Source organism: Schistocerca cancellata, chromosome 1 (assembly GCF_023864275.1).
Source record: "Schistocerca cancellata isolate TAMUIC-IGC-003103 chromosome 1, iqSchCanc2.1, whole genome shotgun sequence".
Classification (NCBI taxonomy): domain Eukaryota; kingdom Metazoa; phylum Arthropoda; class Insecta; order Orthoptera; family Acrididae; genus Schistocerca; species Schistocerca cancellata.
In genome coordinates, this window is record NC_064626.1 from 654,563,879 (window position 1) to 655,140,594 (window position 576,716).

At 41.5% G+C, this 576,716-nt stretch overlaps 1 protein-coding gene across 1 annotated transcript; it reads left to right on the forward strand.

Moving 5' to 3' along the window:
• The first annotated feature begins 13,392 nt into the window (after nucleotides 1–13,392).
• On the forward strand, nucleotides 13,393–463,028 carry LOC126183608 (5'-3' exoribonuclease 2 homolog). The gene is made up of 21 exons (XM_049925723.1): nucleotides 13,393–13,603; nucleotides 13,693–13,820; nucleotides 15,751–15,862; nucleotides 29,241–29,414; nucleotides 42,677–42,839; nucleotides 55,429–55,587; nucleotides 76,855–77,162; nucleotides 90,145–90,351; nucleotides 125,312–125,425; nucleotides 128,469–128,690; nucleotides 136,636–136,743; nucleotides 136,935–137,024; nucleotides 140,110–140,266; nucleotides 169,772–169,946; nucleotides 177,347–177,403; nucleotides 177,484–177,552; nucleotides 203,256–203,384; nucleotides 213,385–213,497; nucleotides 443,456–444,023; nucleotides 462,254–462,314; nucleotides 462,394–463,028. The coding sequence occupies exons 1-21, from the start codon at nucleotides 13,529–13,531 to the stop codon at nucleotides 462,418–462,420; spliced, it is 3,216 nt and encodes a 1,071-aa protein (XP_049781680.1). The 5' UTR covers nucleotides 13,393–13,528; the 3' UTR covers nucleotides 462,421–463,028.
• Nucleotides 463,029–576,716: the final 113,688 nt, after the last annotated feature.

Sequence of the window (576,716 nt, forward strand, 5' to 3'; positions counted from 1 at the left end):
CTCAAATAACATACTGTCAAAGTCACAGTTTGGATTTCTAAAAGGTTCTGGTATTGAGAAGGCTATCTACACTTACAGTGAAAATGCGCTTAATTCATTAGACAAAAAATTGCAGGCAACTGGTATATTTTGTGATCTGTCAAAGGCATTTGACTGTGTAAATCACAATATCCTTTTAAGTAAACTAGAATATTATAGTGTAACAGGAAATGCTGCAAAATGGTTCAAATCTTATATCTCTGGCAGGAAACAAAGGGTGTTATTAGGAAAGAGACATGTATCAAGCTATCAGGCATCATCCAACTGGGAACTAATTACATGTGGGTTCCATTTTGGGGTCCTTCTTTTTCTTGTGTATATCAATGACCTTCCATCAGTAACATTACCAGATGCCAAGTTTGTTTTGTTTGCCAATGATACAAACATTGCAATAAATAGCAAATCAAGTGTAGTCTTAGAAAGATCAGCCAATAAAATATTTGTGGACATTAATCACTGGTTCCCAGCCAATTCTTTGTCACTAAACTTTGAAAAAACACACTACATGCAGTTCAGAACTTGTAAGGGGTGTCCCAAGAGTATATGTCTAACATACGATGACAAGAAGATAGAAGAAGTGGACAGTGTTAAATTCTTGGGATTACAGCTTGATGATAAATTCAACTGGGAGGAGCACACCACAGTACTGCTGAAACGTCTTAACAAATCTCTGTTTGCAATGCGAATTTTGTCAGACATAGGGGATATAAAAATGAAAAAGCTGGCATACTATGCTTACTTTCATTCCATAATGCCATATGGGATTATTTTTTGGGGTAATTCATTAAGCCAAGCTAAAGTTTTCCAGGCACAAAAAGTGCAGTAAGAGTTATATGTGGTGTGAACTCAAGAACATCCGGCAGAAGCCTGTTTAGGGAACTAGGGATACTAACTACTGCTTCCCAATATATTTATTCCTTAATGAAATTTGTCATTAAAAATATATCACTTTTTCAAACCAATAGCTCAATTCGTGGAATCAATACTAGAAATAAGAATAATCTTCACAAGGATTTAAAGTCACTTAGTCTTCTACAAAAAGGTGTGCATTATTCAGGAACACACATTTTCAATAACTTGCCAGCAGCCATAAAAAGCTTAACCATCAATGAAATTCAGTTGAAGAGAAGCCTAAAGGATTTATTGGTGGCCAACTCCTTCTACTCCATTGATGAATTTCTTAGTAAAACCAAGTGATTTGTATACAAGTACAACATAACTTCTGCACAATTTCAGTGCATTAATGTGTTCATTGAAAATTTGTGTATGTGTGTGTGTGTGTGTGTGTGTGTGTGTGAATATAATCTAACTTCTGCACCATTTCAGTGCAGTAATGTGTTCATTGTAAATAAGTATTACAGTAGTTGTATTACATGTTTATTACCTTATAAATAAATAAAAAACTTTTTTAATTTAAATTCAGTGCATTAGTATTTGTAAAATGACTCTTAGTGTTCATTAAAAAATGACGATCATTCCACTTGGGACCTGTGGAATGGTACATTAGCTTATTTGTTTTAGTTGTAAATATTTGTCATGTATTGTTGTTTTTCTGACATGTTCCACATCCTGGAGGACCTCCTCACTACGGATCAATTGGAATGAAAGTAAATCTAATCTAAAAAAAAAACACCATTCAGAACTGAGCTCCCCAGCCCCCAACAGTAACATTACGTGGCAGGAATACTAAATTAGCTAAGGAGACAATATTCTTTGGGATCCACATCATGGACAAACAAACATGGAAAAACCACATTGATGTGATTTGTTGTCTGTTTTATGCTTCATTCAGTGAGGGGTGAGCTAAATACTAGCACACTGACTTGTATGTATCATGCTCTTTTCCATTCACCACTAAATTAAAGGATCATTTTTTGGGTTCGTAATATTGAATCAAACTGCAAAAAAAAGAAAAGAATTAGAACAATCATGTACAAGAATAAAATACAAACCTCTAAACCACTCTTCAAAAAATTAAACATAATGCCTCTCCCTAATCAATATTTTGTTGAACATCTATGCTTTGTTAAACAAAACATCAGTAGGCTGGTCTGGAACATGGATAGTCACCACACAAAATCGAAGAGATTGTTAAGGTTAGTTCCACATTCAACTAAATTGTACAATAACAATGTTTAGTGTATGGGAAAACTTTATAACCATCTTCTAGAAGAAACAGAGATTCTTCAAGAAGTAACTAAATGAAAAATCAAACTTTTAGAGCACTGTGCACAAAGCATTGCTTCTAAAGAATACAAGACTTTACTCAGTGTGATCTATAAACCAATGTGGTGTTAACTAAGTGAACTAGTTTTATGTGTATATATATTCTTTTTATGTTGCACATTTCTGTACATTGAATGACAGAATAATAATACATATGTAATATATCTCCCCCCCTCATGAACCACGGATCTTGCCATTGGTGGGCTGACTTGCATGCCTCAACAATACAGATAGGTGTACCATAGGTGCAACCACAAGGGAGGGGTATCTGTTGAGAGGCCAGACAAACTTGTGGTTCCTGAAGAGGGGCAGCAGCCTTTTCAGTAGTTGCAGGTGCAACAGTCTGGATGATTGATTCATATGGCCTTGTAACACTATGGTCTTGCTGTTCTGGTACTGAGAATGGCTGAAAGCAAGGGGAAACTACAGTTGTAATTTTTCCCAAGGGCATGCAGCTTTACTGTATGGTTAAATGATGATGGCGTCGTCTTGGGTAAAATATTTCGGAGGTAAAATAGTCCCCCGTTCGGATCTCCGGGAGGGGTCTACTCAGGAGGACGTCGTTATCAGGAGAAAGAAAACTGGCGTTCTACGGATCGGAGCATGGAATGTCAGATCCCTTAATCGGGCAGGTAGGTTAGAAAATTTGAAAAGGGAAATGGATAGGTTAAAGTTAGATATAGTGGGAATTAGTGACGTTCTGTGGCAGGAGGACAAGACTTTTGGTCAGGTGTATACAGGGTTATAAATACAAATTCAAATAGGGGTAATGCAGGAGTAGGTTTAATAATGAATAAAAAATAGGAGTGCGGGTAAGCTACTACAAACAGAATAGTGAATGCATTATTGTGGCCAAGACAGACACAAAGCCCATGTCTACCACAGTAGTACAAGTTTATATGCCAACTAGCTCCACAATCGATGAAGAGATTGATGAAATGTATGATGAGATAAAAGAAATTATTCGGATAATGAAGGGAGACGAAAATTTAATAGTCATGGGTGACTGGAATTCGATAGTAGGAAAAGGAAGAGAAGGTAACGTAGTAGGTGACTATGGATTGGGGGGAAGAAGTGAAAGAGGAAGCCGCCTGGTAGAATTTTGCAGAGAGCTTAACTTAATTATAGCTAACACTTCGTTCAAGAATCATGAAAGAAGGTTATATATAAATGGAAGAGGCCTGGAGATACTGGAAGGTTTCAGATAAATTATATAATGGTAAGACACAGATTTAGGAAGACATTCCGAGGAGAAGATGTGGACTCTGACCAAAATCTATTGGTTATGAACTGTAGATTAAAACTGACAAAACTGCAGACATGGGAATTTAAGGAGATGGGACCTGGATAAACTGACAGAACTAGAGGTTGTACAGAGTTTCAGGGAGAGCATTAGGGAACGATTGACAAGAAAGGGGGAAAGAAATATAGTAGAAGAAGAATGGGCAGCTTTGAGAGATGAAATAGTAAAGGCAACAAAGGATCAAGTAGGTAAAAAGATTAGGGCTAGTAGAAATCCTTGGGTAACAGAAGAGATATTGAATTTAATTGATGAAAGGAGAAAATTTAAAAAGCAGTAAATGAAGCAGGCAAAAAGGAATACAAATGTCTCAAAAATTAGATCGACATGAAGTAAAAAATGGCTAAGCAGGGATGGCTAGAGGACAAATGTAAGGATGTAGAGGCTTATCTCACTAGGGGTAAGATAGATACTGCCTACAAGAAAATTAAAGAGACCTTTGGAGAAAAGAGAACCACTTGTAGGAATATCAAGAGCTCAGATGGAAACCCAGTTATAAGCAAAGAAGGGAAAGCAGAAAGGTGGAAGGAGTATATAGAGGGTCTATACAAGGGCGATGTACTTGAAGACAATATTATGGAAATGGAAGAGGATGTAGATGAAGATGAAATGGGAGATATGATACTGCGTGAAGAGTTTGACAGAGCACTGATAGGCCTAAGTCGAAACAAGGCCCCGGGAGTAGATGACATTCCGTTAGAACTACTGACGGCCTTGGGAGAGCCAGTCCTGACAAAACTCTACCATCTAGTGAGCAAGATGTATGAGACAAGCGAAATACCGTAATACCGTCAGACTTCAAGAAAAACATAATAATTCCAATCCCAAAGAATGTAGGTGTTGACAGATGTGAAAATTACCGAACTAACAGTTTAATAAGCCATGGCTGCAAAATACTAACACGAATTCTTTACAGACAAATGGAAAAACTGGTAAAAGCCGACCTTGGCGAAGATCAGTTTGGATTCCGTAGAAATGTTGGAACACGTGAGGCAATACTGACCCTACGACTTATCTTAGAAGAAAGATTAAGGAAAGGCAAAACTTACGTTTCTAGCATTTGTAGGCTTAGAGAAAGCTTTTGACATTTTTGATTGGAATACTCTCCTTCAAATTCTGAAGGTGGCAGGGGTAAAATACAGGGAGTGGACGGCTATTTACAATTTGTACAGAAACCAGATGACAGTTATAAGAGTCGAAGGGTATGAAAGGGAAGCAGTGGTTGGGAAGGGAGTGAGACAGGGTTGTTGCCTATCCCCAATGTTATTCAATCTGTATATTGAGCAAGCAGTAAAGGAAACAAAAGAAAAATTCGGAATAGGTATTAAAATCCATGGAGAAGAAATAAAAACTTTGAGGTTCGCCGATGACATTGTAATTCTATCAGAGACAGCAAAGGACTTGGAAGAGCAGTTGAACGGAATTGACAGTGTCTTGAAAGGAGGATATAAGATGAACATCAACAAAAGCAAAACAAGGATAATGGAATGTAATCGAATCAAGTCGGGTGATGCTGAGGGAATTAGATTAGGAAATGAGACACTTACAGTAGTAAAGGAGTTTTGCTATTTGGGGAGCAAAAAAACTGATGATGGTCGAAGTAGAGAGGATATAAAATGTAGACTGGCAATGGGAAGGAAAGCGTTTCTGAAGAAGAGAAATTTGTTAACATCGAGTATAGATTTAAATGTCAGGAAGTCGTTTCTGAAAGTATTTGTATGGAGTGTAGCCATGTATGGAAGTGAAACATGGACGATAATTAGTTTAGACAAGAAGAGAATAGAATCTTTCGAAATGTGGTGCTGAAAATTAGATGGGTAGATCACATAACTAAAGAGGAGGTATTGAATAGAATTGGGGAGAAGAGGAGCTTGTGGCACAGCTTAACTAGAAGAAGGGATCGGTTGGTAGGATATGTTCTGAGACATCGAGGGATCACCAATTTAGTATTGGAGGGCAGTGTGAAGGGTAAAAATCGAAGAGGAAGACCAAGAGATGAATACACTAAGCAGGTTCAGAAGGATGTAGGCTGCAGTAGGTACTGGGAGATGAAGAAGCTTGCACAGGATACAGTAGCATGGAGAGCTGCATCAAACCAGTCTCAGGACTGAAGACCACAACAACAACAATATATCTTCTTTGTGATGTATGCTATGTGTAACAATGTTGTATTTATATGCGTTTTTCATTATGTGCTTGATTTGTCCCACATCATGTTGTGCACTTAAGTACATCGAATGATTGCATGGATCAACAAAAAGATATAGTAAAATTCAGAAAGCATGCCATAAACAACTTTGGCTGATTTGAGTGGGTTGAGTCTAACATACATGTATTTATTATTATTATTGTTATTATTATCACCAACAGCAGCAGCAGTGATAGTACTCAGTTACATACATTTGTAAGTTACTTCGTGGTACATATTAGTCGAAATGAGGAGTGGAAATATTTTTCTCTGCCTATGACGGCGCATACGTTAGTTCGACCCCGGCAGCTTATGTTGTAGCTTCCAAGTGTCTATGGTCCTAGTTTTGTCTTTCATTAGGCCAACGAGCAGAAAACAGTTTCTAATTTTGTTCTTCTCCAATATCCTTTTGATCTTGGTGGTGGACAGCCCAGCATATGGAAGGAGCAGTGGATGCTTTATGTCTTATTACAGATTATATTCTTTCTCCTTCTTACTCAGGTGAAGAGCACATCTCATATGTGTGTCTGAGTAACCATTCTTCCTAAAGGTTTCCCTCGGATGCTGCAACTCGGTGGATAGACTCTCCTTATTGCATATGCCTTGTGCTCTGTGCACCAGGGTAGTCAGCACAGATTTGTGTTGTGCTGGGTGGTGGTAGTTACTGGCATTTAGGTACGTGTCTTTGTTTTATAGACAGAATATCACAGCTGGCCATCTTCTTTTTTTTATTAGCTTCTCTTTTCCTCCACCTCCATGGTGAACTTCATATTGTCATGTATGCTGTTAATGCGGTCAAAAAATTTCTGCAGTTTTTCTATGCCATGTGGCCAGGCAACAAATGTATTGCGTGTATATTGGTATAATTCCTTTAGTTTCAGATGCATTGTTTTGAGCGACACTGAGAATAAATGAGAACCATTTGTCTTGGCCAAAAAGTCAAATTTGCAGTGGCAGAGTACAGCCTCGACGAAGGTCATATAATGTTATTATTTTGAAGAGACGAAGGTGTTGTGCCAGACGAACGGGTTCTGGGATTCGGTCATGAAAGACACATCTATGGTGGCTCTTGTCTGAGGTGAGTGGATGACCCAGGGGCTGCAGATGAGTCAGAGGAGCCTACGGTCCAGCGTCTGTAAAGAAACAAATCGGACTTGAACCCATCACTTTACTTGAAGATGACTTGAAGGAAACTTGTCGAGATGTTGCCACAGATGTTGAGATGTTGATTTATCTCATAGTCTGATAAGACTTCATAATAGAAATTCGCCGAGAAAGCCTCATTTCCCGTATACCTTTTATACATTTCTTAACTACAGCTCTTGAAATAACATGTGATCCTGGCGAGAATTTCTTCTTTAACAAGATAACTGTTTCATAAACTTAATCTTATTTCATCCCTAGAAGTATGGAGTCCACTTCCTGTATGACACAACAGGGTATCTGTCGATATTACTATATACCATGTGCTGCCCTGCCCGTTGGGGAGGTAAAATATTTCTTCAAAGAGTTACATTTTGTGTTTATGGTCTTTCATGATTATACCTTCAGATCTAATGTATGATGATTCACTGTCTCTGGTAACAAAAGATTGCAATACATACGAAATACCTGTACTTTCCATCAAACAAGGCTTATGATAGAAGATCATGCTGTTTCATTGCTATTAAGCTTTTTTTTAATTCATAAGTTCTGTCTTTTCTGCTGACTTATATTATTCCTTGAAAAGCTTTATCTTTGTTGACTTGTACATCACATTCAGATTGCAAATGGATCTTCAGTATCATTCAGGCGGTACTTCCATATTCACTATAATTTAGTACTCCCAAAGCCCCTTTAGCAACTAATGTCTTTAATTGAGCTTGGCAGAAAATTAAAGAGTGAAATACTGTATATTGGACAAAAAATAACTTATTGATCCATTCTTTATTGCAACCAAAAGATACACTGTAACTGTAACAACAGAACAAAAAAAAAGAACAAAGATGTAATTTTATAATGTCAAGGAACACGGCTGCACACAGAATGAACATAAGTATCTGGTGCACTCACACCACGAAAATAGAATATGAAGCCACAAAAAAACGAATAAAGAAGCTCATTGCTGTCAACACTCACACTCTTGTTTTATTGAGTTTGTTTTGAGACCATTAACAGAGCTTTTCTGTTTGATATGAAATTGTCTCTAGTTAACCAACTGTTTATCAGAATTGACATAACAGACTTCAATCTCATTATTTTCAACATGTTCACGTATATATACAAGTATTTAATGTCAATGTGCCTGGTGTCTTTGTGATGTTCTGTCTTTTTAATCAGGCAATAGCACATTGATTTTCAACATTAAGTGTTGTTGGTTTGTCTAACTGAAAACCAAGTTCAGTGAGAAAACCACACAACCAAAAAACTTCAGTAGCAGCATCTGAAGCTGCTATGTATTTGGCCTTCGTTGTTGATCTGATTACACATTTCTGCCGACGTGAACACCGTGTCACAGGCCCACCTGCTAACAAGATCATGTAGACTGTTGTTGACTGACGAGTGTCGTAGTCACCAGAGAAGTCGGCATCTGAGTACACCATCAGTCCAGTAGAGTCATGTTTGTACCTTATGGTCATGTCCCTGGTCCCCTGTAGATACTTCATAATCCTTTTACCAGCTTGCCAATGATCGAGACCTGGATTATGTAAAAACCTACTCACCATACTCACAGCGAACATGATGTCTGGCCATGAGACAGTTGCTGCAAACATTAAGCTGCCAACTGCATGCTGATAAGGTTTGCTTTCCATCTGACTGCCCACTGCGCAACATGGTTCCAACATCAAACTGAGTGGAGTTCACTTCTAAAGTGAACAATTGATGCGTCTTTGCTGGCCAATATAGATTTATTTTGTAGAAGGGCAGTGTTAGATTTACAAACCACAGAAGTATTTTCCATTGCCCTCAGTAATTTCAAACATTGATCCCAGTGACACTGTTAAATCATTTTATTGTATTTTTGGAGACTTACAAATAAGCAAGCCATCGTCCTCATAAAGTGTCAGGTAAACATCAGTGTCATCTGTTAAAGCATGGAAAACACATTTGTCTGCATTCCGTTGCACAAGGCCCAACATTGTCAAAAAATGTACAAAGTTTTGATTCCAACAATGTGGTGATTATTTGAGTCGATATAGACTGTTCTTCAGTTTGCAAGCATTATTTGGGGCTTCTACAACTAAATCTTTTGGTTGCAAATCCCCAATCAGAAATGCAGACTTAACATCAAACTGCCTAATTTCCATATCTTGTGAAGCTGCTAAGGCTAATAAACCTCTGATTGAATCATATCAGATCACAGGAGAGAATGTATCTTCATAATCAATGCCTTTTCGTTGTGAATAACCTTTCGCACATAATCTGGCTTTAAAGCGGTCAATTTTTCCCTCAGAATTCTACTTCACATGGTAGACCCACTTACATCCAGCTGCTTAGCAGTTGTATGGCAATGGTTCTAGATTCCAAGTTTTGCTCTTCTTCAGGGATTTCGTTTCCTCTTCCATTGCTTGTTTCCACTTTGATGACTCTTTCGATGCCATTGCTTCTTCAAAAGTTTGAGGCTCAAAAATAATTTCAGGGCAAGCTACATCTTGGTATCGAAAACGAGCAGGTGCTCACAGATTAGACCGATCTCTCAGATTCATCCTTTGATTTTCTTTCATTTGTTCACCAGTATCGTCCTCTTCAGATTCTTCTTGAACATCTTCTGCAGTATAGTCTCCCAGGTAAAATTCAGTATATCTTTGTTCTATGTTGAAGCTATGGGTTTGCCCTTAATTGAAAGAGACATTGCACGAGATGGTAATTTTCTTTGACTCAGGATTGTAGACACAATAATTGCTACTATACCCATCATAGCCAACGATGATCAATTTCTTTGATTTACTATCCCATTTTGATGTAAATTTATCAGGAACGTGAACGTATGACGCTGATCCAAATTTCCTCATGTGTTCTGAAGAAAGAGGTTTTCCAAGCCATTTTTCATATGGCATAACATTGTTGTTTGCTTTAAACAGTCGGTGATTTAAGATAATGTATGCAGCACAGTTGTGAGACAAGTCAGCACTTAATAACATAGTGTTTGCACTCTCAACAATGGACCTGTTTTCTCATTTAATTCGGCCATTCTGTGTGTGTACTTGTTTTCTTATGTATTATACCATTTTCCTTGAAATAATCTTCAAATTGCTTATTTATGAATTCGATTCCATTGTCACTTCGCAGAACTTTTATTTTGTTTCCAGTTTGTCTTTCCATCAGTCTCTGAAATACCAGAAACACAGGGAAAGTATCATGCTTACTTTTAAGAAAATACACTAACCTGTATGAAGTGAAATCATCCTTGAAAACTATGTACAGTTGTGCACCTCCAGGAGATGGTTTTCTCATCCATCCACTGAAATATACATGAATAAATTCGCCAGAAACTTTCGATCTTGATTCCAAATCTGAATTAAAAGATTTTCTTTTGATCTTGCCATACTGACGTGGTTCACAAGGAAGATTTTCAACTTTCTACGTATTGAAACCAGGTAATAAGTTCAGATCATCCATTTTCTTGAGACCACTGAAATTAATGTGCCCAAGTCTCTCATGCCAGATCATGGTGGAATTCAGGGAAGCAGGATTTGCCTGTAGTACGTCTGGATGTTTAAACAACATTTGATAACACTGATTGTCCATCTTAATTCGTGCTGCAATTAGACCTGAACTGAGAACTTCCATTCTCTTGTCGTCAAAAATAACTTTCATTCGTCTTTTTGTGACTGCTCCCACTGAAAATAAATTTTTGTTTAGCTTAAGAATATATACTATGTTTTCGAAAGTGCGAGGTTGCCATTTGCCCTCAACTAATGACAATAATCAATTAATCCAGTACCTTCTGCTTTGACGATCGATTTGTCTTCAATTAGAATAAATGAGTCATCCGAACGAATTGGCTTAAATGTGTTGAACCACTCTTTGTGTGATGTCATATGTTTTGACATAGCACTCTGAGCTAACCAAATGTTTTCAAAACCTCGTGCAAAAACAAATGCATGTTCTGCACGCAAAGATTGGCGCTCAGATGTATCAGTTGTCGTATTAAGTTTTGCTAAAAGTTTTCTGCACTCAGATTTAAAATGTCTCTTTTTGTGACATTCAGCGTCTTTTCTACTGACCATAATAAACGGACTGTTGTTACTGGTATTGGAACTGAACTGGCATGTTTTGTCCACATTAACTGCTGCGAAGGCTGTTGAGTTTTCATCACTTTGTAAAAGTTTTTGTTCTTTTCAATAACCTTAAAGCCAAATCATAGAAAGTTTTTTTATCTTCAGCACACGAGTCTCATACAGTTGAGAAAACTGCTAACTTTGCTGGCAGACTTCCCAAAATTTTAGACATTTTGTCAGCTTCTGTAACAGGTTCCGCAATACCAGCTAATGCTCGTGCCAAGGACTCGACTTGACTGATGCATTGTACAGTTGTGCCTGTTGGCGACATACTGTAATCAAAAACTTTCTGCTTCAATGCCATTTTATTAACTGCGGATCGCTGTTCAGAATAGTCGTTAGTCTGGCCCACATTTCCGCTTCATTTGTGCACGTTATAACAGATAGCAATAGGTCAAATTCCATCACAGTAGATACAATGAGCATCGCCTTCGCATTTAGGTCGTCCCAAGCGGTTTGACTCGGTTTCCCCTCGACGATATCGAGCACTTTTTCATCACGAAAAATAATTTGCAACTGATATTTTCACAGCTGGAAATTTTTACTGTCAAATTTCTGGATGCTGTACGTTTTCAATTTATCCATCTTCGTGTAGGCTGAATGTAAGTCAAACTTATAATACTCAGTTTAAAACGAAAACGAAGGTTTTCCTCAATAGACCAATGAAATACGACGGTTCCAGAACTTGAGCGTCAGAGTTCACATGAATAAAACTCCGATAAAAGCAATGAATTCACAGAACAGAAACAAATACTGTATGTATGCGTTTGCCGGGGCCCATAACTGGATGTCTTTAATTGTGTTTGGCAGAAAATTAGAGGGAAATACTGTATATTGGAGTAAAAATAATTCATTGCTTCTTTCTTTACTGCGACCAAAAGTTACACCATAACTGTAACAAAAAAAGATATAATTTTATAATGTCACGGAACACGGCCGCACACAGAATGAACATAAATATCTAGTGCATTCACACCACACAACAGAAAATGAAGACACAAAAAAAACTTGTTCAACAAGCTCACTGCGTTAAACAGCAACAATAATTAAAGTATGTCGGCACAGATCTGCTTGTAAATCTACATTCATAAGGTGCAAACTGTTGTGATGTCCTTGGCACAGGATAGTTCCTTTGGACAAGTTATTAGACCTACTTCCCGTTTCATTCATGTATGGAGTGGGGCAAGGAAGATTGCTTAAACTTCTCTGAGTACACTGTAATTAACTGATGCGCAAACTTAGAGATGAAAGTAACTTTAGCATGATGTGTGACAGCTAAGTAACTGAAATCGATGAAAACTGGACCACAATAAGGAAGAACTACTACATTATAGTACAGAACTTAACTGAAGGAAGTGCACAGTGAGATGAATAGAAATGACACTTCTACTCAAATACAGTAATTACTGGTACCCTGAAGTCACTAAGATTTATTATGGTCCCCTGAACATTAGAAAAGGTGGGTTATGGTTTTTAATGGGGTGTGTGATCACCATGGACAGCAATGCAGTAAGGAATGCTTCAGGTAGGGCGTTCAACCCCTCCACCAGAAGAGTTGAGAATCACTGGATGATTGTTGACGCATGTGGACATGCCTGCAATATGTGCCCCCAACAAATTCTTTGATGGGATTTAATTCCGGGGAACATGCAGGTCAGTCCATTTTCCAAATATCCTCTCACTCCATGTGCTCTTCCACCTGTGCTGTTCGATGTGGTCGCGCATTGCCATCCATGAAAATGAAGTGGGAGCCGAATCCACTCACATACATGGCGATGGAGTATAGTTTCACAATAACATTGAGTTTACAATGTTCAAATATTTGGAGGTCAGTACACCTATGCAACAATATGCCTCATTAACATCTGGACTATCAAATGAGGATGTTCGACAGTGTTCCCGGTTGCGTTAGGTACTCTCACGTGGTGATAGGTGGCAACATGCTTTCAAGTATAGTGGATAATGTATTGGGTGCACGTACATAACACGTTTGTAGGGCGACTGACAAATTTTATTTAAGTAATAATACTACATATTCGCTATAAGTAACACATTTTTATTAATATCTTACATCTATGCTATTTATCCTGTGTCTTCATGCTCTCATAATATTTCGTAATGTCGTTTCTGTAATAACAAATCAGTAAGATAACTCACCTTTACAGAGAAATCAGCGGTCTTTGGACTGTTGGGGCAATAACTTTGCCAGACTTTGCACATCTTACAACAATTAAAAGCAAGACGATTACAGCTCGCATTTTCCTCAATACAATACTGCGTTAGTAGTAGACCACTTACACAAAGCTGCCATCAGTCATGACTTCGACTTATGCGAAGTGTATCCTCTCTGCTGTCTATGTACATCTTTGGTAATTGGTGACATGAGCTTCGGAGCCATGTAGAAATTCTTTGGGGTGTATCGACAGGTTTGAAAACAAGTGTATTGTACGCATGAAGACGTAAACAGTCCACCGTTTTTAAATTTTCTTCAGGTTGTAAAACCGAAGTGGGACCATGGGAGTGCCAGCATTTTTTCGGTGGTTGAGCAGAAAATATGCATCAGTCATTGTGACATGTATTGAAGAGAAGGTAAATTCTTTTTCTGTCATTGTACAAATGTTTGTTTGGTGTGACTACTCAAGACATCACCTAATATGCATACAATTCTGTGTGAACAGGCTAAAGAAATAGACGGACGGAAAGTTGAAGCGGATTCGAGTCAGCCGAATCCAAATGGCGTTGAATTTGATAACCTTTATCTAGATATGAATGGAATTATTCATCCTTGTACGCATCCTGAAGACAAGTAAGTTCCCATGGACTGATTGCATTCACTTACACGACTTTGCGACAATACGTGCTATAGTAAACAGTCATGTAATTAGTATGTTAAGTGCCGGCATATTCGTCAACTTAAACATTTTGAAGGTGAGAAACAAATCAAAAACAGTTTTAAATGTAGGATCATTGTGAAAAAGATAGGAAGTGTCGGAGACAAAGTAAAGTGTTAAACTAATATGCCATTTTGTTAGTGACAAGAAAAGAAAATTAATAGGAATCTGCCTTGAGAATTTACTACCATCTAGATGCAACACACAAGAGGAGCATGTGTCTTTCGATTTGTTGTTTGATGTGATAGGGGTTTAATTCGTTGTTAGAAATGAAGCAATTTTGTAATGTAACAAGTAGTGATTTGTGCGTAGGGCTGTAAAAATAAAACATTGAAACTCTTCATCTATATTTAGTGTGTCACTCTGTATATGTTCATCATGTACTCATAAATCGCAATAGAAGAGTTATACACAACATGTTACTGATTGTTGTTGTTTCTATGTCTTCATTAAGTTTTGGAACGCAGGTTGTGGTGTGACGTATTGATCCGTAGTGTAGCCCGATGCTTAGATTATGTTAAAAAGATACAGTTTGATTGAGAGTTGGATAAGCGGTACCAAAGACTTTTAGTAATGTGTCTGCAGTTACAACACATTTATTAGATTTCTTTTACTGCTCATGTTGGGTTAATCATGGATTAATTCTATTAGGATATGCTGTAACTTCAATTTTAGACGCTTTTTCCAAGTTTATAATTCTGAGGATTATGGTAAATTGTTTTCAAATATATTATATATGAATATTGTACAGACTAAATATTTTTAAAGTTTATCAGTATCAATAGTTTTCTAATCTTGAGGCTGTTCTGTGTGAGGAAACTTAACTGTTTCAAAGTCAGCAGCAACAGTGGTGGCTAGCTTGTTCATCTACAACTCGTGCAGAACAAGTGTTGAGTTAGATGTAGTGACTCCCTTTTTTTATTAAAAAAGAAATTACTTGTGTTCCATATCAATCACTGTTTTTATTTTGTCTATTTCTGTGGACACTATGCAATTTGGAAGTGTGTATGTGTCAGGCGCCTTCTACAGCAAAAACTAAGTACTTTGTTTGCTGTTCTTGCAGCTGTGTACTCCTTCTGAAGAAGAAAACTCTTCGCGGGAGGTGGACACTGCACTTCTAATTGTGCATTAAAAAAAAAATGAAAACAGAATTGGTATTTTACATACTCATTACACCTGCAAATAACTCCCGTGATGCATACATATACTTGTAATATAATGCCCAAGTGCTGCAGATACAGACTGATAAATGAGATGTGACTCATGAGTTTTGAATTATTTACCCAGCAGTTAGGCTACATATTATGAGTTGGAGGAAGTCACTTTTAATTATGTGATGATAAATGTATGAATTATAGTTGATGCATTTAGAGAATGTGCTTCTGAAGTGCCACAGTTGTCTTTGACGTAGTTGAACTTAGTTATCAACTTTTTCATACAGAACTTTTTTAGTCTTTATAACTATTATAATTTCTTTTTATATTGTCATTTTATAATCAATGTACATTTTGTGGTAAATATCAGTATTTGTATTAAATGGGGGCTGGAATTTTAAGTGTGCGTGTGTCAATAGCGGGTTTCATGTGCGAGTTGAATTTGATGGCATTTGTGTGTTAATTATATCTTGCTTTGAAACCTCTTCATGTGTGATGTGTATATGAATCACATAATCAGCAAAGTTAGTACAATAATTCATGCTGATGTTAAGTTATAACATGGATTTTTATTGTGACTCGACTGAGACTATACATAAGTGAGGCAGCATGCTATTGTTTTCATATTGCTAGACAGTGTTTAATATTGCTGAATTGTTTATATATATAAATGTTGTTTTCCTTTTAATAGGCCAGCACCAAAGGATGAGGATGAGATGATGGTTGCTATCTTTGAATGTATTGATCGATTATTCAACATTGTGCGCCCACGCAAACTGTTGTACATGGCCATTGATGGTGTGGTAAGTTTACCAGATGTTATTTACTATGTGGTGCAAACATTCTGCTTTAATGATTGGCTGAAATGCAGCCTTATAAATTAAAGTACTCTGTCAAGCAGACCATTATCAAATACGGAAAATTCGCACTGAAACTGAATTAGTCTTACTGTAATGCACTACGAAAGACAAAAAAAAAAAAAAAAAAAAGAAAAATTAAACCCACAGTGTCTTATTTGCAGTGATGTTTCAGATACCTTAGGCATTTTGATGGTTATCAGTGATAATTAATATTAAAATCCTTAATGAAAAGAAATGGAGAAATAGTAGATTAAAGTATGAACATGTTGGAAGTGAAATAAAAGTTGTGTAAGTGATACAAGACTAGAGATGAAGTGAACAGTTGAAAATAAGTTGGTTGGGGGGGGGGGGGGGGACAATCACAAGGAAATAGGAATTCCTCAGATATACCAGTGCTTCAGTAAATGGATTGAAAACCACTTACTTTTATGCTAATAAATGACTATTTTTAAGCCAAGTGCAAGGAACAACCCCAGTATCATGACTGAGGAACAGAGACATTTGGGTGTGGAACAATAGAATGGCTTGTTTTCTATGTTTGTGATAGGCCTTCTTAAAAATCTTGAGTGTTTCTAAGTAGGTCAGTGGCTGTATGTATTTTTCACTTCCAGTAGATTTTGTTTATTTCAATTATGAATCCAGATTGAAAATGTACTGAGCTAAGGAATGATTCTGAAAGACATGGAGCTATTTTTCTGAAAGAGATGTAGCTATCTTACCATTTTTATTTGGCAGGTTTTTGTTGTTCAATTTTGTGTCCCTCTTTTTTATTGATATGTTTAATTCTTCCTGCCTATTCCTCTGACCCATTTTCTTCATTCCTGTTCACTTCCTTTTGATAGGCAGACATGTTGGATGTCAAGAGCCTTTGGATTAGTAATGAAATTGTAAAAGAAAAAAGCCATATCACCATAGTGGCTAATAGTAAGTATAAAAGTTTTAAGGAATCAACAGAAGCATCCAATTCCACTCATGTGCTTTGACCCGTAACATAATGGTGTTATGGTGTGTGACGTCACTATGAAGCAGAGTTTTTGAGTTGGTTGTGTTCGTAGATGTCATGTTGTTGTGTTTGATGGTGCCTTCTGGTGGTGTATGTGCTGAGTGTAATGTGTTGTATTGGGTTCATTTGAGGTTTGGTTGTGACAGTTGCAATGTTGTTGAGAGTGTACGTAGTTGGTGGCATAATGTGGTTTGGAAGGGTTTCGCGTAAGTTAAGGTTTTTTTATGTTTATGAGTTTGGCATTTTTGTTAGGTCTTAGTTGTTTCATGTTTGTTGTGTGGGCAGAAGTTTAATTTGTTGTATAGTTTCTGTTGTTAGGTATGGATGTGACAGTGGAATTCAATAGTGCATCATTGCATGCGGAGATGGAGAGGACATGATGTCTATTATTAAATTTCTGCAGTTATGTGGGCTCATCATATGAGGCTTGTAAGAGTTCCAGCGTCTCAAACGAGGGATGCTTATATGTGGCAGTGTCAACATGATAACATCTGGCGGTCGATAGGACTCGGTGCCTGGTTCGAGAAATGTAGGTTTTTGTTGGCTTATTACTTTTGTTATAGGTCCTTTACCAGTTTTTGTGCGCACGAGACTGGTGTGAGCGAGAAAACAGTGTTGGAGTGGTTTCCTTTTTGTCGAGAGGTTTGTTCTGAGTATAAGTATAGGGGGAAGTTGGGTGGGCGGGGACTGGCTGTTGAGAGGTTGATGAATCTCAGTTTAGTAAGGGGAAGTATTGGAGGGGTAATTCTTGGGTTGGTTTGTGGCTTTGGGGGGTTGTTATTTTGAGAGGTGGGTATGCTGATTGTGTTGTTAGGATTTTGGAGGGCCATACCAAGAGGGAATTGGTGGGTTTGATTGTAGAATATATTGAGGGGGGAAGCACTATAGTTTGATGGATTTTCATCTTGTTAAGGTTTAGGGAAGAGAGGTTATGAGCAATTAGTTGTTAATCATAACATTGAGTATAAAGATTATGAAACTGGGGACTGAACTAATACGATACAGGGTTTTTTGGGGGGGTTCTTGAATCAGTTATAGGGATGGGGAAGAGGCCTCGTCCAACCTACAATCTCATTTAGATGAGTACTACTGGTGGAGGGGCGTCCCTGGGGATTATTGTAACTTTTTTTTTTTCTGTGAAGGGGTTGTGGGTGAGATGTATAGGCCGAGGGTGGTAAGTTGAGGGGTTGGATTTCTGTGGGTGTTGTTTTCTAAGACGTGCTTAATTTTGATTTATTTTGTGTTTTTTATTTGTTGGTGGTGTGTGTGTTTGTGGTGGCCAATCCAGATGCTGTTGTTGGTAAATATTTTTTGTTTTGGATATAATCTGTAGTAATTGTGATGTTTTGTGTATTTACGGTGGGTTGATTGTGTTTTAATTCATGTGGTGATGATGTCCGATTTTTAGGTTGTTGAGGTTTTGGGGTTTTGGTTCTATTTTTCGTAGTTGTAGGCGTTGGTTTTCTGGTGTTGACAGCTGCAGTTGAGCTTTATAGGTCAATGGAATTGTCCGATTCCAGTTTTTGTAGTTGCAGATGATGGTTTTTTGGTATCTGCAGCTGCAGTTGAGCTAATTAGGTCAAGGGAAACGTCCGTTTCCATTTTTTGTGGTACAGCTATGGTTCGGCTATATAGGTCAAGGGATAGATCCGATTCCTGTGGTTTTTGTTGGTGTTGCGGAATGCTGTAAATTTATTTCTTGACATTTTCTATTTTGGGATCATGCAGTGTTTTTTTATTGTTGTATATTTAGCTTGCCCCCTTCCCCCCCCCCCCCCCCCCCCCTTTCTCCCCGTAAACCCCCCAGTTTCCTGCAGTTGTCCCATTAGTTCCTTTTTGTTTTTGGAGTGACACATTATTGTGTCATTTATAAGTGTTTTGCATTTATTGCCAATTGTATGTAGTGATGTCACAGTTGCCATATTGGATACAGTGAAAGGAGTGGTTTCTGCCTTGTTGATGATGTCCTGGGTCATAACAGGCAGGTGGAATCAGACGCTTCTATAATGCCGTCTTAAGAACTATTTGACGTAAAAGTGCACTCATTTTCCATAGAGAAAAAGAGAACTATAAAACTTTACCAGGGTGTGTCTATTATCTAACCACAATGTTTTTGTTGGTGACACTTATCGTGAGCATTCATGGGAAGTTATGTTGGTGAAACAGCTGGTTTGTATAGCCAGTGACATATTGTATTTTTTCTTTGAATTGCAGGAAAAATATATTAAGTGTTTAATGTACAAAGAACTTTAAGAGGTTGGAGACTGTTCACTTAGAAAAATCCTGGGGCTAGAAAACTGGCCATTTGGGGCCAGAAAACTGTCATTATTTAACCCTTCGGTGGGCACGCCTTTCATACTTCCATGAGTGGGTGCATTGTGACTTTTACACCGCAATTAGTATTACATTTTTAACCTAAGGTAAAATAATCTTTATATAATCTCCAGTTACATTTTATTGGAGAAAACATAACATTACCTGGCTCTATAAACATAATCTTTTATTTATTTGTTGCCTTCACAATTGTCTATTATTGTCATTGTAATTTATAACAAACCGATATTCTTTATTGCCTTCAAGGTTCTTTTAATTATGTCACTTAATGGCACTGATTCATGTGAAAAGATAGTAACAAGGGAACACATTATGAAATGGAGCATTCATAAACTCCCTCTCCTGTTTATGATTGTGAATAAACTAGTCAACTTCCATCTGCAGTTCACTTTCACATTGCACATATTTTGTATCTATGACACTATGTTTCTTGCATATATTTTCCTTGCATTTCATATATACTGTTCTGGTTCTGTTGTTTTAAATGCCTGCCACATATGTAACAAATTCCAGGTTTTGTTGGCTGCTTGGTCTTCTCTTCTTTGTGCCTATACTTGGTCAAGAAGGTGTGAATATCCTTGGGAAGTGTCTCAAGTAACACTCATTGATTCAAATGTTCTTCCATTAGGTCCAGAGCAAGATGTTTAAAAAAAATTCATCTTCTTTCTTTGTTATCAGGATTGTTGAATTTGAAAATAATGTTTGCATTTATCCCAGCAATATCTAGATGTCTGTAGAAAAGTGCAAGTAGCCATCGTCGCATTATTCTGGAAGTACTGTAGGATGAGCACATCTGATCTATAGTCTACTCCTCCTTCGGTAGCATTATAGTCCAAAGACACTCTCAATTTATTAGTCTCTTGATATGTTTCATTTGTGCTGTACATTGTTGAGACCATACAAAAATCGTTTTGAAGACCGAAGAGACATGACTCTACTTCTCGGGATTTATTTGCTTGTTATTCTTGAGGTATTTCCTTCTTATTTTTTTCATGGTTCCCAAGAAAGTCAAACCTTTGCCTAGGAGATTTTCAGCCAGAGGGAAGCTATTGTAGTAATTGTCTGTCGTAAGATATCTGTTTGTTTCCTCAATTGGTGTCACTAATCTTTGCACAGTGTCATCAGGCTTGTTAGACTTCAGGTAGGGTCCTGGCATCTGCTTGCCACAGTAAATTTCGAAGTTCAGGGTGTAAAATATTTTGGCATCACACAAGGCACAAATCTTGATCCCATATTTTGCAGGCTTATTAGGGATATACTGTACAAATCCGCAGTGTCCTCTGAAAGGATGCAACATCTCGTCAATAGTTACAAACTCACTGACATTGTAGTGAGCAGGCAGTTGTTGACAAACTCTTGATGGAAGTCACGAATAGGTGCTAGTTTGTCACTTTGTTTTCTTTTATTTCAGGTTTATTCGAAGCAGAAAGCGAAAGCTCTTATAGCTGAAGAGAGTTTGTAAAATAATCATTCCTGTACCATCTGCATCCCACAGTTCACAGCAATTCATGTGTCCTCCTTTCTTTATACCTATTAGATATAATGCACCTAAAAGAGCCTTTATGTCTGGTTTTGTGATGTCTCTGCAGTCTCGTTCTCTTGAATATTGAACTTCAGCTCTTTTACTATTCTGGAAGTATTGATTTGTATTTTCTACAATGCTTTCAATCATCCCATCAATAATAAATGGTTAAAATGTATTTTTCACTTATGCAAATAGTTTCTTTATCTTTTCCTACGTAAAATTGCTAATCATCTGTTTGTTGTCACCCCTCTTCAACCAGGTGGTCATCTGTTTCTTCTGTTGATTGTTCGGAGTCACTGCTGTGGTTTTCGTCTTCGATAACTTCCTCTTCCGACTCAGATTCACATCAACCTGACAATTCTTGTAATTCTTCTTCTGACAATTCTTGCAATTCTCTCTCATAGTCTTCAGGATGTACAGTTAGACGGTGCCTGTCGAGTGCTGTCTTTTTCTCAATTTCCACACTTTTATGACACCTAATGAAACATGTTTTTATATTCATTATATACTAATATAAAAGAAAGAATGCCTTGAGGCGAAAGAAAAACCCAAATATAGAAAATACTTACATCACAAGGTGCTTAGCGGCAAACACACTGCAAATGTAACACTCATGTTTCAAAGAACAATAGTGACGAAACTGCTGAAAGCATGAATTGCACAAATGTAGTAAGTGGTGACATCTGTTGCGAATAACAAATACATATCTGGACATGTATACAACTGTAATGCTATTTGTGATACTAACAGAAAATGAAATCTCGTGGCTAACTGCAGCAGGCACGCCCACCGAAGGGTTAAAGCATTACTGGCACATTTTTTGGACCATTTGGAGTAGCTTCACTCACATCTGGGAATAAAGGATAGTCAGTAGAATTGTTCTATAACACATCTCTAGTTTTTTCTTCCTGTCTGTAATTCAGGTAATCTGCTGATCTCTCAATGCTTAAGGTTGAATTGCAGAGTAGTCACGGAGATACGAGTACTGTACATGGCTGGCCATAAGGCCCTGGAGTGGTGCAGTTTCTACTCAGTAGTTTAGGGGAATAAATCTGCAACTATCATCATCTTCAGAATTGTTGGTCCTCTGGTTTAAACCCCTTCCACTTTCAGACTATAGTACTGTGTGAACTGTGATTGTTTCTGGGAATGATTCATGTTTCTACCCATCAAGCGACATTAGACTATCTAAAGTAACTCGAGATAACTTCCGAACTTGGGCAACAGTTGTCATTGGTGTGTTCCAAAGCTTTTGCCCCAGCCACCCAATTGCTCTTTGAGGGCAGTTGCTAAATGTAGAAACAAGGAAAGAAATAAGCCATTGTGGCATTAAAACAGTGTTTAAACTGACAAAACAGTGACTGAAGCTGACGGCATGATAGAAAGTAAGCCGTGAGCACATCTGCACTGCACACTGAGAAATACCAAAATTCCAGCAGTATGGTGCAGTTGGCACTGGAAATGATATGGTTACAGTTTATGCTGCACTGGCTGACTGTGCGAGCGAATCTGTAACAGTGGTTAGAGATTATTCCAACACCCTGGGTATGAAATCGTATGGTCATGTCGTGCCCCGGCATGATGGAGTGTAATCCCTTGCTGACCTCATACCTCATCCATTGTCTTTCACACAAGATCAGTGTCGTAACAATTTACCCCATAATATGTTGCAGTGTAATAATATAAGAAGTCTCATTCGCAAATGCCTCTTCTCAAAGTATTTACTTGCCCAGATGATGATGATGATGACATTCAGTGTTGGTAAGGCACAGTGATCTCTACTGTTGGCAGTAATAAGTAACATTCGGAGTTTCTCTACATCACTTTGTACTAACAAAATGAGATTTGTAAGTGTAGTAAAACTGTAGCAAAGAAGAGTAATTTGTGAAAGTTTTGTTTTTGAACATAATGTACTTTGTATTTGACACTGTAGATGCAATTTTTTACTCCACCATAAGTGAAATATGTCTACAACCTATCATAAGACCCATTTACAATGAAAGTAAATGCTTGATTTGATTTTGGCAGGGAAGTTAAAACAGCTTTGGTCCAACCCGCCACTGCCTGTACCGAAACCGAGGTTATTGTGCAGTATTTCTCCCTGTATATCTAGTGAAGCCAACCAATGCCCTTAAAAAGTGCAAGGAGTCCATTTACCAGTTTTTTTTAGGCAATTTGTTGAGGTCTAGTTGTCCCAAAAATTCTGTGTCTCTTGCTCTCCAGTGTCGTGCTTTCGAAGATTAGGTGTGGTGTAGTTTCTTCATCCTCATCACAGATCCTACATTTCTTCCGTTATACCCATTGTATGCAGGTGTTTTTTTAAATTCCCGTGGCCAGTCATCAGTCCAACCATGAGTTTAATCTCTTTCCTGTTCAGGCCCAGGATTACAGAGCTTCTTTTAAAACACAGCTTTGGTATCATTACCTTACCATGTTTTTGTTTATAGACCTTGATCCAGTATTCTGCATGCAGTCTTCTAACCCAGTTCCGTAGTTCTTGTTTGATCATATCCTGGTGATTGTCAGGACAGGTTCCGGTCCACTGAATGGAGTCTTTTTCCCATCACGATCAGCCTGTCAGCTTGTTCATTGCCACCGATCCCTGAGTGGCCAGGGATCCACACTAGGTTTACCCTATTGCTTCCCCCTAGCTCCACCAGACCCCTGTGACATTCTGCAACAATCTGAGACCTTGTTGCAGGAGCTGCCAATGATTTCAGGGCTGTCAGGCTGTCTGAATAGATGTAGATGCTACGGTCCTTGTAACACCTATGCCTATTCTCCTCCACACACACCCTGATTGCAGTAATTTCAGCTTGGCATACCGAGACCAGTTTTCCTAGAGAGCTGGTGCCCTAACTTTTTTTCCCACTGCTCCCTGCTTCCAATTATTATATTGTAAGACTTGTTGAAGCAGTTGGGAGTTGTTATATAGTCGGCCTGCATTTCCCCATCCATTCCTATATTTACCTCAATCACTATTTTAGTGTGTGATTGTGGATATCCCAGTGAGATCCAGTTAGTACCAGTTTTGAGAGTGTATGCACCAGCTGCTGCCTTCATCTTGATCTAAAGTTATAGTGGAGGCATGCCCAGCATGGCATCCATCCCAGCAGTTGGTGTGTTGCTAATTCCGCCTGTTATGTCTAAGCAGGCCAGTCTCTGCACCTTAGCAAGCTCCTTAGCTGCAGCTCGCTGTTCTACCTTCTGCCACCACACTATGGCCTCGTAGGAAATACCTCTTGGGGCTTAGGCCCCAGTTTTAGCCACAAGCCTATCGGGTACTCACTAGAGTACCTTTCACCTTGGAGCAGATGCTGCTAATGTGAGGGGTCCATATTAGTTTCTCATCTAAGGTTACCCCTAGATATTTCACTCATCCCTTAACTGGTAGAGTTTCATCGAAGTGTTGGATATGCTTCTTCATGAATGGTACAACAACAGTCTTCTTAGGACTAACCCCTAGATCCTGTTTAGTGCACCAGCCTTGCACAGTGTCCAATGCACCTTGTGTCGTATTCCTAACTGTGTCAGTAAATTTGCCAAGTATTACTATGACAAGGTAATCTGCGTATCCTTGGTAAAAGCATTGTTTGGAATTTAGTTCCTCAATGAGTTCATTCACCACTAGATTCCATGATAAAGGGGACATAACTCCTCCTTGGGGACAACCTCTAGTGGTATCAATTACCATCTTTTCATTCATCATTGTAGCCTCTACCTTCCTTCCACTAAGCACGGCCCCAGTCCACCTACATAACCTCTGCTGTCGTAACCATGGAATCAAAGTTTGTGTTACTAAAAGCCCCTTCGATGTACAGGAAGATGCAGAGGGCTATTTCTTGAAAGTGAAGTACTTTCTTCACCCTCCCAACGAGTTGATGCAGAGTTCTCTCACATGATTTATCTGGCTGATATGCGTATTGATTTGAATGTAAAGGAGCCCTAATTAGCCTCCTCTCCCCGACGTGTACATTAACCAGTTTTTCGAATGTTTTAAGAATGGAGGAGGACAGAATGATTGGTCTCATATCCTTGGCCTTGGTATGATCAATTCTCTCTGGCTTTGGAATAAAAACATCCTTCACTGCCCTACAGGCATTGGGAATGATTTCTACTACTAGGCTAACCCTGAATAACCTGCATAGGCCTCTTATGAGATTCTCTCCTGCCTGTTGCAGGAGAGGTGGAAAGATTCCATCTGGGCCAGGCGACTTGAACAGTTGGAATGTTCCCACCACCCATTGGATTTTATTGAAGGCGACACACTCTTTGGCCGATTCCCAGTCCTCTCTCTCAGTGCCTGAGAACCATTGTCTTTCAGAGATCACATTCTGGTGTGTGTTACCTGCCAGAGCATATTGAGGAAAGTTAATTTTGAGGAGCAGTTCAAGCATCTCGTGTGTTGCCTTAGTGTATTCCCCATCCTCCTTCATCAACATACCTATTTGGCACTCTAGTGAGGATTTTGTGAAGTCTGGCTTGAGCAGCTGTGCCTCCACTTCCTCACAGGATGCCTTCCAGAATGCCTTCTTTGCTTGTCTAATTGCAAGGTTGCAGTTGACAAGGGCCTCATGATATTGTGCCCATAGTCCTTTACGTCTTGCAAGGTTAAACAGTCTTCGTACCTGTTTTCTTTGCATTTCCAAGTTATTGTTCCACCTTTGGCACACTCCTGTTTGTGCACTTCTTGGTGCTTGCGCAGCTGTCCTGGTATGACGTCACTGTGGCAGAGGTGACAGCCTCTGCTACTCCCTCAAACTCTACTGGATTCCTCATCGAGGTTTTAATTTCCGATAAGCTTAAGTCAAGGTCCCTCCTATATGTCTCTCAGTCTGTTTTCTTGGGATTCCTTTGGACTGTGGTATGTCTGATTCCCATGTCAACCTTGACTTTAATATACATGTGGTCCGATGAGTATGGTTGTAACGCCATGTGCCATTGTTTGTCATAGCTGCCCATCATCATGGAACTAGAGGTTAAGTCATTTACTTCTTCCCTTCTGCTATTCCTGAATGTAGGTTCATGACTTCTGTTAAAGACCTCCAAGTTGTTAGACAAGAGAAATTCAAGAAGGTACTCACCTCTACTGTTGGTGTCCTTGCTGCCCCACACTAGGCTGTGAGCATTGGCATCACATCCAACCAACAGTTGGTTGCCTTGCTGATGGCAAGCTTCTGTCAGTCTCCTCACCTCCAAAGGAGGAAGAGAGCTGTCTTCTTAAGGAAGGTATGCTGAGGCCAAAACTATTTCTCTCGTGATATTTTCCTCACGTTGCTGCATTCTGATAGTCACCAGGTCCCTGGAGCAGAAATCCATCATTGGCATGAAAGAAATTCCATTTTTCACATAGATGCATGTTATTGAGTTTCTTAGACTTCTAGTCTAAATCAGCTTACATCCAGTGCCACCGAGCCCTGATACACCCCCTTTATATACGTAGTGTTCTTGTATCAGGGCCACGTCCACTTCCTGTCTCCCCAGGCAATGGCTCAGGTCAGCAGTGACACCTTTACTGTGCTGCAGATTAATCTGCAGCACCTCCCATCTCCCTCTTGCTGCCATAATTGACTTTGAGATCTATGATTACCCTGAAGCTGACATGTGAGAACCCTAAAAACAATTTCAGATCTTGCTCTCGCATCGCCTTCAGGGACTTCTCTCCGACCTCCACCACCAGGGTTCGTCCTTCCAGTACAGCCTTCAGGTTGATTACTCTCCAGTCCTCTGTCGAGACTTTTGTGTTCTGGACCCCTATTTTCTCGAACAAAGTCTTTGGAGAGACATCCTTAAGGATCGTTGGTACCTATATTGATACCTTTGCCGTCTTAAGCAGCTCAGCTGCCGTCTTGACCAGCAGCTTCACATCTCCCACGGGGATATTATGGTCACTTTGTCCTTGAGCCATTCCACCGTATGCACCCCCTCACAGACAAAAATGAGGTCACTGCAATCTTGATAGAGCCTCCTGAAATTGGGTCCTGGACCAGCGCTACCCCCCCCCCCCCTCCATCCCACCCCCCACCCCCACCCCCACCCAATCTTCTCAAAGATGGCCATCTGTATGAGCTCCTCCTGCTGCGAGGTGATGCCTACCAGTGGGTAGCCTTCCTGGATAACTGCCATCTTAAAAACCGAGACTGCCGTACTATAGGTCTCTTTCACTATTTCTTGCCTCGGCTTTTTCAGGGCTCGCTTATCCAGAGAGGAGGGAGTCTTGATTCCTCCCTTATCATCTTGTTACCTGTATTTGATGTTGTGGGGGTCTACTTATCCCCTTCAAACTGAGACAGTTTTTCTTGGAGGTCTTGAGCTTGAGCCCTTTTAATTCCCCCCACTTATGTTTGGGAAGCCATTCTTTTCCTTCATTTTGTTTCTGTTCCCTGAGAAGTTTCCTCCTCTGGGCCCCAGACAAGGCTTTAATGTTGATCTGGTCCAACTTCTCAGTTACAGTTCCCACTTCTTACTCAGGTTTAGACCCTGGTTCAGTAGTGGGAGTGCATTCCATCGGCCCTGACCCCGATGTTTGGGTGTCTGAGGTCTCAGTTTACCCCTCAATTTGTTTCAATTTATTTTCGTTTGTCGTATCCATCTTGGTCCCAAAAGATTTGGGGCACAACATGGTCCACACCACGTAAACCCTGTGCAGTGTAAGGCTACTTACTCGCCTAGTATCCCTGAGGCTCCATTTGTGACACATCTTCCCATCTGCCACGCACCCCTTGGAACAGATTGCATCACACCTTGGGTTGGGGAAGGGAAGTAGGTAATGACTAGGAGTGGATAAGGAAGGCAGGATGTTATGGGACACTCTTAGTCTGATCCGTCAGCTAAGGCCTTTCCGGCGGTAGGTCCTCTACCTTCGGCATTGCCCTCAGCTTCACACGAATACGCAAGCCTCTCTAACCGCACGGACAGTGCTTCGCCAATGTGGTGCCCCCCGGAGAGGAAGTAAATGCTTAATTTAACAAAGATTTCTTTCCTTTAAAGTCAATTTTTGAAGTTAGCAAACGGAAGAAGTGACACGAGGTTAAATTTAGAGAATGTTATTGTCATATGTGCCATGATGATACATAGCAGTAGGTTCATATCTATTTAAGTATAAAAATTATATTAAAAACAAAGATTCCATGATTTACCAAACGGGAAAGCGCTGGTAGATAGGCACAATAAAAAACACACAAACACACACACAAAATTTCAAGCTTTCGCAACCCCCGGTTGCCTCATCAGGAAAGAGGGAAGGAGAGGGAAAGATGAAAGGATGTGGGTTTTAAGGGAGAGGGTAAGGAGTCATTCCAATCCCGGGAGCGGAAAGACTTACCTTAGGGGGAAATACACTCGCACACACACACATATCCATCCACACATATTGTACATGTGTGGATGGATATGTGTATGTGTGCGAGTGTATACCTGTCCTTTTTTCCCCCTAAGGTAAGTCTTTCCACTCCCAGGATTGGAATGACTCCTTACTCTCTCCCTTAAAATCCACATCCTTTCATCTTTCCCTCTCATTCCCTCTTTCCTGACGAAGCAACCGGGGGTTGCGAAAGCTCGAAATTTTGTGTGTGTGTTTGTGTGTTTTTTATTGTGCCTATCTACCAGCGCTTTCCCGTTTGGTAAGTCATGGAATCTTTGTTTTTAATATACTTTTCCCATGTGGAATGTTTCTTTCTATTTTATAAGTATAAAAATTTGTTAACACATTATATTTTCTTATTTGTGTTGCTGTTATCTGACATCAGAATGCTATTTTCATTATTTGGTTAATTATAGTGGCATATTTTCTACTTTATCATTATTTGTATCTTTCCTACTATGCCATATGTCTTTCAAAAATTGGTACCCAGTGATTGTTAATGGACGCATTTGTTAGTGACAAATTTGTCTGAAAACTGTAGTTATCATAGTAAATACAAAATATGTAACATCATTGTTTTGAAAATAGTGGATACAAAGTAGGGAAAGATTCAGTGGTCATAAGATTAATGGTCTTGCGCTATATTCGCCAGTTGCCTTTTGGGATTGATGTATTGTCGGATTTCTCTCAACTGTTATCTTAGAGTATTCATTCCTAACACTCATTTTATAGTCTCCTTCAGCACAGGGCTGAAAGGAAATGCTCATAATGCCGTCAATCCCAAATCTTAAGATGGGAAACAAAGTTACTGAAACTGTAGTAAGAATAATGTTGAATATCTGAAAATTAAGAAAATAGTTCCCAAAACAAGAGAATTAGCTGTTGCAGTCCTTTGAGACAACTTGACAGCTAATCTGGATTTTTTTGCACTCATGGTATTCTGATAATATACTTTAATGTTTTGGAAGCAGTGCAGTTGATATTCATGTTTTTATGCAAAGGTTTTTGTACTGTTGTTTTTCTAAGTCTTAGGAATTTTATTGCTAACCTTGTAATCATCTGTTACTAAGTAGTTTCCATGCAATTTAAATTTCAGGCACCCCGGGCTAAAATGAATCAGCAACGGTCACGGCGTTTCAGAGCTTCTAAGGAAAGTGTTGAGAAAGTTCAAGAAATGGCTCGTATTCGATCAGAATTGGCAGCAAAGGGTTGTTTCCTGCCACCAGAGAAACCAAAGGAGAGCCACTTTGACAGCAACTGCATTACTCCTGTAAGTCACTTTGCAAATGTGTTTTTCATGTTGTAATGTATTTATTTCTAATGTTCAGGCTTATGCTTTTGGGAAAAAGGTGCATTACTGTTAATCTAAAGCTCAAGAATATTTGCTTACTGTTAGGTTTATGCGAAGAGAATTCACAGTTTAGATGAAAAATTAAACCATTCTCTTCCGCAGTTGTGTGAGGAAAAGTATGATTTCCCCTGGCTGCAGAATAATGTCATATGAAATTGGATCACTAAGAGAAACACAGCAATTATTTTGTGCAACATTGTTGTGGCTGGAACATTTAGCTTTTATAGAAAGGGTGTCATGCAACAGTTGCCATGTGTAAAGGCGTCTGGACGTTAGAACAGAAATGTGAACTACTGAATAAACATGTTGCACTTGTTATTGTCACCTTTGAACAACAGAAAGATGTGGTTTATTTATTCTGAGTATAAGGGCAAATCCCAAGTGAGCTGCCCCTGGATATGTCAGATATTTATAGAGAAGACTGTATCAACAGTAGCAACATCTCCAGGTGGTGCATATTCTTTGAAGAAGGCATATGTTTGTGCCTTGCCGAAGAAGGAATGTTTGCCTTGCTGATTTGCTGTGTTGTGTGCAACTAGTAACAGCTCTAACACCACTAAATGTCACTGTCATTGTGCAGTGCTTCAGAATAATGAATAAATGTTCAATAATGATTAAGTAAATTTAGGATGTTTTATTCCAGTCTATTCCAACTACTTTAATCACTGCTAAGAGTCTAGATCAGGCCCAGTGGTGTATTTGTGTGTCTCATGCAGCAGTGTTGCCAGTGCTTGCCATAAACTATAAAGGGAATGAAAAGAGGTGTGTCAGCTGCTGGTTCTATGCAGTCAGTGAGAGAGAAGCAGACAGACAATATAGTTCAAAGTAAAGGTTGAAGGAATAGTGTTACATTCTCCAGTCAGCATACTATAGGCTCTGAAATCAAAATGCGTTTGAAAGAAACAGGCAAAGATTTGGAGAGTCAAAACTATTGATTTAAGTCAAGCAATACTAGTAGGCCTCAAACTAACCACACCTCATAACCTGTAAGATATTTGGCAAAAAATCAAACATTTGTGACAGTCACAATTATAAATTTAATTGCTGCTCATTTCACTTGTGGAAATTTAAGCTCTTGTGTTATGTCCTAGCCTCACCACAACATTGTAATTCATGACACGTTAAAAAAAAACTGTCAAATATTTGTGACAGCAGTGAAGAAGATAATGGATTAAATTTCAGCCTCTTGTTGTTTATGTGCAAATAATGTTTGGGTCAGGATGTGACCACAGAGCAGCAGAGGACGCTGCCATTCACAGGTCAGGAAAAAGGTGCTACTTCCTCGCCGGGACATGGGGGGGGGGGGGGGGGGGGACATGCGATTGGATTTGGGCGGGCCATTAATGAAACATCCCTCTTTACAAAAGCTCTTTATTCATTTTAGTGCAGGTAGGAGATTACAACATGCAGGGCGTTGTTGTCCCTTGATGAAATTGGTGATACCCTGGGTGCCAAGTGCTGTAGTCAGCAACTACCAGCTCACGAGTGAGTACAGCATGTGCCAGGGGCGACAGGCAGTAGCGTCAGTGAAGCTGCCCCCGAAGCACAGCTCTTAGCAGCCTGACTCACTCATGGTCACCGCGTACCACACCCGGATAAGTGGTGTTAAAATTGTAATATTCAGCTCAGACATAGTCGAAGGGTATGCCGACACTGGGCTGTGATCAGCAACGATACAAGCCTTCAGAAATCTGTCTTCAGTAACATAGCGACCAGGCCACTCCCAGCCCAGACTCAAATGTGCATATTACTAGGGAAGTGGCCACAAGCAGGTGGTAGTCACTCAGCAGGTGATTCAGCATCAAGTCGCCTGCTTATGGTCTCCAGCTCAGGCAGTTGCCTGCTCCTACTGGAGACAAGGTCCTTGGTAGGTGACTGGATACCTTATATGGCACTGCAGTGGTCTCCACCTCGAACTCAGTACCTGATGAAGATGGCAGTGGTCAGTATCACATACACACCTTGATACGATCATGTACAGAGAACACTGACAAGCATTGGAAAATGTCTGAGAATGATGGTCTGATTGGGGGGGGGGGGGGGTTATTTTTGGGAGTCTTCTCACCAGTATTACTCCAACAGCAGCATCCTCACCCCCAAGGAGATAACATTGTAGCAGTTGGGTACCATCATTGTATGCTAGTGACTTCATTCGTTCTGCTATTCTTGTTTCGTCAGTTCCTGAAGAAGCTTAGCCGGATCAGTAGTACTGTCCAACTTCACCCATCAGATGTGCTAGTTAGCTTTTTCCATTTTATCAGCTTCCTCAGTAAGCTTTCTTTGATTCTGAATATACCTTCCTGTGAAACGGTGTCTAGGCTTTAGAGCTCTGCATTTATGTTACAATAACATTTGCTTTCAGACAAATGTATTTATTCATAGTTTTATGAAATGTTTTACATGCTTACTGAGTATCCTATAGTATGTTTTGCTGTTTCTCATTTGCTTGGGGTTGTCTTAACAGTTGGCTGTTGGATCTGTTCTAGAGTTTTTTTATGTTCTTTGTTCAGTGATGTAAACTCCTTTCCTAAGAACCCATCTTCAACCTCAGCATCATCTGTTTCAATGACATAATAATGTGGCGAACTGCTTTTTTTTTCTTAACATCTATATCTGCATATGTTCGTGATACATATTTTGTCTCTTTCTTAACAGTGGAAGAGCTCTCGGCTGATAACTTGTTTCATAATAATATTTTTTGCCTAATCTATTTTTTCTCATGTATAAGAAGTTTTTTGTGTCTGGCACTTTTGGTTCCAGCTGATTCCTGTACCAGTTTTCCCATTGAAAGTACCTGTGGGAGGCAAAGTTGCTTTGTAAAATTGTGTAGTTATCAATATTTTTAAGACTCAGTTACTTTTATCCCAGCTTTGATAAAAAACATTGCTTTTCAAAAATTTTGGTCAAGTTGTTTTTAAGATTGAATGAGCATTCTTTCAAAAGCTGTGCAAGTAATGGTCTAAAATGAGTCGTATTGTAACTCACCACTTCGGCTGGTGGTTTATGACAATGTGGAAATGTAAACTTAAAATATTTGACAATGTTGGACATGTGTTAAATTACAGCAGCCCAAATTCTGGATTAGAACAGGAATCAGTTGTTAATAAATTCCATTTGTTGGTTTACTTGAATAAATCAGCTCTAACTTATGACCATGGTCATTTTTAAAATTCTGATGAGATGAAAGTCTCATGTAAATTCCTTGCCTCCATGATACACTGAGAGCATTGCTATCAGTTCTTCTGTAGGAGTTAAAATACTTGGCCATTATATTGACTGCTGTTTTAGCGTTCTGCATTTTGCAATTTCTGGAGGCAATGATGGATTCCTGTTTCCTCTCCATTTCTAATAGTCAAACAATAATAAATCCACACTGCTTTCGTAAGTAAATTGAGCTCTATTGAAATTTCAACTTTGTATTGCCAGTACAGTAGATCATCAGTTATGTGTAATAGGGTTTTGATAACTGATTTTGCCAATAATTAGTCTTTTATGAAATTGTGTTGTACCAGTGTTCATAGGAATATGAATCAGACTCGCACTGAGTTGCACACACAACTGTACATATATATTTTGTGTCACACATCTTGCAAATTACAAAAGAACTGACTACATAGCTAAGTTTGAAAAGTTGTAAAAGGCCAGTAAAGTTGGTCTACAGTCTATTTTCATCATTTTTTTTTCTTTCTAAATCTAGTAGACATTTTAAACACAACATTAGGACAGCATCATATAGCTGTCTCTTCAATATGGTCGTTTTTCAGCACATTTATTGTTTTTATGCTCCTCCTCATCATTTCTAGGATTTTGACAGTTGATTACACTAGCAGTTATTTCATCATGTGACAATACTTAATGGCCAAGGTCACCATCATAATCATCATCACATTTGAGCCACTCGTGAATATTTTCTTGATCGCATTCTGCCGAAGATTATTTAATGAATTTAGTCAGCTCAGATACAGATTGGCTGTTTCATAATCATCATAATATTTGAACCACTGGTGAATATTTTCTGGATCACATTCTGCTGAAGATTCTGTAATGAATTTAGTCAGCTCAGATATAGATTGGCTGTTTTGTAGCTCTTCTAAATCAACATTTATACTTTGCAAGCCACCCAACGGTGTGTGGCGGAGGGCACTTTACGTGCCACTGTCATTACCTCCCTTTTCTGTTCCAGTCGCGTATGGTTTGCGGGAAGAACGACTGCCGGAAAGCCTCCGTGCACTCTCGAATTTCTCTAATTTTACATTCGTGATCTCCTCGGGAGGTGTAAGTAGGGGGAAGCAATATATTGGATTCCTCATCCAGAAACACACCCTCTCGAAACCTGACGAGCAAGCTACACCGCGATGCAGAGTGCCTCTCTTGCAGAGTCTGCCACTTGAGTTTGCTAACCATCTCCGTAACGCTATCACGGTTACCAAATAACCCTGTGACGAAACGCGCCGCTCTTCTTTGGATCTTCTCTATCTCCTCCGTCAACCCGATCTGGTACGGATCCCACACTGATGAGCAATACTCAAGTATAGGTTGAACGAGTGTTTTGTAAGCCACCTCCTTTGTTGATGGACTATATTTTCTAAGGACTCTCCCAATGAATCTCAACCTGGTACCCGCCTTACCAACAATTAATTTTTTATGATCATTCCACTTCAAATCGTTCAGCACGCATACTCCCAGATATTTTACAGAAGTAACTGCTACCAGTGTTTGCTTCACTATCGTATAATCATACAATAAAGGATCCTTCTTTCTATGTCTTCGCAATACATTACATTTGTCTATGTTAAGGGTCAGTTGCCACTCCCTGCACCAAGTGCCTACCCGCTGCAGATCTTCCTGCAATTTTCTAATGCTGCAACTTCTCTGTATACTACAGCGTCATCCGCGAAAAGCCGCATGTAACTTCCGACACTATCTACTAGGTCATTTATATATATTATGAAAAGCAATGGTCCCATAATACTCCCCTGTGGCACGCCAGAGGTTACTTTAACGTCTGTAGACGTCTCTCCATTGATAACAACATGCTGTATTCTGTTTGCTAAAAACTCTGGCCAGCCACACAGCTGGTCTGATATTCCGTAGGCTCTTACTTTGTTTATCAGGCGACAGTGCGGAACTGTATTGAATGCCTTCCGGAAGTCAAGGAAAATGGCATCTACCTGGGAGTCTGTATCTAATATTTTCTGGGTCTCGTGAACAAATAAAGCGAGTTGGGTCTCACACGATCGCTGTTGCCGGAATCCATGTTGATTCCTACAGAGTAGATTCTGGGTTTCCAGAAATGATATGATACGCGAGCAAAAAACATGTTCTAAAATTCTACAACAGATCGATGTCAGAGATATAGGCCTATAGTTTTGCGCATCTGCTCGACGACCCTTCTTGAAAACTGGGATTACCGGTGCTCTTTTCCAATCATTTGGAACCTTCCGTTCCTCTAGAGACTAGCGGTACACGGCTGTTAGAAGGGGGGCCAAGTTCTTTCGCATACTCTGTGTAGAACCGAATTGGTATCCCATCAGGTTCAGTGGAGTTTCCTCTGTTGAGTGATTGCAGTTGCTTTTCTATTCCCTGGACACTTATTTTGATCTCAGCCATTTTTTCGTTCGTGCGACGATTTAGAGAACGAACTGCAGTGCAGTCTTCCTCTGTGAAACAGCTTTGGAAAAAGGTGTTTAGTATTTCAGCTTTACGCGTGTCGTCCTCTGTTAATGCCATCATCATCCCAGAGTGTCTGGATATGCTGTTTGGATCCACTTACTGATTTAACGTAAGACCTGAACTTTCTAGGATTTCTGTCAAGTCGGTACATAGAATTTTACTTTCGAATTCACTGAACACTTCACGCATAGCCCTCCTTACGCTAACTTTGACATCGTTTAGCTTCTGTTTGTCTGAGAGGTTTTGGCTGCGTTTAAACTTGCAGTGAGCTCTCTTTGCTTTTGCAGTAGTTTCCTAACATTGTTGTTGAACCACGGTGGGTTTTTCCCGTCCGTCACAGTTTTACTCGGACGTACATGTCTAAAACACATTTTACGATTGCCTTGAACTTTTTCCATAAACACTCATCATTGTCAGTGTCGAAACAGACATTTTCATTTTGATCTGTTAGGTAGTCGGAAATCTGCCTCCTATTACTCATGCTAAACAGATAAACCTTCATCCCTTTTTTTACATTCCTATTTACTTCTATATTCAGGGATGCTGTAATGGCATTATGGTCACTGATTCCCTGTTCTGCATTTACAGAGTCGAAAAGTTCGGGTCTGTTTGTTATCAGTAGGTCCAAGATGTTATCTCCACGAGTCGGTTCTCTGTTTAATTGCTTGAGGTAATTTTTGGATAGTGCACTCAGTATAATGTCACTCGATGTTCTGTCCCTACCAACCGTCCTAAACATCTGAGTGCCCCAGACTATATCTGGTAAATTGAAATCTCCACCTAAGACTATAACATGCTGAGGAAATTTATGTGAAATGTATTCCAGATTTTCTCTCAGTTGTTCTGCCACTAATGCTGCTGAGTCGGGTGGTCGGTAAAAGGAGCCAATTATCAACCTAGCTCGGTTGTTGAGTATAATCTCCACCCATAATAATTCACAGGAACTATCCACTTCTATTTCACTACAGGATAAACTACTACTAACAGCGACAAACGTGCCACCACTGGTTGCATGCAATCTATCCTTCCTAAACACCGTCTGTGCCTTTGTAAAAATTTCGGCAGAATTTATCTCTGGCTTCATCCAGCTTTCCATACCTATAACGATTTCAGCTTCGGTGCTTTCTATCAGCGCTTGAAGTTCCGGTACTTTACCAATGCAGCTTCGACAGTTTACAATTAAAATACTGATGGCTGCTTGGTCGATGCATGTTCTGACTTTGCCCCGTGCCCTTTGAGGCTGTTGCCCTTTCTGTACTTGCCCAAGGCCGTCTAACCTAAAAAACCGCACAGTCCACGCCACACAACCCCTGCTACCCGTGTAGCCGCCTGCTGTGTGTAGGGGACTCCTGACCTATCCAGCAGAACCCAAAACCCCACCACCCTATGGCGCAAGTTGAGGAATCTGCAGCACACATGGTTGCAGAACCGTGTCAGCCTCTGATTCAGACCCCCCACTTGGCTCTGTACCAAAGGTCCGCAGTCAGTCCTGTCGATGATGCTGCAGTTGGTGAGCTCTGCTTTCATCGCGCTAGCGAAACTGGCAGTCTTCACCAAATCAGCCACCGGAAGCCAGAGAGGATTTCCTCCGATCCATAGCGACACACATCATTGGTGCCGACATGAGCGACCACCTGCAGATGGGTGCACCCTGTACCCTTCATGGCATCCAGAAGGACCCTTTCCACATCTGGAATGACTCCCCCCCCCCCCGGTATGCACACGGAGTGCACATTAGTTTTCTTCCCCTCCCTTGCAGTCATATCCCTAAGAGGCCCCATTACGCGCCTGACGTTGGAGCTCCCAACTACCAGTAAGCCCACCCTCTGCGACTGCCCAGATCTTGCAGACTGAGGGCAACCTCTGCAACAGGACAAGCAGCCATGTCTGGCCGAAGATCAGTATCAGCCGGAGACAGAGCCTGAAACCAGTTCGTCAGACAAACTGTAGAGCCCTTCTGTTCAGCTCTCTGGAATGTCTTTCGCCCCCTGCCACACCTCGAGATGACCTCCCACTCTACCACGGGTGAGGGGTCAGCCTCAATGTGGGCAGTATACTGGGCAGCCACAGCCGTATCCCAATCGGGGGATGCGTGGGACAAGCTGGCCGGCCCCGACAAACCCCTGTCCAGACCCTCACAGTGATGCCCATTGGCAACAGCCTCAAGCTGTGTGACCGAACCCAACACTGCCTGAAGCTGGGAGCGAAGGAATGCCAACTCAGCCCGCATCCGAACACAGCAGTCGCAGGCCCTATCCATGATAATACTGTTGTGCAAAGAATGTCTGAACTAATCTACAGAGAGTACAAACAATCCGACACAAAATTTAAATGGTTATTAAAATACAATATTGCCTAGTAAATGCAGTAATGCTACTACTTGCGTACTGCTGACACACTGCTCGGCGGCAGAAGGCTAACTGTACTGTCAGTAACGTACAAAGACAATTTGAAAGAAATAAACAAATGACAGACGACTACGCGACTTTACACGTCACAGATACTAAAATGCAAATCTGCCCCTCCTAATTACGAAACTACACATTGATTTGACGGATTTAACTAAACAAGTGCACTAAGAACACACAAACAAATTCTCAACTTGACTACTACATTTATATGAACGCTAAATAAGCCACTTCTTGCTTCTTGCGCACTGCTGACACACTGCTCGGTGGCAGAAGGAGACCATGCGATTTTACACTATTCAGGTACTAAAATGCGATGCTACAACTCTCAAATACTATAATACGCCCGAAATTTGTGAATCAAACAATGCAAGTACCCAAAAACACGCAAAGAAATTAAGAATTAAACTATGTAACAAATAAGTGAGCTAAGAGTATATGACTTGCTGCTGGCAGCTGCTTATCCAACGGCGGCAGGGAGCACACTCATGCTCTTCATGTGCAGTGATACATCCCTCAGAAGGAAGGTGCTTATACCAAGCTATTGTTCATGTAGTGTACTTGATAGTATCACAGGCTTCTGCAGCCATATGTACAGCAATCTGTAGACTATTTCTTCGGACAGTTGCTGAACTATTTTCATATTCGCCCCTGATTAATACCGTACTAAGCAATGCTTTTCATTAATAATATTGGAATGTCCCAATGACATTTTTTTTCCATCAGTTGGAGGAATGAAGTAATGTTAGAAAAAAGAAAAAAAAAAGCTTTCCATTTTCTCTTTTAAGTATATAGTTCTGAAGGATGACTTGAGTATTCTCAGTCAACAGCAAAACATTTATATGATTTCAACTTGCAAGTTATCACACCATTCTATAAAAGTTCCTGTCTGCATCCAGGAATTCTTTTGGTCCTTCTATTTTTTATTCCATTAAAGCACCACAGATTAGTGGGCTTCTTCTGATCAATAAAGATTTGCCTGAACTTCATGTGCAAGTACCATAGCAATATTGCAAGATTTATTTACCTTAAAACCAGGTACTGATGATCTTCAAAACTAGGAATTTTGTTGATATTTTGTTCTAGTATAAATCAGTGTCCTTCTATTATGTGAACAAATTTCCTTCTAAAGCCTGGTAGGGTGAAAAAAAGTAATTGCATGATAAAAAAAAGTGTTCAATTATGTTAACACTAAACATGTGTACATATCCTGTAAACTTGACTTATACCATATTTCGATAATAGAATTGTTAAAATGCTCTATGGAATGTGTAACTAATTAACTAACACATTTACTTGTAGCTGTCATTGTGAATGGCACAACAGCACAATCCGTCACAAGGGAAGTTTCAGATATCAACACAGAACAAAAACAATGATGTGTGATGGGAGGCTTTCCCGGCGTATGTGTTGTTTCCAGGTCTATTGGGTGTCCAGCTAGATGCGATCATTGAAGTGTGGGACTTCCAATGATCGCATCTGGCTGGACACATGAGAGCCTTGGAAACAAAAACAATGATTCCAGTATGAGATTTTCGCTCTGCAGTGGAGTGCGCACTGATATCAAACTTCCTGGCAGGTTAAAACTGTGTGCCAGACCGAGACTCGAACTTGGGACCTTTGCCTTTCGTGGGCAAGTGCTCTACGATCTGAGCTACCCAAGCACGACTCACGCCCCTTCCTCACAGCATACTTTTGCCAGTATCTTGTCTCCTACCTTCCGAACTTTGCAGAAGCTCTCCTGCGAACCTGTCTTGGGTAGCTCAGATGGTAGGCCACTTGCCCGCGAAAGGCAAAGGTCCCGAGTTCGAGTCTCGGTCTGGCACACAGTTTTAATCTGCCAGGAAGTTTCAAAAACAATGATGTTTGGCTTTGAGGGGGAAACTGTTGAAGTGAAGTGGCCAGTGAATTTGCTGACTACAACTCTTTTAGTTACAGTTGATTGTTATTTGGGTAGTAACACTTACCGTATTTGTTCAAACCAATCTGCGACTTCCTCTTTTCCAGAAAACTTTTATTGCTATAGTATTGTAAATGCTTGTTGATTGGGTCTCTTAGTCTCCTATCCACTGCAGGAATGTTACTGATTATAAAGTCGTCATAAGCCATGATTGTTTCCAAATCATCACTGTCTTCAGTGCTTTGTTATGGCCCAGCACCTCTGATGGGTGAAGTTGGGCAGCACTACAGTATATCAGTAATTCTGGAGGAAATCGCCTATTCCAGTGTTGTTTCAACTTTGGTCTTTCAGTGCAGTGTGAAGTTCATCTTGCGATATCGCATCCTGCATCCCATCTTCATCCACTTACGCTAACATAAGGGAAAAAAAAGGAATGGTTGAGCCCAAACAAAGCAGCAACTCTGTATAAAAATATCTGTGCGAATCCACAAAGATAATGCTATGCATTTGGTGGAACAGTGGTGGTGCAGTGTACTACAAATTGCTTCTCTGAGGTGATTTAAAAGTGATTTCAGTGCTGCTTTGTCAACAAAGTGGCTCTACCTGTAATAACTATTCTACATATTCCTGCCACCTTTTAGTTCAACTAATACTGAGCAAGGTGGCGCAGTGGTTAGCACACTGGACTCTCATGCGGGAGGAAGACGGTTCAAACACAGGTCCGGCCATCCTGATTTAGGTTTCCCGTGTTTTTTCTAAATTGCTTAAGGCAAATGCTGGGATGGTTCCTTTGAAAGAACACAGCCGACTTCCTTCCCCATCCTTCACTAATCCAAAGGGCAAGGCTTAATTTCCTCCTCCATTCTTCCCCAAACTGATGGGACTGATGACCTCGGTGTTTGGTCGCTTTCCCCGCATCAACCATTCAACCAATCCTACTTAGTTTAAAAATTGGGTGTATGGGTTCTGCTTCCTCTAAGTCAAAATCGCAAAAATCAGAGGGTTGCCATGTGTGCATGACTGCTTGCTCGTCACCAATTGGCTCATGAACGACACCGACCAGTCCTATCCTGTATCGTCGCTAGTGGTGAGAAATGTGTCTTTATGCTAACATAAGGGAAAAAAAAGGAATGGTTGAGCCCAAACAAAGCAGCAACTCTGTATAAAAATATCTGTGCGAATCCACAAAGATAATGCTATGCATTTGGTGGAACAGTGGTGGTGCATTGTACTACAAATTGCTTCTCTGAGGTGGTTTAAAAGTGATTTCAGTGCTGCTTTGTCAACAAAGTGGCTATACAAAGTTCTCTTGCTTTCTCTGTGAATGGGACAGTAGAGGCAGAAAGCAACACTACATGAAAGAAAGCTTGGCCCTTGAGAAAAACCGTACAGTAGGGTTAAAAATGTTGAGAGGAAAAGCCTTGTGGATCCCAAAAAAGGTGTTACTTCCACCACTTCACATTAAGTTGGGGCTGGTGAAACAATTTGTTAAGGCATTACCAAACGAAAGGGAGTGTTTCAGATATCTTTGTGGACAGTTTCCTGGTTTATCCAAGGCAAAGCTAAAGGAAGGAATCTTTGTTGGACCAGACATTAGAAAACCAATAACAGGTCCCAAATTTGTGGACAAAATGGAAACAAAAGAAAAGGCAGCCTGGACATCTTTTAAATTAGTTGTTACCGATTTCCTAGGAAACAAAGGAGATACAAACTACAAGACAATGGTCGCAGACATGCTCGACAACTTCAAGAAGCATTAAAGTTCATTTTCTCCACTAACATCTTGACTACTTCCTTGCAAACCTTAGTGATGTAAGTGAAGAGCAGGGCGAAAGATTCCACTAAGACATCAAAGAAATGGAAATAAGATATCAAGGAAGATGGAACATCAATGTGATAGGAGACCACTGCTGGATGATAAAAAGAGATGATCCTCAATGAGTCCACAGCTGGAAAAGCAATAAAAGAAGCTTCGACAGAAAGCTAAAGTGTTATTATAAGAACTTATGAGCTTAAAGAGAAATGGAAGTGTACTGGAAATGTAGTTTAGAACATGATTTATAAATAAGATAAAATTTTATGTTGTTGTTGTGCTCTTCAGTCCAGAGACTGGTTTGATGCAGTTCTCCATGTTACTCTATCCTGTGCAAGCTTCTTCGTCTCTCAGTACCTACTGCAACCTTCTGAATCTGCTTAGTGTATTCATCTCTTGGTCTCCCTCTACGATTTTTACCCTCCACGCTGCCCTCCAGTACTAAATTGGTGATGCCTCAGAACATGTCCTACCAACCGATCCCTTCTTCTAGTCAAGTTGTGCCACAAATTTCTCTTCTCCTCAATTCTGTTCAATACCTCCTCATTAGTTATATGATCTACCCATCTAATCGTTAGCATTCTTCTGTAGCACCACATTTCGAAAGCTTCTATTCTCTTCTTGTCTAAACTATTTATCATCCACGTTTCACTTCCATACATGTCTGCACTCCATACAAATACTTTCAGAAACAGCTTCCTGACACTTAAATCTATACTCGATGTTAACAAATTTCTCTTCTTCAGAAATGCTTTCCTTGCCATTGCACTTAAATTTGTTTGTCTACATATGTCTTTACTTACCCTTGAGATCTCAGAATTTGTCAGGGGAAAGTGCTAAAACTTGTCTGAAAATCAGGGAAATATCAGGGAATTTCACTTAGGGAAACTTGCAACACTTGGATGTGACACACCTTTGCAAATACATGAAGGGGTTGATGTGATGATGAATATTTGACACTAGTACAATGTGTTAACTGTGTGTTGGCAAATGCCAAATGAGGGGTTGCGGCCAGCAAATGAAGCCACATAGACCATGACAACCACGGGGTGTAGAGCTGTGCACGAAGAACAAGAAGCGCATATCTCCCACAGTGTAGGCACCTCAATGCCTGGTTCATGTTTTAGCAAAAGTGGAACTCATGCACAAAGGTAAAGATCACATAAACATTGTTCGTAACAAAAACTGAAATTGTCTTCTCTTGGAGCAGATTGTGCTTGTTTTGTTAAATATTTGATTTATTTCGCTTTTGTTCACTTTGAAGAGCATGATAGCATCATCTGTAATAGTAAGTGATCTCTCAATTTTTTTAGGTTCTAAATAGTTAATAAAAGTGTCTGCCATTTAGTCAACCGAGCACTCTCCCATAACAAATCTTCCTTTTCAGGGCACACCATTTATGGCTAGACTATCCACATGCCTTCATTACTACATACATGATCGTCTTAACAATAATCCAGGCTGGAAGGGCATTAAAGTAATATTGTCTGATGCTAATGTTCCTGGTGAAGGTGAACACAAAATCATGGATTATATAAGAAGACAAAGAGGTAAGCAAACTTGTGAGCCTCACATTTAGTATGTCAGCTACAGTTAATAAATGTATTTACATGCACAAACTAATTGCCACAGATATTGTATTATGCAAGTTTTTATTTTGTGACTGCTGAATCATATTTTGTGAACTGTTGGATGTATTTCAGCAAAGTTCAAAATACCTGTTCTTTCCTTCCTGGATTACTTTTGTTGTTGCCATAAACATTACACTATGCTTCAATATCTGTATGTTACTCAGTTAATCATTTCATAGGTTTTGTCTGTAGTCTAATGTCTGTTCATAATTAACTCAGTACCTTTTGCAGATCATTATTGCCTCCTCCTGGCAGTGTCTGATAATATGTACTGCGAACATTTATCCTCACAATCAGCTTTATTTTCTTTTCAGCAGTTTTTAGATTTTCATCTGGCATACAGTAATACTAACACAGAAATAGAATGTTGTATTTGTGATGTAGAAACCAGAAGTGTGTCTACATTATAAATCCAACATTTTACCTATATCCTTTCACAGAATCTTTTAAAAAACCCAAATTGAGAGGCAGTTAACAACACCTCTTTAAAAAATTAGTTGACATTTTATATATATCAATTACTTTGCTAAAATGATTTTAGTCATTTCAAAAAAGTTAAGTGATTTTGGAAAAAAAAGCCTTTTAAACTGCCTCTAAGTTTTGGGTAAGTAAAAGATTCTTCACAGAGTATCTGCGCAGCCATGGCAATGCTGCTGGACTACACTGTTGGCCTAAGCACTTCATGCACCAACCAACAGTGGCTCGAAAATAACTGAGGAACAGAACCCCATTAGAGGAAAATCGAAACTCGCCATGTGAGTCAATCTTCGCGAAGCACGAAGTCCAAAACCTTGTAGAGACATGAATGGGGATAAACTCCACATGTGGCTTACGCTGGTGACTGTTGACTGAACATTCGGCGTGTAGTGCAAAGTGAGGCCTGGGGTAGTTGAACATAGCATAAGCACTGGCCCGCATGGCTTATTTCTGTACACAGGCAAACGTCTCTTTCAGCAAATCTGTCCATACTATGTGCCACATGCATTCTCCGTGGCAGCATTCCACACAATTCCGCTGTGCTACCCATGCCAGCTCATCTGCCTCCATTGTGATGTCCGATGGTGGGGATACTAAATCCCCCCCAACTGAAAAGGCCACGTATGGCCCAAGTAGTCAGGCTTGGGTCGTGACCTCTGGCACAGATTCCGAGGGGCTGCTGAAGAACCTGGCAGCAGATTGAGTGAGGACTAATGGAGGCGACACTGATGCTGTCAGCTCTGCCGGAAGGGCATGGAGGTTGAGGCATCTGGGGGCCACCAGCAGCAATGAAGATAAGACCACCTCTGTTGCTCTGTTGGTGGGGGAAGGGGGGGGGGGGGACAAACCAGAGGAGGAAGAGTCCAGATCAGAATCCATGGGCCCAGCATCGGCAGGGGCAGGTGTGAGCCCCACTGGGGTCAGAGGCTGCAAGTGACAGGAGGACAGTGCAGGGCATTAAGGGGGCAGCAATGGGGAAGCATGCTGCTGCTAGTGGGAGGCCTGCACTAAGAACCACATTGTGTCCAACCCTGCTGCCTGGCTGATCAGAAGACAACGGTGGTGATATTGCAACACGGTACAGGCACAACTGATTGGCATGTTCCATGGCATGTGACCGCACGCAAAAACCCATGCAAATGTTCTGCCAGGCTGCACTTGTTGACCGGTGTTGCCTGGTATGCAGCCAGAAAACTCGACAATGCATCATTGCGAGAAGAGGCAGGTAATGGCTTCTTCATTTGAGTCGTGAAGGTGTGCAAAAAGCGCTCCACCTCTGAGTTAGAAGCGGGATGAAATGTGATGGTAGTCATATGCTGAGTACTGTTGTGAATGCAAAAGTCTACAAACTCCCACAACTCATGTTGCTTACTATTATCAGACACAAGGGTCCTGGGGGATCCCTCAGTGGCAAAAATAATGGAAAATGCATGATCAGTGGCAGTTGATGACAGCTTGGTTATGTACGGAAAATTGGACATGACTCGACCATCAACCACCACATGCTGCTCAAACAAATCCTTGAAATTGATGTGCACAATGTTGAATCAATGTCGTAGGACAAAAAATGCATGTTCCGCCAGATCTTCACTGAAAGAGCCGTGTGGTCTAAGGGGCAGCCGTGCGGTCTAAGGCACCTTGCCACAGTTCGCGCGGCTCCCTCCCATCGGAGGTTCGAGCCCTCCCTTGGGCATGGGCGTGTGTGTTATCCTTAGTGTAAGTTAGTTTAAGATAGATTAAATAGTGTGTAAGCCTAGGGACTGATGACCTCAGCAGTTTGGTCCCATAGAACTTACCACAAATTTCCAATTTTCACTGAAAGACTCTCACCCTGGCCAACCCAGCTATACCGCTGAAATGAGTTTCTGGAAAAGTGGGTCAGTGACTGTGACCGTTTTGGCCTCTTGTTCCCTTAATGGAAAATCCAAGAGGTTTTGCTGCAAGACTTTATCCAATACGAACACTAGAGTCTCCTGCTGATCGAACTGTGAATCTGACCTCGCTGATACCTGCAAGAATGCAACAGCATTGGCATGCTGGGTGGTAGAGCATTAATGAATGTCATACTGAGAAAAATGGTCCACTGCTGCAGTCAGTGGGGAGTGCTCTCAGTTAGTTTGTAACAAGGGCCAAATAAGGAAACCAGGAGCTTGTGGTCAGTGATGAGGAGGAATCTTGCTCCAGTACAAGAAAATTTTGTAACCTTTCTGTATATATAAAAAATATAAAATAATGATGTGTAACCTTACCAGACAAAAAAATAAAAAACTAAAAAAAATTAAATTTGGATAATTAAATTCTGATGTATGAAAACTGATAAATCGTAACTCACGAAAAACTGATAAATTTTGGCGTAAGCAGCGCTATGCCATGGCCCTGTGAAATCAATCTGAATCTGTCCATGAGAAATAAACTGAAAAATTCTTACCTTGTGATGGTGTCGCCATATAATGCTGTCTATATATCTGCTCATAAACGGCACAGCTTAGTGCAGTGCTGGCCTATCTACTAATACTGGATAACATTTATCTGTGATCTGAATTACTAGAAAAACTGCCTTTACTTAGTGACACAGCTACACAGGTGGTCATCTGATTACTAAAGAGCACATGACTATGATCTGACAAAAATTCTATTTTAATTTAGATAAATGACTGGATTGGGACTGGCAGTGAATTCAGGGGAAATTATACGTTTATAGTTGACTGGTAAACACAACAATATTCTGAAAATTTTTAATGTTATTGATAAAGATCTACAATCCATTACACGGGAAAATTGAGTATATTACAAATCCTGGTCAAGTGGTGCTGATGAATCACAAAAGAAAAGATTGAAACAAATTCATATTAACATCTCAGACAAGTGACTTAACTATGTGCATGCCAATAAAAATAATGAAATTTACCCTACAATAGATGACTGACTTAATTACACTGTTGATTTTTCATTATATTAACAATTATTCATTTGTTCATCATCATCTCATTCCATGGTATCATTTAGCTCTGTGGCTGATCACAATTATTATTCAGTTCCATATAATAAAATTTTACAATTTGTTTTGCACTGTGACTTTAACAACTACTAAACTGTAAACTGCGCTGTACCAGCGACAGACTACAACTGCACTGTAGCAGCGAGCGACTGCAACTGCGCCAGACTGCTTTGACCTGCGACTCTATTGCAACTCTCTTTTAACAGGGCCAAGATTTTTTTATGTCTCAGGCAGCCCCTGTGAATTGCCATTCTAGCAAGTGAGCAATACATTGAGATTACATTTGCTTCAGCAGGGTGGTGAATCCCTTACAGTGTGAAACTTTTTAATCTTGAAAATAATAGGTAGCACTTCCTTTCCCACTTGTGAGTAATTATGCTGTGCACTGGGTAAGTATCTCCAAAGCATAACCAAAGGGCTGTTTGGTGTCGTCCAGGTTCTGATAGGACAGGACTGCAGCTCAGGGTTAAAGGTTTACCTGATGTAAAAGAAACCAGACAGGAAGCAGAGCACAAACATTCTTTACGAGATCAAGAAGCCTGTTGCCAATCTGTTGACCGGACAAGGCCAGGTCAGAGGATGGACTTGGCATAATACGAAGCCTTATCTACAACAGACTGGAGCTCCTTTAGATACTTGTGTGCTGGAAAGTTGATGATGGTTTAGGACCGATGATCCAGATGTCTTCAAGGTAACTGACACTACAGGGAATGACCTGAATTCACTATTCCAAATACCATTGACACATTCCTGGTGCAGATGAGATTCCTGAAGGCAAGTGATTAAACTGGTAAAGGCCTAAGGAGTGTTGAGGACTAAGAAAGTCCAAGAGACTTCGTACAGTGGTAACTGCAGATAGGAATCATGCATGTTGATGCATGAAAAATATTGCAATTCCCCCCTCCCAACCGCCGCCCCTCCCCTGTCCCTCAACAACTTTGCAACAATTCTACTGGCTGTGGAATTGGATACGAATCTGTGACTGATTGCATGTTGATAATCTGTTTGAAATTGTTGCAAAGGCACGGAGTGCTGTTGGGCTTCTGAGCCATCAACAAGACGTGATCCGTTGACTCGACAAAATAGGAGAGACACTGCATAGATTCTGCTAATGCTGCAACTCAGCCTTTATCTTGTCTTGCATGGAAGAGGGAATGGGGTGGTGGAAACAAAATTAAGGTACTGCTGATAGTGTGGTTTCAAAATTTTCTGCTTGACCCAAGATATTTTCAAACAGTGGGCTGTATGACTGCAGTAAAGAGTCAAGACTGTGAAAAAGAACAGATTGCTATAATAAATGCACTTCGTCAACTATCTGAAATCCGAAAAGAGAAAAGGTGTCTAGCCCAAAAAATTTTGCACTAATGGTGAATTGTCTACTAACAATGTAAGTTGCCATTCCACATTCTTATAACATGTGGGGACGGGAAATTGCCGCCACCCCCCTCTCCGCGAAGGAATGCACTGTTTACTATAAAATTCAACCTAATATACTGGACATTGGAACTCCAAGCACCCAAGAGCCTATATGTATCTAAATTAATGAGACGTACTGTCAGTCCTGTGTAACCTTGAAATTTGACTGTCCATCCATTCACAACCAACATCAGCAAAAATATGGGCTGGGGCTTTTGTAAGGCATTGAGGATGGCCCCAGGGTCCAACAAAAACACAAGGGCATCCAACAACTGACTTGTGGGTTGCCAACTGTTGCCAGATGGCCTATCTGATGGTGCACGTCATATATGGCTTCCATGTGTGGGCAGTTTCGTCGAACATGCAACAAATGACAGTAAGGACAGGACCACTGGCTCGCCCAACGAGTGGGAGGAGAGTGACACTGAGGACCCAAAAATCACTGCATGCTGGAATTATGACATTGCGTCTGATGTGAGCCCACTGAGATTGGTATGGGTGAAGATGGGCAGTACCATGACACTGCTGCACCGGAATCGTGAACAGTGCCAACCCACGGCCAATCGGTGGTGGGTGAGGCCACCTGGGTTACCCCATGGGGTACCGGGGTCTGTTTAGCGTGCACACTTAATTGAGCCACCTACCAATTATCAGTAAAGACATCTTTTGCCACCGCGGTCAGCTCCTGCTGGTCCGTGATCTGTGCAGCAACGGCCAAAGAAGGGTCGGACAAGATCAGTGCCATAGTCTGAATGTTGGGCTCAGGCCCTAACCAGACAGTCACATCCCCAGTTAATATGTCTCCTTAAGAGGTAGCACATTTGGGACACTCAAAATGACACTTGTGCAATAGGACATGCAAATCGATGATCAAAGCAGTATATGACTGCCCACGGCACTTGTGGCAAAACTGCAGTCATGTTGCCATCATATGGGTTTGATGTCCCAAATACTGCATCCGATACCAACAGAGCTGATCAAAGGGATTTTCTTGGGCTTAACAAAGAGCTTCAAATTTTGGATAATTTCATGTAAACCTGTGCTGCTGAATAACTGGGTGGTCTTATCAACTATATTGACGATGCTCCTTACCTGGCAGTGCAACTGGGACCGTCACAGGTAATTCACCCACCTCTCTGTAGACCCATTGAAACTGGTAAATGCGTCGGCGGCAATGGAGAAGAAAATTGGACAATGGGTGCCTGGCCTGCTGACGGTGGGGAAAGTGTGCGAAGAAACTCCGCAGTCTGGTTTATTAGCACCTGCACATGCTGTTGCAGGTGCTGTTGTGTGTTCCTTTTGGGGTGCAGCTGTTCTTACCAGCACTGAATAAATGTCTGGCCCATAGCACTAGGACTAGGAAAAGGGAAACAAAAAATATGTGTGTCACAAGCGTGCCTGTACAGGCATGATAGTGCTGCTGCACTGCACTATTGGCATGGTGGCTTAAGTCTGAAACCTCGTAGCGACTTGTATGGAGGATGCAGGTGGCTGTCGGCTGAGTACTTGGCAACAACACTTGGCATGTAGTGCAATGGGAAGTTTCACTGGCCCATCTGACCCACTATCAGTTGCAGTGAAACACCTCCGCCACGAGATCTGCCCCTACCGCATGCGCATTCCATGGCAAATTTCCGCACAATTTCGCTGCGCTATCCTTGTCAGCTTGTCTGCCTCCATCTTAATGTTTGCTGGTGGGGATACTAAAAAGCTGATTATGGTAATGCAAGTTAAGTCATGGAAAAGCTAAACAACAAAATCAATCTGCTGGCCCATTGTGTGACATTGTCAAAGCTTTTTGAAGTTGAAGAGACTAACTTCATCTTCACCAATTTTTGCCTTTGGCTGCATATACAGGTAAATGAATAAAACTTAATATAAAGTGATCATAAGAAAACCAATATGCTGTGAAACAATACTCGAAAATCACTTTAAAGCTGCATGCTGTACGAGTTAGTTAAAATTAAAAGTACACTTGGGAGCAAACAAGCTATCATTACTGTTACAGGATACTTGTAGAAAATATCTTAGGTTTCATCAAACAGATAGAAGTGTTAAAAAGTGTACACAGGATTAAAATGAGGGCGCATTGTGCCTGGAAACTTCATATAATTTCTTTTTGTCACTTTATGGTACTGATGGGAGAAACCTTGAGTTTATGCTGAGGTTTTGATTGTTGTCTGAAGACAAAATCCAGCTCACAGTGGAACAGCCATTGACATCGTGTTTTTAAACCTTAATAACTTCCTTGATATAGATATAAAAACATCAGTAAATGGTTTATTTGACTGTGAGGGTCAAATGTTTGCAATAACAGGACCAGGAAGGGAGAAGGGACACAAGATACTATTGAGTACTCGAGGATGACAGGTTAAAGAGTGCTAGAAGTTAATAGGGTTCATTTTTGAAGACCTTAAGAGATGTAGTTGCAGGCAGAGAGAACAGAATACTTATAAAGGAACAGTAAATGAGACAGAAAGTGGTAGTTTGGATTGGCACAGAGGAAACAGGAGGGGCAGATATTGGGAAGAGGAGTTAGAGAAGAGAGCTGTTTGTCACTAACCTTTTTCAATATTTATTCTGGAGAACTGACAGACAAGGCATCAGAAAAAGAAAGAGGCATATTAGTGGGAGGCGAATGGATGAAGACAAATATGCTGATGATCAAACGGTATTGGCTGAATCAGAGGAAGACCTACAATTAATGGTGCCAAGGATCATAAAAATGGGAAAGAGTTTAAATGGAGGTCTATCGACAGTCATCATTCCCATGCACCATTTGTGAATGGAACACGAAAGAGGGAAATGGTTGTTGTAAGCAAACTGTAATGTGGCTTGTGGAGTATAGATGTAGATGTACAGAATGGCAGTAATTAAAGGAACAGCAAACATGGTTCTGTCAAAATATCATTGGAAGGAAAGCCTTCAGAAAAGTGAAATCTTCTGGATACTGGGGCAAGGACATAGCCAGGATTTTGCTAAGAGGGAGGGGGGATCTGACTTGCCAAAAAGGAACGCACTACAAAGAAATTATCCGAATGGAACAGAAATCGCTAGATGTTTTATGTACATATACAGACAAACAAATTATTAAAATTTGCGAAAAATTGGATGATTTATTCAAAAGAAAGAGCTTCACAAATTGAGCATGTCAGTAATGCATTGATCTATATTTGGCCCTCAGGCAAGCAGTTATTTGGCTTGGCACTGTTGGATGTCCTCCTGAGGGATATTGCGCCAAATTCTATTCAGTTGGTACATTAGATTGTCAAAATCCCAAGATAACTGGAAGGCCCTGCCCATAAAGCTCTTGAGCATTCTCAAGTGTGAAGAGTCCCAGCTACACTACTGGCCAAAGTAGTGTTGCCAAGCACAAAGACAAGCAGTAGAAACTCTTGCCGTGTGCAGGCAGGCGGGCATTACGTTGCTGAAATTTAAGTCCAGGGTGGCTTGCCATGAAGGGCATAAAAATGGGTCGTAGAATATTGTTGACATATCACTATGCTGTAAGGGTACCATGGATGGCAGACAGAGGGGACTACTTTGAAAAGAAAGGGTGCCGCAATTCATCATTTCTGATTGTCAGGCTGCATGGCAGGTGACAGACAGTCTGATATTCCCACTGCTGTTCGCAGCATCTCCAGACATGTTCTCAGAATGGAATCTCATTGACAGGCATAGAATTGTCTTCAGTGAAGAGCCCCACTTTGAATTAAGTGCCAATGACCAGCATTTGGAGAGACCTCAATCAGCAGTGGGATACGAACCTGATTGTCACCTGCCTTAAGGCCCAACAACCAGGAGTGATGATCTGGGATACCATTTCTTTTCAAAGCAGTATCCCTTTGGTTGTCTAACACGGCACCCTTACAGCACAGTGGTATGTCAACAATATTCTAAACCCTGTCTTGTTACCCTTTGTGGCAAGGCAGCCTACTCTTACATTCAGCAAGATAACGCCTGTCCCCACAAGGTGAGAGTTTCCACTGTTTGTCTTTGTGTTTTCCAAACCCTGCCTTGGGCAGTAGGATTGCCAGATCTTTCTCCAATTGAGAACATTTTAAGCATTGTGGGCAGGGCACTCCAACCAGCTGTGGATGTTGTTGATCTAACATGACAATTGGACAAAATTTGACATGATATCCCTCTGCAGGACATCCAACAACTCTGTCAAAGCCAAGATAAATTACGGCCTGCATAAGGGCCAGAGGTGGACCAATGCGTTACTGACTTTCTCAGTTCATGAAGGTCTTCATCTTAAATAAATCATTCAGTTCTTCTGAAATTGTAATAATTTGTTTGTCTGTACATGTGAATAACATATACAGATTTTTGTCCCATTCAGGTAATTGCTTTGTGGTGCATTATTTTTTTATATGTTAGAATGTATGACGTTTTTTTTACAATCACATTAGAGTTGTTACGGTTGGATTTGTTGTTCCTCAGTAATTGCCAAGAAGACATTTAACAGTAGAACATCATTCTTGTAATAAAACTTGAAGACATGATATATCATCGTTCCAGAGTGAGCCATCATTGCGCACATAGTACAAAAAGACAATGTTTGGATCACCTTCAATGCAGCTCTTTTCATTTAAGCAGAGATGCTGCATCTTTGATGGAATTGGAATCTGTCAGGAAAGAAAAGAATTTGGATAGAACTGGCTGTGGCCTATAGTATGGGATTTGCCTAAATTGTAAAAATGAACCACAGAAAACCATTTGCAAGGTTTCTGGTGGATGGGTTAGAACTACCTGGCCTTCCGAATCCATAGACTGCTTGTTCAGCTGCTCAAGGAGCAGAGGTACCCCAATCGGTGGAGAATTTTGGAAAGCTGGTTGCTTCACAATAAAAGATTGATTTCTGATATTGCGTGTTTTTCCTTTAATTGTGCATGTTTCATTATTTGATTGTGCAGGGAATTTGTGGCTTCAGTTACTGTAGTATTAGAAAAGCATAATATGAAACGGGGGGGGGGGGGGGGGGGGGGGTACATGGCACAGTCAGCTCAGTTGAGTTCAAGTAACCTGCTGAAAAATCTTTAAGAAACGAGTAAACTACAGAATGTGCTGCCATCACATACTCCTTCCGCTCTCCACAAACCCTACCCATCTTTCCGTATTGGAATGGGTTTTTGTAATTGAGTACTTCTTTAATGACCAGGTTGAGAGATTTTAAATTTGGGCTACTAATGATAGAATTTTTAGCAAATTTTTAAAGAAATGCTATCACCACCATTTGGGCAGTAATTTTGTTCTCTAGTGCAAATTCTGGGCGATACAGGCAATTCCAAATGTATTTTTATGCACTGATTTTAATTTCATGTGTTTGTAATGATGTTTACCACTCCACTGCCTTGTAAAATACTGAATTATTGCAACTCTTATGCTCTGACAGTCTTATAGATAGACTATTACAGTAGTGAATACATATTTTATTTTTAACTTACCATATTGCTAGCGGACGAATCAAAATATGTTTTCCTCCCTCCCCCCCCCCCCCTTTCAAACCTATCCATAATTAGAAACTATCACAATGGTATAAATTAAAAAAATAATAAATGACAGCACATACTGGCTGCCTGGATCCAAGGTTTTCACATGACGTACTCAAAGCTTTGACAGTGTGGTAGACACAGTATTTCATGATTTCCGAGAAGCACTTGACTAAGCACCACACACCTCTGCTGGTTGTCAAAAGTTCAGTCATGTGGGGTATCAAGTGAAAGTTGTGACTGGATTGGGGCCTTTTTGATAGAGATCACACAGCATGTTATCTTGGATGGAGAGTCATCTTCAGATATAGCAGTAACAACTTCAGGTGGGTCGCAGGGAAATGTATTGGGACTGTTGCTGTTGATGTTGTGTATTAATGACCTTGCAGACAGTATTAATAATAAGCTCAGATTCTTTGCAGACAATGCAGTTATATATAATGAAGTACTGTCTGAAAGAAGCTGCATAAATATATTCAGTCAGATATTGATAAGATTTGAAAGTGGTGCAACAAATATTGGCAACTTGATTTAAAAGTTCAGAAATATAAAGTTGTGCCCTTTTTTAAAAAAAAAAAAAAAAAAAAAAAAAAAAAAAAAAAAAAAAAAAAACCTATGACCAAAATATCAATGAATCAGCCAACTCATACAAATAACTGAGTGTACCACACTGTAGGGATATGAAATGGAATAATTGCGTAGTCTCAGTTATGGTAAAGCAGGTGGTAGGCTTTGGTTTATTGGTAGAATACTGGGGAAGTGCAATCATTCTACAAAGAAGATTGCGTACAAATCGCTCGTGTGACCCATACTAGAAAACGGCTCAATTGTGTGGGACTCCTACCAGATAGGACTAACAGTGGATATTGAATGTGTACATAGAAAGGCAGCAACAAATGGTCAGAGGTTTGTTTGACCTGTGGGAGAGTGTTACAGTGATGGTGAAGAAACTGAACTGGCAGACTCTTGAAGATAGAAGTAAACTATCCTGAGAAAGTCTACTAACAAAGTTTCAAGAACTGGCTGTAAATGATAACTCCAGAAATATACTACAGCCCCATACGTATTGCTCGCATGGAGATTGTGGGGACAAGATTAGAATAACTACAACACACACAGACAGATTCAAACAATAATTTTTCTTGTGCTCCATACATGAATGGAACTGAAAGAAATCCTAATAACTGGTACAATGGAATGTACCCTCTGCCCTGCACATCATGTGCGGTTTGTAGAGTATGGATGTAGATGTAGAAATTCAGCTGGAGTTGAGAAGTGTACTGAGGAACAAAAAAAGTGAACTCGATTAAGGCCAACAATGTACAATAGCTGATCTAGACTAAAGTATGTAGAGGTGATACAGATGGTGCTATTGTGAGATGTTGATAATTTAACTGCTCGCTGACTATCGTGCTGTGTGAAGTAGTCTGTAACTGCCTGTTGTACATCCTTGTTGGACAGGAATCATTGACTCTTCAGAGAGTGTTTTATTTTTATTTTTTTGTTTTTTATTTTATTTTATTTTATTTTTTTTAAAGTGTGCCGAAGATGTGATGATCGCATGTGGAGGGATCAGGACTGTAGGGCAGGTGCTCAATTGGGGGGGGGGGGGGGGGGGGGTACGACGACATAGTTTTAATTATCACATCAAAAATAATGTACTTCTTTTTCTTTATTTCCAGTTACATATCCTAAATCAAACAAAACATTAATTATGTAACTTAATTTTTTTAAAGTGATATAAACTTTGACAATCCTTTGTAAAGGATTGCAGGAAGTCTTCGGGAATTGTAGGAGCTGTATGCATACTATTCGGCTCCCGAGTATCTCTGTCAAAAAAAATACAAAATATGTAATTTTCTTGAATGATTTGAATAGTGCAACCTCTGTCATTCTCCTTTCCTCCTCCTCCCTCCCTTTTAACATGCTTGCTCATTGATGAATCTGCGTCAATAGTAAGGTATAAAAACAGTTTATTACAAAATCCACCAGAATTACTCTGCTCATTTACCTTAAGTGATCCATGGTTGCTGCGTTACTCAGTTAACATGTTGTTTATTAAATTTGAGTCAGATGCACTGTAAATTAAAAAAGTTTAATGCTTTTTTTTCTTTTATTACAGCTCAACCTGACCATGATCCAAACACTCAACATGTACTGTGTGGTGCAGATGCGGATCTTATCATGTTGGGATTAGCCACACATGAACCCAATTTTACAATCATCCGTGAAGAATTCAAACCTAATAAGCCTAAACCCTGTGATATATGCAGTCAGATGGGTGAGCAGATTAAAATTGTTTTTAGTTATCATTAGGACCACACAATTGGTCAAATGACTGTTTTGAAATTTTGTCTGTGTGAGTACAGTTACTTTTTTTTCAACTATTTAACAGAGTTCAGTAAAAACATGTACAGACCTGCAACTATACTCATTGATTATATTTATGACTATATACCCAGAATTGTGCAACAGTTATTTTGATGAATTAACATTTTTTGCACACCAGTTTGCCTGAGAGTACTGCAAATGCTCAGTAGCATTGAATGTGACTGTGACATGATGCTCTAATGCACACTATAGCTTCTAAACTGAGGGTAGCATCTCAGTAGTCCTAGGGTGCTTGGTTTTATGTACCTTGTAATATGAATACTGAAAATGACTGTGAGATGGTAGGTAAGGAAGTTGGGAACATCTGCAGTGAGTTTCAGAGCAAGGGTCGTATGCTAATGAAACTGAAAGACAAGTGGAAACTAGTTGTAATGATTATATTTCAGAAAATGCTAACACAACTAGTGAGTATTTGTCTCTTGATAAGTAACACCACTGACAGTTTCAAAACTCTTCCAGCATATCATTCAGAAGGCAACATTTAATGCAACAGAGTAGAAGAGGGAGGAATAGGTAAGTGTCAATTAAAATTACAAATTTGTGTGTGCCATTCAGAATTCAGAAAAGACAGGATACAATGGGAGATTTTGCACTGTTTCTTGAATGAACCTGTAATACAACAAAAGCAAAATGTGTTACACTGGACTACATGACCAGTGCCACATGAAAAGAAACATCAAAATTCACACTGTTGCTGGTAATTGGTGATTGTTTGTAGGAGATACAAGGCTGGAATATATAAAACTGTGCACAGACACAGAAGCTCATGTTGTTGTTGTTGTTGTTGTGGTGGTCTTCAGTCCTGAGACTGGTTTGATGCAGCTCTCCATGCTACCCTATCCTGTGCAAGCTTCTTCATCTCCCAGTACCTACTGCAGCCTACATCCTTCTGAATCTGCTTAGTGTATTCATCTCTTGGTCTCCCTCTACGATTTTCACCCTCCACACTGCCCTCCAACACTAAATTGGTGAACCCTCGATGTCTCAGAATATGTCCTACCAACCAATCCCTTCTTTTTGTCATGTTGTGCCACATACTCCTCTTCTCCCCAATTCTATCCAATACTTCATCATTAGTTATGTGATCTACCCATCTAATCTTCAGCATTCTTCTGTAGCACCACATTTCGAAAGCTTCTATTCTCTTCTTGTCCAAACTATTTATCGTCCATGTTTCACTTCCATACATGGCTGCACTCCATACAAATACTTTCAGAAACAACTTCCTGACACTTAAATCTATACTCGATGTTAACAAATTTCTCTTCTTCAGAAACGCTTTCCTTGCCATTGCCAGTCTACATTTTATATCTTCTCTACTACGACCATCATCAGTTATTTTGCTCCCCAAATAGCAAAACTCCTTTACTACTTTAAGTGTCTCATTACCTAATCTAATTCCCTCAGCATCACCTGACTTAATTAGACTACATTCCATTATCCTCGTTTTGCTTTTGTTGATCCATCTTATATCCTCCTTTGAAGACACTGTCCATTCTGTTCAACTGCTCTTCCAAGTCCTTTGCTGCCTCAGATAGAATTACAATGTCATCGGCGAACCTCAAAGTTTTTATTTCTTCTCCATGGATTTTAATACCTACTCCAAATTTTTCTTTTGTTTCCTTTACTGCTTGCTCAATATACAGATTGAATAACATCGGGGAGAGGCTACAACCCTGTCTCACTCCCTTCGCAACCATTGCTTCCCCTTCATGCCCCTCTACTCTTATAACTGCCATCTGGTTTCTGTACAAATTGTAAATACCCTTTTGCTCCCTGTATTTTACCCCTGCCGCCTTTAGAATTTGAAAGAGAGTATTCAAGTCAACTTTGTCAAAAGCTTTCTCTAAGTCTACAAATGCTAGATACATAGTTTTGCCTTTCCTTAATCTTTCTTCTAAGATAAGTCGTAAGGTCAGTATTGCCTCACGTGTTCCAACATTTCTACGGAATCCAAACTGATCTTCCCCGAGGTCAGCTTCTACCAGTTCTTCCATTCGTCTGTAAATAATTCGTGTTAGTATTTTGCAGCTGTGACTTATTAAACTGATAGTTCGGTAATTTTCACATCTGTCAACACCTGCTTTCTTTGGGATTGGAATTATTATATTATTCTTGAAGTCTGAGGGTATTTCGCCTGTCTCATACATCTTGCTCACCAGATGGTAGAGTTTTGTCAGGACTGGTTCTCCAAGGCCGTCAGTAGTTCTAATGGAATGTTGTCTACTCCCGGGGCCGTGTTTCGACTCAGGTCTTTCAGTGCTCTATCAAAGTCTTCACGCAGTATCGTATCTCCCATTTCATCTTCATTTACACCCTCTTCCATTTCCATAATATTGTCCTCAAGTACATCGCCCTTGTATAGACCCTCTATATACTCCTTCCAACTTTCTGCTTTACCTTCTTTGCTTATAACTGGGTTTCCATCTGAGCTCTTCATATTCATACAAGTCGTTCTCTTTTCTCCGAAGGTTTCTTTAATTTTCCTGTAGGCAGTATCTATCTTACCCCTAGTGAGATAAGCCTCTACATCCTTACATTTGTCCTCTAGCCATCCCTGCTTAGCCATTTTGCACTTCCTGTCAATCTCATTTTTGAGACATTTGTATTCCTTTTTGCCTGCTTCACTTACTGCATTTTTATATTTTCTTCTTTCATCAACTAAATTCAATATTTCTTCTGTCACCCAAGGATTTATTCTAGCCCTCGTATTTTTACCTACTTGATCCTCTGCTGCCTTCACTACTTCATCCCTCAGAGCTACCCATTCTTCTTCTACTGTACTTCTTTCCCCCAGTCCTGTCAATTGTTCCCTTAAGCTCTCCCTGAAACTCTGTACAACCTCTGGTTTAGTCAGTTTATCCAGCTCCCATCTCCTTAAATTCCCACCTTTTTGCAATTTCTTCAGTTTTAATCTACAGTTCATAATCAATAGATTGTGGTCAGAGTCCACATCTGCCCCTGGAAATGTCTTACAATTTAAAACCTGGTTCCTAAATCTCTGTCTTACCATTATATAATCTATCTGATACCTTCTAGTATCTCCAGGATTCTTCCATGTATACAACCTTCTTTCATGATTCTTGAACCAAGTGTTAGCTATGATTAAGTTAGGCTCTGTGCAAAACTCTACCAGGCGGCTTCCTCTTTCATTTCTTAGCCCCAATCCATATTCACCTACTATGTTTCCTTCTCTCCCTTTCCTACTCTTGAATTCCAGTCACCCATGACTATTAAATTTTCGTCTCCCTTCACTACCTGAATAATTTCTTTTATCTCATCATACATTTCCTCAATTTCTTCATCATCTGCAGAGCTAGTTGGCATATAAACTTGTACTACTGTAGTAGGTGTGGGCTTCGTGTCTATCTTGGTCACAATAATGCGTTCACTTTGCTGTTTGTAGTAGCTTACCCGCACTCCTATTTTTTTTATTCATTATTAAACCTACTCCTGCATTACCCCTATTTGATTTTGTGTTTATAATACTGTATTCACCTGACCAAAAGTATTGTTCCTCCTGCCACCGAACTTCACTAATTCCCACTATATCTAACTTTAACCTATCCATTTCCCTTTTTAAATTTTCTAATCTACCTGCCCGGTTAAGAAATCCGACATTCCACACTCCGATCCATAGAATGCCAGTTTTCTTTCTCCTGATAACAACGATGCATATTTACTCAATTGTTGGCTATTAAGCTAAGTAAACTTACCATCAATTGTGGTTAGTGGATGTAAATACTAAATATCTTGTCAATGGATGTCAATATTTGGGGAAGGATGCACATCAGCCAGAGAGTCAAAGCCTTTTTGAACGCATTGTCTTGAAACTTTTGACACTATTCCTTAGATGCAGAAGACACGTAAGAACAGATAATTTTTCATATCAGTACCAAAAGAAGACAGTGGTGATGATGCATTACTGTACAGAAAGTATTAACTACTTAAAGCCAGTGCACAAAACTAGATGTAGCTGGGATTAAGATGCTGAGAGGGATACATAGAATCACCAGAATGGACCAAATTACAAATGAGAAAAACTGAGGAAGTTTAAAAGCTACTGAAATTTCCATCAAAGTGTAACATAGAGAATGAGAGGAGCACTACTAGCGTGAACATTTCATGAGAAAAGGTCAAACTCACATTGCAAAAATAGTGATAGGGATGGCAGTAAAAGAATTCCAGGAGAGAGATCTCTTCCAAGGAAGAGATGGATCAGCGGTGTTCAAAATGACGGGAAAAGCTACATCTCAGCTACATCATTTTTTAGGTTAGAGAATCCCCTCCCTAGGCCCAACAAGACGCCTCCTGAGACGCGGCAAGGTAGGAGTAGGCAAAATGCAACAGGGAATAACAATATTAATGTGCTAATAGTAAACTGCAGGAGCGTCTACAGAAAGGTCCCAGAACTGCTCTCATTAATAAACGGTCACAACGCCCATATAGTACTAGGGACAGAAAGTTGGCTGAAACCATACGTAAACAGTAATGAAATCCTAAACTCAGATTGGAATGTATACCGCAGAGACAGGCTGGACAGTGAAGGGGGAGGCGTGTTTATAGCGATAAGAAGTGCAATAGTATCGAAGGAAATTGACGGAGATCCGAAATGTGAAATGATTTGGGTGAAGGTCACGGTTAAAGCGGGCTCAGACATGGTAATTGGATGTCTCTATAGGCCCCCTGGCTCAGCAGCTGTTGTGGCTGAGCACCTGAAGGATAATTTGGAAAATATTTCGAGTAGATTTCCCCACCATGTTATAGTTCTGGGTGGAGATTTTAATTTGCCGGATATAGACTGGGAGACTCAGACGTTCATAACGGGTGGCAGGGACAAAGAATCCAGTGAAATTTTTTTAAGTGCTTTATCTGAAAACTACCTTGAGCAGTTAAACAGAGAACCGACTCGTGGCGATAACATATTAGACCTTCTGGTGACGAACAGACCCGAACTATTTGAAAAAGTTAATGCAGAACAGGGACTCAGCGATCATAAAGCGGTTACGGCATCGATGATTTCAGCCATAAATAGGAATATTAAAAAGGGTAGGAAGATTTTTCTGTTTAGAAAAAGTGACAAAAAGCAGATTTCAGAGTACCTGTTGGCTCAACACAAAAGTTTTGTCTCAAGTACAGATAGTGTTGAGGATCAGTGGACAAAGTTCAAAACCGTCGTACATAATGCGTTAGATGAGTATGTGCCAAGCAAGATCATAAGAGATGGAAAAGTGCCACCGTGGTACAACAACCGAGTTAGAAAACTGCTGCGGAAGCAAAGGGAACTTCACAGCAAACATAAACATAGCCAAAGCCTTGCAGACAAACAAAAATTACGCGAAGCGAAATGTAGTGTGAGGGGGGCTATGCGAAGGCGTTCAATGAATTCGAAAGTAAAGTTCTATGTACTGACTTGGCAGAAAATCGTAAGAAATATTGGTCTTATGTCAAAGCGGTAGGTGGATCAAAACAAAATGTCCAGACACTCTGTGACCAAAATGGTACTGAAACAGAGGATGATAGACTAAAGGCCGAAATACTAAATGTCTTTTTCCAAAGTTGTTTCACAGAGGAAGATTGCACTGTAGTTATCTCTAGATTGTCGCACAGATAACAAAATGGTAGATATCGAAACAATTAAAATCGCTCAAAAGAGGAAAGGCCTCCGGACCTGATGGGATACCAGTTCAATTTTACACAGAGTACACGAAGGAACTTGCCCCCCTTCTTGCAGCGGTGTACCGTAGGTCTCTAGAAGAGCATAGCGTCCCAAAGGATTGGAAAAGGGCACAGGTCATCCCTGTTTTCAAGGATGGACGTCGAACAGATGTGCAGAACTATAGACCTAATCTCTAACGTCGATCAGTTGTAGAATTTTGGAACACGTATTGTGTTCGAGTATAATGACTTTTCTGGAGACTAGAAATCTACTCTGTATGAATCAGCATGGGTTTCGAAAAAGACGGTCATGTGAAACCCAGCTCGCGCTATTTGTCCACGAGACTCAGAGGGCCATAGACGCGGGTTCACAGGTAGATGCCGTGTTTCTTGACTTCCGCAAGGCGTTCGATACAGTTCCCCACAGTCGTTTAATGAACAAAGTAAGAGCATATGGACTATCAGACCAATTGTGTGATTGGATTGAGGAGTTCCTAGATAACAGGACGCAGCATGTCATTCTCAGTGGAGAGAAGTCTTCCGAAGTAAGAGTGATTTCAGGTGTGCCGCAGGGGAGTGTCATAGGACCGTTGCTATTCACAATATGCATAAATGACCTGGTGGATGACATCGGAAATTCACTGAGGCTTTTTGCAGATGATGCTGTGGCGTATCGAGAGGTTGTAACAATGGAAAATTGTACTGAAATGCAGGAGGATCTGCAGCGAATTGACGCATGGTGCAGGGAATGGCAATTGAATCTCACTGTAGACAAGTGTAATGTGCTGAGAATACACAGAAAGATAGATCCTTTATCATTTAGCTACAAAATACCAGGTCAGCAACTGGAAGCAGTTAATACCATAAATTATCTGGGAGTACGCTTATGGAGTGATTTAAAATGGAATGATCATATAATGTTGATCGTCGGTAAAGCAGATGCCAGACTGAGATTCATTGGAAGAATCCTAAGGAAATGCAATCCGAAAACAAAGGAAGTAGGTTACAGTACGCTTGTTCGCCCACTGCTTGAATACTGCTCAGCAGTGTGGGATCCGTACCAGATAGGGTTGATAGAAGATATAGAGAAGATCCAACGGAGAGCAGCGCGCTTCATTACAGGATCATTTAGTAATCGTGAAAGCGTTACGGAGATGATAGATAAACTCCAGTGGAAGACTCTGCAGGAGAGACGCTCAGTAGCTAGGTACGGGCTTTCGTCATAGTTTCGAGAACATACCTTCACCGAAGAGTCCAGCAGTATATTGCTCCCTCTTACGTATATCTCGCGAAGAGACCATGAGGATGAAATCAGAGAGATTAGAGCCCACACAGAGGCATACCGACAGTCCTTCTTTTCACGAACAATACGAGACTGGAATAGAAGGGAGAACTGATAGAGGTACTCAAGGTACCCTCCGCCACACACCGTCAGGTGGCTTGCGGAGTATGGATGTGGATGTAGAAAAGGAGAAACAACTTATGGAGTGCGACATAAGGAACTGGCCTAAATGGATAAAAATTGCCAAAAATGGCACCCCTGGATAATGTAAGTGATAGCAGAAGATTGCTACAAAACCCAGCTTTCTGTAACTGTTACTATTTTTTACTGCGTACAGTATTATTTGATTTCTAAAGTTGGTAAAAGCTGGACAGAAAATAATTGTAGTCTTCAGATTTTTACTTATTCAGTGTTACGGAACCCAGATACCTAGTAAAAGTGTGTGAATGCTACTACCTGCATTGAGGCATGGAGGACTAAAAATGAAATTATTTGAAATTAAATGTGATATTGGGTAGTACAGGGTGTATACAACCCAGGACAACTGGGAGATCTGGTAAAAACCTGGGAATTTTTTCATCCAGGAGAAAACCAAGAGAAATCCAGGATTTTTTTAGAATTCCAGTAATTATTCAGTGTTTTAGTTTTCAGTTAAATTTTTGCGATTTTGACTTGTAAGAACCAGTGGGGAAAAAAAAAACCTTAAGTCACAAAGGAAATACGCCATATACAACAAAACACAGTGCTGATACAAGTGTCTGCCAACAGCAAAATGTGTCAAAGACTTTAGGAAGACTATGCAATGCTTTCTAACAACAAATTGCCTCCAATGAGTGTGATATGCCACTAGTTTTGTGCACTGGCTTTAAGTAGTTAATACTTTCTGTACAGTAATGCATCATCACCACTGTCTTCTTTTGGTACTGATATGAAAAATTATCTGTTCTTACGTGTCTTCTGCATCTAAGGAATAGTGTCAAAAGTTTCAAGACAATGCGTTCAAAAAGGCTTTGACTCTCTGGCTGATGTGCATCCTTCCCCAAATATTGACATCCATTGACAAGATATTTAGTATTTACATCCACTAACCACAATTGATGGTAAGTTTACTTAGCTTAATAGCCAACAATTGCGTAAATATGCATCGTTGTTATCAGGAGAAAGAAAACTGGCATTCTATGGATCGGAGTGTGGAATGTCGGATTTCTTAACCGGGCAGGTAGATTAGAAAATTTAAAAAGGGAAATGGATAGGTTAAAGTTAGATATAGTGGGAATTAGTGAAGTTCGGTGGCAGGAGGAACAATACTTTTGGTCAGGTGAATACAGGGTTATAAACACAAAATCAAATAGGGGTAATGCAGGAGTAGGTTTAATAATGAATAAAAAAAATAGGAGTGCGGGTAAGCTACTACAAACAGCAAAGTGAACGCATTATTGTGACCAAGATAGACACGAAGCCCACACCTACTACAGTAGTACAAGTTTATATGCCAACTAGCTCTGCAGATGATGAAGAAATTGAGGAAATGTATGATGAGATAAAAGAAATTATTCAGGTAGTGAAGGGAGACGAAAATTTAATAGTCATGGGTGACTGGAATTCAAGAGTAGGAAAGGGAGAGAAGGAAACATAGTAGGTGAATATGGATTGGGGCTAAGAAATGAAAGAGGAAGCCGCCTGGTAGAGTTTTGCACAGAGCCTAACTTAATCATAGCTAACACTTGGTTCAAGAATCATGAAAGAAGGTTGTATACATGGAAGAATCCTGGAGATACTAGAAGGTATCAGATAGATTATATAATGGTAAGACAGAGATTTAGGAACCAGGTTTTAAATTGTAAGACATTTCCAGGGGCAGATGTGGACTCTGACCACAATCTATTGATTATGAACTGTAGATTAAAACTGAAGAAATTGCAAAAAGGTGGGAATTTAAGGAGATGGGAGCTGGATAAACTGACTAAACCAGAGGTTGTACAGAGTTTCAGGGAGAGCTTAAGGGAACAATTGACAGGACTGGGGGAAAGAAGTACAGTAGAAGAAGAATGGGTAGCTCTGAGGGATGAAGTAGTGAAGGCAGCAGAGGATCAAGTAGGTAAAAATACGAGGGCTAGAATAAATCCTTGGGTGACAGAAGAAATATTGAATTTAGTTGATGAAAGAAGAAAATATAAAAATGCAGTAAGTGAAGCAGGCAAAAAGGAATACAAATGTCTCAAAAATGAGATTGACAGGAAGTGCAAAATGGCTAAGCAGGGATGGCTAGAGGACAAATGTAAGGATGTAGAGGCTTATCTCACTAGGGGTAAGATAGATACTGCCTACAGGAAAATTAAAGAAACCTTCGGAGAAAAGAGAACGACTTGTATGAATATGAAGAGCTCAGATGGAAACCCAGTTATAAGCAAAGAAGGTAAAGCAGAAAGTTGGAAGGAGTATATAGAGGGTCTATACAAGGGCGATGTACTTGAGGACAATATTATGGAAATGGAAGAGGGTGTAAATGAAGATGAAATGGGAGATACGATACTGCGTGAAGACTTTGATAGAGCACTGAAAGACCTGAGTCGAAACACGGCCCCGGGAGTAGACAACATTCCATTAGAACTACTGACGGCCTTGGGAGAGCCAGTCCTGACAAAACTCTACCATCTGGTGAGCAAGATGTATGAGACAGGCGAAATACCCTCAGACTTCAAGAATAATATAATAATTCCAATCCCAAAGAAAGCAAGTGTTGACAGATGTGAAAATTACCGAACTATCAGTTTAATAAGTCACAGCTGCAAAATACTAACACGAATTATTTACAGACGAATGGAAGAACTGGTAGAAGCTGACCTCGGGGAAGATCAGTTTGGATTCCGTAGAAATGTTGGAACACGTGAGGCAATACTGACCTTACGACTTATCTTAGAAGAAAGATTAAGGAAAGGCAAAACTATGTATCTAGCATTTGTAGACTTAGAGAAAGCTTTTGACAAAGTTGACTTGAATACTCTCTTTCAAATTCTAAAGGCGGCAGGGGTAAAATACAGGGAGCAAAAGGGTATTTACAATTTGTACAGAAACCAGATGGCAGTTATAAGAGTAGAGGGGCATGAAGGGAAAGCAATGGTTGCGAAGGGAGTGAGACAGGGTTGTAGCCTCTCCCCGATGTTATTCAATCTGTATATTGAGCAAGCAGTAAAGGAAACAAAAGAAAAATTCGGAGTAGGTATTAAAATCCATGGAGAAGAAATAAAAACTTTGAGGTTCGCCGATGACATTGTAATTCTATCAGAGACAGCAAAGGACTTGGAAGAGCAGTTGAACGGAATTGACAGTGTCTTGAAAGGAGGATATAAGATGAACATCAACAAAAGCAAAACAAGGATAATGGAATGTAATTGAATCAAGTCGGGTGATGCTGAGGGAATTAGATTAGGAAATGAGACACTTACAGTAGTAAAGGAGTTTTGCTATTTGGGGAGCAAAAAAACTGATGATGGTCGAAGTAGAGAGGATATAAAATGTAAACTGGCAATGGCAAGGAAAGCGTTTCTGAAGAAGAGAAATTTGTTAACATCGAGTATAGATTTAAGTGTCAGGAAGTCGCTTTTGAAAGTATTTGTATGGAGTGTAGCCATGTATGGAAGTGAAACATGGACGATAAATAGTTTGGACAAGAAGAGAATAGAAGCTTTTGAAGTGTGGTGCTACAGAAGAATACTGAAGATTAGATGGGTAGATCACATAACTAATGAGGAGGTACTGAGTAGAATTGAGGAGAAGAGGAGTTTGTGGCACAACTTGACAAGAAGAAGGGACCGGTTGGTAGGACATGTTCTAAGGCATCAAGGGATCACAAATTTAGCATTGGAGGGCAGTGTGGAGGGTAAAAATCGTAAAGGGAGACCAAAAGATGAGTACACTAAGCAGATTCAGAAGGATGTAGGCTGCAGTAGGTACTGGGTGATGATGAAGCTTGCACAGGATAGAGTAGCATGGAGAGCTGCATCAAACCAGTCTCAGGACTGAAGACCACAACAACAACAACTTTCTACTGAATGGTGGGGAGGAAGTAGACTACACAGTGGTGCAACAGTCGTTATCACAGGAAGCTGGACAGGAGCAGAAATGATTATCAAACATATGAATACAGTAAACACAAGTTATAATGAACTTGTAACTTTCTCCAAGTATTGCGAAGAAACTTTACAAAAGAACAAACAGCAATAAAGTCCTTCCGTTACAAGCAAACTAAAGAGCATTGTGCAGTGTGAGGTTCCCGCAGGAATGTTTATATTTTTTAAAGTCTTGAGAATCCCATGTATTGATGTTAGTATTAAAAAAAAAAATCATTACCAGCTATCAATATATTGATGGAAAACAAAAATCGACATTCTGGCCTATAAAAATATTGGTCACATATTGTAAATATACCACTGGTTTTGGAGCTGTATATTTAAGTACTGATTTATTATTAGATATTCTGTACATTAGCAAGCTAGCAGCCTGCTTATCCCCCTTACAGCAAGAATTGAAAGGAAAACAATACACATTGACACTTGGCAATAACCACTTTGCTAACAATGGTAGCTGTAAGTAAGTGGCACAATATGAAGTATGCGATGGATTATTCATTCAGTTTCGTCACATCAGATTTGTCTGGAACACTTCATGTCGACATCCCTGTTTTTTCATTTCTGCTAAAGTCAGTGATGTAGCAGTTGTATTATCAAGATTACATGATGGACATTGCAGTTCCTGTTAGTAGCGCCAAGCACCAATTACATCAGCATTGTCCCACACACATCTCTGTCTACTGCAAAGACCAGTCTTGTCATTTAGATTTTTGTTCATTTTTTCAGCAACAGGTTTTGAACAATGACAATGTGAAGAAATAGTGCACTAGTTGCATTTAAAAATTGTTTTTTAATGCAGCTGTGCTATTTCTTTCACATCTGAAATCTTGTTATTCCATTCACCCCCGCCGCGCGGGATTAGCCGAGCGGTCTAAGGCGCTGCAGTCATGGACTGTGCGGCTGGTCCCGGCGGAGGTTCGAATCCTCCCTCGGGCATGGGTGTGTGTGTTTGTCCTTAGGATAATTTAGGTTAAGTAGTGTGTAAGCTTAGGGACAGTTAAGTCCCATAAGATTTCACACACATTTGAACAGTTTTGAACATTCACCCCTCTGCCCCTCAGTGCAATCAGACTTCTTCTTTGTGCCACCTATACTTGCTTTACACAGTCAAAGCAATATTTTATCAACAGTCCTAGTTCCCTCTACTAATGAGTGAATTGTTGAAGGTTGACTAAGACTTAAGACTATTGAAGACTGTGAGTGAGACTGGGCTGTGTTGCAGCCACCAACCATCCTATATTGTGGTGGTAGATGGCACTCATAGTTGGAGACACTGAAGGCATGGCTCATTGGGCGCACATTATTGGATCTGCTGGGTCCCCATGCGACCATTATTGGCATCTGTCAGAACTTTTGCTTCTGTTGTCAACTGTGAGACGCTGTTGTGGGTTGTATCAATCTGTGATCCCTCATTTAAATTGTCATTGACTATTGAAAATTGTTTTTTGTTGACTTATTGGGCTGTTTAAGTGCTGATTTTTGTGTGTTTAGTTCATCAGGCAGCAGTGCTTCTTGGCATGGTTCTCTCATCTCACTTCTAATTTAGAACAACAGTGTTCAAACCAAAGTCTGCACTCCCAGTTGTATGTGTTTTACTTTTTTCATAAATCGTTTCATCTACATCTACACAGATACTCCGCAGTCCACTGTACAGCGTGTGATGGAGTACCACTATTAGTCATTTCCTTGTGTGTTCCACTCACAAATAGAGCAAGGGAAAAATGACTGTCTGTTTGCCTCTGTATTAGTCCTAATCTCTCTTATCTTTGTGGCCCCTACACCCAGTTTATGTTGCAGGCAGTAGAATTGTTCTGCTGTTAGCATCAAATGCTGGTTCTCTAATTTTCTCAGTAGTGTGCCTTGAAAAGGGTGTCCCCTCCCCTCCAGGGATCCCCATTTGAGTTCCTGAAGCATGTCTGTAACACTTGTGTGTCGTTTGAATCTGCCAGTAAGAAATCTAGCACCCCACCTCTGAATTGATGATTTGATATTTTCCTTTAATCCACCTGGTGCAGATCCCAAATACTCGAGCAGACCTCAAGAATAAGTTGCACTCTATGTCCTGTATGTGGCCCTCTACAGACGAACCGCACTTTTCTTGACTTCCTCCAATAAATCAAAGTTGACTGTTCGCGTTCCCTACCACAATCCTCACAGGCTCATTCCATTTCATATCACTTTGCAACGTTACATCTAGACATTTAAACAAAGTGATTGTGTGATATCCGGCAGTTCTCCCGTGTTTTTATGGAACAAAGTGATTGTGTCAAGCAGGACACTACTAATGCTGTATCCAAACATTACAGGTTCGTTTTTTCGACTCACCTGCATTAACTTACATTTTTCTACATTCATGACACCAATTAGAAATCTTGTCTAAGTCATCTTGTATCCTCCTACATTCACTCAACTTCGACACCTTACCGTTCACCACAGCATCATTAGCAAATAACTGCAGATTGTTGCCTCCCATCCATCAAATCATTTGTGTACATAGAGAATAATAGTGGTCCAATCACACTTCCCTGGGGCACTCCTGACGATACCCTTGTCTCTTATGAACATGCAACATACTGGGTTCTGTAACTTAAGAAGTCTTTGAGCCACTCACATATGTGTGAACCGATTCCTTATGCTCGTACCTTAATTAACAGCCTGCAATGGGGTACCGTGTCAGATGCTTTCTGGAAATCTAGAAATATGGAATCTATGTGTTGCCCTTCATCCATAGTCCACAGTATATCATGTGAGAGAAGGGCAAGTTGAGTTTCTCACGATCGATGCTTTCTAAAACCATGCTTATTTGTGGACATAAGATTCTTGGTCCCAAGAAGCTTTATTACATTTGAAGAGAATGTGTTCAAGGATTTTGCAGCTGACCGATGTTAGGCATATTGGTCTGTAATTTTATGGGCCTGTTCTTTTGCCCTTCTTACATATAAGAAGGACCTGTGATTTTTCAGTTGCTTGGGACTACATTCTGGGCAAGAGATTTTTGTTAAATGCAAGCTAGGTTTCTGGGGAATGTTTGAATAGTTCCTTCAAAGTGCCTGCTGTCTTCTTCTTACTCAGCTGAGGCAGTACACTGTCCCTAATACCCTCAACATCGACGAAACATCATCTTCCCTTTTTCAGTGATAGGTTGAATGCACACAAATAACCTGTGCAAATGACTTGGTAGGTGAGGGGCAACAGTAGTCGTGGGGGTCCCTCTGCGGGTGGCCACTGTGATTTAGGGGAGGTGCAGTTCAACAGCTGAAGATTGCTCACAAACAGAGCTTGTAAGTGACTACTAATTTCAGCAAACAATTGTATTAACAAGTAATGCCTGTACAAGCAATAATTTGACAAGTCAATCTTTTATTATTAAAAACACAGTAGGTTACAGGATTATGCAGAAATTGTAACAGAAGGAGCAATTTATTTTTGTCTGACTTGAAAACCTTTCTTATTTCTCTTGTCGCCATGTTAAAATTAAGCTCTTTTACCAAAACGCAGTGGGTTTACACAATTTTGTGTCACTAACATGCTAATGCAATTGTGACAGAATTCTGAAAGAATCTGTTATTAAACAAACAATGGAGGGCATGTTAGGTCAGTAGCTTACAAAAAGCTCATGCTTGGAATAAAAATAATCATTTACTTCTTCACCTGTATTGTTCCAAATCCATAGCAATTTTCAATTTATAACCAATTGATGACCCTTAAATTAATTAGATTATGCGTATGACGGTAAGTAAGGTAGTACATACAATCTGTTCTCTCAGGATTGGAGACAAATGCAGACCTGGCGTCAAATTTAAAGAAAAATTCAATATGGCAGGCCATAAATTACTGCATACAAAATACAGCTATCTTGAACCAAACGTAAACTCATGGTGACAATCATTTTTCATTGAAAACAATTTGAATTTAATATAGCAGCTTACTTAATGAAACTTTCTGTTGTTGTTTTTGTTGTGCTCTTCTGTCCCGAGACTGGTTTGATGCAGCTCTCCATGCTACTCTATCCTGTGCAAGCTTCATCATCTCCCAGTACCTACTGCAACCTACATCCTTCTGAATCTGCTTAGTATATTCATCTCTTGGTCTCCCCCTACGATTTTTACCCTCCACACTGCCCTCCAATACTAAATTGGTGAACCCTTGATGCCTCAGCTTTCTTTCTAGCAGATTAAAACTGTGTGCTGGACTGAGACTCGAACTCGAGACCTTTGCCTTTCGCGGGCAAGTGCTCTACCAGCTGAGCTACCCAAGTATGACTCACGACCTGTCCTCACAGCTTCAATTCTGCCAGTACCTTATCTCCTACCTTCCAAACTTAATAGAAGCTCTTCTGTGAAACTTGCAGAACTAGCAGTGCTAGGTTCTGAGTTCGACTGTCAGTCTAACCAGGAAGTTTCATATCAGTGCACGCTCCACTGCAGAGTGAAAATGTCATTCTGGAAACATCCTCCAGGCTGTGGCTAAGCCATATCTTTGCAATAGCCTTTCTTCCAGGATTACTAGTTCTGCATGTTTCACAGAAGAGTTTGTGTGAAGTTTGGAAGGTAGGAGACGAAGTACAGGCAGAATTAAAGGTGTGAGGATAGATCGAGAGTCATGCTTGGGTAGCTCAGTTGGTAGAGCATTTGCCTGCAAAAGGCAAAGGTTGCAAGATAGAGTCTCGGTCTAGCACACAGTTTTAATCTGCCAGGGAGTTTCATATCAACGCATGCTACGCTGCAGAGTGAAATTCTCGTTCTAGCTTACTTAATGCCGAAATATCACAATAAGTATGTCAGTGAGTAGTGTGTGAAATCTTATGGGACTTAACTGCTAAGGTCATCAGTCCCTAAGTTTACACACTACTTAACCTAAATTATCCTATGGACAAACCCACACATCCGTGCCCGAGGGAAGACTCGAACCTCCGCTGGGACCAGCCGCAGAGTCCATGAGTGCAGCGCCCTAGACCGCTCGGCTAATCCCGTGCGGCCAATAAGTATGACTTAAAAAAATGATAGGCAGTTCATCATGAAGCTGAAGAATCAGACTGTAAAATGCAAGAAAATCAAATGTTGTTATCAAATAGATTCTTTAAAATCATATAAGAAAAATCACAGGCAGCCACCATGCGCACATCTCAATTCCTGCAGTGTAGTGACTCTGCCACTGGCTGTGCCAGAGCAAGCACAGAATGTTTCTTGAAGAACCGATGAAGTGCATGGCTCAGTAGGTAGCAGCAAACTGAGATGGCCACAACTTTGGAACAGTGTGTTGGACTTGCCCCGTGTGCAGAAACACATTATTGTTCTCAATGCTGGGCAAGTTCTGACAGATGTTATCAACAGCATAACAACAGTCAGCAGTATTTATATTGAATGATGTGTCAGTTATACAGGGTGTCCCACCTAAACTTCTCACAAAAAACTTTCACATGTATGATTGTAGGGTAGGGGAATAGGAAAGTAAATAATATCAGACATTCTAAACCGTATACAAATTTTGGTTTCAACACAAACTTATGTTTGTTTTAAATGGCCACCCCATGTTACTCCATACACAATCAGCAACATGAGAAACCACACTAATAATGGTGTTGATTGCTTCAAGATACATCAATTGCAGCCCAAGAGATTGGAATGTAAAGTTGGTGTTTGAAATGGACGAAATGTGGCGCTATTGCACATCCCTAGATGCAAGCATGACCCGCACGTTGCTTGTAATCACAATGTGGTTGACGTACTATGATGCAGAAAACACTGTACTTATGTAGCAGTATGTAAGTACAGTGTTTACCGCATCGTAATGTGTCAATCACATCATGATTACAAGCAATGTGTGGGTCATGCTTGCATCACGGTATGTGCAATAGCGCCTCATTTCATTCATTTCACTCATTAACTTTGCTTTCAAATTTATCTTGATGTAATTGATGTATTGTGATGCAACCAATGCCATTATTATTATGGTTTCTCATGCTACTGATGGCGTATGCAATAATATGGGGTGAAAAAAAAAGGTTGTGTTTAAACCAATATTTGCACACAGTTTAACATCTGATAGTATTTACTTTCGTGAGCCTCTACTGTACATTCATACCCATCCAAGCCATTTGTCAATATCTGTTCTGGAGAAATTGGCATGAAAAGTTTAGGTGGGACCTCCTGTGTATAGCAGAACAAAGCATGGATTCACGTGATGGCTGAAGTGTTGCTCTCCAGAGCTGTAAAAGTTAACATTTTGATTTCGTGGTGCTATGCCATTATCCCATCTACTTATTATGAAGTGTTCATACTCAATACTTCCCTTGTCATTGTATGTAATTTGTTTAACACATCAGTTCTGAGTAGTGTACTCGGATGTGTTTGTTTATATGCGAGGGAAAGGGAGTGCAGGTACATATAATTTCGTAGTGTTATTGATTTTGACTGAATCAGCATTATAAGTATCACACTATAGAAAGTCTTAAAATCTGCAGTAAATGTTAATTCTGCTACAAATTGCAATTATAGTCTACCATATGGAGCTAAGTTTTTTGTTTACAATAGAACTGTAAGGACTTATAAAAATACTCTCCATGAGCACTGATACATTTTTCCAGTCTTTGAAACCACTCCAAAAATGTTTCTGCCCCAACTTCTTTAGCGAAGTTAATTAGAGCACAGTTGTATTCTACAGTAGCCTTTTCAACAGATGAAAACAGCTGCTCACATGAAAAAAGCTACCCACAAATTCTTTTCTTTTTCTTTGGGGCTGGGAAGAAGTTACACAGATCCAGATCAGGTGAATATGGTGAGTACAGGAACACTTAGACTACTTCCTTTCTCCAAGAAGTTCATTGCTCTGACACCTGTGTAAGCTGAGGTTTTATGGCTCATATTGGTTGAGAAAGATGGTTCCTCAACTGGAAAGCACCTTACAGAAGACTGCCTCTTCATTTTGGGTTCATAATTGTGCATCCATGCTTCATCATCTGTGATGATGACATGCCTTTTTAATGCCCTTTGTCAAATTTTTTGAGCATAAAATGTCACCAATCTGTTTTTGTAAGTTTTTGCGCTTGTGTCATGGAATGTGACAACCAATGGGCACATCTTTTGGTTAGCCTAATTGATGGTGAACAAAGGTGTGCACCAGATTTGATCCAATATGCAGTGCATAAAATTTGAAATCAGGATAATCTTTGCTCTTTTTCCTCACAGCTTCAATGTTTTCTTGGGGCACACCCATTGTGCGGTGACCGGATGAGGTTCATCTTCGAAAGGCTCCTGCCCACTTGAAAGTTCGTGAAACCAATTTCTAATTGCTGCTCTAAAAGGGGCAAATAACCAAAAACATGTAGCAAAGAAGGCTGGCGTTCTTCATTCTTCTGCATTTAACTTCGTTTCTTACTCATAATATATCATTACACAAAAATTGCGGCACGATAGATCTGTCTTGCACTGTGCCCGACTCGGCACTGCCATCGTCCCTACTCACTATTGACAGCATGGTTTGAAATCCAGGAGTTGTGGAACTGTTGCGCACATGCTCTAAGAGTGAAAAAACAATGCTCGTTCAAAGTGAAATAGTCCCATTGTGAGGCTTAAGAGCTGCTAAACTTTTGGTACAGCTCTGGTATGCAGTACATACATCCTATACCTCCCACTCTTTGGACATGTAGCATACTCTAAACTGTTTGCTTTCACCTCACATAGATGGAAGTTACATTTTGACGACTGTGTCGCTGGTTCAGAATTACGAACTTTTTTTGTGTGATTGATTTCTTCTCAGTGTATGGTGCTAACGAAATCATCGTAGTTGTATTTTGTGTGTTATGTTTATGTAATTGTGGTAGATTCTTCAATTATGTGTTTAGTTGTTTGCACTGAGGGGAGAAAAGTCATGGGATACTGCCTAATATCATGTCAGACCTGCATAGTGCAGCAACTCGGCATAGCGTGGACTCAATAAGTCATTGGTTGTCCCCTGCAGAAATACTGAGCCGTGCTGCCTTTGTAGCCACCCATAATTGTGAGATTGATGTCGGTGCAGGATTTTGTGCATGAACTGACTTCTTGATTATGTCCCACAAATGTTCGATGGGAGTCATGCTGGGCAATCTGGGTGTACAGATCATTTGCTTGAATTGTCCAGAATGTTCTTCAAACCAATTGCTAACAATTGTGGGGCCTGGTGGTGACATGGTGCATTGTCATTCTTAAAAATTCAGTTGTTGTTTGGGAACATGTAGTCCATGAAAGGCTGTAAATGGTCTCACAGTAGCTGTACATAACCATTTCCAGTCAATTATGAAACCACCACCATCTTGCACAGTACCTTGTTGACAACTTGGCTTTGTGGGGTCTGTGCCACATTTGAATCCTACTATCAGCTGTCACAAACTGAAAACAGAACTCATCTGACCTGGTCACGGTCTTCCAGTCATCTAGGGTCCAACACAAATGGTCATGAGCCCAGGAAAGGCACTGCAGGTGATGTAGTGCTGTAGGTAAAGGCTCTTACAGTGGTCGGTTGTCTGACGCTATAGCCCATTAACAACAAATTTCGCCCCCTTGCCCTAATGGATACATTTGTTGTTCATCCCACATTGATTTATGGGGTTATTTCACACAGTGCTGCTTGTTTGTTGGCAGTGGCAACTCTACGCAAATGCCACTTCTCTCGGTCATTAAGTGAAGGCCGTTGGCTATTGCATTGTCCGTGATGAGAGATAATGCCTGAAATTTGGTATTCTTGGCACATTCTTGACACTGTAGATCTCATAATATTGAATTTCCTAACGATTTCTGAAATGGAATGTCCCATGTCTCTAGTTCCAACTACCATTCCTCGTTCAAAGTATGTTAATTCCCATTGTGTGGCATTAATCATGTTCAAAACCTTTTCACATGAATAACCTGAGTACAAATGACAGCTTTGCCAATGTACTGCCCTTTTATACCTTATGTATGTGACACTACCACCATGTGTGAATGTGCATATTGCCCTCCTATGGCTCTTGTAACCTCAGTGTATTTTCTTTAGTGTCTATATGTTATCAGGAATTTGTACACATTTAGTTTTTTAATACTGTTTTTCACATCACCCCATAAAATTATACACTTCCTGCTGTTGTTTAGTGCAAGATGAACCACAGCACTACCTTCCATACTTTGTCTCATGTGCTATATACCAGATAAATTTCTGAAATAACCAACTACCAAATTTTTATGTAGTAATGATGGTTTCAGGCACTGTATTCTGCAAACATATCTGATTATTTGACAGTCACTTTTATCGTATGTAGGTACATGTACTGGAAAGGATAGTTGCTACTCACCATATAGTGGAGGTGTTGAACTGCAGAAAGGCACAACAAAAAGACTATCAGAAAGCTAGCTTTTTGCCAGTAAGGCCTTTGTCAACAGTAGACAACATACATACATGCACACATGTAAATGCAAGCCTCACACACATGACCACAGTCTCTGGCAGTCTGTGTGTTTGGTTTTTTTTTTTGTCTGCTTTTGATTATGCTTTGATGGCTGAAAGCTAACTTTCTTATAGTCTTTTTGCTGTGTTCTATGAGTCAGCATCTCTGCTATATGGTTAGTAGCAACTATCTTTTTCATTATATTGTTTCATTCTGTCCTGGATATTCCATTTTTTTTTATTTTGTAGTTACATATACCTGTGTTTTCCCTTTAAACTGTTCAGTTTTCACTCTGCTGCTTTGATTTCACATTCAGTATCAATAAAATGTTGATTATTTTTGTGTAAAATAGAGATAGAAAGGCTGGCCAGGACTTAAAATTATGAAGATGAAAGTCCAATTCTGCTGATAAACATTTAAAAATGAAAAGACTATTCATAGCTTTTCAAACTATTGCTTAATTCCTCATGGAGGAAACATAGATAAATTGAGGAGATTGGGAAAGGAGAGGGTAGGTCACTCAGAAATCGGGATGAGAGAGATGCGCTTTTTTATATAATGCATTCTTATCACAGTTTATGCATCCCTGCACTAATATTACATGTGATTTTTAATAATTAAACATTAGACCTCACTGTACATAATAATAAATATTTGAATGTTACATTGTAATGCCTCTTTTTGTAGGTCACGAGATGAAAGACTGTCAGGGACTGGAAAGGGAACTCGCAGATGGTGAAGTAGAGCCTGCATTTTCTGCTGAAGTGGAGTTCATATTTGTGCGTTTGAGCATCTTGCGGGAATACCTGCAACGTGAGCTGGAGATGCCTGGTCTTCCATTTCCGTATGATTTTGAGCGTGCTGTAGATGATTGGGTCTTCATGTGTTTTTTTGTGGGAAATGATTTTCTTCCTCATCTACCTTCACTTGAGATCCGTGAGAATGCTATTGACCGTCTAGTTAATTTGTACAAGAAAGCAGTGTATAAAACTGGGGTAAGTATTTATCATGTATTTGTATAATGCAGGGAATGGTGTAGTAAAGGTTAACGATAGTTCATTTCAGCTTTGAAATAATGCACTAATAATAAAGATATTTCTTACAAAAATTATAATGGTGTTGGTGTTGGTGTTGGTGGTGGTGGTACGTGAACATTAGCCCTATTGTAATATTGGACACAAGTGTTATTGCAAAACAGACTGTGGAGAGCCTACAGGATCTAAAACTTCAGACTGTTGGCAACTACAGAAGGCAGTTGTCTGGAACACCTGCAGATTATTTTGTTGACTACTTGAAGAACATAGTTAACTTGCTGATAACTTTTGATTTAAACTATTGTCAATAGTGTTTAAAATGAGAGAGCAAATAAATAATGTAAAGAGATACAGGTCTTACCAATTTGAAGGGTTGTTTGAACACTTGAATACTTTTTAGGCACAGTCCTATTGAAGGTGGTGTACTGTTGCATTCCTCCTCCATTTGAACTGACTTACTCATCTAATTATAAATGACGAAGTGATAGGTGACATCTAAAGATCCGAGGACTGATGGGGATCAATCCCAAGACCTGTGGATCCATATTCTGACACTTAATCACTCATTCACCAAGCCACACATTGAGGGAATGAGGATGAAGTAGTATAAATTTTCCACTCCACAGCAGAATATGTGATATAACTGAATGTAATAATTTGAAGACATCAGCCGTAATAATGTTCAGGAACAAGTTTGTTGTTTGAGAAATAATGCATAAAGTTTCAACAAAATCTCATAAATAAAATATTTCAAGTACACGTGTTTTTTTCTTTCAGATATGTCATTCCATGAAGTTTTGGGATTGCAACTGCATGGCGACTTCCTGCCAGGATATTTCAGCTGCCAACCATTCAGCAATCTTCAGGTGACTGTTTTGCACTGGAGGTTGCTGGTTCACATTGCTAACTTTATACCAGAAATTGGTGTGGAGGTACAAAAGGCAGCTGCTGCATGAGCGACCTCTGTCGAGTTTTGTGCCCTCTTCAAATACTGCTCTGTCTTTGGTGTGCAGGAGACTGTGTAATGGTGATACTACTTGCACACTCTCGGATTGCAGTTCATGGAGTTAAAATTCAGATGTAAAATTATTAGTCATGAAATTAAGGCTTATTTTATTTTTTTAGGTATAAGCCACTGTCACAATTAGTAAGATTTTCCACCAAACGTATTTCCATCGATTCCTTAATAATTGAATCCCAGAAGTATCCTGTGAAGGCCAAGATTTCTGTGGCAGAGTAGTCCACAGGATGTCCTATGGAAATACAATGCTTGGCTATGACTGACTGGGCTGTGTGTGATGATCATGTCAGTGCACCTTTCACATACTGTGCATGTTGCTCGATCAATATATACTTTGTCTCTTTGGTACGGTATTCTATAGATTCTAGCTATCTACAGTCCAAGATCACCCTTTGCTGAGCCAAGAAGAGCACAGATCTTTGCAGGTTTCCTTAGGAATCTGCCTAATTTGGCAAAATATTGTTTGCATATGGGAAGTTATGAAGATTTTACGGCTCTGTTCCGCTAGAATTTTATGGTCTTCCAAAGATTCACAAAGAAGGTGTTGCATTACACCCTATTGTGAGGAATATCAGTGTTCTGATGTATGACTTAGCTAGACATTTAGCATCTGTACCGAGACCTATTGTGGGGAATTGCTTTCACCATATTTGCAACTCTTTATGACCTTTTAAATAGCCTGAAATCACTTGGACTCAGTAAGACCGACTTATTAGTAAGCATCGACGTTCTTCTCTCTCTCTCTCTCTCCCCCCCCCCCCCCCTCCCTCCCTTCACCTCCAAAAGGATCCCTCTCACAGTTCATTTCCATGTACCAGCAGTGAGTTCAAACCCAATATAACGGTACTATTTCATCGTGCCCTTTCCTCAACCTTCTTCTTATTCATCAGTGAATTTTTTGAGCAAATTGACTTGCGCCATGAGTAGTCCTCTCTCCCTTCCAGAAGCAAACTTTATTATGGAAGTGTGTAAGGAGAGGGCACTTGATTTGACTGAATTTAAACCAAAAGTCTTCTGGCGATAATGTAGACCATCTACTTCTACATCTACATCATATGGTGTGTGGCAGAGGGTACTTCTGCTACCACTGAGTGATCCTCCCTACCCTGTTCCACTTGCAGATGGCACACGCGAACGATTACCAGTAAGTGTCTATATTGGCTCTGATTTCTTGAATTTTCTTGAAATGGTTATTGCACAAGGTGTATGTGGGAGGAGGTAATATGTTATCGGACTAATACTGGAAAGAGGTCTCTTGAAATTTCAATAGTAAACCTCTCCATGATGCATATCACCTCTCCAGTAATGTCTGCCACTGGAGTTTGTTGAGCATCTTGATAATGCTCTCAGGCCAATTAAATGGTCCTGTGGTGAAATGCGCCACTCTTCATTGGATCCCCCCCCCCTCTCACTCCCTCCCTCCCTCTCCCCCTCCAACCCTCTTCCCCGCCCCTCTTGTATTAGTCCTATCTGGTTAGGATATCATAATGATGAGCAAAACACAAGAATTGGTCAAACAAGTGACTTATTATAAGCCGTTCCCTTTGTGGTTAGTTGAATTTCCTTAAGATTCTTCCTATGAATCTTTATGGCATCTGCTTTTCCTAATTATTTATGTGATCATTCTACTTAAGGTTTCTCTGGATAGTTATTCCTAGGTATTTTACAACTGATATTGTTTTGATCAGTTCCATATCAATTGTGTAGCTGTATGTCTGCCCCCGGTAGCTGAGTGGTCAGCAAGACAGACTGTCAATCCTGAAGGGCCTGGGTTCGATTCTCAGCTGGGTCGGAGATTTTCTTCGCTCAGGGACTGGGTGTTGTGTTGTCCTAATCATCATCATCATTTCATCCCCATTGATGCGCAAGTCGCTGACGTGGCGTAAAATCGAAAGACTAGCACACGGCATACGGTCTACCTGACGGGAGGCCCTAGTCACATGACATTTATTTAGTTTAATTGTACAGTAGTGACTTTCTTTTCCCAAGCATGCTCAATGTGTTACATTTATTTATGTTTATGGCTAACTGCCAGAGCCTGCACCATTTATCAATCCTTTGCAGGTCATTCTGCAAATTGATACCATCTTCTGGCATTGCTGTTTTGCTACAGAGAATTGTGTCATCTGCAAACAGTCTTAAGGAGCACTCGAAGCTTTCTGTTAGACCATTTACACACATTGTAAACAATAACAGTCCTATCACACTTTCTTAGGGTGCTCTGGAAATTAGCTTTACATCTGTCGATTTTGTTCTCTGAAGAGTGATGTGTTCCCCCTCTCCCCCCTCTCCCCCTCTCCTCCTCTCCCCCTCCTCCCCCTCCCTCATCCCCCTCTCCCCTCCCTCTATCCCCCTCTCCCCCCTCTACCCAGTCTCCCACTCCCCCTCGCCCCCTCTCCCCCTCGCCCCCTCTCCCCCCATTCTCCCCCTCTCCCACCATTCTCCCCCTCTCCCCCCATTCTCCCCCTCTCCCCCTCTCCCACCATTCTCCCCCTCTCCCCCCATTCTCCCCCTCTCCCCCCATTCTCCCCCTCTCCCCCCATTCTCCCCCTCTCCCCCCATTCTCCCCCTCTCCCCCCATTCTCCCCCTCTCCCCCATTCTCCCCCTCTCCCCCATTCTCCCCCTCTCCCCCCATTCTCCCCCTCTCCCCCCATTCTCCCCCTCTCCCCCCATTCTCCCCCCTCTCTCTCCCCCTCTCCCTCCCCCCTCTCTCTCCCCCTCTCCCTCCCCCCTCTCCCTCCCCCCTCTCCCTCCCCCCTCTCCCTCCCCCCTCTCCCTCCCCCCTCTCCCTCCCCCCTCTCCCTCCCCCCTCTCCCTCCCCCCTCTCCCTCCCCCCTCTCCCCCCCCTCTCCCTACCCCCTCTCCCTACCCCCTCTCCCTCCCCCTCTCCCTCCCCCTCTCCCTCCCCCTCTCCCTCTCCCTCCCCCTCTCCCTCCCCCTCTCCCTCCCCCTCTCCCTCCCCCTCTCCCTCCCCCTCTCCCTCCCCCTCTCCCTCCCCCTCCCTCCCCCTCTCTCTCCCCCCTCTCTCCCCCCTCTCTCTCCCCCCTCTCTCTCCCCCCCCTCTCTCCCCCCTCTCTCCCCCTCTCTCCCCCCTCTCTCCCCCCCTCTCTCCCCCCTCTCTCCCCCCTCTCTCCCCCCTCTCTCTCCCCCCTCTCTCTCCCCCCTCTCTCTCCCCCCTCTCTCTCCCCCCTCTCTCTCCCCCCTCTCTCTCCCCCCTCTCTCCTCTCTCCCCTCTCCCTTCCCCCATTCCCCCTGAATCTCACCCCCCTCCCCCCTCCTCGACCACTACCTCAGAGAGCACACTGGCATTCTTTCTTTCTCTGTGTAATATGTCTGTGAGGGGCTCCATCACCTGCCTAACCCTCAGCACTTGTTGGGAAGGAGTATAGACCAATGGCCTGACAGGAGAGGTGAGCCATCTAATGCTGGCCCAGAAGTATTATCAACATTTGGTAGCATCTCATACCTGTTGCTACGGTGTAAGGAGCCAGATGGGCAGTCCCTTCCCTCTTTTGCTTTTTGGCCAATGACACGCCAACTGCCCACTATCTGCCACTCACTCTCACGTGAGGACAGACTGGTCAGATGTTGTGTATCAGAAAATTCAGTGACAATGAGGTCACTAGGGGATTCTAAAGGTGCCCCAAAACACTAAGCCACTAAACAATACTTTTGTAGTGTGAGCCCACGGTGAAGAACAACTGTCGTGCTTTCTGCAGCACCTGAGTTCAGTCCATGAGAATATCAAATTTATGATGATGGAAGGGGATAAGGAGGTCTGTCTGTCTGTCTGTCTGTCTGTCTGTCTGTGGTGGCTGTTGCTGTTTCTAGATGTATTGGTTGTTCAGAATGTAGATGGATGTAGATGGATCATTGGGGCATTGCGTTTATGGTAAACTCACACATACAGACCTGCATTTGCAGGTGTCTAGCTGCCACCACCCATCATAATCTATGGGCTTCTTTCGAACATTGGTGCACAGGACACATGCTTTGTCTGATGGGAACACATACAATCTTTGTTCAAAGATAATGGATATTCCCCAAATCAGATCAGCTCAGCTCTTAAGGAGGAAGAAATATGGCCACCCGCAATATCAAGAAGAAAAGGTGCACTTCAAATACAGCTTGCTCCTCCCATATGCTGACAATATTTCGTTGAAATTAGGTAGAATACTAAGGAAACATTGTCAGAGCAATCTTTCCGCCCACCTTCAAAGACTTATGCTCATCTCGATTCAGCAAAGGGCAATCTGGGATTGTGTAGGACTTGAATCTACAGAATACCATGTGGCAAAACCTGCATTGGTCAGACAATGTGCAGAGTCACGAAAGGTGCATTGAATGTGATCACAATACTCGCTTTTCGCAGCCCAGTAAGTCAGCCATGAGAATTGTATTTTCACAGGACATTCCATAATTATTCTGCTACGGAAATCGTGAGTTCAACGAGATTCTTCTCGGATTCAATTATCAAGGAATTATTTGGTGGAAGATCTTACTAATTGTTGTGGTGGCTTTCAACAGGATAAGGTGTGGGACTGGGTGAATTCTTTAATGTCTTCAGAAAGAAACCATTTTATGACTAATTACACATCTAGCAGCAGTTAATTTTACATCTGAATTTTAACTTTGTGATCTGCAGTCTGACAGTGCGCGTATGGTACACCATTATACATGCACCTGCTCATCATAGGGGGTAGATCAATGTTCGGAGCGGGTGAGAACCTCGGCAGAGGTCACTCATGTAGCGACTGCCTTTGCTCATGTGTTTCCACACCATTTTCTGATACAAAGTTAGTGATGTGAATAAGCAGTCTCCAGTACAAAACTCTCACCTGAAGATGGTTGAATGGTGGTTAGCGAAAATATCGTGGCAAGAAGTTGACATCATCCAGTTGCAATCCCAAAACTTCATGAAATGCTCATTACGACTGAAAATTTTTAAGAATAGTTTTTAAATGTCTCTACAGTGATGACGTTTTTTTAAAGTGGTAAATTGTACCCAAAATTTTATTCATAGAATTCTTCTGTGGGTACTTGTTTCCTTGCAAACGGATTCAACTTAACAGGTTAGCATTGACTTACCACTGCTTACTTGCTGGAACAATAGACAAAACATTACTGTGAAATCCTCAAAAATCTAAACTGAAAAGGTGTGAATGGTTTGTTTTTTTCACTAAGATTTAGATTAACAAGTTTTGCAGTAATAAAGTATAACAGCCTAAGAGATTAATATTAGATTCAGTACAGTATAAAATTAATTTTAGCTAGGAAGTAAAAAAGTTAAGGACGGCTTGTAACACTATGCCATCATCCTGTCATGTAAATTCATATAAATTATGGTGAGGGACACAACAATGTTTATTTGCTTAAATAAATATTCACATTTACATGATTAGCAACAACCTATGAAGGGCAGTCACTTATGCACAAATCCCAATGAAGTTGCCATTAAAGAGAATATGAGAGCTGCCATCCCTCAGCTTATTGTGGAATATGAACTAATATTATCCTTTTCACTGCACATTTCGTTCACACACACACACACACACACACACACAACTTTGGTAATCTATCATTATTATTGAGATAAAATTAAGATGAAAAATGTAGTATTATTGTGTTAAATTGTTTATATCTTTAATGTTTACAGAGAAATACTTATTTTCAAAAAGGTACTTCATTAGGAGAAAAAATACACTTTATTAGATTAGTAAAACTTCAGAGAGTAGCACACTTTGAAACAAAAGTTCATACATGAGAGTGCATAAAATTTTACACAAGTATATCTAGTATAAGTTTGTCATGTTTTGCACATGCAATATGCCTTCTTCTTGAAGAACCTTGGAAGCAGTCACACATAGTAGGGGAATCATCTAAATTGACCATTGTGCAACTGGAATCACTGTCATTGAAAGTTATACGCTTTGGGGTCCAAATCAGAGTCTTTCCATCTGAAGTCATTTGTTTTGTGTCTTTTAAGAGATTTGTCAGGCATATGCTCAGGCTCTTCTTTGGAATCTGAGGAAGAAGCAATGGCAACATCAAAATCTGGATCTGAATTTACTGGTTCATTGTTTGCAGGTTCACTAATATTAAGTATATTTCTGGTGTCCGATTCAACTATAGGCTCATAGGCATCACTGCCTGTCCAACCATAATCAGCTGGATTGGGCATGATGAAGTCCTTGTTGTCCCTTTGATTTAGAAGACTCAGTAGCTTTTCATCTGTAAACAGTCGCTAATGTCATGTCATTTTATTCGATAACATGGAAAGCACAGCACACCAAGTAGGTAATGTTATGGTACAAATGAACTCTAAAGAGATTTCAGCATTCCATAAGTCATTCAGGTTATTCCCAGTATTCCAGATATTAGACACGTACTTGTGCAGTAATTATCTTGTGACTCGGTGCCTGGATGGTAGATGTTATACACATCTATATGATTGTAGCATGGAAACGCTATAAGTATTTTTCATAGCAAGTAGTGTGGAACATTGAGACAGTTAGCATGTATGTATACATGTGCAGCAGTGGAAGGGTTAATATTACGATGTTTTAAATGCAGTAACTCTATTTCTTATGACTGCCCCTTACCATTGTTTACAGCTGAGTTCTTCATATATTGGAACAGTGGTAATATAACTTTAACCGCAGCATTCAGTCCACTGGTGTGTAAAAGATCTTTCTGAAAATGACATAATGCACCATCTAAACCATTCACCACACGTGTCACCCTGGGTGCTAATTCAGTGAGAGAAGTATCCATGGAATATGAAAAAAGCATGAAATGGGCAGTGGCAGAAGTTTCATAGAACAGAGAATATCTGCCTCAAATTATGAACTGTCTTGTTCATTAATTCCATAAGAATATGAAGGGCAAGTTATAATTGAAGGGAGTCAGATATGTAGCCTATCCTTGATGTTATTCAAGCTGTGCATTGAGGAAGCTGTTGGGAAAACCAAGAAGAAATTCAGAAAGGGAATTAGTTCAGGGAAAAGGAAATAAAAACTTTCCATTTTGCTGATGATGGAATCCTGTCAGAGACTACCAAGTACTTGGGGGAGCATTTGAATGGAATGGACTGTGTCTTGAAAATAAATTGTAAGGTGAACATCTACAAAAGTAAACAAGGGTAACTGAATGTAGTCGAAATGAATCAGGTGATGCTGAAGGAGCTAGATCAGGAAACCAGGTCCTAAAAGTCTTAGATGAGTTCTGCTATTTGCGCAGCAAAATAATTGATGGCCAAAGTAGGGAAGATGATAAAAGACAAGCTGGCAATAGCAAAAAAAGCACTTTTGAAAAACAGGAATTTGTTTGCATCTAATGTAAATTTAAGGATTAGGAAGTCTGTTTTGAAGGTATTTGTCTGGAATTTAGCCTTCTATGGAAGTGAAATGTGGATTATAGGCAATTCAGACTAGAAGAGAATAGAACAGTAGGCAGTTTCATATGGATGTAGGTTGCTGTATTTATGCAGCAACAAAGAGGCTTGCACAGGATACATCAGTATGGAGTGTTGAATCATGCCAGTCTTTGGGGAAAAAAAAATTGTGGTAACATGATAATAGGGAACAGCAAAAATGGCAGTCGTCCCCCCCCCCCCCCCACCCGTTACTGTATTTGTGGTCTTGCATTCGTCCTCAGCAGCAATCTGCAGTCCTCAGGCCTGTATGTCTAGGTGCCATGCTGATGTATTGTCACTTGCACACTATTGATTAATCAATAAACAAAACTCAAGATCATATATATTTGAAAGGACATTGAAAGAAGAAAACTAAATCCAGCAACTACAGGAAAAATACATTTCTGTTGAATCTTCACAAAACCTGCACCTCAAAGTCAGGAATGAAAAGAAAAGACAAAGACTGAAGTTTTCTGGCAAATATTTATTTAATTTAACACCTGTCAAATTTTACCATCAAATGGTATGATATTGAAATAACATCAACAGCTCCACTGTTGAATATTTTTATTTTTTATAATACATTCCTGTGAGAAGATAATAAATATTGTAGCCAAAAGTACAGTTACTGTGCACGTGCCAGAGTGTAAAACAGTTTGTTTCAATTGAAGGAACAATTAAACATTGGAAACTGTCAGCAAATGCTTATCGAATAGCTCAAAGTGCTGGATGTCAGAATCATTACAGAAGATGAGACATGGTGCTACCTTTATGATCCAAAGACCAGATAAGAGTCAGTGGTATAGTGTCGTCATCTTCCCCATCTCCCAAAAAAAGTCAGCTGGCAAAATCCAAGATTAGAACGATGTTGATTACTTTCTTTTACAACAAGAGCTTGATCCGTCATGAATTACTGCCCGAGGGAGTCGGGGAAGAGGATGATCACCATGACATTGACTGTCACTTGGTCTTCGGATCACATGGTAGCACCATTTCTCATGTTCTTTAATGGTGTGGATATCCAACAATGCATGGCCGTGGAGCTTTGAGCGATTCCACAAGGTGTGTTTTCTGACAGTTTCCAACAGATTTACAATTAATGTCAGAAGTGTGTTGTAACTAATGGTGATTAATTGATGGGCAGTAAAGACATTTTGTTTGTAACTTTTGTTTCTGTTATTCACCAAACTTTCTGGACTTACTTTATACAACAGCATAATTATTGATTTTTAAATTAAGTATTCAGGAGAACTGTGGTATGTAATTGAAAATTCATTATGAGACCATTTGTTTTGAAGCCTCCAGTGCTCTCTGTAACTCACTCGAATGCCTTTCTTCTAAAACACATCTTAGAAATTTTCATTTATGACTTTTGCAAACTTCTGCCATTTGGGATACTTATCATATTCTTAGAATTCCAAAACCATGTTGAAATTGTCTAAATATGTTCATCATTGCAGGTTTCCATTTGGTGTGTTTCTGCACATTTACGTTGTACTGTTCGAAGTAAAACACTTTAGGCTTTTATTGTTACGACTATAAGTTCCTCTAGTATTTTGTTTCTTCTAGAAATGTCTATCTCTCAAAAAAGTTGTCATCTTTCAAAACTGAGCCTTTTTGTCTCAAAAACCAAGAAAGCACCACATAACAGGTAAATGTATGATGATTAATTACATTGCTGAAAACAAACATAACCTACAAGTGACGATTTCACAAACAATTTAATAAGTCGTAACAGTGACAAAGTTGTGTCAGTGACAGCCATGCAATTTGAGAATCAAGTAAAATTCCGTCACATAAACCATGACAACAACAGTTCCTTTCCTGGGAGGGTGAGTGTACATGTTTGTATACGACTGTGAGGTTTGTTTACAATCACCACAATTGCAGTTTAAGCTGCAAGGCCAATTTTGTGCTTAGGTGTGTATAAAAAAATATTGAGCAATCTCTGGCATGAACAAACATTTTATGGGGTAATATGAAATCATGATGATGATAGAAAATAATGCTAACTGTCAAGGACAAAAATGTTGTCCTACAAAAAAAATTTAGAGAAGGTAATTTTTGGTAGTAATCATTTTCTTTTGGTGCTTGTGCGAGGATGGCTACAGTAGACATGACACTATGACAACAGTGTGCATTTACTGTTGTTGGTTGAGCTAAAGACTTATAATAGGCATACACAGAAGGGACATGAAACCAGCTACCACTTTTTCTACTCCCACAAAAGAACTTCAGTTATGTTCTCATTTCATTTTTGCACAACTAATTCATAAACTGTGTCATTAGATGATGGAAATCATCTGCTGTAGTAATTCTAGATGGTAACGCAAGAAACTGCTGTTGCTTTAAACAAGGAACTTTGACACACTGTCAGTGGATAATGAGACCAAGTTATAGTAATAGTCTGATTGCGTTTCACTGTTTGGGGCTTATTGATGTTGATTGTGTTGTTTGCCACTAATGTCAAATTGGAACACATATGATCACCCCTCAAGTGTTTCTCAGTGTGCAGTAATTATATTTGCATTTTTTTACAATTTTGGATTCATTTTCCTGAGATTCTTTCAGCCAGCTTTAAAAAACTGGACATATTTAATAATTAAATTTTATTAGTAGTTCATTTCTGCTGAAAGCCAAAGCATATTCTGTCCTGTGGCTTGGCTTTGCAACAGCATGCTAAATCTAGAGAAATGATATTCAGAAAACAGTTGTAGGGTGAACAAAGTTGTTGCCTTTCTTTGATTTTTAGTGATGCAATTTGCAATAAAAGGTGGATTACACTTTGTACACCTTGATAAAAGAGTGCTCTTTTTCTAACATGTTTTTGCAGCATATTGTTGATCATTTGCTAATATCATAAATCATACACAATTGACTATACCACTGTATAGTAAGTAACTAAAGACAGATGTATATATTTCGTCCTACTGTGACACAAATATTAGCCCTTGCAATCAAACATTGTATTGTCTGAATGTATGTCTAAAGATAAAAATTATATTAGGGTGAAGTATGAGCATGGTGACCATTTATTGAGATAATTGTGTGAGCAATGCTATTGTTGACTGAAAATAAAACTAGCCATGTGCCATAGCTTTTAAGGTTAATTTGTTACTAGGCATTTCCTTGTCAGTTCTGTATGCCTGTTTTTTTTATGGGATTTATAAATTCATTTACAATGGAGTATCTTCTGTTTATTTGTATATGGCACATTTCTTCGACATTTTCCCAGTTTTTGTTTGGAACTGTATAACCCTCACAAGATCAATGGTTGTCTTTTTTCTCAATCCACAAATACTGTAGTCATAGTGTAATTTTAGTTTTATAGTTCATTTTGTTTTGATAGCAAAATGTTTACAAATGCAGCATGTCATAAAAAATTATATCACATACAGATATTGCATATTGAAGATTCTTGTTACAAAGTAAACTGGAAAACATAAAAATACCCAAGAAACTGAGACCATATTCATAAGCAGAATGATAATCTGTTAGTGTGCAGTCTCTGTTATGAAATAAAATGTTTGTTATACTTTATATGCTAAGATTGTCAGATGTATTTATGGACAGTTCTGCGATTGACATTGTGGAGGGCATAAATTATGAGGTGAGAGTTGTGATGTAAAAAGCATACTGTCACATAAAAGAAGAAAATTATGTGGAGGGTGGTGTGAATAGGAACTTGAACTGGGATGTAGCAACTCCACTTGGCAAGGAAAGTAAAACACTACTTCTTAAGTTGATTTGGAAATAAGAAACTATACAGGATAAGGAAGCTGAATAACTACAAAGTAATGGAGTCTCACCTTGCAGACAGGACAATAATTGGAAATCTTTCTTTTTATTAGTAACTTAGTGAAGCACAATAAAATACTAGGTTCTGTCTCCATAAATTTACCAACTAGTAAAGTAAGAATCATATTGGTTTGATGATGGTGTTTAAGATTATATGGGAATGTGGTTTTGATTAAAGGAAGCACCTGATCCAGCTATAGTTTCATGCTCATTTAGCGACAATAATCATGTTTATATTTTTATTACATTCATTCTGTGACATGATATGATACAGCTGAAATCACTGTTACACTGCCTTTGGTAATTGATTCGGTGCCAGTGATTGCATTGTTTTATGGTATTCAAAAAAATATTCAATACAAAATAACTGGTACAATATATGTGAATTATGAATTAATACGGTTATTTTAAAAATAATAGGTAGTTTGTACCAAGCATTATTGTACAAGTAGAGGTGTAAACGTAAATGTAGTAATGATTTAGTTATTTTTAATGTTTTCTAGAAATCATTTTACAACAATATAAAAACATTTGAATTTTACCATTTCCTCTCTTCGTTTGTTATTTGTTGAACCGCTTTTTAATGTGTTTGCATTCTTCCAAATCATAAATTGTGTTAGCATTTTTTCATCAGTGCATTAACATAAACAGTGTTTTTGTCTGTTTTGTGGTTATACGAAATCTCAGTTTATGATGTAAAACTTTGCAGGGTTTCCTGACTGACAGTGGTAATGTAAACCTTGATCGGGTGCAGCTGATCATGTCTGATCTTGGAGAAGTAGAAGATGAAATTTTCAAGAGCAGACAGGAAAAAGAAGTTCGATTTAAAGAACGAAACAAGGCGCAAAGGAAGAGGCAGAAACTACTTAGAGATTTTAAACCAGCATGGACACCTGTTGGACAGTATGCACCCACAGTAAGGCTAAATTTCTTTTCTGTATGTGTTGCTCTTTTATCAGGAAGTTCCAACTTTTACATACTTAATTGATGGGACTTGAATTCCAAGGAGATGGAATAGCTAGACAGTTCTGACCTGAAGAATGAGGAAAAAGTCCTAAAAGCTAAGATTGCAAAATTCTATTTTAAATGTTTATAATGACAGTACAATGAATTTGACCTCCTGAAAGTAAGTACAGGGCCTCTGGTCTCCTTGTCTTGATTAATTTTCTGAAATAAATTGTCCCATAGATGGGACATTTATGTTAATAGCAATGTAATAAGTTTGATTTTTTGGTAAAACAGCAAACAGATGTTATTCCTCCATCTTTTCATGTAATCTGAGGTACTGGGTTGTATTTCAGTATATGTACCTGTATTAATCTGAAAGTATTTTGGGATATTGAACTGCACAGAACTGCCACATATAACAACATTGACACAAATTTAACAATTACCCCGTAGTGTTCCTCCTTTTCTTTCATTCAGGAGCTCTTTTCTTTCTCCCTGGAGACTAAAAAGTTCCACGAGATTTAGACAACATCAGCAGTGTATTTAAAACTGGCAGTGTAATTTAATGAACTGTCTGGATCTTTGAAAATACTCGATAAGTTAGAGTAAAATATATTATTTAGGTTAAAAAGTGTAACGTCACTCAGCAACACACGTAATGCGACTCATTATTAAATAATTAGCATTGGAGTGATCCTTTACCCACATAAATTAATAGTTTCATAGACAGTTAAATTTAAATTTTTTACTGAATTTTTGAATCTTTGAATAAGCATTCTTACTAGATTTATCTTTAATTTTACCACACTGGCTCCAGGGCTGTTAAATCTTTGCGTAATAGTGTTGTGAGTGTGCGTGTCTTGGGTGATGTTATTCTGCATCTGTGTTTATCTACTGGGGGAAACAGGCATTGAAACTTAGATTGAAGAGCTTACATTTTCAACAGTGGTGGTCTCAAGTTTTAATGCATCCTGTTATCAAAATGTTGTAATATTGTCCAGATAGATGGCAGCGTAAATGATGATTTGTATATGAAGATAAGATGTTTTGTTTCAAAGTGTGTCAAGCAATACAATAATATCCCGTCCATGCAACAAACAAGCACCAAAGTTCTCTAACACAAAATGTGGAAAAGTAAAAAGGGGTTCTCAGTTTAAATACTTGGGGGAAATCATAAAAGAAAACAGTCTGGAAAAATCTGCAAATGAAGTTCGCTGTCAAAAAATGGCAACCACATTCAGATTAACCCAAAATATTTGTAATAAAAAACCACTTTCTAAATCCAGTAAACTTAGGCGTTAGAGCACTGTAATCAGACTTGAATGTCTTTATGGAGCAGAAACTTTAATTTTAAATGGAAAGAGTGGCATTGGAGAAATTCAAAAGAAAGAAAGAAGGATAATTAGGAAAACATTAGGCCCCAAAATTACTGATGGAGGAACTTACAGGTTGAGAAGTAATAAGGAAATAGAAGAATACACAGACATACATGGTGACATGAGAAAACGAAGACTTAAATTTTAAGGGCGCATTAAAAGAATGGCACCCACTAGGTCAACAAAACAAATAGTAGAATTCTATGAAAACAGAAGTAAGGGCAAAACTGAGCTTATTGAATGGATCACTGTGATTAAGGAGGATCTTAAAGTAGCAGGTATAACTCAGACAGATGTTACAGATAGAAAAACATTCAGATAAAAAATATTTGATTGGAAAATTGGTCTGAGGGAAATTAGAAAACAGACTGGAACACCATGGTCTGATGAGAAAAAGCAGACTTCATTCTGAAAGGATGAAACAAATTTGGACGCAAAGGAAGGCCAACCATCAAGAGCGACATTGATTGCTTGTACCTTGCATGGTCTTATTGTGTGAATAATAATAATAATAATAATAATAATAATAATAATAATAATTAATAATAATAATAATAATAATAATATCTCATCAGTATACTCCTGTCTGAAGTACTTTTCCTTGTAAAACTCTCATTAACTGCAACTTTACACAAAACTTCAATGAGAACTGTAAAATATTTCTCATTTAAAGTGCCCTTTCCTGCATAAAACGTGCTGTATTCCACTGGTGGAAACCTGGGTCTGTAACTTGTTAGGCAGATGCTCTGAACACTAAGCCATGTGTACACAGTGATTATTGCAGCTGCACAGAGTACGCTACCATGCCTCCTGTCAGACCCAAATTCTCAGTTTACTAATACGGTACTAAAGTAGTGCCCCTTGTCCATTATCCTCATTACTCATGGCATTTATCCAATTCCCATAAGAATTTGTGTCTTGTGTGTGTGTGTGTGTGTGTGTGTGTGTGTGTGTGTGTTTTCTATCTCCAATGAAGGCCTTGTTGGCTGAATGCTCATTTCCTGACAGGCTTTGTTGTGCCTATCTGTGACTCAGCATCTCCGCTGTATGGTGAGTAGCGACTGTTCTTTTGTGTCTGTTCTGTCAGAAGTATCCTGGGTTGAACTTTTACAGGAATTGGCAAAATGCCACAAGTAATGAGAATAATGGGCATGGGACTTACATTAGTGGTGTGTGGATAAGTTGAGAATTTGGATCTTACGGAAGATGTGCTAGGGCAATCCGTGCAACTACAGTGACCACTGCGTTCGGATGGCGTAGTGGTCAGAGAATTTGGCGAGCAAGCAGGAGACCTGGGTTCGAATTCCAGTCTGTCACAAATTTTCAGCTTTCCCCATTGATCTCAATCAGTGCTGCCTCACTGCCAATGTCTGTAATTCCTTGGTGTCTTGTTTCATAATGGCTACTGTATCGAAATGGTGTCTGTTCTTTCGGACATGTCCAGACAGTATATAGTAAGAAAGCTCTTTCTGTAGTCAAGAAATTGGAAATGATAGGATACTGTGATGAAAGCAATATACTTTCAGAAAAGGATTTGCGCAGTCTTTTGGGATGCCATGTTTAACTTTGCACCACATTGTTGGCAAATGGAAAGAACTTGAAAAAATTGCTAGAGAAGGGCAACAAATTACCAGAATGCAAAGACTGGGGCATGTGCTGAGTTGTAAGATGTTTTACTGTAGTGGCTATACCAAGTTAGGGATGTGTCAGACCTTCTAAGTGGATCAATAATTCAAGCATAGGTTCTAGAAATTTGGAAGGAAGATGAAAATGGAAAATGTTACTGTGGCCATGGGTTGGCTTGATAGTTTAAGGGATGTGCAGAAAATGGTTGCCAAACAATTGGAGTGGCCGAATCCATGAATGGAGATAATGGTTCTGCCTGGAATATTGATGGTTAGATATGAAAAGTGTGATAGATTTAATGCATAAAAAATTTTGGATGTTTTCCAAACTCTTGCCGAAAAAGTCTTAAGTTGTACTGGGTGATGGTCCTCACTCGCATCAGTGTTATAGAGAAATGGAAGTTACTCATCATTCGTAAAACTGCATATCACTGTTGCTTTAGAAATGTTTGTAAACTGCAATGTTTGGTGACTAAGCTGGATGGCAACCTGCATGATTGTGCTGCCAACCTGAAAAATGTTTTGCTGCAAAATATTGGACTTGCTTCCCTTCCTTCACTACAACCATTTATCAAAGACTTATAAAAAAATAAGAAAACAGTTCCACTGAGAGTGCCTTATTCAACATTATCTACCACACAATGTACCAGACTCTGCAAAGCAATTCATTCTCCTGGATGCACACAGCTTTATTTCAGTTGTGTGGAATACAGTGGAACCTCAAGCTGTCAGAAACAGTTTCCAGAAAGCCAGAACTTTTGGGATGAGTTTATTAATCTCTTGAAATTATTGGGGAAATGTTTTTGTAGTCTACGCAATTTGACAGGATTAAATTTCTTGTAGACATGTGGAGGGGCAAATGTCAATGTTGACATTCCTGAACATGAATAATTTTAGCCGATCTATGATAAAGTCATTGATGTACACTTTAAAGACTATCAGTTGATTGTAATGTTAAGACATCTCAGATGCTGGATGTACAGGAGATAATAAAAAGTTTAAGCAGGGTTGGAATACCAATTATATGTTGTCCCTTTAAAACACAGAGTTCAGAAGACAATCTGATTTGCAGATACTTCATTGCAGGAAATGGTGAAACACATGTTCTCACTGTTAGTTTGAATGTCTGTATATCAGCAGCCTAAAGGAACCTGTTTTATGACTCTTTGAAACTTAGTAATCCTCTATGCTACAAACAGCTTCTGTGGTACAGTTTTTTTAAATTGTTTTTATCTGAATAGAATAGAATATTTTTATTAGCCTTTCAGTATTTTTCATACAATTGGCTTCGTCAAAGTTTACAGAGGGTTTTAGTTTCAGTACGATATTCAAATAGTTACAGAAGGTGAGAAAAGGAACTAAAGACCTTTTTCTTCAGCATTATGTAAAACAGTGTTTTATACAATAATTAAATACACACATAAGAAAAGAATCACAGTAAATAACTAGCTTATATAATATCAAAACATTTTCTTCATAACTTAGGTAAAACATATATTTTGATGATTAGTTTCTAAGAATTCTTCAGTTGCATAGAATTCCTTGTTTTTTAGCCAGGTTTCCAATGTATTCTTATATTTATTTAGTGGTACTGTATGAGCTGAGCATGGTAACTTATTGAAAAATTTTATGCTTAAGTACTTATAGTTATTATGGACTACAGCAAGTCTTGTGGAAGGCAAGTCCAGCAGGTGACTGTTACTTGTACTGTGTGCATGCACATCACATCTCAGGTCCATTTTTTTCAGATCTTCTCTGGCACATATTAAACAGTTATATATGTACATGCTTGGCACTGTCATTACGCCAAGAGATTTAAAATAATTTCTGCAGGACTCTCTGGGTGCTAACCCTTCCATGCACCTGATTGATTTCTTCTGCCATCTGAAAATACATTCAGCCCCTGGGGGGTTACCCCAAAGCAATATTCCATATTGCAGTTGGGAATGAAAAAAAGCATAGTATGAGTGGAGTAGCAATTGCTTGCTCACACTGTTTCTTAATTTAAACAATAAGAAAAGTACTCGTGCTAGTTTACTACATAGATAATTGGTGTGTCCTTCCCATCAGAGCTTTTGGTCTATTAGTCCAAGTAATTTCACTGTTTTGTTTTCAATTTTAGTTACTTTGAAATTAAATATTATTTCTTCTGTTTTTGTTTGATTTATGCACAGCTGGTTAGCCTGACACCAGTAATTAGCCATTTGCATCATTTCCCTATTTTTGTCCAGTACACTCTGTAAGTTCTCTCCTGTACTTATTAATGTCATATCGTCAGCATATAGTACAGTGTGTAAACTTCTAGATGGCAGACCTCTCCCTAGTCCTGAATCGGTAGAAGTCGGTAAACGTCGGGCGGCTTCGGTAGGCACACAGTTTCGACTGCCAACATTACACAGCTGACTGTGTTGTACAAGGTAGCCACTGTCGTCTGCTTTGTTATTGTTTTGCGCTGTACTGTTCTGCGTGTTTTTATGGTGCAGTTGTGCTAAACATTATCAAAATGAGTGAAGAGGCAGTTGCTGGCCTATTTCGGGAGTCGCCAGCAACCCCTACCCGTAGGCCTACGGCTAGAAGGAAACCAGTATTACGTAGTGATGCTCGCAAAATTATATTGCATGTGATTGAATGCTGTGAAAGAGAAAGGAGCAGAAGAAATTGCTTCACCTCATTTACAAATCTTCAGTGAGAGCTGCTACATACACAGGACAAAGCATGCGTAGCATTGGAAGATTCAAACAGTTTTCCAAGAATATTCCTGGCGTATCACCACAAACGGCCTGGCAAGAAAAGGTGAGTTTCCATTTCAGATACACTCCTGGAAATGGAAAAAAGAACACATTGACACCGGTGTGTCAGACCCACCATACTTGCTCCGGACACTGCGAGAGGGCTGTACAAGCAATGATCACACGCACGGCACAGCGGACACACCAGGAACCGCGGTGTTGGCCGTCGAATGGCGCTAGCTACGCAGCATTTGTGCACCACCGCCGTCAGTGCCAGCCAGTTTGCCGTGGCATACGGAGCTCCATCGCAGTCTTTAACACTGGTAGCATGCCGCGACGGCGTGGACGTGAACCGTATGTGCAGTTGACGGACTTTGAGCGAGGGCGTATAGTGGACATGCGGGAGGCCGGGTGGACGTACTGCCGAATTGCTCAACACGTGGGGCGTGAGGTCTCCACAGTACATCGATGTTGTCGCCAGTGGTCGGCGGAAGGTGCACGTGCCCGTCGACCTGGGACCGGACCGCAGCGACGCACGGATGCACGCCGAGACCGTAGGATCCTACGCAGTGCCGTAGGGGACCGCACCGCCACTTCCCAGCAAATTAGGGACACTGTTGCTCCTGGGGTATCGGCGAGGACCATTCGCAACCGTCTCCATGAAGCTGGGCTACGGTCCCGCACACCGTTAGGCCGTCTTCCGCTCACGCCCCAACATCGTGCAGCCCGCCTCCAGTGGTGTCGCGACAGGCGTGAATGGAGGGACGAATGGAGACGTGTCGTCTTCAGCGATGAGAGTCGCTTCTGCCTTGGTGCCAATGATGGTCGTATGCGTGTTTGGCGCCGTGCAGGTGAGCGCCACAATCAGGACTGCATACGACCGAGGCACACAGGGCCAACACCCGGCATCATGGTGTGGGGAGCGATCTCCTACACTGGCCGTACACCACTGGTGATCGTCGAGGGGACACTGAATAGTGCACGGTACATCCAAACCGTCATCGAACCCATCGTTCTACCATTCCTAGACCGGCAAGGGAACTTGCTGTTCCAACAGGACAATGCACGTCCGCATGTATCCCGTTCCACCCAACGTGCTCTAGAAGGTGTAAGTCAACTACCCTGGCCAGCAAGATCTCCGGATCTGTCCCCGATTGAGCATGTTTGGGACTGGATGAAGCGTCGTCTCACGCGGTCTGCACGTCCAGCACGAACGCTGGTCCAACTGAGACGCCAGGTGGAAATGGCATGGCAAGCCGTTCCACAGGACTACATCCAGCGTCTCTACGATCGTCTCCATGGGAGAATAGCAGCCTGCATTGCTGCGAAAGGTGGATATACACTGTACTAGTGCTGACATTGTGCATGCTCTGTTGCCTGTGTCTATGTGCCTGTGGTTCTGTCAGTGTGATCATGTGATGTATCTGACCCCAGGAATGTGTCAATAGAGTTTCCCCTTCCTGGGACAATGAATTCACGGTGTTCTTATTTCAATTTCCAGGAGTGTATTTTGATTGCGATCACTTTGAAGGAGCCCCCTATTTTGTCCGAATTACCTTATATTTCATTTTTCCTTGCTACCGTATTGCTTTGTATGGAAACACCACTGGTTACTGTTTTAATTTGAAACACATTCATATTACAGTACATTTCCAAATTCAAAAAAATACATGCAGTGCAGAAGGCATTTTCTTATGAATCTTTCTCTCTCTTTTAACTTAGAAAAAGAAGTGGAGAAATCGAAGTAATGATCGATGATTTCAACCAGCGTGCCATTTGTGACACGATAGTGGAATTTTATTCAGTGCGGAAGATTGTGCCGAGTCTGCGAACACTGCATCCAGTTTTGCACGACAAAATAGGCTGGAAGTGGAGTATTGTCTCACCGAGAAAAGTACTTTTGTCTATGGGATTCATATGGCGTAAGGTGGAAAACAAGAGGAATGTATTGTTAGAACGTCCAGACATTGTGCACTGGCGATCTCGTTTCATTGTTGACATGAAGAACTTCAGGGAAGCAGGCAGAGGAATATTTTATCTCGATGAATTGTGGATCGATAATAACTTAACGTTTAATAAATGTTGGCAGAGGAAGGGTGACTTACGTGAAGAGTGTCACTGCATGGGGGAGCTCACCGGGGGGAAAAAAAAATCGCATGCAGTGAAAGTCGAACCCGGGTCCGCTGCATTACAAGCATTTACCTAATCAATTACGCTACGCATGCTACAGTAACCTAACTGTTGAAACAGTGGCCATTACTCTTTTCGGGCGTTCGGAGAACAACTCACCAAAGTTTCATTGCAATTGGATGAATGGTTTGTGAGCACATCGTCTGCTTTCGTGTAAGCATGACGTGCAATTTTTAGTGCCAGCCCCCCCCCCCCCCTCCCCACAATGGCTCCTCTCCTCTCCCCTCGCCAGCCAATGCTTGCTTCCTCCTCTCTACGCACTCCCCTCATAACTCTGCCGTCTTACAGTTAATACACTGTATGTTCTTACACGGTATGTAATTCGAGAAGTCATTAACATAGACAATGAACAGAAAAGGTCCAAGAACAGAGCCTTGGGGTATTCCTCTTTCTATAGGGAGTATTTCTAACCTCTGCTTGTTTGCATATACAAGTTGTAACCTATTGCTTAGATAAGATTTGAATAGACAGAGTGTATCATCAATGCCATAGTATTTTAACTTTTTGATGAGTATGTCATGTGACACCGAGTCAAATGCTTTAATTAGGTCAATAAGTGTTCCAGACATTGATACCCTTTTTCATACCCTTCATAAACATTGCTCACCAAAGACTCTACTGCTTTTACAGTTGATAGGTGTGACCTGAAGCCAAACTGTTGTTCATTTAAAATTTTGTTGGTTTCAGAATACCTGTATATCTGCTTATGCACACAATTTTCTACTAACTTGGATATGATTGGTACTATTGAAATGGATCTGTAGTTATTTTGGAGGTTTCTTTCACCTTTTTTATACACAGGCAATGTAACTGTGAGCTTAAGACAATTGGGGAATATTCCTTCATCAAGTACTTTGTTTGATAGTGAGAGAAGTGGCATTTTAATTTCTTTTGCTATACATTTTATGATGAGATTACTGAGTCCATGATAGTCTTCTGTTTTGGAATTACTTAATTTGTTGATTGACTTATGAATCTCATTTAATGTGATTTGGGTCCAAGTGAACTTCTCACTTCTTGTCTGTTTTGCACAAGTGAGTAATGCTTCTGCATCAGAGGCAGAATTGATGGGTGGGGTGGTGACGCTATTTACAAAATATTCATTGAGAATGTTGCAGTCAATAGGGATACTCCTTTCATTATTGGTATTATTAATTTCCCTTTTAATGACAGTCCAGGCAACTTTACATTTATTTTTAGAATTTAAAATATATTCATCATTTGCACCGCACTTTTATTTCTAATCTGTAAAGGTTTCTCATTTTAGTGTAATTTTCCTTGTCCCTATCACTGTTATGAGATTTGTCTTTCATAATCATCAGTAGTATTCTGAGTTTGTTAAGTTGTGGGGTGTACCACTTGTTAGTATTTTGTTGCTTATGAGTAATATTACTCTGGTACCTTTTGGTTACCAAGGGGTATGTCATTTCTACTATATGCTTGATCTCTGTCAGGAAAATGGTAAAACATTTATTAATCATTTTCTTGTTATCCATTACATGAGCCCAATCCATTTCTTTGAACTCTATCATTTTGTTTGCATTGGATTCACCTAGAATTCTGTGTGTCACTTCTCTCTCTGTAGAACTGAAGGCTGACTTTTCAATTTGAAGCCATAGCCCTGCGTGATCTGATATTCCTAATTCTATTACATCACATTGTATGGAGTCTCTTTGTACATTGCTAATTATGTTCTCAAGGCATGCATTCAGTCTAGTGGGTTTTTCATTGAGACAGTAATAGTTTAATGACTTCAGAGTGTCAATCATATGAATTACATTTTTTCTCTTTGCCCTTATATCTATGTTAATATCACCTACAATTACAATTCTATGCTGTTTATATTTTGACAACAGCAGTATTAAAGTATCAATTTTTTCTATAAATATTATCTCATCAGAGCCTGGGATTCGATAGATTGAGACAATTACAGTTTTCTGTTCGTGCATTACCACACCAGCTACTTCTATTGTAGCTTCAAGGCATATTCTATTAAGGTCTATAACTGAGTAATGCAATTCAAGGTTACTTTTGACATATATTGAGACCCCACCATGTGTAATACTTTTTCTGCAGTAGCTTGTAACTAACAAATATCTAAGAGGAACACACAAGTGTTCAGTGTCTTTCATCCAGTGGTTATTGATGCATAGAACACTGCAGTTTATTTTATCGCGCCAGTATTGTAATTCATTGATTTTACACCTAAGAGATTGTACATTTATATGAAGGAGGAGGAAACTGTCACTGCTACATAGTGGTATTCTACTTTCACAGAACCTTCTGTATTCATTTATTTTCACTACATGATCTAGGGTTGCACGATTATCTGAATGAATTAGACTGCTGCAGTTTCCACTTAATGTGGTTTCTAACTTTCCTTCATCTGTAATGTCGTTTTCTCTAAAAAAAGGAGGTGTACGGTCATGCTCTGTGGGACTGTCTTTTAAGACAAGGCTGCTGCGTGCTCGTATTTCATTTACAATTTTGTTTATCTCCTGACACAAAAATGTTTTCCCGTGGTAATTTAGATGCTCACCATGTTCAGTGTGCAAATTTCTTTCAAGTATGCTAATATCCACTACATTGCATTTAGCATAAATGGAACATAGTTGTTTGATTTTAATATTTGTTATACGAATCGCTTTGTTAACACATGAATTATAGATCAAGCCATGTCTATGAGGTATCGTCACAACAATAGTGTTTTCCATCTTACTTGCACCAAAAAAAATTTTCAAACCTGTTATAAACTTTTTGGCCTCATTATGTGCTACATCATTTGCAGAAACTGATGGCTCAAGAATCCCCCTGCACCTCAGTTCATAGGATGTTAGAAAAAGGCCTGTGTGGGAAGCAATTACTCCGTCGGGTTCATACAGTCAATTTAATTTTGCAGAAAGCAGTTGTTAACAAGACATGTCTTTATTTTGATTATTTCTGTGAGGTAGTGATGGTGGTGTGATTTGCATTATAAATTATTGACAATGCAACTACAAACACTGATGTATGATACCACCTAAGGAAATACTGTTGATACTGGTAAAGCTTACACAGTTGATGGTGATGGAAATATTGAAAGCCAGTCTACATCTTCGAGAGTGTCGTGTTTGCAGTGTCTTGCATCAAAGCAATGAACACTTCATATGAATTGTTGTTAATATTGTACATAAAAATTCCTGACGGTGTATGAATATTTGTTGGAATAAGTTAGTGAAGTCACTTTTCTGAAAGTACCTGCATTTTCACAAAAAATTTGGAAACTATAAAAATATGGTAATAGTTACAAACACTTACGTAGAGGAAGAGAAAGACAAAGGAAACCACTTACGCTACCCATCATATGAGCTCAAAATGTTTCGCTTAATTGGCTGCAGATACAGAACCATTCCATTGACTTCATCCCTTTGTGATAAAATATGCTGTTTATGTGACTCCTGTTCTTAACCTATGTAAGTGATCTTCTAATGATTTTAAAGGAGTTCTAAAACTTTAATGTTTATCTTTGCCACTAGGCTTATAATTAAGGTTCAAAGTCATCTATATCAGATGCAGCTCAGATGATAACTGAAGAGACCTAAAATTGATCCACAGCAAACACTTTCCCTTAATCTCAAAGAGACTTGTGTTGTGATAGTTTGAAAATAGTTTTTTCCTAAGTAGCTTCTCGATTTGTGTTTAGCTAAAGCAAGGTTCTTGGTTCATTTAGAGTATTTTTACTTTCCGTTGTTTTATGAAATTATGTTCTTGGGCAATACGTCTAACAGAAAATAAATTATTTGTTCAGCAAAAGTAATTGGCAAAAATATTGGCAAAAATATAAAATTGTGTGAGGATCTTGGAATTCTTACTCACTTTCCAATACATTTTCTCCTTAACCCTGAGCAGACACGTCTGTGTATAAAGTGTGCCAACCACAAATAAAAATGTTTTGCACTGTTCCATTGTTATTTCACAGTATGAACCCATATCTGTTCTTTTATTATCGTTTTAGCTAACACAGTGATAAATTGTGTTGTCATATGTCCAAGTAAGCAGCAGTAATATAAGATAAATAGTGAGTTAGGTGAGCAAAAACTTGCAATCCTTGCAAGAAATTGACCCAGATTATGAGCTAGCAGCACAATCCCAGAATGAAGGAATTGTCTGCGAGATAATTAGTAATCGAATAAGCGTTTGGTTGGAATCTGATGCACTGCACTGTTTGATGCCTCAGGTGGGTCACTGCAGTGGGGTAACACCTGTCTGTGGTAACAAAGTGATATAATGAAAGTTTACTTCATTATTGTTTGACTAAACTGAGATTAAACTGTGGTTTTGCTCATACATTTTTACCTTGGTCTTACATATATACAAAGTACGCCGCATGCCCGCTTGTGTTATGAAAAATGACATACCTACTCATGGGTTAACAGTTTTTTTGCTGATAATAAAAATAAATTTCTTTGATTCCTACGATCACAATACCATATCCAAAAATGATAAACATGTAGAACTCCTTGTACGTTGTTCAGCGAAGAATTACACTCTCTCACACAAATCTATTAAACTTCCAATTTACATAAAGTAATAACTGGGAATCCCTGACAATTAACAATAAAAGTATGTACATACCTCATTGGAGATTAATCTTCCAAATTATCTGATTGGCTAAATATGAGGAATTAAAAATTCTATTAGCTACATGGTAAAGAGCGCTAGTAATTGTAAACCTGCATGTCAAGTATTAGTGTACTGTAAGCAAAACTCATTGCTTCAAATATAGGCATCTTTTTTTGAACATATTTTTATAACAAAGTAAGTATTAAGTTACTGAAAGAAAATAAAGAGAACCTATTTAATATACAGTAACTGATAAAACTTCGGTTTTTTAAAAGTAGTAGCTTTTGTGATAATTTACATGGTTTCTGTTATCTGGCAGAAGTGGAAGTTGTATTGAATGTGAAGTCCTAATTTACTGATAATGCAGTGTCAATATTAAGTTTCCAAGAGTTACTGCTTTATCTTATGGTAACATATTCAATAAAGTTATCCTTCCAGCTTACTGTTATTGCATAATCCACTCTGCTGTTGTATTGGTGATATTTAGTTCACATTATCAATTTCATAATTGTGCAGTGACAGACTTGCTTGTGGCAGTTCAACACAACTGAAACACGTCAAATGATCTAAAACATAACTACATCAAAAATCTAGCCAGAACAGGCATATTTTATGCATACGGTAGCATTGACTCTGCATGTGATTGCAGTTTGGATCACTTTATGTACTCCAATGTCTTGGTTGAGTTGGAGTGCCACAAACAGGTCTGAAGATGAAAATAGGTGCACACATCCATGAGACTAAAGCACAATGAAGTAAGATTATCCTGATTTAATTTAATTTCTCTTGCGTATCTACCCAGCACAATTTGGTACTAAAGTTTTAAATATATGATGCTGAACTGTGTTCTAATTGATAACAACATATAAGATATTGTCACATTTGGATGGAAGTAAAAATCAAAACCGTTATGGCATCACGGCAAAACTTAAAGGTATTGTACAGAGATCAAATATATAATGTACAAATAGTAAAATGAGAACAGGAATTTATTAATAAAGGGTGGATAATTTCTAAGTGCTTAATTTCATAATTAAAACAGAGAGAATACAGAGGTAAAGAAACTATGGTGGAGGACATCAGAGGTAATAAAGAGAGGTAGCAGTCACCCAGAATCCCATGTTTAGAGAAATGTGTGAAGTACATAGTGACAGGAGGAGTGGAAAATAGATCTGAACCTCAGCATTGATGATACAGTGCAATTACTAAAGTTCCAGTGGTAGTCAGTCTACCTTTGGAGGAAAATCCTTTAAATGATAGAAGTAAACATAGAAATATGAAGATTATTGAAAGTTAGATATAGTTTTTATGCATTTCTGATGTTAATGTGTTCTTGCAACTAAAGAGAAACATTACTTTGCATTATTTACAAATGGAATTAACAGACAATTATATACACTCCTGGAAATTGAAATAAGAACACCGTGAATTCATTGTCCCAGGAAGGGGAAACTTTATTGACACATTCCTGGGGTCAGATACATCACATGATCACACTGACAGAACCACAGGCACATAGACACAGGCAACAGAGCATGCACAATGTCGGCACTAGTACAGTGTATATCCACCTTTCGCAGCAATGCAGGCTGCTATTCTCCCATGGAGACGATCGTAGAGATGCTGGATGTAGTCCTGTGGAACGGCTTGCCATGCCATTTCCACCTGGCGTCTCAGTTGGACCAGCGTTCGTGCTGGACGTGCAGACCGCGTGAGACGACGCTTCATCCAGTCCCAAACATGCTCAATGGGGGACAGATCCGGAGATCTTGCTGGCCAAGGTAGTTGACTTACACCTTCTAGAGCACGTTGGGTGGCACGGGATACATGCGGACGTGCATTGTCCTGTTGGAACAGCAAGTTCCCTTGCCGGTCTAGGAATGGTAGAACGATGGGTTCGATGACGGTTTGGATGTACCGTGCACTATTCAGTGTCCCCTCGACGATCACCAGTGGTGTACGGCCAGTGTAGGAGATCGCTCCCCACACCATGATGCCGGGTGTTGGCCCTGTGTGCCTCGGTCGTATGCAGTCCTGATTGTGGCGCTCACCTGCACGGCGCCAAACACGCATACGACCATCATTGGCACCAAGGCAGAAGCGACTCTCATCGCTGAAGACGACACGTCTCCATTCGTCCCTCCATTCACGCCTGTCGCGACACCACTGGAGGCGGGCTGCACGATGTTGGGGCGTGAGCGGAAGACGGCCTAACGGTGTGCGGGACCGTAGCCCAGCTTCATGGAGACGGTTGCGAATGGTCCTCGCCGATACCCCAGGAGCAACAGTGTCCCTAATTTGCTGGGAAGTGGCGGTGCGGTCCCCTACGGCACTGCGTAGGATCCTACGGTCTTGGCGTGCATCCGTGCGTCGCTGCGGTCCGGTCCCAGGTCGACGGGCACGTTCACCTTCCGCCGACCACTGGCGACAACATCGATGTACTGTGGAGACCTCACGCCCCACGTGTTGAGCAATTCGGCGGTACGTCCACCCGGCCTCCCGCATGCCCACTATATGCCCTCGCTCAAAGTCCGTCAACTGCACATACGGTTCATGTCCACGCCGTCGCGGCATGCTACCAGTGTTAAAGACTGCGATGGAGCTCCGTATGCCACGGCAAACTGGCTGACACTGACGGCGACGGTGCACAAATGCTGCGCAGCTAGCGCCATTCGACGGCCAACACCGCGGTTCCTGGTGTGTCCGCTGTGCCGTGCGTGTGATCATTGCTTGTACAGCCCTCTCGCAGTGTCCGGAGCAAGTATGGTGGGTCTGACACACCGGTGTCAATGTGTTCTTTTTTCCATTTCCAGGAGTGTACAAACAATTTTCCAACTTCTCAAAAGTCTCAGACAGAAATTTATATTACATTTAAATCCATTATGTAAGTCATTATTGTCTTGTTCACTGTACTTATTCTAAAGAAATAACTTTCAAAGTTATTGCCACATCTTGAATGATAGCCAAAAACTTCGAACAGTGAACCGCCAACTGTACATTTAAAAAGCTTGTTTCTCATTTGTTTCTGCCAGATAGATAATGTTATAATGGATAATTTATTTGTAATGATTGCTTTAGAATGTCAATGGGGAAACTGTCAAGTGATTAGGCTATATGCGTGACCACTTTATAAATTTTATGTAGCTATTGGGCTGTTCAGGGAAGTAGTTGTACCCAAGTTTTTGAGGAAATTTACTTATGATGTGACATTATCGTGTTGGAAGATAGTTCCATGAAAGTGCTGATGAAGGTATATTGCATCATGAACAATAACAATGTATTTTACATAAAGTTGATGAGAATTGAGGCAAGGTATTTGTAGGTGAAACTTTCGTTCAGACTGTACTTGCAGTGATGACGAACAACACCGAGTGCAGCTGCTGTACTCATGATCAGTGAATCAGTGCAAAGGGAATCTCTGTGACTAGTGACATGGAGACGTGATGCTAACAGGGCCTGATCATCCACATGCTAGGCTAGCTCAACTCAAACTCAAGTGGTCAAAGTGTTTACTCAACTAGAACTGCTCTGGTGAACAGCAGTGTCAATTTCTTCTGTAAATGTTTGGAAATCTTTGGCTGCTTATAAATAACAATTTGAATGTCAGTTATTCCATGAATTTACAAGTTTACCAAATTTCTACGTACTTCAACAATAACAATCTTAGGATTTCCTCTCAGTTCTTGTTGTTCCTCATTTGCAGTATTTTAAAATCTTTATTTAAAAAAATAGCTGACAGTCAGCCATATTCAGGACATATGCTCAGTTCTCTCTTGAAAGCCATTTCCTTTCCCATGAGTAATCTGCATCTCAGAGGGAGCGTCTAACATAGTTCTGCCACCTAACCCACAGAAAAACTTCTCCAATTTAATGTATCATTTATATCAAAGCACAAAAGTGCATTCATTAAGATCTGAAATGCCACAAGTTCCCATTCACAAATTATTTTTTAGGTTGTAAGTTTTGAAATAAAAAAAAATTCAGTTTGAAGAAAGATAAACTTTAATATATTAATCCATAAATCACATCTCCATTATGGATTATTTCTTCTTGGCCATAAGTGAAAGAAATCACAATTCCTCATCGTTCATCTGCATAACAAGCTTATCATGTCACTGTAGAAACGAAGTAACAATTTCAACATAACAGATACTGAAACATCACAACACTTTATAAACAACATACCTTCATTTAATAACGTTTATAAACCTGCACCTATTCTATGAACCAAATAATGTGGTCACTACCTCACTCTTCAACCAGCATAGAAGTTTTAACAGACACCTTGGATGATGGAGAGTAGTGAGCCAGGATGAAGGAGAGGTTTCTAGCAAACTTGGCTGAAGAAAAAAAATCTCATTTTGCTTTTCATGCCAAAGATCAAAACTCTTTTGTCCGTAGCTTTGAGAACTGAAAGCAATTCTGATACATCACTTCAAATGACAGTCTACCTCTGGTAACATTTTGTAAAATACTCTTTAATTTCCCTCTCTTTCAGTGTGCTCAGAAGTACTGGATTTGAGGATTGGTATTCTCCTTCCAACATCATGCCACCAGCTTGAATGGAATTTTGGCTAGGCTAACTGGTCTCTTTTTGCAGAAAGATTTGATAGGCAACTTGGTAGATTCCTCCAACCTGCCAGAACTACAATGGGTTTGTTGGTGTAGTAATAAGCTCTGTGGAAGACTGCATACCAAGGCACTTTACATGGGAATAAATCTCAGACTGGGATGAATACGATGAGGAATTGTATACCTGTAACCAGAATTTAAAAGACTAAAATCATAATCTGATGAGAACTCTCTAATTGCATTATTTTTACTGCCAAAATTGCTGCCACCATGAAATAAAAAATGAAAATGAGAAAATCTCGCAGTTTCAATAGTATCGACTCAGAGTTGTTGCTTAACTGAAAAAACAGGTAATTAAGTGACACTCGAGGTGTATCACCAGTATAATGAGATCAGGAGCTACACGCTACCTCTTTGTGAGAATAAAAATAGTTGCCAACCTTAAATCAGGTAGACTAAATAATGTTAATCATCACTCAGCAAGGTGTATGAAGTGCTGAAGGGTGTGATTTGTGATCGTATAATCTCCCTCATATTAAATAAATTCCCTGTCGAGTAATTCGATTTCTGACCAAAAACAGTTGCGCATATCAGATAATAACGCTGTCCACCTACATAGAGGGAAGCTTCCAGAAATAACTAAAAGCATCTGATGTGTTTATTGATCTGACTGTGGCGTATCACACTCTCTGGAGGCAGGGCTTAAGCTGTAAGTTTCTTCATGTCATACCCTGTGCAAAAAAAGTTTGCCTACCAAATTAGACCTTTCAAAGTCACCATAAGTAATGAAAGGAGCAAACAAATGGAAAATTAACAATGATCTCCCTCAAAGATCTGACATAGTAGTATTAGTTTTTTCGGTATATTGCTGACATACCTAAAGGAAAGTGTTGATACAATTCACATACGCTGATGAATGGGCAGTAGCTGTTCAACATAAAGGCACAGAAACAGGAGAGGCAGTATTGTTAAAGTATTTAAAAACGTTTCCCCACTACTTTCACATTTTAGGGCTCCAGCCTGTTCCAACCAAAATTTATACGTGATACTGGTCAACTTACAGAACATTTTGAGAAAACTGTTCTTTTCTACAATGAAACACCCACATACCTTGGTATAGACTACGTTCTACAAAGCTCTGTAGTTCAGTATAGTTTTCCTCAACCTTTACTCAGTGTAATTCATCACCAAATCTGCTGTATTCTGCTGTGTGTCTCAATAGTGAACATGTTAAGATTGGAGTAGAGCTAAACTGCACCAAGTGGATAATATTTGGAACAACGTCTGTGCCCTTATATTGGATGCCAGTGCTCAGCGATGTTCAGCCATGCCAGTTGTGGTGAAACCATACTGTTGTAGAGGATACACTAAAATACAAAGAAATCCTTGATGAATTCAGAAAAAGACTGTCTGAAAATGTGGATACAGACAGACTGTGTTCTAGAGGTGCCCGCCTCCCCCCTGAAAAAACTAATAGATAGTTCTTACCCCCTTATTCTGTGTTTCATAGGAAAAATTTGGGTAGGAATTGTCTTGGAAGGACCAGTGGAGCCTTAGTTTTATTATTTAAAATTTTCAACATAATATCTCTTAATTATTACCCTTATTTATTTATTTATTTATGCAAATGGTCTTACAAGTCATACCCATGTGTGTTTATTTGTATCTATACTCATACCAGTTTCAGTACACTTTTTCTATTTTCCTTGTCCATGTGGTAGCCTTTGATTGTTGACAAATGCCACTCTTAGCTAGTCACTAACAGTGGCAACTTGTTATTGCTGTATTGGGTAATTATAACGTTTTCCTGACAACTGGAGACTTTGTGGTACTGGGGTGAAAGACTCACATATCTCTCACGGGTGATTGACATCTTGTGTGCGGTCGATCTTCTTCTCAGGACAGATGGCTGCGTCAATCTTCACAATGCTTCTTCTCCGAAGACTTCATGTTGGTTAGGGAAATATTAATGAACTACTTCTCTACCCTTGAAATGATTTCTTACTATCAGAATACTTTCATATCAACTCCACTATATTTTCTTTTGCACAATAAGACAATTACACAAGTTTCACATGCACTTTCAACTATTGTAAATCAACCTCGCCTGGAAAACATTAGTACTTAACATATATTATTACAGTCTCTTTTTTTTTTTTAATAACCCTTGTCAAAACAGTTTTTGTTCCTAGCAAGTCTCTAGATAAAACATATTTTTTGTTCCCAACAGCCACTACTATTTCAGTGCCAAAGAATAGCCCTTGATTCTCCTTGTACTGGACATATGGCTTCCAAGGCGTGTGCAGCCACCACTTGTCAGTGGCGATAGACTGCCACAACTTCAGTTTTCTCGTAACACACGCCCATGCTGCACACACATAAAACGAGGTGCAGTAGACACATTTCCATCTCTCACTCTCGTACGTAAAATATTGGGTGTTCTAGACTGTGGAAAGCTGAGGGTCAATAGAATTTGTGTCGAAATTCTTGAGGCACTGCATATCCCTCTCCTTAGCTCTAACACTCGGAACACTCGATATTTTATACATATTCAGTATGTAAATTGACGTCATACTTAATGACAATCGACGTCTCTAAGATATTCATTTACTCCATAATTCTAGATATATATGTGTTTTTTATAAATTCTTGAACTTCACAGGATAAGCTCCCTATATTTGTCTTTCCACCGACTTTTGAAGACTCTCCTTTCAATTCCACTCGTAAATTCCAGGTGTCATGGACCCTTAAACATTTTATCCTTTTCCCTTAATCCTTTATTCAACTCCTTCCTTTGTTTGTATGGACTAGTACTATCCTATACAGCTTTCTGTAGTCTGGAGGAATGCTAGAGAAAATTTATGAGCCTGTTCTTTGCAACAGCCACAAATCTTAATAACGCTATAGGTATTAAGAATTCAAATTTACCAGGATAATTCCTACCAAATATGTGATTTGTCACTATACTGCCCTTTTCCCCTTAGGTACAGTACTTATCGCTTACCTATGGGTTGATCCTATGGGTAACCTTTCTCCTGCCATTCTGGTAGGTACGCCCCTTTCTTCTTCCTATATTCTATGGTACAAGTCAATCTCCCTCTTGGTGTCCTGCCCACACAGTATAGGTCAGCCTCTCTTTGGTCTGCCTATCTGCCCTTTTTTTTTCATTCACTAAAAACTGGGTGCCCCCCCCCCCCCATTCTTTGTGAGTAGGCCCCATGGTTCATCATCCTAGTATACATCTTCATGTATACTATCACTAAATGTTATCCGATAAAATTAAAAATCTACTTCAATCTCCAATATTGCTCATTAATACTTCATTTCATATCCTAGAGTCATCCTTTACTTTTCAACCTCTCTACCATACCTCTATATACCATTCGTTACTTACCATATATACTTAGGTTATCAAAGGGTATATCATCTTTAATTAGGTTATCAGAGTGTCCCCCTATTCAACAAGTTTTCAAGTCATTCTTATTTATATACTTATATATTTTTAGAATTAGTCAGTGTGGAACCATCACCTATAATACCATGTGCTCATGCTTTACCATGTGCACGTACTTCTCCTTACAACACTTGATGGTTCTTACAAGCTCTCAAACTGTACTTTTCCTGTTTATGTCTTTGTGTTTCTTTGTGTGTATGTGTATGGGTAGTTGTGTAGCCTGTTTCTTCAGCCTACTTGTGTAAAATAAGTTGAAGGTTATTGAAAACCATGGAAATTGAGGAGGACTTCAGCGATAGAAGTGTATGCATATGGAAAGAGGGAAAGGTAGATAGGTACTCAAATGAGAAGTAAGAAAGGAAAAAGTAGAGATGGTCGCTAAGATCGAAGAAGTGAAAGAAGATAGCCCCAAAGACAGGAAAACCCTTCCCACCCCTCTTCGCCAGTACTTGAGTGAGAAGCCGGAGGAGGTATGATGTTAAACATCTGCTGCAGAATGGACATTCTCACCTTCACCTTTGAAGTCTCCAAAGAAAGATCTTAGCAACTCCTATGGAACGGCAAATGGTGAAGAATCAGTTACACTTGTCTGCGAGGGTCGTTTTAAAGGTGTAGTGCGTGCGTAGTGTTAGTCATGTTTGTACCTAAACTACCCACCCCTGTCATAACTAATACAAACCCTCCCATCTTCATCACATACGTATGAGGACTGCTTATTCCTCCCATACCAAATCTTCTTAGTTGAATTATCCTCTACGTCTTACTCTGTATGGTGCTTATTAACTCTTTCACCACTTTTTTCGTTTAGGCAGAATCCAGTTCTGCATAACAGTTTCTTTGTCTTGTTATTATCGGTTGCTATGGCAACTCAATATCTTCGTATCTCGATTTCTGTCACAAAATTCCCGCTTTCTTCAGGTCCTGTCATTTGGGTCGCCACATTCTAACATTTTCCTAACGACCGGAGACTGTGTGGCACTGGGGTACAAGACACACAAGTCTCTCACGGGTGATTTATGCATTGTGTGCAGCCGATCTTCTCAGGATAGATGGCTGCGTCGATCTTCACAATGCTTCTTCTCCGAAGACTTAGTGTTAGTTAGGGGAAATATTACTGAACTACTTCTCTACCCTTGAAATGATTTCTTGCTCTCAGAATACTTTCATATCAACTCCGCTATATTTTCTTCTTCACAATAAGACAATTACCCAAATTTCACATGTGCTTTCAAGTCTCGTAAATCAACCCCGTCTGGAAAACATTAGTACTTAACATATATTATTACAGTCTCTTTTGGTTTTAATAACCCTTGTCAAAACAGGTCTTGCTCCTAGCAAGTCAAACAACAGAGTGTATGAGTCTCTAGATAAAACATATTTCATTTGTTCCCAACAGTCACTACTATTTCAGTGCCAAAGAGTAGCCCTTGATTACTCCTTGTACCGGACATATGGCTACCAAGGCATGCACGGCCACCACTTGTCAGCGCCGATAGACCGCCACAACTTCAGTCTTATTGTAACACACGCCTATCCTGCACACACGTAAACAGTGGCACAATAGACACATTTCCATCTCTCACTCTCGTACATAAAATATTGGGTGTTCGAGACTGTGGGAAGCCGAGGGTCTGTAGAATTTGCATCGAAATTCTTGAGGCAGTACACTACTCTGTAATCTTTTTCTCCTTATTGTGCACTCCTATTATTGAAATGTACAAACAGATATAACAATGTTACACGTCTATACCAACACTGTCTTTTCTAAGGAACATTTGATATCTGTGGGAGCAGTTATTCAGACTATAAAAAAGGAGGGCGAAGTGATGAGAAACTATCACATTCATCATCTGTATTCACTAAAGAGCTTCCTTCTCATTTATCATTGGTCATGGGACCACAGTATTAACTAGAGCCTTAGTAACTTTCAGTGTTAGGTGTTTCATTCCAAAAGTATTTGGACGACCAAAGTGCACCACCAATTAAAGGACATTCATAGCAAATGTTGAGAAGCTTTTTTATCACACCATCCACTTTTGAGGGTTTACAGTGTGGCTTGATTAAAGGAAAGTTGTTGACTTCATACTGTATGAGTTATCGTATCCTAAAAGCTTCAACATCGTCACGTATAGAACAGTGATCCAGAAAGTGTAGAATAAATTTCTTTTATTTCTGTCTGTTGTTGTTTTGGTCTTCAGTCCTGAGACTGGTTTGATGCAGCTCTCCATGCTACTCTATCGTGTGCAAGCTTCTTCGTCTCCCAGTACCTACTGCAGCCTACATCCTTCTGAATCTGCTTAGTGTACTCATCTCTTGGTCTCCCTCTACGATTTTTACCCTCCACGCTGCCCTCCAGTACTACATTGGTGATCCCTTGATGCCTCAGAACATGTCCTACCAACCGATCCCTTCTTCTAGTCAAGTTGTGCCACAAACTTCTCTTCTCCCCAATCCTATTCAATACTTCCTCATTAGTTATGTGATCTACCCATCTAATCTTCAGCATTCTTCTGTAGCACCACATTTCAAAAGCTTCTATTCTCTTCTTGTCCAAACTATTTACCGTCCTTGTTTCACTTCCATACATGGCTACACTCCATACAAATACTTTCAGAAATGACTTCATGACACTTAAATCTATACTAGATGTTAACAAATTTATCTTCTTCAGAAACGCTTTCCTTGCCATTGCCAGTCTACATTTTGTATCCTGTCTGCTTCGACCATCATCAGTTATTTTGCTCCCCAAATAGCAAAACTCCTTTACTACTTTAAGTGTCTCATTTCCTAATCTAATTCCCTCAGCATCACCCGACTTGATTCGACTACATTCCATTATCCTTGTTTTGCTTTTGTTGATGTTCATCTTATACCCTCCTTTCAAGACACTGTCCATTCCGTTCAACTGCTCTTCCAAGTCCTTTGCTGTCTCTGACAGAATTACAATGTTATCGGCGAACCTCAAAGTTTTTATTTCTTCTCCATGGATTTTAATACCTACTCCAAATTTTTCTTTTGTTTCCTTTACTGCTTGCTCAATATACAGATTGAATAACATCGGGGAGAAGCTACAACCCCGTCTCACTTCCTTCCCAACCACTGCTTCCCTTTCATGTCCCTCGACTTATAACTGCCATCTGGTTTCTGTACAAATTGTAAATAGCCTTTTGCTCCCTGTATTTTACCCCTGCCACCTTCAGAATTTGAAAGAGAGTATTCCAGTCAACATTGTCAAAAGCTTTCTCTAAGTCTACAAATGCTATGTCTGTCTATGATCACCTAATTATTGGGTCTTCAGACTACCGGTTTTGGTCAGTGGTGACCATCTTCAGATCTACAGCTAACATTGGAAAATCAAATACAACTATAGTTTGCATCTTGTAGGAAGGCAGCCCAATATTCAGCCATTTTGCAGATCTCCCTGCATTAACTGCGAGCAGCCGATAAGACTCATTCTCTCTCCGAGCAGCTAGCCATGGGTTACAGCTAAACTGCGAGAATCTCTCTCCTGCATGCTGTGCTGTTGCTGTTCTTCGTGACAATGTAGTTTCATTCAGAGAGCGACCAAATTATTCATTCAGATGTTAATGTTATGTTTTTGTAGTTGTTAATTAATGTGTATCTGTAAATGTGTTAGTGTGATTTTCAAATAAATGTCAGGCAACAGCAATAAAAGTGAAGTGCTTCCCAAGCAGGTGAGTAGGCTTATTTACTATAACTTTTTCAAATGTGAATCTGAAAGTCGCACTTCTATTTTTGACATTTTTAAGACACAAGAATGAACTGCAGAAGCGTATGTTGTGGAAAGAACTGTACAGAGAGTGGTAAGTGTTAGAGCTGTAGAAACATCAGGAGAATTTGGTTTCATTTTGCCTGGAAAGCATTGAAAGCACAAGAGACTGATAGCACAAATGGATGGTTTTGACAATGATATTTTACACAATTCCGTGTTTGAAATGTATATAAGTAGTGAATACCTGACTTCACAAAAATCGTTACAATTATGCGTGAAAAAAAAGTTTCGGTGGTATGCTTGTCAATGCAAAGAATTTTAAAAAATATTGGTTTCAAGTTTGTTTAGAAGAGAATTTTTAATGGAAAGAAGTGACATAGGTGTAGCACGAACCACGCCCCTTATAAAGATGCACAGCACAAGATAAGGAGGTAGTTCATTAGTGTATTACCTTTTCGAATCATGAGTGAATCGGAATCATTCCATGAGTAACTGGTGGAAAATGAATGATGGTACTGGTGGTTTTAAAGTTCCCACAGGGAAAACTTGTCGGGTAATTATTCTGCATGCTGGCTCTTCTAGTTTTGTTCCTGAGAGTAAACTTCCATTTAGGTGTAAGATAAACAGCTGTGACTACCATTCAGAAATGAATGCTGTCAATTTCAAGAAGTGATTCATTCATTAAACAGTTCTTACCAAACTGTATTCCAAGTGGGCCATTGTAATTAGCATGCCAGATGTTGCAGAGAAAACACCAAGTGCAAGCACAAGGAAAGCAGATATTGTGCTCTGGCTTAAAAATAAACATATTTTGTTCAGTACAATCAGACTTCTGCTGAACTCCTGTAGCTCTTTAATTTATACAAGTCACATGGAAGAATGTACAAATTTGATTTTTTTGAAAGTGAATGTGATCTCACAGTTTTGCATTTAGCCATGTATTGTTATCAGTATAATCCAATAGAATTAATTTGGGCACAGGTTAAAATGCTATTGGGGGGGGGGGGGGGGGTAAACTAAACATTCAAGATAACAGACACTAAATCGCTTGCACGTGAAGCAGTGGACAACATCCCTCCTTCAGTGCTGGCATGCTGTTTGTGACATGCTGATAAGTTTCAGAAAGAAATCTTTGATAGAGAGATAAAGATAGATATAAACCTGGAACTGATCATCCTGTATTTACAATCAGATGGTTTGGACATGGAATCAGATGGCAGTGACACTGGTATTATGATGTAGACTTTGGAACAAAGTAAAGTAATAATATTTCTTGATTTTAAAAAATGCGTTTGTCAACATATCAATTGCATACATAGGATAATGATAACTTCGTAGCCTTTATTGCTTAAGAATTGTTTCGTATGAAGTATACAAACTATAGTTTTCAACATACTGCATCTTGTATGATCTAATTACTCGCGAGAATGTGGCTGGATAAATTTCCCCCAAAGTCTGATAATTTGACATTTTCAAGGCATGAATTGGAAAATGGCTTAAAATGACATGAAGGATTACCTGTCATGATACCCCTGGTTTTCGACAGTATCAGTCAGCATTTTCTCGAGTTGTACACAGAAGGTTGTTAATTGTTTGCTTGTTCAGTGGATCATAAATGCTGTCTCTCATGTAATGTTGAACAAGTTAGTTTACACTCATAATACCCATTGACACCAAAATATGTGATAACATGCTGACAATGTTTTATGATAGTCTTTTGCACTAGTCTTTGCCACCAGTAATACTTTCTGCGCACTGTGATTTACACTTAACTGCAGTCAAACTCACCAACACGCACATGCATTAAAAAAAAAAAGAGGGTGTGGAGTACAGGCAGTTGTAGAGCAACTACACTCCTGGAAATGGAAAAAAGAACACATTGACACCGGTGTGTCAGACCCACCATACTTGCTCCAGACACTGCGAGAGGGCTGTACAAGCAATGATCACACGCACGGCACAGCGGACACACCAGGAACCGCGGTGTTGGCCGTCGAATGGCGCTAGCTGCGCAGCATTTGTGCACCGCCGCCGTCAGTGTCAGCCAGTTTGCCGTGGCATACGGAGCTCCATCGCAGTCTTTAACACTGGTAGCAAGCCGCGACAGCGTGGACGTGAACCGTATGTGCAGTTGACGGACTTTGAGCGAGGGCGTATAGTGGGCATGCGGGAGGCCGGGTGGACGTACTGCCGAATTGCTCAACACGTGGGGCGTGAGTTCTCCACAGTACATCGATGTTGTCACCAGTGGTCGGCGGAAGGTGCACGTGCCCGTCGACCTGGGACCGGACCGCAGCGACGCACGGATGCACGCCAAGACCGTAGGATCCTACGCAGTGCCGTAGGGGACCGCACCGCCACTTCCCAGCAAATTAGGGACACTGTTGCTCCTGGGGTATCGGCGAGGACCATTCGCAACCGTCTCCATGAAGCTGGGCTACGGTCCTGCACACCGTTAGGCCGTCTTCCGCTCACGCCCCAACATCGTGCAGCCCACCTCCAGTGGTGTCGCGACAGGCGTGAATGGAGGGACGAATGGAGACGTGTCGTCTTCAGCGATGAGAGTCACTTCTGCCTTGGTGCCAATGATGGTCGTATGCGTGTTTGGCGCCGTGCAGGTGAGCGCCACAATCAGGACTGCATACGACTGAGGCACACAGGGCCAACACCCGGCATCATGGTGTGGGGAGCGATCTCCTACACTGGCCGTACACCACTGATGATCGTCGAGGGGACACTGAATAGTGCACGGTACATCCAAACCGTCATCGAACCCATCGTTCTACCATTCCTAGACCGGCAAGGGAACTTGCTGTTCCAACAGGACAATGCACGTCCGCATGTATCCCGTGCCACCCAACGTGCTCTAGAAGGTGTAAGTCAACTACCCTGGCCAGCAAGATCTCCGGATCTGTCCCCCATTGAGCATGTTTGGGACTGGATGAAGCGTCGTCTCACGCGGTCTGCACGTCCAGCACGAACGCTGGTCCAACTGAGGCGCCAGGTGGAAATGGCATGGCAAGCCGTTCCACAGGACTACATCCAGCATCTCTACGATCGTCTCCATGGGAGAATAGCAGCCTGCATTGCTGCGAAAGGTGGATATACACTATACTAGTGCCGACATTGTGCATGCTCTGTTGCCTGTGTCTATGTGCCTGTGGTTCTGTCAGTGTGGTCATGTGATGTATCTGACCCCAGGAATGTGTCAATAAAGTTTCCCCTTCCTGGGACAATGAATTCACGGTGTTCTTATTTCAATTTCCAGGAGTGTATAATGTTTTCGGCTTAAGTATGAAGTTAATTTTGTTGTGTACTGCATTTCAACTTATAGTTCAAATCGCAATAAGTAACAATTATTGCAAGCAGCCTCTATGATCTTGTTGTTCGCCAGTTGTCATTTTGAGAAAAATTGTCCTTGTCATTTTCACAAAGCTGTTCTTGCCTTCAAACGTCACAAGGACTGTAGCTGTGGAGCAGCGGACACAATGTTAAGATGTGAAGGAAGATCTCTCTCACATATTTGATTGATCAAAACCAGTTTTAAAATGTATTATTATCCTCATAGATTTGAACATGTAATATGGTGTACTACAGGCAAATGAGCCTGATTGTTGTCCTCAGCAACCCAGTTCGGTAACATGGACTTTGTTTGCCTTCTCTCTGCTTCCACACATGCACAGATCTCATCCCCTCCATGGTTCCACATCACTCTGCCTCTGTGCGGAAGCACCTTCCTACATGGTGTGGTCTATAGTGGACCATATACATCTTAAAACAATAAAATAGGCCTTAATGAAAAGTATTTTTTGCTTAATAAATTTCAAGCTTTTCCAGCAAGTTGAGAGCATGGCATTTTTGCACCATGTGTGAGAACCAGCAAGTGTGCTCAAAGTGCAGAAAGATTTTGTATGCAAAGCCTACTTTGCTTCATTTGACAATGTTCCGCTTTAAGCCTTGAACACCTCTCTTACATATGTTTGGTTGTTGTCTTTACCTAGTGTAGAGTGGATTACATGTTTTCTTTTACTTTCTTCCATTGAACATATCTCTCTCTTGCTGACTTGTCCATTCTCAGTTTTATAATACATTTCATTAACTATGTAAGACTGGTACAGTCTTGGAATGGCATGTTACACGGCATGAGAGACCCCTTAGCGGTTAAAAACCTCTGACCATTTCTTGCCTTTGTGGCATTCAGGTGGCGATGTCAACCAAGGGTGCTGATTCCTTACTACAGTTGTTTCTCAATTTGGCTTCTTTCCCTACTTATTTTATCATTTTTATGCTATTCTGTTAGCTCCGTAAGCTTGTTCTTTTGCATGTCATTATGTTTTTATCAAAATCATCATAGAAATATCTCAGAATTACATATCATTATTTAACGGTTTCCTTTTAACAATCTGAAATTAACTTAAGTCGTTTTTTTTTTTTAATTTATTGCAGTTTATCACTGTAATAATGTATACAATTGGCAAGCCCACCATAGACTTTACATGTTGCACACTTCTTTAAATGGATTTTGTGTATTATTATTATTATTATTATTATTATTCACGTTTGGGCCCTACTGGACCACACGAAGTACAATCACGGGGCATTCAGTTATTTTCTTTTAGACTTTCTCTCTGCCCAAATTGTTTTCATTCTCTCGGAATGAGCTCTTTTCCTTTCATCAGACCATGTGGTTCCAGTTTGCATGTCATTATGTTTTTATCAAAATCATCATAGAAATATCTCAGAATTACATATCATTATGCATACATGCACTGGTTACATGCTCATAGTTGCTATACTCCCCTTACGACTTTTCTGCAACACCATACTGTTACACTTACAAGGGAACCTCCCCATCGCACCCCCCTCAGATTTGGTTGTGGGTTGGCACGGTGGATGGGCCTTGGAAGGCTGAACACGGATCAATCGAGGGGGCAGGAGGGGGTTGTGTGGAGCTATGGGGAAGGTAGGCAAGATATACAGGCTGAGTGAACACACACGCAAACATTATTATTATTATTATTATTATTATTATTATTATTATTATTATTATTATTATTGGTGAATTCTTACCAGAAATGGAAGATGTTAAACAAATAACTCAATCAGCCTTTCTTCAAGTTCTTCTTTTTCTTCCAGTAGGCTTTCATTCTTTCCGAAAAGGCTTGTTTACTTTCATCCGACCACTTTGGTCTGTACTGTTTTTCTTTTGGTAGCTCTGATGTAACTTCCCATTTCTCTACTTTGTGTCTGAATGTGTGTCTTTCCAGGATGCCGGCTGGTCTTATGTTTGCATTATTTAGGTCTTTTCGAATTTCATCTAGCCAAGGTGTGGAATTCTTAAGCGAGGTTACATAATTTATTATTCTCTTTGTCAGTTGATTTTCTGGTAGTCGGCTGAGATGGCCAACAAAATTTCTTTCTCCTTTTCCTAATATCAGTTTCGATGTTCGAAAACTTTTCTGTTGTTTTAATTGATTGTAGCCTATAACCGTCATGGGTATGTCTTCCTCCTAGAATTGTCCTGACGATCTTTCTTTCTTCTTTTTTGATATCTTTAAGTTGTTGTTTTCTGTTATTGGTTAGTGTTTTTAAGGGTTAGTGTTTAACTTACGTATAGGATTGCTGGTTTTATGACACTATTGTAGTGTCAAAATTTTGCCCATCTTGACATTGATTTTTTCGTTGTAGAGGTTTTGCATTAACCATAATCCTGTTTTAATTTTTTGGAGGCGATGTTGCTGTAAGATTTTTTAATACCTGTCCGTTCGATGAATTCTCCAAGATATTTAAAGTATGGGACCCTGTTAATTTTACCGTACTTTGTTTTCAAGCTTGCAATTTCTGTTTTGGAACAAAGTAATTAAGTTTTCTCAAATGAAATTTGTAAACCTATATTTTCTGCACATTCTTAGAGTATTTCCAGCCTTTTGACTGCAGTCTGCTCATCCTCTGTTAGTATCAGCAGATTGTCCTCAAATGCAAGATATGCTATGTAGAGGTTGTTTTTGGCAACACCCAATCAGATTGGCTTCAAAACCCCACATTTCTTGAGTTCTTTCTCCCATTCTTGCATAACTTCATCTAGAACTACATTGAACAGAATAGGAGAGTGTCCATCAACTTGTCTCACACCTGTTTGAATGAGATCTTCCTCATAAATTTTACTTCAGATTTTGTGCCAATTACTCTTTGTTTTGTGATTCTTGTGTTTTGGGATCTAATCCTCTCTCTTCTAAAATTTTGAATAGTGTGGACCCGTCTATTGAATCTTATGCTTTTTTGAAATCTACAAATATGCATACTACAGGTTTTTGTCTGAGAGCTCTCATTTTGAGTAAGATTTTGAGGTTGAAGATTAGCTTCGGACATGATCTGTTTGGTCTGAATCCTGCTTGATGTTCTGCTACTTTGAGTTCTAATTATTGTTGTGTTCTATTCAATGGACAAGCTCATAGAATTTTGTAGGTGACTGGCAGTAGGGAGATCCTAATTTATTACCTTTTTTATATAGTGGATGAATCGTAGTAATCTTCCAGTCATCTGGGATTTTTTTCGATTGGCCAGATGGTTTGGATTATTTGAGTAATTTCTTTGAGTGAATTTGGGCCTAAATTCTTCAAGAGTTCTGCTACAGTTCCGTCCTCCCCTGATGCTTAATTACTTTTAAATTACTTTCAAATTTCTTGATTTGCATATAAATTTCTTCTCGTGTTGGTGATGACGAGTTCTGTGGTGGGATTTCTGGCTGCACTTTCGGGAATCTGTCTTTGAGTTCTTGACAGTTTAAAAGCTTTGAAAAATATGTGGCTAGTACTTGGCAATTTTCTTTATTTGTCACGGCCAATTTACAATCTTGTTTTCGAAAGCAAAGGTTTTGTGGTGTGTACTCTTTGGTCTAGTTTGTGAAGCTCGTATAGAAATTTTTTTTAATTGACTGCAGTTGCTCACTGACATACTTTCATTTAGTTTGTCTTAGAATCTTGGAAGTGTGTTTGTGCATTTCGAAAAATTTCTTCTGTTTTTCATCTGATTTGCTACAATTGTAATTTTGAAATGCTTTTCTTCTTTCTTCTAGTGCATTCTCGCATTCTTGATTCCACCAAGGGTGTTTTGGTGTTTTGTGAAGAGGGATCAGATCTTTTGCAGTTTTGATGATTTTAGTTTGAAATTTCTCGTAATCTTCTGCGTATTGTTCTTCCCATTTTTCAGTGATTTTGGAGTCTTTGATTTTGTATAATTCAAATTTTGGGATCAATAGTGTTTTTCTTTCGAATTTCCTCTGGGGCATGAATTTAATATTTATTCTGGTTAAATAATGACTCGAATTGATATCTGCACCTCTGCATACTTTCACATCGTGAATTTGTTTTTGGTAGTCATATGATATTGCAACATGATCAGTCTGGAGTTCTCCCAAATGGTGGATGGGTGATCACCACGTTTTTTGTTTTTTGGGATGCTTCTGAAGTAAGGTTGACATAATTTTTAGGTTGTTTTGTTGGCATCATTCAATGAGTCATGCACCATTTGTAAGGTAAATTTGTGTGCTGGATAGTTTCCTACTGTCTTCTTGTATTTGTGTTCTCTGCCAATTTGTGCATTGAAGTCACCAAGTAGTATTTTCACATATCTTTTGGAATTTTGGCCATCACTGTTTCAAGTTCTTCCCAGAATCTTTCTGTTTTTTCAGGCTCTTTTTTTATCACCACCATTTGTTGGTACATGTACACTAATAAAGGTGTAGTTTTTGTTTGTGTGTTTGATACTTAGGGTCATTAGTCGATTGTTGATGGGTTTCCCATCTGTTTCTGAGTCCAGCACTGTTATGTCTACAATAAAGGCCATTCCAAATAGTGCTGTTCCTTTGCCAATTTTCTTGTTTGTTACACTTTTGAAGATTCTGTGATTATTGTAGTCTATCATTTCTGAATCTGTATAGTGTGTTTCTTGCAAGGCGAGAATTTGAATTTCTGCTTCCTGAGTTCTGTTGTGAGGTTTTGTAATTTTTCTGCTTCAATAAGTTGAATATTGAAAGTGCCCATATATGTGTTTTTCTTGAAAGTTTACCAGAGCACTCCGGCTTGCTTTCTCGTATAAGCCCAAGCTCCTCAGAGTCAGAATGCTTGGTTGCCACTTTGGAGTGGGTGGATTGTCCACCTGGGGTAATTTTGTCATTACTTGTGTATGAGTCATGTTTGCTTGTCATCAATTGTCTAGCTTTGCTAGTTGTGTAGAACAGGGATTGTGAGTTCCTGGAGCATGTTTGCAGCCTCACCTACCGGTGAAGAGACCATACTGCCAGCTCCAAGTCAGACGCAGCATGGATCTTGGTGGTCATATTGGTCTGCGGATGGTACATTTTGTATAATAATATAATAGATGAATACATGTAGGCTTACAGCAGTGACATCTATTAAGCATATGACACAAACATGTTGTGGCTACTGGAGTGATTTTGTCATAAACAGTAGCACTTTGAACAAGATGATTCTGATGACACTGTGACCTAGTGTATACCATATTTAAATATGTGTGATGATGCTACGTTGATTTTGTATGTATCGTTTGATGATGTCGCTGTGGGTTGATTACATTAGGCCATGTTTTAAAACTAATATACCTTGTCATATTTAAGTGCATGTTTTCCACATATATGTTGGTAATACTTTTCATTATAGCTTATTTTGTTGTTTTAAAACGTAGACAGTCCACTAGTGTATTTGTTTTTCCCTTGTTTTGGTAGACGGAAATAAAATAAATTTATTATATTATGTCTGGTTTCCCTGGCCATTGTTCTAGACATAAGTTTCTGTACAGCACGCTCTCTCTTCTCTTCAATATTTAGGCTTTTATGTTCCAAGAATGGGAACAATTTTTCTGTAGTATTCTGGGCTCGAACAAAACTTCAGTTGTCATGTGAGGAGACTCATTCGAAATACTCTGAAAATCTTTAATATAGATTTTTCATATGCTGTCTTGCTTATTTCAATGTGACTTACAGGATAGCTATAATTAAACTTTGAGAGGGACACCATGAAAATCAAGTGATCGTAGTGCAATAAAACTTTGTGGAAATATTTGTGAAGCCATGCAGAAGAAAAATAATGAATAAACCATTGAAACACATTTTAATTTCTGCATGAGAGGGGTAACATTTGTCAGTTGTGTACCGTTTCTATGTTCCAGGTTATAAATATTGCTCAGTGTAACAACCATCTGCATCCATGACAGCCTGGAACCACACTATAGACACCATTTCACAATTGTTTGAAGCACTTTTTGAATGTTGAACCATGGAATGTTCAGCTGTCATGACAGCTCATGCACTGCTTAAATATCACACATTGTGTCCAACACCAGTAACTTCTTCAACTATTTTTGGCACAATTGGCAGTCAGTCTCCCCCATGGGCATTTCCCAAATCGCCAGTTAATTCGAACTTCCCAATTGTGTTCTTCAGTCTCTGTGTGGGAAGAGGACCCTTCCGCATTCCTTTAATGTGTTAATATTCACAAAGAGCAGCAGCGCTGCTGCTGTTGATTCAATAAAACGGCTTCACGAGTAAAGCCATGTTCATATTGTTCAGACACCTGTTGACTCTGTGAAACTGTAATGCACGTTGATGCTTGTGTTTCAACCCTCTATTACAGTATCAGTACTAGTGACTAATGGCAAGTCGTGACCCTAACACTACTAATGACACAAATCCTGCAGTGCACAGTTTGAACATCTTTCCTATAAACTTGAGTACCCAAAATATGGTAAATAGTTTTCTGTCCACACTAGCTCAAGTAACATTGATGCCCCATTTCCCTCATTATTCTTTTGCCTGGGTTTGAAATGAGATGATATTGTAGATGTAGTTAGTTGTTCTAGTGCTTCGTCCTATTGGTTAACAAATATTGGAGCTAATTATCACTGTACACAGAAAAATTTCCTAATAACGCTGATAATGTTTATTTTGCAGGATTAGGTGAATTAAAATTATTCCTATTTTATGATTATTTTTGCCTTAAAAATGAAGATAACTTCTTCCATAAAATTAATATTTTCATCCTTTTAATACTCCAAATAGTGATTCTTTTACGTCATCAAAAAGAAGGGAAAAAATCTTTATGGATAAGTTATTATACTTACAGAAAATAGAAACTGAAGATGAATAAAAAGTTCTTGAATTACTTCAAAAATGCATCTTAAGATACAAATGAATGAGCTTCATTAAATAATTCAATAAATCAGATGAAAGAGTGGCTAAAAGCATGCATATGACTTCCAGTTTGAGGAGCATTCTGGAACCCATTCAGAAAATTGCCAACAATCTCTGACCAGTTTGAAGTTGCTGTTCAAATAGGTTTCAAATAGGTCACTGTTAATCTGAAACATTGAAAATATTTGTCACTGCTCGAATAACATTTTGGCGTGTGATGGTTTTAGACTGCTACTCGAACAAAGCCAGTAATAATGTACCAGATGTTATGGAAAATAATATTTTGAAGGGCTACAGAAGAAAGTCAAGTTTTACAGCAATTGAAATTGATAGAGGCTAAAAGTTTTTGTTTGTGCACATGGTATATTAAATGTCTACATTGGATAATCAGTGGAAATACAGTGGTGATTTTTTTTCATATGACATTCTTATTCTTGCAGCCTGTGGGACAGCCAGTCAACCCTATCCAGAATCCACGTCAAGAAGCGTACAGAATGCGCATGCAAGCAATGAATGCCTCAAATACTGGGCTCAATGCCCTAATTGTGCCAGAGGTGAGCTTGCAAAGATAATTGCTATTATAATTTTTGCAGTAGTATCAATTAGTGAAATTCTGCTAGAAACTACCCACACCCTGAACTTCACAGTAAATATTTTGAATCAGTCACAAGCACAAGCAGCACAATGATTTTTTTTATCAATATTAGAAAGCTGCTTCTTTAATTAATGTCATCTAGAACAAAAAGGACACTGACTTGAATTACACACATTCAAATCAGCAGCAGTCTGTTGAGTACGTAACTAATACTTCGGTCTTTAGTGCTACATTAAAAGCGTATACTGATGACCTTTCCTATTTCTGTCTAATATCCCCCCTCAAAATGTATCCTGGAAGAAATAGTTGCAGATTTAGTGAACTAAGAAACTAAATGTAATAATTTCAACTTTTTCCTCTTAGAGTTCTTGCACTTAATTTTATTAAGGAATATTCTCCAACGCATTGACAGTGGACAAGAAAGTATCTTAAACAGGAGCTATGTTTCATAGTATTAAGCATGCTTTAGTACCAAGATAGCCAGAGCTTTGTTTACTGCAACTAGATAATCATGTTTTGTTCCCTTTCTGGTATAATGTTCTTGGATCTACTGCTGCAGGAAATCTTTGTCCTCATCACAAAAATATTCCTTGTTACTCCCATTGATTATCAGGTTTTATTTCTGTCACATCTATTCTGAGCTGCATGATTGCTGAACTTTTTGTCTTGTCCAGAATTGTTTGTGTTGATTGTCTACTGCACTGTAGTTTCAGGCAGATCATAAGTGCTGTATAGATAGATAACTGTTTCATCAAATAAAAATTGTTCTTCCCATCCATCTTTGAAATCCATTTGTGGTAACTACAGGGTGTTTCAAAAATGACCGGTATATTTGAAACGGCAATAAAAACTAAACGAGCAGCGATAGAAATACACCGTTTGTTGCAATATGCTTGGGACAACAGTACATTTTCAGGCAGACAAACTTTCGAAATTACAGTAGTTACAATTTTCAACAACAGATGGCGCTGCAAGTGATGTGAAAGATATAGAAGACAACGCAGTCTGTGGGTGCGCCATTCTGTACGTCGTCTTTCTGCTGTAAGCGTGTGCTGTTCACAACGTGCAAGTGTGCTGTGGACAACATGGTTTATTCCTTAGAACAGAGGATTTTTCTGGTGTTGGAATTCCACCGCCTAGAACACAGTGTTGTTGCAACAAGACAAAGTTTTCAACGGAGGTTTAATGTAACCAAAGGACCGAAAAGCGATACAATAAAGGATCTGTTTGAAAAATTTCAATGGACTGAGAACGTGACGGATGAACGTGCTGGAAAGGTAGGGCGACCGCGTACGGCAACCACAGAGGGCAACGCGCAGCTAGTGCAGCAGGTGATCCAACAGCGGCCTCGGGTTTCCGTTCGCCGTGTTGCAGCTGCGGTCAAAATGACGCCAACGTCCACGTATCGTCTCATGCGCCAGAGTTTACACCTCTATCCATACAAAATTCAAACGTGGCAACCCCTCAGCGCCGCTACCATTGCTGCACGAGAGACATTCGCTAACCATATAGTGGACAGGATTGATGACGACGATATGCATGTGGGCAGCATTTGGTTTACTGACGAAGCTTATTTTTACCTGGACGGCTTTGTCAATAAACAGAACTGGCGCATATGGGGAACCGAAAAGCCCCATGTTGCAGTCCCATCGTCCCTGCATCCTCAAAAAGTACTGGTCTGGGCCGCCATTTCTTCCAAAGGAATCATTGGCCCATTTTTCCGATCCGAAACGATTACTGCATCACGCTATCTGGACATTCTTCGTGAATTTGTGGCGGTACAAACTGCCTTAGACGACACTGCGAACACCTCGTGGTTTATGCAAGATGGTGCCCGGCCACATTGCACGGCCGACGTCTTTAATTTCCTGAATGAATATTTCGATGATCGTGTGATTGCTTTGGGCTATCCGAAACATACAGGAGGCGGCGTGGATTGGCCTCCCTATTCGCCAGACATGAACCCCTGTGACTTCTTTCTGTGGGGACACTTGAAAGACCAGGTGTACCGCCAGAATCCAGAAACAATTGAACAGCTGAAGCAGTACATCTCATCTGCATGTGAAGCCATTCTGCCAGACACGTTGTCAAAGGTTTCGGGTAATTTCATTCAGAGACTACGCCATATTATTGCTACGCATGGTGGATATGTGGAAAATATCGTACTATAGAGTTTCCCAGACCGCAGCGCCATCTGTTGTTGACAATTGTAACTACTGTAATTTCGAAAGTTTGTCTGCCTGAAAATGTACTGTTGTCCCAAGCATATTGCAACAAACAGTGTATGTCTATCGCTGCTCGTTTAGTTTTTATTACCTTTTCAAATATACCGGTCATTTTTGAAACACCCTGTAAATACACATTGATCTGCAAAACTTAAGGACAGAAGTAATTTTTAAATGCTGTGTCACTGCCAAGTAAAAGAGTTAGATGAAACTTGACTCATACATAAAAAGAACTGCTTCAGTATAGTACAGAAGTTTTGTACACCAGTCTATTTTTCTTAAAGATTGTTGTTGCTTTTCTTTTATCTCCATGGAAGCTTCTGCCTGTAGTATATAGGTTACAATTTTATGAAAAAGGATGTTGCTACCCACCCTATAGCAGAGATGCTGAGTTGCAGATAGGCACAACAGAACGACTGTCACTAATAAGCTTTCAGCCCAGAAGGGCTTCGTTGAAAATAGAACACGCACATGCACGCCCAACTGCAGTCGTGTGTGTGTGTGTGTGTGTGTGTGTGTGTGTGTGTGTGTGTGTGTGTTGTGTATTTTCAACAAAGGCCTTGTTGGCCGGAAGCTTATTTATGTCACTTTTTTTTGTGCCTATCTGTGACTGCATCTCCGCTATATGGTGAGTATCAACTTTTCTTTTCATAGTATTGTTACATTTCATCCTGGATTTTCCATAGGTTACAATTTTGTATATAAAACAACAAAGTACTTGCGTCATTTAAATGTGTGTTATCAGAAGAAGACAGTGCTAAACTCGTGCTGTTTTAGGGTGCAAACCGTGGTGTTAAAAGGAAATCAAATGAAATGGAAGATAACTCAGACTCAGAGGAAGAAGAGGTTAATGATGAAGTTCGCTTGTGGGAAGATGGTTTCAAGGACCGCTATTATGAATCTAAATTTGATGTGGGACCTGATAACGTTGAATTCCGTGTCCGTGTGGCACATGAATATGTCCGTGGCCTCTGTTGGGTGCTGCGGTATTATTATCAGGTTTGTGATGACTCTACTAATGGCTATTAATTTATCTCTTGCGTACAGTATTTTTGGAATAGATATTAAGATTTTATAGTGACACAAATCTTGTTGATCAGTATTCTTGATGCTTGATTTTTACACTAAATAGCTCAATACTGCTTGGTAATTACTATTAATGAAAGTGCATTTTTATACCAGTGCTATTAAGAATTTATTGAAAACTCAACAATTAGTTGAGCTAATGGCTAACTTTAAACATACATTGTTTTGACCGCATACTTTTGCTATGAAATAGCAGATGTAGTAGTCCTCTGGACCAAATGAATGTATTACAAACTGCAATAATGGTCTTTTCAACTGGGAAATATGTGCCTCCAATAATTTATATTTTCAAGTTAGTGTCCTCATTGACTACTATAGAGGAGGTCAAACACTAATAAGAACATGTTAAATGACTTGTTAAAGTGTTTGTGTAAAGAGCTGTCGAAATTTTTTTAAATAATATTTTATGTAAAAAGTTCACAAATCAATTGTCATGATTTATAGCATCATTTACCCAATTCCCCACTTGTACCCAGGTGATGCTGCCCTTAGGGGCTCAGCATTCATTGTCAGGGTTGCTGCAGTGGGAGCTGGTACCTGTCGCCAGTCCTCGTCACCTAAGCTCTGGCCATACATCGGTGACCAATGTATGGCACAACAGTAGTCATTGTGTGTCACAGTAAATGATGATCGTGGTGTGACCACTTGGATTGTAAGGATGGTAAAAACCTGTATTTAAAAAAAAAAAAAAAAACTCAATTTCATGGTGTGATGCTCATTGATGAAATGCATGGCTCTTGAGGTGGAACAGTCGTTAGCGGGCAACCTTTGGGGAACCTGCTGCACCTCAGTTGTATAAGGTGTACCTAGGCACAGAGGGCTCTGTTTAGGTCGACTTTTATTTCCCTAGCTGCTCGTGGGACCGAGATGCATTCTTCAAAATATTCTCTTCCACTTGCCAGCGGAATGGGTCTGCCACTGGTAGGTACCAACGTCCAATCAAATACAAGGGTCCATGTAGCTAGTCCACTAGACTTGGGTATGTTTAAGAATCTTAGTGTCTGTAGTAACAGAATGCATGCTGCCAGTCAGTGTGTGTTTTTATTAGTTAAAAGGAAAGAAGGAAGCTTTGAAAAATGGGTTAGAGGGAAATGAAGGTATGTTAAAATCTATTAAGTGATTGTGGAAAGAGATGCTTGTAGTCAAAACCTCAAGTCCCCAACAAGTGACTAACCTGCAGAAGGGCAAAAATCCTTGGGGGATATGCTATTGAGACCTGAAATTACAGTAAATATGTTGTAATTGGCAGGAACCTGGTAGACATCCCTAAAGATGATCTGAAGGTTGAGTGGCCCCAGAAAGGCATTGTAGGCAAGCAGAATATCATGAAAAGGGTGGAAGGCAATCTGATCAAATCAAACTTGTTCATCTTCACTTTTAATAGCTTGAAACTCCATGTGCATCTTAATGTGGGTTTTCTTCACTTAACCATACAGTCCTAAGACCCCAACCCAATGCACTGTTTTAAACGCCAGCTCTTTGGGCACATCACTCTTGGGTGTAAGAGATAAGCCACTTCTGGCAATTGTTGTAAGGCTGCCTATGAAGGAGTTGGATGTTTATCTCCTCCAAAGAGTGTGAATTGTTCTGGATTTCACCCTGTCTATAGTAGGGGCAGCTGTGTCTTCCTTGAAAAATGGAAGATACAAGAGATCAAAATGTTAAAAACGGATTCCCTATGGTGAAGCCAAGAAGATTAATAAGGCCATGTAGGCCCCCACATTCATTACCGCCTTTGCTTCAGTTGTCAAACAGCCGGCTGCACAAACAGAGCTTACTAGTGTCAGCACTAGTACCTGCCTTTGTCATTACACTTGTGCTGCTACAGTTACTTTGAAACCTACATTTTACCCCAGAACATCATACATGGCTGTGGTAGCCAACTTTGTGGGGCTATCTGCTCCTCCAAAGTTTCAGTCTGGTACATTACGCAGAGCTACCACTACCACTGCTGCAGTTGTGGCTCCGAAGACTGCCCAGGGCAAAAAAATCAAAGACAAAGGTAAAGACTTAACCACTGATGCAGACTGGAGGTAAGTAGTCTCACAGTTTCGATATTGCTCTCTCCAACATTTCTCATGATTCATTTTCGGAACCGATGGAGCTTGATGTTGGCCTAGGGCATTCATCTCGCCCCAGGATTTAGCCTCCACCCACTATGGGTTCCTCTTCCCGGTGGAAAGGTGGAGTGAAATTGCTGCTGGGATAAAAGGCTCCCTTACTACAGGGGAACTTTAATGGGTTCAGGATACATGTGGTTGAATTGAAACTCCTGGCATACCCATGCCCTCTGTGTCTGTGTTGACAAGAAACACCTTTTAAAGCCACTGAGCTACTGATGCCCCTGTGCTATGGGGCAGCACCCTTCACCAAGAGGATGAATTAACTGGGGACAGAGCCATGGGAGGGGTTGCTGTGTTTCTCAGTGACACACATTTGTCCTCTGCTCTCTCTATGGCTACTGACCTACAAGCAGTAGCCATTGCTGTTCATATGGTTCAGATCATCCCTATCTGCTCCCGGTATTTACCTCTGCAGGATGCGATACACTCGGAGGCTCTTGCAGGCCTTATTGCACAACTTGCTTACCCATTTCTCCTACTGGGTGCCCATAATGCATTAAGGGACTCTAGCTGTACTTGCCCCAGGGGTTGAGTCTTGTAGAACCACATTATCTCAGGAACTGTGTAACCTCAGCATTGGCAGCCCCAATCATTTCTCAGCTGTTACTGGGTCATTCCGAGCCTCTCTTTCTGCTCTGCAGCCCTTGCGGAAACATCACGGTGGAAAACAACATGACTTTTCACTCCAGTGATCACTTCCTTCCCACTGTGGATCCACGTACTGAACAGAAGCCACCGAAATGGATGTTCAGCAAGGATAACTGGATTAGACTCAGACAGCTGGCTGTGTTTGAACACCACGACTACATAAAAATTATTCCTTTCATCTTGGCATGGTGGTACTGCAACCTTCTATTGCTGCTATTTAAAAAACAGTCATAGGTTGCAGAATGTTATTTATTAACTTAATAATGATGTGTTTCAACTGGATAGACACCATTAGGTTCCGTTAAAGGATCAGAAATTTTCTGCCAAAAAGCATCTGTCTAGAAGGCATGATACTGCATAAAATGTACTAAAAGACAACCCCATGGGGGCAATGATGAAAGCAGCACAGAACAGGAACTCGTGTGCAAAATGTAAACCGTCCGTATACTAAAACGGTGCCAGAGGCCCATCCGTATTCACATAGTGTATGTATTACCTCGTGTGCAAACTGTGAACACAGCCGTATACATCAACAATGCCAGAGGCTGTTGGTATTCACATAGTACATACATATGTATGCACTATACATATGTATCCACTATACATATGTATCCACTATTGAATACCGACGGCCTCTGGCACTGTTGTAGTATCCGGCTGTGTTTACAATTTGTGTGCGAGGTCCTGTTTCGCATTGCCATTCCTGTTGTCGCCTCCATGAGGTTGCCTTTTAGTATGTTACATGCGGTATAATGCTTTTGGCAGAAAATTTATGATTTTTTAAACATAACCTGATGATGCCATGCTCGGGTAAAACACACAGTTCTTAAGTTAATAAAGAACGTTATGCAACTACAACTGTTTTTTTTTAATAGCACCACGCCAGCATCCTGGAATGGGTGGACCACATCACACGAGCACTCCATCATGCTGCTGATTTATCCATTCCTGTGTCTTCAGGTCATCTTAGGAGGCAACCTGTACTGTTGTGGACTTAAGAGTGCTGTTCAGCAATCTGGGACAAACGTGCAGATCTTTAACGGTTTAAATGCCAGCTTTTTTAGTTGGAAGAGCCGAGACGTGACATGCAATTAAGGAGAGCAAGAAAAGGTTGCGGCAAGCATTCCTGGACTCCATTAACTATTCCACTTGTTCTAAAAAAGTATGGGAAGTCATTTGGAGGACTTCTGGTAAACACAGTTATTTACAAATAGCAGCAGTACTGAACCAGGGATGTCTCCAAAAAAGTCTGGAGAGGTCGCTCACATGATGGCAGAGCGTTTTGCAGTGACTACTGCCAATACCAGCCAGGATCTGGCATTTTGCACTACTATGTGACTGCAGAGAGGGGAAAGTTGGAATTCAGATCCCAGAATTTTGAGCCTTCAACTTCCCTCTCTCCATGGGGGAGCTGGAATCAGCGCTGTCTGAGACTTGTGATACTGCATTTGGTCACTACCAGATCTGGTACTGCATACTTCAGCATTTATTTATAACATCGAAAGAAATCCATCTCAAATATTTTAATTTCATATGGCAGACAGGTCACTTCCGCAACTTGCGGAGAGAGGCAATTTTGATACTTCTCCTCAAACCAGGAAAGGACCGCACTTGTCCCAGTAGTTACTGGAGTGTCACCTTAACGAGCTTTGTAGGAAGGCCTCTGGAGCAAATAGTTAACCATTGTCTCATCTGGTTGTTAGAGACATGCAACCCCTTAGCTGCTCTCAATGTGGATACCAGAGATTTTGATCCACTTTGACAACCTGGCTCTACTAGAGGCGACTGTTCACAGACTTTCCTACGCAAACATCACTGTCGTGGTATATTCCTTGACATCCATAAGGCACAAGACACTACTTGGAGACATAGTATTCTCGTGCAACTCCATGACTGGGACATTCGTGATCACCTCCCCATCTTCATCTGGTCTTTCCTGTCTTGGTGATTTTTTAGGTCACGCCTCAGTGACATGCGGTCAGCTTGTTTTGAGCAGTAGGATCATGTTCCTCAGAGCTGTGTTTTAAGTGTTATCCTCTTTGCTGAAGCCATAAAAAGTATCACGTCTGTGGTACGACATCCCATACAATGTTCCTTATTTGTGGACAATTTTGCGGTTTCCTATTCCTCCTCCAATGTTGCAACAGTGAATTGTCAGTTGCAGCTTACAGTGCAAAGGTTAGAGGTGTGGTTTGCAAAGATGTGTTTTCAGTTTTTGGCAGATAAGTGTGTGTACATTAATTTTAATCATTCACATTGTATTTTTAATTTACCTGACTTGAATGTGAGGGATACCATTCTAAATTTTAAAGACTCAGTGACATTTCAGGGCCTCATTTTTTACTCCAAACTGTCTTGGTTTCCACACTTAAGAAACTTGAAAGCCAGAATCCAGAAGGCACTGAATATCGTAAGGTGCCTTAGTCACAGATCTTGGTAAGCAGCAGGACATGTGTGCTCCAGTTTTATAGGGCTTTCGTGCATTCACAGCTACACTATGGATATGCAGTGTACAGGTCAGCGAAGTCTCCCTCCCTGAAGATTATTGACATCATCCATCATGAGACAATAAGGCTGGCCACTGGTGCTTACAGAAGCAGCTCCCACACCCAGTCTCTTTGCTGAGGCTGGGGAACCCCCACTAACCATCCAGTAGAAGCTCTTCATGGTGCATCAGCTCTGACTTCGCCTGCGTACCATTCTGTTGCTCGTCCATCACTGGAACGTCTTTTCTGAATCGTCCATGAGCAGCAGTGCCATTTGTGTCCATGTACAGTGTGTGCTGGAGTCTTGGTGTGGAGCATGTACAACCCCAAATCCAGGGTGCTAACCGCCTGCCATCTTTGTTAATACATTATTTAAGGTCATTTTAACTGAGCACCACAACTCTATAGCCATCGTTATGGATGGGTTGCAACAGGGGTTGACTCCATTGCTTGCTCTGTTTTCTTCCCTAATTGTATCCTCAATATCCAACTGCCTTGTGACTGCTCTGTCTTTGACACAGAATTATATGCAATCTTGCAGGCACTGGAGGAGACGAGATATTCAAGTGCTAAATTTCTTGTCTGTTCCGATTCTCTGAGTGCCCTTCTCTCTCTACAACACTGGTATCCAGCAGATAAAGTAGTCCAGAATATCCAGGACACTGTCCTCCAACCACAATGTCTGGGGAAGGTGTCATTCTGCTGGGTACCAGGGCACGTGGGTATTGCGGGGAACAGAAGGGCAGACGTAGAAGCGAAAGAGAGGGTCTCGATCTTCAGTTATTTCACTGTGCCATCCCCTTGCATGTTATTACCTTGTTGTTGAGATACATATTCTTGCATCGATGGGAGCAACGGTAGCTGGAAGTGACAGACAATAAGCTCCTTCTAGTAAAGCCCACAGTGTGGCACGCACACACGCTAAATCACAGTTGCCTCATGTTGGAAGTATTTAATTCTTTTTTGAAGCTTTTTTTCCGTCAATTGGTTTGATGTGGCCCACCAAAAATTTCTCTCCTATGCCAACCTCGTCTCACAGAAGCTACGAGGGTTCAAACCTATCATACACTGTACAGAAACAAGTGAATAAGTGACCTGAACTTTTTACTGTGACCATATTCATTGTGTATAGTTAGGTTAGTGGACATGCGGACTTCCTTGTGCCTGTGCACATACTGGCTCCTAGAGCAGTAAGCCTGTGCATAATCGTTCTATCTGATGTCATCACCATTTAGGAGGAAGTGCACAAATATTTCAGACATTCAGCCAGAAAGATGTACTTACTCGCAGAAACCAGTCCATTATTCTTCCACAGCTGACGAGTTATATTGCTCTGTACAATGCATATGTTTTTCAACAGATCTGTAATCCCCTACAGTTGATATCAAACACACATAGTGGAGTAAGATCTGTGAATTGTGAGATCAACACGTTTTCCTATCGTCGGCTTTTCATTGAGAGAGCCCAATGTACCTGGAAATATGCTGTTGCAAGAGACCTGTTTACATTTTGGATAAAAATGTCATCAACTGAAGAGACCTGTATGTGTCGACATACAGTACATTGTTACTGTGAATATTATGATTTGACAACAGTTGTATCATTGGGTCATTAGCTGCCTGGCACCATTTCTGTCGGACTGACTGAGAGTCAGAGGAACCGTCGGCCTCAAAGCAGCCTGGGAAAGTGTCTGTTGCACTGTACTGTGAGTATCTTCTTAGAGGTCACCTCTGCCTCTGGGTAATGTGGAGTTCCAAAATATGCCTCCCGTGGTGAATGTTTGATGTGGTTGTGGCCTCTCTTGTTTGTTGCCTTCTGTCGGAACCCTTTCAGGAATTTTCTCGTCTTCAAGTGCTCATGCAGCAGCACAGTTGGTAGTTGGTGGGCTGACCAATTTGCTGTGAGTGTGCAGAGTGACAGAGAATGAGGTGCCTGCTGTTGACCAGCTGGCAGCTTGGCTGCTTTTGCAGCCATCTTCATGAGTGGTCATCTACTGTGTCATCTTCTTGAATATGCTGTCCAATTGCTCACACCCATTATTGACTCTCCCCATTTGTGGCAGCAATTCGTAACTTCCTATGATGACATTAGTGTGATGCATTTTGATTGATAGTCTCAAATGTCCCAGAAGTGAAAGCAGTGGCTCCAGTTTTCCGAGTAAATGAGCTTAATCAACATTGATAAATCCTACCGTATTCCTACTGAGCTCAGACACTCGATATCATTTTCTTTCTTTATGGTTTTTGTGAGTTATATAGTGACTCATTCAGTGACTAGATATCTTAGACGCTGATGGCTCCATAAAATCCTTCAAATTAGATTAAATTAACCATTTGGCTCGTTAGAATAAACTCATCATTTTTGGTTTGAGATTGTGTGACCGGCACAATCTTCACCTGGCCCCAGAGTGGAGTTCACAGTTTTGATTAGATTGTTTGGTGAACACTCAATGCATACTCTGGTAAAAAGCTGTTATATATCAGTAATACTTATGGAATTTCTATGTACCTTATTGTAATTTGGAGTGTCAAATTTTACATCACAGTGTTAGGAAATAGTTTCAAATTTTTGTTATAGTAAATGTGTATTTCTTCTTTTTAGGGTTGTGCTTCATGGAAGTGGTACTTTCCATATCATTATGCTCCTTTTGCATCAGATTTTATCAATATAGGTGTGTTATCAACAGAATTTGAAAAGGGAACAAAACCAGTGAGTATTAACCTATCTCTCAACGATGAGGCATGTGAATAATTTTATTTTATGTTGTAAACATTGCAAGGATTCTAACTGACTGTACTGTACAGAATAATTACCTAAGGAGAACTTTTATTTGCATGAAGTACTGAAGTGAACATTATATCCATTCTACTGTGTCTGATTCTGGTTGCTTCTGTTTTCAGTTTCGACCACTTGAACAGTTGATGGGTGTGTTTCCTGCTGCTAGCAGTTCCCATGTCCCTGCACCATGGGCTAAACTTATGAGTGATCCTGTAAGTATCTGTTTAGTTCTCTTTTGAAGTATTATTTTGTAACAAATGTTCATTTGTTATAAAAGCAACAAAAATTATCTCAGATTTTCAAATTACAATTAGAAGTGATAATGGGACCAACTTCCTGTGTGTTGATATGTTGACCACCCTCCGTTCTTATAGTTCCATTCAAAACTCTTTACATACTAAGCACACTAACCTTCTACACTGCCTTAATTTTGATAGCTGACTTCAATTGTACACCAAAAAGTTATTACCATACAGTGCGGCCACCCTTGAAGGGTGAATAATGCAGTAATGAGCAATCCCTACCCCAGTATGCTGAAGGTCTTACTAAGGCCTCCATCCCAGACTGGAACAGGTGAACTGTAGTCTTGCCCATTTCTATGCTGCACCAGCTGTAACACTAAGCCATATGAGTCATAAACACTGTGGGAGACCCAAGTGCAATATATGTCCAGTACAACTGCTAAGCACATCCTATTCCAGTCCTGCCACATGCTTACATTATCCCAACAGATGCAGAGCCACATTTGAAAGCAGTCGTGTCATACACAAGCTCTACTGTAATTTCTAAACAGCATTTTATATTGACATGATCACCAACCAGCTCTCCACCCAAATGAATGGCACCACCAAACTGTAGCCAAGACCAGAGTTGACGGTAGAACACACTGTTGAGCACAACATACTCAGTTTTATTAGTCACTTCACAACCTAGGCCAATTGAATTCTTCCCAACACCAGCATGTTTGAATTACATAGATGAGTGTTGTCCTTGCAACACATCCTTTGATCGTGTAATCCTCCTGGCCTCAGTCTCTGTGGGCCACTGCCCCACACCCATCTATGTTTTTGCTCCATCACCCTAACTTTACTCATTCTGCATGCACATCATCTTGTCCATAGTATCCTTCTGCCTTTGTTGTACCTCCACCTCCCAATCCACACCACGTCATCATACGCTATCCACCACTACCCTGCATGCATACATCCAGAATATGCTCATCAGTGCCACATTCCTATCTTGTGCATCTGCTGCCGTTCCCTTATTCTCCGTGATCGTGTCCTCAAGATCTGACAGCCCGGAGACTTTACTGTCCACAACACGGAATTATATGTGATATTGCTGGCACTGGAGCAGATGAGACGTGTTTTGAGTGCTAATTTCCTTGTCTGTTCCCTGTCATCCAACAGCAAAATCTGGGGAAGGAGGTGTCTTTTTGCTGGATGCCAGGGAACATGGGTATTTCGGAGAATGAAAGGGCAGCTGTAGCAGCCTAGGAGGCGTGTCATGATCCTCAGTCACTTCGGTGTGCCATCCCCTGGCAGGCTATCACCTTGCTGTTGAAATACAGAGTCATGGGTCAGTGAGATAATGAGTGACTGGAAGTGACAGACAATAAGCTGCATTTAGTAAACTTACAACGTGGCCATGGCATACCTCCTTTCAACCACATAGAAGAGATGAAGTCTTCCTTACTTTTATTCACATAGGCCGCAACCCTATGATGCATGGCTACTTGCTATGGTGACAGGACCCTTCAATGTGTGGTGTTTGGGGCATACAGATCACTGTGCACCACATTTTATTAAGACTGTGTTTTGTTTTCAGGCCAGAGGACAGTGGCAGATTTTCCAAAAGATCTGCCCTTAATTTTAAGTGACTTTCAAGTGAATGTGGTTAATTATAAAATGTCTGACATGTTTCCCTATATTTTAGGGAGATGGTCATCGGGTGTTAACAGGGTGACTGGCTCACCCACGCTTTTTGTAAGTGGTCCACCAGTCACATTTTCCTGTGCTGTTGTTTTAGTTCCTCTGTTGTTTTTCTTATGTTTTAATCCCCGGTGTAGCACCTTTCACCGTTTCTTCATTGTATTAAGATGTGTGTGAAAGAGTGATTATTTGGGTCCATGCGAGTTAGGAGGGACCAAGTGCATGAGCCATTTTATTGGCTTGATTCCCACTGTGTGTAACAATTTTAGTACACACTGATAACCTTGCTGTGTTGAGTGCCAGTACACACACACACACACACACACACACACACACACACACAAACACACACTCTCTCTCTCTCTCTCTCTCTCTCTCTCAGTAAAAAGTGAAACAGTGTTAACAAATAATGTAAAATTGTAAGTAACCTCTTTAGCATTGTGGTGTTTTAGCTTCTTTTACCAGCATCAGATGACAGGTTCCCTGTTCTCTCACAAATTTTTCACTTCATAGTGTTACGATTCACTACGGGAAACTTCTGTCTCATTGTTTTAAAAACTCATATCTTTAAATCACACAAAACAATGTAATTTTGTAAGTTAGTGGCCTCATCTTTTGGCATCACAAGAAGGATAACTGTTTTGCACTTGTGCAACAGTTGCTTCAGTTTTTTTCCTATTACTTCACCTGAGTTGACAGTACTTCATAGATCAGAAGAATATCATCTCATTATTTTCGCTTATTAGTCACCTGACACTTGACGTTATGTACTGTTATCATACAAACTGAACACACAAACATCAGTGCACATTCTTCAAAAAATGTACACTTATATAAAAGTATCATCACTGTTGAAAAGCATCATGTATGTACTGTGCACTGAATTCAAATGTAGGAATATTGCATGACAAATTATTCAATTGTAAATGCTCCATTCCCCTAGTCGACACTGTGACTTGCTGTTTGAGATTAAGAGAACAATGTAATTTAACAATTCAGATCTTCGAAGTAGGAGTAGTTATCAAGTCGATACGGTTTCAGTTCATATTTAGAGTTAATTTAATTGTCCATTAGATTATTCACATCATATTATGAGGTTCACCTCTGTATGTATTCTTGTAAATTGCAATTTGTTTGTGGACAGTACGGTCTGCCATTTATCTAGAAACTTGAATAGGAATATATTGTAACATTCCTAGTTTATAGAGTTGATTGTTAGTGTAATGCAGATGTTACAGTTACTCATTTGTTCTATTTCATGTCAGTATATGACTAACATTTTGTCTTGAGAAATGAAAATGAAATAGAATGATTGTTTTATAAAATGTGTGTGAACTGAGTTGATAGATTTTTAATTTTTTTCCAGGACTCCAATATAATTGATTTCTACCCTGAAGATTTTAAAATTGATTTGAATGGCAAAAAATTTGCATGGCAAGGAGTAGCTCTTTTGCCATTTGTTGACGAGACAAGATTATTTGCTGCACTTGAACCGTATTACAGTTGTTTGACTGCTGAAGAAAGTAAGATCATTTTCTTTGAGAAACACACTCCCTTATTTTTAACAATAATTATAATAAGCATTCCTGAGGTACGCGTAAAACCTCATCTGAAACTGCTAAACGCAGTCTTTCTGTTTGTGTGATGAATTACATTATTTTTTGACTTAGACATTGTTCTTCATTAAGCAGATGACTGAGTAATGTTATGAGAACACACAGTGCTCTCATCCAGAATACTGACCACTTGTCAAATTGTCTGTTGTGTAAATGAAAACCTTTTACAGACACCTTGAGTCATCGATAAGTTCAGTTATTTGTATATTACAAGAGCTTCGAAATGTAAAGAAAGAATGAGAGAGTAGGTTGCTCGACTCGTATTTTTTCCTTCTATCACTGACCAGCTCAATCTTATTGATAAAAATCATGCAAATGATTTTTAGGCCTGCCCCCCCCCCCCCCCCTCCACTCCAGGATGTGAGCTGCCTATCATCTGTTGTGAAGGGTCTTCTTCATACCCCTGCTATCAAAACAGCAACTACAAACATTAAAGTTCATGGTGTCCTTTTTTGAGATTTCTGTTTTCAAATTTTTCTTGAACAACAAATGTTGAAAATGTTTACCTGCAGCAATACTGAAGGAGTAGGTATAGGTTTGCAGTTGGGAAACAAAAATAATTTTATTTTTGGTTGGTGCACTTTGTACACAGGCCTGCCCGCTCGAGTGTTAATTCCTGAGGTACGCGTAAAACCTCATCTGAAACTGCTAAACGCATTCTCTGAAAATTATTTCGAGCAGTTAGTTCATGAGCCCACGCTAATAGTAAACGGTTGTGAAAAAACACTTGACCGACCTCATGGCAACAAATAATCCTGAGCTAATAACAAGCATCAAATCAGATACAGGAATTAGTGAACACAAGGTTGTCTTAGTGAGACTGAATATTGTAATTCCAAAATCCTCTAAAAAACGAAAAATATAACTACTCAGAAAAGCAGATAAAAATTCACTTGATGCCTTCCTGAGAGACAAGCTCCACTCTTTCCAAATTAACAATTTAAACGAATGCAAAATCTCCAAGATTGGCAATCTTTTACAGAAGCTCAAAATTTAGCGCGGACTTCAATGTGAGATGCTTATAATAGTTTCCACAATGAAACTTTGTCTCAAAACCTGGCAGAAAATCCAAAGAGATTCTGGTCATATGTGAAGTATGCTAGTGGCAAGACACAATCAGTGCCTTCTGTACATGACAGCAATGGAAATACTATAGCCGACAGTGCTGCCAAAGCGGAGTTACTAAACACTGCCTTCCGAAATTCCTTCACCAAAGAAGACATAGTAAATATTCCAGAATTCAAAACAAGAACAGTTACCAACATGAGTAACGTAGAAGTAGATATCCTTGATGTAGTGAAGCAGCTTAAATTTTTTAACAAAAAGTCTTGTGGTCCAGACTGTGTATCAGTTAGGTTCCTATCAGAGTATGCTGATGCAATAGCTCTGTACTTAACAATTGTATACAACTGTTCGCTCGATGAAAGATCTGTACCCAAAGACTGGAAAGTTGCCCATACCTATATTCAGGAAAGGTAGTAGGAGTAATCCACTAAATTACAGGCCCATATCATTAACGTCAATATTCAGCGTGATTTTGGTACATATATTATGTTCGAACATTATGAATTGCCTCAAAGAGAACAGCCTGTTGACACACAGTCAACACGGATTTGGAAAACATCATTTTTGTTAAACACAACTAGCTCTTTACTCACATGAAGTGTTGAGTGCTATTGACAAGGGATTTTAAATAGATTCTATATTTCTAGATTTCCAGAAGGCTTTTGACACTGTACAACACAAGCGGCTTTTAGTGAAATTGTGCGCTTATGAAATATCATCTCAGTTATGTGACTGGATTTGTTACCTCCTATGAGGGAGGTCACAGTTCATAGTAATTGACAGAAAGTCGTCAAGTAAAACAGAAATGATTTCTGGCGTTCCCCAAGGTAGTGTTATAGGCCCTTTGCTGTGCCTTATTTATACAAATGAGTTAGGAGCCAATCTGAGGATCAGAACAAATTGCAAAACGATTTAGAAAAGATATCTGTATGGTGCAAAAATTGGCAGTTGACCCTAAATAATGAGAAGTGTGAGGTCATCCACATGAGTGCTAAAAGGATTCCATTAAAAATGAGTTACACGATAAGCCAGTCAAATCTAAAGGCCATAAATTCAACTAAACACCTAGGAATTACAATTATGAACAACTTAAATTGGAAGGAACACTCAGAAAATGTTGAGGGGAAGGCTAATCAAAGACTGTGCTTTATTGGCAGGACACTTAGAAAATGTAACAGATCTACTAAAGAGCCTGCCTACACTACACTTGTCCATCCTCTTTTAGAATACTGATGCACGGTGTGGGATCTTTACCAGGTAGGATTGACACAGTATATCGAGAAAGTTCAAAGAAGGGCAGCCTGTTGTGTATTATCGCAAAATAGGGGAGAGAGTGTCACTGAAATAATACAGGATTTGGGGTGGAGATCATTAATATAAAGGCGTTTTTTTGCTGTGGCAGAGTCTTCTCATGAAATTTTAATCACCAATTTCCCCCTCTGATTGCGAAAATATTTTCTTGACACCATCCTACTTAGGGAGAAACGATGATCATAAAAGGCTTAGGGAAATCAGAGCTCACATGGAAATATGTAGGTGTTTGTTTTTTCTGTGCAGTGTATGAGACTGGAATAGTAGAGGATTATTGTAAAGGTGGTTCGATGATTCCTCTGCCAAGCACTTAAATGTGATTTGCCGAGTATTCTTGTAGATGTAGATACTGTACTGATTTGCTATCTCAGAACAACTGTTCTTATGTATAATCTTCAAATGTTCTGGTGTTGAAACTATCATCTGTGCCCTTTGCTCTGTGGCTTCCAAGGCACCACCAAGCCACTATGCCATTGCATTATTGGTCCTCCACAGCGGGTGGAGACACACACTACCCATTGTGCTTTGTTGATGTTCTGAACTGAAATTTTTTTACACCAAATCTGCTCATGTGACAAACCTAAAAAACTACCTAAATAATTTTTCTGGTTTCCACATACATCTTTCTTCAACCTATTTGGTTAGAAGTAGAACATGTTATTCTTTAGAATTGAGATGTTACATCATGGAAGGCACTTATTAATCATTCAGCCGCTGCTTACCAAATTACTGGAAAGTATTTTAAGGCCTAGTTTCACTTGATTTCCATGTAAATTTCAGACTTAACAGTTCATTATCATCATCGCCACCACCATCACATCTCATTACTTTTTTTCATATTCACCCTCCTTCATTCTTTTCTGTAACTGCAATTCAATCCTGCATATACATACATTCCATGTGACAGTAAAGTTATTGGCTTGACATTCACTTTACACACTCCCTTTTGGAAGTTATGAAAATACTCTACTTCTAATTCCCATTGCCATGATTACACCATCTAGAAATTTTTGAGCATACTTGTCTCAGTCAACATGGTTAGAAGGGCATGTATGGCATAATGGTGGCTCTTGGAACTTTGTAGCCTCAATTTTCATATATTGTTCTTGTATTCACTTTATATGTCTGCAGGCTCCATGCAGGGCATCAAATGTTAAGTATGCAAATCTGATATAAGAGCACATGGCAGCTAAGCCATCTTTCTTACTGACAGGCATATTTGGATTTAATAAAAAGCACATTGAGGTTTGAATTCTTATAATGTTTGATTTCTAGGGGTAGTTTAGCCTTAAAGGCTTTAAGTAATGCATTGCGCTGGATTTCAGGTTGGTTGCTACAAGCCAGTTAAAACATACTGCTGTGTGTGTACAATTCAGAAGGATGTATGCAAATATAAGGTATCGGACAGTGAAACATGTAACACTGCCAAACACATGTGTTGAACCATTAGAATTGAGCATTAAAAACATGATTAAATGTTCGCAACTGAATGACTGGCTGGGAGAAACAAATATTGACCTGCTGCTCATAGAGTAACATTTTCCCAGGGAATTTTTGTCTGGGTAACATTAGATGCACATCATATGGGATTTTGAGTTCTTGGCTACGTAAGGAATGAAGCTTAAGAAATGCCAAAGATTACTACCTTCCAGGGCTGGTTGACGCCATATTACAGATAGCAGCGACACCTGGGCAGCTGAGAAAGCTCACATTCCTTTCATCATTGTTAAGGTCCATGAATGAGGATGGGAAGATTCATGAAGCTTTCAGTTGTTAAAAATGACCAGGTGGTACGATTAGAAATTTATAAGGCTACTATCTCGATACAGCATTAGTTGGTGAAGCATATTCACTCCTTCAAGACTCCAACAGAACTGCACTGCTTCTGAATGTTCTACTCCAAGGCCCAAGCAGAACAGCATTGCTGTGCAAAGTATTGGCCCTCTTTTTGTATGTCTTACTGTCGTTGGTTCGTCTGTTTATGTTCTCCCTCCAGTGGGATGTGGCTTACTCTAAGTCTTTCATTGCTGCTTGATTCATCTGCCAAACAAATTCTCCCAGAAATGTGATAGGATCAGAATTGTCACTTTTAGCTGCCAATTGTTATGGATATGGCCATGTTGAAGTCCATTCCGCAATGGCCAAGTTCCCATCTACTTGTTATTTTTTAGTTGCATCACTGATGTAATTGCTCTACCCTGCTGCGGTCATTCTCCAGGCATGAACATTTTCTATTCCTAAGTGTATGACGTAGAGCTTAGAGGTATGCCAAGCCATCTGCCAAGAAACAGTTAATGAGAAGTTTCCTTTCAGACTTCTTGTTGTTTACCACAAACTACAGTTGTGGATTGAATCATACTTGGTGTTTATACCAGTGTATGGAATCAAATTATAATGTTTCTGACTTAGTGTGAATGTGAACCTGGGTTATTTCGGTTTGTTCCCCCAAACCACCTTCCACTTCTGTATGAGTTGACTTACTTGGAATTTGCAGCCACTCTTCTTTACTGGATAGCCAGCTCCTGAAAACCATCTTGACTTCTTCTCCGTCGAATAACGCTAGGTGCAGGAATTTTTAGACTCTTTTTACTTATTAAATAAGTAGTTACTGAGAAGTTACCTTTCAGACTTCTTGTTGTTTACCACAAACTACAATTGTGTTGCTTTTTGTGACTTAACAATGTATTTGACTTTCATACACAATAAAACTCTTACTTTCAACATAAATATATAACTTCTGGTAACTCCCTCATACAATCGACCATCAGAAACAAATTAAATTACAGTTAAAAGAAAGTTGGCTTTGATACCATAACTTTTCTTAACATAAATCAGAAAATAAGTCTTGCCTATTGGAAAGTTATATCAGGAGTTTTCAACAGTTCTTTTTCAGCTGTCTTTGTTTTAATAACAGTAGCCAATGGCCCAATAAGCACAGAGCTGCATATAAACTCCATGGTTCCAGTAAAACATCTATTGATTGCCCGACAGGTACTTGTCGGTGCTGTTCGTCCGCCGCGTATACTTTCTTCCCACGACTGATTTTAAACCTGCACACGCAAACATGTGAGGCGCAGTTGGTTGGATTCTACCATCCCACACTTATATCCAGAATATCATGTGGTCGAGAAAGTAGAAGGCTAAGTGGTTCTAGAATTTACACAGAAATTCTCTAATCACTACAAAATCACAAGCCAATAGAATTGAATCACTCACATTTAAATCAGTTTCCTCCTACATTTGGTGGCACATATAGAAATTTCTGTGTAGTGAGTACAGAATTCTTACAACTTACGCAAACTTGGTCATTTTGGGATTTTTATGTTCCATTTCACATTCTTTCCATTTATACCCATGAAAGGCTTTTACTTACTTTTGTAAGATATTCAGATGTTACATAAATTTCCCAAAGCACTGAAATAAAAGTCTCTTCTTCTAAAATTAACTTCCTGCCAGTGAGGGTGTTTATCAGATGAAGCTGCGTAAGCTTGACTTTGCTAGTTTCTTGTACAATTTTCACAAAAATATGTATATTTTTGCTACAGAGGATTTGCTGTTTATCTAAATATGACACCACCATCTGCTGTTACCGAAGCATAATTTATTTAAGGATCATTAATTCATTTTAGCTGCGAAATTGTACAAAGAAATGCACTACCACAATTGATAAAAAATATGTCAAAAAGGCTTTGAATGGTGATATGCCTCACAAGAAAGAAACAAGATTGCTTTCATTATTAGTCTGATTTAAAGTAGTTGGCAATTGACATTTGAGGTCCAAAATTGAGGCATTGGCTCATCAAGTAATACGTGCAGGCAGTTGCCACAGTTCGTCATTCCCTGTGGTAACGCAGGATCCGGCAGGGAGGTAATATGTTTTAGAATCTGCCATAACATAAGTGGTGGGGGAACTAGCACATGTGCAATGGTTGATATACATTCGCTATTAGTTGCCATTTCAGTAGCCATGGAGCCATGATCAGTTGAATAACATGTCTTTGTTTGAAACACCTTTGTTGGAACCATTCATTCTGTAGTGCTGACACAGGGAAAGTTTCACAATGAGTTCAGTGTTGGTGGATATGGTGCTGTCCCGTCTTGCCCAATAATAATAAAGTAGTTCAAAAACTTCAGAACAAGAGGAATAGAGAGACCTGGAACAGTTTGGGGAGGTGTCCGGGCAGTTAGCACTGGAGAAAACATCAAGAAAATTCGACAAGCTGTGGAGGCCAGCACTCAGTGTTCAGTGATACGACGTGCTTGTGTTTTGTGCGTTTCAGACATGCTGTTTTGCCGCATTTTGCACTTTGACCTCCACATTCAGTCTTTTAAAATCATAGTGGTTCCACAACTGAAGCCTAATACCTATGTGTAGCAGCATATATTTGCAGAAAGGATGCTGGAAACCTTGGAGAGTGACGGTATTCTAATAACGAGTGATGAGGCTTATTTTCACATATGTTTTGTTGTGTTAACAAACAAAATTGCTGCACTGGTTGGAAAATAATGCATGGGACCTTCACGAGAAACAACCCCCCCCCCCCCCTCCCCCCCGCACACACACACACACACACACACACACACACACACACAGGGAGAAGCAGCTGTATGGTGTGAATTAGCCCAGTTTGGTATCATTGGACTTTTGAGAAAATGGATGCACTTTGACTGGCAACTCACAGTGCTAACTCACGATGTTGTTGAGATATCCGATTGACCTGATGTTTGATTTCAACAGGATAGGACTACTTCCCATACCTCAAGACTACCCATGGCTTTTCTAAAGCAACATTTTCCATGTCGCCTCATTACTTATGTGGATGTGGCGTGACCTACTTGAACTCCAGATCTTTCTCTGTACGATTATTTCTTATGGGGTACATGAAATCTCAGGTTTACATTCAAAAACCGCAAACTTTTGAAGCTCTTTCTGATGCCATTATTCAAGAAATTCCCCTTGTTGCGCCTGAAAGGTGTACGGACAATTTTTTCACTCGCCTGCAGCGATGCCAGGACAACACAGCCACCATTTGGATGATGTCACTTTTTGCATCTGAATTGCAGTGCATTCTTGTTTGTGCTTTATGTTAAATGTCATTGTAATTGTAATTCTGAGAAATATAAAAATTGAAATTAAGAAAAAACTTTGAGGGTTGTTCGGAAAGTAAGGAACGATCGCCTGTGAAATGGAAACCACAGTGTTGTTCGGAAAGTAAGGAATGATCGGCTGCTAAATGGAAACCACAGTGAAAATCAAAGCTGTTTTCTTTGCACATTTAGCTACACCTTCCAGGTACCTCTCTACATAGTCGCTGCTCCGACTTGGACACTTAACGGAGCGTTATACCAAATTTCCAACACCATTGTAATAGAAGGCAGCCACCTGTACTTTCTGATAATTCTCTACGCTGGTCTGTAGCGCGTAGCATGTGCCCAAGTGTTGTCTTCATATCCAGCGTTCCATGTGAACAGAGATGATACTCAGGACAAGCCAATTATGGCTGTGTTGTGGGTGATCGAACACTTCTCATCGATAAGGCTGCAGGAGCATCTTCACTGCCACTACAGAGTGTGGCTGAGAATTGCCATGAAGACGGAAGTGTGTAGCAGTTGTGTTAGTGGGCTGCTTTCATTAAGGCGAAGCCTCTCAGTGGGCCCTCCTACTTGGTGGGAGACATTGTTGTTCTAGGCACCTTTACTCGCTCACAGTGCGCTCACAACTGAAAAGAGTGTCTTGATGCGATCGAGGGGCATACTAGACACACTGCCCGAAATGTCTGTGGAAAGCCTCATAGGATTTTCACAGTGGTTTCCATTTCGTGACCGATCATTCCTCACTTTCCGAATAGCCCTCGTAAATGTGCAAGAATGTTTTGAAAAGTGTAACACCTCTCTGCTGGACCATTGCTTTAAAGCCTCTATCTTCCACAAAAGTCAAGTAAAAAAAATCTCAATTTCATGTACAGTATAGATCTCTGTGGTGTGTCTCATCATGTCAAAAAGTTGTTCTTAGTTTTAATTAGCACAGGATCTATGTTAATTAATAATGTTTTTTGAAATAGACAAACTTTTCCATTCGTAAACAGCTTCAAACTCATCACATCATATCTCAAACTGTTGATGTCACAGCAGCATTTTTTTCCTTCAAAATTTTTATATCGCATTGCATTTTCTGTGTATAAGCTTACGAAAACTTTTTATTGAACTGGCCAATATTTAACTTGCAATAAGTGTGAAGTTTAAACTCACCAACTCATACCAAAATATTGTAAAAATCTGACATTTAAGTATTGTATCATTCTCAGTAGTACCTCGAAGCTCATCAACAATCTTTTCTTATTTTTAATTAGCGCCAATGTTACATTCTTAATTGAAATGGGATAAATTTCTGTGTATGGAAAACTTTTCTTATTAAGATTGCGTAGCTCAAAAACTATTACACACATGAAATATATCTTGGTGTCTACACAAAATGAAATATATTTAAAATGCAGTGTAACTTACCATCAGAAGATACTTGAGGATTAAAGAAACCACTCACTGAAAAGCAGAAGCATGGGGTTGTTGATAGGCACACGCAAAAGAAAGAAAACTTTCTAACCTTCGGAGTTATCCTTTGATGAACTAGAGTAAAATACACACACACACACACACACACACACACACACACACACACAAAACTATGCCCGTACATGGTGCTGACTAGACTAGCAGTGCCAGTGCAGTTTTTCTGTGGTGGACTGGTTGTGGTGGGGGTAGTGTTAGATGGGGTGAGTAGAGGGAGAGGGAGGCAGCAGGCAGGGAGGAGGACTGGGGATGAGTGACTAGTGGCTCTGAGGGAGGTAGCTGGTTTGCCAGCTAGGAATGTGGGAGGGGTGGCAGGTATTATGAGCTAGCACAATTGTGATGGTCGGTGGGAAACAGCACATGATGAAGGCGATATGGGAACGTGGATTGGGAGGGGGTGGCAGGACAAAGAAGGGCGAAACTGTTGGTGGAGGGTGCAGAGACAGTGGGTTACCTGAGACTGAGGCCAGGACTATTACTGCACTCCAACGAGCTCCATAAATTGTCCAAACTGTTGACATCCTACTCCCACCTTGAGGCACCACTATCCATCAACACCCACGCTTCTCACAGTGAAACCCCTCGTCAGATCCTTATAAAGGGGATAGACAAAATAATGTGTACAGTGATAGTAATGGGATGATTGTGTTTGACGGTAAAAAATGCAGGTAAGGCACATATTGCGCTGACTGTGTGTGTTCGGTATAGGCTTGGGCATCAGTACAGGTTGTTTACGAGTAGTGCACACTTCGTGTTTGCATTCAGAGGCTGAGAATGCTAAAATAAATTGTGTCAAACCACACACAACTACGGCAGCTAAAATGACTGCAGAACACAATAGCCATCTTCAAGACCCGTATCTATTGACACCATCCACTGAGAACTCCATAAAGTGAATATTCATGAACAGCTGCTATACCGAAACCATTAGTGATGACAACCAACACAAAGAAGCATAAAACATAAGTGTCGAGCATAAATCCTGGACGGCTGATCAGTGGAAACACACCATATGGTCCAACGAGTCAACATTTTTGTTATTCCCAACATCAGGCTGGATTTACATCTGGAGAATGCCAAAAGAAGCCTACAATCCTGATTGCTCGATTCCAACAATTTAGCATGGAGGTGAAATGTGATGGTATGGGTAACCATATTTACTGGTCCCACTATTACTCTCCAAGGCTGTGTTACAGCCAACAATTATGCGAACATTTTAGGTGATCAGGTGCACCTCATGATTCAAATGTTCCACAACAATGATGCGATATTTCAGGATGACAATGCACCCATTCACAAAGCCAGGACAACAAAATCGTAGTATGAGAAGCATGCAACTGAACTGCAGCGTCTTCCCTGTCCAGCACAGTCCCCGGACTTGAACATCATCGAAATCTTGTGGATGGTAATGGAGCAAAGACTCCAGAGCAGATTTCCACTTCCCTCGTCACTACAGGAGTTAGAAGAGTTTCTGATTGAAGAGTGGCATAACATTCCACTGGAGACTATAAAATTATTATATGCCAGTATTCCAAGAAGAATTGCAGCCATATTACAGGCAAATGGGGGTCCAACCCCTTATTAATAAACTATTCCCAGGTAAGTAAAGGTGTTCACAAAGTTTTGCCTATCCCCTGTAGCACCCAGACCATGCCTGGCTGACCTTTTCAATTTACCACATTGTCCAAAACTCACTCCCTACACCTCACAAAACCCAGAACCCAAACAGACCAAAAACATTGTTGTTAACCTCTTCACTGAAAATCTCACTCCCACAGTTGTTTGTCATACCTGAAGCCCTTACCTTCTGCCTGTCCCCAAATTTAACCAGGTTGGACTTTCCAGAGACCTACTGTCATTCTCCTGATCCTTACAACAGAAACAGTTTTTTGTCACCAATCCCTCTAACCACAGCCAACATAATCCCAACATTGAACCATGCTTCTATCAGTTCATACCACAGCACAACTGTGACCCTCGCCCCAACCCCCTAATGCCCACCTAGTCAGCTTCCAGGAATTCCTTACCTCCAGCTTGGCCTTACCATCCTTCCCCAGGTCCCTTCCTAAGAATACTAACCTTTCAGCAGAAGAAAAGACACATATACAACGTGAAAACGGATCCAGACCTAATCATCCTCCCTGCAGACAAAGACTCCACCACTGTTGTGATGAGTTACACTGATTACCTGACGAAAGGCCTCCACAGCTGTGTGACTCGTTCACCTGCAAGGTCTGCCAGAGTGATACATCTCAGAAGTCCAACATAACCTCCATAACCTGCTGAAATCCATAGGCACTTCCCAGAACCTCTCATTTGAGCCCAACCTCCTCACCACAAAAAAACCCTCACACCAAATTTCTACATGCTCCTCAAAATCCACAAACCCAACAATCCTAGACACCCCATTGTATGAGGGTTGTACCAAAAGTAAGGTTCCCTTATTTTTTTACAAATAGAAGACATTGTTTATTGTTATTAATTTATACATCATTGAAAAGCATACACTTTTGTCTATTTCTCAATATAGTCTCCATTTTTTTGACCCACTTTTGAAGACGGTGCACCAGCTTTTATATTCCTAAGTTGAAGAAGTCTCCTGCCAACCCATTGAGGAAGTGTGTGACTTCTGATACGACTTCATCATCGCTCTTGAAGTGTTTGCCACCTAAGTGTTCCTTTAACTTGGGGAAGAGGTGATAATCGCTGGGGGCTAAGCCTGGGCTGTAAAGGGGATGGGGCATAACAGTTCACCCAGATTTCTTCAAAAGCTCCTGTGTTTGATGAGCGATGTGGGGTCGAGCATTGTCGTGAAGAGGGGCTACCCCCTCTGTCAGTTGTCCTCTCCAGCGATTCTGGACTGCTCGCTGAAGTTTGGTCAGTGTTTCACAATATCTGTCTGAGCTTATTGTCATCCCAGGTGGCATGAAATCGATGAGGAGTACCTCCTTCTGATCCCAAAACACAGTCGCCATAACCTTTCCAGCCGACTGCGTTCGTTTGAATTCTTTTGGTGTCTATGAACTGGAGTGACGCTACTGACGAGATTGTTTTTTTGTTTAGGGGGTATAACGAAACACCCATTTTTCATCTCCCATGATGATAGAGTCCAACAACTTCTCCTTGTTGCCTCCCCCTTCACATTGTTGAAGAAACTTGTGAGCACAGTCAAGGCGTTGCTCCTCGCATCCATCAGTCAGCATCTGGAGGACCCAGCGAGCACACACCTTGCGATAATCTAATGTTTCTGTTAAAAGTTCTTGCAGAGTGGGAGAACCACTGCACACGGCACTGTTATTGGATGTAGCCTAGCACCTTGCCTTGAGGCTGTAGCGCATTGGGAACCTTACTTTGGGTACAACCCTTGTAGCTGGCTATTGTGCTCCCACCAAAAGAATTTCCACTCTTGCTGACCAACACCTACAACCAATTGCCCAAAACATAGCCTCTCACATCAAAGATACTAACTTCTTCCTTCAATGACTTTCCCCACCTCCTTACCTCCTGGATCTGTACTTATCACTGTTAATGCCGCCTCCCTGTACACCAACATCCCTCTTGGGTAAGATTTTTAAAAAACTGTTTTGAACTTCTCAATTATAGGGTAATCACATGTAAAAAATTAAAATATTTAAAAATGGTCAAGCAACCAACTTAATTTTTATTGGAGCACTTCATTTGGATTGACCCTTTTGTGAATTTTTCCTTGCTGACTCTTATCACTGACTGTCTGCTGATTGTAATAGTTACAGACACCCCCCCCCCCCCCCCCCCCCACACACACACACACACCCATCCACCCACACCCATTCACACACACACACACACACACACACACACACACTCTATCCAAAGGAACGAAAGGTGACCTTGCATCCTTCTCTCTACCCCAAAATACTCCCGCAAGGAACACATGAATTCACACAGCTGGTTGCTATAAGCATGCCATGTCAGACATTTTCTGAAAGTTTCGTGGGAGTGTGTAGCCTCAGTCTGCCTCTTTAGACTACTTTCATCATACATTGTTAGACACATGGAGCTAAGTCACCCAAGTCTCTCACTACAGTGGCTCACTGGGGACTGGCTGGCACAATGCTTGAGTCAGTGCAGTGCAGCAGAAGTGGCAACACAGGCTAACAGTGTTATGTTTCCATGCGTGTGTTGGTGGCAGGAGCTGTGCAGCTCTTCGGTTGTCGAGTGACAACTAGGGAACTGTGAAACTGTGATATGTCTTGTATAAGTGTATGATTTTTCTCTCTCATGGAACTAAATCCTTACACTGTTAAAAATAACGCTACAATCCATCAAATGAGACAGTGGACAAGCAGTTTAATACAGCTGATTTCTTGTCCTCTGCTAAAAAGCAGAGCTCTTGCGCTGCCACTATTGCATGATTCAGTCGCGGTGTTCGTATGCCCATTTCAGCTGTTGAGCCCTGTGCCGAGGTGTCAGGAAAGAGACTTATGTCAATTGTCAACTGTTGAAGCCTGTGCAGTGTATTTGTCTCGATACAGTCCTCGTACAAATCAGTTCCTGGTGCCTCACATTCAAACTGGCATTAGTCTGACTCTCAATAGACTGGCAATTGCACTCTGGGGCTCTATGGAGTTGATTTGATGTCTGTTGGCTGGAGTCTATTGATCTCCTATGTAAACTCCAATATGCTATGACTCTTGCATTTTTCACCGATTATTGTTCTACATTCAAAGGCGGTGAGCATCTGGCCTGACACCTGACACTTCGTTACCACGTGACTAATGATGAAATCTGCAGCTGGTATAGAGTGGCACTTTTTGTTGAGATCAGGGAAAGCAATCTATGGTGGTATGGGCACATACTTCTAGCAGACCAAGATAGAGTAGCAAAACATTTTTTTTAAAGGCCTCTGGTATTCCCGGCCCAATGAGTTTGATAGCTCATCAGAATGCATAGACCTAGATGACAGTCACTAGACAGCGCTCCTAATATTTGCGAGTGCTGCTGTAGCTGTCTCACTGATAGGCGCGGGCCACGCTCTTTGCGCCAGCCTATTGGTGCCTGTGGCCACACTATAAAGCTCGTAATGCTGGTACCTCGATCTCATTCATGTTCCAACTGCATTCTTACTTGTTCATTATACAAAAGCGTTGTTTGGTTCTTGATATTGCTACGCCTGAACCTCTTGATTTGGTTTCCACTCTGGGCTTGTTGTTCTATTATGTTGTCTTGTCATTCGTCCATCGCTGTTGTTCTCTTTCATGATTTTTGGTGTCTCATCATTGATGCTCTCAGTCAGTCAGCCAGCATCTCTTTATAGTGCCACAATTCCAGTTACTATAATTGGTGAGGAGGTGAAAAGTAAATGGTCTCTTATGTATGTGAAACTTGTGCAGCTCATGAAACAATAACAATCAGCTGCTCTTGTGGCAGCAATAGCAACAGCAGTTCCAGCAGCAGTTAAAACGGCAAACTGTCTTGCTAGGTCAGAAAATTCAGCTTTTGTCAGAATGCTCCCAGGTGGAGGGTTCACAGCCCATTCGGGCTGTGGTCCCTCCCAGGTGGAGCCCCACCCACCCGTGTTTCTGCCATTTAATGACACCAAGGAAGACTGGTACACATATATGCAGCAGCTGAAGCAGCACTTTACCACTTTTTGGGTTTTTGATGATGCTCTTCAACAGTCACTCTTCCTTTCTTGGACTTCCCAGGAAACGTTTTTCTTATTAAACCAGTTGGCTGTCCAGTCAGATCCTGTTGTCCTCAAATTTGAGGAGATGTGTTTATTGCTCTTGGAATACGAGGGTCGTCCACAAAGTAAGTTCTGTTTCCATTTCTATCCGCAGCAGCGTTACGATCGCAGTTCCCAGCATGCGTGGCAATTACTCTGACTCAAGGAGAAGACATGTATACCATTTTCAGATTGTTGCTGCCAACGTGTGCTTTGTAGTGCTTTTTTATAATGTCAGCCATAACTGAAAATGCCACCGCGTATGAAATCAGATCTATGATTCGTTTTCTAAATGCAAAGAAATTTAAACCCAAGGAAATTCATCAGCAAATCTCCGAGGTTTATGGACAAAATGCTAGAAGATGGGTCAGACTGTTCAATAAAGGATGTGATCAAGTGCACAATGAAGAACGAAGTGGATGCCCATCTCTGGTTACTGTTGAACAGGTTCACAAAATTGTACAGCCTGGAACTCAGTCCTATTGACTTTTGTCTCTTCTTACACCTAAAATTTGTCCTTGGTGGTCAACACTTCAATGACGATGACGAGCTGAAAGAACATGTTATCACATGGTTGAATACACAGATGGCAATATAAAGAAGGCATCACACTATGACAAGTGCCTACACAGTTTTGGAAGCTTTGTAGAAAAGTAGTTCAACAGTTGTAGATTTTTGTACAATAAATATTTTTTCTGTATCTGTAAAAGTTTGTTTTATATAACCAAATGGAACTTACTTTGTGGACATACCTCATATTATTCGTAGCAATTGCATGTGGTTGCCTCCCATCCCGAGTTCCATCAGTACAACAAGCAACCAAGTCAGCCTTAGAGGTCATGGAAGAAATATGCAAGGACTGAGTTGATGCTTGGATTTCATTTGTGTGAACCTCTCTTTCAAAACCTTGTATGTGGATTCTTGAATGTGGTGATTCAGTTGACTCCCGATCTATAAGTACACACTGCTCTCAAGCTATACAGTCCTTCCTTGGACGATATTTTGAGAATTGCACTCTCTTTTGAGATTGTGCAGGCAACAAGTGAATGTGTTATGGCTCGCCCCCAGGTAACAGTGGTTTACCCACCACCAAGGAGTTGAAATTCTTTTAAGTCCTTTTCCCTATGACAGTGTCGTGGTTCATCACTTTAGGACGTGTCGATTGCCTCTGAGCTGACAGTCGCACCACATTGGCGTAAGCAGAAGGATCTCCCATCTTGTTCTGACTGTTTTACTATGCACCAATGTGCAGACCGTCCAGATCACTGGGTGCAATGCACTCATTGTAGATAGGATGGTCATCTCCAAACCATCTGCCATCAAGCGTCAGGATAGCCAAACCCCACTCCACACTCGTGTAAAGGGACAGTGCATGAATCCCAGGCCATTGTTCCCCAGGGCAGTCCTCTTGCTACCAAGTTGTTTATTGATCTCATGATTGCATATCAGGACATTTAAAAATTTCCACTTAGACATGAGAGCAATGGTTTCCCTGCTGAAACTCCCAATGTAAACTTTTCTGCGTTACCCAGTGTTGGCCCAGCCCTCCTACGTATTATGACAGCTCCATTCCCCTCAGAGGTCAATTCACAAATACTGCAGCATACAAGAAGGTAACAAAGCCGATGACGCTGTTGTCAATAGTCACTTGGCCAGCAACATTTTCTGCCTGGTTACCTTCTCACTGTTTGAGCTTTCCGTCATGGATGAAGTTCTGGTTGTCACAGGCACAGACACTGTCCAGGAACGTGACGACCGTTGTCTCTCTTTTGCGTCCCTGTCTAAACCTGGCTTGGGGTGCAGCTCCAATTTCAGGGCACATATTTCTCTATATCCAGATTCAGTGCTCCATTGCTGTTGGGCACTTCTGCTTCTGGTCTCCCTATGGACTGCAGTTACTTGAACTCGATTGTCTTCATGATGCTGGGGTATTTGAGCCTATCAAAACTAGTGCTTTGGCCACACACCTGGTAGTGATTAAGAAATCAAATGACTCCCTCTGGCTCAGTGGAGATTTTGAGTCAACAATCAGTTTCCAGGCACCATACCAAGTCCGGAGGGCACAAAGCTTGTCGATGGTGAAAATTTTTGTAAGACAGACCCTGCTGATGCTTATTGACAGATCCCACTGGATGAGGAACCATAACATATTATGGTCACCAGTACGCCCTTGGAATTGTACAAATACAAATGTTGCCCTTTGGGATCCCTTGTCTCCGGCAATCTTCCAGAGAAGTCATTTGTGCAACCTATGCACCCTCTTTACTACGTTGTGTGATGCATGGCTCTTACGTGAGTCAGGGCTTAAGTGCTGCCTATGCAAATGCCACTTTTTTTCAGGAGCAAGTGGAATATCTTGGATACTTGGGCAACAAAGACAGGATTCAGCCCTCTGACCGCATTGTTTTGGGTGTTGACTCACTCCCACATCCCCAAAACCTACAAGAGCTGAAGGATTTTTTGATTGAGGTTAATTATTTCTAAGCTCCTCCCTCGAACAGCGTGGGCATTCCATTCCAGTGGTCAGCTGCCTGGAGCATTCTTTCACCCAGCTGAGGCACATGTTACACTTGACACTCTTTTCTCCACCGTGTCCCCATGTTTTGGCTGCTGTCGCTTCTGCTATGGCATTGGTGCAGTGCTGGCACCTTATGCATCAAAGATACTGATGCCTGCTCAGCAAAACTACTCACAGGTTAAGAAAGAAGCTTTAGTGATCATCTTTGCTGCTAAGAAATCCCTTGTGTGTCTCTTTACGACTAAGTTTTGTTCCTGACTACAGACCATTGGTAGCACTCTTTGGACCACGCTCTTGGCTTCCAGAGCACATAGCTCAAAACCTCCAGTGTTGGGCTCTTTTCTTTAGTTCTTACAATTACACCATTAAGTACAAGCCTACCTCACAACACACAAATTTGGATGCTCTCTCTTGTCTACCCTCAGGACCAGAGCCATAATTTGACAAGGAGATCTGTTTCGATATTGACATAGAACGTCAGTGCACCTTGGATGGGTTACCCATTACTGCTACTCACATTGCCACAGATGTATGCTGTGACCCTATCTTATGGCGTGTCATGCACTTTGTAGTAAATGGGTGGCTCCCCCTTATTTTTTCAGATTGACTCATCCATAACTCCAGGCTTGGGCTCACCTTTCTCATTGTTTGTCTGTTGTTTCCGATGTTCTGCTGCTGGATGCAGAAGTGGATACCCACCTGTCTGTCATCCTGACTACCTTACGCCCTCATATCTTGGAACTCCTCCATCATGGGCATTGGAGTGTGTCAGGGATGAAAGTCCTTGCTGGGCAACATTCTTACTTGCTATGACTGAACAGAGACGTGGAGGCCATGGTGCACAGATATTTGGCATGTGCCCAACAGCAGGCTGCTGCTCCTCAGTCTTGTGCCCCTGGCTCAGTCACTGTCACCCCTGGGACCACATTCATCTGACTTTACTGGTCCCTTTTTGGAATCTTATGTGGCTCATTGTTGTGAATGAATACTGCTATGTTGTTTGCACGATGTCCACCACTACGATCGCTGCGGTCAAGGCCCTTACTCTAATTCTCACCATAGAAGGGCTTTCCTGCGTGCTCGTGTCCGACAACGGGCCCCAATTCACGAAAACGGGCCCCAATTCATGGCAACGGCCTTTGAACAGTTCTGCAATGCCAATAGCATTAAACACCTGTTTAGCCTGCCTTTTCATCCCTCTAACCAATGGCAAAACACAGCAGATGGTGTGTATGTTTAAATAACAAATGTTGAAAGCAGTGGGCACATCTACCACTGCAGTAACGCCTCAGTGTTCTTGAGCACCTACAGGACTACCCCCCCCCCCCCCCCCCCACCTCCACCCCCAATCCATGACTGCAGTCCAGCAGAGCTCCTAGCCACAGTGTCCTCCACTCCACCTTCTGGCACCACAGCCCTCAGAACCCGAGATCTGACACACACACATTTCCACCAGCTTCAGTGATTTGTGCATGTTCCTATGGATAAAAACCTTCATGGATGATGTTTGTGTTGGTGGCCAACCCATGGGTGGTGGCTTATTACGTTTGATATTCCGCAGGGTTTGGACCGTAGGCACACCAACTATCTCCATCCCCGCCTACTACTGGTTGTGCCACCATTGGTTGGTCACTCAGAAGTGGAGTGCCCACCTTTGCAAATCCATCAACCATACAGGTACAGTTTGTGCTTCTGGCCACTGTAGGCATTCACTATGGATACGAGTTTGGATGTTAAGACCTCACCACTGAATCCATTCCATCAACAGTCATCTTCCACACTGGCATTCCCCACCGCATTGTCCAACATACTTCATTCCTTTTCCCAGTTGGCAGGCTCCTCTGCCAGGATACCAACCATGTCAGTGTTTCACCTCCCAAAATATCGTCCAGAGTGCTTCAGACCCTACACACACATTTCATGGAGGGAAGAATCTAGTATCCCAGCCCAACAAGTTTGAAAGCCTTCCAGAATGTATGGACCTAGATGACGGCTGCTAGGTGGCGCTTCTGATATTTGCGAGTGCTGCTGTTGCTGCCTGAGTGCTAGATGCAGCCCACGCCCCACACGCCAGTCTATGGGCACCCACAGCTCCACTGTAAAACTCACAGCACAGGTGCCTTGATCTTAGAGGTGTTACAACTACACTCTCACTTGTTCATTATAAGCAGCGTGTTTTGGTTCTGGATATTGCTATGTCTAAGGCTCCCGATTTGGTTTCCACTCTGGGCTTGTCATCGTGTCATGTTGTCTTGTTGTTGGTACATTGCTGTTGTTGTCTTTCGTGGTTTTCAGTGACTCATTGGCGACACATTCAGCTGATTGGCCAATGTCTCGTGGTGGTGCCACAATTATGCTTACTGTAAAGCCGATAGTAAATGACCTGTTAGGAGACCGAGGCAACATTGGCTAGATATCCTCCCTATAGTAGACCTTAAAATATTGAAGCTCCACTCTGACCAAAGAATGTATTAAATGAAGACAGAGCACCAAAAAGTGAACCCCACTATGTTGTGGGAGAAATGTGGAGGAGGAGAAAGAGGAAGAAGAAGAAGAAGAAGATAAAACAAATCTGTTAACACTCAATGATCTGCCATGTTCACTACACACATCTGTACCACCAGGCTGCTCAGATATTGTGTGTATGCTTGTGTGCTATATGCTATGTACCCACCTCAGTGTCGCTGTGGGTCCCACTTGACTGTCGTCCACATATTACAGGACTGCCCAATTTTAACCACTCTGTGGCAGACTTTTAACAGACTTTTAACCTTCCCACCACACTGTCAATGGTGTTGGGAGACGATGCCTCCTCAGTCTTCCTTTGCTGTTTGTTTGCCTTGGTACTCGTTTTTTCATTATCTGTGTTCCTCTAGCCTTGTCTTTTAGGCGGGAGATTTCACCATCACATATGGGTAATACACAACATGAATTTCACAGTGAAAGCCAACAAAGTTAAGGTTTTATGGTTGCAAAATCTGTATTATGGAATGGATGTTGTATTTTGTAGGCTTTCCAGTTACATTGTTCACTTTGAGTGCATACTGCAGGTGAATAAGACATAATGTAGCTTTCTCGCTATCATAGTTCGTAGCACATTGATGTATTATGTAACACAGTGTAGTGATTGTTTCTTACTACTTCCAATGCTACTTGAAACCAGAGGTAGCTTTCTGGATAGCCATTGTATGATCATTTTAGCCTACATAACCATAATTGGTTTATGACAATACTGTGATAATTAATTATTAGTGCAGTGTGTGGAATTAGTTTCTATCTACTGCTTCTCTTTCTTAATATGTACTTTCATTAAACGGGAAGTTTAGTAGACAAAAGTACAGACAGCAGGCCAGTAGGTACTTTTGAAAGGTACAATATCTGTTACTGCCTATAGCAACAAACAAAGTGGAAAATAATGCTTGTTGATTTGTGAACTACACATTTCTCCTCCTCCTTTGAAGAAGAAATTGTATGTTCATTATTTCATGGAATAGTTTTGAGAGCTAGGAGTACTAATTTCTGTTCTAGATGTTTTTATATATGTTTTTTTAATTTTGGACACAATCACATAATGTGGTAACAGTACAACAGATTTCAGCCATGCATGAGCAATCTACAGAGTCAGCATGTCATAGGTGACATTTGGCAAACAAAACGTTCACGCTACTCATTCTCTACACTAGTTTATACCGTGAAAACTTCTTCATTTCTGTGTAACTGCTGCAGCCTCCTACTCCCCCTTGAACCTGCATTCTGTGCCCAAACTTTGTTCACCCTCTGCAGTCCCCCCTTCACACACACACACACACACACACACACACACACACACACGCACACACGCTTTATGCCTCAGGTTGTGTCCTGTCAACTGATCCCTATGTTTACCCCTTTTGAAGATAAAATTCCTACTTTTCAGAGATGTACACACATTTACACCTCATTTTTCGTCATTGTGTGTTAAGCATTGTATTACTCAAATTTGTTGGTACAAAAATGTTAGTTCTCTGTGTAAATCCCCAAACACTTTAATAGGTTAGGACCCGGAAATTCTGCAGTTCGATTGAGATAATTGAACAATTTGTTGTTTCATGAGCATTTACTCATAAAAACATTGCCAGTTGCTGTAACTAGGTGAAGTTTCATTATCCCCATCATGGTGCGCTCAGATGAAAAGTAATCTGTGATGAGTGAAGAAGTTTCTGTGAGACATGTCCCAAAATTAGACAAGAAGAATTATCAAGCCTGGAAATTCCACACGAGACTAGTTCTCAAGCCTATGGAATTTTTGATGTTATAATTGGAACACGACTTCAGTCAGCCAAAACTGATGATGTGGCCAGCTGGACCAAACCAGAGCACAGCTTGTGGGACAATGGAAATACCGATGGAATGTCCCACCAAAGAAGCCCTAGTTGACTATGCATGATGAAAAAGTTTGGGTGTGCAGGAAGAAAAAGCGAGGCATGGAGAATCATAAAAGTCTGGAAGATAAACCTGACTGTGCATCTATTCTCCCTCAGTTAAAACATGCTCTTTTGTTGACATATCATGTAAGATTGGTGCAAAATAGCTTGAATGTGATTAATCAGACACTTAGTTGGTGGACAGTGATGCATTAGATCACATGACTTTTCAATGGGATTGGTTCTCCAGCTTTGGTCCATAGTGCCAGACCAATATCACTCACAAGGGAATGGTCAGACTTGTCATGTCGAAACCTGTGTTGCTTTTTTTACCACTGTGAGTTAACATTGCAAGAAGTCTGTATGCAGAATTTTAGCTGCTGACATGACCTGGAAGTCTGTAAACAATTTTATGAAGTAAGACATTATTGTCGTATGGTTTCCGTGCTTATAACTGCGTCTTGTACAACCCTGACGTCTCTCGCTACGTTATACCAACGCCATCTAGGGACAAGGTGGCGTTAGCTACGCGCCGCTCTCTCGCCACAGCAGTGAGAGAGCTGATTCCCCCAGTGAAAGCGATCGTATGATAATGAAACATTCGTTGACAAATATGGCTGATGTGTTATCTACAACATTCTTTCCAAATAGCTATGAAATAGACACAAATAAATATACGGTTTAGAACACGGCCAAATTTTATTTCTTGTAGTTACCGCAAAAATGCGAAATATTGATACAATGTTCAAAACATAGGTCTTTTGTGCACCAAGAACATACAAGCAAAGACTACATATGGCAGCCCTGCGAATCACAGACGTTGTTAGATGTCCGTAGACAAAACTGGGCTGGTGTTAGGAATGAATCAGGCCTAGTATCAGTATATTTTGACGAGTGCCACACATATTTAATCAAATTCTGAAACAGTGGGGAGGAAAATTGATAATGTACTACTGACTGCAGCTTGAGAATATTGTCACGGTGATATACAGGAAATTGCAATGATCTGCACACAATAATTTTCTGTTAGTTTTCTGCAAAATGCCTTCCACTGACGGAAAAATTCTCTGTCTGGAGGTTGAATTACGTTCGTTGTGCCGGGTGGAATCTGAAGTATCTCTACTTCTTTGTCAGGGTGGGCTCGAAATACAGCTTTTAATGCATCAGACGTTTTATGACCTGACCACGAATCTAGAAGAAGAGATTTGTTCCCGCAGAACGGAAGAAAAGCATGACGCATGAAAAGTGTAACATTTTCATTTCCCATTTTTCCAGACTTCGATGCGTCTACCACAAGATTGTTTGCGTAGAACATTTTTCTTTTGACACGTGGTCCAAAACGTCCAGTTGGTTCTTGAAGACACACATATAGTTTAGGCAGCAATGAACCATCCAGACTAATTATGGGAATTGTAGTATATGAATTGGGTGAGTGCAGTCGTGGACTGCACAATCGCCTGAATATGTTTTTCCCCTTTGAATGACAGTGTTCTTTCCGCACGCATTTCTTTTTGAAAACCTGACTGACCTGCATTGTACACGTACGATTCACTAAAACTAGCGATCTCATTTTTTGCATTCGTAAGAAAAGCTCGATACAAATTTTGTTATTTTTCTTGCCACAATTTTATGTGATCTTTTGAAGCGACTAATCAACTTCGAGCAGCTGTAAATTCTTCAGCGCCTATCGCGTTGGCAATCTCTAACGCCCAATCACGCAAAGTTGTATCGCTGACACTAAATGACTGTTGTCTGGCATCGGTAAATAGCTCAAAAAGTTGCGCATTTATCTCCGTCACAATTTCCAGTCGACTCTTACGTTATCCAGCGGCTTTCTTTTTCCATCTGTACAATTCACATTCAGAACGGACAAAACGATACTTATTTTGAACAGTACTGACACGTAGGCGTTTCTTACCACTTTCGTTCAACCAATACGTCACAGCTTTTTCTTTGTCTGATAAGGTAATTCTAGTTGCTGGTGTTACTTTCGGAGATAATTGATGATGGTACGTGGCACTATCACTCGAAGAGTCTTCATGAGTGCAACTTTCGTCGGTGTCTTTGCCGTCTGTAGATTCACAGTCTGCAATATCGAGTGTTTCAGTTGTTTATAGCCACATGTCTGCGCCATTTACATGCTCGTCGAGAAGTTTAACAACCATGTCGCACAACACATAGTCTTCACGCGTTTTTTCTGTTGATTGCTTCGTCTGTGGTATATCTCCATGGCAAGCAGCAAAACATTTACAGGGTTCGCCATCACCTGTGAGGGGAGATTGAATGTAAATCGTAAAGTGGCTTGCGGAGTATAGGTGAACATGTACAGAACATCTTTCACATCTCTAACCAGTTTCAGGACGGTATGTTTCGAAATACGTACCAGAAATTAAAAGGACGTGCATGCCACAGAAACGAATATTCGTTTCCCCTTTCCACCAAAACCGTGCAGCGATATTCCTCTTTAATGAACGCCGCGATAAGACGGCCGCACTTCCCGACCATGCGCACAACGCTCGCGACTCGCCATTTCCATGGGTGGCCAGCTCTCACTGCAAGCGCCAAGCAGGAAACACAGTCATGTTCGTGATTTTTTTTAGGTGACTTCCAGTTCATGTCAGCAGCTACAATTTTGCATACGGACCTTTTGCACAGTTAAATAACAGTGCTAAAAAAAGCAATACATATTTCGGCATGACAACTCTGACCATTCCCTTGTCAGTGATAATGAAGAATGTGAAGTTGTAAGTATGGGAACTGTCATTAGTAACAAAGAAGTTGATGGCAAATGCAGCTAGGCAAGTTTCAATAATGTTTTGTACACGCACAGCTGTCATAAAGAATTTTTTTAGTGTTGAAGGAAATACTTCAAAGAAAATCATTGCATATTTCAAAGAGGATCGGGTTGTATTAGTGCACAGCAAAGAAACTGTGGCAGAAGCTGTAAAGCAAGAAAACTATTTATGGGGTGTTTTTCATGACTAAAGCCATTTGTGAATGATGAAGTAAACTTTGCAGTAAGTGACCTGAAGCAGTGATCTGAACAATGTTGGTATGTCAGTATTTAGATGCTTCAGCAAATCTTGACAAAAGAGGTCATTGAAGGACTTATTTTAATAAAACAAAATTTTTTTGTGAACCCTGTCAGGCAAGATGCACCAGCTTCAGCTCAACAACAAAGACAGAGTTTGTCCCACAAACCAAGGTGAATTTATTTGTTTGGATGTCTGTGATCTGGTCTTAGTTGAAAGAATTGGTGGTCCAAAGCTTATTGGTTACATTGGAATATGATGCAGTTGAGTACAGAAATGTTTATTTTGTCAGACACAAAACTGATGTCATTGATAGATTTCATGAATTCAACACTCTCGTATTGAATATGTTTGTTCAAAGGATCAAAACATTGTGTGAGGATAGTGGGCTGAGTATGTTAATTGTGACACGTAATAGCTTCTCGGAAACCTTGGAATCCAGCTGAAAATGACCACTCCACACACACCAGAATGATCTACCCAAAAGGGAAAAAGTGTATGCACATTGCTTAAAGCCAGGGCTCGCCTAAGGTTTTTATGAGCAGGAGCAGTTACTATTGTTGCGTACATACTAAATAGGATTCTGAAGGAACACAATTTGGAATAGCTCCATATGAGTAGTGGAACTGATGAAAATCACATCTTGTACATGTGCACATCTGCCAAAACAGTTTTGCAACCAAGCTTGATGTGAAGGACCAAAAAGTTGTGTGCTTTGGGTACCAAGGTGAGTTCACACATTATTAACTTTTGAGCCTTAGCTAATGGGAAGTTTTTGTATTCCAAGGTGTCACATTAAGTGGCATTAACAGCAGCACAATACCAGCATTACAGCAACCGGCAAGTCGTATATCTAAAAATCACGGATGATGAAGAATGTGAATTTGTGGATCATAACAAGCAAGCTCATGTAGCCCAGTTCATGTACTGGAAGAGAGGGTGTCTGCCCAAAATAATATAAGAGTAGCACGACAGCTAACAAAAGACCAACCTAGTCAAGTCTAGTCATCATGGCAATGAGAGTGCCCCCTTCATTCATAAGCCAGCAAGGTACAAATCGAATTTCATCCAATGTTATGCTCCTAATAGATTCAAGGAAGTAGTTTCCGGCCTTGACTTGAAACACTGGAAAAAGGTGATATCAGAAGAACTGGAAACTCATGAGGGGAGCAAAACTTGGAGATTATTCCTAAAACCAGCAGTTGGGTAATTACTGACTCAGAGTGTGTCTTCATGGTCTTATCTGACAGAAGTGGCAAAATCATTCAGTACAAACAACAGCTTTGAGTGAGAGGCTTCAAAAAGGAATGCAGCATCAACTACAATGAGATCTTCTCACCAGTCGTGCAGTATGACGTATCAGAGTTTTCCTGGTGACTGCAATATATGAAGATCTAGAGATGATTACATATTCATACTTCATTTCTAAATGGCAACTTTGAAGAAGCAATCTATATGGAAATACCTCTGAATCATTTGTGATTGATGCAAAGAATCCTGTAGTCTGCAAGTTTGAGAATAGCCTGCAAGCTTGAGAAATTGTTGTGTGGGCTCAAGCACATTTCTCAGTGCTGGAACAAGGAGTTTCTAGATTTTATTTTGTAGTTTAATTTTCATGCAAATGACAATGAACCAAATTTATTCCATTGCATAATCAGTGGTAAAGTTGTTTTGTTAGCATTATTTGTGTGTGATGTACTTAACCCATCCAAGTTGAGGAAAACAATTTGTAAAGTTGTCCTGTCACTAGAAGAATCTTTTCGTATATTATTGGAGATAACTTGACAAGAAGAAGGGACCGGTTGGTAGGACATGTTCTGAGGCATCAAGGGATCAGAAATTTAGCATTGGAGGGCAGCGTGGAGGGTAAAAATCGTAGATGGAGACCAAGAGATGAATACACTAAGCAGATTCAGAAGGATGTAGGTTGCAGTAGGTACTGGGAGATGAAGAAGCTTGCACAGGATAGAGTAGCATGGGGAGCTGCATCAAACCAGTCTCAGGACTGAAGACCACAGCAACAACAACTTTCTACTCAATGGTGGGGAGGAAGTAGACTACAGAGGAATTTCAACTGTTCCGCTGTAAACTCCAACACCAATTACGTACATTCTGCTACAAGCGCCATAACGAAAAGTATTCACAGCTGTCACAAGATTGCACTCACATGTAACACCAACATCAATGTTCAAATAACGAATCATGTGCCCTCTGTTCTCTGTTATTGTCTTGACATGTACTTGTGTGAATTGTTGACAATTGAAGTAGCTCTGTGGCTTGTTTGGAACAGTAGGACACTGCTGAAGTAATTATTATAGATGCGTAATACACAATATTGAAAAATGGAAAGTAAAACTACACCAAAACAGAGGAAGAGAGGTGAAGGTAGTGCTCAAAGTGAAAGGAAGAAATTACGCAGCGAATGAAAGGAATATAATTGAAAAGATATCAGTGTGGTTCCAGCTAAAGAGGCTCCCAAGCACCAGTTAGGCCTTGATTGCAGTTTAAATTTTATTAAAAGGGTTGCAATCTGCATAAGTTACGTTCTAGTATTTTAATGCGTTTAATTTGTTATTGAAACAAATTTCATATGGACAAAAATTATCGTTCTGATTATGAGGTTATAGTTAACTACCTGAATGAAATCGTAAATTTACTTACCTGCAAATACCTAGGCATGTTGACTTAAACATATTATATATACTGCTTCACTCTTTCAGGTGACCTGTAAATCTCAGTTTAAATGCAGGCACCTTTCGTATGACCAGAAACTTAAGTTGTTTAAGGAATTCTTCTCACTAAACGATATAGTGAAGCAAAGTAACTATGCAGTGTCTCACATACGTGTTTGCAAAGTGAAGAGGCGAAGGTCAAAAGTATATAATGATGGTAATGAAACTGCTCAGCTGTCTACTGAGGAAGGTGCAGGACAACTGGTCCTACCCAAGAAGAAAAATGTAACTATGTATTACACATTGCCTGACATTGAGGGAGTTGTAATAAGAGTATGTAAAGGAATGTTTATTGAGGTTCTCTCTTTGATCAGAAGAAGAGTTCAGACATTAACATAGTCGAAGGAGAATGGCGAGATTGTGTATGAAGAAAAGTGAGGAAATAAGACAAAACACTGGAAATATTCAGAAGAAGATAAGCTGGTTGTTGCTCATATTAGTGCCATACGAAGACAAGAAAGCCACTATTCAAGGGAAAAATTGGATGACAAACAAGACTTAAGTGAAGACCTGACTATTTATCGTTTATTTAAGGAATTTCAGAGGCAACATGAAGACACAAACATCACATACTGCTTCTATGCAAAAGTCTTTAAAGACAAATTCCCCAAGCTAAATTTTCATCGTTCGTCAAGTGACACTTGTTCTACTTGTGACCTTCTTAAAGCCAAATTGAGGTGTGATTTTAGTAATAAAGACAATAAACTGAAGCTAGAATGCCATCACTGAAAAGCAAAGAAAGCTATGACTTCCATGAAAGCTGACACAATAAAGAGTCAAGGGCCTAACTCGGAAGTATGTACTGCTGCATTGGATTTGCAAAAAGTGATTTGTCTTCCTTCATTAAGGCACAGCGAAATGTACTTTTTACTACAGGTCTCAAATTACAACTTTTGCATTCATGTTGGTGATAAACCGGTCACATGTTTCTCTGGCATGAGGCCGTATATGGCAGGGGTGGGAATGAAATTGCTTCCTGTGTGCACAAAGCTTTTACTTTGACATTTCTTTGTAAAAAGAAACTAATAATGTGGAGTGACAACTGCTGTGGGCAGAACAAAAACAAGACGATGTTTCTATGGGTTCACCTTACAGCAAAGGATTACTTTACGGAAATAGAACAAAAGTTTTTGGTGAAAGGACACTCTTTTATGTCTTGCGTTCATGATTTTGCTCACATTGAGAAATGAAAGAGGCTAACTGTGTGTGCAGTTTCAAAAGATTTAGTTCACCTCATCACTGAAGCTATGCGCACACCACCGTTCATAGTGACTGTTATGGCAGAAACAGATTTTTATGACTTTTAAGTCAGCTGCTGAAAAATATATGAATCTCACCAGTGTGCATATTTAAAAAGCACAGTGGATCAGACTGACTGCTGAATGGCCTGGGGTACTGTAAGTTCGGTCACCTCTTAGTGAAATTGAAGAGTTCAAGGAATATTACATCTTGAAGAGAAATGTGAAGCCTTCTGATCTTCATCATGTGCACTACACCGTGAATGTAGGCTGTCTGAAGGAAAGAGAAGGCATTTAGCTAATGTGATACCATTTGTAAAAGAGGAAAATAAGTGGTTTTTATGAGAAACTGGTGAAATGAGCGAAAATTGACATGATGACACTTGTATCGCTATTTATGTTAAACCCATTGCAAACAGAACGTTTCATTTTCTACAAATTCTGTATCATTTTGTTCTTAAACCCATCAACACAGAATAAAAACACATGTGTGGCAAGAAACCTGTGTAGTTTTTGTGTTTGTATAGTGATCCACAACTTTTATACTGCTTTTGTTGAAGTGCTATATGCATTTTGTTGATTATCTTTAAATCAGTTTTTTGGTGCTTGGCCCATTATTTACTTACATGGCACAATTATATAATATAATACAGTTGTGAACATTCTCAAAATGCATAGGTTAGATCATTTGCCATTCTTTGCTGGCAGTTGTCTTATAATCAGCTCATTTTTGAAAGACACTAATATCCATTATTTATTAACACATCTTAGTACTAATATCCATTATTAATTAACACATCTTAGTGTGCCTTACAAATTTTGTACCTTTGATTTTTCAGTTAAAAGAAATGTACGTGGAGACGACAGATTGTATGTTACTAAACAGAATTCTGGATTTAACTTCATCAGAGGATTGTATCAAGAGCAAGTGGATCCTAATGTGGAAGTCAGCATTAGCATAGATGGAATGAGGGGCACAGTGCTCTTAACTAGTGACTGTGTTCCACAGGGAGGGTGAGTTGCATGCTTCAGAAAATCTCCTTTGTTCTTTGTCATCTTGCTTGGGAATTTAATATTACTCATACTTTAAGCAAACTTCTCTGAATGAGACTTGAACCTTTGCACTAATTGGATGTGGAATTTTCTTTTAACAAAAAGGTTGTTAAAGAAATTGAAACAAACCAAGCGATACTAAGGAGTTAGTGAATACTGGTTGGTCAAGAAAGACCTTTGGGACTACTACACAAAAATAACTTTTGTCACGCAACTAGTATGTTTCTGGCTGTTAAGGTGAAAACACTCAATGCCAAAACTGTCGTGGTTTCTGTTTTTTATTGTAATGGATGAATGCATATATGCTACTGTATATTAAGTCAGTAATGCTACATAATATAATGGTTTGTGTCATGATACCATCAGACAGGCATAAATTAAAAGTTATAGAAGGGCTGATTTTGCCACCTGAGGAAAAATTACAGGGAATGATCACTTACAGGATAAGGTGCAAAAAATGTCATACAGATGTATGGCTGGAAATATACTACCACAAAAAATTTTAAAAAACACAAATTTTGTTAATTATTTTTTACTTTACTCAAAACATACATTTTAAAGAGAGACTGATGTGTAAGAAAGATCCTGAACCTGAAAATATTGAATAGGGCTTTCATTGTGGAAAGTCACATTTACTACCAAGACATAAATTTACAAGTTGAGTTTAACTGGAAAATTTAAAGCATTTATGGAATCTGACAGAACACTTAATTAAAAACAATAAATATTTATTCATCATTTTAAAATGTAAAGTACAAGACTAGATTACAATATTTTCAAAGGGGACACAAAGTTCCACTCCCCCCCACCCCACCCCCCCTCAGTATTGTGAGAGTTAGAGAATTAACTGCTTCACTTTAAGCTTAATAGGCAGTATAATGAATTAGTCTGAGTGTCCACAATATGTTTAATGATTCCTAACGTGGTGTCCTAAATTATCCTGTAAAATTTGCACATTTTGTTTTTATTGTGTTAGGTTAAATTATTTTGATCAGATATGCACTCAGTAAAGTGCAGGTCATGGAAGGAATGAAACTAACTAGTAGTTGTATAATTGAGATTTTACGTTGACAGGCACCTAAACAGGATTAAGAGTGTTGGTAACTTTCAAATGATTCCTTCTATCTACATCTTCATCTGTATTCTGCCAACCACCATGAGGTTCATGGCAGAGGGTACGTCCCATTGTACCAGTTATTAGAGTTTATTCCTGTTCCATTCCTGTATGGAGCACAGGAAGAATGGTTGTTTGAATGCCTTTATGCGTACAGCAGTTATTCTAATCTTATCCTCATGATCCCTATGTGAGTGATACATAGGGGTATATATTTCTAGATCATCATTAAAGCTGGTTCATGTAACTTATTACTAGACTTTCTCAGGATAGTTGGTGTCTATCTTTGACAGTGTTCCAATTGAGTTCCATCAATATCTCTGTGACACACTGCCATGGATCAAACAAAGTGGTGACCATTCGTGCTGCCCATTTCTGTATACATTCAGTATCCTCTCTTAGTCCTATTTGGTATGGGTCCCATACACTTGAGCAGTATTCTAAACTTGGTCACATGAGTGCTTTGCAAGCAATCTCCTTTGTACTCTACCAAGAAACTGAAGTCTACCACCTGCTTTACCCACATCTGAGCCTATGTGATCATTTCATTTCATATCCCCATAAATAAAGTGTTACGCCCAGGTATTTGTATGAGGTGGCCAATTCCAATAGTGACTCATTGCTATTACAGTTATAGGACATTACATTTTTTTCATTTTGTAAGTGCACAGTTTTACATTTCTGAACACTTAAAACAAGTTTCCCATCTTTGCACCACTTTCAAATCTTATCAAGATATGACTGAATATTTATACAGCTTCTTTCAGACAATACTTCGTCATAGATAACTGCATCATCGGCAAAAAGCCTGATTTTACTATGAATATTGTCTGCAAGCTCATTAATATACAATATGAACAGCAAGGATCCCAACACACTTCCCTGGGGCACATCCAAAGTTACTTCTATGTCAGAAGATGACTCTCCATTCAAGATAACACGCTGCATCCCCCCTACCAAAAAGTCCTCAGTCCAGTCACAAATTTCATTTCATACCCTGTACTACCATACTTTTACAATAAGTGTATACTGAGTCAAATGCTGTTTGGAAATCAAGAAGTACTGCATCTGTCTGACTGCCTTGATCCGAAACTTTCAGTATATCATGTGAGAAAAGTGCGAGTTGGGTTTTCTCCTTCTTAGGGGCTAATAGAATACACATACACATGTGTGGCTAGTTTTTAAATGTATTTTTCGTTTTGGTGATACTACTCCTTTTTTGCAACTGTATTTTTATTATGTAACAATATTAAGAACATTGCCACTCACCATATAGTGGTGATGCTGAGTAGCAGATAGGCACAACAAAAAGACTGTCACAAATAAAGCTTTCGGCCCCTAAGGCCTTCGTCAAAAATATACAACAGAAATGCGCGCACACACACACACACACACACACACACACACACACACACCTACAAGGTGTCGGCTGCACGTACAGTACCAGTGCTGCATTTCTACAGCTGGGCTAGTTTGTGGTGAGGGGGAGTCTGGTGTGTGGTTAGAGGCAGTGAGAGGTGGAATGCAGAGAGGGGTGTTGGGAGTATGTATCTAGCAGCTAAAAGGGAGGCAACCAGTTACCTGCCACTAGGAATACGGGAAGTCAGGATGGCAAGTGCATGGGCTAGGTTTGGGATGCAGGATTGGTCGGAGCTGTGGGGAGTGACGCATGCTGAAGGTGACATTGAGACATTCATCTGGGAGTTGGTGACAGGATGGAGGAAGGGAAACTGTTGGGTAGAGGGTGTGGGAACAGTGGGTTACCAAAGATTGAGACCAGGACAATTATGGGAGCAAAGGATGTGTTGCAAGTACAATTTTCATCTGGATAGTTCACAGGAGCTGGTAGTGGAGGGAAGGATCTAGATGGCCTGGGTTGTGAAGCAGCCATAAAAATTGAGAATGTTACGCTCAGCAGCACGTTGTGCCATCATGCGGTCAACTTTGTTCTTGGCAGCAGTTTGGCAATGGCCATTCATCCTGGTGGATAACTGGTTGATAGTCATAACAGCATGAAAAGCTGAGCAGTGTTTGCAGCAGAGTTGGTATATGATGAGGCTGCTTTCCCAAGTGGCTCAACCTCTGATAGTAAAGTGTAAGCGTATGACAGAAAAGGAGTGGGAAGTGCTGTGTGGGTGAATTCGACAAGTCTAACACCTTGGTGTTCCATAGGGATATGTATCAAGAGTTTGGGATTGGTATAGAAATGGACTAGGATGTCATGTAGGCTAGGCAGGTGATGGAATACCACTTTTGAAGGGGTGGAGAGGACATTGGGGAGGATGTTCCTCATTTCAGGACATGATGAGAGATAATCGAAGCCTTGAGGAAGGATAAGGTTCAGGTGATCCAGTCCAGGTTGATACTGGGTGACAAGGGAGGCCCTGCTTTGTAGCTGATTGTTAAATTGTTATACTTTTCATTTGAGGGGAAGGTATACAAATAAATCTGTGGCACAGCCATGAGAACCTGCCTGGCACCCTCCTGTGCGACCTGTTTAAGGGCTATAGAGAGAAATCCTTGTTAGCCACACAAAACTTTCAGCCTCTAGTTCGGTTTGAATTCATTGGTGATATCTTCATGATCTGGACTCAGGGCCAAGGCAACGTATTCCCTCACAACCTCAACACCTTCTCCCCCATCTTGTTCAGCTGGTCATCTTCAACTCTATATGCTACCTTACACATTGACCTCCATCTCTCTGATGGCTCCGTCCATAAGTCTGTTCACATTAAACTCACTAACCATGAACACTGGCCATTCCTTCCACACCAAAAAATCCCTCCCACACAGCCTACCCACCTGTGGGCAAAGTACCTACAGTGACCAGAACTTACTTGGCCAGTATGCTGAATGCTTTACGTAGACCTTCACAGACAGGCACTACCTCATAAACCTAGTGTGCAGACAGATTTTTCCTGACATATGCTCACACATCTCAAGCCTCTCATGCTGCCCACAAAACAGCTACAGAGGCGTGTGCCACTCATCACACAGTATCACTCTGGAACAACTGAAGCACATCTTTCATTAGGACTTTGTTTCTCACTATGCCCTGAAATGATCCTCCCCACCTTTCCAAAGCAATGTTCCGTCACCCACCCAACCTACACAACATCCTAGTCCATTCCTATATCACTCCCACTCCAAACCCCTTGTGATATATCCCTGTGGAAGAGTGAGGTGCAAAACCTGTCCAATCGATCCACACACCACTTCCTTATCATATACCAACTCTACTGCAAACACTGCACAGCTTTTCATGTTGGTTGCCAATCAGGATGAAAGGTGACTGCCAAACTGTCACCAAGAACAAAGTTGGCCCACCTGGTGATACAACATGCAGCTGAGCAGAACATGCTCAATTTCAATGGCTGCTTCACAACCTGGTCTGTCTGAATCCTTCCCTCCACCACCAGCATCTCTGAACTATGCAGATGAGAAATATCCTTCCAAAATATCCTTCACTCCCATAATTGCCCTATCCTCAATCTCTGGTAACCCATTGTTTCCACACACTCCACCCATCAGTTTTGCCTTCCTCCATCCTGTCACACCATCCCAAGTTCATGTCCCAATGTCACATTCAGCTTGTGGCTCCGACAACTGTGCATTCCATTTACATGCATAGCACGACTTCATACAATAGTAGTGTCGGCGTGTGTGTTTATTTTTACTCTTGCTCAAAATGTTATTACTCTGAAAGCTAGTGAATTTTCTTTCTTTTTGTGTGTGCTGGGTGATGACTCAGCACTTCTGCTTTTTGGCGAGTGGTCTCCGTTGATCCAAACGTATATCATTTGTCAAATTAGAAACAAAAACCACATGCAACAAAACATGGACAAGAGGTTGCTGCAGTGTAACCTGTTGTCGTGGTACACTCCCTCAAATTTGTCCATCATTTCCAGTATTGTAGTGCACATTGGAAAATCAAACATGATTTTTTGGTTGAAAACATGCTATTTCCAATTGTGATTAGTTTGAAATCAGTTATGGAAAACAGATTTTCTAAAAGTAGACTGATTGTGATCTAAAATTGTGATTTTTATGAAAATCAAGTTTGAACTTACTGTGTAGAAATTTAGAAAACAGTAAGTGGCTTATATTTTATATTGGAATACCATATGTTGCAAAGTTGTTGTGATCACAGTTTCATGTGTAACAAGCCTTTAATGAATGAGATATAAGAAGCCATAGTTAAAACTTTATTCACAGTGTGATTTTTATGGCTATTTTGCCTCTGTTTATGTAGCAAATTTAGCCCATGTTGGAAGTTAGACCCCTGTTCTGGGGGGGGGGGAGGCTTAAAACATGTTCTTATGGATGAGACTGCTTTTCAATTTAATAGAAAATGGTATTTGTAAAAGAAATGTTTAATATACCGTATTTTCACATAAACCATTCTCTCTTTTGGCAAATTTGTAGATCATTGGAAAATAGTTGGTGAATGAAATTTTGCATTCCACATCATTGTGCTATCGACCTGTTGCATACTGTATTAAGTTTAATGTCCAGCATTTGTTCACCCTGTAGATGTAAGATTCTGAAGTTTATATATTTTATGTGCCATTATTTTCAGGCCCAACTTTTATTCAAAGTATCTAACATTATTAGCCTTAATTGGATGAGCAATAAACTTTTTTTGAGGTTGAAAACATGGTCCTTCCATTGAGCCCTGTTTGGAAAGTTTCACAGAACATAATTTTCTGCAAAATGAGGTCAAAAATTCTTCGTTTTTGACCTTCTGCATTTTTGACCTTTTTACAAAATCTTCAGCTTTGCGCTTAATTTATTCAGTTTCGGAAAGTGGCACATGAAACTTTATATTTGAGAACCTTGTCGTGTTTGGTTACTACAGACCAAGTTTCATGTTCATCATACCTTCAGTCCCTGAGATATAAGTAGCCCAACTTTTTTTTTTTGGTCAATTTTGCCTAACATTTTTGTGGCTGAAGATTGCTTGTAAAAATTTTTTCGTTCTTCTATTAAGGTAACACATACAGTTGTACGAGATGGCCAGATTTTATTTCTGTCACAAAATATTGCCCAAGATAAAACAGGTCAGTCGTCAGAAATTCACGCTCACTCTGTGCAGAATTGATGTGAATATCTTGGCCAGTATTGCTTCAGAGAACATGGAACTTACCATTGTTCATTGGGGATGTGCAAATATTCACATGAAATTTCAACAAAATCCCTGATGTTCAGGCAGGGAGGCTGAGGTGAGTTGAAATGGAATTTCTTTCAAGTTATCTAATGGAACAACAAGACTGTCTTGTAAGAACATCATCTATGAAGCTTGCCCACAAAATGGAAAGGTCCTGAGTTCAAATCGTGGGGCATTGCGCACAGTTTTAATCTACCATGAAGTTTCATATCAGCACACACTCTGCTGCAGAATAAAAAATTCATTCTGATATCATCTACATGTTTATGCCAGTTGCCCATGTAATGTCACAAGTCACCACACTGGGATGTGCTTTATTCATTGGTCCGTCCTTTATATGTATAGAGTTCTGGAGATATTTCAGTGTTGTGTGTGTAGAACCATCCAGTGCTTAGACAACATTGACTACTCAAACGCATGTACTCTTTGTTTTTTGCTGATATCTACATATTTTTGCTGCAGTCGCACAATTAAATACTTAGTCCTTTAAATGCTATTTGTGATTGGCTACACATATCATTGACTCATGGTCAGCAATTGTCTCCCAGGTTGGCTTCTGACGAGCTCGACTGCAATGTTGCCATAGTTGTGACACAGTAGTTGTTCATGTCTGGAGAACGAAAAATGCTAGGTTCAAAGAGTTTACACATCAGGCTGAACAAGAGTGAGAAAATTTAGAGGGATAGTAATAAATGCCAAATAGTTAATGTAAATGTAAGAAGTTCATTTTAAAATACAGCAAAAGAATGGGAGGAAAAATAATGACAATAATAAAATACCCATTTAATATAATTTGCAGTTTTTAACACACAAATATTGCATCCATATCTTAGATTAATGACTGATGATCTTACATGCTGCACAAATTTGGCGCTGGTTGTCCACATTTCCAGACAATGCCCTAACCACAAAAATTATCTAATTGTTCCATGCAGCATTGTTCAGTGGTTAAGAATACTCTCAATGACAAAAAGTTTGTGTTAGTGCAAAGATGTGATTATTTTGCTCGGGAAATTGTTCAAGTATCTGTCATCAATTTTACAGACAATTATTTGCTGATCAAATATTGTTTTTCTACAGATCTCTAAATTCTCCTGTGGTGGGTCTAAGCACCATAAATAACAATGAAGTATATTGGTAAGTCACCTCTCAGAACATTTTTACAGTTTGTATTTAGTAGTTTTGTTTTGTTAATGAGACATTTGTTTTGATTTTAGTGTGAAATTCAGAGATCCGAAGTATGCTGATACTTTCATCTTCCCAGCCAAAAGATTGAAGGGTGCCAGGTAAGATTTATAACTAATATGCAAAATTTCCTGCTTTTCAAGGGAATATATTACATTTGAAAATTCATAGAGAATTAATAGTAATGAGTGGATAATTGATGGAACCAAAATGAGTTTGTCTGCTTACATAACATAATAGAACATTTAAATTACAGTTGTAAAATTACCCATTGCTACAGAATGGAGACTTGTAAAATTGTCCTTGATGTCTGGTGTTGATATATGCTGAGGATAGGAATGCATTTGTATTTGGCCTAAATATAGTAAGAAACGTTCTGGCAGAATATAAATAATTTAGAAGTAAAGGAGACTCACCACATGAGTTGTTGATAGGCAGACACAAAGAGGAATGGAAACTTTGCTAACTTTCAGAAGGACAATGTACCTGCATTATTCTGGCTGGACACACATTGCTGGGATTGCAGTTTGGCAGGTGGTGTGGGGTGGTGGTTGTGTTGGATGGGGTGGTTAGAGGGAGGAAGAGTTGCAAAGCAGGAGAATCTATTGGGTATAAGTAGCTAGTGGCTCAGAGGTCAGAGGGACATGTGCAGTGTAGGATTGGAGGATGGAGAAAAGGCAGCTGTACTTCCTAGGTATGTTTTACATGGGTATCAGAGATGGTGAGGTGTGGCATACAATGAAAATGATGTGGACTGGAAGGGGGTGACAGGGATGATGAAGGGAAAACTGTTGGGCAGAACATGTAGGATTTAGTGGAGATTGAAGACAGGTGGATTATGGGAGCAAAGAGTGTGTTGGAAGGATAAATCTCGTTTACTTCATTCAGAAAAGCTGGTGCAGGAGGATGGGGGGGGGGAGGGGGGGGGGAACCAGATAGCATGGGCTGTGAACTCAAGTACGTTGTGCCACTGGGTATTCAGTTGTGTTCTAATACACAGTTTGATGGTGCCCATCCATTCTGGTGGATAGCTGGTTGGTTGGTTGTCATGTCAACATGAAATGTGTGCAGCAGTTGTTGTAGTGTTGCCAGAAGGTGACTGATTTCACAGGTGATCATGCCTCTGAAGGGAAAGGGTAAGCCTGTGACAGCACTGGAGTAGGAATTGCTGGATGGCTGAATTGGGCAGGTCTTGTGTCTGGGTCTTCCACAGGTATATAAGAATGAGAGTGGCATAGGGATGGACTGGGATGGTGTGTAGGTTGGATCAGTGACTGAATACCACTTTAGATGGTGTGGGAAGGATCTTGAGTAGGATGTTCCTCATTCCCGGACATGGTGATAGACAATTAATTCTCTAGTGAAGGATATAGTGCACTTGCTTCAGTCTGCTGTGATGTTGGGTGACAAAGGGGTTGGGGGGTGCTCCTTTGTAGCTGGTTGTTGTTGTTGTTGTTGTTGTTGTTGTTGGTGGTGGTGGTGGTGGTGGTGGTGGTGGGAGGAGGAGGATTAGGAGTGTGTGAGGATATGACAGGAAAAATGTGTTTGGAGACTATGTGTCGGGGATAGTGCTTGTCTTTGAAAGTCTTCATGAGACCTTCAACATACTGGGCAAGGGAATTCTTGTCACAGGAGATACACCATCCATGGATGACCAGGTTGCAGGTTGTATGGGAGGGCTTGTGTGTGTGTGTGTGTGTGTGTGTGTGTGTGTGTGTGTGTGAGTGTGTGAGAGAGAGAGAGAGAGAGAGAGAGAGAGAGAGAGAGAGAGAGAGAACAGTGGAATATTGAGTTGGGGAAGACCAGGTGAAGGATTTGGAGAGAAGGTGTTGAGGTTGTGGAAAAATAAGGATAGGGCTTTTCAGCCCTAAATCCAGATCATGAAGTTATCACCAGTGAACCTGAACCAGACAAGTGATTTGGGGTTAGGAGAGGCTATAAAGGTTTTCTCTAAAAGGGCCATAAACAGGCTGTGAAATGTTTCCTGGGTGTCCCTATGACACTTTTGCTGAGTAATGCAATATTTTAGCTGGAGGGTAGACTTCCCTAATGTCAAAACACCTTTTTCTCATCACTTGGTCTTGACTTGAAAACCTCTCTTTCTCTCTCTACAGATCAGCATCCAGCTATACCATATAAGTTTTATATAATTGATTTCTCCTTTTTGGGAGGCTGCTGAGTGCTGAAAACTTGACAATAGATTACATCTCTCCATACTACTAAATGAAAGAATTTTCTTCTTCTGTAAACCACATATAATATAACAATTTTTTTGCACAGAGGCAACATCACACAGTTTTCTGTCTGCTTGACAAGTGTACCTCAAATACCTTCACGATGATCAGAGTTACAGTTCACAGCAGACCCTACTAACTCAAACTTCTTTTGATATGTGACTTTTTCATGCATTGTCACAGCTGTAGTTTTTTCCATGGAGGCTAGTGCAACTCCGAGGTGAGGGATTTTGCACAGAGAAAACACTTAAGAGTGGCAAGTGTGGCCGAACGCGAGCTGCTGCCAGTCAGTTAACAAGCACATACAGAAAAACTGCATGCTTAACATACGTGTCACAGCTTCCACACTACATTAAATAAATGTTCTTCAGCAGTAGATGTTCATCATTCGTTGATCCTAAATAAGCTGTGCAAAATAACACTTTGACAAAGTGGTATGTTACACTATATATGCCTAGTGCTAGATGAATGATGTCATTGTAAAATATACCGTATACCATGCACATGCGGAAAAGTTTATGTCGGAATGACTGGATGATCAATCAACACCAGGATCAAAGAGCATAAGCGACATTGCAGGTTGGGGAAGGTGGAGATATCGGCCGTGGCAGAGCACGCACTGAGTGAGACCGACCGCATAATAAAATTCGCCGACACGGAAGTTCTGGCTGTAGAGAAGCACTATCACATGCGCTTGTTCAGAGAAGCTGTAGAAATACAAAAACCCGTGAAGTTTCAACAAGAAAGAGGAGAGCCTTAAGGTAAACAGATCCTGGCTTCCTGTACTGCAGCGAATGACCGTCGCAGGTAGCAAGAGGAGAATTGCACTGCAAGTGACCGCGGGGAAGCCCTCGGACATTGGCGTGCCAGGTACATATAGTCTGTGGTCACAAACTCGGCTCCAGTTCACCACTGGCAATGGAGGGTGAAGCTTTTACAATGCCAGCCACTTGTGCTGGCGAAACTTCAGTAAAATCATTAGATGAACGTCGGCCGAAGAACCCGAGACAGAAGCCAATAGGCAATTTGTTAACAAGTGGCCACAAAAGCCTTAACAATTTTGTAAAATCTACAAAACTACATAATCATTAAATGGAAAGAATTGTTAGAAAGTTCTTGAGTAAGCCATTACACCTAACAAGTTTATTAAGTATCAGTTAATGCATTCACATTTATAATATCTCTTTCTTTTCTTTTATATGCTCAGCACCATGACTTTCAGTTCTAGATATTTATTTTTCAGTTTATGTAACATACCACCACTTTTATGTCAATACACAATCTCACCTTGTTATTATACACTTGTAAATCTATATCTGTTTCTACTGAAGACATCATCAGCTAGTAACATGTATATTTGATGCTCAGTCTCTTGCCGCATAAAAGGAGTAGCATGTTTGCACCTCTTATTTAATCTATCTTAGACTAAACTCCATTATGAAAGCATAAATTAAGAAGAAAAAGACCAAAAATTATAAATATCCCCAGTACAATTTTTTTTATAAATACACTATATGGTACTTGACCAAACCCATATAAAAGCTTACACCATGCTTGAAGGTACATCCTTCTTAGTTTGCCCTCAAGTCAGCACCTCCTATCAAGGAATTTGGGACACATCCTTATGCCATCATTTGGCTTCACTCCCTTCCTGACATTGAACACAAAGAGTTGCATACTTCTAACCAGCAGCAAACACACATTGTCCTACTTACTAAATTCCTCATTTTGGCATTATTGCTAGCATGCACAAAGCTCAGACACATTCCTCCATATCTTTCATGTAGTATCTGCTCTTACAAGTGAACTACTAAAATCAGTAAAATGAATTATCCCTTGCAACTTGGCAGTCAGTCAAACAGACTGTTGGCATCTTAACTCTGTAGGCACTGACCATACACTACCTTCCACAGAAGTCCAACTCCTATATACACTGTGTGATCAAAAGTGTCCGGAAACCCCCAAAAACATACATTTTTCATATTAGGTGCACTATGCTGCCACCTACTGCCAGGTAGTCCTTATCAGCGACCTCAGTAGTCATTAAACATCGTGAGAGAGCAGAATGGGGCGCTCCACAGAACTCACGGACTTCAAACTTGGTCAGGTGATTGGGTGTCACTTGTGTCATACATCTGTACGTGAGATTTCCACACTCCTAAATGTCCCTAGGTCCACCGTTTCTGATGTGATAGTGAAGTGGAAACGTGAAGGGACGTCTACAGCACGAAAGCGTACAGGTTGATCTCGTCTGTTGACTGACAGAGACCGCCGACAGTTGAAGAGGGTCGTAATGGTAATAGGCTGACATCTATCCAGACCATCACACAGGAATTCCAAACTGTATCAGGATTCACTGCAAGCACTATGACAGGCGGGAAGTAAGAAAACGTGGATTTCATGGTCGAGTGGCTGCTCATAAGTCACACATCACGCCGATAAACTCCAAACAACACCTTGCTTGGTGTAAGGAGCATAAACATTGGGTGACTGAACAGTGGAAAAACGTTGTTTGTAGTGACAAATCACGGCACTATCACAGCACAGGCCTACATTGATGTTTTAAGCACCTCCTTGCTTCCCGCTGTTGAAGTGCAGTTTGGGGATGACGATTGCATCTTTCAACACAATCGAGCATCTGATCATAATGCATGGCCTGTGGCGGAGTTGTTACATGACAATAACATCCCTGTAATGGACTGGCCTGCACAGAGTCCTGACCTGAATCCTATAAAACACCTTTGGGATGTTTTGGAAAGCCAACTTTGTGCCAAGCCTCACCGACCGATATCAATACCTCTCCTCAGTGTAGCGCTCCGTGAAGAAGGGTGGGCCAACACCATATTGAATTCCAGTATTACCAATGGAGGGTGCCACGAACTTGTAAGTCATTTTCAGCCAGGTGTCTGGATACTTTTGATCACAGAGTGTACTTATTTAAACTCCTGTCCCAATATATCTTCTTTATACTCTCCTTTTAGTGTGGGCATCCTTTCCTTCCGATTCACTCGTACACCCAGTCATTTCCTTAATTTATATTTGGGTACACTGCTCTGCCTAATATTTTATCCTCCCTGCTACCTTAAACTTAAAATAATAATAATAATAATAATAATAATAATAATAATAACCCCCGTGGAGGCCAGGGAAAAGAATAGGCCTCTGGTATGTTCTGCCAGTCGTAAAAGGCGACGAAAAGAACAAACCACTAATAGGGCTAACCCGCCTTTTAGTGTGATTACTTGGTTCAGGACAGAACTAAAGAAGCCTCGGACAAGCGCCGTCATGGTCGGGGACGACGCTTGAACCCTATGCCCGCCCACAATGGTAACGACACTGCTAGCCAACTGGAAAATGATTTAAATCCAAATAGAGGTGTTTTGCAGGATATGCTTCCTGCAACCACCCTAGAAGGAAAACAAAGACAGAGGATGAGATGGTCAGATGAAGTTAATTGACACCTCATGTTCTGTTATTACCAAGCAACAAACCTAGGAACCAACACAACTGGATACAGATCACAAGTATACACAACATTTATTACCAGATACCCGGAATTAAAATTTTTAACAGAACAACGACTAGCTGATCAGATCCGTGTAATAATAAAAAATAACAGGATACCCCAGTCAGAATTAGAAAACATCAAACAACAAGTACAACAAATACTGGAACTAAATAATGTGCAATCAGAAGAAGAAGAAAATACAGTAATTGACTCAAACATCCCAGAGCAAACAAACAAAGACCAACACGCATCAATTAAACAATCAGAGGAAAATGAAATCCTAAGACAGCCACCAGAACAAGCACAAATAGAACACGAAGAGACACACGTGTTAGATATAGAAGAGAAATTTCAGCTGACATATATAGAATACAAAGACACAAATACAGACATTAGACCGTTCTTGCATAGACCGCCAAATAACCCACAAGCCGAAACAACAATAAAAACTATCAACACAATCATACACAACAAAATAAATGAAAACACAACTATGGAAGAGTTACAACTACTGGTTTATATAGGAGCACTCACTACACTAAATATACACACTAGGCAGAGATCAGAACAAACCAACACACAGAAGAAACCCACAAAACCAGCATGGCAACACAGGCTACAGATCAGAATAGAAAAACTGAGAAAAGACATCGGACAGCTAACACAATTTATAAGAAATGAAATATCAGACAAAAAACGAAAAAGGTTAGGTAAAATCTCACAAGAAGCAATAGAGCAATTAGATGAAAAAAAGCGGAAATTGCAAGCATTGGCCAAACGACTTAGAAGATACAAAAAAAGTGAAAATAGAAGGAAACAAAACCAAACATTCAACACAAACCAAAAGAGATTTTACCAAACAATGGATAACACACACATTAAAATAGACAATCCACCAAACATAACAGACATGGAACACTTCTGGAGCAACATATGGTCAAACCCGGTACAACATAACAGGCATGCACGGTGGATACAAGCAGAAACAGACACATACAAGATGATACCACAAATGCCTGAAGTGATAATTTTGCAACATGAAGTCAACCAAGCAATTAATTCTACTCACAATTGGAAAGCCCCTGTAAAAGATGAAATAGCAAATTTCTGGCTAAAGAAGTTCACCTCAACACATTCACATCTAACTAAATTATTTAACAGTTACATTGCAGACCCATACACATTCCCTGATACACTTGCACATGGAATAACCTATCTGAAACCTAAAGATCAAGCAGACACAGCAAACCCAGCTAAATATCACCCCATAACATGCCTACCAACAATATACAAAATATTAACTTCAGTCATCACACAGAAATTAATGACACATACAACACAGAACAAAATTATAAATGAAGAACAAAAAGGCTGTTGCAAAGGAGCACGAGGATGTAAAGAGCAACTGATAATAGATACAGAGGTGACATATCAAGCTAAAACTAAACAAAGGTCCCTTCACTACGCATACATTGATTACCAAAAAGCCTTTGATAGTGTACCCCACTCACGGTTACTACAGATATTGGAAATATACAAAGTAGATCCAAAATTGATACACTTTCTAAACATAGTAATGAAAAACTGGAAAACCACACTTAATATCCAAACAAATTCAGATAACATCACATCACAGCCAATACAGATTAAGCGTGGAATATACCAAGGAGACTCATTAAGTCCTTTCTGGTTCTGCCTTGCTCTGAACCCAGTATCCAACATGCTAAATAATACAAATTATGGATACAATATTACTGGAACATACCCACACAAAATCACACATTTGCTATACATGGATGATCTAAAACTACTGGCAGCAACAAATCAACAACTCAACCAATTACTAAAGATAACGGAAGTATTCAGCAGTGATATAAATATGGCTTTTGGAACAGACAAATGTAAGAAAAATAGCATAGTCAAGGGAAAACACACTAAACAAGAAGATTACATATTGGATAACCACAGCGACTGCATAGAAGCGATGGAAAAAACAGATGCCTATAAATATCTAGGATACAGACAAAAAATAGGAATAGATAATACAAATATTAAAGAAGAACTAAAAGAAAAATATAGACAAAGACTAACAAAAATACTGAAAACAGAATTGACAGCAAGAAACAACACAAAAGCTATAAATACTTATGCTATATCAGTATTGACCTACTCATTTGGAGTAGTGAAATGGAGTAACACAGACCTAGAAGCACTCAATACACTTACACGATCACAATGCCACAAATATAGAATACATCACATACATTCAGCAACAGAAAGATTCACATTAAGCAGAAAGGAAGGTGGAAGGGGATTTATAGATATAAAAAACCTACATTATGGACATGTAGACAATTTAAGAAAATTCTTTCTAGAACAAGCAGAAACTAGCAAAATACACAAAGCAATCACTCATATAAATACACCAGCTACACCATTGCAATTTCATAACCACTTCTACAACCCTTTCGATCACATAACATCAACAGATACGCAGAAAGTAAATTGGAAAAAGAAAACACTACATGGCAAGCACCCCTATCATCTAACACAGCCACACATAGATCAAGACGCATCCAACACATGGCTAAGAAAAGGCAATATATACAGTGAGGCGGAAGGATTCATGATTGCAGTACAGGATCAAACAATAAACACCAGATATTACAGCAAGCATATTATTAAAGATCCCAATACCACAACAGATAAATGCAGACTTTGCAAACAACAAATAGAAACAGTAGATCACATCACAAGCGGATGTACAATACTAGCAAATACAGAATACCCCAGAAGACATGACAATGTAGCAAAAATAATACATCAACAACTTGCCGTAAAACATAAACTAATAAAACAACACATTCCCACATACAAGTACACACCACAAAATGTACTGGAGAATGATGAATACAAATTATACTGGAACAGAACGATTATAACAGATAAAACAACACCACATAACAAACCTGACATCATACTCACCAATAAAAAGAAGAAATTAACACAACTAATTGAAATATCCATAACCAACACAACAAATATACAGAAGAAAACAGGAGAAAAAATTGAAAAATACATCCAACTGGCTGAGGAAGTCAAGGACATGTGGCATCAGGATAAAGTCGACATTATACCAATTATACTATCAACTACAGGAGTCATACCTCACAATATCCACCAGTACATCAATGCAATACAGCTACATCCAAACATATATATACAACTACAAAAATCTGTAATTATTGATACATATTCAATGACCCGAAAGTTCCTAAATGCAATATAACATATACCATACAGTTAAAAGGAAGTCACGCTTGATCAAGGTCCGCGTCACTGTCCATTTTTGACCAGACATAACGTCTGAGAATAGAAAGAAATAATAATAATAATAACAATAAATCCCGTGGAGGCCCGGGAAAAGAATAGGCCTCCGGTATGTTCTGCCAGTCGTAAAAGGCGACGAAAAGAACAAACCACTAATAGGACTAACCCCCCTTTTAGTGTGATTAGTTGGTTCAGGACAGAACTAAAGAAGCCTCGGACAAGCGCCGTCATGGTCGGGGACGACGCTTGAACCCTATACCCGCCCACAATGGTAAAGACACTGCTAGCCAACTGGAAAATGATTTAAATCCAAATAGAGGTGCTTTGCAGGATATGCTTCCTGCAACCACCCTAGAAGGAAAACAAAGACAGAGGATGAGATGGTCAAGTGAAGATAATCGACACCTCATGTTCTGTTATTACCAAGCAACAAACCTAGGAACCAACACAACTGGATACAGATCACAAGTATACACAACATTTATTACTAGATACCCAGAATTAAAATTTTTAACAGGACAACGACTAGCTGATCAGATCCGTGTAATAATTAAAAATAACAAGATACCCCAGTCAGAATTAGAAAACATCAAACAACAAGTACAACAAATACTGGAACAAAATAATGTGCAATTAGAAGAAGAAGAAGAAGAAGAAGAAGAAGAAGAAGAAAATACAGTAATGTACTCAAACATCCCAGAGAAAACAAACAAAGAACAAAATGCATCAATTAAACAATCAGAGGAAAACGAAATCTTAAGACAGCCACCAGAACAAGCACAAATAGAACACGAAGTGACACACATGTTAGATATAGAAGAGAAATATCAGCTGACATATATAGAACACAAAGACACAAATACAGACATTAGACCATTCTTGCATAGACCGCCAAATAACCCACAAGTCGAAACAACAATAAAAACTATCAACACAATCATACACAACAAAATAAATGAAAACACAACTATGGAAGAGTTACAACTACTGGTTTATATAGGAGCAATTACTACACTAAATATGCACACTAGGCAGAGATCAGAACCAACCAACACACAGAAGAAACCCACAAAACCAGCTTGGCAACACATGCCACAGATCAGAATAGAAAAACTGAGAAAAGACATCGGACAGCTAACACAATTTATAAGAAATGAAATATCAGACAAAAAACGAAAAAAGTTATGTAAAATCTCACAACAAGAAGCGATAGAGCAATTAGATGAAAAGAAGCAAAAATTACAAGCATTGGCCAAATGACTTAGAAGATACAAAAAAAGTGAAAATAGAAGGAAACAAAACCAAACATTCAACACAAACCAAAAGAAATTTTACCAGACAATAGATAACACACACATTAAAATAGACAATCCACCAAACATAACAGACATGGAACACTTCTGGAGCAACATATGGTCAAACCCGGTACAACATAACAGGCATGCACGGTGGATACAAACAGAAACAGACTCGTACAAGATGATACCACAAATGCCTGAAGTGATAATTTTGCAACATGAAGTCACCCAAGCAATTAATTCTACTCACAATTGGAAAGCCCCTGGAAAAGATAAAATAGAAAATTTCTGGCTAAAGAAGTTCACCTCAACACACTCACATCTAACTAAATTATTTAACAGTTACATTGTAGATCCATACACATTCCCTGATACACTCACACATGGAATAACTTATCTGAAAGCTAAAGATCAAGCAGATACAGCAAACCCAGCTAAATATCACCCCATAACATGCCTACCAACAATATACAAAATATTAACTTCAGTCATTACACAGAAATTAATGACACATACAACACAGAACAAAATTATAAATGAAGAACAAAAAGGCTGTTGCAAAGGAGCACGAGGATGTAAAGAGCAACTGATAATAGATGCAGAGGTGACATATCAAGCTAAAACTAAACAAAGGTCGCTACACTACGCATACATTGATTACCAAAAAGCTTTTGATAGTGTACCCCACTCGTGGTTGCTACAAATATTAGAAATATACAAAGTAGATCCTAAATTGATACAGTTCCTAAACATAGTAATGAAAAATTGGAAAACCACACTTAATATCCAAACAAATTCAAATAATATCACATAACAGCCAATACAGATTAAGCGTGGAATATACCAAGGAGACTCATTAAGTCCTTTCTGGTTCTGCCTTGCTCTGAACCCACAATCCAACATGCTAAATAATACAAATTATGGATATAATATTACTGGAACATACCCACACAAAATCACACATTTGCTATACATGTATGATCTAAAACTACTGGCAGCTACCAATCAACAACTCAACCAATTACTAAAGATAACAGAAGTATTCAGCAATGATATAAATATGGCTTTTGGAACAGACAAATGTAAGAAAAAATAGCATTGTCAAGGGAAAACACACTAAACAAGAAGATTACATATAGGATAACCACAGCGATTGCATAGAAGCTATGGAAAAAACAGATGCCTATAAATATCTAGGATACAGACAAAAAATAGGAATAGATAATACAAATATTAAAGAAGAACTAAAAGAAAAATATAGACAAAGACTAACAAAAATACTGAAAACAGAATTGACAGCAAGAAACAACACAAAAGCTATAAATACTTATGCTATACCAATATTGACCTACTCATTTGGAGTAGTGAAATGGAGTAACACAGACCTAGAAGCACTCAATACACTTACACGTTCACAATGCCACAAATATAGAATACATCACATACATTCAGCAACAGAAAGATTCACATTAAGCATAAAGGAAGGAGGAAGGGGATTTATCGACATAATAAACCTACATTATGGACAGGTAGACAATTTAAGAAAATTCTTTCTAGAACAAGCAGAAACTAGCAAAATACACAAAGCAATCACTCATATAAATACATCGGCTACACCACTGCAATTTCATAACCACTTCTACAACCCTTTAGATCACATAACATCAACAGATACGCAGAAAGTAAATTGGAAAAAGAAAACACTACATGGCAAGCGCCCGTATCATCTAACACAGCCACACATCGATCAAGACGCATCCAACACATGGCTAAGAAAAGGCAATATATACAGTGAGACGGAAGGATTCATGATTGCAATACAGGATCAAACAATAAACACCAGATATTACAGCAAGCATATTATTAAAGATCCCAATACCACAACAGATAAATGCAGACTTTGCAAACAACAAATAGAAACAGTAGATCACATCACAAGTGGATGTACAATACTAGCAAATACAGAATACCCCAGAAGACATGACAATGTAGCAAAAATAATACACCAACAACGTGCCATAAAACATAAACTAATAAAACAACACGTTCCCACATACAAGTACACACCACAAAATGTACTAGAGAATGATGAATACAAATTATACTGGAACAGAACCATTATAACAGATAAAACAACACCACATAACAAACCTGACATCATACTCACCAATAAAAAGAAGAAATTAACACAACTAATCGAAATATCCATACCCAATACAACAAATATACAGAAGAAAACAGGAGAAAAAAATTGAAAAATACATCCAACTGGCTGAGGAAGTCAAGGACATGTGGCATCAGGATAAAGTTGACATTATACCGATTATACTATCAACTACAGGAGTCGTACCACACAATATCCACCAGTACATCAACGCAATACAGCTACATCCAAACGTATATATACAACTACAGAAATCCATAATTATTGATACGTGTTCAATAACCCGAAAGTTCCTAAATACAATGTAACATATACCGTACAGTTAAAAGGAAGTCATGCTTGATGAAGGTCCGCGTCACTTTCCATTTCTAACCAGACCTAAGGTCTGAGAAAAATAGGAATAATAATAATAATTTGACTAAGTCCTGTTGCTTAAATTATCTTTCAGAGGCCTGAACCCATGCTTCTAGTAAATTCTGTCGCACTCCTCTGTGATGCCAGTCACTCTATTTATTGTTCCTGATTACCCTGTTGCTGACGTAACTAACGTTACGAAACCAATCGTGCTTTTGAAATAAGGTAACTATACAGCTGCAGCCTTGTTTTAATTCAACATGAAGTTTTTTAGCTGTGGATATCAGTTAAATAAATTTTGTTATTGTTGTAATACTTCAAGTGTAGTAATTCCAATGTCTGTTTCTCTTGGATACTGGAAGACCAATACTTCTTTTAAATTTCTCTTGAAATTCACTCCAGGAAGAGAATTCCTTCAAATGCGCTGCTCCATTCAGTGGCACTCCTGTCTAAATAACTTAAAACAAAATCAATTCTTTTATTATCGTCCCAGCATTTCTGTAACGATCTCGAAGACACTCATAAGAAGTATGTGGGGTGAACATCGCCTTCCAGCTTAAATGTAGGAAATAGTTCAGATGAATTCATTCCTCCACCTAAATTTAATTCATTGAGTAGTTCAGGTGAAAGCCAATTACTTTAGTTAAATTTCTGTTCAGTTTTCCTCGTTGGTTTTATTAAGTTCTTCCCGAAGCTTATGTACTTCCCCTTCTGTTTTTTAAACCAACTGTGAACAATGGTGTACTGACTGTGATGAATGCATCATTTCTTGTATCTTTTGAGTAATTAATTAATGTACCCATTCCTCCAAAGTTGCAAAAGTCGAGCCCAGCGATGCCGTTATGTCCGTGTCTTTACCCTGCTCTAACATGTGTAACCATAACTGCAGGTCTAAGATCTGTCTGTTTACTTATGTCACCTTTTTACAGTTAATTTTTTATTTGTTTTACATTCTGATGTACCTCCTTAAGCTCTTTCAAAATGTAGTTATTTACAAAATCACATCGTTAGTTTATCTCGGATGTGCAACTCTTCTTGTAAAGTGGTTTACATTGTTTGAAAGTTAGTTGTTTTTGTATTTATCTTGTTTCTCCTTAGGAGATTCCTGGATATGCTGTTCGAGACTAGCAATCGTAGTATCTTCTGCATTTAGATCTGTAATCAAAGTGTCAAGCTTAGCACTGAGCTCTGTGTTTAAACTAGCCTTTGCAACATCTAGCTTAGTACTGATATCTATTTATAAACTTCTCAACATGGTTTCGTTTATTTGTTAAATAATATGCTCTGTGAAAGATCTTTCCAATCAATAAGAGGTAACAGTAAGAGTAAGGTGAGACATCTAAATAATGTGCTGCCTCAAGGCTCAGTATTTCTCCAGTCCTGTTCAACCTATACATTTTGAATATACCAAATATGACATCTACAAAATTTACGTATGTTGATGATCTTGCCCTTGCCTCTCACTGTAAGCTTAGAGAGGAAGACATCTACATCTTAATGGAAGAGCTCACAGAGTTGAGGACATACTTTTCTGACTGTAGACTAAGCCAAACAGCATCAAAACTGAAGTGTTGTGCTTTCGCCTCAATAATAAACAAGCATGTCTAAAGCCCCAAGCATACTTTAACAATAACTCATTTCGCTGTAATCCTTTCCCAAACTATTTAGAGATAACAGTGGACCGAACACTATCTTTTAAAAAGCATCTAGAAAACCCCACAGCAGAACTCGACATGACTGACAATGTGATCCATAAATTTCCCGGTACCACATGGGCGGCGAATGCACCCATCCTTAAAACACCAGCACTTAGACTTTTGAACTTGGTTGCCAAATACTGGGCTTCATTCTGGTTAAACAGCCACCATGTGAAGAAGATTGGCACCAATCTGAATGAGACCATGATACTAATTAGTGGCTGTATACAAAGCACTCCCCATCCTTGGGTACCTGTTTTGAGCCATATCGTCCCCGTTCCTCCCCTCATGTTCGCAGACAGAAAAGATTAGTTAAGTAAAACACAAAATTGTAGCTAATCTGCATGTTCCACTGCACAGTGGCTTGGCTAGTGCTGCTCTGCAGAAGCTAAAATCTAGATCTCCCGCACTACCACTTGCAGAACTACTTTTGATGGACAGTTTCAAAATTAATGACATGTGGAGAGAATATTGGGAAGCCCCGAAACAGGGTCAAGCCTGACCACTATTGACTCTGTTCCACCATAAATAGGAAATGAACTGCCTCGCCACACATCGAAAATGCACAACAGAATAAAAAAATCACATGGCATCTGCCCTGACTCATTTTGAAAATGGTGAATAACCAAATCACTGAGCTGCGACTGCGGAGAGTCTCGTCAGACTGTTCATCACATTGTTACTGAATGCCGGCTTACAACATATCCAGGAGAAAAATGATTTCTTTGAAACTTCAAACTCTACATGGATTAATAATCTCAACTCTAAAATAAATTTATATATACGCTGTTGTTACGTTCTGCTTTACATTTGTGGTTACATTGCAAAATTTTATCACATGGTTTTATACCTCTTGTTTCATATATTACACCAAATGCATGTAAACCATACACAGAATAAATAAATAAAACGAGATCTGTACTTACAAGGAGAGACCCCAGCGATGGGATCAACTTTTAAAAACCATCTATGGGCACCTGTGTGCGTGTAATTAATGAAAAAACAATTCGGGATTTTGTGTGGCACTTTATAGCATTAAAAAAAGTATTTGTGTGATATAATGGACAGGATGATAACCTTAGATGCAAGAGGGTGTGGGTTTGAATCCCATCAGGAGCAGTGAAATTTTCATTTAATTTTTAAATCTTTATCGAATTTTCTTTTTTTTAATCTTTATCGAAATGACTTCAATCATCATATTCTTTCAGTTAATTGATTTAAATATAGTTTTTTTATTTCCATTCCTTTGTCACATAATTTTAATCATAATATCAAATTCTTCATTTGCTCTCATTTTTTATTCCTATTATTCTTTTTCCACTTGAAATCTTGGTTCAGGTGTTTTATGCACATTGGCTAATGAAAAATACATTTTTTACACCATTGCACATTCAGTGTAAATAGATTATTTCATCTTGGTTTTTGACTGATAGATCAGAGTTTTCTATTAATTGAAGGTAATAACAGATAAATATAATTAACTTCATATTCACAAAAATTCTGATTGAGAAAAGGATGATATAAAGAAAAACTGTAACAAATGAAAAGGTCCATATGATGGTTAAAATGATGTGACAAAGGAATAGAAATAAAAAAAATTACATTTAAGCCAATTAACTGGATAACAATAATAATGAAAGCCATTTTGATAAAAATTTAAAAATAAATAAATTTACTTCACTTGACAAGGTTTGAACACTCCACCTCCTGCATGTGAGACAGTTATCCTATCCATTACACCAGGCAAGCAGTCTAGTTAAAACAACTTTTCTCATGGTATTAACCATCATGCAAAATGCTGATATTTTTTCCATCGGTTACTCTCAAATGAGGGCCCACCAGAGTGAATGGCTGCAGGTTGTAATACCTGGGATCTTAACTTGCATCACCCTATATATGGTTTTAAAAAGTTGATCGCGCTGTTGGGGACCTCTCCTTGTTAAATCAGTCATTGCAACATCTAATGAGTTGTTTGCTGGCCCAGTATTCTAAACTCAACAATGCAGACTTCTTTTTAGCCAGCCACTCATTCCTAATTTCTCCCAAAACACCTTATTTTGGTTCAAATAAAGCCCACTCATGACTTGTAGCTGTGCAAGCCATGGTGAGTTGCCGGTGCTTAGCAGGGTGGTTGTAGTGGGAGGGCTATGACAAAAGTTACCATGGCAGTGGCCGATGCTGCTATTTGATGTGGAACGGATGGCTCGAAAACAGCCACCTGCTACTAGAATCGTCAACCTTCCACATTGTCGATTCATTGTTTTATTCTGTGTTGTTATTGTTGTTGAGTAATTTAGTAGTGAATTTTTGACAGCTAAATTTCTTCTTCCCTTTTCATATATCGCTAAAGAATTTAAAGTTCTCTTCTCAACAGCTCAACTCAGTGTAAACTTTTCTCAAATGAAATGTTATTGATGACTGCTGCATCAAGTAATCTTTGCAGTTGACATTGCCAAGGACAGCTCACTGGAACTTACCATGATGAAAATTACTAATTTATTTCAAGTATAGATCAATTTTATTCATTTTATGGTGCCAAATTTTTGCAGATTCACCATTTTGTGACATAGTCAGTTGAAATGTTTCCTGGGTATCTCTATGCAGTTTTGCTGAGTGATGAAATACGTTAGCTGAAGGGTAGGCTCCTAATGTCAAAACGCCTTTTTCTATTTACCTGCATCTTTACTTAAAAAAAATATATATATATATAAGTGAAAGTGCTGGCAGGTCGACAGACACACAAACGAACACAAACATACACACAAAATTCAAGCTTTCGCAACAAACTGTTGCCTCATCAGGAAAGAGGGAAGGAGAGGGAAAGACGAAAGGATGTGGGTTTTAAGGGAGAGGGTAAGGAGTCATTCCAGTCCCGGGAGCAGAAAGACTTACCTTAGGGGGGAAAAAAGACGGGTATACACTCGCACACACACACATATCCATCCACACATATATAGACACAAGAAGACATATTTAAAGACAAAGAGTTTGGGCAGAGATGTCAGTCGAGGCAGAAGTGCAGAGGCAAAGATGTTGTTGAATGACAGGTGAGGTATGAGTGGCGGCAACTTGAAATTAGCGGAGATTGAGGCCTGGTGGATAACGGGAAGAGAGGATATATTGAAGAGCAAGTTCCCATCTCCGGAGTTCGGATAGGTTGGTGTTAGTAGGAAGTATCCAGATAACCCGGACGGTGTAACACTGCGCCAAGATGTGCTGGTCGTGCACCAAGGCATGTTTAGCCACAGGGTGATCCTCATTACCAACAAACACTGTCTGCCTGTGTCCATTCATGCGAATGGACAGTTTTTACTGGTCATTCCCACATAGAATGCATCACAGTGTAGGCAGGTCAGTTGGTAGATCACGTGGGTGGTGCGCACATCTTGCGCAGTGTTACACCGTCCAGGTTATCTGGATACTTCCTACTAACACCAACCTATCCGAACTCCGGAGATGGGAACTTGCTCTTCAATATATCCTCTCTTCCCGTTATCCACCAGGCCTCAATCTCCGCTAATTTCAAGTTGCTGCCACTCATACCTCACCTGTCATTCAACAACATCTTTGCCTCTGCACTTCTGCCTCGACTGACATCTCTGCCCAAACTCTTTGTCTTTAAATATGTCTTCTTGTGTCTGTATATGTGTGGATGGATGTGTGTGTGTGTGCGAGTGTATACCCGTCCTTTTTTCCCCCTAAGGTAAGTCTTTCCGCTCCCGGGACTGGAATGACTCCTTACCCTCTCCCTTAAAACCCACATCCTTTTGTCTTTCCCTCTCCTTCCCTCTTTCCTGATGAGGCAACAGTTTGTTGCGAAAGCTTGAATTTTGTGTGTATGTTTGTGTTCGTTTGTGTGTCTGTCGACCTGCCAGCACTTTCATTTGGTAAGTCACATCATCTTTGTTTTTAGGTATATTTTTCCTTCGTGGAATGTTTCCTTCTATTAAAGATGATGAGACTTACCAAACAAAAGCGCTGGCAGGTCGATAGACACACAAACATACACACAAAATTCTAGCTTTCGCAACCAACGGTTGCCTCGTCAGGAAAGAGGGAAGGAGAGGGAAAGACAAAAGGGTTTGGGTTTTAAGGGAGAGGGTAAGGAGTCATTCCAATCCCGGGAGCGGAAAGACTTACCTTAGGGGGAAAAAAGGACGGGTATACACTCGCGCGCACACACACACACACACACATATCCATCCGCATATACACAGACATAAGCAGGCATTTGTATATTTTTAAATATATATATATACACACACACACACACACACACACACACACACACACACACACACACACACACACACACACACACACCTCCCTGCCTCTTCTCCCTCTCTCCCTCTGGAAATCAGTGTCCAACTATACCATGTATGCCTCATATCGCTGATTTCTTTTCCTTTTTGGTGTGCTGCTGACTGCTGAAAACTACTACTTGAGAGAATTTTCTTCTTTTGTGAACCACATACATTTGTAACAACTTTTTATACTCAATAAACAACTTAAAATTCTTTTTCACGCATTGTCACAACCGTCTTCTTCCATGGAGGCCAGTGCAACTCCGAGGAGGGGTCAGCTGCACGGAGAAAACATTAAGAATGGCAAGTGTGGCGAAACGCGAGCCAGTACCAGTGCTGCCCCGTCCAGTAGCAATGCCATCTCTGTTGCCATTCAGTTAGTATGCACATACAGAGAAATCCCACATTCAATACTTGTCTATTCCAAACCAAATTAAATAAATGTTCTTCAGCAGTTGGCAATCAGCATCCATTGCTCGTGAATACATAGTACAACACTTCCCTTTAACCAAGTGGACATAGGAGGGTGCTATGCAGTTGCTCGCGGCTGTGTTGCATATGGGTGAGAATTGGTTTAGGAAGTGGTATTTCTGTTATGAGAGGCTAGGCTTTGAGGAGTTGGTTGGAGGTGTCGATCGACAAGAGCAGATATTCTTTAAGCGGGAACATAATAACCAGCTGCAGTGGGGAGCCCAGGTTCATTGGGTCTGTGGATTTTGGGAAGCACATTAAAGATTCTAACCTCTTCCTTCACCATCTCTCGACCATCCTCACCCCATTTGCCTCTTGGATCCATATTAGTCACTATTGATATCACTTATCTATACACCAGCATCTCATATTCCCAAGGCCTTGCTGCTATTGAGCACTACCTCCTCCAGTGTCCTTCAAACTCCAAACCTACTACTTCATTCCTTGTATACTGTAACAGCTGTATACTTACATGCAGCTACTTTTATTTTGAGGAGAAGGTGTCACAGCTATGTGCACCAGCATGAGCTGAGCACTGCGTTATCACCTGTGTTAAGTAGGCTGCATATGGATGTCCTGGGCCAGGGTTACCTGAGCAGCATGCCTCACTCTGTGCTGAATATTTCCAGAGTGTTTTTCGCAATGTCTACTTGAGTTTTCTAAGATTTGTCTTTGCTGAGATGAACATTATTGCAGATATAAAAATTAGTTTGTGTGTTTCAAGCTTCTATGTGACTTTATAACTGTTTCAGATCCTCAGAGATGTAAATACAGCATTTTGTTTCATAGTTTCTGATTCAATTTTGGTAACCCATCATGAAAATTTGTATCCCATTCAGATTCTTTGGATTCAGAAGAACTATCAATAAAATCTCTTGTTGACACATACCACTGTTGTGTTGCATCTGCTGATGTTGGTGGTTTGCTTTCAGAATCTGTGGACGAGTCATCTGCTACAACAACATAAAATAATTCATCCTTGTTGTTGTTCTTTGCATTTCCATGATCTTGTCCACAGTGGAACCACAAAGCACTTTTCCACTGTGCAGCTACAATGCCTTGACATTTGAAAGTCGAATGTGGCAAAACAAGATCACAACAGACTAAGTATCTGAACACAACTTAGCAACCAGAAATGTGAAAAGTTGCTGAGATATGATGCAGAAATTCTGTTGTATAGCTCATCAACAACAGTCAGTTCTGAATAGCAGTGCTTCTGTACTTGTCATTAGTACTCAGGTGTCAGCAAGGAGACCAGAGTGAACTTTTCAATAGTGCTGAAGGATAACCCAAGAGCCATACTTAAACTCATCAGTAGCACGTGGGGAGTAGCAGAGCATGATGCTTTAATTTGTCAACAGCAGTCGAAGGGTTAAAAGATAAATGGAGAACATTTTGTTAAAAACTGGCAGATATAAAAGTATTTGTGATTAAGGCTCAACCGCATTGTAAATCATGCCCTAAAATAATTGGCACTACATCAAATCTCCAACACCGCTGCAGCCGGAAAAAGATCCTGAAAGAACCCAGGACAAACAATGACTGAAGGGAATCATTCAACGTGACAGGAGTGCAACTCTTCCACAAATTGCTGCAGATTTCAATGCTGGACCATCAACAAGTGTCTGTGTGCAAGCCATTCAAAGAAATATCATCTATAAGGGCTTTCGGAGCTGAAGGCCCACTTCTGTACTCTTGATGACTGCACAACACAAAGCCTTGCGCCTCACCTGGGTCTGTCAACACCAACATTGGACTTGTCATGATGGTAACATGTTGCCTTGTTGAATTGTATCGAGCGGATGGACATATACGGGTATGGAGAGAACCTCGTGAATCCATGGACCCTGCATGTCAGCAGGGGGACTGTTCAAGCTGGTGGAGGCTCTGTAATGGTGTGGGGTGGGTGTAGTTGGAGTGATACAGGACCACCGATACATCTAGATGTGACTCTGACTGGTGACATGTATGTAAGCATCCTGTCTGATCCACCTGCATCCATTCACCGTCCACTTTGCATTCCGACGGACTTGGCAAATTCCAACAGGACAGTGCAACAGCCTACTCACTCAGAATTTCTACAGAGTGGCTCCAGGAACACTCTTCTGAGTTTAAACACTTCCGGTGGCCAGCAGACACTCCAGATGTGTACATTATTGAGCGTTTCTGGACAGATCTGCAGGATTCACGGCATCAGTTCCCTCCAGCACTACTTCAGACATTAGTCGAGTCCATGCCACATCATGTTGCGACACTTCTGCATGCTCGCGGGGCCCCTACATGATATTAGACACGTCTACCAGTTTCTTTGGCTCTTCAGTGTATGTGAAGCCTATGATAATTTACAATCAGGGCCTTGGCAAAAAACATATCAGAAAAGTCGAACATGTTTTTGTCATTGAAAGGATCCAAACCCTCCACCTACTTTTAAGACAAAACTGAAGACAGCAAACAGGACAGCTAAATATTAAATTCTGCATTAGAAAATGTGTTTCCACATGTGCAGATGACCATGCCAGTGTTTGACTGTCATGTGCCCCCCCCCCCCCCCCCCCCTGCCCCTTTTCATGTCAAGTACATTAGTCGTCTTTTGTAGCTCGTATTATCAAGAATCTCTCACAGGGAATAGTCTCATGTAAGTGGAAAAGAGTCCAGGTCACCCATTTTCAAACAGGGTAGATTCGGGGAAAATAAACCACTCATGTGAAACACAACTTGCTTGGTTTCTACGTGACATCTTGCAAACATGAGGTGCAGCTTAACAGCCTGTCTACTTTCCTATGTTTCTGAAAGGCTTTCGACATTGTAACATATTGTTGACTAAAAAGCAAGATACAGCGAAACAGTGTGCTTTTGTGGATACGTGATGCCTTAGTGAAGAAATCTATGCCTTGGGAGTTCTGCTGTGTCTGCACAATGGTTTGTTTAGTCCACTGAAAAACTGACCATAATATGAAAGGACACATATCTGCACCTAGAGATGCACTTGAAAAGTTCATACAACCTCTCACCTGTAACTGACTGATGTGTGGCACATAGAAGCACTCAACAGAATACAACATTTACATTAGCTTTCTCTAATGTGAGCGCACACAACCGCACAGATGCCCAAATGCCAACACTAGTGGCCACATGAGACCTGACTTTTCATTTTTGGTTATTGAGGACAATTGGCTGGGTAGTTGGGGTCAGGGAGGGTGTAGGAAAGAATGCACGAGGTGACAGGCAGGTGGAAAGGGGAGGGTGGGAAGGAAGGAGAGAAGGAGGGAAATGAAGGGGAAGAGAAAAAGGGGGAGGAATGGAAGATGGTTTGGAGGGGGGGGTAGAGAGGGAGAGGGGGGGGAAATATGTCTACATGGGATGGGGGGAATGTCATAACAGAAGGCAGTACATGATATGGACAGGGAAGGAGCAGTTGAGAAAGAAGAGAGAAGGGAACGGTAAGGTGAGTCAGTGAGGAACATGTTAGCGGAGGTTTAGGCCAGGAGGGTTGAGAGAGTGCAGGATGTGCTGGAGAAAGAATTCCGACCTGTGTTCTTCAGAGAAACTAGGGTTGGAAGGGATTATCCAAATGGCTTGCATAGTATCAAAGTCTGTGTATTGAGGTGCACAGCATGTTCGACAACTGGATGGTCAAGCTTGCCACAATCTGATGGTGTCCATGCATGCAAATCGACATTTGATTATTTGTCATGTCCACATAGAATGCTGTACAGTAAATGCAGCATAGCATATATATAACATGGCTGCTTTCACATGTGGCTCTGTCTTTTATATGGTAGGAAATGCCTGTGATGGACTGCGATAGGAGGGTGTGGATACTTTGTGTCTGACAGTGTTTCAGATTCCCCACCTAGCATGGATGTGGACATGTCAGAGGTACTACGGGTGCGAGTGGCGGCTCCAGGCTGTCTTCATAAGGGAAATCACCACCAAACTATGCATGTCATGTGGCGCCATCCAGTTTGCTGCTGAGCCTGTTGCCCAGACTTGTGGCATGGCTTATTGCTAGCTGTACTTTGTAGCTATTTGTTGTGAGCCATTGCACAGTCAGGCTGAATCAAATTGTTTTCTGGTCCCAAATGGTCACAGATTTGGAACTGTTATACTTCTGCACTAACTTCACTATGGCCCAGACTTGCTAGTGTTTCATTCCATTCACTTTGTGAATTCAGACTATTGGAGACTTATAGGAGCGTGTGTTCATTTCCCTGTGGTTTTATGTACCCATTGGAGCAAGTCAAATTAAACTGACTGTCTACACCACACAAGATAGAAAAGATGGGCTTATGGGACAGATCTTGCACCAGTGTCGACCACAAGGGAATGATGCAAGGGGTGATCAGAGGAGTAGTGATCAGTGGCTGGTTATCAGGTTTGCTGGTTTCAGAGGAAGAGAGAACACAGGGGGTCTGCTTATGGATGAGCTCAATATGATACTGTCTGTCACATTGCTGATTATATCACATGGTTATAATTAAACTGATGATGATCTGAGTGTTGCAGTGCAGGTTTCATACATCACAGGGTACTGAAAAATTGTAGATATGTACATTAATCAGTGCAGTCTTGGAGAATGCTGGGAAAAAAAAGAAGTTCCACTTTCTGCTACGACATGAATAATGACACTGCCAGCAGTCAGAATGTGAAATATTTCCTGTTTTGATGTCAGTATGCTTTTTGTCCCTGGGTGAAGTATGTTGATTTCTTTCTTGAAGTGACTGTTGGTGTAAAGGGTTATGGAAGATCTTGTTTTCCACAGCAAAACATAATAGTTATTGAAAAGAAAGACTGTGCACTGCTGGAAAAGTTGTTTTATGAGAATGACAGAAATAGCAGTACGAAGAGACTCCATTTCAATAAATGGCTTAAAGAATATGATCACAAAATTTGAAGAAACAGGTGAATTATGTGGTGCAGCAGGAACAGGTTTTTGCCTCATTTCAGTGGCAGTTGTTGATTAAGTTGCTGTTGATACAGCCAACTGTGCAGCATATGCCTCAAATTCTGCAACCACTGCTCGAATTGTGTCATGGGAATTCTCTCTCGCCTGGTCAAAAGTTCAGAAGATTTTGCAGTGTATTTTATACAGGTACCCGTACAAGATTCAGAATGTACACCAAACAAAGCCCCAAGATAGGCTACAGTGCTGTGACTTTGCCCTTCATATATTGGCGTGCATGGAAATGGATGATATGTGGCCAGAGAATAATTTTGAATGGACAAGGCACATTTTACTTTGCACCCTGTTCTGAATGCACAAAACTGTCACATATGAAGTTCTACTCTGCCACATGTTGAACTGAAACATCCACTGCACTCAGCTTGTGTGACTGTTTGGTGTAGTTTCAAAAGCTCCTATATTCTTGGTCTGTTTTTCTTCAAGGAGTTGACACATCTCAGGCTTGTTAGATGTACAGTGTCTTTTGCATGTTATAATGACCTCCTTGTGCAATGCGTGATTCCAGCTTTGCAAGAACGTAACTGTGTCCACACCACTATTTTCATGCAAGTTGTGACAGTATCACATGTTGCTTGCCACGTGAATGATTTGCTTCGAGAAACCTATGGTAACAACCACATCATGTCCAGGCAATTTAAAGATGTGTGGCCTAACACATAATCTGAACTAAATCCATTTGTCTTCTGGTTGTGAGGATATCAGAAAGATTTTTCTATCAGGAATGACTCTGAAGTCTTTCTGGACTCTTCCTGATCTCAAGGATAGTATATGATGGCTCATCACTCTGATTAGATGGGATATGCTGCAAGCAATCATTGACCATGCTATGTTACGAATGCAACATGTTTCTGAGTCAAGAAACCATGTTGAACACATGTTGTAACTTGTGATTGTCTCCTAATAAACGTTCCAGAACCACCGTTCTGTGTTTGATGGTTGTAGCCCTCTTCCTGCACTCACACCACGTTCTCACTGCTTACAGTACCATGTTTTCACCTGGAGGCAGAACCACTTAATAATTAACATATATAAAGTGTTTGAGCATCCTATGACGTATAGTGCTGCATTGCAGCACTCGGAACACTGTCAGCTTATTTATAACCACCAATTACAAGCCACCATATGTTGTATAATAGAGATTAATATTGTTTGGTTAATGAAGTATTTGTGACATTATTTATAGTGCAGTAAATAAAGGTACTATTATTGGTTGTGCATACTAAGTTGCATGAGCAGTCACTGAAAGTATTTTAATTATTGGGTGGAAACTGAATTCATGTTACACCTATGCACTTGATATCATGCTGCATTTGGTGGAGGTGGACTAAAAGTGACCAGGCAGCAATTGTAGTCTTGTGACACTGTCATTAAATGCGAATCCCTCATTTGTTTTATAGCAAAAATATTGATAAGTTACTTTTATTGAGTTTTCTGCATGTATTGAACATGTGTGTTAATTGACTATTATTTCATTCCAACAGGGAACCACCAAGAGTGCTGAAACCACAGGACTTGAATGCTCATGACTCTCGAAACTGGCGGCCACAGATTGGAATGTCTCCTGCCACACAGAGAGCCTCATTAGGGGCAGCAGGGCACCGAATGCTTGGGTAAATATTTAGTTTTTACACACACACACACACACACACACACACCCATCTTTGTGGCAATTGAAAACGTGTATGTATAGCTGCTAGAACAGGAACAATTGGAGTTAAGCTGACATACACTAAATTAAAAACATTACTGCTTTGGGCTTTTGAAACTGTCGTACGAAAAAAATGAATGGCTAAAAGCCCATTTCCAGAAGGGAAGGTAAAATCACTCCAGGTCCTGTAGTAGTAATCGGACAGTATGCAGGGAACTAATGTTTTCAGTGGTCATGATTCTCAAGTATCAAATAATTTCCTTAAGCTGTAATCTTTGTTTTAATTATGTTATGTAGTGTTCCACAATTAATACTTTTTTACCAATTTAATTGATATTTCAGTTTTTGGAATGAAAAACAACTGTCATTAACTGTCTAGAATTGACTATCCAGTTTGCTTTTAAATCTCTATCAAAATTTCCTTTCTTTTAATGATTGTTCAGAGATTCCTGGATCACTTTCATTTATATAATTTTGGTATAATACATATTAGGAGCAGAAACCAATCAAGGAGGTGCAGTGATTAAGGCAATGGACTTGCATTCAAATCTAGTCAGCCATCTGGGTTTAGGTTTTCGATGACTTACCTAAATTGCTTAAGAAGGAAGCTGTGACGGTTACTTTGAAAAAGAGACAGACAGTTTCGTCCTGTACCACCTACTTTCTTATTTTGTGATTTGTCTCTAGTGATCTCACCATCAGTGGGTTGTGGACCTGAATATTCCTTCTTAAGGATAGAATGACTGCATACAGGAGTAAATGTATTCTCTCTGTGGCTCTACTGCCTGTCTATAAACTTTCATGACTGTGTCATAAAGTTCTTGAAACCATAGAACTTTTATTATCCTTTCCACTTTACCTTATTTTATAAATGCACTCCATTTAATGTTCTTTGTTTCTCATAGCTCATTAATTATGTACCATGATACTAGGTCACACAAGGTAAAGAGCTTTATTCTGCATCAGCTTCATGTTTTTCACATGTACTCTTTGAAAGAAATCAGACCATTGACAAACTGTAAGCTCTCACATATACACAGCTTTTATGTGGAGAGCAAATGTCCTACAAAATTTGTTTATTAAGTGGCCTATCACTAGATTAATCCTCTTCAATTAATCACTTAAGATATCCTTGTCATTGCAAAGGTTCATGTTATGGAGAATAGGCTGTTGTTCATTCCAAGGCACCATGAATACAAATGTTTCCAAGTACATACTTGTTATAATGCTTGAAAATATCATTACAGATTTTTCTTCTGCTTTTTACAGAAGCATAGTATCCATTTATTTATATGTTTGAAGCAAAATTTGATAGCTGAGAGAAGCAATATGTGTAACTGTCCCATGCAGAATGATCTGGGGCATTGTCATGGAGCAAAAAATACTCGCTGGGACAGCTTCCTACAGTGCTTCATCTTGACTTCCTGCTGTAAGCTTGTCAGGATATTTCTATAGTATGCACGTATGTCGGTTTGCATGGAGCAAGTTAGCACCACACCATGTTAGTCCCAAAAACATTCAGCAACACCTTGTACTCGATGGTGATGGGGTCTTCACTTTTTTGACGGTAGTCGATTCATATTTCCACTGCTTACTTTGTTCCTCAGACTAATAGTCATAGTGATACGCACAGTACTCATCCACAGTGATAGGCAAATAAAGGAGTTGTCTGAACTGAGTTTGATCCAGGTGCAACATTTTTGTTACTGCCTCAGTTTGGTATGTTTTTTGAATAGGTGTGAACAGTTGCAGAACTCGTTGAGCATCAACTTTTGTCATAGTAAGAATGACGTGTAAGATGTTGAAAACTGATCTGTGACTTATTTTTGTGTTCTCCACTTTTGTCTTGATTCTATATGCTGGTCTCTGAGCAACAGGGCCTCCACTTCTCCTGTGACTACTTTCTCTCTCTCTCTCTCTCTCTCTCTCTCTCTCTCTCTCTCTCTCTCTCTCTGTGTAGAGATTGTGTACCTTTTTGTTCTTATCATTTACACTTGTTTGGCTGTACTGGAAGGGTCTCTGTCACCTAACTGTTATGTCATATGAGGTTGAATTGTTGCAGTAACCTCTTCCAGTCTAGCATGGATAGTTGCAGCATTGTTACCGTTCTAGTGCAATACTTTAGTGTATTGGTGGGCTGTGCCATTTTGTTTTGGTTCTTCCGGTGGAGCTGTAACCTCCCCCTCACTTATCGACCTTAATGACAGTGAAAAATTAAACCGTGTGTACCTAATGGAAATTTGGGAAAAGCAATCGTCACCGAAGTTAATCTGTCGGTAAAGAGGGAGGAAAGGGTTACATCTAAATGAAAGGAAAAATGCAAATGAAACTGGTGGAAATTAATTTTGAAAAGGGGTAAAGTTAATAAAGAAAGTAAATGTGCGGCCGTTACGTAAACAATTAACTAGCGGTAATTAGATATTTGAGATTTTGGGGAAATTACGGTCGCCAGTCCTAAGGACAATTACTATAGTAACTGAAAAAGAAAGGTTATTACACATATAATTAGCACTAGAAGCGTGGCAACTGAAGGTTGACACGTGTAGTGTGAAAACTGAAAGTTTGTCAGAAGTAATAAATTTCGCTACACTCTGACTTAATTTAGCAAAAGAATTAATAAAACTGGAAAATCGAAAGTTAATTTAGTGACTAAAGTTAATAGTGAGCTTTCTTTCTGAAGCACAATGAAATTCAGTAAAATACGGTTAGTCTTGGACTACCTCAACAATCATTTCAAAAGCTACTTGAATCTACGCAATTTAGAAATAAGAGATTTAACTTTGAACTTGAATTAAATGATTCTGAACAATTAACAATAGTAAAATTTAGTATGTACCAAGCTGAGCTGTTGTCACAGGTAAGCTAAAATATGGTAACAAAACTCGCACTCTTAATTTGTGCTTGTGTAATCTAAATATTGTAGCCAGCTATGAATACCTTAACTGAACTTAGAAATTAAAGCAGTGAAATAGAATAATATTACTTTAATGCTGGCGTTTGAATTTCAATGACACTTGGGTTCATTCCGGAAAAGGAAGGGACCCTGCTTGGTAACACAATTGGGACAATGAGCAACAAAGGTTCATGCTACATTGCTGTAATTTTGTGATTTGAACAGTTTTAAAAGCTGAGGTCTGCCATACAGTTCTAAAACTTAACGTGCTTCCAGTCTTCCTTGTTGGTTGATTGAAGGTTTGAAGCCGTCGATCGAGGAGGTGGCGACAGTCACTCATTGTCGGCCGTCGCTGTTGCAGAAGCTGGATGTTGGCACGCCTCCTTCTCGACACGGTTGCCAGGCGAAACGGGCTCTTGATGTGCGCCAGCTAATGCTTCCCGTCCGCAACACCGTGTCAGAAACTATCATAGCAAGTCGAGCGCAATTACATGCTGCCAAACCCAAAAGCGTGGCAACTCGCGGGAGCCTCACACAACACACCTGCTCCACTCGCTACTCCAGGCAGACTCTGCTCTGCCCGTGCTCCACGCGGCAGTGTTCACCCTCAAAGATCGTAAACACTTTGGTTCTCCACACGACCTATCGATGTAATCGTTCGATAGCATAGTTTTCCCTAGGCAAGACCCAGTGTAAAAATACAAATAATATTTACAAAACAAACCAATTATACCTCGACATAAATGCATAAATATACATATACAAACAGTAAAACAATTACAATATATAAAGAGTCAGAAATGTCATATCTTCAGGTGACAAAATAAGGAAAAAAATTATAGTACAATAGATGGAAATAGAAGGATATGCATTTCCGGCGTTACAGAGCGATACAGTACCATGGTGTGGGGATTTCAAAACGTGTCAAATCAGCAGACATGTACCTGAAGGCAAACAAAAAATTAATTAATAACTTTGTTTTTGAGGTGATAATTTAAACTTCATGACTACTCCTCATAAAAGTTCTATTCATAAAGTTCCCCATCCCCCAACCTCTACGCCGTGGAGACCCAGCTTTAGTAGTTAAATCATCATGAGATCTTTGTTGCTCATCAGATCACTGTTCAGAAGCATAATGAGAGTATCTCCTTATCTCTTTATTTTATTTTGCAAGTAAATTTTTACTCACTTTAATTTTGTGACACTTTACAAATGTCGCGACGAAAAATACAACAGTCAGCACAAAAAACATAATTCAAAAGGTGAGTTTCACATGCAGGTATCCAAATGCATTGCTTTTACATTCCAGTGTCTTCAAAATCTTTCTGTATCTGTTTTGATTATGTGCAGATCTGCAAAATGAGGATGGCCTGTAACTGTACTAATCCAGGCCGGTTTGTTACATCTGTGATGAACAAGAACTGAATACATCACTTGATTCCTCCCCCAGCATTGTTAATTACAGTATCAAAGTAATTAGAACTGTGGAGTGTTTAATGACTGTGACTTAAAAGTCAGTAAAAAATTTGTAACTTTTGAACAGTTTCTTCATCCAAGGATTTGGAAAAAAAGGAAGAAAAGAAATATTAATCAGAAAGAGAGAACTCGTTTGAAGCAGGTGTTATGAAAAAAATCTCAGTTATGTGAGAAGGAATTCCAGCTTTGTTCACAGTAAAACTGTGGCTTGATCGACTGAAGTACTGGTCGTGTGTTGATGAAATGTTTATTATAATTGTAATGGCATTGTTGTGGACAACATGTTAAAAACATTTGCATTCACTGAGGAATTATCATGCCTAGATGTAAGTTCTGGCATATTAAAATGGAGGCAAAGCCATCTTGCTCTTCTCTAAGATTCCTTATCCAGTGACTGTTCCTTTTTCATGTCCTTTCTTGAATTCTTCAGTATCCATGTGCATAATTTCTCTACATGGCACCACACATTAAAATTAACATAGCTGTTTCGTACAAATCAAGCAAGCAGAAGCAATAGTTCAAGCACTTGGCTCATATTCAGGACGACTGGGTTCCAAACGCCCTTCTGGAATTCTAGATGTACATTTTCTGCAGTGTTCTTTTTAGTATCCCTACCACTAGACATTGTGATGGAGGCAGATAAGCTAGTGTGATTATTGCAGCGGAATATTGCGGACAACTGCCATGGGGGATACACGTAATGTGTGATTCTAGATAGTTGGCAGAGTCCATTTAGTGTCTTAATCAGTCCCTGTTTGAGATGTTGGACTCCTTATTATGGTCATACAATCAACTGTTTGAATATGCCTTGGGCCAGGCAGAAAACTTTGAGGCACACGGGTGCAGTCAGAACATTTACATAGGCGTCAGACACAGAGTCTGCTCGATTAGTTGCACCCTGAGTTGCATGCCCTGGACCACCATGGTCCACTGCATTGTCCCCCTGGGACTGCTGCCTGGGGGCAGTCGTTCAGCTGACAACCGGGGTGGATAGTGGGTGTCATAGTGGGTCTGAAAGGTTGGCAGTTGTTTGGAGGGTATGACATTTGGAAGCAGCTGACTTGTGATGCAAGTTGGTTGCATCCATGTCCTGTGTGATCATCATTGCTACGGTCTTCCAGTTAGCCAGGTGACAGAGTTGGTCATGATGTTCCAGGTGTGGGCTCCCACTTGCAGTGGTGTGCTTCCCCCTTGATGGCCCCAGCAAGGTACACTTCCGAGCCTCCTGATGTGGAGCCCATGCCTTTGATCCTCCTCCTCCTCCTCCTCCTCCTCCTCCTCCTCCCCCCTCCTCCCCTTGCCAGTGGATGTGACCTTGCATCTGCTGCTGCAGGTGGACTGACCATTACTTCTGTTTTCATACCCTTTTGCCCCTCCAGCTGAGCCAGCAGTGTTGGCATTGTCTCCTTTGGTCGGTTAGCTGTCCGGGTCTCTGGTGCTCTCTCTGGTTCTGCACCAGCAGTTGTAGCCATGGCTCGACTGTTTTTGGTCTTACGTTACATTTTCAGGGGGAAGGATTAGATATCCCTGCCAGTGGACATCGTGATGGATGTAAATGAGGTGGGTGGTTATTATGGTAGGCAACTGCCATGGAGGCTGCACACAATGTGCAGTATGCGCAGTCCCACTGCCACTTAAAGTAAGCCAGACGGGGCAATTCTGACACTGATTTCAACCACTGTGGTCCTTGCCTTGCACCTCAAGCCATGTTCCGTTTCTGTGTGTTTGGTCATCAGTCGCTAGCACCTGCCATGTGTTTTGTTTATTCCCATGAATGTCTCTACATAGTTTCAGACTTTGTGCTTCCCTGTAGATTGACTTGCATGGCAAGTTTTTATTTCCCTTTGCAGGGTTTTGTTCCCTGTCTTATTATCAAGCCACCATTGGCCCATACGGTATTGTGCCGATGGTGTTGTTTAGCTGTGTTGTCATGCCTATGCAGATAGTAATTCTCAAATCCCTTAAGGCAAATGTTCCTTTAAGATTTAGATGCAGCCAGTTTCCTTATTGACCCTTATCCTGTTAGAGTTTGTTCTGCATTTTTAATGGCATTAACTAATACTGGATCCCCCAAGGGTTTTGCTGTTACGAAGGGTGAATACTTGCCGTACTGTGGGTGTCTCAACCAAAATTGCTAATATGCGGTCATAGCAGTGAGACCAAATGTTTCAGAATTGTGTCTGTTGGCAAACCAGGTGTGCTTATGGTCAGTTGTAATGATACATGATCATAATGAAATATTGGTATCCTCAGAACTTTACCAATGGATGATATTATTGCTAACTTCGAAGCTACCATCTTGACCAGGTGAAAACTCCATCCTGCAATCTGCAAGGAAAGGAAGTTCATCTAACCAAGAGTCCTGATACTGACAAAAGTAGATTGGTTCAGCTTGTTGATAGGAGGGTGCAACCGTCTTCTTTGAAGACTGAAGGTATGTGGCTTACTGGATAAAGCAACCTACTCAAAACTAAATACAGGCCCAACTTGGGGGATAAACAAGACAGAACTTTGATAAAAATATCTTCTCTCATTGAGAAGATAAAAAAGAATGTGTACATCTCAGATGCTCTGCTGCCAGTAGTGCATGGTCGAAGATTATGGTACTATTTGTTCCAAGAAACATGAAAAAAATGTGAGCAAGAAAAGAGAAATCCTCATGCTAAGCAGATGGTATATTCCTGACTTACAGAGTACGTTGACCACAAGCAGCAGTTGGGGAGGTAAGCTGGTAATCACCAAGGAAAGGACCTCACATGAATAAATGAGAAGTACGTATAAACTCTGCCCGCAAGTTCAAATTCAGAATGCCAGCCATCCATGTTGGCAATTTGTCAGATCATCAGTTACGCAGAAGTTACTCAAAGAACCAGTAGCAGAACACCATCAGGCCACATGTCAAGAAGTGGCTGTGAAATACTTGAAGATTACATGTTAATTATTTGGTTTTTAATTTAGGCTACAACCCATTTCACAAGACATATTAAATGAAAGGCAATGTCCTGAATGGCTTTCCTAGATGTCCTGCTAGTGATTTGTTCAGTTGGTGCACTAACTTTGCACATTACATAATTAGGTAGTTAGTTTGTTAGTTTCGAGTTTCATAATCATTTTGCACAATAAATCATAATGATGCAGAATGAGTTGTTTTTCATTTACATTGCAAATTAATTTGTAAACGTGGCTTGATGCTGAACATTTATAGTTATTTTTTAATATTTACATATGTGAGTTAGAAATTCCTATCCACTACCTTTTACACATTACAGTAATAGAAACTCTTCTACGGAATATAAGGAGTTTCCAAGGAGAAACTTTTGCAGTTTGTTTTCAAATCTTACTTTGCTGTCTGTCAGACATTTCGTAAAAATTTTTTGTTGCAGCACCGTGCACCCCTTTTTGTGCTAAAGGCAACCATAATGTGGAGTAATGAATTTTTTCTTCTGGTATTGTATTATGTACATCATTGTTCCTTTTGAACTATAGTGGATTATTTACAACAAACTTCATGAGGGAATAAATATACTGTGAAGCAGAAGACAGAATGCCCAACTCCTTAAACTGATGTCTACAGGATGATTGCATATGAGCACCTCATATTATTCTTACAGCATGTTTTTGAGTAATGAAGACTTCCTTAAAGTTGAGTTACCACAGAACATTATTCCAAATGACATTATGGAATGAAAATATGCAAAACATGTCAGATTACAGGTTTGTCTTTCTCCAAGATTTGCAATGATTTTAAGTTCAAATGTGATTGAACTAAGTTTTTTGGGAGATTCAACATGTGCTCTTTCCAGTGTAAATTCTCATCGGTATAGACACGTAACAAATTTCAAGTTTCCACCCAATTTATTATTTCCCCAGCATGTGTTACATTTATCATCGGTGTAGTGGCCAGAGAAGTGTCTTTAAAATTTAGAGTGAGACTATTCTCAGAAAACCAATCAATGATACTTTTAAGAATGTTGTTTACTGCTTCTTCTATATTTTTATTTATGCTTGGATTGATTACAAAAGAACTAATTCTGCATGTTGCATATTAGACGAAAGATCATATACTATGAGTAGCAAAACTATGTACTGTCACTCAGTAATTCCTCATCTCAGCACAATGGCATCACGTGTTGTAACAAGCATCTCTTACTTGATGCATTGGACAGTCATCTTCACTGTTACAGCCCTTGGCAAGTGATGCCTGATGGGGCTGACTTTGTACCGTTACTCTGAATTATTGTCTTGCATTTGTGAATACATGAATACATCATTGGTACAAATACAAATGTGAGGTTCAGGCTTTGGTCCTCTTTTTATAAAGTTCAGTGCAAAATAGTATTTTGTGGACTTCATTGCAGTGACACGCTTGAGGTTAACATTGTTTTGTTTGAAACCTAGTGCGCCATTGCTATCAAAGTCTTTTGTTTACCTTCCAGTGACAATGGTTTCAAGCATAGTACTGCAAGAATTTCTTGTGTATTTGAGATTATCATACAGTGACATGGCATATTATAAAATGCTGATGGACAATGCTGACAAAGAATTTCCAGCGGTGGCAAGAGATTATAAGTTACATAATAGTTGATAAAACTGTAAATCCTAGCTGAATTTGATGTAATTGGTATTAAATGACATGGCTACTCAATACATTCAATTTCTGGCCATAAGATGGAGTAAAGTAAAACTTATTCTCACATACAACAAAAACTGATTCAGTGACATTTTGAATCTCAACCTGAGAAAACTTGAAAATCTCAGAGAACTATTTTGATGAAACAAAGTCAAACTCTGTAACCCACTCTGAGATGCACAACATGGGGCTGTTATGATTAATGATGTTTTCTGAAGCATGCCCATAGCATATGATATTAGACAACTGACTGAAATGACCAGCACTCAGCTCAGGAAACCTATGTGTGTCAAAACTATACTCATAAAGGTCTGGCTGACTGGCTGAGATTCCTGATGTGTGCGGGGTTTGGAGTTACATGGGAACACATGTATTTGCTTCCAGGTGTCATGACTGGGGCAGCCAGTACCCTCTTGTTATTATCTTTGACATGTGATACAAGGGAAAATTAATATTGTGATGTTACAATAATTGGCTTATTGTTCTGTAATAAATCAATGTTCCCAGTGAAATAGTCAGATAACAGCTGAATTACATTCAATGGGAGAACCTGAAAGAAATTAAATTCCAGTTACATTTGGTTATGACAACACTTTCATTGCAGCCATACTGTGTTTAACGCATATTCTTATTGGTGCAAATGCCTGATGAAGGTCATTTACCAGTTTCTGTTTGAGTGAAAATAATTGGGGTAAAAACTGAGGAACATCACAGGAAAAGTACCACTGCTGGCAATGCTGTATTGTGGAGCATATGTTTGTAGCACCTGTTTGTTTCCATAACATGCTTTAATAATGTCATAACTTCTATTAGTATCAATTACAAGGATTACCTGGGTAAATGTTTTTTCCTTCTTGGGCATGTGAATTAAATCCTTAAATTAGTATTGATATTTTGTTATTGTGTAGTTCTGAGAGATACTCCTTCATTCCAGCAAATCAAATGTGATTTCTCTTTACACAGGCATTACAATCAAAATTCCCCACAACAGGCAACAGGACTGTACAACCAGTTTGTTGCTGGTGGAATATTACGGCTTTCTAATACCTTCCAGAACCAGGGGTCTGAAGGTGGTGGTAAGTATTTTGACAGCAAATGCATAATTTTCTTAGTATAGACCCTCCTCCCCCTCTCTATCTATCTCTGTCTGCTGAAAGACAGCAGCAAATTTGGCCAGCAGCAGTAATATGTGAACATGAGTATCTTAGAGTTTGAGACCACTGAAAGGAAACCCTCATTCAAGTGCTTCTGTGCCAGATCTAATAACAACTTGAAACAGTTGAAAACAGCAAAATTCGGTTTTATGGATATATGGGGTGTTAAAGAAAAGTAGTCCACATTTTTAGAGGTGGTAGTATGGATCAAAATTCCAGAAAAAGATGTCCAGTTAACATATCCATGACTTAAGAACTATGAGCACTTGTTCGGTAGAAGAGATGTGTTTCACAGTAGCAAAGATGGAGAAGTGTTCATAGCTCTGTAGGTATGTATTTTGAAGCCCATGTTTAGTGGACAGTTTTTCATGTTTGGTCTGACCTACCACCTCTCAAAAAATGGAAGGAAAGAGCTTGCAGTAGAAGAGCTGGGTGTTCCACAGTAGCAAAGACTCGTAGTTCTTGTGATATGCATTTTTACTGGACTTTTTTTCTTGTTTTGGCAGCACACCTGAAGGTACTGCAGACTTTATTCAACACCCTGTATATGATTCTTTTGACAGAAAAACCAGGAAAAAAATTATTCTAAAAACGTAATTAAAATTGCAGGTGAATGGACAGAGCACAGTAAAATGTGGATCACTTAAAGAGACAGTAGAAAGCATCCTAATTAAGAGTACAACATAACTTTAATAGTTGAAATTTAGTTTTCTGTGTATACGAACAGGCACTGAAAGCAATTGATTGATTATATTTGCTGCCTAGCGCAAGATAATATTATTAGAAGCCACAATATTACAAGTGATAGAATAGTTAAATGGAAAAAAAAGTGTTGAACTTGAAAGAGTGAGAAAAATTGTAGTATATTGTGACAAAACTCAACTAGATGTGGTAGAAAATATTGGCAGTTTCTGAATAACATGAGAGCGTTGTGAGATATAGTTATGTCAAATAAATAAGCTTGCACATCTCCTTTGTTACTTGTGTGTTGATATTGCACGTTCTTAATATAGATATGTATTTCTTGTAAGTTTTTTACGTGCTTGTAAATATTTGTGTAGATTGAAATAGCTACTGCTAACATACCATTCATCGACTATTTTTAAAGTGAATTTCTGTGGAGAAATAATAATGACTTTCTCACATAAAACATGTAGTTTCGCCGTGAAAACTGCAATTGTGTGAAGAAGCCTCAGAACTTTTCCTTGTGAGCATAGAACTACGTCTAAACCAGGGATTCTGTACTTGTGCAGAGTTCTTGCATGCTGACAAAGAATTTTCCCTGCTACTGCACTGTGCTGTCTGAGCAAAAAGAGGGGAAACGGTAGAGGTGTGTGTGTGTGTGTGTGTGTGTGTGTGTGTGTGTGTGTGTGAGTGAGGGGGGGGGGGCACTCCACATGGCAGTTTAGTCACACAAGGTACATAAAACATTTTGCATGTGGCTTGGTTTCATATTTCTCAAAAACACAGATCAGAGATAGAAAAATTATTCATCATTATTATTATTTTATTTTTATTTACTATAATAAAAATTTATATCTCACACAAACTGTCACCATATGGACAGACTCATACAATTTCGCAGATTTTTGGCACTCAGTTTGTCATGTAATTGTGACTTATTTACTTTCCTATTTGAAAAACGCCTTTCACACACACATCTTGATCAAAACAATATATCACATTTGCAACCTCATTATGGACAGGTGGACACTCTTCCAGACGAAAACAACATAGAACTTCTGGATAGTTTTAACGTAAAAGAATCTTGTCTTTCATACGAGCATTACAAAGCAGATCAGTCAGTTCCATCTACACATGCACAGGGGTGCTTTCATCTGAAATGGCGACCGATTTTGATAACAGCACAAAAACAGAAGTAAGACTGGCAGTTTCCTCAAAACATTTAGAAAACTATTCTTTTAATTCTTTCAGTGCTACATGAATTCTTAAAAATTTGCATTTTCTGAATGGTTTGCGTGTGACTTCAGAATTTACTATTTGTATCACATAATTTCATTATCTGTTGGATGCCTGCAAATTCAGCATGATGTGCGTCTAGATGTACAAAACAATGAATCCCATACAAATCGCATATAGGTTGTTGTAATTTTTTACTCGTTCATCATCAGCTAAATCTTATATTTCTTTCTGCATGGTGTTGTAATGCCTTTCCGTAGCAAGTTTGCGGTACTTGTCAGTTTTGTGTGATTTTGAGAGTTCTCATCCTTCTTTTTTGTGATATTCATTAATTTTTGAAGGCGTGTGATGATAGATTGCTAGACTGTCTCTTTTTGTGCAAACAGTCATTGGTCATGTGAACTTCATTTATAATACAAACAAATAGCAAATGACGTCACCATTCTGCTGATCTGAAGAAAGTTATGCCAGCCAAAAAATGCTGCACCAAATGCAGGAAGAAATAGTGTCTCATCCCACTGCAAAATGAGATATTGTTCTGTATTGAGGAGTTCTGAGAACGACTGAGCAGAGTCAAGGTGTACAAAGTACTGCCAAGACAGGCTCAGCCTCGGACTACCTGTGTGCACCACATTGTGCACATGTGCAGTGTTACACACTGTGGCTGACCATGGTCTGAACTATCAGAATACAAGAATTAAATTATATATTTTATAATTATACCTTTTATGTTTTGATAAAACTGAACTCTGTGTACAAAATAATTTGCCCCATTGCTTACGGTAGAACTGCTAATTCTGCTTTACCAGAACTCACCACCTGTATTCCTCAAAGAGTGCATCTCTTGAGAAAATTGATTGGTACTTATTGACAAATTCAGCTACTTGGTAAAACCTCTCAAATTCTACTGTGCAAATAATTCATTGTCGTGAAACTTTCCCAGATCTCTGTGGCTTTTTTTAACTCAGTTTCTTGCAAGTTTTACCCACAGTGACAAATTTCTTCCAATAAGGATGACACCTGTTTCGAAACTAGTCTCCATACCTTCATTCAATCTCCTTTAGCACTACATCCTGCTGCATCATGCATTATGTGCATCTTTCTAAGTCCATGTAAAATCCTCAACAATTAGTTATGAACTGTAAACACTGATGTACTTCATTGTGGCCACATTACAGATGACATTGTTTCGTTTTTCGAGTTAGCTCCACGAGTGATCTTTTGCCGGGCAGTTTATTTTATTTTAACAATAAACAGCTAAGAAACATGTGCTTCGCAGACCTTGGACTGCCCAAAGTATTCATTTCCAAACCATTGGTTCTTTAAATCTAAATACCAGTGTTGGATCTTCTACCATTTGTTCGATTTTGACTCTGAAGTTTTGAGACAACCTGTACTTTTCTGGTGTTACACGTAGGTCTTCACATGAAAGATATTCAGGAGAGCCAAGAAAGTTCAGAAAGATGGCACGTTTAGTGTAGTTGTGGCCATGTTATTGCCCTTGAAGACTGTGTGAAGGTTGTCACATGAATTTGCTGGCTGCAGCATCATTCACTTTATGCTTGGCAGCCTGTGTATAATGTAATCAACTAAGGTTTTTGTTATGAAAAAACATTGGTTATTGAAACATTAAATAATTTCACAGACTTCACTCTAACTCAGCATAAGTAATTAGCACATTTATGCTTAGTTTGGATAATTTTCTTGTTTTGGGATGAGCAAAAAGATTTGAAGTTTTTTATAGATGAAACTGAAATGTAAGAAGTTTGAAAATGGTAAAAGAAAAAGGTCACTCTCTGTAGCGGTTTCCAGCAGGGTAGATGATCGCGCTGCAGGAGGAGGTGACTGTAGCAGCGGATCTATGGCGGTTGCTGCAGGCCCTGGTGCAAACTGGGCTTGCGAACAAAAAGGGGGCAGCAGAGCTTGAGAAAGAACCAATGTTGGCTAGCTACTGATTCCTACCACTTGTCTTGCAGAAACTTCAGTCAAGAAAGTTGTTTTATTATAGGCGTACACAATGGAGGGGCATGGAAGGATATTGGTCATAATCATATCGAAGGAATTAACTTGGTATTTACATATAATTGTTCAGCAAAGTCAGAGGTAATTTAAATATCAATGGCTGCTTCATAATTTTATAAGTATTAAGGAAAGAGTTTTCTCTGCCTGGATTGCAGTTCAGCAGGTAAGAGTTGTGCTGGATGAAGTGGGTTAAGGGAGGAAGAGGCAAGATGCAGAAAGAGGGAATGGGGCTGGGTGGCTAGCAGCTTGGAGGGAGGCTGCACGTGTATTGGTGAGGAATGTGGGAGGGAAGGGCTGCAATAGCATGGGCTAGGCATATGAGACATGCGTATCAGAGCCAGTGAGGTGTGGTGGTGTGTGATGAAGATGACATGGACGTGTGGATTGGGAGGGGTTAACAGGGCAGAAGAAGAAGGAACTGTTGGGTAGATGGTGTGGTATAGTGGGTTAGGAGAGAGTGAGGCCAGAAGGATTTCAGGAGTGAAAAATATGTTGGAAAATTGACTCCCATCTGTGTAGTTCATATAAGGTGGTACTGGAGGGAAGGATCTGGATGGCATAGGTTGTGAAGCCACCATTGAACTCAAGAGTGTTGTGCTCAGCAGCATGTTTTGCTGCTGGGTGAACAAATTTGTTCTTGGCCACAGTTTGGTGGTGGCTCCTGGCCACAGTTTTGTGGTGCCCATTCATTCTGGTGGGTAGCTGGTTGTTTGTTGTTGTGTCTGAACTGAGGAGAGAAATCAGAGTACTTTATTAATTGAGGAACAACTTAACTTTCATTTATCACCACAGCAATGGCATTTTAAAGTAGTGAGTGATTGTGTTTGATACTTTGGTGGCCGAATTGTTTTTAAATACAACCAATCACCATAGTCCACCTCATTGTGAGTAGGTACATTGTTCAGATTCAGTAACAACGAATACTTTGAAGAGAGGACAGTAACATACAATAGTACAGTTTAATACTTCTGAGAACGGTATGTCCACTGCACAGTAAAAACCTATACCACTTGTCAGCCTGACAACAGTACTCTGAAGCTGGCTCTATGATGGTAACTGACTAGTAACACTTGAGACACACTGTAGTGTAGGACCAGCCAACCACTCTGAGGGACCTGCACCAAATCGCCGTTGAGGAGTGGGACAGTCAGGACCAACAGTGCCTTGATGAACTTGTGGAGAGTATGCCATGACGAATGCAGGCATGCATCAATGCAAGAGGACATGCTAAAGGGTATTAGAGGTACTGGCGTGTACAGCAGTCTTGACCACCATCTCTGAAGGTCTCGCTGTATGGTGGCACAACATGCAATGTGTGGTTTTCATGAGCAATATAAAGGGTGGAAATGATGATTATGTTGATCTCTATTCCAATTTTCTGTGCAGGTTCTGGAACTCTCGGAACTGAGGTGATGCAGAACTTTTCTTGATGTGTGTATTTAAATGAAGTTGGTTATAACAAATATTAATTAACACTAAGCAAAATAGATGAACATAATTAAACTCACCATGTAGTTTGTCTTATCGACATATCAGGATTGTTGCTGGACATAAGCTTTGATGCAGTCTCATGGTTAACATTGTAACGCAGTCAACAAAGTGACTGTGCAACAGTGTTTGGCAGTAATAGAAATGAACATAACGATCATATGGATCATAAATTTTTCATTCTCTGTCCAAATTTGTGTGTGCTTATTATGATATCACAGAAACAGAAAGCCTGTTCTTTGAATGATAAATAAATATTATTGAGCATGCGAAAAATGGTGAAGCTAAAGGAATGTTATCAGGCGAATGAGGTGCACATTAGGGAACGATTGGGGATGAGTGGAAGAAGAGAATGAACTCAGAAGTTTTACAAGCACATTTGAAAATTGTGTGGGAATGGACAAAAAAAGCAGTAAACTAGGAAAAGAGGTGAACTCGGCGAATGCCTTTATAGGTTAATAAAGAGAAGCAAAAATATGTCACTTTCTGGGCCAATTATTAAGCCCAAGCTAAAAATGTCACTTTGACTTACATGACAACAAAGATTTTATAGCTTTCAGTGGATGGTTTTTGAGATGGAACTGTCACCATGGAATTTGCAAGGGCTTGCAACAGTGAATCTGCTTCACAGTCTCCTGAAATTCTGCACAAAAAAATACTAGATGAAAATTTAAATGAGCATCCTATAATTGTGATGAAACAACACTTTATTATCGAATGCTTCCAACCAGTACTCTGGAGGGGAGGGGGGGGGGGGGGGAATCAGAAAATAAGATGCGTTTGAAAATGAATGAAGATGGAATAACTCTTCTCTTTACTACAAATAAATTGGGCAGCCCTAAACAGTAACCTCTTTGTATAAGTAAAAGTAAAAGACAATATTTGAAGCCTATAAACATATCATCATTACAATTCACTTACAGGCATTCAGAGAATGCTTGGATGACGTCTGACATTTTCATCAGTTGGTTTCAAGAAGAGTGTGTTCCATCAGTGAGGAAACACAGTAGGTCACTTAAGCTGAGATAGGAAGCTCTAACAGTCCTTGATCACTGTCCAGCTCATGCATTTACTAATGTGTTGCAGTGAGAAGATAAAATAATAAAAACTTTGTTTTTGCCAAAAAACATGATGGCATTAATTCAGCTGTTGGAGCAGGGCATTGTACAAGCATTTAAGGCTGGTTATTGCTGTGAACTGCTCATTTCAGTTGTAAATTCAAATGAGGAAATGGAAATGTTCTTGAAATCTGTAAATCTTAAGGGTGTTGCGTATTCAGTTTGTCTGACATGGCAAAGCATCGGTTTGATCACTGTTAGGGATTGCTGGACCAAGTGTTCCATAGAAGAAAATGCAACAGATAAATGCTTTAGTGACATAGATTTCAACAGCAAAGGACAACAGTCTGCATGTGATGGTTTACAGTGCAATATTGGTCTTGAACACTTAAATCGTTGGGCAGTCATCGACAACTACTATGGACCAATTTCATAGTTCATAGACAACAATGATGTAATTGATGCTGTTCAAAATGAAAGTATTGGAACAATTGATGGACAATATAAATAAGGTGATTACGTAGATGGAGTGACAAAGTGAACCAAACCAAATTGAGTTGTTTCACCTGATGAGTTGAAAACAATACACACCAAAGAAACTGCGCGAAATGATTTCTCAAAGAAAACTAACTGTCTTCTTTAAAGGAGCAGAATGATGATGTATTGTACCCTGCAGGATATATTGTAAAATATGATATTGTATTTCATAGTGTACTTTACGTAACATTTTGAAATTCCTGTTTTTGTTTGGTCAAAATTTGAGTAAAGTTTGTTGAATTGCTGTACCCTATGTCATAAATTTCTGAAATGTTTTACTTCTAATGTTATTTAAATTAAAATACTATAATACTGCATTATGTGTTGTTCTTAACTTTCCATGTGTTGTTTGTCATTACATGGCTTACTGTGGACACACTGCGGCATGGGAGTAAAGCGTCTCACTCGACAACCACATTATATCGGGCTTCTACTGTGTTTGAACACTGCAAAGGACATAGCGCCACCACTTGCTGCAGCAGGAATATATATATAATCTCTTGTACTTGTGGTCAAGTGTACATAGAAACTACGAAAAGAAGCATTAACACCCACCTTAAGGAAACAAACAGTTATTGCCTGGGCAAGACAGATAAATCAGCAATAGCAGATCTTGCTCTGCAGACAGGGAACCACCAAATTCATTTCTGTGGCACTGTGGTGTTAGCAAGATCTAATCAATGCTGTGCTACGATTTACAGAGAGGCCATAGAACTTCAAAAGCACAAAAACAACTTTAACAGAAAAGGGGAAGGATTGGAACACACAATGGCTTAATGCTAAATGAAACAAATAGTGCCAACTCTTTCTGACTAAAACATCCGTAACATATGTCAGCGCAACTCTGCGATCGTAGGCAGCAGTCTGGTGATGTCACAAACTGAACAGACTGTTGCACGGATACACATAAACAGTTCAGCTTGCAGAACTGTAACTGCTTTGAGTCGTTAAAACCTCTGATGACGTCTCCAGTACTGGAAGACGAAATGTTGAGTGAAGAACTATACTACAGCCTTGTGCCCATAGAACAAGTATCAGTAATTTCTCAACAGCTGTTCATGAAAAGAAATCAGTCTTCCCTCCAGGGATTCCCATTTGAGTTCACGAAGCATCTCCGTAATACTTCAGTGTTGATTGAACCTACCAGTACCAAGTCCAGCAACACACTTCTGAATTGCTTCAATCTATTCTTTTAATCCAACCTGTTGGGGTCCCAGACAGCTGAACAGTACTCAAGAATGGGTCACACAAGTGTTCTGTAAGTTACTTTCTTTGTATATGAGCTACACTTTCCTTAAACTGCTCCTATAAACCAAAGTCAACCGTTGCCTTCCCTACTACTGTCCTTACGTGCTCATACTCTTTCATGTCCCTTTGCAGTGTTATATCTAGGTATCTAATTGACATGAATGTGTCGAACAGCACACTACGAGTACTGTATTTGAGCATTAGAGGATTGTTTTTCCTACTCGTATGCATTAACTTACTTTTTTTTTTAAAGAGCAAGCATTCATCACCCCAAATAGAAATTTTGTCTAAGACATCCTGTATCATTCTACAGTTATTCAACGATGACTTTTCCCACATACTACAGTGTCAGCAGCAAATAGTCGCAGATGGCTGTTCACCCTATTTGTCAGATCATTTATGTGGATAGAGAACAATAGTGGTCCTATCACACTTCTCTGTATCATTCCTGACATTACCCTTGTCTCTGATGAACACTCACTGACGAGGACATCTTGGATTCTGTTCTCGGAAGTCTTTAGCCACTCACACATCTGAGAACCTAATTTGTATACTTGTAGCATCATTAAGTGTCTGAGCGGAGCACCATGCCAAATGCTTTCCGTAAATACAGGAATATTGAATCTAATACTAACAAAGAGATAGAGGGGCTGGCCAGTACTTACCTCAGCTCAGTACAGCCGATAGATACACATAAAACAGAACCGAAAATTTACGTTCCTAGCTTGCGGAGCAAATGTTCCTTCATCGGGGAGGAGAGAGGGGAAAGAAAGGGAAGATGGGAAAGGAGATTCAGTTACTCACAACCCAGGTTATGAAGCAAGAGGGAAAGGAAAATAGGGAGGGTAGCAAGGATGGAGGCATGGTTGTCAGAGAGAAACCAAAGATATTCTACTGTAAGTACTGTGCCAGCTTCAAACCAAAGAGGATGCATACAGAAGTAAAGAGGTATATAGCATAAAGATAAACACAACTATGTAGGATGAAAAGATGCGTGAATGGCTAAAGAGGAAAGGGAAAGAGGAGAAGACTGAAGAGTAAATGGGAGTGAGGTTGTTTAACGTAGGTTCAGTCGAGGGGGATGGCGGGATGAAAGGATGTGTTAGAGTGCAAGTTCCCATCTCCGCAGTTCAGAGGGACTGGTGTTGGGTGGGAGAAGCCAAATGGCACATACGGTGTAGCAGATTCGTAGGTCCCTAGAATTATGCTGGAGGGCATGCTCCGCTACTGGGGATTGGGCATCTCCTAGGCGGACAGTTCGTCTGTGTCCGTTCATGCGCTCAGCCAGTTTAGTTGTTGTCATGCCAATGTAACAGGCTGTGCAGTGCAGGCATGTCAGTTGATAAATGACATGTGTAGTTTCACACGTGGCCCTGCCTTGAATTGTGTATGTTTTACCAGTAGCGGGGCTGGAGTAGGTGGTTGTGGGGGGATGCATGGGGCAGGTTTTGCAGAGGGGTCGGTTACAGGGGTAGGAACCGCTGGGTTGAGAAGGTAGTCTGGGAATATTGTAGGGTTTAACAAGGATGTTACGGAGGTGAGAGGGGCAATGAAAGGCAACTCTGGGTGGTGTGGGGAGAATTTTGTCAAGGGATGATCTCATTTCAGGGGTTGACTTGAGAAAGTCATATCCCTGGCGGAGTAATTTGTTGATGTTTTCGAGGCCAGGATAATATTGGGTGACAAAGGGGATGCTTCTGTGTGGTCTGGGGGTAGGAACATTGTTGTTGCACGGGGAGGAATGTATTGCTTGGGAGATCTGTTTGTGGACAAGGTCTGCAGGATAGTTGCGGGAGAGGAAAGCACTGGTCAGGTTATTGGTGTAATTGTTGAGGGATTCGTCACTGGAGCAGATACGTTTGCCACGAATACCTAAGCTGTAGGGAAGGGAGCGTTTGATGTGGAATGGATGGCAGCTATCAAAGTGAAGGTACTGTTGTTTGTTTGTGGGTTTGATGTGGACAGAGGTGTGGATGTGAGCTTCAACAAGATGAAGGTCAACATCCAGGAAGGTGGCTTGGGTTTTGGAGAAGGACCAGGTGAAATTCATATTCGAAAAGGAGTTGAGGTTATGGAGGAAATTAAGGAGTGTTTCTTCACCATGAGCCCAGACCACAAAGATGTCATCTATAAACCTATACCAGGCCAGGGGAAGCAGCTTTTGGGTCTTCAGGAAAGCCACCTCCATGCGGCCCATGAAGAGGTTGGCATAGGACGGAGCCATCCTGGTTCCCATGGCCGTTCCCCTTGTTGTTGCACTTAATCTGTGGGTTGCAGGATACTGTGAGAAACAGCAAGTTGAGTTTCGCACAAACAGTGCTTTCTGAATTTGTACTGATTTGTATTCAGAAACTTTTCTGCCTGATATGAAGACTCCCTTGCAGGATCTTAAAAGTAATTACTGATACATGTTGAGAATACTGTTAGGTGCAGTGAGTATCATTTTCAATCGTCCTCTGAATACCAAACTGCCCTTCTTTTGGTCATAGCTGTGGGAGAGTGGCTGTATTGACTTTCCTCTTTGAAAGGGTGTATTTCTTGCAAGACTGTTTGTGAATCAGTTAAATATAACAACTGTGAAACAAGAATAATTTCCAAATACAGTTAGTGAGGGTACTGATTCGTGTTTTAACTCACTTTAAAGTGACTGAATTGAGGATTTTGTGGTAGGGAGGATGCAGCATGCTATCTTGGATGCAGAGTCATTGACGGGTGTGGCAGTAACTTCAGGTGTTCCCCAGTGAAGTGTGGTGGGACCCTTGTTGTTCATATTGTATATTAATGACTTTGCAGACAACATTAATAGTAACCTCAGACTTCTAGCTGGTGATGCGGTTATTTGTAGTGAAATACTGTCTGAAAAAAGATGCACAAATGATAACTTAGGTCCTGACAATATTTCAGAATGGTGCAAAGATTACCAATTAGCCTTGAAAGTTCAGAAACGTAAAATTGTACACTACATAAAATGAAATAAAAGTAGTATCGTATGACTACAATATCAAGAAGTCACATTTGGAATCAGTCAACTCATATACTTACTGGGGTGTAATCATTTGTAGGAATGTTAAATGGAATGATAGATATCCTCAGATGTAAGTAAAACAGGTGGCAAACCTCAGTTTATTGATAGACTACTAGGAAAATGCAATTTGTTTACAAAAGAGATTGCTTACAAGGTGCTCATGTGCACTATCCTAGAATGTTGCTCAAGTCTGTAGGACCCATACCAAATAGGACTAACAGGGCATTTTCAGTATAAATAGGAAGGTCAGCATGAATGGTCATGGCTTTGTTTGGCCCATGGGACACTTAAAGATAGACACAAACTATCTTGAGAGAAAACCTGCTTTACTACATTTCAAGAATTTGTTTTAAATGATGAATCTAGAAATACAGTAAAACCTCCTATGTATTACTCCCACACAGTTCCCGAAGACAAGATTAAACTAACTACAGTAGGCATGGAGGCATTTAAACTATCATTCTTCTCATACTCTATAAGTGAATGGAACAGCAAGAAGTGGGAAATACCATCTGACATGTGGTTCACAGTGGTTTGCAGAATAAGGATGTAGAGGTAGATGCGAAGATTTGTCTGGTTTTGAGCACATCTGTTTAGTCTGCCTCTGCTATAGGAAGCTGTAGAAGCTGGAACCTGTCCAGTAAGGATACTAGTAGGTCAGTTGAAGCATCAGTCACTTAAGCTGTCTGTCGCTGGCCTACAACTTGTTTCGTAGCTTCTCCTAAGTGGAAAGGAGAAAATGAGTGAACATCTGGAGGAGGACAATTGAAGCAAGTGTACCAAATTATCTCAAAGTTAGGTACTATGAGGACTGTGTGGAAAGTAACCTCCATTACCATATCGTAGTAAGTTGTGGGGAGAGCACAGCATTTGCTACACTGACTGATTCAGCAGTAGACTGTGATAACGAGCACGCCATATTGTTTCTCATTGCCTACTGTAGCTCTTTCGAAGTGGATGTGAAATCCACTGTGTAATACTGTTTTTGCGGCAAAAAAATCTCAAAGCAGTCGACATTCAGTTCGAAACTTGTGCTGTTCGCAAACAGAATGTGGTGAGTGAAGGCATTTGCATCAGTGGTGTCTTTCGCTTAAGAGGAGGAGGACAAATTTTCATGAAGGTATCAGTGAACGTCCGTCTGCAGTCAACGACGAACTCACCGCGTGAGGTGGCGCAGTGCTTAGTACACTGGACTCGCTCTTGCGAGGACGACGATTCGAACCCGCGTCCGGCTATCCAGATTTAGGTTTTCCCTCATTTTCCCTCAATCGCTCCTGGCAAATGCCAGGATAGTTCCTTTGGAAGGCCGCAGCCGATTTCCTTCCCCATCCTTGACACAGTCAGACCTTATGCTCTGGCTCCAATGAATTCTATGTCGACGGACCATTAAACCCATCTTTCAACAATGAACTCGTCCAGGAAGTTGAGGTAAAATCCTGAAAACTGGCGCTTCTTGATTCTCCAGGTTTCTCAGTGCTTTGCATGAGATTGTGAATAAATATTTAATTAGGGTGCTGCAAGTTGCGTTCTTCTTGAGTTTCAAAATTCCTTTCAGAGGATCACAATACGGATGACTGCTTCTTTGGACTTTCTTCTTCTTCGTCTTCTTCTTCTTCTTCTTCTTCTTCTTCTTCTTCTTCTTTACATTGCGGAAGGAGAAGCACTGTAGAACGCAATTCGTGACCAGTGGCGAGTCGTAGGTTTCCTGTGCGAATGTCGATGGTATAGGGTCGTACTGCCTCGCCAAACACATCTATAAAATGACGCCCAACTGCAGCCACCAGTTTTTTAGATCGTTAAAATGAGTATTGTGTGTGAATTTTATGGAACGTGGACGTTGTAGCGTTAACTTCGGTAGCAGTGTCGCATATCCACACGGCGCGACGACGGAGAGCTCAGCGGATGCGGCCCCGGAGAGATCACCGCCCACGCCTCCGTCTGCCTTTGTAACGCCGAACAATAGGTGCCAAACGAGGCAATCTGGCTGCTCGTAGATTGCCTGTATTTGTTTCTGCTACAGTCACCGTCCGTTTCGCGTCTTCGTCGAAGTCACCCAGGAGACTCCTCCCCCCCCCCCCCCCCCACCACCACCAATCCCCGCTCCCTTCTTGTGCTTTTTAATGTACAATATTTCTGTTGTCGCCCACGCCATACTTGTTTCTCTGGTAGCGAGGCGGGAGACTGGGTTTCATGTGGGTAGGGTTAACAGATACATTATACTTTTAGGTCAAAGGAACTATGCAGGCGACTACATTTGCGAATGTAACAAGGAAACAGGAAACGCCTGCCTCTGTTCGCTCCATACCCTCCTCCTTGTCGCCGAGCATGGTGGATCCGTCGCAAACGGTGAGAGTGGAGTTCATACGGTGGGAGTTCAGCCTTTGCGCTGTTTCCCTTCTACTTAAGGCGAATGCTGGAACCTTTCTTTCAAAAAACGTGGTGACCTGTTTTCTTTCCCAGCCTGTATCTGAGCCTGCAATATGACGTTCCCTGAGTATCTTAATAATACTACATTGTTGTCTAATAAAGCAAACTGATAAACAATACTAAAAGCAGTCGGTCATAAGATTCTTTCTTTTAAGTTATTGCAGTGCTTCGTTAATGTAAAAATAGCCAGTTTGCATCGTGCTTCAGGCTCAACGTTGAACTGTAGGTCCCCGTATAACTGGCTGGGGTAAGTCAGTTAATGGCCGTAGGAAGGCGCAACGATCATGCCTAATGAAGAACGCGTTGCGGCGTTCAAAAAACTCTGCTGGTTGACGGCGGCTTCGCCTTGCTTTTCCTACAGGACAATCGGAACAGTGCGAAAAATAGTGCTGGAGTTTCGCTTTCCCGAAATTTTGCCGAGGAACCGAATCCGTTCTCTCTCTCTCCCGATCCAGCTGATTTAATTTTTTATTCTTCATTCATTTCACCGCACAGTGCTTCTGTTGGAGACTTGATAATGTGAATGATTCTTTTAGGATTGTTACACTACAATTTATTGATCTACTGTTCATAGATGATTGGGCGCGCAGAGACCTACCTGTTACACTTCATATGATTCGAAAATTAGCGCGAATTTAAACAAAGGCAGTATTTAAATTTGCTCTCTCTGTGTAATTAACTAATAAAGCAACTAAGAAGTTTTGCATCACCCCTGTGGTTCAGTTTCCGTCGCCACAGCTGTTAAGGCGATTGCGTTTTCTCAGTCGGCGCAATATAAGAAATGTTTCAAGATGGCGCTACTAAGCTGCTGAAGGAAGGAAGAAAGACCAGTGCTTGAGGTCCCGTCGACAGCGTCGTTATAGATGGTGCGCAAGCCCGGATTAGGGAAGTTTCAGGAAGGAAATCGGCCGTGCCCTTTATAAGGAAATCACAGAAAACCAGAATCTGGATGACCAGATGGTCATGCGAATCCAGTGTGCTAACCACTGTGCCACCTCGCTCGCTAAAAAGCTGTGCATTGCACTCACCAGTATGGCACGAGAATTTTCTCGCCCGTATTCGTGTGCAACTCGACAGTTCTTAACCCTTCGTCCACACGTTGGTGCCAACGTTAGAAACAACATTCGCCAATATTTGGGGCAGTACCCACACATTCGAGCCAACATTCGTTTGAATTCATGTTATGCCAGCGTAAATGTGTCTGACGCACAGATCGCGGCCGGTGCATTTGTGGTCTTGAGCGTGAGGGTTTTTTTTTCTCATTGCAAAACAACCAAAGAAAAACAAGTAAAAGAAGATGGTGGACTGTAACATTTCACACATTTCTAAATCAGGAAATTTGAAAGAAGATATAAGTTTTCAGTTACCATTATTGAAATTTCATGAACACGACTTGTGATTTTGTTTGTGATTATTGTTGCAGGTTATGGCGGACATCAGTTATTAGTCAATTTTATGCATAAACCCCCAGGACAGTTTAATAACATTTGTCGTAATGTCAGAAACAGATTGTGAGCTATTTCTTCAAATGATTGAACTCGAAATAAAAGGCGATTTGAATACACTTCCCTTTTTTTAAAAAATTCGGGTACAGTACGATGGGTACGATCCATGCTGAAGTTTTGCTGGATGCATTGCCTTGCATCCGCAGTGGCACTGCGATTTTTGTGGTTCCACATATACAATTCGTGATGGTAAAATTCCAAAAAAATCAAGAACTTGCATGTTTCTCAACTGCTCCTGAGACTGTGATTTAAAAAATCTGACCTGGAAGTACAAGCGACAAACAAACCTCTGGTTTTGAAACGACAATCAAAACAAACAACGCTTACGCCAGTGTGCCGGCTGACGTATCCATATTGGTCCCAACGCCCCTTGATGTTTCGAAATACTGACAAGCTACCCAGTCGTGCCAACATTGCGACAAATGTTCCAGTGCTAATTCATCGACCCACACATTGGACCAAAACCTGTGACGTCAGTCTTGGCTTGGACTCTTGTGAGCTACTGTTTTGTTTTTCCCGTGTAGCTATAGGTCAATCTAATTCATGTCAAGAAGTTCATAACCAAAGAGAAGAAATGGCTGTAAGTGAATAAGATAGTGAAAATGAAAAATATTTTGATCCGTCGGTTGAACGTGACCACCACCCGGCAGCCGACAACCCCCCAAAAAAAAATCAATCAAATTGTCCCTTGTTTTGCAGTGTGTAACTCTGTTGTGCCAACCGACCGACCAAAGAGCGTCTTGTGTCACTATCACGGAAATAACCATTGTTCAAATATGACCAAACTTGGCTAAGAAACTCTGATGACAAGAGTTTCTGGAAAAGTTTAAAGACTGCAGATTTTTGTGATACACGTCGTGCAAGGAGTTCAACAATAGATATACAAGAAATGAAGCACGTATTTCTTTTTATAACGCGTCCATAACGGTTACATGTGACACAGTAAAAGGTATATTTTATGAGTAAAAGTCCGTATTTAGACTGTAAGGTTTTGTTACAGATACTTATCAGATATGAGATCTAAAAACAGAAATACATGACAGATTAGATGTTAGATTTTATTTCCGAAACACATCGGAAATAAAATCTAAAACCGAAATGTGGACAGTCTACGACTTTTCCATAAAATATACGTGCTTCAATTTTAGAAATGTTACGGAAGATACAACGGATCGCCACGCTTCCTGTTACAAAGAGCAAACCTTAGAACTGTTTTTACAGTCATTGCATTTGCCGAATCCTTCAGTTCTTACGTAAGTGTTGCTGTATGCATTACATGGTGTGCGTCAGCACCATTTGCAATCTTTCTGCGTCTAATTTGAAATGAGTTTTTAAACTTGGCGGAGACAAGTTCTATGTTACATACATAAATAAGTGCATAAAGTTTGTGTTCTTTTTTCTCATTTTGGCATATGTATTTTCTCGGCATCCGTAATTACTTCGCAAGTTTCATACATTTACATAATAACTGCAGAGATACATCTGCACCGAATTAGAATCTTCATAACGTCTGCAGTGAGTTGAAAACCTTAACATAGCTAATAGTCTCGCCCCACAGCTTACAGCTTCTTTCATCGAAGAAAACTTGAAATTTAGCAAATGATTGGATCCCAGCTCCTTCAGTAATTAAGCATGAGTGAATTTCCTCCTTTGTGAAAGGAATTATTCCCCCACAGCTTTCTCTGGGCTCTTCATGCCTTGTCAGTTTCCAAAATAGTCAAGGCATATCAAATTTTTTTCTTATATCAAGCGGCATATCGAGCAACATAACCTCAACAAACCGCGAGCGATAGAGACAGGACGGAGTTGTGATCACTGCGTGCAGTTGTTGTTCGTGCTGTGTGGAGGCTGTCACCAAGTTGGTGGATCGGCTGTAGGGTGCGTATGTAGAACCCGCGGGGACGGAAATGGCAGCATCACGTGTCAACTGGTGGACAATAAATGCCAAACACCAACAGAGCAAAGATGATTATAACGGCAGAAGTGAAAGAAACAAAGCAACACCAATCTCTGTTGTATTACTGTTATGTTGATACATTTATGTTGTTCCTCTGTCATTTATAGGATATATGTATATAATCGAAATATTAGTTTCGTTCTGTTTGAATGTATATAAGACGTCATCTACACCGAATTTGTGTGTTTGAGACAACGGTCAGTACTTTTTAATTCCAGCGGTGATGGTCCTTTAGTTGATTCTGTGCAACTGCTGTATTCGCAAAGAATCCTGTGCACAGCAGCAGTAGATGACTGAAAGGGAACGCCTTCCTTGTTTCTCTGGTAGGCTTGTAATAGTTGAAATTTTATATTTGAATAATGTTCTAGCAACACAATAATTCTGATAAGTGGAGTTAAATGTGCCCTTGGCGTTTCCTTTGTCAGAGTTGCCATCAGTCTTACAGCTTTGTGTGAAACATGTAAGTACAATGAACGCAGCCTCTGCAAAATTTTAAATGTAGGAGATACAGTGACTCATAATTGCCACCAGCAAAACTTTTTCACACAATAACTTCGCTGTTCGAATGGTGCTATATATCGATACTAAGTAATTTCCAGAAAATCCGAGGATTTGCATACTCCATCCAAAACAGCTTCCATGCCATATTCTTCCGCTATTACTATTGACAGCCAGCATTTAGCGCCTCTTTAAGTTCACAGTTTGTTAGCTCTAGCCATTTTCGTCACATAGTGTTCTTTTGTGTGAACAAATTAAAAAAAAATTATTCTTCAAGGAAGTTTTATTTATAAATTGAACAAACCTTCAACTGAAAGTCACCGAATGCTGTAGGAGGATTTGACTGTTAAGCTTAGAGCTAAATAATCTTTATTCGGTTGTAACATGCGCATGGAATAGAAATACTTGCACCTTATCGCGAAGAGACAAGGAAGAAGTTTGAAATATAGCCGGGTGGCACTGGAGGGCAATGCAGTTTTACACGGGAATGAATCGTCGCTGGAAAGTTACGAAATACATGTTGTTGTTGTTGTGGTCTTCAGTCCTTAGACTGGTTTGATGCAGCTCTCCATGCTACTCTATCCTGTGCAAGCTTCTTCATCTCCCAGTACCTACTGCAACCTACATCCTTCTGAATCTGCTTAGTGTATTCATCTCTTGGTCTCCCCCTACGATTTTTACCCTCCACGCTGCCCTCCAATACTAAATTGGTGATCCCTTGATGCCTCAGAACATGTCCTACCAACCGATCCCTTCTTCTGGTCAAGTTGTGCCACAAACTTCTCTTCTCCACAATCCTATTCAATACTTCCTCATTAGTTACGTGATCTACCCATCTAATCTTCAGCATTCTTCTGTAGCACCACATTTCAAAAGCTTCTATTCTCTTCTTGTCCAAACTATTTACCGTCCATGTTTCACTTCCATACATGGCTACACTCCATACAAATACTTTCAGAAACAACTTCCTGACACTTAAATCTATACTCGATGTTAACAAATTTCTCTTCTTCAGAAACGCTTTCCTTGCCATTGCTAGTCTACATTTAATATCCTCTCTACTTCGACCATCATCAGTTATTTTGCTCCCCAAATAGCAAAACTCCTTTACTACTTTAAGTGTCTCATTTTCTAATCTAATTCCCTCAGCATCACCCGACTTAATTCGACTACATTCCATTATCCTTGTTTTGCTTTTGTTGATGTTCATCTTATATCCTCCCTTCAAGACACCATCCATTCCATTCAACTGCTCTTCCAAGTCCTTTGCTGTCTCTGACAGAATTACAATGTCATCGGCGAACCTTAAAGTTTTTATTTCTTCTCCATGGATTTTAATACCTACTCCAAATTTTTCTTTTGTTTCCTTTACTGCTTGCTCGATATACAGATTGAATAACATCGGGGAGACGCTACAACCCTGTCTTACTCCCTTCCCAACCACTGCTTCCCTTTCATGTCCCTCGACTCTTATAACTGCCATCTGGTTTCTGTACAAATTGTATATAGCCTTTCGCTCCCTGTATTTTACCCCTGCCACCTTTAGAATTTGAAATGGAGTATTCCAGTCAACATTGTCAAAAGCTTTCTCTAAGTCTACAAATGCTAGAAACGTAGGTTTGCCTTTCCTTAATCTTTCTTCTAAGATTAGTCGTAAGGTCAGTATTGCCTCACGTGTTCCAGTATTTCTACGGAATCCAAACTGATCTTCCCCGAGGTCGGCTTCTACTAGTTTTTCCATTCGTCTGTAAAGAATTCGTGTTAGTACTTTGCAGCTGTGGCTTATTAAGCTCATTGTCCGGTAATTTTCACATCTGTCAACACCTACTTTCTTTGGGATTGGAATTATTATATTCTTCTTGAAGTCTGAGGGTATTTCGCCTGTTTCATACATCTTGCTCACCAGATGGTAGAGTTTTGTCAGGACTGGCTCTCCCAAGGCCGTCAGTAGTTCCAATGGAATGTTGCCTATTCCGGGGGCCTTGTTTCGACTCAGGTCTTTCAGTGCTCTGTCAAACTCTTCACGCAGTATCGTATCTCCCATTTCATCTTCATCTACATACTCTTCCCTTTCCATAATATTGTCCTCAAGTGCATCGCCCTTGTATAGACCCTCTATATACTCCTTCCACCTTTCTGCTTTCCCTTCTTTGCTTAGAACTGGGTTTCCATCTGAGCTCTTGATGTTCATACAAGTGGTTCTCTTATCTCCAAAGGTCTCTTTAATTTTCCTGTAGGCAGTATCTATCTTACCCCTAGTGAGATAAGCCTCTACATCCTTACATTTGTCCTCTAGCCATCCCTGCTTAGCCATTTTGCACTTCCTGTCGATCTCATTTTTGAGACGTTTGTATTCTTTTTTGCCTGCTTCATTTACTGCATTTTTATATTTTCTCCTTTCATCAATTAAATTCAATATTTCTTCTGTTACCCAAGGATTTCTACTAGCCCTCGTCTTTTTACCTACTTGATCCTCTGCTGCCTTCACTACTTCATCCCTCAAAGCTACCCATTCTTCTTCTACTGTATTTCTTTCCCCCATTCCTATCAATTGTTCCCTTATGCTCTCCCTGAAACTCTGTACAACCTCTGGTTCTTTCAGTTTATCCACGTCCCATCTCCTTAAATTCCCACCTTTTTGCAGTTTCTTCAGTTTTAATCTACAGGTCATAACCAATAGATTGTGGTCAGAGTCCACATCTGCCCCTGGAAATGTCTTACAATTTAAAACCTGGTTCCTAAATCTCTGTCTTACCATTATATAATCTATCTGATACCTTTTAGTATCTCCAGGCTTCTTCCATGTATACAACCTTCTATCATGATTCTTAAACCAAGTGTTAGCTATGATTAAGTTGTGCTCTGTGCAAAATTCTACCAGGCGGCTTCCTCTTTCATTTCTTAGCCCCAATCCATATTCACCTACTAAGTTTCCTTCTCTCCCTTTTCCTACACTCGAATTCCAGTCACCCATGACTATTAAATTTTCGTCTCCCTTCACTATCTGAATAATTTCTTTTATTTCATCATACATTTCTTCAATTTCTTCGTCATCTGCAGAGCTAGTTGGCATATAAACTTGTAGTACTGTGGTAGGTGTGGGCTTTGTATCTATCTTGGCCACAATAATGCGTTCACTATGATGTTTGTAGTAGCTTACCCGCATTCCTATTTTCCTATTCATTATTAAACCTACTCCTGCATTACCCCTATTTGACTTTGTGTTTATAACCCTGTAGTCACCTAACCAGAAGTCTTGTTCCTCCTGCCACCGAACTTCACTAATTCCCACTATATCTAACTTTAACCTATCCATTTCCCTTTTTAAATTTTCTAACCTACCTGCCCGATTAAGGGATCTGACATTCCACGCCCCGATCCGTAGAACGCCAGTTTTCTTTCTCCTGATAACGACATCCTCTTGAGTAGTCCCAGCCCGGAGATCCGAATGGGGGACTATTTTACCTCCGGAATATTTTACCCAAGAGGACGCCATCATCATTTAATCATACAGTAAAGCTGCATGCCCTCGGGAAAAATTACGGCCGTAGTTTCCCCTTGCTTTCAGCCGTTCGCAGTACCAGTACAGCAAGGCCGTTTTGGTTATTGTTACAAGGCCAGATCAGTCAATCATCCAGACTGTTGCCCTTGCAACTACTGAAAAGGCTGCTGCCCCTCTTCAGGAACCACACGTTTGTCTGGCCTCTCAACAGATACCCCTCCGTTGTGGTTGTACCTACGGTACGGCTGTCTGTATCGCTGAGGCACACAAGCCTCCCCACCAACGGCAAGGTCCATGGCAAAAAATGACAAAAAAGACTAAAGTTACTCGATAGCTGACGTCTGTCACTTGCCGCCATGTTGCCACATTGGCTACCGCTGTTAATTAGTGTAATGCGGAGCAGTGTTGGGAGTGGCCGCAGCGAGATATGTCGAAAATGCGAGATGCTTTGTCGACTGCTGATTTTAAGTGAGCAGTGAATTAACTGCGGCAGCCCTGAATTTAAACTCATCTCCTAAGCGAACCATAACCTTGTGATGTGTGCAATGTATCCGAGAAAGCGGCGGCAGAAAAAAAAAATCACTATTGCTTTGTTCCTGGCAATTAAGCTAACCTCTACGAGCAAACACAAGACAGAAAAAAAAATCAATTTCTTGCTATTATTGATTGTTGTTGTTGTGGTCTTCAGTCCTGAGACTGGTTTGATGCAGCTCTCCATGCTACTCTATCCTGTGCAAGCTTCTTCATCTCCCAGTACCTACTGCAACCTACAGCCTTCTGAATCTGCTTAGTGTATTCATCTCTTGGTCTCCCCCTACGATTTTTACCCTCCACGCTGCCCTCCAATACTAAATTGGTGATCCCTTGATGCCTCAGAACATGTCCTACCAACCGATCCCTTCTTCTGGTCAAGTTGTGCCACAAACTTCTCTTCTCCACAATCCTATTCAATACTTCCTCATTAGTTACGTGATCTACCCATCTAATCTTCAGCATTCTTCTGTAGCACCACATTTCAAAAGCTTCTATTCTCTTCTTGTCCAAACTATTTACCGTCCATGTTTCACTTCCATACATGGCTACACTCCATACAAATACTTTCAGAAATGACTTCCTGACACTTAAATCTATACGAGATGTTAACAAATTTCTCTTCTTCAGAAACGCTTTCCTTGCCATTGCCAGTCTACATTTTATATCCTCTCTACTTCGACCATCATCAGTTATTTTGCTCCCCAAATAGCAAAACTCCTTTACTACTTTAAGTGTCTCATTTCCTAATCTAAATCCCTCAGCATCACCCGACTTAATTCGACTACATTCCATTATCCTCGTTTTGCTTTTGTTGATGTTCATCTTATATCCTCCCTTCAAGATACCATCCATTCCATTCAACTGCTCTTCCAAGTCCTTTGCTGTCTCTGACAGAACTACAATGTCATCGGCGAACCTCAAAGTTTTTATTTCTTCTCCATGGATTTTAATACCTACTCCGAATTTTTCTTTTGTTTCCTTTACTGCTTGCTCAATATACAGATTGAATAACATCGGGGAGAGGCTACAACCCTGTCTTACTCCCTTCCCAACCGCTGCTTCCCTTTCATGTCCCCCGACTCTTATAACTGCCATCTGGTTTCTGTACAAATTGTAAATAGCCTTTCGCTCCCTGTATTTTACCCCTGCCACCTTTAGAATTTGAAAGAGAGTATTCCAGTCAACATTGTCAAAAGCTTTCTCTAAGTGTACAAATGCTAGAAACGTAGGTTTGCCTTTCCTTAATCTTTCTTCTAAGATAAGTCGTAAGGTCAGTATTGCCTCACGTGTTCCAGTATTTCTACGGAATCCAAACTGATCTTCCCCGAGGTCGGCTTCTACTAGTTTTTCCATTCGTCTGTAAAGAATTCGTGTTAGTATTTTGCAGCTGTGGCTTATTAAACTGATTGTTCGGTAATTTTCACATCTGTCAACACCTGCTTTCTTTCGGATTGGAATTATTGTATTCTTCTTGAAGTCTGAGGGTATTTCACCTGTTTCATACATCTTGCTCACCAGATGGTAGAGTTTTGTCAGGACTGGCTCTCCCAAGGCCGTCAGTAGTTCCAATGGAATGTTGTCTACTCCGGGGGCCTTGTTTCGACTCAGGTCTTTCAGTGCTCTGTCAAACTCTTCACGCAGTATCGTATCTCCCATTTCATCTTCATCTACATCCTCTTCCATTTCCATAATATTGTCCTCAAGTACATCACCCTTGTATAGACCCTCTATATACTCCTTCCACCTTTCTGCTTTCCCTTGTTTGCTTAGAACTGGGTTTCCATTTGAGCTCGTGATGTTCATACAAGTGGTTCTCTTATCTCCAAAGGTCTCTTTAATTTTCCTGTAGGCAGTATCTATCTTACCCCTAGTGAGATAAGCCTCTACATCCTTACATTTGTCCTCTAGCCATCCCTGCTTAGACATTTTGCACTTCCTGTCGATCTCATTTTTGAGACGTTTGTATTCCTTTTTGCCTGCTTCATTTACTGCATTTTTATATTTTCTCCTTTCATCAATTAAATTCAATATTTCTTCTGTTACCCAAGGATTTCTACTAGCCCTCGTCTTTTTACCTACTTGATCCTCTGCTGCCTTCACTACTTCATCCCTCAAAGCTACCCATTCTTCTTTACTGTATTTCTTTCCCCCATTCCTGTCAATTGTTCCCTGAAACTCTGTACAACCTCTGGTTCTTTCAGTTTATCCAGGTCCCATCTCCTTAAATTCCCACCTTTTTGCTTTTGCTTATTGATTACCTGAAAATATTCTCACACTGGCTACGCGAGTTGCCGCGTTACCAACCGAAGAGCTTATGTGGTTGCGGATTATAAGTGACGTAGGTAGATTACAAACGAAAAAAGAAAGATAGGAAGAAAAATAAGAGCAACTAAAAAACTCAATACGGTGATGAAAAATGACGCACCAAAGAATTAAAAATTAAAAATGCGTTTAAAAATAATAATCAAACTCTCGGCTAGATTTAGAAATAAAAAGGTTTCGCTGCAGTTGATGAGAATCGAAAGTAGTGATATTTATGACTTTGGTGACGCAGTCTTAGCGATGAATTGCAGCCTTGAAAAATTCGGCTTCACGCAGTGCTGTTTAAAGATTATCTAATACAAGCCGATCTCTGTGATTATGATAACGATTTATGTGACACTGAATCGCATATTGTGCGGAAATGTCCAGTAGTGCTTGGTTAGTGCTGTATATGAAACGTGTGCATTTCATTAGAATTATTGTGTGTGTGTGTGTGTGTGTGTGTGTGTGTGTGTGTGTGCGTGTGCGTGTGTGTGCGCGCGGGCGCGCGCGCGCGTTGGGGGGTTGTGGTTTTATGGTGTAGTTATCATGCATGATGAAACACGAAATAAAAATGCCAGACCCGTGATGCTGGATCGAAACACATCAAGGAAGAATGCCGCACAAGGAAGAGGAAGTAAACTGACCAATTGTTGTGGCAGTTTGACAACGGCGGACGATTCGGTCGTGACGTTGAGCACTCTGGAGGAAACCAGCTCCAACACGTGAAAGTGTCAACCGTCTAGTAATTGTAAGCGGACTATAGGTAGTGGTTTGCGCTTCATGCAAAGACGGATAATGGTCTCAACATATGTAATTGTAAATTAATGCACGTAGATAAAAAAAACCATGTCTCTTTTGACTATATGATCAGCGACCAGTCACAGAAATCAATCATAAATGCCATATATCTGTTCGGTGGTAGTATTTAATTAGAAACGACCACTAAATCTAGCTGTGGGGAAGATAGGAAGGAAATGTAATCATGCACGAAGGCAACCGCTTACAGAAGACTCGTTCCACCAATTATGCAATACATTTTGTTCATCTGGAACCTTTGCTACATGAAATTGACAGGAAAGATAGACAAGATTCAAGTAAGATCTGCAATATTCGTCTCACGTTTGTGTAGTCCGCATGGTAGTGTCACAGAGACGTTAAACAAACCGCTGCGCGGGGTACCCGCGTTGTCTTAGGCGCCTTGCCACCTGAGGTTCGAGTCCTCCCTTGGGCGCGCGCGCGCCCGTGTGTGTGTGTGTGTGTGTGTGTGTGTGTGTGTGCGTGTGTGCGCGCGTGCGTGTTAGATTAAGTAGTGTGTAAGCCTATGGACCAGTGACCTCAGCAGTTTGGTCCCATAGGAACTTACCACCACCCACCAAACTGCAGTGGTAGATGCTACTAGAAACGCGTTGTTCTTCTCGAAAAGCCTTGCTCAAGAAATTGCAAAGTCTCATGTTCCAAAACGAGACACGAAACATACATCTTCCAGCGTTCATCTCCATAACGACAGCAATGAAAAACTAAAAGAAATTGAGGCGTTTAAAGAGGGAAGCGGAAAATCCTCCTAAAACACCCTCACCCATTCATGAGTGATACAGATGTAGATATAAACATTAAGATCCATTTGTCGTCAAGTATAACTCCAGGTACCATTCCGAAAGTGCGTAGAGCAGTCTGACTGGAGACGACATGACTATTACACCATTTCATTGCCATAGACGTCAACGCATTTTATCGGATGAATTAAAGATGCGACGAGTTGCAGTGAAGCACTTTTTTGTTCTTCGAACAACGAAGCTGTCGGCTTCAGGTGTGCACTGAGCTGCAACCGAAAGTTTTGAGATAATATATACTTTCTGTACAGTCGCAGTTGTCAAATAGTAGTGTACGGTTATAAACCTAAAGCAAAGCAGTGATATTCACAGTGTAGAACGTTATCCTCTCCGCTGTCGAAAATTGAGTTCTCGGCAACATTAAATCTGCGTTGACAATTTTTCTTTTGACATTCATGGAACTGTTGCAGCGCTTTGTCAGATTATCATGGAGAATATTTTTTTTCTGACACAGTTTGGGGAGATTGAGGAAACTTGTGTAGTAAATGCGGAAGACTTAAGTGTGGCCTCTTCTTCATGAGAAAGTCTGCACACAATTCATATGTTTCAGGGACTTTCTCTCTCATCACTGCTCCTCATCCAGGAAATCGAATACCACCTGAAAGAGCAATAGCTCTATTACTAGCGAATTGACAGAAAAGCTCACTGCAGGGGCGTGTCGAGAGTGGTTGAAAGGAGGGTTGGGGTTGTTCTCTATCTGGACTGGAATGGTTGCATGCGAATCGATTTCAGATGTGGCAACTGAGATCGAGAGCTTACGTTGTACTGCCTGGAGATCCGGTGCAGAGAGAGTAAGATCCGGTTACCATACGTGTCATGTAATTTAATGAAAAGGTGCTCCACAGCTTACTGACACACAAATGTTTCATGTAATCAAAGGTGTAACTTCAAACTGCTAAAGTGATACAACGTCTGGAACATGTTTCACAAAAAAAATATGGAAATTAAATGTTGGATGGTTGAAAAGTGGCTCTGTGGGACATACTGTATCTCCCACTATTAAAAATGGAGCCCAACGCAGCCGTTTACGGAAACAATTGCAGTAGACAAGAAACTCAAATCCACTGAGTAGAAATTGAAGCTACGTGTGAGATCGTTTCCGCAAGACTCAGATCAGGGGCGGGCATAAAATGATTATTGGATATTTCTGTAACCCGCCAGACTCCTCTCTTGATGTAACCGAAAACTTTAGAGAAAACCTCAGTTCACTTGTACGTAAGTTCGCCAATCATATTGTATTCATTGGTGGAGAATTTAATCATCCAACAATTAATTGGGAAAATTACAGTTTTGTTAGTGGTGGGCATGATAAAACATCCTGTGAAATTTTACCAAATGCCTTCTCTGAAAACTACCTAGAACAGCTAGTTAGGAACCCCACTCTTGATGGAAATATATTCAGTGTAATGGCAACAAATAGATCTGACCTCTTTGAGAATGTCCACATCGAAACCGGTATCAGTGCCCATGACGCGGTTGTGGCAACAATGATTACCAAAGTACAAAGGACAACTAAAATAAGCAGGAAGATATATGTATGTTCAGTAAACTAGATAAAAAAAATCAATACTATCATATCTCAATGAGAAACTTGAAACTTTCAGCACAGGGCAGGAGCATGCAGAGGAACTCTGGCTCACGTTTAAAAGAATAGTTGGCCTTGCACTGGATAGATATGTATCCAGTAGAACAGTTCGTAAGGGTAGGGAATCTCCAAGGTGTACAGTCACTGTAAAGAAACTTTTAAAGAAGCAGAGATTACTGCATAATAGGTGTAAAACAAAGGGTAGGGCTATAGATAGATAGATGCTGAATTAATGCATTTGACTGTCAAGAGAGCAGTGTGTGAAGCCTTCAATGACAACTGTAGCGGAATATGTCAAGTTATCTTTCACAGAACGCAAAGAAATTCAGGTCATTTGTAAAGGCTGTGAGTGACACCAAAGTTAATGTCCAGTCCATAGCCAATGAGTCTGGAACTGAAATTAAGGGTAGTAAAGCAAAAGCTGAAATGCTTATCTCCATTTTCAAATATTCCTTTACAAAGGAAAACCCAGGGGAATTGCCCCAATTTAGTCTTTGTACTACTGAAAAGATGAATAAAATACGTATTCGTGTCAGTGGTGTTGAGAAACAGCTGAAATCGTCAAAGCTACACAAAGCTCTGGGTCCCAGTGGAATCCCAGCCAGGTTCTAGATTGTATTTGCGGCTGCTTTAGCCCCTCTTCTAACTATAATCTCTCATAGATCCCTCAGACAAAAAGAATCGTGCCCATTTCTTGAAAAGAAAAAGAGAAAAAAAAGCACAGGTCACACCCGTCTACAAGAAGGGCCGTAGAAGTGATCCACAAAATTACCGTCCAGTATCCTTGAGACCGGTTTGTTATAGAGTCTTAGAACATATTTTGAGCGCAAATATAATGCGGTATCTTGAACAGAATAACCTTCTGAATGCCAACCAGCATGGATTCCGAAGACATCGATCATGTGAATCCCAACTCGCACTTTTCTCACATGACATATTGAAAACTTTGGATCAAGGGAACCAGGTAGATGCAGTATTTCTTTATTCCCGAAAAGCATTTGGCTTAGTACCGCACCTATGCGTTTTGCCAAAAGTACAATCATATGAGGTATCAACTGAAATTTTTGACTGGATTGAGGACTTTTTGGTAGGGAGGACACAGTATATTATCTTGGATGGAGAGTCATCGTCAGATGTATAAGTAACTTCGGGTGTGCGCCAGGGAAGTGTGTTGGGACCCTTGCTGTTCATCTTGTATATTAATGATCTTGCAGGCAATATTAATTGTAAAATCAGACTTTTTGCAGATGATGCAGTAATCTATGATGTACTATCTGAAAGAACTGCATAAATATTCAGTCAGATCTTGATAAGATTTCAAAGTGGTGCTGAGATTGGCGACTTGCTCTAAATGTTCAGAAATGTAAAATTGTGCACTTCACTAAACGAAAAAACGTAGCATCAAATGGTTCAAATGGTTCAAATGGCTCTGAGCACTGTGGGACTTAACTTCTAAGGTCATCAGTCCCCTAGAACTTATAACTACTTAAACCTAACTAACCTAGGAACATCACACACATCCATGTCGCGCGGTTCCAGACTGTAGCGCCTTTAACCGCCTGGCCACACCGGCCGGCTAAAACGTAGCATCCTATGGCCATGTAGTGTGAAGAGGGCTATGCGAGAGGCGTTCAATGAATTCGAAAGTGAAGTTCTATGTACTGACTTGGCAGAAAATCCTAAGAAGTTTTGCTCTTATGTCAAAGCGGTAGGTGGATCAAAACAAAATGTCCAGACACTCTGTGACCAAAATGGTTCTGAAACAGAGGATGACAGACTAAAGGCCGAAATACTAAATGTCTTTTTCCAAAGCTGTTTCACAAAGGAAGACTGCGCTGTAGTTCCTTCTCTAGATTGTCGCACAGATGACAAAATGGTAGATATCGAAATAGACGACAGAGGGATAGAGAAACAATTAAAATTGCTCAAAAGAGGAAAGGCCGCTGGACCTGATGGGATACCAGTTCGATTTTACACAGAGTACTCGAAGGAACTTGCCCCCCTTCTTGCAGCGGTGTACCGTTGGTCTCTGGAAGAGCGTAGCGTTCCAAAGGATTGGAAAAGGGCACAGGTCATCCCCGTTTTCAAGAAGGGACGTCGAATAGATGTGTAGAACTATAGACCTATATCTCTAACGTCGATCAGTTGTAGAATTTTGGAATACGTATTATGTTCGAGTATAATGACTTTTCTGGAGACTAGAAATCTACTCTGTAGGAATCAGCATGGGTTTCGAAAAAGACGGTCGTGTGAAACCCAGCTCTCGCTATTCGTACACGAGACTCAAAAGGGTCATAGACACCGGTTCACAGGTAGATGCCGTGTTTCTTGACTTCCTCAAGGCGTTCGATACAGTTCCCCACAGTCGTTTAATGAACGAAGTAAGAGCATATGGACTATCAGATCAATTGTGTGATTGGATTGAGGAGTTCCTAGATAACAGAACGCAGCATGTCATTCTCAGTGGAGAGAAGTCTTCCGAAGTAAGAGTGATTTCAGGTGTGCCGCAGGGGAGTGTCATAGGACCGTTGCTATTTACAATATACATAAATGACCTGGTGGATGACATCGGAAGTTCACTGAGGCTTTTTGCAGATGATGCTGTGGTATATCGAGAGGTTGTAACAATGGAAAATTGTACTGAAATGCAGGAGGATCTGCAGCGAATTGACGCATGGTGCAGGGAATGGTAATTGAATCTCAATGTAGACAAGTGTAATGTGCTTCGAATACATAGAAAGAAAGATCCCTTATCATTTAGCTACAATATAGCATGTCAGCAACTGGAAGCAGTTACTTCCATAAATTATCTGGGAGTAGGCATTAGGAGTGATTTAAAATGGAATGATCATATAAAGTTGATCGTCGGTAAAGCAGATGCCAGACTGAGATTCATTGGAAGAATGCTAAAGCAATGCAATCCGAAAACAAAAGGAAGTAGGGTAGAGTACACTTGTTCGCCCACTGCTTGAATACTGCTGACCAGTGTGGGATCCGTACCAGATAGGGTTGATAGAAGAGATAAAGAAGATCCAACGGAGAGCAGCGCGCTTCGTTACAGGATCATTTAGTAATCGCGAAAGCGTTACGGAGATGATAGATAAACTCCAGTGGAAGACTCTGCAGGAGAGACGCTCAATAGCTCGGTACGGGCTTTTGTCAAAGTTTCGAGAACATACCTTCACCGAAGAGTCAAGCAGTATATTGCTCCCTCCTACGTATATCTCGCGAAGAGACCATGAGGATAAAATCAGAGAGATTAGAGCCCACACAGAGGCATACCGACAATCCTTCTTTCCACGAGCAATACGAGACGAATAGAAGTGAGAACCGATAGAGGTGCTCAAGGTACCCTCCGCCACACACCGTCAGGTGGCTTGCGGAGTGTGGATGTGGATGTAGATGTAGATGATATCAGTGAGTCATTGCTGGAATCGGCCATCTCATAAAACTACCCGGGTGTAACACTTTTTAGGCATAATAATTGCAATAATTACTGCGTGTACAGAGACATTCAATCATTCTTCCCGCGCTCCATGCGTGAATGGAACAGGAAGAAGCCCTAATAACTGGTGTAATGAGACGTACCCATCTGCCATGCACCTCACGGTGGTTTGCAGAGTATAAATCCAGATGTAGAACAAAATACTTCATTCACCAAGCGACTTGCTTTGATTTTACGTAGTGTTGTATAACCTTTACGTACACACCGGAAAAAAACGAATTCTGCGCCCGCACAAATATAAATAGTTTGCACTTCACAATTCTAATTGTCTGTAGTTACGACCACACGCTTATGCAGTGATTTTCCAGGCTTTGGATACGCAATAAATGTGAAACTGTTTTTAGGATTATAATATTTCGGTTTCACAGCTTTCGAGTGGAATGTGTGTAATTAATTCGGAAATTTTTCAACGTGAGTGCTGCCTTCGGCTTTTCTAGTAAGCCGGTTTATCTCAAAACAAGTTTTCATTGTGTCTTTTTAGAATGTTATTCGTTCCCCATCGTAAATTTATTTTACTAAGTGCGATTCTGGCTCTATTTATTATAACAATGCTGTACTTATTTCTAAAAAGATGAAAACTCATCGTTAATATTATAAAACAATTTTGCCAGTTGAATTTCTGTGTTATTGAATTCCCTTTCACCACAATCAGAAGGAACTTCTGTGGTGTAAACGAAGTGATCCAACGTCTCATACACAACAGTTTGCTGCATGCACGTGCTCGTTTGTCTTCCTGCAGTTGAGAACTAACAGGCTAGCACATGAAGTAAAAGTGCACGCGGACTGTACTTAGCGATGACACCACAGTTGCTGACTAGTCCGTAGACAAGCATGGCAGTGCGCCGTTTTCGAAGCGTAGGCGTGAGAAGGAAGAGGGTTTGCTGTCGAAGTACTTGCAGGAAGTGCTTTGAGTTTTGTGTCGTTAACAATGTCCATACCGATTAGGTGGGAAACTGTGGGGAAGACAGCCGTAGGTAACCCACAGGTGGATGGCCGATGCCCAGAAGCATGGCCAACACTTGCGTAAGCTGTCGAGGGCTTGGTGGAGGGCGCCCTTTGTGTCTGGGGTGTGAAATGGGCGCAGCGGTCGCCTGTAATCCGGCGCCGCCGAGGCTTTTGTCGGTTGGGTAGTCGCAGGTCCAGGTCTTTCATCCCCTGTCACAGCAGCTCTCCTCGCTCCCGCGGACATAGGTTGCAGCGTCGGGCTTAACCTAAAGCGACGACCTAGTGCTTCAAACCAAATTTTTGTTGGATAAAATTCGTCGTCATAGTTTGATGCATTAAACTCATTCAAGTCTGCGTATGACTTCGTGAATTTATTCATTGCACATTCTGAACGGCACGGATCAAGCTAGTCAATCAGATGCACTATATCTTTACTTTGGAAAAGCATTTGACTCGGTATCACACCTTCGCTTATTAATGAAATTTGTAACAGGATTGGAGATTATTTGGGAGGACGCTGCATGTTAACCTGGATGGAGTCATCGATACAAGTAGAAGTATCTTCAGGTGTGCGCATCAGGGAAATGTATTGGGATCCTTGCTATTCACGTCGTGTATTAATGACATGGTAGACAATGTGAATTGCAACCTCGGATGCAGTTAATTCTAATAAAGTAACGTCAGAAAATGCTGCACAGATATTGTCAGATCTTGATAGGACTTCAGATTGGTGCAAAGATTGACAACTCGCTTTAAATGTTCACAACTATAAAACCTTGCGCTTCGTAAAACGAAAAATCTGACAGAATACTGACAAAAAACAATCATTCTACAGAGGAGATTGGTTACGAATACTCCTGCCACCCATCTTATAATTTTACTCAAATGTGAGAGACCCATACGAAATAAAACAACCAAGGGTATTGAGCGTATACAAAAAGGCAGCGCGTATGGTCCCAGATTTGTTTGACGCATGAGTGGACGTCACGGAGTTGCTGAAGAACCTAAACTGACAGACATTTGAAGACAACTACCCTGCGAAAGAACCAGCAATAAGAGTCTCTGGGAAAATATTACAACCTCATAAGTATTGCACTCGTTGAGATAAGGCTTACTACAGCGCACACAGTGGCATTTAAGCAATCATTCTCCGGACGCTCCATGGAGTGGAACGAGAAGAATCGGAGATATGTGATACGGTGGGAACTACCCTCAGCCTTGATCCCATAATGGTTCCCAGAGTGTATGTGTAGATGTATATGTCCACGTCCCAGCTATTCGTTTCCAACTCCGTTACAACTACCAGCAAAATAACAATATCAGAGGGAGAAATTAGAACTTTAGAGCAGTGTTTATTAATGTTTTCAAACGATAGAATTGAAATTGGTTGTGACGCCCCCTAAACAAAAAATAATAAAAAAAACGAACCAATATAAATATCAGTACTGCATTTAGATTACAAGCATAATCAATTGTTAAATTAGTTGGGGTATAATTACTGATAGCTAAGTGCACGGGATAGTGGAATGGGACAATAAAATCAACTTCCAGACTTGTCTGAAAATTGGCAACACAAAAATCGTAATCGACATTATGTGCCTTAGAAAAAGTGTAGTAATTTAAAAATTAGAGGAAGGATCATATAATTACAAAACAAAGCTACTGATGTCAGTGAGAATGATTCTTGAATCATATAACCAAACTGTTAATGTCAGATTGCTGTCCTGGCAGTTGTGTACCGCGTTCATATTTAACTTATATTGATTCTATTCATGTTTTTTTTTTCTCATAACAAACCCAAAAATCCTTGTGTCTCACATTGCCAGTGATAAATTGTCATTGCTGTCCGGTTATCTAGATTTAGAGTTCCCAGTTGTTTCCATAACTGCCGATTTACTTATGCTTTTTCATCCGTCCCCATTCCGAGTTGTGCTCCGTCTCTAATCATCTCATCGTCGACGGGATGTTAAATCTTAATATTCATTCATTTTAAATAGGGTATCGAGGAATTAAAATTCGTTCAACAGCTCCCTGTTAAGACTAATCCATCACCCAGTGTCCAACGAAAGTCAAATGTCGCGCTTCACTTTCATCGAGAGAAATGGATCGTTAATCCAACCTATATTCGAATCAGATTCGAGAAAATATTCGCAAAAATTTTGAAATAAATCGTGTATATGGTGTGAAAGGTGTCCAGTAACGTGATTGGATGATATTGTTGTTTCCGTAGATGCAGATGTATTCTGCAGAAGGAAATGCTTTTAAGTGAGATTGTTTTCAAACGCGATTGTTTTTAAACGGAGCCACAGGTACTGACCGAGGTTTCCAGTGCAGCCTCAGGCCTTAAATTCAAGTGCCACGTTTCGGCTTCGGCTTGTCAAACCACACTTTCGATCAGTTTCTCAAGTCTTCGTTTCATGAGCTTTGTTCGCAAAATTTTGGATAAAAAAATCTCCGAAACGTCGACAAAGACAAACTAGTAACATTTCCTCCATCAAGTATTACAAGCTACACTGATCTTTAACCGGCTTTAGTAGTAACCAAGTATTTGAATACATTAGCTCAGCCAGTGTAAATCTAGCAGAAGAGCAATATGACAATATTTCTATTTAAAGTTAAGGTCGTCTTACAATATTTTTACGCCCTCAGGTTGAAAACCGCTGCTTTAAAGAATTGTTTAAAAATTGCATAGTGCGGCTATTGGCAGGGTATTTGTGTTCCTGTGACGCGGAAAGGCCGAAGGAAAGTTAGGTAGCTTCTTTTTGAGAGTTATTGTATTGTAATCTAGTACATAACAAAGCGCTCTAACAGTTCATTTCCTTCTGCAACATAACAATTTTGAATTTTGTTAATGCTTGTACAGTCTTATTTGCAACCAGTTTCCTTCTTATTCAGCTATCCTTGTTTACACGAAATCACATTACCTTGATAATCAGTTGACTGTGAATGCAAGGTATGGCCCATCCGCGAATGATGAACATTGAGTTGATGGGGTTGTTGTTGTGGTCTTCAGTCCTGAGACTGGTTTGATGCAGCTCTCCATGCTACTCTATCCTGTGCAAGCTTCATCTCCCAGTACCTACTGCAGCCTACATCCTTCTGAATCTGCTTAGTGTATTCATCCCTTGGTCTCCCTCTACGATTTTTACCCTCCACGCTGCCCTCCAATACTAAATTGGTGATCCCTCGATGTCTCAGAACAAGTCCTACCAACAGATCCCTTCTTCTTGTCAAGTTGTGCCACAAACTCCTCTTCTCCCCAATTCTATTCAATACCTCCTCATTAGTTGTGATCTACACATCTAATCTTCAGCATTCTTCTGTAGCACTACATTTCGAAAGCTTCTATTCTCTTCTTGTCTAAGCTATTTATCGTCCACGTTTCATTTCCATACATGGCTACGCTCCATACAAATACTTTCAGAAACGACTTCCTGTCATTGATGGTACTCATACTTATAGGAACCTCATTATTGGACACCATTAAAAATGCAGTGCCACTTACACGGTAAACTATGCTTGTATGCTATGTAAAATTTCAGCCAATCTACCTTCACGAAGTAAGACCTGAACAACTATGTGGGTTACTCAATATGGAGACGAAACCATTAGCCGTCGGTAGAGCTGCGACATCACTGAGGCGTACACAAAATCACGTTACGTGATTGAGAGGTAAACTCGTTGAGTAGTCGCGTCTAGCCCACTGCAACTGTCGAGTTTTTTCGCCGACTGCTACACTGTGGTACACGGGTGAATGCAGAAATCGTGCCCTGGGTAAAAGCCTAACGGAACTAAACCTCCGGTGCTGTGGTGATACACGGAACACTCATACTTGGGAACACGTGAAGTACCAGGTAATTAACTGTTTTCAGGATAGAAACAAATATTCTACTGTAATTTATAGTAAATTGTAAAAGCCTAATAATAGTATGTAGAGAGTACCAGACGTCCAGCGTGACATTTACAAATGGAACAAGAAATGCCTTGGTTATTATCAGCAAAACATTTTGCTATGTGTAATGTAGAGTAGTGATGATATGAGGAGGAGGAGGAGGAGATTAGTGTTGAACGTTCCGTCGACGACGAGGCTATTAGATACGGAGCACAAGCTCGGATGAGGGAAAGATGGGGGAGGAAATGGGCCGTGCCCTTTCAAAGAAACCATCCCGGCATTGCTCGAAGCGTTTTAGGGGAAATACGGTAAACCTAAATGAAGATGGCCTCCCGAGTGCGAGTCCAGTGTGCTAACCACTGCACCACCTAGCTTGGTGTGTGAAAACTGAAATCACCCAGCAAGCAATTTTTTTTAAATACAATTAAATTTTGTCTCACTATTTTAATGTGTGGTGTACATTAACGAACATGTTTGCTTGCAATAATATTATCCGCATGTTCGTACGTTTAAACTACACGGGAAAAGCCACGGCTATCGAATTATGCAGACTGTAATGCGACGGGTGAAATTAATTAAAAAAAAAATGCGTTAATCGATTAGTGATGCAGCAGTACAGGCTTTGAAAATAAAAGTTCTTTGCATTGATGTGCTTGTTAATGTACGCTATATATGAAACGTAATGTCGTAATCGGTTTTGCCGTGTTATAAGTGAATATTACCATATTTGTGTCGATAAGCCGGATTTATACCTCTATGAGATGCCCACGTTACGTGCACCGCATAAATGCTAGGTAGAAGTTTTTCAGAGGCAATTGCCATTTTAATCTATTTAGAACGACATTAACATTTGCCAGCTGATGAGTTCCATTGTGCAGGCTGTGGGCTGTTTGAGGCACTCATCCGTCGCTGAATCGATTCATTCGGCCGTGGGCCGCATGTTGTTCGGCACGCCCTTTTGTTGGCGGGAAATTGGTTGGGGTAGGCGGGCGGCGTGGGGCGGTAGCGGCAGCGCTGAGCTTCTCGCCGTGTTCCGCGCCGTCTTATACTTCCCAACAGTCCTCCGTGTACACGGGAAGCTGTTTGATGCTATGGCTTTGCTACAGGTCAATCAATAATTTATTTACCGTTTTAAATTATCCTCTTTATCGTGATGCCCGAGTACTCTGTGTCCTACAGTAGTGGAAATCAGTATAAAGGCAGAGTTCCTACGAAAGTAATAGTACAGTGTCTGAAACAAACATGTATCAAATTTATTATGGAAGTAGTAGATACATACAAGAAATAAACATTCATCCATTGGATTTGCAGCTCTTAAATTTTTTCCATGTTCACAGTTAAAATTATTGGATATAGGTTCCACCTTTTATGTAAAAATAACCTGCCTTTCCTTGATACTGAATCATATTTCATCATCTCTGTGCCCTCATCAGTGGGTTTTGTTTATTGACGAACTTTGTGTGGATGCTTTCTTCTATTGTTGGTTTGTGGTGAAGGTGTGACCGGATTTCAGTATTTTTAAATCTGTTGCTGTTGTAGTTGAGTGGTGGTTATGGACTGTTAGGTGGTCAGCAAATGTGCTAAGGGTGCTGTTACTTTTTATGACTTTGAGGTGTTCTGAGTATCCTGTTTTAAAGTTCTTGCATGCTTGTCCTATGTATACTGATAGGCAAGTGTTGCAATGAGTTCATATATTCCTGATCTGTTAATTTATCTGCTTGCATAATTTTGTTTGCTTGTGGGTTTGTGTTCAATCTGTGGAGCATCAGTCTGAAACTTGCATGCTTGTGTGCCACCGGGTGGTTCAATAGGTTGTGAACAGTGGTGCTTGTGGTTGTTGGTTTCCTGAATATTGTGAAGTCATGGATGTTGGTTGTTTTTCATATGGTGAGATCCAGAAAATTTAGTGTGTTGTCTGTTTCTGTTTCTAATACATGAATTTTTGGATGTAAGTTGTTTATTTCATCGTTTAGCTTTGCTTGTGCACGTGTGTGTGTGTGTGTGTGTGTGTGTGTGTGTGTGTGTGTGTGTGTGTCATCAGTCAGGCATATTATGTCATCAACATAATGGTACCAATATATAACTTAATACATTTTTCATTTTATTATGTTTGTGAACAACTTGTTCTCCAAGTTGTTTATGAATATGTTGGCTAAGAGACCACTCATTGGTGATCCCATTGTCTGCCCTTCATGTTGGGAATAAAATTCTTTGTTAAACATAAAATAATTTTGTGCTGTTATGGTCTTGAGTATGATTGCTGTTTCACTAATGTGTGTGTCGGGTGTGTTGCCTTATTGGTGTTGTCTTTGTGTGATGCTTAATCTTTCATTTATTGGGGTGCAAGTGTATATTGATGAGACATCACATATGTCTATGTTCTCAATTCTCTCTGTTGAGGTGTCTTGGTTCCTGTTGCTTTCAAAGACGTGTATTTTCTTTAGGAATATTTGCTTATCTTGGGCTAGGTGATATGATGGAGCATTTCTGAAGCTGATACATTCCTTGTGCACTTTCGGTAGGAATATTAAAGTGGGTATCTTAGGATTTTTTTGTGTCATTCTTTTTGTCTGGCTTTAAGAGAATGTTTGTTTGATGTATTTCAGTGTTTGTTGAATGTTTCTCTGGTACCTTTCTTTTGTGTCACTGGTCAGTTTGGTGATGTTGTTGTCCTTCACAATCATTTTCATTCATAATCCAGTAAAATTCTCTTTGTGTGACCTTTTTAGTATGGCATTGTTTAGTTTTAATTTTTGTTTTAGCTTGTTGGCTGTGGTTTTCTCCGGTGTTTAATCATTAGAGATTCTAGTGGATTTGTGTGCTCTGATTGTCTGTGTTATTTCTGCAGCAACTAATTCTCTTGTTAAGTTTGTATTAAAGTTTATTGCCCTTTTATAATGTGTTCAGATGCTGCTATGTTTTGTGTGATACCTGTGTGTTTATGTTATGTTTTGTTTGACTCCTTTTTTCCAATAGGCTTTTTCCTTGTTTGGTGAGATGAGTGTCAGTCAGATTGATGATTCTGTCATGGAGCTGATGTTTTTGTGTGATGACTGTTTTTTATTAAACTGTATGTTGATGGTTGTGTCCTGAAGTTTCATTAAGGTGTTACTGCATTTATTGTAGAGCTTGTTGTGGAACTCATGGCTGGGCAATGAAATATTCATCTTTTGTATTGCGCCTTTTATGCAAAACACTGTTTTTCTTGTTACCCAAACATGTTTCAGCACCTCTGTGCCATCATCAGTGGGTTTTGTTGTTGAAAAACTCTTAAAAGTGCACAAAGGTTGTAAGTGATCTAACAAAATGAGGTCTAAAGACAGTTTTTGTTCTTAGAGGTGCCGAAACATGTTTGTTTAACAAGAAAAACACTGTTTTTTTCTTGTTACCCAAACATGTTTCAGCACCTTTGTGCCATCATCAGTGGGTTTTGTTGTTGAAAAACTCTTAAAAGTGCACAAAGGTTGTAAGTGATCTAACAAAATGAGGTCTAAAGACAGTTTTTATTCTTAGAGGTGCCGAAACATGTTTGTTTAACAAGAAAAAAACAGTGTTTTGCGTAAAACATGGAGCCTGTATCCAATAATAAGACACAAACAGTCATGACAGAATCACAGTTTCTTTTGTAGCTCGATTAACAAGATAAGAATTTTCCATTCCCCAATTGCAGACTGGTATAAAGGCACTCAGGTAATTTTCTGTTTTGCCTCGTTCTATTCCTATCGTGCATCCGGTCTAACTAAATTATTGGTCACTTTACTGAAATTGTTCAAATTCTTGGTGACCTGATGGTTACGTGTCATGTTTCCTTGTACACACTTATTTTTGGTTTTTCATCATATGATGTCTATTTTCCACATGGCTGCCTCACAGTCATGGTTTCTGTACACAACATGCACTGCCACCGATGGTGCCTCTTTCCTGCCTGCAATAGACGCACGCGCGCGCGCCCACACACACACACACACACACACACACACACACACACACACACACACACAGAGCCAACTACATTTATACAGAGCTCCCCTTTCTACCAGCCAAATCATTGAAGTCTTGTTATATACTGTATTACAGACATCGAATGTGATACAATTTAACTGCATTTGTCAGTATAATGGATCCCATATTATTGCGTATACACTGTGCACTACTGTATTGGCATCATCACGTAAATACTGTGACACCATCCGATGAGGTCCTAAATGAAATTCTTAATGATACACAAGACTACAGTGGTTCACCAGCAGTTATTTTCTTTCCATGGGCAACAGATATAATGGAATAATGGATATCCAGTGAGGATTTTGTCAAGGATGGAGCATCTCTACCCCCTCCCACCATTTTTTTCTCCGAAATAGCCATTAATCGCATCCAGAAAGAGAGATGCATACTAAGACACTAATTACTGTTATATCTTCATAAATTCAAGGAAATATCCAGATGACACCTCTGTAATGCCTCGAACACTGAAATCGCTGTATTTGTAAAAAGGAAAAAAGGAAAAAAAGCTTTATCCAGAACACGTGTAAATTGCTGGGGAAGTGTAAATCACCCAATGCACTTCCTGGGAATGTCAAACGGAGTGCACAGTGTGAAAGTTCCCATAGCTGTACAAGACACTGACACAATGAACCATTCAAACTTAACATTTGGCTGCCTGTAGTGCATTGTACTCCATGCTGGGTCTCATGTGTAGTGGAAAGTATACAAAATATTTGTATCTGTCAATAGTTTGGCAATTTCACAGGTTATGTAATGCTTTTAACAACGTCATTGGGTGTGGGGAACGTTGTGAACTTACGTGTTATTTGTGATCCCCAATGGTGTTGTGCTTGACACCAAAAAATGGCAGGAAGAGAGCAGAAAAAGCTGCCTGACATACCGATGTGATGTCTGTGGTATCGCAAATAACACACAACACCAAATTCTGTTGAAGAGTTGAATACCACATGTTGCAACTCTTCTCTTAGCTCAAGAGAACAGCTACCATTCTCGGCTTGACAGGGGCATTTTTCATCTTCAATAACCTGCATCTCGTTTCACAACTTTGTTATAACAGTGTTGTTAAAAAGGGATGTTTTTTTTTTTATCTGTCTTGTCCTCATAGGGATATATGCTCCACTTCTTGCTGTCAAGACTCAGATGTGTCATCTGTCATACTCTGGATTATAATACCTGCAGTAAGTAACATGATACCGACAGGGACCTAAGCTTAATTTTAATGTGGCCTATCAGAATGGCTGAATGGCAGAGGGAAATACATGCTTTATTTGGTGATACAACAAATGCCGATGTACTCCCACCAATCTCCCATCTGCGGCAATATTGTCTTTAATAATTTCAATTTGAATAACCTTTGTTGACTGAAAAGCCCATGAATACAGTAGAGCGATGGTAACAATCTCCTCCCACAATGGAAACAGTTCTTTGAAACCTTAATCCGTCACACATGTAGGAAACTTGTGTTACAGATTTACTTGTATCTGTTCTTCCTTCCACTGCGAAATATAACCGATTAGTAGCAATCGCAAAACTGCTAAATAAGCTCGGAGCCTTGCCTACTGTGCGTCTAGGTATACATCTGAACATGTACAGAAGCAGATTTGATGTGTCTACCTGAAGCAGAGTGAAAAATATTTTTAGTCGAATATGATGAACGTCAGCATTTTCTGCGATCAGCTCAATCTTTTGCTGTCGATATTATTGACCGACTGTTGTCCATTTCAAAGAATATTCTAAAAAACAGAGGCTTGCTTCTCTCTCCTCACTGCTGCACCCGAGCGTGGCACCATAGATAGCGAGATACGAAATTGTTCTAATTCTAGTCTAATCACCGAGCAAGGTGCAGCAGTGGTTGTACCCTGGACTCGCATTCAGGACGACGACGGTTCAACCAGATTCAGGTTTTTCGTGAGTTTTCTAAACCGGTCCAGGCAAATGTCAGGAAGATTCCTTTGAAAGGGCACCATGGCCGATTTTCTTTCCCACCCTTTTGTAACCTGAGCTTGTGCTCCGTCTAATGAGCGCACCGTCGATGTGACGTTAAACTCTAATCGTCCTTCCTTCATTGGTCTATTCAGTGTGCATATAAATGTTCGCCAGAGATGAATGTTCTGTAATAGAGGTACTCCAGCACATTACGGATAGAGAAATTCATCTTACGAATAATCAGAACAGCTTAAAATTGTGCACTTGAATTGCAACTGGAACTCCGAAATAGTTGGCCGACCACCATGGATTAGGGTTTCCAGGATTTCCCTAAATAACTTCCGTGAATGGGAATGGTTCCCGCCATAATACCACGGCTGAGTCGTCTCCTCATCCTTGTCCTTTACACATTATGCTGTAACTCTAATGCCTTCGCTGCAGACGACAAATAAAAAGCCAACCGTTCTTTCGAATTCGGATCTCCCAATCTATAACATTGGTCTAACCACCTGACCTAGCCGAGCACGCCCCACTGACTAAATCACCGAGCGGTGTTTTGCAGTGGTAATAACAAAAAACATGTCAGAACATTCTTCTCCTCTGCAGTTCCGTATGACCGCTAAAGCTGGACACTGTTTACGAGAAAAAGCACGTAGAAGCGATGTAAATGTGGCTTTGAAGATTAACGAAGAATAACTGTACTGCAAGACAAACCAGTGATGTTTAAAAAGAAATGAAAGGCCAGAGTAGCTTCGTAGCAACTTCTCAAAGGAGGAAATCCCTTTTTTCTGCAGACTTATGTTGATAGAATAAGCTTTTAGCAAATCTACTGGAAGATAAAGAAAATAAAGTTAAGACCGAGAAAGAAAATATTGCAAGATTTATTTATTCGAGGTAATAAAACGTCACACGTATTAAAAAGTTCTTCATTCGTGTGGCCATATTGTCCGTAGGTGCTTTACAATGCCTGTGGGTTTTTGTTCCGTCGTTACAACTACAAGAAAAGCATGCGTTAATGAAGTAAAGCGTTATATGTAGTCTGTAATTAAAGATATTTACAATTCATTAATAAATTGTTCGTTTTATTTGCGGTAATTTTTGCTTTGTTTTTCGCACCAAAGACGTAAGAAGACGGCATTTCCTGATGTAGGCGAAAAACCAAACGAAAATTACCGTAAGTAAAAAACCAACAATTTATTAACGAACTGGTTTTCGATGTAAAAAACAAATTAAGCTGTAGATATCTTTAATTATATACCGCTAATGAAGCTTTACTTCAATAAAGTGAAACGCATCTGGTGAGCAAAAAACACATCTTCTTGTATTTGTAACGATGGAAAAAATACCATCAGGGATTATTAAAAAGTGAAGAGACCAGCATGAAGTAGTGGGGCGGGTGGTTGCAGCCCCGACGCATAGCCTTTAAAAGCTGATGGGCAGAGATTAATGCCTGGAACAGTTGAGATGGTTGTAAAGCTATATAAATTGTATCAATCTTTTTTTGTTTCTCACGCCTGCATATGAAAGATTCCGACGAGAAAACGGTGATGGCTGGATAGATTAGTAGTACAACAGAAGATGTGCATTGAAAAAAATCAATCTGTGTCACTTCTTGTGAAAAGGAGGAATAAGAATAAGAAGAAGAAGAAGAAGAAGAGGAAGAAAATAAAGAATGAGAAGATAGGAGGTGAAGAAGAAGGAGGAGGAGGAGGAGAAATTGTGAAATATCTGTATGCGGTTTCTGTTTGTTGTATCATATTCGTTGCAGTCATTGTTTTCGTCAATTGTGTTTATATGGAAGCCGATAGAGGCGATAAGGCACAGTCTTGGCTTCGCTGTGACGAAGTGACCTGTGAAGTGACAGCCGCAAGTGTTCCAAGGGCGAGTGTGTGGCGCGCCTGCATTGGGGCAACCGGAGGTCGTGGCGCTGCGGGTAGTTTATTACGACTCGTTTCGGCATTAATGCGAGGGCGGGTCTGACTGCGAGGCAGCAGAGGGCGGGCAGTTTTTGTGAGTGATGGCCCGCGCCCGAGCAGCCGTGTCCAGTTTTAATTAATCGGTAAGCGGCGCTGACATCTAGCGGCGATAAAGGACACTCACGGCCGGCCCCGGCGGCGGAGAGTGGGGTGGACAGTGCCCAATTATAAATATTCGCCTGTGTACCGAGGCCGGCGAACACAGGCCGGCGATATTGCAGTCGCAGATCAGGTCAAGTGTTCTCAATGCGCGGGCTTCGTCTCTTTCATTTCAGGGCTTGTTCGTCCGGGCTCTCATTGCTCCCGAGTAGGCTTTCGACGCAGATATTCTCGTCCTCGCACTAGGTCTCTTCCAATTACGGCACCTATGTCGTGAATACTGTCAGTCTTTCCTAATTAAATATGCGTCTTTTAACGTCTGTATGCTTAGAGTGGATGCGCTGTGATGCTTCAACTCACAGACGGACTGTTAGAACAGATGAATTTTTTTGTGCTCTTTTGTTTTACGACATTTTCTCCTATGCGTCTGTATTACGTTGTACATAGCAGATGCTATTTGCAGTTTTTACATTTATCGAAAGTTCAAAGTTCTCAGTGGTGTCTTGAAGTTGAGTGAGTAATTAGGTTTCTGCCGGTCGTAAAATTCAGCCTCTCTCTCTCTCTCTCTCTCTCTCTCTCTCTCTCTCTCTCTCTCTCTCTCTGTTTCTGTTTCTACTTTTATCCCTACATCTATCTATTTATCTAGCTAGCTAGCTATGGTACACAGAGATTATGCAGATATTTGCTGTAGAAAGAGAGAGGGCGAAAAAGGTTTATGCAAAAGTACTATTCCTCAGCTCTCTCGTCCGTTGCATTCTCTCATTCCATATCAGTGGAAAATTATGTAAAAGGGTAACAAGACGACAGCTGACACTACCTCACTTTCGTCGACGAAAGGCGCTGCGTTTCTTATACCAGTAAACAGCTACTGTAAGCGCGCGGTGCTGTATTGGAGCGTCAGCGACATTAACCATTGTATCTCGAGCAGCCGGAAATCATACATTTGTCTGTTTAAGGCTGTATGTATCCAATTGACTTCCTGCCAAATGCGGAGCAGTACGTGCAATAACTAGCCACCAATCCGGATTACCTACGATGTATGTTGCGGCTGTTATTACCATTTGTTAAATTAGCCTTTCGATTACCCTGAATTGCGTAATGTTGCCCAGCGACAGATGTTGATTTTATTTCTAAACTTCGTTACACGTATCCTTTGCAGTGTTCATGACCTCGATTAGTATTAGTATGATTCAAGATCATTCTCATGGCACTGACTCCACGTTGGGGAAATATGGACGGCCAAATTTTCATCTAAGGCCTAAGCTAATGTGCCGCCTCATTTTTTATGTCTGTTCGTGTTTCAGCGCCTTTTTTCTTTCGCGTGCCTTTTTTTCTCATGAACATTTCAAATTACTAACAAATGCTTTATTTTCCAATCTAGTTTATCTTGTTAGTTTGGTGTCCCGACGAATTTATTCTACCCGGGAAGTGTGTTCCTGGACTGCACTTTGAACAGCTACAGACGTATTCTTTGTTTCTGTTCTCAAATACTTCATACATTATGGGACATAAATGACTAGTGCATGTATTTACATCCCTCATAACATTTTCTAGCATATTATAGCGAACATTTTCCTCCATCGCATTGTATCTATCATGGTCCTTTCCTTTGCACCTTGCCGGTTGGAGTGGCCATGTGCAAGCGCTACGGTAGCGTGCTGACGGGAAACGGACATTGCGCCGACGACTTCCAAGACCGTTTGATGAAGAGGTTGTGGTCGGCGGCCAATCGCCCACTTCCTGGGTTGGGTAATGCGTGGTGTGACTGCTCGGAAGTCACGTCAACACGCCATCATCGTTCATCTCCGCGCCTCAAGGGCAGGACGAGCCGGCCCACAAGCAACGTAGATGCCACGACAACCGCAAGGCGACCGCCCGGCTTTGCAAATGTTTCATAAGGGCTAGCTGAGATAGAAGCACGTCACATGAGTAACCAATGCAGCACTCTGTGCAATAAGGCAAAGAAGAGTTAAGTTTGTGCCTTCAATTGTGGTGTCTTGTGCGGCTTACGTGAACACTCGACAAAAGTGCTGGCAGCATCTTTTGAACTGGTTGCGCCTGTAGTTTTGTTAACTGCATTGTAATACCACAGAAATTCTGGATCTTCAGAGCCTTACACACGGCCAGTTGTGTCTCGAGTAAGGCACTCTGCGGAAAAATAAGTCGAAGAGAGGTTCAGCTTGTCATTTATTTAAGCTTAGGACGATCTAGTTTTCGTGGAGACTAACCCATTACTGTTCTCGTAGAGAAGTCTGTTGGTCATTAGTAAATGTCAACAGAACTAGCTCCTTTGGCCCCCCTCCCCCCGAAAGAAGACTTAATTTAGTTTTACTCGTATGTCAGATTTCACACTCTAATTACAACAGACGCAAAAGAGAAAGAAATTAATTAATACGTGCTGAATGTTTGAGTAAGAATACAGTCTGTTTGAATACCAGTCTGTGATGGTTATAGTTCTACTTTGTTGTATTTCGTGTGGCCGACGTAAGCGACAAACGTGTTAGTACATGCACTGGTTATGAGTGTGCTCCACGAGGTTGTAGCGGATGGGAAAGACACATAGCGGAAAGATGAGAACGAGAGCGCGAGCACCACTTGACATATAGAAAATAAACAGTACCCTTTCCCACAAACAAAAATCAAAAGAAATTTAAAAGCGTGTTAGTACAGGTGTTCGAGAAACATTCACTTCCTATTAAGGGGAGCCGGAGGTGGTCAAATCCAAAAAATTAAGATTTTTTTTTTGCTACCGAAAATTAATTGGAACATTCCTCTTTAATGTAAATTTTGAATTATTGTTCTACTCGCCCTAGAAGTGGAGTTATTACCATTTTTCCCCACGCCTGCAGAGGAAATGGGCGGCCGCTGAATGCATCTAACACCCTCTCGTGACTTCCTGGCGAACTGCTTGGGATTTTCTCGGCCTGTTAGGCATACAGCGCCTTATGTTACGCATACAGCGAGTGTGCAAGGGCTACATTGTTTTCTGTGACAAATGAAGCGCTAAGAGCGCGGAACATCGTCTCTTTGCTGTTTACCGTTTCGAATTAGTTCAATGTTGCGCCTGTTGTTGGTAGTATTATACTTCTTGTGTAAAGCGTTGTTCTGGTTACGATGCCACGTTTTAGTAACCGTGTAAATATGAAGAGGAAGGACGCAGGAAAAAAAATTAACACTAATACCAAGTTGCAATACTACAATTACTGAAACAGTGCATTCTTGTGCTAAGCAACACATGGCCGGCCATAGCCCTGTGACATCTTCTAGCAAATACTACCTTTGGGATGGTGACTCCAAAGGTTTCAAGACTATAGAGGAACTGAAACCATGTTGTTGTTGTTGTGGTCTTCAGTCCTGAGACTGGTTTGATGCAGCTCTCCATGCTACTCTATCCTGTGCAAGCTTCTTCATCTCCCAGTATCTACTGCAACCTACATCCTTCTGAATCTGCTTAGTGTATTCATCTCTTGGTCTCCCTCTACGATTTTTACCCTCCACACTGCCCTCCAATGCTAAATTTGTGATCCCTTGATGCCTCAAAACATGTCCTACCAACCGATCCCTTCCTCTAGTCAAGTTGTGCCACAAACTTCTCTTCTCCCCAATCCTATTCAATACCTCCTCATTAGTTACGTGATCTACCCACTTTATCTTCAGCATTCTTCTGTAGCACCACATTTCGAAAGCTTCTATTCTCTTCTCGTCCAAACTAGTTATCGTCCATGTTTCACTTCCATACATGGCTACACTCCATACAAATACTTTCAGAAACGACTTCCTGACACTTAAATCTATACTCGATGTTAACAAATTCCTCTTCTTGAGAAACGCTTTCCTTGCCATTGCCAGTCTACATTTTATATCCTCTCTACTTCGACCATCATCGGTTATTTTACTCCCTAAATAGCAAAACTCCTTTACTACTTTAAGTGTCTCATTTCCTAATCTAATTCCCTCAGCATCACCCGACTTAATTTGACTACATTCCATTATCCTCGTTTTGCTTTTGTTGATGTTCATCTTATATCCTCCTTTCAAGACACTGTCCATTCCGTTCAACTGCTCTTCCAAGTCCTTTGCTGTCTCTGACAGAATTACAATGTCATCGGCGAACCTCAAAGTTTTTACTTCTTCTCCATGAATTTTAATACCTACTCCGAATTTTTCTTTTGTTTCCTTTACTGCTTGCTCAATATACAGATTGAATAACATCGGGGAGAGGCTACAACCCTGTCTTACTCCTTTCCCAACCACTGCTTCCCTTTCATGCCCCTCGACTCTTTATAACTGCCATCTGGTTTCTGTACAAACTGTAAATAGCCTTTCGTTCCCTGTATTTTACCCCTGCCACCTTCAGAATTTGAAAGAGAGTATTCCAGTTAACATTGTCAAAAGCTTTCTCTAAGTCTACAAATGCTAGAAACGTAGGTTTGCCTTTTCTTATTCTTTCTTCTAAGATAAGTCGTAAGGTCAGTATTGCCTCACGTGTTCCAACATTTCTACGGAATCCAAACTGATCTTCCCCGAGGTCGGCTTCTACCAGTTTTTCCATTCGTCTGTAAAGAATTCGCGTTAGTATTTTGCAGCTGTGACTTATTAAACTGATAGTTCGGTAATTTTCACATCTGTCAACACCGGCTTTCTTTGGGATTGGAATTATTATATTCTTCTTGAAGTCTGAGGGTATTTCGCCTGTTTCATACATCGTGCTCACCAGATGGTAGAGTTTTGTCATGACTGGCTCTCCCGAGGCCATCAGTAGTTCAAATGGAATGTTGTCTACTCCGGGGGCCTTGTTTCGACTCAGGTCTTTCAGTGCTCTGTCAAACTCTTCACGCAGTATCTTATCACCCATTTCGTCTTCAACTACATCCTCTTCCATTTCCATAATATTGTCCTCAAGTACATCGCCCTTGTATAAACCCTCTATATACTCCTTCCACCTTTCTGCCTTCCCTTCTTTGCTTAGAACTGGGTTGCCATCTGAGCTCTTGATATTCATACAAGTGGTTCTCTTCTCTCCAAAGGTCTCTTTAATTTTCCTGTAGGCAGTATCTATCTTACCCCTAGTGAGATAAGCCTCTACATCCTTACATTTGTCCTCTAGCCATCCCTGCTTAGCCATTTTGCACTTCCTGTCGATATCATTTTTGAGACGTCTGTATTCCTTTTTGCCTGCTTCATTTACTGCATTTTTGTATTTTCTCCTTTCATCAATTAAATTCAATATTTCTTCTGTTACCCAAGGATTTCTATTAGCCCTCGTCTTTTTACCTACTTGATCCTCTGCTGCCTTCACTACTTCATCCCTCAGAGCTACCCATTCTTCTTCTACTGTATTTCTTTTCCCCATTCCTGTCAATTGTTCCCTTATGCTCTCCCTGAAACTCTCTACAACCTCTGGTTCTTTCAGTTTATCCAGGTCCCATCTCCTTAAATTCCCACCTTTTTGCAGTTTCTTCAGTTTCAATCTGCAGTTCATAACCAATAGATTGTGGTCAGAATCCACATCTGCCCCAGGAAATGTCTTACAATTTAAAACCTTGTTCCTAAATCTCTGTCTTACCATTATATAATCTATCTGATACCTACTAGTATCTCCAGGATTCTTCCAGGTATACAACCTTCTTTTATGATTCTTGAAACCATATGGAAATGAATTTGTAGTTGAAAAGTTGGAATGCATTGGGCATATGCAAAAGCGTATGGGTGCACGGCTTCGAAGGCTCAAATAAACTTTGGGTTCAAGTAAGCTCAGTGATGGAAAGACAATAGGAGGGAGAGGCAGGCTTACTGATGAGGTGATTGAACGTCTACAGAGATACTGTGGGTATGCTATAAGGCAAAATACTAGTAATGTTAGTGACATGCGAAAAGCAGTGTGGGCATTGTTCCTTCATACTGCCTCTTCCAATGAATACCCTCAACACAGCCTGTGCCCAAAAGATTCCTGGTGCAAATATAATGCAAAAAAGGACTATGATCACAAACATGGTTTGCCAGCAGCTGTGATAAATGCAATAAAACCAATTTTTCATGACTTAGCACAGCCAGAATTGTTACACAAATGTCTACACGGAAAGACGCAGAATCCTAATGAGAGCGTAAGCAATTTGATTTGGAAAGTGATTCCTAAAAGGGTGCTTGTAAGCATAAAAACACTGCACTTTGGCATTTATGATGCAATAGCAACCTACAACCAAGGGAACAGTGTGAAGTTCTGAAGGCATTAGGATTTACAGCTGGGGTGAACACTGTACGAGCCCTAAGAATTATTGACAGAGAAAGGATAAGAGGAGCAGAAAGAAGAGAAAGGCATATGAAGTATGATGGAACAACAGGCCAGAAAAGAAGACAGAAGAGGAAGCTTTTGGAGGATGAAGAAGAAGACCCTGATAATCCATCCTATAGTGCAGGAATGTATTGAGAAACTTTGATAGCCATTTCCCGTAAATTAGAATTTTTCGAATATAAGGAACATTTTCTCAAAATCCACTCAAGCTAGAGAGATGAAATTTGTATACAGCACTCCTAGTGGTCAAACTTACATTGTAACACAGCCATTTGGCAATATGTTCAGTAGTTTCATTTCAGTTTAATTATAAAGCAATTATATGTAAAATAATTTGGGTCATTAATAAAAAAAAATAATTGGAAGGAAACTAGAAAAGATACTCCAAAATCCCTCTGTCATAACTGCAATACTAAACGACTCTATATGTAAAAAAAAAAAAAAATCAAATTTTTCTGTTTGGTAGTTTATTCATAAATGTTCCTGAAACTTAGTGATTTTAACATGGGCAGCATAGGTACCTCCTGCTCCCATTAATCCATATTTTGGATCTCCTACAGCGACTAACCCCCCATGAACCATGGACCTTGCCGTTGGTGGGCAGGCTTGCGTGCCTCAGCGATACAGATAGCCGTACCGTAGGTGCAACCACAACGGAGGGGTATCTGTTGAGAGGCCAGACAAACGTGTGGTTCCTGAAGAGGGGCAACAGCCTTTTCAGTAGTTGCAGGGGCAACAGTCTGGATGATTGACTGATCTGGCCCTGTAACACTAACCAAAACGGCCTTGCTGTTTTGGTACTGCGAACGGCTGAAAGCAAGGTGAAACTACAGCCGTAATTTTACCCAAGGGCATGCAGCTTTACTGTATGATTAAATGATGATGGCGTCCTCTTCGGTAAAATATTCCGGAGGTAAAAAAGTCCCCCATTCGGATCTCCGGGCGGGGACTACTCAAGAGGACGTCGTTATCAGGAGAAAGAAAACTGGCATTCTACGGATCGGAGCGTGGAATGTCAGATCCCTTAATCGGGCAGGTAGGTTAGAAAATTTAAAAAGGGAAATGGCTAGGTTAAAGTTAGATATAGTGGGAATTAGTGAAGTTCGGTGGCAGGAGGAACAAGACTTTTGGTCAGGTGACTACAGGGTTATAAGTACAAAATCAAATAGGGGTAAAGCAGGAGTAGGTTTAATAATGAATAAAAAAAATAGGATTGCGGGTAAGCTACTACTAACAGCATAGTGAACACATTATTTTGGCCAAGATAGACACGAAGCCCATGCCTACTACAGTAGTACAAGTTTATATGCCAACCAGCTCTGCAGATGATGAAGAAATTGATGAAATGTATGATGAGATGAAAGAAATTATTCAGGTAGTGAAGGGAGACGAAAATTTAATAGTCATGGGTGACTGGAATTCGAGAGTAGGAAAAGGGAGAGAAGGAAACATAGTAGGTGAATATGGATTGGGGGGAAGAAATGAAAGAGGAAGCCGCCTGGTAGAATTTTGCACAGAGCATAACTTAATCATAGGTAACACTTGGTTCAAGAATCATCAAAGAAGGTTGTATACATGGAAGAACCCTGGAGATACTAAAAGGTATCAGATGGATTATATAATGGTAAGACAGATATTTAGGAACCAGGTTTTAAATTGTAAGACATTTCCAGGGGTAGATGTGGACTCTGACCACAATCTATTGGTTATGAAATGTAGATTAAAACTGAAGAAACTGCAAAAAGGTGGGAATTTAAGGAGACGGGACCTGGATAACTGAAAGAACCAGAGGTTGTACAGAGTTTCAGGGAGAGCATAAGGGAACAATTGACAGGAATGGGGGAAAGAAATAAAGTAGAAGAAGAATGGGTAGCTTTGAGGGATGAAATAGTGAAGGCAGCAGAGGATCGAGTAGGTAAAAAGACGAGGGCCAGTTTAAATCCTTGGGTAACAGAAGAGATATTGAATTTAATTGATGAAAGGAGAAAATATAAAAATGCAGTAAATGAAGCAGGCAAAAAGGAATACAAACATCTCAAAAATGAGATCGACAGAAAGTGCAAAATGGCTAAGCAGGGATGGCTTGGGTGTAGACGCTTATCTCACTAGGGATAAGATAGATACCGCCTACAGGAAAGTTAAAGAGACCTTTGGAGAAAAGAGAGCCACTTGTATGAATATCAAGAGCTCCGATGTTAACCCAGTTCTAAGCAAAGAAGGGCAAGCAGAAAGGTGGAAGAAGTATATAGAGGGTATATACAAGGGCGATGTACTTGAGGACAATATTATGGAAATGGAAGAGGATTTAGATGAAGATGAAATGGGTGATACGATACTGCGTGAAGAGTTTGACAGAACACTGAAAGACCTAAGTCGAAACAAGGCCCTGGTAGTAGACAACATTCCATTAGAACTACTGACAAGCCTTGGGAGAGCCAGTCCTGACAAAACTGTACCATCTGGTGAGCAAGATGTATTAGACAGGCGAAATACCCTCAGACTTAGTCCGCCGCTCGTGGTCTCGCGGTAGCGTTCTCGCTTCCCGAGCACGGGGTCCCGGGTTCGATTCCCGGCGGGGTCAGGGATTTTCACCTGCCTCGAGATGACTGGGTGTTTGTGTTGTCCTCCTCATTTCATCCTCATCCAGGAAAGTGGCGAAAGTGGACTGAGCAAAGGTTGGGAAATTGTACGGGCGCTGATAACCACGCAGTTGAGCGCCCCACAAACCAAACATCATCATCACCCTCAGACTTCAAGAAGAATATAATAATTCCAATCCCAAGTAAAGCAGGTGTTGACAGATTTGAAAATTACCGAACTATCAGTTTAATAAGTCATGGCTGCAAAATACTAACGCGAATTATTGACAGACGAATGGAAAAACTGGTAGAAGCCGACCTCGGGGAAGATCAGTTTGAATTCCTTAGAAATGTTGGAAAACGTGAGGCAATACTGACCTCACGACTTATCTTAGAAGAAAGATTAAGGAAAGGCAAACCTACGTTTCTAGCATTTGTAGACTTAGAGAAAGCTTAAACAATGTTGATTGGAATACTCTCTTTCAAATTCTGAAGGTGGCAGGGGTAAAATGCAGGGAGCGAAAGGCCTATTTACAATTTATACTGAAAGCACATGGCAGGTATAAGATTCGAGGGGTATGAAAGGGAAGCAGTGGCTGGGAAGGGAATGAGACAGGGTTGTAGCCTATCCCCGATGTTATTCAATCTGTATATTGAGCAAGCAATAAAGGAAATAAAAGTAAAGTTCGGAGTAGGTATTAAAATCCATGGAGAAGAAATAAAAACTTTGAGGTTCGCCGATGACATTGTAATCCTGTCAGACAGCAAAGGACTTGGAAGAGCAGTTGAACGGAACGGACAGTGTCTTCAAAGGAGGATATAAGATGGATCAACAAAAGCAAAACGAGGATAATGGAATGTAGTCGAATTAAGTCAGGTGATGCTGAGGGAATTAGATTAGGAAATGAGACACTTAAAGTAGTAAAGGAGTTTTGCTGTTTGGGGAGCAAAATAACTGATGATGGTCGAAGTAGAGAGGATATAAAATGTAGACTGGCAAGGAAAGCGTTTCTGAAGAAGAGAAATTTGTTAACATCGAGTATAGATTGAAATGTCAGAAAGTCGTTTCTGAAAGTATTTGTATGGAGTGTAGCCATGTATGGAAGTGAAACATGGACGATGAATAGTTTAGACGAAAAGAGAATAGAAGCTTTCGAAATGTGATGCTACAGAAGAATGCTACAGATTAGATGGGTAGATCACATAACTAATGAGGAGGTACTGAAGAAGAGAGAAGAGAAGCTTGTGGCACAACTTGACTAGAAGAAGGGATTGGTTGGTAGGACATGTTCTGAGACATCGAGGGATCACCAATTTAGTATTGGAGGGCAGCGTGGAGGGTAAAAATCGTAGAGGAAGACCGAGAGATGAATACACTAAGCAGATTCAGAAGGATGTAGGTTGCAGTAGGTACTGGGAGATGAAGGTTGCACAGGATAGAGTAGCACGGAGATCTGCATCAAACCAGTCTCAGGACTGAAGACCACAACAACAACAACAACAATGCGACTAGGTTCAGCAACTTTTGCGATCAGAATAATTGCCAATTTTAAGTATATAGAAGTTAGTAAGCTAACATACTTTGCATACTTTCACTCTCTGATGTCACACGGAATAATATTTTGGGGTAATAGCACAAGCGACATTGCAGGTTGGGGCAGGTGGAGAAATCGGCCGTGGCAGAGCACGCACTAAATGGGACCGACCACGTAATAAAATTCGCCGACACGGAAGTTCTAGCTGTAGAGAAGCACTATCACACGCGCTTGTTCAGAGAAGCTGTAGAAATACAAAAACACGCGAACAGTTTCAACAAGAAAGAGGAAAGCCTTCAGGTAAACGGATCCTGGCTTCCCGTACTGCAGCGAACGACCGTCGCAGTTAGCAAGAAGAGAACCGCACCGGAAATGACCGCGGAGAAGCCCTCGGACGTTGGCGCGCCAGGTACATATAGGCTGCGGCCGCGAGCTCGCCTCCAGTTCACTACCGGCAATGGAGGGTGAAGCTTTGACAATGCCAGCCACTCGTGCTGGCGAAACGTCAGAAAAATCATTAGATGAACGTCGGCCGAAGAACCCGAGACAGAAGCCAATAGGCAGTTTGTCATGTTGGGGTAACTCAACATTTAGACAAAAATTATTCACTGCTCAAAAGAAAGTGGTTAGAATAATGTGTGGGGTTCATAGTTGCACATCTTGTAGGCATTTTTTTAAAAGATTGGGAATTTTTACAACTGCCTCATAATACATCTACGTAATTTGTTCTCAACAACATGGACTAGTTTAAAAACAACAGTGACATTCATGATCATTATACCAGAAGAAAGAAAGACTTGCACTATCCTTTGCTCAACCTATCTTTGGCAGAGAAAGGGGTAAAATATGCTACTATAAAAATTTTCGAGAAATTACCAGATGAAATAAGGTGTCTGACAGACAGCAGTAATAGCTTCAAAAATAAATTGAAATCACATCTCCTTGACAACTCCTTCTATAGCGTAGATGAATCTTTGAATAGGAATAAATAAATCTATAAATATAGTGTATGCATTTTGTGCCATTTAAGGGAATGGGGTAAATAATAGAAATATTAATCTTTAACTTAAAAAATTTTGTTTCATATGTACATTTCTTGTGCACTTGACACATTCCACATCATAACGGCCACCGTACCGTGGGATTGATCAATGGAACACGCAACCAACCAACTAACTTACGTATCCAGTTATCAAACCAGTCTGTGCTGCTACCAACCACGCACGCATAAAACTTTTGAACCTTTCGTCTATTCAGTGACATGCGCTATGTGCTGCCATCTTTCATAGTTTTTAATGAACAATTATACTCTGCTCGTCATAAGAATAAATCTGATGTAAACATTACACCATCTATTCTTCCGCTTCTGCTAGGATCTCATTGGATTTCGTTTCAAGTGGAGCGGAATTCAAGCTGTGTCCGGTACAGTCAAGTACGATCATAACGATACGTTTTACACAGTTTTACCGGCGCATTGAACTTGGACAGTACTGGCCAGCCAGGTAGTCCAACTAACCTGCAATGATGTGAGCAATTGCAGTAAAAAAGAGACGAACATAGAATCAGAATAGCTTCGAAAGTAATTTGATTTTTAAAGAGAATGAAATAACATTCGACAAAACGCCAGTACTACCGCACCTTTCTTACGTGACCAGGCGGAAAGCATAAAATGCCCTCGTTCTTACTTAACTTAGTATTCTAATTACAAACAAGAATGGTGAAAATTCCTATCTCATTTAAACACATGGCAGTTTTTCTGAGCGAGCTGTGTGTGATGCATACTCCAGGGATTTCACCGTATTGTTGAATACTGAGCCACTGAAGGTATTAATTACAGTCAGTCGTCTGATAATCTCTTAGCTCCTTCCTTATCCGAATCCGAGAAATACATTTCAGTTTTGGAAATCTCACCTGCTACGTTGATAACGAGTCGATCAACAATAGAATCCACGAAGCCACTCAGGCGCCGCATTTTCTGTTCTTCGTTTATACGTGCCGTTCTTTATCCCGCCAGCATTCGCCAGGGACATGTGAAATAGCTGCTTGCCTTAGTTCCAGTACGTCTGGCAGCATAGCACTCGTGTTGTTTCTCGCGACAAATCCCGTAACTTGGCTCCAGATCAGTTCTGTTGGCTTCACATTGTAACGGTTCAGTGGCATATGGAAAAATTCAGCATTTTTATGGTGTGCTCGATGTTTTCAAAATGATTGTTTTTCATGTTTCACTCTGGTTCGTTAGAGACAACTTGTATGCTATAAAACAATGGACAGAGTCCAAATAAAGAGTATGTGGTTTTTCATTTTTGTCCTAAAATTAAATTATGTTTTCTTGATCTGTATTTGAAATGAAAACAGGAATTTCGTGTGCGATATGTAATTGGAAACAAGAAGACGTGCATTATTCACAAAAAATAATTATCAATCTTACAATTACGAGATGTAGGTATTTCAGATTGAACGGAAAAAAATATGACTAAGGCGAGACTTGAACCAGCGGTCCACAAACTGCACAGCATTATCTATCTATCTACTACGCTAGCGATTCCGCTATATATCCAGTGTGTATCTGTACCTCAACACTGTATGAAATACAGTTCCTCGGAAAATTTCAAAGCTGATTTTTTCCGTAAATTTATGAAAAACATTAAGAAGAGCCTATTTCTCGGCACTTTTTAACCATGTTCCTCACGCGTTTTCCACTACGGAGCAGGAAGCAGCCTCATCCATTTTCATACTGCGTATTAACAGCGCGACAATCAGAGCACAACAGTACAGAGACTGCGACTGTACGCCAGTTTTGAAATAAAATCGACATAGTTAAAGCGTGATTAAGAAAAACATTGATGGCTGTTAATGCATTAGAATATCATAAAGTCTCATTTAAGGTAACTTAACTACAAGGTATCTAATACATAAGTAGCACCTACTTCCAAGAGCATAACACTACCAGTGTACGTGTGCTAAGACTTCTGACCAGTCATCGCTTTTGTGTTTGTTTACATCAGATTTGTTCTTATGATGAACAGAGTATAGTTTGGAAGACATACGATGTTCGCGCCTTAAGAAACACTTCGAAGAAAACTGTCTATTGACACACAGCACTGATTCAGAAAATATAGTTCTTGTGAAAGCCAACTGTCGCTTTATTCACACGAACTAATGAGTACTATCGACAGGGATTCTCAATATTTTCGTAATTACAGAAGGCTTTTGACGCCATTTGTCATAAGCGGCTTCTAATCAGATCGTGCGGCTGGAGTCGTGATTTCCTATCAGAGAGGACACAATTCGTAGTTATTGACGGAAAGTCTTCAGAAGTTCAATGCGAATTATAAAATGGCGAAAAGTGGCAATTTACCGTGAGCAACAACAAGTTTTAAGTTCCCAACATGAGTACTAAAAATAATCCGTTATTTTTAGGTTATACGATAAATAGTAAACTCATGTTTACATAAAAAAAAACACTCGGAACGACTGGAGATACGACATTTATATTCACATAACATGTACATTAGTATGTTCTGCGGAAATGGTTAACATTTCAGTCATCTCGGTTCAGCATGTGTCCTGTTGCCTAGTAGGCACAGGGTCGGTATGGGCCCTGATAGCTTGTTCCATGCGTGATGGCATCCACCCGAAAAAGGCGCGAATGGCATCTTTTGGTATTGCCATCCATGCTGCATTCACCTGGTTCCTAAGTTCATCTGTGGTGGTTGGCGTTGGGTCACAGCGCTGCACCTGTCGTTTCACCATATCACACACATTTTCGATTTGCGACAACTCTGGCGATCTGGCGGGCCATGGAAAAGGCTGACCTCCTATGACACCAAGAAGGCACGTGTTCACGCAGCAGCATATGGTCGTGCATTGTCTTGCTGAAAAATGGCGTCTGCTGTGTTGGCAGAAAGGGTATGGTGACGGGTCGCAGGATGCCATTCACGTAGGTTATAATGGTCACAGTGCCCTGGACACGCATCAACTATGATTTGACGTTGAACCCAGTAGTGCCCCACAGTATGAACCATTGAGTTGGCTCTGTACGTCTTGTGTAATCACTGTGATGCCGCCTCCCCTGTCTGAGGCGGAGCAAAATGGGGCCATCATTTTCAAATAAACAGAACCTGGATTCGTCCGAAAACGTCTGATGCCATTCCTATCCCCAGTGACGTTCCATACACCATTGCTGTCTAGCATGTTTCTGCACATTCGTCAAAGGTGAACGGAGAAGTGGACGACGCGCACGTAACCCACGCCGTAATAAACGGTGACTGACTGTCAGCCCTGATAGTGTACGCTGTGTTAACACTGTTCCACTGTTGTGTCAGAGCCGAGGAGGACGCAGCTCTGTCCTGCAACGTCATTCGGATGAGGCGTTGATTGTCTCGGGGGTGGTGTGGGTGATGCATCGTGACCCATCTCGTCGTGTTCTGCGACCTTCCGTGAACCATTCTGCACACACCCTTTGCACTGGCGAAACACTTCGTCCCACACGAGCAGCAATTTTCCAGATGGATGAATCATATTTTCTCATGTCAATAGTGAGCCCTCCTTTAAACTCATTGATTTGGCGGTACGATCAACGCATATGTCTGCGAGACATCCTGAATGTCCGCTCAAGCCACACTGATCCATCACATTCGGTTTATAGCGATAACGTGAGCCGTAGGTACATTTTACCGGTAGGTGGTGGTGCGCCGCCATATCGATATTCTCCTTGAACCCGAGGGGCAGACATGGTTCAAACGTTAATCATTTCTGCAGAACATACTAATGTACATTCCTGCGAATATAAACATCCTGTCTCTAGTCGTTCAAGGTGGTGTGTTTTTTTCTGAACATGAATGTAGAAGTTTAAATGTTGCGGATTCAGCTAAATTCGTAGGAATTAAATTTACGAACAACTTGAATTAGAGCAATCACATAGAAAATGGTGTGGAGGTTGGCGAACCAAAGACTGTGTTTTATTGGCAGAACACTTAGAAGCCGCAACAAACTTATCAGATTGTCTACACTACGCTCGTCCGTCGTCTGTTATAGTATTGTTCAGATAGAAGTAGCTCGTTTCGTATTGCTTCGAAATAGACGAGAGAGTGTCATGAATATGATATACGAGCTAGGGTGGCAATCAATTAAACAAAGGAGTTTTTCGTTGCAGCTAGATCTTTTCACAAAATTTCAATCACCAACTTTCTCCTCTGAATGCGAAAATGATATGTTGCCTCGAATCTACATAGGGAGAAATGACCATTGTAACAAAATAAGAGAAGTTAGAGGTCGCACGGAAAGATTAAGGTATTCATTTTTTCCACGTGCTGTTCGAGAATGTCCGGTCGAGAAATACTCAGAAAGTGGTTCTTTGACCCCTATGCCAAGCACTTAATTGCGAACAGCTGAGAATGAGCTTCAGCCTTGTGTGTGTGTGCACCATTCAACATGTTTAGTATCTGTTTTGGACTGACAGAATGTATTCTCTCTGTCATATGCTTATAAGAGTTGAAACCATGGGCATTCTGTGTTTAGAGTTGACAATGTGATATCCACAGTCGGATAAACAGACTGCAATATCCTACAAGAATGCACTGGATGTTTTTATTACGTGCACCAGACATTCTCTTCCAATGTTCTGCGAACAGCGCTGGTTCTCCGAACAAGAGATGTTTGTAGAAGGAAATCTCATCTCCGTAACGCTCTCGCGCCGGCTGAACGATCTCGTAGCGGAACGCGCCATTCTTCGTTGGTTCTTATCTACCTCTTCTATCAGTCCTACCTGGTAGGGATCCAAAACATATGAACGATACTCAAGAATCAGTCGAACAAGCGCCTTTTAAGCCACTTCCTTCGTGGATGAGTTACATTTCCATAAGATTCTTCCTATGAATCTGTCTGGCATCTGCTTTTCCCACTATTTGTGTTATGTGGTCGCTCTGGGTAGTTACTCCAAGATATTTTGCGGTTATCAATAATGTAGCTGAACAGTAGTGTATTTCTTTTCCTATGTATGCATAATGTGTTACATTTATTTACGTTGCCATAGGCTGCACCATTCACTAATTCTCTGGAGATCATTCTACAAATTGTTACTATCTTCTGGCGTTGCTACTTTGTTCTAGACAAACGAATCATCTGCGAACAGCCTTAAAGAACATACGTTTTCTAGAGAATTATTTATATATATTGCAAACAGTAATGGTCCTGTCACACTTCCTTGGGCTACTCAAGAAATTACCTTTGCATCTATAGATTTTGTTCCGTTAAGAGCGAAATGTTGACTTCTATCTGCAAGGAAGTCTTGAATCCAGTCGCAGATCCGATACTCGATATGTGCATATGTCCTACGCCCCTTCTTGTAAAAGGGAATGAACTGCAATTTTTTTCCAGTCGCTAGATACCCTTCCTTGCTCAAGCGATCTATATAAATTACTGCTAGGGAGCAAGTTCTTTCGCATAATCTTTGCATACTCTTATAGGTATCTCATCTAGTCCTGAAGACTTTCCACTACGAAGCGATTTAAGTTGTTTTTTCTGTTCCTCGATCGGTTATCTCAATACCTGCCATTTTGACTTTCGTACGACGATTGAAAGGAGGGACCGTGTTACGATCTTCTGCGGTGAAACAATTTCGGAAGATAGAATTCAATATTGCGACCTCCTCTCTGTTATCTTGCGTTTCGGTGCCAGTATGCTCATTGAGTGCGTGAATAGATGATTTTAACACACTTATCGATTTTACATACGACCAAAACCTCTTAGGGTTTTTACTGAGATCGGTTGACCAAGTTTTACTTTCGAAGTCATTGAATGCTCCCCTCACTGCAATCCTTGCGGTCATTTTCGCTTCGTTCAGCTTTTGTCTGTCAGGTAGGTTTTTACTTCTCTTGAATCTGAGATGTTCTCTTTGTTTACGTAGCAGTTTTCTAACAAGGCTGTTAAACCATTGTGGGTCTTTCTCATACCTTAAGACCTTGCTCGGAACATGCTTATCTAGGGGATATTGCACGTGCCTTTGAATTTTTTCCGTTGGTTCTCCTCATCTTCGTCCTCATCACCGAATATTTGATGCTGACTGTCCAGGTACTCTGAGATTTTTACCCTGTGGCTCTTGCTAATCAAAGATATCTTCCTACCTTTCTTAACATTCTTTGTCAGACGCGTTGCATAGATGCTATCACAGTCTTGTGATCACTGATGAATTCCTCTACGTTAACTGATTCGACAACTTCAGGTCTGTGTGTTGCCAGGAGGTCTGAGACGTTACCCTCACAAGTTGGTTTCCTAACTATCTACTCAAAGTAATTTTCAGACAAGACATTCAGAATACTGTCACATGAATCCCTGTCTCTAACACCAGTTTTGATAGCATGGCACTCCCAGTCTATACCTAGCGAATTGAAGTCACCAACTATAACAATGACATGATCAGGAAAATTATTGACGATATTTTGCAAGTTCTGTCTGAGGCGCTCTACCACTAGAGCTCCTGACCCAGGTGGTTTATAAAAATATCCGATTACCAATTCTGACCGATCTTTGATACTTGTCTTCACCCAGATTAACTCACAATTGGAATCCGTGATAATCTCGTTAGATTTTATCGAATTCTGTATAGCAATAAACACGCTGCCACCATTGGCAACTAATCTATGCTTACGATAAATATTCGTTTCTGAACTTAGGATTTTGTTGTCATTAACCTCCGGTTTCAACCAGATCCCTTGTCTGTGCTTTATAACCGTCAGTAACCGATACTAATTGTGGGACCTTTCCTTGGATGCTCTTACAGTTTACCAGCTCCTCGATGTCGCCGCAACTTTGAGCGTTAACGAGAAGCATGTCGACGGCAGCCAACGCAGCTTCCAATTCTCCCTGCGTCCTCTCACAACAAGCACAGTCCATAGCCGTATCGTAGTGTGTAAAAACAGATCTCAAATGGCGCTGTTGAGTTTGGAATGTACGCAAATATAACGAGGAGAATAAAGAAACAGTAAAAACTGCTCTGCAGATTTCTCGCTATATCCTGAGGCGGCAAGCTCTTAAACAGAAATAAATTTCTCTACTGGAGTAGATGTACCTACAGTTACTTGTTACTAGAAACTCTGCTTATACAGAAGCTACTGCGCGAGATAACTATGCAAACTAGAATGCACTGATCTAAACTACATGCTGTCCACCAGGACAATGTTTATACTTAGTGCCGTGACGTGGAGCTTGTGGCGGCGGGATAATTGCACTAGGAAGCCTCCTTATACTAGGATATGCACCAACTTTTACGCGAAAACTAAAACAGAGAGTAATTTGCTAACTACTAGCGTACACAGTAATACACACAGGTATAGTTCACTTCTTTGCAGAAGAACTTGGAAAAAAACGTAAAAGTAATGTGTACCGCTGCCGTTGCTACCGCTGCTGGCTCGCCGCTTGGGGTCTGCAGCAGCTTGTGAGATATTTGTTTAGATTTAGGATATTCACAGCTTAAGTGTGAAAGTGTGTTTAAAGTATTGTCCCAAGTGCAGAGTATGAAGGATTATTGAGAAGCAGTTGGTGTATCGGCCCTGTGGCGCAGTGGTCAGGCGCATCGACTGGTAATTCGTCAGCACGGATTCGATTCCTGCTCCTACCATAATTATTTTATTTTATTCCTCGCAGTTATAAACTATTGATTATAAAATTTAAATATTTTTAAACGGTTCCATTTATATATGCAAAATCTGTTCAATTTAGTCACGATTATTACCCTTTTAAGTCAAAAGCCTGTAGGTGGTAGTAAAACAGTGAGTATAGGAGGAAATTTAGTATGAAAGTGTATGTAAAGAGATGGATGTGCGAGTGCGATGCTCGCAATACGCTTTTTTTGCTTTCCTTGGTTGTTATTCAGGAGCAGTGATGCCTGGGATGCAGGGGGAGTGAAGATCTAGTAAATTCTAGGACACTGATAAAAAAATAGCAGAAATCATAAACGTGTAAACAGCATACTTGGTGACTTCTGAAATTTTCCCGGCGTATTTCTTCTTCTAATAATTTCCGGGTATGCAGCCGGATCCCGTCGACATTCTGCCACGATATTTCGGCCCAGAGACGTCCGGCCATCATCAGGTGAGTACACAACTACTGAAGAGCCCAGGTGCAGTCGACTGCACCTGGGCTCTTCAGTAGTTGTGTACTCACCTGATGATGGCCGGACGTCTCTGGGCCGAAATATCGTGGCAGAATGTCGACGGGATCCGGCTGCATACCCGGAAATTATTAGAAGCATACTTGGTGTTCGTGCATTAGGTAAAGGTAATATCACAACAATGTTAAGCCGTCCATATCGATGACATTGTGAAACACAGTCTGTTTATTTTAGTAATATTGTAGCATATTGCTAAAATTTTGCACGAGGTAACACTGGAGATGTAAATGCTATGTACAAGTCCACAGTATTGCCATGGTGTCAGAGTCGTCTTAGGCAGCCTGTTAGCAAGGTCCTTGTTTTTTAACACACTAATATTGCATAGATAAGTTCCTTTAAGTGAAACGTAGATTTGGCACGTAGCAAAAGCGCATTTGTCGTTAAATAATGCATTGCGGAAATCGTTTGATGCAGGATATCCATGCAATTTGTTAAATTATAGCACTATGGTAATTTCCATTTACAGCCCTTATTTTATAGGTGAGTCTTCTTCAAAAGTGGAAGTTTGTGGAATACCGGGAAAAATCGTCAAAATTGCAACGAATTGTACAAAAAAATGGTTCAAATAGCTCTGAGCACTATGGGACTTAATTACTGAGGTCATCAGTCCCCTAGAACTTAGAACTACTTAAACCTAACTAACCTAAGGACATCACACACATCCATGCCCGAGGCAGGATTCGAACCTGCGACCGTGGCGGTAGCGCGATTCCAGACTGTAGCGCCTAGAACCGCTCGGCCACCGCGGCCGGCGGAATTGTACAAAAACTGTAAACAGCGTCATATGTTGGTGTGGTTGCGGGACATGCATGGTGGTTCTAACTGATAAACATTTGAAGTACCATAATTATGTGCGTATTCTTAAAAACTGCGAGAAAATCAGCAAAATAGCTCTAAGACTGTGAGTAGCATTTTACGTTACATAAAATATCTTTGGATGCGATATTCTGCCGGAAATTGCGAATATCAGCAGAATTTGCTCCTGTTGCTGACTCTGCTGTCGGTCGACCAAGATGCTGAGCACGAATGCTAAGCTACGTCTCGGGATGCTGGGTACCGTAAGGTTGGGGATGGTGGAGGACCAATAGGAAGGAACACACTACACCAGTGGGGTAGGGGCGGCCTTCATTTTAGGGTCATAAATTATGGTCATTAAGATTAAACGTAAATTAGATGACAGTTATCAGTTTAGATTAAAAGCGTTGGGGTACCTAGATAAACACGAGCACAAATGCACTCCTCGCCTGCCATCTTATGACACAAATTATGGTAATTATAAGGACAGTTATGGACCATTAATTACACCCTAAATGAATCAAATAATAGTCGAATTGAGCCGGCTTGTTTATACACTGAGGTGACAAAAGTCATGGGATACCTTCTAACATACTGTCGAACCTCCTTTTCCCCGGCATAGTACAGCAACGCGACGTAGTATGGACTCGTCGAGTTATTATAAGTCCTCTGCACAAATAGTGAGCCATGCTGCCTGTATAGCCATTCATAATTGTGGAACTGTTACTGGTGCAGGAGTTCGTGCACAATCCCAACTCTCGATTGTGTCCCATAATGTTCGATGGGATTTGTATCAGACGGTCTGGATGGCCAGATCATTCACTCGAATTGTTCAGAATGTTCTTCAAACCATAGCGAACAATTGTGGCACGGTGACATGGCGCATTGCCATCCATAAAAATTCCATCGTTGTTTTGAAACATGAAGTCTTCGATAGGCTGCAAATGGTCTCCAAGTAATCGAACATAATCATTTCCAGTCAGTGATCGGTTCAGTTGATCCAAAGGATCCAGTCCATTCCATATAAACACACCCCACACCATTGTGGAGCCGCCACCAGCTTGAACATTGCTTTGTTGAATGTTTAGGTTCATGACTTTGTGCAGTCTGCGCCACACTCGAACCTTACCGTCAGCTCTTACCAACTGAAATCGAGACTCATCTAACTAGGCCTCGGTTTTCCAGTCGTCTAGGATCCAACCTATCGGTTGGAGAGCCCAGGAGAGGCGCTGCAGGCGTTGTCGTGCTGTTAGCGAAGGCGCTAGCGTTGGTCGTCTTCTGCCGTAAGCCATTGACAAATTACGCCTCACATTCCTAACGGACTCGTTCGTCATACATATATCCCTCATTGATTTTTGCGGTTATTTCACGCAGTGTTATGTATCTTTTAACACTGACAACTCAACGCAAACGCCGCTGCTCTCGGTCGTTAAGTGAAGACCGTCAGCTGCTGTGTTGTCCGTAGTGAGAGATAATACCTGAAATGTGGTATTCTCGGCGCACTCTTGACACTGTAGATCTCGCTACATTGAATTCCCTAACTGTTTCCGAAGTTGAATGTCCCGTGCGTCTAGCTCCAACTACCATTCTGCGTTCAAAGTCTGTTAATTCCCTTTGTGAGGCCATTATCACTTCGGAAACTTGTCCGCATGATTCACCTGAGCACAAATGACAGCTTGACCATTGTGCTGCCCTTTTATACCTTGTGAACACGATACTATTGCCGTCATTATATGTGCAATCACTATCCCCTGAGTTTTGTCACCTCAGTGTATAAGGAGAACAGTGAGCCCTTTTTCTATGTACCAGCATACCTCCACTACTTACACTTTCTGAATTTCATCTGTGTGTCTTTACAAGTACGTGATTATTCAGTGTCAAATACATGCTTTTAGAGGCATACTGGTGCAGTGATGACGGAATAGCCGAACAGTTCCATTGCAGCACGTGCGTGAAAAGGACCAAACGAAATTGCCACTGAGGATGCTTATAAAATAGAGAAGCGAAAAGCGTCTGCTAACCAAACGAACATTCTTTGGTCGCTGAGATGGAAATTAAACCATAAGAAGATACCAGTAGCAATTAGTCTGTATGAAATTTTTACTTGACGCATTTTTAGTAGGGTTGCTGTGCACATTTACAGTGGGTCTTTACAATTACTTGAGGTTGTGATTGCATCAGGGAAAATCACTCCGTTTCTTGATACCTACGTAACGAAGTGTTATGGGCAAGCATCGGGCAAATATGCGGCATGAGTGGATTGAGTAGAGCGGCACTGGGGTCTTTCTGTGATGGACAAAAGCTTGTCATTTTTTACCTCTCACATGCTGCAATAAGAACCAAGCCTTATTCTACACATCTTTGATAGACAACAGGTCAGATGACATGCAGGGTAGGGAATCACTTTGGGCTTTCTAAGACGGACGAAAGCTTTTCATCCTTCACAATATTTGCCGCGTATTGTCCTGCTGGAATATTGCATGTGGTGTTGCATGAAGGAGTGACAGTAACTCGCGCTCTAAAATTTCCGGCTGCAGTTCAGATTGTCCATAATACGGATGAGTCGAGATCGCAAGTTGTATTTAAAGTCGTTTATCTACAATGCCACTCAACACTGCAAGTTGCACACATTGCAGTCACCACTGTAGTGTTCAACACGCATGTGGCTATCACTGCCTGTTGATTGAAGCAGATTTCACCTGAAAAACACTACGCCTCGTTGCCATTTGAGGCATTTTAAGTTTCTAGGCATTAGAAACCGGCGCAATGGCATTTCCAGTCTGCAGCGGATGGCACTTAACTATCGATGCAGAAAATGGGTCCACATTTGGAGCAGTTCTGTTGCATTAAGTCAACGCAGGACGAAGCTGTGTGATTCTTTACGGTCAGGCGGAAGAGATGGCGTTTGATGTCGTGATGTCCGCACATTATGTTGGACGGTACCAGCACGTATCTACGTACGATCTCTTCTAATTTGTACCATCCACTCATCATTGTAGTTACGGTGCCCTGTACATGGCAAGAATCATAGTCTCGTAGACCGAGGATTCTGCTGCTTAGATGGAAATTAATCACGTGCTACTATCGCACCTATTGATGCCTTCGAGGCACACTGGCACTTGAATCCAAGCTTCCACTTTGTTTGCCAGATTTCACTAACTTTGCGTAACATCTACCTTTCCGATCACGCGCCTACTGCCGTACTCGGCTAATGTGTATATTACATGTCTGCAATTTAATCAGTTATTGCTACACATTTTCCGAATTCTCTTTCAGTCAAGAAATTGTTTTTTGGTTTCGAAATTTTCGAGAATTTGTGTAAATCTGAAGTAAAAATAGATTGTGAAGGCGGAAAATATGCTTTAGATTATTGAAACACAAGGAGACGAACTTCATTAATTACCTGACTAATGGTTACAGGGGTAAAAGTGGTTCACTCGCAGCTTTCGTAATGGGAACAATGATATGTAAGGGGTGCGGAAGGGGTAACGGTTGATGGATAGTTGTTGGGAATGAATCAGTTTTGGAATGAAATTGCACAGTGTATCCTATTCTTCGTGATTGTTCGCCTTGCCTTTTGTGATCAGTCGTATACTATATGAGCTGCTGGAGCACATTCTCAATACGATTCGGTTTTCGCATACCGTTTTCCTCTGAAGTCAGTTGCGAGGTACGCTATATGATAAGGGATGGTGGAACGCTGCCGGGGGAAAAAGAGCTCAGGCTTCAGTCACATACCAATACGACCTTAAATTGTGACGAAATTACATGCTTCCTTTGTGGCATAATGATCCGTGTACGATGCTAGGATTTCCTTTCCTTGGATGTATGCAGCCGCCTCGGAGTTTACTGTACAAAAAATATTTACCAGACTAGAATGATATTCAAATGAAATACGAGGTCTGTTCAAAAAATTTCGGAATTTTGTCCACAAAATTTTTCTGTGTGTACCTTTTACTTACTGTGCATGGTCTGCTTCGAAATATTCTCCTCCACAATTGATGCACTGTCTCCAACCCCTTTTCCACTTCCGGAAGAATTCTGGGTACGCATCTTGTTGGATCGCGCGAAGCACCATCTGAGAATTTTCTTTTATGTGGTCTACCGTTACAAATCTTCGTCCTTTCAACGGGATTTTCAAAATAAAAAAGCCCGCACGGGCCTGGTCTGGAGAGTTGTGCAATAGTCACGCACCAACAGGAATGAATGTGTGAGTGCGGTATCGTGGTGCAAGAGCCGTGAACTGTCTCCGCACATTTCAAGCCGTTTTCTCGCAGGCGTCGCAGCACGTCCAGCTAGTACCATTGATTGAGAGTTTGTCCCTGAGCATGGCTTTGACATTTGACATGACCTGAGGAGCTTTTTTTTGCCGTTGGAGAACCTTTCCCGATCCACTGTGAAGATTGAACCATGGTCTCAACATCATAACCGTAGACTCACGTATCGTCACCAGTCATGATTCTCTTCAGGAACATCCCGTTCTCATTTGCGCGATCCAAAAGCTCTTCACAGATTGCGAGTCGCTGGTCTTGACTGATGAGCCGTGGGGCGAATTTGGTGGCAACACGATGCGCTCCAAGATGCTGTCATCGTTTCGTGACATGATCCAACTGAAATATTACATTATTGTGCAATCTCTCGGACAGTCAGTCTTCCATTGACACGTATAATTTCGTTGACGTTCCTGACATGAGCGTCGGTAGACGACGTCGAAGGGCTTCCTGAACGACGGTCACATTTAACGTCCGTCTGGCCACTTTTAAACCGTGTGAACCATTCGTAAAACCGAGTATGGCTTAAGCACTTATCACCGTAGGCTTCCTGCATCAATTGGCGTGTCTCTGTGAAGGTCTCCTTGAGTTTCACGTAAAGTTTAATGCAGACGCGTTGGTCCTCTAACTCTGCCATCTCGAAGTTCGCAGGCTGTATGACGCAACGTTCAACTCAATACAGCATAACTAAGACATAAAACAATGAAACTTCTGGCAGTTACACATCAAACACAGGCGTATATAGGGATTCCAATCGTATTTCACTCCATCACACCCTTGGCGCGAAATTACTAATGTTCCGGAATTTGTTGAACAGACCTCGTATAAAACGCTATAGAACACGGGAAGTTAGATACGTAATATAAAAGTACCTGTCAGGCTTCTGCAGCTTCCTCTGAACGACTGTGTAAATTATATTTAAAAATCTTCGTTCAGGACATGCAGAACAGATCACATTCAGAGAGTTATGAGCAGTTTTATCGAACTTAATGGGCCTAGTACAAGCCTGAATGTCCCATATGTAAATTGGTAGGTTCGAAAGCGTACTTGTTGTAATCATTTGCCTGAAGATAAGCTCATTATACGACGTTCATATTTTTAACATTGGTTACTTGTCCCTAATGCTATGTTGTTGTGAAAGTGAAGCCTTGAAGGAACCAGGCAAACAAAAAGTGTCTCCAGTGACCGCGAAGTGTAACGAAAGTATGAGATGACAGACAACTCGCCATCACGTTAACGGACCTTCACTGTCGCAATAATGAATATCCTACAGATGAGGCATTGCCCAGAAAACGCTGTATATTCATTCTTGACGAAGCATTCCCTAGGCATGAATCATTGACGCACAGTGGACCGTGGATGTATAAACCAGACAGTGATTTCTCGATGAGCGGAGATAGAGATATTATCGCAAGTCGCATTGCTTTAGATGTTGTTATGCCCAGCGCCATATGCCTGCGGACCGTTAGGAACGCATGTAGACACCGAGACTATTTCGGCTCTTTCTAAAATCGTGATTTGCACTTGCCCTGTAGTGCTGTTGACAGTAGAGATCAAACATGTGCTGACCTTTCACGGCTATACGTTTACCATATCCGTTGAATATAAATCTGCCGTCAGCTTTGCACTGCAGCAGATATCGCGTCTATTGTATTTGAGAGGAGTTCAAATCCCATCCCCTGGTATTCTAGATAAAGTTTGTCAAGGTTTCAGTAAAGAGAAAATTCCAGGTTGGTTCATTGAACTGTAACAAATGATTCGATGACCCAAACTTCGTATGACGTTCAGCGTACTTTTCCAATCGGTAACAGTGAGCTGCAAAAGTGGACTGAAGCAGAGTGAGAGGCTTTCTCACAGGAGAATTCTTCTTTGAAAATTATGTACTACGCGAGCTTTTACTTCAGATCGTATGGTTTATCTTTAATGGAGTCAGTAAAATGGAATTAATTGCTAGAAACGTTATCATTCACGTTGCTTTTGGTTGAATCATGTTTTACAGACGTTTACTTATTGCGCCATTGATTTCATGAAACGGTCAGCAGAGCTGATGATGCTCCGTCCTAGTATTTGCAGTCTCGAAGAGCAAACTCTAACGTATTCAGTGGGTTCAACACGGCCGAGCTCCTGCGCTAGGAGAGTGCGGACCGCAGCAGCTGATTAACAATTAGGTCCACCTTTTGCTGAACGCGGTGTAGTAAACTGGCGGTGTTTTACAGCGTGAAGCTAAATGGCTCGATGGTGAGGAAGCGAGAGTCGAGTTACCCCTCGGCGGCGGCTGAGTGCCGCGCAAAGAGGCTGTTCGCCTCCGCTCCGCGGCGGCAATAAGCGCGCAGCCGCGTAGCGCCGAGGCAATTACTCTGCAGCGCCGCCAACAAGCACTCGGGACGCTCCTGGAACAATCGCCGCTCCGCTCTGGCCGCCATGCACCTAGGCGGGGATCTCTGGCCAGCGCAACCCTTCCTGACGTTTCCCGTCCGCGAAACCACCGAGAAGTCGCTGGGTCTCGTTGTGTCGTGAGGCTAAGCGTAATTCTGGGTAGTAATATATTCTTATTACGTCGAAAGAATAAAGTAACGTAATAAATGTCTAGTTTGTTTGCAGGTGTATACCCGTAGACCTGAATACACATTGAAACCCTGCGTTGCAGTGGCTTAGCACTCCGTTGAAGGAGATAAAACAAAGTGGAACAACCCATTCGTAAACTCGAAGTCGCAAACTGTCTCTGAGAAGAACCGGGAATCGCAAGAGAAATGGAAGCACTGGTGCTCGATGCCCGGTGTATCGTAATCGAGACGAAAGCGAGAAAACTGAAAAGCAGTCCTGTACATGTTTTCAACATCTTGTACGACGATCTTAACACGAAAAATGTCGTTGTCCGTTGGGTTCACACCCTTCCAAAAAACCCATCGAGCCGAGGGGGGGAAGCAGCGAAAAAGGTGCAGCTGAATTATTCCAGTCCAGATAACTTCCTTAGCCGCTTATGTCCCATGAGCTCGATACAAAAGGAGCAAGACAAGCGGTGAAAACATGTAGAATCACCGCAGCCCCGAAAAAGATCAATTCCAACCATAATAGAAATTCTGTGTGTTTCTGGGGACTATCATGATGTGATGCTAACGGATTATGATTTCATAAATTATACTCGTAAAGGGCAAAACGTACCGTCGGCATACTCCTGCACTCTCTTGACGAGGCTGTGGGAAGCTATCCAAACAAATCTTCGCGGGAAGATGTCGAGGGCGAGGTTTTGCTCTGCGACAGCGCCCCAGCTCATTCTGTTCGGGGCACAGTCACACTTGCTGCTTCTCTGGGTTGTCAACCGCTAGTATACTTCTGACATGGCCGTCAATGGGTTATTTCGCTTTCTTTGGGGGAAGGAACCATTAGCGTGGCAAGAAATTCCAGATTCAATTGCCAAGGTTACCACCATGGCGTAAATCTTAGGAAAAAATGTGTCGTGTTGAATGGTAGAATGTGTAAAAAGGGACTTGCACCACACCATTTTACGGCTGCAACTCGATTTTTTCGACGTGTTATTTAAACTTTGACTATCTATCATACGCTTTACATACATGATGAACTTTTCACTCTGTGGTGGAGTGTGCGCTGTTTTTAATATTCACACTCTGTGGCGGAGTGTGCGCTGTTTTTAATATTCACGGCAGGGTAAAACTAAATACCACGTCGGGACCCGGATTCCTAACGATACCTTTAGCAGCCACTGCTTTTACTGACACGACTCAGCATCGACCGTCTCAAGTTCACTTTCGCCAATACATCTCTTTTACTATCCAAACTTGATATACGTTTTGCTGCATGGCTTGCTACACTAGTACTTCTGATGAAGTGAAATATACATTCTGCACAAACAGTCTCTTAGGCTCCGGTTGAGCCGTTCCTTCACAGTATCCATTATTGCTGCTGTGCTAGTCCAGTGAACTTAAAAGCTTATTTCAAGTTTGAAGTGAAGCGGTGAGGGAGGGTCGTGAGTCGTGTCCACGAATAACAGACAGTTTGGTGCACACACATTTTTGTTTTTTAATCTGCCATGTTCGATCACGATGCCACTGAGAGGTTTTAACGGTTTTGTACATTGTCCGTAAATAGAGCATATTACATTTTCATTTTCATTACACTTTCATACTAGTTGCGTTAAACCCTCATCCCAACCACACAATTCTCGCTTTAGGAGTCTTTAGTCTGCAGTTCGTATATCGGTTGCAGTATGTGCAACATCTAGTTCCGTCGTTTCCAGAGAATATTACTCACAGGGAGAACACGGCAAGCGACATAACCCGATTTCCCAGAAACTCACTCAGTGTAAGATGGGTCAAAATAAACGAACACGTGTCTCGGCTTAGCCATAGATACTCGACCGTTACTGAGAAAACAACGGCTTAAGTTTTCGAGGTACTTCGTGTACCTACTAGCGAGTAAGCAGTTCAGCTAAAGCGGTGGCATACTTTTGCTCCCCGTGTTCGAACCCCCATTTTTATTTTTGCTTTCATTTATCTACCCATGTTTGTAGAAGTTTACTACACGAATGTTTTCCTTTGTGTATTGTAATAACGTTTTCCTTATTCGTCTACTAAATGTATGGATGCTGAATGAATAAAAAACGCAATAAATGTGGGGAAAAATAATTTGAAATTGTTTTCAATGAAATTGCTGTCGCGTATCTTGATTCATAATCAGTTGCAAGCGCCAGTTGTCGGAAAAATGATCCGTTGAGTGTGGTTGGCAGTGAAATTATTGCCAGCGCATGAAATCTTAAGCAGTGTTCACGAGTTTGTTTCGCGAGTGAGATTCACACGAAGAAAAGTCGCTGTGACAAACCTGCCTTTGCCCGATGCAGGTGCTATTCGAAATTTGTATGTTTCGAATGTTGCGACGGTCGGTATGATCCAAAGGAAAGCACCGAGTCTTCTTGAAAAATAAACATAAGAATAAAGTATGTGAATTAAGAGCTGGCGTAAGAATGAAATAAAAGAATACGAGAATTTAAAAAGATTTTGAATCCAGAAAATGCCACACACATGTGTAATAAATGTATGACACACGTAGTGAATCTTAATTTTACAATTAATATAACGCCCTTGTATCTCCCATCTTGATAAGAAACATTCGTGTAGTAACCTTCTACGGACATGAGTTGATAAATGAAAAAATTAAAACAGTAATCCTGTTTCGAACACGGGACGCAAAAATGACGGTCCCCGACGCTAGCCACTATGCCACCAGCTGGACCGAGCTTGCCGCCGCACGTTGCAAGGACATCTAAATTACATCGAGAACTTTGACGGCCGTTTTCTTAGAAACGGTCGAGTATCTACGGACAAGCTGAGATATGTTGAGCTTATTTGATTCCTCAGCTGAGCGAGATGTCTAGGAAATCGAGCTATGGCACTTGTCTTGTTCTCTCTTTGATGTTGACGCTACAATTGTTGACTGCATATCTGTTCTTGTTTTGCAATTTCCATAGTTTATATGCACGCACCGCGTTGACTGTGTCTTCACTTGCAACAGCCCTCCTAGGGCGTTCATTTTTTGATTATTGTTCCGCACAACGTTCGGACTGACGTCCCGTGAGTAACTCGAAGACAAAATTGCGATGTAGAGTATAAATGCCGATTAAGCCACAAAAGTAGTTTTCCGTTTGTGTAAACAGAGACAAGCCGCTGTCAGGTAGTAACATCACATCGTTAATACAGTGTGAAAGTCTCAGCAGCCTTGAATGTGCCTGACCAGGCTCATGTGAGAAAAGCGTATCGTAGGTCTGCATCACGAAACCTTGACGTTTCATAAAAGACTGTTGTCATCTAACAGATCCAAGATTTTGGATCAGAAGAGATTTTCTCTGGTTTCGAGCGGCTAACAGAAGTGGTAAAGGCTGCCAGTCTTGCTTGCCGATGGAAGCAGAGCTGAACATTTGCAGCACAGTCGACAGGACCGATTGCGGACGTCTGGTGCAGAGCCGGGTGGAGGGTCTGAATCAGAGGCTCAGACGGTTCTGCGATCGTTTAGGCTGCAGATTCCTCGACTTACGCCAAAGGGTGGTTGGGTTTCGGGTTCTGCTGAATAGGTCAGGTGTCCACTATACGCAGGAGGTGGCTACACGGGTGTGGCGTGGACTGGGCGGTTTTTTAGGTTAGACGGTCTCGGGAAAACACAAGAAGGGCTTCAATCACAAAGGGTGCGGACCGAACACAGGTAGAACGTAGATACAGGAACCATCGGTACAACTGTTGTAAATTGTCGTAGCTGTGTTGGGAAAGTACCAAAGCTCATAGCGCTAATAGAAAGCACTGATGCTCAAATCGTTATAGGTACTGAAAGCTGGCTAAAGCCGGAGATAAGCACAACCGAAACTTTGCGAAGAACCCAACGGTGTTCCAAAAGGATAGGCTAAACACGGTTGTCGGTGGCGTGTTTGTTGCTGTTAGAAGCAGTTTATCTTTTCGCGAAATTGAAGTAGATACTTCCTGTGAGTTAGTATGGGCTGAGGTCATTCATCGAAATAAAATAACTGGATCTTTTTACCGACCTAATTCAGATGATACAGTAGCTGAAAGGTTCGAAGAAAACTTGAGTTTGATTTAAACACGTACTCGACTCATACGATTGTAGTTGGTTGTGATATATTTTGGCGAAAATACATGATTAATTCCGGAGATAAGTATAATACATCATTCGAAAATGTGCTAAACGCATTCTCTGAAAATTATTTCGAGCAGTTAGTTCATGAGTCGATGCGAATAGTAAACTGTAGTGAAAACACACTTGACCTCTTAGCAACAAATAATCCTGAGTTAATAACGAGCATCGAAACGGATGCAGGGATTAGTGAACACAGCATTGTCGTAGCGTGATTGAATATTGTAACCTCCAAATCCTCCAAATATAAACGAAAAATATACCTATTCAAAAAAGCAGACAAAAATTCACTTGACGCCTTCGGCTCCTTCAAAATTAATAATATAAGTGTAGACCAGATGTGGCTTGAATTGAAAGAAATAGTATCAGCAGCAATTGAGATTTTTATGCCAGACAAATGAACGACGGAGCGGATCCTCCTTAGTACACAAAACGGGTCAGAACACTGTTGCAGAAACAACGAAACAAGCACGCCAAATTTAAACAGACTCAAAATCCCCAAGATTGGCGATCTTTTACAGAAGCTCGAAATTTAGCGCGGTTTCAATGCGAGATGCTTATAACAGTTTCAACAACGAATCTTTGTCTCGAAACCTGGCAGAAAATCCAAAGAGATTGTGGTCGTATGTGAAGTATGTTAACGGCAAGAAACAATCAATGCCTCCTCTGCGCGAAAGCAATAGACAACTATCGAAGACAGTGCTGCCAAAGCAGAGTTACTAAACACAGTCTTCCGAAATGCCTTCACAAAAGAAGGCGAAGTAAACATTCCAGAATTCGAATCAAGAACAGCTGCCAACATGAGTAACGTAGAAGTAAATATCTTCAGAATAGTCGAGCAACTTAATCACTTAATAAAAGCAAGTCTTCTGGTCCAGGCTGTATACCAGTTAGGTTCCTTTCAGAGTATGCTGATGCATTAGCTCCTTACGTAACAATCGTATACGACCATTCGCTTAACGAAAGATCCGTACCCAAAGACTGGAAAGTTACACAGGTCACACCAATATTCAAGAAAGGTAGTGGTTGTAATCCACTTAATTATAGGCCCATATCATTAACGTCGATATGCAGCAGGATTTTGGAACATATATTGTGTTCGAACATTATGAATTACCTTGAAGGAAACGGTCTATTGACACACAGTCAGAATGGCCGTAGAAAACATCGTTCTTGTGAAACACAACTAGCCCTTTGTTTGTATGAAGTGTTGAGTGCTATTGACAAGGGATTTCAGATCGCTTCCGTATTTCTGGATTTCCGGAAGGCTTTTGACACTGTGCCACACAAGCGGCTTGTAGTGAAATTGCGTGTTTATGGAATATCGTCTCAGTTATGTGACTGGATTTGTGATTTTCTGTCAGAGGAGTCACAGTTCATAGTTGACGGAAACTCATCGAGTAAAACAGAAGTGATTTCTGGCGATCCCCAAGGTAGTGTTATAGGACCTTTGCTTTTCCTTATCTATATAAACGATTTGGGAGACAATCTGAGCAACTGTCTTAGGTTGTTTACAGAAGACGCTGTCGTTTATCGACTAATAAAGTCATCAGAAGATCAAGACAAATTGCAAAAAGTTTTAGAAAAGATATATGAACGGTGCGAAAATAGGCAGTTGACCCTAAATAACGAAAAGTATGAGACCATCCACATGAGTGCTAAAAGGAATTCGTTGAACTTCGGTTACACGATGAATCAGTCAAATCTAAAGGCCGTAAATTCAACTAAATACCTAGGAATTACTATTACGAACAACGTAAATCGGAAGGAACACAGAAAATGTTGTGGGGAAGGCTAAACCGTTTTATCGGTAGAACACTTAGAAAATGTAACAGATCTACAAAGAAGACTTCTTACACCACGCTTGTCCGTCCTCTTTTAGAATACTGTTGCGCGATGTGGGATCCTTATCAGATAGGACTGACGGAGTATATAGAAAACGTTCAAAGAAGTGTAGCACGTTTGTATTATCGCGATATATGGGAGAGTGTGTCACTGAAATGATACAGGATTTGGGCTGGACATCATTAAAAGAAAGGCGTTTTTCGTTGCGACGGAATCTTCTCACGAAATTCCAATCACCAACTTTCTCCTCCGAATGCGAAAATATTTTGTTGACACGGACCTGCATAGGGGGAAACGACCACCACGATAAAATAAGGCAAATCAGAGCTCGTACGGAAAGATATAGTTGTTCGTAGTATCCGCGCGCTATATGAGATTGGAATAATAGATAACTGTGAAGGTGGTTCGATGAACCCTCTGCCAGGCACTTAAATGTGATTCGCAGAGTATCCATGTGGATGTATTTTCTCGGCACTATATCGACAGCAAACTAGGCACACTTAAAATGGAGTACTGATATAAGGAAACAGTTTTCTCTGCACAGGTCAAACTATATTCAGTCTGTAAAATAATTCCTGTAGCATTTTCTTCTGGACGGTGACTCGAGCTTGGTTTTCTTATGAGAACTTCCCTTGGCCATATCAGATCGCCGAATATCCCTGTTTTAGGTACAGAATTTCTGTGAGAAAGAGAGGACATTACAATACCAGATACAATACTAGATGATGATTGGTTTGTGGGGCGCTCAACTGCGCGGTCATCAGTGCCCACACAAAGTCCCAATTTTTTACACAGTCCAATCTAGCCACTGTCACAAATGGTGGTGGTGATGACATGATGACAACACAAACACCCAGTCCCCGGGCAAAGTAAATCCCCAATCCGGCCCGGGAATCGAACCCCGGACCTCCTGCCGTAAAGACGAGAAACGAAAGTAAGGAATTAAAATATTTAATAAACTAAGCCACAAGGAACAAAAACCAAGCGTTAATGTCGTTGAAACTTTTGGGAAAGTAGAACTTGATGATTTGTTGTGTGTTTCATTAAAACGACGTAGCAAGAAGTTCATCTTTGATGAAGGTACTGCTTTTGCCGAGATGTGTGAAAAGAAGGTACTCCAGAGAAGTGTACGAACTTTCAGAAGTACAATTTTTACGAGCTTAGTTTGACTCGAATAAATCACATTCACATCGACTGATCTTGGTGCGCATGAGGTGGCAAAGGTAGGCTGTAGCTCGGGGTCGGCCATGGCGTGCCAAACTGCACGCGAACACGATCTGCTGGCAGCGTGAGGGCCGAGGCTTTGTCTGTCTTGGATTTGCTCGGGGCTTCTCGAAGAACTCGGTACGTCGCGGCATTTTATTTAGCATTGCGGTGCGACGTTTTTCGTTCGGCAAGACTTTCTTCAGTTCGGCAGAATCGTGCTGTCAGCGCTGTATATCCTTCGCTGTTTGTTAGTGGTATAAAAGAAGCCCACAGGTCCAGTAGTTATTTGCACACAAAAAGAGGCAGTCTGTTGCACACAAAAAGAGGCAGTCTGGCGATCTGTCGTCGCAAGCCTTAAAAGTGAGTGGGAATGGTGGAAGAGAAGAAAAAGAATTTTCAACATCTATCATACGACGTAAGTCGCTTGATCCATGGCTACCGCAAATTTACTATGGAACGACATCACAACACCATGCAGAAATAATTTAAAGATTAGGTTGACAACAAAAGAGCAAAGAAATTACAACGATCGACACTTGGGTTTCATTGTTCTGTAGTACACCAAGGAGCACACTGTGCTAAATTCGCAGGCAGGGAGCAGGTGATGAAATTGAGAATACGAATATTAAATTTTCTGATGTTACACGCATTTTGCCACTGTCAGTTGCGATAGTTTTAGATGGAACTGAACAAAGAATAGGGAGACTTTGCATATTACTACGAAATACGTTGGTTAAGTAAAGGCCAAGAAGCATACCTGGAGCGATTTGTCTGTTCAAAAGCTGGTATTGATCAATTTGTGAATGAAAAAGTAGAGCAGGAACAAAAATTAGAACATCGGAAATAGACTGCGGACCTCGCATGTCAAGTTGCACACTGCTCAGAACAAGACACTGCAAGGTGAGAACAAAGTTATTCTGATTTGATGAAGATGCATTTGAAAAGAAAATCGTATTCTGAAAGGACAAATTCTGACAAAAACACCGTCCATTTCCCTAAGCTCAGTGACGTTAAAGAAAATGCGAGGTTTGAAGAATTCATTGTGGTCTTGAAAGAATTACAAGGGTATTTTTCTAAACGTTTTGAGGACGCTGCCAACCTTACGTTAGTCCTCAAGCTGTTGTCGAGACCGTTTGGCGCTTTAAATGGAAAGTGTCCCTATGCATGTGCATATGTAATTGATTGATCTGCAATGTAATTACCGTTTAAGAGACAAATTCTTTTACTTTAAAACTGCCCAGGAAGTCTACTTTTTTTTTTTTTTTATTCAGAAAGAGTTTTCATGTCTCCATTATTAGGTTGCAAACATGACAAAGGATTTCTATCACCTTACGTGTGTACAAGACATTTTCGATTATGTAACCATTAAGTCAGACTTAAATGGCAATCTGAGAGCGAAAATCTGTGAAATTGTCTGTCAGTGTGCCAACTTTCGTACCAGATAAAAATTACTTCAGCGTGCCAAAAATAAATAATACAGAACATTTGTTTTGTTCGTTATCTAAGTTGTTGAGAAATATGAAATTAAGTCGAATCAATACGACTGCATTGCCATTTAAATGCGGCCATTTCGCAGTTTTCCCTTCTTCCCCCTCCTTGCACTCAGAGTGGCATGGCGCCGGGGGAAGTGTGCAGTCAGTCGGGAGAGCTATACGCGCGAGCAAGAGGATCGCTCGCGTGCCGACTTCTGGCCGTCCTTGTTGTAGCTGGTAGTATTCAACAAGGGCATTCCATGAACTCCACGAATTATTATCTCTTAGTGTTCACGACTGAAGCCACAGATGCTACGTACAACAAAGCTGGTCTCCACACACTATATAAACTACTTCGCTTCGATGACAAAACAGTCTATAGAATTTGTTAATTTTTGCTTCTTTTGTTTCTACAGTAAAAACCAGTGTGTTATTACATTTATTTTGCTCTGCTCTGTACCATATCACCTTTCTGTTGCAGTTTGCTGTGTTTTGATGGGTGTGATACTTGGTAAAGAATGACTTATCATATTTATCTTTAGTTTAATACTTAAATAATTATTGGTACACGCTGCGAACCTGTAACATGGTGGTTATGTCGCGATAATGTCGTAAATAACTATTGGTACACGCTGCGAGCCTGGAACGTGCTGGTTATGTCACTATAATGTCGATCACGACATAATGAAAGCTGAAGTTTCTCTTATTGGGAAAAGTGGAAGAAGCGGTTCTTATTTTGTTGGGAAAAACTTTCAACAGCCAAGATCACATAAATTTGTCTTTATTGTTGACAATGGGTTTCTATAGTTGTCACTGTCATCTTCTGATCTTCAGAAAATTTTGTTAGAAAACGTGTTCCATTGTGAGTTAGTACCTTATACCATATTGTCGTTGTGGTGAGTAAAATGCAGCACGTAATACATAGGTTTGTCAAAAATAAAACTGTGTACAGTTAAGTAGCACTTTCTGCACACAGGAATGTTCGCAAACTTAGCACTCGCAGACGCTGTTATGTCTTAAATCGCACGGTATTCGGTAAAATGCATATTTGTAATCTGTTTACGTTTGCGTAACGTGTTACATGCATCGTGGACCCATCTTAGCCGAAATATACTGTGCAGGCCGCCTCCACGTTTGTATTTCAGTTGCACCGTATACTTTGGCTAAAGTGGGTCCACGATGTATGTAACATGCTACCCAAACATAAACAGATGTACAAATGTGCATTTTACTGTATAGCGTGTGTTTTAAAATTAACAAGCCTCTGGGGGTGCTACATTTGCGAACGTGCCCGTGTGCACAAGGTACTTTCTAACAATAAATATTTATAAAACCGCCAGAGTTGCGAAATTCAGTTGTTTTTATTTAATTGATGACCGGTTTGGGGTGTCAGAATCCATTCTCAAATCACTCAAACAGAGAAATTGGTGTATTCCGCATTAGAAGGTAAATCATGTTAATATTGTACATACTTGTGTGTAAGTAAAGGCTTTAAATGACCATGAGCGTAGGAAACATACATACAAAATCTGAGTTATATGCTTGTCGTGTCCATGGTCACTTAAGAACTTTACGTAGACACACGTATGTACAATATTAACATGATTTGCGTGCTATCACGAAATACACCATTTTTTTGTTTGGATTGTCTGAGAATGTGTTCTGGTACCCGAAACCATTCACCAATTAAATAAAAAGAACTGAATTTTGCAACTTTGGCTATTTTATACTTCAAACTGGTTAACACGAGTTACTGCCCTGTTAACTCAGAATGTTGGAAACCTGTAAGAGGTTTTATTTTTGACAAACGTATGTATTATGTGCTGCATTTTATCAGCCATAACGATAACGTGTCATCAGGTACTAATTCACAATGGAACACGTTTTAAAACAAAACGTTTTTAAGACCAGAGGATGACAGTTACAACTGCCGAAACCGGTTGTCGACAATACAGACTTATTTATGGGATCGTGGCTATCGAAAGTTTTTTCACAGCTAAAGAAAGGTATTTTCCAATGTTGTGTGTTTTTGTTTGATTAAAGTGCTCTGTTACAAAATTTGACAAGTTAATATTTCTTAACTTTGGCGCTGTTGACAGAAATCTCATCATTCAGAGTGCTTTTACGACCGATATTTGCACACTTTGTGAATTATGTTTTATGGGCACGAGGCCGCCTCCTAGTCTATTTTTTTTTTCCCCTAACGTTTCGTCTCCTAATTTTGAAGACATCATGAGATGATTGGACCGCAGCCTAACATCCATAAAGAGAATTTCACCAGACACAGAAAACTCGTCATCCCGATGAGCTCGTGGAAGCGTTGTCATTAATACGTGATACTGTAAGAAACAAGTTCAAGGAACTGTAAATTTTATTACTACGGAAGTCATGCCTCACAAATTAATCTTACTTCAGCACTTTTAGTTTTTCCTTCTCGTTAACAATTTATAACGTTGTCATGCAGGAATGTATAGTACAACATATATGGAACTTCCAGTGGCACCAGAACAGATGTTTGATCCATGTTTTATGTCGTGAATCACAATTAGACACACGACTGAAAAAATGTTTTTTTCTCGTTATTTGCTCGTTATTGTTCCAGCTTGTATCTATTGAACTATGAGGGTTATGGCTTGTTTTGAAGATGATGCTGACTTTTGTCTAAAGAAAAATGTCCCTTGTGAAGATGATTCTGTTTTCACTTTTTTGTAGAACTATTATTTCTGTTTTTTAATTTAAATATATGTGCGTATTATGAAATAGGAAATTAATTTTGAGTGCAATAATTACTGTTTTAATTAGTAAAGAAAAAGAGTTCCGTATTTGCATAAGGATTTAACGCCGTTCATCATTCCAAAGGAACTCCTAAAACGTTCGAAATCTCATTGCCAGGCTTCTATTAATTACTGGAAGTGGTTATAGTGAATTCATGTTAATGCGTCAGTATTCCACTATTCCAATGTACCAAACGTCTGTGAATTGCTCTTTCCCATTCACTGTCTCAACGCCCCCTAAATTATGTAAAAAAACATCTGGTATATTGGTGATCAAAGTGCGAGGTACTTGATCGAAAAGGCTCCTTGCATAAGACTCCTTTGCACGGTTGAGGGAGGTGGCGCATTGGTGCATATCCCTCCTCGAATGAACACCATGATTAAGTAATTTAATAAGAGGCAATAAATATACGCTCAAAATGTTGGCTTTCGTTAAACTGTTTGTGTTAAGTATGCAGATTTCACATCTTCATCCTGTGTTCAATGTGAATGAGACGTGTAAGTCGATTAATAAAGAAGCTTGTTTTAAATCTGCATTATTGTCAAGGGTTGAAGATTGATGACCAACGATCTAAATCATTTGACAGGCAGTAACAGTATCTGTGACTGGTTCGTCATTAGACGTGACTTACACAGCCCATTGTCCGTGCCTTCTGTAATTTTTTATTCTCTGCGTTGTTTTGATGTCCACACATGGTCGGTATAAGAAGGTTCTGGAGGAGGACAGGTAGACGGCACGGTGAACTGGCCCCAGAGGAAACGACTGCTTTGTACCTGCGACCAGAACGAAGGAGCGAGCGCAAACGGGCGTACGTAATACACTTTGTGCTGCTGGACCAAACAGCAGTTGTTATCGACCACTGCGGTTTCCTCGCAAACTGGCCGAAGGCATTACGCATAATTTAACCTGTGGAGGTGCTGCGCAGGTCTAGGCCTCTCGAACTTGAACAGACAAGACAGGAGCTTATTCGTTGCAAAATTTGTTACTAATGGTCATGAAGCAACATTTACGAACATTTTATTCATCTCCATCCAAAATAACCGGCCACCATTAATCAGCCTACATATTAGTTTAAAGCTACTGGCAGAAAGCAGATCCTGCGTTTCCACAATCTCTGTCCGAGCATTCGAGCCATTAACACGATTTAGTTTTCGTCGAGTTCATGATCTATTTCTTCTCTCAGCCGACAGCACATTCAGATGATAACGCAGTTCTGTAAGATATATATATTATTGTAACTGGCATAACAACTTTGTTCTCCAGATTTGTGGCGATTTAGGGCACTGAAAGTGTAAGTCTAATTTGAGATAGAGTTCTCTGATTAGTTATTTCAGACAATGAGGTCGTCGTCACCACCACCATCACTACCATGGCTACCACTACCAGCGACCACAGCCCCGAAGTTTGTTGGTCAAGTTAATTCAACTCTGTTTATTCCTACTTTTATTCGTGTAGGTACATTTGCTCTGCGTTGGTAGCTGCGTATAGTCTGCAGTGTCACACTATTTTGTCAAGAAGATGGAATAAAGTGCCCAAATATTTTTCTGCTTCTGAGGAAACTCAATTCTTGAAATTAGTGCAACATTTGCTTCGCATTTTCAACATGTCAACACCGAATCAAGATTTTCACTCCGTTTAGGTTAGACATGTTGCTAAATTCACTATCACATTTATTATACCAGAGCTAAAGTTTATCAGAATTTGACACAAGCTTTGGCTTGTTTTCAACGAATTTGGGTATGTTCTGAATTGCGTCTGGCCGTTGACGGTATGTACCCGTGGTTGATGACTCATTTCGTCGCAGACTTTATGCAAAAAAAAACAATATACCACAGGAATTTAAACGCCCGAAGATAATCATTATATTGAACCTTGGCAACCCGCCTGATAGCTCTAAGAGCTATAGACTAATGTCCCTGCTATCTTATGACCTACAGGCTACAAGCAGGCTTCCGGCCAAAACGAAGCTGCACAGATAAAGTTCTGTTAGTCACCACCTACATCGAGACAGGATTTCGAAGAAAACTTAAAACCGCAGCTGCATTCATTGAGTTAACAGCGGCCTGTTACAGTGTGCTAAACGATCGACTGTTTCAAGTAGTCATGGGATCCAACATCAGCTCCCCAAGAAAATTAAACACGGTCTACCACAGGGATCAGTCGTTACTCCACTTCCCAACAACTAGTACACTACAGATACGTCAGAAACAAATTCAGTGAAGTTTGGTTACGCCTATAACTGGTTACTTCCTACAAGGTACAGCTCAATTGAACTGTCGGTAGAAATCCTTACGAACGACATAGGTTTAGAGTAAAGTACTTTCGCAAATTGAGACTTCGACCAAACGGCAGCAAAACTGAGGTTTCTTGCTTCCGTCTAAACAAACTCGCCAGAAGAAAACCCAACATAAAGTTTTGAAAACACTGCTCTTACAATAAATACCAAAATACCTGGCATAACCCTTGGGAGAACTCTTATCTTTGAGAGAGTGGCTAACAAAAAAAACGAGAAACATCTTAATTCAAAACTTATGTAGTACAATTTGGGGAGCATCAGCATCCTTCCGACGTTCTTATGCTATAAGTATTATCTTGTCAACCACTGAATATTGTGCTCCAGTTTTGGCTAAACAATCTTTATGCACAAAAGAAGAAGGAAGGGAAGAATGAAAGAAAGAATCCACCAATCCATCAAGATGCCTATGATGCAAAACATAACCACTCTGCTCTAGGTGACAACTAAGAATAGCAGCAAGTGTCGCTGCGGAAGACGAGTTAACCGTATTAATGCATGGCGTCAAGAGTGGACTGAACACCAAAATAATATGCCATGTATGACTCAAAACCATTGTGATTTTTCTTTGCGCGCAGAACATCGTCAGTGCTCTAGAATTAAAACCCAACGTGGCAGATGAGTAAGTTTTTTACTCAATTGGGGTAAGCAGTCACCCTCACTTTGTGTTTGCGGGGAACCACAGACCATCAGACACATCACTGAAGAATGCGTCGCAAGACCACACGATGGCATGCTATAAGACTTTCTGCTGCCGACTCCCAATTCGGTAGATTACATATATGCTCCAGATATTTGTTTGTAAGATTTTAAATTGCAAATATTATGCGGCGCACTCCGTATATTTTTGTTTCAATATGTCAAAAAACCATACGATAAATAAGTAAATAAGTAATCCTTGTTTGAGCCTATAGAAGTGTAAGGTTTCAACGTACTGATCAGTTTCCTTGGCGCATAGTCTCCCGTAAGTGACTTTGATTTTGTTTCTCCAGTGCCAAGTAGCAAATCTGGCAACACGTTTCTCCCGTAGAACTCAATCGTCTGCCAGGTTTTCAGTTTCCCCCCAGGTCATGTCCAGACATCGAAGACCATTTCCACAACAGTGCTGGGTTGAGGGTTCTTTCATCTTTAATGCATAGGAATTCCCAACAAGTTTGTCTTCTTTCAGAAATGATTCGGTGCATGCTGTGTAGAACACGTCTTTCAGTACGTCGTCCTTTGAAATGTGGTCGCGATGACTGATCTTAAAAATTCGCCTCAAGCGTCGTTAGTGGCAAACGTTGAGCATTTTTGCTGATTTTATTAACATTTTTAATTTCACACACGCATATAAATGGCCGTAGGTAGGATGACGGAGCGCAGTCTAAGTTTGTGGACATACGTATAGAGACTAATCGTCATATGGATCGCATTCGTTGGAAGACTGCAGAAGCTTACCCAATTCTGCTGCCAATGACTGCGTCTGTGTCCCTGTTACTATGGACAAAAAGACTGACAAGATATATAGATCTTTCAGTATTTTTAGTAATTTTTGTTGGACTGTAATTTGAGTAGATACATTTAGACTTTATGCACATTATGTTTGTCTTATCGCTATTTAGGTGTAGTTTTGCAGAACTAGCCATTACATCCAACTTAGCAGTCGTCAGTTATAAACTTTGTGTTGTTTATATCAGACGCATCAACAAAATCCAAATTCGTAAGTCTAGATTGTTCATTCCAGCGTATACTCATGTGTTGTCCATGTGTTTTCCCATTATTATGTCTATGACTGATATAAAAAGGAATGGTGATAAATGCATCCTTGTCTGAAGACTATCAGAATGCTGAATAAATGAGTGTTCCCATCTTCTGTTTTTATATAGCAACTTTAGTTTATGGAAATATCAATGAGATAGTCGGGTCTCCCATATTTGCATGTAAATTCAGTTTATGACCGCTATAATTAATTTTTAAGAAGTTTATATAACCTTAAACTCTTACGACACACGTAGTGAGAATGATCGAAGGTAGAGTTTTCTGCCCAGAACTTCGCATGAGACTCTCCAGCCACATATCCGCATAATAGACTCAGCATGTTAAAAGGTGGTGATGTTTCTCAAAGTATTTTGTTGTGCTGATTATCGTTCACTAACTCTTCTTTGTCATAAATGTATTGCAGCTTCTGAATTAATAATGCAGATCTGCAGCGCACGCACAGTTATGTTGCAGATAGTCATTTCACCAAGTTCTGAACCCTTGAGTAGTGAACATGTAAGCAGTATGTAACAGTCACATAGCGAAGTATAACGTTCTACGTGACATACTGAAAAATTCCAGGTGTGGTGGGAAATGCCGTTACAAAAGGCAGATAATTGTGGCATGTGTGTAGGCGTCTGCGGTCGGAATTAGTTTCGGTGAAATTTTTGGTGGTGTTTTACCGCGTCATGATGTATGTTACTCCTCAGCACAATGAAGCCCACTTGCAAAAGTTGCCGAAACATTGTGACATTTCTACACCAGTTGTACCCTATGAAGACTACAAAGTATGTAGCGGAGGGAACATAAACTGTAACGAGATTTCTTCAGTAAAATTCACTCGATTCTCTTGCCACGTCAGATTTTAGAGATTACTGCAGCCCTCTAAATCCTTTCGCATCGCCACTGTAAAGAGCTGACTGTCATAAATGATTCTGTTGTATTTTACATCGAACCTGAAGCGGCAACAAATCCGGAAATAGAAATGATAACATTTCAGTCATTTGGTGCAAGTATGGTACGTAGGAAGAAAGGTTACTTACATGTCTGTGTGGTAGAAATAGTTACGGAGTTGAAAAGATTTAATAATTTCTGAACCAAGAACTTGTGTTAAAGTGTCTATCAGTTAAAATTTTTCAATAGTTTCGTTACAGTCTCTTGACAGTCAAGTACATCTGACAGAATTTTCGCCTTCCTCTGTGTATTCTCGTTGTCCCCTTTATTGTCCGATCTGAAAGAAGTAGCATGGACTTGAGTATCACATTTTGTGATCCTTTCTTTAAGTGATTCATTTCGTAGACAAGCTACAGTTTTCCAGTAATTGTGTTACACTTAAATATTTCGCGAAGTGCGCGGCTAAACCTTTCTCTATTTTAGTAGTTAGTTGTCAACTGCTTTGGTTTTCAATTAATTCAATTCTTATCGGGTAACCGCAGTATCTACGGAAAGCCTGAGAAATCAACGAATAATGTCCGTCAATTCATAATTACTGACGGTGTTACTAGTATTTTTCAGTGGACATGCTAGACGTTGCGTAGCTCTTGCAACAGTCTTGGAGAATATGCAGGACGTGCCACCTGATAGAACTTTGCGTTCGCCTATCAGTGGGAGTCTCAGGCTCGAGCCTCGCAAGACTAAAGATCGTTTCCTCCTTCACTCAGGCCGGCAGCGAATCACGTTTTCCCGTGGTACTGGCGGACGTCTTGCGGGTCAGATTTCACGACACCTCGCAGCTAGACCTCGGCTTTTGCCTTATATCCGCCCACTGAGATTCGTATCGGCGCCAGAGTGCTTGTAGACCGTCGCCTTTTGCATCACAAATATATCGCGGCGGCAGTCGCTACGGCTTCTCGACATGCTCGCCTCTAAAACCGTCCTCCACTAAGTACGCGCCACTGCCATTTGTACACAGATTTTTCCCCCCTTCCTCCTCCGACTCTCTTGGCCCTTCTTCCCCTCTCACCCCACGCCGCCACCTCCGCGTTTGCACCCACGCCTCCCCGCCCCCGCCGCAGCCGCTATTCCCTCCCCAGTTCTTTTTTCGCCTTTGTTCCTTTCAAGCTATTCATGTAAAACTGGCGTTTCCTTTGGCCGCGCTGCCGTTGCGGTGGAGCGCGCAAGAAGCAGTCTCACTCGGTCCTCGATTTGGCGGCGAATTCCACGGCTGCAGCACTGGCTTGGCCCTGCCCCTCCCCTGCCCCGCGGCGCGGCGCGGCGCGGGGTATTATCCCGTGCTGTTTGATCTCAAGATGGCCGCCCGCCCCGCGCCGCCCGGCCGCTGCTGGCTGCTGGCTGTGGAGTGGCCATTGTTCTGCCGGGGACCACTTGAGCCCACCAGCGCCCGCGCCGCGCCAGCGCCGTCCCCCCAGGCCGCGCCGCACCGCGCCACGCAACTGCCGGGACGCCTCAGACGCACAGCTGCCCTCGCACCGCGTCCAAATCACTGCCTCTGCCTAAGTTTGAAAACCCAAAGTCTTTGATTTACTCTCTCTCACTGATCTGCTTGTCATCCAGGCACCTGTTCTGCTTCTGTAAATGGTCGCTACTAGGCCGTCAGCATGGTCAAATGCCCAGCTTCACTGCCTAGGTTGCTGGTTCGATTCCCAATGCCATTGACCTTTTTTTGCGATGAAAGCTCTGTAACGGAGTTTTACATGCTTGTTAGGGTAAATAAGAAGCTCGACAAAGCCGGACAAACCGCGTCGAGTCTAAAGCTTTATTAAGCCCCCAAGCTGTAACTAGAGTACATGCAGGCGTGCCTTTAGCCTCTCCAGATGTAGTGGCATCAACACGTGCTTGCTAGTATAATTTCGCAGGTAATACGGTATTTCTGTTCCTATTTCTGTTCCTGTCTTTTGACGACGGAAAACATTACATAGTCAGCCAAGTGCAGAGCTGTTTGTACTGCATCAATAAGATCTTGAAACAAATGTGGAAAGTGGTGCGTTAATATATTTAGAAAGCTGCTAAGTATTTCAGTGCACACTGTGTTATTGTTTATAAAAACCATTGAAAAGACAAAGGAAGATGCAGATACTAATTTTATGCTTTATCTCGTAACAGAAGTGCTTGGATACACACGGTTAGAGACAGCGATGTAGGAATCTATTTTGAAGGTTATAATACACCGGAGCTTCACTTCATATGGTGTTGTATACTCTGAACGTAATTAGGGCCAGTTGTTAACAATTCCTAGAAATTTCTTAACTTTCGACAGATAATTGCTGCAATGGAGTTGAGTCGGCGTAAGCTGACTCCCAAGAGTTGCAGTGGACTGAGCGCAGCAGCATCGTCGCCTTCGCACATCCACCTCAACCAGTCTCTAACGCGATTTTGTAAACGTCTCAATGGCAACGCCTCATTTTTGTCACAGCTTTGTCGGCTACTGGTTTCGCTTGCAGCCTTTACGCTTCACGGTTGAAAGTTGGCAACAGAGAGCGCCCTTAGTTGTGTCAGCAATTATCGTAATCCGACTCGACTATAGAGCCATGTAAATAAAAAATAAATAGACTGGTTTCCTGTACCTGCCTGACGCGTAAACTACCGCAAGTAGTCAAGCTGCGTAGCTGTCAGCAGTCATCTTAATCCGACTCGACGATAGAGCCACGTAAATAAATAAATAAATTGGTTTACTGTACCTGCCTGCTGCGTAAACTACCGTAAGTAGCCAAGGCGCGAACTCGGAAGCTACTGGCTTGAAGGTTTAATGAGCCGTACAATAGAAGTTACTGTCTTAATTGTCGAGAAATAGATCAGAACTTCCTACAGGGCTGCTTCTGCGAATAAGTTAATCGTCGCCCGTCAGGAGCTTCCTTCAGCTTCCGAACCATGAAATATTTGGTATTTTGGGATTACGGCAATTGATCACTACCAAAAGTGACATGTGGAGGAAACACCTTAGCGCTGACATATTTTCGCTGGTAAAGCCTGTGAACCCTATAAACACAACCGATATAACTCAAGAATCAATAACGAGGGAGATACTCATATTTGGAAAGAGCTGCTCCTAAATCCCCCTTAAGCCATATCAGTTTAGTTTCCTCAGGATTCCCGTACATCACTTAGGGACACCCTCAAAAGGATCGGAAGATTTTGTCTACGTCCTTGCCCAATGAGTTAGTGTTGCGTCTGTTATGGCATCGGTGTAGACGAGACGCTGAAACGTAAGCTTCCTCCCATTTATTTTCTTCGAATGCTCGCGCTTTTATTTTCCGCTCAATATGTGCATTTTATAAAACATGAGCAGGGTCTTCGGAAACTAGCAGAATAATGGGGAATAAATCATCTCCATTTACGTAACTACGCAATAACCGATCGTTGAAAGTATTATGGAAGCCAATGAAAATTTAAGCAACAAACACAAATTACATGTTACTCGTTAGCTTGTCAAATGACCCTTGGTCCTTAAAAACTTCACAGGCAATTACGTTCATTTGTTTCTGCATCTCTTAAACTTTTTTAAACCTTTAAGTATGTTTGTTCATGCTGCCTTATATCTTTGGCCTTTCCCATTTTGCCTCAACTGTTATTTAATCTTTTTTTAGTAATGTGAGAATGGACATTTGATGCCATTTTATTGCGCGTCTCAGTTCGCTCACCAATGGAAAACCGGTATCATTGTAACTTTAAACTGAAGCTTTTAAAAACCGTGCCCACAATGATAGTTTCGCATGTGTTTAGTGCAAATTTTGTAGACGATTTACACCTAAAGTTAGGTGTCAAACTTAAAAATGAGTTTTACAGTTTCAGTCAACTACATTGTCTCTCATTCCGTATTGGACGTGTTGTTTTAATGATATAAGACATGTTAGATTAAATTTAATGGGTAGATCATCTCCACATTTTCTGTCCCAAGATTGAGAATTTCTTGTAATTTTCACGTTTTTATTCCAGTCATTTATTTCAGTTGTCTTTTATCTTGAAAATGTACTATTTCTTGATGCTATAAAGAACTTCTATATTCTGTTTCTTTTCTTTGTCGGCGACAAATCGGAAACTGGCAGCTCAAAGAATTCCATTTTTGCAGAGAGCTCTGACAGCACGCGTCCCTTTTACTGACACGCCAAATCTTTGTGTGAAAAGGTTGTCAACTACTTTTTGTTTCTATGTCGATGTGATTTGTATTGTCAACCATCAAAATTTTGAACTACGAGCACTGGTGGGAGTATGCCATGCCAAAGGATATAACTTTCTCAGTCTGTACTGCTTACACAATTGGTGACGAAAATATTGAAGGATTATCTCGCACTTATACTCTCCCTCTGCAAGAAATATCAGTGTATGAATATTTGTTGCACTAAGTCACTGAAGTGCAACTTCCTGAAATTATTTGCATGTATTACACTATCGTTGTCGATGTATACGTTATGCGTATAAGACACGCTGGAAGATAGAAGGGGATGGTAATAACTAATAATCAATCTTTTAAAGAAAGGGAAAGGGAACTACATGTGTGCTGTATAATTGGCAGTTAATTACGTGCTTATTTTCCAGCATTTAAATTATATTTGAAATCCAAGCAGTTACCAACATAGAGCAGAATTCGTTTCGTAAATTGTATTATTTCCAACATGACATGTGGGATCCCACAATGACCGATACTCCTGTTTTAACGTATATAAACGATCTCCCGGTGATCAGTGAACGATTGAAAAACCATAGTATCTGTTGATGACGAAAGCATGCCTACCAAAGGTCCAGAATCTGCCTTACCGTACAGAGTTCAGATAATAACTGAAGAGGTTTACGGCAAACAGTTCAAGTCTTTAATCTCACAAACAAACAAAACTGACTTGTTAGCGCCAGAAGTACAAATGGGTCAGATGGCTCTGAGCACTATTGGACTTAACAGCTATGGTCATCAGTCCCCTACTTAAACCTAACTAACCTAAGGACAACACACAACACAAGTCATCACGAGGCAGAGAAAATCCCTGACCCCGCCGGGAATCGAACCCGGGACCCCGTGCTCGGGAAGCGAGAACGCTACCGCGAGACCACGAGCTGCGGACTGCCAGAAGAAGCCATACAATAAGTGAAACGCTGAGTAAAATTGCTTGGAATCCAGCTGGATAAATAGTTATATGCAACTAAAACAAAGGTGTATTAATCAAGAAGCTCCCCACAGCATGTTTTTGTCTTAAGTATCTGTTTCATGGTATAGACATAAAGACAAGGTTATTTCGCACATTTTCACTCCCTGCTGTTTTCTGGAATTACCGTCTGGAGTAGTGCACGTAAAGTGAATATTTATTCAGCAGAAGCGAGCAGTAAAAATATTATGTAAAGTATATAACTCCACATCTCGCAAAGGCCAAAAGCATGCTGGAGTTCATGCGTTCATTTTCCCCTACATTTACTGCTTGATGTTTTCTACTGTGATAGTAAAAGTATCTTTCAATTGAAGAATGATGCCCACAATCCAGTACGAGGAACAAAAATAATTTTCATGTAGTGTTGAAATCCTTGTCTAGGGTGCATAGTAAAATCATATACTCTAATGCGAAGTCACTGAATGAGGTCCATGTAAATCAAGAAATTGGGACTCCGTAAATTCAAAAAAGCTTCCACAAATCGCCTGGTTATCTTAATTCGAGGAATGAAAATCCCTGTTAGTTGCATGGTAAGTACAGGGCTATTACAAATGATTGAAGCGATTTCATAAATTCACTGTAGCTCCATTCATTGACATATGGTCACGACACACTACAGATACGTAGAAAAACTCATAAAGTTTTGTTCGGCTGAAGCCGCACTTCAGGTTTCTGCCGCCAGAGCGCTCGAGAGCGCAGTGAGACAAAATGGCAACAGGAGCCGAGAAAGCGTATGTCGTGCTTGAAATGCACTCACATCAGTCAGTCATAACAGTGCAACGACACTTCAGGACGAAGTTCAACAAAGATCCACCAACTGCTAACTCCATTCGGCGATTGTATGCGCCGTTTAAAGCTTCTGGATGCCTCTGTAAGGGGAAATCAACGGGTCGGCCTGCAGTGAGCGAAGAAACGGTTGAACACGTGTATCTGGACATGCTGGAAAATTGGCTCATGCCACAACTGGAGACCGACAGCACCGACTTCATCTTTCAATAGGATGGTGCTCCACCGCACTTCCATCGTGATGTTTGGCATTTCTTAAACAGGAGATTGGAAAACCGATGGATCGGTCGTGGTGGAGATCATGATCAGCAATTCATGTCATGGCCTCCACGCTCTCCCGACTTAACCCCATGCGATTTCTTTCTGTGGGGTTATGTGAAAGATTCAGTGTTTAAACCTCCTCTACCAAGAAACGTGCCAGAACTGCGAGCTCGCATCAACAATGCTTTCGAACTCATTGATGGGGACATGCTGCGCCGAGTGTGGGGGGAACTTGATTATCGGCTTGATGTCTGCCGAATTACTAAAGGGGCACATATCGAACATTTGTGAATGCCTAAAAAAACTTTTTGAGTTTTTGTATGTGTGTGCAAAGCATTGTGAAAATATCTCAAATAATAAAGTTATTGTAGAGCTGTGAAATCGCTTCAATCATTTGTAATAACCCTGTAGTGGTAGTCATTGTATAGCTGCATGAGAAGTTGTTAGTGGTAGTCATTGTATAGCTGCATGAGAAGTTGTGGAAAATACGTGGGAATGTGATCAAAAGGAGATAAAAGTTATTTAATGCAACTAAGGAAAAAGAAGCTTTCAGAGTAATGTATATCCTGCTAATTTAGTTGGTTGCGTTTAGCTGGCGTAAGCACAAATAGTGTTAAGCGGTATACCGGTAGCTTATAGTGAATGAAGTGTACAGATTTAGTTTCTAAGAACTGTTTCTCCGTTGCTGAATATTTCCTCGACTTGTTTCGCATGCTTTAAGGGTCTCCACCTTTATAGGAATAACCTTATGAATGAATGAACGGATATTAATGAATCTTGTGTTCGTTAACATGTAGGACGGTCGCAAATACCCTCATGAAAAGCACAGCGAGGCGTACAGCGTTGTGCGGGTTGCATGACCCGGGGGCAAGTAAGACACACACGTCCCTACGCTAGCCCTCCCAGCATATGCTCCCCAGCTTATAATAAATTACTGACTCGCTACAAAATATTACCTGAAGACGTGGTTCCATAAATTAACACGAATATGCTCCCTGCATAGGTTCAGTTATTCGCAGCATTACCTCACTTATATAATATTTTTTGCAGTGTTGTACGGAAAACATCTTTCCATTGATGTCTTTCTTTTTTTCAAAACTTTTTACACAGAGAACAAATCTTGATGATAAATCCCGTCATAAGTAAATTTGCATAGTCTTGGACGGAGGTGCAACTGTTGTTATACGCCATGAGCTCTATTTTTCTTTTTTGTACTGGGCGTTAAATTATTGTTCTACCATTTACAGGACACTTGTACGATACGTTAGCTAATCCGTTTCGATTATCAGTGCACTGGTGCACAATGCAAAAGTCCTTTTCGTAAACTTTTATTAGGCTTCCGCTTAGGTACAATCTCTCTCTCTCTCTCTCTCTCTCTCTCTCTCTCTCTCTCTCTCTCTCTCGGTTTATTGTAACACAATGCCGAAGCACTGGTGTGCGATTCGATGTATGCCGCTGTCATTCGTGTCTGCAGATGTTTCAGTCAGTTAAGTTTGCACAAAATCTTGCGATGAACGTTAGAAGAATCCTTCACTTTTATGGGAAATCCGATCTAAAACCACCGTTACATTTGCCACAGCTAGTGAAGTGTGATAACCACCCCCTCATATTTTTCTTAATCCTTCCTCTAACAGGAGACTCATTCCTGATTCAGTATGAACGCTGTTTCAAGATCAGCTTTCGAAAATCATTCGCTACAATTCTAATGGGACTAACTATAAAATTATCGTAATCATTCGGAATGTTGAAGCACGGTTTCTGTTACATACTAATAATATTGATCCAATGAATGGTCCGCATTAATATAACGTCGGCCCATATGTAGAAAAGAGTGCAAGCAATAAAGAACTAACGTTACAGGATAAGGCCTATACGTAGACTCGGCAACGTCCTCACACGATTACAATGGTGAGTTACGTTAAACGTGGTGAAAACGTGGATGTTGGAGACAGTACGCCTCATCGACGGCACAGGGCACAAGGTCTACTGGTATAGTGAGATTGGATAATGGTAGTTCTGTGGGAAGTGGGTTCACGACACTTTTAAATTTCGCCTCGTACGTGGCTTTGGTGCGAAAATGATTCGCTTTTACATTAAGACTTAATTATATGTTTAGCAATAAACTTTCAGGTAAAGCATCAAAGGTATAGACTTCATAATTATGTCACCTTTGCAGTGTGCTATGAAAAATATGTAATTTCGCTAAATAAATAAGTGAAAGTTACAAAAAAAAGGTTTTTCATCTTTCAGAGCAGTATTTATGAAATTTTGTTATTTGCGTGTCGCTATGGTGAAGGTCAGTGGACGAGTAAATCCATTGTGTTTAATTATCGTTGAAACTTCAAGGTTTAAAGAGCCATTGATGCCCCAAACGAACATAGAATACGATGGTTGGGGAAAGCTGATAGACATGCTATAGTGGAACAACTCACGGTTCATATAAACCAAGGTGCAAACAACTGTACCTCTATAATTGTAGCGCCGATGCAGTCGGATGATACCTACAGCAATGTTAACGCTGATGACTCGACGGTAGAGACGAATTTGTTTAGTATTATCGAAGAGATTTGGAAAGTAGCGACGGGTATCGTTTACCAGTGGGTTACATTCTCGCCATTGAATAGACGATTGGCGATTCGTCTGGCGAGGAACATCGAAGTACAAACACATTACAACCGATGTTCGAAGAACACTGGCCGGCGGTGGTGTGCTACGGTCTGAAGAACGTTTTCGTAGCAACTCCATGGAAAGACCCCTCGATAGATCGATTTGATTCTGAAGACGTTGTTAGAAATTATCATCACTATTACATGATGTTTGTGTGGATGAATTAGGACTTATCAACGAAGTCATACATCGTGGATAAATTCTTGAATTGACCTTAGAATGCTCCAAGAGAACGATCAAGATATGAAATTATCTGATTATCAAACTCCTGGAATCTAAGCCCATTTAAACATGTGAGAGACGACCTCCATCGTCCTTCAACGCGTGAATCCGCCCCCGTGCACTTTGACCCGTAGAGTACTGCAGAAATGATGGGTCCGGATACTCTTGGATGCTTCCCAGAGTCTGTTTGAGCCCGGCGCGAGCGCCCCAGTTGGCATTGTTCAAACCGCAGCACCTTATTTCGGCCGCATTCCCTTTCAATTTTTGCTTATTTCTCAGATGTATTTTGCGAAAAAGTTCCAGCGCCAAAGTAAACAAGCGTTATAAGACGGTACTCGTCCTTTTAAGAGCTTTTGACTGCCATTAAAAACTGTGTAAAAACCATACTCTGTCCAATATCCCGGTTGATACAGGAGTGTGGATTACACGTGCAACGAAGTTATGTGCACCATACGTACTATGATATGCCTGAAACATTGTTTCAGTATATTGAACGAGGAGAGCGAGTTTTAGATAATTCGCCCTGCATACCGACTCTCTCTCTCTCTCTCTCTCTCTCTCTCTCTCTCTCGCCCCCCCTCTCTCGCCCCCACTCTCTCTCTCTCTCGCCCCCACTCTCTCTCTCTCTCGCCCCCCCCACTCTCTCTCTCTCTCTCTCTCTCTCTCTCTCTCTATCTCTCTATCTCTCTATCTCTCTCGCCCCCCCTCTCTCTCTCCAACCCTCTCCCCTCTCTCTCCAACCCTCACCCCTCTCTCTCCAACCCTTTCTCCCCTCACCACCCTTTCTCCCCTCACCCCCTTTCTCCCCTCACCCCCCTCTCTCCCCCCTCCCCCATATCTCTCCCCTCACTCCCTCTCTCCCCCCTCCCCCCTCTCCCCCTCTCTCTATCGCCTAAAAGTCTTCAGGCTCGTTTTTATTTTGCATTTTTGCATTTGCGTTTCTGCAGTTAGCCCAAAGATAATTGCTCGTCATGTCTTTCATGCGACGCCCAGTGACAACATAAAGCGTCGTTTTTTGCCGCTACAAACCAAATTACACTACTGGCCATTAAAATTGCTACACCACGAAGATGACGTGCTACATTCGCGAAATTTAACCGACAGGAAGAAGGTGCTGTGATATGCAAATGATTAGCTTTTCAGAGCATTCACACAAGGTTGGCGCCGGTGGCGACACCTACAACGTCCTGACATGAGGAAAATTTCCAGCTGATTTCCCATACACAAACAGCAGTACACCGGAGTTGCTTGGTGAAACGTTGTTGTGATGCCTTGTATAAGGAGGAGAAATGCGTACCCTCACGTTTCCGACTTTGATAGTTCGGATTGTAGCCTGTCGCGATTGCGGTTTATCGTATCGCGATATTGCTGCTCGCGTTGGTCGAGATCCAATGACTGTTAGCAGAATATGGAATCGGTGAGTTCAGGAGGGTAATACGGAACGCCGTGCTGGATCCCAACGGCCTCGTATCACTAGCAGTCGAGATGACAGACATCTTATCCGCATGGCTGTAACGGATCGTGCAGCCACGTCTCGATCCCTGAGTCAACAGATGGGGACGTTTGCAAGACAACAACCATCTGCACGAACAGTTCGACGACGTTTGCAACAGCATGGACTATCAGCTCGGAGACCGTGGCTGAGATTACCCTTGGCGCTGCATCAGAGACAGGAGCGCCTGCGATGGTGTACTCAACGACGAATATGGGTGCTCGAATGGCAAAAATTCATTTGTTCGGATGAATCCAGGTTCTGTTTACAGCATCATGATGGTCGCATCCGTGTTTGGCGACATCGCGGAGAACGCACATTGGAAGCGTGTATTCGTCATCGCCATACTGGCGTAACACCCGGCTTGATGGTATGGGGTGCCATTGGTTACACGTCTCGGTCACCTCTTGTTCGCATTGACGGCACTTTTAACAGTGGACGTTGCATTTCAGATGTATTACGACCCGTGGCTCTACCCTTCATTCGATCCCTGCGAAACCCTACATTTCAGCAGGACAATGCACGAACGCATGTTGCAGGTCCTGTACGGGCCTTTCTGGATACAGAAAATGTTCGACTGCTGCCCTGGCCAGCATATTCTCCAGATCTCTCACCAATTGAAAACGTCTGGTCAATGGTGGCCGAGCAACTGACTCGTCACAATACGTCAGTCACTACTCTTGATGAACTGTGATATCGTGTTGAAGCTGCATGGGCAGCTGTACCTGTACACGCCATCCAAGCTCTGTTTGACTCAATGCCCAGCCGTATCAAGGCTGTTATTATGGCCAGAGGTGGTTGTTCTGGCTACTGATTTCTCAGGATCTATGCACTAAAATTGCGTGAAAATGTAATCACACGTCAGTTCTAATGTAATATATTTGTCCAATGAATACCCGTTTATCATCTGCATTTCTTCTTGGTGTAGCAATTTTAATGGCCAGTAGTGTATTTGTAAATCGGATTTTTCGTGCCCATTCAATAGAGCACTTCCAAATTACTCTTGTTAGGTATTCGTTTCATCGATATGTATCGACAGGAACCGTAAACCACGAAGAATAAACAGTGACTCAGCATCACTGGACCTTCCGCGGTAGCAGTCAAAACGGGCCAGAGCCGTGCTGTCGCTGCTGGAGTTTCTAGTTATTTTGCGTGTTTTACTGTCCTTGTTAATACATACCGAGAAAAATAATCTCGGACTAGACTAATCTGGGACCGCTCTATCGAACTGACACGTAAAATTCCGCTTTGAAAAATAAATTTGTTTGTAATAAGGAACAAACCGACGCTGGGCGCTGCGTGATGGATGTGATGAGCACTGTTTGCCTGGGATGACTCCAGCAACACAGTGCAAAAACGAAATTAGAAACATTTGCTGAAACATCAGAGAAAATGCGCCTGATGACTCTTGCGAGATACACCCTGTATAGTCATAAACGTAGCCGTTCTGTCACACTTCTCTGAGATACTGAGAACACTATTTGGCAAGGTCTCCCAATTGAAAACACACTATTTTGTACTGATCCCACACTTGTATTTCGCCGTCTCTAGTCGTTGGAGTCGGTTGACTTCGTGCCGCCCCGTAATGCTTACGCTCGTTGCCAACCTTACGTACGTTTCACGATAAATGCTGTTGTGACTATAGTGTTGACCCGTGTGCATCGTTGTGCGTGGTTATTGTTGATATTATTTACAAAAATAAGCGTCGAGGTTGTATCTGGTCCTTCTAGCGACTCACCATAAACTTTCGGTCACTTCAGGAATGCATTACATGTTTAATTCTTTTATAGGCTATAACCTGGCAGCTCTGGAAAAAGGAGGCAGGGCTTGACTCAGTCAGTGTGCTACGAGCCGGTCGCAAGCTTCCGCTCCCGGCATCCTCCGCTCAGGGTCGAAGTAAATGCGTGCGATCAGTATGTTGGGAACTCATCACTGCATTTGCATATCTGTTTACATATTCAGAAAGTACTCTAATTTTTTGGCAGACTTCGTCGCGAATCTATCGAGGTCTTAGCGGAGCTGAAAAAGGAAAAAAAAAGATGAGCATAAATCCCGGCTTTCTAGATATCGTGAACGAATAGGTGCAGGAATGGTGTCAGACATAGTTTGTAAAGAATCGTTAGGTCCAAGGTAAAAATTTTCACTACAGTCCCATGCGAGCCAGTAGCCGTATTTTTCTTTGTTGTTTTCAAGTCGGACAATGTGTTGGCGAGTTTCGGTGAGACAGCAACAACGGTACAGAGGAGGACGAGGCACGTGGAGATGGCAGTGGCGCTGGGCCGGCGCGGCTTGTTAGCGGGCCGGCTCGGTGGCATCCGCGCAGCCGGCCTCTAATGAGGCGGTGGGGCTAATGAATTGATCAAGCCCGGCCGCCGCCGCCGCCGCCGCCTCCGCCGCCACTGCCGTGACGCCGGCGCCGTCCCAGTCTGCGGACCGCCCGCCCCGCCCCGCCCCCGGCCCGGCCCGCTCGTGCTCAAGTCCCGCGGACGTGCCTAACGACGGTGCGCCTCTAATTGTGCCCGAGACAAAAGCCGACGCCTTAATGAGAGCGTGGGACGGGCGGCTGTGCGGTGGTGGCCGCTGCGACGCCGCGCGGCGCCGCAGCACGCCGTGACGCCGGGCCACGCCGGCGCCGCCTCCGCCTCCGGCTGGCCGCGCGACGCCGCGGTCAGTAATTAGCCGCCGCGGCGCGCGTGCGTGCCGAGTGGCCGTCGCTCGCGGCGCCGCTGCTGCCGCCACTCGGCTCCGATATCACTGAGCCACAATAAAGCTCCAAACAATCGACCACATCGCTTCCCTTCCCTTCCCTTCGCTTCGCAGTACTTGAGTACGGAATTCATTCGCGTGTTCCGTCGGTACCACTGACAATATAAACTGAGGTCACAAAAGTCGTAGGATACCTGCTAATATCGTGTCGGACTCCTTTTGCCTGGCGAAGTGCAGCACCTCGACGTGGCATGGGCTCAACAAGTTGGTAGAAGTCGCCAGCAGAAATATTGTCCCACGCTGCCTCTATAGCGGTCCATAAGTGGGGAAGTGTTGTTGGTACAGAAGATTGTGCACTAATAGCCCTCTCGATTATGTCACATAAAAGTTCGATGTAATTCATGTCGGACGATCTGGGTGGCTAAATCATTCACTCGAATTGTCCAGATTGTTCTTTATACCAGTGGCGGACAGTTGTGGCCTGGTGACATGTCGCATTGTCATCCATAAAAGTTCCATCGTTGATTGAGAACATGATGTCCGTGAAGGCCTGCAAATGGTTTCCAAGTAGTCGAACACAACAATTTTCCTGTCAATGATCGGTTCAGTTGGACCAGAGCATCCAGTCCATTCCATGTAAACACAGCCCATACCATTATGAAGCCACCTCATGTTGTTGGCAACTTGGTTCCGTGGCTTCGTGGGGCTTGCGCCACACTCCAATCCCATCATCGGCGCTTACCACCTGAAACTGGGGCTCATCTGACCAGGCTACGGTTTTCCCTTCGTCTAGGATCCAACCGATATGGACAAGAGCCCAGGAGAGGCGTTTCATCCGACGTCGTGCTGGTAGCGTAGATCGTTTAAGCCAAATTTCGTCGCACTGCCGTAATATATACGTTCATCGTACGTCACACAATGATTTCTGCTGTTATTTCATATAGTGTTGCGTGTCTGGTAACACTTGATAACTCTACACAAACGCCGTTGCTCTCGGTAGTTACGTGAAGGCTATCGGTCACTGCGTTATCCGTGGTGAGAGTTATAGCCTGAAATATGTATCCTCGGCGTACTCTTAACACTGTGGATCTCGGAGTATTGTATTTCCTAACCATTTCCAAATTGGAATATCCCATGCGTCTAGCTCCAACAACATTCCGCGTTCAAAGTCTGTTAATTCCCATCGTGCGGCCATAAACACGTCGGAAACTTTTTCACGTGAATCACCTAAGTACAAATGACAGCTCCGCCGATCCACTGTCGTTTTATACCTTGTGTAAGCGATACTTCCGCCATCTGTATATGCGCATATTGCTATCCCATGACTTCTGCCACCTCAGTATGTAGGGTGTATCGTAATTTACAGCGAAAACTGACGGATTGAATTATCCGATGATAAAAAAACTTTCCATATTTGTCCTAGGCAGTACAAATGTATCTGAAATTTAATATTTTCTGTGAAGTCACCATGTTTTTGGATTCAAATTTGACGTAAACCTACACGCTGTTCATCACCTCAACAACGTTTCTCATTGAATGTGTCGCTGGGGGTCGTAGGTGATAGTGTAATTCGACCACACTTTCTTCCAAGAATACTTGAGGGCCGATGGTACTTAAGATTTCTGCGGCGGGATCTTCCAGGATTGCTAAGAGATGCTATCTTTTCGAAGCGTTAGCAATTGTGGTAACGTCCATGATGGGCTACTAAGATCACATTTAGCTGCTGAAATCTGAAATTGTATTTCAGATATAAACTTTCTAGGCCTCATGTAAAGCTAAAATTCATGTATTCCGTGTATCAAATGCTCAATCAGTATTTAATCTGTATAATACCAGGTGTATGCCTCTTATGGTGTCTCATAGAATATACTGCAACTACCAACAGTAGGACAAACAAACAGCTGTTGAATATCATGTAATGTCCTGACTTGCAACACTCCCGGTAATATACCAATATACCCAAACACAGTAAACATACAATAGCACGAACCATTTCATATGAGAATGGCTCGAGGTTCTACCGAGACCTTTGCACCTGAAATACACTCCTGGAAATTGAAATAAGAACACCGTGAATTCATTGTCCCAGGAAAGGGAAACTTTATTGACACATTCCTGGGGTCAGATACATCACATGATCACACTGACAGAACCACAGGCACATAGACACAGGCAACAGAGCATGCACAATGTCGGCACTAGTACAGTGTATATCCACCTTTCGCAGCAGTGCAGGCTGCTATTCTCCCATGGAGACGATCGTAGAGATGCTGGATGTAGTCCTGTGGAACGGCTTGCCATGCCATTTCCACCTGGCGCCTCAGTTGGACCAGCGTTCGTGCTGGACGTGCAGACCGCGTGAGACGACGCTTCATCCAGTCCCAAACATGCTCAATGGGGGACAGATCCGGAGATCTTGCTGGCCAGGGTAGTTGACTTACACCTTCTAGAGCACGCTGGGTGGCACGGGATACATGCGGACGTGCATTGTCCTGTTGGAACAGCAAGTTCCCTTGCCGGTCTAGGAATGGTAGAAAGATGGGTTCGATGACGGTTTGGATGTACCGTGCACTATTCAGTGTCCCCTCGACGATCACCAGTGGTGTACGGCCAGTGTAGGAGATCGCTCCCCACACCATGATGCCGGGTGTTGGCCCTGTGTGCCTCGGTCGTATGCAGTCCTGATTGTGGCGCTCACCTGCACGACGCCAAACACGCATACGACCAAGGCAGAAGCGACTCTCATCGCTGAAGACGACACGTCTCCATTTGTCCCTCCATTCACGCCTGTCGCGACACCACTGGAGGCGGGCTGCAGGATGCTGGGGCGTGAGCGGAAGACGGCCTAACGGTGTGCGGGACCGTAGCCCAGCTTCATGGAGACGGTTGCGAATGGTCCTCGCCGATACCCCAGGAGCAACAGTGTCCCTAATTTGCTGGGAAGTGGCGGTGCGGTCCCCTACGGCACTGCGTAGGATCCTACGGTCTTGGCGTGCATCCGTGCGTCGCTGCGGTCCGGTCCCAGGTCGACGGGCACGTGCATCTTCCGCCGACCACTGGCGACAACATCGATGTACTGTGGAGACCTCACGCCCCACGTGTTGAGCAATTCGGCGGTACGTCCACCCGGCCTCCCGCATGCCCACTATACGCCCTCGCTCAAAGTCCGTCAACTGCACATACGGTTCACGTCCACGCTGTCGCGGCATGCTACCAGTGTTAAAGACTGCGATGGAGCTCCGTATGCCACGGCAAACTGGCTGACACTGACGGCGGCGGTGCACAAATGCTGCGCAGCTAGCGCCATTCGATGGCCAACACCGCGGTTCCTGGTGTGTCCGCTGTGCCGTGCGTGTGATCATTGCTTGTACAGCCCTCTCGCAGTGTCCGGAGCAAGTATGGTGGGTCTGACACACCGGTGTCAATGTGTTCTTTTTTCCATTTCCAGGAGTGTAGATAGGAATAGGCCATTATCAATCAACATGCTCCGTAGACTACATTACGCATCCAGATACAGTAATGACTTCCCCCTACCTATTGCAAATTATTTTCACCACACTAATTGTATTACATTTTTCTTTCTATCTTTCTTTGACCTTCGCATTATATAAGTAATATTCTCATCAACTAGGCAGAAACAAATTATGTAGAACCACTTTTACAGTTGTTAAGCATTCAGTTCGCTGGAACCGTAGAGAAATTTTTATATTATGTTCCTTACATTATTTAAAAAAGCATTAACAACTGTATACCAATAATATTATAATAATGCAAAGTCTTTGCTGTTGAGCAAGCCCCTAGCACTCCGTCATGAGCCAAAAATGAGTTTAATATTCTGGTCCTGGACCCACTTTACATTTGAAGGTGGTGGGTTACTCTGTACTATTAATGAAATAAATAAATAAATAAATAAATTTCTAGGCGTATTAAAGTGCCCATCTACTTAGGCTCAAATATCGTTTACGGCCTATCTCAACCAGAAATGCAGTACACTTAGCCACGTTACGTGTAACAATTTGCCGTGCTCTCGTACCTCTGTGAAAACACGGCGTTCCGCCTGCAGTCCTCGCATTTGAATGCAGCCCTGGACTTGCCTCCGCAGTGAGAGACAAGTTATATCAAGCAACCTCGCATCATATCGTTAATCTTGATGTGACTGTGACGAGTTCATCGCTAAAGCTCCTCGGCCCAGTTGTACTCTTAACTTTTGAGATGAACCCACAGAAATAAATACAGAAAATTAAAGTAGGTATTCTTGGTGACCAGTGTAAAGGATTTGCTCAAACAGTCCATCTCTGACCATATTGCAGCGTTACATTCCTTCTTACATGTGCAGAAAAATGTGCCGGTGTCCCATAAACCGTGTAGCACATTTCCCAACCACGAGCCGTGATTGAAATTTGAGCTTTTACTTTTCAAATTGTGTTAACTTGAACAAAACTTCATGCTGAAGCCTGTCTTGTTATCGGTGATGAATATAAATACTACGGTCTGCGACTTCATTTCATTTCGTGACAAAAACATGCCTAGGATTCGTGTACTGCAGCTGGTGATATAAATACCCCAGCGCACTTCACACAGTACATAAATGGTATTCTCCTTGTTTCAGAAGTTACGGAATTGTTCGTACAAGCTGACAGTGCCAGGCACTTCTTCTTATCCCTCTGTAAGACAACCCAGGCACCCCGATTTATGTATATTTATTCATATCGGCGGCAGGAGCGGCTCGCGCTCGTCCCCCTTTGCTTGGCTTAGATCGTTACGTGCGCTCATGTCCGCAAGATGTGGGATCTTCGACAACTGCGAAACATCAAGCACAGCGATATTTTTTGCATCAATATGCAAAACATTGTGACTCGTGGTACGGCGATGATGGTACACGATAAACAGAAAACTGGCTGTGAGTTGTCTTTGGCACTTGACGTAAGTGGTGTCGTTCCGCATACTGGTAGCACAGTATGGAATATGATACTATCGAACTGCGAGAGAGCAGTGTGTGGGTCAGACTTCCGGTGCCCATGAGTGATCGGTCTTGATGATGCCAAGGCTGCCGCGCTTTTGCCAAAAGCGTTACATGCATGTTCAAATAAGTCCAGTGACTTAGTTGGCTGCCTGGATACCTGATTTCATGTTGTAGATACTGCACCTCGCCAGCTCTGTGTGGCTGGGAACTGCCGTCCATCACATGGAACCCAGATCCATGGGCACATTGGAAAGGGCGTAGATACGCTTGCCGATTGCCGTCCATATCATCTGCAGTAATCAAAGTATCCTAGGACACACATACAGTGACGTATTCCTTATAACATGATGCTGCAACAGAGCAAATATCACCGTAATGTTTTTACATTCCACCTTCCTGATGTGTCCAATTGAGCTCCAGATAAACAGGCAGTAAGAACCACTTTCCAAGCTACACCGCGGCTCATTCTTAGGACATTGGTCGATTGTTCCTAGGTTGACTCACGATGGGAGAGAGGCCGCATTTGCCGGGCAACGTGTTGCTTACGAGGTTTGAACTGTCCAGGCGTTGGGTTGTAGTTCGTAATCGACCCTGCTCAAGCGGCCGTCCCTACCTTCTGGCCGTGAAATGCTGCTGCAGGTAACATTCAACTCCCAGCTTACCACTGTTGACTGTGGTCGTCCGCCATGTTGTTCCGCCGTGGCGAATTGTTCTCTCGTGTTTTTGTAAGGATGGCTTAGCTTATGGACGTATGTGTGGTACGTAGCCTTGAGAGTTGCAAAGGCGCGAGTTTATTCAGTGCGCATCTTATCCATCTCGTACACTTGAAACTGGAGCGAAATGTTGTGATCATGGTTGCATTATGAGCAGATGTCCCATGTTATATATCACAAAAGGGAGACCTTTTGTAGCTTGCCACTCAGATTGCAAATCGGGCGTAACATATAGATTTTCTTTGGCCGTACTGTTTTTGATGCCATTCTTTACATTGAATGACTTTTTCTTGTGTGTGACATCACCCTAATAGCAGTAAACACATTCGAAAGCCCGCGGCAAACGTTACCCAAATTAACCACAGATTGCGACCGCATCCGAAGATGGCTTGGCACCAGCACCTGAAATATTCAGCGCGAGATTGGCTGGGCCGTGCTACAAGGTAGATCAGGGGCGGGCAGGAATTCTGCACGTGTGCGGTGCACATGCACGTGTGCAGTTAACAGGTGTTCTGCGTACACACAGGGGCAAGCTGGCCACCCGCTTCTCACCCCTCCCCGCCATACCGTCTCTCCGCTTCTTCCCCTGTAATGCGTTTTGTTTCCTGGCCTGCGTTATTAAATGAAGGAATAAGGTTAGTAGGAGTGCTTGAAAGTAATCATTGTTTGAAAGAGTACCTATTACCTACGATACGTTTTATTTAATTATCACAGGTGGAGCTTACAATACGTTTAATGTCTGGAACAAAATTTCTACATCCAGACAAACGCAAACAGTTAAGTAAATTTTCATTACTGATGTTTGCTCTTAACCGAGACTTATTAATTTTCATAACAGAAAAAAATCTGTCACAAAAGTATGTCGAGCCCAACATTGGCTATCTTCATGTCTTCACGATGGAAACGAGGAAACTCTTACTGTGGAAAGTCATGATAAAAATCTATTACACGTCTTTCCAAAAGGAACTTGTCTCTCAGATGAGAATTACACTGTAGATCTATTAATTCCATTTGCAAACTCAGATGAATATCATCTACAGAAACCAGATTCTCTCGAGAACTATTCAAAACCTTGGGGTAAGTTAGATATATCCCCAAATCGCTTGAGAAATTCCTCTTTTATTGCACTAAGAACGGCAACATACTGAAAGTTATTATAATGGCGTTCGATATTAAACTTCCGCTCACCAGCGAGAATACTGTCACATACATTTCCAATTTTCACGTTTTCCACAGAGAAAAATGATTCTCCCATTCCTTTTTAAAAGATAGCAAATCTCCAATCCTCCGTTTCCTTGATTCACTCTGCATTTTCCGGTTATTGAAATACAACGTTCACTACGTAGTGGTCGCTTCGCTTCAATGTCCGCAGCTTAGCCTGGTACTACACAGCCGCTACCTGCAGGCTGTCGGCACTGTCCCGTTCGACGATTGCACGCGAGCAATACACGTGCAGCGCTGTGTGCTCATGAGCCGCATGCAACGTTTGCCCACCCCTGAGGTAGATTCTCCTCACTCGCCCTACTAACCCTCCATGCGACTCTGACCACATTCTACAATTGAGGAAACCAATACTTGAGAGGCGCTTTGCAAATACGGCGATTGACCTCACATTTCGGCGACAGATGGCACACATTGATGACAATGCCAATGCCAGTGGCATTCCACGCCTTCCGCATCGGTGGCAACGCTGTGTGTATGCAGTGTGCAAACTACTTTGAAGCACAATTGTTGAATTCGATTCATTCTTGTTCCTTGTGTAGTCGTGGACAATAAACTTGCTCAGAATTCCAATGCGTGTGTTTCATTTTATCCTTTATCGTGATCTCCTGTACTGGAACCCTATTTTGTGTTTGCTTTCAGATACACTCCGCCATACCGGTTCAGTGCACACCTTGGAATTCCCATGTTTAGCCATTATCGTGAGATAGACTATAGTTACCATGACCTATGGAGTGACCCACGTATATTCGTTGATGTCTTAAGTTGCAGAGTATTTGGTGGACGTCATACGATTTGCAATCGTGTGATTTAAACCAGAACGTAGATTACATGTATTTGGCTCTTACTTCCATCAGGTCATTTCAGATAGGTCTTTGGATCGCCTTTCATTGGTGCTAAATTGTAGTTCTCAAAGCTTCAATGTATTACGCGTCACGACTGCAGGAACTCATTGTTAGTTACCAAGAGAGTACAGATACCCTTCGATGTAGTCATCTCATTTGGCACGCTTTAATGACGTCCGTGTCGCTGAATGTAATAAGACCAGTTAGTTTGCCAGAATCGAAGCGCCTTGTATCCACTTGTACCGACCTACGTCGTTTGCACGTGGTTCCCGGCTGACGCGGCACTGCAGTTCATTTCTGGCAGCTTCCGCATCCGCGTCTGCGCCTGCGGGCGACCTAATGCATTATGTATGGCGCGGAGCTGCCATTTAATGCATACCGGGTGGCGCCAGCGCGGCCGTGTATATTCATTACTTTAAATGCTGGCCGGTGTCGGGGGAGGCGCGCCATTAGGTATGCACCGTTCCTGCGCCGTGGCCCGCGCCACGCGCAACGTCTGTTTGCGCGCGCTCTCCAGTCAGCGGGCCCCTCCCGCCCGCCGCCAACTGGCCGGCGCGCCGCTGTGGCGCTGACACGACGCTGCTTGTCCACGCCTTCCGCTGAGTGTGTCCGGGGCTCCGGCGCCGCTACTCGTACCACTTCCAGGCTGTTACTTTCTAAACCGAAAAAATGTCAATGGAATATACCTTTTCAGAACATACGAATACCTAATACGGTGTGAACACTAACTCCACATATAAAATTTAGGAGTTAATGTCCCGAAAACGGCTACGATGTGCTTTATTATTTAATTTATTTTGACCGGTTTCGCTCGTCGGATGCTACACTTTGAGTTGACGGTGGTGCCGAGCGGCGCTTGTCACTTGTAACGTGTTGCCACTATGTGTTCGTGTCTGACGCGCGAAACTGATCAAAATAAATCAAATTATTCGCGACCTCTGGCAGTCTTCTATCCATTAATTACCTGGCAGGCAGTGTCAGTGTTTGGCAAAATTTAGAAGACTGTTCAAAAATGGTTCAAATGGCTCTCAGCACTATGCGACTTAACTGCTGAGGTCATCAGTCGCCTAGAACTTAGAACTAATTAAACCTAACTAACCTAAGGACATCACACACATCCATGCCCGAGGCAGGATTCGAACCTGCGACCGTAGCGGTCACGCGGTTCCAAACTGAAGCGCTAGAACCGCAAGGCCACACCGGCCGACAGAAGACTGTTCACGGATACTTTCTGATTGGTACAAGAGCCCCGTCATGGTATCCGATGACAGATTTCAGTGTATTAATGTAATTATGATTTAATCGCTGTTATTACCCCCAATTAACTTTATTTCTGTAAACCTCCATAACACTGAAAAGTGGTGTAATATACAATCATTCTAATGTGGAAGGATCCTGTTTCTCGTAGTCGCCTGTGTGCAGATGCCAAAATACTGTGATGTGGTCGCTGTCGGTGAGGGAACAACTCAAGAACGCGTCGTTGTGCCGATCTTCCATTGCATTCAGTGAAGCACAGAAAGACCAATTCTTCATCAGTAAACCTGTCCGTACTGTTGTGTGTCACTTTAAACGTACAACCAACACTGACGAAAAAGCAAAGCCGAGACATAGCAGAGCAGCACAGAATGCAAGCTTAGGGGCGAAGAGTAAAGCGGGAATTACTGTTGTCAACGGCAAGTAACATTAGTAAATGGAACCGAATTTTAAGACCACCGTTCCCTTATATCAAATTATCCGTGAGACATCCCCGAACAGCCACTGAAATTTTGTCGGTGGATTTCGGGTTCACCCCCTATTTGTGAGCAAATACATTTACTCGATTACATTTCGAAACAAATAAATTACGCAGCAGCTGCACAGAGTGACTGTACGTATCCAGGGTGGAGGAGATGGGACATGTAAACAAAATGTTTGTTGAAATGTAGTCATTTATTTGCAAGTTCCATAGAATGGTTCCAAATTACTCTGTTGCGATATGAGTCGGTTTAACAGCGACATTAAAACACGAAGAATAACTAGAATCTGGCAACGACTGAAAAGCGCTGTTGCCCGGGAGTGACTGACAGGTAGCGCTGCGCTAGCTGTCACACGTCATGAGACAAGTAAGGCAAGAATGACGTGGCCAACGAGTGTTTACCAATCTTTAGGCCTCAGTTGTTTGTATCGATTGCATTACAGTCTTCCTGAGAGCCACTCATCGGACAAGTACAGTCAGACACAGTCAATTAAAAAAATTTTCTCAGAACGGCATGGTGCTCCCGTTTCCATATGGCTACCACAATAGTGTGTACCGTGTTTTGCTATGCTTTAGGATTAGAAAACCAGTCAGCTCCGGTGCCCTCATATGAGACAGGCGAAAAAACCAGCACTCTACAAGAAGAGTATAATTATTCCATTTCCAATGGACTGTATTACACTTTCAAATATTTATAATATAATTTTTACAGAGCTCGGACGACTTATGATAAAACTATTCCAGTACACCGTTAGAGATCTTATAAAACATATTTTATAAAAGATATTTAACAAAGCTCTTTGATAAGGTAACACTAGCCAAAGGAGGCAGATAGTGACGTGTGTGAAAATCAATTAGTATTGTTTAAGCAATGTCAGACATCTAAAAACATAGGGCATATAGAAGAAGATGACTTGTACGTATCCAGATAGTGCACTAATTACGATTTAAATGTTTTAATTACATTGTGGAACATGAGCTAATTATGTATTTACATTCGGCGTGGTATCTCGTTGTCGTCACGAGCATATGTATGGTACATACTTGAGATTGAACAAATGGTTCAAATGGCTCTGAGCACTATGGGACTTAACATGTGAGGTCATCAGTCCCCTAGAACTTAGAACTACTTATACCTAACTAACCTAACGACATCACACACATCCGTGCCCGAGGCAGGATTCGAACCTGCGACCGTGGCAGTTGCGCAGTTCGGGACTGAAGCGCCTAGAACCGCACGGCCACCGCGGCCGGCTGAGATTGAACACGTAAGTGTCCGTGTAGTTACACGATTCAAATGGAAGCCAACTAAGTCGTTACAGAATATTGTAATATGACAGTTGCCTCAGTTTTTATATCTACTGCAAAATATATATATATATATATATATTCCATCTCTCTTAGAAACTAGTGTCTCAGGGACTTCATAGAAACTCGAAATACGAAGGACGAAAAGTTTCGGCACCTCTTGGAACGGAAATTTTAATGATGAATTCTTCAGGAGGTGGAAAGTTGTAAAAAGTAGAAACTTTGTATTATAATGAACTACAAAATGAATTTGAAGCTGCTTCAAGTGTACAAAAGCAACTTGCATTGATGGACTTGGTTTTAATAATAGGACCGAGCACGATAGATCGTGGCACATCTATCGTCAAGTCATGCAAAGATAACCTACATTTGACAGAACGTAACATCTTAGACCGTACGACAGTAGTAAGGCTGACTTCAGTATACGTATTATCTACTGGAAATCACTGCTCGTACGTTACATCTTGTGAAATAATACCGAATCTGTCATTACATAATCGCCTTATTCAATAAGCATGACAGCGACCACGCAAGATAAATATTGAGACGTTGTGATTCGAGCAAACCCGATCTTTCTGAAAAGTTGTGCGTGAGGCGAGGATTAGTGATCATGGTGCTATTTACAGCGACTGTGATCACTAAAGGCAAAACTCTCTCGAGAAATTTAGAATATATGCACTTGGTAGAATTGTCCCAAACGTCTTTGGCAAATGATGAATTGAAAACATTTAGTTCAAATGTGACGAACGTAGTATCGTGCTGAAAGTCCCCAAACACTTTGTACACAACGTAAAAGAGTACTAAGTCGGGCCATACGCGAATGAAGCGGGGCAGTGTCGCTAATATTAGATCTAAAATCGTCAGCTATGGTCTGCGGAATATATGTGTGTATGTCACTGGTTTATTCAGAGCTTGCTCCCAAACGATAAGTCCCGGAGTTCCACCATAGAAAAAATTAATGTGACAGTGTGGTGTCTGCAAACGCAACAGTGTCTCAGTGAATTTGCCAAAAGCATTCCAACATTTATGAGAGCATAACTGCTACTTGAGGATATTTTGTCGCGAGACAGTCACTTTTTTCAATAATAATTGCGTTGGTGTATTGTTGCATTTACACAGCGACTCAAATTTGAGTCCACTTAATATCTCTTCTTACTTACGGCAAGTCTCGTAGTTCCACCATAGAAAAAATTGTCACAGTGTGGTGTCTTCAAATGCAGCAGCATCTCAGTGATTCGAGTATTATTACGGTTATTATTTTTTTTTAAATTCCTCAGTTTTAGAATTGTAGTCTTTTACCTGCTATTCCTGGCTACAAAAGAAGAAACACTGGTCTTAGGAATTTAACTTCCCAGTAACTGGAGTACCTGCATAAAGGTGAGAACTCATTGATGGATTTCGATCCACTTTGTCGGAGGAGACGGTTTACTGACATGGCACACAGCGTGTGATATTCTACATCTCAATCGAGTCTCTGCAAACCACAATGAAATGGGAGAGGGAACGTTCCATTGTACCATTTATTAAGGCTTCTTTCCAATCTATTAGATTGTGGAGCGCAAGAACAATTAATCTAATACTGTTTTCGTGGGAACGATTCGTAAGGGTTTGTAGTACATTCCTAGAGTCCTCACTTCATGCGCCCAACTTCAAGCACTTGCGAGTTCAGTTTTTTCAACATAGGCCTATTCTTGACGTCTCGCAGAAACGAACCATTCGTGCTGAGCCCGTCTTTGTGTAAGTTCAGTGTTACCTGTTAGTCCTATTCGGTACGGGACCCATACACTAGAGCAATAGCCTAAGATGGCCCATACAAATGTGTTTTGTGAGCAGTATCTTCTATGAACTGATTGAGTTTTCCCAGTGTCCTGCCAACGAAGTATTCCACCTGATATAGCCAACTATGCCATCTCTCTCTCTCTCTCTCTCTCTCTCTCTCTCTCTCTCTCTCTCTCTCATGACCCTGCGAATTGTCATTCCCAAATATCTGCATGAATTGACTATTACCACCAATTGTGATTCAATGATATTGTAGTCGAAGGGTAATATAATTTTTTATTTTATGAAGTGCACAATTTCACTTTTCTGAATGTTTGAAACAAGTTGCTGACCTCTGCATCCCTTTGAAACTTTATCAGCCTCTGACTGTATACATTTACTTAATTATAGATAACGTCATCAGCTGCGAAAAGTCAGAGGTTAATATTAATATTGTCTTCCGTGTCATTAATATACAACATGAATCGCAAGAGTCCCAACACACTTCCCTGGTGCTCTCTGAAGTTACTTCTTTCAATAGTAGGCGTAGGTGTGGTGGCGAGTCAAATGCATTTCGGACGTCCAGAAATAATGCACCTACGTGGCAGTCATCGATTTCAGGATGAGGGAGAGGTGCTCTGAACATTCATTTCGCAAATAACGGACCCTATCCGTGGTTATTCAGTGTTTTGCGCAGACATAGCAGCGTTGTTGAACATTTGAGCAGCGACGTCGTTATATTGCCTGGCTAGCAGTGGCGTTTCTGCGGTCGCATTGCTTCGAAGACATTCTCCAGAACCAATAATGGTGCTCCAAGGTAGTGCAGGCTGGAAGTAGTCCAAGCACCCTCCGCGCCAAGCACCCTCGGCCTCTTGACTTGGAATCGTGGAGTCGCTCCCAGATGTCTCTTGCTGCGCGAGTACCCAGCTGCTTATCCCGGGCCTCCGGCAGGTGCTCGGCATCCACTGAAATGGCTCTGACGGAGATTTCCGCCCACTGTGTACCAGCAAGGGTTCTTCTTTGCGGATTTACCAGGAATCTACTTCATTACCTCGCCATTTTCGTCCAGTCCACCACAATCCCATGACGTGACTACTGACGCTAAATATTGAGCGAAGACGTCTGCGGTAAGATAGCCATTTGACTTTCAAAAGGGACGGATTTCAAATCCCGCCCCGGACATTCTGTTTTTCATTCATTGATTCATTTATTCAGTTGAAGTACGTGCCTTTTTTTGTTATCTAATAGCACGATGAGGGAAAATTAATAACATTATTATTGGATTTAACTTCCAGCCAGCAACTGTTACAAATTAAATGACAAAACACGAAGCATATAGTCGCTATCATGCACGACGCGTTTAGTGTGTTTTTTCCTTATTTTTTTTCTGATTGTCAGGTGAAGAGGCTTGTTACATTTGTCAAATGTATGTGGTGGTGATTTTGTGACATTTCCACGAAATGTAACTTTTTTGTGTAATGTCACTGCAAATATTGCAAGTAGTAACTCTTGTGGACCATTCATGCTTCACATCAACTACAGTAATACTAATTATTGTGTACTTACATTGCTGTTGACGGCCACATCAGCATACAGGTAGTTCATGGTAAACTGTATTTTTGTGCATATTAGTGTTTTTATGCGGAGTGTTTTATTCTTTATCGTAGGGAAATATTGCAACTAACTAATGAAACTGTGCTTCTCTATTGATTATTTTTATCAGGGTTGGCTTTCGAATTGCAAATAGTATTTTTAAAACGTTAAATAACAACGGTAAAAGAAAGCAACAGAGCGGGCACAATTATATTTCTAGATGGATCCCGTAAGGGAAATTAAACAGAACTTATGCTTTGAAACGAGTATATCTGAAAATTAAAACTGTAAATCTGTTCGCTTGACCAGTGATCGAAATCATTCATTAGTATTTCTTTGCGGAAAATAATTCATATTGCTGACATCGTTTTGGTTCAAGCAATGAGCATAAAATCTTTCAGAATATGCACATCTGGGTACCTCTGGAGCATGGACATCATTGAGAAATAACGATAAGGAATTAGAAGACCACTCACACTATATGTAAAACAAGACTCCGATGACATGCATTGTGCTCTCGTACATACGTTAGTTCAAATACATCACTTGACAAATATTCAGATAAAATTTAGAATTTTTTTTAATGTAGGATCGTTTGTAACAAAGATACTTAGATTGGAAGAGTGACTGCATGTTGTTTCCATTTGAAGAATAGGATTTTTCGCGCAGGTATTCCCAGTGAGATCTCATTTCGAAGTTTTGCTGTTGGTACGCTGTAAATTATGTCTTTACCATATGCGTTACCTGTCTGATTATTACTTACATTTAACGATAATTTTCACGCGCTGATAACTCCGTGGGTGAGCGCTACTACTCCCCCCTCCCTCCCCCTCCTCCACCCGCGCGCGCAAAAACACACACACACACACACACACACACACACACACACACACACACACACACGATAATCTCCTGGTGCGACGTGTCGTGTTCGTTAAAGAGAACACAATTAAGTACGTAATACTCACAGAGTAGATATACTGGTATTGCATATATTATTACTATTATTATTATTATTATTCTAGATGGTAATAATCACTTACGTTTCTCAGTGAGTAACTATGTTGTGGACGACAGTCTTAATGACAAAGTAGTCGCAGTCTGACTCTTTTTTTATGCAAAATTGGAAAGCAAAGGCAAAGTTATGTCTTTGTTGTTTGAAACAGCAATAGTGCTATTTCGGGAAGTTTCTCGCAGGAAGTAATTTGTTATTGTTCATTGTGTTTCGTCTATCTGTGTAAATCAACTGTGGTTGTCACAGCAGTCCGCCGAAGGAAACTTGTGTCGACTGACATTTTACATTGGCGAGTTTCAAATCATCGCTGAGGTTTTACTTTGTCTTCAACATACGCGTGCTTTTGCCAGGCGTATTGCGACTCGCTCTTTGTATTCAAACTTAGTTCAAGTGGTTCATGGATTTTCTCTCCGTACGCGGAGCGAGTAGATGAGAAACAGGGCGGTGCGAGCGCTTGCTGGAGACGAGGTATTTTGGCGGCACTTGGCTATGGACGTCGTTAACTTTTCGTTACGAGACTCGAGTGTCCGGCAGAGGGACCCTCCGCGGTCAAGCGCTTGCTGATTGCCTACCCTGTCGCATGCGCCGGAGCAGATTAACCTCTGCGCGTCCCGTCCAAGAAATTAAATTGTCAAGCCGTTGCCTAATAAGACAGACTCGTTTAATAATAGGATGGCCACAATTAAGGCTGCCTTTGCCGTACCTCTGACTGCTCGCTGCCACGTCCCTTACCGTTCATGCTGACAACGCCGCGCGATCAACAGCTCACAACCACGTAGTTTTTCTGCGTTCCTCGTGGTGACAGCGTTTTATCTTCCCCGGCAGATGGTAGGCCTGAGTGGAAGTACGGCCACCGTCTTCTTCAATCCGAGAGACAATAGAACAGCATCGCGACCTGTCCTTCCTTCAGTAATGATAACCATGATGGAGATGATAGAGTATGGGGGGAGAGGGCGGATAGGGCGGCGTTAAGGGCACTTTCAGCAGATAGTGACAATGGAAAGTTCAAGCTCATCTTATTTGGAACATAACAATGAAGCCGGTGAAGTAGTTGTTCCTCAGAGGCTTTCACAAACATTGTCAGCAATTATTTGACGTATATAGTTCAAACTTCACTTAGATTTGCACAAGAATCACTCTTGCCAAGAAAGATGCTGTTCTCCGGAATTCCCGACTATTTCCTATTTCTCCAACGACCCTCCACTTACTGGAGCGTGGAAGAAGGGTTCTTCGGAACTTTGTTCCTTTATTTCATTTTAGTGTCACTCGCGAACAGATCTTGGAAAAAATGAAGACCTGTACACTTCAGTACTGTCTGAAATCTTTTATATCTTGTTCTTATGGCTCTTCCACAACGTGTGCGACGGAGTCAGTTTTTTAGTTCTTTAAAATAGCCTGACAGCGTTTGCCGGAAAGAAAGCAGCTGTTCTCCCAAAGATTACTCGAGAGTAGTTGTCAAGAGAGTTTGTGCGTGATATCATTTGTAGCCGCACTTTACTTTTCTATTGTTGGTCTAATAAATCTTTGTCGCCTGTTTAGCTGCGCGGGGTATCCGCATGGTCGTGAGCTTCATGTCACGGTTCGCGAGGCTCCTACCCACAAGATCTTACCACAAATTTCCAGAATTTCGGCTGTTTACCATCCTGATAATAGATTTCATGTGTTCTTCCCGTTTCACATCGCTTCACGTCACCCAAAAATATTTAATCGAACCAACAGTGTTGCAGACATATTTAATCAATCCGGCTGAATCCAGGGCTATATCGCTATTTAAATTCGAAAGACACCGAATTTGTTTTTCGCACGCGCACAAAACCGAAATATATTCACCTTTAAATTAAACTATCAGTCAGTACACCAACTGTATTTATAAAATGGTCGAATATAGAAAGATACAGAAGTACATTTCCTTTTTAAGGTCAAGAGCTTTTTTATGTTCTTATGGAAGCAGGAGAGAACTTTAAAGTGGAATAATGAACAAGGAAAGGAGGTGGTAGCAGACAAATGAAGGGGTCGGCAGAACAATGTGTTACATGCGTTCTGTATGTATTGTTAAATTCAAAGACAAAAGCATAGGGCCTAAAAACGATAAGACAAAACATTTTATATTACAAACAGTATTTTCTTGCAGTACATAGGGAACTATTTATTATCAGGTGGTGCATGCAAAAGCACAACAGATAATGTGATGACTAATCTTTACTAAATTGACGGTTATCACTTCCTTTTGCCTCCAGTGATAGCAAAGCGGTCCCTTGTTAAGTAGACAGCAATATCGATACCTACGCGAAAAATTCATATTAGTTCGGTGTAAAGCTGTAGCGATATTATACAACCTTCCGATCACGGCTTTTTTTCCACCTACGGAGCACGCTGGGTGTCAGAGGAGTACTAAAAGTAGATTTTCCGCGTGCGCGTAGGTGAGAGGATAGAAGGCACGTCCGGCGGTCGGTCGCACGAACATGCACGCGCGTGCGTGCTGTCGCGCTCACTCACTCGTGCACTCTCTCTGGCGCGCAGGGGTTCTTCATCATTTAAAAAACGGGGAGGCCAGGCCGCCTTTTTGTACCACCTCGTGCTGAGCCATATTTCAAGGGTTGGATGGGAACAGCGCTCAAGTGCTCTACAAAAATATAAGGGAAGGGTGGGAGAGGTATAAAAGGGAGGAAGTTAACAAGAATACTGGGGCGGCGAGGAACGGCGTGGGGGGAAGGGATCTTTCCACGCATATAGGGGTTGTTCGCTGCTATTATATTCCTCCCTCTACGATACAACGCGCTCCACGCCCACCACTACTATGCAAAATCCCCTTTTCCCTTTATAATATTGCATGTATGCGATAGAGGTTTGTGTAATGGTCTTTTTTATCTTTACCTTTGGCCTTTGTGCGTTAATATGTAACTCTGCGTGAAAGAAAGGAATGCAGGCAAAAACATGTACAAACCTGTTACCTGCACGTTTCTTTTTCTTGCTGTCTCGGAATCGACAGCAACACGAGGAAGCGACCTGTCGTAACTGCTCACACGAAACATAAAATCGCGCGTTTTCTGCCGCTTGCCTCCTTGGTTACTTTTTATATTTTCAAGTAACATAGCTGTGCTCGTAAACAGACTAAAGGACGACATTACACTTACCTCAAGGTTGTATCCCCCCCCCCTTTCTCTCTCTCTCTCTCTCTCTCTCTCTCTCTCTCTCTCTCTCTCTCTCTCTCTGTGTGTGTGTGTGTGTGTGTGTGTGTGTGTGTGTGTGTGTGTGTGTGTGTGTGTGTGTGTGTGTGGAGGGGGCAGACGGGACGACGACGACGACGACGACGACGGTGCAGTCGAGGTTTAAGATCAGATTCTCTCGTGGATGACAGGTCCGCTGAAGAATGCAACAATAGGAAGAAGTTACGAGCGCGAATTACAGAGTGCAGCCAACCGCTAAAGAGCGGTGGGTAAACTGCAGTGAGCCAGTGCACGCGTAGCTTGTGTGGCGGGCAAAGCCACTTCGCGACACGCTGCTGTTTCTCCTCATTTTCCAGAGAATTACGACTGTAGCTTCGGAGTGTGGACTTAAGCTGTCTCGTTAGACTGCTCTTCAATTTACAGTTTTGCGCAGACCTCACAGGTGAAATTAGACAGCGACACTCATATGAGAAACGATACGTAATTTTGTACTTACTGCTGAAATTTTAAGTGGCATCACAACATGACAGATACTGAGTCATCTATTGAAATTTGTAAAAAAATTGCCTCATTTATAGTCGTAACTTTGTTCAAAAGCCAGTGTGTTTCATATTGAAATACGACATTCCTTATCTGTTATTGATAATTTGCAGCAGCCGGCCGCGGTGGCCGTGCGGTTCTAGGCGCGTCAGTCCGGAACCGCGTGACTGCTACGGTCGCAGGTTCGAATCCTGCCTCGGGCATGGATGTGTGTGATGTGTTTAGGTTAGTTAGGTTTAAGTAATTCTAAGTTCTAGGGGACTGATGACCTCAGATGTTAAGTCCCATAGTGCTCAGAGCCATTTGAACCATTTTTGATAATTTGCACCATGAGTTGAAAGGTTTTTGAGGAAAAGGCCTTCAAGGATCACGGTGACATTGTCTTCTTTTTTATAATGTGTAGTGTAGGAGGTGAGTTCAAAAAGTAAAGGAAATTTTATAATTTCTCGTGTTTTGTTTGTCCGATTCGCGCGATATCTTAGTTGTTGTGTTGGTAAACATATCCGAAAAGAATCTTACAGTGTTAATTATATCGGGTATATAGAGTATCGTTAGCCGTCAAAAAGATTACACGTGTTTTGGCATTGTAAGGGATTATTTATTTTTTTACAGAAATGTATCACATAAGAACGAAATAAAGTGCAACAAGTTTTAGAAACGCTAAATACCGCTTTTGGTGAGTCCGCTACGAAAACAGCGATTTACTAGGGGTACCGACGTTACGAAGATGGCCATGACGAGCGCCCAGGAAGTCTCAGTGCATCATCAACGCATGAAATTGTGAAAAAAGTGCAAGAAAATATTATGAACGAGCGTCGAGTCACAATAAGATAAGTCACTGATCTTGACATATCAATTTCCCCATGCCGTGAATCGTTTTCGAATGTTTGCGGTATGAAATCAGTGGCAACATCATTTGTTTCAAAATTGTAGGATTACGAACGAAAATAGCGGCGAATGTAAATTGCTCAAAAGAAAGTATGCAGAACTGCTTAAAGGTGCCTAAGTGCTGATGCCACATGAGTTTACGGATATGAAGTCGAAACTAAGTCTCAGTCGCCTTAGTCGAAGCACTCTTGGACGCCAAAACGGAAAAAGCTCGACAGTTGCGGTCAAATGTGAAGGTTATGTTCACTGTGTTCTTCGCTTTCAACAGCCTAGTACACCATGAGTTCTCGCCCTAAAATCGAACCATCAGTAAGAAGTACTACTTGTACGACCATCGCCCTGGGGTGATGCATTTTAAAATCAAAACAAAGGGCTGTATGGCTTTGCTTGTTCGTGAATTTTTAACAAAACGCAACAATGTAATGATGACCAGCCTCCATATCCGCCACACACAGCCCGACGTGGCCTCTGTTGTCAAAAATAAGACTGTTCCCAAAAATAAGAAAACTTCGAAAGGCCATCATATTACAAGCATAGATGATATAAGATAATGCATCGCTTAGGAAGCTAAAGCCATCTAAAAGCTCGATTATCAGAAATGAGTTTAGGATTGGAGAAAGCGCCGTTGTAAGTGTATAACATGTAATGGGCACTGTTTTGAAGGGATAATGTTGATGTAGACGAACAAATAATATTCTTTCTACAAAACAATAATTCTCATTATTTTTTGAACACATCTAGTATTGGTGGACAGCTGCCACTTTGAAATTTCCACTTAGTCAAATAGGAGAATATTAACGACCATCAGTAGAAATTTACTGATTAAGTAGTCTGTTATTACGTTATCTACATTTAATGAAACATCGCGTACTTGCTAATGGCTTTTCATCTATCTATAGCTATCTTTACTCCGCAAGTCATATTATGGTATGGGGCGGAACGTATTTTGCCTACCACTGTCACCCACTCCCCAATCCCCACCTTCGCTCTTCTAGTCGCAAATGTTGCATAGGAAGAATAATTGTTGATAAGGCTTGATGTAAGCGCGAATCTCTAATTTTACCTAAACGATCCTTTCAGTAGATACGAGGGCTATCCAGAAAGTAAGTTCCGATCGGTCGCGAAATGGAAACCACTATGAAAATCCGACGAAGCTTTGCACAGGTGTGTTGCGCAATGTCTCTATTACGCCCGTAGATCGTATCAGGTCGCTCTTCAGTTCTGAACGCACAGTGAGTACGTAAAGATGTCTAGAAAATAGTGCCAGCCGCCAAGTACCTCAGCCTGGTGAGAAATTTCGCCTGAAGCTATGCTGCCCACGTAACACAACTGTCATGCGTTTCCTCCTTCAAGACAAACCTCAGCCGCGTTCTGCAGGGGGAATGAAGATGCTCCTGCAGCGTTTTCGATGCGAAGTGTCTGTTCATCCACAATACAGCCCGTAATTGGCTCTCTGAGTTTCATCTCTGCGCACATGAACCGCTGGCTATGAAGACAACATTTTGGCCCAGACAACGAGCTTTAGATCAGCGTATAGAACTGGCAGAAAGCACTGGTGGCTGTCATCTGAGACAGCGATATTGGAAGCTTGGAATAGCGCATCGACAAATGTCTAAATCTGAGCGGCGACTATGTAGATATGTAGCTGGAAATTGTAGCTAACTGTTGCAGATAAAACATTTTTGATTTTCACAGTGGTTTCCATTTCGCGGCCCCTCGGAACTTACTTTCAGAACACCCCTCATATACATAAGAAGAAGCGATGGGTTGGTTGATACCTCTAGGATCAGACGCTTGTGGAATATTAACAATGAACCACAACTTGATACACACTGCATCAGTTGTAGCGTCTGTCATTGTATTTGGATGAGAATCTTCTACACGTTGTAGAGCTTACAAAAGAAAAGTGTGTAAATTTGGTCCAAGGTTAGAGCCTTTGACAAATAATTAAAACGTTCTGGATCCCGGGTTATAACCTAGTCTTCAATTTAATGTTGAATAAAAATCATCGACATTGTCTGCCGGAAACTCCCGGTGTAAGGAGTTAACTTACTCTTTGGTTTGGGAAACTGCCCCTAAAAATCAGAAGAAACAGCTGTGGGCAACGACATGTGATACAGAAAGCAGTGGAAACCACTTCACTTCATTAAAGACACAAATGTGTGTTCACAGCTCATGTATGACAGGTAACTGAAACTGTTTCAAGTTTGAACATGTTATAGAAGCTAGAAATCTGAAAGGGGAAATGAAGATGCTCAGTGAAGAAATAGTGTGGCTCTCAGTGAAGTGAAATGGAAAGAAGATAAGACTTTCTGCTCAGACGAATATAAGGTACTGTCAACAGCAACAGAAAATTATATAACCTGAATAGGATTAGTTATGAATAGGAATGTAGGACAGAGTGTGTTATTGCGAACAGTCCAGTGACAGGGTTGTACTCATCAGAATTGGTAGCAAACCAACGGCAACAATAGTAGTTCAGGTACGCATACCGAACTCACAAGTTGAAGATGAGATAGAAAGCATAAGAGGATACTGAGCGGATAATTCAGTGTGTAAAAAGAGATGATAATCTAATAATCATGGGAGATTGGACCGTGTCGTAGGGGAAGGAATGAAATATGGAGTTACGGAAGAATACCGGCTTGGTAATAGGAATAAGACAGAATAAAGACTGAATTGTGCAATAAATTTCAGCTAGTATAACGAATACCCCGTTAAAACATCACAGGAAGAGGACATATACTTGGAAAAGGCCTGAAGACATTGGACAATTCCATCTAGATTACATCATGGTCAGACAGAGGTTTCGAAATCAAATACTGGATTTTAAGGCGTACTCAGCAGCAAATAGAGAAGAGTAGATAGAAGTTTATGAGAATCGTACTAAAGAATCAGTGTGGAAAAATGTGTGATACTGAAGTTCTGAAGAATAATGAAGTGCGTTTGAAATTCTCTATGATTGCAGATGCTGCTATAGTGAACACCACATTAGGCAGTTCTGTTGAAGAGGAATGGACATATCTAAATAGGCCAGTCAGGACAGACAAACGCAGGTACAAGGAAGTAGCAGGGAAGAAATCGTGGGTAAGAGAAAAAATACTTCAGTTGCTCGACGTTCAAAAATGTTCAGGAAAATCCAAGAATACGGAAATAGAAGACACTTATGAAGAATGAATAAAGTACGAAGTGCAAGGAAACAAATGCGAATTGACTACAGGAAAAACGAGAAGATATAGAAAAGGAAATGGTCATCTGAAGAACTGATTCATCATGTATAAAAGGCGAAACAGCCTTCGATGAAATTAAAAGCTAAGGCATCGGCATGACAAGTGCAAAAGGAATTCCAGTGATAATGCGGAGGAAAGAACAGATAGGTGGAAAGAATACGTTAAAGGCCTCTATGAGGGGAAGAACTTGTTTAATTACGTGATTGGGGAAGAAACAGGAAACGACGTGAAAGACAGAGGGATCAGTGCTTAGTAGGGCAATGGGAGACGTCCAATCAGATAAGGCAGAAGGGATCGAAATGTCTGAAATCATTGAGGGAGGTGACAACCAAACGACTGTTCAAGTTGGTGTGTTCAATCTAAAAGTCTGGACACATACCATCAAGGAGAGCAAGGGCAGATAAATGCGCTTGTTACATATTTTTATGAGCTTCAAACAGGAGTGACTACAGTAATGGTTAGGAACTGTGATTGTTGTGTACAGATGCGAGCTGAGTTGGCGACCCTTCGCTCACAGCTCCAGGCTGCTTTGGCTTCCATCTCACAGCTTGAGGCTGCTGCCAAGGGGCGTCACTGTGGGGGATCGAACGCGGGGATGTGCGGGACATCGAGCACGTCCCACGTGTCCTTCGATCGGTCCACTGCTGTGTCCGTCTCGGGTACTGCCTGCACTGAGATTGACCCCTCACCCGTGGTCGAGTGGGAGATCATTCCAAAGTCTGGCAGGCAGCGAAAAACTTTCCGAGGGGCCGATCGTAGGGCCTCCCCAGTTCGTTTGACGAACGGGTTTCGGGCGTTATCTGTGGCTGACGGTGTCTCTGCGCCGGATACAGTCGTCCACCCTGTTCCAGAGGAAGCTTTTCGGCCCGCGAGGTCTGGGCATTCACAGAGGGTGGGTTTGCTGGTAGTTGGAAGCTCCAACGTTAGGCGCGTAATGGGGCCCCTTAGGAACATGGCTGTCAAAGAGGGGAAGGAAGCCTGTGTGCACTCCGTGTGCATTCCTGGGGGAGTCATTCCGGATGTGCAAAGGGTACTTCCGTATGCCATGAAGAGTACAGGGTGCAGGCAACTGCAGGTGGTGGCTCATGTCGGTACCAATGACGTGTGTCGCTTTGGATCGGAGCAGATTCTGTCTGGTTTCGGGCGTCTAGCGGAGATGGTAAAGACTGCCAGTCTTGCTTCCGAGATTAGGCGGAGCTCACCATCTGTAGCATCGTCGATAGAACCGACTGTGGTCCTTTGGTGCAAAGCCGAGTGGAGGGTCTGAATCAGAGGCTCAGGCGGTTCTGTGACCGTGTAGGCTGTAGATTCATTGACTTGCGCCGTCGGGTGGTGGGTTTCCGGGTTCCGCTTAATAGATCAGGACTCCACTACGCACAGGAGGCGGCTACACGGGTAGCGGGGGCTGTGTGGAAGGGACTGGGTGGTTTTTTAGGTTAGAGAGTCTGAGGGAACCACAGAAGGGACGTCCGTCTAAAAGTGGGCAGGTAAAACACAGTAAGGTAGTTGTAGAAACGATTAGTATTGTAGTTGTAAATTGTCGTAGCTGTGTTGGGAAAGAACCAGAGCTCCAAGCGCTAATAGAAAGAACTGAAGCTCAAGTAGTTGTAGGTACAGAGAGCTGGCTAAAGCCGGAAATATGTTCAGCCGAAATTTTTTCAAACGATCTAACAGTGTTCAGAAAGGATAGATTAAATACAGTTTTCAAACGATCTAACAGTGTTCAGAAAGGATAGATTAAATACAGTTGGTGGTGGAGTATTTATTGCTGTCAGAGGTAGTTTGCCTTGTAGCGAAATTGAAGTAGATAGTTCCTGTGAAATAGTATGGGTAGAGGTTATATCCGACAATCGGTATACCGCCCAAAAATTTTAGTACCAAGAACCGGCAAAGAATAAGTAGGAGGCCTCTAATCTACCATGCTGCCGAAATTATGTTGGGAGTACTGAATCGTAAATTGGTATGTATAACGGTGGAGAACGTAGGGGAGAACATATGGGAAGAGCTATTTGGTTTCAGAAAAACGGAATGTGAAAGACATAGAAAAAGAGGAAAAGGAATGAGATTGTGATTCATGGATCTGGAAAAGGCCTTTCACTAATGAAATTCTAAAATTAATAAGGTGAACTTTAAAGGACAGGAAACCAATTAAGGAATTATATACAGCGAAGAAAGCAAACATGAAGATAAGAAATGGTGAAATGGTATAACAGACTGATATGAAATCTGAAGAGGAGTAAAACATGGTTGTTATCACCCACCTACTCTGTTTACCATGTACATAGAAGACTTGAAAAATGAAGATGCTAGAAGTAAGAGAAAGAAGGGGTAAACATAGCAGACCGGAAGATCAACAGCATCATATTTGGCCATGAAATTGTACTGCTTGGAAATAAAACAACATCTCTTCAAAGACCAGTGTATAGACTTCCTAGACTTCTGCAAGAGTACAGAATGAAAATCAACAGAAAGGAAATTAAGGTGATGAGAGCACATGACAAAGAAGATATGAAAGTGAAAATAAGTTGAACAAATTGCACAACACAGATATCTGGAGAACATGCTAACTAATAACTGGATGAGTGAAAGAAATAAGGTAGCGAACTGCAATGGCAAAGGCTTTCAAAGAGCAAGAAACGCTTATTATGCAGCAACATGAGGATAGAGTTAAGTCTTCTGACTGGTTCAATGCTACCCGACACCAATACTCTCTTCATCCAATCTCTTCACCTCAGAGTAGAGTTTGCACCCTACGTCCTTCGTTATTTGTTGGATATAATCCAGTGTCTGTCGTCTCCTCGAGTTTTTACCCTGTACAACTGCCTCTGATGTTTTAACATACGGCCTATCATCCTGCCCTTCTTCTTGTCAGCGTTTTCCACGTGTTTCTTCCTTCACAGGTTCCACAGAGAACCACCTCCTTCCTTATAACTCAACCAAATTTTCAAAATCATTTTCCATAGCACCACATCTCAAACGCTTGGGTTCTTTTCTTTTACGATTTTCCCAACACTCCACGACTCCTTAGCCACACGATACTGTGCTCCGAACGTACATTCTCAGAAACTTCTTCCTCAGATTAATGTCGATGTTTGATACTAGCGGACTTGGCCTTTCTAATATGCTTTTTATGTCGACCTTGCTTCGTGCGTCATGTACTGTTTTGCATCCAGCGTAGCAGAATTCCTAAAGCTCATCTACTTCGTGATTTGATATTAAGTTTATCTTTAATTTCATTTCTGCTACTTTCATCTCTCTTCGGTTCACTCTCAATCTATATCCTATATTGATCAGACTATTCATTTCGTTCAACACGCCGTGTAACTCCACTTCCACTAAGAATAGCAATGTCGTCAGTGAATCTTATTATTGACATCCTTCACCGTGAATTTTAATCCCGCTCTTGAACGTACCTTTTATTTCCATCACCTCTTCATCGATGTATCGAGTGAACAGTAGGGGCGAAAGACTACATCCCTATCTTTCACCCGTTTTAATCCGAGCACTTCGTCTTGGTGTTTCATTCTTATTGTTCCCTCTTGGTTTTCCTACGTATTGTGTATTATGTGTCTTTGCCTACAGTTTACGTCCATTTTCACTGTCTAACGCTTTTTCCAAGACGAAAAGTTCTATGAACATGCCTTTAATTTCCTTAAGTCTTCTTGCTTCCATTATCAATCGCGACGTCAGATCTGCCCCACTGGTGACCTTACCTTCCCGAATGCAAAATGGTCGTTCACTGATCTTCAATGTTATTTTCCATACTTATTGTATCTTTGTTGTTAGCAACTTGGATACATGAGCCGTTAAGGGGCTCCGGAACGCCCTATACTTGCAATGTTAAAATAACGCTTATAAATTAATCTTTCCTCACAAAGTATTTGAGGTAGGAAGTTGAACTTTTTACAGATTATTTATTGGAATATGGGCTACAACTTAACACAGGGATTTTACAAAATTTTAGTTCAGTTATTAAAGATGATTTTTTTCAATTGTAATGAAAATTCACAACATTTTTTTGCAATTTTTTATTTATATATTCAAAAATATACAGTTTTTTGGAAAAAGGCTGTGTAAAATTATGCAGAAGGTACTGTGTAACATTTACTGAAAGTTTGAAACAAATATGTTTGGAAGATCCTTAGAAAACATGTAATTAGTATGAGAAAATAAAAGTTTTGGGAATCGAGCGACAAAGATTGGATTAACTTTTTAGTGCATTCCAGGTCCATAGGATGGATTATCTTCATCCTCTGCAAACTCCTCCTCCAGCTTCCTCTTGTTCCTCCTCCTGTTTACTCTTGCTTGTATTTCTAGACTCTTTACAGCCCTGTCTGCAGCCCGAAGGCGTTCCTTGTCTAAAGCAAGCATCGCTCGTACCATGTTAGAACCTATCTTCATTCCCATATTTCTAAATACCTTGCACCTTACAATGTGGCCATCATTGAAAGTCGCAACAGCATCATACACACCAAAGTGAAGTGTTTCTATTCCAACAAATACAGTCTTGGGGATTCTCGACCATGTAACACTATTTACACTTTCATTGGGGTTTTCAGTTTTTCCGTGAATACACTTTTTCAACACTTCAGGTGCTGCTAAGTCTCTGAAAATAGGTTTTATCACCTCCGTTATTGCATGAGGCAGACTATGCTTATGAGTGTATACTTCACCAGTTAGCAATCCTTTGTTATATTTACACCAACTGTCTTCTTCTTTGGGACACAAGCTATGTTGGGGATTTTCATCGGTTGAAGAAGTATGAAAAAAAGAGCCCAAACAGCCTTCTTCATTTCGTCGACACTTTGTGTATTTTGCCTAATAGCCATTCCATAATAGTTCTGTATTTTGTCAATTACACTGTCAGTTAACCTTCCCTTCCCATCCAACCCTTTACCATCACTGAGTTTTTGTTTTTTGTACGAAGCTTTCAGTCGCCCAAGTCTTGTTCCCATTCGCTTCTGTACGTGTCCAATACACTCAAATTTCTGCACTACAACATCATCACCATAGGGCTTCAGTCCTTGAACGTGTTTGAAACTTTTAGAATCACCGTCACCAAGGTAATTAACATATCGCACTTTATCACACGCCTCAGAACGCTGGAATATACTGGCAACACCAGCCACTTCCATTCCTTCACTACTGCCACTATAGTTAGCTTTGCAATTATTTTCATGTCTACCTTTATATTTTTGTGGACATCTACAATACTTTGATATTACTGCTATATCTAAAACTTTCCCTGTATACATACTGGTGGCAGATACTACACCATGAAGAGATGTGTGTCCCCGTTTATGCCAGGTACCATCGAACGCTGCAGTCAAATCTCTGTTACCATTATTTTCCATTACTGCCTCTTCCACAGCGTTCTTCATAGATTCTATACAGACATCTTCTACTTTAGACCCTATTAATTTATTATAGGTCGTAAACTTGGTTGGGGGATTTGGAAGATTCATGATGCCACAGGAAATTGCACCTGCAGTAGCACCCTTACCAACTGAGCGCAAGGAATAAACAAATCTAATGTTATGTTCGTAGATTTTGCTACCATTTTCTTCAGTTGCAGTTACTGCAACACTGTTCCAAAAGGTGGTCATGTATGAACACTTATCACATTTCAGTTGTATTTCACTAGCAAGTCCTACGTGCTTTATTATGGAGAGTTCCAGACCAACTTCACTACAATGAATACATCTTACACAGTTTGAAAAAATTCCTTTGAGAACCGACATATCAAATATTTCATTCACATCTGATTCGCCCATAAAACATTCATAGTTTTCACTCATTGAACCAAGCTTCTTCTGTGAAGTATTTTCTTTCCCACTTTGACTGCTATGGGCAGGTGTACTTGAGAGGTTAGGTTCACTCACTTGGTTATCGTCTTTATTGTTTACAGTAATAACACATACCTTTGGCTTTCCAACATTTCTCCTTTTCTTAAAAGCCTTCAGAGGATTTCTAATAACTTTACTTTTACTCATTATTATACTTCAACAAAACAAGAGACTCAAGAAAAAGAATTAATTACGAATATTTTCGAGATAACGACAGAGTAAATAAATATGAAACAATCGACAATCACACCAGCGATATATATTGAACCATCACAGGTTAGCCACAACACATACTTTATCTCACATCACTAAAATGTACCTGATGAACACGGACGTTAATAGTAACACCATTTGACAGCAGTTTAACAGCGCCACATTGGGTCACGCCAATGTAGAACACATTTCAAAAAAAAAAAAAAAAATAATTAAAAATAGTTGTAGTCTTCGGAATTGAATAAATTATATATCTATTAAAAGGTAATAGTCTGCAGAGTCAGAAAACGCAAAAAAGTAAAAATTGAACTTTTCATGATTTTGAGCCTTTCCGGAGCCCCTTAATACAAACTGTGCGATACTTCATCTACATCATCTACATCTACGTGATTACTCTGCTGTTCCCAATAAAGTGCCTGGCAGAGTGTTCAGTGAACCAACTTCATGCTGTCTCTCTACCGTTCCACTCTCGAAAGGCACGCGGGAAAAACGAGCACTTAATTTTTTCTGTACGAGCCCTGATTTCTCTTATTTTTCGTGATGATCATTTCTCCCTATGTAGGTGGATGCCAACAGAATGTTTTCGCAATCGGAGGAGAAAACTGGTGATTGAAATGTCATGAGAAGATCCCGTCGCAACCAAAAACGCCTTTGTTTTAATGATTGCCATTCCAATTCACGTCTCATGTCTGTGACACTATCTCCTCTATTTCGCGAAAATACAAAACGAGCTGCCCTTCTTTCCACTTTTTCGATGTCATCCGCCAGTCCCGCCTGATGCGGATCCCACACCGCACAGCAATACTCCAGAATAGGGCGGACAAGCGTGATGTAAGCAGTCTCTTTAGTAGTACACCTGTTGCACCTTCTAAGTGTGCCAATGAATCACACTCTTTGGTTTGCTCTACCCACAATATCTGTGTGATCGTTTGATCGTTCCAATTTAGGTTATTTGTAATTGTAATCCCTAACTATTTAGTTGAATTTACAGCCTTCAAATTTGTGTGACTTATCGCGTAATCGAAATTTAGCTGATTTATTTTAGTACTCATGAGAATAACATAACACTTTTTTTTATTCAGGGTCAATTGCCACTTTTCGCACCATACAGATATCTAAATCATTCTGCAAGTCGTTTTGATCATCTGATGACTTTACAAGACGGTAAATGACAGCATCATCTGCAAACAATCTAAGACGGCTACTCAGATTGTCTCCTATGTTGTTAATACAGATCAGGAACAATAGAGGGCCTATAATACTTCCTTGGGGAACGCCGGATATTACTTCTGTTTTACTCGATGACTTTCCGTTTATTGCTACGAACGGTGATCTTTCTGACAGGAAATCACGAATCCATTCGTACAACTGAGGCGATACTCCGTAGGCACGCAATTTGATTAGAAGACGCTTGTGAGGAACGATGTCGAAAGCCTTCAGGAAATCTAAAAATGTGGAATCAATTTGACATCCCCTGTCCATAGCACTTATTACTTCATGAGTATAAAGAACTAGTTGTGTTTCACAAGAACGATATTTTCTGAAACCGTGCTGACTATGTGTCAATAAATCGTTTACATCGAGGTGCTACAGTATATGTTCCAAAACCCTACTGAAAATCGACCTTGGTGATATAGGCCTGTAATTCAGCAGATTATTCCTATTTCCCTTTTTGGGTATTGGTGTGACTTGAGCAATTTTCCAGTCTTTAGGTGCGGATCTTTCCGTGAGCGAATGGTTGGATACAATTGCTAAATATTGAACTATTTTATCAGCATACTCTGAGAGGAACGTGACTGGTATACAATCAGGACCGTAGGCCTTGCCTTTGTTAAGCGATTTAAGCTGCTTCGTTACTCCGAGGATATCTGCTTCTATGTTTCTCATCTTGGCAGTTGTTCTTGATTGGAATTCAGGAATATTTACTTCGTCTTCTTTGGTGAAAGAGTTTCGGAAAACTGTGTTTAATAATTCTGCTTTAGTGGCACTGTCATCAGTGACTTCACTGTTGTTATCGCGCAGTGAAGGTATTGATTGCGTCTTACCACTGGTGTGCTTTATGTGTGACCGGAATCTCCTAGGGTTTTCTGCCAGATTTCGAGACAGAATTTCGTTGTGGAAATTATTAAAAGCATCTGGCATTGAAGTACGCGCCTTATTTCGAACTTCTGTAAAACTTTGCCAATCTTGGGGATTTTGCGTTCTTTTAAATTTGGCATGCTTTTCTCGTTGCTTCTGCAACAACGATCTGACCCGTTTTGTGTACCATGGGGGATCAGTACCATGACTTATTAATTTATGTGGTATATATCTCTCAATTGCTGTCGATACTATCTCTTTGAAAACATTCCACAACTTATCTACACTTCTATGATCAGATCAGGAGTAGCGAAGACTGTCTCTTAAAATGGCGTTAAGAGCATTTTTATCAGATTTTTTTAAATAGATATACTTTGCGTTTCTTTTTTATAGTTGCAGGTATTACGGTATTCAGCCTAGCAGCAAGTGCCTTGTGGTTGCTGATCCCTGTATTCGTCACAATACTCACTATTTGTCCAGGATTATTTGTTGCTAATAGGTGCTTTCGCAACCATTTATCGGTATACCGCTGTCTTGACGATGACTTCTGTCAGTGTACTGCTTTCGTATATCGCATTGCTTAAAGCTGTCATTTCTGCTATGTGTTTTTCTTAATTCTATAGGATGACCATCCAATCCAGAAGTTACCTCTGTTCCTTTCCTTTATCGTTTCTTCTACATCAGAGATCAGAATTGAAGTTACTTTTTCTTCTATTGTATTTAATTTTCCATTTCAACAATGGTTAGATCCGGTTTCTCCTTTGCTCTAGATAAGTCTTCCATACAACCTTTCCACCTCTTGTTTCTTCTTCCTTCTTGTTCAATAGTATCTTACCATTTTCATCCTCAATTTCTCTTCTCCCTTTGGGTACGGCCGAAGTTACTGGCTAAAGTAGTGCTGTGTAATAATTGTCAATAATATGAATGACTAAAAACCTGTTATGAGGCGATTGTGCATTTCTATATCGCGGTCTTTGCCCTGACGTGTTTCTAAGTGTGAGCACGTCGTGGCTTGACTCGGTTCCTCTCTTAGGTTCGCCGGCCTGAGTGGCCGAGCGGTTCTAGGCGCCACAGTCTGGAACCGCGTGACCGCTACGGTCGCAGGTTCGAATCCTGCCTCGGGCATGGATGTGTGTGATGTCCTTAGGTTAGTTAGGTTTAAGTAGTTCTAAGTTCTAGGGGACTGATGACCAAAGCAGTTAAGTCCCATAGTGCTCAGAACCATTTGAACCTCTCTTAGGTTCTTCCTTGCATTGCAATTGACGAGTTACTTGACCAAAGAACTGCAGCCCCAACTGAAGGGTGAACTCATTTGGTTATTGGAACATCGAAAACCGTATCCCATTTCAGATCAATGTGATCTGTTACGTCACAGTGCACGCAGGAAAATGATTACGCAAAATATTTTCACTGAATGGCGCATCGACTCGCTGTTCACGTCATTAAATTAACGACAGGAAGGAGTAATGAACGTTTGTGCCAATGAAGGAAGTCGACGAAACATGACTGCAAAATGTGCAAGTAACGGAAGGAGGGGGGGGGGGGGGACACGATGACGTGAAAAAACTTTGCATATGCACTATGCGATCAAAAGTATCCGGACACCTCCAAAAACATGTACTCCATATCAGCGACCTCAGTAGTCATCAGGCATCATGAGAGAGCAGAATGGGGCGCTCTGCGGAACTCACAGACTTCGAACATGGTCAGGTGATTGGATGTCACTTGTGTCATACAGCTGTACGCGAGATTTCCACGCTCCTAAACATCCCTAGGTCCACTGTTTCCGTGGAAACGTGAAGGGACACCTACAACACAAAAGTGTACAGTCAGACCTCATCTGTTGACTGACAGAGACCGCCGATATATCCAGACCATAACACAGGAATTCCAAACTGCATCAGGATCCACTGCAAGTAGTATGAGAGTTAGCCGGGAAGTGAAAGAACTTGAATTTCATGGTTGAGTGGCTACACATAAGCCATACATCACCCCGTTAAATGCCAAACGATGCCTCGCTTGGTGTATGGAGCGTAAACATTGGACAATTGAACAGTGGAAGAACGTTGTGTGGAGTGACGAATCACGGTACACAATGTGGCGATCCGATGGCAGGGTTTGGATATGGTGAATGTCCGGTCAACGTCATATGCCAGCGTGTGTAGTGCTAACAGTATAATCCGGAGGCGGTGGTGCTTTGGTGTGGTCGTGTTTTTCATGAACGGGGCTTGCACCCCTTGTTGGTTTTCGTGGCACTATCACAGCATAGGCCTACATTGATGTTTTAAGCACCTTCTTGCTTCCCGCTGTTGAAGAGCAACTGGGGGTTGGCGATTGCATCTTTCAACACAATCGAGCATCTGTTCATAATGCACGGCCTGTGGCGGAGTTGTTACACGACAATAACATCCCTTTAATGGATTGGCCTGCACAGAGTCCTGACCTGAATCCTATAGAACACCTTTGGTATGTTTTGGATCGCCGACTTTGTGCCAGGCCTCACCGACCGACATCGATACCTCTCCTCAGTGCAGCACACCGTGAAGAATGGGCTGCCGTTCCCCAAGAAACCTTCCAGCACCTGATTGAACGTATGCCTACGAGAGTGGAAGCTGTCATTAGGGCTAAGGGTGGGCCAGCACCATGTTGAACTCCAGCATTACCGATGGAGGGCGCCACGAACTTGCAAGTCATTTTCAGCAAGGTGTCAGGATACTTTTGATCACATAGTGTAGCTTCATTGATGAATCTCCCGGAAGATAAAGGAATTGATGGCCAAAAAGTTTAGTCTGTTAAAACCATTAATTATGTTGTCAAAGAAACTTCCAGGAAAGTAATCTACACAATTTATTTTTTCAAAATGTCAGATTATACATGTGAACGACGAAACAAATGGATTTAATAAACAAAACAACCCAAAAGAAACGTACATATACGCTAAATGTGCCGAACATTTATCCGTATGTTTCGCGTGACTTATTTTATAATGTTCATGTGTACGAAAAATAATCATTGCATATCTCGTTTTGATTATTTCTTACGGACATTACTGTGTAGGTAACGATATTTTTTTAAATAAATTTTGTTCGGCAATAGATTAACCTTGCGGCTTGTTTGGGTCAGAATCTATAACTGGCCTGAGGTGGTTCTTATATCACATACAGTTTCCTTACAATGTGACTTCGTTGCGAAGTAGGAAATTTGCAAAACACACATAATTGAAAAGAAAAATAGTTTTCAGTAGAACAAACGTTTCATCGAGGTATAAACATGGTAATGCTCAGAAACTGTCCGTAAAGCTTCTAAGGGCATTGCATGGTAGGGCTTGCTGAGAAATAATTGTTTAGAAAAATATTCGATACGTTTCGCCGTTTCCTTGTTATATAGCATTGGAATAAGCCAATTAGGCCGTTCAGCGCGCGAATTCAAGCGACCCTCCATTTATAGTTAGTGTCAGCTGCCCTCGTAACGTAGATGATAGCGCACTAGATTGCTCAGACTTTGGCTGTGGTTCGATGTCCCACGTCCAATTTTTGTTCCACTCTCTTGTTCTGTTTTAGCAAACCAAAAGAAGAACATGTTAGGCGACACCTTCTCTGGCGGCCCACTCGCATTTGTGCGTGCAGCTGCCTGATTGACCAACTTCAGTGCCATTTAACTTGGAATCGGCGCAAAGTATCGATTTTTTTTCGTAACAGTTGTTTCTCAGCACAACCTATTCTGCAACAACCTTACAAGCTTTCCAGCTTGTTTCTGACCACCCTGTATTTCCTTTCTCTCTTCTCCTTAAAGTATCCTAATATGCAGTCAGTTCCCGATTATCTGGGTGCGGTTTATCCGTGCATACTGCTGCGATTTTTGCACAAACGAGGAACGATACCTGAAGTAAACTTTTAGGTTCTGGAGTCGTGGTTAAATAGCGAAGGCAATGAAGCAGGATTTTAGTAGCTTCGTGACACCGATATAGTGTACAAAAGTGTGTTCAGTAGAGGAAGAAAGCGAAGACGAGGTGTTCGAGCACCCCGCTACTTGCACGTCGTGGCGGTGAAATGTGCTGATCTGTTATTGGAAAATGTCACACCAAGGTGCTAGACAAGGGTGTGCAGTATCTTATACCCTTTTTAATATTTACATTGCCTTCATTCTTCACAAATGGAAATGTGACGCAAACGAAAGAATTAAGATAACGAATAAGGAATACCTGAATGTAATTTTGTTTGTTGATGATATCGTTATTATTCAAAAGGTTGAAGGTGACCTCCAAAGATCAGTAGACCAGGTGAATGATATATGTAAGAAATAGTATTTTAAATTTTTAGTAATATTACGAAAGTAATGGTATTCCGAGGAAATTATCCAGTCAGATCAAAAGTTGTTGTGGATGATACAGTTTTAGAAGTAGTCTCTCAAATCTCTTATTTAGCTCTGACCATAAGTTTTGATTTTGATTCTGATATTGAAAATAAAATACACAAATTCCAAGCTGTCTATGGTACTATTAGCAGAACATTAGGCCATGAAGTACAGAAAGACACTACCATGAAATTCCATAAAAGGGTGGTGGTTCCTGTGTTATCCTACGTAAGCGAAAGCCGGGTTACTACAAAAGACCCAAGAAGATGAAATTCAAACACCAGAAATGCGGTTCTTAAGGAAATCGAAGAGCTGCACAAGAATAGACATGATTAGAAATGAAGTTATTATAACAGAATTATATATTTTCAACATGAATGAAAACATTCAGCAACACCGTGAAGACTGGAGACAACACCTTATGAGAATGCCAGGTCATAGAATTCCCCAGAAGATCATGAATTACGAGCAGAACATGAAAAGAGGTATTGGAAGACGTCGAAGCAGGTAGGGATGATTTTGTTTGTGAGTTCGGAACAGACAACAACCTTCTTGGAATGAAGTTGTTGTTCTTGGTGTTGGTGGTAGTGATTATGATGGAGGAGAAAGTCATTTGACAGTTCCAGTTTTTGACTCTCCAGGAAATACGAATGGTTGTCAGGAAAAAGTAGATGAAAAACAGAAACATAAGAAAAATTGGACGATTATTTCCGTACAGTGAATTAAAAGTAAGTGGTAAGAAATAGTGTGTGTTTTACGTGTAATTCTGTAAATAATTTGTCATTTCTTGTATTTTTGGATTTTCCGTGTTCTCTTGTTTTGCTATGCAGTCTTGTGTCCGCCTTAATCCAGATAATGAGAACCTTTCTGTAGCTGTAATTGCCTGGTGTACGCCTCGATGAAGTGACCAGCAGTGGAGTTCCATCGTACGGGCATCCCAGTGGTCCTGATAGCCAACACCCAAATTTTTAGGGAAAAAATCAAGGTGGCTCTTGAGAAAAAGTAAATCTTCTGGCCAATCAAAACCCCTAACTCCGTGAACTTTCGCCGAATGTTGTCTGAACTCCACATAATGTAGGTCGTCGTTGACGACTTACTTGAATGATACGAAAGCTTCTTTCTCACTTAGTCATTTTTGATTGAAAGCTAGAATCGAGCATTATTTTTCGCACCACAGGTACAACACAAACGCATTTTTTGATTTTGCTTCTGATGGATGCAGGAACTTCTTGGAGAGATATTTAAAACATTCTTCATATTCAGTAAGGCTTTCGCAGACGGTTCCTTTAGGGCCAACTTATTTTTTAGAGGTAGTAATAGAATTTTTTCGTCCGTGATACTCTTTATTCTCCCCAAGCAACATTTTTTTTTTTTAATTTTTAGAGCGCTTTAGTATGGACTAGTACTGACCGCTTTCCCTAGCATCCCATTCTCGTAAGAAGCAGTGTCACTTGTTAAAGCCCAGTTGCTGATCAAAGGACATACATAACACATTTAAGTCACAACATTACGACGAGATGATAAATCGTTGGCTTTATAAAGAAAAATGCTGTTATGGATTTGAAAAATGTATTTACTGAATATATGCCCCCTTGAGCGCAGCACATTTATGGCATCTTTATTTCAGCTCCTTAAAACGATCTTTTAAAAAAACCGATTGTGCCTCAAACCACTCATACTCAGCCTCTCTGGCTTCTTCAATGTTCAGCAGTAGTCTTCCCTTGAGATGTCTCCTGAGATTTATAAACAGATAATAGTCCGAGGGGACTAAGTCAGATGAGAAGGGCGTTGTCTGAGGCTTTCAAAGTGAAGACTTACCATTTTTTATTGCGTGGTGGCCGCCTTGTGAGGAGGGGCATTGTCTTGTAGGAACAAAATTCCTTTTCTCAGCTTTAGTCGACGTTTGAAAACCAATTGTTGCATTTGTTTGTCAAGAAGCCCAATATAGTGCTTTGCCGCCATGGTTTTACCTTGTTGTAGATAAATAGGATTTCATCTATATCGAAAAAGACGGATGCAAGCAACATGTTTGTTGATCTTCGTGTTTTGAACGTTTTTGGACGTGGAGAAACACCGTGTCTCCATTATTTGGACAGCACTTTGATCTCTGGATCATCAGTGTATAGCCGTGTTTCATCCAGTAATTACCTGTATTAAATGCAGCAACTCAATTATTGATAATGGCGTAGGGATGGTAGTTATAACCCAATGTGCCAGACGTATCGTCAGGAATTTGAGTGGCCGTGTTCCCTTTAAAAAAAGATTATCACAGCACAACTTCCTTTTCGCGTGAATTATCTATGTTCTTGTACCATGTTCACTTAAAACCTGCACAGAAAAATGAAAACCTAAGTTGCTGTTATGCAGTTACTACCACATGAGATGTAAAGAACAGGGCTTAATGCCAAAATGTCAGACTTAATCCACATAAGTTTTAACTAGGGAAAACAAGGGCCTTATGAGTAGTCCATCGTATTCGAACCATGCAAATCCCTAATCAAACCACTTAGCTCGGTTTGTTTAAAGAGCCTTTCTTTTTCTTAATTGTGTAACATACAATGAAACTCTTCGTCAACTTGTTCGTGTGCATCAGACTGGATGTCACAACAAATATCCAGGTTAACGTCATCAAAAATTTCTTTTGGTTTATGAACAGTAAGATGTGGACCAAAGCCCTCCGGTCGAAAACCGGACGGAGTTTTATGGTACCTTACTATTAATTTTTAATTTGAGTTATAACCAGTAACATTTTTATTATCACTATCACTTCTTCGCCTTTGGCACTATTTATGTGAATAATGTTAAGTTGCGTCGTGTTTCGGAAACGTCGTTAAGCTGAAGGACTCAAAATTGTCTGGGTAAGTCGGATAAAGATAGGAGGAAGGCAAGGGAATACAAACTCCACTAGAACCACGCTTAATAAAGCACTGTAGTTCAAACCATCTTTCGGTTTGATAGGAGCTTTACGTTACTAATTTGTCCACTAAACAGGCTAGGAGTTGACTAGTTATTATGCAACGTATTCAGTTCACATTATGACGACAAGAAAATAAGTTGGGTAATGATACCAAGGGAGTGACCTCAGTCTGAAATATATATTAAGACATTTTATCCTATATATGTATCAGTTAATTGTAAAGATATCCTTGAAAATTTTATGTGAAAACATTGTCGTCGTTGAAGTTTGCAAATTTTGTGTGCCTTTCATGGGATCTTCTTACCGTGCTACAAATATTGAAGGACTACGCTATGCAATGACTACATACAAACAGCAACAATATCTGCCACCAGTTTTTGCTTTCAAAAGTTTCGTGCGTTGTGAAAAATTATTCTTTTGCTTACGTCTTTTAGACCTGTCACCCATTTCTTGCATCGTATTAATTTTTGCAACATGGGTTCTGTGGTCGAACAGGTTTCACAAATGTAGGAATCCTTTCAGGGTAACTGAAAATGACGTGAAGGAACTCCCTGTTCCTGATTTCTCTCTCCTTGGTGCGATCAGACTTGGTCGACCAGAATTAGTTACCGTCAAAGTTCCCATTCAGTCCACCATCGGGTCACTCTCATATCTGAACGCCGCAATGATTTTAATTCCACGTTTCGACCAATCGGACACATGCACGCCACAGTGACGCTCCTTTCATCGGCAATATCCCACACGAGTAACTTCGGCATTCTCCGTGTTCACTGTCTGGCGCTGTCTGATATCCATGGCCGACAGTGACAATATTAATGAACTCTGTTGGCTCTTTTTGTAACTCCAGTCATTCACATACACGCTGATAGGAAGCACTTCTATGAAATTGAGTCTGCATCGCTCCATTCCTTCTAGCTGCAGTTTTTTCAAGTCATTGTATGTATTTGGAAGCACAGAAGTAGAGTTGATGTTTTACCACATTGAAAGTCGGGTGTGGACTAAATCGTGCATCTTTCTTTTATGCTGTGGGGTCCGGGTTGTTTCATTTCTATTTCAGAATTAGAACTTTCTAGTAACTGAAATAACTACAAGTGAATCTTTTATTGTTTTTCGCTCTCTCTCTCTCTCTCTCTCTAGGCTAGTGATATAATTTCCTAGTTACTATTACTAAAGGCATCCGTCTATGAGTTTCCTCATTCTTTGATAAATAGTTTTTTTTAAATTTTATAGCGATATAATTTTTCGCAATTTTCTAATAGAGAGAAACAGATTCCCCATCGTTCCCTCGTATTTCTTCACTGCTGTAATTTTTAATGTAGTATGGAAGCATAGTTAAAAGAAGTATGGCGCATGGGGACCGTTTTTGTATGGTGGAAGTAAAAACGGTTAGTGATACCTGTGTGTTTTGTATGTGCATTGACACAGTTTTTGACGGAACGATGCAGTATGTGATCAGTTTGGTGTTGTCCAGGTAGGTACACATTTTAACAGCGATGGCATCGTTGTAACGGCATGTGAACGATGAAACGAAGCGAGGTTGATTCCAAGGAGTCACGTAGATCACTCGGAGAGGAGAGGAGAGATGGCATCGCATCGCCTCGCATCGCATCATGGGCAGGGAATATGTACTCTGACTCTGTTAATAGAAAACGAGTCATATATACATTAGGAGGAGACTGTACAAATAACGGCGTCGCAACAAGACTATCTCCTCCGTAGGGAAGACGTGTCTGTTGTACTGATGACTTACTCTTGTACCTGTCCGCAGAAGAAACTGCCAGACCGTACTTTTTAATAATATGCGATTGTATGCATTCTCCACTAATCTGATGGCGTTACTTTATTCATTCCAACCTCAAGAACACCTTGAAGAAACGCGTTGATATATATGAAGATCCTGCACTCTGTACTGTTCCTAAAACCTTTCTTCGGCGTGTTGAACAACAGTCGTAAAGGCTATTGGCAGATACGAAAAAAATTAAGTACTCTAACTTATTTCTCTCGCTTTTTGGTGTCCTTTTAAAACTCAATGTCCGGAGCTGAGTGGTCAGCGTAGACAGCTGCCATGCGGAGGACGCGGGTTCGATTACCGGTACTGCCAAGGAAATTTTCCTGATGGGAGGACCGGGGCGCACTCAGCCTCGTGATGCCAATTGAGGAGCTGTGTGACCGAGTAGTAGCGGCTCCATGGCCTGGAAAGTCTGCGAAACGGTCGGGAGTGCGATGTGCTCACCACAAGCCCCTCTCCATACCTCATCCGTATGATGTCGCCGGCAGACATCACTTGGAACTTCACAGCCTGTCGACAAGCTTTTTAAAAACCCTATATGCTACAGCATTTTGTTGTTTGACAAACAGCAGTAATACGCAAGTTAAGCAAACATGTTTCATATTCTGGATGCAATCGTGACTGAAGTTCATTTTGTCTTCCACAACCGAAGTAAATGTTTGTCTGCATTCTTACGCAAAGCAATTAACACTTTTGTCAAGTTTCATTGTCAGTTATCTGTTCCTGCCATGAGGCCTTGAAATTTTGTTCGTCTGTAGAGACAAAGAAAAGGGAGGAATCATTGCTGTCTCGTTCCATAATCTTTATACGACGTATTAATTACAGATTGGCACCCTACAAAGTGATTATTGCAGAAATTCCCTCTACGAGTTTTCTTCAGAAACAAATTACTTGTACTCAGATTTTGTTCTGCCGTGATCATGTTTTTTATTCGGCGAGCATTCCGCTTATTTCTATCCCTCTTTTTTTTCGCCCGTGTTTGTCAATGGCGGCGTTGAGGCGGCTCGAATGCTGCTTGGAGCTCCTCTGCGAGTAGAGTCAATATTTTTGCAAACGAAAAGCGTTCTTAAGCCGCAGGCAGGAGGACTGATAACTGAGATGAAATACGTGCCGCGCTGCGCCAGATCTGAGGGAAATACCAGATTGCTTCAAGTGATGAGACGATCAGTTGGCGCTCGCTGTAGGAAGCCGAGATGCGGTGAAGTACTGGAGGGCAGCTTAACAGCGTGCACAAGAGTACGGAACAAGGCTGCTCGAGTTCTTTTTCATCTTCTTGTTCCACAGTGAGCACTCCAGCAGAATGTACTATGTAGCGATCTATTACAATTGTAAAGTGTCAGCAGTTGTAGTATAAGTGATGGGTAATTTCGCATAAATGTGTGTCATCCAGTATATTTATTGCCGAATACTGTGAGATTTAGATAATTCTTTGACAGTAAAATAACAGAATTCAACAAGGATTAGGTAACACCTTTTCTTTTTAATTTCTAAAATCGATACAAAAACGAAGACTTAGTTTTACCACCCAGTCGAGGACTGTGTTATTAGACCACACACATTGACTAGACAAAGATGAGACGAAAATGAACTGTGTTCGTGTCCTACTCAGACCTTAACGAACCAGTTTTGGGAGACAAACACTTAAACACGGAATCCAAACCACGGTGCATTTTGACAGTGTCGACACATGCAAAGCATTTTTTGAAGTGAAACAAGATATATTTGGTAGAATAAGTCACAAGACCGTAGTTACTGCTTTTATTAAGCTGCTTTTTAAGTGGTAGCGTTACTTGGTGCGAGGAAAATTTCACTATCATCAGATGCCAATGCCGCCTGATATATTCAGAATATTGCCTCCATTTACTGCGCTCATCATGTAATATTAATCCCGAAGTAGCCGAGTTGCTCAATTATTTCTTAGTTATACCTATTTAATGCGATATTTAGTTTGTTCCCTAACAAAATCTGGGTCAGTGTTTTGTTTATCTGTTGAATCTGCTACTCTGTATTTCCTACGTACAGAATCAAAATCAAGAACGCCCCGGCCAGTAATTTGTTCCAAGACTGAGTATCGAAATTAGCATGCTGCCTCAGCGGAACCAACCTCTTTTGTCCCCAATAGCAGTCCACTTCTTTGGTAAAGACTCGACGGAATACCAGTTAAATAAGCTAAAAGAACAGAAGATGTGTTGCCTTCTACCTTAGTAATGTAGAGCACCCCTGCAAGCTTTGTTAACAGCTGCGACACGATGTGGCCTTGAATATACAAGATTCTCTCGTACTCGTCCATTCCCGCACAACTCGCGCGACTCGCCTATATTCTGAGGCTATCGGTCCTGGTGTGTGGAGTATTGTCTCAAACAGTGCTACAGATTTTCAGTGGGGTTTCAAATCCGTACACCTCAAGGATCAGACTAGCGTTGAGACTGCTTCTGAATGTTCCTCTTGACTTAGTCATATTTTTACCTTCATGAACGCTAATATTATCGTGGTATGCAGAGTCAGTAATATTACAGTCTTCGCCAAGACGGAGCGCAAACGTCAAAATCTCATTTTCATTTCTTTGGTGTAATCATTCAGGTTCAGGTTAACCTCACATCAATTGAAGATTGCACAACTACTTGAATACAATCCTCTAAGAAGGTTTTCTAATGGTTATGATGAATACAACGCTACCCATCATTCACTTACAGGCTTTCGGTTCTTCTGACCTTGTAGATTACAGGGTTTACCTTTCTCCACAGTACACGCTGCTGGAGTTCACTGAAATCTGCCGAGTTTTCCTGCCAGTGAACCGAGAGGATAATGCTCGGCGCTACACCTAAGGAATTTGGGACCTACTTTAGTGGATAACCTTTAGTCACCCAAAAAAATCTCAATTTTTTTTTGTCTCTCCATCTCATAGGTATTGCATTCCATGTTACGCACTGGGAATGACACAGACATTAATCGGCACAGTCTCCTTGGGAACTCCTAACACAGTCTGATATTAAATTCGCAGGCACCATCAGGTCAATCTCGTTCCACGCCACAAGCAGAGGACAAACGTTGATGTTACATATCTGTGATGCATTACCGGGCGTGCACTTTAGAGTCTGTTCTTCATTACAACAATATGACCTCACAGAACAGCTGAAAATATTTTTCTAAACATTCGTGTTACTAATGAAATCACCGCCTGAATAAAGCTTTGTCGCACAAACTGTCCTAAGTGGTTCACAGAACTGCTTTCTACAGGAGACCCAAAGTTACAGCCTCTGGTATTGTGGACGGAAAATTCGAAACGATATAATGGTCACGGGAAAAAATAGTTGGTTGTTCTTTAAGAGGTTCATATATATTTGATGGATTCCTTACTGGGCTGCCCTGATGACACGCAGGAAGGACTAAAGGATTTAAAACAATGTTGCGCTTTGCATGAGCTATCATAAATGAGTGATTGCATCACATAAATGGGTGATTGTAATGTATTTTAAGTACACGTAAGAGTTTACTTAAAATTTAAGAGTGTACCTACACGACTTCAAGCCTAAATTACTTGTATCATACTTCCGATCACTTTAAATAAAATTCAGTTCATTTGGTAGCTGTAAAATTACAGCATTTCAAAATTGGTCGGCGCAATGTTTATGTCGGAGAATGCCACCAAAATTGACAGCTATCCCATTCGAATTCCAGTTCAGTACATAGTTTGTCGTATGTTATTATCATCTGAAGGCGTAATTTAAAATGCGCCTAATACTTCTTCAGTGTCTAACGAATGATCGACAGGAAACACGACTAACTTCAGGGAGGTACTGCTTGTTATTCTTTAACTATCCGTCTAACCGTCATCGGCCCTATTTTAAAAGATGTAGTCCACAGAGGGCAAATACTGGTTTATGGCTGTAGAATCTTTAGGCGCATCGAAAATATTCAGAGGCGACCTTTTCTGCCTTAAAAAAGCTACACATTTGTTGCTGACGGTACCATTGTTAATTGGCGACATTTTTCATTAACGGTTATTATGGCAGGAAGAGAGGAAGAGATTTGAATTTAATATCTCATCATGGACGAAGCCGTTAGAAACAATTTGGAATTGGGCAGGAATGAGGAAGGATGTAGCTGTATCATTTGTGAAATTACCAGTGCGGCATCCGGACGTCCGTAGAGGATTTGAACAATACTCATTCCTTAAGCGAATCCAGTATCTCAACCTAGGCGCTACACCGTTCGGTTACTCTCTGCAGGTGGTCACTGAAGTAAGTCATTGGCGTCGCGACTGCTGCCGAGTTTTTGCCCAATGTACACGGGTAAATTTCCCGTCCCAGCTTCCGAGAGAAATTGAGCACCACCGGTGAAGCGTCGTTGCGGCAACAATGGGCCGTCGCCGAGGGCATTGCATGTCTCGCTCGAACCTCGACGTTAAGAATTCATCCCACTCGGGGGCGCGGCGCAAATTGGGCCCACGGGGGGAGAGAGGACATGCTGCGAGCGAGCAGGGCGGGGCCGCCTCATTGTGGACCGTTTCTGCGCTCTTCTTTATTTTTGTTAACATCGAGACAGAACGGAACGGCCGCCCGAGCCGGCCTGGATACGCGCTCAGAGCAGGCGCTACTGCGGATTGCTTGTTATCATTCCACTCCAATTACTGCGTCGCAGTCTCGGTCCACTCGCTGAAAGGCCGGCGAATTAGCGAGTTATTAATAACTAATGTCGCCGGCGCGGCCGCGCAGGCCTGTGCGAACGCTGGCGCACGCAGATACGCGTGCACGCACAAGTACTGCGCAGGCGGCGCGCAGATGGCCCGGCCTGCGAGAAATTACACTGTTGCTTTCGCGTCACCTGCTGGCTGGCTCTCGTTCTCTCTCAGTCGCTACCTCTCCTGCCCACAAAAAAGCGAGCTAAAGAAGACTCCGAGAATGTTTTTGATATTCATTAAATTTCCTGCATTGCCAAGTATGCCCGTGGCGGCGTGGCGTGTGCGCGCGCGCGCAAATTAAGTTTTAATTACTATACGTCACAAAAGACCACTCGGCACAGTTGGCATGGGGTGTATTCGTTTCTAGAAAGAGCAAAATAAGTATGCCACGCTTAACCAATTTCATTTTTAATCTCCAGGAGACTAAAGAGAGAAAAAAGGGAAAGAAAGAGAGCAAGAAAGGAAAGAAAAAAAGAGTTGTGCCAGTTTTTGAAACGTAGCGCCGCCGCAGCTGTGTCGAGTGACTGTTTAGAGCCGGTGCGCACTGCAGTGCTCAGAGGCATGCCTGCAAGCTGCGTTATTCCGCTTGGAATTCCTCAGAAATGGTTTGCGCGGAGAATAGAAGCGCTGCGTGTTGCATATTGTAGTACACAGCGTCTTACTGCGGCGCAATCCGTTGTTGGCGATTCCCTAACGAAATCTCCGTGCCGAGAACAGAACACCTCATTTATCAGGTAACACACGTAATTTTGTTACACTCCACTGGTGCGCACGAATAGGCACTTCTGAATCATAAAGAGAGTGTGTGTGTGTGTGTGTGTGTGTGTGTGTGTGTGTGTGTGTGAGAGAGAGAGAGAGAGAGAGAGAGATAGAGAGATATGGATGCGTGTTGAATACCCGTCGTTATACCTTTTTCGTTTAACAGCTGAATGATCTTCGACTTTGAAATTCGTGCGACGGCAATATTCTTGCAAAGCAAGCGCCACTTTTTAAGTATATGACTCCACCTACGGATACACAGTTGGTTAGTGAACTCCTTCACATTTCGTTCCGATCGAGAACAAGTGCTGGAAAAGTTCCGCACTACTCGGAGCTGAAGAACCGAATACAATATTTATACGACATTATTGTAAGCAAAGAGGTAATATCATTACCGTTGTCCACTTGAGGCAACGCCTTGTTAACGTAGCCCTTTTTTCTTTATTCTTGCCATCTCTACCATGAGGCCGAATGAAATGTCCGTTCAGTTTCGTTTTTCATAATTGCGGTCTGTTAACTCGCTGTATTTTGTTGTTTCAGCCTCTGCCTCGTTAGTTGTGTTTCTATCCATGATGTTTGATGTTTCTCTTATAATATCAGTAAAGGTAAAGCTGTCAGCAACCCAAGGTTAGTCTGAATACCACTGTTCGTAAGTGACATGGTCCTATTGGATATGGTATGCTGTTGCCATCCTCTGACCTTTGAACAGACATGCCCAGCAAGTAATGCGGTTACCATAAGTTTATTGTGAACTCTGAACCACGGTGCAGCTCGATATTTCTCACTTTAACAAGTCTGTCAGGTGTGGAAAGAGTGGTACATGAGGTATAAAAATCCTACGACTGACAGTCTTGCAGGAGAAGGCCTCACGACGGTCAACAGATTATGGTCGTATTCTCATCTTGCTTGTGTAATATGTAAAATGAAAGGCTATAAGATAGTTTGGTTCAACAACCCTCTGGTTTTTTTCCCTCAGGAAACCGCACCTAAAGCCTCCAAATCCGCGGGATCGCTAGATAATTGAAAACTGATCATATTTTTGACAACTTGTATGGGGTCTGCAAATGTATATTGGCGTAGCGACCAAGGCATCTGGCTGGAGAGCAGAGATCCTATGTTTCGTTTCTCAAATGCATTCTGCAGTTTTTTATTTGTATTCTTTCACGTATCAAAATTGATAGCAGTAGGAGAGCAAATAAGGTATGAGTAAGAAATACTGAGCTAGGTAAATAAATTTCTCAAATGACTTGAATTAGTAAAGAATGAAAATTTTAAGCCTCTTTGTATGAAAAAATTCTGAGTAATACTGCTACGAAATTGTCACGAGGGAGCACAGACAGCCGACAGCGCGATGCTTGTTTACAGCGAGGCGCTGTGCAAAACTTTATCTGGAGGTTTCAGAATTGCATTGTGCCTCTGGAAAGGCAACGGGATTTGCACATCCGCGCGTAAGCAACGACTCTTCATGCCATAATTCACTACCAGCTTTCAGGACCGATTTTTCAGGCGACGTTATCGTATGTGTAGTATGCATGAAAATTACTTCCCGAAAAAGAAATGTTTTAAAATGTAATCGAGTCTGTTTCCCCACCAGTCTTCGAAGGAGCGATGTAGTTGCGTAAAGACTGCATTCATTGGATGTTTTTTGTGCCTTGAATATATTTGCATCGTATGTTTATATGAAAAACGACCATTCATGTAATTGGAAAGAAAGTGACGACATGTAACAGGGTGAGTGAAAAGACCATTGTAAGACAACAAGCATTAAAATTTTTAGTTCCTTTCTAATCAAAGTGGTTTGGGAAATTTATTTGCCTACCTTGTTATTTTTCCTAACTGAATGCCTTATTAACCTTCCTATTTCTACCAGTTTATATACGGAAAATACGTACACATGAAAAAACACAGAATACATTTGGGAATGAAACACAGGTTGCCTGCTTCCCAGCCAGACGCTGTGGCCACTACACCGGTGGCGAATTTGTTGAACAGCGCTGCCTTATGGGTGCATAAGCAGCAGTCGTAACAGTTACGTCACTCGTTTTCTAGGAGAATACACGTTCCTGGACCCCACATATGATGCTCACTTTTCATTTATCTATCGATCCCATCAATTTGTGTCGGTTATTGATTAGGCGTCATGAATTTTACAGGCAGTTTTCTCAAATATGGGGCTTGAGCTAAAATATATTAGTCTTTCACTTTAGGTTTTACACAAGCGATTTGTCAAATTTGAGCAGAATCTGTGGCCGTGCCTGAGGCCTTATCCATGTGTGCCCCTGTACCACACTGACATAAGCATTATTTACTGTACAGCCGAAATATCAGACTTCGTTCAATTGCTACTTTTGTATGTTCCCTAATTTGATGTTGTTTAGTTCTCTCTCAGCTTGGAATTTGTGTAATTTGTATGCATATTCAGCTAATGGTTGGGTAGGACAATCACTGAAATCTTTAAAATTTGTTTCAGGAGAACTAACAACATTTCACAAAGAGTACTCTACAGCATTGACTCCTACTTAGCTTGTGTATATCGCGAATCTCTCGCCCGGCAACTGGAAAAAAGCGCGGGTAACTCCCGTATAAAAGAACGGACCTACAAAATTACAGACCAATATCCTTAACAATGGTTTGCTGCCGAATTCTAGAACATATTCAGAGTTCGAATATAATACAATTCCAAGAGACTGAAAAGCGTACGTCCACGAATCAGCGCGGATTTAGAAAGCATAGCTTGCTTATGTGAAACTCAGCTTGTTCTTTTCTAACATGACACAGTGCGAACTATGGATAAAGGGCAACAGGCAGATTCCATTTCCTAGATTTCCGAAAAGCATTTCACACGGTATCCTACTGCAGACTGTTAGCAAAAATTCGAGAATACGGAATAGGTTCCCAGATGTGTGAGTGGCACGAAGAATTTTTAAGTAACATAACCTAGTGTGTTGTCCTCAACGGCGAGTGTTCACCAGGGACTAGGGTATCGTCACGAGTGCCCCAGGGACGTGTGATAAGACCGCTATTTTTTTTCCCCCTACATACGTAAATGACCTGGCGGACAGGGTGGTCAGCAGTCTACGGTTGTTTGTTGGTGATGCTGTATGTACGGTAAGATGCCGAAGACGAGTGACTGCAGGAAGATACAAGATGACTTACACAAAATTTCTAGTTGGTGTGATGACGTTTTGCGTAAGGATAGGATGATAAGACACGTAACGAGAAATTAGGGCTCATACGGAGGCATATAGATATCCGTTTTTCCCTCGCGAGTGGAAAAGAAAAGGAAACGACTAGTAGCGATGCAGGGTACCCTCCACCACGTACCATAATGTTGATTGCGGAATATATGTGTAGGTGTAGACGTTGATATAGATATACCGGGTGATCAAAAAGACAGTATAAATTTGAAAACTGAATAAATCACGGAATAATGTAGATAGAGAGGTACAAATTGACACACATGCTTGGAATGACATGGGGTTTTATTAGAACAAAAAAAAATTTATACAAACGTTCAAAAAATGTCCGACAGATGGAGCTTCATCTGATCAGAATAGCAATAATTAGCATAACAAAGTAAGACAAAGCAAAGATGATGTTCTTTACAGGAAATGCTCAATATGTCCACCATCATTCCTCAACAATAACTGTAGTCGAGGGATAATGCTGTGAACAGCACTGTAAAGCATGTCCGGAGTTATGGTGAGGCATTGGCGACGGATGTTGTCTTTCAGCATTCCTAGGAATGTCGGTCGATCACGATACTGTTGCGACTTTAGGCAACCCCAAAGCCAATAATCGCACGGACTGAGGTCTGGGGACCTGGGAGGCCAAGCATGACGAAAGTGGCGACAGAGCACACGATCATCACCAAACGACGCGCGCAAGAGATCTTTCAAGCGTCTAGCAATATGGGGTGGAGCTCCATCCTGCATAAACATCGTACGTTACAGCCTGTGTTTATCAGCCAAGCTGGGGATGATGTGATTCTGTAACATATCGGCGTATCTCTCACCCGTCACGGTAGCAGTTACAAAACCAGAATCACGCATTTCCTCGAAGAAAAAAGGCCCGATAACGATAGATGTGGTAAATCCAACCCATCCCGTGACTTTCTCGTCGTGCAATGGAGTTTCCACGACAGTTCTAGGATTTTCGGTAGCCCAAATTCTGCAGTTGTGGGCGTTGACAGACCCTCTGAGCGCGAAATGAGCTTCGTCGGTCCACACAACACGTTACTCAACCAATCGTCATCTTCCGCCATCTTTTGAAACGCCCACACCGCAAATGCCCTCCGCTTCACTAAATCGCCAGGTAACAGTTCATGATGCCGATGGATTTTGTACAGATAGCATCGGAGGGTACGCCTCAGTGCCAACCAAACAGTAGTGTATGGAATGTCGGTGCGACGTGCGACTGCACGAGCGCTGACTTCCCCGTGCGTATACGAATCCACTACAGTCTCCATTTCTTCCTGAACTGTCTCAGCAGCATTACGCCTTGTGCTCGGTCGGCCACTACGGGACCTAGCGTCTAAACAACCCGTGGCTTCGAACTTTGAAATCATTCTCGCCACAGCTGCATTTTTCAATGGACCTCTACCCGTTCGAATCCCCTTCCTATGGCGATAGGATGGTAACGCTGAACTAGCACATTTCCCATTCTGATAATACAGATTCACTAAAAGCGCCTTTTCAGGTAACGACAACATGTCGCATCTGATTCTCTCTCTCATTACAGCTCCTTTTATACACGATTGTCATGCGCAGTCACTGACGTTTTGCTGTCGAGCGCCATCTGTCGGACATTTTGATTTTTTTTCTGATAAAACCCCTCTCTATCTACATTGTTCCGTGGTTTATTAAGTTTTCAAATTTATACTGACTTTTTGATCACCCGGTATATCTGTTAATCCGTTAATTTTTATGCTTATTGTGTTTTCAACTTTATATTGTATTTAGAAACCAATTACACACCTTAATTTGTCTCTCTCTTTACGCCACTAGTATCTTCTTCTGTATAATTGCCTTTTTTTAGTGGGGGTAGTTTTATCAATCTATTCCAGTTCATTTCTCAATGTAGAAGCTCCCAGTCTACTGTTCGAAAGCCTTCTGTAGATAGACGTATCATAAAGTTTTTACATACGCCAGTGTTTGTTGCATAATAGCAGAACAAGAGACGGAGCTCTGATAACAGCAGTCAGCTTTAGTTTTCGACGAGTGTTGTACCCTACGCTTTATGACGTTGAATAACGAGAGCGTAAATCCGGACGTGAGCCCGGCGCCACCGCCTCAGGGGGCGACATGACGACAATCCCTTATGAAGGCGGGCGGGTGCAACGCGCACGCGATCGCCCGCGGCTGCAACAAGTAGCGTGGCGTTGGCGCTGGCGCCGGCCGGTGTTTGCCCACATTGGCAATTAGTAGCCACAAAGCGCGCCGCACGTGCCGCCGATCACACCGCCTCATTGTGTTCCGGAGGGGCACGCAGCACTGAGTTCTGAGCCGCGCCACAGTACCGACACCGGTAGCACTGTTGCTAAAAAGTTGGGCGCAGCTGTTTTTGACATCGCTTCTCTCGGTGTGTGCGCGCGAGTGGATTAGATTATAGGGAGGTGATTATTAGAAGACATCTTCCGTCTTGAAAAACTCGCATAACTGCTGCGATAGCTTTCGCGACTAGGTTCGTACATCACGTACGTATTTTCCACTGCGTAGTAGAAATAACATTGTGAAGGTCGTCGCAGAAAGCCGCACCTTCTGGAAATGTTCTGGAAAGGGTCCCACACACGAGCGACGGGTCGCAGCTATTCGTCGCCTACGTAATACCGATCGCTCGCCTAGACTCCGTCACACACGAGCGATTTGCCACGCAATTTCAGCCATTACTAACGTTACTGTGTCTCGAAGGCAACTTCTACCTTTGTTTTGAAATGTCAACGCGTCTGTGGAATTGTCGTCAATAGTAGCACTGCTGTTTACCATAACAATTTTTATAAACTGTGAGGGAGTGATACATTGTATGAAGCGAAAAGGGAATTGAGTGTTATTATTAATAGGTTTGCACTAAAAATTTAAATTAAAATGTCCACTTAATATTACGGTACAGGTACCTCATGTTTAGAAGTTAAAAACTTAACTATTGTTTCATAAACAACCCGAGACTTGACATCTTCAACTTTTATAGTCCTGTCCTCCTCAGTTGCGCGCAATATTACGGTATATTAATAATTTTTATTTATGTACCCGAGACTTTGAGACGATTGACTATTACTATGAACTTCCCATCAAGTCTACAGCACAGGTTTCAAAATGATAATCACTGCAAAATTGGAGGGTGTTTTTATTTTATCCTTAATATAAATGGCAACTCTGTCCTCAGTTTAACTTGTCAGCATGGTTCGTTGTCTCTGAACAAATAAAAAATCTAACTTACTATTAATGATGGCAAAACGAAACGAAAAAAAAACTACACACCCACCCCATAAAAATTGATAGCTGTCGCCCAGTCAGGTGGCCACATTGCATACACGAATCGCACACGAGCCATCAGATTGCCTAGGATTTCCAAGCGCTCAGCGAGTGATGGATGAGATTTGCCACCACACGAGCGATCTGCAAAGTGATCGCACGCCCAAGCGACGCAACGCTAGAATCCGTCGTCCGTGTGTGGGGCGTTTCAGCGGGCAGGAAGGCCAGAATATAAAATAATTTGCGGAGCGAAATCGAGGAGTCGGCCGACACCCGTCTTGGAGTTATGGTGAGATGTCACTGGCCCTGTAGAGCCGAGTTAGTGTTTTAAAGTGCTTTAACTGAAGTCTGGAGCTAGCAATCGTTCGTGATCAGCAAAGCTACTTTTTTAATTCGTTAGAACGACAAGAATCTGCAGTACGTTCCCTTGCACGGTTGTGGAATTCTGTTTTGTTCTTTTCATGTATTATAGGCTAGCTGGGACGATCAACTACGTGGAGATAATGTTCGCCGAGCGGAGAGGGCTTGGCAAGGTTTAATTGATGCAAATAAATTCCACTTGTTTCTGTGTAAATTTGAGTGTGTGTATTTTGACCTACGGACGTTCAGCTGGACAAGGCACGTTCAGAAAGTAAGTGTACTAGATTTTTATATTTTTTATAAAAAGTGTATTTGAAAAAAGTTATTATTTTTGATACACTTAATGCCTATTTTCCCATATGATTGCCATCCCATTTAGTGCATGTGGTGAGCTTTGGTACAAGCTTCTTTATGCGCTCCTCAAAGAATTTGCTCGTCATCGGTTAAAAATTTAATTCCAGTCGTGTCTTCAGGGAAGTGAAAAAACTATAATCTAAGGACGCCAAGTCAGGGAAATACAAGGATAGTTAACATCCAAACCAAATGAGTCCAAGAGCGTCTCGGGGCCTAAGGCTGTGTGAGAACAGGCATTGTCGTGCAACAAGCACACTTGTCCTCTGCATTCTCCTTCTTTTGTTTGTAATGCTGCTTTTGACGTTTTTTTTATAGTTTCACAGTATCTTTGTCATTGATGCTCTCCTCCCTGAGGCAGAAATTCGGCCTAACCTATGCCTTTTCGACCCACAACACAGAGGCCATATCTTTTTTACCGAAAATTGTGGTTCTGAATTTTTTTTCGCAGATAGGAAATAGGTGTGACGCGAGACTGTGGCAACTGTCTTTTTGTCTCAAGCGTATAATGAGCCACCCATGTTTCCCAGTCACAATAGAGCGCAGAAAATACTCACCTTACAACTCAGGTCGCTCAAGAAACACGTGGGCTCTATTGACCCGATTTCTCTTGTGTTGCTCTATCAGCAGTTTTGGGACCCATCTTACGAACAGTTTCCGGTGTCGCAGCGTTTGTGTGTTTTCATATAATAGAGCTCTGGAGAATTGCAGAGGCATCGCAGAAGTTTCATCAACTGTTAATCGGCGCTCTTCACGAACAGTTTTCTCTATTTTTTGCACTCTTCCACTCCCCTGTTCGTCATGAACGTTTGTTGTGCATCCATTAAATTCCCTCGTCGTATGCCGTTTTGATTCGCGAAAAAATATCGGTAGCTGTTATTCCTTCCGCGAGTAGGATGCGGATCAGAGCAGTTGACTCGGACTTGGCGGATTTCTTTCCGACATTTTTCACGCAACTAGACAGTACAGCGTGAGTTTACGTATTATCGTGTTCTTGTGATGTCTGCTCCCTCTCCTCTCCCCGCGGCAAAAAAAAAAAAAAAACCGTTATGGTCACAGTACACTTAACATTCGGAACATGCTTCGTATTCTTATTTTGTTGTTTTAGAAATTATCGGCGGAAATTGCTAGGCGTCAGTTGGAAGAGATGTATGCGCTGTTGTCGGTGTTATATTCAATTTCAGTTGTATCTCGGAATTTTCTGAGTAGTTAGATAGTTACAGGACTTCGGAATGCTGAGGAGTTCAACCACGTCACGCAGGTCAAAGCGAAGTTGCCGACACTACTTAGACAGGTGCAATATTGCTCCAATGTACAGGGTTAATCCGGGTCCGCCAGTAAACTTTCTCGAATAAATCAACGGAAAAGAACGTTATGTGGCGAGCCGACATAGTTGCGGCCGCGAGGAGGACTGCACGATTCCGAGGAAACCCCGAGGACGGGTGCTAGGAACGTTCCACCCTTTCCGCTGTCCTTAATTTGTAGTGGAGCTAAAGATGAATTACTTGAAGAAATACATCAACCAACCAGTTTAATATAGCTTTATTATGCTAAGAGTCAGTTTTGGGTTTTCAGTTGGCCACTTATTCTCTAGGTTGTGGATCCAATCTTCCTATTTTCGTGCATAGTGTGCACATTTTTAGTTTCACTGTGGAGTAAAATGCACGCTCGAGAAGTGAAATTGGGGCACAAATGCTGATACAGATTGCATATGGAAACTGCCTGTTGCATTAAGTATTTGTTTGCCTTGGACTTACTGAAAAAGTATTCAACTTGCCTTTGTTTACGTCGTGGTAGCCTTGCTGTCCTCGCGACCTGAAAATTTTATCTGTTTTCCTGTACTAGTAAAAATACTATAATTAGAGCGGTAATTGTAATCGATAATGACCCGAATGCCCCGTTTCTGCATCATTTCTGAATGTTCCTAGGCAGCTATAATGGTGAAATGATTATCGGATATTGGAATGGTCAGCCTTAAAGGAAAGACAAGCTACATGTATAGTGTGAATACAGATAGTGTGCATGACGCCATACGTTCAAAATAAAATATAATCTCAGCTAGTCACAGTTATCTGAGTTCGCCAGTATCCCACGTTACCTGAATATTCAAGTTTTATGAGCTTTTTTGGTAGATTTTCTTGGAGGAAACTGTAATAGCCATAAACAGTATTATTTCCGTTCGTATGTACGTGATGTTTGCAGAGATCTAGAAAAACAGAGAGCTGTGTTAAAACAAGGGAGCGGCGCTTTTCTAAGGGTACTTGTGTAGTTTACGAGACGACTTGAAAACACAGATACTTAATAATTAAATCAGTATTGGAAGTAATGCTGGATTACTTGTATAAATTTTAATTCTACATGACAAATGAAAAGCACTTGGAGATGATTGAAATAATTAAAATTGGAAAAACAGTTATCCAGAAAAATTTAAGAATATTTTCAGAATATATGCGAAGGAAAACGTTTCACCAAAACTGAAGAGAGTAGGCATGCAAGACACTGAAAAACTATAGACATTTCAACATCTAACCCATGATGGTCAAGATATTCTCTAAAATTATTACGACCCGCAACATGCAAAAAAGGAACGAGAAATGGGGTATTAATTCAACTAAAGTTAGCGTACTGGAGAATATAAAAGTTTGTGTTGCAGCTTCCATTATACCATTAGACTTCATAAGAAGAATGGGAAATTGAGACTTGAAAAGCCGTGTCAGGCAAGTAGACCCAATATATTCATAATCAGAGCTGTTCGCAACAGCCCTAGAGGAATTTTTCAGATCTCTAAAGTAGGAAAAAAAGGGAATCGTGTTAATGGAGAATACCTGAACCACCTTCGTCTTAGTAAGAACATTGTACTGATAGCCACTACCCCAGATAGACGACAGCTGCAAATATAGAACTTAATACGGCAAGTTTGAAAATTGGCATGAAAATTACTATTGTAATATTAAAAATGTTAAGTGACTAAACTAAATAGTTTTGAAAAACCAAAGATTCCAGTAAAAAATTATAAATTACAAATTAAATTTACAAAAAACGAATATTCTGGTGATTTTAAAAAGAAATTTTAAAGTCAATGGTAGATGTCACATGTACCATTACACTTACAATGGCATGACAGTCCTGGGGCAGGACATTTTATTTTACTTTATTTTCGGAATAAATAGTACATGTAACGTGGACTTGATCTTACGTAAGAGGGGAGGAACCTACCACACGAAATACGGCCACTCAGTTCTTATAGGTCTTTTTTGTGCGCTACGGTTTTGGACATCTTTTTGTATTATTCTTGTGGTTGGTGTGCTAACGGTTTGATTTTCACGCTTATAGGCACACGTTGTTTCTTTTGTTTAACTTAGAATGGATTGCTGAGACGCCTCGCTTTCTCTCTTAGAGAGACCAGTGTCCAGCCTTCAAATCTCGTGGAAACTTCACTCTAAACGTTCAGTGCTGTTATTATGTGTAGCTCCAGTCAAATATGAAACGCGAAAGCATTCTATGTGGTGCATGAAGTGCCAGAAGATGCGAAGCCAACCTTTCCGACTCCTTCTGTCAGTTTCACATGTCGGCTTTCTGTTACCATAGTTAACCCACATCATTCATATTTCCTACATAGTCAGTCACCATGCGGACGTAAGACAGATTTGTTACCGTTGAAGTTCATGGAGGTTTGACAACAATTGCTCACTTCTTTTGTACTTCCATTTCAGAATTCGCAACCCAGTCCTTTATATCTCTTTTCAACTGTTTTTTTAACTGATATGGAGATTAATGGTCGATTTAAAAACATTGGCTCTCAAGAAACAACACTGAAAGGTGTAACACATCTTTATTGAGGTTAATGGTTCGAATTAAAACCATTGGATCTCAAGAAACAATGCTGAAAGGGGTAAAGCATCTTTATTGATGACGCTGTATCTAGGAGGAGGAGGAGATTAGTGTTTAACGTCCTGTCGACAACGAGGTCAGTAGAGACGGAGCACAAGCTTGGATTATGGAAGGATTGGGAAGGAAATCGGCCGTGCCCTTTCAAAGGAACCATCCCGGCATTTGCCTGAAACGATTTAAGGAATCACGGAAAACCTAAATCAGGATGGCCGTAGACGGATTTGAACCGTTGTCCTACCTAACGCGAGTCCAGTGTGGTAACCACTGCGCCACCTCGCTCGGTGACGCTGTATCTAATCTATTGCATGTGCGTTGATACATGGAGGTACATTTTTTAACTATGAGTGGCAAAAGCACTGTTTCTCTAGCTTATATTTGGCAATAATGATATCTAAGCTATTTCAGAATGTGAACAAATTATGTTGCCTGTTAAAAAGAGTTACATTAGAATACCCATATCCAGCCTGTGTACACTGCTGGCAAAAATAACCGATACTGACAACGTGAATGGAGAAATACAGCTCCTGAGCCTCTTTGCCTCTATTGGAACTATTACTGAAACCACTATATACAGAAGCTAAATTTTTTGTGTTGTCATGATTACCTCCCGGTACGGCTACTGCCCCGGAACATGTCACTGATATAAAATAACGTATTGTTACTCACAGCGGCTTTTACAAAATGTATATGTTAACATTATTTTCGCTGCTTGTAGCAGCATTCGGTTGCTAACACCACGTTGTTGTGCTGTAGTGCTAGCTAGCAGGCAGCGAATTACTGTCCCCTGTTTGCCACTGATGTGCTTTCTACGATGCACACGTGGACTGGTCAGCCATCTTAAGACCAAGCGCACCGTGGAGAGGTTTTGGCACACTTGGTTCTGCGGTACTTCGACACAATGCCAAGTGGCGTGTAACGGGATTACGACCACGGTGTAGTGGCGCGGTCTGGCGGATGCCCCGGTATATTGCGGATTGGAGTGGCAGAGCAGGACAGGGCGGCGACTAATATCGTAATTCCAGGCGCGCGCTGACAAAGCCGCGGCCGGCTCGAGAGCCCAGATGTCACGGCAGCACGCCGCGCCGCACCCCACAACTCCCTCTGCACAGCTTAGCGCCGGCAAGCCGCGCGGAATACCTGCCCAACCTTTGGCCAAAACGGTGGCGAAATTTCCGAAACGCGTCATTTTCATTGACAGCACGTACGCTGGTGTTTCTCTATTATTCATGTCTCATCATCATCATCATCATCATCATCATTTCTGACTGTGGCTAGATTGGACTGTGTAAAAAAAATGGACTGTTAAAACAATGGGCTGTTTAAAAACTTGGGACTTGGTACGAGAGCTGATGACCGTGCAGTTGAGCGCCCCCCAAACTAATCATCATCATCTATTATTCTTTTCATTCATTTTTTAAATTTGAAAGTTCTGCCCAACGTTTTTCCATGCAGTGGCCATCCGTAATTGCAGCGAGTTTTTAACTGACATCTGTGGAAGGCCCATACAACGTTTTTTTTCATCATTAAGGCAGAAAAATTTCCTTTACCTACGCGTTTATTTTACAGTAGTTCTTTATAATCGTTAATTGTAGTCTCCCTGCTTTTCAGTGACAAAAGGTCCAACTGTAGGAAATTTTTAATATATACATAGTCACGCGAGGGGACGTTTCAGATTACAGAAAACTGTTTCTCATGCACCGACATAGTTACGTTTCACACCGCCATGTTACAATTCGAAGCCGTCTAGCGGCAGAGGGTTGTAAATATGTAGTCATGAAGAGTAAAGATGAAGAATGCTAATAAAGTTTGCTTATTCAAATTCTTTTCGAGTTTTCGCGTAAATATTCGGAGGCGTTACTTTTTAGCATGTCCTTGAGATAAAAAATTGTGAAACGGCTCCTCTGCTATTCAGTGGTGACGTTGTGTTTTCTTCCGTAAGATAAAAATTTGGTTTCGAATCTCTGTCAACTTAATAGTTCTGATCAAACAGGAAGACTACCCCGCAGAGTCGAAGTTTCATTTTGGCAAGGAGGTATGTGGTTCAACGCCAGCATTGCCTAACGTTAATTTTAAGTTTTATTTGTTATACTGGAAATGAATCTCGTATCACTCCCAGTCTGGTGCAATCCTTTCGATGTATCACTTTTGTGAACATCTTTCACAGGCTCGAGCAAAGAAATGGCGAAAGTGAAGGTTGCTGGGTTATATAACAATTTACAGAATTTGTTGGATAAACTGAGCTTGTGAGAAAAACCTTCAAACATTTACAAATGTGACGAATCGGGTTTACAGCTCATTTACAAACCAAAGGAAAGTTATATTACAGCGTGGTAAGAGCGACATTGTTAGCCAACCAATTGTGAAAAAGGGGAAACAGTATAATGGCATGTGTTTCTGCTACAGGTCAGTATTTTCCTCCTTTCTTTGTTGTGATGAAACTACGATACAATGACAATTATGAAATAGGTATGCATCCTGTTACAAAAAGTAGTCCTGTCAGAGAGTGGTTGCGTGAAATGGGAACAGTTCTCTCAGTTCTTAGACTTTATTATTAATGTGAAGCCTCCTGGACCTGTCGTTTTCATTTAGTACGGTTATAGCTCACATTATTCCTCAGATCCTCACGCAGTGCTCACGGCTGCAGCCGCTCGTCGTCTCTTTCTTCCCTCCGCTAAAGACATTTTGCAGTGGTGTCTGCAGGGTGTACGTCAGAAGTAGTCTAAGTAAAGGCGTTAATAAAGTGACATTTAAAGCAATTTTTGCTGAAGCATGGAACCGTGCGGTTATAGTTGGGAACGCTGTGAATGGCTTCACTGCTTGTGGGATTCATCCTTTCAATTCGAACCGCGTGCCTGAGGAAGTGTTTGCTCCCGCAACAATGCATGAAGAGGCCACTAATTTCACAGCACCAAATCCTGATACTCAAACGGCAGGCCCACAAGTGACAATTGTACCAGGAAATAATCAAGTGGAGGAACAGCAGGCACAGCCAACAACAGAGGCTACCAAAGACACTAAGAATGGGAGTAGTAGTTTCAAGGACCTCAGTTCTGAGCCATCGGGTTCAGGATCTGCGAAAAACAAACGGAAGATGGGAACATCGTTCATTTTGATAGAGCATGCTTTTATTACTGGTCCAAAAGAGAAAAAATTCAGGGCGACAGACAAGTATGTAGCGAAAAACTTAAAATTTGGTACCCATAAGAATGATGTATGCAATGTGTGTAAAAAAACTATACCAACACAGTGAAAATTGGGTGCAGTGTCTAGTGTGTTCTGTCTGGTTTCATGTCTTATGTGTTTTATATCTAATTGATCCATATTTTGTTTGCCAGAACTGTTCCAGTGATGAGTGATTAAAAAGTTAGGTGTCCGTTTGCCCCAATGGAATGACCGTTTGCCCCTGTAGTTGGGGGTAAACGGACATTAGTGCACCATCCATTTATTTCAATACTCATGGACTGAAACCAAATGAAAAAAAAATTAAACTTCTATTGTTTCGACCTAAGGTATAAGCTTGTTAGTGATGTAAAATAAAAATTTTGATTTTTTAAAAGTTATTTTTAAAAAATCCCTTAGGGTGTCCGTTTGCCTCAACTTTACCATAATAATTGTTCCATAAAATAGAAAGACGTTAACATTGAATGTAAATTTAATTTGTTAGAAAGTCTTTTCTGAAGATATGTGTCTGGAGAGTAGCTTTGTGCGGAAGTGGGACGTGAACAAATAAACATCTGAGACAAGAAGAGTGTAGCAACTTTTGAAAAGTGGTGTACAGAATAATGCTGAAGATGGGTAGATTGGATAAAGAATGGTGAGGTACTGATTAGAATTGAAGAGAAAACAAGTTTATTTACAACAACATGACTAAAGGGGGGGATCGGTTAATAAGATTCATCCGGAGGCATCAAGGAAACATCAGTTTTTAATGGAGGGAAGTGTAGAGACTAAAAATTGTACAGAGAGACCAATGCTTGAATGCAGTTAGCAATTTCATATTGTATAGTGCAGTAGCTATGAGAGATGAAGAGTGTTTCACAGGATAGACTAGCGTGTAGAACTGCATCAAACCAGTCTTCGCACTGAAGAACACAAGAACAACAGATGAACTCTACACAGTCGACTCACTACAATGCTGAAGTGTGGTTTATTCTATACAATAGGGTATTTAAACACTGTCAGTTTACTTGATAATATTCTTGTAAATCCACTTTTTTAATCGTGTAATAAGCACTTTTTACTCTCTTTGACAACATGGTTCGTTGTTAAATTATAGCTCGTGAATATCTGTTCTTAAAATCTTAGATAGTTTGGTGATTAGTTGGTCAATAGAGCGACAAGACCTATTGTGTTTTAATCTGGAAGGATTGTGTTTTACTCGGGAAGGAATGCGCAGTTCTGGATCCATTGTAAGCGTTCTTGTGCGGACTACGTCGATTAAATGCAGAGGCTAGAGCCGTCAGCGGGAGCTGCGACCGTTTGGTGGCGGCGCGGCCGGGGAGGAGGCCTCCGGTAACTAAACCAATTTGGACGACAGACTCACAATTTGCGATCCGTGGCGGCGGTGACGGCAGCGGCAGCGAGTCCATGATTTGCGATGCGGCGGCGATTAATTTGTCCGACCCCGGCCGGCGAATTTAGTGTGGGCCATGGGCTGGCCGACGCCCCATTAGGCGCCCCCACAGCAGCTGAGCGCCACAGCCGCCACTGGCCACGTCCAACTAATTCCGCGTATTGATTGGCGTTTTGACCGTTCTGCTCGTTCAGCTTTGTGATGTCTGACGCATTTATTAGTGAGCTCCCATGCGCGCTCGACCACATCGTCATGTAATCCAAAACCTAGAGGAATGTGATACTTTAGCTCTGCGGATCTCAAGTCACTATCAAGTTAAATATAATTCTAAGTTTTATCGTTATTTCTTCAAGTTTTGTTTACGCCCATACTAATAGTAGGACAATTACAGTTGAATGGCGTTTTCATCGGTAGCTCAAGACACGCAGAAGACGTGTTGACAGAGTTTTGAAAACAGCTGAAATCAGCTCCAATGACAGCACTTCGTACTCGGTCGGTGACTGCTGGAGATGAACACACTCGCCTAGATGGCGTCGAAATTGACTTTTCCGCGTTTGATAAAGATTGCTAATGTACAAGGCCTTGTATGTTCACTCAGTCTCTATTAATTTATGATTTGATTAAAATCATTATAGTGTTGTTGAAAAAACCTCCTTTCCGCGAATGGATGCCAAGGTTTTACTTTGCTGTTGTAATGTCCGCTTTACGCCTTTATCAAGCATAAACAACTGGTGCCACATCACCGCACAAATGCAAGTTATAAGTAGTTGTAACATTGTTGGGTTATACTCCACGCAACGTTTTCAGTACTTACAACTCAAACCCTTGCCGTGAAAGGGCTTCCATTACTTACGCTTGATAATAGCGGAACGCCGAAATTGCAAAAGCAAAATAAAAGCTTCACAGCCATAAACAGAACATAGCGTCCTTTCAACATTAGTACGAACTGTAAATCTAATCCACTGGAAGTCAATTCACTATTCATCGTCTTCGGTACCTTAGCCCTTGAAAGGATTACGCCCTCTCAACAACTACAGGGTGACAGTTATTCAACTACATGAAATAAAATCATCGTAACTTCTGAACGGATTATGTTACGACGTTCAAACTGCTCGATTGGCCGCGGGGCATAATGCGAATAAGTATGCACATGTATTGTTTGATTTAGCGACGAAGCCCACTTTCATTTAGATGGGTTCGTCAATAAGCAGAAGTGTCGCATTTGGGGGACTGAGAATCCGCATTTCGCGATCGCGCGGTCTCTTCACCCCTAACAGGTGACTGTGTGTTCCGACACTTTAGCGGGTCATGCAGAATTTCGCTATTCGAAATTTCGCTATAAGTTCACTTAATAGGCTCTGTTTCCTGCCTGTGTCCTTTCTCTATAATACACTATCTCATATTATTATTATTATTATTATTATTACTGGTTAAAAGGACTTCTGGATAATTGAATCATCTGAGACATTTAAAACATTTTTGAGATGTCTTCAGGTCATGAGCCATTTTATAGCCTTACAATTGCCTATTGTAATGTACATTGTCTTATTTGTCATTTTAGTGCGATAGATCGAAAGTATTTTCCTTCTCGTCCTTTCTCCGACGTACGCTCGACTCACAGATGTTCCGCTTTGACCAGTCCCGTTTTTGCTCGCTCCAGCGAGGGTCAGCGGGCAGTTGGCCGTTTACATTTGGAAGCACTCACGCTTTCGCGAAGGTGGCGCCTCGGCCACTCCTTGGCGCCCTGGAGAAGGCTCCGGTTTGAGAGCGGAGGCGGCAGAGTGTTGTAATGTGGCGAGAGTCATCTGTAACAGGTGGTCTCTCGGCCGTCAGCCAGGAGGGCTATCGCTAAATGTTGTAAGTAACACTCGTGCGAGGAGGGCCCTCGGCAAAGTGCTTGCTCGCGCGCCCGCCGCCCTGTTCCCGGCAGCCGGCCACGGCCGCCTCTAGCACTTTTGCTCGGCTGGACCGCGAAGGACACAGAGGCAGCCAGCGACACTGCTACACTCTAGCGGCCCGTTGCCGTCAGTTCAGTTTAAAGCACTGTAGGTCAGATGGGCCCAGCAAACTGAGACCGTAATACGGTGATAAAATCTCATTCCAGTTTTATTTTCGCTTCACAAACATACTGCGAGGATTTGCTGGTCAATCTTCGAACATGTGGCTCCTAAAGCAGTACTCACAAAAACTCTAAAAAATCGATTTTCAACCTCTGAAGCATTCCGAGCGCTGTCAAGTACAAAACAAGTCCAGCATTTGAGCGGTATCGCCGATTGCTAAGTTGCGTAGTTCATAAGATTTTTAATCGCGAAGTCTGTGGTTTTATTCTCGCTGTTAGTGACTCCTTTAATTTGAAATCTATATTTATAGTCTGTTGAAAAATAATTAAAATATTTAATCATAATTTTAAAAAAATACGTTTTCAATTTCTATTCGTATGAAACTGCGAATATTCCAAGTCAGTGAAAATTTGTTGCGGAAGTTCGAAACATTAAGTAGAAAATAAAATACTTTATTTCAAGAGATTCGCAAAGAGAGTCTGTGTTCCGGATTTCCTGCACAGAAGCGTTAAAATAGCCGTATCAGATTTGATTTTCATGCAAGTAGTAGTTAAGAATAAAATATTTCTATTTAAAAATTATGGGTAAATAGTTTTTAATTTACGTATACATTCGATAAGAAGAATAGAATTCAAATCTTGTAAAAAAAAAAAAAAAAAAAGGCTGGTAGCGATAGTCGAACCAGGGTCTTCTCGATTATATAACACTTACACGCGACACATCAGCTACCGACCGCTTTGTTGAAATGAACGAACTGATTTATGCTTAAGAGTACTCGGGAAACTTCAAAGGCGATATTAGAGAAGTAGGTTGTGCCGCTTCACTGGCCTACAAATTATGTAAATTTGAGGAAATCTGAAGCTAGTAGCAGATGGGTCAGGTAATCAGATAACACTGTATCCTTTTCACGCCATATGTACGCTTTCTGTACCACACTTGTTTGAACATTTCCAGTGACATCCATCACCCCCCCCCCCCCCCCTCCACACACACACACACACACACACACAATCTTATTTTCTTTTCTTTTATTTCGTTTGCAGAGCGTATAAGTAAAATAAAAGAATCTTGGCATCGCATCGTTCACAAAGTTTTAAGGTTAAAATAAGTTAGCACCGTCTGCATACAGATCTTCTATACAACACTGAGTTTCTAAAAGTTAAGCTTGTTACTATTTCCAGACCTCCGGGCTACAAATAGGGATCATGATCGTGTTTCCCCATTGATTAACAGGTTTCTATGGATTAAATCAGTTGTATCAATTGAAAAAGTGTGCAGAATACATTGCAATTTTTAAAGACTATAGCATCATAAACGAATGCCTCGAAGGAAGTCAGACTTGGATTTGTAGAGCAGTGTAGTAGCATTAAGCGATAAAAGTTAGAGAACTGACGTTTACGTAGACCAGACGAAGACGTCTCTTACACCAATGGCACACCCGACTTCTGCAGCCGAGCAAATCCATCGTGGCTAATTAACAGCATGTTCACTGGCCATTCCATAAATCATAACATCGATGTACTAACCAAAGCGTCATATTTTTGGAATTCTGTGGTCAAATGAGCAATGCAAGGACGTTTAACAAACGATATGATCTGCCGGCAAGAGGTCCTCCACCTGCATTAACTGAAGTAGTCCTATCTTTTAAGTCTCCGCTTTCAGAAGGATTTATTCTGAGTTTCCGCTGCCTGCCATTTAGCTATCTGTCACTAGTTTGTGTGATGAGCCACCTGATTCATTATCATTGTGGACTTTTGGCTTCTCGAGCGTCTCTGAATTTGTTTTTACTCGTCGTTTGCAAGATTTCATATTTGATAATACAATGCAACCTTTCACAGCCGGTATTTGCGCCCCTGATGATTTTTGTTCTATGGGCATTAGGCCGTGGTCCAAGACATTGCTGTGCCTATGTTCTTTCTCGCGCATGAACATTAAACCCGCTGGCCGGAGTGGCCGAGCGGTTCTAGGCGCTACAGTCCGGAACCGCGCGATCGCTACGGTCGCAGGTTCGAATCCTGCCTCGGGCATGGATGTGTGTGATGTCCTTAGGTTAGTTAGGTTTAAGTAGTTCTTAGTTCTAGGGGACTGATGACCTCAGAAGTTAAGTCCCATAGTGCTCAGAGCCATTTGAACCATTTTGAACATTAAACCTTACACTTAGACAGTATTTTGTTCGCGTATTCATTTTTTTTTTTCGTTTATTAAAATATGCGGAAACGTCTCGAAACCTTCATGAAAATTACAAGAGTAAAAAATGAGTGTGTTGCTTATCTCGGACAAGCAGTGTTGCGGTAGTTACGTTCTCGGTGCTCTGCTGAGAATCTATTGTCTAAACTGTGTATGAAAATAAAATAGAAAACTCGCATGCTCTGTTCAACAGTGTACCATGCCGCCTATGGACAAAATACTGTAATCTGAAAAAGAAAGTAGGATCAGTTCCTGACAGCAAACTATTGATAATTATCGAATGTGTCACGCAGACGAGGTATAAGCTATTTCTTACTCTTTTGTTTTTTTATTGTTCAAATAAACAGACAACAGCTAATGGTACGTGCCAGAAAGCTACATTGTTTGCATGATTTTGTTATTGCATCAGTTTTTTTTCGTGTAGTATGGGTCCACAGCTTCTATAATTTTTTAAAAAGATTTCATCTTGCTTTCAGTTTTTAATTTTATTTTGCGATTTCAGTTTCGGCATTAAGCCTTTTTGAAGCATCTAGAAAACATAATGCAACGTAATTATAACAATTTAGAGTAGGACTAACAGTAGGTACAAGGTTTTTTATATTTTTGGTAGCCATACGCCGTATTTAACACGATTAGGTACAGATAACGACGTATTTTAATTGCGCATTTGTAGTATATGTGTATTAAAAAAAAAGAAACATAAAACTGCTCGTACCGACTGTAAATCCCACTGTAAATTGTTCTCATCACGTTGTATTATGTTTTGTAAATACCTGAAAGTGCTTTATTGCCGAAACTGCAATCGCAAAATAAAATTCGAACAGTTGAAAGCAAGATGAAATCCTTTAAAAAACCATTTTTCCCTTGTTGTTGTTGTTGTTGTTGCCTGTTCACATCCTTTCAGAACGAACACATCTGGGTTTCGCCACAGGGATTCGTATGGAAAAGTGATGAAAAAAGCGTAGAAGATTGTTGTGAATTTTATAAAATAGCACCAGAGGCTTTATTTATCCAGATGGTTTAACTTTGACATTGTACTGGTGCAATATGTTACAGAAGCAACTTTGCAGTATGTGCATAGTTTTGAGAAGTCACCGACTGGTCGGAAGCGTCAACAGACAAAAATTTGACACACTTGTTGATAAAATGATGCGTCGTGAAAAACCTTTTCAGCAATATCTTTGCGTGTTTCAGTAGGGTTCGGAGTAGAAAATGTGTGCTTTTGCTGTCACAAAGTTAATGACTCATTTATCGAGATTGAAGCTTATAATGTCATTTCTCTCTCCAGCCTTTTGTACGATTCTTTTCGTATTGCAAAACAAGCTTAAATAAAAAAAATTGTTTCGCTGTTGGTAAGGAGCTGATATATAAGTAATAAAAGTTGTGTATTAAATCTGCTCTGAGCTATTATGCAATTCACTGGAAATGCCAAAGAACTGCAGAATATAAAATGGCTGTGGAAATTTGCAAGGGGAGCGGTTATTAGAAATATAAATTTCAGATCACATCACGAAAACGTTCATGTACCATGTTCTGTAGTTTTACGTTCGTAAAATCGCTTATGCATACCCAACGCACATTCTGCTGTGGATTATGCGTGATGTTTATCCACGCTGACAAAATACGTCGCCAACGCCGCCGTCATCATCATCCAGATTTTTTTGTGTGTTAACGGTCTTCAGTAAAACACCCATATTGCAGCCATGTTTTCTAATTTAATCTACCTATCTTCCAACATGCTGTCGCCTCGCTGTTTCCTTGTTGTTCGTGATTATTCGGTATACAACATACATTACATCAGTGCTGTTTATACAGATCTAGCTTAAATTGAGTCAAAAGCTTTTTGAAAATCTACGATACTCGGACAAAGTGGTAATTTATAGTCACTTGTAAGTCCTATAATTTCGAGCATGGCTTGCAAACGGTCAATTGTGCTATATCCAACTATGTCCGCTCGTTCCTTTGCTTCATTAAGTTCGGTGTCTTCCAGTGCCTGTTCGGTGATGGTATCTTTTCATTGGAAAACGATCTAATTTCCCGGTTTTTCGGTCACGCCAGTTTTCGTAATCAGCGATCGCGCATTACCAGGTGTGGATATTAAGTATTTAGCAATAATGTAAAGTGTTTTTCTCCTCCGTCACACAAATAAAGATTTCATAAATACAGGCAATGGTTTCCCAGATACAAAGACTATATACAGATACTCAGGGCAAGTAATTACGTTTCTTCTTTGATTTTTTCGCCTTTTAATTTTTTCACATGGAGAATAATTTCGAACTTTCCACGCAAGGTCATGCCCGTATGTTTTTATTACACGAACGGTACGCGTTTTCCTAAAGATCAGACAATACTTAAGAGAAGTGGCACACGTTAGCGACGGAGTGTTCGTGTCAATGGTAGCCAGCTGAACTTGAGGGGAAAGGATGGCAATACTGGTGCGGTGACCCCCTCTGCATGTCCAGCGGGTCGCCATGGCGACCTCAAGTGCCGTTGCTAGGCGACGTCCCGCGACTGCTTCTGTCGCTCGCTGTCGCTTTATTGCGAAGAATGTGCTGTTACGGCTTTCTTCAGCTGCTTTACCCGATGTCTGGGCACAGTGACTTCAGTCTAACGTTTCAGTTTATACTTACTTTATTGAGAGGGACGACGCTGAAGAATTTTACTTAGGAAGGATAATGGAAGCGGAAAAAAAAAATATCACGTAGTAGTTTTCTTCTAAAATCATTCACATGTTTTCATATCTGCTAGTATTCATTTCCTTGGATGTACATATGTATTCGTTTGCCCTCGCATAATGGTCTTCATGCGAAGGCCTCACTGTTCAGTGTCTGGAAAGAATCGTCTAGGATGCAGATGACTCTAGAGTGCTATCGTTTGTGGGAATTCCTTCTTTAACTGCCTTACTTGGTTCTTCGTAGTCTCCCATCGCTGTGTGTTACATGACATAAACGGATTTCATCGTACAACAAAGAGTCATACCTGCAGTTGGAATGTCCACGGAAGTACAAAATTCCTTAAGACAGTGATAAAGCAGTTGTATTACGCATGGTCAGCGAAATGTAGTTTAACACTTTTTCTCCGCTGCGTTGCAAAACAACTGGTTCGGGTGGATTGTGAGATCTATGTTCTTCAGCGTTGCGTCAAATGCATCAGTCACATATTTAGGGGGGGAAAAAATCTGGAGCTGCCGAAGTTTATAATGTAAGTATGCGGATATAACTACTGCTGCCGAAGTTTATAACGTAGGCATGCGGATATAACTGCCGCCTTCAGCCACAAACAAATTATTTCCATACACATCAGTACATTCCGTATCCTGTGTTCTATTTTCTGCTGCATGGAATTTTTTGGAATTTTCCATGTTATGGTATTGTCTTTGCATCAAGGAAATAAATTAACAGTAGAAAATAATAACAGAAACTTAATTTAAACTGATATTTGGCAAGCTATCACGATATTGCTGAACATCTGATGATTAAAACACTTGTCATGGCATGTTATTTAAATAGTCATCTGATAATGAGGCGCACGGGCTAGTGGGGGAGTATTTGATATCCGGCTGCGGAAATGGCTAGGGCAGTTCCTGCGATCGAAGCGGATTCTTACGTTAGACGTTAGGTGCCGTCTACGGCATGTCGAATTTATAAATATGGTCTTATGGATGTCTTTCGTTCCAGGTGTTGTTGCGTTTTTTCCGAGGAGGTCGGGTTTCTTCGTATGCTGGTATCCAAAGTAAGATCGCCGAAGTTCCATATGACTGTAGATCAACTACTTTCAGCATTATGTTCATAGGAATATAGTTATTGTCCCTCCGTAATTGTTGGGTTGCTGGGGTTCAACACTTAACGAGCCACATAACAATCAGGCTCTTGATCAGAGGAAGCTGTTTGAGGAACTGGAATGCTTGCAGGATGACCACTGCCCCCGCCGCAAATACTGACCAGTTCAGGGGGAATTAATACGTCCATATAGGAATACCAAACCCAGTTTTCGTAAACTAAGTTTCCAATACCGTTTTGGTCGTGTAAGCTGCCGAGGTTCTCCTTCCACGATCGCTATTCTTTTCTGTTTTAATGCTCAACCTTTTTTTTTAAAATGTGCTTGTACTGTCAATATTCCATTTATTTTAAAATTGTTTGTTAATATGTACAAGCGACGTTTGTGAAATGAAGGAAAAGAGTATACGACCGAGTAGGATTTATGCTTTCCTTTATTTAATTGAAAAGAATTGCATTCGATCTTCATTAAATGGAAGAGATACATAAATGATGATATATTTGCTGTATTACAAAAATCACATTGATTGACAACTACCTGATTTCTACATGTCTGGCAATTTCGCAAACTTCTATATCCATTCTCTTTTTTCAGTGGCAAGAGCTCCAGTACGCAGTCGGTGGCTCTTGACAAAATGTTTAACTAAAAATTTCAAAGTTTTTTCAGCCATTCCAAGTTACCAAAACGTTGGAGTATAATAATCTTCCGCCTATGACTACTTCACTGACAACCGTAACGAAATCTTAAAATTATTACGAAATGCTGATAACGTCGCTTCATAGTTCAGACGAATTCGAATAATTGATTTATAGATACCATCGTGTAAAACAACTAACGCTCGGAACACTTTGTTTGAATGGCCAACAAAATCGATTCTTACGCCTAGTTAATGTATAAACACGACAACGAAAAATAGTTTCCGAAATCCGGTTTTCGTCTTCCCGAAATCGAGTAGCTTGTAAAAGTAGTGAATGAATATTGTTGTTTTGTTTGGATCAGGGCGAAATAAGTCACTAACCACAATTATTTCAACCCGCCATTGAATCGCATCTGGTCACTGCATTTGCACGATTGTGAATATATTGTTTAATATTTCATGATTCAGTTTTGAGGAGCAGGTGGGTGTAACGAGAAGAGAAAAACTAAGAAAAAGAAATCGGGAAGCGCTGCGTCCGTCGGCTGAATGATTTCATGTTAATTAGAAGTAGGAACGGTACCTGGTCTGAGAAAGCTCCTGTGGGTCGGTGAACAACGCACACTCGACCACCTATCGAATTAACCAATTAAATCAGAACTGACAGAACAGTAAACTTCGGTAGCAGCATCTGCAGAACGGCTATTATTGATTCTTGACATCGCAGGCTTCATCTGACGACCTAAGCTAAATAAAGTATTGTGCTGAAGAATGAAATCGCAATCAAACACGTCTTATATTTTCATTCTATATGTTGATAACCATCTTGTTTATTTTTCTCCAAACCTGTTTTTCGCATGGTGGGATAAACTGACTACACCCGTGAACAATGAGAAGGACTGCAGTTGTTAAGCTACAGCGGTTAGGATTCGCAAAAACAGGTTTTTATCACCTTCATTTGTCTTCTAGCGCGCGTATTTCGTAGCGCTAGATCTTATACTTTTCTTGTTGGGTATTGTGTTAAAGGCTTTTCGGAATGCTGGGATGGAAATTCGAAATGGTAACTTAAAATGTTACAAGCACTGACACACTGCGAAAATAATCCACAATGAAGAAAAATATCGACAAATGCCTAGATCACATCTGAATTTGCTCATTCTTCCGCAGGCGAGATTTCAAGGTTACATAAAGAGCAGCGAAAGGTGGTTTGAATTTCAAGGTGTGCTCGCCCGGCTGAGCGCCGGTAACTGTCATCGTGGCGACCCCTCCTGATCGTCGAGAGCCGCACGGCGATCGATGGAGCGCCGAGCGCCTTCACCTGACGTAGCTGTATCGGCATACTGCGGCTGTTGCGGACAGCGCTGCTTTGTTCTTGCTGAACACTTCTTATGGATGTTAATAAACGCGCCGTCGTTAATTACAGCATTATTTTATGATTTGGGAAAATGAACTTTTCACGTGCTGCATAGTACAAGAATTAATCCTTTCCCATATTGGGGAGGCTTGCGTGCCTCAGCGATACAGATGGCCGTACCATAGATGCAACCACAACGGAGGGGTATCTGTTGAGAGGCCAGACAAACGTGTGGTTCCTGAAGAGGGGCAGCAGCCTTTTCAGTAGTTGCAAGGGCAACAGTCTGGATGATTGACTGATCTGGCCTTGTATCATTAACCAAAACGGCCTTGCTGTGCTGGTACTGCGAACGGCTGAAAGCAAGGGAAAACTACAGCCGTAATTTTTCCCGAGGACATGCAGCTTTACTGTATGATTAAATGATGATGGCGACCTCTTGGGTAAAATATTCCGGAGGTAAAATAGTCCCCCATTCGGATCTCCGGGCGGGGACTACTCAAGAGGACGTCGTTATCAGGAGAAAGAAAACTGGCATTCTACGGATCGGAGCGTGGAATGTCAGATCCCTTAATCGGGCAGGTAGGTTAGAAAATTTAAAAAGGGAAATGGATAGGTTAAAGTTAGATATAGTGGGAATTAGTGAAGTTCGGTGGCAGGAGGAACAAGACTTCTGGACAGGTGACTACAGGGTTATAAATACAAAATCAAATAGGGGTAATGCAGGAGTAGGTTGAATAATGAATAAAAAAATAGGAGTGCGGGTTAGCTACGACAAACAGCATAGTGAACGCATTATTGTGGCCAAGATAGACACAAAGCCCATGCCTACTACCGTAGTACAAGTTTATATGCCAACTAGCTCTGCAGATGATGAAGAAATTGCTGAAATGTATGACGAGATAAAAGAAATTATTCAGGTAGTGAAGGGAGACGAAAATTTAATAGTCATGGGTGACTGGAATTCGTCAGTAGGAAAAGGGAGAGAAGGAAACATAGTAGGTGAATATGGATTGGGGGGAAGAAATGAAAGAGGAAGCCGCCTTGTAGAATTTTGCACAGAGCATAACTTAATCATAGCCAACACTTGGTTCAAGAATCATAAAAGAAGGTTGTATACCTGGAAGAATCCTGGAGATACTAAAAGGTAACAGATAGATTATGTAATGGTAAGACAGAGATTTAGGAACCAGGTTTTAAATTGTAAGACATTTCCAGAGGCAGATGTGGACTCTGACCACAATCTCTTGGTTATGAACTGCAGATTGAAACTGAAGAAACTGCAAAAAGGTGGGAATTTAAGGAGATGGGACCTGGATAAACTGAAAGAACGAGAGGTTGTAGAGAGTTTCAGGGAGAGCATACGGGAACAATTGACAGGAATGGGGGAAAGAAATACAGTAGAAGAAGAATGGGTAGCTCTGAGGGATGAAGTAGTGAAAGCAGCAGACGATCAAGTAGGTAAAAAGACGCGGGCTAATAGAAATCCTTGGGTAACAGAAGAAATATTGAATTTAATTGATGAAAGGAGAAAATATAAAAATGCAGTAAATGAAGCAGGCAAAAAGGAATACAAACGTCTCAAAAATGAGATCGACAGGAAGTGCAAAATAGCTAAGCAGGGATGGCTAGAGGACAAATGTAAGGATGTAGAGGCTTGTCTCACTAGGGGTAAGATAGATACTGCCTACAGGAAAATTAAAGAGACCTTTGGAGAGAAGAGAACCAAGAGCTCAGATGGCAACCCAGTTCTAAGCAAAGAAGGGAAGGCAGAAAGGTGGAAGGAGTATATAGAGGGTTTATACAAGGGCGATGTACTTGAGGACAATATTATGGAAATGGAAGAGGATGTAGATGAAGATGAAATGGGAGATACGATACTGCGTGAAGAGTTTGACAGAGCACTGAAAGATCTGAGTCGAAACAAGGCCCCGGGAGTAGACAACATTCCATTAGAACTAGTGACGGCCTTGGGAGAGCCAGTCCTGACAAAACTCTACCATCTGGTGAGCAAGATGTATGAGACAGGTGAAATACCCTCAGACTTCAAGAAGAATATAATAATTCCAATCCCAAAGAAAGCAGGTGTTGACAGATGTGAAAATTACCGAACTATCAGTTTAATAAGTCACAGCTGCAAAATACTAACGCGAATTCTTTACAGACGAATTGAAAAGCTGGTAGAAGCGGACCTCGGGGAAGATCAGTTTGGATTCCGTAGAAATGTTGGAACACGTGAGGCAATACTAACCTTACGACTTATCGTAGAAGATAGATTAAGGAAAGGCAAACCTACGTTTCTAGCATTTGTAGACTTAGAGAAAGCTTTTGACAATGTTGACTGGAATACTCTCTTCCACATTCTAAAGGTGGCAAGAGTAAAATACAGGGAGCGAAAGGCTATTTACAATTTGTACAGAAACCAGATGGCAGTTATAAGAGTCGAGGGGCATGAAAGGGAAGCAGTGGTTGGGAAAGGAGTGAGACAGGGTTGTAGCCTATCCCCGATGTTATTCAATCTGTATATTGAGCAAGCAGTAAAGGAAACAAAAGAAAAATTCGGAGTAGGTATTAAAATTCATGGAGAAGAAGTAAAAACTTTGATGTTCGCCGATGACATTGTAATTCTGTCAGAGACAGCAAAGGACTTGGAAGAACAGTTGCATGGAATGGACAGTGTCCTGAAAGGAGGATATAAGATGAACATCAACAAAAGTAAAACAAGGATAATGGAATGTAGTCGAATTAAGTCGGGTGATGCTGAGGGAATTAGATTAGGAAATGAGACACTTAAAGTAGTAAAGGAGTTTTGCTATTTGGGGAGTAAAATAACTGATGATGGTCGAAGTAGAGAGGATATAAAATGTAGACTGGCAATGGCAAGGAAATCATTTCTGAAGAAGAGAAATTTATTAACATCGAGTATAGATTTAAGTGTCAGGAAGTCGTTTCTGAAAGTATTTGTATGGAGTGTAGCCATGTATGGAAGTGAAACATGGACGATAACTAGTATGGACAAGAAGAGAATAGAAGCTTTCGAAATGTGGTGCTACAGAAGAATGCTGAAGATAAGGTGGGTAGATCACGTAACTAATGAGGAGGTATTGAATAGGATTGGGGAGAAGAGAAGTTTGTGGCACAACTTGACTAGAAGAAGGGATCGGTTGGTAGGACGTGTTTTGAGGCATCAAGGGATCACAAATTTAGCATTGGAGGGCAGCGTGGAGGGTAAAAATCGTAGAGGGAGACCAAGAGATGAATACACTAAGCAGATTCAGAAGGATGTAGGTTGCAGTAGGTACTGGGAGATGAAGAAGCTTGCACAGGATAGAGTAGCATGGAGAGCTGCATCAAACCAGTCTCAGGACTGAAGACCACAACAACAACAACAACATATTAAATTCGAGTCAGCACAACTTTCTTGCCTCTGGTTCGTGCCATCGTCGTCTTTGGAATCTGTCGAATTGCTTAATCGGACGTTTTTCACACTTAAAGTATCGTAATATCCGTATTAATATCCCTGTATCTCACAATATACGAACATACGAATTTCAGTGCCATTTACTTCCTGTATGGGAACTGTTTAATTTGTAACACTGGATGTACCATACATGCTGCAGGCACCAATCGTTTTTAGTATAATCCCTTGCAGTCGGACTTAAAAATGAAGATTAATTATTAGTTGGATAAGAGAATTACAGATGCATCGTAGACACGTGCATTACATCCAGAAAGCACTTAAGATTCTGGGTCGGAATTCTGGCAACAGACGCTAAATATTATTAAAACAGTGAAATTATTTTGAAACTGGGTTTTCTTTGTCGTTTATGCGCCGAAAAAGTAACTTTCGCATTTGGCGTTCTGTATGTTGATTGCATGACAGAGCACCAGAAGATAACAGGGAAATATAAATGATGTGTGAATTTCTTCTAGACAATGACTATGAAGTTATGCCGTAAGAAATGCAAGATTTCCGATTAGACTTTTCGGCAGTGAAGTAAACGGCACTTTATTACATTTACTATTGTATTTGTGTTTTTCCTCATTTGTCATATTTTTTTTTTTTTTTTTTTTTTTTTTTTTTTTTTTTTTTTTGTCTTTCTCGGTAAGTTCATTGTGCTCATTTTCAACTTATCTGTTAAACTAACATTTAAGTTGCTATACGCGAATAGAATTTTTAGCATGCATATCCTCTACATGCCGCCGAAATGTTTTAGATATGGAAACAATTGCATGTACGCCAGCATATTAAAATACTGGGCTTTTATCACGTGATCATCTTAAAGAGTAGCCGCGCGGTCTAGGGCTCCTTGCCACGGTTCGCGCAGCTTCCCCCTTCGGAGGTTCGAGTCCTCCCTCGGGCATGGGTGTGTGTGTGTTGTCCTTAGCGTAAGTTAAATTAAGTAATGTGTAAGCCTAGGGACCGATGACCTCAGCAGTTTGGTCCCACAGGACCTTACCAATAAATGCTGAAAGTTAAGAATGACTACTGAAACTGTGTTTCGACGTCGTTGGACGTTAAACACTAGTCCTCCTTTCTTTTATGGTCACTACATTCACCAGTGGTGCCCTAGAAAAACAATTATTGGTACACTTCTGTATAATCCCTGATTTCTCCAAATATCTTGTCACGAGCATTACCCAAAATGTGTACCAAAGGAGGAAATAGGTTCCTTGATTCGCCTTCGGACGATCACTGCATAAATTTAAAAAGTAAAGGCCGCTTCACACACACCAATGACCCGACCGTGCGATAACCGGCCAATTACACCGCCGACGTGTTTTAAGGTGGTGTTCTAGGAATTTAAAGAGGGCAGTGTCCGCACTCGCCCATGGCGTGATCGTAACAATGCAAACGATGCTTCCGGCGACGCCGTACCGTGCTCGCCGTATTTCTTGAGACCGATATTTTCTCACTAGACAGCCACGCCAGGGAATGTCAAAAAACTTACTGAATTAATGCGCAACAATCCTGTGATGTATGACCTCTCCAGTCTTAAATACATGGACACAGAGCTGAGCCGGCCTTTGTAGCCGAGCGGTTCTAGGCACTTCAGTCTGGAAATGCGCGACCGCTTCGAATCCTGCCTCGCGTATGGTTGTGTGTTATGTCCTTACGTTAGTTAGGCTTACGTAGTTCTACGTCTAGGGGACTTATGACTTCCGATGTTAAGTCCCATAGTGCTTAGAGCCATTTGAACCACAATTCACAGTACCACTTTCACTAGTCTTGCGGGAAATCGAATTATGCGACCTGTTCTTGATGTTCGTGATTTTTTATCTTCATGTTGTTTGCCCTGGGGTGGTGGTGAAACTGGAGTATCTTCCGGAAATTTAACGTCTTCGTTTAGCTAATATGCAGGTTTCAATCGGTCGATGGAAATATTTTTTACTTGGGCTTTCATTTTGAGTCCAAAAACTTTGGTGTTCTTTCCACGACTTCGTATGAACCTTCATATGGAGGTCCTAACGACTTTTTAACTCTCCTTACAAATACTTGTGTTGACGTGCTGAGGTCCTTGTATACAAATGGGATCTGTTTTACTTTGTGAGCTATTTGCACAGGTTTCAGCCGGTTCATACATTGGTTTATTTCTGAAACAAATTGGAGGTAAGACTGAATCCCTCTTGGGAAAAAAAAATCACCAAGTATCCTGATGGCTGAACCATAAACCATTTCTGCTATCGTAGCATTCGTGTTTTCTCTGATTGAGCAACGAAGACCAAGGAGGATTACAGGAATTGTTTGAGTCCATTTCGTAGTTGAATGTGAACAGACTGCTGCTTTAAGTGTGCGATGAACTCTTTCTATTTTTCCATTAAATTGATGATGATATGCAGTAGTTTGAGTTACTAACACACACCAGAACACCATATGGGAGAGCAACCTGCTCCCACATCTAATCTACGCCCTTTCTTCTCATTGTGCAAAATGTTGATATCGTGAAAAACTATAGGCGCGTGACTTGTAATCAGAAGGTCAACAGCAAAAGACGAATTTTGGGTGTTAGTACCATATTTTTCTTAAAACATGTTCTTTTTATCTGACCGTAAAGGCATGTCCTGTTTGTTCTATGTAGTAAGAAGAACAGATGTCGCCAAGAATCGTATAGACACCAGAGTTTTTCAAAGGGGAACGGGTCGATTTTAAATTATGAATAATTTTTTTTTTCAGATTATTATCGGTTGAAAAGGCGACATTACAGTTGTATTCATTACGAAGAAGGCGTTGAATCTGATGGGAGATGGGCCCCAAGAAATAAATAGAAAAAAACTTCTTCTTTAGGTTGGACTTAATGATTGAGGTGCCGAATATAGTAACTCTTCTTACAGTTTTCTTTTTGAGGATTTTATCCACTATGGCAGGTTTGTTAGCGTATAGCTTTTTAACATTATCAGAAATGAGATTTTTAACTACATCTCTAAAAAACTTGGTATTTTTTTTACAATTTGCGTAATTAATATAGGATTTTCCCATAGTTAGGGATTTAGCCCCCTTTTATCACATTGCTTTTTAAACTCAATGGCCACACCTGTACTTAGCAGGTTCTTCTTTAGATCTTTATAACTAAATTAATTGTTTCAATTTTATCTTGTGACGATCGTTGACAACGCAGCCATGTTTAAAGCTTTAAAGATTTCTGCCTGCCTAAGCATCCAAGGCTTCCTCTAAATATATATATATGTAAAGAAGAAACTGCTAAGTACAGGTATGGCCATTCAGTTTAATAAGCAATGTGACAAAGGGGGCTAGTCCCTAATTATGTGAAAGCATATATTAATTTCGCAAATTGTAAAAAAAGATCCTAAGTGTTTTAGTCATGTAGTTAAAAATCTAAATTATCATGTAAAAAAGCTGTACGCTAAAAAAATATGTTGTCAATGAAGAGGTATACTATATGTATTTAGAGCTCACAAGTATCTTCCGTATTAACTGTAATTTTAACGTTGACGATTTCTGGATACAAATTAACGAACATTTAGAAATTTGTAAACAAGGTATATTGCGTAAGCACGAACTTAGTAAACTTTTTTGTCTGTTTCCTGTTAAAAAAAAAAGTCCTCAAAGTACTTTTAAGAAAAACAGCCATGTATTTTATAAAAGAATTTTAAATAAGACTAACATTACTTTTACACAGAATGAAACTTACTCGAAAAAGGCCTGAAGTACAATGTCGTGCGCAAATTGACAGACAAAAATATAATAGAAAATATGCTTGTCGACCTAAAAACTGGTCTTGATTGTATAAAAATGGATAATTCATGTCAAACTGAAATTGCATTTGACGTATCTAACATTCTTAGTAAAAACACGGCCTGTTTTCAAAATGTTACGCGTAACGATAGGAAATTGTTTAAATCTATCAATAATAAACATAAAGTAGCCGATGCTTTAATAACTAAGTCTTTAGTTATTGCGTTCAATTCTGAAAATATTTCTAAAACACAAAATTTTTTAACGAAAATAATATTTCGGAACTGCGTGAGGCTCCGACCCCTGAATTGCAAAAAGAAGTCAGATCAGCTATCAGTAACGCAAAATTTTTAATCAAACCTTTCCATAAGAAAATGCTCATCAACATGAACCCTCACCCCCCAAAACTTCGTTTTCAATTCAAAATTCACAAACCCAATCATCCAATACCCCCGATTTCTAATAGTATGAATAGCGCGTACCATGATTTAGCTAAATTTCTTCATGAAACTCTGAAAAAATCGTTCGTTTTCGAGAACAATTATTCCATCCCCAATAGTCACGCCTTAGTCCATAAAATAAAAGTTTTAGAATGCAGCCCAGATACCAAGTTGCTTTCACTTGACATAAAAAATCTTTATACAAACGTTCCCGTACAAGAAACCCTTACAGTCGTGGAAAAAAGTTTACGTCTTTTCAAAAAAGAACTTTCAGACGAACAAATCACTGACTTTATGAATCTAATTACAGTCGTAGTCAAATACAACTATTTTGAATTTGATGATCAATTGTATCAGCAACTCGAAAGTCTCGCTATGGGAAATCCGTTAGCTGGTATCCTTGCTGACATTTTCATTAACTCTCTAGAAGAAAAGTCCAACTGTTTCTCAGCTACGGCGCTAGGCATTCTCTCCAATTTCAGATATGTCGATGATATTCTAGTCATCTGCAAAGTACCTGTTGATGGCATTGACCGTATTTTCAATCGCTTCAATGAACTTCACGAGAAAATATCCTTCACCAGCAAACTCGAAAACGAGGCCCGACAATTGAATTTTCTTGATTTGACGCTTACAGTTGAATAAAATAAAATCCCCTTTAATGTTTTTCGTAAAGATAGGCATACCGATCAGATCGTACCTACATCTTCTATGCAGCCACAGTCTCATAAGAACGTTTCTTGCACTTTGCTATTCACAGAGCTACTTCTATTCCACTCTCGAAAGAAAAATTCCAGGAAGAAATTAATATAATCAAAACGATAGCAGTTAATAACGAATATGAACCTGCCATAGTGGATAACATCCTTAAAAGAAAACTGTAAAAAGAGTTCCTACATTCGGCACCTCTATCATTGAGTCCAACCTAAAGAAGTTTTTTTTCTGTTCCGTTCTTGGGGCCCATCTTCTATGAGATCCAACGCTTTCTTCGTAATAAATACAATTGTAATGTCGCCTTTTCAACCAATAATAGTATGAAAAAAATTGTATTCATAATTTAAAATCGACCAGTTTCCCTTTGAAAAACATTGGTATCTATACGATTCTTTGAGACACCTGCACTTCTTACTACATAGGACAAACAGGACATGCCTTCGCAGTCAGATACAAAGACCATCTTTTCAGAAAAAATGGTACTAACACCCAACATTCGTCTTTTGCTGACCACCTTCTGATTACTTGTCACGCGCCTAAAATTGTTCACGATATTAACATTTTGCACACGTAGAAGAAAGGGCGTAGATTAGATGTTCTCGAAGAATTAGAAATTTTTAAACATATCTCTCGAAATGATGGCCACGTTCTTAATGAGCAGCTACAATTGCGTAATAAAAGCTTCTTCAACGGTATAAAGCCGTTATGATATCGTGTTCCCTCGTGCAGTTGCCGAAATATTTCTTCTGTCTAAGTCAATTCATAACTGTTTGTTCATTAAATCGTTTATATTAACTACATTTCGCCGCCTTTCTATTCGCTGAGTTATTCAGCTCCTTTTGTAAATTCTGTAATGGCGTTTTTCAGCCTTTACTGTACTTCTAAGCTCTTAAGTGGAAAACTGTTATCATGCCTGCTGCTGTCAGATAAAACATTACCACTTACTTCATGTATTACATATTTCACCTGTCAATATTTGGAATGTTAAGTAGCCGGTTTGTACTTGCAGCTACTAAATGGTACTTTTGGTATAACGTTCACCTTCCCACAGTTGCTAACGCGGGCGCCTCAGTCTTACGCTACCGCAGCACGACATGTGGTGCAGCCCTTAGTGGCCTTCCTCTGTGTTTCCTATTGTAATATTTTGTGATTAAAGCGTTAGCTCTTCATATTTATTTTATACGTGACAAGTCAGTTTCAAAAGTTTTACTACTGATGAAGGCACTTTCAGAAGTGGCTGAAACCTAGGTCATACAGACTTCATTTTGGCGACGGAGGGCTGCAATTGTTTTAACTTTAAAGCTTTAAGATCTCCGTAACACTTTGCGTTGTCCGAACCTACTGACAACAAATCTAGCAGCCCACCTCTGAATTGCTTCGATGTCTTTCTTTAATCTGACTTGATATGGATCCCAAACATTCGAGCAATACTTAAGAATAGGTCGCACTTCCGTACTTTGCAGATGAACCACACTTTCCCGAAATTCTCCCAATAAACCGTAGTAGACCATTTGCACTTCCTACTATCACAATCCTCAAATGCTCGTTCCATTTCATATCGCTTTGCAACATTATGCCCAGATACTTAAACGATTGGCTGCGCGGATTAACCGAGTGGTCTGGAGCGCCTTGTCACGGATCGCGCGGCTCCGCCCGTCTGAGGTTCATGTCACCCCTCGGGCATGGGTGTGTGCGTCCTTAGCGTAAGTTAGTTGAAGCTAGATTAAGTGGTGTGTAAGCTTAGGGACCGATGACCTCAGCAGTTTCGTCCCGTAAGACCTTACCACAAATTACAAACAACTTAATCGATTTGATTGTGTAAAGGAAGACACTACTAATGCTGTGTCCGAACATGGCGGGTTTGTTTTTCCTACTCATATGCACTAAATTACATTTTTCTACATTTACAGCTAGCTGCCATTCATCACACCAACTAGAAATTTTGTCTATGTCATCTTGTATCCTCCTACAGTCATTCAACTTCGACAGCTTCCTGTGCACCACATCATCAGCAAACAACCGCAGATTGCTGCTCACCCTGTCCGCCAGATCATTTATGTATACAAAAAATAATAGCGGTCCCATCACGCTTCCCTGGGACACTCGTAACGATACCCTTGTCTTTGATGAACACTTGCCTTTGAGGACAACATACTGGATTCCTTTTCTTAAGAACTCTTAGGATCATTCAGACATCTGGGAACGTATTCGGTATGCTAGTACCTTTGTCAAGTCTGCAATGGGGTACCGTGTCAAATGCTTTTCGGGAATCTAGGCAATGGAGTCTTCCTGTTATCCTTCATCCATAGTTCGCAGTATATCATCTGAGAAAAGGGCAAGCTGAGTTTCGCACTAGCAATGCTTTCCAAAACATATCGTATCTGGCATTAATCAGGTATGGCCATTGAGATCGTGCATGGAGCTGAATGTGGTCTGCCTGAGGGCATCGATTTGCATGACAGGCATGGGAGTCAAACAAATCGAACGATGAACCGCAGACTGGATAGGTCACGAAGCTGCCACTGTCGAAAGCCGGTAGATGTTTCAGCATTCTTACTAAATGCGGAACATTGTTTTATGACAACCAACCAACTTTGTAATGCGATGTCTGAATGAGAAACCTGCCGCTTAATCTGCCTTTATATACGGAATGTACATATTGCTACTTCCACCTCCTTTGTGCGGTTGCTTTGAAAACCGATCATTTGCATATCGAAGTATGTAGTACACCTCAAACCAATTCGACGTTTCTCGAATGCCACCTTCATGCTGTTGCACTTTTAGGAGGTCACAAGTGTACATGGTGGATCCTCCGTAAATATTTGTGCGAGGATCGCCTTGGATATTGCCGCTTTTGACTGACGGTTGGTGCTTAAGTTCGTAGAATTTTTCCATAAGTTTAATAGACACAACAGGTACAGATAACAGAGACTTAAGTCACCAATAATATATTCTCCTTCACTCCTGCCGTTGTTCTAGGTGCTTCAGTCCGGAACCGCGCAGCTGCTACGCTCGCAGGTTCGAATCCTGCCCCGAGCATGGATGTGTGTGCTCTCCTTAGGTTAGTTAGGTTTAAGTAGTTCTAAGTCTAGGGGACTGATGAGCTCAGATGTTAAGTCCCATAGTGTTCAGAGCCATTTTTTTCTCCTTCACTATTTACACAGTCTATATACGCTAGGGTAACTTTTCGACTCGGCGATTGTAGAAATCAGCTACTTTGGGGGCGAAGAACTCGTCGAACCATGTTCGGAGCGAGTTTCATCTGGAAAGGAAGTTTCTTGAAGTGTAGTCGGTAGAGTGCGGAAAAAGTCAAAAATCTGAGTGCGTAAGATAAGGTGGCTGCGGAATGATTTTCCAACTCAACTCCTGTATGAGTCGATGCGAGGTTAGCGGAATGCGGGCGGGCGCTTTCATGGAGTAGCATCACTTCGCGCACTCTTCCTGGTCGCTGTTCTTGGATTGCGTCTGCGAGGCGCCTCAGTTGTTGATAGTAAATGTCAGTATTGATGGTTGAACTTCGGGGAAGCAATTTGTAGTACACCACACAGTCGCTATTCCACCAGGTGCATAACATTAGGTTTCGTGGGAGCGTGCAGGTCTTTGTACGGCGAGTTGCTGCTTTATTTGGGCTTAAACATACCTGTCTTTTCCTTATATTAGCACAAAGACACTATTTTTCGTCACCAGTAACGATACAGGGTAGGACTGGTCGGTGTTGTTCACGAGCCAGCTGATGACGAGCAAGCAGACATACACATATGGCCACCCTCTAATTTTTGTGATTTTGGCTTAGAGCATGCGTTAAGCATGCACCCGATTTTTGAACCTTCGCTGTCTGATGTAAATTTCGCTCTACGGTTGAATATAGTTCATTACGTGTCAGTTCTCGACTACACTGACGTGGATCATTGTAGATTAATGCGTTTAAACGATCTTCATCCAAGTCCGAAGGTCTTCCAGAACTTGGGTAATCACTAACGTCAGAAACGAGTGAACCATTTTCTTGCAGTTTTCTGTCCAGTAACATTACCCCACACATTGCGCTAGTGTTGCTGGCTCGTTCTCGTGCTGCCACCCCTCTATTCAGCTCAGACGGAGGAATACGTCGGAAATGTTCCGATTTCTCCACTGTCCCTCCATTTTCTAACATTCACATTCCACTCACTATCCCAAATGACAAAATGACAATATGTAAACTAAATAGTAGCGCTGAACTACAAATGAAAAATGATAATCGTAAATAAATCCCTAGCAACCGGAATACCAATGCTACGAATTTATGCATCAACCAAATACAATTGCCCGGCGATTTTATTGTCAAACAGTACAGAATCTTTCGTGTGATGCTATAAACTTAATTTTGTTGTGGGTAAACTGCTAGTCCTGGAACTAAGCATATGTTGTAGATGTTGCCATTGAGGAGTAAGTTTCATTGTGAGTAGCTTTCATTGGCTGTGGAAGTCGAGAGCTCGAGTTAAGGACAGTTATTTTGTGGACTTTTCACATCGTAGATGACGCGCAAGAGGAGTTTCGTTGCAAACAGTACTCAACTGGCGCATGTGTACAAATGCGAACGTACCTGCCGCGCGGCTTTACACTCGCAACTCGGCGTGGAGTACGCTTAGGGTGGAGAGACGCTTCTAAAGGTACAGCTTTTGGCCGCGGCTTTGGCGCCCGTTAAAGGAAGGGGGAAACGGCTGATTGGAGAGCGCGAGTGTTATTTGAAGAGGCGCGACTCGGGCGCGGAGCAGCTGGCCTCGCGGAGGATTCCGCCGCCGCCGCTGGCGCGCCGGGCGGTCCGGCTCTCGAGCGATCCACCGCGCGGAACTCATCGAGTGGCCGGCAGGCCGGCAGCCCCGCGGCGTCAGCGCTAACTAGAGGACTGCCCCCCGCGCCCCATTGTGCGCGGCGCCGCCTTCTAGACAAAGGCCCGCCAAAGCGACGTCGTTATCACTGCACCGGCCGGCGCGGATAATTAGATCAGATGGCGGTGAGATTTTGTCACACGAGTCTGTGCTGCTGCGCTTGATGTGCATAACAAGTTGTTCAGAATCAGCTTCATAACAAGTTGTTGTTCATCATTTCCATTAGTACTCCTCAAAGTATTGTGCACGAACATGGGTTATAGTACTTGAGCGTGTCTCGTACATTCGCAAATGGAAAACCCTCTGACGTTCACGCCCATCTAGAAACTCCAGTCTCGTTGGTCAGGGTGTGCTAGCTATGTAATCTCCCCTGCTAGTTTCCAACAGAGAAGATATTTCTTGCCTACGTGTCAAAGTGATTTGTATATCACAAAAACTATTCACAGTGACTAGAAATTACACCGATATTATGCGCTGTCTTCAGTTTGGAACCTGGTTTTACGCAGCTCGCTACACAAGGCTACCGAGTGGAAGCTGCTGCTTCCCCCAGTAACTCAGTAACTATTGCTAATTAATCATCTTGAGTTTTCTGGTCTTCCTCTACAACACAGGATGTGTCAAAAAGGACTTTACAGCTTTGGAATGATATAGCAATTTATTGAGATAACTTACAAAATCGATTGATATGCCATTTTGTAGCTAACAACCTAAAGTTTAAGTCACGTAGTGCACCAGTACCCCACTCCGCCACCAGGAGCGCCAGCGTAATTCACTGTTAAAGTGGCTACTTTCACTGGTGCGGATCGTGCTCGGTGTGTGTTTTGGTTTACACTACTGGATTTCTTTCTCTGGGGTCTCATTGAAGACCGTGTGTATGTTCCTCCCTTACCAAATAGTTTAGCCAACCTGAAAAATCGAATCCACGCTGCCGTTGCACAAGTTATGACCGATTTGCTGCAACGAGTGTGAGAAGAAATTGACTACGTATGGGATGTTTGCCGCATCACAAATGCTAGTCATATCGAACCAAAATGACACTTGACGTTTTTATTTAAAACTTGAGTTTGTTTGTAACAAAATGACACTTGTACCGATTCTGTAAAGCATGTCAATAAATTTCTATATCATTCCAAAGTTGTAAGGTCCTTTTTGACTCACTCTGTAGTTACTCCCCCCCCCCCCTCTCTCTCTCTCTCTCCAAATTGACGATTCCCGGATGCCTCTGGATTGTTTTCTAGCAGCTATACCTTCTTGTAGTGGAATTGTACCATGAACTTCTTCGTCCCTATTACAATCAGAACCTACCCTTACTGTGTATAAAGCAATTCATTGAATTAAAGTCCATGTTAGATGAGTAGATGTTACTGACAGTTCCGATGCGACGCGTTACATGACGTTTTGTTCACGCTCAGGCTTAGCTCGGGGGTATAAATATCTACAGGATGTCGCAGGAGCGATGACAAATATTCAGGGATATAAGAGCAAGAACATTCTAGTAAACATGTTCTCTAACATGCATCTCCGCTACTGTGAGACAACAAATCTCTTCGTTTTCCATATTTTGAGAGATGGTAGTATGGACCAAAAAAAGAAAATAAGTCCACTAAATGTGGACTGTAAAGTGTATACATTAGGAGCTATGAACACTTGTTCATTTGCGCTACTTTGAATCATACCTCTTCTACTGAACAAGTGCTCATAGCTTTTAAGGTATGCTTTTAATCACCAGTGTTTACTAGACGTTTCTGCTTCGAATGATCATTCCTGTCCAGTCGCTCAATATTGAACATTCTTCTTGGGATACCCTGTTTATTTGAACGGGATATTTCGTAAGTGCTAAAAATTCAAGGCAGGTGCAAATTTAACTGGTAAGTCACTCCCAGCTGCTATTGGTCACACTCCCAACTGTTATTGGTTAGGTCATACCGATGTCATTGAGAGTACACAAGTAGTGTAAAATACTCTTTTGCAATAAGTCTCGACTGCGAATGTGGTACTGAAAATTGTTAAGTCTTTATTACAACTGCAGCTTTAACACTTCAGTAAAAAGGATTGTTGTCTATAGGCTTCACACTGCTTTCTGGCACATCGTGACGTCGTTAGCTAATGCCATATGACCACAGGCCATATTTACAAAATTGTCGACGTTAAGGCCAACATCGAAGTTTCGTTTTGCCAGCATGCTGCCTTGAATTCCTTGTCGAAGAGGAAAAACATGCTGTGAAAATCATTCCAAACTTCACCGTGCATACGAAATTGTGTGCACGAATGCCAGGAATTTAAATATGTGTGAAACACTTCAAAGATGGCAACACGAACATCTGAGATGAACCTCGTAGCGGTCGCGTTAGAATTGCATCCACTTTACAAAACAAGGCTAAACTTGATACGTACATTGGAGAAAACAGACACGTATTACTGCGAATGAAACTGCAACTCCTCTTTCATTAAGACTTAGTGCAGTGCAGACAATCATTCAAAATTTGGATTATCCAAACGTTTGTGTGCATTGGATCGTACATTTGTCGACCGAAGTCTACAAAGTTTAGAAAGGAACCATCACGCAAAGCCTTCTTGAGAGATTTCGAAATGAAGCTGACGAATTGTTTTATATGTGTTGTACAGACAATCAAAACTGGTTTCATTATTATGAATCCGACGAAACACAAAAGTATTAAAAACCACCATTCGGACCCACCATTAAAGAAAGGAAGCAACGACAGTGCCATCTGCTGGGGAACGTACGGGCACTGTCTTGCGGGATACAGGCAGTTGCGTTCTGGTTGATTTTTCCTGAACAAGTACAGACCATAAATGCTGTCTACGACATCCAACAACTTTTGAAGCATCGTAATGCAATGCACGGGAAACAACCTGGCAAGATGATTATCATCCTGTAGTGCAATAACTGTTCGTTTAGCTACGAGACGCTGAAAGACACTCAGAAAGCGGTACGCCATGGCGATATCAGCCAACTTCTGCGTCAAGGGAACTGTCAGACTACAGGTCGTTGAGAAAACGTAGTGAAAAGAAATGGAAACTGTATTACAAAGTCATAGAAAAGTTTTCAAATTACGGTGTGTACATAGTTTGTTTAAAAAAGTAAAGATTTATGTTCATAACAATGGTTTGCTCGTGTCTTAAGTACTCCATCGTATATTTATCTCACTGACACGTAGAATGTTGTTTAGCTCCCGTTAATGTTTAAATAACCATTGTTCCTACTTAAGATATAAGTAGTAGACAGTAACAAGTAGATAGTAAGACGCTATACATGCACGAGTATGTTTACCACGTTTATTACTTAAAATAAATCGTAATTCTTTGCGTCAGAAACGTTATGGAAGAAAAATTAATAGCATAAACGTTGGGTTACAACGTTAGAGCGCGTGTTCATTCAGTCAGTATTAAAGATGACGGTCTGACTTACAATCTTTCGCTTCGTTTTATGGTTTTATTTACTTTGGGAAGACGTTACACATTCTTTTGACTCGGTTTTCTTCATACCTGAAGATTTTTTGTAGAACAACATTTGTCTTTCTTATTGCCACCCGCTATTTTATAGGGCCTCGAATTTCGTTATTAAGAAAGCTGGATGCGAAATGATTCCATATCAAGTAAGTGGTAAAATGTTCTTTTTCTTGAAGGTAATGAATGTGATATTTTCACGGCACATTGCCACACACATTTTCTCATGCAATCGACAAATGAAGGCAATCTTGGTTGTCGATTCCGAGTAATTTATTTTGAATGACAAGTACTAAAATTTCGCATCGAAGTTTCACGATGTACACGTACTTTTTCACAAAAATCTCGTATGCAGCTTAGTAAATAGATGTTATGCCTCTAAATATCTTCAAAATTACGATATTAATTCAAAAATTTTGCATTATCTACTATAAAACTTTGAGTTTTATCTTCTAGGCAATTAAGTATTTTATGCGAAGTAACAGCGTAAGGATTCAATATGGTGGTTAGAGGCGAACTTCAGATCTAGTTTTTCAAACCAGATATGTAATCATCTTCGAGGGGAGGAGGGGGTCTCAGTATGTGGTTACTTAACTATTAGATATTTTATCTACTAATTTGCACCAAGATAAACACATATATTTAATTTCTACGTTTATGTGGCCATATTGTCCGTAATTGCTTGACCCACCAGGTTTGCCGAGAGCCCTGATGCGATGCTTCCTGGACTCGGGCCGGCCCCTGATCGAATCCGCCCGGCCAATTAACGACGAGGGCCGGTGTGCCGGCCAGCCTGGATGTGGTTTTTAGGAGGTTTTCCATATCCCACTAGGTGATTACCTGGCTGGTCCCCACGTCCCGTCACAGTTACACTACTCGCAGACGTTTGAAACACGTTCACACTATTTCATGATTTACACTAGACGCAGACAGCTGGGGTACACTGATTCTGTCCCAGGGCGTGCGGGATGGCGGCAGGAAGGGCATCCAGCCACCCCCTCAAATCAACCATGCCGACCCTGCGAAAACTGCGGGACAAAGGCAAAAGCAGAGGAGGAGGTAGAAGAAGAAAAAGATTGTCCGTAGTTACTTTACAATTGCTGAGGATAGTTTTGTTTGTCGTTACAACTATAAGGAATTTCGAGTTCTTCTCACCAGACACGTTTCGCTTTATTGAAGTAAAGCATCATCAGTGGCGGTTATTTCTACATGGTTTTTCGCCTAAATCAAGAAATGCCATCTGACGGTGCGTTTTTGATTCATTTCCCCATTAAGCACTGTAGTATTATTTTACGCTACTTTCAGAACTGTGCATTTTTTACGTTTAATACAGTACTACAGTTCCGTATACCACTGTTCACTTTTTTAGGAGTTTACAAAAAGCAAGATACCTCTTAAAAGTTCTGCAAAACAGCGTAAAATAAGACTACAATTATCAGTACCTAACGCAGAAATGAACCAAAAACGTCCTGGCAGACATTTCCATTTGCAGGCGTAAAACCAAGCAGAAATTACCACCACTGATGATGCTTTATTTCAATAAAGCGGTATGCGTCTTGTAAGAAAAACACACAATTGTTGTAACGACGGAACATACAGACCCTCATAAAACTTGTATTTAAGGATAGCGTTATTCGAGAAAGTACGGTTAATTATCATCCCAATAACGTGGCCATGTTGTTGTGCTTAAGAAGTATGGTCGTATTTAATTACTAATCGTTTCAGTTTAATTACTAATTGAACTTCGAAACGATTGTGAAACATATTGTAGAAACACAGCAAGCCCAGTGCAAACTACGACACTATTTGGTGACTGTAGCTCGTGGCTAGTTTACTCTTGCTTGTTTTCTGCCCGTGACGTCACAACTTGAGGCTCCGACTGACCAAGTTTTGTTTGGAATGCAGGAGTGCGCCTCTATGGCAAAACTATTCGAAATGCGGTTGCTAAAATGTAACAGGTCTGACTCGGTTGCAACTTTCTTTTAAGGAATTTTGTGTGGCGTTCTCTTTATTACAGACTGTAAAAGATGTAAGTAACGTATCATTAAGAAGCGACGGGATTGGGAGCCGGGGCGTATTATTCCCGAAACGACGCCATTAGGGACTTCTCCTAGCGACGTAGGAGCGGCGCCTCCGCGGGCGAGGCCGGCGGCGCCCGTCGGTCGCGCCGCTAATTGCGAGCTCGTGTAATTAAGGCGGCCGCGAGCACAGGCGGCGGCGGCGGGCTCGTCGCGGCTCGGACGCCGTAGGCTGGCGAGTCAGCCCAGGCCAGGCCCGGCCCGACTGCTGCTGTCGCCACAGCCGCGGCCCGCCCTGCCCCGCCCCGCTGGCTGGCTGGCTGGCTCGGGTTGCCACTAATGAGCGGGCCGCGCAGAGCTGTTTGCCGCGCGGCTCAGCCCGGCTTAGCGCCGGCCGTCACGCGAGGCGCCCCAGCGCAAACAGATGCCTAATAGACCGGCCACCTCCTCGCCTGACTGACTGACTCGCGTGGAAACCTGCAGCTGCCGAATCGCGTCGCATTTCCGTCCGCCGCTCTCCCGTCTTACCGCCGGTTCTGTCGACCCGGGAACCGCGTCTGCCCTGCTGAGTCATCTGCATCCGTGACTGTTTAATCGTGATAAATATTTTGGCTTCAGAAGATAAAAATTGTTGCCAGTGTATACCCGTTCACGCAGTCCTCGGATGAACGTTGACGGAATGTTTGCTGCAGACTGGAGCCGTCACTTTGAACATTTTTGCAACAAAAAAATTATTGTGCGTCTAGAAGGTAAAGTAACATTTGTTCATACGAGGGGGGTTCAATAAGTAATGCAACACATTTTTTTTCTCGACCTATTTTCATTGAAAAAATGAGAAATCTGTTGTGGGACATCGTGGAATATTCCCACTTCACCCCCTATAGGTTCATGAAATACTGATAGGTGGCGGGACTATATGTAGCCTTCAAAATAGCGTCTGTAACAGGATGTGTTCCAAGCAGACAGCTGTCATCGAGTTTCTTTTACCAGAAAACCAGAGCATTTCAGATATTTATAGTCGCTTGGAGAATGTTTGCGAATACATGGCAGTGAACAAAAACACGTCGAGTTGCTACGCGGGTGTTGGCATCAGCGCAACAAGGTCACGTAAACCTGTCCGTGCCGGCCAGTCGCACATAGCTGTGACTCCAGCAGTATTGCAATGTGCGGACACTCTCATCCGGGTGATCGACAGATCACAAACACATCGCTGCACTACCGGACGTCTCTGTTGGTATTGCTGACACACTCGTCCACCAGTTCGGGTACTCAAAGATGTGTGCTTGCTGGATTCCTCGCCGCATACAGAAGACCATAAAGAGCAACGAAGGATCATCTGTGCGCAGTTGCCTTCGCGTTACGAAGGTGGTCGTCACAAATTTTTTGTTGAACGGCGTCACAGTCTATGAAACCTGGGTTCATGACTTCGAACTGAAAACAAAACAGCAATCTAGGGAGTGGCGCCACACCATCTCTCCTCCGAAGAAAAAGTTCAAAGCCGCACCGTCGGCCGGTAAAGTCATGGCGACGGTCTTCGGGAACGCTGAAGGGCTTACTCTGTGTGATGTCCTCGCTCGTGGTGCAGCGATCAACTCTGAAGTGAAGTGTATTGCGTTACCTTCAGGAAATTGAAGAAACGACTTCAGCGTGTTCGTCGGCACCTCACACAAGTCAGCGCGTCCTAGAGGAGCTCACAAAACTCCATTGGAGTATTCCTCCCTAACCATCCTCCAGCACGGATCTCACACTTTCCGACTTCCAACCGTTTGGGCAAATTAAGGATGCAGTTCGCGGGAAGCAGTACCTGGATGATGGGAGGTTTTTGATGCAGCAAGATGTTGACTCCGACGTCGACCAACACAGTTGTACCATGGAGGCATACAGGCTTTCGCAGTAAGGTGGCGAAACGGAGATTATGTTGAAAAATAGGTTTTTGTAGCCAGAGGAGTGGGGAATAATACGGTATATTGCAATCCTGAGTGAAACCAACCCGCTGTGAGAAAAAAGTGTTGCATTACTTACGGAACGCCCCTCGTATATTTTGCGTAGGTGGTGCCCCACAGCTGGCAACTATTGAAAAAGTCATATTTCAGTCTCCAAGAACTGCTGGTAAATAGGCCTAATAATTTATTGAAAATTACTTTCTATCTGCAGATCTTCAGCCTTTGCATCGACATCCAAATAGAAATCAACTGTATGCTCGTCAGTGTATAGAGTGCCTCTATACGAAAAAATAAACGCCAGTAGTAACAAATAGAGGAAGGTTAATATGTTGAAGAATTGCTTTCTTGTTATTCGACGACGCAGTTACAAATAACTTTTAAGATATTTGAAGATTAAAACCGGTCGTGGATAAAAGATTATTTATAAATAACTCTTGGCGGTTGAAATATAACTGTTTTCTAACATTTCTCCATTCCTAAGTCTTCTGGTTTAAAATTCTTTGGTTAGGTACGTAATATGTTAAGTATCTACATTTAACAATATAATACTTGGTCAATTCTAAAACACATGACCGTGTGATATTCAACATTCAGATATTTGGCACAGTGACGTTTAGATCTGATTACGGCTATTTACAAGAGAAAACACCGAGCGAGGTGGCACAGTGGCAAGACAGTGGACTCCTGATCTTGAGGATCGTTCAAATCCCTATGCACCCATCGAGGTTCAGATTTTGCGCATTTTCCGTAAATGATGGCGAAATAGTTTCTTTCAAGCGGACATGGCCTACTCCCTTCCGCAGTCCGAGCATGTTTCGTGTCCCTAATGATTTCATCGTCGATGGGACGTTAAAACTTAATATCCCAACCGTATAGGCGAAACCAGCCACAAAACAATTTAAAATAGCTGTCTACAAGGACCAGAACTTAAATGTAAACATAAGTCTTGCCTCCCATTTACCTTGTGCTGTTAAATTATGCTCGAGTAAAATCGGAAATGAATCCGACGTGCCTCCCAAAAGGAAGGGTCTTTTAGCTAGAAAATATAAACTTTCTGTAGTTGTCAAGTTACAGAGTAGCGAACATGGTGCGCATGAACTTAGTTACTAACGTTGTTGCTTTTCGTTGTCTGATAGCATATAAAGTTATTGTGAAAAAACAATCCCGTTGTGTTTTCATTTCCCTTCAGCGCGATTCCAGTGCCACAGGGATACGATTTTCTTCTTTCTTTCCGAAAAGCATTTGACGCAGTACAACACCAATGCTAATTAATTAAACTTCTATCACTTGGGTATCAAACGAACTTTGTGTCTCGATTGAGGATTTCGTAGTATGAAATACGCAGCATCGACAGAAGTAGAAATAACTCCAGGAGTGCCCCAGAAAAGTGTGTTGGGGCCTTGCTGTTCATTTTATACAATCGCACCAAAAAGTATTGGCACAGTTACATTTTAGTGGTTGTAGGTTAAACGAAACATATATTTCTGAACAGAACACAGACACGTGCCACCTTACATTATATAGGTTACAAATATGTCCAAATCACCTGTCCGTAAAGTAACATACAGTGTTATGAAAATAAACATCGCTCTTCTGCATCCAAAAAAGTATTGGCACACGCGTATGAATCGGACAGTATGTTCGTTTTCTTCATTGATGTTCACCTTCCAGCAGCTAGTGTGCATCCCTTTAGCATCTATAACAGCACGTAAACGCCTAGGAATGCTTTGTATTGAATTCCGGGTGATCTCAGGGGTAATTTTCGACCATTCCTCCTGGAGCACTTTCTCCACGTCGTTTTTACCGGACGGACGCCTTTTTCTGACTTGTGTGTCAAGATTAGCCCACAGGTTCTCAATGGGGTTCAAATCAGGGCTCTGAGGTGGAGTTAGAACCCTTCTGGGGGCATTGTACAGTAACCATTCCCGGGTTTCATGGCGGTATGTTTTGGGTCGTTGTCTTGCTGGAAATGAAACACCCCAGTAAGGCCCAATGTCTGTGCACTAGCATGTAAATTATCTCGCAACACGTCGATGTACTTCATATGATCCATTTTACTGTGGATTACAACTAGATTTCCAACGCCGCACGCCGCCATACAGCCCCAGAACATGATACCGCACCCACCGTGTTTGACTGTGGGGTCCATGTGTTTGATGTCGAGGTGCATTCAGCTTGCGCCAAACTTTCTTTCTTGCATCAAATCCGAACACATTGAACTTCGATTCGTCGCTAAATATCACAGTGTTCCAAAACTCCATCGGCTTGCTGATGTAGTTCTTGGCAAACTGCAGGCGTTTCTGCCGGTTAATTTCCGATATGTATGGCTTTTTCCTGGGACAACGTCCATGCATGTCAGCCTCATTCAACACATTTAGTATAGTTTGAACACTAACCGTCTTGTCGGACATTGTCTGAACAACCTCATCAATAGTTGCTGTACTTGTAGCAGGTTCCTTCCGGCAAGTGCGATGATACGGCGACGCTCTCGGGTTGTAAGCACTTTTGGACGTCCAGGACGACACTTATTCACTGTTGTTCCAGTCTCTTTATATTTATGAATTATGGCTCGTACCGTGGTGTAGCTAGACACCTCTGCTCCGATTTGTCGATAGCTTCTCCCTTGTGAATGGAGCAATACCACTCTCTAACGCAACGCCACTGAATGTTCCTTCTTCTTCGGCCCCATGCTGACCACTATCGCGCAATACAACAACATACTAGCTACTGGGCCATCAACAACACGCAGTGTCTATTGCGTTAGCAAATGGCGTTCCGGTACCTGAAAACCCAGCAATATACCGAGAAGCCACGCACTGTGCCAGTACGTTTTATGTACAGAGGAGATACATGTTTGCCCTTAGCACTGCATTTCTTTGTTAATGGTAGGCACTGTGGGCAGAATTGTAATGTCTGGTATGTGAGGAAGCACGTACATGTGCTGTGTACCGGAAGGTGTGGCGTTTGTAACCAGCGACGATAAATACGCACGAGTGCCAATACTTTTTGGTGCCATTGTATGTTATTTTTTGTTGGTGATAACCTTTTCTGCAATGAAGTACTGTCTAAAAATATCTGCACAAATATACAGAAAAAAATAAGTTTCGCAAAAAAATAAAAAGAGGCAACTACCTTTAAATATTCAGAACAGTAAACTTGGACAGATAATGAAATAAAAAAACGTACGATCATATGACAACAAGCTTTAAGTAGTATCAGTAAACTAATGCGAATATCTGGGTGTAACAAGTTGCAGGGATATGAAATTGAACGATCACGTAAGTATAGACGTAGGTAAAGCAGGTGGCTGACTACGGTTCATTGTAGGATACAAGGAAAATAGAATCAGTCAGCAAAGGAGACTGCATACAAAAAACTGGTGTGATCCACCCTAGAATACTGCTCAAGCGTGTGGCACTCGTACTAGATATGACTGACGGGAGATACTGAACATACACAAAGAAAGGCAGCACGAACGACTGTGTTTTCGTGTGTGGCTGATAGGAATGTTTCCGGGTGTGCACTGAGTTTGCCCAATGCCAATCTTTACACGATACTTCGACGACTTGAATAGTGGTATTCGTCAGGTGCTGTGAGCGATGGTGTTGCACGTGATCACAGCTTGGTCTTCGACCAGATTGAGAGTTTTAGTATAGCAAGCAAGATTTATTCAGTGTTCCCTCTCGTGGAGCCGCTGCTCCGTGGACTATTTTTGTTTCTTTTATTTGTTTACAGTCCGCTCTCGTTGTTATTGTTTTCAGTCCGAAGACTGGTTTGACGCAGCACTTCACGCTATTCATCCTATGCAAGCCGCTTCCTCTCCGTATAACTACGCAACCACATACATTTGAACTTGCTTAATGCATTCATCTCTTGGTCTTCCTCTACAATTTTTGCCCCCCCCCCCCCCTCCCGCCAACGCTTCCCTCCAATTCTAAACTGATGATTCCTTGATGTTCATAATGTCTCTTATAAACAGACCCCTTCTTTTAGTCAAATTGTGCCACGCATTGCTTTTCTCCCTGGTCCTCCTTATTAATTATAGATCCACCCATGTCATCTTCAGCATTCTTCTGTATCACCGCATTTCAAAAGCTTCTCTTCTCAGAACTGCTTATCGTCCACCTTTAACTTCAGTACAAATACACTCCAGACAAATATCTTTAGAAAAGATTTCCTAACACTTATTTTACATGCGATGTTAGCAAATTTTCTCTTCTTCAGAAACGCTTTTCTTGCTATTGCCAGTGTGCATTTTATATCCTCTGTGCATTGATCTTCATTAGTTATTTTATTGCCAAATAGCAAAACTCGTCTGCTACTTTTAATGTCTGATTTCCTAACCTAATTCTCATCAGAATCGCCAGTCTGAATCTCCCTCCTCCGTTTTCCAGATGTTACATGGGAAGAAACTCCCGGTACCCTTCCAAATGAACTCGAATTTCTCTGTCTGATGCTATCACGCGAACTAAATAAATCAGTGACCGATCCTACAGATGGTGTTTCAATCTTTCGTGTCTTTTCCGTTAATCCAGCATGCTAAGAGTCTCAGACTAACTACCAATACTGAAGAATCAGTCGAATTACGGATCTCTAAGTGACGTCTTTCTTTCAGGGATTACACTTCCTTAGGATTCGAACAAAGAATGTCTGGTGTCTGCATTCCTCACGGCTAGCTGTGTGGTCGTTCTACCTTAAACCGGACTTGACTGGAATACCTACACATTCGAATTTTGTAACTGATTCCATCACACAACTAAATGATATTGAATGTTTGCGTCTGTGCATGGTGACACTTCGGATGGCACGTTAGCAGATGGTTTTTGGGATCCAGATATTACGCCAACCATTATAAAAATGGCGTACAAGAATAAAGGCGAGGGCCACAATACTCAATTCTCATGACAGTGAAGCTGATGCTCTGGATGTAAAGTCAGATTGTATGAAGGCTGGAATTAGTGACGTTCTCTGTTTATAACCATTGAGACGGGTGTTTATTTTGCCACTAAGCACATAGCCGAATGCTTGTAGCATCTGAGACTGTTAGAAAACAGATTATGGTGTCCTGCTTTTAGCTCTTTTCAGGCTCTGCTTTCATCGAGGCATTACAGTATTCTCATCTTCGATGCGTTTGTGGCTAAAGCGCGTTCCATAAGAGCCAAATTGTCCGCTGTACAAAACCTGATGCTACTCTCCAGACATTGAACAGCTCGAAGATTTGAGCAGTCGACTTCACTGGCTGTTCCAGAATTGCTGAAATATACGGCTGAGATGTTTCTGTGCGGAGGAAGGCACGCCAAGCACGCAGCGTGTGTTGCGCAAGTGGCCGTGGGCTCTGTTGAAGTGACACGGCATTCAGGGTCGCGCAGCGGCAGCTGGCTTTGTTTGCCCGCGGGCGGAGAAGTAGCGGCGCGGACAAGAGGAGCGCGGATCCGGAGGCCGAAGACAAGCGCCGGGAGCCTTTTGCGGCGCCGCCGGCCGCACCTGGGAAACGCCGGCCGGGCAAAACGACTCGCGAGCCCGCGTCCCAAAACACTTGCTTTTATGTTGCACCTTTGCCGTGCTGCGACCCGAACCTAATTAACACAAAGCGCACTAGTGTAGTAGCTAATTAATGTAAACGTTCCTCTAGCTAATTAGCCAAATATCCCGGTGGCAGGCATAAAGGGTTTTTGCGCGAAGGAGCGCGGGGCGGTGGGAGCTGTGAACGCGGCTGTAGGGCCGGGTCCGCCCACCGCCGCCAGCCCTGCGTCAAAGCGCGGCCCGCCCACCTGCGAGACGAGACGCGTAATTCTGTTTGCTCGCCGCGCTGCGCCGGCGCCGGCACCGGCGCGCAATTCACTGCCGTAATGAGGGGCTGGGCTGGCGGCCTCCCTCCCTCCGCCTCTCGCGCCTGTCCTCCGCCTCCCGTCCTGCTTTTTTAATCGATCGCCTCCTTGCGTGTTTGTCGTCTTCATTCTGCTCCGTGTCGAAAACTTCCGAGCCAGTTCAGTGTTACACATTTTTCAGAAGTGAGGTAGCGGTTGTTACCCAAAAAGAATGACCTGATTCCAAAACTCCATATTTACTGATAAAAACGTACTACAAACATGGGATGAAGTGCAAAATACAAAATCTTGAAGTTTTAGTTGTGATATTACAAGTTCTCTATGTGCCCATTAGCAGCAGCACGAACAGCATCGGCAATAACAAAATTCGCCATGAAGTTTACACAATGTGTCTCATGTTGCAGAAGTCATGGCGGCTGTTAGTCTGTTCTTCACTTCTTCTATGTCAGATGAACGCACTTTTCTTCACATATCCCAACAAGAAAAAATCGTATGGGGTGATGCCTGGCGATCTTCAAAGCTAAGAATGCAGGGCCGCCTCTCGGGGTCCCGTGAGTCCTGTCCGGCGTTGAGGCAGTATGTCATTGGGGAACTGACGTAGGGTGTTGTACCAGTACCAGTGTGGTGGAACTCCATCCTGTTAGAAAATGAAGTCACCGGAGTCCTCCTGAAGTTGTAGAAGAAGTCAGTTCCGCAGAATTAGAAGTCACTGTTTTTTCCTCAAAAAAGAAAGGAACGTACACTTTTTCACAAGAATGGCACAAAAAACGTTCACTTTAGGTAATCTCTATCGCGCTCAGTAATAGCATGAGGATTCTGGAGTCCCCATACACACATGTTACCGCTAAATGAAATTTTGCTTAATTACTGAAAATTAACCACGATAAAAATATAAAAAAGATGTTGTTCGTGCTACTGCTGCTGCTCGTGGTGGTGGAGACACAGAGCACTTGTAAAAGCAAAGCTAAAACTTAAAAAATTTGTGAGCATTTTGCAATTTTTCCCATGTTTGTAGTATGTTTTCGTTAATAAATATGGAGTTTTGAAATCAGGACATTCTTTTTGAAACACCTATATTTCACCAACAGTGATTGGTAGATTTACACTGTGGGCCACGGATTTAGCAATGTATGTGAAAGGGAAGAAAGTGAAACGTGGCGAAATGCAAAACAAGCTTAATGAAAACGGGAGAAAAAGATGACATCTGTGACTGAAAAATGAGGAAAGAAAGACGAGTAGAGGAAACGTGAGCTTTGCTCCCATGTTTGACACGGAGAAATAGTCACTTGTGTAATGTTTGTTTATTTTTTTTTTACGACATGTCTCTGTTTCAGATATACGAGTATCTCAAATGCGACTGAGTAATGAATTGCGCATTAAGTGTAGTAGAGGAGGAGTTAGAGAACAATCATCTTTTGGATGATGAAGCTCTTCTAACTCTAACTTTCCCTGGTGGCTAAGACAAAACTGGAAAAAATTTTATCCTATTCAGGACACCATTTGACCAGTTCTCTTTATCCAAACGTGTTTCACGCTTTCCGTGCTGTCTTCAGTGGGTTTTAATTATTTTTTTCTGAATTATATTTTACATGTTAGCAACTCGTGGATGTTATATGAATATCATATTATAACCACGAGGGCTGATCAACGAAGACGGATACTGTTTTTTCCCCACATATGTTTATTACTCCATTTCACTGTTTACAGGATCCTTTTTAAAGTAGCCCACTCCTACTTGCATGCACTTTTCACAGCGTCTTTGCCAGTCCCCAATACATGGTGCAGGCCATTCTTTGTCAAGTCCTTGAGAGTCGCCTCACTCTTCTTGAGCACTGCTTCAGAGTGCTCAAATCGAATATCCCAAAGCTTTTCCTTTAGTGATAGGAATTTTAAAAAAAAAGTCACAGGGTCCAAGATCGGGGCTATAGGGTGGATGCGGTACACAGGTAATGTTGGATTGAGCCAGTGACTTGATTTGCGATGTGAGGCCGCGCGTTATCATGATGGAGTCGCTACCCAGCCCGAGAAAGTTCTGGTCGTTTCCTTGCAATCAATATGCTTGTTCAGCCAATACTGACGTGTAGTATGCTGCTGTAACAGTAGCGGTAGGGGGAACTGCATGCTCGTAAATTATTCCATGACAGTAAAGAAACGTGACCACCATGATTTTACCCGCAGATGGAACAACTTGCGCCTTTCTTGGTGTTGGATAACCTGGCGACTTCCACACTGTGCAGGCTCGTTTTCCTTGAGCATCGTAATGATGCAGCCGTGACTCGTCACCGGCGATAATGGATTCAAGAAAAGTATCCCCTCCATCGCCTAAGAGACGCAGCACCTCACTGCTTGTCTCTATTCGCACAGCTTTTTTTTCCCTCCGGGAGTCAACAGATGTTCCACCTAACGGACACAAGCACGAGTCATGTGGAGATGATCATGCATAATCCTAAAGACAGTGCCACATGAAATTCTCAACACTTTACAAAGGTTACGTAATGTTATCTGCGGATCCTCACAGACAGTCACAGCAGCCGTGTTGATGTTGACTTCAGTCATAGTAGAGGCCGAAACACCAGGCCCATCTTGCTTAACACAGACAAGTCAGCCTTCTTGGAAGTCCTTGAACCACGAGGTAGTGCGTCTTCAGCCTCCTACGCTTGCTGCAGCTTTTCGAAGTTTCAGCTGCTGTATGGTTACACAGTATTTTATTGCGCCGTATTGCTCCTCTCGCGTCACCTCCATTGCTTGATATGCGAAATGCAAAGAGCGTCTACAAAATAGAGCCTTACTACCAAACTGCCGCCTATGAACATTATACATAAAAAACCCGCTCTTTTCAAATGGTTCAAATTGCTCTGAGCACTATGGGACTTAAAATCTGAGGTCATCAGTCCCCTAGAACTTAGAACGAGTTAAACCTAACTAACCTAAGGACATCACACACATCAATGCCCGAGGCAGGATTTGAACCTGTGACCGTAGCGGTCGCGCGGTTCCAGACTGAAGCGCCTAGAACCGCTCGGCCACAGCGGCCGGCCCCGCTCTTTTCAAATATTCATCGTGTAGGTAGAAAGCTATCAAAGAAGCTACGGGAAAAAATCAGTCTCAGTCTTTGTTGATCAGCCCTCGTATTAACATACACAAAGGAGTGAGCGTAGGCACTAAATTTTACGTTAATTTACGCATACAGCTAAAGACTTCGAGCTAGATTATTAAACATGGTACGTTAATGATATGCTGAAAACTGGGCGTAGGGTACTAATTTGAAAAATAAGATAGCTGCACACTTGTTCACATACCTCTCAACACGCTATCAGTTATTTATTTTGGTAGTTTTATATCTACCAGGCGTTTTACAACTTTTCATCCGCAGACAACTAAACATATTTTATTTTCCTGTTTTTCGCTACTTTAGAATGGAAATTGTAAGCTTAAGTTCGTGTTAAGTGAGTAGTACTTTAGCGCTGTTAGGTGATAGAAAATGTTAAATAGCAGTTAGAACTTATAATGCTCTTAGATGTTCTGTATATCTGGTTTTGAAATGAAATAGACATAGCGTATGAAAGTAACATAACTTTTCTTCATTCAGCCATCCTGTCGGAGCCTGTGAAGAACTTGTATGGTATAACAGACGACGTTGCACACACTTACAAACATTCAGTGTTAGCTCTGACCGTCTAGAATTTTCACTGTTAGTGCTGTCATTGAGATTCCACATTTTGTCGGAGTAAATTCTAAATTTCTGGAGTGCATGAACAACCATGAGTCATCTACTAGCGACAACAGTCACTTGTATTCAGTAGATGCATTCATGCGGAGGTTACATCCACATTCTTCACTGCTTTCTGGTGGGTTTTTGGTACCGTCAAGAAGTACAGGGCACAAACATTCAGTCAGTTTATCATGAACATTATCTGGAACTATATTAATCAAAACTATTTGAGGATCATTCAAGTTATACTGGAGAGAGTATTCGTATTCGAAGAGCTTGCAGTACAACCACTCGGTGCTGATATTGTTCATATTTGCAGCCATTTTGCTCGGTTGCTACTTGCATAACATTTATCACGCAGATAAGAAGAAATATCACCCTTCTTTTAAAATTAAATGTTTGTTTTGTTTTTACCTGAATATGTTTCACGTATTCCTATTAGGCAGCATCAGCAGTCTATAAAATAAAAGATCATTATCTGCCACTATACATTTTCTTGTGAGACGCGTTGTGTTTCAATTATCTTACACTCGGTATTACTGTAGAAAGAAATGAATTTAATTCACTTGTTCGGACAGGTTAGACATGTGACTAATAAGCGTGACGTTTATGTATTTGGCTTTTATGTAGTGAAAATACTGGAGTCGTCCGCTTTAGGTGCCAATGTTTACTTTCTTGAAACAGTGCACCGGCTTTATTGGTATGCAAGTGATTCTCCAGAATTTGTAGCACAACTTGCAATCAGCTGTTTGGTCGCGCTGGAAGATAACAAGAAATAGAGTGTTTAAAGTCTGATTGACTCCGACATCTTTGGCGGAAGGAATCATCCTAGTATTCGTCCGAACTGATATAGATAAACAAGAATTGATAAGAGAATGAACGAACGGAGATTGTACTCTCGTTGCCTCCAGACGGAATTCCAACGTCTTTACCAAGAATCGCTTCGCTTGTGATCACTTACGATGCTCCCAACTCTTTAACCGGTTCAAATAATAGTTAATCTCTTTCTCTGCATACTAGTTATGTAAGAAGGCGATGACCTCTTCATTCAACGAAAATTTTTGTCCTCGGCGCTCAGCTTTTAGCCGGGAGGACAAAACAAAGTCGCTTAGGGCTTGATCTGGAGAGTAAGGAGAGTGATCAAGCAGCTGAAACCGCAATTCGTGGTTTTCGCCGTGACAACCGCGGAGGTGTGAGACGGCGCAAAATGAGCAATCGTCGTGCGGTCTGAGGCATCTTGTCACGGTTCGCGCGGCTTCCCCCGTCGGAGGTTCGAATCCTCACTCGGGGATATGTGTGTGTGTGTGTGTGTGTGTGTGTGTGTGTGTGTGTGTGTGTGTCTGTCGTCCTTAACGTAAGTTAGTCTAAATTAGATTAAGTAGTGCGTAAGCCTAGGGACCGATGACCTCAGCAGTTTCGTCCCATAGTCCTTACCACCAGTTTCCAAAGTGACTCACTAAAACAACTATCATCAACAAGTGCGTGCCCAAATGGCTACAGTTCTGGTGAATGCCTTGGTACGCATGCGAAAACAAATTCCCCAATTTTTGTTGACGAGCGCTGCTGTTTTCATGATGAGGACGGAAACTTTTCAGACTACCCTCGTATTGGAATGTCGCAATGAACAATATCTCAGCTTTGCACTTGATTGCAAGCAGCTGTTGATATTAGAAGAATATCAAAGCATGTTTGCTATCACAGTAAATTAAAGAAGCACTCTTTTAAACATTTCGTTGTGTTTCATCTTGTGTTAACCCAAGTAATTTAACTTGTCCTGAACTAATTTAGCGACACGAATCGTGCGTCTTTTTCTTAAAAGTACCCTTCGTCCAACCCCCCCCCCCCTCTTCCCCCCCCCCCCTCTCTCTCTGGTGTCCAGCTGAAAGACCTGTACCTCGTAGTTTATATATATATATATTCTCCAAGCTCATGTACTCTAACCTGTTACGATAACCGTGCAGATGAAAATATTTTTGAAGGAGTCGTCGAACAATTTTACAAGGAATATCTGATTTGTCATACATAAATTGTACAGTCTCAGAATGGAATAAATAATAGTTCGACTGATTTGTTTTGCCGACTTCACCAGCAAAACGCCCAACACCCACTTCACGGATTTTTTTAGTGCAGAGTAATGTACAGTACGTGTTTATTGTCGCTTGGATGGAAGAGTCATTGAGGTGAAAGTATCAAATCAGTACTCTCGCTCAGCTGTATGCCAAACTGAATACTGCTCACGATTTAGCGCATATACCTTGGCAACAGGTCTTGCTTGCACTGTCATGTTACGTGACACACTGTGGTGACTGAACTTACGGACAGCGATACGTATGTATACAGATGCCGGTAGTATCGCGTACTCAAGATATTAATAGGGCAGTGCATTGGAGAAGCTGTCATTTGTACTCAAGTGATACATGTCAAGAGGTTTTCGACGTGATTATGGGCGCACGACGGTAATTAACAGACTTTGAACTCAGAATGGTAGTTGGAGCTAGGCGCATGGGACATTCCATTTCGAAAATCGTTAGGGAATTCAATGTTCCGTGATCTAAAGTGTCAAGAGAACTGATGATTGGGATCGAATGTGGCGCAGCCTCCACGAAGCCATCGACGCAATTTGTGAACAAGGCATTGTGCAAGCTGATGGTGGTTCAATAGTGGTGTTGGCTTTATTTACATGGAATGAACCGATCATTGACTGGAACGGCCGACTTCCTTTCCTAACCGAATGGTACCGATGACCTCGCTGTTTGGTCCCGTCCCCCAAACCAACCAATCCAAACAACGATTGATTTTTTTATGGATCACAATACACCGTGTCGCCGGGCCACAGTTGTTCGCGATTGGTTTGCAGAACATTCTGGAGAATTCGAAAGAATGATTTGTTCACCCCAATAGCCGCATCACTCCTATCGAACGTTTATGGGACGTAATAGAGAGGTCATGCACAAAATCCTGCACCGGCAACGCTTTCACACTGTATATATTTATTACTTTCAAAAATATAAACGTGCCAAATCGGATGATTCTTTTTTATACATCCTGTATATTGCTGATAGGAAGTTTTACGTAGAAATTGAAGAGACAAGTTAGTGAGTTTGCAGCTTAATCTTCCTGTTCCAAAAATCGCCAGACTTGTATGAGTTACTGCAGCGGAATTCCTAGGCAACACCATGCAGTCAATTTTATTAATTCGTTTTCAAAAAGGTTATTGCGGAAATATCTACTCTTGTGCTGGACACGTTGTGGAATAGTTTCGGTCCTCTGTAATCACGCCTTGAGCTCGTGAGCGGTCTCCGGCGCGGCGCGTTTGGGCCCTTTGCTGAATTCCCCGCCGTAAATCAGTGTACGAGGCAGTTTAAGTGGAGCGAAATAATGACACTGGTGGCTGGGGCTGGCTGGTAGCTGCGCGCGCGCTCACCTCTGTATATCATTAAGGCTATAAGGCGGCGGTGGCGTGTCTTTTTCCGTGGCTGCGACTACTCGAGGCCGGTCGAGCTCCGTGATTTGCCATAATAATTTGCGGAGGGCGGCGTTTGTCGCGGCTAACGAGGAGGAGGTGGAGCGGGTGGGGTCTCGAGCAGCGCTTGTAATGATACGGCCGCCTCCTGCCACTGCCGCCCCCGCGTCGCTCGCGGAGAACCGGAAAATTAACCGCTCAACGCAGCGCGCACCTGCTGCTGTTCACGCGTCTCTAGCTCCTCACCACCAGCTCGGCTGAGAGCCCGTGTGCCAGAATAAAAGCAACATGCTTCTCGTACACGTAACCGCGCCAAGCCCGTGTAATCTCGTAACTAGGTACACCGGGAAAGAAGGAAGACACGATAAACGATTGATGGGAGTTAAAACAAATATGCCTTACCGTGTCAGCCCACCTTCCACCTATACTATTTTTTCGGTTTTCGGTTCGATTCACTGTTCTGAAATATACACCTAAACTTGTTTTCATGGTAGCATTTCTCAGGCTTTGTTCCTCGGAACCGTAGTGGATCGTGAAAGTTCAGTACAGGTTTTGTGAAGAGATAATCGAAAAGAAAAGGTTTCACCAGGAGAAATTAGAACAGTAAAATATGGTTCCTTTCCTTTTATTTTCATTTGTTGTATGTCTTCGGCCTACCTAGAACTAATTTTTTGCATGTTTGTCGGACGCTAGACTAATATTCAAAACCCTTCCATTTGTGAACGTAGAGGGTTCTGCGTGTTTTTTCAGTGTGGTTGTGAAAATGTGAGACTTGTGCAGTAGGAAATTCCGAAGGATCTTCTATCAGTAAAAATAGCTTTCTTGTTCCCCTTACTGCAAATATACGTCGAAGTCATCAGAACTTAGTTCTGATACAAAATGTAGAAATTTTGTTTGTGGCCTTTCTCTAAAGGAATGATACTTCTCGTAGCGTTCCCGCGTAAGATAATAGCCATCTGGCGTGCTGCGCTCCCACTAAGTAAACGGACTAATCACTAATATAGAAGCTTACTATTAAATTCTTTAAGTTTCTTCTTCAGGTTCGATGAATACTGTGTACCGCAACAGTCACGAACAGTAACTGTGATTTCCTTCGTTGGTTAGTAATCTTCCATAATCTTTTCTACAGACAGGGATCCGCCGGCTGCGGTGGCCGAACGGTTCTAGGCGCTTCAGTCCGGAACCGCGTGACTGCTACGGTCGCAGGTTCGAATCCTGCCTCGGGTATGGATGTGTGTGATGCCCTTAGGTTTGTTAGGTTTAAGTGGTTCTAAGTTCTAGGGGACCTATGACCTCGGATGTCAAGTCCCATAGTACTCAGAGCCATTTGAACCAGACAGGGATCTGTTGATGCTCTCCCTCCAATAAGTTAGTCCGTTCTACCTCATATCATTTTGCGCGGTATTCCGTTAACATGTGTAACTGCATTGTTCGTGATGATAATGTTTGCGGCCGGCCTGAGTGGCCGTGATGTTCTAGGCGCTACAGTCTGGAGCCGGGCGACCGCTACGGTCGCAGGTTCGAATCCTGCCTGGAGCATGGATGTGCGTGATGTCCTTAGATTAGTTAGGTTTAATTAGTTCTAAGTTCTAGGCGACTGATGACCTCAGAAGTTAAGTCGCATAGTGCTCAGAGCCATTTGAACCATTTGATAATGTTTGCCGTAATGAAAGAAAACCTTGCTCTCTCTTCTACATATGACCTTGCATTTACCCACATTTAGGATGAGTTACTATTCAAAACGTGAGAGCAGTACCACGCATCACTCTTATGGCTTCATGCTGGGAACTAGTAAAATAGTTTTTGGGCGAGACTGACCTGAAACACGGCCGTTGGCCCTTACACACTGAACGAACAAAGCACGAAAGTGCGAACCAAACAAATTTAGTTACTATCAGTGTGACATTTTTGATTGTTTCAAATAAGCGAAGTGAAAAAAAGAGTTCGTGCATGCCGATATTAATTTCATTTAACAAGCTACTATCAGTTCACGCATACTCTTGTAACGAGAAGAATTTTTATTTTAACTTTCTCGTCGTGTATGCAGGAGGCATCAGTGGTGGCCTAGTTTCCACGATTAAGCTTTAGTTTCTATTTGTAGTGGTTCTTCGTGGAACATGGCTACGACTAAATTTTAAGGTTGTAATCAAAGTGTCTCTAGCGTTATTTGGATCCACGGACAGTATTGGTACTTCCTAGTTTAAGTATATTGATGTGCTAGGTTATAAGCAGAACGAATCAGCATTGTTGCAGTTAATTGATAAATGATACTATTTGCCACTGAACTTCAAAGCAAGCTATCAGCTCCGGCTGTAAAACTACTGCTGACAGTGAAGTTGGTATCCAGGCGGAAATTGTACAAGTATTATCATACCACAGATTAACTAGTGCGTTATTGGACAAGCTGTTTTGTGTGCAAGTTCGGCTGTTTTCAACGTTGATGTGGACGAAGGGGAAAACGACACATTGAGACCATCTTAAAATGAGGCGCAAAAGGAGTTAGCATGACAGTAAACTTTTAAAGACCAAGTTTACTATTGTGGCCTAGTCGCCAGAATCGTTTGTTAAGATCTGTGTCTGCGCTATTGAACGAAGCGCAACGCCCTGCGAGCAATAGTTGCTGTTTCGCCCTTTAGCTGAAAGTGGAATCTCTCTCCAGTCCAGACGTGGATTTAATTCTTTTGTTGTTGTAGTATGCTAACGCAGCAAGATGTTAATTCGAATTCTTTCCAGTGACGATTGGTGAATAGAAACACCAGTCAAATTTTGTCGGATTTGAGTTACGGCTGATACTCAGAAGCCCCATGCGGTAATTGGCGTATGGAATCACCGTAGTAGTCTTTGGTACTTACCACCAGTTGAAGGCAGCAGTGAAGCGAACAATTGGCGTAGCCAGGTGGCGAGCAGGGAGGGTCTTAAGCTGTGGCAGGGTGAGCGGAAGCTCCGTGAGGGCGTGAGTCACGCTGGCGGGGCCGCTGGCTGCGGTGCAGCACGTGGGAATGAGGCGCGGGGCCGCGCAGCGACACGTGGCGGGCGCGCGCATGCCGACCACCCCGTCGTGCTGCGCGGCGTCGCTTAGCCTGCGGGTTGTCTTCATCACGCACTGGCGCGGCTTTCTAGCAGGCGGCAGTCGTCTTCGTGCAGAAATCATATATAGCGGAAACAACACACACTGCTGGAAACAATCAGCTATCAATGGGAGTACTGACCCTGCACGCCGTTGCGTATCTGCAAAAAGTGTGATCCAAACAGCTCTGCACTACGATCGCGATGGTTTGCTGTACTATACGCTCTGAGACGACAAAAGTCTTTGGATATCTCCTAATATCGTGTCGGATCTACTTTTGCCCGGCGTAGTACAGCAACCACATGTCATGAACTTAACAAGTCAATGGAAGTCCCTTGGAGAAGTATAGAGCCATGTTGCCTCTGTAGCCGTCCATAATTGCGGAAGTGTTGCCGGTACAGGACCTCTCAGTTATGTCCCATAAAACATCAATGGGATTCACACCGGGCGATCTGGGTGGCCAAGGCATTCGCTCGAATTGTCCAGAATATTCCTCAAACCAGTCGCAAACAGTTGTGGTCCGGTGACATCCATATTGTCATCCATAAAAATTCCACGTTGTTTCGCCGTATAAAATCCGTGAATGGCTGCATATGGTCTCCAAGTAGCCGAACATAATCGAGGACCCATTCCATTCCGGTGTGAACACAGTCCACACCATTATGGAGCCACCACCAGCTTACGCAGTGCCTTGTTCACAACTTTGTTTCTATGGCTTCGTGCGGTCGCACCACAGCCGGACCCCGCCATCAGCTCTTCCAACTGACATCGGTATCCATTTGACGAGGCCAGCTTTCCAGCCGTCTGTGGTCCAACCGATATGGTCACGACCCCAGGAAAGGCGCTGCACGCGATGTCGTGCTGTTAACAAAGGCACTCGCGTAGTTCGTTTGCTGCCGTGGCCCATTAACGCCAAAGTTCGCGGCACCGTCCTGACGGATACGTTCATCGTTCGTCCCACAATGGTTTTAGCGGTTATTTCACGCATTGTTACTTGTCTGACAACCCTACGCAAACGCTGCTGCCCTAGGTCGTTAAGTCAATGCTGTCGGCCACTGGGTTGCCCGCGGTGGGAGGTACTGCCTGAAATGTGGTATTCTCGACACACGCTTGACACTGAGGATCTCAGATTATTGAATTCCCTAACGATTTCTGAAATGTAATGCCCCACCTAGCTCCAAGTACCATTCCACGTTCAAAGTCTGTTAATTCTCGTCGTGCGGCAATAACGACGTCGGAAACCTTTTCACATGAATCACTTGAGTACAAATGACAGCTCCGCCAATGCGCTACCCTTTTTTACCGTGTGTACGCGACACTATAACCATCATATGTGCATATCGCTATGGCCTGACTATTGTCACCTCAGTAACCTCAGTCACACGCGTCACTGAAATCCCCTATGGTTTCCTTGTGTATATCTTCTACTTATCAGATAATTTGTGCAGCAAAAATCGCGACGGCTCTTCCACTTCCCCAAATCTTTGTGAATGGTGATTACGTAACACCGCCCGTACTTGTCCTCAGATTCCTCCGACACGGAGACAATCATATTTTGTGCTAGCACCTTTCAATCGTCCTCGATTAGTCTCCGTTATACTTCTTGACAGTCAACCTGAACATGGCATATCACCAACAGCATCCGTTATGGAATGGCTTTGATAAAAGCGTAGTCACGTTTTGGGCACACGATGTTTGTTCCATATACATGCAACAACTTCGGATGCGTCTCCGTCGCTGTTTTTCATAGTTGGAGACTAAACTTCCTTTATGTTCCACCCAGGAAAAGAATCTGAGCTCTCGCTGCGTTCGACTATCCGCAGCAGACAATTAGTGAGTGTAAATTTTTTGACTCTTCATGACATATTACACCACTCGGATGCACATGCACGTGTTCTACGTTTATTTTTTGTTTTTTAAAACATTTTCGTATGAATGTCGGTCCATCTATCGAACGTTACACAGGGTGTCCATAATTAAAGTTCCAGTTTCAAAACATGTAGAAAGGGAACCGCAGCTCTGAATGACGTCAAATTTGATGTCCTAAGGTTAGTTAGGTTTAATTAGTTCTAAATTCTAGGCGACTGATGACCTCAAAAGTTAAGTCGCATAGTGCTCAGAGCCATTTTAACCATTTTTTTAACAGAATATAATTGACGCTGGGGAAGCGGTATGGGAAAAAAAGCAAAAAAAAAAAAATATTTTACCGATAGATGGCTCCGTAAGCGACTCAACGAAAATGTGGTCGGCTACAAATCACAGAAGCCTTGGAATACGACGCCTCTGGTTTGAGTTCTACATTACTCCATCCGTATTGTTAGGTACTGCCCAGTTCGTCAGTCAAAAGTTGTGGCCCTGTTAGGTAAACTCATCCACCATGGCAAGTCGTACCACATGGGATGGGAAAATCGTCTTTTAAATGTCCTGCGGTCAGCAACCGCATAAAAAGCAAAATTACATCGATTTTTAATTGTCCTGAAGCCAAAAGCCGCTTAAAAAGTAAAATGACGACGGTTTTTAATTGTCATGGGCCCAAAAACTGATTAAAAAGCAAAGTGACATCGGTTTCTAACTGTCGTCAGACTGGCGCAAAACCTGTTCAGAATGCTGTCCACCGTTTCCTTACACTAGTTGAAATCGAGAAACAGCAGGTTCCATAACAGATCGGAGTGTCTCGGGGATAAAGTCCAGAACGCGTTGCACAATGCGTGCGTTCAGTTTAGTTACTTTCTTGATTGAAGGACTGACTACCACATCTTTCAGATAACGCCAAAGCCGGAAGTCTCACGGATTAAGATCAGGTAATCTGAACGGCCAGGCTGTAAGAAAGTGCCTGGCTGATAATTCTAGCTTTTCCGAAATGCCTCTGCAGCAGCCGCTTCAATGGCTGTGCAATATGCGGAGGAGCGCCGTCTTGCATAAAAATAATCTTACCGACACAGCCAAGCTGTTGAAGGGTTTGGAATGACGTTGATACATAAAAGATTCTCATAGCGTATACGAGTGACGACACAGGCAACAGGATCCGCCGGACTCATCTAAACGATAAACGACGTCGTCAAACCGCACCACAGTCATCTTTGCGGAATGAAGTTGTACTCGTCGATGTGCGTTCGGGTTTTCCGTTGCCCATATTCTGCAGTTCTGCGTATAGACATGTACTCAGAGATGGAAATGGGCTTCGTCTTTCCACAGAATGTTTCATGGTCATTCATTGTCCACTTCCATGTGAGCAAGAAATTCCAGAGCGAACGTTGTCTTGCTGGCAGGTCAGCAGGAAGCAACTCCTGAACATGGGTGAACTTGAATGATTGTAATGCAGGATGTTCCGTAGGATTTTGTGCACTGCCTCGCAAGCATGTCAAACGTTTGTGCAACTACCTATGCACTGCATATTTGCACACCACTGCTCAACCCCCCCCTCCCCCCCTGCAAAGCTGTGGCTACATCTAGACAGACGTCGGATCAACTGCTTTCCTCCCTCTGCCACATTACACTTCAAAAGAACCTGTCTTTTGCGAATCGAATTTTGTGATCATTCTCTCCAGACCCTTAGCAGACATCGGGCCAACGACTTTTTTCATACCATTGAGTTTCCGGTACTTCTACAGGGCTACTGGTGCACGCAGCGCACGATCCTTTATGGAGACAGTCATATTGGGCATCTCAGGCGCAAACTGAGGAATAGCTGTGTGCCGCGCGTCTGTTGGTGTGCGAATTCTGACGCTTACAGAGCTATCTGATGGTCAGATTTTCGTTGCCTTTGTTTTCACAGTTCCCACCGTCTCAGTAATACGCTTTTCAATCGTGACGTCATTGGGAGCAGTGGTTCTCTTTCTGTAGCGTTTTGAAATTGGAACTTTAATTATGGCCACCCAGTTGGTAGTCGTCTCTGAATATATATCACGAGAGGAACAAATATATCTTCCAGTCACCGTATGAAATGAAATGATGTGCCACTCCATCATCAATAATACATTAATGCTTTACCTATACTCCGCGCCTTGTGTCGGCACAAACACTCGTCAATTGATATAGTCTCTCATTAATTGGCGAGTTGCAAAGAGAGTGCTAGATCTTTTACTTTGTATTTTACTGCTCATACGTCGTATTGTTCTTAGCTATGACAACAGACAACCATTATTTATAAGATTGTGTGTGTCGTGTCTGTCAGCGCGCCAAGTATAACGCATGGTGCCGGAGATCGTTTTCAGAAGCCATAGGTACAAGTCGAATCAAATTTCGCATTATTAGCGTATCCTGAAGTACCCTACCGCTTTAAACAAAGTAGTATCCCGGATCACCATCAGGAATGAGATGACTAGAGACAAACGTCTGTTTTACTGCTGGAATACTTGTGACAGAAGGTATAGGAATGGTAAATGCAGCTTGCAGGACTCATGCACAAGTCAAATGTTTCTCAATTATTTGACGGGAGTCAGACAATGGAATGACTCAAAATTGATCGGTTGTGTGACATGTCTTTTTGGATTGATAGGCCATAATCGGTAATTAACTTTTTACAAAAATTCAAACTATGTGCGTTCCAGCGATGTGATTGATGGACAGCTGCAGTTGTCGTGCTAAACCAATCGTGTGAATTTAGTAAGTTATCGCTTTAAGCGAGAGTATGCAGAGTTCGGTGTCCCGCCACTGATCAAAAGTCTTTACAATAATCAACTCGCAACCGTGGAGCTAAGTGCTGGTACATCTGATTTCTTCCGTGTATAAAAAGGTGTACCCTACCCCCGAACTGTACAACATCTGTGTAGCACTTGTAGTTAGGAATGTTCTTGATCGTTGGAATAAAGGCTTCTCAGTTGGTGGAGAACTATTAACAACCTGCGATTTGCTGATGATAGCGTGTTTCTAGCTAGAAGAGGAGATGAACTTTCTGGGATACAAACAAAAAGTAAAGGACATTAATTTATCGTATGGATTCGACATAAAACTCAATAAGTCCAAATTAATAACTGTAACCTCAGAAAGTCCAAACTCATTATATTGATCGTGGAGCACAGGTCGATAAAAGTAAGTGGAAGTCGTGTGTTCTTTCGTCTATCTCCGCTGAACCATATGTGGAACGGGAAGCTGTGTAGGTGAGATGGGACGGGTCACGCTAGGGCGAGTGGCAATGAAGCAGCTGACGAAGATCTGGCAGAACAGAGCTTTTTGAAACCGACTGATTTTCCGTCTTCTTTAATGGTTGCGAAACATGGACGCTTAAGGCCAGCGACAAGTAGCATATTGATGCATTTGAGCTTGAGTGCTGCGCATAGAAAGGACCGAAAGAATATCAAATGTGTCTAATTATTGAGCAATTCAGTACGTCCAGGTGCTTCGTTATCGTATCAACGAAAATTTTCTCCAGTTCTTTGGCCATATTGCGAGAGAGATTGAGAAAAATCTAGAGGAAATAATTTTGGAAGGAAAGATCGAGGGCACGAGGCAGAGGGGGAGAGCAGGGAGAAATTGGTTAGATCAATACAACCTGTTCAAAAATGTTCAAATGTGTGTGAAATCTTATGGGACTTGACTACTAAGGTCATCAGTCCCTAAGCTTACACACTACTTAACCTAAATTATCCTAAGGACAAACACACACACCCAAGCCCGAGGGAGGATTCCAACCTCCGCCGGGACCAGTCGCACAGTCCATGACTGCAGTGCCTTAGACCGCAAGGCTAATCCCATACAACCTGTTTAGCGAGCTCTGTGAGGAGCTAGTAACCGTCGTGTATGAGGTCACGACGCTCAGCTATGAGTACGATTGGTGATGATGATGGTACCTTGTCCTACAGTACCACCATTAATAAGGGCCTTGCACTGGCTCTCTTTGCTTTGTTTTTATTACTCGCGTAACAACTAATATATGAGAAATATGTTGCTACGAAAAGAGCCCCGAAATACTTTTTAGGAATACTGTGTTGTGACTTTCTTTGGATTATTAATTTTCAACAAAACAAAATATATTATGTTCTTGTTATTATGGATCTGGCTTTCTATTGAAGGAACATTTTTTCGTTACTGTAACTCGCCATGAAGTTCAACATATCTTGCTTACTTTACAGTTATTGAAAAGGTTACTGAAAATTATTTCGTTATCAATACTGATGTTACAGTACGCAATGTTTGTTCAACATAAAATTTTTGCAGTGGATTTTTGTTAACAGTAAAACACCAATAAGTACCACGACTAACACGAGAACATGAGACTATTATCAGAGAAAAAGATGTTTTTACTATAATGTTTGCCAGACCAGAACTATGCACAGCAAGATTTCTTTTGTGTTATGAAGGTAAATTATCTTTTTGCACTGTTAATAATGTATTATCCGCAGCCCGCGTCAACCTGTAAAACACATCACAAAATCTGCTGCTCTGCTCTGCAATTCCGAAAGCTGAAAGAAATAATTTTAGTTTACTGTTACCTGTCCGCTTCTTTGCGGTATTATTGGTTTTATTTAATGCAGTTTGAATGCGCCGCGGCAGCGGCTCGTTCGTTCGTAGCGCAGCTCTGCACCACGAATAATATTTAAATAACTGAAAATGTCTTAAAAGGATGGGATAAAATACCAGCAAGCTTATTACAAATCATAATGCAAGTTTTCACTAAGTAACTCTATTCAAAACATTTAAACAGATTAAATTATTACACACCTTTACAATGAGTACGTAATGGCGTACGTCTCTCAATCTTGACAAAAGAATGCTACGCAAGCGTACAATATAACGCCACAGGCTCTTCTTACTCACGTAACTCCAAGAAGACGACAGAGAAATTAATGTCCGGTCACTACTATTTATACTTGTCACATATTCTCATCTTTGTTTGATATTTAATAAGTATCGTCTGTGGCGGTTTCAGTACTCGCCGACACAGATATTATCTTTAAAAAAATCAGTACATAATTCTATACAAGAACAAAACATGACACATAATGCTTTCTCTTTATTACATAAAGTTCACACAATCGTTGTCCACGCAATTACAATCATCCAGTTCAATTATTCTTTTCTCCTTTTTTTACCACATATAATATGTGTGTTACAGTTTGATCAATACAACCTGTTTAGCGAGCTCTATGAGGAGCTAGTAACCGTCGTGAATGAGGTCACGACGCTCAGCTATGAGCACGATTGGTGATGATTATGGTACCTCGTCCTACAGTACCACCATTAATAAGGGCCTTGATGCCAAAATGCGATGTGACACAATTAGCGCGTGTTGACTTCATTCCATCCCCAAAGTATGTCTGACCATTTGAGACTTCCAGAAAGTAGTGACGGATGCATCAGATATCACTGCAAAAGATGGGTTCTTAAAACATGTACTAAGTCGGTTCCGAAGGCAGAGCATAGATATGTGAATTCTTTTATGTGCTCTTTTTTTAACCTTTATCGTAAAATTCAGTAGTTTCGGTGTGCACATGTTTTACGTTATGTTCTGGCAGTCCTCAGTGATAAATATTTTATTTCCTCCATGGCTCATGCATATTCGTCTTGCGTTTATCGTCTGATATAGAAAGCGAAGAAGGGATAATAGATATCACAATATGTGTGGAAAAATGTTACATTTCCGAGAAGGTCAAATGATAATTTTACTTATCGGAAATTGCTGTTCTGACTTGCTGTGCAATTCAAAACCTACGTTGTTTCTGAATCTTCCGTTTGTTTTATAGTAATGTGAAGAACGCAATACAGTGTAGCATATAGAATACCCACGATGACAGTTTTTATTTCTTTGCAGTGTTTTCTGGACGAGTCTGCGACTTTCCATTTACATCCGCGTTTATACTCAAGACAGTTCGCCGTACGTTCCTGAGGATGTATAGCATACTCGGATCATTACCTCCTCTTTCTTCCCCATTTATGTTAGTTCTAGTTGATACACAGAAAGAACAATTCTCTTATAGGAAATGATATGTTTCTTGACTCTCATTGGAACGAAGATTGGGAAAATTGCGAGAGCAAGGCTCTCCACTATGCAGAACGCATTTCTTTGACGCCTTCGTGCTGATGAAACTCTGGGGGAATCGTTCAGTTCTGCTCTCAGTTTTCTTTCTCTCTTGCATGAGACCAACTTGGTAAAACTCCCAGACTGCCGAGTCATAGAAAGAATTGGTCAAAAGAGGATTTAGCAAACTACTCGATTCGTGGTCCAATTTCAATACTTTCTCTCTGGCATCTGCGTACTCCACAGTCTGTTCTATTGAGCATTTCTACCTTACATCACTCCGGACGGTTACTTGCAGGTACTAGGAGCTTTTTGATTTTCATGCGCGAATATCATTTGTGATACAATTAGCTCGATTTGGGGGTAGTCAAAGGTCGAAATCAATTCGTTTTATTTTATTTACACATCACGTTCCATAGGACCAAATTGAGGAGCAAATCTCCAGGGTCATGGAACATGTCAGCACATGAAATTACAACATAAAAGTAATGACAGATAAAAATACAATGTTTATGAAACCAGAAAAAGTCAGGCCATAAGTTTAAGTAAATATAATCAACAATACAACAAGAAGCAGCTTAATTTTCAAGGAACTCCTCGACAGAATAGAAGGAGTGAGCCATGAGGAAACTCTTCAGTTTCGATATGAAAACGCGTGGATTACTGCTAAGATTTTTTAATTCTAGCGATAACTTACTGAAAATGGATTCCAAAGTATACTGCACGCCTTTCTGCACAAGAGTTAAGGAAGTCCTATCCAAATGCAAGTTTGATTTCTGCCTAGTATAAACTGAGTGAAAGCTGCTTATTCTTGGGAATAAACTAATATTGTTAACAAGAAATGACAGCAATATATATGAACAGGGGTCGACAAGAGGTTCGTGAACTTACACCACTTATTGCCCGAACAGCAAGTTTCTGAAAAAAAATATCGAATGGGAGGAGTTACCCCAAAATATAATACTGTACGACATAAGAGAATGAAAATAAGCAAAGTAGACTAGTTTTCGTGTCGAACGATCACTCACTTCAGATACCGTTCGAATAGTAAAATGGCAGCATTAAGTCTTTGAACAAGATCCTGAACTTGAGAATTTCACGACAGTCTGTATGAACACCTAGAAATCTGAACTGTTCAGTTTCACTAATCATATGCCCATTAAAAAGTCGGGTTTTGTTGAATTGTGTGTTGAAACTGTAAAAACTAAGTCTTACTTGATTTAGCGTTAGTTTATTTTCTACAAGCCATGAACTGCACTATTTTAAACTGGGCCAATGTTGCAGACATCCTGCTCTACTACCAAGCTAGTGTCGTCATCAAACAGAAATATTTTAGAGTTACCCATAATACTAGAGGGCATATCATTTATATAAATAAGGAATAGGAGTGGCCCCAACAGTGATCCCTGGGGAACCCCCCACTTGACTGTACCCCACTCAGACCCAACATCACAGCCATTCTCAACATTGTGAGTAATGACCTTTTGCTGTCTGCTGCTAAAGTAATTGGTGAACCAATTGTGAGCCACTCCCTATATTCCGTAATGGTCCAAATTCTGGAGTAATATTTTGTAATCAACACAATCAGACGCCTTAGTTAAATAAAATAAAAAAATAACGCCTAGCGATCGAAACCTTTTGTTTAACCCTCCAGTACCTCACAGAGAAAAGAGAATATAGCATTTTCAGTTGTTAAACGACTTCTAAAGCCGAACTGTACATTTGATAGTAAATCGTGTGATATAATGTGATCAATTATCCTTAAAAACACAGCCTTTTCAATAACTTTAGCAAACACTGATGACATATAAAAAGGTTTAAATTATCTACATTATGCTTTTCTCCCTTTTCATAAAGCGGCTTTACTACTGAGTACTTTAATCCTTCAGGAAATTGACCATTCCTAAAGGAAAAATTACAAATATGGCTAAATAGAGGGCTAACATGTGCACCACAGTACTTATATATTCCGCTAGGCACTCTATCATATCCATGAGAGTCCTTAGTCTTCAGTGATTTAATTATTGACTCAATCTCTCCCTTGTCTGTATCACAGAGGAGTATTTCAGACGTCATTCTCGGAAAGGCATTTGCCAAGAAAGTTATATGATTCCCTGTAGAAACTAAATTTTTATTTAATTCACCAGCAGTGCTCAGAAATTCATTGTTAAATACTGTACGTATATCTGATTTATCAGTTACAGAAATATTTTTACTACGGACTGACTTTATATCGTCGACCTTGTGCTGTTGACCAGACACTTCCTTCACAACTGACCATATGGTTTTAATTTTATCCTGTGAATTAGCTATTCTGTTTGCATACCACATACTATTTGCCTTCCTAATAACATTTTAAGCACCTTACAATACTGTTTGTAATGGGCTTGATTGTGACTACTTCTAACCTTTGATATAATTCCCGCGTTGTTCCACATGATATCCTTATCCCACTAGTCAGCCACCTTGGCTGTCTATTACTGCTAATACCCCGTTTAGAACGTTCCAATGGAATGCAACTCTCAAAGAATATGAGAAATGTTTTAAGGAAAGCATTATATTTGTCATCTTATGTTATCGGCACTAGAAACGTCCTGCCACTCTTGTTCCTTGATGAGGTTTAAAACACTCTATTGCTGTTGGATTAACTTTCCTGCATAGTTTGTAATTATATGCGACATTTGTTTGAGTGCAAAAGCCTTTTAGTGTTAAATTTGTGCGTCATGGTCTGAAAGGCCATTCACCGTTTTACTAACAGAATGCTTATCTAGTAATGAATGAAAATACTGTCTATGGCTGTGCCACTGTTGCCCTGCACCTTAGTTGGAAAAAATAGTCTGCATCAGATCATATGAATTTAGGAGATCTAGCAACATCTTTTTTCTTGCACCATCATATACAAAATGTATATTGAAGTCACCACATATAACTAATTTCTGGTACTTCCTACAAAGTGAATGGCCGGCCGCGGGGGCCGAGCGGTACTAGGCGCTCAGTCCGGAACTGCGCGACTGCTACAGTCGCAGGTTCGAATCCTGCGTCGGGCATAGGTGTGTGTGATGTCCTTAGGTTAGTTAGGTTTAAGTAGTTCAAAGTTCTAGGGGACTGATGACCATAGATGTTTAAGTCCCATAGTGCTCAGAGCCATTTGTACCATTTGTTCAAAGTGAATGAGGAACCCTGTCTAGCTTGAGCAGAAATGCTCCGAAGTCAGAGTTAGAGGAGACCTATAAACAACTACAATTAAAAGTTTAGTTTCACTAAATTCAGCTGCTCCTGCACAACGTTCAAATATCTGTTCAGTGCAGTGCCGTGATACGTCTATGGACTCAAATGGAACTCTCTCCGTTACGTACATAGCCACTTCCCCACCCTGCAAGGAACTCCTTGAGAAACAGCCAGCTAATCTGTATCCTAGTAAAGGAAGCCTCTGAATTGTCGAAGTATTTAAGTGGTGCTCCGATATACCAATAATTTCAGAGTCAACATCTATAAGCAGCTCATTAATTTTATCTCTAATACCTCTTATATTCTGATGAAATATGATAATTCCTTCTCGATTTGGAAACATGACATCCTATGAACGTGAGCCCTTAGAGGGGCTTCCTTTAAGCAGGTGTACCTATCAGTTGACTTCACTCTAAAAAAGGTGCACCTCTAACACCAACTACTAAAGGAATGTTTCACTGTCACCTATAAGCTTTATCAGCCTCCCCTTCCCATACCTATTGAGGTGCAGGACATGCCTAGTGAAACCTGACCTACTGATAGATGTGACCCATGCCCTCTGCCATCAGCGCCCTCTCTATCCCCATGTTAACGCACGTAACAGACGCATTAAGATGGGGCCGATCATGACAGTTGCACGAAATGCACATTAGTGCCACCAGCTTGAGTAGCTATCTTTACCAGGTCACCACTTATATCATATTCCCTGCCCCTATCAGACTGTTCCCTGCTCCTCCCACTATCACTACCTGATCCTCCTTCGTAAAATTCCTACGTAACTCTCTTATGCTGTCAGTCACCAGAGCCAATCCTGCTCTAGGCTTCACAGTGCTGGTGACCTGGTACTCACTTTCCAACACTTTCTGCAGCTGCGGCCCACACCTCAACCGTACGAACTACCTAGCAGCAGAACCTTCTTTTTTCTGTTACACTTTGCAACTGACTTAGGCCTCCTAAATACTGAGGACTGCTGCATGTTCCCTACACCTGCTGCTGCAAGAGGCTCCTCTCCTCTCCACTCAACTCTCACAATTGGTCAGATCTATTGAATATTCGCAAAGTGTAACTGTCTGAATACCACGTCCTGCCCAGTTCCCATTCCCCAGCATCCTTCGTCCTCCTCAACCTATCTATGTCCTCCTTTGCGTGTTGTAACTGCACCTGAGGGCGCAGATCTTACGCTCCTGCTCCTCTATTAACTTATTTCTATACTACAGATTCTGTATTCCCAGTAGAGGATCTCTAGAATGCCCACTGGCTTCCCCACTGCATTCCCCAATGAAAATACTTTGAACAAATCCCACGTCGTAAGCCACTGTTCACAAACCTACGACAGAGCCGACACTTCTCACTCATGATAAAATTTTACAGTTAACTGAAAAAAACTATACATCCGCGTTACCTAAGGTCGTTCTCACCAGTAGAACTATTTATAGAACTAACAAAAGCGGTCTCTAAATTTTCTCTCTATTAAGAAAGCAAGTTCTTGTATTAATACTACTTAACCACAACTAATACCAGTACCAAAAAAACTTCACAGAATTATTAGTTAAAACCAAAAATTCAAACGGCCACTGGAACACTCAACGAAATTTACTAAACGACTTCAACGCACAGAAAACTATAAAAACTACAGCGAGCGAACGTTTCCAAAAGTTTATTAAATCGTTATTTCTCCTCAAACAGCACGAAACACCGCTGAAAACTATTAAATTTAATAACTGTATAACAGTGTACAAGTAACTTTGTCAGTACTTAGCTTTATACCCGCTGCAGCTTCAACTGCACGTCGCAGAATGTAAACACACTACTGAGGCGTGAGGTTTGGACGAAATACGTAAGCACACTCACGAATAACAGACCACTCGTGTCAATAACACAGAAAGAAAGAAAGAAGGTGTGTAATGTACTCCTCAATCCGACCAGTCCTCTCAAGGCCCAACGCTGCCGACCCACCTCTGCGTCATGCTCAGCTCATAGGCGTCACTGGTTGCGGATACGGAGGGGCATGCGGTCAGCAACCGCTCTCCCCGCCGCTGTTAGTTTTCGTGACCAGACCGCTACTTCTCTGTCAAGTAGCTCCTCATTTGGCCTCACATGGGCTGAGTACACCTCACTTGCCAACAGTGTTCGGCTGTCCCTAACTGTCACCCATCCAAGCCAAACAGCGTTTAACTTCGGTAATCTGAAAGGAACTAGTGTTACCACTGCGGCAAAGCCGTTGGCTCATGTGTAATGTAGTGCGTATTAAATTGGTCTTCGTCAGTCGTTTGCGGACTGAGAAAATTAATTATCGATGAATATCGTGCTGCTGCTACAGATTGTGTATCGTGTTCGCATCGATTTAAGACCTTCCGGGAAGTGGTCTCGAATCGGAGTCGTGATTTTTCCGCCAACAGCGGGAGGGCGCGGCCTGTCGCTGGTGACGCGTGCGGCCGGCATTGTCTCAGCGGCACGAGGCGCCCTAATAGCAGCAGCCTCCCCCGCGCCAGCCGCCAATTAGCAGCACCGCTAGTTGCCTTCGTTGACTTCTCCGGCTGACTGGCTCCCAGTTGTGCCCATGGCGTGACGGCGCCGACGGTTGCCAGGCACACAAATAAAACACGTGTCCTGTTTTTCGTGAGCTGCAGTGATTATTCCGTGCAGCTATCATGTTGACAAGAATATTTGAAACTGGGTGTACTAGTAGATCAGCGAAACACACAGGATTTTTTTCCTCCTCATCTGTTAATTATATCGATGGTGGCTCGGCAGTAGCACTTTTGGTCTCCCGTGTCGAAGGTACAGGGTGTCCCACTTAAAACCGGTAAGCCTCACGCCCGAGATTCAAGTAACAATGAACTACCTAAAAAAGAGTAGATAATAGCAGCATTAAAAAAACATGTGGTTGCCTATAAATAAGAGCTGCTGGAAGTGCTGGTCATGGGCATCCATGCATCGCTGAATGCGTGTGGTGGCGTTACCAGCAACACGCTATAATTCTGCAGGTGTGATGTTTTTAATTTCTCTATCAATGTTTCTTCATTCAGATTATATGGGTTGTCCTGTGACCAGTACCTACAATTTTGAGAGTTTACATAATCTGACAAATGAAACCGGGCCGTACCTGACATGAAAGGGTTCAAGTAACCGTTAGGAATTGATGTTAACTGTCATTCAGAATAATGAACTTTTTCTTTTATTCTGATCCTCAAATTTCAACTCTTGCACCACACTCACACAATAGACTTTTAATTTCATTTCTTTTAGTACACGATGGGACGATGTACGTAATACACCAAACTGCTGCGATAACCTCCTTACCAATTTGGGGGGACTTGGTCGTAGTGTCCATGCGAATTCTGTCTGTAGCTTCAGGGGTCCTCACTGTCGGTCGGCTATTCCTCTGCACCTTCTGAACGGGTCCTACAGCACTTCATTTCTTATACAGATATTGAATAGTGTTGGTCATGAGGATTTTTCTACCATAACATTTATTTACATTCCGTGATGGAGCCTGTCTTTACATAACGCTCCACAATATTAGTTCGCTTTTTTAGTGCAAACTGCGCATTTTTGTAACACCTCAGCAATACGACCTTCAGACAGCAATTTACGCACGGACTCATAGCTGCACTCACCTTTCCGATAAAATACAGTGTAGCCGTCTTTCGAGACACCGTTGCCACTTCATAATCAATTCGACTTGAACAGATTAACCGGTGCGTGAGGCATACCGGTTTTATGTGCGACATCCTGTATCTTCTGATGATGTGATTTCTAGATCGCGGTGTGCCTTGGATGGCTATCCTCATGTTGGCATTTCCACTTCGTATAGCGGACATCGTTGGCGTTTCAGGAGGAAAGCAGAGGATAGGGAACACTATAGATACGACAGGAAGATCAGAACCGGTGGTTGCCTGACTAACTTCGTAATGAAAAGGAAAGAAAATGAGGGTTTCAACATTCCGTCGAAGACGACGTCGCAAGAGACTGCACAAGGTCGGGTATGTCAAGAACGATGAAGGCAGTGGACGACTGGATCCTTTTCGAACGAATCACCCAGGCATTAGCAAAAAAGATTTAAGGACACCGTGCAACAGGTATATCGAATATGGGTCCACTGCTCACTGCCACCGAGATCTGTCAAACATTTTCTGGCAGTCGCTTGAATCACCCATCATCGTACAGTGTACACACGTCGCACAGGAATCCATTTCTGCAACCTTGCTACCCGATTCTGTTTTCTGGGGCGGACAAAGCCTTCCAGTGAAACGAACAGCCACAAGATTAGAAATATTCGATAGTAGTTCGAAGAGTAAGCGCGTGAGTCCCTAGTTCTTAGCTCGTCCCGGATGACTGAATCGAGCAGAGCGTCTGTGGAATCTCCTCGGGTGTTATCTTATGGCTGATTCTGACATGCAGAATTAGCTCATAACTGCACGATTTCACATCTTTGAGAATATACCACCATGGTTCCTAGTCACTTGCAACACTTCTAATTGGTATCCGCGTTACATGCCGATGTTCTGCATGTTACTGGTTATTGGCAGGCCATGTCTCGCCAGTGAAGCCTATTAAATTGAAATCATTGTTGAGATACTGTGATGGTACTGGGGAGGAGAGCGCTTCAAATTCCATATCTGGCTTCTTGCCGTGGGTTTCCCTTGATTTCTCTCTGTCGTTCACTTTGCAGTTCCAAGGGGACGTCGTATTTCCTGCACGAACATGTGCCATCGTCAGCTATGATACGTTTACACATTTCGCTATCGACCTGACCATAAACGGAGACAGTCGTCCTATTCTTCCAGGACAATGCCATACTCTAGGGGTGGCACTTCGCGGACGATGCTGTCAGTTACAGGAAACTGCTCTCTAGGAAAAGGAAGACATGCAGAGGATCGACGTTAGGTGCAGGTCCTAGCAGTCGATCCTCACGTAAATATAAATCTATAAGTATTGCACATAAAATAGGTAGAAAGTGACTCACTGTTCGATTACACTATTAGAAATGAATCACTAGAAAATGTAACAAACGTAAAGTAAATAAAATAATCGATCAGAGCGACATAGGCCGGCCGCTGTGGCCGAGCAACCGCTACGGTCGCAGCTTCGAATCCTGCCTCGGACATGGATGTGTGTGATGTCCTTAGGTTAGTTAGGTTTAAGTAGCTCTAAGTTCTAGGTGACTGATGACCTCAGATGTTAAGTCAAATAGTGCTCAGAGCCATTTCAACCATTTCAGAGCGACATAAAAATATTTGTAGGAAAAGCAGATGCATGGATGAGATGAATTGGAAGAATGTTGCCGAAATGTAACTAAGCCATGGATGAGATGCTTTGCAAAAGGTTTGTTCGACCTATTCTCGAGAATTGATGCGATAATAGTCTAGAGCAATACATTCGACGTTACATTTCAACAGAGAAACAAATGGTTTCTCTTGTCTGTAGCAGAAAAGCGATACAGAAACGTACAAATCAACTGATAATATGTTTTCGTGTTTCAGACGAGTTATCGATTCATTTTGGCCCACATTATTTCTGCGAGCGACCTGATCGTCTTCAGGTTCATTGAACAGTGGTGTTATGTGTAGTTTTTGCATGGACTACATCCATACTGTGAAATTTTTTAGGTGTGGTGCCTCAATTACAGTAGAGCTATGCTGCTGGCGTCCGCTACGTTGCTTGCTATTCTTTTATGTGCCCGTGCCCTTACTTCATCTTCCAGGTTTAACGATTGATTTTACTGAAAGTATTTTAATAAATCAGATGTACAGTGGTTATTCGATAACAGGTGATGTCAGGGACTTTTCCTCCCATCTTAGGATGAATAACTATGTGGTCACAGGGAATGGAGCAGGTCACAGAAAATTGTAATTGGTTAATTGTTATTCAAAACGCTTAGAGTGTAGATGCCGACAACGGAGTAATACCAGAAAAGAATGAGGAGGGCGAATTGTGTGGGCTACGTTTGGAATTCAGAAGTAGCAGGTGTACCGGTATGAAATGAGCGTTTTTTTTTGTAAAAATGAAACACTAATTTTGAATTGAAAAGTAAAAACACTTTATTCAGAATACATACAATATATACATTTTGACCACCTTTCTGGCAATTTGTGGACACGACGCCAATAGAAATGTTCGTCTTTTGAAGCAAACCAATCAGACACACAATTTTCAACTTCTTCGTAGGAATCGAAGTGTTCCTCAGCCAATGCGTGTCCCATTGATGAAAACAAATGTTAGTCAGAAAGGGCCAAGTCTGGTGAATACGGCGAGTGGGGTAGCAGCTCCCAGCCAAGTGTTTTGATTGTATCCTGAACCAGTTTTGCTTTGTGTGCAGGTGCATTGTGGTGTAAAAAAAATTACTTTGCCATGCCTTCTCATTTGTTGTCTGTAGCGATTAGTATTCACAGTTTCACCGGGTTTTAGAAGCTCATGATACACCACACCTTTCTGATCCCACCAAACACAGAGCATTGTCTTCTTGCCGAATCGATCTGTTTTTGCGGTCGATGTTGATGGTTGTTCCGGATTAACCCATGATTTTTCCCGTTTAGGATTCTTAAAATATATCCCTTTTTCATCGCCAGTAACAATTCGATGCAAAATTGATTTTCTTTCATGCCTTTGAAGCAAAATTTGACAAATGGTTTTTCGGTTTTCCATCTGTCTTTCATTCAATTTATGTGACACCCATTTTCCACACTTTTGGATCTTACCCATAGCTTTCAAACGGTCAGAAATTGTTTATTGTGCAACATTTAGCATTGCTGCCATTTGCTTCTGACTCAAAGTATCATCTTCCTCCAATATTGCTTGCAATTCGGCGTCTTCGAACTTTTTTGGTGGTCTTCCACATTTTTTATTTCTTACATCAAAATCATTATTTCTGAACCGTTGAAACCATCTTTTGCATGTTGCTTCTGATACAGCATGATCACCATATGCCTCGACAAGCATTCGATGCGATTCTGCAGCACTTTTTTTCAAATGAAAACAAAAAATTAATGCTTTCCGCAAATCACTTTCTGGTACAAAATTCGACATTGTTAACACTATGAAAACATATGGTGTTAAGGCTCGTTCACAACAAATGTTCCCTATCGACACATTTGTATCTTAACGCTCATTTCATACCGGTACACCTGGTAGTCAATTGAGTTGGGTGTTGAAGAAAGCATTTTAACACTGGCACTTAAATGTGCCAAACTTAATGATAGTTTCTCTTCAGAAATTTTGCGTGAACATTGAGTAAATAAACTGCACAGTAAGGTTGTCTATGTCAGTAATTATCTCCTCCTTCCCTCGTTTTAATGAGTGTGAGTGCGTGTCAACAGTTTGTAATCTTCTGGGCCTGCTGCGTAATGAATGTCTTTCAAGGACATAATAAATTTGTATAAACAGTTACGCTGCTATGAATATTATTTTTATATGACCTATAGGCCTTTTCAGCCGTACAGCCATCTTCATGTTATCTGTAATAGAGCTTTTTATAAATTGTTGTACATTTGTTGTAGTATATGTGAATTACTTATGAATAATATGATTTGACATACGTATTCAAGTCCTGACTTACATGCAGCATCGTTTTCTTCTGTTTCTGTATTCTTGTTACTTATATTTTACGTTAATGTAGCAATACTAATCAGTTTTGTAATATGTTCTGCCGTTTCTTTTCGTAGTCGTTAGCTATAAATCTTAGTCTGTAACTGACATTTGGTAACAGAAGTTGTGACATCTTATTGTCGATTTTGTTATTTCTGTTGCTGTCTATTTGTTTACTGATTAAGTTCTTTCGGTGTTATTCTATTAGCAATTAGTTGTGTGTCATGTTCTGACATTTCATTAATAATGACCTAATAATTGACCTAAAATATAAACAGTTTATCGAAAACTGGATAAACCATAATCCAGCCAGAAAAAATTTAACTTAAAAACACGACACCATAGATAACCATTTAATATAACCAAGTATGATAGAATTGTCAACAAGCAGATGTAAGCACATAATATAGCTGATAATCTGACATAATTACCGTTACGAAATTTCAATTGGAAATTAAATTTATTTCCGACCATTATTAACAAAATGTCAGAATATAACACATAACTGGTTACTATTAGAATAACAAAGAAAGAATATAATCAGTTAAGGAATGGACAGCAACAGAAATAACAAAACCGCTGATCGTTTCTCATAACTGTTGTCGCTGAATGTCAACTACAGACTAATATTTATATCTGACCACTATTAAAAGAAAAGTCAGAACATACTACAAAACTGATTATTATTGCCACATTAACGTATAATATAATCAGTAACAAATAGACAGCAAAACAGAAACAGCGATACTGCATGGAAGCCAGGACATGAAAATCGTATTATTGATAAGCAACTCTCATGTAATACAATAAATGTACCAAAATGTATAAGGTGTTCTATTGTAGATAATCTGATAATGACTGTGTAGCTGAAATAGGCCTATAGTTTAAATAAAATAATACTCGTAGCAGCGTAACCGGTTATAAAAATTTATTATGTCCTTGAAAGAGTATGAGTGAGTTAATTAATGTATGTTAACGAAATAAGTTTTTGCATAATATGAGACGCCATTTCTACTCGTTTGTTGTATTAATGTTAGTGAACAGCGTTACAGACGTACACACATAAAAAAGTTTTGCATCACCTCGGTTCCCAGAGTTCTGTAACCTGTACGGAAAATTGGAATAGAGATTAACATAAACATCATTTCCGTCCTTTTTATTGTTCATGAAAACCACACATTGCGTGTTGTACCACCATACAGTGAGACTCTGAGGTGGTGGTTCACATTGCAGTACACACCGGTACCTCTAATATCCAGTAGCACGTCCTCTTGCATTGATGCATGCCCGTATTAGTCGTGGCATACTATCCACAAGTTCATCAAGGCGCTGTTGGTCCAGATGTCCCAACGGCGATTCGGCGTGGATCCCTCAGAGTGGTTGGTTGGTCACGTTGTCCATAAACAGTCCTTTTCAATCTATCCCAGGTATGTGCGATAGGGTTCATGTCTGGAGAATATGCTGGCCACTCTAGTCGAGCGATGTCGTTATTCTCAAGGAAGTCATTCACAAGATGTACATGATGCGGGCGCGAATTGTCATCCATGAAGACGAATGCCTCTCCAATATGCTGCCGATATCGTTGCACTATCGGTCGGAGTATGGCATTCATGTATCGTACAGCCGTTACAGTGCCTTCCATGACCGCCAACGGCGTACGTCGGCCCCACGTAATGCCAACCCTAAACGGCAGGGAACCTTGCTGCACTCGCTGGACAGTGTGTCTAAGACGTTCAGCGTGGCCGGGTTGCCTCCAAACACGTCTCTGACGATTGTCTGGTTGAAGGCGTATGCGACACTCATCGGTGAAGAGAACGTGATGCCAATTCTCAGCGGTCCATTCGATATGTTGTTGGGTTCATCTGTACCGCGCTGCATGGTGTCGTGGTTGCAAGGATGGTCCTCGCCATAGACGTCGGGAGTGAAGTTGCGCATCATGCAGCGCACAGTTTGAGTCGTAACACAACGTCCTCCGTGGCTGCACGAAAAGCATTATTCAACATGGTGGCGTTGCTGTCAGAGTTCCTCCGAGCCATAACCCGTAGGTAGCGGTCATTCACTCTAGTAGTAGCCCTTGGGCGGCCTGAGCGACGCATGTCATAGACAGTTCCTGTCTCTCTGTATCTCCTCCATGTCCGAACAACATCGCTTTGGTTAACTCCGAGACGCCAGGACACCTCACTTGTTCAGAGCCGTTCCTGGCACAAAGTAACAATCCGGACGCGATCGAACCGCGGCAGTCACAATCTAGGCATGGTTGAACTACAGACGACATGAGCCGTGTACCTTCTTCCTGGTGGAATAGCTGGAACTGTCGGACCCCCTTCGTTTAATAGGCGCCGCTCATGCGTGGTGGTTGTTAACATCTTTGGGCAGGATTAGTGACATCTCTGAACAGCCAAAGGGACTGTGCCTGTGATACAGTATCCACAGTCAACGTCTATCTCCAGGAGTTCTGGGAACCGGGGTGATTCAAAACTTTTTTTTATGTATAATGGCTGTATAGCTGAAATAGGCCTATAGTTCAAATACAGTAATACTCATAACAGCGTAACTGATTATAAAAATTTATTATGTCCTTCATAGAGTATGAGTGAGTTAATAAATGTATGTCACCGAAAATTTTCTCCTTAATATGAGACGCCGTTGTTAGGCATTTGTTGTATTAACGTTTGTTGAGCTGCGTAACGACGTATGTTTAAAAATTGCAGGTTTCGGAGGAGGGCGTGGTCGCCGTGATCAGCAACAGGATCGGCGCGGATTTCACAGCACAAACAGCAGCAACACATCCAGTAGCGGCTACGGGTCCGGAGATAGTAACAGGTACGGCGCAGTCAACTTCGACTACAGCAGCAGGCGGGGTGACCGCGGTGGCAGCGGCCGTTACGGAAGCAGCGGCGGTTACGGAAGCAGCAGCGGCGGCGGCCGCACCTTCCGCGACGACGGCTCAGACGCCGGTCGCAGCTTCCGCGGCGGCTCACGCGACGCCAACAGCTTCGGCGGCCGTGACTACCGCGGCGGCGACGCGGGCTACAGCAGCCAGGGCGGCGGCCGCGCACACAGCAACAGCTTCAGCAGCAACAGCAGCGCCAGTGGGGGACGCAGCTACAATAGCAGTAGCGTCAGCAGCAGCCACGCGGCGGGTTCGGGCGACGGCGGCCCCATGCGTAGGCGCGAGGCAGCCGCCGTGCGCAGCTACACCACGGGCGCTGGCGGTTCCAGCAGCACGTACAGGACCACCGGCGGACCGGCATCCAACTTCGGGGCTGCTGGCGCTGGGTAAGTACCTACACTGCATTCTTCAGTGCTTTTCTTGTAGTTGCTGTTCTCACGGCAAGTAAGGGAGGAGCAACGTGCACTACTTGCCGTATTTGTAATTCATTACATTCCCAGTGAAAAAGCATATTGATGGTAGGCAATGAAAACTTCGTAATTCCAGTAAACTAATTCCATTACCAAACGGAAATTTAAAAGTGCATCAAGTTCTTTAATCAGTTAATAAGTAGGCTTCTACTACACAGGGCGATTAAAGAAACGTTCACCAACTGACGTGGCACATAGAGCATACAACAAGGATCAATAATCACTTAGGAACTGGGGGTCGCAAAGGCCATTCGAGGTTACCTTATGGCGTTGCAGTTATTTAATCACATGCTACAAATGGACTCCCACTACAGAAGATCCGCAAAGTTTTGCCCAGATGCATCGAGGCACGCCTGACATCGACGTTGCATTGAGCGGCGCACCCTCTCTGATATATCTGGTGTATCTCGAAGGTATCCTGCTGCCACGACAGTCCTGCTCACTAGGTGGTCCTGCGACACAAGGCCCTTCAGATACCCCGACAGGAAAAGATCGATTGGGGTTAGACCATCTGACCGTGGTGGCTGTGCAGCTGGCTTACCGCTATCAACCCAGCGGCCGGGAAAGGTTGCATGCATACCTGCCCTCCTTTGGTCCTGGAATGCGCGGGGGCTCCGTCGTGCTGAAATCGAATGCGGAGACGAGTAGGTATGGGAACGTAATTCAGCATGTCCCGCAGAACCTCTCGCAGGAATACGAGATACGTGGCACCACCAAGTCGGTCCGGGAGAATGTACGGCCCAGTTAAACAGTCTCCGACGATGCCAGCCCACACGTGACTGTAGCGCCCTCTCGTGTCGTTTTGTTGCCCTCCGGTTCCTGTGAGATTACTGATCCTTGTTGTATGACTGATGTACCATGTCAATTTCTAAACTTTTTTTTCACTCACCCGGCATCAGTGCTATCTGTACCGCTTTGTATGTTTTCCAAGAAACCGTTGTTACTTTCTTTGTAATATTTAGCAAAATGGAGTTACGAGGTTTTCAGTGCTTACCATCGGTATGTTAGTTTGTCTGCTCCCAGGGAAGACTGCTTATGGTATCGCGCTTCCTTCCAGGGGAGACTAGTTACGATAGAGAAACTCTTAAATAAATCTGAAGCAGAAGGGAGCAATCATACTGACACCTGGAGACTAGTTATGGCAGAGAAACTGTAACTAAATCTGAAGGGGAAGGAAGCAGTCATACTAGGACCTAATACTCTGCATCGTATGCTACACTGTGTGTTCAGAAAATAACTTTTTGTGAAAGACTTTTATTTATTCTTCAACAAGGGGTGGGAAAAAAATATGGGAACACCAAAAAACGCAACATACTACCGTGAATAATACAATGTAGGAAAACCGTTGTCGTTTAAAACGGTTTCCATTCGTTTTGGAGTCAATAGATACAAGGGAATTTTGTACCGTTCTTCCTGCAGTATAAGGGCCACTTTGGAAACGCTGATGCAGGTGGTTAGCTATCCGCACTCATCCCTCAAAAGTAGACTACAAAGGCACAAGAATATTCAGATCTGGTGGTGGTCACATAATCCTACGTAGTAACACGACCTTTCAGAGTAACCGTGGGTATCACGTATAACCATGATATGGCTGCCCAGTTTATCACAGAGCCCCCGCCATGTTTCACTCATGGGACGTAAACTCGACGAGAAGTTGGTAACAGAGTGAAACAAAACTTGTCCGACCAAATGTCTTTCTTCCATTGCTCCGTAGTTCATGTTTTACAGCTCCGGCACAACGCTTTCCTTAAGGGCATTTGCATCACTGATATTCGGTTTCGGAATTCCACCTAGCCGTGCAATTCCCTGCTTCATGTTTTGTTGCTGGCAGCGTTCGAGAGTGCAGCATTTCGTTATGCACTGACTTTTGCAGCTGGTGTCCCCTTATTTTTCGTCACAGTCCTCTTTAATGAACCGTCCATCACTATCACACAACACCAACTTTCGTACGTTTTGTGACTTACCGGATGATGTTTTCCACTTTCACTGTGTGTGGTATAAATCTTCGTTGCGGTATCTCTTAAAACACCAAACAGTTTTGGTTGCCTTGGATACATAAGTATCTATCACACGAGCACCAACAATTTGGCCCATGTAAGACTTCACTTAGCTCCGACATTGTTCTGACGAAGGCTGACAATTGCACGAATTGAGGACATTGCTGAGTGCCGCTCGTGGTTCAACCTGCAGACTCGGCTAGCAGCTGCATTTTTTGTTCAAGCATGCTTTTCCTGCTGTGTTTCCATGCTTTGATCGACCCTAAATAATGTTATCCCCTTCACAGTAATAGTCCCCAATTACATATAATACGTTAGGGCTTTTTCCAGTCTCCGAAACACGTCTGAACTCGACCTTAGGGGTTGATTTCCTTTTCATCAGCGATGTGTTCGTAATATAGCGTGTGCTTGCAAAACTACGGCCATATATGATTTTCTTTCTTTTCGGGGACAGCGAAAGGCCGAATAGGACGTACGTATCTGGAGAATATGGAGACTGGAATATCAATTTCACAAACAAGTAACGAATTTTGAGCAAATGCATTATCATGGTGCAAAAACCATTTCTTCCTTCGACACGAATCCTGGCGGTTTTTCGGATTGCTTCACTCAAACGTCATTGAACTTGTTACTACTACTTCTTCTCGATCGTTGGATATTTGGGTAAAGCTTGTCGTGCACTGTACCATTAAAATCGAAGGGCACAATTAACACAACTTTCAAATCTGACCGCACTTGTCGAGCGTAAGGTCTTGGCGACCCATCATCCACGGATAATTGAGCCATAGATTTGGCGTCTTTCTGTAAACCCGAGTCTCATCACCAGTTATGACACCTATCAGTAGTTCTGCATCGCTGTTGACTTCAGCTTGCGAGTCCTGAGCGACTTACATTCGACGTTTTTTTTCCCCGAAGTTCGAAAATTTATGAACAAATTTTACTGTCAAAGGATTCATACCCGAAACATCAGAATATATTTCCTGACTAGAGCCACTTGATATTCCAGCATTATCAGTGACTTCTTCGATGTGATTCGGCGACCTCTCTTAATAATTTCCTTCACTTTTTTCACAAATTCATGGGTTGATGATGTGCTGGGGCGTCCATGTAGCTCGTCGTCTTCAACGTCTTCACGGCGTTTTGCGAAACGTTTCTACAACTAGCAAATCCATGTTTTACTCATAGCAGACCCACCAAAATCAGTATTTAACATTAGTAAAAAATTTTTTCTCTTTACTCCGTTCTTCTAGCAAGATTTCATATACAGGGTGTTACAAAAAGGTACGGCCAAACTTTCAGGAAACATTCCTCACACACAAAGAAAGAAAATATATGTGGACATGTGTCCGGAAACGCTTACTTTCCGTGTTAGAGCTCATTTTATTACTTCTCTTCAGATCACATTAATCATGGAATGGAAACACACAGCAACAGAACGTACCAGCGTGACTTCAAACACTTTGTTACAGGAAATGTTCAAAATGTCCCCCGTTAGCGAGGATACATTCATCCACCCTCTGTCGCATGGAATCCCTGATGGGCTGATGTAGCCTTGGAGAATGGCGTATTGTACCACAGCCGTCCACAATACGAGCACGAAGAGTCTCTACATTTGGTACCGGGGTTGCGTAGACAAGAACTTTCAAATGCCCCCATAAATAAAAGTCAAGAGGGTTGATGTCAGGAGAGCGTGGAGGCCATGGAATTGGTCCGCCTCTACCAATCCATCGGTCACCGAATCTGTTGTTGAGAAGCGTACGAACACTTCGACTGAAATGTGCAGGAGCTCCTGTGCATGAACCACATGTTGTGTCGTACTTGTAAAGGCACATGTTCTAGCAGCACAGGTAGAGTATCCCGTATGAAATCATGGCGGTGAATCGAGGAAGTCATATTTTCTTTATTTGTGTGTGAGGAATGTTTCCTGTAAGTTTGGGCGTACCTTTTTGTAACACCCTGTATATTCTCATACTCATTTTTATATAGTGTAAATAATCCCCGCTACTACCAAAATACATCAAACCTTTCTGATAGCTGACAACACACTAGATTCCGATGTGGCTAAAGCTGGCGATATAGTCTACTTTTCAGATGTATGTACCAACAGAACAACGAAAAAACGGCGCGAATCGGTCTAATGCAACAAGCGAAATGGCAAAATTACTGATACTTTTTAACACATCTTGTACGTGACTTGTGAGGCCTTCAATTACTGTGTGACACTAGTTGTGAAAACATGCAGTTTTTGTGTGAACGAGCAATATTGCACTAAAGGCACAATCTTTTGACATAGACAAATACTTCGTGGTTGTAGTCAGCGATAAGTACAAAAACTCCCAAGTCAAGAAGTACTGAATAACAGGACAGCAGGATTTAAAGCAGTATCAGCTAAAAGTGTATCAGACAAAACAGTGGAGAGCCCATGAGTTTGCATAACAAATGGGGGCATGTTTTTGTTGTTGTCGTTGTTGTGGTTGTCCAGTCCGGAGACTGGTTTGATGCAGCTCTCCATGCTACTCTATCCTGTGCAAGTTTTTTCATTTCCAAGTAACTACTGCACCCTACATCCTTCTGAATCTGCTTAGTGTATTCATCTCTTGGTCTCCCTCTACGATTTTTACCCTCCACTCTGCCCTCCAATACAAAATTGGTGATCCCTTTATGCCTCAGAATGTGTCCTACCAACCGATCCCTTCATCGAGACGAGTTGTGCCACAAATTCCTCTTCTCCCCAATTGTATTCAGTACCTCCTCATTAGTTACATGCTCTACTCATCTAATCTTCAACATTCAATGGGGGCATATGTCTCACCATTGTGAGTACAAGAGCCAGTGTACGCCTTGCCTTCCTCTCAGTCACACATCGCGTCGTCAGAGGCGCTACAGTACTCCCTTTTATTCAGTTGCTGGATTGGCGGAAGTGTGATATACTACTGGCCATGAAAATTGCTACACCAAGAAGAAATGCAGATGATAAACGGGTATTCATTGGACAAATAGATTATACTAGAACTGACATGAGATTACATTTTCACGCAGTTTGGGTGCATAGATCCTGAGAAATCAGTACCCAGAACAACCACCTCTGGCCGTAATAACGGCCTTGATACGCCTGGGCATTGAGTCAAACAGAGCGTGGATGGCGTGTACAGGTACAGTTGCCCATGCAGCATCAACACGATACCACAGCTCATCAAGAGTAGTGACTGGCGTATTGTGACGAGCCATTTGCGCGGTCACATTTGACCAGACGTTTTCAGTTGGTGAGAGATGTGGAGAATGTGCTGGCCAGGGCAGCAGTCGAACATTTTCTGTATCCAGAAAGGCCCGTACAGGACCTGCAACATGCGGTCGTGCATTATCCTGCTGAAATGTAGGGTTTCGCAGGGATCGAATGAAGGGTAGAGCCATGGGTCGTAACACAACTGAAATGTAACGTCCACTGTTTGAAGTGCTCAGTGCGAACAAGAGGTGACCGAGACGTGTAACCAATGGCACCCCATACCATCAAGCCGGGTGATACGCCAGTATGGCGTTGACGAATGTACGCTTCCAAAGCTTCCAATGTGCGTTCACCGCGGTGACGCTGAACACGGATGCAATCATGATGATGCTGTAAACAGAATCTGGATTCATCCAGAAAAAAAATGACGTTTTGCCATTCGTGCACTTAGGTTCGTCGTTGAGTACACCATCGTAGTCGCTCCTCTCTGTGATGCAGCGTCAAGGGTAACTGCAGCCATGGTCACCGAGTTGATAGTCCATGCTGCGGCAAACGTCGTCGGAACAGTTGTGCAGATGGTTGTTGTCTTGCAAACGTCACCATCTATTGACTCAGGGATCGAGACGTGGCTGCACGATCCGTTACAGCCATGCGGATAAGATGCCTGTCATCTCGACTGCTATTGATACGAGGCCGTTGGGATCCAGCACGACGTTCCGTATTACCCTCCTGAACCCACGGTTTCCATATTCTGCTAACAGTCATTGGGTCTCGACCAACGCGAGCAGCAATGTCGCGATACGATAAACCGCAGTCGCGATAGGCTACAATCCGACCTTTATCAAAGTCGGAAACGTGGTGGTACGCATTTCTCCTCCTTACACGAGGCATCACAACAACGTTTCACCAGGCAACGCCGGTAAACTGCTGTTTGTGTATGAGAAATCGGTTGGAAACTTTCCTCATGTCAGCACGTTGTAGGTGTCGCCACCGGCGCCAACCTTGAGTGAATGCTCTGAAAAGCTAATCATTTGCATATTACAGCATCTTCTTCCTGTCGGTTAAATTTCACGTTTGTAGCACGTCATCTTCGTGGTGTAGCAGTTTTAATGGCGAGTAGTGTAAAAACCATGTGAAGCCAAGGATTCTGGCTGTCAAAAGGACACCGAGAAAGCAGTTGCTTCTTCTGTGGTTGTATGTCGTATCGCCCTGCTGCACGCCTGTTTCCACGTAGCCAGCTAATAATAGCTATTATATACAGCTAGAGGGCCCTTTGCATCCTTTGGCGTTGGATACTGAAATTGGACCTAATCGTTCTGGAGACTTAACATCCAGTGGCAGATGTTGCAACCTTTCCAGTCACATCGATTATTTTCGCGAATTTAGTTAATTTTTCGGTAAAAAACAAGGTCATTAAAACAATCCTCATATGGTGATGAATTTGATGGTGGACTCTGGCCGTTCCTACGACGTAGGAGCAGCAGCAGTTAGCTGACAAAGAGTTGATTTGTCAATTTCAAGACAGTGGAACAATGCCAGTAGTGCATAGGAGGTAGTGCACTCGACTCACATTGTGGAGGGCTGGGTTCCTTAAACCGTTGTGGCTTATTGCCAGCCCTAGACGTGTCCAATTTGCGCTACGACGACAAAAGCCGTGGACGGAACGTTACATTCAATACAGGGTTGGACAAAAAGCAATGCTACATGCCACACGGCCACATCCATCTCGGAATTTTTGAACTCAAGACATTCGTTTTGTTCCACTGCTCTCCTGTTCACCTTATCTGAGTCCTTGCGACGTTTTCCTTTCCCCAGGTTTGAAAGATGTCTTTTAAACGACGTAATTTTAAGACTCTGCAGAACATTCAAAATAATGTGACCGATATGTTAAAGACCCTACCAGTTAAAGCTTTTCAGCATTGCTACCAAGACTGGAAACAACGTTTCCGCTGGTGTGTGTAGCCCCCAAAGGGAACTACTTTGAAGGGGACAACATTTTTGTTTGAAGAAAAAAAAACTTTGGTAGATAGAAAATCAGTCTCATTACTTTTCATACACACCTCATAAATGCAGGTGCTAACCGAGCCTGCAGGTTGCGTTGTTATATTTGACCAAGAGCGGCACCTCTGCAATGTCGTCAATGCGATGCAAGTGTCAGTCGTTGACTTCTGTTGTTGTGAGTGCCATATGTCGGGGATAAATCAGTTCGAGCGTGGGCAAATTGTTGGTGCTCCGTGGACTCCTCCATAACCAAGGTAGCCGAAGTGTTCGGAGTTTCAAGAGGCACCGTAACGAAGATTTATGCCGTGTACCGCAAGTCTCTAGAGGAACGGAAGGTTCCAAATGATTGGAAAAGAGCACAGGTAGTCCCAGTCTTCAAGAAGGGTCGTCGAGCAGATGCACAAAACTATAGGCCTATATCTCTGACGTCGATCTGTTGTAGAATTTTAGAACATGTTTTTTGCTCGAGTATCATGTCGTTTTTGGAAACCCAGAATCTACTATGTAGGAATCAACATGGATTCCGGAAACAGCGATCGTGTGAGACCCAACTCGCTTTATTTGTTCATGAGACCCAGAAAATATTAGATACAGGCTCCCAGGTAGATGCCATTTTCCTTGACTTCCGGAAGGCATTCAATACAGTTCCGCACTGTCGCCTGATAAACAAAGTAAGAGCCTACGGAATATCAGACCAGCTGTGTGGCTGGATTGAAGAGTTTTTAGCAAACAGAACACAGCATGTTGTTATCAATGGAGAGGCGTCTACAGACGTTAAAGTAACCTCTGGCGTGCCACAGGGGAGTGTTATGGGACCATTGCTTTCCACAATATATATAAATGACCTAGTAGATAGTGTCGGAAGTTCCATGCGGCTTTTCGCGGATGATGCTGTAGTATACAGAGAAGTTGCATCATTAGAAAATTGTAGCGAAATGCAGGATGATCTGCAGCGGTTAAGCACTTGGTGCAGGGAGTGGTAACTGACCCTCCACATAGACAAATGTAATTTATTGCGGATACATAGAAAGAAGGATCCTTTATTGTATGATTATGTGATAGCGGAACAAACACTGGTAGCAGTTACTTCTGTAAAATATCTGGGAGTATGCGTACGGAACGATTTGAAGTGGAATGAGCATATAAAATTAACTGTTGGTAAGGCGGGTTCCAGGTTGAGATTCATTGGGAGAGTCCTTAGAAAATGTAGTCCATCAAAAAAGGAGGTAGCTTACAAAACACTCGTTCGGCCTATACTTGAGTATTGCTCATCAGTGTGGGATCCGTACCAGATCGGGTTGACGGAGGAGATAGAGAAGATCCAAAGAAGAGCGGCGCTTTTCGTCAGAGGGTTATTTCGTAACCGTGATAGCGTTACGGAGATGTTTAACAAACTCAAGTGGCAGACTCTGCAAGAGAGGCGCTCTGCATCGCGGTGTAGCTTGCTCGCCAGGTTTCGAGAGGGTGCGTTTCTGGATGAGGTATCGAATATATTGCTTCCCCCTACTTATACCTCCCGTGGAGATCGCGAATATAAAATTAGAGAGATTAGAGCGCGCACGGAGGCTTTCAGACAGTCGTTCTTCCCGCGAACCATACGCGACTGGAACAGGAAAGGGAGGTAATGACAGTGGCACGTAAAGTGCCCTCCGCCACACACCGTTGGGTGGCTTGCGGAGTATAAATGTAGATGTAGATATAGGGAAAGCAGAAAATCATCATCCGGTAAGACACAAGGCGGACGAAAGTGTGTGTTGAGCGATCATGAGAGACGGTAATTGAAAAGGATTGTGATAAAATACAACAGAACGACAGATGCAAATCTCACTGTGGAACAGAATCTCGGACTCGCGAACACTGTCGGCGCCTTAAGCAACGCGAGGCGAGCTGGAATTCCAAAACCACACACCAGTGATGCAAATGCCCATTACAGGAACACCAAGTGCAGAAGTCATAAAACTGAACTGTGGAACAACGGAAGAACGTCATTTGGTCTGGTGAGTCTTGTTGCACACTGTTTCCAACTTGTGACCAAGTTTATACCCCAGTGTAAAACATGACTGTAGTTCGGTGATGATTTGGGCAGACATATCGTGGTATTCCGTGGGCCCCATGGGTACTCTGAAAAGTTGCATTACTGCCAAGGTTAATCAGGTACATCCCATGGTAGAATATTTATTCGCGAGTGGCGATGCTATGCGGCAAGACGACGGACCTCCTGTTGACAGAGCTCACATCGTCCAGGATTGGTTTTGTGAGCACGAGAATGAATTATCGCATCTCCCCTGGCCACAGCAAGGCACTAGATCACAGTATTATTGAGCTTGCGTGGTCTACTTTGGAGGGAAGAGTGCGTGTCGCTATCCATCATCTCCATCATCGTTACCTGAACTCGCCACTATTTCGCAGGAAGAATGATATCAGACTCCATTATATTTTTTAATTCCAATTTGAGTAGAAGCTGTTTTGAACGCCAACGTTTTACTTCACCGAATTGCACATAATAATGTGTGTGTTTTTTATTTTTTTGTGTGTTTCCATATGTTGGTCCACCCCCTATACTTCCAGAGTTATTCCTTTTCGCCGCCTCTTTACCTGAGTCACTGGCGCTCGTTCCTTGCTTGCCTCAAATTGATCTTGCCTTGTGTAGGTGCAATGTAATATTTTGCCCTAGAAGGTTCACCCCCCCCCCCTCTTCCTTCTCTTCCTATTTAACGTTTAAAAAATCCAACAAAATTTCTCTTACAATTGATCCGCACAGCACAGACCATCCCAGTGCAAACTTTTTTGTAAATGTGTATGTTCGAAAGTGACAGATCCCCAACTGCACATGTTGGTACTCAACCCTCGACACGTTACAGGTAGCCTAGCAGGAGCGTGGCGGTTATTTTACTTGCAAATAGCAGATACACGTCCTGGCAAGCGACCAAAGCCAAGGAGATTGCGGGCCCGGGACTGTCGCTGGGGTAATTACGTGTGGCGCGCCTGAGTTGGCGACATGGAAACGGGATTTGGCCGATTTGCATGGCGTCGCCTGGCGTGTTTAGCCGGCGGCTGGAGGGCGCTCCGAGCCACTCTACCTTCTGGGTAGCGGGCGCTACGAGGGCTTGCCCAACGGCACGTGCTAGTCCCCCTTCCTTCCAGCTGGCGCTACCTAACCAGGCTTGTTCCTGTTCCGCTGTCTCCCGACTAACAGGAGCATTATTACCGCTGTGCGCTTTCTTCTCAGACGTTCGCTACAATCTTTTGACAGATACTTCTGCAGCTCCTTCTCTGTTCAATCATGAATCGCTCCACTGGTGTTTCACCGTTGTGTATATGAACAGTATAACGATATGCCTCTAAACACGATAGATGACTAAAAAAAAAAAAAAATTCTCGTTGGAGATCGCAAAAGTTTTGTTATGAAAGCTGTGGAATGTAGTGCGAAGGATGTGGCTAATAGTGTGTCGGTAACATCAGAACTTGGCTTTCAGGGAACACACAAACGTTTAACTGCAACAAAATCCAATCCATACAATTTCTGAGATGGAACTCCTGAAAAAGTGAAATTCTGTTGTACCAAAGTGGTCAGTCAGTGAAGTGGAACATTTTAAATTCTTAGGACGGAGTTTAGATGATAAGTTTTCTTGGAAGTACGACGTTCAAAATGCTGTGCAGAAACAGATTCCTGCTATCTTCAGCATAAGGGAAATCACCACTAACAGTGAAACGAAGACTATTTTACTTTTCTTACATTAACTCTACCATCTAGTATGGTTATATCTTTTGGGGCAACTTTGTACCCTCACCAAGAATATTCCTAGCATAGCAAAGGGTGGTCAGACTGATCTGAGGTGTTAGTTCAGGAACTTCATGTATGCCATTATTAAGGTGTCTCGGAGTACGCTGTCATCCTTGTACACACATTCCACCATGGGTATTGTTGTTGTCGCCAGTATTGACTCATTCATAAAAAAACCACAACATTCATTCGGCGAACGCTAGTAGGAAAACTATATTCCCTTGGAAACATTTTTCAGATGGCTCTGAGCACTATGGGAGTTAACATCTGTGGTCATCAGTCCCCTAGAACTTAGAACTACTTAAACCTAACTAACCTAAAGACATCACACACATCCATGATCGAGGCAGGATTCGAACCTGCGACCGTAGCGGTCACGCGGTTCCAGACTGAAGCGCCTAGAACCGCACGGCCACACCGGCCGGCTATTCCCTTGGATAACACATCCTTAGGCATTGTGCAGAAATGCAGCAGGTTTAATTTTCAACAGGCTTTCAGCAGAACTGACAAAATTGAGTGATAAACCACATGTATTGAAATCCAAGTTGAATGGTGTACTTGTGGTACGCAACTTCCGTGGAAGAGTTCTCCCAATGTTTCACAACATTTTTGTGTAATGTGTTATTTATTCATATACTGTCACATCTTTTTTAGTGTTTTGTTAATTCTTTAATTTGTCATAAGTTTTCTGATAGCATTCTGTAAATGATGACCAAACAGCGTTAGCTTGCATGATACCGTGGAACATGATAAAAATAAATAAAATCATTGACGACCAGCCTCACTGTTCAGCACGAGCAATAAATCCAGTTCTTTCTTACTCACGTTTTTACTACTAGAGAACGTTTCGTAATCATCTTATGGGATCGGAATTTCTTAAATGGAAGCAGAACCTGTACCCCGCACTCGCATCTATTTTTCAGAAGAAAGGTATCTCATGAAATTTAAAAATGTCAAAATAAAACACGGAGGCCAAAGTACCCTATTCGAGTAGTGTTCATTTGGCTGGAATTTACAGTGTGCATATTGAAGCAAGGAGAACATAAAAGGTAGACATGCACAGGCGAAGAGGGGCGTTCGTGATCGGAAGTATTCTAGTATAGAATCAAACATCGACCTTACTGTGACTAAGAAATTTCTGACAATGTACGTCGTAGCACAGTATTGTATGGAAGTGAATCTTGGACTGTGGGAAATGGCTCAAGGCGAGAAAGGAAGCGTTTGAGACGTCTTGCTTTAGAAAGATGTAGGAAATTAGATTGACTGACGAGGGAAGAAATGAAGTTGTTCTCCGCAGAATCAGTGAGGAGAGAAACAGTGGATAAGTAGCCACGAAAAGGATAGACGCGATGATAGGACATGTGTTAAGACATTAAGGAATGACTTCACTGGTTCTAGAAGGAGCTGTAACTGCGTAGAGGAAGACGGAGATTGGAAAATATCCGATAAACAATTGGGACAGGTACTACTCTGAGATGAAGAGGCCGGACCAAAAGAAAATTCGCTGCAGGTCCCATCTTACCAGTAAGGAGGCTGATGACAAACAAAAAAGGCCAAATGGAATTTGACGGAGACGACCGATACTACTTCTCCTAATGACAGTGGCGCGTGGGCGGCTAGTGCGGCCAGTGGCCATGCGGATCTCACTCGCTTGCGTGTTGCAGAGTTTGCAGGCTCGAGATGTTTCATTTTACTCATTACTGAGCATCATTCTGCGTTGTAACTATCCCTAGTCGACTACGCTTGTTTACCTACTTCTAAAACCTTCTCTTTGATGAACAGGTCTCTGCTGACTCAAAGCGTTAACTTTTGACTTATTTCCAGTTCACACCACAAAGCATCTAACTTGCATTCCCCCCAGAAAGTGCAATTACGAGGTGATCCCTTCAGACGCTGATACCAAAATTCATAGCCACCATAAGACATAGCACCTCATTTCGAACTTTTCACTCTAAATTTCCGTTGCTGTCATATAATTCCTACAAGATCCCCGTGGGCTGAGGTACCAGGACATACGGTATTGACTCTGGAGTTCAAAATGAGTGTTCCCTGGAGCAAGGTTATCCTATTTTCAAAGTAGCCTTCTGGCGTATCTTCCGAATTATAATAAATATTTGCTTACTATCTCTTCGCACGCCGTTCGCTAGAAAATACTATCCTGTGAGGAGAGCTACCGAAACACAGACTAGTCAAGTCTCCATTTATGCCTCGGAGAATTCGGTGATGGTCATGTTATGTTATGCAAACGATCGTTAAGGCCTCTATCCGTTTCGCTCTCGTGTGCCAAATATGCCGATACGTTCCACTGTTACTCTTAACATTATACCCCACATCTCCACCACACTACTTCCAAGTAAATCTCGCATTCGGGAGGACGACGGTTCAATCCCGTCTCCAGCCATCCTGATTTAGGTTTTCCGTGATTTCCCTAAATCGTTTCAGGCAAATGCCGGAATGGTTCCTTTCAAAGGGCACGGCCGATTTCCTTCCCCATCCTTCCCTAACCCGAGCTAGCGCTCCGTCTCTAATGACCTCGTTGTCGATGGGACGTTAAACAACACTAACCTCACCTCCAAGTAAATTTTGCGTTTTTGTGTCACTGAATTTTCTCAAGTAAGCAGAGGTGTTTCATTGTGGCTTCAAACTGTAACACGTTGCTTGACAAATTAAATTATGACTTTGAAGCACACAACTTGTATGTACAAAAGTATGTGTTATACTTGCTTACGGTGGTCAGCACCTATGTGTACGTAAAAAGAATTCCAATCCAAGATACAGCTTTTGCCACGTGAAAAATAGATTTTCGATCCTTACAAATTTTCAAGCAGAAGAGTGTTTATAATGCGTTGATAGCCGTTCGGCACTTAATAAATAGAACACCATCTGGCCTGAATACTGTGTGTTGTGTATTGAAGCGGGGGCCTAGAAACGACAGAGAGGCTTCGTCCCGCCGTAGTCCTCAGTGGTTCACAACCCCACAATAGGCCACAGCAGTCCACCCAACCTCACCGCCGCCCACACCGAACCCAGGGTTATTATGCGGTTCGGCCCTCAGTAGATCCCCCGGGAACGTCTCATACCAGACGAGTGTAGCCCCAAATATTTGCGTGGTAGAGTAATTATGGTGTACGCATACGTAGAGACAGTGTTTGTGCAGCAATCGCCAACATAGGAGGTTTGGAACTTAAATAGTGGCAATTATTTATTCACAACAGAAACAAAAGAGTTACATGTTTGCACCTGTTACTGTCATTCAGAGTAGTCACCAGCGTTGTGTACAACCAGTTGCCAGCGATGTGGAAGGCATAGTATACCGTTCTGTTGATGGTGCGAATGTAGCGGTCTTCTGCCTATCGAATCTCTGGAACAGTTGTGAAGCAAATGCCACGAAGTGGTTCCCTTCATCTTCGGAATCAAATCAAAGTCACAAAGGCTTAAGTCCAGGGAGTATGGTGGATGGTACAGTACTTCCCAGTCCCATCGACCGAACAGAGCAGCCACAGCTTGCACTGTATGCGCCCGCGCGTTGTGCAAAATGATGGGTGGGTTGCGCAGAAAGTGTCACCGCTTCTGTCACAGAGCCGGTCGCAGGTGACGCTCCGAAAACGAACAGTAATACTGTGCACTGACGGTCTGCCGTGGAGGAACGTAATGCGTTGGGATGTTGGGATAATGCCATCACAGTCGTACACGAGAATCACCATAACTTTCATCATACTGGGGCTCTGACGCACTTTCGCGGCTACCCATAATGACGCCGTTCTTTGGATTGGCGTTTCAGTTTTGGCTCGTACGATATGGCCCATGTCTCATCCAGTGTTGCGATACGGCGTAAGAAAGCCTCTCCTTCGCGCTCATAGCGCTCCAAGTGCGTCTGAGCAGCGTCGTAACCCAGCCATTTCTGCATTTCCGTCAAGTCATGCATAACCTATCGTCATGCAATTTTTCGCATGCCCAGACGTTCCTTTGGGATGCGAAACACAACGTGTGTGCTAATCCGGTTTCGTGGGCGAGCTCACGAATCGTATGGCGTCGATCACTGTCCACTAACGCGGCAATAGCATGCACTTGTTCAGAGACGCTAGGACGACCTGCCCGATGCATGTCTGTCAGTTTTCCGGCCTTCGTTGAAGGCTTTTACCCAACGTGCCACTATTCTGTACGGCAATGCCGATTCCACGCACACCTCTTGAAGGCCTTGATGACAGTGTCGTGCTGTACGACCTCTGGCATATTCAATCTTGATCCAACTCCGTTGTTCCTGTTTCGAAAACATAGTGACACCGTTACGTTAGACCGCTCGCTCACAAGTGACTGTGTTTCCCTCGATTGTGCGCACGCCGGTGACTTGGGACGGGCGAGTCCATTTGCTCGGAGGTAAGGTAGGTAAGGTAGGTATGTCAACAACGTGTGCTATCAGCGACAACAGTAGATTCCATTCCATAGTGTCTCCACAGCAGTGTTGCCACTATTTAAGTTCCAAACTATGTAGTTTAACTGAGGCGGAATAAGGGTAACCAGCCTGCATTCGCCGAGACAGATGGAAAACCGTTTAAATGTGGTCGGGACTGCTTACAAGGAAACCTTCCCATCGCACCCCCCTCAGATTTAGTTATAAGTTGGCACAGTGGATACGCCTTGAAAAACTGAACACAGATCAATCGAGAAAACAGGAAGAAGTTGTGTGGAACTATGAAAAAAATAAGTAAAATATACAAACTGAGTAGTCCATGCGAAGATAGGGAGCATCAAGGACAATGAGATTTGAGGAGCGCCGTGGTCCCGTGGTTAACGAGAGTAGCTACGGAACGAGAGGCCCTAGGTTCGAGTCCTCCCTCGAGTGAAAAGTTTAATATTTTATTTTCAGCTTATGTGACAAACCCTTATGTTTTCATCACTTTTTTGGGAGTGATTATCACATCCACAAGAAAACCTAAATCCGGCAAGGTAGAAGAATCTTTTTACCCATTCGCTAAGTGTACAAGTTAGGTGGGTCGACAACATATTCCTGTCATGTGACGCACATGCCGTCACCAGTGTCGTATAGAATATATCAGACGTGTTTCCCTGTGGAGGAATCGGTTGACGTATGACCTTGCAATCAAATGTTTTCGGTTTTGCGGTGCGGTCGCAAAACACAGACACTAAACTTGTTACAGTGAACAGAGACGTCAATGAACGAACGGACAGATCATAACTTTGCGAAAATAAAGAAAGTAAAATTTTCAGTTGAGAGAAGACTTGAACCAAGGACCTCTCGTTCCGGAGCTACTCACGTTAACCACGGCGCTCCTTATTCATTGATGTTGCCTATCTTGCGTATGGACTACTCATTTTGTATATTTTGCTTATTTTTTTCATAGTTCCACACAACTTCTTCCTGTTTTCTCGATTGATCTGCGTTCAGTTTTTCAAGGCCTATCCACTGTGCCAACTTATAACTAAATCTGAGGGAGGTGCGATGGGAAGGTTCCCTTGTTAGATGATGAGTGCCACTACTCCAGAAATTATTGCATAAGTGCATAACATGGTTAGCTGGCCACTGTGGCCGAGCGGTTCTAGGCGCTTCAGTCCGGAACCGCGCGACTGCTACGGTCGCAGGTTCGAATCCTACCTCGGGCGTGGATGTGTATGGCGTCCTTAGGTTAGTTAGGTTTAAGTAGTTCTAAGTTCTAGGGGACTGATGACCTCAAATGTTATGTCTCACAGTGCTCAGAGCCATTTGAACCATAAAATGGTTATGGACGATCGCCGACTGGAAGTGCGAGAAATTTCTGAAGCTGTAACAATGTCATCTGAGCGGTCATATGACATTTTAACAGTGGAATCAGATGTGAGAAGATTTTCTGCTAGGTGGATGCCATGAGTCTTAGCGCAGAAGCTGCAGAGAATCGAAACAGAAAATATCTGAACAATGGTTGAACCGTTCTCAGAGCAACAAGAAGATATCTTGCGCAACTTTGGATCCACGCCTATACCATAGAGACAAAATAGCAATCAACGCTGCGGAAACAAGTTGATTCACCGCAGTCAAAGAAAGCAAAGGCAATATAGTCGATCAGAAGGATGTGGCGTCAGTTTTTTGGGATGCGAAAGGGATTCTGCTGATAGATATCTTCCTGCTTGTCAAACAATTACTGAGCTATACCACGCTAATCTGCAGGAACAACTACAGCAAAAGACACGCGAAAAAAGACCAGTTTGGCAAGGAAAAAATTCATTTTTCGTCAAGACAGTGCGCGCGCCGACACATAAGTGTCGTTGCCATGGCAAAAGTATACGAACTGAGATACCCATTGTTGCTACACCCTCCTTATTCTCGTGATTTGACTGCATCAGACCTCCATCTTTACCCCAAACTCAAAATATTTTCGAACGAAGAACTGACAGCCAAAGTTGACAGGTGTTTTGCGGGCCTGAAGGAATCTAATTTTCGAGATGCGACCAAGCCATTGGAACATCTCTCGAGCAAGTACATCCTTAGTGTATAGGGAGAATACATTGGAAAAAAAAAAAAAAAAAAAAGGTTTCAGTGAGGTAAGCCTTGCCTTCTGTTCAATTTCGAGGACTTTTCAAAATGGAAATTATGGGTGTTGCAAATTCCATGATGACGCTTCATGTACAGTATTCAGAATTTAAGTAGATATACCAGCCACCAATGTCCTACAGTGGCTGTTGACTAATAATCTCTTCAGGAGATAAAACACATATAGTTCTTCGTTTTCACTTCCGCAATTTTCTCTGAGTGACACTTAATGTCAGTAAAGCTAACTATATTGTTTTTTCTGTAACAGGTCTCTACAGATAAATTAAATTGTAGAAAAATATATTAAAACGACCTGTCCATGATGCCTGAAGTTAACATTTACACATCATGGAGGGAGAACAGAAAGCTTCAAAAAAATTTGACGCTACTTTCCTTGCTTTATGGCCCAGGCGAGTAGTTATAGGAGTGCATCTTCATTTACATACATGCTTCGCAATCCTCCATACTGAATGTGACAGAGGATAACTTTGTTTTAAGAAACTGCACACATACCATACACTTTTAGTGTGGGTGCTGGTGCACCCATTAGCCAGCCGTCAATCTGCCCACACTTCTCTCTGGCTAAAACATTACTGTTTTTTTTTTCTTTTACAGAGGTGGCCGACGTGGTGGTGGAAACCAAGGCTACACCTCGTCACAACGTGGTGCCGATAGAGTAAGTGAATACTCAGCTCCTCATTAGTGACAAGTTCCACTGCTTTAGTTCTACATACTAATGCTTCTTTTCTTTGCAGGGCTCCAGACGCAATTTCCCATATTGATGCAGATAGCGTTTTACGGCTGTCTCAGCATAAAACGTCAGTGATCAAGTGACCTGAAATCACCAAAGGATCTCTGTTGTCACGTGATGAATTTATATTTTATGAAAAAAAGCTAGAATTTAAGTTAATTAGATATAAACTTTTTGTAGACATGAACACAATTATTTCAGCTGCACTTCTCAATATTTCATTGTCACTTTCTCAAGCGGAGTGCAGTCTGAATGTTAAGTGACATAATTCATGCACATGACGAATCCTAGTTCACGAACTGCATTCTAGTTTTGATTAGCTTCTGATGATGCGGCACAGTGCTCCCCATCTGGAGGGACCAGGTTTTAAATTTTTCTTATGTCCTCATAATATTTGTCATCATTTATTGTCCTAGAAAGGTCTGTGTTCTGTTACTGTCAGTGTGGCAGAAATTGACTGCCCTAACCATTCCTCATTGTCATGAGTGTGTACTATGTGCTTACACAGGAAGTTTCTATTATTAGATACTGTTCATTGGTGATAGATTATCATCATGGTAGAGAAAACTGTGTGTTACTTTTTTTTAATTACTGTAACAATTTCTACCATGCCTCATTAAATTACAGGTTTTAGTAGAATATCTTTACTTTTAGCTGATCAATTATTTCCTACTCTCCTCCCCTTGTTGTCATCACATTTGATATTCTTAGCCTACAAGTAAAAGAGTACCTTCATTTTATATGTAACTAGTCACAGAACATTTGAAACACTTTCATTTGCCTGATTTGTCCTGTTCCCTACACTTTTCACACTATTAATTTCTTCAAGAAATCATGAATTACTTGTGTGTGTTACTAATTCCACCGAAAATTGTACACCATGTAATATATGGTTTTCAAGAACTTACTGGACCTCCTTGAATTTGAAGACCATTATAAAGAGACCTTCTCAAATGTTTGCAAGAGTACCTTGTTACAGATCATCACTCAACAGGAAAATATGAGGTAACCATTGCAGGCTGGTCCTGGACGTGTGGCTGAATTGTTCAGAACATATATTACTAGATTATGGGAATTATGTATAAGTGGTTGGTATGTGTAAATGATACAGACATATTACAGTTTCAACAGTTGAAAAGAATATCATAACTCAGTATTTCTTGTGTAAAAATTAAACAACAGTTTAGACATTCAGTAGAATGAACGTGTAAGGTATGTTTGCATCGCCGATGCATTGACAACAAAAAAGCATTCAACAATGGATCATTCATTCTGCTCATGGGTGCTCAGCCGTCCTCACCTGTAGTCTGGAAATTCATGCAGTGCTACATTTGTTGCTGTCTTCTTGATTTTTGTAATTTTGAAATAATAGGTAAGTGAAATATGTTGTAATTTTGAAATAGTGGGTAAGGAAAGTATGTAGTATACAATATTATCATTTACTTCAAATAGTGTGACTTGAATTATGTGCTGCAATAACTGGGTTTAATGTACCATAGAGTGGTTCAAATTGTCAACTGCCATGTCTGTGCTTGTGCATGTGCACCGTAACATTTGATGATTTTACAATATTCATTACATGTCCATTCCGTATATGTCAGTTTAGCAAATAGAGATACCAGTAACAGAAATTATACCAATTAGTGGTAGAAAAATTAATGTGTGTATCAAATTTTAGTAGTGTTCTATTTGACGTGATGGTAATTTTTAGGTTATGGGACATAGATGTACCCAGATAAAATTTGGAGCATGTTGGTAGAGTTTTAACAAATGAGCATCTTTAAAAAATGGACTTTGGACGGATCACATAACAGCACTTAATAAAAGGAGCAACTGGATGCTGTAGATAAAAGTTTCCACAAACATGACATGAGAGAATTCTACAGGACTATCACAAGGAAAGTCTGCTGCCATAAGCCACAAGACTTATGCATCAGAAAACAAGATGGAAAACTCATTTTAACTAATCAAGAGAATTGTTAGGAACTGATATATTTCTCCAATCTCCTTAAATGCCCAGAACCTGAAACAAGGTTCCCAAAACTGGTTCCCAACACTGGACTGCACCTCCACTCACCCAGAATCACTTGTATCAACACGAAGAGAGAAAAAAAAGTCAGGAGAGCACCCAGTGAAGGTGGCGTCATTGCAGACCTACTAAAGAATCTTAGACCAAAAACTTTACTGGAAGTTACACAAATAACAACCACCACCTGGGAAACAAAAAAACTTCCTGAGGACCGGAAATGTACACTTATCCATCTGCTGCACAACAAAGGAGATAGGATGAATGTGAATAAGTATAGAGGAATTTCCCTGCTACATGTCACCTACAAAATTTTGTCAGCATGCTTACTCCAGAGAACATAAGAATACAAAACTCATTAGTATCAGGCAAGCTTCCATCCCAGTTGTTCATGCGCAGAACAAATCTTCAATCTGAAAACAATTCTGAATTACAAGGCTATCAAGAATACTACAATAATTTGCACATTCATAACTTTCAAGAAAGAATATGATTCTGTTTATCAATAATCCATGTTCAACTTCTTAGAAGAATGAGGACTTAATTAAAAAAGCACCACGACTAATCAGACAGACACTGGCTGGCTGGCACAACATCGAAAGTTAAATTCATGGGTGAAATCTCTGATTCCTTCATAAACAATACTGGAGTATGTCAAGGCGACAGGTTATTTCCACTATTGTTCAACCTAGTCCTGGACAAAGTAATGAGGGAATGGGGAAAAAAACTGAAAATCCAAGGGCACTGGAAACCAACAGGGCTACGTTTATCCCAGGACAAGATACATTTCTTAAACCTAGCTTTTGTAGACGACCTGGCCATACTCTCGGATAAGGAAGCAACAGCGACTGAACAAATAGAAATAATAAAAGAATGTGCAAAAAAGTTGATCTGCAGATCTCTTTCCAGAAGTCTGAATTCTTCTGCTCAAAATTAAACATACAAAAATTAGATACAGAATATGGCTAGATGAACAGATGTACACATTTCCAATATCTAGATGAAATCCTTGAACTGTCAGGAGGAGAAAAGGTTTCACAGAAGATTCAACTACAAAAAATGGAGAGAGCTTATGGTAAAACACAAGATGTATATAATAAGAAATGCATGTCCATTCAAAAAGAGATCAGACTCTACAACACAGTAATCAAGCCTGAAATACTGTATGCAAGTGAGACACTGACACTCCATATGAAAAGCTACATGTAAAGCATACTGAAGGAAGAACGCAAAATCACGAGAAAAATTCTCAGCCCAAAGCTGACAGGAGGAGGATACAGATGTCTAACCTAACAGCAGTTGTCAGAAAAAGAAGTTTAAAGTTCTATGAGGACATCAGCAGGCTACCACCAATAAGGATCACAAACAGAATACTGACATCTGTCAAAAGGGCAAGTCAACAATGCCATGGAGCACAAAGTCAATCTTGATCTAGAAAAAGCACAAATAGAGTCAATAGAGATTGAAGACCGAAACGTATACAGAGACAAGATACACGCATGGACTGTGAGATCAGGGACTGAAGTCCCAAAGAAACTGGGGAGATAGTGGACTGAAAAATAGAGACTCCATAGAGAAAAAATGAATCATGGAAAATTAGAAAGAATAGTAAAAGTATACTTGCAGATGAAATGGCAAGATACTGTACCACCTAGCAAGAGGTCAAGAGATAGTAGCATTACATGTTATTTAGAAATAAATGCCACGGTGCCTGATAATAGTCACTTAAGGAAACCGATCTTCCAACACTATCATGCTGCACGCAGCATTGGTGGTGACATACCAGTTGACAAGATGCCAGTTTCTCTTTTGTCAGACAAATCAGTTGCCAACATATCGTCTGACATTTTCGTTTGTTGTTCTTATGAAACCAAGCAGCCAAATGTTGATAACTTCGTTGTTGTTGTTGTTGTGGTCTTCAGTCCTGAGACTGGTTTGATGCAGCTCTCCATGCTACTCTATCCTGTGCAAGCTTCTTCATCTCCCAGTATCTACTGCAACCTACATCCTTCTGAATCTGCTTAGTGTATTCATCTCTTGGTCTCCCTCGACGATTTTTACCCTCCACACTGCCCTCCAATGCTAAATTTGTGATCCCTTGATGCCTCAAAACATGTCCTACCAACCGATCCCTTCTTCTAGTCAAGTTGTGCCACAAACTTCTCTTCTCCCCAATCCTATTCAATACCTCCTCATTAGTTACGTGATCGACCCACCATCGTAAACAACATAAAAAGCATAGCAACAAAGTTTTGAGCAAAATAAAAGAAAATCACTGTAGCTATTGTTAATTTTATAATCATCGATAATGAACAGTTTTCCACTGTAGAAGGAGAAGGTTTTTTACGACATGTAAGAGGCGGGTCATTGTACAAGGTGCCAATCTGAGAAACAATAAAACCATAATTGACAATAAGTATTAGGCAGTAAGTGGTCTTTTTAAAACATACATAAAGAATGCTGAAAACTATTGCATTACCAACAAGGTTTGGGCAGAAACAATGCAAAATAAATCATTTGTGGGCATTACTAGTTACATTCCAGACTAGTCTCAACACCTCAGCAGAACATTAGGTGTTTTTGACCTGACAGAACACCATATATCATTGTACATCACTGAAAAACTGATAGATTTTTTCTCCAAGAGGAATATTTCAGCTGAAAATTTTCAGCTATAATCACAAATAATAACAGCACTGTTATGAAAGTTGGTCGGGACATCTTTGGGAAGTGATAAGTAAGGTCCATGATATTGTCAAATATGTAAAAGGGAGCGTCGGTGCAAGTTCAGAGTTACGGAAGCACAGGTAGAGACGGGAATGAAAGAAGGCCAAATTAAAAATGAACTCATACTTGAAGTTTGCAGACAATGGAATTTGTGCCTGTGTACATTATAATTATTCCTGGAGTTAGTGTCTGTTGTGGGTGCGATACTTTCAACTAGACGTGAGGCTATTCCATAGTTTCTAGCAGTGAGTTACCAAGTAAGATAAATGGTGGAACTGATACAACTGTTAAAAAAATCAACAAAAGAAATTCCAGGGACATATTTTAGTAAGCAAATTAATCTCATGAATTGTGTTTGGGGTGCAGTCAAAAAACATGAAACTTAGAAATGAAATGTTTGTTCAGTTTGAAAACTAAATAATTAAATAAAGAAACAACTGGCAAGAAGGTTCGACAACTCAGGACTTTCCGCCACTCTGGCAGTTTCAATAAATTTGGCCCAAGTTCATCCACTTCAAAGATGCCATTGCTAAAACAAAGGTAATTAGTTCCTTAAATACATAAAGGAGTTTAGCATACTAATGCCTCGTGCAATGTGTGTGATAAAGAAGATGTACTATTTGACATCTGAAAATATGATGAGCAGTTGGCACACGAAAAACATGGAAAATGTAATGAACGTCTGTTGTCAGCATTATTGAAACTGATGTTCAGATGTACCTGATGCCTCGTGTTACACCAATAAAGAGATGCTAATGGAATCTGGAAGGGCCTGAAGTCACTTTCACAAAACATGCAAAGGTGTGCGTTTCTATCGTCGTCACATCTGCCAACCAAGCGCTTGTTCTCGGAGACCGGGGCAACCGTCAATAAGAAATGAAACAGACTTTGAGGGACTGTATTATCTAAGCTTTTTTTTTTGTACATTCTGTATCAAAATTGTTGAATTCAAAGAAATAAATTATTTTAATGATGAAAATGAATTTTCTTTAGAAGATCCGTTTTATTTAGTTTCGTAATCAGATTGATACAAAGACTTAATCATTGCATCAGTCAAGATAACTGCACCAAATACAAGTTCACATTAAAAAAGGTAGGTAGATGTAGCTAGGTTTGTGAAGAAATAGATATGTGTTGTGTTTTAAAATATCTCTGGTCATTCAGCTTACATTCTCTTATTGTATTACATAAAAAAATAATTTTGGCTTACTTTTTTTAATATTTCTAAAATATATGGAAACATCGATGCTTTTCCATGTGAACATTGATGTCTAACCATTGATGTTTTTAAGAGTGATGTTGCAACCCGAAGAATGTCCTTACCGCATGTTGTAAAGATGAACCAGGAAGTAACCTGTGAGCTTGGTTGATCCGACACTTGCGCCTGAATGCCACTTAGACTGGTGTTCAAATCCCATTGTTCCAAATGAAACAGCTTGACATTAATTATTCATTAAACCATTCGCCAAACAAAACAGTGAAGGAGTAGTTTTCGCAAGCAGGTGATCAGCACTCTCTGCAGGTTACATTTCCGTGCTCCATTTATCTCATTCGGCAGGACTTGCGGCTTTGTTTGAAGGCACAGGCACAAGCGCTTTTTGTTTTGATATAATGTCAGTATAGAAAGTTATATTTTCTTCATTTACTAAAAGTTAAAGAAGTTTTAAAAAAAATACATAATTATAAACTGAATACAAGCAGAAGATCAGTGTCACATTAATTATGGTTAATAGACTAAACCATGCTGTTTTTCATTAGTCAGTTGACTTCTTCAGAAGGTGCAACTTGATGGCAGGTAATTTACTTTATACTGAACAGCAGATGTCATGCGTTTGGACAGGCAATGACCAAAATTGGACAGTGGATGTAATTGTGAACATTTAGCATTAATTTATGGATAAAAGTAGTATTTCTTTGTGCTTTTAGCACAGATGTGTGACATTATTGGCTGGTGGTATTGATCTGCTTGTAACTTCAGTATCATGATGTTCTAAAACTTTAGATCCTCCAGGCCAGCAGTTTCGTGTTCGCTGTACGCCATTGCTGTGGAAGTACCCTTTTGATGTGCCACGTTTGATGCACAATTAACCAGTGCTGTAATTAAATGTGATTCCACAGTTTTCCTTGCCAGTTGGCAAATTCTTTTTGTGCTATAGTGTTAAATACAATAATTGATGTACACAAGGAAAGTAACATTACATATCCAAGTATATGAATCCATGGTGTCTGTTCTTTCAGACATATCCGAAAGAACAGACACCAAGCGAAATCTGCAGCTGTGATACATTGTCTGTAAATTGAAGGAGGAGGGGGAGAAAGAAAAGGCAAGAAAAGTGAAGGAACTAGTAATATGAGCTGCATTATAACTTTAAGGAGAATCAGTGGCGATGAATGAAAATGTGTGCTGGCTGGGACTCGAACTCAGGTTCTCCTGCTTTCTAGGGAATTGCATTAACCATTGCACTGCTCAGATACAGTGTTCAGCACAAATGCACGTACTGTTTCAGCATGCTCTCTGGCTGACTCACATTCCCACATAGCGCCATCTGTCTGCAGTCCCTGTCCTTATCCTCCATTTTCGCTAATTTTAGATTTCCACTGGAGGTCAAATGTAAATCTGCATCCACACTGAAGACAAGAGGATTCATTGCTCATCGAGGCGAATCAATGACATAAATGTATACTGCCTGTTCTTTTGGACAGACTGTCTCACTGTTGGAAGAACAGGTCAATCGGGGATCTACTCGATCTGTGTAGCTGGATTCTGCTATGCAAGGCATTTCTGGTGACACCGAGAGCCCAGGCGCATCCAAAAGGCAGAAATTACTCTCTTATCGAATTCAAGTCTGCCAAACCTTGAAGAACACTCTCAGAAGTATTACGCATCCAGAAGTGGTAATAATAAGTGTTACTAAATGTTAATGTCTTTTTAATTACAATAAAGTTACCTGTGTTTCATTTGTATTGCATTGTTTCTTAACACAATTAGCTGCCTATTTCGGTTTACCTATTTCAGTTAATAATAATAATAATTCAGTTTTCTGCCGCTGGTTATTTAATGTGTATGATATAATGAGTAAGTGATGGAGTTTTATAAATGTGGATCAGTCAGAGCTTAGATGCCTTGGGCTTAACTTCTCCAGTGATGTATGAATCACAGTAGGGAGGTGCCCAGGAATCACCCAATTGCATGTGGGGTAACTGATTACTGCAAAATGAGACATTCTGTCCCAGTATATAATATAATGTACGTATAACATATTTCTACAAAATGAACATAACATACGTATAACATATTTCTACACTATGAACAGAAACTGGAAAAAAACAAAAAAACAAAAAAAAAAAACACTAGATACTTTGCCATACTGCACAAAATTTGAAAATTGAGATTTTTCTAAGAACTAAAACGCCCTTGATATTGAGTGCAGAAGAAAGTTGTAGTAATCAAATTTGTAGAGAGCTTTGTATTTCTTTAAAAAGGAACTGGACAACAATGTGCTAGGAGCACAAGAAACTGTGATTTTTGAAAAAACTGAAAAAGTCCGGAATTCTCAAAGTTTTTTGACTTTAGGAAGCTTCGCCAACGTAAATTTCATTGGCAAATCTTATATTTCCAGTCTTTCCAACCATATGAATGAATTAAATAGATAAAATCGTCTACCCCTACCTTTTGCTATGTGTATTTACTATTTCACTGGACTGAACAGTGATATCACAATAAATAAATGATTTTTTTTGTTTATATGCAGCAGAGGATGCACTACTTGCAGTAGGATATTTTGCACTTTTTTGTTTCATGTCTTATATTTCACATATCTCAAGTCAGAATGATGAAATAATTTTTATATCATGTGGAAGACTGTTGTAAATTTGTATCACAGCATTTGTAATGGAGTTTTGGTAAGGTGATTTTCATACTGACTAGAACTTCCTTTTCTGCCTTATAACATGTTCATGGATATTGAAGTGATATTTATGTGTACTACAGATAACATCATGACTAGCGTATGGACAAGGATGGGAGGGGGGAATGTATTAATTTTACACCCATCCATTTTCGTAAACAAACTGCACGATCTGTGAATCAGGTATGGCAGACAACTGTTGCTGGAGGGCGCTGCTGTCACAAACCATGATCAGGAGCACATTCTGTGTGATGAGCTAGATCGTTTCTAAGCTTGCACGATATGAACCACTTCTGACGTGCTTAACAATGAGAAACATATCCATGTGAGTACGGCTTTAGCAGTGGAGGTGCACGAGGCGAACTATGTGACAAATACTATCCCACAGATTAATGTGTTTACTGGTGGACCCGAATTAATTCTCTGCTATGACACACTTGTGAAATCAGTCTAAATAATGGACAAAGGTGTTGCTTTGAGCTGCAAGACTGGTTAAACTTCTTGCTGTTCTAAAGTCATTAAGAATCCTGTGGCTGTCTAGCTACTCATAGGAAAGATTCAGAGATCCACCGCTGGAGTGAAATATGTACACCACTAACACTATAGTTCTCCACCTCCAACTGGCAACTAGCAACTCACACTGGAAACAGAACAACAAAATACAAGATTACAGTTAAGAATAAGTAGCAAGTCACATACATCATCACTCTAAAATTTGCACAGAAACTAATACAGTTTATTGACTTCAATTAAACATCGCCAAGTCTCGTTCACTAAAACACCACTGTCCAGCTAGCTATTAGTTCAGTGATCTGATGAATGGGCACGTGCACACTCATTTAAAGGCAACACTAGCCTAGAAAACCCGAAAATGCGTAAGTACACTTCCACGCTGGCTCACAGGAATGTAGACTTTCCAAACTGGAGAAATACCTGGGTTGATTACACAGTATCACTATCTGCTTAAGAGCACTGCCCACACCTATGAGGGCTGTCGGCTGATCCCACAATTTGGTGATTACCAAAGTGCTTCATGAAGTTATATAACGCTAAGGCTTATCATCCAGTCAGAAGCAGGAGTAGAAAATTAGAAGTTTTCATTGGCCGTGTCCTACTCTCCTGTAGAACTTGCGTTAGGGCTACTTCCTGTGATGAGTGTTGGGTAACACTGGCCTCTTAGGGGAAATCATACTGCCTTGAGCCTGCCTCTTGTGCCCAAACTTGTTTAGGGGGATTAAGGAAAGACCACACCATTACCCCCAGGCTGAAGAAATCTTCTTTCCCTGGCGTACAGACAGGCTCGGTCCAGAAATGATACGTTGCAAAGTTTTCTGCACCATCCTCACAAGCTTCTGTTAATTAAAATGCGTGCCAATGGAATATCATCTCAACTGTGTGACTGCATTCATCATATCATGTCAGGAAAGTCAAAGTTCATAGTAATTGATGGGAAGCCATCTAGTGAAACTGAAGTTATAACTGGGGTTTCCAAGGAAGTGTTATAGGTCCCCTTGTTGTTCGCAACCTATACCAACAATTTCACAGACAGCCTGAGCAGCCCTCTTAGATTGTATACAGATGAGACCTCCATTATGTCTATTAGGATCAATTACAAAATGATTTAGATAAGCTATCAGCTTGGCACGAAAAGTGGCAATGGACCCTGAACAGTAAAAAGTGTGAGGTCTTCCACATGAGTACTAAAAATGCAAGTTAAATTTGTTACACGAGAAATCACATAAATTTAAAGGTTCTCGGTTCAGCGAAGTACATAACAATTGTAGCTATGAACAACATAAATTGGGAAATCACATAGAAAATGTTATGGGGAAGGCTAACCAGAGGCTGCCTACACTACCCTTGTCCAGCCTCTATTGGAGTACTTCTGCTTGGTGGGGGTTCTGTACTGTATAGAAGTGATGGAGTACATAGGAAAAGTTAAAATAAAAGTAGCTGGTTTGTAGTGTAGAGAAATTGGGCAGAGAGTGTCACAGATATGATAAGCGAGTTGGGGTGGCACTCATTAAATCAAAGGCATTTCTCGTTGCAGTGATATCTTTTTACTAAACTTCAGTCTCCAACATTCTCCTCTGATGTGCAAATATTCTGTTGACTTCCGCGAACATACGGAGGAACATTCAAATAAGAGAAGTGAGCTCACACAAAAAATATACATTTTAATTTTCCCACTTGTTATTAGGGAATGCAGCGATTGAGATACAGTCTGAAAGAGGTTCTGTGCGCGCGCGCACACACACACACACACACACACACACACACACACACGCATGCAAGTGTGAATTGCAGAGTAATTGTGTAGATTCTGTGTTCGAATGCTACACTAAACTGTTGCATTCGCTGTGGCAGTAGGAGGGCACACTCTTTAACATGGTAGGTATCTCTAATTTAATTGATAATTAGTATATATTAGAGTAGTTTTATGTTTTCAAGTTTGATTTTTATTTTGTAATACCCTCTGACTGGGTTCCATTATACAAAAAAAAGTGAGCTGTGTGTAATTTGAGAGCCATAGGAAAAAGGAAGCTGTCTCCCCAGGCCCCAACATTGGGAAAAAAAGACCATAGAAATATCATTTACTTTTTATCTCAGAAAATAGTACACTGATCTGATTAACAAATTAATTTCAACAAACAGCAAAGGAATGGGATACGGGAGTGCCAAGGAATGATGGGAAATTCTTGAAGTTCTCTGAGGCTATGGATACTACGGTAATGAATAGCTCAATAGAAGTTGGAAAGAAAACCATAGGTACATGAAAGGCAACTGCGAAGAAACCATAGGTAACAAATGAAATACGCCAGGTGATCGACAAAAGAAGAAAGTACAAAAATGTTCAGGGAAATTCAGGAAAATAGTAATACAAGTCACTTAGGAACGAAATAAATAGGAAGTGGAAGGAAGTTAAGGAAAAATGGCTGCATGAGAAAATGTGAAGATCGAGCGCAGTGGTGCAGTGGTTAGCATACTGGACTCGCATTTGGGAGGACAACAGTTCAAATCCAGGATTGGCTATCCAGATTTAGGTTTCCTGTTATTTATCTAAATCACTCCAGGCAAATGCTGGGATAATTCCTTTGAAAAGGGACGGCCGATTTCCTTTCCCATCCCTGACACAGTACGAGTTTGTGGTCCGACTCTAATACCAAAACAGCCTTTAGTGAAATGAAAAGCAAGAGCGGTAACGTGGAGAGTACAATGGGAATTCCACTGTTAAATGCACAGGAGAGAGCGAATAGATGGAGAGAGTACACTGAAGGCCTCTTCCAGGGGGAAGGCATGTCTGATAACATATGGAAGAAGTAACAGGAAAGAGACAGAGGATCTGTTGTTATAATCAGAATTTAAAAGAGCTTTGGAAGACTTAAGAGCGAATAAGGCACAGGGATAAATGGAAGTGGCAATATAACATCGGACTTTCAGAAAAACATCATCCACACAGTTCTGAAGACAGCAAAAGCCGCCAAGTGCAAGAATAAACATACAATCAGCTTAACAGCTCAAGCATCCAAGTTCCTGACAAGAATAATGGAAAAGAAAATTGAGGTTCTGTTAGATGACAATCAGTTTAGCTTTAGGAAAGATAAAGGCATCAGAGACACAGTTCTCATGCTGCACTTGATAATGGAAGCAAGCCTGAAGAAAAATAGACACATGTTCACAGGATTTTTCGACCTGGAAAAAGTGTTTGACAATGTAAAATGGTTCAAGATGTTCGAAATTTTGAGAAAAATAGGGGTAAGCTACAGGGAAAGATGGATAATATGCACTATAAACAAGACTCAAGATGGAACAACAAGACTGGAAGACCAAGTACGTAGTGCTCGGATTAAAAAGGGTATAAGGCAGGGATATAGTTTTTCGTCCTTACTGTTCAGTGTAAACATCGAAGAAGAAATGAGGACAATAAAAGAAAGGTTCAAGTGCAAGATTAAAAATCAGGTGAGGCAACATCAATGATAAGATTCACGAATGGCATTGATATCTTGAGCGAAAGTGAATAAATATTACAGGATCTGTTGGATAGAATGTACTGTCTACTGAGTAGAGAATGTGGATTGAGGGGAAATCGAAGAAAGATGTAAGTATTGAGAAGTAGCAGAAATGAGAATAGCGAGAAACTTAACATCAGGATTGGTGATCACGAAGTAGATGAAGTTAAGGAATTGTGCTACCTAGGCAGCAAAATAACCTCTGATGGACAGAGCCATGGGGACATAAAAAGCAGACTAGCACTGCCAAGGAGGGAATTCCTGGTAAAGAGGGCTCTACTAATATCAAACATAGATCTTAATTGGAGGAAGAAATTTCTGAGATGTACATTTGGAGCACAGCATTGCACAGTAGTGAAACACGGAATGTGGGAAAACCAAAACAAAAGAGAATCGAAGCTTTTGAGATTCAGTGCTACAGGAGAATTGAAAATTAGGCGGACTGGTAAGGCAAGGAATGAGGAGATTCTCCACAGAATCTACAAGGAAAGGAACATCTGGAAAACACTGACAAGAAGGAGGGACAGTATAGGAAATCTATTAAGACATCAAGGAGTAACTTCTATGGTACTAGAGGGAGCTATAGAGGGTAAAAACTGCAGAGGTTTGAGTACATTCAGCGAATAATTGAGGATGTAGGTTGCAATTGCTACTCTTGAGATGAAAAGGTTTATACAGGTGAGGAATTCGTGGTGGGCTCCATCAAATGTCATAAGACTGATGACTCAAAAAGGTAGGTGACGTCCCTTGCTTCTGAATCACAGTTCTGGTTATTCCATGTTTGATTTTTACTTTGTACTACCACTACTTTGATTCCATTGCATGAAAAAGTGAGAACCATAGGAAAAGATGAAACCCTCTCTTCAGGCTACTACATTTGGGAAAAACCAAGAAATATTATTTACATTTTTTATCTCAGAAAATAGCACACTGATCTGATTAACAAATGAATTTCAACTTTATTAGTAAATTCGTTGTATTAAATTTAGTAATTCAATCTGTAACACTTCTGTGTACAATCTTTGAGAGGCAAATATCATGAGAAAACCAAACTTGCTTTAACAAATACTGTCTTACGCGATGAGAACTGGCCATTTTCGGGTGCAACGTGAAGCACATACTGCTTTTGTTTGGAGTGTTGTTGTTGTTGTTCGTTTTTCATGATCGTGACGTCTCTTGCTACTGAATCACAACTTTCAGTTTACTGACTAGAAAAAAATCTTAATTTTCATTCTACTGCATAGGTTTTACCTTAAGAAACCCGTCACTCAAGTCCAATCTGGCGAAGAATAGACAGAAGTTGTTCAGTCCCATTATGGATGATTTACGGGATTTGATGGATCCTTACATGAACCGTTTTAACAAGGTCTGTTCTACAGTATCGCTACTCGTTAGTAGCATGTTACCATCCCAATGGACGCCAGCAGCCTGAAATTTCGTATCTTTAAATTGGTTCCTGATTTCAGTAGCCTTTATCTTGCCGAGTTTCTCTCGAGAATTACCTCCTGACTGCAAAATCCTCGTTATATTGATGCAGCGTTTCAGTTGCAGCTATCAGGATGCGAAGTGCTTCTGTCGTGTGTCTCATTCAACACTGCTTGAACCAAACGTCACTAATTCAGCAAGTTGATCTGAAAAAAGAAAAAAAATCTGAGCGATAGCAAGTTAAACGCCCGAAATGTGGGTGAAATTACCAGCATCGAATGAGTAATGAATTTAAAATGTGTTTGTTACGAATTCATAGATAAAAGTTACCAACTTCATTTTCGCATCGCGCTCGCGTTTTCCCAGGCGCCTCTCCTCGCTCAGTACACTTATCTCTTCTTGAATAGTTGGCAATCGGTTCCCTGCATTAACCTTGGTTGTCCTTTCAAACGTTGGTTGATAAAAACGGTTTACCTTTTTCATGGCAATGAATGTGCTATGTCAAAAATGACGTCCAGTTCATGAACACAACCTTTTGTTTTCTGTTATGAACGTCCGATGATCTTTCAGACTATTTTTATAGCTGCCTTCATTTGACAAAAAATTTCTGATTATAGTATGCGGTTTCTCAGCTCATTAATAGAAACTCGTGCCGTCTACAATTAATCGTCACTCCCTGCACAGCTAATGCGACACGCAGTTCATATACACATCTGCAGATTCCAAAAGGAAACCCTTTAGCGTTTATTTCACAGACAACAGTTTGCTTACAGTTATCTCATGGGAGTTACGCCCGAGTAAATAAAATATCCTCTTTCAAATGCATTTAGGACGAAAAAATTGCCATTGCTGCGACTGCTAACTTCCTCCGAGATTGAAGTCGAAACGGGTGGTTCGGGTTTGATCATAACACGGATGGCTTGGCTGACTCTGCCTTTTGTCTGTCTTGGGGTCGCTGATCCGTCACTTCAGGTCACCCCATCAATGCGACGTGTGACATTAGAACGCATTCAGATAAGAAGATAGGTTTCTAATTTTTTTAACGCCTACTTTGTGTGACAACGGAAATTTCCATGTAGAAGTAACATTTTACAAATCTGATGGTTTTATTGTCCTGGAATTTGCGAATTTGGTGACCTAGGGCACCCTTTGCCCTTAACCTACTGTCCCAAATTTCACAATTTTTACATAAAATATAATCAAACTGCGGGCTAGCCCAAGAGAAATGTAAAAGACGTACAGAAAGGTGCCCAATAAGAGCTACACTTGAGTGTATGGATGGATTGTATCAAATAAGTATATCTTCAGAGCCTAAGGCTGAGAAAATGTGTATGTAACTGAGTTAAATATAACTGCCACGTTGTAGAGAGGATATTCACTTAGATTTTGTTGATAAAATTGCAGAGCTTGAAATATGGGCTGTCGCAGTCCTAGGCTTTGGATAAAAAACAGTCAGCGCTGTGACCTTGACAGGCATCACCACTACCTAGTTGGCGTTATATACAAGGATATGAGTGCAGAATGTCACTTACCAATTCATTTATAGACAGGAACGTTATATAATCTACAGGATTCTGTTTCTTTGCACAAAGGAGTCGCCGTCGCAACCGAATTTGCCCTCTGATCGGTCTTCAGTGGGAAAACACATTTAAATTTTATTTGTGACTGCTGTCCACTGTTAACACAGAGATGGTACTACGGCATATCATCTGTATAAAATATGCTTACTTCGAATTCGTATGGACGTCAGAATTTTCCATAATTATTCGTTTATGTACATTACAGTTGTGTCCAGTTAATGTGAACAGTCGACGAAATGGATTTGCCCTGTAAACAATTTTTACGTACAAGTGATCTGAAGATGGCGATTTAATTTCGCTGAAACTAGTAATAATTATGTACTTTTCTGTGGTCTGGGCGAATAATCTTCTGTAATAAGAACAACAATCGTGTTTAGATTCTGAGGTCGCTTCTAATACAGCTGCCAACGTCAGGTAATCATCAAAGCATTTAAACCGGTACCAACAAGACACTTATAATAGCACAGCAAATCTTGTATCACCCATATCAAAGAATACAGAGCGAGATATTGCGGTCGCTAAGGCGCTAGACTTGCGTGCTGGAAGAACAGATTACAAATGTGTGTTCCACCATCCAGATTTAGGTTTTCCATGGTTTTCATAAATTACGTCAGTTTAATGTCGGGCTGGTTCCTTTAGAAACGCACGTCACATTTCATTTACATCGTCCTCCAGTCTGAGCTGCTACTCGTACGGTAATTATGTCATTGGCAACGGCACATTAAAGCCATATTTTTTTCTTGGAAGAACTGCGCCAGATCGTGTACATTTTATGACAGGCACAGAAAGGGGAGATTTTGTGCAGCAGCAAACGAAAAAAAATTGCCCAAACTACAGAGGTATAATTGTCAGTTCTCCACCATGTTCTCTTCCTTAACGTAGACCACTTGTTCTTGTCAGCTGAGGTGGCCGCCAACTGCTCATCTTGACTATTGCTGCGCTCTCCGCCGAACTGTTGCAACGATCTCCATATCTTCGAAGCACATCTGATATCTTCTCCATACACCCCAAAAATCTGGCGATGAAAACTTCTGTGCATCATGCGCGAATTGATTTTTGGGAACTTCTTAGGGACATAATTATGAGGGTCTGTATTGACCTTTCTGACCCTGACAATCTGTGCCCTTCTGATGGGTCCCACTAGTTGGCGCGCATGAAACACTTCCGATTGCAACGCTGCTACAGTGTAAATTGCAAACAGTATTTACTTTCTAGCTCCATTCTCTAAAATGATTTGAATTTATGAAACAACCGTTTTTGTCAGATTTATGGCTCTTAGAAAGAAGTTTGCAACAGAGCTATGTTTCTTTTACTAACGCAAAATCATCTGTCAGTGCCAGTAGTAGGACAAGGGCAGCACAGACCAACTCTGCATTGTAGCCAAATTTATTCAAGATGCCAGATTCGAGATGGTGACAATGTTGCAGTGACATCATGGTGGGAAATTGGCAAGGAAAGTTTTCAGTCTGTGCTGGGCTGCATGATTGGAGAGACATAAGTAAGTCTTTATTTTGCATGCACTGTTTATTTAAACAATTTGATTTGTCATAGACTGTAGCTCCATCCAGTATGTTCACCATCAGGTCCAAAGTCCAACTGGACTAGTTTACACTACCACCACCAGAGGGTACTATCGTCCCTCCCCCTCTCCCCTCCTGTGACCTAATTCAAAATGACGGTCTGGGAAAAAATGGCAGGAAAAGGACTCTGTCTGTGTCTGGCTGCTGGACTGGGAGAACGGATGTAATTGTTTACTGTGTTCAATGGATGAGATATTTGTGCTGGAAAAGGAGTATATTAGCTGTAGCCATGCATCTGAGGTCTGTGTCAATAGCAATGATATTTGGTGAAAACGAAAACGCTTCATGAAATAATGAATATGCAGCAGGCTGGAGCTAACTCGTATATGTGTGTGCTGTAACTGTAGTTTGCTTCAATATTGCGATGTCTACCGCCACATTTGAACATTGACTCTGAAAAAAGATTGTGGCACACATGTGAAACCTCTCTGAGACTCTTCACACGCCTTGGTGGCAAACAGATCCCAAAAGCGATATCAGCTACAATATCTGATTTTATACACTGAAACGACGATAGCTGGAATACATATCTCTTTAACTCGCTCATCACTTTTCGAATTTAGCTGCTTGTTTGAAGGTACTGCCGGAGAGAGAGAAACCTTTGATTCCTGCAGCTGCCGTGTTATTCATCACTTTTCTGTAATGCTGAGTGGGGTTAGTTTTATATTTACCACTGAGTCAGGGGCGATATTTTGCTCACTTGTCAAAGCACTGTCTAAGCACAGACAGGGGAATCACAACAATTACATGAATGGAATTCAAAGCACTGTTCTACAGATGAGAAAAACAGTTGGCATTTTCGGTTATTTTCGATGCCCTACAGCTGTTGCTCTGGAGATGATCTAAACCCACAATGGTGGGTGAGGGACTGCATCCTGCTACAAGTGGATGGTCTGCTTGGACATGTCTCTGAAGCAAAGAAGGCATCACATGAATCTCAGAACTTTCCGTAGGTACTCTGCCACCATCTTGTTCAAACCAGTCTATGGAGGCTCTTATGCCACACGCAAAAGATGTCTTGTGAATGGAGCATTCTGATTGGTTCTCACTGATTTTTCCCACCCGACTGCTGCTGCTGCTGCTGCTGCTGCTGGTGGTGGTGGTGCGGTAGCACTGTCCGCCATTTTCTGTAGGCGAGAGTTTCAGTCGAGAAAATATTTATTACAGATAAAAAAAAAGGATACAGCAATCATATTGCACTGACAGTTAAACATTGCAGAAGTGATCTGGGGTCATGAAATATGGAGACTACCACCAAAGACACTTCCACAATTACACTACTCTGCTACTGTCAAGGAAAGCTTGAATATTTCAGTGTGAAACCAATCTCCAACCGGGCTATATAGCCACATACCATATCAATGTACTAAAGACAGAATTCGTATTCTGCACCATACAAAATCAGCACTTCTGCATCCTGTAGCCAAGGTCACAAGTCATCCAGCCCTGCACACATGCTGGCTCGACACGTGATCAGAGCACCCTCAGTGGATTGCGGTCACTCTCCTAACTGTTGTACATTTTTCTGCCCCTGACATGCTTGCTTGCTTGGCATGCTTTCCACACCCTTCTCCATACTCTGGGACTACAAGTACGAATGTATTTCCATGTGGTTTGCCAGAATATCATACCATTTACGCGATAGTTCTTGATATCAAGTGCATAGCAGTGTCTCTTGTACAGTATAATTCTGAAGATAAAGAGTGAAAATTATTTCTCTAGAAACCCAAAAGTTTAGCACGTTGCAGCGAGCTGGAATGTGCTGTAAACCACCGAGTAACTAGAAACTTATCTGCGAAAATCTTTACTTGAAAAATCGGAAAAAATGGAGGAAACTGGTAGTTCCACTTGGGAATACCAATGTCAGTGATATAAGACATTCGAAATCACCCTTCTAATTTACAAAGTCAGCTAAGGTGTTTCTCATGTCTAGAGAAGAAACAAACGTCTCTTCCAGCTGTCTTTCACCATTTAGATGCACACAACATACACCACAAGCGATGTTCTGTCAACAACGGGGAAATATGCAGAAGCAGTCAACTGGACAATTTACATGGGAGGGAATAACTGTCCAGCACAAAGAAACGCCCATACTGGATTTTCTCAAGTTTCCACAGAGTACTCCAATGGTCAAGAATGGTGCCCAAGACATGCTGAGTATTAGTCCACTATTCACCCGCCCAGAGGGCGTCAGGGTTAAGTCAGCTACATTCCTGTACCAGCCAGGCTCTCCAATCTGGACGGCTCCCGCCGTAAGCCGGAAACGGCAGTCATTCCGGCGAACGGCCACTGCCGCCGCGCGCCGCGTCCCCCAGACAGAGTCGTAGGAAACCAGCCATATATATTTTACCACAGTATCTACAATGAAATATTACGATTGCAGCCTCAATCTGAGCTCATTCGATAATGAGCCAAGTATCGGAAATAACCCCTCCCCCCATGATAGTGGTTCTGGATATACCAAAATCTGTAGCATTGTTTTGACTGGACATAATTTTCCAGGTAAAAAAAATTTTTTCATTCCTCATATGGTGTCACAGTTTTCCACTCCAAATCTATACCTTTCTTACGACAGGCCGAAGAGATTTTCTTTGTACTTGTCAGAACACTGACCACAATAAACATGCTTCATAAGACTGCAGATTACAGCGAATCTATCACTCATCCCCTACCACTATGTATAATACCTCGCCAATAACTGAATGGTGGTGATACCAATCATTACTAAGCAAAAATTTGCGATGGATGGACATGTCTCGCAAGTTTTTCTTGCGAATGTTACCAGTGTGTCTTAGAGAGACAGATGTAATCGTCTAACAGTCCACAAAATATTAAAAAACGCGATAACAACGGCTGTGCTCCTGTCGCAAGTGACCTTTGTTCTATAGGCTCACACAAGTATCGCTAACGATATCCATGTTAAAAACCATACAAGCCTTATAAATCGAAGTATGGTATTGCTTCCGAATGAAATAGTTTTCAATAAAAAATATCGTGACATTGAATACAGACAGAGATCGTCGGAGTGTGTATTAACAGACCGTTAGTGCTGGTACACATCGCCGGTGGTTTAAGCTCGTAATAAATTCACTTAATGTAGAAAGTGATTTGGCTAAGGAAGGTGGTATGAAACTCCCTCATGCCACCACTAGACATTTCTCCAGTATTTGTAACGCATTCTATTCTGATGCCATGACAGAGGTTCTGTGATATATCAGTTATAGATGGTGTGCTATGCAACGAATCGCTTTAAAAAATGCATTGCTACATTGTGGTCATAATAAATGTACAAAATCCTGTGACCAATACACTACCTTTTCAGATCCATAGTTTTACACATGCCAGTAGAAATGCTGTCTGCGATTCGGAATCCAATCTTTCCGTTCAACCACGTACCTGCGTTTGATCCTATGGAGAAGTCTTTTAATGATTACAGCCGCTAGTGAATCATACTCGTGTGTCTCTCATATCTCGAAACAAGTCACCATTTTCGAACCTACCTGCTACAGTAAAACACCAACGTGGTTTTTTAGGCAGCCCCTATGCGTCATGTAACTGTTCCTCAATCTCTGCTGCTTTGTGCTTGTGGTCGTTCTAATTTAATTCGGAACTGAGCGCAAGTGGGAAAGCGCTCTATCTGCTACCTTCTGCAACCTGTGTAAAAAACAGAGTGAGCTGAGTTAGTGCGACAGGGCCGTGTTTTGACCATTTAGTAGAAATGGGAACATGTATCTCCGACAATAGTGTAGAAAGTGTAAGGCCAACGCCAAACGAAACTCTCTCCCTCACAACTCAGATACTGGATGACATTAAATAAAGACAGTCCCAACATATGGAAACTGAAAGAGGTTTGCGGCGTTGCGGAGCGTTTTCAAACATCTGGCTGAAGGTGATTGATGGCCTCTACATTTAAACTCATCTTTCACAATGATGGAATAGCTGTGGCCCAGTGTTCCATTTCCATTGTTTCCCCGTATTGCAGTCACGTGTGTTGTCATTGTTTCAGTGCTAGCTATCCCGAGAAGATGTTGCCCCCTCCATCAAGACTCTTTCTCCAAGTCAATAATTATGTGATAATCAACAGCATATCAGTTGACGGGTGGTGTGGAAAAGACACCGTCCATGTACTGTAATAATAAGGGTCACAGTTAATGTTGCGATCAATTTTACCATAATTTCAAGACTGACGAATGATGTGGCAGTATGATTCCCAATTACTTTACCTTCATTAAACTGCCTCTCCTCTAATTTCTGAGAACCATATACTTGATTGCAAATGTAGATATATGATCCATTCATTGTTAATTCTCGAACATATACACCAAAGTATACCAGACAGTGATCTACATATTACTAGCACTTTGATCATAGTGCACAATTTACGATCTTTCCGTATTTGGATGGAGCATTCTTGCATTCTTAGGATAAAGTTAGAGGTTGAAAGATCTCCTCGCATTGTCTTTGAACATCCCTCCCTGCATCACTGTCACCAATTTAATCTGCAGCTGACCAGAAGTAGACCGCTACATTCCATGTCTCATGAAGGAACAGAGCGAGCTGAGTCCGCAACTGCTGTCTGGCACCAATCTTCCTCACGGTACCCATCCAAGTGCTCAAATTTCTCCAGATTCCTGCATGTCAAGGAGGCTAGCACCCATTATTGGTGTATAGTACTAGATATGAAAGTGTTATGATGTAATAGCAGACGGTTAAGAAGAGGAAGAAATGGGTGATTTTTGTGCATGATGGAGCTGCAGGCAGACAGAGTTCACGAATTTTACGTAAATAAACTGTGCTGTCAATCCTAAAGTGTTTTTCTGGTGTCTGGGATCAGTACCAAGAAGGTATTGGTAAGAGAGAACATATACACATGCATTCCTAAGGCCACACAGTTCTGGATTTAAGACATGCTATAATGTTAGAGCAGTGCAGTTTCCAACCTACTAGTCATATGGAATGCGACGCTGTGAATATTCCAGTGTAAGAAATATTTTTCCAGCGCATGACATATATTCTCCTTGCAGGTTTCTCTACGGTTAACTGTGGTGATAAAATGTAAAATGAAAAAAACACTTTCTTAAAACATCGATTCTTCGTGATACATGCACAATATAGCTTTGGAGAGGCGTATAGCGCCCACTGTTCACATCTGATTACGATTCAGAAATTATACTATGCTTGCATCAGTCCTATAAAGTGATTGTTAGTAATGGAGAATGCCTCTTACAAGGAAACAGCCTAATGGATATCAGCAGTGTTTGACATGTGAAATTACACGTCATGCCGTCACTAACGCTGTAAACAGGACATCTGCCAAGGAGATGTATTACGAGCTGGGGTGACTGCAATATACAACTACAGAATGGATTGCGTGTTTGACACTGTGTAGGACTGATAAGGTGTTTTAAACCGTAACAAACAGTATTTACAATGTAGTTTTCTGTACTCTCCACCAACCACAATCTTGCAGTGTCAGCTAACAAACAGTTGCTATATGGCAACATACTACTGTATTTCTATTGAGGTAATGGTAGTAAACGCGAGTTGACTGATGTCTCTGATGCTTCCCTGGACTAAAGAGAACCATCTGTTTCTAAACTAAGGATGACAGAAAGTGGGCGAAATGAGTGGTTGAGATGGAATTGCAATGAGGTATGATTTAACGATACATCGATCGTGCATTCTAGAGAGAGTTGAAAATGTTGCTGCAGGTTATTTAACCATTTTTTTCGTTGTTCTGTCGGGGTTCATCAGTTGTGTGGCATAACCAGCATTCGACTTGTATACATCTGCATGTTCTGCGTGTGACTTATGGCACTATCTAATTGTGATCATTAACAGCAAACCTCTTAATCATCAGAGACTTCCATCTCATGTATGATGATGAATTCTCCATTACTAACGACCATTTTATAGGAGTGATGTGAGCGTAGTATAATTTCTGAACCATAATCAGATGTGAACAGTAGGCGCTATATGCCTCTTCAAAGCTATATTATGCATTTATCACAAAGAATAGATGTTTTAAGAAAGTGGTTTTTTTCATTTTACATTTTGTCACTATAGTTAACCGTAGAGAAACCTGCAAGGAGAATACACGTCATGCGCCGGAAAAATATTTCTTACATTGGAATAATCACAGCGTTGCATACCACATGACTAATATGTTGGAAACGGCACTGCTCCAACATTATAGCATGTCTTAAATGCAGAACTGTGAGGCCTTGAGAGTCCGTGTGTTTGTGGTCTCTCTTACCAATACCTTCTTGGTACTGATACCAGACCCTAGAACAACACTTTAGGATTGATAGCACAGTTGATTTACGTAAAATGCGTCAAACTCCGTCTGTCTGGGGCTCCATTATGCATAAAAGCCACCTGTTTCTTCCTGTTCTTAACCGTCTACTATTACATCACAACACTTTCATATCTACTACTATACACCAATAAGGGGTGCTAGCCTCCAAGACATGCGGGCATCTGGAGAAATCTTGTGCACTTGGATGGGTACCATGAGCAAGATTGGTGTGGAACAGTAGTGACGGACACAGCCGCTCTGTTTCTTCATGAGACGTGGAAAGTAACGATCTATTTCTGGTCAGCCGCTGTTTAAATCGGTGACAGTGCTGCAGGGAGGATTGGTCAAAGACAACACGAGGAGAATTTTCAATCCCTTAACTTTATCCTAAAAATGCGAGGTTTCTCTGTGACCTCCATCCACCTAGGGAAAGATTGTAAATTATAAACTGTGCTCGAAGTGCTAGAAATATGTAGATCGCTGTCTGGTTTACTTTGGTGTATACGTTCGAGAATTAACAATGAATGGATGTACTGCACAGTCATCTGTCTACATTCACAATCAAGTACATGGTCCTTGCAATTCAGTGGAGGAGTGGTTTAGCGATGATACAGAAACTGGAAAGCGTGCTACCGCATCATTGGTCGGTGTTGAAATTGCAGAAAAACTGATCAGTTGTAATGCTTATTATTACAGTACATTGACGGTGTCTTTTCCATCTCATCCACCCAGCGGTACACTGTTGATTAGCACATCACTTGTTTGAGATGGAGAAAGAGTCTTGGTGGAGGGGCAACACCTTCTGGGGCTTGCTAGCACCAAACAGCAATCACATACATGACTGCAATATGAGGAATAAATCTAAATGGAACACTGAGCCATTAGCTATCCTGTCACTGTGAAAGATGAGTTTAATTGTAGAGGCCATCAGTTATCGTCGATCAGCTGTTTGGAAACGCTCCACAACGCAACAAAACTCTTTCAGTTTCCTGATGTTGTGACTGTCTTTATTTAAAATCACCCAGTGTGTATTTTGTGGGGGAGAAAGCTTCATTTGGCGTTGGTTTTAGACATCGTACACTATTGGTGGAGCTACAACAACGTATTGCCATTTGCACCAAATGGTCAACAACACGGTCCTTTCACACAAACTCAGCTCACTATGTTTGTACACGGGTTGCAGAAGGTGGTAGACATAGCGCCCTCCGACTTCTGATCAGTTCTGATTTAAATTGGGAACAATCACCTGCACAAAGCTGCAGAGACTGAGAAACAGTTAGAAGATGCATAGGGAGTGCCTAGAACACCATGTTGGAGTTTTACTGTAGCAGACAGGCTCGAAAAAGGTGAGTAGTTTCGAGATGTGAGAGAGCCACGAATATAGTTCACTAGTGGCTGTAATCATTAAAAGACATCTCCATAGGTATGTGGTTGAATGGAAAGAGTTAATTCCGAATCACAGACAGCATTTTTACTGGAAAGCAAAACAAAATAGATCTGAGAAGCTAGTGTACTGGTCATATTATTTTGTACATTTCTTATGAACAAAATGTAGCATTGCATTTTTTAAAGTGATTCGTCGCATCTACTGCATGTGATCGTTCTCAATCAGCCACCATCTCCAACCCAGTGGATATATCGCATAACCTGCGACCTGGCATTTGGATAGAATGCATTACAAATACTGGAGAAATATCTAGCAGTAGCATGAGGGAGTTGCAAATACCGGCTTCATACCACCTTCCTTAGCCAAATCACTTTCTAGATTCGGTGATTTTATTACTAGCTAAAACCGCCAGCGGCATATACTTGCACTGTCGGTCTGTTAATACACTCCCCGCCAATCACCATCTACATTATGTCGTGGTGTTTGTGTGGAAAACCACTTCATTTGGAAGCAATACATACCTCGATTTATAAAGCTTGTATAGTTTTTAACATGGGTATCGTTAGTGATACTTGTGCATGCCTGTAGAACCAAGACCACTTATGACAGTAAAATAGGTGTTGCAATCGTGTTTTTATTATCTGTTGGCTTATAAGACGATTACGTTTCTATTTCTAAGACACGCTGGTAGCAATCGCAAGAAAAACTAGTGAGACATGTCCATCCATAGCGTATTTTCTCTCAGTATTGTTTGGTATCACAACCATTCAGTTATTGTGAAGTATTATACTTAGTTGTAGGGGATGCTTGATAGATTTGCTGTATCAGCGGGCTTATAAACCATGTGTATTGTGATCAGTTTTCTGATAAGAGCAAAGAAAATTACTTTCTCCTGTTTTAAGGAAGGTATGGATTTGAAGTGGAAAACTACGATAGACATAAGGTAAATGAAAGTTTTTTTACGTGGAAAGTCATAAGAATGTTACAGATTTTGATATTTCTGGAACCATCATCGTCAGTAGGCTGTATTTCCGATACTTCGCCCACTGTCAAATGTTGTTTGATTGAGGCTCCAGTCGTAATATTTAATTGTAAGTATAGTGGTAAAATATATATGGCTGCTTACCTAGGACGATTCTGTCTTGGGTGCGTGGTGCGCGGCGGCAGTGGCCTTTCGCCGGAATGACTGCCGTTTCCGGCTTACGGTTGGAGCCATCCAGATTGGAGAGCCTGCCTGGGGTACAGTAAGGTAGCTGACCTAACCCCGTCGCCATCTGGGTGAGTGAATAGTGAACTAATTCTTAGCATGTCTTGGGCACCATTCTTGACCATTGGAGTACTCTGTGGAAACTTGAGAAAATCCAGTATGGGCGTTTCTTTATGCTGGACAGTTATTCCCTCCCATGTAAATTGTCCAGTTGACTGATTCTGCATATTTCCCCGTTGTTGACAGAACATCGCTTGTGGTGTGTGTTGTGTGCATCTAAATGGTGAAAGACAGCTGGAAGAGACGTTTGTTTCTTCTCTAGACATGAGAAACACCTTAGCTGACTTTGTAAATTAGAAGGATGATTTCGAATGTCTTATATCACTGACATTGGTATTCCCAAGTGGAACTACCAGTTTCCTCCAGTTTTTCCGATTTTTCAAGTAAAGATTTTCGCAGATAAGTTTCTAGTTACTCGGTGGTTTACAGCACATGCCAGCTCGCTGCAACTTGCTAAACTTTTGGGCTTCTAGAGAAATAATTTTCATTCTTTATCTTCAGAATTATGCTGTACAAGCGATACTGCTATGAGTTTGATATGGAGAACTGCCACGTAAATGGTATGATATTCTGGCAAACCACATGGAAATACATTCGTACTTGTAGTCCCAGAGTATGGAGATGTATGTGGAAACCATGCCAGTAAGCAAGCAAGAGATCAGGGCTGGAAACAGTAACGCCTTTGTGCCTAGGAGAACCAGCCCAGTCTTTGTACAACATTTTGGAGAGTGACCGTGGTCCGCTGACGGCATTCTGTATGCATGTCGGGCCAGCGGGCAGTTGTCTCGTGACCACTGGCCACACTGTATGACCGACCGACCGACCTCATGGAAAATATCTTGAATATCTAGTGCAGCAAGGACTACATACAGTGCATGTGCTAATGTATTATTTTATTTATTTTTGAGATCTGTCTGACTTCGCAGTATATGTACGTGATTCTGGTGGTCAATAGCTATATGCAGGATGCAGAAGTGATCATTTTGTATGGTGCAGGATACGAATTGTGTGTTTGCCACATCAATATGGTAAGTGGTGATATAGGCCAGTTGAGGATCGGTTTCATCCTGAAATATTCAAGCTTTCCTTGACAGTAGCAGAGCAGTGTAATTCAGGAAGTGTCTTTGGCGGTAGTCTCCGCTTTTCATGATCTGTAGATCTCTTGCAGGGTTTGACTGTAAGTGCATTATGACTGCTGTATCTTTTTTTTATCTGTACAAAATAGCTTTGCCGCTGAAAGTTTCGTAATTGGTTCGTCTGCAGAAAAAGATGGCGGACAGTGCTTCCACACTGGCAGCAGCAGTTTGGCTGGTTTCACACCGAAACATTCAAGCTTTCCTCGACAGTAGCAGAGCAGTGTAATTGAGGAAGTGTCTTTTGCGATAATTTTCGTATTTTATGATTTGTATAGCACTTTTACAGGGTTTAACTACCAGTGCACAATGACTGCTGGATGTCTTTTTTTTCGATCTGTGCAAAATAGTTTTTCCAGTGAAAGTCTCATCTGCAGAAAATGGCGGACAGTGGTCCCACACCAGCAGTGGCAGTTGAGTAGGAAAAATAAGTAAGAACCAATCAGAATGCTCCAGTCACAAGACATCCTTTGTGTGGGGCATCTACATCTACATCTACATCTATACTCCGCGAGCCACCTTACGGTGTGTGGCGGAGGGTACTTATTGTACCACTATCTGATCCCCTCTTCCCTGTTCCATTCACGAATTGTGCGTGGGAAGAACGACTGCTTGTAAGTCTCCGTATTTGCTCTAATTTCTCGGATCTTTTCGTTGTGATCATTACGCGAGATATATGTGGGCGGTAGTAATATGTTGCCCATCTCTTCCCGGAATGTGCTCTCTCGTAATTTCGATAATAAACCTCTCCGTATTGCGTAACGCCTTTCTTGAAGTGTCCGCCACTGGAGCTTGTTCAGCATCTCCGTAACGCTCTCGCGCTGACTAAATGTCCCCATGACGAATCGCGCTGCTTTTCGCTGGATCATGTCCATAGACTGGTTCAAACAACATGGGGCACAGTATGTACAAAAAGTTCTGAGAGTCATGTGTTGTCTTCTTTGGTCCAGTGTTCAGAGACATGTCCAAGCAGACCATCCACCGCTGTCAGGATGCAGTCACTCACCCACCATTGTGGGTTTAGAGCATCTCCAGACCAGCAGCTGTAGAACATCGAAAATCTCAGCAGTTTTTCTCGTCTGTAGGACAGTGCTTCGAATTCTATTTGCGTAATTATTCCGATTTTCCCTTCTGTGCTTAGACAATGCTTCGAGAAGTGTGGAAAATAATGTCCCTGGCTCCAGCATCAAGATATAAAACTAAGCCCACTCACTGTTTCAGAAAAGTGATGAATAACACAGCAGTTGTAGTAATCAAAGTTTTCTCTCTCTCTCTGGCAGTGCCTTCAGACAAGCAGCTAAAACTCGAAATGTTTTTAGAGTTAATACTATATTTATTTCTACTTCCATGTATCGTCGATTTGGTGTGTAAAATCAGATATTGCAGCTGATATTGGTTTTGGGATCTGCTTGCCACCAAAGCATGTGAAGTGTCTTGGGGAGGTTTCACAGGTGTGCCACAATCTTTTCAGAGTTCATGTTCAAGTGTAGCAGTGGTGGTATTCCTTGGATAAAACGTGTAATTGTTTAAGTAGTCATGCTTCACCTGCAAAGCTGGCTTTCTTTGTATAGCGTACATTTATTTCCCGTGATATCTTCAAGTTCTGTATGTGACAGTATTCCACAACACCATATGTAATAATTCCTGAAGCAGTTCGTGTTCGACCAAAAAGGGTATCCGTGCATCAGGAAAGAGAAGGAGAAGGGCCGTGGTATTTCCAACACCACAGAAAGTGCTTAGTGTGTGGCCCTCTGTCTACCGCATTGCTTTGCTGTGAGCCAGTGCGGAGGCTCTTGGGTGGGGCGGGGGGGGGGGGGGGAAGAGGGGCAGATGGCCCTGGGCATGGCCTCTCTTCCAATGGAACCCAGGCACTGAAGTGAACGTCTTGTCTCTTGTCCTTCAGAAAACTAACTGACTGGACTTCTATCAAATGGTCTGTGGTTGCAGCAAATGCATTTATCAGTATGAGTTGCGAAGCATAACTTAGCCACATCCTGCTGCATATTATTTAGTTCATGAAGTGTATTCATCTTCACCAAGTATCATTGCTATCAACACAGTCCTCAAATGCATGTCCACGGCTAGTATACTCCTCCTTCTCCAGCACAAACATCTCATCCATTGATCACAGTAAACATTTACATCCGTCCTACACTCCAGCAGCTAGACACAGACTGAGTACTTTTCCCATCACTTTTTCCCCAGACTGCCATCTTGGATTACATCACGGGAAGGGAGAGGGGGGGGATGATAGTGTCCTCTGGTGGTGGTGCTCTGAACTAGGTCAGTTGGATTCCAGACCTCATGCTGAACACACTAGATGGAGCTACTGTCTATGTCAATTCAAATTGTTTACATAAACAATGCATGCGAAATAAAGACTTATGTTTTTCGTATCTGTTAGTCCACCACAGGCTGAGTCCTTTTTCCATCAGTTTCCAGATGGGAAGGGGACAGGGATGGGGGAAGGGGAGGGGGGGGGTTAGGTTAGTGGAGGTAGCCCAAGTAACCTATTTTCTCTCGAAAAATTGAACTTCCCATCATGACATCACTGCAACATTGCCACATTTATGGCCGCCATCTTGAATATATTTGACAACAATGCAGAGTGAGGCCATGCTGGTCTTTGCCCTTCTACTAATGCCTCTCTTCTCCATTGGAAATCACCAAACACAATTTTTTTAATGAGCTTTGTAGTACTGTGCTACAACACTCGTTCCATGTGCGCACAGGACGTCATGTCTTTCAAAAGTCGCCATCCTTTCAACCCGGTCTTCGCTTTTAGATACTAGGTGAAATTCCAAGACATAAAATGGAGTCTAATTTTGGGGTAGAGGTTCAATAACTCGCACTTTGACCATTGTGGGAGTTGTTTCTTTCAACTGTTGTCTCTGTGTCTGGGATGGATGGCTTATAGCACCACTGATAGTTTTAAATGCATTAAGTTATGTTACACAATCAGGTCTCTCTTGAAATTTAAAAACTACAATGTTAACTTCCGTCTTACTGTGCAAGAAAACGGCCGTTATTTCCCTGACAGATGGAGATTTTCGGGGTGTCTGTGATTGTGAGTGAGTCTTTTTATACATTATAATAATGACTCTTATGTAGAGGCATACACGTGTCTTAGGTTTTTTGTACATTTTTTTGTACCTGACAAGTTACTTCAGTATTCGCTGAAAAATTATAGTATGGGCCATGTGCTGGAGAATTTTTTGTGTCTGTTTTTAAAAATAAATTAATCTGTTATCAAGAGACTAGTCTGACTAGCACGTAAGATTCGTAGCAGTGTAAACAAGTTGAATATCTAGTGACAGATAGTTGTAAAAGCGTCAGCTGATAATAACTTGTAGTTAAAATACAATGAAGCGCCAATGAAACTGGTATAGGCATGCAGTTTCAAATAGAGAGATATGCAAATGGGCAGAATACGGCACTGTGGTCAGCAAATAAGTGTCTGGCGCAGTTGTTAGATCGTTACTGCTGCTACAATGGCAAGTTATCAAGATTTAAGTGAGTTTGAACGAGGTGTTACAGTCGACGCACGAGCGATGGGGCACGGTATCTCCGAGGTAGCAATGAAGTGGGGATTTTCTCGTACGACCATTTCACGAGTCTACCGTGAATATCAGGAATCCGGTAAAACATCAAAGCTCCGACCGCGCTGGCCGGAAAAGGTGCTGCAAGAAAGGGAACAACGACGACTAAGGAGAATCATTCGACGTGACAAAAGTGCAAACCTTCAGCAAATTGCTGCAGATTTCAGTGCTGGGCCATCAACAAGTGTTAGCGTGCGAACCATTCAATGAAACATCATCGATATGGGCTTTCGGAGCCGAAGGCCCAATCGTGTACCCTTGATGACTGTACGACACAAAACTTTACGCCTCACCTGGGCCCATCAACACTGACACTGGACTATTGATGAGAGGAAACATGTTGCCTTGTCGGACGAGTTTCTTTTCAAATTGTTTTCAGCGGATGGACATGTACGGGTATGGAGGCAACCTCATTAATCCATGGAGCCTGCATGTCTGTAGTGGACTGTTCAGGCTGGTGGAGGCTCTGTAATGGTGTGGAGCTTGTGCAGTTGGAGTGATATGGGACTCCTAATACGTCTAGATACGGCTCTGATAGGTGACACGTATGTAAGCATCCTGTCTGATTACCTGTATCCACACATGTCCATTGTGCATTCCGACGGACTTGGGTAATTCCAGCTGGACAATGCGACACCCTACACGTTCAGAATTCCTACAGAATGGCTCCAGGAACACACTTGCGCTGGTCACCAAACTCCCCAGGCACGAACATTAGTGAGCATGTCTGGGATGCCTTGCAATGTGCTGTTCAGAAGAGATATCCACCCCCTCGTATTTTTACGGATTTGTGGACAGCCCTGCAGGATTCATTATGTTAATTCCCTCCAGCACTACTTCAGACATTAGTCGAGTCCATGCCACGTCGTGTTGGGGCATTTCTGCATGCTCGCGGGAACCCTACACTATATTAGGCAGGTGTACCAGATTCTTTGGCTCTTCATTGTATGAAAACATACTCTTATTGGAGCAACTCACAGAGATCGGAGTAGCACACCTGAATGTTTTAAGAACAGTTGACATAAGTTTTCTCCCTGGTTAGCCTCGGGGCCGCGGCTATTTTTAACTTTGACAAGGCACAAGACATTTTGTACACAAGATTTTAATTTTAAACGCGCCTTACCTTTTAAGACTTTTAGACGCATACCGAAATTTAAACAATTATTCATACTGATGAGTCACAGCAATGTCATACTGTTGGTTGCTCAGTTTCCGCTGACAGTGTCTTTAGGCTTCGACTAAAAAGACGAATTTACTGTCCTTGACGGTGAGTTCTGTGTAATCTAAAGGCAATTGAGCAGATACTTTCGACGGAATATTTTTCTCATCTGCTCCGATACACTAAGAGCCCTACAGACCATTCAGAGGGAATATGTTTCATTGCACTGAATTCCCAAACATGTATGAATTAAGGAAATGAGGGTGCTGGTACGGCAGCAACGGATGAACGAAAATAATTTAGTTCTCGGTGCTGTCCCCTTGAATTTTTGAATTTGTTGTTGATTGGAGAGATATACAGTGTAAAAAAAACTACGTACAGTATAAAGATTTTTAGCGTTATTAGAGGCTATAGAGACAGAATCGCTATCGCTGAACAAATCTCACAGGGATACCTTTTGTCCGCTAAGGATCCTTGGAAATTTTGAAGCGCAACTTCCTTCATGTCAACGTTCACATTTGCATCGCATGCAAAACCTGTGTTCCACCATCAACAGAGATTAACAGTGCATGTGCAGCCTGGTATTGTTAACGACCATCTGAATGGGTCGTTATCTTCTACCCACCACCCTCGATCGAGTATATTACTGTATCTTTCTCCGTGAAGTACTACCAGAAATGTTGGAGACTATCCTTCTAGCAGTCAGGCACCACATTTTGCCGTTGTTTTAACCAATCGTTGTATTGGGAGAGGTGGACTAGTACCGTGGCCAACAAGTGCTTCCAACGTCGCTGCTACGCATTTATGTTTTTGGAGGGAGCTGAAACGTCTGGTTTACGTGACGCCGATAGACATTCCAGAAGATCTGGTTATCTCTTTGGCTGACGCTGCAGCCACTATTTGTGAAACGCCTGGTTGTTTTGAACGTGTAAGATAGTCGTTTACACGTAGATGTCAGTTGTGTTTTAATGTTCTGTCTTTAAAACAATGTTCGTCGGACAACAGTCAGAACACCGTCTCTGAACACCACTAGCGCAAAACCTTCATGGACTCCTCGCGGGGATCATTAGATTTGGGTGACACAAAAAGTTTATTTTACCTATTCTGAACACTAAAATGTTGTATGCTGTTGTAATTTTTTTTTTAGACCGTGCATATCAGTGGGTAAATGAGTGGCTGGAGATACAACATGACAAACTATGACTGCTGGTCCCAATAGTTTTGGCATGATAAACATCCCTCCGGCCACATAGGTGGAAAGAGTGGGTGGTGCATGGTTGAGACTCGGTCACTGTCCTCTGTTACACACAGAGAGCACCTCCAGCATCAGAAGCCACTAGTGTGAATTGCTTGTAGCGTACTATAGCTCTGGTTAGGTGTATTGGCAAGTGGCTGTTAGTGCACTGTTGCCAGACCATGAGTCGCATTTTGTATTAACATGCACCTCTGTTACTCGTTGTAATAGTTTCTGCTTTGGTCAGAATCAATATCATTACTTTTGAGGTGAAATATATTGAGTTAGGCTACGTCAGTCGTATCGTTATGAAAGCAATGTATGTGTACCTTATTAAAAACATTTTAAAAGCTTTGCCATTGAATTCGTTGTTTGCAGTTTGAAATGGGTAAAATTATTATAGATAATGTTAGGGTAATATGTTTATATGAAATGTAAATATACGTAAGTCATTGACAAAAATGCATATAAAAAACTATCACTCCTGGAATTTCAGACACATTAGTATGTCAACTAAGACACACAATTGCTCAACTTAGTTGTGTTCATTTTTTAATGCTAATTGTATGATTTGTGTGTTTTGCTACATCAGCAAACTAATTTACATTCTTTAAGAAAACCATGTTCGCTGACCCCACATGCACAACAATCAGGCGGGCCGCTTTCCCCAACAGATAGCTTAACGCTAGGCACGAATTCTGCCATATGTACTTTAATGAATGGTTTTGAGTAACACATGTTCACCCGAAAAGAATGTAGGTCGCGTTTCACTTTAAGTTCACAGCAAGCAAAAATTTAATTCTGGAGGCCATTATGCTGTTGCATTAAGGTAAAGATCGTCTACCATCGTTCTGACGCTTGCATTTAAATCCTATATCGTTTATAATATGCATCTCACAGATCTAGAAGATCAATAAAATTTATTTTTTAAGTTGACTTTTTTCTCAATTTTTCTGGTGCTGGGTACTCACCAGTGTGTAAAATTCATAGACTGTCTGCCTGACAACGTCTTTTGATAAGCTGTTTAGTTTCGTTATATTTTTCCTTGGAGAACTTCTTAAACCAGCATCATGAGCTGCAGCACCAATAGCACATACGGTAGCAAGACTTTTTCTTCCAATAGTTGTTTTTTGGTAAAATATCACTGCATTTCTTGATATCGCTACTGATTCTGTGTACCTTCTGCAAATATTTCCTAATGAGCATGCATGTGGATGATAACACTTCATTTTCATTGTCAACCAGATGTTTTAAATACTTACAGATATTATGGATATGGTTTGCCGCAGAAACTCAGTTGCCTTTTTCAGTTGTAGTTTTCCTGTTGTCAAAGTGCATCTTGTAGGAGTTGTTTGTGCGCCTGACCGAATGACACAGGAAAATCTGTCTTTCTTCTTGCTTTTGCATTTTCAGCTTACACAAACACTTCCACTTGATAAATAAATTGCACAAATAATACCACAAGTACACTTTTTTACTTTGAGTCAAGCTGTCAAAACTAATAATTCAGTAAGGAATGGAAAATAAGAACTGCATGAAAATCTACACACCATCTCGCTACTGAGTATTGACGCTGTACTGGCGCTTGAACTAGGCAGTTATGGACGCTCAGCGTTGCCATTTTCGAATGTTTTACAGACAGAGAGGGAGGGAGGGAGGTAGAGAGAGAGAGAGAGAGAGAGAGAGAGAGAGAGCGTTGTGTCAATGGCATTGGCGCAGTAGTAACGCCGGTTCCCATCAGTTCACCGAAGTTCAGTGTTGTTGGTCTTGGCTAGTATTTGGATGGGTCACCATCCTGATCTGCCGAGTTCTGTTGGCAAGCGGAGTGCACTCAGCTCTTGTGTGGCAATTGAGGAGCTACCTGTTGAAAGTAGCAACACTGGCCACGAAAACTAACAACGGCTGGGAGAACGGTGTGCTAATCACATGAGCCTCTGGTCACATCCACATCTGGTCACGCCTAAGGATGAAAAGGGGGCAGTGGATATTGTTGGGCCTTCAAGGGATGTTCGAATGGTGTTTGTTTGGTTTAGAGAGAGAGCGCTAAGCAAGACTAGGCACAAGTGCGGCTTCAGCGCACTTGAAGCTGCCCTCCATACACCATACTACTGGTGCACCACTTTCTGCTCGTGATAAGAGGGCAGCTGTGTGCGTTTAAAATTTTGAATGCATGACCATTTCTCTTTTAACATACACTGAAGAGCCAAAGAAACTGGTACATGTGCCTAATATCATGTAGGGCCCCCACGAGCACGCCCAAGTGCCCCAACACGACGCGGCATGGACTAAAGAAAAGACGAGGGGGTGGATATCTCTTCTGAACAGCACATTGCAAGACAACCCAGACATGCTCAATAATGTTCGTGCCTGGGGAGTTTGGTGGCCAGCGGAAGTATTTAAACTCAGAAGGGTATTCCTGGAGCCATTCTGTAGCAATTCTGAACGTGTGGGGTGCCGCATTTTCCTGCTGGAATTGCCCAAGTCCGTCGGAATGCACAATGGACATGTATGGATACAGGTAATCAGACATACGTGTCACCTATCAGAGCCGTATCTAGACGTATTAGGGGTCCCATATCATTCCAACTGCACACACTCCACACCATTACAGAGCCTCCACCAGCCTGAACAATCCCCTACAGACACGCATGGTCCATGGATTCATGAAGTTGCCTCCATACCAGTACATGTCCATCTGCTGAATACAATTTGAAACGAAACTCGTGCGACAAGGCAACATGTTCCCAGTCATCACCAGTCCAATGTCAGTGTTGGCGGGCCCAGGTGAGGCGTAAAGCTTTGTGTCGTGCAGTCATCAAGGGTATACGAGTGGACCTCCGACAACGAAAGCTGTATCGATCATATTTTGTAGAGTGGTTCACGTGCTGACACTTGTTGATGGCCCAGCACTGAAATCAGCAACAAAATGTCACGTTGAACTCATAAGGTGGCAGAATACGGTCAGTTTCGCACCTTACATGAGAGTTTTATACATGATAATGGGAAGAGGAATATAACACCTAACTTACTTCGGCAGTAATGAGCAGATTTGCCTATAAGTATGTAATGTAAAAGGGATGTCAATCGACAGTAATAACACACTGCTCCTGTATAACGCATGTCAATGAGCAGAAGGCGAAACAAGCAGCGAGAGGAAATGTTTTGTGTGGAAGCAAGCACGGGCAGAAGCAGAGGCCACACCATGGGAGGCACCACGAAAAGCCCTTAGGGGGCGTCCCGTGGCGGGAGTCAGCGACCGGACAGGTGACGCTTACTGGAGAGCAAGTAACGGCCACCAGAAGTAGGACAGAAAGAAGCTTTAGAAAACTGCATTTCGGAATTCCAAATGGATACAAACAAAACCGGTGACACAATTGATCACATGAACAACGAATGGTACACATGTGACGTACGCATGTAACTTTTAGGCGTCTGGAGCGCGCATAAAACGTCCGATTGGCGGAAACGAACTGGGAAGGAGTAAAGTGCTGTGATTTCGACACAGTTTAATGGTAGAGCCCTTGCGACTGGTAGAAAGAGTTTACACAAAAATAAAGGAATGCTTCTATTGGTCGAAGAAAGCCATGATGTGGAGAACGAAAGAACACATGTGGGGAGACAGTTCGGCTACGAGAAAGACGAGCGGAAGTTTTGGGGACTCTTCTCTGAACTGGCGTCGAGTGCTGAATGGAGCGCATAACGCTCTGTACGATGCAGAGGAGAAATTTGTGTGAACACTGCGTTCACTGCGGCTGACGTTCAGCTAGATATTAGCTGTAACGTCATTGAGCTCCAACTGTGGAGAAACGAACCAGCCAGTTAGTTAATTGTTCTTGCAAGGACTGAGAGCGCATTTTAATATGCACGCTGCTCCATCCATTCGCGTGCGTATCGCCATATTCCAACACTAGGGATGAGTGCATGTTTTCTCGCATAACGAGAAACATGGGCGAGTTTCTGCTGGAAAATTCAGCAGAGGCTTAGTTAGTTTTTATAGGAATTTCAGAGGACGAGAGCAGCCATGCCGACGACAGCTCATCACAGCTAAGGGAAATACTGCGAGCAGAGGTATAAATGTGTTAGTTCACCAGCTTGCGTCCACTGTAAACTCGAGCGACCTTGGGTAATCTTTTGCTCAACTTGTCACAAAACTAACCCTCCTCCGTAGACCTGATTGTCATCCTAAATAGTATCGAATTTTGAACCGGAATCGGATGATTTATCGTAGTACTAGCCAACATCATGACGTAGTCATAAGAATAATTTTGTAAATAAACTTGTAGTTAAAATTTACCATTGTTGTGTTTAGGATTATTTCACTTTCTGAGGACGAGATGCGTTCGTTTGACAACTGTCGTAACATTGTCACATTGTAAACTGTGTAAATACGTATATTTCTGTGACAAGATTGCAACATTAAACCAAAAATATTTTCAGCTTACACAGTTGTTGTTCTGACCTAAAAACCTTACAAACTATTCTCTTCAGTCGTCGTCGTTCCCTTTCTTGCTGCATCTTTTTCCGGCCGCAGCGACAACCTGATTCCTGATATTCATGGTAGGCTCGCGAAATAGTCGTACTTGAAAATCCCCACTTCATTGCTACCTCGGAGGTACTTTGTTCCATCGCTCGTGCGTCGACTATACCACCTCGTTCAGACTCACTTAAATCTTGATAACTTACCACTGTAGCAGCAGTCACGATCTAACAACTGCGCCAGACACTTATGTCTTATGTAGGTGTTGGTGACCACAGTGCCTATTTACATATCTCTCTATTTGAATACTCATGCCTATGCCAGTTTCTTTGGCGCTTCAGTATATGTTTCTTCTTTCTAACTATGGAAGCAATTTCACTACTCATATGTTAATCTGTTTACTATTTTTAATCTTATTCTCAGGCTTGTTGGCTCTTCCCCATTTTTTTAATCAGTGATTAATCAGTTACTTGCACCAATAAATTCTTGTGCAAACCCTCTCTTAGTTTAATATTTATTATCATGGCTACAAAATGGGATTATTAGAAAGTGTATAAATGTGCATATATGCATGTTTTCATTATGGATTTTAATAATCTGATGAGCCAAAACATTATAATCACCTGGGTCGTAGTTGTGGATCTGGATCTGGCTCCCAGTGGCAGCCCAGATATACAGGGTTTACATAATGTCCGGGAACACTTTCAATTATTTATTGCACAAGAACTAAATATTGTACAGATATCATACATATGTCATTTCGAAGAGAAACCCCATTTTTCATGTATACTGCCACAGTGTAGTTTGGTAATTTGCCGATAGTCAGCACTTGTCGCAAACATGGCGAGTTCAGGTACGCAGCGAGCTTTCTGTGTGTTGAAGTTCGACAAAAACAAGTGTACTACAGCTGTTCAATAGATGCTGAGAACCAAGTACGGTAAGGAGCCAGCAACGAGGAAGGCCATTTACCACTGTCACAACGAACTAGTTACGACGGGTTGTTTGTGCCCGTCAAAGGGAAGTGGACGTCCCAATGTGAGTGAAGTGAATGTGGAGTGCGTACGAGAGACATTCATAAGGAGTTCAAATAAATAGGTGTGTCGTGCATCCCGTGTACTCGAAATGGCTCGAATGACAGTGTGGAAAGTCCTGCGACAGAAGATGTCTATGAAACCATTGAAATTGGAGCTAGTGCAGAACCTCAACGACTACAACAAAGACAAGCGTTTTACGTTTTGTTCGCATTTGCAACAATTGCTTAATTTTTAGCGACGTAGCCACTTTTCACACTAATGGGAAAGTGAACAGGCATAATTGTCGAATCTGGGGTACAAAGCATCCACACGAATGAATGCATTGAATTTGAGCTTGATTCTCCAAAGGTAAATTTTTTTGTGCCTTGTCACGTCGAAAACTGTACGGGCCATTCTTCTTCGCCGAGAGCACTGTCACTGGATATTCCTACTTGGACATGTTGCATCAATGGCCGATGCCACAAATGCAATCGGACTCTCCGTTCATCTTTCAGCAGGCTGGGGCTCCACCTCATTTTCATCGTGAAGTTCGTGGGTACCTCAACATGGAGCTACCGCACCAATGGATCGGCCGTGCCACAGAAGGGGACAGCCGTTTCATGAAATGGCCTCCCCGATCACCAGATTTCACTCCCTGTGACTTTTTTCTGTGGGAACACATTAAAGATCTGGTGTACGTACCGCCTCTACCATGTGATGTGTCAGAGCTTCGGGAGAGAATACGGGAAACGCTGCCACAGTGACGATGCCATCCTGGGACGGGTATGGCAAGAATAGAATTCGATTACTGTATTGAAGTGTGCTGGGACACTCATGGTTCGCATATCAAATGTCTGTAAAAAAACTTTCAGAGTTTCGTTTCAAAATGCATTATGTATGACATCTGTACAATGTTCAGTTCTTGTGCAATAAATAGTTGAAAATGTTCGTGGACTTTATGTACACCTTGTATTCCGTTGGGTTCAAATCAGGCAAATTTGGTGCCGAGATGACTTTCATGCTCCTGAAACCTACGCAGCACTATTCTGGATTTGTAACATCGACTGTTTTTATGCTGGAAGATTCCGTCGCTGTCTGGGTGGACATCAAGCATGAAAGGCGCAACTTCGCATGGACACGTTAGAGGAGTTCACATGAAGTTTGTCATGATATGGCCCTGTTGCGTCGCAGATGTATTCCATCTGCGATCAGCAAATCTACTTACTCGTGGTGAGATCGACCAAGTCTGTGGGGCTGTCAAACAGCTGGAACCCCCCCGCAGAACGAATCCATATCTATGGCACTGATTCATACTTCCTAAGAAGTTAGCACACATGGTGTAAGACAGATTATCAATGATGATGTCGCAGATAGCCTTGTAGACCCCGCTTAGGGATGAGATTCTCGGAAACGCCGAAATTGGCCGGCTGTTTGCCTTGGCGTGAGAATCTATGCAGTTGGAGGACAAAGCCAAAATTAGCATAAGGAGAGCCATGCGTGAATTGTTCAAGGAATTAGAAAGTAAAATGCTGTCTATCGTTTTGACAAATATCCCAAGGAGTTTTGTCGTCGTATGTTAAAATCAGTTAACGGATCGAAGCCATCTGTCCAGACACTTGCAATATATTTAAATAATGAAAATAATAAATATAACTATACTGAATATGAAAACTGTAATTGCTTGCGTTAATGTCTGTCTTGTGCTTAACTTAATTTCGTTTCGGACTTCGCTGACCTAGTTGAAGATGGAGGCAGCAGAGGACTCCTTGGGCACTGGCACTTCTCGTAATTACAAAATAATTCACTTCACATACTTCAATAAATAAAAATGCTTAATACTGCTCTTGAAAATTGTATTATTCACTCATACAATAGAATACACGCATCTATGCCCGGGGCAGGATTCGAGCCTGCGACGTAGCGGTCGCGCGGTTCCGGACTGCAGCGCCTAGAACAATTTCTAAAATTGCAAAAATCCATCCGAAAGGAAACTGGAAAACTGTTACAGGTACAACATGGCCATTTACCTAGGAATATATATTCTATTCAAATGCTAATAAATTACTATCAGAAAATCTTGTCAATACTGTATATAAGAGGTATATGTTACATTATTACTCTGCTATACGCTAATAATCAGTAAATTAAATCTAATTAAGAAGAAGTATAATGAGAAACCATTTACAAGTTTAAAACATTTTGAAAAAAAAAACTACTGCCAACTAAGAAAAATTTCCATTTTTATGAGAGGGAAAATTTTTAAGACTTTAAAGAAACTCAGATCATTTGCAAATATCACGTTTTCCGTGGTAGAAGACCTTCCTTTTCAAAGTAAAAGGTGGTGCATGACTGACGAATATGGCTTAATCGTCCATACGCTATGCCAGTAGTTTTAAAAAATATACAAGATTTTACTCACTATAAAACTCTGTAACTGAAGAATTAATAATATCCTCAGATAACTTCCGTATACTATACAGCACTTAAATATGCAGAACTCGTAGTATTTACAAACGCTGCACTAAACACAACCTCATTTCTCAGAACAGGGACAGTAGAAAATGCTGGTAACAGTTTATGGCGGTTTCTGGTGCGCATTACGTAGTGTGATTCTGAAATCGGTCACTAGATAGAAACACCGATCTGGAAACATCACGTGTTCGTAGGTGCACTGTCCTCCTGGTACAGCACTCTCACCTACAGTATTTCCAACACAAAAGTTTTATCTCAAGTACAGATAGTGTTGAGGATCAGTGGACAAAGTTCAAAACCATCGTACAATATGCATTAGATGAGTACGTGCCAAGCAAGATCGTAAGAGATGGAGAAGAGCCACAGTGGTACAACAACCGAATTAGAAAATTGCTACGGAAGCAAAGGGAACTTCACAGCAAACATAAACATAGCCAAAGCCTTGCAGACAAACAAAAATCACACGAAGCGAAATGTAGTGTGAGGAGGGCTATGCGTTCAACGAATTCGAAAGTAAAGTTCTATGTACTGACCTGGCAGAAAATCCTAAGAAATTTTGTCTTATGTCAAAGCGGTAGGTAGATCAAAACAAAATGTCCAGACACTCTGTGACCAAAATGGTACTGAAACAGAGGATGACAGACTAAAGGGCGGAATACTAAATGTCTTTTTCCAAAGCTGTTTCACAGAGGAAGACTGCGCTGTAGTTCCTTCTCTAGATTCTCGCACAGAGGACAGAATGGTAGATATCGAAATAGATGACAGAGGAATAGAAAAACAATTAAAATCGCTCAAAAGAGGAAAGGCCGCTGGACCTGATGGGATACCAGTTCGATTTTAAACAGAGTACGCGAAGGAACTGGCCCCCCTTCTTGCAGCGGTATAGCGTAGGTCTCTAGAAGAGCACAGCGTTCCAAAAGATTGGAAAAGGGCACAGGTCATCCCCGTTTTCAAGAAGGGTTGTCGATCGGTTGTAAAATTTTGGAACACGTATTATGTTCGAGTATAATGACTTTTCTGGAGACTAGAAATCTACTCTGTAGGAATCAGCATTGGTTTCGGAAAAGACGATCGTGTGAAACCCAGCTTGCGCTATTCGTCCACGAGACTCAGAGGTCCATAGACACGGGTTCCCAGGTAGATGCCGTGTTTCTTGACTTCCGCAAGGCGTTTGACACAGTTCCCCACAGTCGTTTAATGAACAAAGTAAGAGCATATGGACTATCAGACCAATTGTGTGATTGGATTGAAGACTTCCTAGATAACAGAACGCAGCATGGCATTCTCAATGGAGAGAATCTTCCAAAGTAAGAGTGATTTCAGGTGTGCCGCGGGGGAGTGTCGTAGTACCGTTTCTATTCACAATATATATAAACTACCTTGTGGATAACATCAGAAGTTCACTGAGGCTTTTTGCGGATGATGCTGTAGTATATCGAGAGGTTGTACAATGGAAAACTGTGCTGAAATGCAGGAGGATCTGCAACGAATTGACGCATGGTGTAGGGAATTGCAATTGAATCTCAATGTAGACAAGTGCAATGTGCTGCGAAAACATAGAAAGAAAGATCCTTTATCGTTTAGCTACAATATAGCAGGTCAGCAACTGGAAGCAGTTAATTCCATAAATTATCTGGGAGCAGGCATTAGGAGTGATCTAAAATGGAATGACCATATAAAATTAATCGTCGGTAAAGCAGATGCCAGACTGAGATTCATTGGAAGAATGCTAAGGGAATGCAGTCCGAAAACAAAGGAAGTAGGTTACAGTACACGTGTTCGCCCACTGCTCGAATACTGCTCACCAGTGTGGGATACCTACGAGACAGGGTTGATAGAAGAGATAGAGAAGATCCAACGGAGAGCAGCACGCTTCGTTACAGGATCATTTAGTAATCGCGAAAGCGTTACGGAGATGCTAGATAAAATCCAGTGGAAGACTCTGCAAGAGAGACGCTCAGTAGCTCGGTACCGGCTTTTGTTGAAGTTTCGAGAACATACCTTCACCGAGGAGTCAAGCAGTATATTGCTCCCTCCTACGTATATCTCGCGAAGAGACCATGAGGATAAAATCAGAGAGATTAGAGCCCACACAGAGGCATACCGACAATCTTTCTTTCCACGAACAATACGAGACTGGAATAGAAGGGAGAGGCGATAGAGTTACTCAAGGTATCCTCCGCCACACACCGTCAGGTGGCTTGCGGAGTATAGATGTAGATGTAGATGTAGAATACATCGCTATCACAGTAATTCGTCCTGCTACATACTCGAAAGTCTGCTTCTCTCTCATCATCATCATCATCATCATCATCATTTAAGACTGATTATGCCTTTCAGCGTTCAGTCTGGAGCATAGCCCCCCTTATAAAATTCCTCCATGATCCCCTGTTCAGTGCTAACATTGGTGCCTCTTCTGATGTTAAACCTATTACTTCAAAATCATTCTTAACCGAATCCAGGTACCTTCTCCTCGGTCTGCCCCGACTCCTCCTACCCGCTACTGCTGAATCCATGAGTCTCTTGGGTAACCTTGCTTCTCCCATGCGTGTAACATGACCCCACCATCTAAGCCTGTTCGCCCTGACTGCTACATCTATAGAGTTCATTCCCAGTTTTTATTTGATTTCCTCATTGTGGACACCCTCCTGCCATTGTTCCCATCTACTAGTACCTGCAATCATCCTAGCTACTTTCATATCCGTAACCTCAACCTTGTTGATAAGGTAACCTGAATCCAACCAGATTTCGCTCCCATACAACAAAGTTGGTCGAAAGATTGAACGGTGCACAGATAACTTAGTCTTGGTACTGACTTCCTTCTTGCAGAAGAGAGTAGATCGTAGCTGAGCGTTCACTGCATTAGCTTTGCTACACCTCGCTTCCAGTTCTTTCACTATGTTGCCATCCTGTGAGAATATGCATCCTAAGTACTTGAAACCGTCCACTTGTTCTAACTTTGTTCCTCCTATTTGGCACTCAACCGGTTTATATTTCTTTCCCACTGACATTACTTTCGTTTTGGAGATGCTAATCTTCATACCATAGTCCCTACATTTCTGATCTAGCTCTGAAATATTACTTTGCAAACTTTCAGTCGAATCTGCCATCGCAACTAAGTCATCCGCATATGCAGGACTGCTTATTTTGTGTTCAAATATCTTAATCTCACCCAGCCAGTCTATTGTTTTCAACATATGATCCATAAATAATATGAACAACAGTGGAGACAAGTTGCAGCCTTGTCTTACCCCTGAAACTACTCTGAACCATGAACTCAATTTACCGTCAACTCTAACTGCTGCCTGACAATCCATGTAAAGACTTTTAATTGCTTGCAAAAGTTTGCCTCCTATTCCATAATCTTGTAGAACAGACAATAACTTCCTCCTAGGAACCTGGTCATTTGCCTTTTCTAGATCTATAAAGCATAGATACAATTCCCTGTTCCACTCGTAACACTTCTCCATTATTTGCTGTAAGCTAAAGATCTGGTCCTGACAACCTCTAAGAGGCCTAAACCCACACTGATTTTCATCTAATTGGTCCTCAACTAATACTCGCACTTTCCTTTCAACAATACCTGAGAAGATTTTACCCACAACGCTGATTGAAGAGATACCTCTGTAGTTGTTACAATCTTTTCTGTTTCCATGTTTAAAGATTGGTGTGATTACTGCTTTTGTCCAGTCTGATGGAACCTGTCCCGACTCCCAGGCCATTTCAATTATCCTGTGTAGCCATTTAAGACCTGATATTCCACTGTATTTGATGAGTTCCGAGTTAATTTCATCCACCCCAGCTGCTTATTGCACTGCAATCTATTGGCCATTTTCTCCACTTCCTCAAATGTGATCCTTTTTCCATCGTGATTCCTATCCCATTCTAACTCGAAATCTGAAACATTACTGATCGTATTTTCACCTACATTAAGCAACTATTCAAAATATTCCCTCCATCTGCCCAAGGCATCCACAGGATTCACCATCAGTTTTCCTGACCTGTCCAAAATACTTGTCATTTCCTTCTTACCTCCCTTTCGAAGACTGCTAATTACACTCCAGAATGGTTTTCCAACAGCTTGACCCATAGTCTCCAACCTGTTTCCAAAGTCTTCCCAAGATTTCTTCTTGGATGCTGCAATTATCTGTTTGGCTTTGTTTCTTTCTTCAACATAACTTTCTCTGTCTACCTGAGTTCTAGTATGTAGCCATTTTTGATACGCCTTCTTTTTCCTTTTACAGGCTGCCTTGACTGGGTCATTCCATCAAGCTGTTTGCTTCATTCTACTTTTACACACTACTGTTCCAAGACATTCTTTAGCCACTTCTACTACTGTGTCCCTGTACCTTGTCCATTCCTTTTACAATGGCTATAATTGACTACATTCAACTAACTGGTACCTTTCTGAGATCGCTGTTATGTACTTGTGAATGATTTCCTTATCCTGAAGTTTCTCCACTCTTATCCTCCTACATATAGACCTGACCTCCTGCACTTTCGGCTTCACAATCCCAATTTCACTGCAATTAAATAATGATCAGTGTCATCAAAGAATCCCCTGAATACACGTGTGTCCCTCACAACCTTCCTGAATTCCTGATCTGTTATTATATAGTCAAAAATGGCTCTGAGCACTATGCGACTTAACTTCTGAGGTCATTAGTCGCCTAGAACTTACAACTAATTAAACCTAACTAACCTAAGGACATCACACACATCCATGTCCGAGGCAGGATTCGAACTTGCGACCGTAGCGGTCGTTCGGTTCCAGACTGCAGCGCCTAGAACTGCATGGCCACTCCGGCCGGCTATTATATAGTCAATGACAGATCTGGTTCCCCTGCTTTCCCAAGTATACCGGTGAATGTACTTACGTTTAAAAGAGGAGTTTGTGATTACTAAGCAAATACTGGCACAGAAATCCAAGAGTTGTTTCCCGTTCCTGTTGGTCTCCAAATCCTCTCCAAATTTACCCATAACCTTTTCATACCCTTCTGTTCGATTTCCAATCCTGGCGTTAAAATCAACCATGAGCAGAACACTGTCCTTGTCCCTTACTCTAACAACTACATCACTGAGTGCCTCATAAAAACTTCTCTCTCTCTCTAACAAAAAAAAATTGAATAATAAAATTCAGTCGGTATTTCATTTTTGCTTTGTTGTTATATAAACATTAAGTTAGCAGCATCCTGGGGGCGGGGGGGGGGGGGGGGGGGGTGCTTCATCATGTTGCAGTGCAATTGCCTCCACACTGTACGTTGACATGTATGGAGACTTACAGTATTTTTTTTACTTACATTTGCCGATGGTTATCGATGTCCTTTATTGTCAGCTTCATTTTCTTTGAATACGGAAGCTTCATTTTTTTTATGGAATGGACATGTCAGCTTATCCTATGTACAAGTACTTAAAATATTACATACGTAATATGTGATTCCATTGTTGTTGTTGTTGTGGTCTTCAGTCCTGAGACTGGTTTGATGCAGCTCTCCACGCTACTCTATCCTGTGCAAGCTTCTTCATCTCCCAGTACCTATTGCAACCTACATCCTTCTGAATCTGCTTAGTGTATTCATCTCTTGGTCTCCCTCTACGACTTTTACCCTCCACGCTGCCCTCCAATACTAAATTGGTGATCCCTTGAACATGTCCTAACAACCGATCCCTTCTTTTAGTCAAGTTGTGCCACAAACTTCTCTTCTCCCCAATCCTATTCAGTACTTCCTCATTAGTTATGTGATCTTCCCATCTAATCTTCAGCATTCTTCTGTAGCGCCACATTTCAAAAGCTTCTATTCTCTTCTTGTCCGAACTATTTATCGTCCATGTTTCACTTCCATACATGGCTACACTCCATACAAGTAATTTCAAAAATGACTTCCTGACCCTTAAATCTATACTCGATGTTAACAAATTTCTCTTCTTCAGAAACGCTTTCCTTGCCATTGCCAGTCTACATTTTATATCCTCTCTACTTCGACCATCATCAGTTATTTTGCTCCCCAAATAGCAAAACTCCTTTACTACTTTAAGTGTGTAATTTCCTAATCTAATTCCCTCAGCATCACCCGACTTAATTCGACTACATTCCATTACTCTCGTTTTGCTTTTGTTGATGTTCATCTTATACCCTCCTTTCAAGACAATGTCCATTCCGTTCCACTGCTCTTCCAAGTCCTTTGCTGTCTCTGACAGAATTACAATGTCATCGGCGAACCTCAAAGTTTTTATTTCTTCTCCATGGATTTTAATACCTACTCCGAATTTTTCTTTTGTTTCCTTTACTGTTTGCTCAATATACAGATTGAATAACATCGGGGAGAGACTACAACCCTGTCTCACTCCCTTCCCAACCACTGCTTCCCTTTCATGTCCCTCGACTCTTATAACTGCCATCTGGTTTCTGTACAAATTGTAAATAGCCTCTCACTCCCTGTATTTTACTCCTGCCACCTTCAGAATTTGAAAGAGAGTATTCCAGTCAACATTGTCAAAAGCTTTCTCTAAGTCTACAAATGCTAGAAACGTAGGTTTGCCTTTTCTTAATCTAGTTTCTAAAATAAGTCGTAGGGTCAGTATTGCCTCACGTATCCCCATATTTCTACTGAATCCAAACTGATCTTCCCCAAGGTCGGCTTCAACCAGTTTTTCCATTCGTCTGTAAAGAATTCGCGTTAGTATTTTGCAGCCGTGATTTATTAAACTGATAGTTCGGTAATTTTCACATCTGTCAACGCCTGCTTTCTTTGGGATTGGAATTATCATATTGTTCTTGAAGTCTGAGGGTATTTCGCCTGTCTCATACATTTTGCTCACCAGATGGTAGAGTTTTGTCATACTGGCTCTCCCAAGGCTGTCAGTAGTTCTAATGGAATGTTGTCTACTCCCGGGGCCTTGTTTCGACTCAGGTCTTTCAGTGCTCTGTCAAACTCTTCACGCAATATCATATCTCCCATTTCATCTTCATCTACATCCTCTTCCATTTCCATAATATTGTCCTCAAGTACATCGCCCTTGTATAGACCCTCTATATACACTTTCCGCCTTTCTGCTTTCCCTTCTTTGCTTAGAACTGGGTTTCCATCTGAGCTCTTGATATTCATACAAGTGGTTCTCTTTTCTCCAAAGGTCTCTTTAATTTTCCTGTAGGCAGAATCTATCTTACCCCTAGTGAGATAAGCCTCTATATCCTTACATTTGTCCTCTAGCCATCCCTGCTTAGCCATTTTGCACTTCGTGTCGATCTCATTTTTGGGAGGTTTGTATTCCTTTTTGCCTGCTTCATTTACTACATTTTTATATTTTCTCCTTTCGTCAATTAAATTCAATATTTCTTCTGTCACCCAAGGATTTTTATTAGCCCTCGTCTTTTTACCTACTTGATCCTCTGCTGCCTTCACTACTTCATCCCTCCAAGCTACCCATTCTTATTCTACTGTATTTCTTTATCCCATTCTTGTCAATTATTCCTTTATGTTCTCCCTGAAACTCTGTACAACCTCTGGTTCTTTCAGTTTATCTAGGTCCCATCTCCTTAAACTCCCACCTTTTTGCAGTTTCTTCAGTTTTAATCTACAGTTCATAACCAATAGATTGTGGTCAGAGTCCACATCTGCCCCTGGAAATGTCTTACAATTTAAAACCTGGTTCCTAATTCTCTGTCTTACCATTATATAATCTATCTGATACCTTTTAGTATCTCCAGGGTTCTTCCATGTATACAACATTCTTTGATGATTCTTGAACCAAGTGTTAGCTATGATTAAGTTATGCTCTGCGCAAAATTCTACGGCTTCCTCTTTCATTTCTTACCGCCAATCCATAGTCACCTACTACGTTTCCTTTTCTCCCTTTTCCTACTACCGAATTCTAGTCACCCATGACAATTAAATTTTCGTCTCCCTTCACTATCTGAATAATTTCTTTTATTTCATCATACATTTGTTCAATTTCTTCGTCATCTGCAGAGCTAGTTGGCATATAGACTTGAACTACTGTAGTAGGCGTGGGCTTCGTGTCTATCTTGGCCACAACAATGCGTTCGCTGTGCTGTTTGTAATAGCTCACCCGCATTCCTATTGTTTTATTCATTATTAAACCTACTCCTGCATTTCCCTTATTTGATTTTGTATTTATAACCCTGTATTCACCTGACCAAAAGTCTGGTTCCTCCTGCCACCGAACTTCACTAATTCCCACTATATCCAACTTTAACCTATCCATTTCCCTTTTTAAATTTTCTAACCTACCTGCCCGATTAAGGGATCTGACATTCCACGCTCCGATCCGTAGAACGCCAGTTTTCTTTCTCCTGATAACGACGTCCTACTGAGTAGTCCCCGCCCGGAGATCCGAATGGGGGACTATTTTACCTCCGGAATATTTTAGCCAAGAGGACGACATCATCATTAATTCATACAGTAAACCTGCATGCCCTCGGGAAAAATTACGGCCGGTGTTTCCTCTTGCTTTCAGCCGTTCGCAGTACCAGCACAGCAAGGCCGTTTTGGTTGGTGTTACATGGCTAGATCAGTCAATCATCCAGACTGTTGCCCCTGCAACTACTGAAAAGGCTGCTGCCCCTCTTCAGGAACCACACGTTTGTTTGGCCTCTCAACAGATACCCCTCCGTTGTGGTTGCACCTACGGTACGGCTATCTGTATCGCTGAGGCACGCAAGCCTCCCCACCAACGGCAAGGTCTATGGTTCATAGGGGGGGGGGGGGGATGTGATTCCATTACATGTTTAAATTTAGAGCGTTAACAATAATGTCCATTTTACTTCATTCTCGCTGCCAGGTTGGTGCTGGCACAGTGGCTGATTGGGCGGCAAGAACTAGTTGCCAACGGTCAACATGCTATATGCTACCGTTGCACGTGCGTGCACTCGTTTTCTTGGTGTTGATGTCACATTGAGTGTTTCACTTTCACCTGATTGCCATATATCGAAGAATTGTGGTGGCGTTTGTCTTCATGCTGGGTTCAGTGAGTGTGTGCTTAATGTTCAAAATACGACGCTGTGGCAGAAGATCTCTATTTCTACGGCCCGGGCGTCATTACTACCCGTCGTACTCGCATTTTCAGCGGAGAGAACCCTGATCAACATCATCCGTCGATGAGGTAAGTACCTGCTCGAACAACTATAGCTCTCTTATTAATATATCAGGCGTTGTGAGCTGCGATACTTATTTCGTTGCATACGGATGTTCATGTCACTACAGTTGACCGTGCACTTGTTGAAAGACACATAGATTATGGTTTCCAATAAAATTCATACAAAGTTACAGCAATATACATAATATGATAACTTATACCTGTGGCTGACATTCTATCCATTGGTTATATTACGAACATAAATTTCTTAAGTTTTAACACGTCATAAAAAATTTTTCATTAACTGCATTCTATCACTACAATTTGTTTGTTAGTTTCGACTCATCTTCGTTCACATCACATATACAAATTAATTACGTGTCACATTTTTATGACACAATATAAGCATATGATACATTTTCGCTTCATTTTATAGATAGACTTTTATCACTTTTGGGAACTCATTTCTCTCTTAGTTGGAGGAGGGAGGAAGGAAACTGGAATAGGACTAAAAGCATCGCGCATTGCTGGCCTAACTACGCTTGGCACCACCTCCTTTGTTTGGAAGGGAGGAAAGGAAATACTCATCTACTGGTTCAATGATTTATGACGAAATGTTACTCGTACAATCTTGGAGTACATTGAAATAATGTGTACCGCCTAATCATTTACAGTGTCATGTTGTTTCTTTCTGTTTTAGTGCTATGTACTTTAATTGACTTGTACTTTATTGTGAAATTTAATGTTTCACCATCATAGACTTATCTTTCGCAAATTCCTGGAACTGTCATTATTCAAGCTCTCCTGTGACACGATAAAAATTAATTGGGTTTTGCAAGACCTCCTGCTTAAATCATTATGTGTACTCTGCAGTGAGTAGGTAGTGACAAATGTCACGTAAACATACTGCGACGATGCACATTACATATTTTCATTTGCCATATGACCATTGTATTGTAAAAATCCTTATAACTAAATTGTTTACCCGAGATGCGGCCCGTTTCTTCATTTGTTACCTGCTACTCTCGACGTAACTCTCTTCTTCTGCGCCGTGACGATGCACTAGTAGCTGAAAGAAAATAACTTAAATCTAATTGCATTTCGTAGTTCGATGGCCACTGATACATTTGGTCATTACATACGTCCGCAGATAGTTCCATACTTTGCTTCATTTTATAGAATTTCGTTTATTCTTTTATCCATTATGATTATTCACTCTGCAAAGAAAATTATTTGACACTTCTCACGGTATTTTGTTGTTAGTCCTTATCTTACACGTCTCGTATAATTTTTTCATAATGTTCCCTTTTGGTTGTAAATATTGTTGTACGTAGCTTAGTATGTAATTAGATCTCTGTGTACGTAGAGTAATAGGTTCCATAGTTCTTGGACCGTAGATGTATTTGCGTAGTATTTCCGCTTACTTTATATTTAGGTTAAGTGCACATTGCATCTTTATTTTGGTTGCGCCTTCCGTCAGTCTGTCGCGCATGCGTACAGGTCAATGTCTCCTCTACTACTACTGACGTCAGCGCCTATTGTTGAGAGCGAATCGTTGAGTCATAAGCTAACTTTGTTTACTTTCGCTTCGCGTGGAGCTGTATGTTACTTCTTATTGCTGATAATTTTTGTGCCTACGTGTACCAATAAAAAAAATTATTTATACACAGTACTTTATCCCAAAATACACTCCAGAAGAAAAATTAGACTTAGAATTATGTACACTATGTACAATTGTCTTGTAATAGAAAAAAACGTCGCCTAGCTTCATTACTCTATAAAGGGTTTTATATCTTTGTGAGGGTACAGACCCTTGTCTCTTCCTGTTTTCTCTTAGGCTAATTTGTACGTCCCTGGGTATGGTATTCTCGAAATAATATATGGTCCTGAATAGAGTAAATGCCACTTCTTATTTAGTCTACCAATTCTTGTCGATTTATGGTGCTTCCGTAAGAGGACTCGTTGCCCTTAAAAAAATTGTGTAACACGTTTCAGTTTCTTGTTATAAATTTTCCTTCTATACTCGGCCCTGTTTTCTAGAGTAACTATGGCTTGTTTGATTTTATCTTGTAGTGTCATTTCTGTGGTGGGTACCTTTGATACGGGCGACTCCCACTCATTTGTTTGTTTTGTCTGGAACATCAGTTGATTAAGTGTGAAGGTTATTGACAACTTGCATGAAAGGAGTTACGTATTCTACCCATCGGGTGTGTGTGTGAGGCGTGTATGTCCTTATAAGCCGGTTAAATTCTTTAAAGACTCCTTCAACTGGGCTTGCTTCTGGGTGAAAGAAAGCTTATTAATATGTGCTTTATGCCCTGTGGGGTCATAATTGTTTCCACTTTTTCCCAACGAAATATGAAGCATTATCAGTTGGTAGTACCTTTGGTTTACCTACTCTTCTCATATAGTCTCCTTCAATTCTTCTTCTGATATTTGTGGCTGTTGCATGTTTAATGGCATTTTTTTACATGTTTCGAGAAAATGTCGTATAGTGCGACTACGTATTTTACTCCTCCTTTACTTCTCGGATGTGGACCAGCTATGTCCAGGGATACTATATCTAGAGGTTTTTTTTTGAGTAATTGGTGTAGCTCCGTATATATGGACACATTGGACTGTTTTGACTTTTGACATATTGCACACTTTCTTATTACCTCAAATTTGGCAAATAACTGCAATTTTTTGCAGTACATTTGCTCGCTCCATAATGTCCCCATACTTCATGTGTGTGTCTTATAAATTCGTCGATATAATCTTCCGGGATACACACCACTGATCAGATGTTTCATGTTTCCTCTGGAAAAAAAATGCCCTTGTACTCCTGATACCATTTACTTACCTTTCCAGCTTGATCTTGCTTCAGGTTTTGCATGACTTTACTCCATCTGCGATCTTGCTGTTGCTTTATTTTCATCTGCTTACAAAACTTATTGTAATCAGACTGTTGTGTTGTACCTTGCATTAATAACGTTTTGATTTCTGCATCTTGCTCTGTTATTGTTGTTGTTGTTGTTGTGGACTTCAGTCCTGAGACTGGTTTGATGCAGCTCTCCATGCTACTCTATCCTGTGCAAGCTTCTTCATCTCCCAGAACCTACCGCAACCTACATCCTTCTGAATCTGCTTAGTGTATTCATCTCTTGGTCTCCCTCTACGACTTTTACCCTCCACGCTGCCCTCCAATACTAAATTGGTGATCCCTTGAACATGTCCTAACAACCGATCCCTTCTTTTAGTCAAGTTGTGCCACAAACTTCTCTTCTCCCCAATCCTATTCAGTACTTCCTCATTAGTTATGTGATCTTCCCATCTAATCTTCAGCATTCTTCTGTAGCGCCACATTTCAAAAGCTTCTATTCTCTTCTTGTCCGAACTATTTATCGTCCATGTTTCACTTCCATACATGGCTACACTCCATACAAGTAATTTCAAAAATGACTTCCTGACCCTTAAATCTATACTCGATGTTAACAAATTTCTCTTCTTCAGAATCGCTTTCCTCGCCATTGCCAGTCTACATTTTATATCCTCTCTACTTCGACCATCATCAGTTATTTTGCTCCCCAAATAGCAAAACTCCTTTACTACTTTAAGTGTGTAATTTCCTAATCTAATTCCCTCAGCATCACCCGACTTAATTCGACTACATTCCATTACTCTCGTTTTGCTTTTGTTGATGTTCATCTTATACCCTCCTTTCAAGACAATGTCCATTCCGTTCCACTGCTCTTCCAAGTCCTTTGCTGTCTCTGACAGAATTACAATGTCATCGGCGAACCTCAAAGTTTTTATTTCTTCTCCATGGATTTTAATACCTACTCCGAATTTTTCTTTTGTTTCCTTTACTGCTTGCTCAATATACAGATTGAATAACATCGGGGAGGGACTACAACCCTGTCTCACTCCCTTCCCAACCACTGCTTCCCTTTCATGTCCCTCGACTCTTATAACTGCCATCTGGTTTCTGTACAAATTGTAAATAGCCTTTCGCTCCCTGTATTTTACCCCTGCTACCTATAGAATTTGAAAGAGAATATTCCAGTTGACATTGTCAAAAGCTTTCTCTAAGTCTACAAATGCTAGAAACGTAGGTTTGCCTTTTCTTAATCTAGTTTCTAAAGTAAGTCGTAGGGTCAGTATTGCCTCACGTATCCCCATATTTCTACGGAATCCAAACTGATCTTCCCCGAGGTCGGCTTCTACTAGTTTTGCCATTCATCTGTAAAGAATTCGTGTTAGTATTTTGCAGCTGTTACTTATTAAACTGATAGTTCGGTAATTTTCACATCTGTCAACGCCTGCTTTCTTTGGGATTGGAATTATTACATATATTCTTCTTGAAGTCTGAGGGTATTTCGCCCGTTTCATATATCTTGCTCACCAGATGGTAGAGTTTTGTCAGTACTGGTTCTCCCAAGGCCGTCAGTAGCTCTAATTGAATGTTGTCTACTCCGGGGGCATTGTTTCGACTCAGGTCTTTCAGTGCTCTGTCAAACTCTTCACGCAGTATTGTATCTCCCATTTTGTCTTCATCTACATTATCTTCCATTTCCATAATATTGTCCTCAAGTACATCGCCCTTGTATAGACCCTCTATATACTCCTTCCACCTTCCTGCTTTCCCTTCTTTGCTTAGAACTGGGTTTCCATCTGAGCTCTTGATGTTCATGCAAGTGGTTCTCTTATCTCCAAAGGTCTCTTTAATTTTCCTGTAGGCAGTATCTATCTTACCCCTAGTGAGATAAGCCTCTACATCCTTACATTTGTCCTCTAGCCATCCCTGCTTAGCCATTTTGCACTTCCTGTCGATCTCATTTTTGAGACGTTTGTATTCCTTTTTGCCTGCTTCATTTACTGCATTTTTATATTTTCTCCTTTCATCAATTAAATTCAATATTTCTTCTGTTACCCAAGGATTTCTACTAACCCTCGTCTTTTTATCTACTTGATCCTCTGCTGCCTTCACCATTTCATCCCTCAGAGCTACCCATTCTTCTTCTACTGTATTTCTTTTCCCCGTAAAATTGGCTCTCAGCACTATGAAACCGCCGGCTGGAGTGGCCGTGCGGTTCTAGGCGCTACAGTCTGGAGCCGAGCGACCGCTACGGTCGCAGGTTCGAATCCTGCCTCGGGCATGGATGTGTGTGATGTCCTTAGGTTAGTTAGGTTTAATTAGTTCTGAGTTCTAGGCGACTAATGACCTGAGAGGTTAAGTCGCATAGTGCTCGGAGCCATGTGAACCATTTTTGAACTATGGAACTTAACATCTATGGTGATCAATCACCTCGAACTTAGAACTACTTAAACCTCACTAACCTAAGGACATCACACACATCCATGCCCGAAGCAGGATTCGAACCTGTGACCGTAGCAGCCCCTCGGTTCCGGTCTGCAGCGCCTAGAACCGCACGGCCACCGCGGCCGGCCATTCCTGTCAATTGTTCCCTTATGCTCTCCCTGAAACTCTGTACAACCTCTAGTTTAGTCAGTTTATCCAGGTCCCATCTCCTTAAATTCACACCTTTCTGCAGTTTCTTCAGTTTTAATCTCCAGATCATAACCAAAAGATTGTGGCCAGAGTCCACATCTGCCCCTGGAAATATCATAGAATTTAAAACCTGGTTCCTAAATCTCTGTCTTACCATTACATAATCTATCTGAAACCTGTCAGTATCTCCAGGCTTCTTCCATGTATACAGCCTTCTTTTATGATTCTTGAACCAAGTGTTAGCTATGATTAAGTTGTGCTCTGTGCAAAATTCTATAAGGCGGCTTCCTCTTTTATTTCTTAGCCCCAATCCATATTCACCTACTATGTTTCCTTCTCTCCCTCTTCTACTGTATTTCTTTACCCCATTCTTGTCAATTGTTCCTTTATGTTCTCCCTGAAACTCTGTACAACGTCCGGTTCTTTCAGTTTATCTAGGTCCCATCTCCTTAAACTCCCACCTTTTTGCAGTTTCTTCAGTTTTAATCTACAGTTCATAACCAATAGATTGTGGTCAGAGTCCACATCTGCCCCTGGAAATGTCTTACAATTTAAAACCTGGTTCCTAAATCTCTGTCTTACCATTATATAATCTATCTGATACCTTTTAATATCTCCAGGGTTCTTCCATGTATACAACATTCTTTGATGATTCTTGAACCAAGTGTTAGCTATGATTAAGTTATGCTCTGCGCAAAATTCTACGGCTTCCTCTTTCATTTCTTACCACCAATCCATATTCACCTACTACGTTTCCTTCTCTCCCTTTTCCTACTACCGAATTCTAGTCACCCATGACTATTAAATTTTCGTCACCCTTCACTATCTGAATAATTTCTTTTATTTCATCATACATTTGTTCAATTTCTTCGTCATCTGCAGAGCTATTTGGCATATAAACTTGTACTACTGTAGTAGGCGTGGGCTTCGTATCTATCTTTGCCACAATAATGCGTTCACTATACTGTTTGTAGTAGCTTAAACCTACTCCTGCATTACCCCAATTTGATTTTGTGTTTATAACCCTGTAGTCACCTGACCTGAAGTCTTGTTCCCCCTGCCACCGAACTTCACTAATTCTCACTATATCTAACTTTAACCTATCCATTTCCCTTTTTAAATTTTCTAACCTACCTGCCCTATTAAGGGATCTGACATTCCACGCTCCGATCCGTAGAACGCCAGTTTTCTTTCTCCTGATAACGACGTCCTACTGAGTAGTCCCCGCCCGGAGATCCGATGGAGGACTATTTTACCTACGGAATATTTTACCCAAGAGGATGCCATCATCATTTAACCACACAGTAAAGCTGCATGCCCTCGGGAATAATTACGGCCGTAGTTTCCCCTTGCTTTCAGCCGTTCGCAGTACCAGCACAGCAAGGCCATTTTGGTTAGTGTTACAATGCCAGATCAGTCAATCATCCAGACTGTTGCCCTTGCAACTACTGAAAAGGCTGCTGCCCCTCTTCAGGAACCACACATTTGTCTGGCCTCTCAACAGATACCCCTCCGTTGTGGTTGCACCTACGGTACGGCTATCTGTATCGCTGAGGCACGTAAGCCTCCCCACCAACGGCCCCTTGATATAAATGATCTCAAAATTGAATTCTTGTAAATATAGACACCACCATGCTAATCTACGATGCAATAGCTTATGTGTTAAAAGAAATGACAATGACTGGTGGTCATAGTCCGCTTTGGTATTCTTGCCCCCGCCCCCCCCCCCCCCCAAAAAAAAAAAAATGCAAACTTTTTAAAAGCTCATATTACCGCTAAACTTTCCAATTCTGACACAGAGTAAGACCTTTCTGCTTCTGATAACGTGCGACTATCAAAACTGATGACCTTTGGTACTTCCTTACCTTCTTCCTCTCGCATCTGAAATAAATATGCCCGAAGCCCTTGAGATGAGGCATCCGTGCATAGACAAAAATCCTTGGACATGTCAGGGTGGCTAAGAATGTTTGCATTTACCAATGCCTGCTTGATGTTATTAAAGTCCTCTTGACACTTATCATCCCATTACCAAAGCCTATTTTTTCGTAAAAAGTTGAGCAATGAATCACTGTTCATTATTTGCTGTGGTAGAAATTTACGAAAAATCAAAGGTAGTCCTAAAAGGCTTTTAGTTGTTTTTTATTCCTTGGAGCTGGACAGTTGCGCATGGCATCAAGTTTTTTCGGCGCAGGTGAGAAATGTCAAATAATTTTCTTTACAGAGTGATTAATTATAACGGGTAAAAGAATAAACGAAATTCTATAAAATGAAGCAAAGTATGGAAATATACCTTCTTCTGACACAACATGTCCTAAAAATTTGACTTGCTCCTTACCAAAACTAGGCATTTTTAAGTTGGCTGCTACTCTGTAATCTGCAAATTGTTGAAGCACCTGTTCAGTGAGCCTAATATGTTCTAACCAAGTGAGTTTGGCTATCAGCAGGTCGTCTATATATACAGTGACCTTGCTAAGCAATTCTTGTCCTAAGACCTTGTCCAGTGCTGATATAAACACTCCTGCGCTAATGTTCAGTCCAAAAGGTAGAACACAAAATTCGTAACTTCTGTCCCCACGAACAAATGCAGTATATTTTAGACTTTCTTCTTGGAGCTTTATTTGACTGTAGGACATTTTGAGATCGAGTATACAGAAACATTTTGTATTGTAAAACTTTAGAAGCTGTTAGTCCAAATTGTCTGGTCTTACGCGTACTGGTACTATAATCTTATTGATACCTCTAGCATCGAAAACTAATCTTACAGAACCATCTGGTTTACTTACTGGTAATATTGGACTACAATAGGGTGAAAGTGAAGATTGTGTAATTCCCCATTTAATCATACCATTGATCTCTTCTTTTACTGCCTCTCGTTTTGCCCATGGAATAGGATATGACATTACACAAAGTGTTTCAAGTGGATAGACTTCAAATTTACATTCGTAGCTTTTGGTTACTCCTGGCTCCTTACTGAAAACATTGGCATACTTAAATAACAAGTTAGAAAGTTCTTGTCGTTGCATCTCGTTTAGTACCTGTGATTCACTTAGTTTCTGCTTTCCCATTTCGTAACTAACCTCAGTGTTCGCTTCTTGTTTAGTACCAAATTTGTTTGTGAAATACACAGACGGAAAGGAATATTGTACTACGACATTTGACTCTGGTTTGTTTTTGTTACTTTCATCAGGTGTTTTGACTAAATCAATAGAAAAGATCTGATCCTTCACATGAAAGTAGCATTTACCATTACCTATGTCAATCTGTGTTTTGTACGTTCTAAACGCGTCCATGCCAATAAGACAATTAACTACAAGTTTGTCAATTACAAGAAAGTTGCACTTTACTGTGAAATGTTCAGTTTGTACTGGAATAAGTGATTGATGCTTAACCAATTTAGTCTTACTGACTGTAACACTTTGAACCTTGCAATTTTGTGCAGGAAATGTTGGGAACTTGCCTCTCTTCTTCTTTCTTTTAAATCGTTTGTTTTTTCCATTCCCGTTACCGTACTCCTTAGCTCTGGGTAGGTAATTCTGCTGTTGGGTGTACCAACCTTGCTGTTTGTTTAAATCACGTTTTACTTACTGATTTACATAATTATGTTGTTGTGCCTGATCTTCTATTGCTCTATGAGGTACAGGTCTTTCCTCATAGATTAAGTCGATTGAATCGAGCACTGACAGAAAATATTCAGTGTCGTGCTCGGGCGTTGTGACTAATTTATCTCTAATGTGCGATGGTAAACGAATTTTCAAAATTTTTAACACGTCTACCTACAACATTGAGTTTGTCCAGTAGCGTGTCTTATTCAGGTATTTTTCAAAGTAACCCCGTAGACTACCGTATTTGCCATTGAATGATGTGGGACTGAAAACCTCGCATCTGAGTCTTTATTGCACTGCCTCACACCAGTATTTGTCGAGGAAAGCTCTTTCAAATTGGATATAAGTGCTGCAACGTTCGGCCACTTAAGTTGCCCATAAGAGCACATAACCTTGCGTACATCCCATGACAAATCTGATTTTTCTGTGCTTCCGTCCAGTTGCGTGAAATACAGACGAAAAGCACTGATAAATACTGCGGGATTCATTCTTTTACCTTCGTTAGTGAATCTAGGAAACGGCCGATGTCTAAGCAAACCTTCATCTGCAAAAATAGTTGATAAACAAATGGCAGATTCGAACGTATTTATGTTGTTATTACAGTTACTTGTAATTCCGGCTGGTAATTGTTCAGGTATTGGTGTTGTGGGCATGTTTACACTTTGCAATCTACAACTGTCACTGGTACCTGCTGTGGGACTCGTAATAATTTGTGAATAAATCCCAACAGGTTGTGGTTTGATCACTGTAGCCTGTGTATTAACTGCATTCATATTTAGAGATCCTGCAATGTTTTCTTCTAAAAGATTGCGGATCATATTTTCAGCGGCTTGTAGGTTAATGTTTACCTTGTTCACGATTTCATTTTCTTTTTTCTGAACAGCCTTTTCTACTACATCTGTGTATAACTTACAATCAGTTACTAACTTCTCTGCAATGGTGTAACCCTTTTCTAGAGTACCTGCTTCAGCTTGACTAATGATATCACTTAGATTTTCATTAATCTTCTCTCTCTCCTTCTTAGCACATGCTGATTCAACTTCTAATGTTGCTACCCTTAAAGAAAGCTCTTCTACAGCTAGAGGTACACCTTCATAGTCTTTACTTAATTTATTAACGACAGTGGTTACATTTTTGTCTGTCGAAATCAACTGGTTTTGTGTGGCTTCAGTGTTTGTGTTTGTGTCTACAATTTTCTTTATCAGTTGTTCTACGAGATCGTGATGGTCGTTAAAAGAATCTACCTTCTGTTTTAACTCCTTAATGTTACCATTAACTTCAGAAAGTACTTCATGCTTTACCTGGGTTGTCATATCACTCAATTTTTCATCTATTTCAGCGCGAAAATGTTTGGCTATGTCATCGAATTTTTGTGAGATCGTGTCTTGTAAGTCCCTGAATACTTGGCTTTGTTCTTGCTTCATTGCATTTAGATCTTGTGTAACAGTGTTTTGTTATTGTTTTACCATTTTCATGTCTTGTGTGAAATTACTGAAAGTGGTGTTTTGCTGCTGTCTTAACAAGTTAATATCTTGTGTAACAGTGTTTTACTGCTGTTTTATATCATCTAATTTCGCATTTATGTTAGATAGAAGCTGCCATAGCAGTGCTTCAGTTGCACTGCTGTGGTTGCTGTCCGCTGTACTTCCCAAGTTAATGTTGGTGCTGTGACCAAAAAATGAAAATAATAAATATAACTATACTGAATATGAAAAATGTAATTGATTGCGTCTTGTGCTTAACTTAATTTCGTTTCGGTCTTCGCTGACCTAGTTGAAGATGCAGGCACTGGCATTTCTCGTAATTAGAAAACAATTCACTTTACATACTTCAATAAACAAAAATGCTTAATACTGCTCTTCAAAATTGTATTATTCACTCATACAGTAGAATAAATCGCTATCACAGTACGTCGTCCTGCTACATACTCGAAAGTCTGATTCTCTCTCTTAAAAACAAAAAAAAAAAAAAAAACAATTGTACAAAAAACTGAATGATAAAATGTTTTGTCTCCGCCTTCACGCGCATTCCTAATTAATGTCTTTGCTAATGCGTCTGTTCGATCGGTATTTCATTTTTGCTTTGTTCTTAAATAAATATTAAGTTAGCAGCATCCTGGGGGGCGGGGGTCTTTCATCATGTTCCTGTACACACTCTGTGAGATAATGGCATTGAAATGGAGGATGACAGAGAAGGTCGAAATACTAACCTCGTTTTACCAAAGCTATGTCATTGAAGAAGACTGTACTATGGTTCCTCTTTTAAATCGTCACACGAAAGTAAAAATAACAAATATCGAAATAAGTAACCACAAGACAGAAAATCAACTGAAATCGCACAGCAGAAGATAGGCCACTGGACATTATGGGATTGCACTATGAGTCTTTATAGAATATGCGAACATGCTCTTCTAGCAGCATTGTACTATATGAATTACTGGAGCAACGAAGCGTTCCTAGTTATTGGAAAATAGCGGAGGTCATTCCCTATATCAAATAGTTCAAATGGCTCTGAGCACTATGGGACTCAACTGCTGAGGTCATTAGTCCCCTAGAACTTAGAACTAGTTAAACCTAACTAACCTAAGGACATCACACACATCCATGCCCGAGGCAGGATTCGAACCTGCGACCGTAGTGGTCTCGCGGTTCCAGACTGCAGCGCCAGAACCGCGCGGCCACTTCGGCCGGCCATTCCCTATATCAAGAAGGGCTATTGAACAAAGGCACACAACTATAAGCCTATATCGCTGACATCGGTCCGTTGTAGAATTCAGAAATATGTTTTATGTTCACTTATTGTTGAGTTTCTGGATACTTTTTTGGGTATCAACATGGATTCCAGAAATACAATCGTGTAAAACCCAGCCTGCTCTCTTCGTCGATGAGACCCCTAAAATGGTCCAAATGGCTCTGAGCACTATGGGACTTAACAACTGAGGTCATCAGTCCCCTAGAACTTAGAACTACTTAAACCTAAGTAACATAAGACATCACACACATCCATGCCCGAGACAGGATTCGAACCTGCGACCGTAGCGGTCGCGCGGTTCCAGACTGAAGCGCCTAGAACCGCTCGGCCACACCGGCCGGCGATGAGACCCCGAAAACGGTAAATACCTGTGCTCGGTTGATGCCGTGCTCCTTGACTTCGAGATGGCGCCCAACGAACAAACTACGAGCCTATGGAATGTCATACTGGTGGATAACGTAAAGCTACCTGAGGCTTTTCGTGGTGATACTTTTGTATAAAAAGATATCGCAACGCTACAAAATTGTTGTGGGAAGTAGGAAGTCCTGCAAAGGAACGGCGTTTGGTGCAGAAATTGATTATTGACGTTCAGCATAAACGAATGTAACTTATTTGGTATCCAAAGATAGGAAGACCGTTTATTGCGTCATTGCAGAACAATCACTGTGTAACGCCGGAAATGCATGTCCTCCTATTTCCATCTATTGTACTATAATTTTTTTTCCTTGTTTTGTTTCCTCAAGATATGACATTTCTGTCTCTTTATATATTGTAATTGTTTTACTGTTGGTATATATATATATTTATGCATTTATGTTGGTTTGTTTTGTGAATATAATTTGTATTTATACGCTGGGTCTGGCCTAGGGAAAACTATGCTATCGAACGAATGCATCGATAGGTCGTGTGGAGAACCAAAGTGTTGAGGATCTTTGGTAGTGTTAACTCTGCCGCATGGAGCGCGGGCAGAGGGAGTCTGGCTGGAGTAGCGAGTGGAGCAGGTGTGTTGTGTGACGCTCCCGCGAGTTGCCGCGCTTTCGGAGTTTGGCAGCATGTAATTGCGCTCGACTTGCTATGATAGTTTCTGACACGGTGTCGCGGACGGGAAGCATTAGCTGGCGCACATCAAGAGCCCGTTTCGTCTGGTGACCGTGTCGAGAAGAAGGCGCGCCAACATCCAGCTTCTGCAACAGCGACGGCCGACAATGAGTGACTGTCGCCACCTCCTCGATCGACGGCTTCAAACCTTCAATCAACCAACAAGGAAGACTGGAAGCACGTTAAGTTTTAGAACTGTATGGCAGACCTCAGCTTTTCAAACTGTACCATTTTCGTAACTGTAATTACAGCAACTTAGCGTGAACATTTGTTGCTCATTGTCCCAATTGCATTACCAAGCAGGGTCCCTTCCTTTTCCGGAATGAACCCGAGTGTCGTTGAAATTCAAACGCCAGCATCATTCGATTTCACTGCTTTAATTTCAAAGTTCAGTTAAGGTATTCATAGCTGGCTACAATATTTAGATTACACAAGCACAAATTAAGAGTGCGAGTTTTGTTACCATATTTTAGCTTACCTGTGACTGCAGCTCAGCTTGGTACGTACTAAATTTTACTATTGTTAATTGTTCAGAACATTTAATTCAAGATCAAAGTTAAATCTCTTATTTCTAAATTGCGTAGATTCAAGTAGCTTTTGAAATGATTGTTGAGGTAGTCCAAGACTAACCGTATTTTACTGAATTTCGATGTGCTTCAGAAAGAAAGCTCACTATTAACTTCAGTCACTAAATTAACTTTCGATTTTCCGGTTTTATTAACTCTTTTGCTAAATTAAGTCAGAGTGTAGCGAAATTTATTACTTCTGACAAACTTTCAGTTTTCACACTACACGTGTCAACCTTCAGTTGCCACGCTTCTAGTGCTAATTATATGTGTAATAACCTTTCTTTTTCAGTTACTATAGTAATTGTCCTTAGGACTGGCGACCGTAATTTCACCCAAATCTCAAATATCTAATTACCGCTAGTTAATTGTTAACGTTACGGCCGCACATTTACTTTCTTTATTAACTTTACCCCTTTTCAAAATTAATTTCCACCAGTTTCATTAGCATTTTTCCTTTCATTTAGATGTAACCCTTTCCTTCCTCTTTACCGACAAATTAACTTCGGTGACGATTGCTTTTCCCGAATTTCCGTTAGGTACACGCGGTTTAATTTTTCACTGTCATTAAGGTCGATAAGTGAGGGGGAGGTTACAACTGGAAACAATCACATCCATTAAATACGTAAGAGTATGCGTACGGAACGATTTAGAGTGGAACTACGATTAAAAACTAGTCGCAGGTAAGGCAGAGGCCAGATTGATATTCATTGTGAGTATCCCAAGGAAGTGTGGCTCACATATAGAGGAGGCACCTTTCGAAACGGTAGTTCCGTGAATACTTCAACATTGCTTGTCAGTCTGGAATTCTTACTGGGTAGGAACGATAGAGGGAATACAGAACATTAAATGAAAAACGCCACATTTCGTTACAGGTATATTCGGCAAGCGCGAAAGCGTCACAGAGATGCTCATACAGTTCCAGTGGCAAGCGCTACAAGAGAGCCGTTGTGCATCACGATTGGGTTTGCTTAATATTCTGAGAGCGAACGTTGGTAGAAGTCAACCAATACGTTGCTTCCTCCTATGTATATCTCACAAATAGACCACGAAGGTAAACTTACATAGAATTTATCTTACATGTAGGCTGACCAGCAATCGTTCTTCCTGCGGACCATTTGCGAATGGAGGAGTACAGGCAAGAGGGGAACTGACAGTGGGTACATAGCGTACGGTCTATCACACACCATAAGGTAGATTATGGAATATACGCTTGGCGTAGAAACCACGAATAGGTTACTAAGCTTGCGTCGGTCACATGTTTGCCCTGTAAAGCAGGATAGGTGGTAATCTGTGGGATATCTGACAAATGCTGGTCGAGGCACGAGTGATTCAGAGCTCACTGTTCAGAGTACACTGTTGAAAATAGGGCTCTGGTGCAGACCGGTATTACGTATGTGTTACCATATTGGTCCACAATGCAATGGGCATGGGATCATCGACACTGGACTGCTTATCGGTGGAAGCGTTTCGCCTGGTCAGATGAGTCGCGTTCCTTGTTACGCCGGACTGATGGTCGTGTCTGGATACAACCATCGTCCAGGTTACTCCAAACATGCTCAGGGCGCGGAGGCAGGCCGGTGGGGTCAGTATTATGATATGGGGGAAATTCACCCAGAATTGGACAGGACCTTGGGTACGAGGGGATTTCAAAAGGTAAGTTACATAAGTCGCCCTCACGCTAAGAAGACAATTACATAACGGAGTAGCGCATTGTCAGAAGAGCGTACGTGTTCTGAGTTTCCTGCCAACACAGTTCTGATATGGTATCGGATAACGTTACGTGTAACAGTACGATTCTTGTGGGCAAAATATCTAAATTGTACACAGATTCACCGTGAAATTCTCACTGTATTGATCAAATGCAGTGTCCCGTACAGCCGTAGTAAACGGTGCCACGAATTTGAGTAAGGTCGCACAGAAGAGGGAGATGCTGATCGAGAAAGACGCCCATCGATATCGACCACACACGACAGTTTCCAGTCAATTGAGGAGCTGCTTCGCGACAGTTGTAGATTTTCCCGGATGAGGACGTTCACACAGCACTTCTCGAGTCGCTTCCCAAAGAGCAGATTTGTGTCGTCGAGGAATGGAATGATTGGCAGAACATTCCGACTGTTGTTTACAGAGACCTGGTGACTGTCATGTATCTATGTCACTTTGAAGTATCGTGCAGAATTCAGTAAAAAATTCTTGCTGTTCAATATTAATGTATAGCATACTTTTTGAAGTCCCATCGTAGTAACAGAAGCATCTTGACAGCCGTAGACTGTATGAAGATAATTGCGGACCACCCTTCATGCTTGATGGCTTCTCCGACGATGACGGCGTCTTCCAGCAGAATGTCTATGATACAAGGCCAGAATCGTCATACAGCGGCCTAATAAATACGACAGTAAACTCATGTTGTCGTCTTAGCCACCAAATTCACATTATCTGAACCTGATGGAACATACAGGGCGAAGAAAGAATGCCGCACTTGGCGGTTGGCATGCGAGTCCTCATCCCAGTTCTAAACAAAAGCTTATCTAGCAAAAGCTAGTCCCGCCATTAGATTTAACAGAAATGCGATTTCTTAAAAAAAACGAGGCTCTGGCAACATTGTAACTGCGTGTAGCGTGGCCAAGAACAGGTGGCATGCATTCTGCGCTGTGTCGGACCTATCCCATTAGCTCAGAGAGGCTAGGCAGTGCCCTCGAAAGCGGATATGGAGACTAGTCGGTGTTCAAATCACGTTCGCGCCAAACTTTTTTCCCACAGTGTAGTGCCTTGCGTATTTCTTTCTCTTACTGTTACTTGTACTTACACATTAAAACATGACATGAACTTCTTACAGATGTAAACGAGCACTTCGTTTCGTCAATTACACAAATAAAGCCAATAGAGAATAGTAGTGATACAGTAATATTGTCTGCATCCAATGAGGTGCAGAAAACACAATAGGTAAGGTGCATATTATGCTACACACAATAATTTCATTGACGTCCTGGCTTATTTTTTCAGAGTCGGTACGTAAACACACGAGTAATGTTCACTTTAGAGATGTTCAAAGCGGCCACCTTGCATTTCCAAACACTTCGCTACTCGCTGGATCGTACTTAGGTGGACCATATGCAATACACCAACATCCATCATTGCCGAAGTGGCATGAACGAGAGCTATTAGCTCGTGAACATCCTTGGGCGGAGTACTGTAAAATTGTTCCTTCAAGTGTCCGCACAAATAAAAATCTAGTGGATTAAGGCGCAGGGAACGTGGAGGCCAGAACACTGGTCCTCCATGACCAATCCATTTCCCTGGAAATGCTTCATTTGAGTAGGTACGCACATTCGTTCCAATGTGTGGCGGTGCACCATCGTGCTGAAACCACAGCTGTCGCCGAACACCAAATGGAACGTTTCTAATGCGTCAGGCAAAGTATTGCAAAGATATGTACGCTACAGGGGCGCAGTTAACTTGTCCGGCAATAGGTAAGGGCCTAAAAGTTCTCCTCCCCTGATTCCAGTCCACAGGTGTATGCCAAAGGGTGACTGAAAGCCACATTTGTGGGTAACATGTGGGTTGTGCTCTAACCAATAGTGGCTGTTGTGGAGATTGAAAATACCTTCACGAGTGAAGCTAGATTCATCAGACCATGTCATGTTATTTATAAAATGCTCGTTATCTTCCACTTGGTGGAACCGCCATTCACAAAATTTACTCTTCGAATTGGGTCTTCTGGCCGCTAGTGTTGAGTTGTCATGCAATGATATCGATGCAGTTCTTCATTGTGCAACACTTCAACAACCAGTCCTTGAGATGTCTGGAATTATCTTGCAGTATCACGGGTACTTCGTTGAGATGATTGGTGAACGGTTTCAAGAATCGCACCGTCTGTTTGAGGAGAATGTCTGTTCGTTGGACGACCTCTGTCCGCTACTTGCGGACGGAGATTACCGGTTTCCAGAAGGCGTTGCTCCAGGTGACGAAAAGCATTCTTATCGGGATGGCGCCTTTCAGGATAGGCCTACCGTGCGGCAAACGCACGAACAACAGCAGCAGTTAGGTTATCAGATGAACCCAGCGCCTAAAGCACATCGACGTATTCATCGTTTGTATACGCCATCGGGAAGACGCCCTACATGAACCTCACAGGACCAGTTATGGTTGTGGACTGCGCGTTTAGTAGACACATGCGCGCAGTTGAATGGATCACTCTGTCATGCGATAGGCTACTGTGATGTGACAAAATGTTGTTCTGCTTATAAACGACGAAAACTATGGAACGGACGTCTAAAATAAAAAAAGGAAACTGACAGGAATCAAATCATAGCTCCGTGATGGATGTGATCTTGATGTCCCAGCAATTTACTCAGACAGCTATGACGGCTGGTACGGATTAGTGGGGTGATACACGTTCTTCTGTACACTCCGATGCGCTCCATGATGTGACAGTGCTACCAGCTCCTCGTTTCCATACACGTGTTTTCAAAATGCAACCGATCTGATTTTTCTAGATAAACTTTGGTCTTAAATCTGGATGACAAGTCGCATGCCGACCTCCAAGTGCGACATTTTTTTCTTTACGCTGTATATCGGACGCTATAGGACGCCAGCTCCTCATTACCAAACCACCGGCCCGTAATTTACAGGACTTGTGCGAAGACATCTAGGGCCACATACTTCCGGAAACCTACCAAGGACTTGTCCATCTCACGCAGAATCGCGTTCCAAAAGTGAACCGACACACTATTAAGCAGATGGTCATAATATTTTGGCTCATCGACGTATGTTCTCGCTCGTTTCCTGGAATCGAGACTATTTTTCCGTTCCTTGTTTGCATGAGACCATTACCTCGTGCTTTAGGAGAGGGCTTGTGCTAAAATGATGGTTACTTGAAGACTCGTTCTTTAATTTACTGGCGAAGAAGCAGACTTCCGCTATGCGACCAAAAGTGTGGTCGCAGTCGCTTTATTTCCAATTTCTGACATAAGTTCTCAGCTGTATCTGTGGAGACGATGTGTTTCCTTTCATGCAAGTCAATATTGCAGGTGGTAAGTCAGGGACACGCTCATATAGACTAGTAGTTATTGTGACATGACGCACCTTACTGGACATAAATATAAGGGAGCCATGCACCTATGACTGTCATTATAGTAGAAGATAAGGAAACTTGACTGACTGCAGGACCTGTTTTTCTCCATACACTCATTGCAGCCGAATACCTCTATAGTCGCCGGCCGGTGTGGCCGAGCGGTTCTAGGCGCTTCAGTCTGGAACCGCGCGACCGCTACGGTCGCAGGTTCGAATCCTGCCTTGGGCATGAATGTGTGTGATGTCCTTAGGTTAGTTAGGTTTAAGTAGTTCTAAGTTCTAGGGGACTGATGACCTCAGATGTTAAGTCCCATAGTGCTCAGAGCCATTTGAACCATTTGAACCTCCATAGTCTGCTATTTAGAATTTTATGCTTGTCAATACTATTAAAAAAATTAAAACTAAGGGACTACGGTCGTACCATGCTCCTCTCCGTAATCTAAAAGATATTCTCTAAGATTGTCACCAACCGCATAAAAGAAACAAAGGATTTTTATGAATCGAAGAAAAAAAGCTGGGCGTTGAAGTTGAATACAGCCTAATTTACCATTTGGCCGAGGCAGTACAATGAAATTCATCGCAACTGTGTACGAGAACAGAAAGTGTAAAAGTGAGAAACAGGGGAAACGGAAAAATAAACTGGTATTAAAGTACGTGTTGTAGGTAAATTACGAAACGCAGAATTTCAAACACATAATCGTAAAATAAAATTAAATACTACTTCACTATATACGTTTACCGCGTTGTTAAAGAATAGAAAACAAGGAAAAATGAAAGAAAATGCCATTAGAAAGAGCAAAGACAAACGGAAACAAGGTGCGCATGTGCTGGGGTACCGAATTTGGAAAATGTTGATGTTGGTCACTTATTTCATTTCTTGGGAACATCTTCATTTACAGAGATTCATCTTCATATGAAGAATTCTGGGAACTAAATGGTACCAAAGAAAATTTTGGAAATTTGTGGTAAGAGGCTATGGGACCAAACTGCTGAGGTCATCGGTCCCTAAGCTTACACACTACTTAATCTAACTGAAACTAACTTACGCTCAGGACAACACACACACACACACACACACACACACACACACACACACGCACGCAAGAGGGAACCATCGACGGCGGAGGGAGCCGCGGGGCCCGTGACAAGGCGCCCGAGACCACGCGGCAGTACCACAGAAAGAAAGAGAGAGAGAGCGCAACATTTTCACCAGCAAGGTTCAACAAACGTCCCAAGTGAGAAGCTTGTTCTTCTGTGTATAGGAAACCACAATATCTGAACACGTCATTGGTCATTCACTGAACTCTTTACAGCTGATCAGCAGTGCTGCAATGTAGTTGCATGAAGCGCCGACGTTGTAAAGCGAACTCGGAGTCAAGTGGAGTCCATTGCACTAGAAATCTCATTTTACCGTCACTTAAGCAACGGAAAGTCGTCTGGCAACCAAATGCGTCCAATACAGCGTGCGTTTCAATGGAAGGAAACAGCGAATGTGTTACGTAGCAGCTGTTTCGACAGATAGGCCCGACGGAGGCGGGTCAAAGCGTTCGCGAGCGAGCGCTGCGCGGCTTCCGCCACTCTTCGGCAGGCTTTACACCGTCGCATGCAAGGCGGGCGCATTGTTTCCCACTGAGGCGAGCCAGCTCGACAAACTGTATCCAGACTGGGAACCAGGTCCCAGCTCCGGCCGCACTGCACTTCGAGAGGGCTGGAATCTCGAGTTGACTGAGCCAGAGACAAAGGTACAATTACTGGTCGGCTCCCACGGTCCACGAGCACCGCTACCTTACAGTTGCTAGGCAGTGGGGGCCCGCTTTGTAGCACCCCGGAGTGTGGAGTGGTCCACAGGCGGCACTCGCTTCACAAGCGCTTTGCACAGACGTTAACACACTACACATGCCGATGCATCGACCGCAAGTTGCTGATGTGTACCGTACCACTCGTTCCATGCGACGGAAAGAAACCGTATGCTCGGCAAACAGTGTGAAGCAGTTCGATAGCCAAGTATCGTCAAGGACATTTCCGGTCACCAGTTCTAATGGTAATTTAGCGTCACGTTTATTGCTAGTAATATCACTCAACAAGTCAGACACCTGCAGAAATTCATCAGCTGTCGTGGCTGCACTAACCGTCCGTCCTAGAGTAGGAATCTCAGATAAAAGTCGAACACTAACTATACACAATTATTATTTGAATTACAAAACAAACACGGATTAAACCAAATGTTCCGATAATTATGAAACCGAGCACGATTTGAATGAGCCACAACTGCACCCACTACGATGCTTTATCCCTCAAGTCAAGAGGTCCAACCGTTTAACCCTTGGCATTGCAAACTTGAAAACGATCCTTAAGAGCCGCTGTTTCATGAAAAGTCTCATCACTTTATAGTTCTCAGTAATAAGCCGAACCGAAAACTTGTCGATGCATGGAAGAAAATTTTCGGAACGAGTTCAGTTTCGGGGCAAAAGATCGCAGATCTTCACTATCGCCACATTTCGCGTACTGCATATGACACCTACGTTACTCATATGCTCCAAAAGCCACTTTGTAGCGTGAATTGATCTCCGTATTCTGCTTTATAGTAAAGTGCAGACCTCAAAGCAGTGTCTCGGGTAACTCTGCGGGTATCACTGATGGAGATTTCTTAATCCCCGCTAAGTGTCAAGAACTATATAACTATGCTTCGCCTTCTCCCCGCTGTTCAAATGTGTGTGAAATCTTATGAGACTTAACTGTTAAGGTCATCAGTCCCGAAGCTTACAAGCTACTTAGCCTAAATTATCCTAAGGACAAACACACACACCCATGCCCGAGGGAGGACTCGAACCTCCGCCGGGAGCAGCAGCACAGTCCATGACTGCAGCGTCTTAGTCTCCCCCCTGCCCCCCTTCAATAAGTCCGTCAGATACTATAGGAAAGGAATTGATTACCTATTCTAGTCACAGAGAACAACTATGCTTTTAAATGCAGAAAGTCAAAATATTGTGATAGTTAACTGCAAGAGAGAGCCCACTGAATTAGTTTCATTTTTTAATTGCAATTACATCGATAGATGTGGCAAAGCGATAAGATACTGGATTCGCATTCGGGAGGACGACAGTTAAAATCCAGCTTTAGGTTTTCCCTTTTTCGTAAAGTTCTTAAGGCGAATTTCGGTACAGTTCCTTTTACAACGTCTCCAATATGAGGTTGTGCTCCATCTTTCTTTTGTCGTCATCGACGGGGAGTTAACAAAAAAAAAAAAAAACAAAAAAAAATGGCTCTGAGCACTATGGGACTTAACATCTGAGGTCATCAGTCCCCTAGAACATAGAACTACTTAAACCTAACCAACCTAAGGACATCACACACATCCATACCCGAAGCAGGATTCGAACCTGCGGCCGTAGCGGTCGCGCGGTTCCAGACTGAAGCGCCTAGAACGGCTCGGCCACACCGGCCGGCCGGGGAGTTAACACGTAACTTTTTTTTCCTGTAATAATGCCCACATAAAACTAGGAAAAAAACTCCGCACAAAGTTTCTTGACAGACTCAAGCATATTATTCGGCAAATTCTTTAACAGGTTAAGCGTCTTTGGGTTTCCTTGAAGCAATATGTTCGGTACAAAAGTCAGATCAAATGAAACTGCGGAAGTCGTAACCAGTAAGGACTCAAATTGTTCTCGAGGTGAACAAACGAACCCATAAACATAGTAATGCAAAAATTTATCAAATTTTTTTTCTGTATGCTTCGAGTGTCCGAGTGTTGTCAGACACTGTGAATGTAATCACACACTAAACCCTGACAGCATATATGAATTATCGAACCATCATGTGTGTCTCTATAAATCTCAATAGGCCATTTTCTTTTTACCACCGTAACTCTTTGTCACTGCACGCTAAGTAGATGAACTGAAATAATTATCTGTCCCAAGCGATGGCTTCAGTTCTTGCCTCCAGGCATATATTTCAAACACCACAAAATATGACACGTGCTGTAGACATAATAATTAAGTAGGAACATTGATGAAATTAGTTAGGAGTCAGGAGAGGATTAAGTCGGTTTATAGAAAGGCGGTAACTGAATGTTGAAAACAAAAATATTGTGTTGGACCCATTAAGACGTTCAAAGGAACAAACAAACAAAAAATAATAATAATTTCCGATTCATAGTTCCGTCCCCTAAGGACAGGGCAGATGGGCTTATGGTGCTTCACTGCTACTTTTTCGACAGTATTTCAGGTCGCAGTAAGCCGCTTTACACGTCAGGTACATTAACCATTAGCAATCTAGTTGACCGTGCACCCATAAATTCGTCGTGTAGTACGGTGTCCAAGGAACTTAGGAATGATCTCGAGATTTAAGACACTTATGTGTTTTGTAAAGATGTGACAGGAATAAGATCTTGTGATAATGTGGTCCATCCAAATTTAGATTTTTCTTAAATGCTATAAATCGATTGAGGCGAATGTCATGACGGTACACAGCCCACTTCTCACTCGGTCCTTGCCCTCTCCGAACTCATTTTTGGTGTCTCTAATGACCTTTTCGTAATGGTACGTTTAAGTCTGATCGTGTTTCCTTGAAACGATAATAGGTGAGGACTTACAAGTCATAGCCCAGCGGAATGAAGAAGTGCATGAGACGAATCCTGGATTTAAAAGAAAGAAAAAACGGTAGTGTTCCTCAGGACAATAATCCGTTGTTTCGGTACGTCCACTTTATTCAGGAGAGTTCAACAATTTCCTATTTCCATCTAATATCAGTTTACTGTTGTTGTTGTGATCGTCGTCGTCGTTTTCAGTCCGATGAATGATTGATGCAGCTCTTGACGCTAGTCTATGCTGTGCAAGCCTCTTAATCTCCGAATAAGTACTGCAACCTACATGCATCTGCTTACTGTATTCGTCCCGTCGTCCCCCTCTATATAATTTTTACTCCCCTCCCCCCATTGCCAAACTCACCTTCCCACTTCGTCTGGTTTACGACACGATCGACCATGGTTAGGTATAAGTCATTTTTCGGAAAATCTTCGATACCAAAGAAAACTAACCAAGGCGATTTGGAAAAATATGCGATTAACCACCAGTATGGAAAATGAATACTGTGTCTTAATAACGATGAATGCAAGAAAGTATAAAGATTAGCTGAATTTATTATTAATTAAAATTTATTTTTGTGAAATTCCAATAGTGGAATGAAATAATCTGGTCATCTCTCCTTCAAACGGACAACTTGTTTCTGAAACTGACTCATTATCAAGCGTAAGTTCACGTAACATTCAGAAACGTGTGTATTGATGACGTCGTTCATTACTTGCACGGGAATATATTTGTCGTATTCAAAGGATCACAAAATATTTGGTTGAGCCAAAGTTCTTGATGAGAACTTTAGAATTCGTTAAAACAGTAATAAATAAAATGAAAATTGAATGGGTTTACAACAGTGCGCGTCATGGTAATAGTGAGGCTACGTTACCTCACAATAATCTTTCCTAATTTTGAATGACTAACTTTCCCATAGATTTCAAATTCACACACTGATCACTGCACGGCAACAGTAAAACACCATGGCAACGCTGGAATGCGATAGCCATGACATCGATAAACAAAATTACCAAAATCACAGAAAGTAATCTATATAGTCAAATAAAAAGTAAAATATACTACGCTTGTGCCGGATACAGGTCTTTCAAATGTCCTTTTCACCACTGATTTCAAAAGTTAGTCGCTACTGTTGTAGCTTAAAAATACAGGGTGATTATAATTAAAGTTAAACTTTCAAAACGTTGTAGAAAGCAACAGTGGTCAGAATGACGTTAAATTGTAGCGGAATATTATCGGAGAAGGCGGAAAACGTATGGCAGAAAGAAATAGTGTGAAAATTGATGAACAAAAGGCGCTGTATGTGTCAGAATACGTTAATGAAAACACCTGTCATGCGCATGACCCATTGAAGTTGGTATAAACACGACGGGTACACGGCTTTTCCTCCTTTCGCGTCTGCGATGTTCGCCGTGACTGTCTCAATGCAGGATCGCGCTCTGCTTGTAAAGCTGTATTACAAGAATGATGACTGAGCTCACGTTGTTCTGCAGAAGTTTTGGACACTAAAGGGTTTGAAAGCAGGCGTTGGTCCGGTGACTGCCGCGGGTCTAGAAAAAATGATTCGGAAATTCGAAAAGACGAGTTCTTTTGGTGTGCAACCTGGTAAAGAGAGGAAACGAACTGATCCGACGTCAGTGGAAGCACTGGCCACAGCATTGTAGGAGGAGACAAGTGGTGGTGTCCAAACGTGTAGTGCACGGAGAATTGCCCGAACGTTGGACATACCAGTGAGCACGGTGCGTAAAATCCTACGAAACACCCTTCTTTGTTAACCACTCAAAATTATTCTTGTGCACGAGTAGCTTCCTATTGACCTGCCAGAAAGAGAGACCATTGCTTTAGATTTTCTTGCTCGCATAAAAGTGGACAATGACTAGCCGTGGAAAATTTTGTGTACATACTAAGCACACGTCCATCTGACAGGATATGTTAGTACACAGAATTGTCGAATATTGGCAACGGAAAAGCCACACGCAAATCAATCAGTACCATTTTATCCTGAAAAGGTCACTGTGTTGTACGGGTTTACGGCATCATTTATCACAGGGCCATATTTTTTCGAAGAGACAGGTGCTTCCGGTCCTATTACGTGTACTGTCAGTGGTAAGCGCTATGAGTGTCTTTTGCACAACCACGTCATTCCAGCGCTCCAACAGCGTGGATGGGGTCATTTTTATGCAAGATGGTGCACCTCAGCACATTGTAAATCCAGTTAAGCAGCTGCTGAAGCGCCATTACGGAAATGCTTGTATTATCAAGCGCCATTTCCCTACAGTCTGGCCGTCCCAATCACCTGATCTTAATCCGTGTGACTTCTGGCTGTAGGGTTATCTGAAAGATGTTGTGTTTAGTGTTTCGATTGCAAACTTAGCTGCATTGAAGGCACGCATTGCGCAACACATTCTGAGCGTGACCCCAGAAACACTTCGACCAGTTGTGGAACATGCTGTTTCTCGATTTCAACTTGTTGCAGAAAACGATGGACAGCATATTGAACATGTTCTGCACCAGTCACAAAGAAAATTACTGATCCGATTTGATTCTGATTGATGCTTTTTACGCGGTTTTTGGCCTCAGGACAATAAAAACCGATGTGATTGATGCTTTCTATGCGGTTTTTGGCCCCAGGACAATTAAAAACCAATTTTTCCCATCCGATGTGATATGACCTTGCCGTGGTAGATGGGCTTCAGTAGTTAACAGTTAGTTTAGGAATTGTTGCATGGTTCATTTGTCATTTGTAGCCGACCACTATTAAATTATGATGCTTACAGCGAAAATCCATTGCTACATTTTGTAACTATTTATTTTTCTTCTACCATACGTTTTACCCCTTCTCCAAGATTCCGTTGCAATTTGACGTCATTCTGACAAATGGTGTTATTTCTACGGCGGTTTGAAAGTTTAATTATAATTTCCCTGTACTTAAATTAATTTCTTCTCGGGAAATAATTTAGTTTTACTTTCTGGTAATGTCATTGTTATGAACGTTAATCAGATTTTCTCTGTTATAATGTGACCCTCTAGACATAGGGTAATAGGAGATGAATCCTGTCCCAAGCAATAATGATGAATACGAAACCATAATTCAACGTGTCCAAGTCACTCAACTCATTGGCAAGCCTTTTACAAGGCTAGAAGTCTGAAGTGATTCGATCTCACATTTTTGGACGCTGCAGGCGCGAATTAATAGCATGAGGTCAACAGTTATAATAATTATTGTTACGTCTCGCTTCCAGAAGCAAATATCCCTTATACCTCGTAGGTCCAAAGAGCACTCTTTATTTTATTCCCCTTGAGGGTTGAGTTCGGTTGTTTGGGGGAGGAGACCAAACAGCGAGGTCATCTGTCTCATCGGATTAGGGAAGGATGGGGAAGGAAGTCGGCCGTGTCCTTTCGAAGGAACCATCCCGACATTTGCCTGGAGCGATTTAGGGAAATCACGGAAAACCTAAATCAGGATGGTAGCCACTGCGCCACCTCGCTCTTTATTCCTCTTGAAGCGTTATTGTAAGTCATGTTTGTTGTGTTCTTTGGAACTTCTTGTGGCTCTTGCAACCACAAGAACTCGCAACACACATATTCCCTGCGTCAGAGCCAAACACATTTGCGTCCTTCGCCGTCGCAAGTATACGTCTTCTCCTTATGGCTTGCTACTGTTGTCAGAGAGCTTCCGCACAGCAAAGAACTTCTTGTAGCCACTCGGACATTTTCAGTGAATGGATATTATACATAGTCTCTGACAGTACCAGTGTATCTACTGATAAGATGTTACGAAGTTATTTCAGATAATATACCATTGGCACCAAATTTATTTTCTCATTTCACACAATACTGAAACTGACCAATCATTGTAGAGACGTAAAAAATCTCATTTATGAAAACGATAAAATTAAGAATTTCAATAGTAATCTTGTGTTGCAATGTCACAACCCGATTCCTGCTTTTAGTCAAGTTGTGCCATAAATTCCTTTTCTTCCCGAATTTCATTCAACACCTCGTCATTTTTTGTTCGTTCTACCTATCTTATCATCAGAATTCTTCTGTAGCAGAAAATTTAAAAGCTTCTATTCTCTTCTTGTCTGAATTGCTTACGGTCCACATTTATTTTCCTTACAAGACTACGCTCCGTATAAAATACCTTCAGAAAAGACTTCTTAACACTTGCATTAAAACTAAACTGTGTCCGAACAGGTATCTAAAGGCCCACGGATATCGACCGACCGCCGTGTCATCTTCAGCCGGCAGGCGTCGCTGAATGCGTGTATGGAGGGGCATGTGGTGAGCACACCGCTCTCCCGGCCGTTGTCAGTTTTCGTGACCGGAGCCGCCACCTCTCAGTCAAGTAGTTCCTCAATTCGTCTGACAAGGGTGAGTGCACCCCACTTGCGAACAGCGCTTGGCATACTCGGACGGTCACCCAACCAAGTGCTAGTCAGGCGCGACAGCGCTTGTCGTCGGCGGTGTGACGTGAATCGCTGTTGCCACTGAAGCAACGCGTTTGGGTTCAAATGGTTCAAATGACTCTGAGCACTATGGGACTTAATATCTGAGGTCATCAGTCCCCTAGAACATAGAGCTACTTAAACCTAACTGACCTAAGGACATCACACACATCCATGCCCGAGGCAGGATTCGAACCTGCGACCGTAGCGGTCGCGGGGTTTCAGACTGATGCTCCTAGATCCGCTCGGCCACACCGGCCGGCCAGCCGGATGATTAGGTAACACTTATTTTATGTATTAACAAATCTGATTTTCTTGCCGTAACCAGTCTCGATTTTACACGCTCTCTCGTTTGATCACCATGAGCTATTTTGCTGCCCAAAGAGCAAAACTCCTTTACTACTTACAGTGTCTCATTTCGTATCTAATTCTATCAGCATTATCCGATTTCATTCCACTAAATTTCATTACCATTGGTTTGTTTCTCTTGATGTTAATCTTACAGTCTTTTTTCATGTCTCTATTCATTCCGTTCAACTGATCTGCCAAGTCCTTTGACGTCTGTCATAAAACTGTAATGTCATCAAGAGACCTCAAATCGTTTCTTGTCCTCAAACTTCATTATCTTTCCAAGTCTCTCCCCGTTTCCCTTTACTGGTTTTTCAGCTATTAGTGACTCGTTTTCACTCCAGTGAAGAAGTTATAGCAATCATGGATAGGTATTTCTCAGATCTTTCAGAGTCACACTGTATGGATTGAATTTGCTCATTTGGGGATACGTTAGACAAACGCATTGACTTAAAAAGGGACTATATATAAGAATTATACATTTTTGTCATAAATACTGGTATATTACCCGTCTTTCTCAATACTTTATGCTCTTTCTTCTCAATATATTCACACTACTTGTTTGTAGAAAGAAAAATAATAGGAAATTTGAATTAAAATCGATTGATCTGTGCCATCGACACTGCCTCGTGACAGTTTTCCTGACTGGCCGTTGGTGGAAGTCACTGGAACCGTTGGTGGCGAATGATTGCTGCGAGGGATACGGCATTCCCTGACATGTAGTAAGACAAGTTGGTGATCGTTGACGGCTTCAGCTCAAGTCGATTGAATGGACTTTGGGAGAGCGGCAGAGCGAGACTGAGAAGGGAGTCAGTGGAGTGGACAGTATGCGTGCGACCACCCCCGGCGCCGTCCCGTGAGACTGCAGGGCGGTCCTTCCAGGCGAGCGCAGCGCGCTGTGTGGGAACCTCACCTGCTGCACGGGCCACGCCGCCACCGCCACTGGACTCCGTGGTGGCCCTCCGTCTGGGCCCGCTCTGCTCTGCTCTGTCAAACGCTACCGACACGTCATTTTCGAAAGTCTTTTGTATGCCTATGCAAATTGCATCCATACCCTAAGTCTTTAACGCTAGTGCAATAGACCCGACCCGGAGGCGACTGTTTCGAATTCTCGTAGTGCAACAAGTTTTTAAGAACACTTTTTGATCAGTAAGAGAATGGCGTGTAGTATCTGATTGGTAGACTGTGCACAAGTGTCCCAAAAATGTATATTTGCGTTACCAATACAGCCACTAGCGTATAGAGCGAGGGAAAAATTGCTATTTAAAATTGCTGCGGCTTTCGTGGCCAATCGTTGACCGGTTACCACTTGACTTTCGTCTCGTGATCTTCGGCCGACGTCTCTTTAGTGATTTTTCAGACGTTTCGCCAATACGAAGTGGTTGGTATTGTGAAAGATTCACACTCAATTACTGGTGACTGACAGTTCGCCTTGAGCAATGTGGGGCGAATATTTGACAATGCCAGCTTCTCGTGTTAGCGAAAATTCAAAAAAATCGTTAAACAAACATAGCCTAAGATAGAAAGACGAAAGCCAACAGACAATATGACAAATAACTGTATACATTCTGACGCGGCTTTATAAGCTACCTCTTTCTCGTCATTCCTTCGCGAGATTACGGTGTGAAATAACAGGATCCTCGCGGGACGTCTCAGAATTCGGTCTTTGGTCAGGCCCGTCTGGTAGGGACGCTCAACATGGAGCAGTATTTTAGGCATGCGGTCTCTATAACCACTGCATTTCACGTTTCTTGCTTCTTTTCAACACATCTAAGTCTTCCACTTCAAAATGATTCGTAGTATTAGTCTAGCTATTGAAACGATGATACTGTTTGTTTCTTTCTCAAGAGATGCATTGTGGACAGGCGTTTCACATTCTTAATAGCGGTCTGTCTGACTAGATAGCATATAGTCGGTGAACCTCTTGAAGTACACCAAAAATCATTATATTCATCCTTAAGATGTACATTAATACACTGCAATAACTATTACATGCAAAGAACAAACTTTTTCTGTATACAGGGTGTTACAAAAAGGTACGGCCAAACTTTCAGGAAACATTCCTCACACACAAAGAAATAAAATATGTTATGTGGATATGTGTCCGGAAACGCTTACTTTCCATGTTAGAGCTCTTTTTATTACTTCTCTTCAAATCACATTAATCATGGAATGGAAACACACAGCAACAGAACGTACCAGCGTGACTTCAAACACTTTGTTACAGGAAATGTTCAAAATGTCCTCCGTTAGCGAGGATACATGCATCCACCCTCCGTCGCATGGAATCCCTGTTGCGCTGATGCAGCCCTGGAGAATGGCGTATTGTATCACAGCCGTCCACAATACGAGCACGAAGAGTCTCTACATTTGGTACCGGGGTTGCGTAGACAAAAGCTTTCAAATGCCCCCATAAATGAAACTCAAGAGGGTTGAGGTCAGGAGAGCGTGGAGGCCATGGAATTGGTCCGCCTCTACCAATCCATCGGTCACCGAATCTGTTGTTCAGATGCGTACGAACACTTCGACTGAAATGTGCAGCAGCTCCATCGTGTTTGAACCACATGTTGTGTCGTACTTGTAAAGGCACATGTTCTAGCAGCACAGGTAGAGTATCCCGTACGAAATCATGATAACGTGCTCCATTGAGCGTAGGTGGACGAAACTAAAATGAGCTCTAACATGGAAATTAAGCGTTTCCGGACACATGTCCACATAACATCTTTTCTTTATTTGTGTGTGAGGAATGTTTCCTGAAAGTTTGGCCGTACCTTTTTGTAACACCCTGTATATCAGTGTGTCCCAAAACCACCCATAGAAAGGGATCAGAACGCTCGGGTAATCGACAAATTTCTGGCAAGCAGCTTGTGCTTAGGTACGAGAGAAAACGTCTCTAAGATAATGGAGGGGCCTCTTGAACCAGTGCCTGGTGGTTACGGCCTGCAAATAGTTTCGGTCGCTTGCTTTCTTCCGACGAAGTGGATGCGGGTACTCTCATGAGCTCTCGGGATTGACAGCTCGTGTCATGTTTCAGGCAATAAAGACGTCTTCACGTTTGGTAATGGCGTCAAGACGATTTTCACTGTAATCGCAAAACGGACCCTGTTGCCTTTATCGATAGCTTGTATTATTCCGTCTTTATCGCTCATTCACTATTTTATCATATAGCTTCACATCCATGTACATGACATAAAATAATCTGGGTTGACAATGTGTGCTCCTTTGTTGTTCGTTGTGTGTACGTTTGCCGTTTCTGTGGTCCACTGCAGCTGAATTGCATTCTGCCATCTGTAATAATGTGTCGTGAGCGACGATTGCAATTATCTCTGACTACAACTGGTCACGAATAAACACGATGTGATTTTTTAATAGAATACCTATAATTCTTTAGACATGGATCCATATTGGTCAAGTTACTCTTTAGGACAATCCAGTGGCATTTGATATGTCATGTGGAGACTGATCAGCTTCTACTCTAACAGTCGCTCATCGTGCCACAGGTTCCAGAAAATGACGTTGCGAAATAAATACTAGCTACTATTGTTGAGAGAGAGAGACAGGGATATAAACACACACACACACACACACACACACACACACACACACAGACACATACACACACCAAGAGTGAGCGGGCGAGCTTCTTGCTTCTAGACAAGCTGAATTGTTCAGTGTTTCACCGCATGACAGGACTGTAGTCAGACAGTGAACCGGTCGTCGACGTGATATTTAAGCGCAGGATGGATAACATGGCCGGCAGGAGTGGCCGTGCGGTTCTAGGCGCTACAATCTGGAACCGCGAGACCGCTACGGTCGCAGGTTCGAATCCTGCCTGGGGCATGGATGTGTGTGATGTCCTTAGCTTAGTTAGGTTTAAGTAGTTTTAAGTTCTTCGGGACTGATGACCTCAGAAGTTGAGTCCCATAGAGCTCAGAGCCATTTGAACCATTTTTTAGATAACATGCAGACTTCCAGAACATTTCAACGCGAATAGCCCAACGCATGAGACACACTATTCCCGAGTTCATGCATCACTGCCATTTGACTGTGTCAAGACTGTAACGTTAGATCTTTGGCTTGAGAAAAACCAGTGCCATTAGCATCAACATCCGTGGGCAAAACATGTTGATGGCAGTGGTTTCCGTTAACTATTGCGTGTTGTAGCGACAGATAGTCTGGCTATAGTGCAGAAAATCACCCGCCTATTCAATTCTGGACATCACAAACTGATGAGAAACCATACGATACAGAACCAACTACTCGCTATGTTGGACCTTTTCTCACCTTCTGTGCCGCGGGGTACGGATTAACATGATCGCTTTAACCATCGTACAAAGTCTCCTCGATTGATGCACACTACTGCACGAGTACGAATAGATCGACGGCGACAAGTGGTGCCTGCTTCCACAATGATATACGTTTCAGTCAGATGGTGAGATATTCTCGTTTGGCGGATGATTATATGGTATGACACTGAACAGCCAATACAGCTGCTATTGTCTCTCACTGGAGTACGATACAGGAATTTGTTACTTTCTAGTAAAAGTGAATTTACTATGTAAATTAAAAAAACACATAATCAACTCCGAACACTGTAGATGGAGAGTTACACTACACGTAGCACAGCACGATCAGGCCAATACAGATACCTAAACTATTCATTCACATCATCTCACTTTCACAAGGTTTTTCCTCAGAATTAATTAATACAAAATGCTTTTCAAATAACGCTGCCTCCACTATATGGCAGGTCAGCTTCCATCCTTCTCAAAGTAAGTAAACAGCCAGACTGTTTACTACACGCTGAATGCTACTCTGATAAAGTACAGTTAACCTTTCTGACCAAGATCTGTGGTCTCAAGAACAGACTTACAAAGAATATGGTTATTCGATACTACAGATGTTGAGTATGTTCATCAAATTCACAACTTGCTTTACATTTATGGTTAAAACCTCTTGAAAATCGACATTGCGAATAAGACAGTTACCTTTGAAGGTATGTGTTACTTTTCCGATTACAACTCACATTTTATAAAGGGCGACCAAAAATTTTCTGTGTGAGGGCGTTGCTGCAGCGCGTATGCAACGTAGCGCGACCTATAGAAGCACCAACATGTAGATAAAGGATTACTGTGGCATTCATGTCTTTCCGATGTGCGGTAAATCTGTAAACGTGAACTATGGCGACATTATTATAAAATGCGTCCGGAAAGGACCAAACTGCTGTTGTTCTTTTCTTGGCTTCCGTAGAACAAACACCGTTAGGCGTCCATCGGAGAAGGAAGAATTTGTACTGAGCAGCATGTCGAAACCACTGTTGCCGAATGGTGCACCATGAGGTGCTGATGTTTCATGATAATGAACGTACCCATATTGCTAACGTCGTAACGCAGAAGTTACGCAAATTGGAGGCACTCGAGCACCAGCCCTATAGTTCTGATCTTTCCCCGTGTGATTTTCACCGCCTTCGGTCCTTCAGAAAAGGTCTTGAAGGGTCGGACGAGTTCGTGCGGCACGCAGTTGCGGACTTCTTCACGCAGCAGGACTCGGTGTTTTACCAGACTCTTCAACCTCTTGCGTCGGTGGCGTGATTGTCTCAGTGCTCTCGGCGATTTTGCCTGATTGGCATACCGATTCTGGACTGTACGGCCCTCGAAGGATGTTTTTGGTCGCCTCTCTAAGTCTATTTTTAGATTTGCGATTATCATTATGTTACGTTAATAATTGTGTTCAAGTGAGCATTCTTTATTAAATAAAACAAAGTATTGTATATATTACAAATCATTACTTGGCGTCTCACATACAAGGCAGTTGCATTGAGGAATCTTCTAGTTTACAGACTATAGATAAGCATTTTGTTCATAGTAAAAAAACTGAAAACTCTTATTTCCTCAATGCATCCCATTTGGGAATCAACTCAAATAAGAAGTAAAAAGTAATTTCAGCTAAGAAATGTGGAATTGGAAATTTGGAAGTTTGTGGTAAGGTCCTATGGGACCATACTGCCATACTGCAGAGGTCATCGGTCCCTAAGCCTACACACTATTTAATCTAACTTAAACTAACTTACACTATCGACAACACACACACACACACACACACACACACACACACACACACACACACACACATGTCCGAGGCAGGACCCGAATCTCCGACGGGGAGAGCCGCACGGACCGTGACAAGGCGCCCAAGACAGCGCGGCTACCCCGCGCGGCAATGTTGAGTTGTTTTGAATTTGTGTGTAGAGAAAGACAAAGTTATTTATATTTTATGAGACGCTACGTACGAGGTCGATATAACCTTTTGAAGCACAGTACTGGAGAAGAAACAAAAGTGTTGTCAGCTTATGTTCGGGAATGAACGGTGAATCTAAACTGGAGCAGCTGTTACACAAGGTTACACTGCATTCTCCTACAGTGTTTTTACTGTCGGCTGAAACAACTGTTCAAAGTGGCATCCGTATTTCTGTCAAAGAACCCCGTCTTTCATAAACGTTCGGCAAATGGTTGCAAAAGTTTAATTCGGCGGTAAAATATGTAGAAGCAGTTTCTCGGTGAAGCTGGGTGATCTGATGATTCTCATACGACTGGTCATGTCTAACTGACATCTGAGGCTTTTCCTGATAACAACACTGGACTATAATGTACCTACATTTGTCTGTGTTCATCGCAAAGGTAATGTGCATAAGAAAACATTGTAAATGTGAGGATATCATCAGTCAAGGCAAACGCAATATCGCAGGCAATGGTCCTAATGAATTGAAAATTTAGGAACCAGAATACGAAGAAGACTGTACGACGATTCTGCTGCCACTATCGTATCACATAGCGGTCGCGACAGAAAATAAGAGACTTTAGTGATTGTACAGAGACATGCTGTCATTTTTTCCTTGCTTAGTCAGCATGGAAGAGGACAGAAAATCGCCAATAGTGGTACAAGGTACTGAAATCGTTTCTTTCGTATTATCTGATTAAGTTTCCTGTTGATATGTATCTTGAAGTCGCAAACAAAGTGATCCACTTCAAAGTGGGGATGGTAGTTATTGCTGAAACAACCGATTTTCGGTTATATCTTTTTTCCACTCCTGTTTAACCTGATCATTAAAACTGTTCAAAATAACTGGTATCTCAAATAACCGGTTTTCGGTTACTTTATTCTACTGTTTCCTGTAATAAACGTAGCAATCGAACAAACACTTCAAAATTTTGACTCTCTCAGTTTCAAGACACATGGAATCAGAATATTAAACAGGCAAATAAAAGAAAACTTTGTCCGTTCCCTGCTTTTCTCGAAAAGTGATAAGTGGTTGAATACTACAAAAAATCACCAATATTCTCCTATTGATTCTAATTTTTCGGAAACTCTGCTCAAAAATCATGTTGTAATCGGAGATCATACCACCACTTGAGCATTAAAAATAGACAGTGCTAAAGGGCGAAAACTGGGGTTGAATAACTCTGTTTTTCGTGTTACTTTTAAGGACTACAAGCAGAGGCATATTAGGTAAACACACTGAGCAGATCAGCTACTTTCTGTTTTTATTGTATACTGTAAATGAATTGTCGTTAATTTTTAGTTTATTACGCTGCATGTACACGCTTCTTTAAGCCATGACGCATGGTTACAGAGACAGTGACTGAGCAATGTCTTGTGATATGTGTTTGTTGCTCGTTTACGAATAAAACTTACTTCTTTTCAAAAAACATTTATGTATAAACGAAAAATTTTGGCACTGCTACTATGATTGTTACTTCGGTTTTTTGTTCGGTTATTAGTAAAAATTAAAAAGCTGTCATAACCGAGACCAAGCAAATACCGAAAAATACCGGTTATTCAGAACTAAAATACCGGTGTCGATTTTAAAAGGTCGGTTTTTCCGATCCCTACTTCATACACTGTAAAATTGGGGGAGAGGGGGAAATTACTGTCATTTGCAGTTGAAATTGCACCTAAATTTTACTTTAAATAAAATGAAAATTAAATTCAGGCGAAAATTGTCATTGCTGGTTAAGGCCGCGCTTGACGACGAATGACCGAGTACGTAGATAATTACAAAACTCATTATAAAAGTCATACAAGAGAGATTACTGTACTTACTAAAAACTTTATCGCACTTCGTATTAAGATGAAAGTTCGAGTTTCTGATAATGAACGGTTATGGCGTCCGATCGTTGCATCACCAAGCAAGTCGCTTCCAACTTAATTTAATCCTCCAGAAATTACTTGCATTACATAATTAAAAAGTTAGAACTGACAGGTTGGTCGTTTTACAAAATAAGACCAAGTTTGAAACATAATGGTCCAGGTATTATTGGCAAAATGTTACATCCCTGTCGTGCCACTCCCACAAAGAGAAGAAGGAAACACTCTAATGTTCGTTTTTTCGTAGATAAAATGATTTCAGTTTCGCAGAACAAAGGTTAGCACCACTTATGGGGTTTACAGTTGTTAATTTTCCAAAGGCTTAGTTTTGTAAGTACTATTAAAAGAAATAAATTTTCACTCTTCGTTAATTTTAGCTGCCGTAATTACGCAAACATTTTAACCGAAATAGCATTAGGATCTATTACATGGGAGTGCATATGCTGGAATATCACCTTTAGTTATTATTATCATCATCATCATCATCGCCATGTCCGCTAAGGACTGATAATTGAGACACAATATTTCATTTCTGTGGTTTTATCAAAATTTATGTTGTAGTACCCTTCGCTACAAACCGTAAGGCAGTTTGCGAAGTATACAGTACAGTGCATCCGTAAAATCAAGGTGCAGCTATGAACGCTTGTTATGGCTAACAGAAACGAAACGGAAGGTTGAAACTTGTGCTACATTGGACAGTATCGCAAAGACCGTCTGTAGTACACTATGTGATCAAAAGTATCCGGACACCCCAAAAAACACACGTTTTTCATCTTAGGTGCATTGTACTGCCACCTACTGCCAGGTACGCAATATCAGCGATCTCAGTAATCATCAGACATCGTGAGAGGGCAGAATGGGCCGCTCCGTGGAACTCACGGGCTTCGAACGTGGTCAGGTAACTGGGTGTCACTTGTGCCATACGTCTGTACGCGAGATTTCCACTCTCCTAAACATCCCTAGACCCACTGTTTCCGATGTGATAGTGAAGTGGAGACGTGAAGGGACACCTACAGCACAAAAGCGTACAGATAGACCTCATCTGTTGACTGACAGAGACCGCGGACATTTGAAGAAGGTCGTAATGTGTAATAGGCAGACACCAATCCAGACCATCATACAGGAATTCCAAACTGCATCAGGATCCACTGCAAGTGCTATGACAGTTAGCCGGGAAGTGAGAAAACTTGGATTTCATAGTTGAGTGGCTGCTCATAAGCCACACATCACGCCGGTAAATGCCAAACGACGCCTCGCTTGTTGTAAAGAGCGTAGGCATTGGACGATTTAACAGTGGAAGAATGTTGTGTGGAGTGACGAATCACGGTACACAATGTGGCGATCCGATGGCAGGATGTGGGATTGGTGAATGTCCGGTGAACGTCGTCTGCCAGCGTGTGTAGTGCTAACAGTAAAATCCAGAGGCGGTGGAGTTTTGGTGCGGTCGTGTTTTTCATTGAGGAGGCTTGCACCCCTTGTTGTTTTGCCTGGCACTATCACAGCACAGCCCTACATTGATGTTTTAAGCACCTTCTTGCTTTCCACTGTTGAAGAGCAATTCGGGGATGGCGATTACATCTTTCAACACGATCGAGCACCTGTTCATAATGTACGGCCCTTGGCGGAGTGGTTACACGACAATAATATCCCTGTAATAGACTGGCCTGCACAGAACCCTGACCTGAGTCCTATAGAACACCTTTGGCATGTTTTGGCCGACTTTGTGCCAGGGCTAACCGACCGACATCGATACCTCTCCTCAGTGCAGCACTCCGTAAAGAACGGGCTGTTGTTCCCGAAGACACCTTCCAGCATGATTGAACGAATGCCTGCGAGAGTGGAAGTTGTCATCAAGGCTAAAATGAAATGGCTCTGAGCACTATGGGACTTAACATCTGTGGTCATCAGTCCCCTAGAACTTAGAACTACTTAAACTTAACTAACCCAAGGACATCACACACATCCATGCCCGAGGCAGGATTCGAACCTGCGACCGTAGCGGTCAAGCGGTTCCAGACTGCAGTGCCTAGAACCGCACGGCCACACCTCAAGGCTAAGGGTGGGCCAACACCACATTGAATTGTAGCATTACCGATGGAGGGCGTTACGAACATGTAAGTCGTTTTCAGTTACGTGTCCGGATACTTTTGATCACGTATTGTATGTACTAGTATTCAATGAGGTGCACGCGCAGGTGATGTCGAAACACAACGAATCATGTAGTAGCAGCGGATCGGGCTACGTCAGTCGAGACATGGGAAAGTTCAATGTGTTCTGAGGGTTTCTAAATTGGAGTGCGTGACCAACGTTCAACGCGAATATCATCGCACGTACAACGCAGAGCCACCAGATAGAAAAAACATTAACCGGTGGGATAAGCACTTAAATGATGTCAGCAGATCGTAGGACAAACGCCGTTCTGGTAGGGCATTGGTAAGTGAAGAGTCTCTGGAAGGTATACGGGATAGGTGCCTAAGGAGCTCCAATATATAGGTGCGCGCGTGTGGTCGAGAACTAGGCTTAAAAAGGAGTAGAAATGAGATCGACTGTGACGAACGATTTATGAACAAGGAAATTTGGAAATTTGTGGTAAGTTCTTATGGGTCCAAACTACTGGGGTCATCGGTCCCTAAGCTGACACACTACTTAACCTAAGTTACTCTATAGACGATATTCCATTTCTGTGGTTCAAAATGGTTCAAATGGCTCTGAGCACTATGGGACTTAACACTCTGAGGTCATCAGTCCCCTAGAACTTAGAACTACTTAAACCTAACTAACCTACGAACATCACACACATCCATGCCCGAGGCAGGATTCGAACCTGCGACGGTAGCGGCCGCGCGGTTCCCGATTGAAGCGCCTAGAACCGCTCGGCCACTCCGGCCGGCTCCATTTCTGTGGCCATGTTCATCGCTATAACGTTAGAATATGGGCTTCTGAAAATCCTTGTGCTTACACCGAATACGAACGTAAGACCCTTAACGTGAACGTGTGGTTAGACTTTTACTTTTGGGGTTTTGTGGAGCAACGTGTGTACCGCGAACACATCAACAACGTTAATCATTTGAACCAGAGAATGACAGACGGTATTCGCTCTGTTACACCAGATGTCCTTCAGCGTGTGTGAGAAGAATTAGAATATCGTTTAGATGTGTGAAGGGCAACGAAAGAAAGCGACATCGAACTGCGCTGAGGAGATATGCAAACTTGGAGATTTCCTCTTTCATTTCCATCCTGTTTCACATTTCTTTGTTTCATTGATTTTCTGTGACCGATTAAAACTGCACCGTGACTTTACGGACGCACTGTATATGAAGAGTTGGAGGTTGGGAGTTTGAGGATAACCTTCTTTCGTACAATAGTGACTCATTGACCGAGGTGGGTTATCAAGAGATTTATTCTTGAGAAGGCTGGTTCTTTACTCTTCCCACGGTTTTCTTATTCACTGAGAAGGTATTGCAATGATTCTTCACCGGAGACAACGAATGATCGCTCCGAGTAACAAAATCCAAAGACCTCGGAAAGTACGTTATTTAAACGCATAGTACTGAGGGACAGCTTGTCGAGAACTTCTCAGTGACTGATGGTACAGAAAGACTTTTCTCGCGCAATTTCTTGCCCTGCGGAATAAGAGGAAGGGAAATGCCACAGAAGCGTCTACGGTGCTCCTATTTAATCATCGCTTCGAGTGCGCCGAGGCAAGTCGCTTTTCTCAGAAGCCGTCGAAAGTCTGTCGAGTCTGCGGGCGCCGGGCGTCGCTATTACGGAAATTGTGTGAATCGGGAGGTGCTTTAGGACCGAGCGAAATAAATCTAAATTGGAAATAACGGTTTCGTCATCTCCGAGCAAGCGCCTTTGCCAGCACTCGAATGAAAGAAAAAGAGCGACGGCGGAGGCAAGTTTTCATTAGTGCAGGTATTCTGAACACGTGTAGTGCGGTGCCGCGGAAAATGTGAGAACGGCGGCGGCGGCGGCGGCGGCGGCGGCAGGCGGGCTGCGGGCTGCGTTAGCGCGCCCTTTGCGGCGCCGCGGAGCGTGAAGCGCGCGTGTGGCGGCGCGGAAGTAATTGCCGCCGCGGGCCACCGTGGCGTCGCGGCCGGGGGGCAGCGCCGCCTCCGGTGGCCCGCGCCGCGCTCTCACATCCCCGCCCCGCGGAGACAATGACGTCTGCCCACACCGCCTTCCCGCTGCTTCACAACTAGCTCCTTCACAGCTCGCGGAGTCTACAGGCCGACAGAATCGCCCGCGATTCTGCTGCGTGAGCCTAAAACAACCTCTGGCAAACATAATTAGTCAGCGGGAGTGGATAATTGAGCGAAAATCGGCCGGAAGACGTCCCGAGATTGACTCTAGCACGAATATTTCTGCACACCTAGTAATACACTACTGGCCATTAAAATTGCTACACCACGAAGACGACGTGCTACAGACGCGAAATTTAACCGACAGGAAGAAGATGCTGTGATATGCAAATGATTAGCTTCTAAGAGCATTCACACAAGGTTGGCACCGGTGGCGATACCTACAACGTGCTGACATGAGGAAAGTTTCCAGCCGATTTCTCATACACAAACAGTAGTTGACCGGCGTTGCCTGGTGAAACGTTGTGATGCCTCGTGTAAGGAGGAGAAATGCGTACCATCACGTTTCCGACTTTGATAAAGGTCGGATTGTAGCCTAACGCGATTGCGGTTTATCGTATCGCGACATTGTTGCTCGCGTTCTCCGAGATCCAATGACTGTTAGCAGAATATGGAATCGGTGGGTTTAGGAGGGTAATACGGAACGCCGTGCTGGATCCCAACGGCCTCGTATCACTAGCAGTCGAGATGACAGGCATCTTATCGGCGTGGCTGCAACGGATCGTGCAGCCACGTTTCGATCCCTGAGTCAACAGATGGGAACTTTTGCAAGAAAACAACCATCTTAACGAACAGTTCGAGGACGTTTGCAGCAGCGTGGACTATCAGCTCGGTGACCATGGCTGCGGTTACCCTTGACGCTGCATCACAGACAGGAGCGCCTGCGATGGTGTACTCAACGACGAACCTGGGTGCACGAATGGCAAAACGTCAATTTTTCGGATGAATCCAAGTTCTGTTTGCAGCATCATGATGGTCGCATCCGTGTTTGGCGACATCGCAGTGAACGCAAATTGGAAGCGTGTATTCGTCATCGCCATACTAGCGTATCACCCGGCGTGATGGTATGGGTTGCCATTGGTTACACGTCTCGGTCACCTCTTGTTCGCATTGACGGCACTTTGAACAGTGGACGTTACATTTCAGATGTTTTACGACCCTTGGCTCTACCCTACATTCGATCCCTGCGAAACCCTACATTTTAGCAGGGTAATGCACGACCGCATGCTGCAGGTCCTGTACGGGCCTTTCTGGGTACAGAAAATGTTCGACTGCTGCCCAGGCCAGCACATTCTCCATATCTCTCACCAACTGAAAACGTCTGGTCAATGGTGGCCGAGCAACTGGCTCGTCGCATTACGCCAGTCACTACTCCTGATGAACTGTGGTATCGTGTTGAAGCTGCATGGGCAGCTGTATCTGTACACGCCATCCTGTTTGACTCAATGCCCAGGCGTATCAAGGCCGATATTACGGCCACAGGTGATTGTTCTGGGTACCGATTTCTCAGGATCTGTGCACCCAAAGTGGATGAAAATGTAATCACATGTCAGTTCTAGTATAATATATTTGTGCAATGAATACCCATTTAATATCTGCATTTTTTCTTGGTGTAGCAATTTTAATGGCCAGTAGTGTAGATTGGTTAAGCGTCAGCGTAACAAACACTGACGGAAAAAAATCACAACTCCAGAACGAGCTGTGAGACATAATCGAAAGTTAGTAGGCGTATTTCTGCATATCAAAGTTGACGTCTCTTCAGATTTCGCATCTGTCGCATAATAGTGACGATGTTGGTGCATCTTTCAGCATCTCTCTCTCTCTCTCTCGCTGATCATACCGGACTCGAGAGTCCATTACCGTAGCAACGTATTTTCGCCATCTGTCCCAGTCTTGGGCTATTTTCTTCCATTCACCTTCAATACCTAGGCTCCTCAAATCAGCCTTCACATTGTCCTCCCATCTACGCCTCGGTCTCCCCACAGGACGTTTTCCCTCTAAGTGCCCTACCACTACTCCGCGTGCTGCCCTGCCCTCATCCATTCGAGCTACGTGACCCGACCATCGCAGCCTACGTGTTTTAATAATACTGATTATGTCAGGGCAATTGACAGTGTTGACTGGAAACTCTCTTTCAAATTCTGAAGATGGCAGGGGTAAAATACAGGGAGAGAAAGGCTATTTACAATTTGTACAGAAAGCAGATGGCAGTTATAAGATTAGAGGGACATGAAAGGGAAGCAGTGGTTGGGAAGGGAGTGAGACAGGGTTGTAGCCTCTCCCCGATGCTATTCAATCTGTACATTGAGCAAGCAGTACACGAAACAAAAGAAAAATTCGGAGTAGGTATTAAAATCCATGGAGAAGAAATAAAAACTTTGAGGTTAGCCGATGACATTGTAATTCTGTCAGAGACAGCAAAGGACATGGAAGAGCAGTTGAAGGGAATGGACAGTGTCTTGAAAGAAGGGTATAAGATGAACATCAACAAAAGCAAAACGAGGATAATGGAATGTAGTCTAATTAAGTCGGGTGATGCTGAGGGAATTAGATTAGGAAATGAGACACTTAAAGTAGTAAAGGAGTTTTGCTATTTGGGGAGCAAAATAACAGATGATGGTCGAAGTAGAGAGGATAGCGAGGAAAGCGTTTCTGAAGAAGAGAAATTTGTTAATATCGAGTATAGATTTAAGTGTCAGGAAGTCGTTTCTGAAAGTATTTGTATGGAGTGTAGCCATGTATGGAAGTGAAACATGGACGATAAATAGTTTGGACAAGATGAGACTAGAAGCTTTCGAAATGTGATGCTACAGAAGAATGCTGAAGATTAGATGGGTAGATCACATAACTAATAAGAAGGTATTGAATAGAATTGGGGAGAAGAGGTGTTTGTGGCACAACTTGACTAGAAGAAGGGATCGGTTGGTAGGACACGTTTTGAGACATCAAAGGATCACCAATTTAGTATTGGAGGGCAGCGTGGAGGGTAAAAATCGTAGAGGGAGACCAAGAGATGAATACACTAAACAGATTCAGAAGGATGTAGGCTGCAGTAGGTACTGGGAGATGCAGAAGCTTGCACAGGGTAGCGTAGCATAGAGAGCTGCATCAAACCAGTTTCAGGACTGAAGACTACATCAACAACAACATATGTCAGGGCTTGAGTAGAGTTCGTGAACCTCTTCGTTATGCAGTTTTCGCCACTCTCCGCTAATGTCATCCGTTTTTGCTCCGAAAATTTTCCTCAAAATATTGTTTTTAAATACTCGAAATGACTTTTCATATTGCACAGTGAACGACTAAGTCTCACACCCATACAGCATAACTGGTAGAATAATAGTTTTGTATATTCTAATCTTTAAATTCCTAGACAATATCCGTGATGAAAGTAATCTATTCAGTGAGAAGTAGCACGCATTTCCTGTCCGTAATCTGTTCTTCAGTTCGGATTCAATCTCATTTCTCGAAGTGATGTCCACGTCTAGATACTTAAATGTGTTCACTTTTTTCAAACTGCATGTCTCCAAATCTTAACATTTCCTGATCTACTGCTGTTGGCATTCTAGTAGTAACCAGGTATTTAGTTTTGTCTTCACTTATCCTTAGACCTACATCTTCACTAGCCTTGATTAACGCATTCGCATTTGCTGTTACAGATTCTTTCCTATCGCTAATGATACCCTAATATCTTAATATTTCAATTTAACCCCACACCCTCCGAATTATCTGCTGCCAGTCGTACAATATATTCTAGGACTAAATTAAAAAGTAGCGGAGATAGGGCATCTCACTGCTTAAGTCCGTTCTTTATTACAAATTCTTCTGACTCCAATATCCCCACGCGTACTCTACCTTTTGTGTTTTTCAAACTCGCTTCTTTGGTATTCCAAGTTCCAAAAGAATTCTGTACAATTTTGATTGCAATACTGAATCATATGCTTTTGTAAAATCTATGAAAAGATTATCAACTGGTTTATTGTATTCCCGTTTCTTTTCCAAAATTTGATGCAGGGTGAATATTTGGTCTTTCAGCATGCAGTTCAGATTTGATTTAAATACTCGCTGTAATGTTCGTGAGCTTTAGGACCTTTGGGATTAATCGTGATGAGCTGATGTTAGTCAGGAACGCCTCTCAGGCGACAAAGAAGCCATTATCAGCATCTCACTGACTTTGAACGAGATAGTGCAATAGGGCTAAGAGAAACTGGATGTTCGTTCTCTGATACTGTAGAAAGATTTGGCAGCAATGTAGCATCTGTACATGCTTCCTGGAGCGGTGGTTATGAAAATGTACCGCCGCAAGAGGATCAGACTCGGGACGTCCACGCTGCACTACCGAGAGAGGAGACCATCCTGTTCGGTGCATGGCTCTGGGGCATCGTGCTAAATCTGCACCAGTAATTTGATCATCAGTTGGCACCGCAGAGACACAATGAACTGTCACAAACCATTTACTTCAAGGACAGATCCGAGCCAGATGCCATGTACCGTGCATTCTGCTGACCCCAAACCACGGCCATTTGCGACTCCAGTGGTGTCAACTGAGAGCTCATTGGAGGGCAGGGTGGAGGTCTGTTGTGTTTTCTCATGAGAGCTGGTTCTGCCTCGGTGCCAGTGATGGCCGTGTGTTGGTTAGAAGCAGGCCAGTTGAGGGTCTGTAACCAAACTGTCTGCGTGCTAGACAAGCTTGTACATCCGGAGTTATGGTCTGGGTTGCGATTTCATATGACACAAGGATCACTCTGGTGGTTATGTCACGCACCCTCACTGCAAATTTGTACGTCAATCTGCGATTCGACCTGTTGTGCTGCCGTTCATGAATAGCATTCCAGGAGATGTTCTCCAACAGGATAACAGTCGTCCACATACCGCTGTTGTAACCCAACATGTTCTATAGAGTGTCGACAAGTTGTTTTGGTCTGATCGGTCACAATAGCTGTCTCTAATCGAGTGCATATGGGACATCATTTGACGACAACTCCAGCGTCATTCGCAAACAGCACTAACGGTTCCTGTGTTGACCGACCAAGTACAACAGGCATGGAAATGTATCCCACGAACTGATATCCAACACGTGCAAGACACAATGCATGCACGTTTGAATCTTTGCATTCGACATTCTGGTGGTCACACCGGTTATGAATGCTGCTGCGGCTTATTTCCGTCAGTGTATTAAAGATGCGGACTCCCAACCGTCTGTGAACTTCCTGTTAACTTCTTCATACCATTTTATGCTCGTGTTTCTATCCCAACTCGTATCTGAGGTACATCTCCGTCTCCAAGGTACGCATTTACGTTTTTCGTATTAAATCTGTTTTAGTTGAACACCTTCTTTCGTCTTCTGCATCGGAGATAAACTTCTTAATTTACACTTACACTTGAAATAAACTTACAAAAAGTACGAGGTACGTACAATAAGTAATGCAGCACATTTTTTCTGAAAGCAGGTTGGTTTTATTTGGATTACAATATACCATATTATTCCCCACTCTTCTGGCTACAAAACCCCTCCCCATCATCCATGTACTGCTTCCCGCGGAGTGCATCTTTCATTGGGCCAAAACAATGGAAGCCAGAAGGTGCAAGATCCTGGCTGTAGGGCGGATGAGGAAGAACTGGCCAATTAAGTTTTGTGAACTCCTCTCGGGTGCACAGACGTGTGTGAGGCGTTGCGTTGTCGTGGAGAAGGAGAAGTTCGTTTGCGTTTTTGTGGTAATACACATGTTGAAGTCGTTTCTTCAGTTTCCTGAGGGTAGCACAATATAGGTCGGAGTTGATCGTTGCACCATGAGAGAGGACCGAAACAGAATAACCCCTTCAGGGTCCAAAAAGACCTTCGGCATGACTTTACCGGGTGAGGGTGCGGCTTTGATCTTCTTCTTCAGACGAGAGGTAGTATCGCGCCACTCCATGCATTGTCGTTTTCCTTCTGGTGCGAAATGATGAAGATATGTCTCATGGCTTGTGATGATATTCGACAAAAAATTGGCACGATCAGCCTCGTAACACGCAAGCATTTCCGCACAGGTGGTCTTCGTTGCTCTTTATCGTATTCTGCTAGGCTGCGAGAAACCAACCGGGCACACACCTTTGAGTACCGCGACTGCTGACCGAGTGTGTCAGTGCTAGCCACACAGAAGACCAGTTGAGGAGCGAGGTATTTGATGTAGACATTCTGCAAGCACCTATCTGCGATGCTCTGGTTTTCAACCAAAAGAAACTCAATGACGGCTGTCTGCCTGGAATGCATCTCCGTTACAGATGCCATTTTGAGGGTTACGTATAGCTCCACCATCTGTCAGAACTTCATGAGGCGGAATATTCCAGCATGTCCCACAACAAACCCCGCATTTTTTCAACCGACACTGGTCGATAAAAAATGTGTTGCATTACTTATTGAACGCCCCTCATATTAGCTAGCCCCTTTCCAAAAAAGGTGCTGGTGACACTGGAGCGCTGTTGATGGAGAAGAACTGATACCGGGCGGTCACGTGACTCTACACCGCTGGCGTAAGCCATGGCAGTAAAGTAGAGGGTATGCGCCAGTCGGTTGTATGGAATCAAAGCAGTAAGCTATGAAGACATGAGAACGGCAGAAAGGTGCGTCGTATTTAGACGTGCCCATGCCCACCCCGTGAATGAAACTGCCCAATTTGTTCATCTATCAATGCGGACTGTCTAAAGTACGAGTATTTGCATGGCTCTCATCACGTAACCTGACACAGTAACAGTGATAGTAAAAAGATCCTAACCGGAGAAGAGTGTCATGTCTTATCAATAACAAACAGCTTCAAAGCACACTGGGTTTGTTGTTGTCAGTGAATGCAAGTCCCACTTTATCAGTTTGCAGTTCGCATTTGCAGTCGGACAGCTCGCAAAAGGCTACTTCTGCTAGGAGCAGCACATAAGGCTGCACGTCTTAGTGAGACACATGTCTGCTAACCTCTGTCGCCAGACTCTTTATTTTTCGCTGCTAGGTGGTCATCGAGCCTTCCTATTTATAGAGTTCCCACGCTGAATAGTTTTGCTGTCTGTATAGTATCACCTTTTCTTGACTAATCTGACAGTTCAGTGCGTCTGTGTCAAACCAATAATAGTGGTTGTTATGTATATAGGCAGTTCGCCACTGACTGACCAATAATTATATGTGTATCATATCATAAATATAATATCCGCTCTGTGCACAAACTATTCTTTGGTAGAAAGTATTGTGAGATATCCGTGTATGGAATAAATGAGTTTTTGGCTTTGTATCTGTCCACCACGAAAAACTCAGGAGGAAGGTTGTTAACGAGATATAAAAAGTCAGATGAAATAAATGCTAATTTAAGTGTCAAGAGGAAGGAGTCAAATAAAAGATCGCTTGTAACTCAAATCAAATTACGACCGTATCGACTACTTATTTTTTTAATCTTTCACTCAGGTTTCAGTTACAACGATAAGGACTTACTAGGAATGTTGGATGTTACAGACGACTATGCTACACGGTCAACACTATTTTGCGTCTCTGCTATGAGAGCATCAAACTTCACAATTCGGGTCCACATTGCACCTTGTGAATCTGACCGTCGACTAACCTTCGTTCACAGGAGCTGCCACCTTACCTGGATCTTGGTTTGGACTTGTTAACTAAATCATAAATTATATATACAAACTTAACATCAACATACACTGATCCGTCAGAACATTATGACCACCCACATACTATCGATATAAACGCTTCCAGGCGAAAGCCAGCATCACCTGGCGAGGGATGACTGCTAGTCAGACTCAGGCACGGTGCATATAGTACAATCGACCGTGCTGTCCGAATGTAGAATTGGGGAGGGGGGGAGGGAGGGGGGATCTATTTGAGTTTGACCGAGGGCAGAGTGTGATGGCCCAAAGGCAGAGCACGAGCATTTCGAAAATTGCACGACTTACCGGGTGTTCGAGGAGTGCTGCGGTGGGTGTCTTCAACGCATGGTGGAACCATGTCTACTCGTCTTGGGGTTGGGCGGCCACCCCTCATTACAGATATCAGACGTCGTAGGCTGGGCTGACTAGTAAAACAGGACAGGCGGGGAACTGTGGTGGAACAAATACCAGACATTAATGCTGGACAGAGTGTAAGTGTGTCTGAACACACAGTGCATCGAACACTCTTAGCAATGGCCTTACACAGCCAACGACCGTGCCAACGTTAACACCGCGAAATCTACCATTACAACTGAAACGGGCTTGTGGCCATCGGCACTGGACGTTGGCGCAGTGGCAGAGCATTGCATGGTCTGATAAATCCCGATACCTTCTTCATCATGTTGAAAGGGGGGGGGGGGCGAATCCATTGGGCCGCGCGGGATTAGCCGAGCGGTCTGAGACACCGCAGTCATGGGCTGCTCCCGGCGGAGGTTCGAGTCCTCCCTCGGGCATGGGTGTGTGTGTTTGTCCTTAGGATAATTTAGGTTAAGTAGTGTGTAAGCTTAGGTACTGATGACCTTAGCAGTTAAGTCCCATAAGATTTCACACACATTTGAACATTTGAACGAATCCATTGGGGAACAGCTCATTGGCATCTGTACTGTGGGACAGAGACAAGCTGGTAGTCGTTCCATTATGCTTGGGGCAACATCCACGTGGGCATGTGTGGGTCCAGTCGAGCTCGTACAAGGTCCCATGAGGCCAAGGAGTATCCGACAATGGTTGCAGACCATGTAAACCCCTTCATGACGATCATGTTTCCCGACGGCAGTGGTCTTTGTCAATAAGGTAATGCTCCATATCACAAGACCAGAAGTGTGGTGGAATGGTTCGAGGAACACAGTGGCGAGTTCCAGTTGTTGTGTTCGCCCTTAACTCGCCAGATCTGAACCCGATGGAACACCTCTCGGATATGATTGAACGTGGCGTCAGATCTCATCGCACCCCTCCTCAGAATTTACGGGAGTTAGGCTACTTGTGTGTAAACATGTGGTGTCCTGCGATCGACCAAGGCCCAATTGCTTCCATTCCATGACGCGTCGCCGGTGTTATCCGTGCCAAAGTTGGACATACCGGCTATTAGGTAGGTGGTCATAATTTTCTGGTTGATTAGTGTATAAACTCATTAATAATCAAAGTAACGAAAAATGTTGTAAGACGTAATTCTTCTAACAGCAGAATGCAGGAATGGGTGACTGATGTAGCGCTGCGCCGACACTTAGTTACAGGAGTCTTGCCTTATGTTGACATAACGCCCGGGGTAGTTAGAGGGTCGGAGATGTGCTGAGTTTCGTGTCGTAAGGTATGGTAAGTGGATCACAGTCGCTCAAAATTCCTCTGCAGTGTGATATTCTGGGTGCATCACGGTATGCAGAAAGTAGTTGAAGGCTGGTGGACACAATGAGAAGTTGACAAAGTGTTTTGACGTCCGCGTCCTATCACAGAACATGAAGCCACAACCTAGTCCAATACGTAGAGAACTGTAGGTGGCCAGCTATGGTAGACATGAGAAATAGTTGCAATAGTGATGCACGCAAAAGTGTTTCAGAGCACGCCATAAGGCGCACATTGTTGAACATTAGGCTCCACAGCAGGTGACCCATACATGTTCTCATAATGTTGGAATGACTTTGTCCGTTACGATTGCAGTGGGCATTAGTAGTCGAGATCTGATGATGGATTGATGGAACCGTATCGCGCAGTCAGATGAATCACGTTTCTTGTTACTTCAGGTAAAAGCTCGTGTCCATATATGCCATCGTCCAGGCGAACGGCTGTTGGAAACGTGCAGCAAGCCAGTATTGTGCTATGGGGGACATCAGATGGGCTCACATGGGACCTGCAGTAGAAAATCTAAGACGCCATGACAACTGTATACTACATTAACATTATTGCGGACCACCTGCATCCTTTTGTGATTGATGTCGTCCTCAATGGCAAAGGAATGTAGCAGTAGGATAACTGTTCATGTAACAAGGTCAGAATTGTGTCACAGCGGTTTAAAGAGCACTATAGTAAACTCGCATTCATTTCTTGGCCATCATATGTGTCTGATCTGGACCTGATCGAAGACACCTGGGATGATATCGGGCGCCAGCGCCCTGTCACAAACCACTGGCACCTAATTTACGGGAGTTGTATCCGCCAGGAACAAACCGAGGACTTGTAGAATGCACGGCACACTCCTCTCTGGTCGCTATCAGATAGGATCCTTTTACTATCATTGTTCTGACTCCATGTTGCATGGCTAAGAGTAGTGCACCAGTCTTTGTAGACAGTCGGTGCTGATACGCCAACATATTGGGCAACTTCATTCACGACGAGTGGGCAAGTTGAAACACAATTTTGCAGCAGGATAACTGTTCATATAACAAGGTCAGAATTGTGCCGCAGCGGTTTAAGGAGCTCTGTAGTGAACTCGTGTTCATTTCTTGGCCAGCAAATTTGTCTGATCTGGACCTGATCGAAGACACCTGGGATGAAATCGGGCGCCAGCTCCCTGTGCACAAACCACTGGCAGGTAATTTCTGTCATTCTGTCACATCATCGCGTTGACACATCTTGCTGTGTTGTTTCCATATAATGGATGGGCGCTGCGAGCGCCTCCCCCCTTTTTCCCACACGTGCACACACACACACACACACACACACACATACACACACACACACACACTGACGTCAACAGTGGAAGGACACAAGACCACCTGGTACCTGTTGTACGCCACCTACAGCTCTCCAAAGTGACCACTGTGCTCTTTTAATGGACTGACCAACATTTCGTACTATGAGCGTAAATATGTTGCTTGATCAATATCTATAGTGTACTGAACCTGCCAATGTCATTAGCATCTTGTGACAAACTTTCTTGAATGTAGTGTTTAGTTTGCAGAAACGTAGCGCTGTCTTTACACTGAAGATGACGTCTGACAGTACAACCGTCCGGAAGTGAGGTACAAAACAAGGCATTAGTGACACAGCACTCGTGCAACGGTAGCCTCAGCGGTGGCGCGCTGCAGTGTGGCGGCGCCGGCGGCCGCAGGCGCTCCGCATAACGAGAGCCACGGCTGGGCCCGACCCACTCACGGTGAGGCGGTGGCGGCGGCGGCGGCGGCGGCGCACGCGCACGCGTGTCCGCCTCTGCTGTGCCCGCGGCCACGCGTCTCCCTGTCCTTGCCACCACTCCACTACACTTATCACAGGTTTTCCTCTTTGAAGCAAAGGCAACTGGAGGGGACAACAATGCCGATGTATGGCATCGTCGTCAACGTCCACGAGAAACAACACGACAGCTATAGCACGGAGTATTTTGACAAGGAAACGGGACTGATATATGATTTTTTTTCTGGTAAGCAACCGTTTGGTATTAGTAAATGGTCGACCAAATAATTTTATGATCTCGTGAAGCGTTTCCAGAGAACTCGATCATCACACTTATGGCATGAAACATTGAACATAAGACAAGATAACGGAAAGAGTACATCACAACAACATAGTAAATCTGAGAACATACCTTTTAAAATCAATACGTAGTATTTTATCACTCTCTACCAGTGCTTAATTTCTAAACTTTTAGGTGCCGGAACTCAACTCTTTCACTATACAACATCTCTCCATCCAGCCAGCCATAAAAAATCACACGTTTCGTTTCTGAAACCATGTGATAAAATATACAATCAGAAATAATTTTTTACAGAATATTATTCTCAAAATGAGGTTCGTAAAACATAATTTCTTATAATCAAAACAATACCACAATAAAACCACAAGTTTAATATAAAAACAGGCGCTACCATCCGTGCTATCTCCCGCCGCAGCAGCATCACTTTGCTCCCTAGTTCTGCTCGAAATTGCACTGTAGCTGCTCGTTGAAGGTGTGTCTAGTACCTAGGCGTCTGCAAGGGGTGTGGGGGCAGAGGGCCCCGGGGGGGAGGAGTCGCAAGAGGGTGCACTTGGCATTCCTGAAACCTGGGAACGCGCTTTTTATTTAATACAGAGTTCTACAACTTTCTAGCAATGGTTATCAGCGACTGTACTGAACTGTATGTAGGTTTAGCAATACTAGCCCGACGGGGAATACTGTGACTTTAGCAGCCACTATATGTATCTATTTGTAACTCTGCGAGATGAATAAATTCAAGAAATTAGAGCTAATACATAGGTTTACCTACAATCATTCTTTCAGTACACCATTTGCGAGGTGAATAGGGAAGGAGGGATCAGTCAGTGGTACCAGAAGCACCCTCCGACATGCACCGTCAACTCACTTGCTGAATATTGATGCAGATGTAGACGTTCACAGGAAATCATAACAATCATAGGCGTCCTCATAGGTAGGGAGGAGGGCGACAGGGCACTTGACACCACCCCCCCCCCCGTCCAAGTATGGAATACAGAGCTTTTATTCATCAAAGAATTTTAATGCACTTCTAGAAGTAATTTCCGTAAATGCCTCAAATTTTTTCCATGTTAGACGGCTTGGGCGGGGACCTTGGTTGGAGAAGTCTGCATTTGGCTGTTTAGGAATCAATTCACCTCAAAAACCACGTCGTTGACTTTCTGGAAATAGCTGACACGCATATGTCTTCCTATGAGCAAAGAGTACGAAGCCACTAGGCGCGTTATTAGCATACGAGCATGAGGCAAAATTTGATAGCCTGAAATAGCAGCATGTGTGATTAGTTTGTGTGCAGAAAGAGCTGGGGAGCTGTGTGGCGAATCCACGTGTTTCCACTTCTAGCTTTGGGCCTTTGTCTCGGAGTCACCCAGCACTCGTCCATGTCGATTATGTGGCTAAAGAAATCATCTGCATTGTTATAGCGCAACTGTAACATTTCCGCTGGTACTTCCGTTCGGCGGACATTTTGAACGGGTATTGAGTACCTGGGTAATCCAGCGGGCGTCTGTTATTCAAAACGTCGCGTAAGATGTTCAAAGCTGATCCATGACTGATATTCACTTTTATCATTATAGACTCTATTGCCACATGTCGGTCTCAGAGAACCAGATCTTCGAGTTGTCTTGCGATGCCCTGTGCTTTTCAGAGAGATGATCCTTCTCAGTCATTCTGATTTGTTTCATTACACGATGAGCGTCTCCACCACCTAGTCACTGTGTCATACGGGCCCGTACACCTCCACCGATTCAGTATGTATTGTTGCAGCGATGTACACCTTCAAAGGCAGGAAACGAATTACCGCACGGTACTTCACATTAATAAGAGAGCTACACCATTTTATTTTTCCCTCTTTAGTGGTGTGCAACCGCATCGTACCCCAAAACCTCAGACGTTACTTCCAAACAATCGAACAAACCAAATGAACTACCTAACTTTAAAATTTTATGGCCATCATTCGTAGCTAACTGTAATGACGACGGGTTAACACTTCATCGTGGTTTTCGTGGGAACAACTTACAACATGCATTTGTAGGAGGTCGAACTGGTACACGTAATATGGTTGCCATAAATATTGGTCAATCACTTAAACATTATTTAGGCAAGCACAAAAGAACTGATTTAAAATATTAAAGTAGTAGTTGCTCGCAAAATTACACCATGTAAATAAGCGGCGCTGCAGTCAACCTTAGTCATGTATATCTAACAGACAGCTGCTTGTTTGAGATGTTGAAAACTGATTCATGCCTGATTTCCACTTTTTCCTCGACTGTCAAACGCCCGTCAACGAACGTTAGGGAGTACACTTCTCTTGCGGTTCGAAGTTTTTCGCCGAGAGATAGCTCCTACTTTGTTCTTCGTGATTCACAATCGTCTGACCACACTCTAAGTACCTGTGGCACTTAACCCTGTCTCATATGACGATTCAGTGATGCCGTACACTTCCACCAACTTAGTATGTACTGTTGCGGCGTTGTTTCCCTTTCATGCACAATACTTTACTCATTCTAGTTCTGTCAAACACGCCAAAGAAGTCGGAAGATGTTGAACGGAATGGCATAAGTCTTCAAATGAGGTTAAAACAATAACCTCAAAAACAGTAAAACAAAGAAAATTGAGTGTATTCAAACGAATTCTCAAGATGCAATGGTAATTTGATGAGAAAATACTAGGAGAGTTTTCCCATTTGAGCAGCAAAATAAGGGATGACGGCCGAAGTAAAAAGAATTCGAAATGGAGGATGATAATAACGAGAAAAGTATTTAAGAAGAAGATAAAATTGTTATCAAATATAATTTTCTCTGTTAGAAAGTCTTTTTTTGAAAGTATTTGGAGTGTAGCTTAATATGGAAGTTAAACGTGGACTATAAACGCTACCGTGTTACATCAGAATTCTGAAGATTGGTTGGGTATATCGAATAATGAATGTAGAGGTACTGAATATAACTGAGGAGAAAAGAGCTTTGTGGCACTACTTGACTGAAAGGTCCATGGGATACGTCCTAAGGTATCAGGATCAGGGTGTTGGCGATTTGGTAATAGAGGGGAGGGAGAAATCTCTTTCTCCCTCCCCATTATTACAAAGAAAGAGAGAGAGAGAAAGGGACGGAGGAGTGCCTGTGTGTGAGAGAGAGTATGTGTGTGTGTGTGTCTGTGTGTGTGTGTGTGTGTGTGTGTGCGAGAGAGAGAGTGAGCGCCGAGGGGCGTGGGGAGGGGGGGGGGTGGTGGTGGAGGGGAGTAGAGGGAGACAAGACGTACATATACGAAACAGACTTTTTTCCCCAATATTATGGGTTTTGGGCAACGTCACTCATCGTCAGGTCTGTTAACCAACAAATACGTTGTAGTTGGGTTCTAATGCTATGTTTACAAAGCTCAAAAATTTTTGTTATGTAACTACAATACAAAAAAGAGTGAAATGTGCGTGTGTTGTTTTTGGCTGGGAGCCGCTTCTAGGGAGTTTGGCCTCCTGGTATATGTGTTTTTTATTTGACGTCACTTCGAAGACTTGCACGTCTTCGATGATGATGATGATGATGATGAAATGATCATAGAGACAACAGGCATACACACACACACACACACACACACACACACACACACACACACACACAGTCCCGAGCTGAGCAAATCCCCGATCCGTCCGTGAATCGAACCCGGGTGGGGTGCTAACCACTAAAGTAGTTGTATAACATACTATATATCGTAGTTACAGAGTAGCCTGTCGTAATGGAACTGTCAATTCAGTGTCATTTACAAAAATCATACTTGCACGCTGTCACTTATATTAGGACTTGTAAAGGAAATTTGATTGGTGCAAACGCCTGTAGCCTTAAAGAATAGGCCGTCTACTACAGTACCACAGAGAACTCAAAAAAGTTTTTATTTGAATGTGTTGGAGCAATCTGAGATTTAAGGTCACCAGATAAAATCCCGGAAAAACGCCAGAACGAAGAAACTGATGATGCACGTAGCAGCGGCGCGGGATAGCCGTGCGGGAGATGCGTAACGAGATGAGAAGGTTGGAAGGAGCATTCTACAAATTCCGTCAGCGAACGGAAAAGTATGGGATAGTCAAAGGAAGTACCGAGGTATGTGAGAGAGAGAGCACATGGAGCGTACGAGAAATTAAGGAGTGTGATGACCCAGGTACTGGGGATTATTCCACATACTCGAAGGAACAGGGGTTGGGTCTACGCTGTTAGTCGGCTTATTGAAACAATATTTATACTGCTGATGAGGAAGACATTCGAAGGGTTAAAGACACCGTTGAAGAGGTTGAGCAGTGGGCAAAACGGAACTAAGCCCTGAGTGACTGCACACTCTGGAGATTGCAAGTTTAGAGAAGGACGTATTCAATAATACACGAGTACTACGAAAACCGGCTGGAGAAGTAATGCGGTATGCCAGAGCTACAGAAGAGACAGTTAGTCAGAATATCAGGTAACTATAAACTGAAGTAGAAGTCTTAGACAGAGAAATAGTAATGACCACATGGTTACAGTCCATAGAAGATAGTGTTTGGGAAGCACAAGGGAAAGTAACAGAACTACAGGAGGCTGTCCAGCTGGCTGTAAGAGGTCAGACCAGTATTTAGAGGGTCTAAGGAAAGTACAGAAGGAACTACCACCGGAGTTGCTTTTGGAACAAGAGCACAAAAACATATCTTTTTATTTCAAGGCAGCCACAGTATCAGCGAGAACTGATGGAGCGGAAGTTTACATTTTAGTTTATATACCTGTAGCAGGGAAACAAGCACGTTAGACAGTTACATAGTTCATTAGTATCCTATCTAGTAGGGGATACTGAAGAAATTTGTAAGAGTAACAACGCAGCGACTATTAATAATGACGAAAGACAAGGGAAAATATGTAGAAATGGAGGAAGCAAAGTTAGTAAAATGCCACTGACGGAAAATCACAGTCTGTCAGAATAAGAGACAGACAGGATTCCTGTGCAGTGAAATTGCTAATGGGACAAAACGACCTGCCGCAAATCTTACCAGCTTATATCAAACTCTAGTGTCGGCGGCTGGCGTTAATGCAGTCTATAAACACGCTTCTGAACCAGCAGGAGGGACGAGTCTCCACGGAAACCTTGTTACACCATGTAAATGTATAGAGGGAAAATCAGCACCGAAAAGAGACAACATTGACTATTGGCATACCTTCCTCTGCAGCAACACTTGCTCTGCTGAGCATAGTTTTTGTTTTGGTATGTAGAAGACGAAGCACAAGACTGAATTCAGACCCAGTCGCCATTCAGATAAATGACTCATTTTAGCTTGTAAGTTTGGAACAGAAAGTCAGAAGTTATTATGCAAGAAGCTTAGTAATGATAATAAGTTCCATGGTGTTCAAGCAGAGCAAGGTGCCCTCTAGAAATGTGTAAGAGTAAGTGATAGGGTTAAGGACACAAATTATTAGAGTAATTGTTAACAGGCAAAACGGGTTCAGAAGAACCGGCCGCTAGGAACTCTAGTGTAAAGGATAATTTAGTTTGGTTGACCGGAGGGACTGGGTTTTGATAAAAATGAAGGCAATGTAGCTTATCGACCGCATTCGGTCAAAACGTACGCCAGAGAGGAAGTGAGTTGCAACAGAGTTGGCCACAGGCAGTCAAGAGTGTTATGGATTGCAAAGCAAAACACGACCGACGGGCGTTGTGAAACAGAGCCAGCTGGGCACGATATAGCAACAGCCGATACAGCAATACCCTAGCAGAAGGACAGAAGCGTTCCTCTCTTGCCACCATGGAGTTTTTTAGAGTAAGTGTCTTAAGCCGTAAACGAACATAGTCTGGAACATATAAGCACTCAACCATTCGTGTACTAAAATATTCTCATCTCAGTATTGCAGCCTAATCATGGGCCTGTGGCACCCGGAGCAACATCACAAAATGCTGTGCGGGGTTCGCTGTTCTACCACGGGATGGGGCAACTTGCCCTTAGTCATGGGAGCAGCCGCCGCCAGGGCAGCGAGCCACTCGCTCGCTAGAGAGGGGTCACAGCCACCTCCGTGATATCGTCAGCTGCCCTGCCATGCTGTCGTCACAGTCGCAGCCAGAGACATCGCTGACATTGGTATTCGAGTGACGCTACGCTTGGCCGCGCTCTTTGTGCTCTCAGCAATGCTGGGCGTCTATTGTTCAGCATGAGAGGTCAACTGGACGCCTCCACCAAGCTGTTCCTGATGTTCTACGACCAAGGGGTGAAATAAAGAAGTTTGTCATCCTGATGTCACATTTCACTCTCCGCAGGCGACAATCGATGGGTCATTTAACAACATGAAACTAGTTGGTTGCATGAGGTAATGTATAATTAAAAGCTCATGTCGCCTTCCAGTAAAAGATCAATCGTACTGAAACATCATTCAACCAATTTCCAGGATACTCTAGTGTCTACGTCGTTAGGCGATGCCCATGTCTGTTAGATGGTTGCGGGAACTGTGTTGACACTCTTGGAGCTGTAGAGCACATGTTAGCGAACAGCTGGTCTTCTATTGCTGACAGAGTTTGCTTCCATCTTGTGCAACTAACAGAGCGATCGTGCGTTTATCTGGCTACTTCAAACTTCCTCCTAATAAAAGTTGAGTTAAAAGTACTAAGCAATGTACGTACTGCCTACTGGGGTGTGATAGATGCCATTGTAAGCTCAGAGATTATTGATTTATTCCCGAGTACCAAATGAAAAAAATATTTAATATGAAGATTACAGATGTTTGATCACAAGTAAATTGGAATCCATAGGATTTAAAAATAAGTATAGAAGGCAGTTGCACGAATCCATGAGGAGGGAACATGGCGATAACATACCATTACAAGAAGAACCATATAGGGATAAACATGTGACAGTTGATGCTAGCATTTACAAGGTGGAAACAAAACAAACTGTTGCTTACAAACAGCGCCGACAGCGATAACAGGCATTATCGAGGACCTGTAGTGACATGCACCTCAGAATATACCGATCAGCCAAAACTTTATGGTCACCTACCTCATAGCCAGTATGTACACCATTGGCACGGATAACAGCGGCGATGCATCGTGACATGGAAATGGAAACAATGAGGGCTTCGTAGATCGCTGGAGGGAATTGGCACCACATGTGGAAACACAAATCACCTAATTCTCCCGGGGGACGAGGGGTGGGTGAGGGGGAAGGGGTGGTGTTCGATCATGTTCAGATCTGGCGCCAGTACATCAATTCAAACTTGCCACCGTGTTGCTCTGACCACTCCACCACACTTCTGGCCTTGTGATATCTCTATGGTCGTCCAGTGCCGATGTTCATGTGCCCATTTAAGTATTAGTTGCCGATGTCATGGTATTAACATTTTCACATGCCTGGGTCATAGGCTCTGGAGGCCGATTGTTAGGAGAGTTTAGGTGCGCTGTATGTTCAGACACACTTGTACTCCGCCCAGCATGAAAGTCCGATATTAGTTGCGCCACCTGTCCTGTTTCACCAGTCTGCCCAGCGAATGACATCCAACATCTGTAATGAGGGTGGCCGATCAACCCGACGACGTCTGCACATGGTTTCACCTTGATTTCGCCACATGTTGAAGACACTGACCACAGCTCTCCTCGAACACCCATCAGGTCGTGCAGATTCCGAAATCCTTGTCCCAAGCGTTCAGTCCATCACACTCTGCCGTCTGTCAAACTCATCTGACTGCGCGCCTTCCCCATTCTACTAATGGACAGCACGCTCAGTGATATTGCACGCACCGTGCGTGTGTCTGACTAGCAGTCATTCCTCGTGAGGTGGCACTCCTATCGCCTGGAGGATTTATATCGATAGTAGGTCGGTGATACAATGTTCTGCCTGACCAGTGTACACCCGGAAAACCACAGCTCAGTTTTATTAACGATCTAAACGTTAAACTGACTTCAAACACAATACATCTTGGATACGCAAATCACATACTGAATACTCGTATATACAAATGCATAAAAACCGGACATCGTCGCTTAAATGCAAATTGTGTCATAAAAGAGAGGAGGTGTCCCATTGATATTATGTTGCGTCTCAACCATGTCTAATTTTATATAAAACTAATGGATTGAAAATTCATTTACAAAAGTTTATACATCATATTTCGTTAATGCGTCTCAAAATGCGTAAAGAGACATTCTGAATAAAACCTGAAAAATCTGCAGTAATACACAATAATATAAAATAGTGCCACAAGAGGCATGAGGCACCCTCCCTGTGATTGCATTTGAGACAGGTAATAGTCTAAAAGCACTTTATGTTAAATAACCTAATGTTTAAATAAATTTGCGTTTACACACTTCCATTGTTATGACTATTACACAGCTATGAATGTGTTGCTAGAAGATCCATCAAATCTCTGCTTCATGATGTAGGCAATTCGCATCCTACACTTGAAATTTCATTATTTACTACATTTTACACGTCACGTAAGAAAATTTGCAGAAAGAGCGATAGCAAACTTTTAAAAAAGTTGAAGAAGAGAGTTGTGGTAAAAAGATACACAAACCAAAGACAAAAACAGCTAAGGAATTATTTGCCATCTTCGACAGCAAGGCTCCTCACTGGTGGCTTAATCTCAAGTCATCTACTAAGATGTTAAATCAGAACCATTGAGTCAAATATAAAAAAGGGGCTACATTATCATGTCAACTGTCATTAAAACCAGTAATGAGTATGGGAATTATGACTTGGGAGAGATAACCAAAATTGAAATAAACACAAAAGGCGCACCCGTACAGCAAACTGCTTCTGTTATATAAGAGAAGACCAGTTGTTGTAGGATATATTCGTTAAGGATCGAGACGCCTTTTCTTTTTGATAAGGTGGTCCTCAAACAGCTCCCAAAACTGGTATTTTTGCTAACACCTGCTGATTAAGCAGCTGGACACCAGAAGATCAATGATGACGAATATATTGATCTCCTTCAAAAGGTCCACATTTCTGTTTGATCATATCTTTTGTGACAAGTTACTTGGAATATCTCCTTTTTCCATAAATGTGTATTATGTATTCTTGTTTTATGACATATTTCACATACTTGAGGATTTTCTCGCTGTGGATCTATGGAACAAAAATTACATGTAATTTAAAAGAAACTAAATTGTCGTAATGCATTAGTGTGTAAAGCAGATCTATCTGAACTTTGTACTCACTCTGCGACAAGTTTTACTTAGGTCAGCGAAGTCAGTCGCAGTGGGCAGACAGTTAACAATAGACGTGTTATAGCAAGCCACCAGAAGACAAAATACGGCGAACTCTTGCTCACCATCAGGAGAATGAGCGAACAGAAATGGTTTGAGTTGTGGAAGATGGTATGGGGGCTTGGGTGTTGGCTCAAATAAGTCCTCCTTTGAAAGCGAACATCACTTAATGAACACATGAGGTAAGTGCCTCAATCTTTATCATATTTTCTTTTGTATCAGACCTCGTACGCAACATTTTCCTTTAGAATGCAGGAACACGCCGTAGTAAATTGCTCGTCCATTGCCACTGAGTTGAAATTTATCACAGCGAAACAACATACAGCACCTGATAAAAAACGTGAATCAACCAAAATACATTATCGACGTCAATGTAACTTGGTACAGACCATCGGCGGAGTATGTAAAAAATGGTTCAAATGGCTCTGAGCACTATGGGACTTAACATCTATGGGCATCAGTCCCCTAGAACTTAGAACTACTTAACCCTAACTAACCTAAGGACATCACACAACACCCAGTCATCACGAGGCAGAGAAAATCCCTGACCCCGCCGGGAATCGAACCAGGGAACCCGGGCGTGGGAAGCGAGAACGCTACCGCACGACCACGAGCTGCGGACGAAGTATGTAAATGATAAGTGTTGCATTTGCCTGTGACAGGTAGAATGTCCAGAACCTTAGCGTCGTTCACGTTTGGTGTTGTTACCAGGTTTGGCAGGGTACATAACGGGCGTGATCAGCGCCAGATGTTGGGTGACCACTGTGGAGGATACGGAGATGTTGTGTACTCGTGTGAAACAGCATTATCAGCACCTGACAGTTTGAAAGGAGTCTCATTGTGGGCCTCCATTTGGCCGGCTGGTGGAATAGTGCAGTATCGAGATTTGTAGCTAGCTCGTCGTCAAGATTCTGATCGATCACGTCTCACCACCACAAGGGAAGATCGCCGTATTGTTTACCATTAACATTTGAGCCTGCCATCCGAAAACAAATAATGGGCTTCCTGCAACATTCTGTGTCGTCTCACACCATTGATCGGAGAAAAGCAGCACCTGTATTAGGGAATTATCGTCTCATGCGTAAGCTACCGTTAATAGCACAACATAGACTGCTGTGTCTAGAGTGGTGTCATGACTGGGGAACATGGCTTGCTACTTAATGACGTCGCACTGTATTCAGTTACGAATGGCGGTTCTTCACTACCCTAGATTACCATTTCGGAGAGTATGGCTGCGATCTGGCCAGAGGCTCCAATCTTCCAATATTTTGGTGAGGAACAGCGGTGTTACTGATGATCTAATGGTGTGTTGAGCCATAGGGTACGACTTCAGGACATGGAGGGTAGTGATTAAGGGAACTCCGGTGCCACGGCGGTAGATCACGGAGCTCCTGCGTCCTCCTCTGTTACCTCTCGTGCGACTGTATCGTTGTCCCATATTTGAACAGCACAATGCTAGTCGACAACTGGCACGTGTCTGTAAGAACCGTCAGTGGAATGTTGAAGTACTTCTGTCGTGGCCAGAAAGATCTCCAGATCTGTCCCCGATGGTACAAGTGTGTTGACAGCTCGGACATCAGTTCCATCACAGTGCTAGTATCCAAGATATGAAGGACTAGCTACGACATGCGTAGGCCACCTTGCCTCAGTAAAAGCATGTTAAAATAAATTTATAATAGGTGTTGAGAACGTCTACACTGGGTCACATTATGTGCTTCATACCATCGCGGTCATGACTATCTCTCTTTGCGGAGTGTAGCAGTATTCTGTTTCACGACATGACGCGAATGACTGAATGTGGGCGATAAACTCGGCTCTGTTGGCAATTGGGCTAATGTAGATCACACTCCTGACTCCCTCTCTCCCCCAGTGGAAAAAAATTCAAAATTCAAAGAGCGTTAAACCAGGGTAATCGGGTTGACCACATAACAAGTCACCATGAATTTATCAAATCTTCCGAAGTCGACAGTTCAGTTTGTTCGTGGAACAACCGTGCCTGCTGAAGCTACGTTGTGGAGCCAGAGGGCGATGTGCACGGCAGCCGGTACTGGATACAGCAGTTCCATAAACGTGGGTCTGGGACCTGCTGGTGATATGTTCCAATTGAGTTTACTGGCAGAAGTACAAGCTACAGAAGATAATTACGAACTGTTCCAACACGTTGTTCACGGAATACTTTGGCTTGTGAGATCTAAATGTTATCATGGGCCCTCATAGCCCCAGATTCCGACTATTACGGTTGCAGTCATGCAAAAAATAGGGCTCATCTGAGAATGAAAAATGTGCCAGGATGCCAACGTTCTCAGTATTTTGCTGAAGAAACAATTGCACAAATTCTATACAAAGAGAAAAAGGCAGTGGTTGTACTGTCTGTGCTTTCTAAAGTTGGAACACGTGCAGGACGTACTATTAAAAGACCTTCCAATCGGTTATGTTATTTGTGGCCACAGCTCGCAACACATCAGTCGTACAGGTTGCAGATAGGGTATTAAACATCCCTACCATGGCATCATCATAGTTCAGTATTCGTACGTCATCACCTCCATCGCCGAGACACTCAGAGCTTAGAGAGGTGGCACTAAGGCCCTTCCCCGGACTTAGTGCCATGGCGCAGCTGGCCACACAAGCTCAACTCCAGCAGCACGGTCGACCGCTGTCTGTGGGGCAGCAGATAGCACCCCATGCACGCCAGCCACCATCTGCAGTTGCAAGACGGGCATCTCCGCGTTGGGGCATTGCCCGCTGTGGGGCGTTGCCACGTCCTTAGCAGATATACCATTGGTGAGAACGTGCCACTGGTGTGTGGACCGCTTGGCCAAGTTAGACAACGAGCCTGCCGGCGAGGTGGCAGAGTCATGTCAGCATCGTGAGGCATGCACACTGTCAGCCCAGCGGATTTCGATGGCGAGTCGGCCACTGACCTGGTGTATCAAGCAGTGCAGGTGTGCCAGTAGAAGAACTTGTTACCTTTTTCAGCTGCTTTTCTCTGGAGCCTCCTGAGCTCCTACCTCGCCTCTACCACCCACTCACACTTTCCTGGCTCGCATCCGCTACACCCTACAGGAGAGAACGTTATAACTTGTCAGAATTTTTGGTATCGTCTCCACTCAGCACGTCTGGGCCACAGCC

What these genes read in the sequence shown, in the direction of transcription:
- LOC126183608 (XM_049925723.1), top strand. Translation starts at nt 13,529, where the DNA reads ATGGGAGTGCCAGCATTTTTTCGGTGGTTGAGCAGAAAATATGCATCA. An exon ending in TGACATGTATTGAAGAGAAG is followed by an intron (nt 13,604 to 13,692) that starts GTAAATTCTTTT and finishes CTGTGTGAACAG; the next exon opens with GCTAAAGAAATAGACGGACG. An exon ending in TTGAAAAGGGAACAAAACCA is followed by an intron (nt 136,744 to 136,934) that starts GTGAGTATTAAC and finishes TTCTGTTTTCAG; the next exon opens with TTTCGACCACTTGAACAGTT.